The sequence below is a fragment of the Panthera leo genome, chromosome B1, assembly GCF_018350215.1.
Source record: "Panthera leo isolate Ple1 chromosome B1, P.leo_Ple1_pat1.1, whole genome shotgun sequence".
NCBI lineage: Eukaryota > Metazoa > Chordata > Mammalia > Carnivora > Felidae > Panthera > Panthera leo.
In genome coordinates this window covers 170,430,183-170,965,501 of record NC_056682.1, presented here as the reverse complement: position 1 = coordinate 170,965,501, position 535,319 = coordinate 170,430,183, and the positions used below count along the sequence as shown (strand labels likewise).

Below are 535,319 nucleotides of genomic sequence, written 5' to 3'. Positions count from 1 at the left end.
CAAGGGCATAATCAGAGTTAGAAGTTGGCTCTAGACGCAGCCCTGCTATTTGCTAGCTGTAGGGCCATGAGCAGGGTTTTTTTTTAAACTTCTCCCAGCTTCTGGAAGATTCCAGTGACGAGATTTTTGCTCACAGTTTACATTGTAGACAGTCTTGCATACATTGGAAAGTAAAGTTCCTGTAAAGGAGTGTCCAACTGATTTTCATCTCACTTAAAAGTTGCAAGATTGACAAAACACATGGAGATAAATTGGCCTGTGCATTCTGTGAAGTTCACTAGTAGAAAACTCAGGACCAGCAATCAACCCTAGATGTGTGCTTCATTCTAATTTGAATTTAGGCCCTTGATTTGCTGTCTGACCCTGGGAAAGTTACTTACCCTATTCAGTTAGAAGCTGCTGCTGGCCAAATAATAGTCTTTGCTATTTGAAAAACAGTGTGAAATAGGGGGAAATAATTTTTACACTCCTCATAAATATTAAAAGGGGATTACTGGAGGCTAAAAAATGTGATCAGTGCCAACAGGACACCCTTTTTCCTCCACTTAGCTTCACCTTGAAAGAAAGAAATCACAATCCCTTTTACATTCATGAGGCCCTTTGTACTTTACCAAACACTTTCACCCACTTCATCTTATCTGATCTTACAAATCAATCCTGTGAGCTACTTTATCCCCATTTTGCAGATGAAGACACTCAGGTCAATTAGTTCCAGGTTTCACTGCCTAGTGAGGCGGGGACTCGTTCCCAGTTCTAGTTAAATCTAAAAGCAGCATTTGCCGCCTTTAGGAAAAATGATTCCAAAAACCAGCAAAGAATTCTGAAACATTTTAGATCCCTTTGGGATTTTTATCTTCCCTATGGGGTAAGATTTAACTCCGATCAATTAAACATTTTCTGGGTCATAGGGGAGCCTGTGTGGCTCAGTTGGTTAAGCATCTGACTTCGGCTCAGGCCATGATCTCACAGTTTGTGGTTCAAGCCCTGCATCGGGCTCTGTGCTGACAGCTCAGAGCCTGGAGCCTGCTTTGGATTCTGTGTCTCCCCCGTCGCTGTCTGCCCTTCCCCCGCTTTCTCTCTCTTCTTTCTCTCTCTCTCAAAAATAAATAAACATTAACAAACTTTTTTAACATTTTCTGGGTTTAGGTTTATTCCCTGTCAATACAGGTGAGAATGAACTATCAACAGCAGGCAGTGAGACTACTCCAGGGTTCTCTTACCGTATCTAAGGGTTGATGCGGCCAGGCATGAACAAGGGCTCCAAAACCTTAATATAATATAAAAACTCCAGCTCTACATTAGCCTGGATTTTTTCTTTTCTTTTCCAGAAGTATCTGGAATGTGGTCTCAAGAACCTTTCACTGTTAGGGATGCTTTGAGTTAAAGGATTCAAGAGAGGATATTCTCAGGCTTACTGATTTTTCCACCTGAAAACAGGATTTTCCATAGGAAACACTGGGCCAAAGCCTGGGGATTAAGACCAGGAAGAATACCAGTGAGTATGCAAGTGTAGAGATCACGGACTCCAGGTGAACTGGGGCTGGGGTCAGAGAAGATGGCTCTTGAGGAGGCACAAGTCCCTGGAAGCAAGTCCTTATGGAGTTCTTAATCCATTACTTTCTCTAAAATGTAGCCAGGCACTTCTGCTTCTTTCTCAGTTTTGCCCAGTGCCACCCATTAAACGGTTATAATATTTGTTCCTAACTCCTTTGCACTGTCCTCCCCAGGAATATGTGAAAATAAACTAACTTTTTAAGCAGCAGGCCATAACAAAAGAAATATCAGCTTTCTCATCATTTCTTCTTTGTGGCTGAGACTTGATGCCTGTTATTCTTCTTCTTGTTATTATTATTATTATTATTATTATTATTTTAATTCTCAGGAAAATCCCATGATCTTAAGGCATTTTAAGTTTGCAGACCCCTGTGCTTTGCTTTCTGCTTCCTTCTTTGCCTTCTGCCTATAAGGCAGTGTGCTAGAGTGAGCACAAACAGCATAGAGTTGGGTATCCCACAGCTGTGAGTTCGAATCCCAGTTTTATCTCAGCTATGTGATGCTAGGCAAATTGCTTAACTGCTCTGAGCTTCACGGTATCTTCATTTATAAAATAACAGCACCTACCTCTCCAGATTTCTTTGAGAGTTAAGTGAGAAATGAAATCTCAGCACAATTCCGGGCACATGGAGGGTACTCAAAAAATGGCATTTCCTTTTGTACCCCCAAAAAACTACTTCACAGCTCACAAAGAATCTTCCTTCCCATATTTAAATCTTAGATCAAATAACACTATTCCAAGACATCCTCGTCAACAGAGGCAAACCGAAGGTGTAATAATAGCCACTCATCCCCATTGCCCCTCCAGTGATGCATTACCATCTTTGACGGTCACAACCGCATGAGATTAGTATGAGTAAAGTACAAATCATTTGTATTGCCCTATTGCTCAGATTAGGAAACTGGGGGTCTTTTTTTTCTTTTTTTAATGTTTATTTTTGAGACAGAGACAGAGACAGAGACAGAGACAAAGACCGGGCAGGGGAAGGGCAGACACACACACACACACACACACACACACACACACACACACACATACACACACACAGAATCTGAAGCAGGCTCCAGGCTCTGAACTTTCAGCACAGAGCCTCACGTGGGGCTCGAACTCACCAACTACAAGATCATGACCTCAGCCGAAATCAGATGCCCAACCGACTGAGCCACCCAGGCGCCCCAGGAAACTGAGGTTCTTAAGAGTTGTTTCAAGCTACTAGCAAGTAGCAGAGTTAGGATTTTTACTGCTTTTTACTATTCCCTACCACTAGAATTCTGATTAAATTATTCTTATACCCAGTTAGGGAGCAGAATCAAGAAGTTCCAGAAGACGGTTTTAGCTCACAGTTATGGGGAGAGGGCCAGGAGATTCTGACCAGAGGTCCTGGACACTTCCCATTTTGGAGGCATGGAAACCCATAATGAATCCCATCAAAGATCTGTGCCCTATGAAAGGGAAATATGCTGACCCTACAGACTCCAATTCTGTGAGACACCGAAGGGCAGCAACATGAACAGGTTGGGCTTGAAGTCTGTGAGATCAAAGTTTGTGTCCTGGCAGTTATGTGCTCCTGGGCAAGTTACTTGTGTCCCTAAGCCTCAGGTTCCTGCTGATGGCAATACCTAACTATAGGGCCATCTTGAGGATTACATGAGATCATACACATAAAAGCACAGGGCTGAACAACACTCTTCAGTTTCCAATATGTGTTTCTTTTGTTTTATGTTTATTTATCTATTTTGAGAGAGAAGGCAAGCGAGTGGGAGAGAGAGAGAGAGAGAGAGAGAGAGAGAGAGAGAGAGAGAGAGAATCCCTAGCAGGCTCCCTAGCAGGCTGTGAGCCACAAAGCCCGAGGCGGGGCTCAATCTCACAAACTGTGAGATCATGACCTGAGTCAAAATCAAGAGTCGGACACTTAACCAACTGAGCTATCCAGGCGCCCCTCAATATGTGTTTCTTAAAGACTGAAGACTGTACTAACACAGTACAGGTGAGGCCTAAGTAATGCATGGAATAAATAAATGCAAAGAGCTTAGAATAAGCATGTAGTGATTGCTGTTTAAGTCTTTGCTGTTATTGCTATTATTATTATTTCTTCACAAAGCAATTCCTTGGAACCATTGTGAGGTCATAGTAAGGAACTGACTTTTTGGGAGAGAGAAGCTTCTGTTATCTCTTTCTTGTAAGAGGTGACCTTCTAGGTACCCTCTCACAGTATGAAAAAGGGTAATGTCTTCTCAATGGTTTTACTTTCTGTTTCCTTCATTTTCCCTAATTTTACCTGAAACAGAAAAATTATTGCCGGATGGGATAAAGTCACCAACCTGAACCCAAACTTTCTATGGGCTGCTGATAGTTTACCCAACAGAAATTATTCAGAAAATAAACCCTCTTTTGATCCAGAACATGCAACTCGACCCGGAGAGATCTCTCATGCCTGCAGTTTCCTTACCCTCTCCTTGCCTCGTGTGGTGGCCACTGGCTACCTCACAGAAGACTGTTGAGTCTTTTCTTTGATTTTTATATCAAATCCACACTGGATCCTGGGCACTTTTTAATGCAAATGATTTGGCCTAGCCACTAAGTGTAGAGCACAGTCATCAGCGTGTAGGTCAAAGGATGAGAGAGGGCCACTGAGAACTCGGTCAGAAGAGCATCTGGCTTCGTGGTTTCCATGCCACACTACGGGAGGGCCCCTAACTGAATTTTAAAAATGTACTGAGTTCACAAAAAAGGGAATTAAGTATAGCAGGGGTTCACTCCACACATTAATCTTGGAAGCCAAATCCTTCATTTTGAGAAAGACCTTCAATACAAGGAGCCCCTTGACCTTCGTCCTTCCTGCACAAATAGCTCTGCCAGAGCGGAGCCGCCTGCTTAGAAGGAAGGTTTTCCCCGCCCCCACCTGCCCGCTGTGATGGAAGGAACACTGATGTAAATTATAGGCCCTTAAAGGCCCACTCGAGACCAAGACATGATTTTGTTATGGCAACAGATGCTGTTAATTCCTTTATATCCCTTTAAGACGTATTCCCCACCAGAGACCTTTAGACTTCTTTTTATTTTATCATGGGAAACAGCCTCCCACAAGAAGCTCAGTCATTCAGCAATAACTTAGCAGAAAAGATTGTCAACATAAAATTACTAACAGTTAGTAAGTGCTTACAAGCATATTTGCCAGCACTTTCCATGTATTAACTATTTAATCCTCACAAGGACTCCATGACATAAAGACGGTTGTTAGGCCCACTTCGTAGATGAAGAGACCAACCCACAAAACAGGTATGAGATCCTGCTGAAATCCTACCACAAGACAGCGGCAGAGCCTGTGACTCTCACCATTACATTCTATGGCCTCGCAAAAGATTCTATATATGTCTATGATGATCATATTCTATATGCGTGCATTCTGGTAGTGGTAGTCCCAGCCTAAAGACAGCGCCTGGCACAAGGTAGGCACTCAAGAAGCGTTTCTTGAATGAATGGGTAAATGTGAATATACATTTGAAGGTTATCATCAATATTTAGAAGTGGATGTATGTCAAAAGAGGTAGGGTTTAACTCATCTAGAATCTGAGATTTAGGGTCATATTAGAGAGTGGATGCAAGGAAGTTTTCAAAAACATGATTAGGGATGCCTGGCTGCCTTAGTTGGTAGAGCGTGCAATTCTTGATGTCAGGATTGTGAGTTCAAGCCCCACATTGGGCATGGAGCTTACTTAAAAAAATAAATGTGTATATATATATATATATATATATATGTAGTTATATAGTTATATATGCACTATATATAACTGTAATTATATATATACACATATATATACATATGTATATATATACACATATATATGTGTATATATAAAGTTTTAATTTGACATATACTGTAGGGGATGAGTATTTTATGGGACAGAATTAATTGCAGGTGTGGCTAAATTTACTGACTGTAAAAGCCACATAAAAATAAAATGAATATTCTTCCCTCTGTTTCTATTGTTTCTCTGCTTGGAATACCCCTATATATCCATCCATTCATCCACCCATCACCAGTATAAGCATGTAATTAAGAACACAGTCTGGGAGTGCGCCTGGGTGGTTCAGTCAGGTAAGCATCTGACTTCAACTCAGGTCATGATCTCATGGTTTCTTGAGGTCGAGCCCCGTGTCAGGCAAAATTAAAAAAAAAAAAGAACACAGTCTGAGGGTGCCTGTGTGGCTCAATCAGTTAAGTGTCTGACTCTTGATTTTGGCTCAGGTTATGATCTCACAGTTTGTGAGATCAAGTCCCACATCAGGCTCTGTGCTGACAGTGTGGAGACTGCTGGGGATTCTCTTTCTCCCTCTTTCTCTGACCCTCCTCTGCTCTTGTGCTAAATAAGTAAGTAAGTAAGTAAATAAATAAATAAATAAAAGAACACGGTCTGGAACCTGATGCCTGAGTCTGAATCCTGTTTCTGCCACTTACTTTGTGACTGTGGGCAAACAACTTGACTGTTCAGAGGCTTAATACCCCTCATCAGTGCTCACCTCATTAGAAGTGTTTGGAAGATTCCATATGTTACTGCAAATGGGGTGCTGGAAATAGCCCCATATCAGTATTCTGTTACAATTATTCATCCAACCATCCATCCATTGTTTTATCTAACAAATATTTATCAAGTATCTACTATGTGTCAGGTTCTGTGTGTCCAGCTAAATATAGAATAATAAATGAGATATGGTCCTTATCTTCAAGGAACTAACATTTCATAGCAACAGGTAAGGCCACCAGATGATGGCCTTACCATGTGTGAGCCCGGGGAGTTAGTGGCAGTCTCACTTAGACTTGTTCAACGAGTATTTACTGAACATCTACCAAGAGTCATGCACCTGAGACACATAGACGAATAAAAACATGGTCCACTCCCTTGCACTGGAAAGAGAGATATGTATATAACTATATGAAATACAAAGGGAGGAGGGCAATAGAGGTGTATGCAAAATACCAGGAAGAACCCATTATTTCTGTGTGTGGAGGAGGAGAGTAAGGGCAACTTCCTAGACATGGTAACATTTGAATTAAAAATAAGAAAATGAAGGGGAACTTCATGAACAACGGTAAGATGGGGGAGGGGTGGTGAAAACATTTAGCATCTGGTGTGACAGAAGCCTGGAGGTGCAGTGAGGTGGCAGGAGTTACAGCTGGCAAGGAGGGTTGGGGCCAGATGGCTAAGAGACATGAAAGGAGGGGCACCTGGCTGGCTCAGTCAGTGGAGCATGGGACTCTTGATCTCAGGGTTGTGAGCTCAACTCCCATTTGAATGCAAAGATTACTTAAAAAAGCAAATCTTTAAAAAAAGAGAGAGAAAGAGAGAGAGAGAGACTCAACAGGAAAATGGCCTTTATTATGAATGACAAGATTTTGAGCAGGAAATGGACATGATCACCATGTCCACAGAGGATGGATTGAAGGGGGGACAACTTGAAAACAGAGAGACTAGTAATGAGAAAATTGCAATAGTTCAGGTAGGAGATGACAAGGTCCATAGGGCAATGGTTGTTCAAGAGATATTGGATGTGGTGTATACGGTGGATTATCTCATTTCACTCTCTTTCCAGTATATGCCTTCCTGTACTGAGAGGCTAGGAAACTAAAGTTGTATTCCCCAGACTCCTTTGCAGTTAAAGTTCCAAATGGAATGTGAGGTCTGACAAACAGATCCATTTGTGCAAGATTTGAAAGGTGGAAGTGAGGAAGAGGCCAATTCACAGCAAGCACAGTCATAAACATGTGAAGTGTTCTTGTGGCAACATCCCAGGGTGCCGTTCTAGCTTTGTAGCTAGAGCACACAGCACAGGGTACAGGCACTATTTTTGCTGGTGTGGAACTAGCAGACATAGCATGGCTCTGTTGCAAACATGGCAGTGGTAGCTTTCTGATCCCTCATTGCAACAAAATTGGTGTGTCCCTGAACTCAACAGTGCCAGTGGTGGTCTTCTGATTCCCCACCTTCCTGATTGTGGCACATGCAGTAGTGTCCCTGGCAGGTCAGTTCTGCAGTGTTCCTGTGGAAGTCCTACCTCAAGGTCCAGCTGAGTGCCTACTCTTCCAACAATTGTGTAAGCACTTAATTGCATATATTAAATCCCTTTCTGCTTAAAACAGCCAGAGTGTTTTGACTGCCGTTGACCCTGCTGACTTGTTGAGTAAATGGAACTGAAAGAATCTGATGACCTATTAAATGTGGTAAGGAAGAAGGGAGTGGATGGCAGTGAGAGGGAGACAGGAAGCAACAACTTCCAAGGTTTCTAGCTTCATGTTGCCATCAATCAAAATAGGGATTTGTGGGGAGAGTTGGAGATCTGCAGGTAGGAGAGTGGGCCATCTCACAAATTGACTAGAACAGATGCTCCACAGAATCCAGCTATGGGGCAGACAGTTGAAACCAGGTCATTACTGACTGCATTAATAGGGGAGTGGAAGGAGATTGAATTTCAGAACCTCAGTGGATGTTTACTACAATGCATCACTGACCCACACCTTCAAGTTCAATTCTTTTTTTTTTTTTTTCAAGTTCAATTCTTGAATGAAGAGTCATATAAAATACCAATGGTGGAGTTAGTGAAATTCATACACGTACCTATCTGTCCCTAGCAGCATTTTCTCTCTTATGGTTTACTATTCAGAAAGCTCTCTTCTTGGCAGTATCTCCTTTCTTAACTTTGGTAAGACAAGTAAACTTTTTCTTTCTAGAATGGTAAGTACCAATATAGTCTACCAATATCTTTCTTTCGGGGCCTAATTGACACAGTATTGCTCAGATGAAATCACATTCTAACCTCAACCCATTACTTTGGCAATGACAACCAGCCCATGAGATAGTGACCCATATTATTCCTCCATTCATATTAAGTATTTCATTGTGGTTTTTTTTACAACAAATCTGGACAAGTAGTAAGATTTTTTTTTAGCAGCTGATTCCATTTATATATATATATATATTTATTTATTTATTTATTTTTATTATAGGTTTTTTTTTTAAGTTTATTTATTTTGAGAGAGAGAGAATGTGAGCAGGGGAGGGGCAGAGAAAGAAGGAGAGAGAGAATCCCAAGTAGGCTCCGTGCTGTCAGTGCAGAGCCTGATGCAGGACTCAAACTCACGAACCGTGAAATCATGACCTGAGCTGAAATGGAGAGTCAGTGTCTTATCCATCTGAGCCACCCAGGCGCCCCTGATTCCATTCTCTTTAGCACAGTGGCCATGTTTCCAAGGTTGTAGGTAGTAGAAATGTAAATGGACCTCAGCTCAACTCCTTTGAACTCTTTGGAAAAATAACAGCATGACACTGCAAATTTGAGGTGGGAACATATGTGTTCTGTTTTTAAAATAAAATGCAGGGATTTACACAATTGTCATTAATGCGAGCCTAAGTGAATATGTTTCTTAATGGACACAAGGTTTGGAAAGTAGAAACTTGAGCAATGTGTTATAAATATTAGCACCCACTTTTTTTTAAACAAAAAAAGACCCCTGGTAAGACTTCAAGATGCATTTGAACGTGTCTTTATTTTAACATTTGTGACATTTAGTTATGGTTAGTTAAATGCAAATATTTCTGTTCTTATTAGATTGGCAGTCCCCTCCTTGGGATGTAGAAACTATCTTGTTGAGCTGTGTTTTCCAGGTCTGAGTAGAGGTCCTCACAGTAGGCACTCAAGGAATACTTGATGAGGGATTGAAGGAAGTTTCCAAACTGGGAATCAAGGGACAATGTTTCAGTACTGGCTCTGCTTCAGTTTCCTCAGCTATGAAATGAGTTTTCAGGTCATAGGTTCTATTACTTCTTCAAAGGGCTTATTACCCATAAAATATTTTTGGGATCCTTAGTGGAAAAAGATACAGAATTTTCTTTCCTAAAATGTTTGAAGTACAGCCCTTTAATGAATGTATTTTGGTCGTACTTACAGCAAGGGGGTGGACTGAATGTGACCTCTAGAGGTTCTTTGTGAATTCTGTGATGGTGGGATCCTATTAATTCTCCTCTACCTTAAGATCTGGGTCAGAGTCACTGGGTGCAGAGTGCCATTCCAGAAATGATTTTGGCTACTGAATTCTTTCTGTTTTCCTCTTGTTTACCATTAGGATACTTCCCTTTTCCGTGGGGATTTTCTGAAAAGGTCACACAGCCACTTCAGAAAACTATCCTCCTGTTGAATGACAATGATAGCCTCTTTCTCTGGTTGGCAACCAGAAGCCACTGCTGTCAGATGTAGGCAGAAAGCAGGGCCTACACCACTTAGTTGGCCAAAGTCAGAGGGAAAGTCCAGCCTCCTGTGATGATACTGGGACTGTGGCAAAATGTCTTCCGTGGAAGTGACAATTAGACAAAGTTCCACCAAGGCCTTGATGGAGCAGCAAAGATTAGAAGGAAGCATCTTCTGTGGCCAGCTCTGGGTTTATAGGGAAGGAGTTCTAAAATACTCCAGAACACCGCGTTAGCACCACCTTTCCGGTCTACTTCCTGAATGCATGCAAGAGATAATAGGGAGCCTTTGGGACCCAAGACAATCCTGCTACAAGCACAGTGAATGGCTCTGGGTAGAGCTATGAATATAAAGCAACCTGGTCGTCCATCAATCAAATACTTTGAGTCTTTGCCATATAGACCTGCACTCGCTGTTGGGCTCAAGATAGTAAAGAAATCACAACCCATAGGCCGAGGGTCTGGTTGTGTAAGCATAGACGTATACAGCTAGTCATTACAATAGCATAAGGACCCTGCTTTGCCTGGGAACACAGAAAAGGGAACAATTTATTCATATGCCTGTAAGTGCTGCAGACTCATCCGCCTATGTGCTGGCAGGGCTGTGTCTGTGTGACTCTGTCTTCTCATACCCAACCTGTCCTGCTGACGGGGCACGTGGCTCATCTGTCAGAGCTTCTGCTGCCCAGATCCCTCAGTGACTCCCATCCCCTATTAAAGAAAGATCCAGAGGCGCCTGGGTGGCTCAGTCGGTTAAGCGCCCGACTTGGACTCAGGTCATGATCTCACGGTTCGTAAGTTCGAGCCCCCCATCGGGCTCCGTGTTGTCAGTTCGGAGCCTGGAGCCTGCTTCAGAGTCCGTGTCTCCCTCTCTTTCTGCTCCTCCCATGCTCATGTTCTTTGTCTCTCAAAAATAAATAAACATTTAAAAAATTAAAAAAAGAAAAGACCCACCCCCCCCCCCCCCCAGCAAGGTATACAATTTGACTCCCACTTTCCTTTTCAGTTTTATCTCTTCACTGAATGGTCTATAATGCATGATGCTCTTTCCATATGCCTTTGGTCTCCTATGGCAGACGCTATGGGGACCTCACCCACATCAGGCCATATTTACCTGTCGATAAAAAGTTGCTGCAAATACCAGCATCTCTCATTCTGTAGCTTTTCCTTGATTGTGGGAACACCCCAGACAGGGCAAGCAGGACCTGTTCCTGGAAACCTTTCCCTCCATCTCAGTTTCTTTGCCTTCCTGTTTGTTTGTTTTTTTTTAAGTTTATTTATATATTTTTGAGAGAGAGTGTGTGTGTGAGTGGGGGGAGGGGCAGAGAGAGAGGGAGATAGAAAATCCCAAGCAGGCTCCAAGTTCTCAGCACAGAGCCCAACGTGGGGCTGAAACTCATGAACTGTGACATCATGACTTGAGCTGAAATCAAGAGTCAGACGCTTAACCGACTGAGCCACCCAGTCGCCCCTCAGCTTCTTTGCCTTCTGTTGTGATAACTCTGCTTTACACTACGCTGAATTCCAGAGCTGCCCAAAAGGGATTGAGCTCTAGCTCTCCACAATGGCAACTGTCCTGATAACACACCTCCCTTCTATCCCTTGTTGCATTCCCCATTCCCCTATTGCTGTTTCCTGGAATCATCTCCCAGATTAGCTATTGTATTCAAGTCCTTGTCTGCAGGCCTACCTCTGAAAGGATGGATACCAAACAGTGTCTTCAGTCTTTCCCCGTCTCGACCCTTAAGCCACATGTCTGCAGTTGGTTGAGCTCCTCCTCTTCAAGGTTCTGCTGGACAGTCACCTCCTCTGTGATGCCATTTCCTTCCACCACTTTCCACCACCTACAGGGTGAGGGCCTCCTTCCCCTGAGATCCTTGGTCCTTTACACAGATGTCTCTTATGATTTGCATCATGCGGCCTTGTAATTCTGTGTAGGCATATTTTACTTTGCTCACCAGGAACCACACTTCCTTCTTAGTCAACTCAGGCCCTAGCAGAGTGATTTATCCAGAGAAGAAGCCCAACAAATATCTGATGAATCAATACATGACCCATGTGCTGTGGGTTCCTGGCTATAATCCTTGTGTACACAGCAAGAAGTTGGAAGCCATGTTCCTGACCCAGCACTCCTGGGTAAGGGGGAATAATTGCCTTGAGAAGAGGTTAGGAAACCTTTCCTTAACCCTCCCAGGTACTTACTCTGGTTATGATCTTATTGCAAAGAAGGGGCTCCCTGTCCATGCTGGGCGAGTCTCCAGGCAGACTTGTCCAGGGCATTAGGAATCTATGGAGCAAATTCCAAGGGTGTGAAAAACCAGTGACTGAGGGGCCTGAAGGCTGGTGCGATGGCCACATAAAAATTGCTGCAGATAAGCCCGGGGCAACTCAAAGATGCCATCAGTCCCTAAGAAAGCTGCTATCTTTGTAGTTTTTATCACAGGGTAAAAGCCAGCCCTGCAGTAAGCTGGGGGCTCCCAAAAGGAGATATAATCCCAGAGAGGAATCCCAAACTGTTGGATGAGCAGATAGCTGGTCTTTGGGGAAGGCTGGTTTCAGCTGATTTTCTATGCTTGGCCAGCAGTGTTATTTTAAAATCTCACTGCCAAGGAAGACCTGACCCCTCCGAAGAACCAGGCCTAGCAGGGATAGAAGGCGCGGGCTGATCCCCTATGATGTTAGACTTCAAACAAACAAACAGAAACACAAATTCCAGAGCCACAAGAAGGAAAGTTGGTCTTCCCTGCTGAGCAGAAATGGAAATGAACTAAGCATCCTGAAGTGTAAGAAATGGGAGTTGGCACAGGAAAATGAAGCCATCCACCATGTTGTATGTGGAAATCAGGAAAGAACCAAGGAGGATTTGAAGAGGAGGAGAAGGGGGCAATAATGAGCAAAGGGCCGTAGAGGACTCAGTAAGCAAGGAAGGAAGGGGTGTCAGCAGTGCTTAAGGGTTGTCATGTGCCAGGCAGGTAGCACATATTTATTTTTCACATCAGAGACATTTGACCTGTTATTATATTATGATGATGATTATTACAAACTTGAGCTCCATAGCTTTGAGCTATTACTGTTGCCAGTCTACAGATGGACAAACAGAAGCTCAGAGAAGTTAAGTGACTTGCTCAAGGTCTCACAAATGGTAAGGAATGAAATCTAGGTTTAAACGCCAAGAAGTGTTTAAAATAATTCCTACCCAGGGGCCCCCCCGGTGGCTCAGTGGATTAAGCATCCGACTTCAGCTCAGGTCATGATCTCCCCATTCTTGGGTTTGAGCCCTGTGTTGGGGTCCATGCTAATGGCTCAGAGCCTGGAGCCTGCTTCGGATTCTGTGTCTCCCTCTCTCTCTGCCCCTCCCCCGCTTGTGCTCTGTCTCTCCCTCTGTGTCTCTCAAAAATGAATAAATGTTAAAAAAAATAATGAAAAATAATAATTTCTATCCAGTTCAAACCCCTGATGACCATTGCTGTTTGGTTTAGGTCATTGTGGTCAAAATTGTCAGGAACGATAACTCAAAATTGTGTGCCTGGTTCGTGAATGTGTAAATTCACTGCCTCTGGGTGCATTGCGAGGTAGGCACTATGACTGTGGGAGAAAGAAGGGAAAGGATCTTTTAGAGGATTGAGTTTAAAGAGGCCTAACTTCTGGAAACCCTCCAAATTTGGGTTTAGCAGTGTGCTTGGCTTAAAAAGAAAGGAAGGAAGGAAGGAAGAAGGAAGGGAAAGAGGGAGGGAGCGAGGGAGGGAGGGTGGGAGGGAAAGGAGGAGGGAAGGAGAGTGGGAGGGAGGGAGGGAAGGAGGCAGTCTACAAGTATAGGATTAATTTTCACGCTTCCTAACATTGGTCAGGACCATAGGGAGACAGAAACACCACAGGATTGGCAAGTGCTGTCCTACTTTCAATTCAGCCCCAAGCAGGAAGGCTTAGGTTTGTCACGAGAAAGCCTCTTGTTACACCCTAAGACCAGAACAAAACCTTTGGGAGGAGACTCTCATCTTGACAGCATGATTTCCAAAGAAACCTAGTTAGTCTTATGACTGTGATGTCTCAAGTGTCACAATTGTGTAACCTGCTGATTTTTAAAATGATCCTGGAGTCTATCATATGGGATTATGCAAATAACATGCATTAGTTGAGTAAAAAGTTAGAGGAGAGAGAACTCTCCTTGAAGAGCAAAATGAAGAGAGAAGAAAGGCGCCTGGGTAGCTCAGTCGGTTAAGCTTCCGACTTCAGCTCAGGTCGTGATCTCGCGGTTTGTGAATTTGAGTCCCGCATGGGGCTCTGCGCTGTCAGTTCAGAGCCTGGAGCCTGCTTCAGAGTCTGTGTCTCCCTCTCTTTCTGCCCCTCCCCACTTGTACTCTGTCTCTGTCTCTGTCTCTCTGTCTCTCTCTCTCTCTGAAAAATAAATAAATGTAAAAAAAAAAAAAAAAGAAGAAGAAGAAGAAGAAGGAAGAAATCTGGATTGGAATCCCGGACATGTGGGTTCTAGTTGTGGCTCCTTCACCAGTTTGAAATTCCCGCAGTGACTTTTCCTGGGTACTTTGCTCTCGGCGTTCACGGAGGACCTGTACTAAATGACACAGTAGAGAACTTCCAGCTCCAAAGATCTAAGGGAACATTCAGAGGCTTCAAAGAGGTAGGCCATTGAATGTAATTGGGAGCTGTTTGTGTAGAAGACGATGAGTCAGAAACCAACCCAAGGACTGTTTCTATTTGCTCTTCATTTCCAATTCCTTATTTGGGTTCTATGAAATGAAAGAGAAAGAGTGGCGGGGGCGGGGAACTATCAAATGGTAGTCAGAAAAAAAGGAAAAAAAACAAAACAAGGAAAAACCCAACAAATACCTTTCCAACAAGTTGAATAACTAAGCGAGGCACTCTTAGCATAAGAGGAGAGTTCTGAGTGCCAATGTCACACTGTGGAGAGCACACAGATGGGTTTTGAATCTAGAAGACCTACGATTAAAACAGAGCTTTATCTTTCTGAGCCTCAGTTTCCTTGTGCAGAAAAAAAGGACTACTTTAAACAACAGTAGGAACAGCTACCACTTATCGGCTACTTTAGGTGCCAGGCACTGAGCTGGGCTCTTTGTATTATGTCGCCGAATGCACCAACTTTATACCATATAAATTGGGTATGGCTATCCCTGATTTACATATAGATACAGAGATGGAGTCTAATGAAATCTAAGAGCAGAGCTGGGATTCAAACCCAATTTGGTAAAACTCCGAAGCTTATTCTCTTATCTACCCTCCCAAACCTCCCCAAAGGATAATAATACAGACAAAATAAGGTAATAGTTTAAATACACTTTGGGACCCCTGGGTGGCTCAGTCAGTTGAGCCTCTGACTTTGGCTCAGGTCTTGATCTTGTGGTTCCTATGTTCAAGCCCCACATCGGACTCACTGCTGTCAGCCTGTCGGCTCAGAGCCCGCTTCGGATTCTCTGTGCCCCTCTCTCTACCCCTTCCCCACTTGCTCTCTCTCCAAAATAAATCAATATAAATAAATAAATAAATAAATAAATAAATTTTGCAAATGACAATATACAAATTCCTCTATAACATTCATTATCAATACAATAATAATGGTAATAAGGCAATAGTAAAAACAGCAGTAATGGTGAGTTTTTACATGTTCCCAAAGTAAGTATACAAATAGAAATCTGTATAATCTTATTTGACTGTCTAGTCAAAAAGGGTCTAAATGATGACTCCAGGCTAATCAGACCCTGGGAGCCTCCCTTGTCAGTCTTCATTATTGAATGTCTAAGTTTCTGGGTTCAGAAACTGAGCAGAAATGTTGATATCTGAGAAACAGTGCAGAGAAGATCTAGAACGCGGCGAAACCTCTTTGTGCGACACAGTTTTATCACTGAAAGTGCCATCTGGCCAAGCATTCCAGAAAGTAACCACAGATTACCAGCTGGTAAATTTTACCTTTTAAAAATTTTTTTTTCAACGTTTTTTTATTTATTTTTGGGACAGAGAGAGACAGAGCATGAACGGGGGAGGGGCAGAGAGAGAGGGAGACACAGAATCGGAAACAGGCTCCAGGCTCCGAGCCGTCAGCACAGAGCCTGACGCGGGGCTCGAACCCACGGACCGCGAGATCGTGACCTGGCTGAAGTCGGACGCTTAACCGACTGCGCCACCCAGGCGCCCCAAATTTTACCTTTTAAAAAAAACAAGCAAAAGACTCAATACTCTACCAGTGCAGAAATTCTGGATTGTAGTCAGAATATAATAGGTGGCGAACCGTCCCTATGAGTCATCAAGGCCAACAAAGAATCCCTCGGGCCTTTTAAAAAGGGGCCAAGTTAGCTTGAAATTGAACCTTAGTGTGGAGGGACAGCTCAGAGCTCCTTTAAAAGAGGATGTGGGAAACCAGATGATTCAAGCAGGTGGCACAGTTGACCCGGGAGTCTTGGTCCCACTGAGCTATCAATGCCTGTCTGAGGAACTCTTTTCCCTACCTATTAACTACTTCTTCAGCTCCTTGAGAGAGTGCTGGCACTATGCAAAACTTTTATTTATTTTTTTTTTAATTTAAAAAAACAAAATTTTTTTTTTAACGTTTATTTATTTTTGAGACAGAGAGAGACAGGGCGTGAACGGGGGAGGGGCAGAGAGAGAGGGAGACACAGAATCGGAAGCAGGCTCCAGGCTCTGAGCCATCAGCCCAGAGCCCGATGCGGGGCTCGAACTCGCGGACCGCGAGATCGTGACCTGAGCTGAAGTCGGACGCTTAACCGACTGAGCCACCCAGGCGCCCCTATGCAAAACTTTTAGAGACAGATACAGAATGCTAAACATGCGAGGGACCTTAGAACTCGTCTGGTAAAATGTTCTCATTTCACAGGTGAGGAAACAAAAGCCCAGAGAGGTCAAGTCTGAAGGCTTGGAAGCTGCTCAGCCCCACAGGCAGTCCACGAATCTCCTACCTTCCCTACAATGCTCTCCTGGTGGAAAATGCTGACTCACCCCATCCTTCACCCTTCAGTGCTCCCACACTGACTTTTGACACATACCCACTTGTATGTCACTCGCATATGCACTAAGGTCTTTGGGAGGATAATAATGCCAGAGAATTATTCTTAGGAGTCAGTCGATTCTAAGCCCTTTAAATGTATGATGAATTCGTAAGTCCTTAAAATAACGCCGGGAGGTAAGTACTATTAGTATCTCTATTTCACAGAGACACAGAGAGGTTAAATTCTTTGCCCAAGGTCACATGGCTAGTCAGTGGTAAAGCTGGGATTTAAACCCAGGCCAGCTAGCTCTAGGGTTCACGTTTTCATCTCATACAAAGACGTACAGAAAAGGTTACTGATTGCTTCTAGAGAGGAGAAATGGCGGGCAATGGGGTCTAGAGTGGGAAGACTTTCTTTGTCCTGCAAACTCTCACAGACTGTTCACATTTTTGTCACACGCATATGTTACTCGTTCAATAAACAAAGAAACAAAAAAGTAAAAACTATGGTGGATGTCTTTTTTAAATACTTCTAAAATGGATAATGGTGCAAGTTATACAGCATATGGATGGACTTAATATCATTGAAGTGTACGTCTAAAAATGGTTAAAATGCTAAACTTCATAATATGTGTATTTTAATACCAACATTCTAAAAGCCTTTTTTTTGGCAGTGACAGGGAATACGGAGGCAGTGTTTTCCAAGAGTTCAAGCAGCATATTTGGGTCTGGAGCCTAAATATCTCAATGTTGAAATTCAATAAACATGCATTGTGCACATATTGTACGGAAGGCTCTGTGCAAGGTACGGCGGGGTATATAAAAATGATAAAGCCATAAGACTTCAAAAAGTCTTTAAGTCTCGAGAACAAATGGAAGGCAGCTTGTGTGATGCAAACACCAAGTCAAAAGGAAGAAGCTGCTTTTTGGTGAACGATGATGCCAATGGTGCCACGGGGGCACTTTTGTATGATTTTTGTGAGGTTCAGACAACATGCCCTGTAGTGTATCTCTCACAGCAGCTGGCAGACGGTGAGAGTTTAGTCAGCACCAGCTATTATTATTACTATTATGTGGCTCTTCTGAGACCTACCTTCCTCCTTTGTAAAATCAGATGCTTGGATTAGATAACCTATGGACACTGTAACCAAGAACGGAGGTGATCGTCTCTCTCTCTTTTGTCACTGAGTAAAGCAAGGCAAGGCGGGCTAGAATGACTATTCTCCCAGAACGAGAAATAGCAGCCCCTGGATGAGAATGGGCGAGTGACAGATCTATTGGAGCTCCTCTGCGCCCCACAGCGGCCCTGCCGCAGGGCTCAAAGTGGTGCTGGGGCCGCCTTGTCCTGGCTCTCACAAAGGGTAAGCCAGTTGCTAAATACAGCCATTATTACAATTAAATGATACAAACTTAAATGAAATAAACTACATTTAAAATGAAGTAACAAGTACTTGGGTGACTCAGTCGGTTGAGCATCCGACTTAGGCTCAGGTCATGATCTCATGGTTCGTGGGTTTGAGCCCCGCATCAGGCTGGTTGCTGTCAGCACAGAGCCTGCTTCGGATCCTCTGTTTCCTTCTCTCTCTGCCCCTCCCCCACTCTTGCACACACGTGCTCTCTCGTGCTCTCTCTCTCTCTCTCTCTCAAAAATAAGCATTTTTTAAAAAAACTTTCAAAATAAATAAAAATGAAGTAAATTCTCAAAATTTACTACTTCCTAATTATTTCATTACATTTTACTATCATCTCTTTTTAAGGCTATTTACATCAATTGCACTTGGATGGTTGGAAAGAATACACAGTGGGGCGCTATACACATCTCTTCCCAACTCCTCATTCGATGTCAGATTAGTAGCTTGAAATCGGCCAGGGTAGAAGTATTTACACTATAGAAATCAGCAAACACTACAAATCAGCCTTCAACGTGCCCCAAAACTGGATTTTAAACATTCACCCCGCCAACGCCGGCTCAAACCAGCATGTGCCGTCCAGGTCTCCTGGAAGGACCCTCCCATCGCTCTCAAACACAAGAGTGCGTAACTACCTTCTCGTTGCACGGAGCGCGGGGGCCCGTGAAGAAACAGGCTATTAGACATGGCCCTCTTCTCTGTTTCCTTAAAGAAAAGAAAATAAGCAATTCTGAGTGCTTGGCACACTGCCTCGTGTTCGATTCTTCATCCCGTTCGCAAGAGCTAATTACAGTGAGGGGGGTGTGCAAAGCCACAGCTCTGGGTGTTCCCAGTGAAATAATGGCTTAGTCACCTCTGAGAGTATGAAGGCTCTGTACTTCTCCTTGGCGCAGGGAACACAAATCCCAATCTGGTGGCATGTGACTTTGTCTTTTTCTAAATGAATCAGACTTTATGAACAGAAATTTAGCTTTCTTCCACCCTCTCTGGCCCAACCATGCTAATTAGCATGTTTTCTGTTGTTCTAGTTGCATGGATCCACCAATTGTTTTGGGAACCTGTTGGCTTGCATGCTCAGTTCTGATAATATCAGAGAGAGATGGAATTCTTGCTTGGCACACTCATTCATTGTGCAGCATAAATTTGACTATGTTTTTGTGTAGACAAAATGAAACCCACTGCTAAAATGGAGAACTGAGCCCTGGGTCTGGGTGGAGAATTCTTTCTCTTCAGGTTTCTGGAGCAAAGCTAGATGAGCCAGAGACTGCTAGACTGCCTGAGACCTCGGTGCCCTCTCTGCCAACCCAGGACACTGGGTTTGAGCTGTCGTGATTGGACATGGTTTAGGGCCTAAGGGGTCCAGGCCTCAAGCCCCTAAACACTGACGGACATTGGTGCTCCTCAAATCACAGGTAATTCAAAATTAAACTTCCAATAGCACAAAATCTACACGGAGGGCAGTGTGGAATCTTGGGTAAGTACACAGACTCTAGAGCTAGGAAGCTTGGGTTTGAATTCTGGCTTTCCCATTTATTAGATTTGTAACCTTGGGCAAGTCGCTTAAAATCTGTCTCAATCTCATCATCTGTAGTCTAGGGACAAGTAATACTACCTAACGTCCTAGGGTTGGTATGAGGATTAAACATATTAAAATTTGCAACATGCTTAGAGAAGAACCTGATACATAGTAAGTGCCATATAAGTACTGGCTATTATCTGGATGCTGACATGTTTTCTAATTGTTCTGGGATTGAAAATTTGTGCATAGGTTAATTGAAGCTGAAATATGATTTATTCTTTTTCCTATTTATTTATTCCCTGGTACCCTCAACACAGGACCAGCCTCTGAGAGACCAGGCAGGTGTCTTGCAATGGAGCTCCAGAAGCCAAATATCAAACTATCCCTATACAGCTTGGAGCTAGAAATCTAAGTACATTCTAGTGGTTAAGAGTCTGGGTTTTAAAGTCAGACACAGTTCTTTTGTTTGTCTAACTTTTCGTTTTTAAAGAATTGAAGACTTAGAGAAAGGTAGCAAAACTCGTACAGAGAGCTCATGGCTAGCCTTCACCCAGCTTCCCATGACGTCATCTTTCACGTCTATAGTACAATTATTAAAGCCAGAAAGTTAACATAGATACAAGTCTATGAACTAAACTATAAACCTTATTTGAATTTCATTAGTTTCCCACTAAACACAGGACCCAACATGGGCTCTTACATCAATTGCACTTAGTTGCTGTCTCTTTGGTTTCCTCCAACCCACAATGGTTGGAGGAACAATTGCTCAGCTTTTGCTTTCTTTCTTTTTTTTTTTTTTAATGTTTATTTATTTATTTTGAGAAAGAGAGAGAGTGTGCATGCGTGACAGAAAGGGAGAGAGAAAGAGAGACAGAGAGAGGATGCTAGGCAGGGGCAGAGAGAAAGGGAGAGAGAGAGAGTCCTGAGCAGGCTCTGCAAGGAGAGTACAGATGTGAGGCTTGATCTCACCAACCATGAGATCATGATCTGAGCCGAAATCAAGAGTCAGATGCTTAAATAACTGAGCCACCTAGGTGTCCCAGGATTTGCATTTCTTTCATGACCTTGATACTATTGATGAATACCAGCTAATTATTTTATAGAATGTCTCACAGTTGAGTTTGTCTGATGTTTACTCATGATTAGACTAACGTTTGCCCTTTTGGCAGGAGAGTCACAGAAGTGATGTGTCCCTGGTGCATCACTTCAGGGGAAGGAGGATGCTGATATACTTTTTTAGTGATTATATTAACCTTGATTACTTGGTTAAGTTTTCTCTATTGCAAAGTTATATACCTATTTTTCAGAACAGAAGATAACTGTTAGTAACCTCAAAATAAAGGAAGATTTTTTTGACCTGCCAGAATCTATAATAGTGCTTTGCATTTGCATCTTTATCTATGAAAGATTTTATACATGTTACCCAACATCTCTATGCACTTGATTATTTGAAGTGAGAGAGACAGAACTACTTTAAATACCGTTTGAGTAGCAGCTCATATGAAAAATTATTTTGGTTACTTCTCTGCAATGCTCATTCAAATAGAGTCTAAAACCTTCATCAGGAGTAGTAGACCAATGGAACAATGTTGTAAACTTAAGATAACATGCATAAAAAATGTATATTGTGATGAACATATGAGACAAGAAAAAAAGATTAATAAGGCCCATGCTTTAGGTATGTGCCACATATATGCATTAAATGGTAATTCTTTGGGTGGAAAAAAAAAATTAAGCCAGTGAAAAAGTTTGAGAATCCATAAGGAAGAAGAGTTATACTATAAATGCAAAAGGTTCAGAGCTTAATATTTTGGGTATATGAGGCAATATCATAGCCCCCCCCCCCCCCCACTTAATACATAATCTAAGCCCATGCCATCTTCACACACGGCCCAGTTCATTTTCAGAATTTAAGAATTGAATTCTGCAGACCACAGAATCCTGATTTGGCATCATTGCATTAAGACGACTTTTTTTCTAATGTTTATTCTTGAGAGAGAGAGACAGAGCGCAAGTAGAGGGGGGGAGAGAGAGAGGGAGGGAGACAGAGATTCTGAAGCAGGCTCCAGGCTCAGAGCTGTCAGCATAGAGCCTGACACGGGGCTCAAACCCACGAACTGCAAGATCATGACTTGAGCCAAAGTCAGATGCTCAGCCGTCTGAGCCACCCAAGCGCCGCAAGGCTACTCTTAAGGACGGTTGTGTTTTCTTTGTTTTGTTTTGTTTGCTACCGACATACTATAAGTAACTCAAGTTGAAGAAACACATACTTAATATTGGAGTAAATAATGGAAGAACCCACGTTTGGCATTTTAAACTATTCCTCTCTAGTGAAGACTTAAGGAGAAAAAGAAAAGAAATGTGGGATGATAGTAGCTGACACTTGGGTACTTGCCATCAACGCGAGGCAGTGTTCGCAGTACTTTGCGTATGTTAATTAATCTCATTTTCATGAGAATCTTAGGACATAGTTACTCTTATCATCACCTCCATTTTACAAATGGGGAAACAGGCACAGAGAGATTAAATGACTTGACCAACATCACACAGCTAATAAGGGTAGAGCTGGGAGCTGAACCAGGTTGTGTGACTCCAGAGAACCAAAGTTCTTGACGGCTACGATACATTGAGCCTCTATAGGCTAATAACCCTTGCAATTCATACATTTTTCTTCCTCTTAAATACATTATGAATCTAGGATATATATTTTAAATATACTATATATAAAAAATTTTTTTAATGTACCGCAAATCTAATAATATGTGTTTTTTCTGCCTCTTAAACATACCATGAATCGGTATCTCTGGCACTGGCTTTTTTTTCTTTTTTCCCAACATCCTTAGATCTTTACACAGTCTAACCCACACACATTAGTACTAGGTCATATGTCCAGCCCTGGATTGTTTGCTAATTGACTCACGGGTTGGGAAGTTGTAGGGAGACGAGGATCAAGTCTTAGACATATAGCCTATTCCTCGCAGAGCCCTAAGACAGAATTAATCTTAAGAATTCATATTTGGGGCACCTGGCCTGGATGGTTCAGTCAGTTAAGCGTCCAACTCTTGGTTTCAGCTCAGGTCATAATCTCGCAGTTCATGAATTTGAGCCCCACATCGGGATTCGTGCTGACAGAGCCTGCTTGGGATTCTAAATAAACTTCAGAATTTTTTAAAAAATAGTTGAGGCACCCTGGTGGTTCAGTTGGTTAGGCATCTATCTGGCTCTTGATTTCTGCTCAGGTCATGATCTCACTGTTTGTGAGTTTTAGCCCTGTGTAGGACTCTGCACTGACAGTGTGGTGCCTGCTTGGGATTCTCTCTCCCTCTCTCTCTCTCTCTCTCTCTCCCTCTGCCCCTCTCCCATGCATGCTTTCTCTATAAAATAAAAATTAAAAAATATATATATATATATATTTATTAAAAAAAGAGTTAATAGCCATTTGCAACTACGTGGGTGGAACTAGATGGTATCATGCTAAACGAAATTAGTCAGAGAAACACAAATATCATATGACTTCACTCATATGAGGACTTTAAGAGACAAAACAGATGAACATAAGGGAAAGGAAGCAAAAATAATATAAAAACAGGGAGGGGGACAAAACAGAAGAGATTCTTAAATATGGAGAACAAACAGAGGGTTACTGGAGGGAGTTGGGGGGGGGATGGGCTAAATGGGTAAGGGGCATTAAGGAATCTACGCCTGAAATCATTTTGCATTGTATGCTAACTAACCCGGATGTAAATTAAAAAAATAAATTAAAGAAAAAAGAAAAAAAAAAGTGTTAATAGTTATGACTGCTTCATTTGTATCTGACAATATTCTAAGTATTTCATACTCATTATTTCATTCATTTCTTAGAGCAGCCTCTGAGGCACACACTCTCATCCTCCTCATTTCACAGCTGAGGAAACTGGAGCTAACCAACCAGCTAGTAGGAGGCAAAGGCAGGGTTTCCACCAAAGTCTGTCCAATCCCAACACTGTTGGCTCAACTGCTAGACTAGACCCTATGCCTGCTGGTGCTAAACATGTAGCAGATAGTAAATTCTTGTTGACTGGTCCATTGGTTGATAGCTCATTCATTTATTCTCCTATTCTTAGGGGAAGGGAAGATGGGGCAAGAGACAGTTAATTAGTGGAAATGGCTGGGAAAATAACCAAGCTGAGGGCTAGGGACCAAGTAGAGACTGATGCTGGGGAGTGGGAGGGAAAGACAGAAAGCACACATCGGAGTGAACCAAGGCAGTGACAGCCTTGCTGCTGTTGTGCCTGGACGTCACACCAGCACTGCGCAGGAGCCATGCTGAGACACCCATCCGACGTGACTTGAGACTAGAGACTGCCCCAACCCCCAACAACCTGACGTTTGGTTAAGCCTTGGAGCGGAAGTAAGTCTTGCTCACTCATCAATGAGGTGGTAGGGTATGTTCTAGGCCCCAGGGATACCTAACTGAACAAGACAGATAAAAATGCCTGCCTTCGTGAACCTTATATTTTAACGAAGGGAATAGAAACAATAAATATCATAAACAAGGAAATTATATAACAGCTTTAAGGTGGCAAGTGCTGTGGTTTCAAAAAAGAGAGTAGATGTAAGTGAGACCATGAGGTTTGGGGGCTGGAGGGTGAGGGGTCAGAATAGGTCTCACCTACAGGGTGGCATTTGAGCCAATATTTAAAGGAGATGGGGTTAAAAGAAAGATAGTAATAAGAATGGTAAGAACCAAAAAAAAAAAAAAAAAAAAAGAAGAATGGTAAGAACCATATTCCTGGGTTACAGAAATTAAGAATGAATGTTTTGCAATAAAATTACTACTGAGAGGTTCAGGTTTTTTTTTTTTTTTTGAGGTTATTATTTTTTTTATTTTTTTAATGTTTATTTTTATTTTTAAGAGAGAGAGAGAGTGCAAGCAAGCAGGGAGGGGCAGAGAGAGAGGGAGACACAGAATCTGAAGCAGGCTCCGGGCTCTGAGCTGTCAGCACAGAGCTGGATGTGGGGCTTGAACTCATGAACAGTGAGATCATGACCTGAGCCGAAGTCGGATGCTTAACTGACTGAGCCACCCAGGTGCCCCGAGGTTGAGTATTTTTATAGAGGAAACATTATTTGTAGCTTGTCCATTCTTTCCTGAGAGGTCTGACAGATAACAAAACATCTATAACTCAAATTTCATCTCAGTTGCTTAAAAATCCGATGTCCAGGGGTGCCTGAGTGGTTCAATTGGTTGAGTGATCTGGCTCTTGGTTTTCGCTGAAGTCATGGTCTCGCGGTTCATGGGATCCAGCCTTGTGTTGGGCCCTGTGTTGACAGTGTAGAGCCTACTTGGGATTCTCTCTCTTTCCCTCTCTCTCCCTCTCCCTCTGCTTCTCCCCAGAAACTAAACTAAAATAAATTTTAAAAATAATTTAAAGTCTGATTTCCATCCCTAAGTGGTGGTGGCATACTTTGGACTCTCAGTCAGTTTTGTTTGTTCTTACACACACTTTTCATGAGCGTGATTAAGTAGTTTGTTCTCATGACCACATAATTGTAATCCACAAGATGATAATGGGAATCACCACAGACTAGCAAAGACTGCCTTTCTGTTCATGAGTCAACTGAAATATAAAATCGGTAAATACCTTTTCAATAATAGCTGAAGACTTGTTTTAATTTTTTTTCAGGTAGGATCTATGAACTCACCACCCAAACTCATGAGTCACATGCTCTACCCGCCGAGCCAGACAGGCATACCAACTTGTTTTTAATATCAGTACATAAAGAAGCACTGCTAAAACAGCTTCTTAGAGAAGGAATATATAAAAGTGAATATGTTGCTCAATTCCTATTCTTTTTTTTTTTTTTAATATTTATTTATTTTGGGGAAAGTGCAAGCAGGGGAGGGGCAGAGGGAGGGAGACAGAGGATCTGAAGCGGGCTCCGTGCTGCCGGGCTGGCAACAGCGAGCTCAACGTGGGGCTTAAACCCACAAACCACAAGTTCATGACCTGAGCCAAAGTCTGACTCTCAACTGATGGAGCCACCCGGGTGCTGCCTCAGTTCCTATGCTGATATAGTAACTGCTTAAGTTCCTACCATGTGTCCATATCATGTGCTATTTTATATGTATAATGTCACTTAATTTATTCACTCATTCAATAGATATTAGTGAACATTCACTTGTGCCAGGAATCATTCCAGACTCTGGGAATGTAGCAGGGAACAAGACAGACAAAACTGTTGACCTTATGGAAATGAATATATAATATAATATATTTCAGGTGGAAATAAGTGCTATAAAGAGAAATCGAACCAGGCTAAAGGGGAGAGTGTCTTTGGGTAGGGGACACTGCCAATTCATTATAGAGTGATCAGAGATGGTCTCTCCAATAGGATGACAGTTGGTTTTCTGGGCAAAATTGTTTCTAGACAGAGGATACAGCAGAAAGTCAGAACATGTCTAATATTTGACTTGATAAATATTGTTTCACAGGAAACTGAAGGCTCGAGGATATTATTTAATGTATGTGGTCATGTCACACAGGTAATAAGTGGGGAAACCAACACATGACTCCAGGTCTGTTGACCTCAAAAATCCATGCCTTAGTCTTCCAAAATACCATTTGATGTACTCATCCTAACCAAAAGAGTTACTCTTTGAAAGATTGGCAGAGCATTGGACTACCAGGAATTAATTGGTGCTGCTGTTAGTTCTATAATTTACTTTAGCCTTAGGCAAATTACAGACACTTGTGCTTCTGCAGAGCCTGTAAAATGGGGTTCAGGTAATTAACAACTCAGAACAACTGTTATGAGAACTAATTAGCTACTGCTTACAAAATGCTTTGGACATATAACAATCAGAGTGTCTTCACTCTGGCGTCACATTTTCCTCCCAACTGACCTCTACATACCCCAACTTCCACACCCGGTCCTTTTTAGATCTCCCTCTGTTGGCAAAACTAGTCACCTGGTTACTACAACCAGAAGTCCGGGAGTCACCTCTAATTCCTTTTCCTTTACCACCTACAAGCCCAAGTCTGGTTGGCTCTACCTTCAGAGTGTGTCTTCTACCCACCCACATCTCTCCAGCCTCAATGCTGCCCGTCTACTTCGACCCACCATGCCCCCTCGCATGGAAGATTTCGATAACTGGCTAATTGACCTCCTCCTTTTCCATCTTGTTCCTCTCCAGTGCATTCACCACACAAAAGCCAAGAGTGACTTCTGAAAACAGAAATCAAGACATATCATTTCCCAATTTAAAAATTTTTAGGTTTTCCTTTCGGTGACTGCTTACTGCAGACAGGGTAAAGTATAACCCCCCACTGTGGCCAAGGTGACCAACTTATCCTCTCTTGCCTAAGACTTTCCTGATTTAAGCACTGAAAGTCCACATCCCAGGAAACTCCTCAGTTCTGGGCAAACAGGTACAATCGGTTACCCTAACTATGGCGTATATGGTCTCATGTCACGTTAAGGGTGTCTGCCTCATGGCCTCATCTCAAGCCACTGTCCCCACAAACACTACACCCTTTGCACAATGTCCTTTGTCAGGTTATAGAACATCATAACCCCTCCCATTCTCAGGCCTTGATGGCTGTGCTTGCCTTTCCCTTGGCCTAGATGTGACTGCATTTTTCTCATCCTTTAAGGCCCAGCTTAAATACTCCAGAAAGGTCTTCCTCGATCCAAGTTAACTCAATAGTTCCTAACTGCTATTCTCTTAGAGCATTCTTCTACTTCCTTCCTAGCAATCATCATGAGTCTTGATTCATTTTCCATTTATCTATTTATGTTTCTTACCATTAGAATGTAAGAGGGCAAGGACCTTGTCTGCAATGCTCCTGTGGTCTCCCGGAGCACATAGCTCATGGCAAGTGCTCAGAAAATATTTGCTGAACCAAAATTTCTTGAGCCTCCCCCCTACCAAACAACAGGTGGACCAAGGCCCTGTAGGGACAGAGATTAAGATCTTGCAAACACCAGAACATCTGGTTGACCCAGCTCTTTCCCAGCCCCCACCACTGCCAGTGACTGAGGCCTGACCTTAAAAGGACCTCAAAGAAATTTTGGTTTCTTGGAGGCCTAGAGAGGTTAAAGGACTTGCCCTAAGTTACACACTCAGTTTACACTTAATATTGGCAGGGTTAAAACTGGTATTTCCTGGGCGTCTGGGTGGCTCAGTTGGTTAAGTATCTGACTTCAGCTCAGGTTATGATCTCATAGTTCATAAGTTCGAGTTCCCCATCGGGTGAGCGCAGACGACTCTGTTTCTAGTTTTATTCATCCATCCATCCATCCATCCATCCATTCATTCATTCAAAGATTTTATTTTTAGGTAATCTCTATACCTAACGTAGGGCTGACATCAAGAGTCACATGCTGTACTGACTGAGCCAGCCTGGTGCCCCTTTGTCTCTAGGTTTTCATTCTGGTCTTTGTACAACCATACGATCAAATATTTTTTCCATATTGAACAGGTTAGCAAATGCTATAAAAAAAGAGAAAAAAAAATTGGATGCAGGAAACTTCAGGAGTGACAAATTATTTAAACAAATGCAATGCTTTTGTTCCTGATTCATTAATTCATACAACAAATATTTGAGCCCCCGCTACGTGCCATGAGTTGTTCTGGACACTGGGAATGCAACAAATAAAACAAAGTCTCTCTGCCCTCCTAGAGCTTACATTCTAGTGTGAGAGACAGATGATAGCAAACAAAGAAAAATAAAGCAGGGGAAGGAACGAGTGACAAGCTGGGGGACACAGCTGCTTCAAATAAGATGATCAGGTAAAGACACTCTAGTAAGATGCCATTCCAGCAGTGATCTGAGTGAATTAAGGGCAGTCACTAGAGCAAGAATGTTTTAGGCCAGGGGGAACAGAAGTGCAATGGCCCTGAGGCAGTGCGGGGTGTGGCACATTCAAGAGAATGCCCTGGGGCCTTGTGGTTGGAGTGGCATAAACTGGAAAGAGGAAGGAAAGGTCACACAGGGAGCTGGGGCCAGATCCTGATGGTAACTGCTCTTCAAAAGTCCTCCTTTTTAAACGGACTTGCCTTTATAAAGCTAATATTTACAAAGCCAGGCCTTGGAGAGAGGGGTTTTATTGAAAGCGTTTGTGTATGTGTGTTTCAATATGTTAACAAGTGCCACAGGATTTGCTTTTTCTCCCCCTAACTGCGTCCTGCTTGTTAGAATGTTAATCTGTCTAAATCCATTCAGCTTCGGTTGTTTGGAAATCAGTCACCTAGTGCTTGTGGGTTAAGCAGGAGACCCACCAATACATCTCAAGCAAGCAGGTAGTAGGGGCCACTCCCTTGGGTCCAGATTATTGCAGAAACTCAAGAGATTGTTCAAAGTTTCGTGTTGGTTTCTAAAAATAAGTAAGGATCTGACTCATCCTTTCCTCAGGCAGAGAGAGCTTTATTCCTTTTCCCCTGCGGCTCCTGGTTGGTTAACTCATTCCTTAGCAGCCCTTCTGGGTAGGTTGTCAGAGGTGGTTCTGCAGTGAGAGGAAAAAAGCGAATTGGCCCTCAAGTCAGGCCTAAGTTATCACATCCTGCCCTCGCCACATACGAGAGGTAGTTTTAACCAATTTACTTAAAACTTCTCTAAGCTTCGGTTTCCTCCTATAAAAGGGGGGCATTAATGTATTAGTTTTTCTGATGTATTAGGTTTTCCTACTGCTGTGTAACAAATTAGCACACATCTAGAGGATTGGGACAACACCCATTTATTCCCTCACAATTGTGCAGGTCAGAAGTCCCAGATGGTGTGACTGAGTCAGAGACTCACAGGCCGAAATCAGGTATTTCGACTCTGTTCTCACCCAGAGGTCAGGTTCCTCTTCTAAGTGCATTCCTGTTCTTGGCTCAGTTCCTTGCTGTTAGTTGTAAGGCTTGCGTCCCTGTTTCCTTGCTGGTTGTCAGCCCGGGGTCCCTCTCAGCTCTTTCAGACTGCCACATTCCTTTTCCCGTGGCCCTTCTGTCTTCAAACTAGGACTTTACACATCAAGTCCTTCTCACACCCCTTGGAGTGTCTGGGACTTCTATTCTTAGCTGTTTAAGGGTTATCTGCTTTTCAGAGCTCATGTTTTTTGGCCAGGCTCGGACAGATAATCTCCATTTCTTAAGGTCAACTGTGCCATAGAACCTAGGATAATCACCGGAGTAGAATCGCATCATATTGACAGGTGCCAGGGATTAAGGCGAGACACCTTTGGGGGCCATCTTAAAATTTTTGCCTACAACAAATGCCTTCCTCAGAAAACTTCCTTGAGGATTAGAGATAATGTATATGTGTAAAATACTAGACGATCTACCTACTGTTAAGGAGCCCGTTGGAGGAAGGAAGAGACAAGTTTCTGAGCTACTGAGTGAACCAAGTATAAGACAAGACTCTAAATTGTCTATGATAAATATTTATTATCTTTCTCATATTTATAAATGTTAAAATAGTATTTTGAACATAATGACTGATCTCTGTTTTAACTGGAGCATTGATTTGATGACTTGATTTGGAAGTTCTATTTGACCTAATTTAACGGGACAAAGATTTGAGTTCCTCCTTTTTCTTCTGAGTTCACTACATCTCTCTGCCTTATCAACTCATTTTGGCAAAGCTGCCCATTCCTCTTCCTTCACATGTAATTTGGTGAAGTTCATCACCATAGGACTTTAAGCTCAGGTTTTATAGTATAGACACCAGCTGAATGCTGGGAATTGGCTCAAGTCCTGTCACCTTAAAATGGGGGAAGGGGGGCGCCTGGGTGGCTCAGTCGGTTAAGCGTCCGACTTCAGCTCAGGTCACGATCTCGCGGTCCGTGAGTTCGAGCCCCGCGTCGGGCTCTGGGCTGATGGCTCAGAGCCTGGAGCCTGCTTCCGATTCTGTCTCCTCTCTCTCTGCCCTTCCCCCATTCATGCTCTGTCTCTCTCTGTCTCAAAAATAAATAAACGTTAAAAAAATAAATAAATAAATAAATAAAAAAAATGGGGGAAGGAATGGGCTCTGCACATTACACCCACAATGGGGCGGGGCTCTGAATTAATTCAGATATGACTATTTTTGTTGACTATATTAAAGATGATCAAGGCCACGTTTTTCACATTTATGACATCACTTAGTTTTCACACCATGATATCATGATACACAGGAGCATCTTTATAGAGCCACACTGCTAGGGTTCAAATCCCATCTCTGACACTTGCTTTCTGTGTGGCCTTAATCTCTCTATGCTTGCTTTTCTGCATCTATTTCATAGGGTTGTTGTGAGGATTGAATTAAATATTTGTAAAGTGCTCACAACAGGACCTGGTACAGAGAAGCACTATATTAAGTGTTTGGTAAGCAAAAAAAATTTCCCCATCTCCTCTTTCATCAGAGCTGCTAAGAAGTAGCAAAAGTGAGCCACTTAAGGCTTCTTTCTTCTTCCCTGGCTGAACCAACTCTCTCATAAGACAGTGGCATGGATTTTTCAAATTGTGTTTTTTTTTTTTTTTTTTTATTTACTGAATTAGCAATCCTACAAAACTTAAAAGGGTACAAACAAATAAAAGATAAAAAGTGTTTTCCTCTCACCTTAGGCATCCAAATACTGAGATCCCAGAAGCAATCCCTGATACTAGTCTCTTATGTATCTTCCTGGATAGTCTATACAAAACTATAGTATAAATACGTATATAATAATATGTCATATAAACATTTTTCACAGATATGTTTTTCACATAGATGATAAGATTGTATTCTGTTCAGCACCTTGCTTTTCTCCCCTCAGCAATGTCTCTTGGAGAGGCTTCCATGTTATCCCATAGAGAGCTGTCTCATTCTTTTTGATGGCTGTAGAGCATTCCACTGGGTGGAAGCACCACATTTATTTAACCGGTTCCCTGTTGATGAACATTTAGTTTTCAAACTTTCCTATTACAAATAATACTGCGATTAATACCTTCGTACACATGTCATTTTACATGTCTATGGGGCTATCTGCAAGATACTTTTCTTTAAAAAAATTTTTTTTAATGCTTTTATTTATTTTTGAGAGAGAGAGAGAGAGAGAAACTGAGCGCAAGCAGGGGAGGGGCAGAGAGAGACACACACAGAATCCAAAGCAGGCTCCAGGCTCTGAGCTGTCAGCACAGAGCCCGACGTGGGGCTTGAACTCATGAACCAGGAGATCACGACCTGAGCTGAAGTTGGTTGCTTAACTGACTGAGCCACCCAGGTGCCCCTGCAGGATACTTTTCTAGAAGTGGGATTGCTTGGCTAAAAAGTATGTACCAAAAAAAAAAAAAAAAAAAAAGTAGGTGCAGTGTTGACACCTATTGCCAAGTTGTCTTCCGTGGAAGTTGTACATATTTACATTCCTTCCAACAGTATAGGAGTGCCTGTTTTCCCACTCTTTCCCCAGAAGAGTACGTCATTCTAAACTTTTTATCTTTGTCAGATAAACAAAGAGAGAGATAACAAACATTCTCTTTGTTTACTTTAAGCTTGGCTTTGACACTCTGGTATCAATATGGTCATTCACATTTACTAACAACTGTAGCAGCGGACATAATTAGGGATGTTCTTATTCTTAGTCATGGTAGTGAAGAGAGATGGACCTCTGGAAACCAGGATTCTTTAAGGCAAAGGCTAAATCTGGCTTCTGTCCCATTCTCTGTGGTAACAAGGTTAGCAGTCACTGCAAGGACTTTATGAGGACATTCAGCTAAGATTGAAAAGATCTTCCATATTCAAACAATATACTTGCTGTTCTGGTTGCTTAATGTGGGTCCCCTGAGGTTCACATGATATTGGGACATGTAAATGGTAGAGCGCTTGCTATTTTCGATCATGGACTTTGGGCCCTCTCCTTCCAGAGATGGCTCTCAACAGATATGACAGAGCTCTTTGTGGTCAGAAGCCAGAGCAATGACAACACCAAATTGCTTGAGCATTGCCTATCAACAGTGTGCAGTCTACCAGGAAAATGCTGGAGTCAGTGAATAACTATCTGTATTCAACAATATGGTACCTGGGGGACTGTTTCCTGCTGAGAAACAGCCTGTGTCTGTGTCCAGGAGGGGCCAGGGGCTGCCAATATATTTAGCTAGTGAAAGAGGTTTTCTTCCTTGGACTAAAACTTAAAGCCACTCAATCCTGGTAATATTACACTCTATGATATTATTCATGTGATAATGAATAATAACAGCATATAATACTGCAAAAGTGATTTTATATACAAGAATATGAACAATTTTGTTTATTTGGGCACATAATTAGAGGGGAGGGAAACAGCAAGCCTAGATGAAATGTTACCTTTTTTTTTTTTTAGTAATACAGTTTGAATTAAAGAGCTTACATATTAGAATTACGTACAGAGATAATTTAGATCTTTTTGTACCTCAGCCTTGCCTGATAAGGACTTATTGATTTTTGGAAAATTTGTTTTTGAGCTTAGAGTTCATATATTTGTTTTGAATCTTAGTCCAAGTTGGTTGGAAGTTTGCTAGAACTCTGTCTGAAAGTTTTTTTCTTTCTTTTCCTTTATTTTCCAGGAAAAATGTACTCATGTTAATAAGGAGATTCTATTAAAGAAAAGGTTGGGAACCACTGATCTAGAGCTTTCTGATAATATAATGGGCCTCTTTGTGAAGTCATGGCAATGAAATCTAAAGGATTGAGGGGCATGTATTTGAGGCAGAAAGTCACTGGTACCTGCTCAAAGTCTAGTGATCTAACCAGAGCAACTTTATTGGCTCAGGGGAAGTGTGGGGCGGATATTCTCGCAGACGCATTTCTAAAACTGACCTCTTAATCTGACCCTACCGTCCAGGGTAAGCTTTGAGTGGAGGATTCAGATAAGCTGTTGCGGGGGTTGTTCAATCTACTTAAAAGGGTCTATGCACCAGCAGAGCACTTCCTAAGAGGGTTTACGTGTTCTGGGAGCTTATTCTGCCCACGCTTCCTTCTGATCATGGTTACAGTGTGTGGTGGTATAGTAGCCACTACTTTGAAAGCAGGCAGACTTTACCGTCCCATAGAAAAGGACCATGGGATAGGTTGGCTATGTCCCTTTTGCTGCTAACAAAGGTGGATACTTGGAAGAGAGAGCAGACATCGTTGTAGAGTAAGAATTGAGAGTGACTAGTGGTTCAATGGGAAGGTTTCAATTTTATCATTTCTCTTGAGGTTGTAGTTTTAAATGATTTTAATTATTATGAATTGGGATCTATCAATTTAAAAGGCCTGCCCTGGATCCCTTCAAAAAAGTAGTCTAGAGGAGGGACCCCAATGGTTGTCATGCAACATGCGGTACATTTTAACCAACACATCTGTTGAATCAACATAAAAATCTCACATCTTGGGGCGCCTGGGTGGGGGGCTCAGTCAGCTGAGCACCCAACTCCCGATTTCGGCTCAGGTCACTATTACACGGTTCACGGGATTGAGTCCTGCATTGGGCTCTGTGCCCACAGTGCGGAACCTGCTTAGGAGACTCTCTCTCTCTCTCTCTCTCTCTCTCTCTCTCTGCCCCTCCCCTGCTCATGTACTCTCTCTCCCCTCTGTCAAAATAAATAAACATTTTTTTAAAAACTTACATCCTGCTTTAAGATTATTTTCAGTTTTACGACAAATTATGCATTATCATAAAAGTTTGTAAAGTCAACAATATTTTTGGAATATGGTATTAACGGCCACATACCGCCATCCCTACCCCTACCCCTACCCCTACACTGCCCTCTGCTCGACCCACACGAATCAGAGACAAAATACACTCTGAATTCAGGAACATTACTAAGCAATCATAGAAACCATGCTGTATAGCTGTTAATCCTCAGTCTCACCAAACTGCTGACTCCTTATGTTGGCATGCTCTTAAGGCATAATGTTTTTCAAGTGTATTTTGAAGATGTATTTCCTTTATCTCTGGTCTTTTGTGCAAACAAAATTTCAACTCGGCCTAGTTCTCTGTCACAGAGGACTCCTAAACCCCAAACTAATCCAGTGGTTCCAGATTTTGGTGTTTCAGACATTCTCTGAAACAATTGGGGAATTCTTTGTTGTTGGAAAAAACTGCTATTTTCAAATATTACTACTCAAAATGAAGGCGGCCTTTTAGCTCTTTCTAAAATTGAAAAAGTTGTTCAGGTTTTAACTTGAAAACGCAAAAATACTCAGCTGGAGAAATGGATGTCTAGACCAGACAAATATTTGATTTGTTTCTCAAGCTACCACAGAAGCAACTGCTAGAACAGTACCCATCACGGTGAGAGAACACTTCCAATCTCTGAAATCCTAACTTAATATCCGCAGACACTTCCTCAGAGACCATCATTTCTACTTTTGTTCATTTTTTATCTGAAATAATATAGTAATCATATCCCCTGGTCTATTACCCGAAACAAGTTTAGAGAATGAAAGACCAGGGGCATGTGGGTGGCTCAGTCAGTTGAGCAACCAACTCTTGATTTCACCTCAGTCATGATCCCAGGGTTGTGGGATCAAGCCCTGCATTGGGCTTTGGGCTGAGTGAGGAGTCTGCTTGGGATTCTCTCTCTCTACTTCTGCTCCTCTCCCCCACTCACACTCTCTTTCTCTAAATAATAATAATAATAGTAATAATAATAATTTTTAAAAAGAAAAAGAAAGGGGCGCCTGGGTGGCTCAGTCGGTTAAGCATCTGACTTTGGCTCAGGTCATGATCTCGCGGTCTGTGGGTTCGAGCCCCACATCAGGCTCTGTGCTGACTGCTCAGAGCCTGGAGCCTGTTTCAGATTCTGTGTCTCCCTCTCTCTCTGACCCTCCCCCGTTCATGCTCTGTCTCTCTCTGTCTCAAAAATAAATAAACGTTAAAAAAAAAAAAATTTAAAAAAAAAAAAAGAAAAAGAAAAAAGAATGGAAGACTGACAACTACTATATCAGTCTGGACTGATCAACATTGGGAACACCTTGCTAATTAAGATTTAATTTTGTTATGTGATCTGATATGGCCTCTCTCTAAAGTACATTGCTAACAATAAACAATTCATATGTTCAGGGTTTGAGACACCATCCAAGAAAGAACTCACCTCAGGAACTATGTTCCTTTTGTTGTTCCTTTGTATATATTCAGTTTGTTTCTTTATAAAAATAAAAATGGACATTTCTGTTCATTGATCATGAAATGTTTAATGTACCAGTCCCTCTTTGCTGTGTGGCTAGACAGATTCTGCTAAAGGTATTATGCACTTGAAAGAGGTGCACGAGCCACCACAACTGAAAAACAGCCTATACTCCAGCCTTGTTTTCAGCTGGGAGCATGTTTTCTTATAGACACAGAATACTGAACACTGGACAGGTCCCCTTGATAATGCCACAGACTATTTAAACCTAAAATGTCAGTGGATTAGCACCTCACATAATTTGTCTTCCAAATAATGTTGACATGGCCGTGCTATTGCTCAAACTCTTTCTTTTGGGGAATTTTCAATTTCCTTTTTGGAAATCATCAACTATGGCCGAAGCCATTTTTGTCTTGGTGTATGAGAAGAGAGAACATTTTGGGAGATGTCCTTTTCCCTTCCCAGAACTAGGGTTTCTGTTCTTCTCTTTCCTCCCCTCTGCTAAGTGCAGTCACCCTGCCTCGCAGATCTGAGGGCTAGCTCACGTGGGTGGTGCCACAGTTCTCTCTCAGAAGTTTTAAAGTTGAGTCACGACTTTCCTTAACTGGGAGCTACACTTATCTCTTCATTAGCCACGTTTTCTTTTTTCTGAAGACTTAACCTGCACAGAGAATTTGGTGTGTGAATACCTTCTCCAAGTCACTCTGGGTCCCTGTACTCTACTCCACATGACGTACACAGGTCAGTTTATACCCAGATTTCAAGGTTCCTTTTCATGTTAATTATTGCATGTCCTTTTCCCCTCAATCTCTGCTCCATCTGATCTTTATAAATCTTTGAAAATATATTTCTTAGGAGTTTAGAGTTCTCTTATTCAGACACCTTGCTATGGGATATGTCCACCTTGTAGAACCATGTTAGTTTGATAGCAGCAGGCAACATAAGGGTTCTGGAATTTATTTTGGTCCACAGACATCAAATCACGGACTTACAAAGGGAGAGCTCTGTTGGAAAAATCTCAGTCTCTACCTTTCACAATGGTTATGGACTTTATGGTAGAGGTAGAAGTAAAAGGTTCTGAAAACTCAACAGGAAAAGGCTACTGTTTGGGGCACTTGGGTGGCTCAGTTGGTTAAGCGTCTGACTTTGGCTCAGATCATGATCTCATGGTTCAAGGGTTTGAGCCCCATGTCAGGTTCTGCACTGACATTGTGAGCCTGCTTCAGATTCTCCGTATCCCTCTTTCTGCCCCTGCCCTGCTCTCTCAAGCTCGCACACACACACACACTCTCTCTCTCTCTCAAAAATAAATAAATAAACATTAAAAAAAGAAAGAAAGAAAGAAAAAGGCTACCATTCTCAGCAGGAGAGACAAAGAGCTTTCAGGAAAGCCGCGATTAAAAGAATAGTGCAAATATGCCATAGAAAGGGCAGCATTCCTTCCAGAAAAGTCACTGCAGATATTCAAGGCTATGAATGCCACAATCTGTAAAAGTACATCCAGAAAATACAAATAAGAGCTATATTCCTGAGATGTTTTATCCACTGATGATTCATTTTTTTCATTACATAAAAAATATTGTTGGGGTATCTGGCTGGCTTGGTGGGTAGAATATCCAACTCTTGATCTCAGGGTTGTGAATTCAAGCCCCATGTTGGGCCTACTTAAAATATATAGATATAGTCATATAAAGTATCTCAGGTAGTCAAAATGTCAAAAAAAATAAGCATTTTATGCAACAGTTATTAACTCTACTTATTATATTAGGCTATCACTTATGTAGCAACCACATTACTGAATTTGGGGATCAGTAGTGAAATCTTCATAATAAAAAATATTGAATTGCAAATTAGTTTGCACTGCTTTTATTTTAGAAACATTTTCTCTATTTAAAAAAAATTTTTTTATGTTTATTTATTTTTGAGAGAGAGGGACACAGAGTATGAGCAGGCGAGGAGCATAGAAGAGGGAGACACAGAATCCAAAGCAGGCTTCAGGCTCTGAGCTGTTAGCACAGAGCCTGACATGGGGATCGAACCCATGAACCATGAGATCATGACCTGAGCTGAAGTCAGACACTTAACCGACTGAGCCACCCAGGTGCCCCTAAAAATTTTTTTTTAATCTTTATTTATTTTTGAGAAAGAGAGAGAGAGACAGAGTGTCAGCGGGGGAGGAACAAAGAGAGGGAGACACAGAATCCAAAGCAGGCTTCAGGCTCCGAGCTGTCAGCACAGAGCCCAATACGGGGATCGAACCCACTCACTTTGAGATCATGACCTGAGCCAAAGTCAGATGCTTAACCGACTGAGCCACCCAGGTGCCCCACATTTTCTCTATTTAGATTCTGCCATATCTAAGAAGAAAAATTGGAAACTTTGCCCACCTTGGTATGTCCCAATGAATGAATTGTATCGGAAACAGAATTTCAATAAATATAATAAACATTCATTTATTCATTCTTTCAATAAAGAGGCATTAGGTACACAGTTGGCTCATGCCAGACACAGTGCTAGTCACTGGGGCTACAACGATGAAGTGGGCTCAGTCTTTCCCATTGAGCGCCACAATCTAATGAAAATGGAGAAGCAAGGGGCACCTGGGGGCCTCAGCTGGTAAAGCATCTGACTCTTGATTTCGGCTCAGGTCATGATCTCATGGTTTGTGGGATTAATCCCCGAGTTGCACTCTGCACTGACAGTGCAGAGCCTGCTTGGGATTCTCTTTCTCTCTCTCTCTGCCTGCCCTCACATGCACACATAGTCTCGCTCTCAAAGTAGATAAACATTTTTTAAAAATTTAAATTAAAAAAGAAAATAGACAAGCAAATAATTATTGCACAATAGAGGACTGTAACTAATTCTTTCTGAGAGTATCAGGGTAGATTATTTTTGAGCTGTCTTAAATGAGAAGCAGTTTGCCTGATGGGCAAGAGAAGGAAGGGTACTCCAGACAGAAAGAACAGTATTCGCGGTGATATGAATGTGAGAAAGAGAATAACAAGAACAGGCAACAATAGTTGCTTAATGTAGCTGGATCCCAAGGGGTCTTTGGGAGATTAGTGGGAGATGAGACTGAAGAGGCAGGCAGGGTCCAGGCCATGGAAGGTCCTGAGCCCTGCTAGGGAATTTAGGCTTTATCAAAGTCAGGAGACAGTGAAGGATTTTAAATAAGGGAGTGGAATGATCAGATTCGCACTTTAGGAAGATGGCTTTGGTAGCCATGCAGTTGGAGTAAACGGGGCAGGGTGGGAGACCAGGGGTCAAGACGTTACTCCAAGGCTTCGAGCAAGAATGGTGATCACTAACACATACTGGGTGCTAACCATGTGTCAGGCACTTGAAATATGTTTTCTAATTTAATACTCACAACGATCCTATAAAGGTAACGTATTAGTCAGGACGGGTTAGATTACACTGCGATGAGAAACAATCTCCAAATAATTAAACAAAATAAACCAACCAAAATACTTTGCTCATGCCATATGTCCCATGTAGGTTGGCTGGGGGCAATTCTCCTCATAGTCACATAGAAACCCAGGATAATGGAGGTTTCGTTTCAATATATACCTCAGAGCAGTAAGAAGAGATCTTCACAACTGTGAGAAGTGAATGTGACTCATTGTCTCTGGGCTCTGGAAGCTTCTGCCCAAGTGTTACACAGCGACAGCCAACTTCAGGGAGGCAAGGAAGCGCCATCCTTGAGCGCCATGTGCTCAAAAGGAGAACCAGGAATATTTCGACACTAGCACCAGTTACTACAATATCCTAGTTCCGAGTACAGAGTAAAATTGCACATATCTGGCCTTCTTTTAATGTGACCGTGTGACCTAGTGCAGCCAATGAAATGGTGGAAGCTTCCAGAGCTAGGGGTCTTTCAGAACTAAGAACTAGAATATAATTTGTCAGATTCTTGCTTTTCCTCTGCCATGGCAACTGGCAATGTTCCCGATAGTGGCTGCTCCATTAGTCTGGGTTCCAGGGCAAGAAAAACAGATAGCAGAGCCCCTATTGACTTCCAGTGGGCATACAGTATGAGTTGCAGTTGTTGGTGACTGAGATTTGAAGGATGTTTGTAACTGTAGCATTCTTTTTTTTTTTTTTTTTTTTTTAGTTTATTTTGAGAGAGAGAAAGAGAGAGAGCAGGTGCACAAGTGGGGAAGGGGCAGAGAGAGAGGGAGAAAATCCCAAGTAGGCTCTGTGTTGTCAGTGCAAAGCCTGACTCGGAGTTCAATCCCACAAATTATGAGATCATGACCTGAGCCAAAATCAAGTCAGACGCTTAACCGACTGAGCTACCCAGATGCCCTGTAACTAGCATCCTTAAAAGTTTTCACAGAGATAGATTTATTATTATTATTATTATTATTCCTGTTTTACAGATCAAGAAAACGACACTCAGAAAAGTCAAAGGATGTGTCCAAAGTTGCACCTCACAGGTGATATAAAGCCAACATTCAAACCCAGGCAATCCGACTTCTGAAACTGAGCTTCAAGCTATAGCTAGCAAGAACCTGACTTAGAGCAATGAAAGTGGGGATTAACAGGTGGGACTAGTGTAGTGACGTTTTAAAAGCAGTGTCAAGATTTGCTGGATGATTAAGGATGGGAAAGAAAAAGAGGTATCTAGAATGATTCCCAGTTTTCTGACTTGGAAAAGCAAATGGATGGTGACCAGTAATTCAAACGGAGAATAGAGATTGATGAACAAATTGAGGAGTGGGAGGGTATTAAATTTGGAATTACACTCTTTCAGCACTTTGAAGCTATCGTGCCATTGTCTCCTGTTCTCTTTGGTTTCTGACAGGAAATTGGTCATCTCCACATAGTTATTGTCTTATATGTTATGTGTCATTTTTCTCTGGCTGCTTTCATTTTTATTCTTTTATATTCTGGAGATCTGACAATGATGGATCTACGTATGTTTTTCTTTATATTTATATTGCCTGAGGCTCAATTTTTGGATTTGCTATCTTGACATTTTCATCAACTTTGGGATATTTTTGGCCATCATTTCTTTAATTATTTTTCTGTCCCATCCTCATTGTCTTCTCCTTTGGGCCACCAATTACATAAATGTCTGATACTGTCCCACAGGTCTCTGATGATCTATTCATTTTCTTCAATTTTTTTTCTGTCCTTCACATTGGATAATTTTTCTATCAATTGATCTTTCAGTTTACTGATTCTTCTGTCATCTTCGTTCTCCTTTCAAAACCTTTATTTATTTTATTTTTTATTTTTTTATTTTTAAAAAAAATTTTTAACATTTATTTATCTTTGAGAGAGATAGAGACAGTGCAAGTGGGGAAGGGGCAGAGAGAGAGGAAGACACAGAATCTGAAGCAGGCTCCAGGCTCCAAGCTGTCAGCACAGAGCCCGATGCAGGGCTTGAACTCACAAACCACGATATCATGACCTGACCCGAAGTCGGACACTTAACCAACAGAACCCCCAGGCCCCCCATTTATTTATTTTTAATGTTTATTTATTTATTTATTTATTTATTTATTTATTTATTTATTTTTGAGAAAGAGAGAGCACATGCATGCAACAGGGGAGGGGCAGGAGAGGGGGAGGATCCCAAGAAGGTTTTGTGCTGTCAGCACAGAGCCTGACATGGGGCTCGAACCCACGAACTGTGAGATCATGACCTGAACCAAAATCAAGAGTTAGATGCTCAACTGACTGACCCACCTAGGCATCCCTCCTGTTAAAAACTTTAGTAAATTTTGTAATTTTATTTTATTTTGAAAAGTTCTAGAATTTGCATTTGCTTATTATTATTTTTTTAAGTAGGTTCCACACCCAGTATGGAGCCCAACATGGGGCTTGAACTCACCACCTTGAGATCAAGACCTGAGCAGAGATCCAGAGTCAGATGCTTAACCAACTGAGCCATCCAGACACCTCTCATTTGTTTATTGTTTTAAAAAATGTTTATTTATTTTGAGAGAGAGAGAAAGTAAGAGTGGAGGAGGGGCGGAAAAGAGGGAGAGAGAGAATCCCAAGCAGGCTCAGCATGGAGCCTGACGCAAGGCTGGGTCCCAGGACCATGAGATGGTGACTTGAGCAGAAATCAAGAGTCAGGCGCTTAACCAACGGAGTCACCCAGGCACCCCTCATTGGCTTATTTTTTATAGTTTCTATTTCTCTGCTGAGATCCCCTATCCCCTATTTATTTACTCATTAAGATCACATTTTCCTTTATTTTGAACATATTTGCCTTTAATTCTTTGAACATTTCTATAATAGCTGCTTAATGTCTTTGTTTACTAAATCCAATATCTGAGTAATTTTAGGGTCAATTTCTATTTTCTATTTTTCTTATTTTTTGGGGTGTATAGTAATTTTTTAATGGTAATACTGGAAGAAACAGGTGATAAATTGTAGAAATTTTAGACTCTGGATTCTGTTATCTTCCTTTGAAAAGTTTTAATTTTTGTTCTAGTAGGTAATTCAATTATTGACTGGCCACTTTGAACTTGTGTAGGTTTTTCTTTTTTTCTCCCCCCTCCCCCCACTTTGTTAGTGTAGATATTCAGAAAGTCCAAGATATCTTCCCAAGCTCCTCTAATTTAATGTGTTCAATCTTCAATCTGTTTTCCCTGTGGCTCTTGTGAAGGCTCAGTTTCAGGCATTGTCAGGGCAGGTCTAGTGCAGGTCTTCCTCTAGGGCAGTGATTCTTGAACTTTAGCATGTATCAGAATCATCTAAAGAGCTTGTTAAAACACAAATTTCTAGGCTTCTTCCCCTGAGTTTCTGATCCAGTAGATCAGAGGTGGGACCCAGAATGTGCATTTCCAACAGACTATCTAACAAACTTCTAGGTTCTGCTGTTGCTGCTGGTCAGGGGACAGCAATCTGAGAACTATTGCTCTAGAATATGGTCCTTATTTTTAAAATGTGTATTTTCTGGTATCTTAGCTGGATGCCTAAGGTGTTATTAAAAAAGTATTAATCTGGCTTTCCAGTTGGGCTAAGCCCAAACTCTGATGACCCCTATTAACTGCTCAAACTCTAATATCCCTGCTCAGCCTTCAACCTCACAGAAGCTGGAATCTGGTAATCCTAGGATTGTCTCACCCGACACATGTGCAAACAGCTGTTAGCCAAGTACTCACAGAAGACCCCCCTGCCAAGATTTTTGGAGCCCTCCCTCTATAAAGCTCCCTCCTGTCCAGTGTTCTACCTTACAGATTCCAGCTGTGCAGCTGCCCCAAACTCTGATCTCTGCCTGCTCAACTCAGATAGTTCCCTACCTCACTGCTTCCTGGTTGGGAAATTGCCCTCAGATAAAGAGCCAGAGTGATTCTAGGCCTCGTGTCTTGAGTTTCTCTTCACTTAGGGACCACAGAGTTGTGCTGCCTGGAACAGTTGACTCATATATTTTGTCCAGTTTAGTATTTTTTAAACAACACTGGGTGGCTAACCTGGTACCAGTTTCTACTCCATCATAGACAGGGGTGGGAGTCCTGGTTTTAGATCTTTTGAATTTAAGGAGTGTTGGACTATCCAGAAAGAGATATCAACAACAAAAAGTTACCCTAGAGATAAAGTTTTGCAAGGTATCCGCGTGTAGATAGTAACTGAGACCAAGGGCATGAATCACATAGGAGGTTATACAAAATCAGAAAAGTAGAGAGTCAGAGATAGAATCTTGGGGAACTGCCAATTTTTCATGGGTGAGTGGAAGAGGGTTGGAAAAGAGGCATAGAGGGAGTAGTACAAGAGGCAGAAGAAGAACTATGTCCTGGAAGTCAATGGAAAGAGTTCTAAAAAAAAAAAAAAATTAGGGGAGGGGGGCACCTGGGTGGCTCAGTTGGTTGAGCATCCGACTTTGGCTCAGGTCATGATCTCATGGTTCATGGGTTTGAGCCCCACATGGGGCTCTGTGCTGACAACTTGGAGACTGGAGCCTGCTTTGGATTCTGTGTCTCCCTCTCTCTCTGCTCCTCCCCCATCCATGCTCTGTTTCACTTTCTCTCAAAAATAAATAAATGTAAAAAAAATTTTTTTAAGTATTTCAAATTCTTACTATTCTCCCCCACGTGCTAAGAGGTTTACCAAAAAAAATTTTTTAATATATTTCAAGCAACCCAGTAATACAGTACAGTTATCAATCCCATTTTATAGATGAGGATGAGAATGAAGATGAAGAAACTGACCAGTGAAGTAACTTGCATAATGTCATCCAGCTGGTAAATGGCAGGGCAGGATTTGAATCCAGGACTTCTGTCTCCAATACTCAAAAACATCACAATGTTCTGCTTCATTCCAAAATAGGAGAGGATGACCAATGTTACCGGGATGCCCAGGAAGCTGGGGGTTGAAAAGTGCCTATCAGGTATGAGGGCCACTGGTGAGCTCAGCAGGTATCTTCCCAGGCATCTGCTCAGAAGCCTTGCTCCCTAACTGCATTCAGGGAAGACAAGATCCATGCTCCAGCCTCCTAAGGGGGTGAAAAGTGTGAGGTGACTATAACTCACTAACTGTGCCCAAGCATAGATTTACATGCATTTGAACATATCATCAACTCAATTACCTATGCTCAGATTAGCCTCAGCAATTCTTTAAGCTCTCACAGCTGTCTTCAGGTGTTCAGGGGATTATTATGGGGAGATGTTGATCAGCTGTTCTCCAAGGCTCCTGTGGGCAGAACAAAAGAAAAGAGGCTTAGATGTCAGCAAGGGATTTAGATGTAAGTGAGAACTCTGTGAGGCAGGGAGGTCCTGTGTACCCAAGCAAGTGTTTCCAGCTTTTCTGTCTTATTTTGCCCTAAATATTCCCTCCCCACCAAATGAACTCTTTTTTTTTTTCTTTCCGACAAAAGAGACAAAAACAATAACAGCAAATTCTTACGTGGTTCTTACTTTACGGCAGGCACTGTCATTAAGGTTTTTACTCATGTTCACTCATCTGATGCAACATGTTGAGATAAATAGTATTGCTATCCCCATTTTACAGGTAAGAAAACTGAGATACAGGATGACTAACTTGCCAAAGATCACACAATCCATAAATGGCAGAGCCAACATTTGAAGCCTTATGCCAAAGCCCATCCTCTCACCCACTACCCCATCTGCGAATCTGTAGGTATCGCACCAGAACAGTATTCAGTATAAGGCAGAACACAGAGAAATGCTAGAAATGATAGCAATTTGGCATGGAGGCTGCCATAGATTGTTACAAAATGACCCTAAATGCTCCAAGCCTCCCTGAATCTATGCGTAGACATAGTCTCCTTTCACGTTGAGTCTGTGCCATCCCAGGGACTTGCCTGACCAACAGCATGTGATGGAAACAACTTTCTGGGACTCCAAACCCGGGCCTGAAGAGGTCTGGAGCATCTGCTTTCTCTCTCACTTTACTGCTTTCTCTTTACTGCCTTGTAAAAAAGTACAGTCTGTCTTCCTGTAGAGAGGACACATGTAGAGAGAAGACTTGGAGGCTGAGGGGCCATGTGGAGAAGAACAGAGGCACTCAGCTAAGAGCCAGCACCAAAGTGGTAAATGGAGCCATCTTGGATCCTTTAGTCCCAGCTGAACTGTCCCAGGAGACACCACGTAGGGCAAAGATGGGCTGAACCTGTAGAGTCCGGCCTAAATCCTAACTCTAAAAGGGTGTGGTTTGGGGGCACCCCAGTGGCTCAATCGGTTGAGTGTCCGACTTCGGTTCAGGTCATGGTCTCATGGTTTGTGAGTTCAAGCCCCGCATCAGGCTCTCTGCTGTCAGCACAGGGCCCATTTCAGATCCTCTGTCTCCCTCTCTCTCTGCCCCTCCCCTGTTCATGCTCTCTCTCTCTCTCAAAAATAAACAATTCAAAGTAAATAAAGGACACTTTTTTAAAAAAAAAGGTGTGGTTTTAAGTCACTGTTTCTTTTTTATTGTGGTGAAGTATATATAACATAAAATCTACCATTTTAACCATTTTAAGTGTATAATTCTGTGGTACGTAGTGAATTCACACTGGTGTGCAACCAAAGCACCATCCACGCCCAGGACTTTTTCATCATATCAGACTGAAACTCTGTCCCCATGAAACACTATTCCTCCCTCCTTCCAGCCCCTGGTAACTGCTGTTCTACCTTCTGTCTCTAGGAATTTAAGTCAATAGGTTTTAAGGTAGCAACATATAACTTCAGGGAGATACGGACAGCTCTAATCATCTGCTTTTAGAATGTATTATTGTGTTTCTTAGTTTATTAAATATCAGAGTTGTAGAAGCATCAGGAACCCACCCAGAGCTTCGGTTTGTGTGTCATTTGTACATGTAATTCTAATGCGTCATGGCCTACAGTGTTACAGGTGAAATTATAATTATACCTAACATTTACTTTAAAGTTGAGAAGGCAGTTTCACACTTAATGTATCATTCACCTTTCACAACAGCCTTGTGAGGTAGAATTAGTTTTTTCCTTTTATGGATCAGGGGATTGAGGATCAAAGGGTTTAAGTGACTTGCTCAAGGTCCCAGCATAGACAGAACAGGTTGGTGTGCAACCATTTCTTGATCGCTCCTGCTGGGTTAGGGAGATTGGCAGGGGGGATACACTCAAAAGACAATTAAACAGCTTGAAAAAGGAGACAAAAGGCTGGTCCTCAAACAACATCTGCTCGCTTGGGACACACCCATGGATATGCCCACAGGAGAATCCTTTGATCATGCTGACTACCAACCAAGATTACTCCCAATGAAATGTTTTATAGGGTGTGGCTGGGTCCCACGTTAAGAAATATGCTTGGCTGTATTTTGGGCAGGAATAACATGACGAGGCAAGCCAGGCACGTCCCCATTGAGTAAAGCCACAGAATCATGCCCATTCATAAAAAGCACATAAAAATCAATTCAGTGGGTCACAAACTATCTGTCTATATCTATATCTATATCTATATATCTATATCTATATCTATTTAATGAATACAACATGATGCAATGAATTAGTAAGGGCAGGTGTTTTTCTGAGGAATTTATTTCAGGTGTATTTTATACACATACCTGCATCTTCATAGTCATATTATTTGGGACTTGGGCTACAATACGAAATGTACTTCTTACCATGGTGTGAATGCTTGAAGACCACTGCCCTATTCCACATCTTTCCTGGCCACAGCCTTCCTCAGAGTGCAGAAACAGAATGCAGTCTCCAGGGAAAGTATGGCTTGTCTACATGCACTGGCCTTGTGCAAGCAGTAGAAGAGAGACAGATGCTATTTTAGCACAAGGACAACACTCCAGAGGGTGGTTAGGAATGGCTACAATTGCTCTATGTAAAATTTTGCCCATGTGCCCAAGGTGATTTTATGACACACAGATATGATAACATGATTCTAAAAGCACTGGGTTAGTCAGGGAAACTGAGGTTTCACTCTTGGTTCTCCATAAAACACTTGTAACTCCTTGAGATTTTCTGGGCTTCATTCCCTCATCTCTAGCAAGGGGTGTGATCAGACTAAATTATCTTTAGGGAAAGTCTTCAACCAAGAGAAGGAATGCTGATAAGATTTAGGTCACTGCCTCCTCATTTCTCAAGGAGGGCCACTGGGATAGGGAATGCATAGGGAAAGTCAGACTAATACAAAAAAAATGAGGCCAATTTTTTTGTTTATATTTTTTCCAAGATTGATAAGGATAGACAGACACTATCTTTGAAAGGTAACTAACGTACGTTTCTGGTTTGAGACTGAAGACTTACCTTGAGTACCCCATCCAGACCCAGGTGTCTATACTCATGAAACATATATCATTTTAGTTTCATGAATTAAACAATAAACTGTAATTGTCTAGGTCCAAGGTATAATGGTAAAGTCATAGCACCTCAATCACATATAAAATTTGTCCCTGTAAGGTGTGTATATAAGAAGGTAGTTGGAATTCCTAAACAGTTAAAAGCACACGATCATGGTGATTGTTTACCATGAACTGAGGAAACATGAATTCTTTGGTGGCAAGATTCCAATCCTGGAGCCCATGCTAAGGGAGGGGGGCTGGGCCGGTGACCACTGGCAGTTCCTGGACGTTAAGAAAGGTTCCATGGCAGAAGAGAAAGAGCCTGGATATTGCCAACAGTCATTGTTTAAAAAGAAAGATGGGGCACCCGAGTGGCTCAGTCAGTTCATCATACAACTTCTGCTCAGGTCATGATTCCACGGTTCGTGAGTTCCAGCCCTGAGTTGGGCTCTGTGCTGACAGCTGGAGCCTGGAGCGTGCTTCAGATTCTGTGTCTCCTTCTCTCCCTGTCCCTCCCCCACTTGCTCTCTCTCTCTCTCTCTCTCTCTCAAAAACAAATCAACTTTGGGGCACCTGGGTGGCTCAGTTGGTTGAGTGTCTGACTGTGGCTCAGGTCATGATCTCGCGGTCCGTGAGTTCGGGCCCCGCATTGGGCTCTGTGCTGACAGCTCAGAGCCTGGAGTCTGCTTTGGATTCTGCGTCCCCACTCTCTCTCCCAGTCCCCTGCTTGCACTCTGTCTCTCTCTGTCTCTCTGTCTCTGTCTCTCTCTCTCAAAAATAAATAAATATTAAAAAAATAAATAAAAATAAATCAACTTAAAAAAAAAAAGAAGAGTTTAGAGTGTCAGCAATAGTGGCTCTGCCTCTGCCAGTAGCAGCCAGGAGATAGGTGCAGAGAGCTCTGAAGAGTCCTTCTCACCTTAGACGTGGCCCAAGAAATGTCCCAGAAGCCCGTGCTTCTTGACATGCTGGGCCGAATTGAGAGTATTTCCAGGTATGCTCAACTGGGTCTGGGAATGACATGGGAACCTGCAGCTTTGTTTGCAACTTACGAGTAGAAATTGTTTTTCATCAAACAGAAAATATCCTTGTCTGTCTGAATTTCAAACAAAGTAATGTTATCTGGGGACTGATATAAGAAAATTCAGTCTCATTGGGGAAACTCCGCACCTTTGTACAATTTAGGGAGAGTATAAAGGAATTGTTTAAATTGCTTCATTTTCTCATGGTATAGAGAAGTTTGTGTGATTTAACGACTCATTTTTTGTTCGTGGTAATTTTTCTTAGAACATATTCAAACAAGATGCCATTTAATACACTTGAATATTGCCTAACTGTCTGGAATGATAAAAAGCTCAGATGGGCACAAATTGAAGAGGAAAGTAAGAAAAGATTTATTCAAGGGCAGTGAATTATATTATTAGGCCGGTGACTCCTTCCCTCCCCCCAGACTAACACCAAGCCCAGCTTATCTAAAGTCAGCCAAAGGAAATTCAATCTTAGCCTTTACTATATATTCAGTACATTCTGGCTGACATTGTAGACCCTGTTAGAAATCTGGTTGGCCTCCAAGCACATGCAATACTAGAATGAAGAAATAGTATAGATAGCAATCTCATTTTTCTTTCTCTCTGAAACATTGACAATGATTCTTTGTAGAATGTCTCAGGACATTCGAGGAAGTTATCCACAAACATTTTGCAGAAATCTGTCAAGAGCTGATTATTGTAATTTATATTATGTGGATATTCCATTTCACATGCTTCATGTGTTGCAAGATGAAAACATGCACGTTAGACAATGGGGTCTATAGGCTGCCAAACATAATGAACAACCAGGAGTCAAGGTGCAGGTTTGAAGTGTGATGTTTTCAGCTCCTGAGAGGACAGAATGACGACCTTAGGTGACACCACCTTAGGCAGAACCACCAGACACACCCGGATCCCTTCGGAAACAGAGCAAACATTAACTAGCAAAATAGGAGAAACCCAGGTAGTTGCTCAGAAACCCTTACAAATGTGCCAGTTTTTGCAGGATACGCCACATTAGCCTTCCATGCTATGCCAATAGGAATGTTACAGACACTTGAAATTCATAGATAAAATTCCAAACCCTTATTTCAACAATTTAGCACTGATCGGTCACCAAAGCACCATTGTAACCAAGGCCCACACTGTAGGCAGGATTCAGTGCTCTTCCCCATCCCCATCCTGCAGATGAACTATGGAATCATGAAGTGTGTGAATAAAGATGCCAAGGCTGGGGCCCACTCCCAAACTGGACGATAACCCTTTGGGAACTGACCACTGGAGTACAGTAAGAAGGCTTCATCATGGCATCACACAGCACAGCAGATTTGCCTAATTCTCAGAATCAACCACCCAAGGCTGTTTCAGATTTTTTTCTTTGGTAAGTCTCAAGTCCTTTTACTGTACGGGAGAGACAGATATAGCTCATTTAATTCTACTTGCTATAGAGTTTTTTGGGTTTTTTTTAGATTTTATTTATTTATTTATTTATTTATTTATTTATTTTGAGAGAGAGAGAGAGAGAGAGTGAGAGAGAGAGAGACAACACACCCAGGCAGGGGAGGGACAGAGAGAAAGGGAGACAGAGAATCCCAAGCAGGCTCTACACTGTCAGCATAGAGCACAACAGGGGGCTCGAGTCCATGAACCACAAGATCATGACTTGTGAAATCAAGAGTCGGACACTTAACCGACTGAGCCACCCAGATGTCCCAAGATTCTGTTTGTAAGTAATCTCCACACCCAATGTAGGCTCAAACCCACAACCTGGAGATCAAGAGTCACATGCTCTACCAACTAAGCCAGCCAGGTGCCCAGCTATAGAGTTTTCATTCGGGTTTTCACCTGTGCCTACCTACTCTTTCCTCCAGAAATAGTAGACCAGTCTTACCATGTCTCTTAACCTGCACAGAAGTCTCATGCTTGCAAACGACAAACGAACACCAGGTTCAAGTCTCCCTCATACTCTTCAACAGATGATGACATTTTCCTTCATAACATTGAACTGTGTACGTCAATCTTAATTAAGCTATTTGCTTGCTTGGGTTAAAAATATGTGAAGTACATTTAAAAGCATTTCTGGATGCACAGGTTTAAAATAAGCATTATTTATATGCTTATACACACATACACACATGTCTATACAAAACCAGAGCAAACGGTTTTAAAAAGTAAATTTCTTTTGAGAGCCATAATTTAAACTAGTCACCACGACTGTGTGAATCCATCCTTCTTTGGCTAAGATAATTTAAATGACTAAAGGTAGTCAGTTTGTCATCCCATAAAAACACATTGATAATTGAGCATCTCTCTACAGACAATAGTGTGCTGATGGTTTCCATAGAAATGCAAAGTCCAAAAATGCATTGAAGTTCCTTTCCTCACCTCTGTTGAACTTTCCTTTCATTACTGGGTGAAGAGAGATCACTCTATCATTTTGTCAGGCATTTGAGAGATGCCGCCATTATGTTTCTGTTCATAACAATCTCTATGTGGGAAGAGTATTATATAGTCCGCAGAGTATGCACCTATTATTGTCTCCCGGTCCTCACAAGATCCTTGTGGTTGGGCAGAGCACAAATATTTATTTCTATTCACAGAAGGGAAGCTGAAGCCTGTAGAGTTTAAGTTACTTGCCTGAGGCTATGGGACGCGCCAAGTCACAACCTGAGATTCAAATCCAGACCTTCTGAGTCCTCATCCACACTCTTTTCTTTACTTTGTGCTAAAATAAATACATAAGTAAATAAATAAAAATTAAAAAAAAAAATACTGGTGCTTTTGAGACAGACTAAAAATCTTATTTGCTTGGTTCCTCCTTTAAAATCTAAAAAAAAGAAAGAGCTCACCAGGTGAATTTGACACGTGACGCCTCTGTGTTACAACTAACGTAGGGACGCTTATCCAGAGGACTGGCAGTTATGCATTGAACGGGCGGGATGAAGGATGTGGGGGACAATTTTATGGTGGCTGCCCTGTGCGCATGCTTGGAGGAGCTCCAAAGCTCTGCAGTGGGGCTGCAGCCACCAAATGCTGCCCCCACCCCGCCCAATCTACCTCATGGCTCCCAGCCATCCTGTCGCCTCCCTCATCCTCGGCACAGCACGAGAGTAGGGGAGAAGGAGGTTGGCACTGGAAAGAGTTGGTACTGGGCAAAGGGTTGGCACAGTTCCTTGCAGATACTTGAGGTGGGGACAGAAACAGAGGATGGGAGAGATCGGCCACAATTCCTGAAACTTTCCTCAAGAGAAGGTGACAGGAAGCTTTTGCATCAAGTAGCAGACCATGGGGTGCCGCTCCTGGCTCCCCAAACTATAGTCAGTGAGTTAAGGAAGGAGTTGGAGAGGCCTTCAAGTCCACGCCTCCCTCATTCACTCACCTGTTCATTCCACAAATAACCATTGAACACCTACAGTGCGGAGGATATAGTAGGCAACAAATCACAGTCCCTGCCCTCACAGAGCTCACGTTTTCGTGGGGAAACAGCAACCAAATAAATAAGCAGAGCATCAGCTGGTGATACATGCTGCGGAGAACAGGAAAACCAGCTAAGAGGAAGAGGGACTCTCGTGGGGGACAGGAGATACTATCTTATGTATGTTGGTCAGGGACTGATAATGACATTTAAACAGAGACTTGAAGAAAATGAGGGAAGAAGTCATGGGGATATCTGATGGAAAGAGAATTCCAGGCAGGGGAGACGGCAAGTGCAAAGGCTCTCCTAAAGAGAATGGTTGGCATGTTTAAGGAACAGCTGGGATGCAAATGGGGTTGGAGTGGCATGAGGGTAGAAATTGTAGATGTGGTCAGAGAGATGGTGGGGCCCAGGCCATACGGGGTCTTGCAGGCCAGTGTTAAACTTGAGTGAGACCGGGACGCACGGGAGGGTTTTGAGCAGGGAAATGATAGGATCTGACTTTTTAAAGTATCCTTCTGGCTGTTCTGTTGGAACACATCTTGGGGTTATGCCATGGAACATGATGAAAATCTATTTCATTCTTAAAAGACCTTGTGTATTACTCAATTGCCTTCACGTTTTCAGATTGTTTACTATGCTTCTCTCTAGACAGGTTTTCATCATTTATTTTATTTTCAATCATCGGATTCTTTATAATAGTCTGATCTTCTCATTATCCCTTTTCACCCCCCAACTTAAAACTTTCCGATGGCTTTCACTTGCACTCAGGGGAAAGTTCAAACTCCATCTGCTGGCACGAAAGGTCCCAAAGGATTGAGTACTCACCCACCTCTCTCCTCATGTGCTCTGCTCTGTCTTCCTCTTCCTCTGCAGTGGTTCTCTTTCAGTTCCTTCTAGTTCAAGGCCTTCCCCCAGATTCGTTCTTCTTCTTAATATGTTCTCCCTATCTCTGCGTGGTTCATCCTCACGTATCCTGTGCTCCAGAAATTTGTTGGATTAGTTCGTTCACCAATCAAATGTGGCACTAAAAAAAATGAAGTCACCTCTGAAGCCACTGTTTGGAGTTACTTCTGTTTTGGAAGTAAGCCCGGGATTCACTATAATGGAAATTTGATTCACTATTATTTTATCAAGTTTTATTTATTTAAGTAATCTCAACCCCTCCAATGTGGGGCTTGAACTCACAACCCTGAGATCAAGAGTTGCCTGTCCCCCCCTACCCGACTGAGCCAGCGGGGTGCCCCATTCAGTATTATTTAAGATTATATGAATATACTTGGGAGTAAATATATGGATATTAATAAATTACATGCTCACATTTTGGAATACATTTCCTAGATGTTATCATTCTAATTCACCTTTGTACATCATTGCAGCACAGTAAATTACATGAAACATCTTGTTAAATAAAGACTTGTCATAAATTGTAGTGTGGCTCTTGATTTATTATGGATTTCCCCATTTGGGTATCTTATTAACAATCTGAGAGGCTCATCTTTCTACGTTACCAGAACTATTTTATTTTGCCTAATTCTTTGTTGATGCCTTTTTAAATTCTGCAGTTGTGCTGTTTAATATGTTACCCTACCCATACATGTGGCTTTAAATTTAAAAATTCTAAGGGGCACCTGGCTGGTAGAACATGTGACTTTTGATCTCAGGGTCATGAGTTGGAGCCCCATGCTGGGTGCAGAGATTACTTAAAAATAAAATCTTGGGGCACCTGGGTGGCTCAGTCGGTTAGGCATTTGACTCTTAATTTTGGCTCAGGTCGTGATCTCACGGTTCATGGAATTGAGCCCCGAGTTGGGCTCTGTGCTGGCAGTGTGGAGCCTGCTTGGGATTGTCTCTCTCTCCCTCTTTCTCTGTCCTTCCCCCTCCCCTGAGCACCCATACTCTCTCTCTCTTTCTGTCTCAAAAATAGTATGTGGTAGGGGCACCTGAGTGGCTCAGCTGGTTAAGCATCCGACTTCAGCTCAGGTCATGGTCTCATGGTTCATGAGTTCGAGCCCAGTGTTGGACTCTGTGCTAACAGCTCAGAGCCTGGAGCCTACTTCAGATTCTGTGCTTCCCTCTCTCTCTGCCCCTACCCCACTTGTGCGTGCTCTCTCTTTCTCTCAAAAATAAATAAACAATGGGGCGCCTGGGTGGCGCAGTCGGTTAAGCGTCCGACTTCAGCCAGGTCACGATCTCGCGGTCCGTGAGTTCGAGCCCTGCATCAGGCTCTGGGCTGATGGCTCAGAGCCTGGAGCCTGTTTCCGATTCTGTGTCTCCCTCTCTCTCTGCCCCTCCCCCGTTCATGCTCTGTCTCTCTCTGTCCCAAAAATAAATAAAAAACGTTGAAAAATTAAAATAAATAAATAAATAAATAAATAAACATTAAAAAAATTTTTAAGTATATTTAAGAATATATCTCTATACATTCTTATTTATTCTTCATAGGATTAAATCATGAGCCAGCTCAGGGAGGCTATTTTATAATATAACTGTAATAAACCAGAAATTTGATGCCGCTTGACTCAGGTTTCCACACTCAACTCTTGGATCAACAGGCAAAATGTAAATGAGTCCCAACCCCATTAGATCATGGAGACCTCTGTTGCAAATAAAAGACGATTCATGCCAGTGTGGATCTTTTCAGAGTCTAGAGGGCTTACAAGTTCAGGTACCATGGGGCATGAACCTGAGAACTAGACAGCCAGGGGATGTTCAAAACGGGAACCAAACAATCTATGGGCATAGTGTTCTTTATGGAAAAACAGTAATTTACCCTTTATCGTCTACATTATAGAACTTATAATATGTCCCCCAGAGATAGTCTGCTTTAGAGAATTACGTACACAAACATGCTATAGTGAGCACACAGACGCACAGAGATAGGAACAAGATGGGAGATGTTTTGCAAGTATAGAAAGCAGAAAACAAAGACCTTTAAAATGTATTTTGAATAGTACTTAATAGACCATGTAATTTAGCCTAAGGCTTGGTGGCTGAGAGTAACCAACAGTTTTAAGTGATGGAAAAACTGCAAAGTGAAAGGCAATTTCAAATAACTTAATATAAGAAATCCTTTACACAGTCATAAAACAGTGAGCAATTTATTTTTTCAATAGAAAATCAGTTTTTCTTCACTCCCACTAATAATTAGTAAACAACTATTTAAAGAATATTGGGTTGAAGCAAAGTCACCAAATTGGTGTCTTGGCTTAGCCCTTGAGCTAAAATATGTTTATTGCCATTTTACAGATGGGAAAACTAAGGCTCAAAGAAGTTAAGTACTGTATTTCCTGGGTAATAGGTGGTGGAACCAAAATTGAAACCTGAGTCCCATCAGCTCAAGAATTCTACACTGACTCCCTTCCACGTAGAATTGACTATGACTCATTTTTCTTTGATTTTTGTGGTTAAATTCTGAATGAAACCAGAATAATAGAACATCATTTTTAAGAACCAAAATAATTGAAGGAGCATCCAGGACATTTTCTATGCAAGATCATCTTAGTTTTTAATTCAGAATATTCTCTTATCTTACCAAATTTGCTTTAAAGATTATGCTTCAATCCATGGGAAATATCTGGAATTATGTTTATTTATTTAAAAGTCTAGGGGTGCATGGGTGGCTCAGTTGGTTAAGCGTCCGACTTCTGCTCCGGTCATGATCTCATGGTTCGTGAGTTGGAGCCCCGCGTCGGGCTCTGTGCTGACAGCTCAGAGCCTGCAGCCTGCTTCGGATTGTGTGTCTCCCTCTCTTTCTGCCCCTCCTCTGCTCTCTCTCTCTCTCTCTTTCTCAAAAATAAATAAACATTTTTAAAAAGTCTACATGTATTTTCACTTCATATAGTTTAATGAAGTTCTTTATCCATTAAACAACTGAAAGCAGGGGTCAGCAAACTTTTTCTGTAAAAGGCTAGTTAGTATTTTAGACTTTGAGGGCCATATGGTCTCTGTCACAACTACTCAAGTCTGCTATTGCAGCATGAAGGCAGCTCTAGAACATACATAAACAAATTAGTCTGGCTATGTTCCAATAAAAGCTTGTTTGTGGACTCTGAAATGTAAATTTTATACATAATTTTTTATGCCATGAAGTATTCTTCTTTTAGTTTTCTTCAACTACGTGTAAATATAAAAACTACTGTTAGCTCATGGGCTATATAAAAATGCATGGTAGGCTGGATTTGGCTTATGGTTCATGGTTTGCCAACCCTTCATCCAGAACATGCATCAACACCTGTAGAAACGAAGAAACTCGTTTAAGAATATAGAAGAACTAGGGACTATGCTATATATTTTTTTATCTTTACTCAGCTTAATGGGCTGTATCTTATCATAAAGAAATAAAAATAATGAAAGCCACTAGAGAGTAATTTAATTATATGTGAGGAAGGGGCATTTTAAGATCATTAGCCAGAGGTACTCTGAAATATTCTTAATAAAAGCAAAGTCAGAATGCTTGCCATTATTACTCCACATGCCTTATCTATAATGGCAAAAACACAATGCACTCCTTCTATTAGTAATGTTTCCTTCCCTGTGCCAAAAAATGGTATACTCTTATTAAATGTTGCACTAAGTATTACACTAAAGAACAAGGGGGCAGGAAGAGAAATAGGCTAAAAATTTTAATTATAGTATTTGTTCTCCCAGTCTGGAATTAGTAAACTTAAAGGACACATCTGGGGGCACCTGGGTGGCTTCATTGGTTAAGCACCCAACTCTTGATTTCAGCTCAGGTCATGATCTCAAGAACTGTGAGATCCAGGCTCGTTGGCTCCTTGCTGTTTGTGAGATCCAGCTCCCACTGTCAGTGCAGACCCTGCTTGAGATTCTCTCTCTCCCTCTCTCTCTCTCTCTCCGCCCCTCTGCTGCTTGTGCATGTGCTCTCTTTTCTCTCTCTCAAAATAAATAAATAAACGTTAAGAAAATAAAGGAAACATCTGCTTTAATCTTCTCCATTAATGGATAATTCATGTATAATCTCTATATAATTAACATATCGTTACTTTGAAGATTTGCTTATTGGGCTCTTCTCTTAGGTCATTCAATATTTATTGAGGGTTTACTATGTACCAGACACTATTCTAAGCTCTGAGTATATTGTAGTGTATACAAATTCTCTTATATCTTCTTGCAGAGGAATGTACAATATAAGGTTCTCCACATTGACAAAAGTTAGCTATAGTCCACTAGCATCATGCTTTTTATATGACAATCGACAAAATGAAAAAAAAAACAAAACTGGTAAGTCACCTTATTAGTTCATTCTTTATTATAACGTGCTTTGAAACATAAGGAATCAGTTTCTTTGCTCATCCATAAGGAGCAACTCCTCATTGTTAGTTTTATCATGAGATTGTAATAATTTAATCACATTTTCAGGCTCCACTTCTCATTCTAGTTCTTTTGCTTTTTCCACCACATCTGCGGTCACTTCCTCCCCTGAAGTCTTAAATCCCTCAAAGTCATCCATGAGGGTTGGAGTCAACTTCTTCCAAACTCCTGTTCATGATGGTACTTTGACTCCTCCCGTGAATCACAAATGTTCTTTAAGGCACCTAGAATGGTGAATCCTTTCCAGAAGGTTTTGAAATTCACTTTACCCAGATCCATCAGAGGACTCACTATCTATGGCAGCTATAGCCTTACAAAATATATTTTGAATAACGAGACTTGAAAGCCAAAATGGCTCCTTGATCCATGGGCTGCAGAATGCTTGTTGTGTTAGCAAGCATGAAAACAACATTAATCTTGTACATCTCCCTCAGAGCTCTCGGCTGACCGGGTACACTGTCAGTGAGCAGTCATATTTTGAAAGGAATCTTTTTTTCTGAGCAGTTAGCCTCAACGGTGGGCTTAAAATATTCAGTAAACCGTGCTATAAATGATGTTCTGTCATCTAGACTTTGTTGTTCCATTTATAGAGCACAGAGTAGATGCAGCATACTTCTTAAGGGCCCTCGGATTTTCAGAATGGTAAGTGAGCACTGGCTTCCGCTTCCAGTCACCAGCTGTATTAGCCCCTAATGAGAGAGTCAGCCTGCCCTTTGAAGCTTTGAAGCCAAGCATTGACTTCTCCTCTCTAGCCATGAAAGTCCTAGGTGGCATCTTCTTCCAATAGAAGGCTGTTCGGTCCACATTGAAAATCTATTGTTTGGTGCAGCCACCTTCATTCCTTACCTGAGCTAGATCCCCTGGAGAACTTGCTGGAGCTTCTTCCTCAGCACCTGCTGCCTCACCTTACCCTTTTCTCTATGGCTTCTTTCTGTAAATCTCATGAACAAAACTGTGCTAGCTTCAGATTTGCTTCTGCGGCTTCCTCACCTCTCTCAGCCTTCATAGACTTGAGGAGAGTTAGAGCCTTGCTCTGGTTTAGGGGAAGGTTGTGGCTACTTTGATCTTCTATCCAGACCACTAATATTTGCTCCGTATTAGCAATGAGGCTAGTTCACTTTCTTCTCATTCACGTGTTCACTGGAGTAGCAGTTATTTTCCTTCAAGAACTTTTCCTCTGCATTCACAACTTGACTAACTGTTGGCACAAGAGGTCTGGCTTTTGGCCTGTCTCGGCTTTCAACAAGCCTTCCTAAACTGAATCATATTTCTAGCTTTTGATTTAAAGTGAGAGACGTGCAACTCTTCCTTTCACTTGCACACTTAGAGGCCATTGTTGGGTTATTCATTGGCCCAATTTCAATACTGTCGTGTCTCAGGAACTAGGGAAGCCCCAGGAGAGGGATAGAGACCAGGGAGTGGCCAGGTGGCAGACCAGTCAGAACACACACAGCCTCTATGGATTAAGTTCACTGTCTTACACAGGTGCTGTTCATGGTGCCCCCAAACAATTACAATAGCAATAGCAAAGGTGGCTGGTCACAGATCACCGTGATGATTACGCTAAGAGTGAAAAAGTTCGAAATGTGACGCAGAGACACAAAGTGAACAAATGATGTTGACAAAATGGTGCCGCTAGACTTGCTCGCTGCAGGGGGCCACAGAGCTTCAACTTGGAAAAACACACGTCTGTGAAGTACAATAAAGCAGAGGGCAATAAGATGAGGTATCTCTGTAGTAGAAATTTAAAAGACATTTTGCGACAATATGTCTGCTCAACTTTTTACTACACTCAAAGAACTTCACATCAACTTTGTCTTTCCCCCACCTCTTTTATTTCTCCCCCCAATTTCTATGTCAAATAGGCCGAGAAAATCTGAGAATGGCAAAAGACAGGGTCGTGTACAGGAACATAACCAGGTGAAACAGAGGAAGTATCGAGGTTAAAACCTGGGGCTTCTATTTTTAAGAATCCTCCTTTACCCATCACAAATTTAAAGAAACCATTAATCGGAAAGGCAGCTCCTGCTGTAGAGCAAACCCTGTTAGCCACACACAATATTTGTTTAAAGTGAGCAAAAAGAAGGGAACATTTTTTTTCCTCTTCACTCTCACAATACAAACATAAAAAACTAGAAATACCAGATGGACCTGGAGGTAATTAATGCACAGTAAGCTGAACGTTTTTACCGGCAATGTCACTTTATTTGTGCAAGAAGCAGCTATAATTAAAATGTAATGATTTAAGTAGGCCACTGGGTTAGACGGTAGACTTCTCCTTGAATAAGTTATCATTTTGTCTTTCCACTTTTTTGGTTCCCATCTCCTGGTCTCGCTGGCATGACATTGTTCATAAAACTCATGCCTTTATCAGTGTGTGGGTTTTTTTTTAATTAAAAAAATTTTTTTTAATGTTTATTTATTTTTGAGAGAGAGAGAGAAGAGACAGAGCATGAGTAGGGGAGGGGCAGAGAGAGAGGGAGACAGAATCCGAAGCAGGCTCCAGGCTCTGAGCTGTCAGCACAGAGCGCGATGCGGGGCTCGAACTCAAGGATTGTGAGATCATGACCTGGGCTGAAGTCAGATGCTTAACCCACTGTGCCACCCAGGCGCCCCTATCAGTATGTTTTTTCCACTTCTGATTTATGGTGTGGGTGGCCACTATTTTCACACTTTTCCCAAAACATTTAGTGGCCACTGAAGGGATAAATGCAGAGTGGCCTTTGGGGAGTCGGGGGCCCAGTCAGCATGTCCTAACTTGTCCAACAACACCAAGACTTACTCAAAAGTGAAAATCCGAAATTGAGATGATCCAGGGCTGGCCAAGGGCCACCCTTGTAGTTCGAATCTAGTTTAGGCAGACCTGGAGCTAACCAGGACCTGGCATGCTAATGGATACTGAAACTGGCATAGTTCCAGCCAAACACAGGGAGCAAAGAGATGGGGAATGTTCAATGACCATATACGGGCAGCCCCCTCTTCAGAACACATTTCAAGTCCCACTTCACCTAAGCCTACACTTGTTGGCTTCTTTTTTTTTTTATTTTCTTTTTTTGCACCACCAATGTCTTTACTTGTTCAAGAGTGATGTCTTTTTTTGTTTGTTTGTTTACTTTTTTAAAGTTTATTTATTTTGAGAGAGACAGAGTGGGGGAAGAATAGAGAGCAAGAGGGAGACAGAGAATCCCAAGCAGGCTCCATGCTGCCAGTGCAGAGCCCAATGCGGGGCTCGGACCCACGAAACCGTGAGATGATGACCTGAGCTGAAAGCAAGAGTTGGACGCTTAACCGACTGAGCCACTTAATGACTACATACATTTGAAGTAGCTTAAACAATATTTGCAAGATGTGCAGCAGTCATAGTGGGCTATGAAAAACTCTGTGATTTCTTTTAATGAAAAGGTCACAGGTACTAATACTAGCATGATGTACTGCCCACATTCATTATTGAAGGAAATGCTGCCTTTTGTGTAGAGGTTAGTGAAAACAAAACTTTAATTTTTTCATCCAGAATCACGTTGAACGCGACCAATGGACCTCAGGCTAACAACCCCCGAAAAGTTTGAAAACAAACAAAAATCCAACTAACAGAGTTGAAAACCCAGCTGCTGCCTAATAAAACAATTTCCAGGTGACGGGGATGCTCCTTCTCCTCCAGCCATTTTATTTGCAAATCTCAGTCCTCGTTGCCGGGTGAAATATTATTCTTGTGCATTTTGTCTTCCAGTGATCCGTTGCTGTGGGTTCCAGGTGTGTGTTGGTGTTTCTGAGCATTAGAAGGCACACTCAGAGTAGATCCCTTTCTGAAAGAGACATGTCACACAAAGACAATTATTCAGATAACTTACTTCAAAGTCTCCAGAAAATTTTAGGAAAAATAGGATGCTTCTCTTACAGATTAACCCCTTCAATTATCCTGCTTTTGGCTCCTTTAACTGAGGGGAAAACATCTCGGTTAAAAGCTCTTTGTACCCCAGTCAAATACTCTTTTGATGAACCTATAATTAGAGGTCAACAGATGAGGTTCTAGAAAAGCCTAGCTTTGAGGCGATTAAGATTAGGCAAAAAGGATTACGATCTGGAGTCATCTTCAATATTCGTTTAAAAACAATTTTTAAATGCTTATTTATTTTTGAGAGAGAGATAGAGAGGGTGTGGGAGAGGGGCAGAGAGAGGGGGAGACAGAGAATCCCAAGCAGGTTCGGCTCTGTCAGTGCAGAGCTTGATGTGGGGCCAGAACTCATGAACTGTGAGATCATGACCTGAGCCAAAGTCAAGAGTCTGATGCTTAACTGACTGAGCCACCCATGCACCCTGTTGTTCGTTTTTAAAAATTTATCCTATTAGGAGAAATGAAACAAAGTGTGGTCAAGAAAACTGTTATTATTGCCAGAAATAATAGCAGCATTAAGAACAACAACATCAATTAAGTCACTACCTTCATACAATGAAAATACCACCACAAATGTTAGTGAGAGGGACTTTTAAGTCTTAAACTTAGGCAGTCATTTCTTCTTTTTTTTTTTTTTTTGCATCAAAGTAAGTTCAAAAATCTCAATTAATGGATAAGGAAACATAATTTCATACATATTCCTGGTTTAAAAAGAGACACTACAATATACTAGTCAAAAGAAATAGTGATGTAAAAGCATAATGTCTAAATACTTTTATAAATGATCGATACCGTTAGTGCTGCTAGCTGAATGACCTTTATATTTATATGAGTACATAATGCTGCAAAGAATGTGTAAACGATTTTAATAGTTTTCAAGGACACACTGCTTAGGTAGACAAGGAGAGTATTGTGCTTTATTCTAAAGCAAAGCACAAATCTGGAAAGTTAGCTTGTACCCAAAAAAATGCTTTCATGATAATTATCACACGTGCAAATAAAGCTTTATTTTTTTAAGGTACTGATGTAAACTGGGGCCTTGTTCTTTGAAAATAATATTTTGCCTAACTTGAAAAGTTGAAGAAACTATTAAAAGTTGTACTTGATACAAACCTTGACATTTAGACTGGGGCAATCTGAATTCTAGGTATAACTGTCCAGAATCATAAGCAAACAAGTTACCAGATAGCTACAAGGTTCCTGACAAACCAAACCATTGAGAAACTGCTTATTTCATAAGTAATTTTCTAGTTAAGTGTAAAAGTGTTGATTTCATTTAAATTTGCAGCAAAATATAAACTTTAAAAATTGTATCTTGCCTTTTAGTATTACTCTGTGTACTTGCTTGCCTTCAATTAATTGGAAAACCAATGAATTTCCCTGAAAAAAGTAACAGAACTAAAATTTGGCCTGAAAGCCACAACTCATAAATAAAAATTATATTAGTTCAATAGATGCAACACAATTCTATTAAAAATCCCATCTGCTTTCTTGGTAGAAATTGACGTTTATCCTAAAATTCGTATGTAAACTCAGGGTACCAACAACAGCTAAAACAATCTTGAAAGAACAATAAATAAAATTGGAGGACTCACATTTCTCAATTTCAAAACTGACTACCAAGCAACAGTATTGAAGATAGTGTGGTACTGGCATAAGATGTATGTGTAGATCAATGGCATAGAATGAAAGAATCCAGAAATAGACTCCTATTTCTATGTTCAATTGGGTTTTGATAAGGTTAACTAGACCAGAAAGGACAGTGTTTTTATTTTTTTTTTCCAGATTCATAATATATTGTACAAATTGAGTATCGCATTATGAGTTGTCATTAGCTTCTCCAGGCATGGGAATTTAACAGGTGAGGCACAGTTTAAGATCCATTTCTGTTGCTTTCACAGCTGGTGTTTTTTCGACCTTAACTTGAAGTATAAGAGTTGAAATAGTTTTTGATACCAGTGAGATGGAGTTGGGCATCAGTTTCTGGACCTGCCATGATTTCAAACTTGCAAAAGGCAACAATTCCACTGGTTGTGTAGAAAGGACAGTGTTTTTAAACAAATAGTACTGGGACAACTGGGTGTCCACATTCAAAAGAATGAAACTGGACTCCTACCTCAATACATATGTAATTATCAACACAAATGGATCAAAGTCCTAAATGTAAGAGCGTAAACTACAAAACTCACAGAAAAAAAAAGAGTAGTAAATATGTGTGACCTTGGATTAGGTAAATTTCTTAGGTATGACACCAAAAGCACAAGCAACAAAAGAAAAAAGAGATAGACTTCATCAAAAATCTAAATATACATCGTCAAAAGCAAAACATTTAGTGATGCAAAGGACACTACCAAGGGAGTGAAAACACAACACATAGAATAGAAGAAAATATTTTCAAATCATTTATCTGATAAGGGACTTGTATCTGGAATATATAAAGAACTCAATAACAAGAAAAAAATTTTAAATGGGTACAGGATCTGGACATTCTCCAAATGGATGTTTTTCCAAAGAAGATACACAGATGGCTAATGACCACATGAAAAGGTGCTCAACATCACTAATCATCAGGGAAATGCAAATTAAAATCACAGTGAGATACCACTTTACACCCACTAGAATGGCTGGACTAAAAATAAACAAAAACAAACAAAACCAGAAAATAAGAAGTGTTGATGAGGATGTAGAGAAAGTGGAACCATACACTGCTGGTGGGAATGTAGGATTGGTGCAGCCACCGTGGAAAACAGTCTGGCAGCTCCTGAAAAAGTTAAACGTATAGTTACCATTTGAACCTTCAATTCACTCACTTTTAGGTATACACTGCAGAGAAATGAAAATGTATGTCCACACAAAAACATATATGAATGTTCATGGCAGCATTTTTCGTAATAACTTAAAAACAGAAACACCCCAACTACCCACAGACTGATGAATGGACAAAGTGTGATTTATCCATACAATGCAATATTATTTGTCCAGAAAAAGGAATAAAGTACTGATGATATATGCTACAGCATGGATGAACCCTGAAGACATCATGCTAGGTGAAAGGAGATAGTCACAAGAGATCACATATCATGGGATTCCATTTATGCGAAATGTCCATAATAGGCAAATCTAAGAGACATAAAGTAGATTTGTGGTTGCTTAAAGCTAGAGGAGATGGAAAGACTGTGGGGGTAATAGGTAAAAAAAATAGTGTTTTTTAGAGGGAAGTGATGAAAATATTCCAAAGTTGATTATGGTAAAGATTGCACAACTTCGTGAATAAACTAAAAGCCATGAATTGTATCCTTTAAATGGGTAAATTGTATGGTAGGTGAATTATATGCCAATCAAACCAATACAAAAAAACATTATTCAAATGACCCATTATCTTGATAGCAGACAGATTGTTAGGTTCCTATGAAAAAGATGCAAGATGCATTCATCCATTTATTCATTCATCCACAGGCATGGAATAGGAAATAGGAGGATGAGCAGATTTGTGGCTAAAATCACTCTGGGGCATGTTGAGTTTGAAAAGCCAGTGGAATACAATCCAGCAAGAGAAGCCCAGCAGGAAATCAGAGATATAAATCATTATGTCAGGGGAGAAACTTATGTTGAAGTTATAGATTGGGGGTCATTTGCATATGCTTATAATAATTAAAATTATGAATATGTAGAAAATGTGTGAGGCAGGAATTTTTTGGGGAATTGTAAAATACATGGAACATAAAATTTACCGTCTTAACTATTTTTAAATGTACAGTTCAGTGGTGTTAAGTAAATCCACACTGTTGTGCAACCAATCTCCAGATCTTTATCATCTTGCGACACTGAATCTCTATACCCATTAAACAACTACTCCCTATTTCCCCTTCGCCTCAGTTCTTGGAAACCACCATTCTACTTTCTATTTCTATGAATTTGACTAATGTAGATACGCATATGAGCATTTGTCTTTTTATTACCTATCTATCTATCTATCATCTACTACCTATCTATTTACTTATTTTTATGTTTAATTTTAAGTAGGCTTCACACCCAGTGCAGAGCCCAATGCGGGGCTTGAACTCATGACCCTGAGACCAAGACCTGAGCTGAGATCAAGAGTCAGATGCTCAACTGACTAAGCAAGCCAGGCGCCCCATCATATGAGCATTTGTCTTTTTGTGACTGATAACATTTCACCTGGCAGACTGTCTTCAGGGCTTATCCATAATGCAGCGTGTCTCAGAGTTTCCTGCCTTAAGCTAAATGATATTGCATTGTATACATACACCACATTTTATTTATCCATTCATCCGTTGAGGGACTCTTGGGCTGCTTCCCCTCTTGGCTATCATGAATAACAAATATCCCTTTTCAATCCTTTCGGTATATATCCTGAAGTGGAATTGCTGGATCATATGGTCATTCCATTTTTAATTTTTTTTTATTTTTAACATAGTTTTTTTTTAATTTAATTTTTTTTAAATTTACATCCAAGTTAGTTAGCATATAGTGCAACAATGATTTCAGGAGTAGACTCCTTAGTGCCCCTTCCCCATTTGGCCCATCCCCCTTCCCACAACCCCTCCCGTAACCCTCAGTTTGTTCTCCGTATTTGTGAGTCTCTTCTGTTTTGTCCCCCTCCCTGTTTTTATATTATTTTTGTTTCCCTTCCCTTATGTTCATTTGTTTTGTCTCTTAAAGTCCTCATATGAGTGAAGTCATATGATTTTTGTCTTTCTCTAACTGACTAATTTCACTTAGCATAATACCCTCCACTTCCATCATGTAGTTGCAAATGGCAAGATTTCATTCTTTTTGATTGCCGAGTAATATTCCATTGTATATACATACCACATCTTCTTTATCCATTCACCCAGCGATGGACATTTTGGCTCTTTCCATACTTTGGCTATTGTGGATAGTGTTGCTATAAACATGGGGTGCACGTGTCCCTTGGAAACAGCACACCTGTATCCCTTGGATAAATGCCTAGTAGTGCAATTTCTGGGTCGTAGGGTAGTTCTATTTTTAGTTTTTTGAGGAACCTCCATACTGTTTTCCAGAGTGGCTGCACCAGCTTGCATTCCCATAAAATAAAAAAAAAATTTTAAATGCAAATTAAAACCATAATGAAATATCACCTCACATTTATTAGGGTGGTTACTATAAAAAAAAAAAAAGCATAAAATAACAAGTGTGGGCAAGGATATGGCAAAGTTAGAACCTTGTGCTCTGTTGGTGGAAATGTAAAATGGTATAGCTGCCATGGAAAGCAGCATGCCGGTTTCTTTACAGGACCCGAAGTGGGCTCCGTGCCGACAGGGTGACAGCAACAAACCTGATGCGGGGCTTGAACTCACGAACTGCAAGATCATGACATGAGCCAAAGTTGGATGTTCAATCACCTGAGCCATCCAGGCACCCGTTGTTGAGGGATTCTTAATTTAGGGTACGTGGACCACACCTAGTGTGAATGGGTGGGCTTTCAACAGTCATGAAATTCTATGTGTGGGTGGGTTGTTTTTCCTCAGAGTTTCTCTAGCTCTGACCACATTTGTTTCCCAAAGAGAAAGTAGCCTCTTTTCTGCCGGATTGTGTAAATAATGCATCTAGGAAAAAAAACCCTAAAGAATAAAAGAATGATTTCAAGTCTTTTGTTTGCTTATCGGGTTATTTATATCTTCTGTCATGCAAAGACCGTCACTGTTACATAGTCAACTGTATCTATCTTTCCTTTTAGAATTTCAGAATTTTTCAGCCTTGGTTAGAAAAGGATATCCCCTCAGCCTTTAGACAGAGCATATAGGAACCTAGATTTCTTTGTGTGATATCTTTATTCAGTTACATTTTTACATTTAAGTTTTTAATCTTTCTTGAATTTATTTTATATTAGTGTAAAATGGGGGCCTTTAAATTTTCTTTCCTAGGTAAATGACAGCTATTTTAATCTCTCTGTCTCCCAAAACTTATAAGGTGATGTAAATAATATTGGTGCTGGTAGCTATCCTATTTTTTAGGGAAATGATTTTTTTTTGATTTGCCACTGCATATTTGCTTGCTCAGTTTTGCTAATCTTAAGGATATTTAAATAGTTTCCTTCTATTCTTATTTTTCTAAGAGATTTTAGCAGGAATGGCTGCTGAATTCCATCAAATAAGTTTTTAGCATTTATTGAAATGCCTATATTTTTCTCTTTTATTGATGCATTTGATTATGTAACAGATTATATAATAATGAACCATTCTTGTATTTCTGAAATAAATCCTGTTTGGTCATAATATATTATCCTTTTGTTACATGGATTTTGCTTGCTAATATTTTATTTTGAATTTTTGCACTTTTATTCATAAGTGAGATTGTTCTATACTTTCCTTTATGTTGTTATATTTTCCAGGTTTTGGTATTAAAGTTTGCTGTTTTATACAATGAATTAGAAGAATATCATCTGGCATGGTAAATAACCTTGTAATTATCTCTTCTTTGAAAGTCAGATAAACCTAACTGGGAAGCTATCCGTATAGTTTTGGTGGCTTTTGTTTTGGTTTTGACAGAAGATGTTTTTCATCACCTGTTCAATTTCTTTTCTAGTGATTGATCTGTTCACATTTTCTATTTCTTTTGGGGGTCAATTTTACTTGCTTTTTTTTTTTTAATGAGGAAATTAGTCATTTCCTCTAAATTTTCAAATTGCTGACATAGAATTGCAAGAAGTAATGTTCACCTATCCCTTTAGTCTCTCCTATACGTGGGGATATGACTTACTTCTCACTCCTCATTTTGCCTCTTCTGCTTCTTGCAGTATGTGTGAGGAGGGTGAGGTTTTGATTTCACTGGTCTTTTCAAAGAACTAGATTTTAGATTTAAAAGACTTAGTTCCTTTAATGTAATTTTTTAATAATGGTTAAGTCTGATAAACTTTTGTTATTTTTATTTTTATATATAAATTTTAAATTTTGTAAGTTTATTTACATAATTTTATATCCTTACATGATGTTCTTCACCTTGTTTGGTGCTTTCAACTTAATTTCATTTGTCTAGTATTTTTTTTTAGTGTTTATTTATTTTTGAGACAGAGAGAGACAGAGTGCAAGTGGGGGAGGGGCAGAGAGAGAGGGAGACACAGAATCCGAAACAGGCTCCAGGCTCCCAGCTGTCAGCACAGAGCCCGATGCGGGGCTCGAACCCACGAACCATGAGATCATGACCTGAGCCGAAGTCGGACGCTCAACCGACTGAGCCACCCAGGCGCCCCTCATTTGTCTAGTATTAATATCACCAACTCTACTTTATCTTTGTATATCCCTTCTTTTTTTTTTTTAAATGTTTATTTATTTCTGAGACAGAGAGAGACAGAGCATGAGTGGGGGAGGGGCAGAGAGAGAGGGGGACACAGAATCTGAAGCAGGCTCCAGGCTCTGAGCTGTCAGCACAGAGCCCGACGCGGGGCTCAAACTCACAGACCAGGAGATCATGACCTGAGCCGAAGCCAGATGCTCAACCGACTGAGCCACCCAGGCGCCCGTGTATATCCCTTCTTTGATACTCTGTGTAGGCATGTTCCTAGTAATTATCATACAGCTGACTTTTGCTTTTTTAACCAAATCTGGCAGTTTCTCATTTAAAATTTTTGTTTAATGTTTATTTTTGAGAGAGAGAAAGAGAGAGAAACAGACAGACAGAGCATGAGTGGGGGGAGGGGCAGAGAGAGAGGGAGACACAGAATCCAAAGCAGGCTCCAGAATCTGAGCTGTCAGCACAGAGCCGGACATGGGACTTGAACCCAGGAACCGTGAGATCATGACCTGAGCTGAGATCAAGAGTCAGTCGCTTAACCACTTAACCGACTGAACCACCCCAGTGCCCCAGTTTCTGCTTTTTAATGGATACATTCAGGTCATCACATCCAATGTTCTTATCTTATTCTGTATTCATTAATTTAATTTAGATTTTGATTCCCTCTGTTTCTTTTTCTCTATTTTTGCTCATTTCAACAGCTTAATATATGTTTCATTTTCTCCTTTGTTAATTTGGAGTCTCTTTTGTATTTTTTTCCTATTCCATTAATGGTTACTTCCCTTTTCCTCCCCTCTGTATCAGAATATGTCTTTAGTATTATTTGTAAATAAGCCACCCCCTGAGATGCAGTATATTCCCCACCATGATGTTCTAATCTAGCCTTCCCTCCCCCACCCCACCCCCACCTCCCCTAGCTAAGATCTTTAGAACATTCTTAGTCACTTTCTTCCACTGTTCTCCCCGTCCCTCTGAGTATCTGGTACTCCTCCTCCTCCTTCACAGGCTTCACCAGCTAGAAGACCTTTTGCCTTCTGGCCTCATTTTAAAAAATCTTCTATATAAAGCAACTAATGAGGTCATCCTTACCTATTTCATGGAATGGTTGGAGGCTAAACTGGGAAATCTGTGAAAGCACTTTGTAGACTGTGAAATGGTGTACAAACACCAGGGAGAGAGGATTTGTAAAGAGGAACTGGCCTGTCTTGATCTCAATGGACAACTGTAGACAAGGTGGGATTATAGTCTTCATGCTTCTGTGGCTTCCATGCCATGAAGAAATGGTGCTCCAACTCTCTTATTGGGCACAAATTCCCCACTACTGGAGATTGACTTCTCTCAGCTAAGGCATTTTATTAAAGGGCAACATGCATTTAATGGATGCATCTTAAAGGATGATATCCTAAGCTATCAGAATCTATTAACATCTGAGAAAGCAGACTACTTTGCAGGAAAGGAACTCTGAGCAGAAGGGTTCTGATAGGATGGGCCAGTTTTGAAGCCTGGAAACTGCCTGCAAATGGCTCCAAAGAAGGTATCTGCAAGGAGGAACTCCAGACAGAAGACTCAGGGATCAGGCAGTACTTAAAAGAAGAGAAGGTAGGAGATGAAGGTAGGAGATGGCACATTTTGACTTTTTGGCAGGGTTGTCTCCTACCTGCACTGGCTGAGAAGTTTGTGGTGTTACATCGACTCATGCCTGGACAGACACTCTACCAGCACTGACATACAGGAATATGAGAGCCACGTGTATAATAGTAAAACGTTCTAGTAGCCATGCTTTTAAAAGTAAACACAAATGTGAAATTAATCTTAATAATGTATTTTATTTAACCTAATGTATTTATAGTATTTTTATTTCCACATGCCATCAATATGAAATTATTACTGAGATATTTTACATCCTGTTTTCCTACTAGGTCTTCCAAATCCAATGTGTATTTTATACTTTATACGTATCTTAATTTGGACTGGCCACGGTTCAAGCGCTCAATAGCCACACGTGGCCGGTGGCTGTCTGATTGGACAGGAATGCTCTGTGGTGACGTTGGTAAATTCAGCACAGTCCCGGCCTTGGTGGAAGTCACCAGTCAGATATAGCGTTCTTTTTTAATGACTCCTGGTGTGGTCTCCCAGTTCTTGTTACCAGAGCCTGACAGATGAGTCCTCAATTAGGGCTGGCATCCTAACAGATGGTAAACCCCAGGAGAAGGTCAGTTTTATGAGTGTAGGGCTTTGTTCTATTTTACTCACTGCTATATCCCAACACCTCCAGTAGTACCTGGAACATAATCGGCATTCAATATACATTTATTCAATGGATTATATTAGTTTGTCTTCCTAGCTGTAAAGCTAGCATATACATCTCATTTCTAAAATTGTTTTTTAATGTTTATGTATTTTTGAGAGAGAGAGACAGAGTGTGAGCAGGGGAGGGGCAGAAAAGGAGGCACCCAGAATCTGAAGCAGGTTCCAGGCTCTGAGCTGTTGGCACAGTGCCCAATGTGGGGCTCGAACTTACGAGCCATGAGATCACAACCTGAGCTGAAGCCGAACGCTTAACCAACTGAGTCACCCAGGTGTCCCAACACAGCTCATTTCTAATAATTATGTGTGTGAATAACTTTATTTATTTTTAAGAAACTTATCAAACTGTATACTTTATTATTTTATTTATTTATTTTTTAAAGTAAGTTCTACACCCAATGTGGGGCTTGAACTCATGACCCCTAAGATCAAGAGTTGCATGCTCTACTGACTGAACCAGCCAGGAGCCTCTGTCTGAGAATAATTTTAAATTAAGCCCAAACATTATAGAGATAACATTTTTACAACTTATGAACTAAAAGAAAGTCCTAAATCAGTTTTAAAATTAAAAGGAGCTAATCACTCCATTTGTCACACTCTTAGTGTTACTACTGAATATGCATTTTAACCTTTAAAGATTTTCTAGTGGGCATTACACTATAACAAAAAGAGGAAATCAACCCATGATCGTATTTATTATAATGCCTATAACCCCATTTTTTGCTAAATATGTTATTATAGTATTATATAATAAATCTAAGTATTTTGCAAAGTTGTATAATTGCTGCCTGTTCCATAATTCCCTGGAGAAGGACAGATCTGATGAGTGGGTGTATTCATAACAATTGGTCACAACATTTCAGAGTGAAGTCATTGCCTTTCGGAGTTGTTTTTTTTTTTTTTGTTTTGTTTTTTTTTTTAAGGCCCTAATAGAACTTTAATAATTAAGATCATTTTCATAATTATTATAATAACTATTCTTTGTTGAATGCTTATTATATTATAAGAATGATGTGAAGGGTTTCATGTACATTATTTCACTAAAACCTTAAAATAATGCTAATAGTCACTTGCTTAAAGTGATCCAGCTAATACATGATATAGTCAGGATAAAACCCTGGTCTGCCTGGCTCCTGAGTCTGGAATCTTGTCCATTCCGTTAGTCCACCCTCCCCAGTTTTGTAGCGAGAATACTTAAGCCCTGACAAAATTCTGTGATTTATCCCAGATTATATGGCTCAAAAGTGGCAAAGTCAGAATTAAAATCCACATGGGCCAGATCCTCTCCTCTATACAACACAGTCTGTCCATAAGCAAAGCTTGAGGCATGTAATTTATTCAAAACATATCTTTTAAATCATTGAAATAAAAATTTGATCTTCACTTGGAGAAAAACAGTGATTACTGATTTTTAATCTATTTTGCCATTAACAGCAAAGTAATATGTTTAACAGCTAGGGTGGGGATTGGGAAAGCAGGATCAGGGCACTAAGTAGGGCACATAATCTTTGATTTTGGTCCCAAACTAAACGAATAAAATGAACCATTATCTGTGAAAGTGGTCAGTGATTAAATGTTACTAGCAGACGAACTCCACAGAAGGCCACAGAAAACCTTGGTGGAAGCTAAGAAGCATGAAATACGATTGAAAAGGGAGAAAGCTCTCCTGGGTTCACAGACTGGAAACAATCTCTCCAGATTCCTCTCGAGGGCTCTTCCCACACCTTCTACCTACATCTTTGAATCTCCACCACCTGGATGGCTAGGGGCCAGTTAGGGGCCAGCTGGGGGAATGTCCCAGCCCTGGGTGTTTTCAGGGCTGACCCGAGAACGGTCAGCTCTGGAAAAGCAGCAGGTGCCTTGTCAATCTCTATAAACCCCAGGAGAACTTAGAACAATGGCCTTCTCAGTCCTGGCAGTCCTGGCGGCTCTCCTCAAGGCCACCTCCCTTCCATTTAAGTCTCTTTTTATTGAAGCCAGTTGAATGCTGTCTTATCCGCATTAAGGGGGCTAGGGCTGCTCCCGGCTACAATTAGATTTTTATGCTACCTGGGCATAGAAGCTCACTTCATTTTCAATGTCCCACCATTCCGGTAGAGTTTTTACTTTGAAGTTCACAATTAATTTGGGGCCAGCAAACTATTAGATGAAAGGGAAACTACACTGGTACATAACAGTAAAATACTAGCGGGGTTACAGGGAAAGGCCAGTGCAAGAGACACGGGGACTAATCAGCTGTGGGAGGTATGTCGCCAAGCGTCTCAGCTCAAACAACTGAAATTGTTCCTATAACTCCCCTTGCTGGCCAAAACGAAGAGTGACACAAGAAAAAAAAAAATCTGCACACTTCCTGCTCTCCCTGATACCTCCTCTCTCTCTCACTGCATATCTGAATACTTCAAGGTTAGAAAAAAAAAAAAAGGTAAGAAAAAAATCTAGCGTGAAGGGACTAAAATCGATAGTTTTATTTGCCATGTTTTTGATGGATCAGCTATTCAAGAGGGAAATGCACTTTCCCGCTTTGATGAAGAAGAAAGTATCCTCCCCAGTATGACAGTGTTCATGGCATTCACCTTCACTTACCTCATAAGCAAGAACAGAAGTTACGTAGGCAAGGTTTACATCCATAGCACCAGGGAGTCTAGCTATTTCAAAGCCATGACATCCAGCTCATCTCACACATACTGTGTGAAAGTGAATTGTATTTGTTGAATCTGGCACTAATTGTGATGAATTGCAAACACAAGAGTACCATCAATTTAATTATCTTACTGAAACGACATTTTTAATTCAGAAAGAAAATTCCTGCAACATATACGTGTTAAGAAATGGAACACTGGCACTGTACTCAATTTACTCAATCTTAGGGAAAGGTGACATGGGGAAGACAGTCCACCGACTACACAGATTTCTGACAGTTCTATTGTTTAGAGGCTTTGGAAGGTATAAGCAGGTTTCAGCTATAAAAGCTCATTGTCCTTTGAAATTAAAGTGATAGTTCCTGTGCCCTACAGTATTTTCTTATAACAGCAGATTTGTTTTCTTGCTGTTCCACCATCAGTAACAATCCCATCTCTAGGTGAGCTTCTAAGGATATCCATAAACAAATTCTGTATAATCCAGAAAGAGTCTTCTTCTTGGTGGGAAACTACTCCAGAAATTATGTGTATTTGAAGGCCATTTTGAGATTTTACATTAACTCTCTGAAGTTTCCCCTGTGTTATTTAGTACTTCTTTTCTCATGTTTATTTTTGAGAGACAGAGCGAAAGTTGGGGAGGGGCAGAGAGAGAGAGGGAGACACAATCCAAAGCAGACGCCAGGCTCTGAGCTGTCAGCACAGAGCCCGATGTGGGACTCGAACCCATGAACCTGGAGATCATGACCTGAGCCAAAGTTGGACGCTTCATCAACTGAGCCACCCTGGTACACTGTGTTATTTAGTACTTCTCTGTTCTAATAATTTGCAAAATGATGTTTTAATGGCAATTATATTCGCTATTGATGAACTACAGTTCATCAATGATATTCATTGGTGATGGTTCATCAGTTAGCTAATGCTAAGCAAAAGATTTTCAAATATCAGATCATTCCCACTAAAATGTTAAAAAACTGTCTATTCCTGCTTCACCTCATTTATGCCGTGTGTTTAACAATGATGCTAAATTCTTCTGATGACACTGGGCATCGAATCTTTAACATAGGATGTCTAAAACAAGGACAACAATATAGTCTTTGATGGTCGGACCAAACTGGAGCATTGAATAAGACTGAGGGGCTTGGATCTAGATGATGCATTCCAAAAGTGGCATTGCCAAATGGGAGAGCTTACTTGCAAAAATGAGACCAGGACAGTAAGGGCACTCGGAGCACATAATACCAGGAAAACATGACTCCCTCACCTTGTCCTTACCCACCACCTTCTCCTATCTTCACCTCTTTCCCTTTACAGTTTGAGGTGCCGTGGCCCATTACTGCAGCTACTTTCTTGCAAACAGCTTCATTATCCTTGCTCCATTTACTTCTTCCATCACAACTGCCAGGCAAGAGAATGGCTCTGAATCAAACCACCTATCTACTTCTCTGCTGAGATCCCCAGGCTACTGAGCTCATGGGAGAAATCATACAACTGCATGCATCACATTGATTCTACCATAGACCAGTAGTCTCCAACCTCAGCACAGCCTGGTAATCATTCAGCATTTCCCTAAGTGGTTCTTTTTGCCATGCTCCACAGAATTCAACCTCTCTTCATTTTCCCTGAACCTCTGACACCGGCATTCAATCTTCCCTTCTACCCAAAAGACAGAACGGTGCTATTGGGTTAGGTACTCCTTCACTTTTATACCCTGGCCAGTGGTATACTAGTAAATGACCAATAACTGACTCTTTGGGGGTTTGGGGTGTGAGGAAGTTCTGATTTATAGTGTTGATCAGTTTCCATGGTGTAAATATTCCCACAGTGGCTGAATTCAAGCTTTTGATGTATACTAGCCAGCTCTCAAAATTTCTGAAAATTTAACTATTGGCTGCCATGAGCTAGTAGAAGCTGGGTCCTGCACACACTGCATGATGCCCAGAAATTTAAATAGGTACAGAACATCTCCTTCTTCACCCTCTGTTATAGGAGATGTCTCTCCTATTCTCCAATCTAAAGTGAAAGGCTCCCTCCTGCCTTCTATAAGTATCTTTTTCTATTAAAATCCTTCTCTTGGGGCGCCTGGGTGGCTCAGTCGGTTGAGCGTCCGACTTCAGATCAGGTCATGATCTCATGGTTCATGGGTTCAAGCCCTGCATCGGGCTCTGTGCTGACAGCTCGAAGCCTGCAGCCTGCTTCAGATTCTGTGTCTCCCTCTCTCTCCGCCCCTCCCCTGCTCATGCTCTGTCTCTCTCTGTCAAAAATAGATAAACATTTAAAAAAAATTTTTTAATCCCTCTCTTGTGCATTTTCAACTTCCCCCTCTTTATTGGCTAATTTCTTTTTTTATCTTTTTGTCATTCAATTACGTAACTCTCTCCCATGCTTTTCATTTAAGGAAACTTCATTTGATTCCACATTTCTGTCCAGCGATGTTGCAGACCCACTTCTCCAAAGAATTGTTTCCATTGTCTTCTCTTCAGATCACTCATCTACTTACTGGAATCTGGGTTTCCACTGAAATCTCAAAGTTCCTTGTTACTAGATTCAATAGAGAATTCTCAGTCCTTCTTCTACTGACTTCTCTTTCAGCATCTGACACATTTGACCACTTCTTCCTCTCCTTGGCTTCTGGGACACAATGGTTCTCTGATTCTACTCCTTCCTCTTGGCTTCGGTCTCCTATGCAGGCTCCTCCCTTTTGTCCTTTTCTTACTTGTTGGTGCTCCTCATTATTTTATTCTGAGATCCCTCTCTTCTCATTCTACTTGCCCAGGACTTCATCTCCACCCAGGCCTTCAATTACCATCCCTAAATTGATGATGACTCACTGATCCATGGCTCCAGGACATTCCTTCTCCTGAACTTTAGACATGTACTACCCACTGCCTCCTAGACATATTCTTTTGGCTATCTCCAGAGGTACCTCAAGTTTAACATTTCTAACACAGAAATCTCCCCAGATCTCCTCCCCTTCTGTGCTCTCAGCTCAGTGAATGACTGTAAGTTGCCCATGCCAGAATAATCCTCGAATCCCTCTAATATCTCATAGCCAGCAATCACGAAGTCCTGATGATTCCACTTCCAAAGTATCTCTTCCATCTCTCTACCTCTTATCATCCACAGGGCTACCAGCCTGGTTCAGTCACATTATCTCTCCAAACTAGTCTCCTTGCCTCCAGGCTTGCCTCATCCTAATCATTCTCCATTCTGCAGTGATCTCTTAAAAACAAATCTGATCGTGTCACTTGCTTCCCTAATCACTTCTGTTGCTTCTCCACTGTTTCTAGGACAGAGACCAAACTCTAATATGACCTATGAATCTCTGTGTGGTCTGACCCCCGTTTCCAAGCCTCTCCTTGCCTCCTACCTTGTTCCCATTGATCTAAATATTTTTCAGTTCCTAAACATGTTATGAGCTGTTTCATCTCTGGGCCTTTGAATATATGGTTTACTTTGCTGGGAACACCATAATTTACTTCCTGCTGCTTCCCATCCCTCTACCTCTGACTCTTACTCATTGTTAGAAGTTGTTCCCTACATAAGTGCCACTGACCCAGTTCTCTTCACTTTTGTAACCATTGCATTTAACCGTTGCATTTAACCATTGCATTTAACACAATGATTGTTTTGTTGCCTTGTCTCCTTCATAGGTAAATAATCTCCATAAGGACAGGAACTATGTCTATGCTCTTCACCACTGTATCCCCACTGATTTTAATCAAGAAACCACATGTCCTTAACATCACTCCACATCTCCCCCACCCCCAGCCCCTGGCAACCACTAATCTACTTTCTGTCTCTCAGGAATTCACCCCCCTAGGTAAGTTTGTGGTAAGAAATATTTAGCCTGGACCTATATAAGAATATTAAGTTAGTGATTCATGGCAAATTCATGGCACCCTCTTGTGCCTTATTTTCCTTAACTTTGAAAGGATGCCTACTTATTCAAGAACAAAGTCCATAAGATGGTCTGCAGTGTTTAATAAACCACCTATATATCACTTGATTTCCTGTGCAATTTTGTATTGCTCCGTTTCCTATCTCTTGTTTTGGTTAATTCATAGAATTTTCAATTTCATGAGTGTTGGCTTCTGTTGCTAGAAGCAAAGCTTCTCATTATGCTTTGAAGAATCTCCCATTCTGCCAAGCTGGCTCCTTGGGTCCCTGCCTTCTGCTTAATTCCTCCTTGTGCTCTAAAATAGGAGTTTCATCCATTCTGATCTCAAGGAATTTGGATCCCTGCAAGTTAACATTTTGAAACTTGTCTTACATACAAAGTTGTATTGCTCTCATTCAAAACCTATCTTTTGGGGTGCTTGGGTGGTTCAGTCGGTTGAGCATCTGACTCCAGATTTCAGCTCAGGTCATGATCTCACTGTTCCTGGGATCCAGTCCTGCACCTGCTTGGGATTCTCTCTCTCCCTTTCTCCCACCCTTCCTCTCATTTGCTTGTAAGTGCACACGAGTTCTCTCTCTCTCTCAAAATAAGTAAACATTTTTTAAAACCTATCTTTTAAGACATTTTTAGGTTTTTAGTTTTTGTTTTCAGAAACAGGTAATTAAAAATAATAAAAAATAATAGATATTATTTTAAGGGAGAGATACATCTACCATCTCCAAGAACTTCATGGCTGCTTTATGAATTGTAAATGGAGAGAAAGGCTAATGAATCCAACTATTTCCCAAGGATCATATTTAACATTAATTGAGACTATGAGGTACCAGGGACAATGCTAAAATCTTTTTTTCTATTACTTCATTTAAACTCAGGGCAACCCAACAAAGTAGGAATATTGCTACCGTCCTTTTACAGGTAAAGGAAACAGAGATTAAATGACTCACCCAACGTCAGACAGCTAGTAACTAAAGATGAGGACCTTGGTGGTTCTCTGAACTATAGACTCCAAAATCCAATATTGTTCTTCCTGGGAGAAAAAATTAATTGTAAAGTTAAATGGTAGTTTAATCTCATACTGTTTATCCTGAAAAATAGCATTAACTTCTGATTTTAAATGTTTACAGCAACGAATTTGAATATATTCTTGATAATAGAAAAATATAAATATCTATGTATGTTTTGTTTTGTTTTTATTTGAGAGAGAGAAAGCACAGCAAGGGAGAGGGGCAGAGGGAGAGAGAGAATCTTAAGCCGGCTCTGCTCTCAGCCCAGAGCCTGACACGGGGTTCCATCCCACGACTCTGGGATCACAGTCTGAGTTGAAATCAAGAGTGGGATGCTCAACCGACTGAGCCACCTAGGTGCCCCTAAATATGTCTGTATGTTTAAACATGGGCTGTTTGAGAAACGCTTGTGCTTCCTAACCACCAATTTCATTGCTTCTCCATTTGGAGTGTTCACACGGTATCACAGGATAGGACTGAACCCGGGAGGTAGAACAGTGAAAAAGACCAGCTCTTAAGATGACTAAAATCCCTCTTATTTCCTTCCCATACATAACACTAGATGCATATAGCTAAATTGTGTCTTATTTTCCTTTTTGTAATAATTTCAATTATCACAATTTGAATGCTTGGCCCATAGTAGGCACTCACTAATTATCTACTGAATGAATTGATTTGCCCTTTTTTGGAACTCTATGGCATTTACTTCCTAAAGTCAGGACCTGCAAAAAGAGAAGCTTAACACCGAAGAATACTAAGAGACATTCAGCATTATAATTTTAGGAGTTTGTACATTCCACTCAGTCTTAAATATATGCCACATTTGCTCTCTAACTGCTTTAGCTATGTTAGTCTTGTTTCCTTAACCAGATTTTAAGCAAGGACTGTTATTCAATTCTTATCTGAGCCTCGTGGAGCCTAGCACAGTGCTGGTCTTAGATAGTCTATCAAAATGCACATCACATTCTCTTACAAATAGTAATGGCTTAACAAATATCCGTTAATATGGTTATGAAAATTATTTTCAAGGGACGCCTGGGTGGCTCAGCTGGTTGAGTGTATGACTGTTGGTTTTGGCTCAGGTCATGATCTCACAGCTCTGTGGGTTTGAGCCCCATGTCCGGCTCTGCCCTGGCAGTGTGGAGCCTGCTTGGGATTCTCTCTCTCTCCCCCTCCCCCACTTGTGCTGTCGCTCTCTCTCTCTCTCAAAATAAATAAACTTAAAAAATTTATTTTCAAGTTGACAAATTTTGTTGGAACCAACAGCCTCTTTCCTTCTAATTTTCATAAATCGCAACTTCATTTTTTCCCCCAGGTTAACGTAAGTGTAGTAAACAAATTATAATTTTGTAATTTATAAATTTTATAATTTATAAAATTTTAAGCCAAGTAAATATACAAAGTGTAATAGCATTATAAAGAATTTCTCTGCTGTCATCTATATGTTTATAAACCAGGCAAAATTAATTTGATTGCGTGGTCTAAATGGGTTTGATCTTAGCCATATACTAGCATTTTTTTTTCCATACAACTTTTGATTGAAATATAATTCAAATGCTTAAAATTCAACTTTTTAAAAGTATACAACTCAGTGGTTTTAGTTATTCACAAAGTTGTCAAACCATCACCACTATCTAATTCTAGAACATTTTCATCACCCCAGAAAGAAATCCCATATCCATTAGCTGTTATTCCTCCTTCCCTCCAACCCATGGCAACCACTAATCTACTTTTTTTCTCTGTGGATTTGCCTATTTTGGACATTTTGTTTAAATGGAATTATACGATACGTGGCCTTTCTTTTTTTTTTTTTTTTTTTTTTTTTTTAGTTTTATTCATTTAAGTAATCTCTATACCCAAAATGTGGCTCTAACTCATGACCCCGAGATTACGAGTCACATGTTCTTCTGACTGAGCCAGCCATGCTCCCCCTATCGTGTCTGATTTCTTTTACTGGAGTGATGCGTTTAAGGTTCATCATGTTGTATTATGTATCAGTTCTCCATTCTTTTTTGTGATCAAATAATATTCCATTGTACAGATAAACTACATTTTGCTTACCTAGTCATCAGCTGATGGGCATTTGGATTGTTTCCACCTTTTTAGTGCTGCTATGGACATTCATATACAAGTTTTTGTTTGAACACCTTTTTTTCAGTTCTCTTGGGGTATATATACCTACAAAAGGAATTGCTGAGTAAAATGGTAATATTATGTTTAAGTTTTTGAGGAACTACTAATCCGTTTTCCAAAGCAAATGTACCATTTTACATTGCCACCAGCAGTGTTTAAGGATTCCAATTTCTCTATATCCTCCCTAACACTTATTATTTTCTTTTTCTTTTTCTTTTTTTTTTTTTTTAATTCTAATCACCCTAGTAGTGTGAAGTACTTTCTCATTATGGTTTTGATTTGCATTTCCCTATTGACTACTGATGTTGAGCATCTTTTCATGTGCTCTTTGGCCATTTGTATATTTTCTTTGGAGAAATGTCTGCAGATCCTTTGTTTATTTTTTAATTGGGTTATTTGTCTTTATTTTTGAGTTGTAAGAATTCTTTATAAATTCTGTATACAAGTCTCATATGAGACATATAATTGTAAATATTTTATGCTGTTCTATGGGTTGTCTTCATTTTCTTGATAGTAACCTTTTACAACACTAAAGTATTTACTCTTGATGTTGTATATTTAAATTTTTGGTGAACTCCAATTTATCTAATTTTTTGCTATCTATTTTAGTTGCTTATGCTTTTGGTGTCATACCTAAGAAATCATTACCAAATACAAGGCCACAAATACTTACTCCTGTGTTTTCTTCTAAGAGTTTCATTGTTTTAGCTCTTACATTTAGGTTTTGATTCATTTTGTGTTAATTTTTTTTTTAAGAATTGCATTTTATTGAAATTTTTTAAAATTTATTTTTGAGAGAGAGAGAGAGAGCGAGAGAGAGAGACAGTACATGAGTAGGGGAGTAGCAAAGACAGAGGGAGTCACAGAATCCGAAGCAGGCTCCAGGCTCTGAGATGTCAGCACAGAGCTCCACAGAGGGCTCAAACCCATGAACCATGGGATCATGACCTGAGCCGACATTGGACACTTGACCAGAGCCACCCAGGTGCCCCTGGGTTAATTTTTGTGTGTGGAACATGCATTAACATGTGTGATCATATGGACTATCTATTGAAGTTTGTACAGAAGTAGTTCAAAGGATTACAGATATAAGCAGTGGGAAGTGACAGTTTTCAAGTAATCAGAACTCACAGCAAATGTATTTAATATTTAAAAAAATTAATCGGAAATTTTCCTGTCTTGAGGGTAATAAGTGAAAATATAATAACAAAACTTCCTTTGTATATTACATTAAATTCAGTAGCTTTTTCGTAGCATTTGCTTAATCTTTATCAACAGATATTCCTTCTGTAATATTTCTGGCAGGTAAGAGAAATTTTGATACATTTGATACATGTTTGTTCAGAAACATAGCTAAATTTAAGTTGTTCTGTTCAAATGAAGGAGAAAGAAAGAATGAGCAAGATTAGAACTACTTCCCTATTCAGAAGCAGAGTAATGTCAGGTATCTATTCATCAGACCTCCTGAATACCTTTCCTGAACAGACATTTCAATTTGAAAGAATTTTAACAACAGTCTCAACTGCATGCCCAGAGAAATGGAACAGACAGCAGGAGTTTTCAAGAAAAGAACAAAGAGACAAAAATCAAGCAGGTTTGCCAACAGTAGGTCCCTTTGTTTGAAACAACATGAGGACTTTGTAGCAATTCCATCTTAGAAGTTTTCTATAAACCAGAGTTTGAAATTCATCTTGGGGATGAGGGCACTGTTAAATTACTGGGGTCAAATGTATCACAGTTACGTTAACATTGCTTATTTTCCAGAATCATAATTTATAGTAATTCTCCATTAAATTCAGGTTTCTGAGAAAACAAAATTGAAATGATTTTACAAAGTACATTCTCCTAAAGGAGAGATTGATTGCCTGATTGATTCATTGATTGATTACTGCCCCCAAGGAGAGTTTGTTTTGAAAAATTAATTAAAAACTAGAGTTAGAGAGGTTTTTCCTAGAGATTGAAATGGAAGTTATTTTTAGTTTTTTAATAAAATTAGGAAGATTGGCTGTGGGACATTGGTGGCTCCTGAAATTTAATTCACTTCATGTTGTCAAATGCCCTTTCAGTCATTGTACCTTTCATCCTCAAAAGAAAATCTCTTTCAGCAACTACAGGTGAGAACGTTTTGATATGGCACATATACAAAATCATATGTGGCGCTGAGGTTGTTCTTTGGGGACAGTGGTGCCCAATCTTTTCTCACTCTCATTCTAGTTGAAATTTAAAATGCTTTGTTATCAGAAGGTTTTTCCATTTAAGGTTGGCAGCAATTTGACAAGACTATAGACTCAAGCGTGCCTTTGCTGGGGAACGATCGCTGTGCGTTTTCTTGCATCGTGACAGTTGGTGAGTGTGCCTTTCCTTGGATTCTCTGAAATGATTTCCTGTGACACTGGCTTGTTTTTGACCTGAAGACATACTGTGGTCTTGCTTTTCAAACTGGGGTACCAGTGTAAGCTTTGTGATGGCAGAAACTGCCTTGTCGCTGCTATGGCCCCAATGTCTAGAATACTGTCTGTCATGGTGCTCAAATAGTTATTGAATAAAAGAGAAGAGGAAGAAGGAGGAGGGAGGGAAAGAGATGCAGAGACAAAGAAGAAGGGAGGAAGAAGAGAAAAGAGGAAGAGGAAGAAAAAAGAGGAAAGAAAAAAAGAAGCAGAAGTAAAAGAACTGGTGGCGGAAGGGGAAGGAATTGATAGCACATCACAAGGAATATGTGGGTGTGAGGTGGGGAGGAGGGAGGCAAAGCTAGAGGAAAAACATAGGGAAGGTCAATGTTGCCCAAGGAAGCGAGATGGGGAAGAGAAGATTACATCAAAATAAATAAAGAGGCACCTGGGTGGCTCAGTCGGTTACGCATCAGACTCTTGGTTTCTGCTCGGGTCATGATCCCGCGGTTCGTGAGTTCAAGCCCCACGTCAGGCTCTGTGCGACAGCATGGGGACTGCTTGGAGTCCTCGCTCTCCCTCTCTCTCTGCCCTTCTCTTGCTCGCTCACATGTGCGCTCTCTCTCTAAAAATAAATAAAATAAACTTAAAAAGAATTTAAAATAAATATAGATATGTGGAGGAAGATGCAAAATTTGCATTAGGCAATAAATTGCATTCCCTGCTTCCACAGACTCATAGACTCTCATTCTCATAGACTCACAGACTCATAGATTCTCAAGTTGGGAAGGCATCGAAGAAGTCATTCTGTCACATCAGCCATATCTGATCCCTCAATCCAAGATTGGTGAACTTTTTCTGAAGAAAGTAAGATATTTTAGGTTTTGAAGGGCATAGTCTCTATCACAACTGCTCCATTATGCCATTGTAGCATGAAAAGACCATACGCATACACAGTATGTTAGAAAAAAAAATGTGTACAGCCTTGTGTCAACAAAAAACAGGTGGCGGGACAGACTTGGCCTGTGGGCTATATAGTTTGCTGACCATACCTGCATATTTTCTACAATATTCTGACAATGCTTATCACCTCTGTCTGCATCTGCAGTGACAGGGAACACACTTCTTTTCAAGGAAAACTGTTCCATTTTTGTATGATTGTGGTTATAGAAAGGCATTCTTTATATTGAGTAAAAATATGCTTTTGGTGTTATGGACTGAATGTTTGTGTCTCCCTAAAATTTGTACATTGAAATTTAATCTCCAGTGTGATGGTATTTGGAGGAAAGACCTTTGGGAGATAAGGAGGTCATGAGAATAGGGTCCTCATGAATGGAATTAGTGCCTGTGTAAGAGGACAGAGGGCCAGCTTACTTTTACACAACAAGAAATCAGTAGTCTGCAACCCAGATGACGGCTTTCACCAGAACCTAACCATGCTGGCACTGTGATCTGGGATTTCCAGTCTCCAGACTGTGAGAAAGAAATTTCTAAGCCACCCAGTCCGTGGTACTTTGTTACAGCAACCTGAACTAAGCCAAGTACTATCTTAGCGTTTATTTGTTTGTCATTGTTGTTTAAGATACTCTAACCTAATGATTTAGTACATGATACTTTTTTTTTTTAAGATAGCTTCTGCTTCTAGTTAACATGGAGTAACAAGAATGTGATTTACTCACCCGTCTGAAACAACTAAAAACACTGAACAAAATGTAGGAAACAAGATTCAAGGAAACAAGCATTCAAGATACTGACAGTAGGCAACAAAGGACAGTGATCTCTGCCGGATAGGAAACAAATGAGGGAAGACTATAGCTGCCTCCAGCTTATTGCCTAGAGTGAATTTCCAGGACTCAGCTAACTGGGAGCCCGAGGGGAGCCCAGCCATCTCTCTGAGTTGAGGAGATGGGGGTGCAAGTTTGAGGGAGCCAAGGCCAGTAGCACTCGCAGAGCAAAGCACAGGATCAGAGAGCGTGGCCCAGAGGGACAACTCTGGAGATGAGCAGAGGGGCCCCTTTAGTATTCGGCTGAGTGCTGCTCAGTGAATGTGTGTGAGGAAATTACCCAAGGTCAGGGAAAGAACCACCTGAAGAGATTACAGGGAAGAGTAAAGAGTTCTTGGACCTCGTCAAAGGCCAGAAATAGTTCCTGTTCCTAACAGCCAGATTGGAAAACCTCAGAATTCACAGATACGGTGTAGAATACTAAGATGAGTCTTGCCTCAGTAATGGGGGGAAATTATTCCCAGGCCAAATGCTGCTCTGGTCATGGATAAATGAACGTCAAAGTTAGATCTGAAAGGATCTAAGTGTTTCCAATATGTTTTTCTCTATACATAACTACCCATGATAAATTTTAATTTATAAATCAGGCACAGTAAGAGATTAACAATAACTAAAAATTCAATAGAACAATTATAAAATATACCGTAATAAAAGTTATTTGAACGTGGTCTCTTTCAAAACATCTTACTGTACTGTACTCACCTTTATTATGATAATGTGAGATGATAAAATGCTTACATGATGAGATGTAGTGAGGTGAATGACACAGACCCTGTGACATAGTAGTAGGCTATTATTGACACTCTGACAGTATGTCAGAGTGTCATCTGCTTCTGGACCTTCGTTGACCAAAGGTAATTAAAACTGCAGAAAGGGTGGGGCTCCTGGGTGGCTCAGTTGGTTAAGTGTCCGACTCTTGATTTCAGCTCAGGTCATGCTCTCAAGGTTTGTAGGTTCGAGCCACACATCAGGCTCTGTGCTCTCTCTCCCCCTCTCTCTTTCTCTGCCCCTCCCTCACTCACACTCTCTCTCTCTTTCAAAAATAAATAAACAAACGGGGGGGGGGGGGGGGAAACAAACCCTGCAGAAAGTGAAACAATGGAAAAGAGGAGACTTCTGTAAATAAATGGTGAGAATACCCAGCCATAGATCATCCTTGCATTCTGAGAGCACTCAATCCAGAGTGAACCCTGCTTCCTGGGACTCTACCACAAATCACAAACTACAGCCCCAATCCTATCACAGGTCTTTTTTATACCCTGTTCCCCATGGTGTGCATTCCCCCTCACTGCAATGAGTGATAAACACAACCTCTTCAACTGTTGATGTGTTCTTGGTGGCTTTGACTGGAAGGCATTGCTATTTCAAATATATTATTTAGTGTAATCTTCATAACAAGAGCATAAGCCTGAGTTTAGAGAGGATCATAAGGTGCCTGGAGGTTAATTTAATTAGAATTACAAGCATAAAGAGACAAATCAGGGATTTTAACACAGGCTTTTTGTATGTTCCTCACTATGTTGAATGACTGAAGATGGGGAGCAAGACAAAGAAGAAAATAGGGGCACCTCGGTGGCTCAGTTGGTTAAGTGTGCGACTTCAGCTCAGGTAATGATTTTGTGGTTTATGGGTTTGTGCCTGCATTGGGCTCTTGCTGACAGCTCAGAGCCTGGAGCCTGCTTCAGATTCTGTCTCTCTCTCTCTCTCTCTCTTTCTCTCTCTCTCTGCCCCTCCCCTGCTCACACATTGTCTCTCTCTTTCTCACAATTAAACATTAAACAACAACAACAAAAAAATTTTTTAAGAAAAAATAAAGATATTCAAAAAGAGACAAAAGATTTTTTTTCTCCTGTTCTTTAACAGTCACTTTCATGGAGCAACATCTCCATCTTGTGATATGTTATAATGCAAGTTTGTAACTAATTGGATTTTACAACTATAGTCAATCATTCGATGCAACCAAGATTTAAAAGAATTATTTTGCTATTTGCACTATAGGCAAAATAAAATTAAGCCATTCAATTAAAAACCACAACTAATGAGAAAAGAAATGTTTTTTATTGTTATCTATGGTACTTTTTTTCCCCTGAGAGATTACCCTATTGTATGCTTTCACTTTAAAATAATGTCCTTGGGTTGCCTGGGTGGCTCAGTCAGTTAAGCAGGTGACTCTTGATTTCAGTTCAGGTCATGATTTCATGTGGGATCGAGCCCTGTGTTGGGCTCCACAATGAATGTGGAGCCTGCTTGGGATTCTCTCTCCTTCTCTCTATCTCTCTCTCTGTCCCTGTTCTGTTCCCTCTCTCTCTCTCAAACTAAATAAATAAATAAACAATTTTTTAAATGTTAAATGTTGGGATGCCTGGGTGGCTCAGTCGGTTAAGCATCTGACTTCGGCTCAGGTCATGATCTCACAGCTTGTGGGTTCAAGCACCATGTCAGGCTCTGTGCTGACAGCTCAGAGCCTGGAGCCTGCTTCGGATTCTCCCACTCTCTGCCCCTGCCCTGGTTGCGCTCCGTGGGTCTCTCTCTCTCTTGAAAATTAACATTAAAAAAATTTTTTTGTAAAAAAAAAATAAAATGTTAAATGTCAAAAATAGCATACACAGATATATCCCTTTACTTTTTAAAAGATAAGTAGTATCAGGGTGCTTAGGTGGCTCAGTCAGTTAAGCATCTGACTCTTGATTTCAACTCTGGTCATGACTCACAGTCATGGGATGGAGTCCCATTGTTGGCTCCTGGATGAATGTGGAGCCTGCTTTGGATTCTCTCTCTGCCCCTGCCCCCTTCAAAATAAATAAATGAACTTAAAAAAAAAAAAAAAAAAAAAAGGTAAGTAGTATCTGCAACTAAGATACTACAGAAGATAGGATGAATTCTTCTGTTTTTCATTCATCAGTTGTAACTGACCTAGATTGCTTAAATATGAGACTGCAGCAGCAGGAAAGAAATAAAGTAGGAAGAACTCATTTAAAAAATGATTAGGAGTCAGATAGAAGATAGAAGGGTGGAAGAAAAACACTTCATGCTGGAGCATGTGAATATAGTAATAAATATATTCCTAAAAAATGGTACTGTCTGAATTTTAAGGAAATGTTTTCTAAGTTGTTTGAAAGAGTATAACTGAAAGTTTAAGACAAAGTAGCATTGGCATATGGAGCAAGTATTGTACAGACAGACTTACACTAAAAAAGTTATTTGTTGATTTTCTAAAATTCAAATTTAACTGAACAGCCCGTATATATAATCTGGCAACCCTAACTGTACATCCATTAAAAAAATAAGAAAAAAAGCATAGACAACTCATCAGTTTACCAGCAGATGGCTCTCTGAATCTAGTTTAGAATAAGATAGTATACTTAAACCTAGTGATGAATCCTTATTGTCTCAGAGTTTTTGTTGTTTTGAGTGTTTCATTGGTCTGGTGTGATTGGGTCTGGTGTGGTGGGGGAGTGGGAAATTTTTATTTAGTTATATAAAAACATAAAATATCTTTTTTCACCATTTCATATGACTCTTCATGATCCTTAACTTTAGAATATGAAAAGGAAATAATAATTTAATTTGCAATATTTTTTCTTTTATATTTGTGCAAGCATTTATTTTTTATTTAAAAATTTTTTAAGTAGGCTCCACACCCAGGGTAGAGCTCAACACAGGGCTCAAACTCACAACCTGATCTACCTGAGCTGAGATCAAGAGTCTGACATTTAACCAACTGAGCCACCCAGGTGCCCCTATTTGCTCAAGCATTTAAATGCTAAGGCAACATGTATAATTTCAGTGAAAAGTGACTCTGACATTTCACAAAGTAATTCTGTGCCTATTGTTTTATGTATTTTGAGCTTTGGGTCAGGGATCTCCATAAAACCATACCTTTACCTCTTTCATGCATTCTGATTTGCTAGGATATTCTAACACTGAGGCATGAGCGTTGTTTCAATTTAAAACACACATCCAGAGCTCCCAATGAAATCACTGATTCAGCAGAATTTTGACTTGCCACAATTTTACTAAGCTTTTGCCAATGCCAAAATGTCTTGATATGTTCAAGTCTATGACTTACTTTCTAAGAAAAAGTATTCTAGAAATAATTATTGTCTTCAAATCTATTTTGTCTGATAATGGCAGTCACTCAAGCCTGTCTTTTGGTTCTCGTTTGCATGGCTTTGATTTTTTTATCTTTTCACTTTCAACCTATTTGTATCTTTGAATCTAAAATATGTCTCTTGTAGCCAGGATATAGTTGGATTTTTAAATCCATTCTACTAACCTCTGCTTTTTAATTGAGTATTTAATCCATTTACATTTAATGCAATTACAGATTAGGTAGGATTTATATTCACCATTTTTCTTTTTTTTTTTTCTGTATGTCTTATGTCTTTGTCCTTTTATTCCTCCATTTCTGCCTTCTTTTGCAAAAAAAAAAAAAACCTTTCAAATAGATATTAAAAAAATTTTTTTAATGTTTATTTGTCTTAGATTGAGAGAGAGAGAGAGAGAGGGAGAGATGGAGCACAAGCAGGGGAGAGGCAGAGAGAGAGGGAAACACAGAATCCAAAGCAGGCTCCAGGCTCTGAGCTGTCCACACAGAGCCCAATGTGGGGCTCCAACTCACAAACCGCAAGATCATGACCTGAGCCAAAGATGGACTCTTAACTGACTGAGCCACCCAGGTGTCCCTTGAATAGACATTTTAAATAGACATGGGTAAATATAAATATTAAAATAGATATTTAAATATCTTTCCCCTATTGACTTTCTCAGTCTCTTCAAATCCTTCTCCACTTACTTTTTTCTTAGTAAATAAATCATAGACTTCAACATATCAAGAAACAAATACAAAAAAACAAAGAGACTTGCTTGGATTATGCAACTAATGACAACATTAGGACTAAAAAACAGGTCTTCTGATTCCATCTAGTTTCAAAGTTCCCACTACCACTGTGCCATGTAAGTGGACTGAGTTCATCTGTGACAAGATCCCTCTAATGTCTTTTTTGCCAGTTTTGAATTTCTTATATTTTCTCCCTCTTGTTTCAGAGGAAGCATTGTTTCTCTAACTCTTTTTTTTTCATGTTTATTTATTTATTTATTTAAATAATTTATTCATTTTTTAGTTTACATCCAAGTTAGTTAGCATATAGTGCAACAATGATTTCAGGAGTAGATTCCTTGATGCCCCTTACCCATTTAGCTCATCCCCCCTCCCACACCCCCTCCAGCAATCCTGTTTTCCATATTTAAGAATCCCTTATGTTTTGTACCCCTCTCTGCTTTTATATGATTTTTGCTTCCCTTCCCTTATGTTCATCTGTTTTGTATCTTAAAGTCTTCATATGAGTGAAGTCATATGATATTTGTCTCTGACTTATTTCACTTAGCATAATACCCTCTAGTTCCATCCACGTAGCTGCAAATGGCAAGATTTCATTCTTTTTGATTGCTGAGTAATACTCCGTTATATATGTGTGTGTGTGTGTGTGTGTGTGTGTGTGTGTGTGTGTGTGTGTGTGTGTATACCACATCTTCTTTATCCATTCATCCATTGATGGACATTTGGGCTCTTTCCATACTTTGGTTATTGTTAGTGCTGCCATAAACATTGGGGTACATGTGCCCCTTCGAAACTGCACACCTGTATCCCTTGGAAAAATACCTAGTAGTGCAATTGCTGGGTCATAGGGTAGTTTTATTTTTAATTTTTTGAGGAACCTCCATACTATGTTCCAAAGTGGCTGCACCAGTTTGCATTCCCAACTATCTAACTCTTGAATTCAAATCTCTTAACACAGTGTTTCCACAAGTGCAGAGGCAGCACCATTAAAGGTATGGAAGATGGGGCACCTCAGTGGCTCAGTCGGTTGAGTGTCTGACTCTTGGTTTTAGCTCAGGTCGTGATCTCGTAGTTAATGAGTTAGAGCCCTACGTCAGGCTCTGCACTAACAACGCAGAGCCTGTTTGGCATTCTCTCTCTCTCCCTCTTTCTCTGTACCTCCAGCTCTCTCTCTGTCTCTCAAAATAAATAAATAAACTTTAAAAACTAAATAAAAATGTATGGAAGAGGATTTGAAGTGATATGCTGAATTAGTATTGAATAACAAATACACACTGAGAAAGCTGCTTTATCCAAGGCTCTTTTGATCCTTCTGATGAGGAGAAAGTCTCATTTTTGTATTGGTGTTTAACACCTCTCTACCATTGCCCATTTTCCTTTTTAACTGAGGGAAGTCAACCTTTTTTTTTTTTTAATTTTCTTTTATGTTTTTATTTTATTTTTGAGAGAGAGACACAGTGTGAGCCGTGGAGAGGCAGAGAGAGAGGGAGACAGAATCTGAAGCAGGCTCCAGGCTCCAGGCTCCAAGCTGTCAGCACAGAACCCTACACAGGGCTCAAACTCACTGTGAGATCATGCATGACCTGAGCTGAACTCAGGACCCCAACCAACTGAGCCACCCAGGTGCCCCGAGAGCAGTCAACCTTAAGCCTGGAGCCTTGATACCCAGCTTCTAACTAGAATTTAATAGTATTATTTTATTTTTGTTGTGATGATTTTCATTTATGGCACTGATACTGATTTTCCATTTATAATTTTCTATTGAAGTAAAACTGTGATCCTGATTTAAAAGAAAATATTGAGTAGGGGCACCTGGGTGGCTCAGTTGGTTGAGCGTCTGACTCTTGATTTCGGCTCAGGTCATGATCCCAGGGTCAAGGGATCGAGCTCTGCATCGGGCTCCGCACTGAGCATAGAGCCTGCTTAAGATTCTCTCTCTCTCCCTCTGCTCCTCTCCCCTTCTTATGCGTTCTCTCTCTCTTTAAAAATATAATAAAATAAAATAAAATAAAATATTGAGTAAATTGTATAAATGGTAGTATATGGATATGGAAAAATAATCCACTAAGGTGGTGCTTGAATGACCAGCTCTGGGAAAATACTGTGTTGGTGCAATCTATTATAACAGTTGTCTGTCATAACCTTCCTTTCTCCTGGGCCACAAAAGACAGTCAAGGGCTGGGATGATAAGCCTCCTGAACCTCCATTCCCCATTGCATTCCAGGTAACTCAAACTCTTCCTTAGTGCTATGTCATATTTGGCTTCCAAATTTCAGAATGTTGTTTCTAATGGTTCTGTCTCTGAACTGCTAGAGTCTGGACTTTTATTCCTCTCCACTTGCCTCACCCTTCAGGACTCTGCTCCATCCTGGTTGTCTGCTGCTTCCAAATTAAGAAAGATTTTTTTCCCTCCTCTGCAAGTGGTTATGGCTCTTTTGGTTAATCTTTGATGGGCTTGTGCAATCATATTTTGATTTTTCCAAAGGCATCTTTACACTGTCATCTTACCACTTCCTTTTCAAGTTGTTTGGGACAAATTTCCACAAGGAGCAGGGAAGAGGACACTTGAGTAATGCTACCCTCTATGATATGCAAAGTATTCCTTCACACCAAGCCTCACCCAGCATCAGAGGATGATGTTCACCCACATCAGAGTGAGTTTCCTGCCTTCTTGGCATCTACCATTCTCTTCTTCTCTGGGATGGGATATTTCAGTACCTGACCATCAGTCTCCAGATGTAGCTTACCCAGGGGGTCTTGGGGATCCTCAGACAAATAGGGCTCCTGATGCCTGCCCTAATACCCCAAAGTTCCCAGTTGGATATGGCTTAGGTCCACAATGGAACACTAGGTAACTTTATAAAAGAATAATGACAAGCATTGTTGCAAAAAAAAAAAAAAAAAAAAAAATCAACCATTATTTCTAAGTGGCAATAATTATAAATTGAGTTCTGATGTTTAAAAACACAATTTCATTTCTGTAGTAAGCTTCAATGGAAATGAGCACAGTTTATATGTCCATATTAACTTGAAGCAAGTGAGAAAATGTATTTTGAATACCTACTTGGCTAATATACACTGGCTGCTAGCTACTAGCTACTAGCAAGGAATGTTAATTTACAAATATTTCAAATACTCTACCCCCTGGGGAAAGAAAATCAGTCCTTTAAGTTCTTTTAGTAGAAAGCTCCAGGTAACTAACTTTTAATTTTCTACACCATCTCTGATTTGATGTTCTGATCATATTACAGAGAGCAACTTAAACAAAGACCACACTTTTTACTGCCTTGTTTTCACAGCAGTTGATCCACACACCTATCTCTATGGTGACTTTTGTACTGTCCTCTCTGAGATTTAAGTCCACAATGAGACCATTAACCAGATGTGAGAGGTAAGAAGGATTATACACATGATTAGAGTAAATAGTAACCATGAATTCACTCACCCACAACTGTTGGCTTAAGCTTTACTTTGGGGATGGAGACTCTCATTAAATCTTGTTTTCAGTACAGCGAACTGTCACTTACATTGACCTATCATGGAAAAATAAGAAGTTCCTGAAATTATATTTTAAAAGACAATAGTATTTCAAAGTTTATAGCTAGCTATCGTCTCACATTTTCAGCAAATTTTACTGTGTACTGTGTGATGCATGGTAAAATGTATCATGACCCCTGAGGCATCTTCATATTTGTAATCTTCTGTGCATGTGAAAGACAGTGATATTTTGCTAGTATCTGGGCATAAAATGGTATTACATATAATAAAAATAAAAAGAGATAATAAAACTATTTAAGAGTGTGAGTTTTATGGGCTATGTGGTAGCGAGATGACAGGAGGGGGAATACAGTATGTTCACAAATATTTATAATAAAAATTGAAGGGTGCTCAAGTACAAGTATATCTATTCATTAATTTCTTGAGGGTTAAGGTCCCTGATCATTTCTGCACATTCATTTTTACTTCCAGGGCCAAACATAATGCCAGATACATGGTAATAACTTAATATATATTTGTTACTTGACAATCTGGGAATAATGGAAATGAGACGACTAGCGGATGAAGGGTCAGAGATAGAGGCTTATAGCAGAGACTGCTAATTGTTCCCCAGTATCCATTCTTCTTCCATAGCAACGGTTCCCTTGATTTCTAGTTGGACACAAATGCAAACCCCCTTTGCTGCTAGGTATACCATGTGACTAAGTTCTGGCCAATGGAATGTGAGCAAAAGTGATGTGTGTACTTTTCAGGTTATGTCCTTGAAAGGAATGGGCAAGCCTTCCCTTTCCTCTTAGTTCCCCCAACCACTGCTATGGTATGCCAGGGTGGTAAGCCACACTGGACTAAGTTGAGAAGAGCAAAGCCCTTCCATGGAGCCTAAAATAGGAGTGTGGGCCCTGACAACTTTGTGGAGGAGAGCCGCTGTGCCAACAGGACTTTATGTGAGAAATAAACTGGTTCCGTTGAGGCCAATGGTTAGTTTGCGTCTCTATCACAGGGGTTAAATTTATATCCTAATACAATCAGGAAGGATTTATAGAGGCAATGCTTGCACTGAGTTTCAAAGATTGAGTAGGAGTTCACCAGGTGGACTCAAAAATTAAAGTAGCCATATTAAAACCCTCTGGGGAGGCTTATATTTGTTCCCAGTTCCATGCTAGAATCTGGAGGGTGGGACAAATTTGATCGTTTGTAGGTCCACTTCAGCAAAGTTTCTTTGCAAGCAACTCCTGGAAAGGAGGGATGCGGTTTTAAGTTGGCAAATACCTTTACCCAACTTGCCCTGGAAGATTCCGTCTAATGTGATATCCATTGTTCTAAAAAGTATGAAAATAAAGTAGGCTCGTCTTTTCCCCCCTTTTCTTCAGTAGCTCTACACTCATCTGTTTTAATATTTCCTGCGCCTCTGCCCAACGCGCCAAGGCGGGTGCTGTCAGCGACACAGAATTCTTGCTTTCAAGAAGACCGACCTGGAAGTGTCGGGAAAGAGGGGGCCACTTGTGGTTTTGGGGAAGTCGAGGACCCTCGGGACGAAGCGATCCAACTGCGCAAAGGGTCTGGGGCTGGCGTCGCGGAACTCTGGAGGAAGAGCAAACTGGCCGGGTGAGAGGCGGACCCGGCCAAGTCCCGCGGGAACGGCCCTCGGCGGCGTCAGGCCACGCTCCAGGTTGCCACGGAGACGGGGTCGCGGCCGGCCGGCCGGCCGACCGCGAGAGGTGGGAGAGGCCGACCCTTGCCCGGCCTGAGCCGTGGGTCCACCCGCGCCCCGCTCCACCCAGCTCTGCCGCCGCGTCCGCGAAGGGCCACTGAGCGTGACCTGGGGAGGCCAGAAAGCGCGCTCTGCTTTCGGGAACTGGAGCGAAGCGAGCGCCGGAGGTCGGGGCCCCCCACACCCCGAACACGGTTGGTGGGAGAGGCTGCATTTAACCCAGAACTGCCTTCCCGGGCCGCCGCCGGCGCCCCGCCGTCCCGGGCTCCCGAGGGCTCTGTTCAGACACCGGCCTTCGGTGCCCCAAGCGCAACGGCTGCCGTGTCTCAGTCCCCGAAGCCCGGGGAAACATCCGCCCTCCTGGGTAGGGGGCGCCCGTGGGGCCGCAGACGCGGCTCGTGGGGAGCGCTACCCCCAAAGGGGCCTAGGGAAAAGTCGCTTGGGAGAGGATTCCCGAAACACCTTCCCACCTCCCCTCTCTCTGAGTGTTGGGGACGTTTGGTTAGGTCTTGTACGGCCCCAAGCATGGGACGCTCGGATCCGCCAGTAGATGCCACCTCTTAGTCTTTCAGGCCACAACGAAATGGGCCACCAAGTGGGTCCCGCAGGAATAGTGATTTACCGAGATGACCTTTTATTTTCACAGAGACGATACTTAAGGTACAGGGAAAAACCATTTCCTGGAACATCTGAGTTGTAATTCGATCTTGAGTTATCGACGGCAGTCAAGGGGCAAACATGCTTCGTGCCACGAGTGAACTGGAGTTTTCGAACGAACAAAATACGGAGGAGATCTCCCAGCTCGCTTCCCTGGTGCTGTCAGGTGACACATCAACCGGCGAAAAAAACTCAAGTGGTTTACCCGAAAAAACTGGCTATCCGGACTCCGTTTACATTATGGCAGCAAACATTTTTCAGGGTATTCGATTCGAAAAGTCGCCAGAGAAAGTCTTAATAAAGTATGGGAATGAACCCCTGCTGTCCTTGCCTGAGTCTGAGGATGAATCTTCTCAGCGTTCGTCCTATGAGCTGGCTTTCAGTGCTCTGAAGTGTGAGTAGTACCAGTCTCAACGATCGTCACTAAAATAAAATAATGAGAGAATTTGTGGAGCGCAGTCCCCTTCCCGCCCTCTGGTGCACACCAGGTTTTGTTTTCACATATTTGTGTAACTTTGGTCAGATGCATGTCAAGGAATTTGGAGAGTTCCAGTAAAACAAGCTCTTTCAGGCCAGAACTGTTTTTCACTGCAGATTCCCTGTGCCTAGGAGGGTGCCTGTCCTTAGATGGATGTAATGCACAGTCATTAAATTGAACAAGGAAACAATTCCATTAACCGGAAGAATAAGAGTCCACTGAAGGATCCAAGTACAGTTACCCCCCACCACCACCTTGGGTTATTTCTTGGCATTTTCTATGTTTACCTCTTGTATATTAGTGTATGAACTTTCACAATTATAAAAACCAGTAAGAGAGGAACAGAGATGGAGTAAGAAGCCAAGGTACAATATATTAAAAATGAATATCAAAATCAAATCAACCCGGATTAAGATGATCCCATTCATAGCCAATAGCCTAAATTTTGAGAGCTTATACATTTATTCCTCCAAACTTCTGTAGAATTCCCTGTTCTAATTTGCCTCCAGGGTTTGAGATGCAGTGTTTCAGATTCGCTCAGTGGTGGTTAACTATCCACTTCTGTGTGTGGAGCTGACTCTAGGACAGAACCAAATACTGTTACTGTGAAAGCAAACGGTGGCAGGGGCTGGAGATCTTTGTTTTTGTACTAGCAATAAGCTTTAAAATAAGTTTAGAATCTTCTGATTCAGACACCACATTATCAATTGCTCGCCTGTCCCCTTTAAACTATAATGTTTATACTGGTTTGTAAAATGAGTGAATGTAGTTCCAAAAAGAAGTTCCAGAAATATTTGGAGTATTAACAGCATGGCTGAAATGATAAGCATATGGCTTTCTAAAGAGACACCTTGAAAGGGCAACACTAATTTGCATGCATTTCTTTAGTATTCGTACTTACTGGGCCTTCCACATTCTTGCACATAGGCACTTACCAGTTGTTTAGTTGAACTAAAATGCCCCGTTCATTACTTAGACATGAATATATATTTTTGGTAGTCTGCAGATACAAGGCAGCTCAACCCTGAAGCCAGAAATTTGTCAACATAGAGAAAAATTTGATGTCAAAAGGCATCTCTTTAATTTCCATTTCTTTGTTTTCTCCTGCTTGTGGGTTTTTTTCTTTTTAAATGTTTTAACCATTTTTTCTTTTCCAGTGGAATCTTTCACATTATTTCATCCATTCCTTCTATCTGCTTTGAAAAAATGTAGTTTTAGAGACCAAAATGTTGCACTTTAGATAATGAGCCAAATGAACATTTTTACATTTTCTCCTTGTAACAATGAAAGGCAGACTGGGCATCTATGTTAATTAGTTGGTATTTAATGTTAATGCCAAAATTCTATTATAGACAATTTGTTTTCCTAATGGAATATTGAGTCTTAGATTTAGGAATCAATACTAAAAACCTGAAATTATTTTGTATACAATTAATGCATTGACTAGATGGTCATATGCTATAGTGATATGTATACTTGATTATCTTTTTCTTCCTCTCAGTCCTTATTTCTGTTTTATGAAAGGGCTTTGTGACTATTTTATGTTTTTTAATGACCCAGAAAAATCCCATTATGATAAAGTATTGTCATAGACCTTTACAAACCTGCCTTTGCTCGAAATGTTTGTTTTTTTAAATTCTAATTCTAATCTAAGATGGCTTTGGTTGTTTACTTGGTACAAATATTTTTTTCTTCTTAAAATAATAATATATTGCTTAAATTATTATCTGAATAATTTCTGAACGTTCAAATAAAATCAAACCAGAATTTCTAAATGTATTAGATTTCCAAGATAATTAAGAGCCTGATAGTTTGCTTTAAGGTAGTGGGGGCTCTGTGCATTTCCCTGGTAGCTTCTGTATAATCAGTGTTCTACCAGTACTTTCACATGATATTTTATAAACTCATATTTGGCTTGGACCTTATAGGTTCAGAAAAGAAAACTCAGGATTTCTTCCCTGCAGTTTTTTTGTAGGGGCAGTAAAGCTAAAAATGTTAATGTATAAACTAAAGAGAGCTTGGGTAAAGATCCCTTTTATTGGTGAAGTTGTGAATAGGTGGTGTGTGTGTGTAGAAGTATAAGGAGAAGGAAAAATGACAGAAAATTCCTTCATTATATAAATGTTAAGTATACTCCTTTGGCTGTGTTTTCAGTATTTCGGTTTTATTGTTTACTCTTCTGTTGATGTCCTTTGTGTATAAGCTCTTCCAAAGGAGAGAATGTATTTATATATGATTAACCTTTTGAAGGTTTAAAGGGCTCAGTATGTTTTTTTGAGGTGAAGACAACCACGATTCCTGCTTTACTAAATAGCCCCAAAGTCAATTTTCTGTTAAAGAAGGTAATGAAGAGTAGCCGATTCCTTTTAAGTTTTATTTCTATCAAAGAAATAGAGTACTAGCAGCTAATTTGTTTTTTCAAAGAATCTCTGGATGTTTCAAGAATTCTAAATATTAAAAAAAAGAAAAGAAACTCTGGAAAATGATTTCTTAAGAAATAAACTAATGAACCACAAATGAAGAAAACAGAAAACTTGAAGAAAAAGATGTCCCTGAAATTGTTGGTATTATTCCTGGCTTAATTTGTTCTCCAACCTAAGTATATATAGTAGTTGGTGAACTTTCAGTCTCAGGAACTAACTGTGGCATTAGCCTGGCCATTTCAGAATCTTCTAACCTGTTAGTGAAAAACCTAGTAAATGCTTAATGTATGGTTTTATTATGACTTTGGTAATTAGTAATTGTAGGTGGGGTATGCAAGACCACCATCAGGGTCGGTGATTCACTGGAAGGACTTACAGAACTTATCACATCCGTTATGCTCATAGTTATAGTTTATTATAGTGAAAGGTTACTTAAAGTCAACACCAGAAAAAAGTGCATTGGACAGAGTCCAGGAGAGACCTGGTGCAAGTTTTCTACCGTTCTTTCCCAGAGGAGTCTGTGGACAATGCTTAATTCTCTTAGCAATGGTAGGACAACAGGAATGAAGTATTGTAGTATGTGAATGTAGTACTGGAGTATAGGAAAGCTCACCCAAGCCTTGCTGTCCAGGGTTTTTATTGGTGTCAGTCATGTAGACAAAGAGTGACCTTGTGGCTGACCTTAGTCTCTAGCTCTTCCAGAGGTCAAGCTGACACCATGTTGCCCACCAACACCCGGTGTAAACACAGACACTGTCATCAGGCAAGCTATTCCAAAGGTTTATAGAAGTTATCTCCCCAGAGTGCCAAACCTTCCTTTGGAGTGTTCAGGGTTTGGCCATCCAGGCCTGCTTAGTTGATTTTTTTAAAGTTTATTTATTTATTTTGAGAGAGAGAGGGAGAGAGAATGAGCGTGACTAGGGAAGGGGCAGAGAGGGAGGGAGAGCGAATCCCAAGCAGGCTCCGTGCTGACAGCTCAGAGCCTGAGGGCTAGATCTCATGAGATCCTGACCTAAGCTGAAATCAAGCTTAAGCAACTGAGCCACCCAGGTGCCCCATGCTGAGTTAATTCTTGATTGTATAGTGATTCATTAGAAAAATAATCTAGATCAATAACCTCTTAAGCTCTGGTTGTCATGTAAGAGGTAAATGCAATTTTCTTGAATGAAAATAATAATAATACCTTATATTTACATAGCTCTTTGTAATTGACAAAACAAAATATCATTTGCTACACCAGTTCTTTGAGACACAAGATTCTCATTTTGCAAATGAAAAAAATTGAGGGAAACTCAAGAAGAGATTAAATGATATAGTAAGGAACCAAGCAGGAAGAATGTTAAAAAGAGGAAGTATTTTATCTGATTGGAAAGGGTGGTAGAACAAGATACCCCATCCCTAATCCTAGTTTTTTATGGTTCCATGTTGTTGTTGTTTTCTTTTCAATTTTTATTTAAGTTCTAACTAGTTAACATATATGGTACAGTTGGTTTCAGGTATAGAATTTAGTGATTCATCACTTACATATAACACCTAGTGCTCATCACAAGTGCCCACCTTAATACCCATAACCCATTTAGCCCATCCCTTCACCCACCTTCCCTCCAGCAACCCTCAGTTTGTTCTCTATAGTTAAGAATCTGTTTTAGGGTTTGCTTCTCTCTCCTTTTTTTTGTTTTCTATGTTCATCTGTTTTGTTTCTTAAATTTCACATATGAGTGAAATCATGTGGTATTTGTCTTTCTCTGACTGACTTATATTTTGCTTAGCATAATACCCTGTAGCTCCATTCATGTCATTGCAAATGGCAAGATTTAATTCTTTTTTATGGCTGAATAATATTCCATTGCATATACATATATACACATGTATATGCATATATGCATCTATTTGCATATTCAAATATATATATGTATATATATATGTATACACACACACAAATATATATATATCACTTCTTCTTTATCCATTCATCAGTCAATGGATATTTGGATTCTTTCCATAGTTTGGCTATTTTGATAATGCTGCTATAAACATGAGGGTACACGTACCCCTTAAAATCTGTATTCTTGTATTCTTTGGGTAAATACCTAGTAGTACAATTGCTGGATCCTAGGGTAGCTCTATTTTTAACTTTCTAAGGAACCTCCATACTGTTCTCCAGAGTAGCTGCACCAGTTTGCATTAGCACCAGCAGTGCAGGAGGGTTCCCCTTTGTCCGCATCCTTGCCAACATCTGTTGTTTCCTGTGTTGTTAATTTTAGCCATTTTGACAGGTGTGAGGTGGTATCTCATCATGGCTTTGGTTTGTAATTCCCTGATGTTGAGTGATGTCAAACATCTTTTCGTGTGTCTGGTAGCCATCTGGATGTCTTCCTTGGAAAAAATGTCTATTCATATCTTCTGCCCATTTCTTAACTGGAGTATTTATTTTTGAGGTGTTGAGCTTGATAAATTCTTTATAGATTTTGCGTACTAATCCTTTATCAGATATGTCATTTGTCAATATCTTCTCCCATTCCATAGGCTGCCTTTTAGTTTTGTTGATTGTTTCCTTTGCTGTGCAGAAGCTTTTTTATCTTGATGAAGTACCAAAGTTTGTTTTTGCTTTTGTTTCCCTTGCTTCCAGCGATATATCTAATAAGAAGCCAGTAAGGCTGAGGTCAATGAGGTTATTGCCTGTATTCTCTAGGATTTTGATGGTTTCACGTCTCACATTTAGGTGTTTCATCCATTTTGAATTTATTTTTGTGTATGGTAGAGAAAGTGGCCTGGTTTCTTTTGCATGTTGCTGTCCAGATTTCCCAACGCCATTTACTGAAGAGATTTTTTTCCATTGGATATTCTTTCCTGCTTTGTCAAAGATTAGTTGACCATATAGTTGTGAGTCCATTTCTGGGTTTTCTATTCTGTTCCATTGATCTATGTACCTGTTTTTGTGCCAGTACCATACTGTTTTAATGACTACTGTCTTGTGACTTTGTCATATAGCTTGAAGTCTAGAATTGTGCTGCCTCCAGCTTTGCTTTGCTTTTTCAGATTGCTTTGCTATTCAGGGTCTTTTGGGGTTCCCAACAAATTTTAGGATTTTTTTGTTCTAGCTCTGTGAAAACTGCTGGTGCTATTTTGATAGGGATTGCATTAAATGTGTAGATTGCTTTGGGTAGTTAGAGGCTTTTTAACAATATTTGTTCTTCCAATCCATGAGCATGGAATGTTTTTCCATTTCTTTGTGTCATTTTCAATTTCTTTCATAAATATTCTATATAGTGTACAAAGTACAGATCTTTTACCTCTTTGGTTAGGTTTATTCCTAGGTATCTTATGGTTTCTGATGCAATTATGAATGGGATCAATTCATTGATTTCTCTTTCTGCTGCTTCATTATTGGCGTATAGAAATGCAACAGATTTCTGTACATTGATTTTATATCCTGCAACTTTGCTGAATTCACGTATAAGTTCTAGCAATATTTTGGTGGAGTCTTTTGGGTTTTCTACATAGAATGTCATGTCATCTCCAAATAGTGAAAGTTTGACTACTTCCTTACCAATTTGGATGCCTTTTATTTCTTTTTGTTCTCTGATTGCTGAGGGTAGGACTTCTAGTACTATGTTAAATAACAATGGTGAGGGTGGACATCCCTGTCTTGTTCCTGACCATAGAGGGAAAGCTCTCAGTTTTTCCCCATTGAGGTTGATACTAGCTGTGAGTCTTCCATATATATTTTATTTTCATTACATAATGATTTTGTATTTGGTGATGCCAGCTTCCTTTCCCTGGCATTTACTTCTCTGAAATATTCTTCCAAAATGTTAGTGGCTAGTCTTACTAGTTTTGCCAAAAAAAGATTTAAATAATTTTATTGTTTCCCTCATTCTACACACACATAAACAGCATCTATCTATATTGTATAATTATAGGAGGGCCTTGATATTCTTTTATTTTTTTTTTTTTATTTTTAGAGAGACAGAGCATGAGCAGGGGAGAGGCAGAGAGAGAGAGAGAGAGAGAGAGAGAGAGAGAGAGAGAGAGAGCAGGCCCCAGGCTGCAAGCTGTCAGCACAGAGCCCAACGCGGGGCTCAAACCGTGAGATCATGACCTGAGCCGAAATCAAGAGTCTGACACTTAACTGACTGAGCCACCCAGGGGCCCCAAGGCCTTGACATGCTTGAAGTGAAGATTCTAGAGGCCTCTCACATGAAGGAAACTCTATGAAAACATAATAAAAATAGAGAGGAAGAACCTAGAGGAGAGTCAAAAGAAGGGACATCTTACACCTTTCTTCCAGAATGGGAAGAATGACAAGATGGGCTCTGTGGATTTTGGGGGTCTAATAAATAGCACTCCTCCTTTACACTTGAATTTGGTCCCACTGAGAGAGGAAAAAAATATAGATGTTTGGGGACATAGTTTTAGATCTCTAGCCAAGTGGCTTGCAAATCCTTTACTATTGAGTCAGAGACTTCTCATCTAATCTATGACACAGCTGAAGAAGTGTAGACCTTTCTATTGCACTTCCTGCTGACACATGGCAGAAAATCTTTCCCTAGGGAAGGCCCTTCCTTATTGAAAACATGAAGAATGGAGGTTAAGAGTTCTCTTCAACAGACTGAAGAGAATAGGCTTTAATTAGTGGGGGACAAGGAATAGTTCAAGTTAGTGTGCTGAACTAGATAGGATAGGCAAGGTTTACAGTCTTCAAGTAAATCCTGGTAACTCAAATTAGTCATTAACAATGTGTTTTGTATAGCCATTCTGGTTTGTTATAAGAGGAAGATGAAGAAAGGCAGGCTAATGTTTTGGTAATGAGCATGCACTTTGGTGCCAGACTGGGACCACATCCCTGGGTTTGAATCCCTGATTTGCTACTTGCTGTGTGACTGTGACATCCTACTTACCCATTCTTTGTCTCATTTCTTAATCTATAAAACAGGGATAATGATGACACCTAATTCATAGGGTTGTTATGAGAGTTAATTGAATACCAAATGGAGCACTTAGAGCAAGGTGTAGCACATAGAAAGCACTATCTAAAATATACAGTTACCACTAATGTTGATATTACTATATGCGAATGTTACGTAAATTGTAGATATACAAAAGTAATGCATTCTGCACCATATCAAAGGCAGCCCAACGATGTTATCAGTTTTGACAAGACCCCCCCAAAGGATAAATGCAATGTTGGCAAAATCATCATTATTTTTTACATTCTGCCTCTCCTATTTCTTAGGAGCTAAGCATCTCCATTGCTCAAAATTCTATAGCCTGTTGAGGTCTGTAGTCTCAGAACCCCTTTATTCTTATGATGACCAGATTTTCTGTGACAAAAATGTGGACCCGTGCTGAGAATCTCTGAAGTGGTTAGGAACTGGTTTGCTAGTACTTTAGGGTGAAAATGAAACCTTATTTTCCTTATAAGTGAAATGGGGATATTGCCTTGTATAATACAGCCATAATTGGTGGCTCAAATATGGATTAGGACTCCCAAAGGATTTCCTATGAAAATTGGAGTCTATGCTCCCATTAGTCATTTCTTTTTTAGTTTTCCCATCCCCCAAATAAAAACTGAAATTCAAAAGTGTAGTGTGCCTATATAGTAGGTTTTCCATGAATGTTGAATGAATTGAAGCTAGCTAGCCTAGCTTTCTGCTCAACTGATTAAAACATTTATGGGGCACCTGGGTGGCTCAGTCGGATGAGCGTTCGACTTTGGTTCAGGTCATGAACTCACGGTTTGTGAGTTTGAGCCCCGCGTTGGGCTCTATGCTGACAGCTTGGAGCCTGCGGCCTGCTTTGGATTCTGTGTCTCCCTCTCTGCCCCTCCCCTACTCACGCTCTGCCTCTCTCTCTCTCTCAAAAGTAAATAAACATTAAAAATTTAGAGAAAAATTGTTACATGGTCCATATATAGTTTTAAGTAGTCGTAACAAAAGGAACACTCATGCACACTGTGGAGGTTTTTCAATATGTCTACTTGTTTCCCTTTAGTACCTTTGCGGTTATCTCTCGGCCTGAATGTCTCTTCTCCCAGATCTTTCCATGGCTAACTCTTTGTCATTTGGGTCTTAGATTAAATGTCATCAGTGTCTTCCCTAGTGAGTCCTACCAAATATTTCAGTAAGAAATAAGACCGATCTAACACAAACTCTTTGAAAGAGGAAGAGGGAACACTTCCCACCTGCTTTACAAGGCCAACATAACCTGGGTACCGACATTGACAAGGACATTATAAGAAAAGAAATGATAGACCAATATCCCTCATAAACATAAACATAGAATAAAACTAAATAAAATTTTAGCAAATTGAATCCAGCAACATATAAAAAGGATGCAATATTTAAAATAGATCCTCTTAAATGTTTCTCAAAAGACGTAAATTAAAGGTTGGAATTCCTTTATTACTACTTTAGGTATTCAGATAATGCTCCTTTGACTAGGATATCACGTGACGCCTGGGTCCTAAGGGTCCTGGATTCATAAATACGACAAATATTCATCATGTCATTATAATTTGGGTCTTTGTCAAGAATTGAGATATATTTTAATTATGAAAGTAAAAGTAGTTGGTGACGCTGTATAAAGTGTATTTTTTTAATGTTTATTTATTTTGAGGGAGAGAGCGCCTGCGTGCATGTGCATGCACGTGAGTGAGGGAGGGGTGGAGAGAGAGGAAGAGAGAGAATCCCAAGCAGGCTCTGTGCTGTCAGACGTGGGGCTTGATCTCACAAACTGTGAGATCATGACCTGAACCAAAACCAAGAGTCAGATGCTTCACCGACCAAGCCACCCAGGTGCCCCTAAAGTGTATTTTGATTCCAAAGTTTTCATTTTCAGTTTTGGTATTCTCAGTAACAGACATTTTCCTTGTCTTGCAGTTCAAGATATTTTGGAAGCTATATTAATAGACAGCTGTATCTTCCCAAGTACCACAATAGTAAGTAGACAACTTTTATATAATTAGCTGTCTCATGATTGTTATTTAGAAAGTATTAAAAAGCCTTTAGATTTAAATCCAACTAGTTTGTTTATTGCTGAGACCTTCAGAACACATCCTGAACTCTCTCCTACTTCTTTTTTTTTTTTTAATTTTTTAACGTTTATTTATTTTTGAGACAGAGAGAGACATAGCATGAACGGGGGAGGGGCAGAGAGAGAGGGAGACACAGAATTGGAAGCAGGCTCCAGGCTCTGAGCCATCAGCCCAGAGCCTGACGCGGGGCTCGAACTCACAGACCGCGAGATCGTGACCTGAGCTGAAGTCAGACGTTTAACCGACTGAGCCACCCAGGCGCCCCACTCTCTCCTACTTCTAATACTGATTGTAGTCCTTTCATTGTGATGAACATACCAAATATTGTCTCTTTAAAATGGTTTATTTTTTTATTTTTTTTTTTCTATTTGCAAGTTCTCTACCAATACAACCAGGCTATGTAAAAATAGTCATATTTCTGTTCTCTCATGAAAACATAGTGGAATGGAAAATATTACTATAGATGTTGTTTGTATACTTTTCTTTATGTGTGTTTCCCCCTGGTAGCCAGATCATTTGAGCAGTCTTATTATTGTGATGCTGTATGATTTTCAAGATAGAAAATTTGAAGCTCGTTTCCTTTCTGATAATGAAGAACCCATAGCAGAAGTTCAAGAAGTAGAGAACCTTCTTAACAGGTAATCGTAAAAGTGCAAAGGATGTTTTCTATGAAATAATTATTAGTATTTTCATTGGTATACGGTATGATGTGTAGATAAGTTTCAGAAATTTATGGAGAAAATATATAAAAGTTCATGTGTCTTGAGTTCCTTTACAAACAGCCTTGAACAGGTTAAACATTCTGTTTAAAATCAAGTTGTTTTTGAAAGCTTGAACTGTAAGATCCAACTTGTAAGTATTTGGAAAATCATGAAAAATTCCTAGTAATGTTTTAGCACATACATAAATTAAACTTCATTTGAAACACCTATTATTTATTTACTTACCTTTGTTTACAGCTCTTAAAAAAAAAATCTAACGTGTATCAAATGAGAAAATTCCACTACTTGGGCAAATTAAAAAAAAAAAAAGCTTCAACATAGTTAAGAAAAACAAACAAGTTTTAAATTTAAATTTGTTTTCTTTTTAGCCTAAATATTGGCAGAAACCTACCATGGGGATAATAATAGTACCTACCTAAAAAGGTCGTTCGGAAAATTAATTAAACAAATGCATGCAAAATGCTTAGCTTAGAGCCACACACAGGGTAGATGGTCAATAAATGTTAAGTGCTACTGTGGTTAGGGCTTTTGTTATCATGTTGTTGAACCTTAATGGAAAGCAGAATATAGCAACAACAACAATCTTGTAGGAAGATTTTTACCTAGTAAATAATCTGAAACAGTTATCAGTAGGATATCTGATTTTATATTGTTTTGGGAAATCCAAGCAGTTTCATTTAAATTATTGAAGGCTGAGACCAGAGGATTAAGAACGGTGTAATAATAATAGCTTACATTTACTGAACACTTAATATGTGTCAATCACTGTTGTAAGGAGCTCTTGTTAATAACAACACACGAGGAGGATACTGTTAGCAACCTGTATTTTGACACATGGAAAAACTGAGGCATAGACAGGTTACAGGAACCTACCTATTGCTATAGATCGGAGAAGGGAGTAGCCAGATTCAAATTCAGGAAGGTGGATTCCAGAGTCCAAGTGTTAACCATTTATATGCTACTACTCCTTCCACTTAGGATAGTGAGGTTTGGTTGATGTACTCTGGAAGATTAAAGATAAGACACAGTCATATCTCATGTCAGATGTAGCCATAAGAAATTTCTTAAGACGGCAAACAGCAAGAGCATTCAGAGGTACATGCCCTCTGTGTTAGATAAGTAAGATCTCACCCCTGTTTACTGTGTGGGTTTTTGGGTAACCACCTCACTGCCCATCCCACTAGTGGGTAACCTGCCTCCAACCACAGGTGTCCAAGATGGGTACAAGTACATCAGAGAAAAATTGGTGGGGCAATATGCCATGGGACAGGCTCAAAGTTTCAGGTTTGCTGAGCTTCTCTCAGTTTCTGTTTGACTTAGCAGGACTCGGGAGACATTGATGGAAGCCCCATCTTAGTCTCGGTGAGCCTAATGAGAGCTGAGTTTAGCCTGGGTCAGCCAGGAAAGCCATAGGGCTCTAACCAAGTAAGAAAGACCAGACTATGCTTTCAGCAGCTGCAGACTTTTAGCTGAATGCTAGCAAGACAGGTTGAATAGGACAAGCAAAGACCGTGACTCAGGAGGCCAGAGGAACCAGAAGATCCTACTGTCTAAGGATTCCTGATTCCCCAGACTTTTCCCTTTCCCCATCATACCATGCTACTCCTGCCTTGACACATACCGGTTACATTCTTGTCAGTGCAATAGTGTTTCCCCTTACACAAACCAATAAAGGCTTATATAATGCAAATCTTACTCACAAATTGATCGGTTTACCAAATTAACCAATTCATAGTATATTTAATTCATAATATGCTATAGGAGAAATGCATGTATAGTGATTGAATTGCAGAGAATAGTAGAGCAGTATACATGTATAAAGATACCACCAGAGTGTTTTAATCAAGAGTCTCAGCTTTCAAGTAACAGAAGCCATCTTCAGTTAGTTTGAGCAAAAATGATAAAGATACTGGGATGTATCATATAAGTCAAAGACTCAGAAAGAGAATGAAATCAGGAATTGGAAAGATTAGGACTTTCTTTATCTCTGCTTTTTAATCTTTTTATTATTGTTACTTTTTAATTTACATCCAAGTTAGTTAGCATATAGTGCAACAATGATTTCAGGAGTAGATTCCTTGATGTCCCTTACCCCTTTAGCCCATCCCCCCTTCCACAACCCCTCCAGTAACCCTCTGTTTGTTCTCCATATTTAAGAGTCTCTTATGTTTTGTCCCCCTCCCTGTTTTTATATTATTTTTGTCTTCCTTCCTTTATGTTCATCTGTTTTGTTTCTTAAATTCCACATAGGAGTGAAGTCACATGATATTTGTCTTTCTCTGACTAATTTCGCTTAGCATAATACCCTCTAGTTCCATCCAGGTAGTTGCAAATGGAAAGATTTCATTCTTTTTGATTGCCGAGTAATACTCCATTGTGTGTGTGTGTGTGTGTGTGTGTGTGTGTGTGTGTGTGTGTGTGTGCATATACACAATATATATATACCACGTCTTCTTTATCCGTTCATCCATCGATGGACATTTGGACTCTTTCCATACTTTGGCTATTGTTGATAGTGATGCTATAAACATGGGGGTGCATGTGTCCCTTTGAAACAGCATACTTGTATCCCTTGGATAAATACCTAATAGTGTGATTGCTGGGTCGTAGGGTAGTTCTGTTTTTAGTTTTTTGAGGAACCTCCATACTGTTTTCCAGAGTGGCTGCACCAGTTTGTATTCCCACCAGCAGTGCAAAAGAGATCCTCTTTCTCCGCATACTCGCCAACATTTGTCCTTGCCTGAGTTGTTAATGTTAGCCATTCTGACAGGGTGAGTTGGTGTCTCCTTGTGGTTTTGATTTGTATTTCCCTGATGATGAGTGATGTTGAGCATTTTTTCATGTGTCGGTTGGCCATCTGGATGTCTTCGTTGGAGAAGTGTCTATTCATGTCTTTTGCTTATTTCATCACTGGATTATTTGTTTTTTGGGTGTGGAGTTTGTTCTTTATAGATTTTGGATACTAACCCTTTATCTGATATGTTATTTGCAAATATCTTCTCCCATTCTGTCAGTTGCCTTTTAGTTTTGCTGATTGTTTCCTTCTCTGTGCAGAAGTTTTTTATCTTGATGAGGTTCCAATAGTTCATTTTTGCTTTTGTTTCCCTTGCCTCTGGAGACATGTTGAGTAAGAAGTTGCTGCGGCCAAGGTCAAAGAGGTTTTTGCCTGCTTTCTCCTTGAGGATTTTGATGGTTTCTTGTCTTACCTTTAGGTCTTTCATCCATTTTGAGTTTATTTTTGTGTATGGTGTAAGAAAGTGGTCCAGGTTCATTTTTCTGCGTGTTGCTGTCCAGTTTTCCCAGCACCACTTGCTGAAGAGACTGTCTTTATTCCATTGGATATTCTTTCCTGCTTTGTCAAAGACTGGTTGGCCATACATTTGTGGGTCCATTTCTGGGTTTCTATTCTGTTCCGTTGATCTGAGTGTCTGTTTTTGTGCCAGTAGCAGAATGTCTTGATGAGTACAGCTTTGTAATACAGCTTGAAGTCCTTTTAATCTTTTTATCTCTGCTTCTCTTTTAGTATCTGCTTCATTCTCTTTTTCTCTTCCTATCTGCCTCTGTGCTTCTCTAGTCTACATGGAAAAAGCCCTACTCTTGCACCCCAGTTCCTGAGCTAACATGTTACAGCTGTCTTGTAGTATCTTCATGTAGACTAACTTATTTTATCATCTCCATACACCAATTCTAAATTCTAGCTCCCCCAGGAATTTGATTGGCTCCATGTGGTTCAGGTGCCTTCCTTTGAGCCAATCCCCCGTAGCCAATAGAGTGGGATTCTGAACTCAGACAGGACATTGACCTGTAGCTCAACCTCTGTAGATCTTCTGGGGTTTAGGGCTGGGTGCTGTTTTCCCCAGGGAAGTAGAATCATTGTCAGCTTAAAATGTACCTTACTAAGTTTCTACTGAGGGGATAAAAACTAATTTTAGGAGGTGAGAGAGGAAGTAATTATTTAGCAAGAAACTGAATAAGAATGATTTCTTTCTTATGAAAATTCTGCTTGATCTTTGTTGTTATTGTCTCTACCAGAGATCCTTGTGTTTTATATTCTATGTACCAACTTGTATCTTTTCCTTCATTTATTCATGGCTTTGGAGATATAATCCAAGATGACACGTATTATCATTTTTGACATATGCAAAGTCCTTATGAACTCCTTCCTTGTATAAAATCAATTATGTTTTTAATACTATGTGCACGGGTTAAATAAAAAGATACCACAACCTCTTCCTTTCTTATTTCCCATGCCCTCACACTAGCCCAAAAATCTTCCTGCCAAATAATTTGTTGGACTTTTGTGAGGCAGAATTGGAGAATGAGCAGTGAAAGACTAGAGAGGCAGCAGCAGGGGAAAGAGTTAGTAGTCTATCCTCCCAAACCACCCAAAACTACTCATCCTGAAATCTTCCACATTACATTCAGGTGCCAACATCTGCCTAGACACATCCTTGATTCTTCTTTCCTCCCCATCCCTGTGCCCATACCATACCTAATGCTGTAACTCCATTTGGAAAACATGCTTCATGATCTACTTCTTTCCTTTTCCACGACTACATTGCAATTTTCCAAGCCACCAGCTTACTACACTAGCTTCATCATTGATTTCCCTGCCTATAACTCATTCCTTCCCGCAATCTGTTCTCCATGGCAGGTAGAGTGATATTTTTTAAATATAAATTATTTGGTCATGAGAGAGTATCTTGGGTTAGACTTACTGTAAACAACTAGAAAACTGGACAAAATATATGAGGCAAAGATTTTGGCCATTAGACAAGAAGCAGCACAGAAACTTGATCCCTGAGAAAATGAGACCAAATGAGGTAAGCATTAGAACAGTCCTGGCTTTATGCCTCAAGGTACTTTCCAACTGAAGTACAGGAAGGGAGATCCCAAGAGGAAAACGGTAGTCTCACTAGGAAAACAGAGATCAGAATTTTGGAAGGTTGGATGATCATTTGTCTTTCCTTCTTTATTCTATTAAAGTGGTAAGGTAATTTATATTGAATGATTTGTGAATGTTAAAACCAATCAGGCACTTAGGGGATAAATTACATTTGCTCAGATATATCCCTTTTCTTGTCTTCCCCAATTCTTTCATTCCCAGTTTCTCATTTGCCAAAATACTCCCTGAATACTTGTTCATGGGCTTGTTTAAAAAAAATTTTTTTTTAAGTTTTTTAAAATTTACTTAAGCAATCTCTACACCCCATGTGGGACCCGAATTCACAACCCTGAGATCAAGAGTTGCATGCTCTTCTGACTGAGCCAGCCAGGCACCCCTGTTCATGGGTTTTTATATCTCATATTCTTTCCACACCTTCTTTGCAAATTCTTAGGCTATTTCACTTAATTAGTGAATATTCTGAAACAGTTGTCAGTATGATGTCTGATTTTATATTCATAGGGGAAATTCAGGCAATTGACTGAATTATTTTTGGCATTAAGAAAACATTCAATTAATATTTAAAGGGAAACAGATAAACACAATACACAAAAATAAATTTGGAATGGATTAAAGACTTGAATGTAAGAACAGAAACCATAAAACTCCTAGAATAAAACATAGGCGGTAAGCTCTTTGGCTTATCAGCAATATTTGTTTGGACCAGTCTCCTCAGGCAAGGGTAACAAAAACTAAAGCAAATAAACAAAAGCCAAAGTAAATAAAAGCTTTTTCACAGAGAAAGAAATCATCAATAAAAAGGCAAGCTACTAAATGGGAGAAGATATTTGCAAATCACACATCCAATAAGAGGTTAATGTCAAAAATATATAAAGAACTTACACAACTTAATATAAAAAAAATACAACTGATTTAAAAAAGTGGAAAGGGCTTGAACAGACATTTTTCTGAAAGAAGGCAAACAGATGGCCAACAGGCACATGAAAAGATGTTCAACAGCCTACTCATCAGAGAAATGTAATTCAAAACCATCATGAGATGCCTGACACCTGTCAGATTGGGAATTATCAAAAAGACAAAAAATAACAAGTGTTGGCAAGGATGTGGAGAAAAGGGAATCCTTATATGCTCTTGGTGGGAATGTAAATTAATGCAGCCACTATGTAAAACACTGTGAAGGGTCCTCAAAAAATAAAAATAGAACTACTATATGATCCAGCAATTCCAATTCTGGATCTTTACCCAAAGAAAATGAAAACACCAATTCAAAGAGACATGCTCCCTTGTATTCATGGCAGCATTATTTACAGTAGCCAAGATATGGAAGTAATAGATGAATGAAGATGTAAGATATATATATATATATATATATATACATATATATATATATATATATCTTACACACACATATATAATGTGAGCTCAGCCATATATATGAGATATATATATATATATATATATATATATATATATATATAAACTCAGCCATAAAAAAGAATGAAGTCTTGGGGCACCTGGGTGGCTCAGTTGAACCACCCAGTTGAATGAAGTCCAACTTGATTTTGGCTCAGGTCATGATCCCAGGGTCATGGGATAGAGCCCCACGTAGGGCTCCACACTGAGCATGGAGCCTGCCTAAGATTCTCTTTTTCTCCCTCTGCCCCTCTCCCCTGCTTGCGTGCACTCTCTTTCTCAAATAAGTTAAAAAAAAGAATGAAGTATTGCCATTTGCAACTACATGAATGGACCTAGAGGGTATTATGCTAAGTGAAATAAATAAAAGACAAATACCATATGATTTCACTTATATGTGGAATCTAAAATTTAAAACAAGTGAACACACAAACAAAAAACAAAAATAGACTTATAGATACAGAAAACAAAATATCGGTTACCAGAGGAGGGATTGGGGTGACCAAAATGGGTGAAGGGGATTAAGAAATATAAACTTCCAGTTATAAAATAAATAAGTCACGGGGATATAATATATAGCATAGGGAATATAGTCAATAATATTCTAATAACTTTGGTGACAGATAACTAGACTTAACATGGGGATCATTTCATAATGTCAAATGATATATACCTGAAACTAATAGGATATTGTATGTCATGTATACATCAATTAAAAAATAATAAGTAAAGAAATTGAAGGAAAATGGTGTATTAGGATTCTGTTCTACCAACTGATAGATAGTACCCCAACTCAAACAAGATTTGGCAAAATAAAGAATTTATTATAAGGTATTTCATGAAGGATTGAACATTGAAATGGCAGAAAGGGCAGTGATGTGGCTATGCTTCTACTCAGTCCTGTGACTTAAATATCATCAGGATCCTCTTTGACTGTAGTCACTGCTCTGTGTGCTTTGGCTTCATTCTTTTCTCTTTCTTTGTTCCTGGATTGGGAAACTTGGCTGCTGACAACTCAGGAGCTTTACATCTTACAGCACCAAACACTAGAAAGACTGGCTTGATTCTCTCTTGCTACATCCAAAAATTGCTTGACCCTGCCTTGAGTCAAGGGCCCACCCTCTGCCAATCAGCTGTGGCCAAGGAGACTGAGTTACTTAGGGACACCTTCCAAGAAAATTGTATGACTAGAAGGAGGAAAGGAACATTTTCAGGAGAGGGGGATTTCTATTCCCAGAAGGAAAGCAGCAGCCCTTAGAGTGCAAACCAGTAGGTTTCTACTATAAAAGGAAACATTGATATGCTAAATGTGTCTGCTAAGGGCAAGAACTTCCCATTAACTAGGTATAATCATAGCCCCACCGTGATCAGCTGCTAGTCAGAATAACATTCCCTGACTTAGGAAAAGCAACACAAAAACATATAGGAAATATGCCTTTTCTCACCTGTGTGGTTGTGACAGAGACATGATATTCCTAAAATATAGGCTTTTCATTGTTACTTTATTCTTAGCAAATTGCATTTCTCCACTACATCATGAATCATCACTGACTTATTCAAAATAACCCACATGGTTTCTTATGAAAAATAAGAGAATAAAACCTATTATAAGCAAGTGATTTGGATATTTTCTTTTGTATTTATGTATTATCTAAATATATTAGAACATATTTCTGTTTACCTTCTATCCATTTTTTCTCTTAATTATGTTTTTCCAGTGGTCTATAGGAATAAATATGAAAATGGTATACCCCCCTTTTTTTTTCTGAAAAATACTGCAACTCCTTTATTATATTTAGAAATCCAATAAACCTCTAATTACATAGAATAATTAATGGAAACATTGGGGATAATTCTTTTTGCCATTATTATTAGATTTAAAGTTTTTTGGGACATACTGTATTAGGTATTATTTGATATTGTATATGTTTATTTCATGTGAGGCCTAGGATACTGTTATCTTCCTTTAGAGGCAGCCTATACTTTTGCTACTGGAAGGCTGCAACTAGACCTGGGGCACTAACAAACCCAGGTGACTTCGTATTCTGGGGTTGAAATGATTGGAAGCTGGGCTTCATTCCTTGTGAAGGCCAGTTATTCCTTTTTACTTTATTCCTGGGGTTGTCTTTTGGCGACCCAGTTCAAAGCCTGAGGACATTATCAAAGCCCCCCTCCCATAAAGTTGGCATGCCTCAGATTTCCATTTTTGTTCCCTATGGCCAATGAGTTGTCTTTAGCTCTGCGTATCTCTCAACTTCTCAGGCACGTATTTCAGAATTGGCAGATACTTTTTCATATATGATGCTTCTTCTACTTGGAACACTGGACAGCTTGTCTCACATACCCCCTCATCCCTTATTCCTGGCTAACTCCTACTTATACCCTTATGGCTTAGCCTAAATATGATTCCTGGGAAACTTTCCTTGACTCCCCTTGAGTCACCATAGTATCCTGCCTTCCTTTGTCATAAATACTTATGACATTGAAAATTAGTTGCTTTGTCTCCCCTTACCAGACTCTACATTTTGTGATATCAGGAACAGTGTCTTCCTTGCTTATCCCTATGTTTCTGGGACATAAAACAGTACCTGGAATATAGTAAGGAAGAAAATATTTGTTCATGAATTAATTGATATTTCTCTATTCTTAAATGGCCTTCCATTTCCTACAGAAAACATTCCCACTTCCCATGCATGGGTATATAAGATTTTTGGTGATTTGAGGCCTGGATCTCTCACCACCCCATATTCTACAAATATGCTTTGCCGTTTAACATCTCTGTATCTTTATTGTACTCTGCCTTCTGTGTGTCTTTTCTCCTTTTGTGGTCTGGAAAACTCTTGTTCCTCCTTTAATAGTTCAAGTTTCTCCTTCTCTTAGAAGTCACTTTGGGCTGATTTTTGTTCTTTTTCTGATACATTCAATTTGTTCTTTATCTGTGTATCTTACAACATTCATCACGTTGTGCTCTAATTGTTTATACGTCTATTATACCACCAAGTTATAAGTTACATAAGGGTGGAAGCCCAGGTTTGATCACACTTCTTAATTAACAATATTAAAAGAATAGGCATATTAATTATTATCACTTCTTGAATAGCTTGACTTGGAAGTACATTTTCAAAAGTATCTTGGCTACAATTCTGTAAGTTAGATATTAGTTCCTAATTCCTAGTGCTTAGAAAAGCTAAATAACCTATCTAATGTCATGTAGCTAGTAATTGGTGGAACCAGAATTTGAATCCAGGTAGCCTGATTGCAGAGTCCAAACCATACTGTCTGGAGAGACAGAGGGAGAGAATGGCAGAGGGAGAGGAAGAAGGGATGTGGTGTGCTATTAAGAGGGGCAAAAATAGTTCCATGTGTGGCCAGATTTGTGGATGGGAGTGGTGGGAATGTGGAAACTGAGGACTGAAGAGTTGGTTCAGGTTAAATTATTAATATCCTAGTGTATCATGATAAAGAGTTTAGATTCTGTCCTGTAGCTAATGAGTTCATTTTGGATGTAAGCTTAGAAATTACATAACTACAATTTAACATATAGAAAGACAGCTTTCGCTGTTTCCTGGCAAACAGAGGTAATTAGGCAACCCTCTGTGATAATGTTCAAATTATAGCAGGAGGTGGACTTCTGGATCCAGAATGTTGAGAATGGTTTTTGCTTCCATTTTCATCATTGCAGTCCACCTACACCTGTGGAAGAAGTTTTTTAGTAACCACAGGATGTTTCATTTATAAATGTAATACATGTCTGGTTATCTTAATAGCATTTGGATTTGGTCTTTATCCTCAATCTGATATTGTGTATTTATACAAAAATCTTTATAACTGTATATATACTTTAAATTATTTTTGTGTGATTAAATTATATTAAAATTCACAGTCTGAGCTCCGTCAGTTCAGTGTCTGACTCTTGATTTCTGCTCAGGTCATGATCTCAGGGTCATAAGATTGGGCCCTGCATCAGTTTCCGCACTGGACATGGAGCCTTCTTAAGATTTTCTCTCTTTCTCTCTCTCTCTCCCTCCCTCACTCCCTCCCTCCCTCCCTCCCTCTACCCCTGTGTGCACACACACTCTCTCTCAAAAATAAACAAATAAACAAATATAAACAAAATAGGGGCACCTGGGTGGCCCAGTTGGTTAAGCATCCACCTCTTGATTCTGGCTTGAGTCATGATCTCATGGTACATGAGATTGAGCCCTGTGTCTGGCTCTGCCCTGGTGGTATGGAGCCTGCTTGGGATTCTTTCTCTCCCTCTCTCTCAGCCCCTCCCCTGTGCTCACCTATACACGTGCTCTCTCTCTCTCAAAATAAATAAATAAACATTTAAAATAAAAATAAAAATGGGTGCCTGGGTGGCTCAGACAGTTAAGTGTCTGACTTTGGCTCAGGTCATGATCTCACATTTTGTGAGTTTGAGCTGAGTTTGAGCCCCATATTGGGCTCTCTGCTGTCAGTGCAGAGCCTGCTTTGGATCCTCTCAGGGCACCTGGGTGGCTCACTGGGTTAAGTGGCAGACTCTTAATTTCTTCTCAGATTCATGAGTTCAAGCCCCACATCGGGCTCTGCTCTGTTTTTTGTTCTGGGATCATCGGAACTGGGAAGGACATGATACAGATTCATGACAGTTCCTTAATCTCATTAAGAATACACTGTTGGCAACTATGACAATAACTAGCTATAATGAGTATCTGCCATGTGCCAGGCACTGTGCTGAGTATTTTACACACATGGTTGGTAATCACCACATTAAGGTAATGTGACCACATTCTACAGATGAGAAAACAGGCTGAGAAAAGAGATTCATTAATAAACCTGAGGTCACACAGCTAGTAAGTGACAGAAACTGAATTTAACTTCAAATTTGTCTGACTAAATTCCACACCTCTTTCACTACATAAAATTTCTTTCAATCAGCAATTGAGATAAATATCTGAGGAGATTCATATCTGTACAGAAGCAGCAAAAACTGAAAAAAGGAAGCAGGATTATCGGATTTCTAATTTTAAATATTATTTTATACTATGAAAATTTGAAGTAGAATTACAGAAATAGTTGTTAGAATTCTAAGTCTAATTTGTGAATTTTTCTAGTGGAAAATTGATAGTCTCGTCTTCAATGCAGTAGTCACCAAAAATGGATTTTCTGTCTCTAGTTTTAAGATAAAATTGGCTGCAGCATTGGCAAGATGTCGAATCAAACACGATGCCCTTTCAATTTACCACATTCTTCCAGAAACAGTTAGGAACCAGGAACTAAGGGCCTCCACTTTGCCACTTTATGCTTGGATAAATACTTGTAAAATCAGGTAAGAGTTTTAATCAAATCCTTTATTTTTATTTCAAGTTGCTAGCCTTTCTAAATAATGTGATAAGAAATACTACCTTTCTCCTCGGTGGACATGTCTAGGGGAGTGACTGGGAAATCATGATTTAGTTCAGGATCCTATCAACAAATTCCCTGAAAACTGGTACAGTGTCTCTGAAAAACAGTATGGAGGTTCCCCAAAAAGTTAAAAATAGAACTACTCTATGATCCAGCAATTACACTACTAGGTATTTACCCAAAGGATACAAAAATTGGATTTGAAGGGGTACATACACCCCGATGTTTATAGCAGCATTATCAATAATAGCCAAACTATGGACAGAGCCTAAATGCCCATCAATTGATGAATGGATACAGATACAATGGAATATAACTTAGCCATCAAAAAGAATGAGATCTTGCCATTTGCAATGACATGAATAGAGCTAGAGGGTATTGTGCTAAGCAAAATGTCAGTCAGAGAAAGACAAATACCATACAATTCAGTCATATGGGGAATTTAAACAAACAAAAGATGAACACATGGGAAGTGGGGAGAAAAAAAGAGGGAAACAAACCATAAGAGACTCTTAATGATAGAGAACAAACAGAGTTGATCGAGGGAGGTGCATGGGGGAGGGCACTTGTTATGATGAGCACTGGGTGTTATATGTAAATTATGAATCACTGAATTCTACTCCTGAAACCAATATTGCACTGTATGTTAACTAACTAGAATTTAAATAAAAATTAAAAAAAAAAACCACCAAATTCCTAAATGGTAATTACATAAATATGTTAACTTTTCTGTCTTTAATTATCTTTTAACTTATTGTTGGCTAAAATTATAAGTTCCATTAAATGCAATAAATGCAGTGATACTTTTTTTGGGGGGGGGGGGGAAGATGGTAATGTTAAGTGCATTTTTAATATATTTTTAATTACAACCTAATATTGCATATTTACAGCCCTGAAGAAGTTTATTATAGTTTGAAGAAAAGAGGCTATAATAAAGTCAAATCTGTATTGCATATTGATGATAAAGTCTTTGCTGTGGACCAACATTGCTATGATGTCTTAATTTTTCCATCTCATCTTAAAAATAATCTTCTAAATATAGATCTTTTCAAAGATTATAAACTTATATTTCAGGTAAGCATTTACTTTCATTGTGATTCTCAATAATCCTACTTATTCAAAGAATCTCTCTACTTAAAAATAAAACCTAACACGGGGCACCTGGGTGGCTCAGTGGGTTCAGTGTTGAACTCTTGATTTCGGCTCAGGTCATGATCTCATGGTTTGTAAGATCAAGCACTATTGGGTTCTGCTTACAGAGCCTGCTTGGAAATCTCTCTTTCCCTCTCTTTTTTGCCTCTCCCCCACTCTCTTTCTTTTTCTCTCTCAAAATAAACAAAAAAAACACTTAAAAAAAACCCTAACAAACTGATTATATTTTTATAGATGATCAAAAAGGTTAATAAAGCCTAATTTTCAACCTGGAATAAAATTAATACCCCTACAATCAGTGTTCCTATTGTACTCTAGCATCTTTGTCCCATGTAAAGTTATGAAGAACATGTTCTCCTTCTCAGACTCTATAGACGGGGATAATTGTATTGCTGGCAGCTGAAAGGCTGTAGTTTTCTCTTCCAAGGGAGGATTTAAAAAAATGCAATGAGGGGTACCTGGTGGCTCAGTCAGTTAAGTGTCCAACTCTTGGTTTTGGCTCAGATCATGATCTCACAGTTTTGTGAGGCCAAGCCCCTCATTGGGCTCTGTGCTGGCAGCTTGGAGCCTGTTTGGGATCATCTCTCTTTTCCTCTCTCTGCCCCACCTCCCAATTGCACTATCTCTGATTCTCTCTCAAAATAAATAAATAAACTAAAAAAAAAAAAAAAGTGCAATGATACCTTTTCTACCTTCCATTTCTGAGGAAGATGCTAGTACCATCCTGAATTTGAAAATGCAATATGTAATACCTTCCCATTATTTCCTTAATATGGCCTTAGAGCCTTGATTTGTAAGAGGTATATGATGACTATCAATGTAGGGAGAGAATATGAGAAATAATGTGGTTTCAACAGAATGAAAAACAAATAGATTCAATAGAATGAAAAATCCTCAGATTCCAATTTTTGCCTTAGATTTACCTTGTTCTTCTAAGTTTTATCCCTTGACAGCATCCATATTCTTGGGTAGAATGTCTTGGCCTTTATTCAGCAATGATACCCTGCTGAGCACTGAGATCAACTACAAAAACTGATCTGTCTAGCCCCCTTTTATAAGCTTGTCAACCATCTTGTAATATCTGTTAACTAGCAGCAATTTAAATGATAGTGTAATGGGGAAGAAAGAATGGAAGTAGCTGATGAGTTTTCATCAAGGGGTAAGAATGGGAGCTGTAGTAGGATATCACTAATCTATTAATTACATTTTGGGGATTTTGGCATTGTCTTAGTACTATATAAAAGTTAAATGATAACTAGGCTAAACAAAGTTCAGGTCTTTGTTTTAAATCTGTTTATATCAGTTATTTTTGTTAACTTTGTATTCTAACATATATTAAGGTGTTTTAAACTCAAAAGGATTAGGTATCTTAACACTCCTACCAAGTACTTATTTTACCTAAGCAAAAAGAAATCAGTTCATGCCTCTTGTCAAACCCTTTGAAATTCTAATCATATCGTTATCTTATAGGACAAATCTCGAAGTCTCGCTGTCCATTCTGTAAAGGCTTTATTAAATATGGATGATGATATCTTAATGGTCAATACAGGTTCATGGTACACAGTTGCCCATATGTCAATATTAACAAATAATAATACCTCAAAAATATTTGTGTGTGGAGTAAAATCTCAAGCTAAGGATCCTGACCTGAAGAACCTTTTTACAAAAATGGGATGTAAAAGTATGTATAAATATTTATTTGTTTGGTAATTAATGTTATATTAAATTTAGAAATGTCAAAAATGTTTGAATTTGTTACTTTTTGTAACATAAAAACTCTTTATATACTATACTCTTAAAATCTTCACTAATTCATATTATACCAGGCTCTTCTCATTGTTTAATATTGGTTAAACAACTATAGTTGAAATGAATGAATATATTGGCACTTTGGTACGTTGCTTGGCATTAGCTACTGTATAATTTGAAATTCAAACAATAGTTAAAGTAGGTGGTACAAATTATCATCCTTTAATATATAAGAGCACAGTCAAAGAAGTGCTTGACAGTGTTAATATCTAGGATTAGAAGCTAAGTCCCTTAGGCTTCTTATTTGCAAAATCTTTTTCATTGGATCATGCTGTGACCAAAGATAACATTTTATTGTAGGTTCAGTGAGGCTGAAAAACTAAGCAAAACTTTTGACAGATTCACATCAGATTAAGATGATCTGGGATTGTTAGTGCCAGATGTAGCTGCCTACCAGAAGCAAAAGTTAATTTCCTCTGGAAGAAAATAACATCATCCTAGGTCTCATATTATCTCCTAATTATTTTCAAATACAATGTCTGGCAGTCATTAAAAAACAAACCAAAAAAAAGACAAACAGGAAGAAAAGATATGACTGATATAAAGAGAAAAACACTACAATAGGAGCAAACCCACAAATGGTCCAGATACTAGAGATATCAGATGTGGACTTGAAAATAACTATGATACATATGCTGAAGAGACTAAATGCCAAATTTCAGAATTTCAGTAGACAACTGGAAACCGTAATTTTTTTTAAGTCAAAAGAAAATTCTAGAACTAGAAAATACAACATGTGAAATTAAGAAGTAAGTAGATTTAACAGTAGATTAGGCAGAGCTAAAGAAAGAATAAGCTAACTGACAAACCACAAAAATATCCAGACTGAAGAAGGGGAAATAAAGGGTTAATAATATGGAAAAGATCATAAAACACACATGGGACCCAGTGATTCAGTGATCTTCCATATGCTGTGATGGGAACACAAAGAGGAGAAAATGAATTAAGAAGAGATGATATTTGAAATTAAGGCTGGGAGTTTTTCCTTTTCTTTTTTTTTTTTAATTTAAAAAAATGTTTATTTATTTTTGAGAGAGAGAGGCAGAGTGCAAGCTCTGTGAGCACAGAGCCTGATGCACAGCTCAAACTCAGGAACCATGAGGTCATGACCTGAGCTGAAGTCGACACTTAACCACCTGAACCACCCAGTGCCCCAAGGCTGGGAATTTTTCAAAATAGATGAAATGAAGCCACAGATTCAAGAAGCCCTATGAACTCCAGTAAGAATAAATATATAGAAAACATATTAGGTACATTGTGGCATAACTGCTGAAAACCAAAGACAAAGCAGCCCAGGTGGTAATATATATTACCTTTAATGGAAAAGCAATAAAACTAAAAACTTAACTTTTTAACAGAAATAACTGAAACCAGAAAACTATTAATGTATTCATAGTGCAGAAAGAAGCTACCAGTTAGATTTCTAAAGTCAGCAGAAAGTCAGTGGTATATGTTATATCTGGGGCAGTCAATACACAAATAATTAAATAATGTTTAATAGCTAAGAAGGGGAAGAAAATGGAATATGGAGTTGGAATACCAATTAACATAAAAAAGGTAAGACAAAAAAAGGTAAGACAAATAGAAAACAGATTAAACTTTAAAAATATATGTATTTTTATACATATATATTTATAAGAGAATATATATGTATAAATATATTTTTGTTTATAAGAGAAACCCTTTACATATAAGGATATAAAAAAAACTTAGAAGGACAGAAAAAGATATACATTACATATACCAACAAAAGAACTATTGACAAAGTAGATTTAAATAAGAAACATTACTAGAAATATAATTATAACATGTTCATCGGGAAAATGAAAGAATATGAAAGTAGTATGTGCTTAAAAACATAATCTCAAAATGCATAAAGCAAAATTATCCAGAACCAGCAGAAAACATACTCTGTATATAGAAAATCCTTTAAAAAATTGTATGAAAAAACTATTAGAACTAATCAATGGATTGAAAGACACAAATATAAAAAATCAATTATTTCTATACACTAGTAATAGATAATCAAAAAGTGAAAGTAAGAAAACAGTCTTATTTATAAAAACATCAAAAACATCAAACTTCCTAATCAATGTTGTATTGTGAGTCATAGGCAATACGGTAAAAAAAGAAAGGAAGAAATAAAAGATATAAAAATTGGAAAGGAAGAAATAAAACTTTTTTATTAATAGGTTACATAGTTATATATGGGGAAAATCCAAAATAATCTACAACTAAACTATAGATTTCACAAATGATTTTTGTAAGGTTCATAGATACAAAGTCAGCATACAAATTCAATTTCTACCTACCAAAAATGAAAATTTGAAAATGAAGCAGGTATCTTTTATAATGGTACCAAAAACCATAACACATTTATACATCTAATAAAAGTACATCTTTTGTACTAAAAGTACAAAAGTACTAAAAGTACATCTTTTGTACTAAAAGTACATCTAATAAAAGATGTGTAAGACCTCCTCATAAAACTATAGACCATTACTGAAAGACCAAAGACTTAACCAAATCTAAGAATAAATCACGTTCATGAACTGAAAAATTCAATGTTATAAAGATGACCTTTCTCTCCAAGTTGATCTTCATGGATTCAGTTCAAGCCACATGACACTGTAGAGTACTGAGATTTTTTTTTTTTTCAGTAAATGGGGGTAGAAAAAATGAAACTGACCTGTACTTCACACCATCAATACAAATCTAGAGTCTCCTAGAATTTATTATAGGAGAAACACTTAATGACTGGGATTGGCAGATTTCTTAAACAGGACACATAAAGCACTAATCATAAAAGAAAAGATTTATAAATTGGACTGTAGTAAACTTTTGAAAAATTTTAAATTTCTGTGCATTAAGATTAAGAGAGTGCAAAGGCAAACTGTAGAGAGGGAACATATAAACTAGTGAAGAGTTTTTATCCACAGTGTATAAAGAATTCTTACAAATTAACAATGAATAGACAACCTAACTGGAAAATGTGCAAGAGACATGACCAGGCATTTCACAAAAGAGGATATCCAAATGCCAAAAAAAAAAAAAAAAAAAAAAAAAGTGAAAGTCGTCAATCCCATTACTAATCAGGGAAATGCAATTAAAATCACAACTTACCGCCACATGTCCACAGAGTGATTAAAATGAAAAATATCGGCAGTACCATGTACTGGCAAGGTAAAGAGCATTGGGAAGGCTCAAACACAGCTGGTGGGACTGTAAACTTGTGCAATCACTCTAGAAAGCTAGCATTAATCACTAAAATTGAATATGTACATACCAATGACCCAGCATTTCACTTCCAGTTACCCTCTGAATTTTTACCTAGTTACCAAGAGAGAATAGGAACCTCTAAGTAACCAAGCAGTGGAGGAAGGAAGTTTCTTCTTTTAGAAGTATTCTAGCTAATATGAAAAAGGTATGACAGAATTAAAATAGGTGACAGAATTAAAATAGGTCTATTTTGCAACCTCTTTGCTGGTACCAGAAAGATAACTTAGTGGATAAATATGACATCACTTGTGAAGTAGTTTTGCTCCCCTCTCCACTCTCTCCACACCCACCCCCCACCAAAAAAAAGGAAAGAAAAAGAAAAAAAAAAGCCAGAATCTAATTAAGCTTCTAAAGATACAACTAGTAAGTTATAAGAAGCACAGAACACAGGAACATGTTAGAGTACACTCTAGGGAAGCAATTAGCAAAATCCAGACTGTAGAAAAGCTGTCCGTAGTACAAATAACCATGTTTCATTAGGGAATAAGTTGTAAGAAAAAATGGAAAGGGAACCTATCAATAAGAAGAAATTTAAAATAAGGCTTATCAACTAATTACAATGTGTGTACTTTATTAAAATCCTGATTCAAACAAATTGTAAAAAACTTTTGTCATGTGTGAGACTATGGGGAAATTTGAGCCATGATTGGATTCCATTATTTTTTAATGATGTTAAGGAATTCTTATTTTTTTTAATTTGTGTGGTTATATTTTTAAAGGAGTTCTTTTAGAGCTATGTGGTGAAATATTTATAGATTTAAAATAATATGGGTTGGGGTGGAAGTGGGTACAGATGTAGATGAAACAGGATTGGGCATGAATGGTTCACTGTTGAATCTCCATGATGGGTACTTGAGAATTTATTATGTTTTTATGTGTGTTTTTGTATGTTTGAACTTTTCCAATCGAAATTTTAAAATAGAAAGAAAAAAAAAAGGCCCACTGATTAAAAAAAAAAAAAAACAGTTTCAAAACAGACAGAATAGGAAGATGAACAGGGTGATCAGACAAGAGAAAGGGGGTGGGGGAAAAATTTTAGTGATGACTCCTCAGCAGGTGAGGGGACTGGGAGTCATTGCAGAAGTGGAGGGGTGGCCTGAAGATAGGGGCACAGATTATTATACTCAGTGAGGACAGACTTCCTTCCAACTAAACTAAAGTCCTTAAGGAACATTAGACTGCCTCATAAATGCTACTGATACCCATTTTTTCTCTGAGGAAGATGGAATATAAAAGGAGATTACAATGGGAAAGGGAAATAACCAACACTGAGCATTTACTATGTGCTAGGCACCATACTAAACTGCTTTATTTCAGTCTTCACCACAATTAGATGAGGCAGGCATTGTTATCCCATTTTATGAATAAGAAAATGGGGGCTCAGATTAAGTCACGCAGCTAGTAAATACCGAAGTTGGGAGTCATCCTTGGGTGTTTCTGCCCCCAAAGCCCATTTCCCTCCACTATGTCATAGTATTTTAAAAGAATCTGAAGTTCAGGGCACCTAGGTGGCTCAGTCGGTTAAGCATCTGATTTTGGCTCAGGTCATGATCTCATGGTTTGAGCTCTGTTTTGGGTGAGCTCAAGCCCTGTTTCGGGCGTATATGAGCCCTGCTTTGGGTAAGCCCTGCTTCTCTATCGCTCTCTTTCCCTCTCTCTCTCCCTCTCTTTCTCTGCCCCTGATGGGATTCTCTCTCTCTGCGCACCCCCCCCTCCGCCCCTCGCTCACTTGTGCCCTCTCTCTCTCTCTCTCTCAAAAAAAAAAAAAGTAATCTGAAGTTCAGAATGAAAAATTATATTTTATGTAGGAGATATTTAAATTTCAAAATTGTTCTCTCAAGTGAAGGAGAAAGAATTCATGTGTTAACTCTGATAAGTTATCAGAGAAGAATAGCTCTCTTTTCTGACTATATGAGATGACTTTTTGTGAGGCTGAGGATTTAAAAATGAAAAATGATAGGGGCGTCTGGGTGGCTCAGTCATTTGAGTGTTTGACTTCAGCTTCGGCTCAGGTCATGATCTCATGGTTGGTGAGTCTGAGCCCTGCATCTGACTCTCTGCTGTTGGCACCAAGCCCGCTTCGGATCCTCTGTCCCCCCGTCTTTCTGCCCCTTTCCTGCTTGCTCTGTCTTTCAAAATAAATAAACAGTAAAAAAAATGAACAATGATAAATAGATCTAATTACAAACTGTATTAAGATTTTTAATGAATATTTTTGCACTAATTGTTCTGTTTTTTTCCCTCCAAGATATTGAAATACTTCATGAGGCATTTCTGAACATTGAATCAAAGGATCATAGATTGCAGAAAGTTAAAGTGATTCTGCTGCTTCCTCGCTGCTCAGGACTGGGTGTTAGTAATCCAGTGGAGTTTATATTAAATGAGCATGAAGGTACTTTAAAAATTTTTCATTTATAAATTATTGAAATTTGTTGATAAATGTCAAAAATAAAATTATTTAAAATCACTAAAATGACATATCAAATATATCTTATTAATGAATAGCTACCATGCATAGAGCACTTCCAATGTGTAAAGTACTTTACATTCATTGTTCCATTGAATACTTATAGCAATCCTTTGTGATATGGGCAAGGGGGAATATTAAAATTACTTATTTATTTATTAATACTTATTTACTTTTGAAAGAGCACAAGCGGGAGAGGGGGAAAGAGTGGGGAGAGGGTCTGAAGCAGGCTCTGTACTGACAGGCTGACCGTAGTAGTGAGCCCTATGTGGGGCTCCGACTCACAAAGCGTGAGATCATGACCTGAGCCAAAGTCGGACGCTCAGCTGACTGAGCTACCCAGGTACCCTAAAAATAGTTAATAATAGGAATGATGTAGGTAATCAGAACACATGTTGGCCGGTATGCTCTTCTGGTATATACCAGTGCTCAAGATATAGACATTAAAATTTATCAGCATTTTATAGATGAAAATACTGAGACTCAGAAAGATTAATTCATTTTTATAAGGTCACACAAGCTCTAGTTAGTAGCAGAGCTAGAATTCAAATTTAGATCAGCCAGACTCTATAGACTGTGCTCTAAAATGATCCTAATTAAATTATAATCACACTATTTCAAACTCAAGACTTCTATAATCCCTAGTATGTATGTTTTCTGATACTAATACTTCAGATTAAGTATTAATTCTAGAAATACTTTACTTCTTTAAGAAATTATAAAATATTAACATTACCATTTATTGAGCACTCATATATAAGGCACTGAGCTAAGCACTTTGCTTTATTTCACTAAATCCTCACAAGAACTCAGTGAGTTAGTTACAGTAGTCTCCCCTTATCTGTGGGGATTTGTTGCAAGACCCCCAGTGGATGCCTGAAACCATAGATATCACTGAACCCTATGTATACTACATTTTTCCCTGTACATATGCCCCTATGATAAAGTTCAGTTTATAAATCAGGCACAGTAAGATATTAATAACAACAATAATAAAATAGAGCAGTCATAACAATATTCTGAAATGAAAGTTATGTGAATGTGGTTTCTTTTTCAAAATATCTTACTGTACTCTACTTACCCTTCTTGTGATGATGTAAGATGACAAAATGCCTACCTCCATGATGAGATAAAGCCAAGTGAGTGACGCAGGCACTATGATGTAGCCTTGAGTTCCTAGTGATCTTCTGCTGATTCGGCAGAAAAAGGATTATCGGCTTCCAGGACTGTGGTTGACCTCCAGTAACTGAAACTGCAGAAAGCAAAACCACGGATACTTACTTCTACATTTTACAAGTACAGAATCTGAGGCCCAGAGGTGTAGAAGTGTCCCAGGGCCATGTGACTAGTGTCAGAGCCCAGATTCAAACACAGCAGCTCTGACTCTGAGGCTGGCACTCTGAGCCACTTTTTAAACCAGAGTGTATGGCCGTGCATTGACTGAAATGCATTCTTACTGTAATCTGTTCCTATTGAAAGCCCTAGTTGAATGAGGTTAACTAGAATATTAGATAAGGAAGACATTTCACCAACATTCAGCAGATAGTGAATACTTGCTTTCTGTTTCTAGCAAGGTCAGGATCAAAAGTGAGAAAAAAAAATGGAGGGAAAGAAACTCATATTTATTGTGCACAAGTATGTCCCAGTCACTATTCTAGGTGGCACCCATCACTATCACTTAATATTCACAATAACTTTTTGAGGATAGTGTTCTTTTGTTATCTCTGTTTCACAGTGGGGGAGGGGAACAAGACTCTGAGAAATCTCACAAGTTGCTTAAGGTCACATAGCTAGTAAATAGAGAAGCTGGGATTCAAATTCAGATTAGTTAGCACATTCCACGATACCGGACAGTCTGGAACTGAGTTTATACTACACCCTGTGGAATTTTTGACTCGCTATGGAAAATGTCCTTGCAGTGAGAGTAAAACAGAATAACCAATTCAAGTGGAGAATAGTGAGCTGAGAAACTTTCTATGTTAACTGGGAAATAATCAAATAAGAAGAATTAGTAGACATAGGAAAAGAGGGGAGGAGATAGCTGCAACTATAATAGACATAGCAGTGAAGAGAGTTAGAGCTCCCAACTGAGAAACTCTGGCCTTATTCTGGGTCATTTCGAAGTGGGAATGCAGAAAAAAATAAACCATAGGTAAAAATGAACTCGGGGTTGGGAGAGGAGCTCAAAGGGAACCACAAGAGACGAAAAGGGAGAAAGTAAAAAGTTTCCTGGGGGCACCTGGGTGGCTCAGTCCATTAAGCATCCAACTCTTGATTTTGGTTCAGGTCATGATCTCACAGTTCATGGGATGGAGCCCCGCATCGGGCTCTGTGCTGACAGTGTGGAACCTGCTTGGGATTCTCTCTCTCCCTCTATCTCTGCCCCTTCCCTGCTCTCACATGCACTCTTTCTCTCAAATAAACTTAAAAAAAAATTTTTTTTTTAAAAAAGTTTCCTAGGTATTAGCAGTGTTCTGAAAGCTTTGCTGAAGAGGCAAGAGGATAAGCCAAGAAGTCGTCTTTGGCAAACCTGGAAAAAGGAGGGTTTCCTCTGAGGAAGTAATAGCCAGAGCAAATAAGAAGCTGTTGACCTAGTGCCAAGGGTAGAAATATGACTGATAAGTTTAGTGGGGATGAATTGAAAAGACTTGGATACTAGGTGGAAGGGAAAAATCATGAATTAGTTTAGAAAACATTTTAACATTGAAAAATGTGAGAAACATTGAAGAATACATGAAATTGTTCCTTGCTAATAACTGGGAATTATTTTAAAATGGGATGAAGCAATAGCACTGCTAGGAATTTACCCAAAGAATACAGGAGGGCTGATTCGTAGGGGCACATGTGCCCCAAAGTTTATAGCAGCACTTTCAACAATAGCCAAAGTATGGGGGCACCTGGGTGGCTCAGTCGGGTAAGCGTCTGACTTTGGCTCAGGTCATGATCTCCAGGTTTGTGAGTTTGAGCCCCACATCGGGTTCTGTGCTGCCAGCTCGGAGCCTGGAGCCTGCTTTGGATTCTGTGTCTTCCTCTCTCTCCACCCCTACCCTGCTCACACTTTGTCTGTCTCTCTCTCAAAAGTAAATAAACATTAAAAAAATTTTTTTGAAAATAGCCAAATTATGGAAAGAGCCGAGATGTCCATTAACTGATGAATGGATAAAGAAGATGTGGCATATATATACAATGGAATACTACTTGGTGATGAAAAAGAACGAAACCTTGCCATTTGCAACAATATGGATGGAACTGGAGGGTATTATGCTAAGTGAAACAAGCCAGTCAGCAAAAGACAGATATCATATGTTTTCTCATAACAAATGTGGAATTTGAGAAACTTAACAAAAGACCATGGGGGAAGGGAAGGAAAAGTTACAGAGAGGGAGGCAAACCATAAGAGACTCTTAAATATAGAAAACAAACTGAGGGTTGATGAGGGTGGGGGGTTGGGGGGCTGGGGAAAATGGGAGATGGGCATTGAGGAGGGTACTTGTTGGGATGAGCACTGGATATTGTGAGGCGAATGTGATAACCACTATGCTACAGAAACATGGATGTTGTATGTAAGTGATGAATCACAGGAATCTACTCCTGAAGCCAAGACTACACTGTATACACTGTATGTTAGCTAATGTGACAATTAATTATTAAAAAATACATACAATAAAATGGGGTGAAAGAGGTAAATTGATGTGGTTTTATAGTATAATAATGTATAAATAGTCCTTAAAAGTGGTGAAGAGAGAGAGAAAAATGTGAAGTGTGAAAATAAATTGGGAAGAAATGGAGTTTAATTAACCTTTACTGATATTACTAGAATGGGGAACAGCCAAATATATGGCATAAATAATTGGCTCTCCTACTCCAGGGACTTACTGAGAGGCAGAATAAAGAGAAGTTAGAAGTTTGGACTCTGGTCAGATTTCTGAGCTAAAATATGGCTCTTCACCTAGTAGCTATATGACCTCAGATAAGTGGTTTAATGTATGTTTGAACAGTTTTCTTAATGTTAAAAGGGATAATAATGTTTCAGGGGGTTGACAAATAAAATACTGTATACAAAGTAGTATTCAATACATCCTAGTTAATATTATCAAGAAGTATGTTTTGAAAAATTTTTAAGTTACTTTAAGAGCTTCTTGATCTGTTTCTTAATCTATGTAGACTAGATTTACTTCTCTGAATTCTTTCCTTCCAAAATTTCTTTCGGTAAGTTAATGTTTTTAACTGTATCCTTTTGTGGTCTTTCCTACTCAGCTCTGATTATAGCTCATCAGTTTCTGCCTTGGAAATAAATCTTTTTTCTTTTCCTCTATTAGGCTCCACACCTACAGCATTCTCGCTTCTGTGCCTAAATGACAGAACCTAATCTAAGTTAGCTTGTAGGATGACTATCTCAGAAGAACTTAAAGAAGAAAGAAAAACAATACTAAAACCAAACTAAACAAAATTACCCTTATTTCGTTTTTTAATTTTGACTCAGCGTTTTTATAATACTCTTTATTTAGTTTTAATAAATATTATTAATATTTATTAATATATTAATATTAAATATTTATTAAATATTAATATTAAATATTTATTAATATATTAATATTATTAATAGGGGAAATGGTTGGGGCGCCTGGGTGGCTCAGTTGGTTAACCATCTAACTTCGGCTTAGGTCATGATCTCCCTGTTCATGAGTTCAGGCCCCACGTCCAGCTCTGTGCTGACAGCTCAGAGCCTGGAACCTGCTTCAGATTCTGTGGTTCCCTCTCTCTTTTCCCTTCCCCTTACACTCTGTCTCTCTCAAAAATAAATGAACATTTAAAGAAAATAGGGGAAATGATTGAAAAATTAAACAATGTGATTATAGCAATATATGAAAAACACCTAATAGTGATATATTTAAAAGTATTTCTTTGCTTTTAGATACAGGTTTACTTAAAGATTTCTCTCAAGGAGGTACATCAGAAGATAAACTTCACATTCTTGTTCAACAGCAATATGAACAGCTAACACATGCAATGAAATGTAAGTTTATTATCAGTTCAATCTTAAAATACATTGTAAATCTTAGAAACATTAATACTTCATTTATCTATTATAATCAGGCAATGAAGTGTGAGCCATAAGTGAATTTTCCAGAACACTCAGACTTAGCACCTTCCAATATCAAAGTATTTATTTTTACCAATTCAACCTGTCTTTTATTATTTTTTTAAATGTTTTTATTTATTTTTGAGACAGAGAGACAGAGCATGAGCAGGGGTGGGGCAGAGAGAGAGGGAGACACAGAATCCGAAGCAGGCTCCAGGCTCCGAGCTGTCAGCACAGAGCCTGACACGGGGCTCGAACTCACAGACTGTGAGATCATGACCTGAGCCGAAGTCAGATGCTCAACCGACTGAGCCACCCAGGCGCCCCTCAACCCGTCTTTTAAAAATAGATGTTGTACTATCATTTGTAGCATAGGTTAGCAAGGACAGTTGCTTAATGCTGGAGTAAAATAATTATGTATATCCATGATGGAACAGTTTTATTTTCTCTGTTTCTTTTCTTTGGCTTCTTATTTGATGTAATTTTTCTGTTGTCATTGTGCCTGGCCATATTCTACAATCCAAATTTGAATCAAACTCTTAAGTCTCTTAGTGTTAAATAGAGATTAATAGAGAAGTACAATTATAAATAAAGCCTGAGTAAGTTGAAGTCTGAGTAAATGAGGTCTTTAGGTATTTATTTTATTGTTTCAATCACTCCATTTAGATTTGAGTACCATTTAGATTTTGAGGAGCATTGCCCTCAAATGGATATGGATATGGAAAATGGAGAAGTCTCTGAGAAATTACATAAACTATTATTAATTCAGTGCATGTTTATCAAGTGCCTACTCTGGGTCAGGCATTATGTTGGATGTTAGGGATATGAGTGTGAATAAATCCTGATCTCCGAAGGCTCAAAGATAAGTATACAGGTATAGATAATTCAGTACATAAAGATATAACATAATGAGGTAGAAATAAGGCAAATGGTAAGCACAGAGCAGGTCTGCTTTTTTAGTTGATGCTCTAATAAACATTAATTTAAATATGATAATATGTAGGGGCGCCTGGGTGGCTCAGTTGGTTGGGTGGCCAACTTCAGCTCAGGTCATGATCTTGTGGTCCGTGAGTTCGAGCCCTGTGTCAGGCTTTGTGATAATATGATAATACGTACATGTATATATATATATATATGATATATGAAATAAGTTAGTTGGAAGATTAGAAAGTTGGTAAATAATTTTTTGATGCTTTCTCTACTTTGTTTAAAATTACAGTATTATCACCTACAACTATCCTCCATCCCTACTTTTTCTCTACACTGTTTATCAACCCCTAAAGATACTATATGATTTTCCGATGTATCTGTGTCTTATCATATCAATAAAACATGGCGAAGAATCTCCCCAAGGGCAGGGATTTTTGTCTATGTATCTTAGATGCTAGAATAGTGCTTAGCTTATAGTAGGTGCTTGATATGGGTGAATAAACGAGTGAGTTCCAGGTAGTAGTATTATCTCACAGATGAAAAATCTGAGAGTTTTAAGTAATTTTCCCAGCATCATATAGCAGTAAGTAACATAATTGTGATTCGCATCTGTTTCTACAGTCCTTTTAACTAGTTATGTGATATGACTTGTGGGAGAATGGCTGAAGTATCAAGCTCATGGTAATCTGCACTATTATTTGTTTGTGTTTGTAACTAGGTCAGTCACGTTGATTGTGTTTTCAATTTCCAAACAGATCAATGAAACCAGGAACTGGTTCTTTGAAAAAAATTAATAAAATTGATACACCCCTAACAAAACTTATCAAGAAAAAAAGAGAAAGCACCCAAATAAACAAAATCACAAGTAAGACGGGAGAAGTAACAACCAACACCACAGAAATAATAAGAGAATATTAGGAAAACTATATGCCAACAAATTGGACAATCTGGAAGAAATCAATAAATTCCTAGAAACATATAAACTACCAAAACTGACACAGGAAGAAATAGAAAACTTGAATAGACCAATAACCAGCAAAGAAATTGAATCAATAATCAAAAATCTCCCAATAAACAAAGTCCATGGCCAGCTGGCTTCATAGGAGGAATCTACCAAACATTTAAAAAAGAGTTAATATGTATTCTTCTCAAACTGCTCAAAAAAATATAAATTGAAGGAAAACTTCCAAACCTTTTGTATGAGGCCAGCATTACCCTGATTCCAAAACCAGATAAAGGCTCCACTAAAAAAGAGAACTACAGGGCTACCCAAGTGGCTCAGTCAGTTAAGTGTCCAACTTCAGCTCAAGTCATGATCCTACAGTTCGTGGGTTTGGGCCCCTCATCAGGTTCTGTGCTGACAGTTCAGAGCCTGGAGACTGCTTTGGATTCTGTGTCTCCCTTTCTCTATGCCCCTCCTATGCTTGTGCTCTGTCTCTCTCAAAAATAAATGTTAAAAAAATAAAGAGAACTACAGGCCAATATCCCTGATGAATATGGATACCTAACTAAATTGTCAACAAAATGCTAGTGAATCGAATTCAACACTACATTAAAAGAATCATTCACCACGGTGAAGAGGGATTTACTCCTGGGCTGCAAGGGTGGTTTAACATTGGCAAATCAATCAACATGATATACTACATTAATAAAAGAAAGGATGAGAACCATATGATCCTCTCAATAGATGCAGGAAAAACATTTGACAAAATACATTATTCATGATAAAAACCTTCAATAAGTAGATTTAGAGGGGACATACCTCAACAGAATAAAGGCCACATATATAAAACCCACAACTAATATCATCCTTAATGGGGAAAGACAGAGCTTTTCCTCTATGGTCAGGAAAAAGACAAGGATGTCTACTCTCACCACTGCTATTTAACATAGTACTAGAAGTCCTAGCCTTAGCAATCAGACAACAAAAAGAAGTAAAAAGGCATGTAAATCAGCAAGAAAGAAGTCAAACTTGCACTATTTGCAGATGACATGATAGTCTATATAGAAGACCCAAAAGACTCACCAAAAAATTACTAGAACTGATACATGAATTCACTAAAGTTTCAGGATACAAAACAAATGTACAGAATTCTGTTCCATTTCTTTTTTTTTTTTTTTTTTAATTTTTTTTTCAACGTTTTTTATTTATTTTTGGGACAGAGAGAGACAGAGCATGAACGGGGGAGGGGCAGAGAGAGAGGGAGACACAGAATCGGAAACAGGCTCCAGGCTCCGAGCCATCAGCCCAGAGCCTGACGCGGGGCTCGAACTCACGGACCGCGAGATCGTGACCTGGCTGAAGTCGGACGCTTAACCGACTGCGCCAACCAGGCGCCCCAGAATTCTGTTCCATTTCTAAACACCAATAATGAACAGCAGAAAGAGAAATTAAGGAATTGATTAAGGAATTGCACCAAAAGCCATAAGATACCTGGGAATAAACCTAACCAAAGATGTAAAATATATATACTCTGAAAACTATAAAACACTGATGAAAGAAATTGAAGATGACACAAAGAAATGGAAAAACAATCCATGCTCATGGATTGGAAGAACAAATATTGTTAAAATGTCTATGATACCCAAAGCAAGATACACATTTAATGCAATCCTAATCAAAATACCACCAGAAGTTTTCACAGAGCTAGAACAAAGAATCCTAAAATTTATCTGGAACCACAAAAGACTCCGAATAGCCAAAGCAATCTTGAAAAAGCAAAGCAAAGCAAAGCTGGAGACAGCAAAAATTCTGGACTTCAAGCGATATTATATTCAAGCTGTAGTAAAACAGGTACTGGCACAAAAATAGACACATAGATCAATAGAATAGAATAGAAAACCCAGAAGTTGACCATGATAGGTCAACTAAACTTCAACAAAGCAGGAAAGAATGGGAAAAAGCCAATGAGAAAAAGACAGTCTCTTCAACAAATGGTGTTAAGAAAACTAGACAGCAACATGCAAAAGAATGAAACTGGGCCACTTTCTTACACCACACATAAAAATAAATTGAAAATGGATGAAAGATGTAAATGTGAGACAGGAAACCATCAAAATCCTATTGGAGAACACAGGCAGTAACCTCTTTGACTTCAGACATAGCAACTTCTTGTTAGATAGGTCGCCTGAGGCAAGGGACACAAACGCAAAAATAAACTATTGGTACTTCATCAGGATAAAAAAGCTTCTGCACAGCAAAGGAAACCATCAACAAAACTAAAAGACAGCTTTCAGAATGGGAGAAGATATTTGCAAATGACATATCTAATAAAGGGTTAGTATCCAAAATCTATAAAGAACTTATCAAAATCAACACCCAAAAACCAAATAATATAGTTAAGAAATGGGTAAAAAAGGACACGAACAGACAGTTTTCCAAAGAAGATATCCAGATGGCTAACAGACACATGAAAAGATGCTCAACATCCCCACTATCAAGGAAATACAAATATGTCTAAATACTAAATCATTTAGTCAGAATGGCTAAAATGAACAACACAGGAAACAACAGGTGTTGGTGAGGATGTGGAGAAAGGGGAACCCTCTTGCACTGTTGGTAGAAATGCAAAGTGGTGCAGCCACTGTGGAAAACAGTATGGAGTTTCCTTGAAAAGTTAAAAATAGAACTACCCTATGATCCAGCCACTACACTATTTACCCAAAAGATACAAAAATACTGATTTGAAGGGATACGTGCACCCTGATGTTTATAGCAGCATTACCAACTATAGCTAAACTATGGAAAGAGCCCAAATGTCCATTGACTGATGAATGGATACAGAAGATGTGGCATCTATATCTATATCTGTATCATCTATAGCTATACATACACACACAATGGCATATTACTCAGCCATAAAAAATGAAGTCTTGCCATTTGCAATGATGTGGATGGAGCTAGAGAGTATAATGCTAAGTGAAATAAGTCAGTCAAAGAAAGACAAATACCATATGATTTCACTCATGTGGAATTTAAGAAGCAAAACAAATGAACGGGGTGGGGGGGAAGAGAGAGACAAACCATAAAACAGATTCTTCACTATAGAGAACAAACTGATGGTTACTGGAGGGGAGGTGGGCAGGGGAATAGGATAAATGGGTGAGGGGGATTAAGGAATGCACTTGTGGTGAGCACTGAGTATTATATGTAAGTGATGAATCACTAAATTCTTCACCTGAAACTATTACACTGTGTGTTAACTGGAATTTATATAAAAACTTGAGAGAAAAAAAAATTCAATTTCCATACAATTCAGTTAGATTTACTTTACTTATTGGCCACAGACTACGTTACTAATACATGTTTTGAAGAGGGGAATAATGCAAGCATCTATGGAAATCATTCCCATCAAAACCATGTGGTATTAGTATCAAACAGATGTTTGGAAACATAAGTCTGTTTAGGATTGTTAATGGGGCCATTATTATTAATTACCACCTTCTTTGCATACAGTTACTAAAGCTCAAGCAGTTGTTTATTGCACGTGTTCAGTTTATCCAGAAGAAAATGAAGGTGTTGTTAAGAAAGCACTGGAATTTCAAGACCATGGGATTAAAGTACAACCTTATAGGTAAGAAAGGAAAGGATTGCTCTGAACTCAAATATTCTGAGCATGAATGATTATGATTTTTAAGTTATTTAAAGACGTTCCACATCCTTCTTGTTATACTTTAACATGACCAAACAACCTAATTTCTTACAACTATAACAGATTCTGTAGTCTTTATGATGGATTGGCATGAGCATTCTCTTGTACTACTAAAAATTCTTTTTGTTGTTATCGTTGGTAAAGCTAAATGCATTTTGGCTTTGAGTTGATTGATTTCTGGATAAATTGGGCCTGAACTTTATATCCCGAGTTATACATTTATGCCTCAGTGCAGTACAAGAAAAATAAGTATATAAAATAAACTTAGAAAGGAGACAGAGGGGCACCTGGGTGGCTCAGTTGGTTAAGTGTCTGTCTCTTGATACTGGTTTAGGTCATGATCTTGTGGTCATGGACTCATGGTCGTGAGATCGAGACCTGCATAATCGGCACTGAGCATGAAGTCTGCCTGGGATTCTCTCTCTCTCCCCCTCTCTCTGTTCCTCTTTCGCTTGCACACACACACCCTCTGTCAAAATAAGTTTAACAACTACACAAAAAAGAAAGGAAAAGCAAAATTATTTAATTGGATGTTTATTACCTGAAAACACATTTCTAAGCTCCTTGTAGCCTTTGTCCCTCACAAGGACTGAGGTAAAAATAGCCTAAACAATTCAGGTAGCTTCTGGGTAAAATGCTACAATAAAATAGAGGTAGAGAGGATAAGCAATAATATTCCATCTAAACTGTGGACATCAAAATAAGGAATAGATCTAAAAATATATGACACCTTGGGGCACCTGGGTGGCTCAGTTGTTTAAGCGTCCAACTCTTGGTTTTGGCTCAGGTCATGATGTCATGGTTGGTGACATTGAGACCCATGTTGGGTTCTGTGGAGCCTGCTTGGGATTCTCTCTCTCTCTCTCTCTCTCTCTCTCTCTCCCTGTCTTTCTGCCCCTTCCCTCTCTATCTCTCTCTCCCCCTCAAAATAAATAAAGAAATAAACTTAAAAAAATAAAAGGGGGGCGCCTGGGTGGCTCAGTCGGTTGAGCGACTGACTTCGGCTCAGGTCATGATTTCACAGCTCATGAGTTCGAGCCCTGCATTGGGCTCTGTGCTGACAGCTCAGAGCCTGGAGCCTGCTTCGGATTCTGTGTCTCCCTCTCTCTGCCCATCCCCCACTCACACTCTCTCTCAAAAAATAGACATTAAAAAAAAAAAAGATGTCCAGTACGATGTTGAATAAAAGTGCTGAGAGTGACATTCTTGTCCTCTTTCTGATCTTAGGGTTAAAGCTCTCAGTTCCCCATTGAGGATGACATTAGCTATGGGTTTTTCATATATGGCCTTTATTATGTTGAGGTGTTTTCCCTTTAAATCTTTGTTGAGGGTTTTTATCATGCATGGATATTGTACTTTGTCAAATGCTTTTTCTGCATCTGTTGAAATGATCTTATGGTTCTTATCCTTTTTCTTATTGATGTAATGTATTATGTTGATTATTTGCAAATAGTGAACCACCCTGGCAACCAAGGAATAAATCCCACTTCATTGCGGTGAATGATATTTTAAATGTATTGTTGGATTCAGTTTGCTAGTATTTTGTTGAGAATTTTTGCATCTATGTTCCTTAGAGATTAGCTCCTTTAAATTTGTTATTAACTTTTATGTATTTGGGTGCTTTCACGTTGGGTGCATAATGTTTACAATTGTTGTATCTTCTTGTTGGATTGCCCCCTCTATTATTATATGGTGTCCTTCTTTGCCTCTTGTTATAGTCTTTGTTTTAAAGTCAATTTTGTCTGATGAAAGTATTGCTACTCTGGCTTTCTTTTTTTAATTAATTTATTTTGAGAGACAGAGACAGAGACAGAAACAGAGTGAGCGGGAGACAGAGAATCCCAGGCAGGCTTTTTGCTGCCAGCGCAGATTCTGATATGGGGCTCAAACCCACGAACCATGAGATCATGAGCTGTGCCGAAACCAAGAGTCTGATGCTTAACTGCTTAACCAACTGAGCCACCCAGGTGCCCCGCCCCTCTGGCTTTCTTTTGACATCTGTTTGCACCATAAATGTTTTTCTACCCCCTCACTTTCAATCTGCAGGTGTCTTTAGGTCTGAAATTGGTCTCTTGTAGGCAGCATATAGATGGGTCTGGTTTTTTATCCATTCTATCACCCTGTGTCTTGTGATTGGAACGTTTTTTCCATTCAAAGTAATTATTGATACATATGTCTTTACTGCCATTGTATTACTTGTTTTGTGGTTGTTTCTGAAGATTTTCTTGTTCTTGTCATTCTCTCTTTCATGGATTGCTGGTTTTCTTTAGTGATAATTTGGACTTCTATCTCTTTATTCTTTGCCTATTAGTGGTTTTTGATACTGTTAGGTTTGTGTATAACATCTTCTGCTGTAGCAGTCTACAGTAGGTTGATGGTTGTTTCAGTTTGAACCCTTTCTTTACTCCTGTCTTCCCCATGGTTCAGGTTTATGGCATCATATTTTACATCCTTCTATTTTGTGGGTTCCTTCACTGAATTTTTAAAGAAGTATTCATTTTTGCTGCTTTGGTGTTTCCTACCTTCATACTGTCATTATTGGCCTTTCCTTTCCATTCCGAGAGTCCTCTTTAGTATTTCTTGCAGGACTGGTTTAATTGTCACAAACTCCTTTAGTTTTTGTTTGGGAAACTCTATCTCTCCTTTGGTTCTGAATTGCAGCCTTGCTGGATAGAGTATTCTTGGCTGCAGGTTTTTCCCATTCAGCACTCTGAATATATCATGCCATTCCTTTCTGGCTTGGCAAGTTTCTGCAGAAAAAGCCATTAATAGCCTTACGGGGTTTCCTTTGTATGAAATTGTCTTGTCTTGCTGCTTTTAATATTGTTTTATCACTATATTTTACCATTTTAATTACAATGTGTTGGTGGAGTGCCTGGCTGGCTCAGTCAGTAGAGCATGCAACTCTTGATCTTGGGGTTGTAAGTTTGAGCCCTATGTTGGGTGTGGAGCCTACTTAAAACAATATTAATAATAAACAACAGTATGCCTTGGTGTGGTCCAGTGAGTATCCTTATGATCATTGCTTTAAGTTCTCCATCAGGCTTGTTACTCTGTTTCACTTATATCTCCAGCTGTCACCTTCTCTTGTTCTTTCATTTGGGACAAATTCCTCTGTCTTCTCATTTTGTCTAAGTCTCTGTGCCTATTTCTCTGTGTTAGGAAAGTTAGCTACGTCTCCTGTTCTTGAGGGTAATAGCTTTATGAAGAAGAGGTCCTATAATGCCCTGCAGTGTAGGGTCCCCTTTTCCCCAGGGCCTGGCACTTCTGGGAGTGTCTCCAATGTGTTGTGTGTGCTCTGCTGTTGTGTCCTGACTGCTTTATCCATCAGGCCAGTTATCTGCAGAGACTCTCTGTGCCTGTTGTGGGCAGTGTTTGGTTCCTGGCCTGAATATGGTGCATTTTAGTTAGGTGTGCTCTGATCTGCTTGGGAAATGAGATATATCTCCACTGTCACCAGAACTGAGGCCTCACCAAAACACCTGGGTCAGGAGATGCGGTGTCAGTAGGGGTTTGGGCCAGTCTTCTAGAGGAGGGGGCCTACCACACTGAGACGGAGGCGAGCATGACTGGAAAGGGCAGTTCTTCCAGATGGCAAGGGGGCAGGGCTTGGTTTAAGCAAGTCAGGTAGCAAGTGTCCAGTGTTGGTGCCGTACTGGTACCTGCAGGTGGCCCTGTGCTCATGTTGAGGGGCTGCGGAGGGAAATGACACTGGCCAGTGTCTTTGTTCCTGGAGGGGTCTCTCCATTGAATGCTGCCTATCCGGGAGAGGCTCCAAGATGAGCAAATAACCTCCTCGCTCTGTGGCCCAGGCACTCTTCAGATTGCTGTTTTTGCCTGCTTTCTCTCCAAGAGCAGCCCCAGTGTCCTCAAGCTCTCTTTTAAAACTCCTTTAAAACTCCAGGCTCTAAGCCTTGCTGGTTAAAAGAACTCACAAAATTTAGGCCCTTTCACTTTCCAAGTCCACTGCTATGGGGATTTGTCTCTCCTGTACATTTCCGTGTGCTGGTTTGTCCTTCACCCTTCTCTGAGATTACAGCTCCCAACCCACTGCAGCACCATGATCCATTTCTCTCCCAAGCCAAATCTCCGCGCTTCCTACTTTGTAGCCTCTTCTCTGCCTTTGGTTGTGGAGTTTGTTCTGCCAGTTTTCAGATTGATTTCTGGAGTATTTAGGATGATTTGATAGGTATCTAATTGTATTCGTGGGACAAGGCAAGCCTAGGGGCCTCCTATTCCACTACCATCTTCCAAGAACCCCTATAGACCTGTATTTAAAGGGCTCATGTGATTAGGTCAGGTCCATCCTGATAACATGCATAGCTTAAGGTTAAGAGACCTTAATTACATTTGCAAAATTCCTTTTGCCATGTGTCTTATTTTCCTAGGCTCCCACAACAAACTATCCCAAACTTGGTGACTTATAGCAAGAGAAATTTATTCTCTCACAGTTCTGGAGACCAGAAGTCCGAATGAATGTCAGGTGTTGGCAGGGTTGTTGGCTTCTGGGGCCTCTGAGGAAGAATCTGTTTTATGCCTCTCCCAGCTTCTGGTGTTCACTAGCAATCTTTAGTGTCCTTGGCCTGTAGCTGTGTCACTCTAACCTCTGTCTCTGTCTTCACGTGGCCCTCTTCCCCTGTGTGTCTCTGTGTCCTCTCTCCTTATAGGGACACCAATATTGGACTTAGGGTCTACTCTACTCCAGTATTACCTCCTCTTAAATATCTGCAAAGACGCTATTTCCAAATAAGGGCACATTCTGGGTTTTGGGTGGACATGAATTTTGGGGAGGACACAATTCAGCCCCCAATAGTCCACTCTGCACACCCCCCCCGCAATTGATGTCTGTCTCATGTGTGAAATACATTCAACTCACCCCAATATCCTCAAGTCCTCACCCATTCCAGGATCAATTCTAAATCCAAAATCTCACCTAAATATCAACTGCATAAATCCCAAACATCATCTAAGTCAGATATCCACGAGACTGGATATGAACTTCCTTTATTATTCAAAGAAATGGCCTATAACCTGGAGTTTAGAAATAAATTTGTTATGTGGGGGTAATTGTAAGGTAACTCAACCAATCTTAATTAGGATTATTACCATCAGCAAAGACAGCATATATAGCTAAAATATATCATATTTATTAAACACTAACTGAATACTTACTGTGTACCAGACACTCTTCTAGGTGCTAAGAATATGTTAATAAATTAAAATTGACAAAATCCCAACCTTCATATTTACATTTTGGAACTAAGTATGTCCAACTTGTTAAGAAATCATTATTTTTCCTAAGAATTTTTTTACCTTATGTGAACAAATTGTTTTTGATGATTTCTATTTATGTAGAATATGTAAATAGGCCTCAGAAATTCGGTTTGTTGGTTACAAGGTTGGTGAGAGGAGGGACTAGCTCTCTTGCCTTTAGTACCTACACAGCTATTATACTTCAGCTGAGTTCAGCATAAACATTTATTAAGCACCACCTTCTGTGCCACTTTTGGCATGTCACTTGAGGTCATGTGTCTGCCTGCATCCTAAGTGACCTCTGCATCCCTTTACTCACCTTATGTCCCAGCCACATGGAAATACTTGCTGCACCTTGAACATTTTTATGACACTTGTGTTTTTGTTTCCTTCTTTCTTTTGTTTCCTTCCTTCTTTCTGCCTAGAAATACCTTCTTTACCTTATGGGAAACTTACCCTTCAAGACACAGTACCAGTGGCTCTTCCTCTGTGGAGTCTCCACGTGCGCTATCCTGTGGCCAGAGTTAATTGGGCCTTATTCTGTATTACTACCTCATTTTGTCTCTCCTTGGCTCGGCATTCTTATTGGGCCTTCTTTATATTATTACAAACTGATTAGGGGGCACCTGGGTGGCTCAGTCGGTTGGGCGTCTGACTTCGGCTCAGGTCACGTTCTCACGGTTCGTGGTTCGAGCCCCACGTCCGGCTCTGTGCTGACAGCTCGGAGCCTGGAGCCTGCTTCGGATTCCGTGTCTCCCTCTCTCTCTGCCCCTCCTCCACTCATGCGCGCGCGCGCGCGCTCTCTCTCAAAAATAAACATTAAAAAAAATTTAATAAACTGATTAGTTTCTCCAACCAAATTGTAAACTATTGAGAATTGATCTTTATATGCCTTGCACATAGTAGGCAAATAGTGAATGAATATAAATTTAAAATGATTTTAAATCACTAAGTTCTGTACCTGAAACTAACATTATATTGTATGTTAACTGACTGGAATTTAAATAAAAACTTGAAAAAAATGGTTTTAAAAAATTTCAGAATATATAAAATTATTAATAAGAGTTCCTGATATTTTAACTTATATGGGAAAATATTTATTGCCTTGATTAAATATATTTTAATTGTAAAAGCATGGGAATATAAGAATTATTATTTATTACTACTGAATGAGAAATTAAATAGTAAATATAAAAACCAAAATGTTACCTTACACATAATAGTGATTAGAGACCTTACACCAAGTCTTTTGTTATATGCTTTCTTGAGCACTACATAACGCATCCGTTAATACTCAAAAAGTAGTTGAGAAGAATAATGTAGTGAAAATGACGGGCCATATTTTTATATTGTAATTGTGCAAAAAGTAACCAGAGGAAGGAAGATATACTTTTTGTATTTTGACATGTGAAAGTAAAGGATTTTTTTCTGTTCCACCTTTGTGATTACTCTGTGTATTTACCGGTTTTGATAGAAGTCTTTTTGTTAACATACTGAGTTGGAAAAGAGTTTTTAATTTGTGGAAAGGCTGGTATTCTTGGCATAGATGTTTAGAGATGGAAGCCTTGGCAAGCATGATAAATTCTGAACATGAAATATTAGAGCTTTTAATTTATAATAATATTATGATGCTTTAGCATTTTAGGCTTATTGGGAATTTTTGTTTAAATGATTAGAAAACACAACAGAAGAAAAATTGTTGCAATCTAGTGTCTCTCTCGATTGGCAAATGAGCCATTCTAACTATTTCCTGTGTGCTCCTATTTCCTGCAGGCTTAGTCCTCCTGTCCTTCCACTGTGCTCCTTAAAGGAAATACATTTGTCTACTGATAAGTTTTTCAGAATGGAACCATCTGAAATTACCAATGGTTGTTTTCTTTCTGTTCTAACAAGGGAGGTAAGGGGGAAAATCCCAAACCATGTTATACTTTGTTAAGAATTAAGAAACAACAAAGCCTCATAAAGAGGAACCTAGGAACTTTGTGAACATTTTGTAATGGTGTGTTTATTTCATAAGTAGCTAAAAGACAGGAGAAAGAATTATTACTGTGTGACACAAAAATCCGTATTTTTTTTTAAGTTTATGTTTTTAGTAAGCTCTACACCCAACGTGGAGCTCGAACCCACAAGCTCCACGTTCAAGACATCAAGAGTTGCACATTCTTCCGGCTGAGCCAGCCAGTGCCCCCCAATCCCTTTTTCTATCTTTCTATTTCCCCTGAGGGTTCCTCCCTTGCCTGCTCTCCACCCCCACTTCTCCAAGCATTTTGCCACATCTAGTTCATCTTAGCTCACATGGAAAAAATAAGCTCTGTAATTATTTTTTTTTTTCTGTCAGATTTACAAATGGGGAAGTTTTGGGGCACCAGGGTGACTCGGTTAAGCATCTGCCTTCAGCTCAGATCATGATCTCATGGTTCATGAATTTGAGTCCCACATCGGGCTGTCTGCTGTCTGCAGAGCCTGCTTCAGATCCTCTGTCCCCCTCTCTCTTGCCCCTCCTCTGCTCTCTCTCTCTCTCTCAAAAATAAAAACTTAAAACAACAGCAACAAAAAACAAAACAAATGGGGAAGTGTAAGTCTAAAAAAAAGTCATTTACTGAGGCTTATGGGCTATATTAGGGACTCAAGCCTAAAAACCATTTCTTTTATAGTAATAAAGATACACTTTTATTTTTACTGAAACACTGAGAAAATTTGTAATATACACAATAGTTAACTCCTACATTTAGTAACTGCTTCTTTTGATTGTAGCGGGACCCATCTGAGGCAGTGTCTGTGAAAGATGTTTTGGCCCGTGCTGCAGCAAAGGGTCTACTGGATGGAATTGAGTTGGGTAAAGCTTCAAAACGGGAGAAGAAGAAGAAGAAATCAAAAATACCATTGTCAAGAGCCCCCACCAATGATAGTAATGACATCCAAATGAAAATTGCTGAATTCCTGAATCGAGAAAGTAATGCAAATGCTAATCGGTCAGAGACATTAGCAACAAAAACATCTCTTCCACAGAAAAATACAACTACAGCTGGTTCTTCCTCGCAAGTCAGAAAACCCAACAAGCCCACCAGCAATCCTTTAGTGCCTACATTTATGAAGAACACAGCTCAACCCAGACCGTATGAACGGCAGACAAACTTCGTAAGATCTCGCCCAGAAGACAGAGTGATGGCACTGAAACCTGTAGAGATTGTTTTGCCTCCAGTAATGTTGCCATTTTCAGGTTCCCAAGGGATCAAATCTCAGATACCAACTCAACATTTTTACTATCGTTGGGTTGGACCCAAGACTGTCATGCCCAACTACTTTCCCTCACCATCAATATCCAGAAGAGGGGAAAAGCCTAGAGAAAACTTACCTTCCTCCCTACTCAGGCATCCTCGGCCATGGCTTTGACCATCTTGTGTTTTTTACAGGGGTCAAGAGCAGTTCATATTTTTTCAAAGTCTGATATTTCTCTGAGGTTAGCCATCCCTATACAAGATACTCATCCTTTTGGCCACTTAGTATCTTCTAAAGGTGCTGTTAACTTCAGGAGAATTAAGACAAGTGAGAAATAACAATGTAGGCACTTCAACAAAAGCAGAATTCCTACATTTCAACAGCTCAGTGCTGATCTGTTCTAGAATGTCCAGCTTAGACTCAGGATCAGCTGTTAGAACTTGTATCCCTCTTGTTAACTTTCAGTCTGGACTCAGGACACCAGTTTTAAGAGAAAGCTGCAACAATTTTTCCTGACGGGAAACACTGCCTTATAACAGACTTGAGGTGGTTTACTAGAGTGTAGATACGGAAAAGACGCTGGCCTCTCACACTGACTTTATGTTGCTTTTTCAGTATCCACCTGCGGTTTGACATTTTCAATTGCTATGGAGGTTGATTTTTTTCTTAAATATCAAAATATTCTTTAAACGGGGCGGGGGGGGGGGGTGTCATGAGTTTTTGTGATGTGATTGAGTAGGAAGAACAGGAGGTTCCGAAGTTCCAGGTGTGCATAGTTCAGAAGTATGTTAACAGAGCAAAAACGGTTTCTCATCGAAAGAGCTTCTGGGATCCTGAGCAGACTGAACACAATCAGCTATCCCTTCTGCCAAATATGGTTGTGAAAAAGTGACTGTACACAAATTTCCATCCAAATAGTAATAATTCTGAGGAAGAGGCAAAACTGTTGACTACAAGTGACACCTGTTATTGAAGAAATCCATAAAAATGTCTGATTCTGTTCAAAGATCAGGTGAAATGCTAAAATCTACAAGTCATTTCAAATGGTACACGGTAATCAAACTGGTAAATCATCTCTGATGCACAACTAAAATATATTGTAGCACTAGGTTAATTATATTAAAAGTCAATTCATCTTGAATGTATCATCCATTGCCTACCAAGAATTGGTATGATTATCATTTTGGGGTCTATTGATTTTTTTTTTTTCATCATGGAAACAGAAATTGTTTGACATTTAATCAAGTAAGTTACAACTATGAAACCTATTGTTTAAAAACATGTTCATAGACACAACGTTTGAATATAAAGTTCTATTTTCAGAATCTAGTCGTGTTGAACAGTGTTATGTAAATTCCTAAATGTTCAATTCAGGTGGCATGATTTCAGTAGATTATTATCTTCTTCAAGATGAATTTTTAGGTCTATCTCAGCCTAATACCCTATCCTTTATTTTCTCACTTGAAGTGAGGCTAAACAAAATGGCGAATTTCATTTTATTGGTAATAAATCTTTATTTTAGCTAAAAATTTACATAGAATGTGTCAACGAAGAAAGGGAACAAGCCTTCGTATACTTGGAAATTTAAATCCTCAAAGAATTCTCAATTATGACTCTCAGCAGGTCCAGAAGTGTTTTAAATGCTCAGCTTATTTTACTGACTGCAAAAATAAAAAACGATAGATTTCTTTGTTCCGGATATGGTGTCTCTCCTCTTGCTCTGGCTTAGAGCACTCCGTGCCCTGAGGGACTAGTGCAGCTGCCGTGAACTTTGTTGGGTGAAGAGCTGGAGTGTTTTCCAGGGAATCGCTCATTCCCCCTGTGCTCTGCCCCTGCCCCAAGCTGCAAAGGATGCCACTGTCCACGAGTAGCAGGTCTCAGACCCTTATTTTCTGTGATGTTCTGAAAAGGAAACTCTCACTGTGAAGGAATAGTTCAGGCTATTTTCTGAGAAGCTTGTGATTCGTGTCGCATCACAATGTAAGCCACTTATTTTCAGTATCTTACCTAACACGCTTGTCACTGTTCTCTTCAGAAATATATGGAGATTCTGAATGGTTCATTAAGCCTGTAGTTTTCTTGAGAGTCTTCTGAGAAGGGCGTGATCAATTATTTAAGTACTTTTGTGGAGTAAAAAGGGAAAAATACTTTGGATAAAGACAACATGAGCGATTGAGTGAAGGAGAATATTGATTACACGGACATTTTTCTTTCTTGAGCTTCTTACAGGGAAGTGCTGCAAAAATCTAAAATATATTTGCTGGTGTTTAGATTCTCCAATAGCAAATTTTATCTGAAATTACTTACCACTAGTATAATACCTGAAACCGAAATGAAATTTCGTTCCTTCAGAGTAACTGCCTTTGATAGAGTGAAAGAGAAACTATGGGGCGGAAACGTAAGAGGAACCAGAAAAATGGGTACATACTCTACATTCTGCTTCTCTTCCATGTCTGACAGTTGAACTAGCCCAGATTCAACTGGTTTTTCTGGCTACCTTTGCTTTTGGATTTAGTGCCTGTGCAACTTTATTCTTCATTCTTTGACGTCAGATTCTTAAAGGATATGAAAGATAGACTTTCTTAACACTAGACTGCTTACCCAGGCCTTGCGTTGGTGACTCAGGATGCCAGCGGTCCTTCCTGGTCACCAGATAAGAGCAGTGTGATGAATTAATTACTCAGAATTTAAAGTTACTTTCTAGTTCTTAACCAGGTGGAAACCTGCAATAGCAAAGCAGAATAATTTGAAAACAAAATGAGTAGCGTGGCAACACTGAACTTGTATTTCCATTCCTGGATCTATAGGACTGAGATGTCAGATAAATGAGCCAGACGTTTTATGCAGCTAAGTTTATTCTCACAACATATTACATTTAAATGTGTCAAAGTGGTCAACAGCAAACGGGGCCGAAAGCAAAACCAAACGTTCTTTCAGGATAAACAAGCCGCTTTGGATGGCAGGGAGTGCTCTCACTGATCGGGTGTGAGTGGAATCTTTTCTCTGAAGCTGAAACAAATTGAACTTCATTTTACTGGCTGTATAACACACACGTCATCTGGGTATTAGGTTAAGGAAGCCTGGCAAACTAGAGAGCTAATGGTTTTACTGGCTACATTGTGCTCGTCTCAGAGAGATGTTTTTCATGTTGTTTGTGAAATCTTGAATCTGTGTTGCAATGCTTAATGAAATGCGTGTGTCATACGAGAAAAGGAGGAAAGATTTAGGGCTTTCGAGTAGGTGACCTTGTGTGGAATCACCTTACCAATCTCTACTCCGTCCTGAGATCGGAGTGGCTCTTTGACAAAGTAGCGGTGCCAACAGTTTCTCACCAGGAACGAATTTTAGTGGAGATGGGTCTAATGTCCCCTCATGCAGTCAGACAGACACGAACGAAAAACAGTGGTCCTAATTAGCTACGGGTGGTCTTCTATCCAGGTGAACAGAGGGCTTGTGGGCACGTGTCTGTCGCCTAGAGGAGATGACAGGTGTTGGGAAGGACATAAACACACAGCCCCAAGCGGTGCTTTAGGTTTGCCACAGGCGTGTTGGCTCTTCCCCTTGAGGCTGCCAAGAGGCGCATATATGAGGTGGCCAGTCTGCGTCTATCTAGCTGCTTTTAAAAAATAAAAGGAACTTTAAGCATGTTGCCATTTCTTCTACATAGTCCAATAAAAATGTGTCTACAAATCGTTACAAAACCACCTTTTCGGCAACGTATAGTTCACTGAGATTACTTAGGCCTGGATACCTTGTGAGATACTGTCCAGTAAAGAGAATACATTAACACGATAATGCAGTATATTTCAGTAAAAATAGAATAAATAAAATAAAAATATCTTAAGCTGTATTTAACAGGTTAATTAAAAAAATGATAAGACATACAAGGCATAGTGAACATGGCTGCCTGTTTACCGAGTCACAGATATAAAGAATGCATAGATAACTGAATGTCACCACAATATCAGGTAAAACACGGCATCCGCACACAGGAAAATACACACATACTTTCATACATACTTTTTGGCCATGGCAGAAAGTGTCTGAACGTACTGTTTAACATAATCAATTTTACAAAATTAATTGCATTTAGTATGCAAAGCTATTTTCAAAACAAAATATCTGCAGTAAAGTTTTCAATATGTAAAGGCTATCGTTCGTCTTAATGCATCCTATAATTGCATATATAAATCAGTTTGCTACTTAAAGCTAGCTCAGTATTCTTGATCCTGAAAACAAACAAATGTATGCCTTAGAAAATGAACGGTGGGTTCGGGTAGAGATTTCCAATATAAAAGTGGATGACCTGTTCAGAATTTTTATCACACTAAAACCTTTCATTGTGGAGCTCGAGATGAAACCTCATCATGATTGAATTTTGAACAGCTTTTCAAAGGGCACAGTAAGGACTTTCTTAATGCAATAATTTCTTATGATGGCACTGGTTACTTCAGACAGAGTAGCATATAGGCTGGTGAGAAGTAGAATTCATTTCTAGAGTGGCATCATTTTGGTCATAACACCAGGATGCTAGCAAACAGTTCCAGAGTTCTGAGGGAATAGCAGAAGGCCACCTGCTCCATCGTGTTCTCTGGTGGCTAAGTACCGTGAGTTAGGAATGTGTCTATCACAAGTAACATCATCTCTGGAAAACCTTGTAAGTTGAACAGGCCGTACAGCGTGTAGAATCCTGTCCTCTACAACACATTTGAGGCACACTGCAGGAAAACAGTCCTGGACTGAGAGAGGGCGATGGTTTTATGATTAATATCACTGCGTGAGTAATTGGGACATATTTCCCGCCTTCTACAGGGAATTCTAAGATTTCCTGACAATAACTAGATACACCCAGAGTAATTTTGGAAAGACTCTTCCTCACCGATGTAAAAGCAGCATAACTTATAACAGAGTTGGGAAGTGTGGGCTTTTGTCCCGGCTCTCTCACAAACTTTCGAGAGATCTTAGGCAAGGTGATTGAGCCTCTTGGTACTTTATATTTTTATTTCTCAGATGTGTTTGGTACCTTTCCCTACCTTGTAAGGCTCAAATGTGATAAGAATGTGGAAACCATTGACAAGTAAGTACACAGCAGTGGGTAAATAAAGTGCTCCTTTTAAAACTGGATGTTCTTAACGCATTAATTTTGACATTAAGAAGCAAATAAGACTAATATTTAGATTGGTCTCCTTAGCAACTTCCTTTTAAAACAACAATGTCAACAAGAGTCTAAATCTGAGTATCTTTGTAAGTACATGAGAAACGTGAAGCAGGAAACTGCTATTTTGGGGAAACTTGTTAAGCAGTCCGTTGTTGCTATGTTTATTTTGCTCTGATATGAAATTTTTAAATCTTGAAAAAATGGAAAAGATATAAATTTAAAAATATATCTAGTAAAGTCCAACAAATCCCAATATTAAATACATAAATTCAAAAGGTTCAATTTAATGTAATTTGTTGCCATGGACAATACATGATGGACAGACAGCTTTCTGGGCAAAAAGCATTAGGGTAAGACTGAGCTAGATACAGAATCCTAGTGGGTTTCACTAGGAGGCGGACTAACAAAATAATGTGGTGGTGGAGATCCAAAATATAAATGACATTTCCTCAACTCCAAATTGCATATCGGCTAATTAACAAACTAAGGATAAAAGGCGTACGAGGAAGATTTCATTTTAATGTTTATGTAGAGAATGGCCAGAGTGAACTATAATTCTCTAGCTGCATTGTACAATATAAGGCAGAAGTTTGAAACATGTCCTACCCGAAATGCATTAGGATTTTCTTAAATCTTTCTTGTTTTTAATAATCAGTTTGAAAACCGTCTAGAAAGAAAGGCCCTTTTTTGTTCAATTTTAATTTCTCAAATTTGATTTGTTTTTCAATTTTCAAGTTTCACTTTTTCCCCAACATCCCACAAAACAGCTGCAGACATGAAATGGTGTCCATGTGTCAAAGGGCTTGTCAAGGAAAGCTGCCGGTTGGTTTCTGTACTGATGCCAACAGCCAATTCTGTCAACCCAAAGGTTCAATTTCATGAAAGACTGCAACAAAAACCCATCATCCTAGTTTTACAGCAATTCAATGGTATCTGGTACGCAGTGGCTACTCCAATGTTGGCAACAGGGCCAAGTGCTGCAGGACTTAAACATTGCTTGTGACAGATCCAGTCAAGAAGACAGTGAAACTAACTCAGGCGTCATTCACTCCAAGGACTCAGCGTTAGTTCACTAGGAGGGGTGTGGCCACATTCTTCTCCGTGTGTGTGAAGTTAATGTTCACGATATTTACAATAAGAAAAAGACCTTCCACTGCTCATGATGTATCTGACTGATAGCAAAAAAAATTAGTCATGCTTCTTTTCATATCACATGATGGTGGCAAGACGAGAGAACATGCTTGTCTAACACTGTTTGGTTAAGGATAAATTCTCTGAAGACAAAGCATCAGCAACTGAATGGAAGGCCAGATATCAGTTCATCTTCTTTAGTGTAGCTATTCAATCTTCAGGTAAATATTACAGAATCCTGTAGCATATGCAGCTATGGCATTTCTGTGACAGGGCGTTTCTGTTTCAAAGTGTCAATGAGGGATAAGACCCCTCGTTTTACATTGGTTGTGACTCTTCTGGTCACTGAGTCTGCTGGCGGAGGAGGTGGTCGAACTTTCTGTGAAGGCGGCCTGGCTACCAAGCACTTCTGGTATCGTAACTGAAATAAAACAAAAATGTTTTATGGTCGTTAATGGTGTATCATCCTTTCTTGTTTAATTTATGATTTGATGACTTAATGCATCACCCAATACATTTACTTGCAAAACTTAACGACCTAGCTCCTACGCATTAATCCAAGAGTTTTTCTTTTTTTCCCCTTTTTAAAAAGTATTTATTTTGAGAGAATGTGTGCGTGAGAGCGCGGGAGGGGCAGAGAGGGAGAGAGAGAATCCCAAGCAGACTTGCACTGTCAGTGCAGAGCCCAAGGCAGAGCTCCATCTCATGAACCATGAGATCGTGACCTGAGCTGAAATCAAGGGTCGGACACTTAACCAACTGAGCCACCCAGGGGCCCTAAGTTTATTCTGTTTCCTTAATGTGGGTATTTTAAGGGTTCTTATGATCATTAGGCTCAGCAAAAGTGTTGTGGCTTTTGCCATCCTTTTCTTCCACCCATCTCCACCCTCTACTTGTTCTCTTTATGGATTGGCTGCAATTAATATGCCGAACAGTCGAAGAGCTAATGAAAAGGAAGAGGACTGGGAGAGACAGTATTAGGGTTTTGTCGGAGACACGTACATCTTTGTACGTGAGGTAAGTGCTCATGGCTACCTGGGAGACAACATGGGAGAAAGGGCACAGTTTGAATCTAGGTTCTACCATTTATGGGAACTGTGTGACCCAAGCAAGTTACTCAATCTCTGAGCCTTAGTTTCTTCAATGTAAAATGGCAGAAGACTGGGATCTTTACAGAGGGTGTTATGATTAGGGAATACTTGCTGCATGCTGAAAACAGGCCTACCAATGCAGGAGGCATTCACAAATGTTTGTTCCCCTTCCTGTTTCCTGCTTTAATAAAAAAGAATGATGTATAAAGATTTTAGGACACGTTTTATCCACGAGTCTAAATCCTAATGGATTTAAAAATTTTAAGTAATCTCTACACCCCATGTGGGGCTCGAACTCACAACCCCAAGATCGAGAGTCACATGCTCCAACGACTGAGCGAGCCAGGCGCCCCTAAATCCCAATGGATTTTAAAGTATCCATTAGCACTGCTGGCACCGTAGATAGTTTCTCTCCTTCCGAAATATAACACAGTCCACCTAGTTTTCTATTAATGAAAAGTAATTCTTCAAAATTAGATAAGAAGGTTAAAATTTACAAATATGTTTTTTCCTAATCTAAGCACTTGAAAATAATTCCATGGCTGATTTTTAAAAAGCTACTTAAATATTAATAGGTTCTTTGGTACAGTGTGAAACAGGCTGATGTCTCCCCATGGGAAGCATAAACTATCCACAGCAGAACTCCGAGTCACAAAGCCCAAAGGCCACAGAACCAGCCCCTTCAACCCCATCATACGACAAACGATTTACCAAATCTCCTCTGTGTAAGGTATCTTGCCAGGTCTGCAACGCAACCCAAACCGTACACTTCCAAAGCACAGATTTATACACGGGCAGGTGTGCAACACGGTACACTGGACCGGAAATCTCTAACATTGCGTAAGTCCAGTGTGAATCAAAATCGCACCTGATGGATTTCATTGAGGCTTCCTCTCTCATTCTAAATTTCACCACAACATCTTCAGCTGGGCCTATGCCACTCAGCTGCAAAATATGCCTAAAAATTAGGTGGATTCAAAAGAATGTGTTTACAATACAGATATTTCAGGTGACAGAAATTCACGTGTAGAGATTTCGGATGGAGAATCATGCAGATTTAATTCAAGAGGAAAGCCGTGGAGTTAGAAATGCTGGACTCTGAGCGTAAAGAAGAGGCCGATGTCATCAGTATGACTCATGCTGGGTTGGCTGAGCCACTTGAGCTGGCTGCCCTGTTAGAATTAAAATTATAAGCACATGAATAAAAATTGTTCCTAAGACAGAAAATAAGTCTGGGAATCAGACGACAAACTGTAACCAGTGATAAAGCTAATTATTTAATTGTCACCAGCATTTAAAATGTACAATTATGGCTGACAGCCATTCATTTTATGACTAAAACCATCTGTTATGATCCCTTTTCAATTTCAGGAAATAACTAAATAGTCATCCTCCATTTTTGCTTGACTGAATGCTTTCATTTTCTATTGTCTCCTTCATCCCATCTCGGGCTCTTGTGCTGGGTCAGAGATGCGTCGTGACTCCTCCACCAGCTCTGCCCCCACCACCCCCACCCACCCTGCCCCTTCACATGCAGGCAGATCTGAATTAGCATCTGGCTCCGCAGTACTTGAGGGGAAAATGCACCTCTGACAAAGGACTGTGGGAAGAAGGATGCCAGATCATGAGCACACAGCACTAGCTCTTACCCTCCCTCTTCCCTCCGTCCCTCTCCATTCAAAGGTGCCTTTTAAGGGAAAAGTCAGCAGACTCCCTTTCCTCGTGACTCATCATTGCCAACTACAGCCCACCTCATCCTTTCCCTTCATTCTTAACCTTAGTGATGTACTGTATGTAGAAAAACAGAGAACTCTCCCAACCTCCATGCCACCTGTCACTCTTGGATTCTTAGCATCTGACTAGTCTCAAAGTCACTGCGACCCAATCAGGAGGCCAAACCCCAACCCTAGGTTCTTAATCTACCAACAAGACCTCGCCCCAACTCTTTATATGACCCTCATTTCAATCCACCTTCACCAGCTCATTTCCCTCAGCGGAAAAAATGTGCAAATCTCCCCTTGCCCCGCCCATCATAAAACAAGCAGCAAACCCCCTTACTGTTGCGCTACCCCTTTCCTGTCAGACTTTGATCTATTTTAAGGCCTCCACTTCTTTTTCCTCCAGGTCACTTTTCAGTCTAGTGTGGTCTTATACTTCTAGTTAGAGCATCTTTTACACTGCAACTGAATTTTGGCTTATGTGTCTCCTCATATACTTAAGCTCTGTAATGTAAGGCTCATCTCTCAGCCCTACTGGAACTTCCCAGAGTCCAGCCCACAAATGGTGGATTGAATTAAATGAAGAACAGGTGCTTCAAGTTCACCATTCCTCATCCCCAGCCAGGCAATTCTCTACAACATCCCAAGTCGTCTACTCCTGCTTGTTCTCCTGGTTTAGACCCTCTGACACCCTCATGTGACCAGTAAAATGGCTTCTTGGCTGATCTCTCCACCTCAACCTTATCCTCTCAACCCATCCTCTAACTTTGGTGGGTTTTGTTTTTGTTTTGAGTTTGCTTTTAAAACCTAATACCAATTCATCTCTCTTGCTTAATAATCTTTGCTGAAGATAAACACATTGCCATGATATCACAGGCTTTTTATCATACAGACCTGACCTCCTTTACTTGATTCCAGCAACCGAACCTGCTGTTGCTAAGAATCACCATCCACCTCAGGTTTTGGTGCCTACATTCATACTGTTCCCTCAAATTTTCTAGAACTTTTTCAGCGTCCAGCACAATAGGTGCTCAAAGGATATTTGCAGAATGAATGATGTGGTGTTTTTGTTTGATATCATATACATGGTGCAAAGAGAACTGGCTGTGTCACCTCAAAAACTCGGGGTTGCGGGGCACCTACTTGGCTCAGTCAGTTGAGCGTCCGACTTCGGCTCAGGTCATGATCTCCCAGTTGGTGTGTTCGAGCCCCACTTTGGGCTCTGTGCTGACAGCTCAGAGCCTGGAGCCTACTTTGGATTCTGTGTCTCCCTCTCTCTCTGCCCTTCCCTGCTTGCACTCTTTCTCTCAAAAATAAATAAACATTAAAAAACAAACAAAAAAAACCCCCAAAACTTGGGGTTGAACACAGGCTTTGTCTTGTCAACTCTGTGCCCTGAGGCCCGCTCTTTCTTCTGAGCCTCTGTTCTGTCATAAAGAAAACAGAACAACTACCTTACAAATGGCTGTTTTAAGGATTAAGTTCACAGATATAAATGAAATAAAATATGTAAGAACAGTGGGCTTAAACCAACTATCTGAAATAAAAATCATTCAATACACTGCAATTTTTTTAAGTACCAAGTTCATTCTAAATAGCACCAATTCATACATGACCAACATTTCCTGATCACCTATTGAAATTAATTAGAGATCAAGAATTAAGAATTTGTGGCTTTGAAGATCACTGCTTTCAGTGATACTGGAAATCTCCTCAGAACATCGCTCCGCCCAGTCCCGCTTCTTGTAGGCGTCCTGGCCTCTTGAGATGGTAAACCGCTCATCGTGACTGTGTCCACAGGAATGAGGGTGTTATACAGCAAAACATCACTTTAGAGATTAGACATATTTCCCCTTATATTAGTAACTCTGTGCTAATTTACCGCATATGAGACAAGAGCAGTGGTGCGGGAGGTCCAACGGCTCCCTGGCGTGTGACTACTCACCATGCAGGCGGCCTGTACCGCCTCAGACACGTTACCCGCATTAGGCTCGCACCAGAAAACGTGGCACTCGAAACGCTGGTTCCCGGTGTCCATGATGAAGGCAAATGTATGAACATCCTTCCCGACGCCCATGAAGGACAGGAATCGCACGCGGCACTCCACTAAGATTTCCTCTTCATTCTGCAAGACACATTGGTCAGCCCCCACTCTCTCTGTGAAGCCAGGCAACAGTTATAAAATAAACATATTCATTTCTTAGATCATAGAATCAAGACTGGAGTGGCCGTGTAGAGACACTGGTGTTAAAAATACACAGCTCGACTGGATTTAGAAAGGACTGTTTTCCTAGAAAGGCGAGTTTCTAAATATGTCCGCAGCAGCCATCATTGCTATGTGGGCGTCTGACATTTAATCCCGCGCTGAGCTACACTCTCCGTGGCAGGCGTGTTCTGTTGCTGTCGGTCCTCTAGGCTCCAAGCCTGCGTGTTCACTGTGGGTAGGAACCCTGCCATGTATACTATACTTCTTCGGTTTTGCCCATACAGGGCACCCAGTGGCTCAAAACCCATTTGCCCAAGTGAACCCGCTGGAAACCTCAGAGCAACCAAGAGAAAAGGAGCCATGGGATGGCTTTCCATCCAGTTCTCCTTCCCATGCTAAATACCACGTGGAATCATATTTCTATCTAAAACTGTGTATAAAAGCTGCCAAATCACTTTGTTCCCCACAAACCGGTCCCCATATGGTATCCATATGATGCAGTGTAAAGAAATGTTCGGAATTCATTCTTACGAACACCACATCCTTTGCAACAACCATATGTAGTTTGTGAATTAGTAAACACATCCAGAATGTTGACTTCTGGATCATTAACATCTTGACTTACTAAATATTCACTCAGGTGCTATGGAATTCCTTAACAGGCAAATGAAACTAGCCTGAGACGCCATGAAGTTTTCTTGGGAGAGATGATGTTTAGGTTGAGATCCCGGTAAATGTTGAGTAGGCAAAGGCGTGGAGCACAGAAGTGCTTGTAGATGCTGAGGCAGAAAAGGGTATGACATGTTTCAAGACTTAAGGAAATCCAGCCTGGCAGGCTGGAGAGGCAGGCAGGGTCAGTGAGCATCTTACTCCTAACTCCTTTTGAGAAGGTGAATTGGGCTTGAAGGTGACCTCCTAGTGGACAGAATCAGGAGCAGGCCAACAACCTGCGGTCTTTCCGTGGCAGGTGCTTCACGGTGGTGGAACTGAAAAGTGGTAAAGAGTCTGGAGCAGACTGCCTGGATCAAGTCCTGAGCTTGCCACTTCTAGCTGTTGTGACCATGGGCAGTTATTTAACCTCGCTGTGCCTCAGTTTCATCAACCATAAAATTGGGATAATTTGGTTCGAGGCTAATGCTGGCCTCTCTGGATGACCACCGGCCTCTGCTACTATTGACAGAACAAACCAAAGACCCTCCATGACAGAAGCATCTCCTGGGCCCCAACTCCAGACAAATAGCCCAGGTAACCCTGAACCCTGGAGAGCAGCCAAAAAACCACTCCCCATAATGAGTTACTGCTAGCGTCATAGTTACCTCTGGCAAATGATTTTAATCTCTTGGGCCCATGAGGAAGAAAGAATGGGGAACACCAGGACAAGAGCTTCTTGGTTCAGAGGAGAGCAAAGTTATGCAGAGATCCAGACACAAAGGACAAAAAAATTGTTTTATAAATGCAGGCTATTTTAATTACAAGTAAGCATAACTCCCTGGAGGTGAAGCCTTGGCTATGTGTCTAAGTTCCACGGAAGATACTGTATCCAGAGTTTCACTGTAACCCAGACAGACCAACTGCATCTACGATCCTTCTTACCTTTTCACTGATGACAGTCACAGTAGCATCGGCCACATTCATGTTCACTGACGGCCAATCCTCCTTGTTAGATGAGGTCATAAGACTTTCTATGGCATTGTTCAGGGTATCCATTCCTGTGGATGGAACAGATAATTGAAAAAGGTCCTAAAGCCACTTATCACTCTCCAATGTGGGCCCAAATCACCCAGTAACAGCTACACCCAAAGTAATCTTTTTTTTTTTTTTTTTAATAGTTCCAGGAGACATTCTATTTGAGCATTTCATTGCTTGGGGAGGAAAAAAAAAAAAGCCAGCTTTTTCAATAGAAAGGAGGGTCATGAGAGCCTCCAGAGACGTGCAGTGTGTGATGTCCTGTCTAACTGGACCATGGTACTACTTTCTCTCCAAAGATTCCCCAGCCCCAAGTATATAAATAGCACTGAAGCAAATGCTACCTTTTCCTAAGCAAGGAGCCTGGAAAAAAGGAACTGAACAGAAGCCAGCGACAGCCAGAATACTCCGATCTTCCTCCACCTTATTCTGCTACTTGAACAAGGCCAAGTTTGGAAGGCCCTGTACATGAGTAAAATGCACTATACCAGGGGGCCCTTTTGCTGAGTGTTCCCACACCCGTTTTTTTTGTGGCAGTGTGAGGGGGTAGGTCAGATAACAGCTTTATTGAGATACAATTCATCTATAATTCACTCACTTAAAGTGTACAACGCACTAGTTTTTAGTAAATTCACAAAGGTGTGTAATCATCACCACAATGAATTTTAGAACATGTTCATTTCCTCAAAAAGGAACCCTTTACATTTTTGGGGTCACCATCCATTTCTTTCCAGCCCCCTAGTTCTAGGCAATTACTTACTTAATTTAATTTCTATCCCAAGAGATTTGTCTCTTCTGGACATTTCATATACATGGAATCACACAGTATGTGTGATTTGTAACTGGCTTCTTTCATTTAGCATATGGTCTTCGTGGTTCATCCACGTTGTAGCATTTATCAGTACTTCATTCCTTTTATTTTTTTTTTTAGTACTCCATTCCCTTTTTTTTTTTAATTTTTTTTTTAGTACTTCATTCCTTTTTTTTTAAATTTTTTTTTAGTACTTCATTCCTTATTTATTCATTTATTTTTTTTAGTACTTCATTCCTTTTTACTGCCAAATAAAATTCCACTGTATGGCAGCATCACATCTCATGAATCCATTTGTTAGTTGAGGGACATTTGTTTCTACTTTGTGACTATTACGAATGCTGCTACTGTGAATGTGTGTGTGGACAGATGTTTTCATTTCACTTGGGTATGTGCCCAGGAGCAGAACTGCTGAGTCAAACGGTAACTCTGTGAACTCTGGAGGAAGTGCCAGACTGTTTTCCCAAGTGGCTGTACCACCTTACTTTCCCCACCCCCCCCACCCCCAGCAGTGCATGAGGGTTCAGGTTTCTCCACAGCCTTTTCCGCCCAGGAAAAGGGCACATCTCCCCGCCTCCTTTCAGCTCGTATGGCTAAGCAACGAAGTTCTGCCCCCGGGGTGGGAGCTGACTGCCTTGTGTGCTGCTCTTGGATCACACCTTGGAAGGAAAAGCATGAGGGCTCCCTCAGCCCTTTCTCCCCGCCCAGGGGCCAACGAGGACTGAAGCAGAGATGGCCCCAGGGATGGAAGGCCCACTTGAGAAGGGCAGAGCCCTGGCTCATGCATCTCTGGCCTGCTGGGTGCACGAGAACTATGTGTCTGCCTTGTTGAAGTCCTTGTATTCTGGGGACCACATGACGAGCAGCTTATTAGCCTGCCCTCTTTTGCTCTTTTGATTGGGACTGTTCATGTGCTGTGGCTGGTGACAGTGCAAGGGCCTAATTCAAGCCTAGGAAAGGGAGCAGAACAGTAGATCGCACCCGTTGGGGAGGGTGGACACCTCCCCCGAGCTCCCGAACACTTGCACAGTGAAAGGACATAAATGTTTCACATACCGACGGGTTTGTCTACGGGTAACATGCCCAAGTACTGCACGTGGAACTTCTGGACCAGCTCAGTCTTTGGTGTTGGAAAATCTACTACAGGGAACAAAAGCAACAGATCTTTGTCAGTGGTTCCAACGTACACATAAAACACAGCCACCACCTGTGCCACAACAGCCTGTCTCTAGAGGGAGAAGCGGCGCACCTGCTCTGGGAGAACAGCGGGTCTTCTGCTAGATAATGGGGGTCTGTCAATCAAAACCCCATTCAACTTTCATTTCTCAGCAGGGAAGCAGGAACAGTTAGTTCTCAGTGTCTTAAAGCTGCTACTGTCCTTTTCATACATGCTAAATAACAGTTGTTGATGTCCCATTTGTTAGGTGGTTGATGCCCAGAGAGAATTTACTCACAAGGGGCACAGAGACAGGAAAAATAACTAAACAGAATCCCCCCAAATATCAATATATATATTTTTATTTTATTGAGGTATAATTGGCACACAACATTATGTTAGTTTCAGGTGTCTAACACAGTAACTTGATACTTGTATACATTGCAAAACCATTACCATAAGTCTACTTAACATTCATCATCACAGTTACAAAAAAAATTTTTTTCACATCAACCCACATATTTTTAAGCTAGCTGGTTCTTATCCCAGGTTGTACAGGAGTTATAAAATCACTAAAGACAATATTCTTTAATCTTGTCCTTTTTTGTAACAATAAAACTCATCCTGGCCTTTTGTGCCTAACCCTACTGACACAAAATGAACTCTGCGCACAGGAGGCTCCCTGGGGCTGGTTCAGTGTGCGTTTGTTGGGTTGAGCATGGTATTTAAGGAGACTAGAAACGGCCGGGAGCCCTGTGAGACCTTCTGGCTCTTGACTAGGATGGACAGCACCATCGTGAAGACAGCAGATGCACTGACCTACCTTGCAAGGGAACGTCGAGATTCACATTGGTTCTTTCCTGTAAGGAACTGCAGGCCAGGGCTTTGGCATTCTTCCGTTCGGCCATAATCTGAAGGGGAGAAAACACACTGTGGTTTGTGGTTACAGACGCCCTGCCTGCAGCTATTCCAGCCAGCAAAGGGTCTGAGTGGACTTTGCTTCCAAGCTAAGCTGGCTTTACATACAGTCTACTGCCTGACTTCCCACCCCCGTACTGCACACATGGAGAACTGTGCTCATTTTCCCCAGGGGTAACTGGTGAACGACTAGCCCTCAGAGCCCCCTGATTGTTTGGAACTCATTCCTCCACTCACCTGGCTCCTACCTCTAGTGAAATAGCCCAAACAAATATCCTCTGCTGGCCCACTGCGGTCAGTGAGACACGCACAGTAATGGACTTTTCCCACTGCTTCTGAATGCTGGCTGTTAGGTACCCTCTTCCGGGCCCTGGGGATAGCGAATGAGTTCAGATCCCACCTTCACTACTTACTAGCTGTGTGATCTTGGGCGAGTCACCTGGCCTCTTGTGTCTCATTTCGCCTTTGCATGTTTATGTCCCCAGTGATAAGGTTATGTCAGTTTTGTCAGTGCTCAGCAATATTAGCTGCTATCGATCGGGGTTGTTATTCCTAAACTGTTCAATCTGTCAGCTGCCTACCACACTGGTTCTCTTCTGCTGGGGGCACTGACATCTCCTCTACTGAAAAGTCATCACTTCTCACTTCTGTTTACACAGTGCTGGTGTGGCTTAAGAGCCCAACCTTCGATGACCCAAAAGGTAACTCACACCTTCATTCCCAGCCCAAGCTTTCTGAAAATTCCAGACAGAACGAAAGTCACTTCTCCAGAGCTCCACTCCACCCTTGTCTCGGCCTGCGCCTGGGACAGCAGGCAAGGAGGCGGCCGAGTTTAACAACATCAAATTTTAACTGAGCACGTCCTCTGTGCCAGGCCGTGTTCTGGGGGCCTTACGCTCCCCAAGGACAAAGATTTTTCTTTTCTGTTTTAGTCTCTGCTGTGTTCTTAGAACAGTCCCTGGCACGTAAATAGTGTTCAGCGGTGCCTGTTGCAAAAATGGAGGAAGAAAATGGCACCTGGGGAGTGTGCTGTAATGCTGTAGCAGGTGCAGCCGGGCCCAGGCTTGTTGATGCACCAGTGTGAATCTGGGCTGGGATAAACAGTGGTGTCGGGACCAGCACCCATCCTGTAAGTCCTGGTCACCTGCATCAGAGCAGCAGACTGGTCCCAGCTCCTTCCCCCCTGAGGAAATGTGGCTGGCACCTGCTTTGTCCCTGCTGCCCAGCAGTGGCTACAGCCTGGGCGTGGCTAGCTCAGAGGAGCTGCAATGAGGCTGGGTCTTGACATCCGCCTCAAACCAGAAAGGTGACGTCCAGCAGAGGTGACGGTGAGGTCTGGTGTTTAGATTCAGTAAGTAAGTTTGGGGAGTAGAAAGGCCTGCCTGAAGGGCATCTGTGACAGTGTCCTGGGGACCTGGCTAATCACTATCTGAACACAAGACGGCAGGTGATATGGTTGCTAAAAATATCAATCACCCCAGTATTGCATCTTTGGAGGTCAAGGGACAGAGTGGCCCATGGTCTTTTCTCTACTGGCTCACCCTTAGAACACTGTGTTCATTCAGGGGGAACCAACTACAGTACGCTCAGAAGCGGGTGAGGGGCCTGGTAACCATGTGACCCAAAAGAGATGGGGGTGGGGGTTCTGGAGAAATGAGGGAGACAGGACAGATACTTGTCCAGCACTTCTAAATGTACAGGTACAGTTCACAGCTTCAAATGTTTTAAATAACAAAGCGCTGCCCAGCAAACAGACAAGATGGAGGCATCTTTCCCTGTTGCTACAGATTTCCCATCTCAAGTAAATACATGGAAGTTCTAGAGAAGAGGACTTCAGGTCTACACAAGAAAGAACTCTGTAACAGTCAGCGCTGCTCATTTACTAGAACAGCCTCTTGAAAAGTAGGGGGCCCTGTGGATGGAGGTCAAAGGAGGGACCAGGCAGAGGGTGGGGATGTTTCTAGCAGGACTGCTCTGCTGGAGGGAAGGAAGGCTAGTCCCGAGATGCCCAACTGTCTGTCCTCATTCTGAGGCTCTGTGACTCTGGTTAAGGAAGCAGGACCTCCCCAGTGTGAGACACTGACCACAGCCCTGCCTCACAGCCGGTCAGTTTCCATGAGCAGCTATGTGTCCTCCTGGAGTCAGTGTGGGTTCACGGCAACTCCCGGCTGCCTGCGTTTGCACAGACACCCTTCCTTCTCCCTGTGTTTACTCTCAGATCAGGGGGCCCTGTCTCTGGAAAATCTGCCCTGACTCCTTTCCCCCTTTTCCGAGTTAGGCTCGGGGTACCCATCTCTACCACCTCGCCCGTCACTGCTCTGCCCACCTACCATATCCTCCAAACTGTGGGAGGGTCAAAGGCTCTGCTCATTTTGTGGGTGGAGAGCCATTGAGAGCACCACCTGTAATGCAGGAGTACTTTTCCTGGGCTAAATACATGGTCTGCTCGCTTCTCCCTGAATGCAAGGCACAGGTCGGCATGCCCTCTGCCCCTGCCCTTTCACGGCCCCTTCCCTGCTCAGGCAGTGAGAAAAAAGAGAGGGATTGACCACAGTGTCCTGACCTGCTTACCTTGGAACAGATTTCGTGGAGACTTGTGGCGATGGCTTTTGCTGGTGTGTCACATCGAAATACATGACATTTCAAAATTCGCGTATCTTTGTCTCTTGCTACATAAGCAAAATCTCTGTGCAGACAAAATTTATCAGTATGTTAGAAAAGGAAACTTTACCAACACACCCTCTAGTGGCGAATGTTAGCTGAGCAAGGAGCCGGTATGTCAGTGCCAAACAGAGTATGCGAGGGCTAAAAACAAAACGTAAACTTCAATAGCTACCCCAAAATGGAGGAGCAGTTTCATGGATTTAAGAATTCATTTCTGGGGCGCTTGGGGGGCTCAGTCAGTTAAGCATCCGACTTCGGCTCAGGTCATGATCTTGCCATTTGTTGAGTTCGGGCCCCACGTCAGGCTCTGTGCTGACAGAGCCTGGAGGCTGCTTCGGATTCTGTGTTTCCCTCTCTTAAAAATAAACATTAAAAAAAAAAAAAGTTTTTTAAAGAATTCATTTCTGAGTAAAAGAACTACAATGTTTCCCAAAGTTAGTGTGCTGAACTCCTGGAAACTCTTACAACCCTTAATGAAAAACCGAATTCTTGATGAACTTTCTCTCTAGTGTAACAACAAATACCATGATTATAAAAGAGAAAACGGGCTTGAGAAGAGCATGAATGTGCATGAGCGCTATTATGACAAACGCAGTGGTACAGCAGAGGCAGAACAATAGGGGCTGATGGGTAAACACGTGCATGGAGAATGCGTCGGACCCACAGCTGCAGGAGAAAGCGGATGGGCAGTCACGGGCTGGGCTGTGACACAAGGAGACACCGCAGACTGAAATCCCGTCAAAGGCGCTTGATTCTGTTAAGCGCGGCTCCCACTCCAGAGCTCGGGGTGACGGCGGCAGCATGGCACTCTATACCGTCAGCCCAGCCACCTCGGTGGGCGTGCAGCTGGTGCTGCGTGTTAGCATCTGTTCTGCTGATGAAAAGGATATCGACTGTGGCAAGGCCTGGCTTCAAAAGAACCGGGCCGAACAACCAACTGTAAAACTAAATTTCTTACTGTTCGTACTGGAGGACAGTGGTTTAAAGATCGAAGTGTTTAAGAACAATACACGCCCAGATTTACCCCATCTGGATCACAACGCGTTCTTTGTGTTTGTTGCTTAAGCCAGGATACTGTCTGTAAATGTAACCACACATGGATTTATTTTTAATGGTTCCTCTTAACAAAAGAACTGGTGGTCTTTTCACAGACCATGACAGCCGCTTTCTTCTAGATATCCTTGGCTTCTTTGGGAAGGCACAGGGATCTACCCACTGGAGGCCACTGGCCATCGTGGAGATGTGGCAGAAAAGCTTCCCCTGCATCGCACGCCATGTGCAGTGGGGGCTCCCGAACCCCGACCCCAGGTCAGGGCACTTCAGCCTCAGCCTGTCCACACCTGGCTTCAACACCTGCTCCCCCCAACCTTCTCCTTCCTCATGTTCTGTCTCAGCTGGTGTCCTCCATGCTAGAACCAGGAGGCCTTCCGGACTCCCCCTCACCCTCTGTACCCACCCCCTGTGTTTGTTTGGCCAGTTTTACCTCCTGAAAAACGTCCTGAACCCATCGCCCCTTGCCAGCCCTACGACCTCTCGGGCATTCTCAGCAGGTCTCTGCTCCCTGCCTTTGTGCACACGGTCTCCATGCCCTTGTCACCACGTGGGACCCGGAGATGAGCAGATCGCCCTTCCCAGTGCTGCGGTCACAACTTATGCACGTGGCACTTAGCACCGGGTACCATCGGTGTCTGTGTAGGAGCGTGTACTCCCCACAAGTCATTAAAGCTCTGTGAAGACGATCTGTGCCTTATTCATCCCCAATATCCAGTCCAGGCCTGGCCATATAGGTACTGAGTGTTCCTTTCTCTTTCCGGCATGGGGTCTGCAGCAAGCATCCTGATCTCCTGAAGGGTGAGCCGGCCCTCAGTCAGAGGCGTCAGGCTACATGGCAGTGGGCTGAGGGGTGGGTCTGGGTGAGGCGCTGGGCCCAGACTGAGCGATGAGCACAGTCTTAAATTTTTTTTTTTTTTAACGTTTATTTTTGAGACAGAGAGAGACAGAGCATGAGCGGGGGAGAGTCAGAGAGAGAGAGAGGGAGACACAGAATCTGAAACAGGCTCCAGGCTCTGAGCTGTCAGCACAGAGCCTGATGTGGGGCTTGAACTCATGAACTGCGAGATCATGACCTGAGCCAAAGTCAGACGCTCAACCAACTGAGCCACCCAGGCGCCCCGAGCACAGTCTTATTCTACACTGTGTTCCTGATGCCTTTCCATTCTGGTCTCAACCACCATCAAGACAACACGGTACAGTAAAACCTTGGTTTGCGAGCATGATTCGTTCTGGAAACATGCTTATGATCCAAAGCACTTGTCTATTAAAGCGAATTTCAAGAACCATTGGCTCAGTTGGGATCATGTGACGTTCCGCGTCATGTACTACTTGTATTGCAAGACATCGCTCCTTTATCAAGTTAAAATTTATGAACAATGTTTGCTTGTCTTGTGGAACGGTTGCAGAGCAGGTTACTCGCAATCCAAGGTTTTATACTGTATTTAAAAAAGAAATGAGAGAGGGCCTCACTTTTGGAGACCATGCTCAAGGGAAGCCCTGTTTCTAGTTCCCAGCTCTCTGGCTTCTTTTCTTTCCTAAATGGATCCTAAAGGAATATACGTGGTGTCTTACCATGCACAACTGTTTCCCTTCAAAATTCCATGTTCAGGGGCACCTGGGTGGCTCAGTTGGTTAAGCGAACAGACTCCTGGTTTCAGCTCAGGTCATGATCTCGTGGTTTGTGAGTTCGAGCCTCATGTTGGGCTCTGTGCTGATAGCCCAGGGCCTGCCCAAGATTCTCTGTCTCCCTCTCTCTCTGCTCCTCCCCCTGCATGCACGCTCTCTCTCTAAGTAAATAAATAAAGTTAAGTAAATAAAGTTACGTTCAGCTGCGGTCAAATCTGTTTGGTTCTGTGGTCACCAACAACTCTGTGTGGATTTCTACAGTTCCAAAATTTGTCGCACCTACTCTCCCAGCATCCTTATTCCAGCCAAGGAGCTCTCCTCTCTGCTCTGGAAAGGCAGGTCCCCCCTCATGGCATCTCTTCTCACTTGGCGACCGCTGGTGTCCCTGCACCGTCAGGGGGGCACAGCTCCCTCTACTGCACGGTCCATCCACCTCAAGAGCCTGCTGGGTGCCAGAACCTTGCTGGTGTCTAAATGCTTATTATAGTATATAAATTCTATAGTATAGTATATAAATTCTATAGCACAAAGGACAGGAGCTTGTCACACACTACTTTTTGTAGTTCTTGCACGGATCTAACGTGTCTGTTGTCTCTCAGAGATAGTAAGGCAATGTCAGAGAGCAATGTATCGGGATTCAGGCAACCCCGATTCCAGTCTCATTCCTGGATCCACTGAGCTATACAACCTCGGGCATGGAGTCTAGCCTCATCTCTAAGTGAGAGAGTTGGGAAAAAAAAAAAAAAAAAAAAAGGTTTCCCAGGTTCCTGTGTGGCTCTGATATTCTATGGCATAGCTTCCAAGGTCCACCCTGCTCTTCAGGACTGCTGGCCGGCCGGCAAGTGCTGCAAGTGCAAGGTTACCACCAAGGAGGATGAAACAAGCCGTTATCAATGAGCAACGGATCATCCTATCAAACTTCAGCTCCATGCCCTCTGTTCTTTAATATGCAACCCCTCAGGAGTAATTTTTTTAAAAAAATTATTATTATTAATCTTCATTTTCTTCTGGCTTCAGGGAAAGTGATTAATGCCTAAGGCAACCATCTGGAACCCACATCTTCCCAGAGGAGAGGCTCAGCCGCCAAAGGCTTTGTTTGGGGGATTCTGACAATTTTTTCTTTTTTCTTTGTTTTTTTACAGCTTTGTCTTTTCTTGTTCCCTCTCAGGTACCAGGCTGATAGATCGGGAAGGTAGGAATCTGTCAGTTTGTGATGGTGAGTGAATCCCATAACTAACCCCTCCAGGTTTTCTATCTGCTTCCAAGGAAAAAAACCAGCATTCTCTCCTCACTGTGGAGGTCAAGTGATCTGTGTGTCTCGAGTCACCCTAAATAGCCGCAAGCTATACACGGAGGTCTGTCAGAAGCAGGTAAGTCCTCTCTTTCAGACCTGGGGCATACACAAGGTGAACAGCTCCCCTTGTGTGCAGCGAAGTGCGTGGCTCATCTAATTTCATTATTATTTAGAATGAAACCCAAACGTTGCTTAACTGGTGGTTTCAAAACCTTGGCTTTCCATAGGGCACCTGGGTGGCTCAGTCGGTTAAATGTCCGACTTCGGCTCAGGTCATGATCTCACGGTTCATGGGTTTGAGCCCTGTGTCAGGCTCTGTGCTGACAGCTCAGAGCCTAGAGACTGGAGCCTGCTTGGGATTTTGTGTCTCTGTTTCTCTCTGTCCCTCCCCTACTTGTGTTCTGTCTCTCTCTCAAAAATAAATAAACATTAAAAGAATTAAAAAAAAAAAAGCTTGGCTTTCCAGCATCTGATTTCTGAAAAGGCTGTTGTAATAGAACAATGACCCTTCTAGGATGCTCACCCTTAATCTCCAGAATCTGTGAATATGTCACTTCACATGGCCAAAATGTGATTAAATTGAAGATCTTGAGATGGGGCTGTTATCCTGAATTATCTGGTTGGGCCCAACACAATTACAAGGGAAAGAAGGAGGAATTTTGCTTATAAGTGAAAGAACAGAAGGGGCCACCAGCCAAGGAAAGCAGGCAGCCTCTAAAAGCTGGAAAGACTTCCTCTTGGAGTCTTTAACCACATGGACACCATGATTACAAGTGCGACACTCATTTTAGATTTCTGATCTCCAGAACTGTAGGGGGATAAATTCGTGTTGCTTTAAGCTACCGTTTGTGGTAATTTGTTAAAGCAGCAATTGGACTAATACGGCTGCCAGTTGGCTTTATGTTCTAACTAAACTATGACATGATTAAAGACTTCTGTTTTTAAAAAATATTCAATTCCCTCCACAAATAGCTTCTGAGGCACTATTATGTGTCAGGCACCAGAGATGCAAAGACAGACAAGGTTCAACCTCGGAAGCCCACTGTCTAATGATACGGACGTCCAGTGAGATTTGAGCTGCATCTTTAAGTATAGTAAGGACCTCACCAGGGTAAGAAGGGTAGTGGACGGTTCACAGAAGATTCAATGTGAGCACAAGCAAAAGCATGGAAGTAAGAAAGTCCCGAGTGGTGTGGTAAGGGGCCGAGGGTGACTGCAGGGAGGCTGTATGTGTGGCCAATCAGCAGTCTGGCCATCTGAGCCTTGCAGTATGGCATGTGACCCCACATGACAGGGGTTTTGAGAACTTTCTTTGGGTGGAACAAAGTGGGTCAAGGGAGCACCCCCCTATGTCAACATAGTAGCAGAGGATGAGCCTGATGTGGGCTAAGTTAGCATCTGTGAGAACAGGGTGGAGGAGACAGATGGAAGGGAGGTGTTGGAAGGACGGCTGACACTGATGGGTGTGATGAGGGGAGAACCCAGAATAACTCTAGGGTCCTTGCTGGACCAACTAAGTGCCCTCACATCGAGGTGGGGAGAGGGGAGGGATTTGGTGAAGGAAGCTCCTGAGCTCCATGTTGGGCAGGAAGTGTGAGGTGTTTGAGGGCCTCCAGGTGGCCAGGGCCACCAAGCAGGTGGACGCTTAGGCCCTGAGCTCAGGCCTGTGGTCTGGACTAAAAACATGGACCTGTGGGCAGCAGTAGTCAGGAGAGCAGAAGAGAGTGTAGAGAATGAGAAAAGACAAAACGAAGCCTGGACCGAAAGAGAAAGGCATTAAAAAGCCCGGTTGAGGCAGGAGGGCCCAATGAAAGGGTGGAGAAAGTGTTGGGGAGGGGGCAAGCCCAGGACAAGCTGGTCCCAAAGGCATCCAAAAAAGAGGGTTTCAGGAGAAGTCTCCAGGGCTGCAGAGGCTGTGCAGCAGGAGACAGGCTATTCGGTCTTAGCAACCAACAGGAAGGGAGGGAGGTCTGTGGTGACCTTGGCGTCCTGGGCCTTTTCCCTGGAGAAGGGAGTGGGTCCCAGCTTTAGGAGACTGAGGGATGTGGGACCTCCTGAGTACAAAAGAACATAGTACATCTGCCTATTTTTTTCTCCCTTAAACTTCTCATTCTGGAACCTCTCAAACACGCACAGAAGTAGAAGAGATGGTCCATGAACTCCCCATGTCCCATCATCCAGTTTCAACAATGATCAAGACATCGTCCAACTTGGCCTTTCAGAGAGACATTTTCCAATCAGTGTTAGGGTTCTAAGAGACCTTATGCTCACATGTAAGAGCACTCCGACCTTTTCTAGAGATCTTCCTGTGTTCTGAGGGGAACAAGAAACCTCCACAGTTATAGTGTTCCTGACAGACTGCAAGCCTACGCTGTTGTGATGGGCCTAGGGCCACGTGGGAATTTTGGAGGAAAAGCACCAGGTGCCACCGGGGGTCACACAGCCAGGCAGGGCCCAAGGTGGCTCTGACACTGCATGAGGGGGAGGGTCAGCCCGCTGCTGGGGCATTTCAGGAACCTTTGCCTACAGAGCCCTCAATGGCTTTCCTGCCACCTCCCACCTTCCCCCCTTCCTTCCTCAGAGCCGCCAGTAGCCCTTGGGCTATACAGCTACCTGGCTTCCGCGGCTCAGATGGGCTTCTATGCCTCCCCCAGCGACCGGGTACCCTGGTGGTCATGCACCCCCCCAGGGCTTTGGTGCGCTCATTTAAAACCACAAAGCTGGTCCAAATGATCTCTGAGGTCCAGTCAGAACACAGCTTCTACTTTTTCCAACAGAGTCTTCCAGATGTCTGAGACATTCTGTCTGACACTCAGCAGCAAGAACCATTTTCGTCCTTTGCTCCAGCTTGCTCCATTTACAGTGCTGGATGAGGAGCCATTTGCTAAAAGAGGCGCTGTTCCAGTCCCCTGCTCCCCACACATTTATTTTGTGCAGTCATGGGAATCACAGTGTTTCCTTTAAAAACCAGGAAGTGATGCCCCCCTCCCCCGCCACCCAGTATGGTAGAGCAAGTCTTGTGTTAAAAGCCCAGTGTGACAGTGTCATGATGTAGTGATGTCTTACTGGTTTTTTAATAAGTCCCTTTTGTATAAAACAAAAACAAGAAAGCCCCCAGGAAGTGGAAGGCTTATAGCCGTAGCTATCTGTGCCCCTTCCTTAAACTTGAACAGAAGTGAGCACCTTTCATCTTTTGTTTACGGCGCCCTTGTGTTTCCAACTCTCTACTCCTTTTGCTGTTCTCGTTGGTAATTATTCCCCCAGAGGACCAGCCTCCAGTTCTGCCAGGGAAAAATGTCAGTGCTAAGAATCGTACATGACAGCCTCAAATTTCTTAATGGCAAGGGAAAAGGACAAAAGAATGCTTTTATTGTTCTCAGTTGAACAGCATTTTAATCACCCTGTAGGGGCTTAATCCATCTTTATGGAATGAATGAAGACATGATTCTTTATTCAAATGGGTTCTATTAAAAAAGAGCCAAGACAGAAGTATTCACCCTTTTCCTCCCTCTCTCCCCCACAACCCTCTTACATAAATGGAATTTGCTTCCGTGCTTCTCTCTCCTCAAAAGGAACTTACAAGGCACCTTCCGACCTCTTAGAGGTTAGCCAGGCTAACATTAAAAACCCCCGTCTACAGATGCCCAGAGAGGTGGCACCTAGGATATTTCAGTGATATGAAACCTTATTTGCTTATTGAATCAGCCTGTTCCACTGCAGGAATGCTCCTGGTGAGCCAACATACATATTTTTTCCTAAATAACGACCTGAAATTTGCCTCCCTGCAACTCTGGCCTGTGGGACCGAACTTTGCCTTCTGAAGCAGCCCCACATGAGCCGACCCTGTCAGCTGCAGTACAGCCCAGGCTTGTCTGGGAGTGACTTTCTCCCCTCTTTTCTAAGAGATTCCCTTCCATTCAGACTCTCACCAAATCTCCGCTGCTAGCAGTCCTTACCCAGTCTCCACAAAAAGATAACGCCTTCCATGTAATCTGTGTTTGCTCAGGTCAAAAACATGTTTGATGCTGGGAATTTGTGAAGGCTGGCATTCAATTAATGGGAGTTGTCATTATAAATGAGGAAAAAGAAGTCAAAGAAAAAGCCTCCTTTGAAATCCTGTCTCCTTATCCAAGAGTGATATTTTCATAATTATTTGCATTCATATGAATTATATTAAGACTTGCTGAAATATATAAAGACGCTTTCCTCCCTGCTTATCTTTCTGTAGAATCTTATAAGCCAGAGTTGCTTTAACTGCACAGGACAGGACCCACATGCAAATAAAGACAAATAGCAACAAAGAGATTTGATGGAAACATTACATGTCTAAGCCCTTTATGACCAAGGGCTTTATCCCCACTTTGTGTTACCTGCACAGGGCCCGGAGGGAGGAGGAGTCTTGTTTTCAAGACTGTTTGCACTCCTTTGCCTCAATGCTCTTATTTTCTGACTGGACTTTGAAAATCTCATTTTGGGGGTGGGAGGAAGGGAGAGGAAGAAAGGGGATGAGAAAGCCATCCTCCTAGATGGCCAATCAGAATGTTACACACACACGATTGTTTGTTTTTTTAATTTTACCCACTGGCACATCAGCAGGCATCACTAATTTCACAAAGCTCTTGCCTTAGCTTTGTAAACTCAACTTTCTTTCTCATTCGCAAGCTTAAGCAGATGCTAAGTACAAATATGGGAAGTTCCTGGGATGCCCATTCAGAGGGCATTCCAGTAACTCATCACCTGGGTAAATACACATTCTCCACAGGGAATCCTTCACTAGGCACTTCCGTGAGACATATAAGCTGTGTCAACAGATTTGAAATTCTACCATCTGCAAATAATCAAGGTGGCTTTGGTGGACCAGAATTGGTATTCGTATTCAGAGCTTCCAGAGAGGAGACCTGAATAAATACAGAGGGGGCAGGAGCTAGTGAACATCTTGAGAATATCCTCACCATTGGTTCAGACAGGCCCTCTCATTACTTCAGATGAGGGAGCTCCCATGCCTCATCCTCTGGAAGCTTCCACCACCTCCAGAAGTTACAGCCTCCTCAAAGATAATTAAAGATTCAGTCAAGTTTGCAGATTCCTGTAACCATACCCTCGGGAAGACTGATTCTGGAAGTGTTGCCCAATCAATCGATGCTGTCTCCCTTCCCCTCCTCACCACTGAGCACTGACGGCTCAGCCCCAACCAGGCGGGAGCTCCCCTGAAATCGACTCCAATGCAAAGAGGCGACTGCCTACATCTCTTCACTTTGCCAAGCAGTAACCACAACCATTCTTTCAAAAAGAGAAATTTCAGGGGCGCCTGGGTGGCTCGGTCGGTTGAGCGCCGACTTCGGCTCAGGTCATGATCTCGCGGTCCGTGAGTTCGAGCCCCACGTCAGGCTCTGTGCTGAAAGCTCAGAGCCTGGAGCCCGTTTCGGATTCTGTGTCTCCCTCTCTCTGACCCTCCCCCGTTCATGCTCTGTCTCTCTCTGTCTCAAAAATAAATAAATGTCAAAAAAAAAAAAAAAAAAAAAAAAGAGAAATTTCAGAGGCACCTGCGTAGCTCTGTCGGTTAAGCGTCAGACTTCGACTCAAGTCATGATCTTGTGGTGCGTGAGTTCGAGCCCCATGTCGGCTTGCAGCCCGGAGCCTGCTTTGGATTCTGTCTCCCTCTCTCTCTCTGCCCCTCCCATGCTCATACTCTGTCTCTCCCTCTCTTTCTCCAAAAAAATAAACATTAAAAAAAAATTTTTTTTAAAAAGAGAAATTTGAAAACTTTCTTCTTCCATCAAAAACAGAGCTTTAATTAAGTGATAAAGTGTGGAGCTTAAAGCCCCCCAGTCAGCCAAATGGGCCGGTTGACACTGAGCGCTGGAAACACACACACACCTGAGGTACAAACACCTGCTTTTCGCTTCAGAGTTATACCCTTTCCAGAGTTTGTTCATCTAGATGTGGGAAAGGAGAAGAATCCATATACTTTGACTAATAATCGAGATTGAAATGGAGTCAGTCCTTCTGGCCACCAGCCTGCAGTCAAGCCTTCCCAATGAAACTCCAGAGAATACGTAATTTAAGCCCCAATATTAATTCTTCAAGAAGCACGACAAGGCTGATACGACATGGGACCCAGCGTTAGTATTTCTCCTCACGTTTACTCCCCAGCATGCGGCTCCGACCCCTCCCAGCCATAACGGAAGTGACCACGTTCCCGTTACACCTTCATCACTTTTGCCCATCGACTTCCCCAAACAGGGCCAAATGCAACAGAGGGTCGGGGGCCCAGATGCAACTCCATACTCTGTTCTACATGAGGACACATAAGAATGATGATAGAAGGTTAAACAGAACACAGTTCTGCTTTTCAAAGACAACGACGTCTGTGGGGGTGGCAATATGGCATGAAGAAAGCAAGTGAGCTGTGCCGAACACTTAAAAGACACCACGAAGAGGGAGAAGTGAAAATCGGTTGGTTACCTCTCTCTGAATCCGGGAAGGCATGAGGGAACAGAGCAGAAACAACACGTTAGCATTCACACGGCATCCAGAAAATAAAACAGTCCCGTTAACGGCAACTCCAAGCGCTGATATCCCATCCCTTTTCCCAACTTTGCTGCGACGAATAGCCCTTTGGTGCTTATTTTAGCCGAGCCCTGTCGCACAGAAGTGTGTATTTCGAGCCATGTTACGATGAAGCCAAGAGATGCCAGCTGAGTTTAGAGGCAACATATCAACCGGGGGAGGTAATCAAGCTTAAAATATCACAGTCAAATACAAGAAACTGTTTGCGGTAAACACTGGCAAAGCACTTATCTTCATTTTCCAGCCCCACCTGCTCCCAATAAACAACGTACAGAAACAATGATGTGGATACAGCCTTACCTGTTTTACTAACTTCTGACATTCTATTAATTGAACTACAACATTATAGTCTAGGTACGTTCACTCAAATGCATCATGAGAAGGCAACAGAGCGGGAGTGAGCAGAGACAGCAGAAGGTCAAGGGCAGAGGTGGGATGTGGGAGGGCCGGCAGGGGGAGGAATCATGTGTCAGGGAAGAGAGGACTGGAAGCGGAGAAGGGATGAGAACAACTTCGGGTTTGGGGCCGAATGCTCAGCTGCCCTGCGCTGCCAGGGTGACCCTAAAGAAGTCACTTAACTTCTTGACCCGGAGAGCCCACCATCCCCTTGGTCTTGTCACAGCCAATCTGAAAGGGCCTGAGGACCACAGACTTTCTAGATGGGTCACATGCATGCAGGTAAACACAGAGCAAGTGGACTGAAGAGGCAGGGGCACCAGATAACGAGAAGGAAGGGGAGAAACTCAACCTTCACAGAAACCTGCTGTTTCAGGTGCCCCGCGGCCAGGGTCACGGAGCGGCCAGCAGGACCCTGCAGACACGAGAGCTCAAATCATGGTGTGAAACAGCAAGTACGCAGGGTAGTGAACCACAGTCACGAAGCCGAAAGACAGACCTCTGCATCCTGACACAGAACAATGACCGTGACATATTATCTATCAAGTGGGAAATCAAACAAGCAAGCCGTCCAGACTGCAGATACACGGTCTCATACAAAAAACAAGAAAGTTGGAGTGTGTATTTTGATATCCAAATAGTAACATATCTGGAACCTCATAACATGCAAATCGTCAACTGTTATCTGGAGGGATGGTGTTATGGAGGATTTTCTTTAATACATTTGTTCGAATATTCTCCAATAAGCACATGTGACTTTTGTACTACAGATGTGTAAATATCTACTTCACTATTTCAGGGACCCCACTGCGGTCAGTGCACCCCAACAACTACCCTTTCTTGAGTTCTGGCTCTGTGTTGCCCAAACAGCAACCCAATGAGGTAAGTTTTACCGTTCTCACTGATAAAAAGGTAAACAAGTTTAGAGAGGTTGAAGAACTTGACGAAGGTCACACAGCGAGTACATGATGAAGTTAGGGTTTGGTGTAGGTCGGCAGGAATCTCTGATCCTAGGCTTCTCACACTGCACCCATGATGGGCACCCCTTCCTCATTCACGGTCCTGTAGAACCACCTCACGGTTTGTCTCCCGAATGGCTCAGAGGGTTACCACGCACAGGTATTCAAGACAGGAGCAAAGGTTTTGGCAAAGAACCTGGGGCTTTACATGCACAGGGGAACCTCCTTCCTTTTCCTTGGCTTGTGAACTTTTGTTGGGGGAGAAGGTGGCTGAAAATTCACAAGAGAGGCCCTTTAGGCTGAGTACGTAGACAGAGCTGTGTTCAGATCCCTCCGGTAGCTGTGTTCCCCTGGGTACGTTACTCACCGTCTCTTTTTCCTGGGCTCCCTCTATGTGCCAGGCACACTGTGTTAGGTGGTGCCCCCCCTTCGAAACTGCTTCCTCATCAGTGCAAAGGGGAGAAGGACACGTGGCTCAGGGTAATCATGAGAATTAAATGAAATGAGACGGTGTGAGTACAAGAGTACCTGCGTGTAACAAAGTGCAATAAACTGCTTCCTTCCAGTTTTCTTCACTGAGTCATCTGATGGTTTCATGTCTCAGCGGGGTCATGCTGGGCAGCACTGGAAGTGAAATGTCTCCCATTGGAAGGGAAATCACTGGGGACCCTCTCCTCAGATTGGCTGGGCACTGTTTACCACAGGTTGAGGGGAAGCCACCTGTTGCTCGTGTCCCTCTGTCAAGGTTAGTCTATGGACGTAATTATAGATCATCACCAAAGGATCCGAAGACCTGGGTTCTAGTCCCACATTGAGCACTAGGTAAGTCTCTTAACCTCTCTGAGTCTCGGTTTCTCATTTCAGATGAGATGGTTTCGTGCTCAGATTTTTTTTTTTTCTAATCAGAAAAGGGTCTGTTAGAAAGCTTTGACTCTTAAAAACAAAAAAAGAATGAGCCACTAGCATTTCCCTGGCTAGCTTTTGATTTATACCAAATGCTTTTAATTTTTTACTCTTAATAAAAAGCCTATGCCCTACTGTATGGCAAAAACTTTGCCTGATAATGTTCAATCTAGAGACTTTAGAATACACTCTGTTTCTTTTGGGTATAATTATCATGGAAGCCTTGGGTATTAGATTAGATCAGACCCATTATTAGCGATTCACTTAAGGAAACAGCATCTATATGTAGCCACTGAGTTTTTTTCCCCTGAAGGTGGAACTTGGAAAAATGATACTGCAAACTCTTACCAGGGTCCATCCTTTTGGGGTTAATAGACACTGCTTGATTTGAGTATGGAAGTAAAAGCCTGCCACAAATAGGGACCTGAGAGCGATCTTTGAAATGTCTTTCAAAAAATGCAGAAGAGTCAAAGCGGCAGCTGCTTCACTGATTTAACACCTTATAAATTTGCCAAGAAGGAAACATCAGCCCAAAGCTGGGCTCCTGCATGAGGAGCATCCTTCCAGGAGGCTAAGTGTAGACTCAGGCACAAGCTGACTCCCTTCTCACTGTACGAGATGCAGTGCGAAGAATTCAACTCCGGGATTAATTCCACACCAGCCACGCACCCAAGGCCGCCTGATCAGTATGCTCTCAGCAGCTACTTCTTGGGAAAATGAACGTGGGAGTAATTGGCAATGTTTTCATTAAAATAAGCCTGAAATAACAGAACTACTTGGCATGTGTAACTGGGCATCCAAATGAATAGGAAATTCCTCAAAATAAACAGCACACCAGAATGACAATTCCTATTCCAGCTTTTGGAGGAGGACGCGCCTATCCCCCAGCACAGCGGCCTACTTCATATGTGGCACACACCCTCTACTTTTCACAAACTGAGCACGTAAAGCAAAGACCTGCCAGCGTGCTTCTCGCTCCATTTTTACAGAAGTCTGTTTCATGCTACTATCTGATGCCTGTCTTTCATCACTGGGGGGGTCCTTGGGTGCCTTTCGAGCACCAGCACAGACCAGCATTAGCCACAGGACAATGAAGCAAAAACTGAAACTTTATGAAAACTTTCCTATCAACTCCTGAACCTGGCTGTCTTATTTTTTCTCCCAGCTTCAAGGTTTTTTGTTTTTGTTTTTCTTCCCTCCCTGACGTTTATTGGCTGTTTGCCCTTGGTCAAGGCCCTTAGGCTCTTTGTTCTTCAGTTTATTCATCTGTAAAATGGGACTAATAGTGGCACTAACCCCCTAAGAGTGCTGTGAGGGTTATACTCCTAAATCCGTGTAAGGCTCACGGTGTGAGAACATCCAATGTGGACTCGACATGCATACTAAGCAGTGTACTAACCAGGAGGTCTGTGGAGAGGATCTCCTAACCTGATTTGGATCTTGGAACCTCTTGGAATCTGATGAAAAAATTCCAGAAAGAAATGTGCATGGACCCACAATTTTACGTACAACCTTAGGAGGATGGGGGAGAAGGTTCAATAACCCCTGAAACTCATTTACAGACCCCTTCAGAATCCAAATCCTGCAGGTAAAAGAGCTCTGAACCGAATTCTGGATTTATGCAAATTTACCATCTGGTGTCTGGAATTTCAGGGAATTCAGCTCCGGGAAGGGCTCTGTCCTTCCCAGGACCAAATGGTGCCAGAAGCACCTGTCTTTGTTGAGTGTGCCTTAGTCTGCCAGCTAGTTTGCTCCCCACCTCCCTCTCCTGCCCCCCAGGACCGTGCAGCCTGTTAGCCTGCAGAACTTGCAGAAGCAGGGAGTCAGAGTTCCAACAGGACTAAGTGTGAAGAAGAGGATCTAAAGTGGTATAAGGTTATTGAAATTCAAGGCACATTCTTCTAAACAAAGGACTTTCTCATGCCACTGGAGAGAAGACACAATAGTTACCAGCCAGCTTACTAATGAGGGAAAGAGGGATATTTGAGAGCAACAGGAAATGAGTTTTTGGTGGCTTTTTTGTTTTTTTTTTGTTTTTTTTTTTTAAGTCCCTGTTTGAAGACAGCAAGAATTAACAAGGTCTGCTTTCATTTGGGCTGTGCTACAGTAAAACAACAACAAAACAACCTTGCTTCTCTGAGTATCTGCGAAGACAGAACACACATACACATACAACTTACACTTACTTCTCAAGTGAGAAATAACTCATGCCATGTTACGGTTTCAAGGTTTAAAGTTTAGGGCAAAATCAAAGGGAAGAATTATGTAAGTTATACCCAAACTGTGAAACCATGGTCTGGCTTCCTTCCTGAAAGCAGAGGGGGAGAAACAAAACATACTCAGAAGGCTCCTCTCTGGCTTTGACACAGTAGAGGGAAGAAGACCAGTCTATACTAGGGAAGTGGTTTCCATGTGAGAAGTGTCACAAGGACATAAAGTACCAGGAAGATATAGACAACGCACGCACCCAGCCGTGGGCAGGGTCTCGTTCGGGTAAGGCGCATTCCTAAATCTGTTTCTAAATTTCCAAGAGGATTTAGGGCTATCACTACACACAGCCAATCCTCCTTTCTTTGCGCACACAGGAGTGCTAGCATAGCTAACACAAAGAGCCAAGACATTTGATCATTTGATTTTTGGAAACTTCCATCTAGATACAAGTACTCTTTGATATTCTGTAAACTCAGTGATACCTCAACAAAAACAGACATCAACGCTACGATGACTAATAACGAAATCACAACAGCAGCTCCCATTTTATTGAATGTGCTGCCCACCCAGGCTCTGTGCTTGGCACACGTTATCGCCAGGCTACACGGTTAACTCTGTGTGGGAGAACCAAGATTCCAGGACTTTCACTTTCAAACCCCCATCACTAAAGAGTGGTACGTCTACAAATGGAACCTGCGGGTCTGCCTGCCAGGTCTCTCCTCCTTTGTTGTGTGGTTCTAGGGCACCAGGCACTCAAGCCTGCCTCCCTCCCAGCTAAGGGGCTCTCCTCAGGACCCCAGCCCTCGATGAAGACAGGTGGTCTCAGCTCTCCGCTCCTATCTCTATCCTATTGGATTTTTGGTTACACCACTGCTGGACCTGGTGACAAAAAGTAAGTGTGCTCTATTTGGTTTAAATGATGTTCCCAGGCAAAGGCTGAGGGTTTCATCCTTTGCACAGCAGCCGATTATCCTGTTGCTGCCCTGCTTATGATCCCCTCCCAAACTCCCTGCCTCACCCACAACCCGCTGGGCTCCAGCCACACTCTGATCCTTCTGTCCTCTCACACACATGCCTTGACCTTCTGCCCTGGATGACTTATGCCCACAGGTCTCCCATGGGAAGGCTCCTCCTTATTGTCACCACTTCCAAAAAACCCTTCCAGGCCACCCAGTCATTGCCAACACCTGCAGCCATCTAACACTACCCTGCTTGGTCATTGTTCCTCCTTCCACCCCACAAAAAAGTAAAATCTGTGTGAGCAGGAACTTTCCTACTGTGTTCACTCACCACTGTGTAGGTGTTCACTCACCACTGCCTGGCACATTGTGCCACATAATCAGTAAATGATTCTGAATGAATGAATAGAATGAATGAATAACTAAACAGGGTGAACAAAGAACCCCCCCGCCTAACTCCTGATCATGTCCGTAAGAACCTAAGGCAATGATCCTGTGAATACCACAGAGTTGGCTGAATTTCTTTTTCCCCTGTTCTGATCATCACAGATGGTACTTTAAAAATGACTTTAGTTCATATTCCATTTTCATGTCATCTGAAACCACAATGTTAATGAAACATATCTCATAGGAATGAGCATGGAGGAAAGTTGTGGAAAGATTATCAATCTCTTGTGACTCTATTTGAAAGTGAAACAAATCTATACTTTGATCATCTCCAGCAGAAACCACAATAATGTTTCCAGAGCCCCTAACTAGATTCCTCCTTCAGAACATTTGTCTAAATGAAAAATGGCTTCTCTGCTCCTGAAGAAATCAATATATAAATTTCCATTGTATATTGATTTCTATCAAGACTTATCAGCTCCTCGGATAATTTTCTTTATATCTATACTCTAAAAGAAATAAACCTTTGCTTATCACTTAGGGAAAAGACTCCAGACAAGACATTTCCATATACACTAAGGCAGAGGCACATGAGGAGCTGCACCACAAAGCATCACAGAACATTCCCGACGAGGCTATCTTGGCAGGAGTTAACTTTTTGACACAATTTGAAAGAATACCCATCTTTCCCATTCAGTAAGGTTACTTTTTATATGCGGCTAGTCTCCTTGTTCCAGACTCTTTTTTCTTCTCTATCGAATATAAGAAATCTTTAAAACCCAAAAACCACAATCTCATCACCGTAGCATTCTATTTTCACTGTCTGACTTTACCTTTCTTTTATTGTCCATATTTGTTCATATTTGACAAATGCAATAACCGTACCACCTTGAAGAAGCTGAAGTGTGGGCTTGGGATGTTTGAATAATGGTTTGTCACAGAAGCACCCCAAACAGCCTGACCTTCTCCAGGAATTCTGTTTGGAGGCTGGTTTTCAGAATACCTCAAAGCTGGCCAAAAGCGACTGAACTTTCTAACTTCTGAAGGACAAGGTCCCTATTTCAGCTGTCACTGTGGGTTCCACTCTGGTCCTTTAAATCAGGGGTGGAAAACTACGGCCCCAGGATCAGAGACCATCCACCTCCTGTCTGTTCTTATAAAGAGTCACTGGAACACAGCCACACCCACTCGTTTCCTCTTGGCTACGGCCGTTCTTGCGCTAAGATAACAGAACTCGAGTGGCTGAGTTTACCCACAGAGCCCCAAATATTCGGTATCAGGCCTTTTCCAGAAAAAGTGTCCAACCCTGCTTAGATGACAACCTGATCCAGGGGTTGTAACATACAATGTAGACCAACACTGAGATTAGGACCAGCTAAATGATTTGTGAAGCCCAGTGCAAAATGAAAATGGGAGGCTCTGCGTGAAGAGATTAAGAAATGCAAGATGGTAAGAGCAGAGCATTAACCTGAGCACGCACTAAACCTGTCCAGCAGCCTGAGATGCTGCAATAATCCTTGTTGCGGGTGACCAAACTCCACCGCTAGCTAGAAACTATTCTACCCACATGCGGAAATAAGAGTGTTTCCAATCTGTAGCTTCTTCAGAACCAAAAACACTTTTGCTCAACTGAAATCTTACATGTACATCCGACATGCGAATCAGAGTCAATATGGAGCTCTGCCTCAACCATTTCATTTCAAAAAGGTCACGTGCAGGCTATGAATGGTTTTTTTTTTGGTGGGGGGTGTGGTGGTAGGCGGATGGAAATCACACCAGACCTCTTGCAAACAGCATTTTCATGTAACCTGCCAAACAGATGCATGCTTTGACGTGACAGAATCAGGCCAAATCAGCCCCAACTGTCAGCTGCTCTCTCTGCAGCTGCTTTCCATCATAATTATTTCAACTGTCATAATTTATTCATCCCCAGACAAGCTTACGTGTTCCAGGGTAACTAGGCCGGGCATCCAGGTCAGAAGGGCTGGCAGCCCCAGTCATTTCTGCCCCTCCACAAGCCTAAAATTCTAACTGTAGAGGGAATATTTTCTACATCAGTTATTTTTTTGCAAAACCAAACCAAAGTTGATTTCAAAACCAAAGTTAACTGACAAACACCATAAGCTTTCAAGTTGATAAATCTGAAGGGGGGGGAAGGTGCAAAATAATCCCATCAGAAACCAAATACTTCACTTCTATATTTTACAGGTAACAAGGAGATGGCTTTTCTAGCCTCACAGTATGCTCAGTTATTTTCCCACAAAGTTATTCCTTCTGATTCAAGACACATATGGAACAACTTTTGTTTGGGACAAAATATCCAGGTGTCTGGACTCTGAAGAATGTCCCATGTGAAATAAAGAACTTCAAATGCAATTATCAATGGTTTCTTACAAAACTGGAGCAAAGGTAGAGTTAATTCCGTATGAATTAAAGCTTAAACCTGTCTTTTTTTCTTACTTTGATCCTTTCTTTCTTTCTTTCTCTTTCTTTCTTTCTTTCTTTCTCTTTCTTTCTTTCTTTCTTTCTTTCTTTGTTTGTTTCGAGAGAGTGAGTGTGCACATCGTGCATGTGAGGGACAGAGAGAGAAGGGCAGAGAGAGGGAACCAAACTCAAACCTTCAATGACAGCCAAAAAGCCTCATAAAATCGTGTCCCCACAAACCTCTTCCACCCCAGCACATACCACTGGCCTCCTTGCTTCTGGCTCCAACCATGCTGGCCTCCTCTCTGATTCTGGAACGCGCTGAGCACTTCTCTTCCTCCAAGCTTCCTACTTGCTCCCCACATGCCTGGCTTCTACTCAGCCTTCACATTCAGCTCAAATATCACTTCCTAGGATGGACTGCTTCTTGGTGGTTCTTTTCCCCACTGAACTACTCAGCTGCATTCTCTGTGCCCCTGACCATCTTCCTGGCACTTATAATCTATATTATCTTGCGTCCTAAATTGTTCTTCTGGCTTATCTCCTGCTTCTTTGGATCTTGTCTGTCTCATTCCATCATGTACCTCACAAGATGCCTGACACACAGAGGTTCTATATCTGCTGAAGAGCAAGTCAATGTATAGATTATAAATATCAAGTACATGTGATGGCCAAAGTTAAACCCTCAAAATAGAAAATGAAGTCTTTTCATCTATACTAATTCATCGGCCCATTCAACATTTCAATTACTTGTGAAGAACATCCTATGCCAGGACCAGAGGAAACCAAAGGTCTAAGAATTTCTCAAAAATATTATATTCTGTGTTTAAAATAGGTGCTTAGAAAAGAACGAGTTACACCACTACTTAATGTATTTTCATGTAACCCGAGGGATTTGTGGAAAACTCTGGAAACCCAGATGAGTAAGAAGTTACAGGTCATCAATATACTCCAACAAAACAAAACAAAACAAAACAAAAACCATGAAAAGTATAGAGAGAGTAAGTAGGGGTTTTCAAACCGTGTCTAGGTCCTTAAATCTAGGAGTCATCTCTTCACACTTGGGAGACTGTGGACAGATGGAAAGCTTTGCTCAGTCAGTGGTATAGAATGAAGTTCATTTCCCTGAGGGGGTTGTTAAAGATGAAAGCTGTTGAGGTGAGACCAGGAGATTGCATGACTGATAGACAATTTTTGAAACACACTGGAAGGACCACATCCAAATTAACAACAGCCCTGTTCAAACTCTTTCAGAACTCAGCTTCTGGCCCTCCTTGCAGTCCCAGAAGACCGACTCCAGTGCACGATGACCCACGGTCTGATTAATACCTACACCCTTGGCACGGAGGTGACCTTGGCCCTACTTGTGAACACCTACAGCCCTGGGCTCAGCTGGCCTCCAAGGCAGCAGCCAGCAGCAACCTCCTCTTGACTCACCTCAGGGTCATCCATACTACTTCTTAGGTGTGCTCCAGTTCAAAGGATCTAAAATGGATCCTGTGACAATATTGTGTGAGCTCTAAGAAAGCAAGGAGGTACTTGGGCAGTTCCCATTTTAATCACTAGGGCCGAGGCCCAGCATATACCAGGTGTTCAGTAAATACTTATTAAATAAATAATCCCCATTGCTCAAAAGCTAGGACCCACTAGAATGACAGAGGAACTCAATGCAGCAGGTGTCAGAGAGGTAGGGTTCCTGACCCACCCAGCACATAGCCTGTGCCTTCATGCTGAGCCTCACTTACTGCTGAGCCAAGAACGATGGTACCTTCTTCGACAATAAGGGCTGATGCTTTGTGGAAAGTCTTCCCCCTATCAAGCTTCTTATTTACACTTCATTTTGGACAACACAGCCACCAACAACTTTTACAAAATTATGGACAAGGGGCACCTGCGTGGCTCAGTTAAGCATCTGACTCTTGATTTCAGCTCAGGTCATGATCTCACGGTTTGTGAGATTGAGCCCCACATCGGGCTCTGCACTGACAGTGTGGAGCCTGCTTGGGATTCTCTCTCTCCCTCTCTCTCTGCCGTCCCCTGTTCACTATCTCTCAAAAATAAATAAAGAAACATTAAAAAAAAAAAAAACCAAATTATGGACAAAATTTTCAAATAGGGATTTAAAGCTGCTTTTTTCATAATATGTTACACTTCTAAGTCCCTGGGAAAGGCGTCAGGACACCAAATAACTCCTATCACAAAGCAGTACCAACTAAAAGGCAGTGGCAAAGATCTGAGCTTTAGGGAGAAAACTTGCAAACTGCGTTTATGTCAGAGTGAGGATGGAGAAGAAACTGCCCAATGGTCTAAGGAACCCAAAAAACACAACACAAGGAAAGCGGGCATAACCCACCACTCAGGATTCAAGTCAAGCCAGGCTGCAGCTGCAGTTATAAAAAGAAAAAAAAAAAAAAAAAAGACTAATGGGATCGTCTGCTCCTCCGCCTTCTCCCACCCAAGGCAGTAATGAAGATTCACAACCACACATTAATTAGGGAATCAATAGATGTGCCTGGTTACAATACTGGTACAGGGAAACAGATAATGGAGAGAGAGAAGGCACAGATTCCCTGAGAATGTGATCAAATCCGTATGCACTATTTACATCATGTTTTTCTTTATAAAAAACAAAACAAAACAAAACTCCTTTTTCAATGCCAAGAGCAAGGAGGTGATTTTCTACATTTTGGGAATTTGAAACATTTTGTCACATGGAAGTCACACAGATAGATATTCTAAACCATATAACTAAAATTGTTTGTAAATGCAGTCTTTTTACACCTAAGAATATTGCTTTTAATTCCAAAATTGGATTATCAAGATTCTCCTAACAGACAAGAAGACATACATGTGGATTCACCAGAGGGCATGTGAAATGAATACACTCATTTACTCAATCCTAACACTGGCCACAAGAGAAATGCCCAGAGCAGAGCCTCCAAACGGCTACTGCTGCGCTCGTCAATTGGGATCAAAAGCTTCCCGCATCCCACCCCACGCCTCCAATTCACACATTCTTCACCCTTCTCTCCAGCGAGGCAGAAAGGCTCCCCCTTAGCCCTCCAGCTGCCCACGACGAGGCACTTCGCTAAGCGCCGACTCTGGCGAAGGGAGGGTGCAGCCTTTGTCCCGCGGGCCCCCTGGGCCCGCCTCGCTGTCCCCGCGAGCCAGCTCGGGATCGGACCCCGCTCGTTACCTCTGCACGCACCTGCAGACAAAGGCCCGCCGCCCCTTCCCCACGTTTCTCACCTTGGCCTCCCGCGCGGCCCCTGTGCTGGGACGAGGACAGCGGTGACCACACCAGTCAGCCGGCCGTGGCCGCTCGAACCAGCAGCGGCGCGCTCCTTCTGTCTTAAGTTGAAGCCAGTGCCTTCCGCGCCTCCCAGCGTCCGCGCCTCCCAGCGCCGGGCCTGCCCGCACTCTCCGCCCGCCGCCGCCCGCCGCGGCCGCCCATTGGCTGCTGGGGAGGAGCCGCCCCTCCCTCCCCCCCACCCCCTGCCAGGTGTGCCCAGCAGGTGTCCCCCGTAGGGGCTTCCAGCTGCCGGACACCAGGCCCAAGGCAAGCAAGTTGGGGGTAGGGGGCATGCGGGTAGGTAAATACCTTCATCCCCAACGAGCCCACCCGTTCTAGGACGAACATTTCCCATTTTGGACACTCGGGACTTGGAAAGTTCATTCTGATCTCGCTGAACCGCTTTACAAAGTTGACGTCCTGGGCTTGGCTTTCTGGTTCCCAACAGACCCTGCCTGAACCCTGCCGCGGGGAGTGGGGGCGTAGGGGAGCAGGAGGCAGGGGTGGGAGGGGAGGGAGCACCGCAAGCCACAGCCAGAAAGCCTTTTCAATGTCAAGACAAAGCAGGTCCAAACTGTAGCTTGATAAATGAGGCAGCGAGTGCTGAACTGAGCTTAAAGGTATTTTTCAGATTCCCTGCCAATTTACAGGAAACGCTTAACAGCAAGTCATTCACCCCTACACACCTCTCCAATCCCGGCATCTCTTACGGCACTTTTTGTTTCCTGCTCCAAGATGACACTGGCATCCCAACGCTACCATCTCTAGTTGAGAATCCGCTCCCCCAGACACAGAAGCAGGAAAGTGTCCAGTTGGCTAAGTGACAGCATTTTAAATGAATGCTGGCCAGTCATTGACTAAAACAGAGTTTGAAAGGAAAATCCAAGATCTCTTACTGTTTATATTCCGTGTGTACTCAAAGTACTTCTTCTCATTGATTCTGGGCAAGATGTTTGATTGCACAATTTAACCAAATGAAATAGGCAGGGGACATCAGCCATGTTTTCTGTTATATTCAAAGTACCATACACTTTGGGGGTGCCTGGGTGGCTCAGTCGGTTGGGCGTCCGACTTCAGCTCAGGTCACGATCTCACGGTCCGTGAGTTCGAGCCCCACGTCGGGCTCTGGGCTGATGGCTCGGAGCCTGGAGCCTGCTTCCGATTCTGTGTCTCCCTCTCTCTCTGCCCCTCCCCCGTTCATGCTGTCTCTCTCTGTCTCAAAAATAAATAAATGTTAAAAAAAATTAAAAAACAAAAAACAAAAAACAAAGTACCATACACTTTTTTTTTTTTTTTTTTTTAACAGGGAAAGGAATATAATCCACAAAACACACACAAGAAAATCAAGGGAGTGTGTAACTAGGAGTCTTGTCTGGGTTTAGTAAAACACACCACAGGTATACTGGTAATTCTTTTAGTGTTCGTGCTTTAAAAGCAGATTAAACATCTACTCATTTGTTCAACATTTATTAAGCTCTTCCTAAATGCTGGGCTCTGTGCTGACAATTGTAGGCTTTTCTGGTTATCAGTTGTTTTTCAAGGAGGACATGTTTTAACACATGGCATATCTGAATCTATGACCAATAATTCCTCAGCTATTTAGAAATGCTGTTTACAACGAGCTGCTCTGGCAACCACAACTGTGTGGAACACAGCCTCCACTGGAAGTGGGGGTGAGTCTTGGGCTTGGGGTTCGGCAGTCAGAACAGGAATCACCAAATCTGGAGACACGAGCTGATTTCACAGAATCCCACCTGTCACCCCTTCGAGGCTGCCCTTCTTTCCTTACGCATAATTCTAGGGAGTTTGGTTACTTGCCTATAGGAGGGTGGAAACAACAAATGAGAAGCAAAAGAGCTGCCAGATGCCCGAAGGTAACGGCACAGTATGACAGCTGAGCGTCCCCTGGCAGAGAAGTCGTGCTTGACAAGTCCTGCCAACTCTACTGGCCACTGTCCTCTCAAACTCATTACCCTCCCTCCAACCCCATTGCCTCCACCCTACTTCCAGCCACCACCGTCTCTCATCTAGATGGTTAGCACAGTCTTCCAACGGTCTCCCTGGTTCCACGCTCACCCCCGACGGGCTACTCTCACAGCTGCCACGCGTGTGTCCCTTTAAACAAACAAATCACAAACCTGAGCATCCATGCTCAGACTTTAAAACCCTCCAATGGCTTCCCATTGACTGGAGAGATATAGTCCATAATCATTTCAGGGGTCACTGAGGCCTCCTGCGATCTGGTCCTTATTCTCTCTACAACCGATGCTGCAATCACATTCCCTCCTTCTTCTCTCTGCTCCAGCCTCATGTTCCAGTTTCTGAAACATTCCCAGCTACTTCCCACCTCAGAGGCTTTGCACCATCTGTTCCCTCCTCTGGAATGCTCTTCACTGCACCGCTCATCTGGCTAATCCCTTTCGTCCTTCATATCTCAGTCCACTTCCTTGGGAAAATCTTCCTAACTGGCAGTTCATACGCCTACCCTCTCCATTCCCCAGCGTCCCAGATATTTTCTTTACAGTCCTCTTCTCCCTCACTTTATGGTGAGTCTTATACACTTACTGTAGTGTCTGGTTTTGTTTCTGTGTAGTAAAGAATTCAACCTTGACCCAACAGAGGTCTGGCCTTTTCCCTCAGCTTCTGGAGGTAAGCTCTTAGACCATGGCATGTCATGCCTATTACTAGTGTTTCTGTCTGCCTGCAGGTCTTGGGTCACACTAGGTAGTCTAACAATGTGGTTTGGGGCAGGGGCTTTGGGTTACTCGGCATCAATTCCACTTCTGGAGGGGCTAGAGTCTGAGGTCAACCACATGGGTCATCAACCATGCCTATGTGATGGAGCCTCAATAAAAATTCTGGACACCAAGGCTCAGATGAACTTCCCTGGTCAGCAATACTTTGTGCATACTATCACACACTGATGCTGGAAAAGCTCTACTGTCCATGACCCCACAGAGAGAGGACAACCGAGGCTCTCTGGAAATTTCCTGAACTCTGCCCTAAGCAACCCTTTCTTTGGCTGATTTAAAAAAAAAAATTCTTTTTAATGTTTATTTTTGAGAGAGAGAGAGAGAGAGAGAGAGAGAGAGAGAGACAGAGCACAAGCAGGGAAGGGGAAGAGAGAGAGAGAGGGAAACACAGAATCCGAAGCAGCTCCAGGGTCTGAGCTGTCAGCACAGAGCCTGACACGGGGCTCGAACCCACAAACCATGAGATCATGATCTGAGCCGAAGTTGGACGCTTAACCGACTGAGCCACCCAGGCACCCCTTTCCTTGGCTGATTTTAATCTGTATCTTTTAGGTGTAACAAACCACAACTGTGAGTGTAATAGTTTGTAAGTCTTTCTAGTTAGTGAACCTAAGACTGGTCTTGTGGACTGTTCACCATTGTATTTTCAGCATCAAGCACATTTCCTGATACACAGGTAGTACTTAATACAGTTAATAATGATCAAATTTAATCAATTAATTTTTTCCTATAGGTACTTTCTTTTTGTTTTAAAGTTTATTATTTATTTTGAGAGAGAGAGAAGTCGGGGGGGGGGGGGCACAGAGATGCAGAGAGAGAATCCCAAGCAGGCTCCGCACTGTCAGTGCAGAGCCTGATGTGGGGCTCGATCTCACAAACCATGCAATCATGACCTGAGCCAAAATCAAGAGTGGGACGCTTAACTGACTGAGCCACTCAGGCGTCCCTTCTAAAATGAGCATGTAATGAACATGTAATGCCTTTATGATTTAAAGAATAAATTTTCAATTTGTCAACTCTTACTCCTGAGTCAAGGTCCAGATCAAAAGTCAGGTCTTCCATGAAGCCTTTTCCTACTCCCCAGGGCTCATCATTCTTGCCTTTGTGTTTCTGTGGCCCAATGCTCTGCTTTCCTAGCAGTCAGTGGTACTGAAACATTTGTTTCTGTGAAGGACTTGTGTTAGATCAATTCTGAATCCCTAGTGTCGGGCGTGGTGCTTACACAGAGCAGGTACACAAAAGGTATTTACAGAATGAAGGGAATTTTTAAAAAAGGGTTTAGTTTATAAAAAGATAGGTTCAGGGGTGCCTAGGTGGCTCAGTCGGTTAAGTGACTGACTTCGGCTCAGGTCATGATCTCACAGTTCATGGGTTCGAGCCCCACATCAGGCTCTGTACTGAACACTTGCTTGGAGCCTGGAGCCTCCTTCGGATTCTGTGTCTCCTTCTTTCTCTGCCCCTCCCCTGCTTGTACTCTGTCTCACTCTGTGTCTCAAAAATAAATAAATATAAAAAAAAATTAAAAAAAAAAAAAGATAGGTTCAGCCATCTACGAAATTCTGATACGTTTTGCAGTTCATTCCCTGAAAAGTAAGGTAGCTGTTACTGCAGTAACTGAGTGTTATCATGGCGTACAACTCCATTATTTGCTTTTTAAAAATAAAAGTGTTCCTCGAAATTATTATCCACTTTAAAAACCTGACATGCTTTAAATAAAAGTATGGAAGCAGATCGCCAAACCTTTAAAAGTCATCTGACTCCCTAATTAGAATGAAATATTACAGTTTATTTACATAATACATTAAAAAAAATAAAAAAAAAAACAACTACTAATCTTTCTCTCCTCCATACTAACCTAATTGAAAATTCAACCAGCACACTAATAATCTATGATGTCCCCAAGTAGCATAGAAAAATCAATTTTATTTCCTTCAGACCTGCATTTAAACTGGATAATAACTGCTATAATGTGCAACGGCCATAATCCAATTTCAATTTGTTTGATTAGATGAGTATAAACATTAAACAAGAAAGTCACAGGATTGTCATAACAATGTTCACACTGTTAACTCATTATAGAACAAAGCATTTTCATTTGCTACTAGAAAATATGCTGCTAGAAAATATATAAATATGAATTCAAACAATCCTTGAGTACTGTCCACAAAGATCTTTACATTGTCTCACCCAAGATAAAAGCAGCTTTGAACTTGGAGGCCACTAGCAACTCTCCCTGAATTTGGTATAAGGAAAACTCCAAATGATTCCTTAAATATTTGAAGTCGTATTTAAACATTCCTTGGGTGGTTCAGTCGGTTAAGCGTCCGACTCTTGATTTCAGCTCAAGCCATGATCTCGAGATGGGCTCTGTGCTGACAGTGCAGAGCCTGCTTAGGATTCTTTGTCTCCCTCTCTCTCTCTGCCCCTCCCCTGGTCACTCGCGCTCTCTCTCTCTCGCTCTCTCTCAAAATTAAATAAATAAACATTCCTTTGTTACCACATTGCATAATTACAAAGGATATCAAAGCAGCACCCAGGTCAGTGGTTCTCAAATTATAACGTGCATACTAATCATTAAAATGAAGATGTCAGGGCTCATCCCAAGAGTGTGATTCAGTAGGTCTGGGGTGACCCATGCTCTTCTCATATATGTACCTGAAGGACTCAGAGGCAGGTGGCCAGTGGACTACATGCACTGAGAAATTGTTTCCAGAGAAGGGGACTGGAATTGTGTGGAGGAAGTAAGTCAAACAACACAGATAAAGACAATGGACAATGTGATGTTGTGGCTTTTTCTGTGTCCCCCAACTAGACTCTGAGCTCCTGGAAACTCAACCGCGCCTTATTTGGTTTTGGTATCTTTGGTGCCCATCTCAGCAGAGAACACTTACTAAATTAATTTTACTGTAGTAAAGTGGCATGCACCCACACTCACACTTGCACGGACATCAGGAAAATGCACCAACAGTACACTTCCGGGGGTCACACACAATCCCAACAAGGTTATCAATCAAGCAGGTGGGATGTTTGTGCAGGACCTCGACCTCGATCAGTGCCTTTCAGGCTTCCATGTGCAAATGCATCCTCTGGGGATTTGTTAAAATGCCAACACTGATTCAGTAGGTTTGGGGTGGGACCTGCATTTCTTAAAAGCTCCCAGGTGAGGGGCACCTGGGTGGCTCAGTCGGCTAAGCATCTGACTTTGGCTCAGGTCATGATCTCACTGTTCATGGGTTCGAGCCCCACATCTGGGTCTGTGCTGACAGCTCAGAGCCTAGAGCCCACTTTGGATTCTGTGTCTCCCTCTTTCTCTGCTCCTTCTCTTGCTTGCACTGTTTCTCTCTCTTTCAAAAATAAGCAAACATTAAAAAAAATTTTTTTTAAAGTTCCCAGGTGATGCTGATGCTCTAGTCCAGAGAATCTATTGTGAGTGGCAAGAAACCAGACGCAAATGAGCCCAACAATGGCCACAAGGATAAATAAACAGCAAAAAGGAATGTAAACTCAGATCCACAATGAACTCAAACAATAAAAGCCAGGGAGTTGTGCACCAAGAGTAATCTTTCCCAACTTATTTTAAAGGACTGTGTACCTGACGGTTGCCCTTAGAGGAATCCATAACGTGAATTTTTAAAAGAAAACCTCCTCCACCCACAAAACACCAGATACAGCAGAAGTTTTCCTTGCACTCACATACGGATGCGACGTTTATTCTAAAAATCCTCCAGGTTTGACCACAGCATCTTGTAATGAAGATTTTGAAAACAAAACAAAACAAAACAAAAACCCAATTCTCCTGTCCAATGACCTGAATTCTTCATGCTCTGCCCTATAACATGCAAGGGCTATTTATAATAGATGTGTACAACAAAAATCTTTGTAAGTGGAAGACATTTCCAAGCCCTAATCAGGGAGCATAGCTCGTTTTCTGAATGCAATATTCGGCAGACAGAACCTCCCACTAGACCAAAGACAGTGGGCATTTCCCTGGCATTCACTGTACTATAGAGAAATTGACTTATCCTTCCTCCCCCCACTTCACCCAATAGTTCTCTTGTTCCCATCTGTTAGGGGGTGGGAGGTGAACATCAATCGTTACCCTTTATGATTCAGAATCCTGTGAGAATCAGCTCAGCACTCAATTCTCAAAGTGCATCTGGCTCCATCATCTCCCTATGCAACCCCTTGGAAGGCAGAACTGCAGGGAGGTACAGGGGCCCTGAATGCATGAGGATGAAGAGGGCCAGGCTGTCTCCAGGTCTACTCAGGAATGAAAATGAGCGTCAAGGGAAATGCCTGCTGTCTGGCAATTTCCACAATTAAAATTAGAGAAAAATCACGTTTGTGTTTCTGTATTAGAAACTCAAGCTCAGGGGCACCTGCGTGGCTCAGATGGTTAAGTCTCCTACTCCTGATTTCGACGCAAGTCATGATCTCACCATCGAGCTCTGACGTGATCGAGTTTCAACGAGAAGGAGCCCCAGATGGGGCTCCGCGCTGACTGTAGCCTGCTTAAGATTCACTCCCTCCCTCTGCCCATTCCCCACTTGCACACATGTACTCTCTCTTTCAAAATAAAAGAAAGAGAAAAAAGAAAAGAAAAGAAAAGAGAAACTAAAGCCTAAACTCATATTAAACCTACGGTTGGGAAAGTGGAGGCAGGGGCAATCAACTCTGGTCTACCACTGGTCTGGTTTCTGTCCCTATAGTTTTGCCTTTGCTCAAATGTCATCCATGGAACCAAACTGTATGTAGCTCCGGAATTTTGCTTCTCTTACTTAGCGTAATTGTTGAGCGTATATCAGCACTTCGTTCCTTTTTACTGCTGAGAAATTTCATTGCATGGATGTACCATGGTGTGTTTATCCATCTACCAGTGGTGGATATTTACGTTGTTTCCAGTTTGGGGCAATTATAAATAAAATCAATAATAAGAAAATCCACCCCACTTTTTCAAGGCACAAAAACATTTAAACAGATACCTCACCAAAGAAGATATATGGTTTTCGTAAGCACAGGAAAGATGCTCAACGTCCTTATTCATTAGGGAAATGCAGGTTCAGAGGACAACGGGTTACCACGTCACACATTTTAGAGTGCTGACATAACAGCGACAAAACCCCACAGAAACCGGGCAACACAAAGTGCTGCCGAGGACGCTGAGCACGCGGGGCTCGTCCACTGTCGCCGGGAAAGCGAAGGGGGAGTTACTTCACAGAGTGCGTTGGCAGTTTCTCCAGAAGCTAAACACCCCATTCCCACACAACCCAGCAGTCCCACTCCTGGGTGTTTACCCGGAAGAAGTGGAAACTTATGTTCACCCAAAAACCTACACGTGAATGCTTACAGAAACATTATTCATGGCTCACGATTAACTTCCCCTTTTTTAAAAGTTTATTTATTTTGAGAGAGAGAGAAAGTAGGGGAGAGGCTGAGAGAGAGGGAGAGAGACAGAATCCCAAGCAGGCTCTGTGCTGTCAGTGAGGAGCTGGATATGGGGCTTGACCTCAAGAATTGTGAGATCATGACCTGAGCCAAAAACGAGTCAGATGCTTAACCAACTGAGCCACCCAGGCGACCCTTGTCTTCCCTTTTGAGATGAATAGGCAAACTGTCTTTTTGGTGGGTCCCCTGACTAAAACTTACTTCAGTTTTGCAATGTTCACAGACCCAATGATCACAGATCATACCAGTGATCTTTTAAAAAGTAATTAGGAGAAGGGCGCCCGTGTGGCTCAGTCGGTTAAGCATGTGACTCGGCTCAGGTCATGATCTCATGGTTCAGGAGTTCCAGTCCTGCATTCCGGTGAGCTCGTTCATGTTTCCGGTGAGCCTCTCTCTCTCTCCCTCCCTCTCTGCCCCTTGCTCACTTGTACGCTTTCTCTCTCTCTCTCAAAAAAAAAAAAAAAAAAAAAGATTATAAAATAGAGCCACTTAATTTCTTGGTGGTCACAAAACTCCGTTCTTAGAGTTTGCGGTTGAGGCTGAATCCCATAGGTAAGTTTAATTTTTAATTTTCTTAAGTGTTTATTTATTTTTGAGAGAGAAAGCACAAAAGTGGGGCAGGGGCAGAGAAAGGGGAACAGAGGATCCAAAGTGGGCTCTGTGCTAAGAGCAGTGAGATCGTGAACTACGAGACCATGACCTGAGCTGAAGTTGGACATTTAACTAACTGTACTTAACCTTGAACCACTCCTTTTCCACACTTTGCCTTCCCTCTTCTATTTATGTGCCCTCATCCCCTAAAGAGATGTCAGCCATGTCAGGAACTATGGAAAGTAAAGCAGATGAAATTTGCCAGCTTTTAGATCCTTTGGTGCTGGAGTTTAAATTAAAACATTATTTATAACTGCTAGTTATCTGTTTTATCTTCATGTTCAGCAGGAAGTTCCTAATTGTGAGGGACAATGGCATTTCAGAGGAATTTTGATATATTATCCAGCATAGCAACGCTTGTTTTCATAAATAAAGCTTTACTGGAACACAGCCACAGTGATTGATTTCTGTCTTGTCCATGGCTGCTTTTATGTAACGGTGGCAGAGTTGAGTAGTCAAGACAGAGACAGAATGACCCACAAACCCTAAAATATTTACAGTCTTTCCTTTTATAGAAAAATTTGCTGACCCTTGATCTAGCAGAATGGCCTTTTGGTCATTCAATTAATATGAACCATTCATTAGTGTACTATTTGTGTAGACTTGTATAACTACTAATTTGCATAGCATTTTGTATCTTCACATAAGAACAGTTGTGTATCTTCAAACATCAACAAATGTCTGTTCGTATCTATCATTTCATTATCCCATGAGCTGTAATAAGTTGGCAATTACTACCATTTCCTTTTCACAGGTAAAGAGGTTCAGAGAGTAAGCGAGTTTATAAGAGGTGAAACCAGAACTTGAGTGCAACTCATTCTCCACATCAGCTCTTGTCACTAAATAAATAAATAGATAGATAAATAAAACAAATACATAGAAAATAAACAAAACACACAGCACACACAGCAAGCTGATCATTTAGTGAGCCAGCTAAGATCAGCTTGGATTTTCATCTGCCTTAATGCCCCACTGAGCTCATTCAATTAAATTCAGTGCCACACAAAGTTCACACGTGAGGCTCATGTCCTGAGATGATGTCTTTCTTTTATCCTAATTTCTGGCACTTACAGACTGCTGAAAGGCTTCTCTTTCTTACAAACCGTATCCCTTTCATACACATGAGTTGACTATACTAGTTAATGATCAGAGAGTTGATTCGGGTTTCAGGGGAGCTAGAGATCAGATAATTTCTGGGGCTCTTTATGAAAAGGAATACAAAAGTACCTTCCTTTTGCAAATTTTACAAAAACCAGGTGAACTCATTGCTAAACCTTAAAAGGGGCCCTAATTTTTTTAAATTTCTTTTAACATTTATTTATTTTTGAGAGAGTGAGACAGAGCACCAGTGGGGGAGGGGCAGAGAGAGAGGGAGACACAGAATCTGAAACAGGCTCCAGGCTCTGAGCTGTCGGCACAGAGCCCGACGCGGGGCTCAAACCCACAAACAGCGAGATGATGACCTGAGCTGAAGTCGGACACTTAATCGAATGAGCCACTCAGGCAAAGGGGCTCTAAATTTGAAGCTTCATGATCATACTAGTAAATCCTCTGTGAATTATCTTCCCCGCTCAACGAAAGGAAGCTCATATATTCCAGACAGAGCTCTTAGTAAGAAGCGGCCCTTTCTGACTAAACAGACTCATTATTCAAATCTGCCATCCCCACTGATTCCTCATAAAGCTGCAAGACGGAAAGCATTCATGCTTCATCTCAGCAAACTCTACAGTCTCCAGTCTAGAGCAGGGGTGTTCAAAGGGTGGCCCGCAGATAAAATTCGCCTCACTTGGGGACTTGTTAGGAATGCAAGTTCTCAGGCTCTACCCCAGACATCCTGAATCACAAACTGTGAGGACGGGACTCAGCCATCGTGCTTTTTGAACACCGACAGCGGATTCTGACGCGGCTCAAGTTGGAGCATCTCCAGTCCTCTAGATTGTAGATGCCACACTCTCTGCTCATGCAGAAAACATTTTGAGAAAAAGCGGGGGGAATACATCATTTGAGCAAGTTTTATAACTTGTCTTTAGGAACACAACAATCCAATGGCCAATTTCAACGGTAAGCAATCCCATTTTTAGAAGTTTCGGAAAACATGACGTGTAAGATGTGTGAGGATTAACCAGAAGGAGAGGAGCAAATGCTTACAGCTCAAAGTCTGCTTGGACGATTTCTGAGTGCACCGATGTCAATTAAATGAATTCATGACTTATTGAGTGAGTGAAAATGTATATTTAAACACTCCTGATACAGTCAGACTGAATCAGTATTCTGAACTCTGAATCATCTTAGAAGTTGACGGAACTTCTCACAAAGAACCTAAATTACTTACTTCAAATAAAATTCCTTATTTTCAAAGACTGGGGGCTGGACCAAATCGATCCTTTTAACCACGAAAGGACCATTTTATTATTTTTAGCCACCAAGGATGTCTTATTTTAAAATGCATTTCTCATACAAATAATAAATGACTTTGATTTGCACCCACACTGCCTTTCTCTGTCAGTCAAAGGTATACTTAGCCACTACTCACAACTTCTGGTCAGCATGAGCTAACCAGTGTTGCCCTTCTAAGTTGATATATTTTAATTCCCACTAGAAGCAAAGACCTGTAATGTTTTGGTTGGCTTGCGGAGCTTTGTATTATACAAATGCAAAATTTTCCCTTTCGCCTTTCCTCATCTGTAAAAGGTAAATAACACCTGTCTTCTAAGGCCTGTTCTAAGGATTAAAATAAAACAAACAAAACCCCCCAGATATAATGTAATTAGCATTGCATCTGGCACAAATATGGCCACTGCTATTCCCATGATGATTAAGCTGTTTGACATCCTGAAATGAGCTCTACAGTGGATACTTGTTCGCTTATCCGTGTTGGCCCCCCTTTCTGGGAAATACCACACCACCCAAACCCATGTGGAACAGCAGGTTCCTTGTTGACATCTTGCGTGAAATGAACCTGGCCAGTTAATTTAGACTAAGGTGGGTGACTGGTCTGTGCCGGGTGAGAGTCTCTCCCCTCAGGAATTTGGAATTGAGAGACTACATTCTAAGACTGGCTAGAAAACAAATCGTTATTTTTTACCATATGAAGCAGAGAAAAGTATGAAGCCAAGAAGAGTACATCCTGACATTACTTCAGACTCTGGGTTCCAAAGGACAACCAAATTGTCCTTTGTTTAAGATCACTCAAATTGTTTTCTGTTGCTTGTAATCAATGGTCTTTAACTAACACCCACACCCCCAGTGTGGTAGAACCACATGAGGTGAGGTCAGTCCCGACCTGATAGTTTGTGACTGCAAAGTAGTCAGTGGCAGTTAGGATGGCTGTTTCCTCAGCACATGTCCAGGTAGACGTATCTTCCAATAGGTGGGAATCCAGAAAGGGAGTGAGTCCCTTGGCAAAACACTGAAAACTCAGACGAATTAGAGTTGAACATATCAGCCCATCCAAAGCCTTGCGAGAAGGAGAGATTTAATGAAAAAGGTTTTATGCTGGGGTCTGCTACATGCCAACTGTGGGATTCTGGTTGATTCGCTTTACCTCCTGAGTTTCAGTTTCCCATGAGACCACAAGAGCAGCACCAACGACCATCACAATAATAATGGTGGTAGATGGGTGCCTAGTCCTTATCAGTCAGGGCACAACCAGGAAAACAAAACTGCTATAAACAGGGAGTTTCACAAAATTGGTGATTTGAGTAATGGAAGAGTTGAAAAGCCAACAGGTGACAGGTGGCTGGAGCCACGAAGTGACAACAGCCAGGAGGCCCAGAGAGGGGAGAGGAACCCTTGCTGGCTTTTCACTCCTTCAGCGCCTCCCAGTGGCCAAATCCAGGCACAGCCTGGAAATACAGCCTGGTGGGGGGGGTGGGGCAGGGGGTCAGAGGCCAGCAGGGGAGGGCTAGGAATGAACAGGGGTTCAACCAGACAACTGCACTCACTATGGATGTGCCAGATGCCGTCCTCAGCTCTCAGCGAGAGTAACCCACTCACTCCTGGGAGGTAAGCAATGTTAGTTCCTGATGAGGGAACTGAGGTACAGAGAGGGTGATGTAACTTGCCCAAGAACACATACATAGTAAGTGGCAGGCAGGGCTGCGATTCAAATCTGGAGAACCCATTTGATTTCTTCCAGAGGTGTGGCAAACAAAAACAAAAGGCCCCAGTGTCGCAAGTGCTGTGTGTCTGTTGTCAGACAGTGCAAATGCTTTAAACACTTAACATTCAAACACTACATTTAGGCTGTTTACCCACAAACTAAACGTCCTGGGTGTTCTTGCTCGTTCTGAACACTGCATACCGCTCTGTGCCGGGAGCCGCTACAAATTCAGCCCTTCTGATTCACAGTCAGGTCCTCAAAACAAGTTCTCCCTTTGCAGCCACGGTCAGTTTTCCAGGCGAACAATTCTCTCCTTTCTTTTTCCCCTCATTAGGTATTTATCAGTAAACTACTAAATTTCGGAGATGATGGTAGGTATGGAGAATATCCACCATTCGAGACTTTTCCTCCAAGTTTTTACTTTTCCTGTAGATAGGTTACTGGTTGTTTTTTGTTTTTCTTATTATTATTTTTTTTAATCTGAATATAGTTGACACCCAGTGTCACACCACTTGCAGGTGTACAGGATAGTGATTCAAAAAGTTTATACATTTTGTTTTGCTCACCACACGTGCCATCTGTCCCCACAAAGTGCTGGTACAGTACCACTGACTATATTCCCTGTGCCCTACCTTTTATCCCCGTGACTTACTCATTCCACAATGGAAAGCGGGCCTCTCACACTCTCCTTCAACCCTCTCCACTTCCTCTGGCAGCCATTAGTTTGTCCTCCATATTTATAGGTTTGATTCTGCTGCAAAGTTAGTTACACGAGGACTCGGGCCAATCTGTGCCCGCCTGCCCCACGTCCATGGCAGGTGTTGACCAGCGGATGACAGACTCCTCAGCAAGCCGGTTTTGGTCTCCCGGCCCTTCTCACACTAGCAGTTCAGGTCTCTAATGTCATTAGGTCAAAGATGGCGTGGGGTGTCTGGGTGGCTCAGTCGGTTAAGCGTCTGACTCTTGCTTTTGGCTCAGGTTGCCATCTCACGGTTCATTGAGTTCGAGCTCCACATCAGGCTCTGCACTGACAGTGCAAAGCGTGCTTGGGATTCTCTCTCCCTCACTCTCTCAGAAATAAATAAACTTAAAAAAAAAAAAAAGATGGTGAGTAACCTCTATTTACTATTCTGGTAATAGGATAAACATTTCCTAAAAATAAGGCAAATGTCTGAAGGGACTGCTTTATAAACAAAATAGGGCAGAATTTTAGATTGTAGACAAGGAACGTATATGAAACCACAAAGGCTTTTGAGGGAAAAAAAATGGCTTTGGTATTTCTTGGCTTATACCACTGTATTAGTTTCCTTGCCAGTTATACAACTGCTTATTTTTCTTCATAGGCTTAATGCTGTGAAGGCTTATTGCCTGTGGTATTTATCACTAAATACTTAGTAAATGCTAAAACTTACTGGAACTCACGTGCATTGGCACGTCGGCTTCCGGATACTACTTTAGAAATGGAAGAATATGAGGTCACTCCACTATGCACCTGTGTGTCTCTTAAAACGAACAAAGTACAAATGAATATGCACCACACCACCTTCAAGCTTAAATGGCAGGGAGAGAAAACATTCTAGTGTCTAAAAACGTAGACACCAAAGCATGTTATACATCATTTCGGAGGAAGACATAGTTCTCTGGCAATAAACTGCTCACCCATGAAATGAAATAACCCTTCTAGGAAAGGATGATTAATTATTTAATAAACATCGTGTATTTTTAACTTCACTGTGAAAAATAAATGGGAGGAAGTGCTCTACGAATCTCAACGGGTAGCACTCTCGGCCTCCAGCCCACTTCGCCCCACATTGTAGGTGCACAGGAGGCGGGGCTTGAGTGAGGGACAGCGGGGGTAGGGGTGGCGGTTCTCTGCCAGGTGCCCATGGCAGGCCTGCTCTCGTGTACTATCTTACCCGAGCTGCATGTAGGTTCTAAAGCCCCCATCTCTACACAGGAGGACACCAAGGCTCAGAGTGAGTAACTTGCCCAGAGTCACAAAGCCAAGAAGAGGCAGATCCAGGATCTGCTGGGGTGCGCTGAACTCAAAAGGTCTTTCCAGGATATCATCATCTGGACCACCCAGAGGAGGGGAGAGCTGAGGAAGGAGAATGGAGGAGCAGAGCAGGGGAGACGAGAGCTCCGGTAGCAGAGTCAACCTACCTGACTGTGGTAGGTTGAGAAATGGTCCCCAGAGGATCAGGTCCTAATCCCTGGAACCTGTAAATACTACCTTACAGGGGAAAAAAGATCTTTGCAGATATGATTAAGTTGAAGATTTTGAGATGGGGATATTATCCTAGATTGTCTGGGTGGGCTCTAAATCCAACAGCAAATGTCCCTATGAGGGAGAGGCAGAGAGATCACACACACAGAAGAGGATGTTATGTGAAGAGGACGCAGGGACTAGGGGAATGGCCACAGCCAAAGAACAGCCAGAGGCGGCCAGAAACTGGAAGATGCTGGGAGCGGATTCTTCCCAGGGTCTCCAGAGGGAGTACAGTCTTGCTAACACCTTGATTTTGCCCACTGAAACGAATGTTAGACTTGCGGCCTCCAGGCTGTGAGAGAATTCATTTGTGTTGCAAGCCAGCAAGTTTGTGGCAATATGTCATGACAGCCACAGGAAACGAATACACTGCCCCGCTGGGTACAAGCTGAGAGTTGCCGCTGTGCGTGCCTCAGCCTGGCTGGCATCCAAATACCAAGAGATATACCCCATCCTGGTCAGGGGCTTTCAACTCTTTTTCTAAAGCTTCCTTCCCCCGTCCCGTGTGATCTTCAACACAAGAAACAGCTGGTATGTCTGCATTAATGGCTAAAAGGAGTAGGAAAAAGCACTGGTCCAGAGTTTAGGATTCACGGTTTCAGACACAGCTCAATCGCTTTTTTGGGGGTGCAACACTAAGCAAGTCATGTGAAAGTTCTACGTCTCATTTTCCTGATCTCTAAAAGCCATCGTGATATGTCCTTCAGTCTCTGAAAAGATTCAAGGAGATAGTGTACACAGACCCTCAGTAAACTATAAAGTGTTGTATTAAAACATGGAAAGAGTCCTGATTACTCCCCCTTCATTCTCTTCTTCATACAATCAAAAGCATTCTTAAGCATCTCGTATAAGGAGAGTATCATGTTGAGTCACACACAAGGAAGTATAAGGCACCAGAGCTTGCCGGATTTATCATCTTCCTGGGGAGACATACACACCCACAGCATTAAGTAACAACACAAGGTTGAAAAGATTCGGTGCTAATAATATCTACGTGACTACAGAGATAAAAGAGATTATGGAGCACTGTAGTGGTGTGAATATCTGGTCCCCTTCTTAGGGCAGCAGTGTATTTCCCCACCCCCTGAAGTCAGGCTCGGTCACGTAACTTGCTTTGGTCAATGAAATGTGAGCAAAACGTTGTTTCCAGGCAGACCTTTTAAGAGTCAGTGCATCTTTTTTTCTTGTGACCATGGCTGGCAATAGTCTAGTCTAGTTAGTGTCTGTATCATCAGCCTCAGACACAGCATGAGGGCAACAACTATAAAAAGCAGTGCCTCCAGTCAATCTGCCATGGACATTTAGCAGAATGAGAGTTGTTTAAGCCACTGAGCCCTTTGGTTGCAGCATAAACTAGACACTGCTGACTGATACAAAGGGTGACAGAAAGGCTAACAATACAGACGGAACCCAGGCTAAGCCATAGGGCCAGCAATGTCATATAATATTTGACAGGTATATTACAAAGTGACTCATGGGTCTCAAGGACTCATATAATTACTTACTATTCTACTTAATACAACCCTATGAGGACAGCGACCATGAAGCTTATTCATAACTACATCCTTGGCACCAACCACAGTGGCTGGCGCATAGTGGGGATATAATAAATGGGTGTCTAATAAATCCCCAGAGAGGTAGATGGGACCACATAACAGAGGAAGGAGGGGGGAAAGAAACCCCACAGCTTGACACTTCAAGGTAGGAATGAGGATGATGTGGCCTTGGGCATGAAGAAGGCCAACACAGATCACCTAAAAATATACAGGTACAATTATGCTTAAGTTATCATTGTAAAGCTTAAAAAAAAAAGATGGTGTGCCTTCTGGATGATGACAGCCATTTCCATTCTCCTCCTGTCCTGATTAATACACTTCCTTGGTATCATCTGTTTTAATATCATGGTTTCAAGCCCTAAAAGAATGATTAACAACATTATGATTAAAAGCGATCGAAGATTCAAAGACTTAAGATATATACCATTTTTTTAAAAAAAGAATCACTCTAATTTCTACAGCACAGACGTACTAAAACCTGATCTTTTAAAAAAATTTTTCCCTCCTTTTTATTTTCAACCCTTGACTTAGTGAATTTAATGAATAGGATTAGGTTATATCTTCCTTAATAAATATCCTCCATAGCTTCTCTTATGTGAGTAAAAAAGACAAAGCAACTCTTTAGCTAGGAGCTATATGGAGATAAACGAAGACATTTCCTTTAGGCAAGAAAGGGGCACAGACAATCACTGCTAGGCCCCCGAATGTGTGGGCAAAATATATTAAGAAATTCCACACCATCCATTAGATGCAATACTTTTAGCAATCGCCGCTTATCTTTGTAATGGGATCCCTGGTGGTAAGCAAACTGAGTCTGGCAAGCAAGTACCGTGAGGGCTGAGGTGGTTTCCGTGATACTATTATTCTCTAATTCATGTAGAAAGCCACAGATGTCATTTGGAGTGGTCAATAAATATTAATTAACTGTAGACATACATTTTTAACTTTGTCATTCTTTAAGCTGTTCTGGGGTTTTACAGAGGGAAAAATACCCTCAAAATACTCCTGTTAACAGAATGCATACCATTTGCCAATTACTGAAAAATTGGGAAACCAGGGGAAAATATCTGTATTTTAAACACCCTCTTGGTTAATGGGGCATTACAACTGGACTCTGTGATTATTAAAATTTATATCCCATGTGCTTCTGTTAAGTGGTTTGCAAATAAAAGGCAAGCATTCTATCAGGTTCTTAAGTTAGAAAAATGAAATTTAAAACCAAATGGAAGAAGTAATTCTGTAAATCAATTAAGTTAAATATTAATTTGAACCACATTCAACCATTTCTCATCCAAAAAAACCCAGCAGTCATATGGCTCAGTCTATTACTGAGGTTAAGAATTTAATTTAACTTAAACTGAGAATAAACTGAGGGTTGATGGGAGGTGGGAGGGAGGGGAAAATGGGTGATGGGCATTGAGGAGGGCACCTGTTGGGATGAGCACTGGGTGTTGTATGGAAACCAATTTGACAATAAATTTCATATTAAAAAAAATAATTTAATTTAACTTGAAACTTTCTGGCAAAAAAGGAAACATGACAAATGATGCAATTTTCACCATTAACCAAATTCTTTTTATTTTTTTAAGTTTATTTATCTATTTGGAGAGAGAGAGAGAGGTGGAGAGAGAGAGAGAGAGAGAGAGAGAGAGAGAGAGAATGAATCCCAAGCAGACTCTGCTCTGTCAGCGCAGAGCCTGATGTGGGGCTTGAACTCATGAACTGGGAGTTCACGACCCAAGCTGCAGTCAAGAGTTAGATGCTTAACTGGCTGAGCCAACGAGGTGCCCCCATTAACCAAATTCTTTAAGAGACACCATATTCACTGACTGCAAAGAAAGCTACACTCATAAGAATATAAATTTTCAGGGCACCTGGGTGGCTCAGTCAGTTAAGTTACTGACTCTTGGTTTTGGCTTACGTCATCATCTCATGGTTTGTGGGTTTGAGCCCTGCTTCAGGCTCTGTGTTGACAACATGGAGCCTGCTCAGGATTCTTTCTCTCTCCCTCTCCCTAGCATGCATGCTCTCTCTCTCTCTCTCTCTCAAAATAAATAAATACACTTCACAAAAAATATATATAACTTTTCAGTGAGGTCATGGGAGGTGGCATGCTAAGCAAATACAGCTTTGTTATAACTGATATAGAGTTATCATTTAGAATCCCTACATCAGGGTACCTCAGTGTTTTCTAACCTGGTGAGCCCCAAACATGTTGATCCTCAGCCAAGTTCACTGATATAAAGCAAATAATGTGTTTTATGCTCACAAAGTATTAAGTTCAAGATAGCTTTCAACAGCTAAGCTGTGTATTCAGGCCTCTCTCTGAGAGCAGGACATTGCATATACTATTTCTCAAAATGATTTGTCCATGGGATCTTTTAAAACTTAAACAGCAGTTATTAAGCTGGTAGAGTATTGTTCAGTTCAAATATTTTTTTGGAAAAGTTAACCAAGATCAGTGTTATTCCAATTATGATCAGCTAGTGGTCACAAACAGCATTTTAAAAGTTAAATAAATAGGGGAACCTGGGTGGCTCAGTCGGTTAAGTGTCCGAGTTTGGCTCAGGTCATGATCTCACGGTTCGTGGGTTCAAGGCCCACATCAGGCTCTGTGCTGAACACCTGCTCAGAGCCTGGAGCCTGCTTCAGATTCTGTGTCTCCTTCTCTCTCTGCCCTTCCCATGCTCATGCTCTGTCTCACTCTGTCTCTCAAAACTAAATAAATGTAAAAAAAATAAAATAAAATAAACAAAAAAAGTTAAATAAATAGAGGTAGCAAAGGAAAAAATCCAAGAACAGAACACATAGGGAAGATAAGCATTGTCGTGTTGAAGCTTTGGTTAGTTAAATGTGAAAGACTTTAAGAAGACAGGGGGGAATTAGGTCATGCCACAAATTACATTTCTTATGGGTTACAGCAAACAGTTTAAAAATCAATGTGCAGAAAAATTGGTGACTAAAAAATGTAGGGGTTCACAAAATAATTTTAAATAATTATTCACATAACAATTATTTACTTAGTTATTCTAACAACTGTCCTTACAAAATTTATTTTCCTGTGGGTAAATACACATGTAATCAGCAAGTTAAATAAAGCTTCCTTCAGAGGTGCTGGGGTATAAGTCTCCATAGGTTCTGATTGTGAACCCAGAAGAGGGAAACATAAAGGTTTCATGAAGAGGCTTTCTTTCTTTCTTTCAATGTTTTTATTTCAATTTTTTGAGAGAGAGACAGAGCGTGAGCGGGGGAGGGGCAGAGAGAGAGGGAGACACAGAATCCAAAGCAGGCTCCAGGCTCTGAGCTGTCAGTACAGAGCTGGATGCGGGGCTTGAACTCTTGAGTTGTGAGATCATGACCTGAGCCCAAATTGGACGCTTAACCAACTAAGCCACCCAGGTGCCCTTTTGTGATTCTTGAAAGCTCCTGTGCTTTCTGATGGCTTAATCAGCTGTTCCGCAGATTCTCAGCATTTCGTATATTCCTTTGAACTGGCTTTGGCATCTTGCGGGTTCCCTCAATCCTGAGCTAAATAAATCTTTGACCTGTTACTCACTATATATTTTTAAAATTATATTCAAAAATAGCCTTATTAAGGTAAAACTGACATACAATAAACTGCATAATTTGAAATAAATAATTTGATAAATTCTGTCACAGATATACACTTGTGAAACTATCACCATAATCAAGACAGTGAATATATCTAGAACTCCCAAACATTCCTCTTGCCTCTTTATAATCCCTGCCTTCTACCCCTCTCCAGGTAACTGCCGACCTGCTGTCTGTCACTATAGATTAGCTGACCTTGCATTTTATAGAATTTTATATAAATGAAATCATACAACATATACTGTGTGTGTGTGTGTGTGTGTGTGTGTGTGTGTGTGTGTGTGTCGGCGGGGGGGGGGGTCTGGCTTCTTTCACTCAGCACAATCGTTTTGAGATTCAACCATGTAGTTATGTGTATCAGTAGTTGATTCTTTTTTACTGCTGAGTGGATACTCGTTGTATGGATATACCACAATTTATCTTTTCACCTGCTGCTAGATATTTGAATTGTTTCCAGCTTCAGTTACTATGTACTGCACATGAGAGCCTTTTTTTTAACTTTCTGAAAATTATATTTGGATCTAAGTACTAAGGAGATAGAATCATTAGGGCTTCACTACTCCCTGCAGGTGGGGAAGGTAAGAGGACCCCACGTTGTTTATTCGTGCAGCTGATGGCAGAGTCATAACCACAGTAGGCTCGTAGGAGTTGAGTGAATGAATGCACGCATGGAAACAAGTGAATGAATGCATGAAGCTACAAAACAGGAGATGAATAACTTTGAAAATGGGGTCAGGGGTGAGGCTGACATTCTCAGTTCTGAACACAGATTTGTTTTGGCATTTCAGCAGCAGCTGTGATTAAACCAACAGCAAGGGTGACCCAGCCCTAGGTTAGCTAACTAGGGGCCACCACACTACCTATGACCTTGTGGTACATATGCAATTAGGAGAGAAGCTTCTTTCAAAGGGATGTGAAATGGACTGCTGAATTTTTCGAGTTCAGACATCTGTTTATGGATTTTGGAGTGACTTGTGCCCTCTTATTCTTATCTCTATTCCCATTCCAGTTATGTCCAAAGGAGGACAGGGCAGGAGGGCTGCTGAGGGGCCAGAGCCAGAGGGGAGGGGATACTTTTGATCTGAACTAAATACCTATTTCACAGGTTTGGTAATCAAAGAGGGGTTAACGCTTTTTAAAAAGTGATATCCCTACCTCTGTTGGTGCTCTATGTAAAATTCCTGCAAAACATATCCCACACTGTCATTCCCTATTTAGTTCACCTCCTGGGCCAGACCTGGTTTCAGTGCCCACATAGAAATGTTTGGTTCTACTGAGCTTAAGATGGAGACTTAAATATTTCTGGCTTTGTCTCCAACAAATCTGCAGGTAGGGGTTCTCCCATAGGGGAGTGGCAGGAAAGGATTACGAGATCAAGACTCGGGAGCCATGAATGATTTTCCAGTAACAAAGGGGCTCTCAACTCCAGCATGACCTGCTCCCTCCCGGGCTGCACAGGTCAGGGTACAGAGCAAGGGCCCAGGAGCTCTGCTGAAGAACGATCTCCAACAGGCCAGAGAGCTCTGTGCAGAAACAACGAGCCCTTGCCAGTGCAGCTGGAGCCATTCAGACTTGGTAACACGGGGTGGTGACTAGGCCTAGAGACGCAACCAGAGGCAGGAGGCACCAGGCCCAGAGAAATAATCTCCTGCACGGAGAAAGGCAGCCCAGGTCCAGCTGCTTTCTACTCATGGTTGCCTTCCTCCCCATCCCTCGACTGGTCTGTTTGCCTGGTCCGTAAGCCCTGTCCTTGGGTCTCCCCACCAACCCCACTTCCCTTAGAGCCTATAATTGTGCACCCCTCCCCCAACCTACCCACCCTGGGGACTTTCAAACATTTCTTTCCCTTTGACATGTTTTCAATGTAAAATATCAGACCAAATGACAAAATTTTCTAGGTTTTATTATTTTTCTTATTCCCTCTCTCTGCCACCCAGCTTCTCCAGATACGTGCATGGTGCTAGATCCAGTCTGTCACCCATTCTGTGTTCTTTTATTTATAGTCGAAACGATTATTACTGTGTTTAGAGAGATTGAGCCTTTCTGTTCTGAACCACCTATGTGGCTCACTTATTTATATCCGGCCTAAAGTCTGATTTAGTATTTCCACTCTCTGGCCGCCATGTCCTTCCCAGCCTGATTCTGCCCCATGGACGTTTTTACCCTGGGAAACTGGGTCCTTGCTTCAGGGCCTGGAGTTTTATCCAGTTTTTGATTCCCTTTTCTCTTCTCTTTTCTAAAGAGCAGGTCCTCGGGGTACTCTGGGAACCAGCCTAGAGGGAAAGAATTTCCAGCTGAAGTTCTAGTAAAAAAGACATGGGACAGGTGCCTGCACGCAGGCTGTGGGCCGTAAGAGGGAGAGCAGGGTGACTAAAGAGAGAGGCTGGTGAGCAGGAGGAGAGCAGCACCTGGGCCCCAGGGAGAAGCTGGTACAGCTCATGCTGGCTGGTGCATATGACAGCGGTAAGAAGTATCTGAACCCAAGAGACTGGACTGAAAACTCGTTACAGGGCAATTTTCACCCATTCTCACTTTTCTCTACTAACAAATAACTCTACCAAATGCAAGTTATTCCCAGGATTTAATTCACAGCCTTGATATTAAAACACCAAGTCTGGCTTAATACAAGAGCTAGAAGAACATAAAGTCATTGGAGGGAGTGTCTAAACATCAACAGTAGCCTTTGAGCTCATCAGTCAAGACTCACAGGGAACCAACAAGGGACAAATTTTAGATATTTAAAAACAAAGCGATGACAATTTCCCATGTGATTAAATTTCTCCTGAATTTTGTAGAATAGGTTACAGTTGACCCAGGGCAGTAGTTTAAGGAAATATTACTGTCTTAATAAAAACAGTACTACTGGGGACAATGCATGACATGTCTATGAAGCCCTGCCATCCTGACAATGATCCGCACTGCAGGTGGACAGTCGGGGACACCAAGAGCCCCCAACATCAGTGCACAGGAAGACCCATGTTTAAATGGCAAGTGGTGGGATTCCTACTCCAGTACTGCTTCTCTTGACCTATAGTCGCTCTCAAACAGTACTTAACTGTACTGCACGAGCTGAGAACTCTGGAGTCCCACCTGATGTTCTCTAATTCTTCTCGGCAACTGACTGTGCTACTGTGATATTGTAATAGGAAGACGACGACCAAAAATTCAGTCCCAGTTCCTGGTACAAAACTCCTAAAACCCTTGTGATTTCCTGAATGACAGGAGCAGCTTTTGTTCTAATACCTGGACTTAGTCCTTGGTTCCTGACATGAGAACTTTTAAAACCTTCCTAATCTCCATGGTGCACGGCTTTCTATGCTACTGTTATGGGCTGCCTTTTCCCTCCCCGCAGATACCTTCAGGATGGGGGCTGGTCACCAGAAAGACTAAGGTATGATTAAAGGGTGGAACTTTCAGCCCCACTCCCAACTCCAGGGAGAGGAGAGGACTGGAGATTGAGTTAATCACCAATGGCCAGTGATTTCATCTATGATACCTACATAATGGAGTTTCCATAAAAAACCCTAGACAACAGGGTTTAGGCAGCACCTGGGTTGGTTTAACGCATCCAGATGCCAGGAGGGTCACGTGTCCCAAACTCCCCAGGGACAGAAGGTCAAAGTCCTGTGTTCACCACCCTTCTGGACCTTACCCTATATACCTCTTCATCTGGCTGTTCATTTACAGCTTTCATAATAGACTGGTAATAGTACATGAAGCGTTTCCCTGAGTTCTGTGAGCCATTCTAGCAAATTATCAAACCTGAGGAGGGGTTGTGGGGACCTCTGAATTGTAGACCGGTCAGGAATATGAGAGAGTAACACCCGGACCCTGGATTTGTGACTGGCGTCTGAAGTCGGGGCAGTCTGGAGAGCTTAAGGGCTCAGCCCTTAACCTGGAGGGAAGGGGGGTCTGTACTAACTCCAGGTAGTTAGTGTCAGAGTTGAATTAAATTGTAGGACACCCAGAATTAGTATCTGCAGTGAACTTGAGAACTGCTTGGTGTGAAAAACCCACACAATTGGTGCCAGAAGTGTTCTGTGACTAGTAATAGATCATAGGAGCCACGCTATGTTCTCAATCATTGGATTTGCCATGAAGTCAAAAATCTCTGATGATTACATCTGAGTAAAAGGGTTCAAAATGATAATCTGTGCATGAAAAGCAGTGGCTACCCGTTCATCTGCAATAATAGTAGGCTTTTACAAATTCATCAACCACCTAATCATTACGGAGCATATGCAACATGCTAGTAACCAAGCTAGGCTCTGGGTTATAACAGTTACAATCTTTTCTGCTCTCTGAAGCACTACTCTGGGGCGCCTGGGTGGTTCAGTCGGCTAAGCATCCGACTCTTGGTTTCAGCTCAGGTCATGATCGCACAGTTCATGGGTTTCTAGCCCTGCATCAGGTTCTATGTTGACAGTGCAGAGCCTGCTTGGGATTCTCTCTCTCTCCCTCTCTCCCTATCCTTCTTCCACTTGTGCTCTCTTTCTCTCAAATAAATACACTTAAAAAAAAACAACAACTTTGTTTAAAAAAAAAAAGACACTAATCCATGTTTAAGTGGGTTGTTAGGCTATTTCTCCACTAAAATTACTCTTCCTTCTGTTCTCGGAATGGTCCAAGTATTCCAAAAAGATCGTGGTGCTTTGAGGAGTGACACAGAGAATTTTTGAAGCCAAGCATGATGGATCACCTTCACGCTGCGACCAGAAAGGCCCATTCCTCATCTGGCTTGGGACTCAGGGCAAGTGTGAGAGGAAAGTTGTTTAGGGACCATCACCAGAATTTTCCGCTCTCTCTTGACACGACAACCTCAAGCCCTCGCTCTGCTGGCTGGTGTCGAAACACGCTTATGAGAAATGCTGGATTATGCACCGAACCAGTTAGCAAAACGGATGACACGTTCCTGAGAAGAAACCGTTGTTTTCACACAGTCATCAACAGGGATGGCACCACCATGAACGACCTGCTTGGAGATGCCCTCGCACACTCCTTGAGAGGCTTGTTCCTTGGACCATCATTTACAATGTCTTTTCTTAAAGGTGATTCGAAGCTGCAAGTATTAGCAAGTGTCCCAGCATGATTAATAGAAGGCAAGGAAGCCACTTGTAAAGAGATAAAATATAACTACAGTGTAAGCCAGCAAGATGGTCAAGTAAATCCTGATGCCTCCGCTTATCATGGGGCTGTATGAAAAAGAAATTAACTCTAGAGGTCAAGACAATACTGTGGCGCAGGGAGAGAATTATCGCTCTCTCTGAAGACTTTTCTCCCTGAGGCAAGACAGCACACACCCTAGATTAAACTTTCATCAGCACATCTGGAAATTCCATCAATCTTTCATTACGGTCTGGCTCAGAGAACCCTCTGCCTAGATGTCCGTTAGGAAGCTCTCCATCCTCTATGTGGAGACCCTCCGATTACGCCTAGGGAAGGAAACAATGACAAAGGGGAAATAGAGGTAACTTTTGGAGTAGCTCAAAAAAAAAAAAAAAACCAAGGGGCCCACTATTTCTGAATCCCTGTCACCTAAAACAGAACCGCCCTTTGTCACTGGCAACTGCCACCAATTTAGAAGGGAAGTTTCCTTGGCACGAGCGCTGTTGTGTCACCCCACTGCGTGATGCAGCTGAACAGAATGAACACTCGTGCTCACTCGCTTGCTCACAAAAGCTTCTCGAATGCCCTCCCCGCAGAAGTGCCCTCTGTACCGTGTGGAAGTGGCTGCCTCCTTTAGCCAGATGCTAACTCAAGGGTCCACAAGGGAGGGTGTAGCCTGGAGACAGAAACCACCCCAGATATCTGAACAAAGAAAATATCATACAAAGAACTGTATGCAGGTAATAAAAAGGCAAAAAGGAAACAGAAAGAGGTTACCGTGGAGGCAACATTGCAAAGGGGGATGGAGGGGCGGTGACCTGTAGGGTTGAAGGAACAAAGCACAGAGGTTGGAATTATTAAAAGCTAGAAGCCTGGAGGGGCCCCACGGAGGAGAACACTGAGGAAGTGTTGCCTGGCCGTGCTGGCATCTCCAGGCTTGAAGGAGGGGCCCCGAGGCCCAGGGGCCCAGACCTTTAAAGAGGCACGGCAGCCAGCTGTGCTGGGGGCTCTGAAGAAGGGGCATGATGAAGCTCGTTCCGCATTTCTGCGAGTGTTGGGAGCACCTCGAAGTGGAGTTTGAACTGATGCAATGGGGTGAAGCAGCTTTTCTAGGGTGATGTTCACAGGAAGCGAAGTAAGGAGCAAGTCTCTTCCTCCTCCAGCCTTGTAGTCTTCTAGTCAGAGCCTAACAGGCAGCAAACCAAACAAGCACAGACGAATTCTGCAGAATCTCGGCCTCAGAAAGCTGAGCCACCTGCAAAGGGTGGGTTTGGAGCTGAGACACAGCAGCTTAATACCTGGCTTAGGAAGCAACAGGTCACGGGCTCGGGAAGCTGAGGTGACTGGTCTCCAGACCACGCCAGAATGCTAGTTGTGTCACCTCTTCTTTTTCAATCGGCAAGTGTCGACCCAGCTCCATTTCCCAGAGTCCCTTGCAGCTGTGTGTGGCCAACAGGATGTGAACAGAATGTGAATATACGTGAGGTGTGCAAGTTCCAGGTCGTCTTGCAACTTAGAAGACAGTCAGTCCCTTGTCCTGGTCAGACTGGAGGGATGGCACGGCCGCCACCTAGAAGGAGCAGGAGCCCGCATGGCACAGAGCCGCACTGAGACGGTACTGCATGTTGCAGACTGCTACAGATAACGTGTCCCTAGTGTTTCAGACAATGGACCTTAGAACACTTGATACAGCAGCCCAAACATACCCTAGTGAATACAAAAAGGGTTAGCTCTAGGACAGCAGCAGAGCTGGGCAATGCTTGCAGGTACCCTGAGGAATGCCGGTAGAACGGAGGTATGGGTAGGAGAGGAGAGGCAGTCAAAAAGGACTTTGCCTTTCTTACAACGACCTCCTACAGCACCCACAAAGATCCTAATTCTGCCCTGCAAGCATTACTACTCTAATGCTCTTTCTCTAAAGGGGAGGAGGGCATCCGAGGTCCCTTATGGCGGGGTCTCAATTCCTCTGTTGCTTAAAAAAAGAAAAATGTAAAGATTTAGATTACTCTAAAGATGTAAAAAATCATTCCTAGCTCAAAGCCATACAAAAAGAGGTCTCAAGGCCCTACTTTGTCAACTTCCGCTTTCATTCTGCAACTGTGGTCTTATCTCTTCAATTAAGAAGCCAGATCTTTAAGGACAGGGACCAGGCCATAGACTTCAAGGGTCTCCCTCCCGATCCCCGCTTATTTTAGACCATCTGTCATCTCTTGTCAGGATGAACAGAGGAGCCTCCTATTCAGACAGATGAAAATCTCAGGAGTCTGGTCTCTGTGCTGTTGGAACCTGAAGGATCATCTAAGGTAAGTCACACCCTCTGTCCTGAGCCTCCTAATCTCTAAAAGAAGTTGGGGGATATTGTTACTAAACTACTTTTTCAATTTAAAAGGCTCTGAGTCAAAGTTTTATGTATTTTAATTAATTAATCCCAGTATTTCTCAGGACCTTTCCTGTCCCCACCCCCAAATTAAGCAGTGTTTTTAAAAGAAATTAAAACAAGACAACAGTGGCAGGAAAACAAGAAGAAGAACTATGTGTAACAAGAGCTTTTAAAACAACTTAAACCAGGCAGGGTCTTGCTGGCTAAAACCAGATGGGACCATCCTAAGAGATGAGAATATGAAAAAATATATATATTTGGTATACTTGAGACTCACTATATTCTTTAGATAAAAGTTTCCTGAGATCTTGACCAGATAAAACAATTATGTCAAGGTTAAATTCATTCGGAAATTTATGAATTATCTATTATTAGAAATTATTCATCAACTGCAACTTCTTAACACAGCTCCGGAGGCAAGGGAAACAAAAGCAAAAATGAACTATTGGGATCTCATCAAAATAAAAAGCTTCTGCACAACAAAGGAAACAATCAGCAAAACTAAAAGGGAACTGACAGAATGGGAGAAGATATTTTCAAATGACATACCAGATAAAGGATTATTATAAAAAATCTACAAAGAACTCACCAAACTCAACACCCAAAAAACAAATAATCCAATAAAGAAATGGGCAAAAGACATGAATAGACACTTCTCCAAAAAGGACATCCAGATGGCCAACCGACACATGAAAAAATGCTCAACATCACTCATCATCAGGGAAATACAAATCAAAACCACAATGAGCTACCACCTTACACCTGTCAGAATGGCTCACATTAACAACAACAGGTGTTGGCGAGGATGTGGAGAGAGAGGATCTCTTTTGCATTGTTGGTGGGAATGCAAGCTGGTGCAGCCACTCTGGAAAACAGTATGGAGGTTCCTCAAAAACTTAAAAATAGAACTAACCTATGACCCAGCAACTGCACTACTAGGTATTTATCCAAGGGATACAGGTGTGCTGTTTCGAAGGGACACATGCACCCCCATGTTTATAGCAGCACTATCAATGATAGCCAAGTATGGAAAGAGCCCACATATCCATCGATGGATGAATGGATAAAGAAGATGTGGTATATATATACAATGGAGTATTACTCGGCAATCAAAAGAATGAAATCTTGCCATTTGCAACTACGTGGATGGAACTGGAGGGTATTATGCTAAACAAAATAAGTCAGTCAGAGAAAGACAAATATCATATGACTTCACTCGTATGAGGACTTTAAGATACAAAACAGATGAACATAAGGGAAGGGAAGCAAAAATAATATAAAAACAGGGAGGGGGACAAAACAGAAGAGACTCTTAAATATGGAAAACAAACAGAGGGTTACTGGAGGGGTTGTGGGAAGGGGGATGGGCTAAATGGGTAAGTGGCATTAAGGAATCTACTCCTGAAATCATTGTTGCACTATATGCTAATTTGGATGTAAATGAAAACAGAAAAAAAATAAATTATTCTTCAAAACTAGGAAAGAGATGTATAAAGCATCTTCTAGAAAGAGAGGTTTCATAATACAAACTTTAGGCATAAATAATATCACAGGATCAACATTTAACCTGAGAAAATACTTAAAAATTTTTTTTCAATGTTTATTTATTTTTGAGAGAGAGAAAGACAGAGTGTGAGTGGGGGAGGACAGAGAGAGAGGAAGACAGAGAATCTGAAGCAGGCTCCAGGCTCTAAGCTCTCAGCACAGAGCCCGATGTGGGGCTTGAACTCACAAACTGTGATATCATGACCTGAGCTGAAGCTGGACACCTAACCGACTGAGCCACCCAGGCGCCCCATCCGAGAAAGTACTTTATAAAAACATTTGTGCCCAAATGGCTGTGGTCATTGCTATTAATTATGAAGGGATTTTATCTTCATTCTAGCAGGCCCGACAGAATCTCCATTTATGAATAGTTACTTGTTAAAACTAATTCCAATTTTTCTTAAAAACAAAGGCAGCAATCTAGTGTTGGCACTAATTTAAATGAATGAGTTGACTGACCAGAGGAGCATTTTCCAAAGTGTGTTCCATGTGACTGCATTTCCGTGAAGAAAAGGGTCCCAGTGAACATCAGCACAGGAAAACCTCCAGGAGGGTCCAGAGTAAAGGGGGTCTTTGCGCTTTGTTTAACCCAGTTTCCTAACAGACTCTAAAATCTTGTTTTTCCCTCTCTGGGACAGCATATGAACATCTTACCTCATTAGTTCCCCATAGACATGGCTACGGACGTCACTCCGAAACCCTCTGACTATCCCATCTACACAGTTTCCCTTCTCATGGGAAACAGACAGGATCGGCAGATACCACTACATACTGGCAACACACACAGGGGCCTGTGTGTCGGATCCTTCCCAGAAGACGGATCCATATCTGCCACCACGGATATGGTGTTAAAGGCCCCCATGTTCAGAAACTATGTTTGCTTGCTTTGGATACCTGTATGACGGAAGAGGGAGAAAGCTGTTTCCCAGGGTCTGAATGAGTAAGAAGAGAGCTGTGGCCAGCAATCAGCAGGGGCGCCTGAAAAACAGGCTCCTGAAATCCTCCCACCCATCCTTGAATGACAGCTGGCAGGCTCACAGAGGCAAGAGAGGTGGCTCTCCGGTGGTCTGCCTCAGTCCCTGGGGGCAAAGTGCCAGCTCTAAGGCCCAGGGCCATTTGTACCTGTGAAGATGCCCTCCTTCCCACAGCAGGAGGCAGCAGAGCAGGTGAATTCGGATACTCCCCAGTACTGCCTTGCATTGGAAATACAAGGCTTATGAAACTCCTTTCGCCAATCTGGAGGTCTGAGAGCCCTGATCTTTATCTTGCTGGGATCAAAAGGAACCAAAGTACAGGGGCTCCTGGATGGCTCAGTCAGTTAGGCACCCGGCTCTTGGTTTTGGCTCAGGTCATGATCTCGAGGTTTCATGAATTCAAGCCCCGTGTCAGAGAGCATGGAACCTGCTTGGGATTCTCTCTCTCTCCCTTTCTCTCTGCCCCTCCCCTACTCATGCTGTCTCTGTCTTACTCAAAATAAAGAAACTTAAAAACAAAAAGAAGAAGCCAAAGTATAGACTAGCCAAGAGAGAGGAGGTAGCTCTCTCTTTGTTGGGCAGCAATGCAGAAGTGCTCTACAAAACACCACAATAAAGGCAGGCACAGCCCTCGAGAATAAGGCAAAAAGTTCAGCCCAGTCCAGCGATGACCCACACCCCACAGAGAGCCACCATCCGGTGTGACTGCAGCTTCTTCCATCATCCATGGTAAGAGGGTTCTCCACATCAACCTTGGGGATCAGTGGGGGGGGTGTCATGGACAGATCACCTCCCCACCCAAAGTAAACTTACTCCCTAAGAAACTTCTCCAGAGGAAATCAAAAGCCTTGAGATAGTGCTAAACCCAAAATAACTTTAAAAAAATTCTGAAATTCCATGGCTCAGTGAAGCACTCTGAATATCAAGAAAGATTTTGTGCCCTTTGAGCCTCTGGAATGCATACTTTTCTTTTTCATTTGAACCTCAAGAAATCCCCTAGGAGCCCTTGCAAACGAATACACTGCCCTGGTTTGATTTTCTGTGTGTACCTGATCCCACTAACTGACAAGCAGATTATTACAGGGTTAGAGGGGAAGAAAGAGAATGGAATCGCGGGAGCCCGGGCTTGCAAAGCAGACAGCAGAGGGTCAGGTTTGTGGTAAGTTGTCCATAAATGTTAGGGACTGTCACTGGCATTACCATGGTTATCTTATTACTCACCAGAGAACACAGAGCCCAAGTTCCAAGGACTGTGACTCTTGAGTTATAAATCAAATCAACAAGTCTTTGCTGGGCACCTAGAGTGCTGAGCTGGGCATGTAAAGGGCTGCATTCACCATATCGTCTCTTCCTCACATTTCATTAAACTTATCTTTTTAGAATTCAGAGACACGGGGGGCGGGGGAGAGAGAGAGAAGAAATCCCCTAAGAGATTCCATTTTCTCAGTAAGGAAAGTTACAAAGGAATGCAAAACGGGCTCATTTTTGCAAGCAAAATGAAACACTTTTATGTTTTATTCATGCAAAATGAAAACCCCTTTCCTTTGCAGCATTACAAATTGAATTTGCTCGTGTAAATTGCTGTAAAAAAAAAAAAAAAAAAGAAAAAAAAGAAAGAATTAAAAGCAAAAGAAAGTTAAAAAAAAAAAAAAAAGGCAGGAATACAAAGGCCCTTTCTTCTAGGGAATGAAAGCTCAAGGGACCAATGGGGAGAAATAGAACCTTTCACTGGCAAACATACTTTTTTATTTACTGCTTCCAAAAGCAATCCGACTCAAGGGCCCCCAACCCAGTGCAGAAGCTTGAAGTCCTGACAGCCAGTGTGGAACTTGAGGGAATTTCTAAATGACACTTATCTGTTAACACTGAGTGAGAATAAGAAGCGGTTTCAAAAACATGGTTAACCGAGCCCACATTTCAAAAAACATAACCAAGGCAATGTAACCGAATTCATACTGCTATCATTGGGGGGCTGCGGGTGGGCGGGGCTCTTCTTGTCTTGGAAGGTGGAGGATAACTGAACTCATCGTGTCTGGAACAGCCCCTCATCCCCCTGTATCCAATGATAAGCTGTCCTTGGAACCTGAGGTCTGACTCCTCCCATATTCACCCTGTCTTTGAAAGGAAGCTGTGTAATTAGATGTATCTGCTGGTCTCTGTTCCCTTCACAAATTAAGAGCTAACCTTCATTAACCATTTACCACGTCTCCATCACTGTGCCAGTTAACAATACGTACACAACTGTATATATACACAATATATACAAATGCTTTGTGGCCCCTATTATGATCTCCATTTCACAGATGAGAGAAACTGGGATTCAGAGCTTGAATAATTTTGTCAACTGGATTTTTGAGTATTTTTTTTCTCCCTGAACATGTGGCGTTTGGCCTCAACTTCAAAAACTGGGTAGGCTGAAAACGTCATCAATGAAAATCTGCTTATGGTCTAATCTTAAGAAAGGTTAACAATCCCATCTAGTTGTACATGCATATGATGATCTTTACCGAGGCTCCTGCCTTTAAAACAACCTTGGGGGACAGGAACCAGGCAAGAATCGAGCATCCTACACCCTTCCATTAAGGTTAATGTTTTCAATGATAAGCAAACCTCATCAGGTATTTTCCTTGTAAAATTAATCAATTCATATCAACTCATCCCTGTGGTGCTATAGCTCTGGCATGGTTAAGTGAATGACAGACAGGTGTATACGCACAAATTATCCACTCATTCCCCCCAGTGCACCTGGCCCAGCTGTCACCGTTCATCACTCCGTTACAAAAGCTCAAAGACACAACCCGGGGCGCCTGGGTGGGTCAGTCAGTTAAGTGTCCAACTTCAGCTCTGGTCATGATCTTGTGGCTGGTGGGTTCGAGCCCTGCCTCGGGCTTTGTGCTGACAGCTCAGAGCCTGGAGCCTGCTTCCGATTCTGTGTCTCCCTTGCCCTCAGCTCCTCCCCCACTCACACTCTGTCTCTCTCTCCCTCAAGAATAAATAAACATTAAAAAAAAATCCAAAAGCTCAAAGACACAACTGTGGTCTTAGGAAGCTTTATCCAATCAGCAGGCACAAGACACTCCCGCTTTCTCTTTTGCAGACCGTTTATTCTTATGTCTGGTTATAGCAAAAATGCTTGTTCTTACACTGATGAGTGCATAACCATTTTTCTTTCTGCTTGGAACCTGAAACTGAATCAAAAGACTACCAAATCTACCCGGGATAAACCAAGGCAGAGCCCCCAAGAGAGGACCACACGACCCAATAAACCAGAATGCCCAGGAATGGAACCAGAATGCCCAGGAATGGAGCCATAAGCCCAGAAGAGCATCTTTCTGTCATCTGGGCTTTTCACTTGCTTTTGTCCATTTTCAACAAAGAAACAACTAATCATCGTATGCCTGATCCCTAAATGCTAGGAGATCCTCGGATACTTTGAGAGTTGCCGAAGGCTAGCTATAATTTAAGAGCTGAATGCATTTCATGTAGCCCAATTACTTAACAACGGTATCCAAGTATGAGGTCTGTGGTAAGTGCCACTTTATTATTTAGGATATGTATTTGGATTTCCTTATTTCCAGCCATCCTAGAGAACAGACGATTCACAACACATCTACGAAGTACTTGCTGTAAATAACAAACGTTCAGCAGAATTTCAGAAAAACATCGAATGGAATTTTGAGGTGACCAGACATATCAAATGTTAAAAAAGTTCGGGCAGCCCCAAACCCCAGAAGTTCCCGATCGGCATGATTTAATGATCTAAAGCTCGTGGTACAACCTCTCCCTTCACGCAAACCCTCTAAGAAGGAAACACCAACAGGAGGGCTTCTGAAATGGCTAAGATTAACCCAGACTGCAGAGAAGAGGGGGGAAAAAAAGGGCAGGGGTCCAGAGAGCCTGGGTGAGTCAGCAACTCAGATGAGGAGGACGTGCAGGAGGAGAAAGATGCAGAACTCGAAGACAGGATCCAGAGTTGACAAAAGGTGTGAGGGGCAGAAACCAGGAAGGGAAGTGGTTTGGAGGGTCTATGAGGCAGGGACAGAGATGTGCTTTTACTCTTTTACGTTTCTAAGGACAGTCTATTGACACCTTTCATGTTCAGTGAGGGACAACAACAGCGAGGCCACACTTTGGTGTGAAGGAAAGACTGGAGGGGGGGGGGGAGGGGACAAGTGACGGCACCAGCGCGGGGTACTCACCGGCCGTTGTCGCGGCCCACGCCCCACACGCGGATGCTGGCGATGGGCTGGGAGTGGAGCACGGTGCGGTCCATGGGGTCCACCAGGCTGAGTGTGTCGTTCTCCAGGATCAGGTACATGTCTTTCCCCTGGGGTCCCAAAAGAAAACACGCTCTTTTTCTCGGGAAGCTATGGGTCATGATGCCTGCAGCCATCTAGGGACATCATTTCAAGGGGCAAAAGAAACCACCCTTCAAGTCTGTTATTTGTTTTCCTAAGAGCAACATCCTCTCCTGACTAAGCATAAGTCTGGGGCACCGGGGTGGCTCAGTCGGTGAAGTGTCTGGCTCTTGATTTCAGCTCAGGTCATGATCTCACAGTTCGTGAGATCAAGCCCCATGTCAGGCTCTGTGCTGGCAGGACAGAGCCTGCTTCGGATTCTCTGTCTTCCTTTCTCTCTGTCCCTCCTCCACTCATGCACTCACTCTCTCTCTCTCTCTCTCTCTCTCAAAAATAAAGAAACTTAAAAAAAATATGCATGAATCTTTCATACTCCCCCCACACCCAGCTTCTCTCTCCCTTTCCAAGTCCTCTCAAATGTATCCTTAGCCTGCCTTCTACCCAGCTCTTGTTTTTCATTATTTACAATTCTGAATCTTGACTCGGGGAAAAAAAGGCTAATGGAGGGGTTCCCTGGAGAATCCGGTCTTTCGCTAACTCCACGCCTGTCATTCTCATCACCTGTCTCTGTCCATCCCTTCCTCTCTGGTCAGACCCTAGCAGGCATGTCCCCGATGGCCTTCCTGCAACCATTACCATCCCATCCCTTGGTATTTACAGTACTTTGCATCTATGTGATTTGGTTGACAAACAGCAGGTGCATCTGTGGCATCTCTTGGTACCACAACAGCTAGTGTTTATAGGACTTTATCGCATTGCAGATACTATGCCATGTGCTTCGGGCACGTTGGTTCCTGATCTTTCCGACTTGCCCTGAGAGCTTGGTTTGCTATTATCTCCCGTTCACAGACAGGGAAATCGAGGCTTCAAGCTTAGGCAACATGCTCCAGGTCTCACCCAGAAACTGTGAGGCCTTTAGCGACAAGGTGCTGCTGTAATACCACAAGGAGAGGCCGACGTTTCTCACCGCTTGCATGGCTCTTTAGGGTTTGGCCTCCTGTCTCCTCACATATGTTGGCTCTTTGGGGCCAAGAACACTGGACTATTCAATTTTATTCCCCCTGCAATTCCTCAGGCATCATTTGAGAAATTATTAAACATTTGCTGCACACTAAAAGACGGTGTCCTTTCCCCCACCCTTAGCTGAGGGCAGCCCTCTGGTGGTTTTCAGGAGATGCAAGATGGCTGTGCCTCGGAGAGCTGGGAACGGAGAGGGGGCAGGTCCCAGGTGGTGCCAACCAGGTGATGCACACTGGGATTACCGAGAGCTGTCTGGGCATGTCTGGTGCCTTCTCCTTCCTCTCCGTCCTTCGCCCAGGAATGAGGCACTGACTGTAGCCTAAGAGGTCTTCAGCCAGACCTGCTAGTGAGTGGCCCCCAGTACAACTCCCACCTGGTAACCCCCACCCCACTTCTGTCCAGCTGCTGCATGGCAAACACCTTGCAGATACTAACACACTCTGAAAGCCTCTGTTTTAATGCTTTATGGGATGTGAGCCATGGTCCCCCTCACTGAGCAGGGTGATGCATTTCCTTTGAGCTAACTCAGCTTAGAAACCCCAACCGGTCCTCCCAAAGGTCCCAGAGGCTGTCTTTGTTGGTTAGTTCTACTGGCCATCTTTACACTGTTGGTCAGAACCGATGCCAACTTCCAGCTGGTCGTCTAAACTGAGAATGGCTGGCTGAGTACGGAATGTCCCTGAATGAAAATACAGCGTGGCTTCTGCTGGGTCATTCAGCACACTCGTAGCTTCCCATGCGCATCCTATCAATTTTCTCATTAACACACGGCAGCTCTGGGCTGCCCAGTATAAAGTCTTGCTAATTGGTTTTTGTTACCCCAACAGCGATGTGTATGCAGCCGTTATCTAAAGATGAGACACTCATCCAGCACTCATGACTATATTTTCAGTCAGTCACTCAAACATGTAAGGAGTTGTGCTGTATGTGTGAGGCATGGCAAAAAGGCAGAGCTCATAACCCTAAGCGTTGAGCTATACTTCATATACTATGAACTAGAAACACTGCCTGAAGAGTTTATTTTTCAGAAGAGGAAAGAACTGAGAAAAACAGGAATGGCATAGCAGGGTTAAGTAGCAGATTTCTGGCCTGGCTGCTCCCTTACCCTATATCCCCATCCAAAGTTCTCTCTCTCTGTCTCTCTCTCTCCTGTAGGAATCCTGCCAAGTGGAGATTCCTTTAGAATTTTACTAAGCTCTTCTAAGTATCTAATGCAAAGTATGGTGGTATTCATCAGTCACTCACACATTAGTATAAATTACTTTCTTCTAAATCCTAGCTGAGATTTATTCTTCTGGTGGAATAGCATTTTTAACTGAAGGAGATGGCAGGTAGATAATTTGGTGGGAAAGACATGTCTGGGTATTTGGGTGGGAGGTGGGAAGTAATGCAGTGAAAGTATGGGAAAGCCAAATACCAAACAAATGTCCTTTTCTTGGACAGGAGAAAATTTTTCCCTCTTTTCCCCATGCTCGAGATCTGAAAGTCTGGATGGCAATGCAGCCCGGCCCCATTCTAAGGTGCAGACACTCCTCCACGGGAAGCCTTGGGAGCCCCGCTCTCATTATGACACAGCTCCTAGGGTTACGTGACGGGGGCTCCAAACAGCCCATCAAAGGTGTCAGGGCTCTGGTGACCCTGGGCATGGTTTAAGGGTCATGGATTCATGCAGCGAGCACTGTTTCCAGGTGCTCCTAACATACCTGCTCCCCAGATCTCCAAGCATGGTAGGCATATGGATTTTCCCGTTTGATATGATTTTTATAAGAATTTGGTATTTTTACCTATCACGTTCCTTTCTGAAATGATGTCAACTAACATTTCAAAAACAGAATTACCTATTCAAAGTGAGAAAAGAATATATAGGCATCCATTCTAAAAGCTCAGGTATAATACTGATTTTCAGATTATAAATAAAGCAGAACGTGTTATAAAAGGATAATTTGTCAACTTTTAGAGTACAGGGACATCAAACATTGCTGCGTGTATGTGTAGGGGTCACATTACCCTTCGAGAACATAGTTTCAGAGGCTCTTCTCTCCTTCTTACATAAGGGTGCATCCGATATTGCATGCAAGTTTCGGGGTTTCGGGGCCCTAGCACCCATTCATACGTCTCTGGGGCTCAGAGATACCAGGTCAGACCCTGTCATGTAGACACAGAGAACTGTTCTCTGCCAGGGCCCAGTCCTCGCTGGGATCTTGGCTGGGCTAACAGATAAATCAAAGGGTACACCATGCTCACACCACCTGCCTTTCTGGGAAAATGCACCTGATAAACATCCTCAGTATCACATCCCGCGGAGCTCTGGCGTCTCACAAAGCACAGCAGAGCATAAGCAAGCCTGCCATTAATTATTCCCACGTTTTACTCACCTCTCCCCAGATGCCGACCGTATCCCGGATGTCATTTTTGCAGTAAGAAAGCTGCCTGATGCAGTTGTTGACGGCAACGCTGCTTTTACCAGGGGCGAGGTCCTCCTCTGCCATTTCCACCCATCCCAGGGAACGCACAGCAAAACACTGGAAGACAAAGCAGAGGGCATGAAAGTACACACTGATCATGGCCCCTCTCCTCCAGTGTGCCAAAACCCCCTGCAAGGTAGCCCTAATGCATCTTCAGTTACTATATCATGTCTGGTCATCAAATTCAGCAAACAAATCCTCCATTGTTGGAAAATTACACTGTGACTGTTTTTTACTGTTAAAAATTGTAGTGATAAACAACTTCTTGCCTACTTTTCTGTGTGTGTTCAGATTTTTGTCTCAGAGTGTAGATTACTAGAAGTAGAATTACAGGGCTAATTAGTATAAAGATTTTTAAGCTCCTTTACCTATGATAAGGGGTTAAATTTTTTTTTTTTTACATTTATTTATTTTTGATAGAGAGAGACAGAGCACAAGTAGGGGAGGAGCAGAGATAGAAGGAGACACAGAATCCAAAGCAGGCTCCAGGCTCCGAGCTGTCAGCACAGAGCCCAACGTGGGGCTTGAACTCACAAACCACAAGATCATGACCTGAGCTGCAGTTGGACGCTTAACCGACTGAGCCGCCCGGGTGCCCCGGCATTTTTTTTTAAATAGTAAGAAATGCAACACCCATGAAATTTACTACTTGTTAAACGCCTAGAACAAGATAATGGGAGAGAGAAAGAATTAAATACATATTAGGTACTTGTTTCTAATAATGATAAAGCAAAATGTGTTTTCTAGTACCCAGAAATGAAGGAAAATAGGGGGAAAATGTGCTTTTGTGATAATAGGTCTCGGGTCCTATAGCATCTGTAATTAGCACCAAATCCTGAAAGCCCACACAATGGACAAGTTCATAAGATACTTTACAGCACAAATTCTTTTAATGGTTTTATCCTTTAGAGATATTTTATTTGAGATCACACTCCTTGTCTTCCTTTTAGAAATTCGTTTCTTCAACTGTTTCAAAATATAAAAAGTATTATATGCACATTGCAGTAAATGAGAAAATTCAAAGATGTATAGAAAAGAAATTCACAGGACATGTGAGGGGTAATGTGGCTACAGATCTGCTTGCTGTCAATCGCCAGGGATGCTAGGTGGCTGAAACCGGGGGCTCCCAAGCTGCACAGCACTTGAAGAAGAGCCTTCCCAGCCCAAGCGGGGCAAAGGAGGGGTCCCGTCTCTGCGGGAGCCAACAGGCTGGCTCTCAAAGAGCATCTTGTAAAGTTCCCAGAGTGTACTTCATAATCAGACTGAAGAAGAGGCAGTTAACTAGGTATGAGCAGTGAACAGGACAGCCCAACTGTTGAAAAAGACAGAAAATGCCCACCACCTCCAGAATGCAAACAGCCAGGGTCCCCGGGGAACGGGGAATGTGCCTCCGTTCTTGCCACGACCGCTGCCCTAAAGTAACCTCTAGCTTCCTTAGAGTACATTTACACTGAGGTTTTGAACCTCCCTCCAACTCACAGGGCTTGGCTGCCAGGGCAGTTCCAACAAGGACCACCGAGGGCGGAAGAACTCCCCCTCCCCGCTGGTAGGAGGAGTCCCTTGGAGGGTTGGAGGCGGCCTCTTGGGAGGGCCCAGCTCTGACCCATAACCCGTGCTAGTATGAAAACCAGATAACCAACCGGCCGTGCAGTTGCCATCTCTGGACCTGCCTGCTGTCCCAGCTGAGTGTACTTTTGCTTTGATCACTCTTGAATGCTTGCTTGCTTACGTGTGGTTCTGAATTCCTCCTTGGCCAGACTCAAGAACCAAGGCCAGGGAACACGACGACTTACTGCTGATGAAATGAAGAAATGCTATGAACTGTCCCAAAGTGACCACATTCAGTCCAGTTCCACCTCCCCTGTCTCACCCCCACGCCCTGACAGGACACCTCCTTCCCCGAGTTGCTAACCACGTTCTCTCAGGGGGCCAAAAACCCCACCAAAGTACCCATCTATTTAAGCAAACGGCACACAGGTCCTTCAGCCTAGTGGGGACACAGTGAGGTATCTGCATAAGCACAGGGAACAGAACAGCAGCCCTGAGCTGACGGTGGATAGGATGCCTTCTACAAATACACCAACAAGACAAGGTGTCCCTGTGACAGCTGCAAAAGCTACTCAGCGCTCTGTGTCTGGAGGGAAGTTTCTGGGAGATGCCCTCACACTTCATCCAGTGCAGCGAAACCACTCACAGGGGAGGCGGATGCCCACGGGCACGAGGGGTGACCAGCAGGGAGATGGCCTCTGTCAGTGGCAGGCCCGGCCCGTCTGCAGCTCTGCTTCCTCAGCCTGGAGACCAAAGTGTGTTTCTCCTGGCAGGTAAGTCACACCCGCCACACGCCCACACCATGGCACACACCTTCCCGAGCTCACAACCTCCGGGGGGGGGGGGGGGGGGTGGGGGCAGGGGGGGGGGCTGTGCCCCTCAGTGTCCCTTTCTGCTTCCTGCACGTTAGTGTAACTCACTAACCTCCTCCTTGTTGGTTCCAGCGTGGCCCCACATCGGTAAAAACACAGTGCCACAATGATGGGGTTTTGGGGTGGCGGTGGGGTTGGGAGCTGACGGCCAAGAAAGAATTCCTGAGACGTCTTTTGATGTAAAGACAGTGATTTTATTAAAGCGCAGGGACAGGACCCATGGGAAGGAAGAGCCGCACTGTAAGTGTGTGTGTGGGGAGTGACCGGTTTATGGACTGGGGAAGGGGGAGATAAAGTTGAGAGAGTTCCTGAAGGAACTGTCACCTGCTGTCCACGGTTTACTGGAGGCCTAGCTATTGTCAAGCTAAGGTTGTTTTCCCCTCTAGCAAAGCATTAACGTTAAGACAGGAGGGAGTTCCCGGAGAAATGTTATACTGACTGCCTCAAGTATCTGTCAACGCGCTGCAGGTTATAAGGAAACTGAAGTTTACCTGCCATTTCCTTCTGCCTTTGATCCCCCCATCACTATGGAGGGAAGGGTGATGTTGGGGCTCCAGGAAACTTAGTCTACGGGGGGGGGAGGGGGGGGGGTTCAGGAGATTAGGCTATTGATAAGATTGCCTTTTTCCCGTAATTTACTAAGATATTTGTAAACTGATGGAGACTCTATCAGTTTAACCATTTGTTTTCTGTCCTGTCCTTTGTCCTAGGGCAGCAGGAGGGCCTGAGGAATGCCACACATAGCTCACCTGGGGGCGGGGGAGGGTGCTATTAGCCTGTACTTTGCCCTCAGCTTGCCCCACACTCCCTCCTCAACAACCCACCCAGCCTGCTTTCTGATCTTGTCACATCCCACCTTGTGATGAAAAACTCTGCGTTTCCACCTTCACCAAATAAGCGTGTGGCGGTTTCCCCATGAGCCAACAAGCAGTTCTCAGACACCAGCTGGGTGTCCTACGATTCAACTCCATTCTGACGCCACCTGCAGACAGTCCCACAAGAGTGTCTCTCCTCCCCCCCCCCCCGCCCCGCCCCACTGCATCCTCACCCCCCCCCCCCCCCCCCCCGCCACTTCAGATGCCAGTCACAAGCCCAGGTTATAGACTGCAGGTTCCAACAACTCACTCCTTGGATTCAGTTCATTTATTAGAGCAGCTCACAGAACTCAGAAACATTTTACTTACGACCTTCCACGCCCGCCCAGGTACCCTGTTCTCCCCGGTCTCCATGTGTTCACCATTCTTTTGGGTTTGTATGGAGACTTTACAACTTAGGCAAGATTGGTTAATTCAGCAGTCACAGGTGCACTGGTGATGGAACTCAATCTCCAGCCCCTTCCCTCTCCCCAGGGTCCAGGGGTGGGACTGAAAGTTCAACCCTCTACACACCAGGTTGGCTCCGATGGCCACCAGCCCCAGCCTTGGGTGCTTTCCAACAGCCAAATAATTAGCATAACAAAAGTGATTAGCATCCCAATCACTCTCAGCACTTCAGGGAACTCCAAGGGTTTGGGGAGCTGTGAGCGGGGACCAAAGGTAAGCACCAAACACAGGAGAAATATATCTCAACATCCAAATATATTTTTTTCTTATAAATCACACGGTCACACATCTTTAGTGCTCTCCTCCTGTGTCAAAAAAGAATTGGAAACTCTCTTGATTTGGAGAACATTTATATCATCCCAACCTACTTTAACGCAGAAAATAAACACAGCACAATTGTATCATCTGACACAACAAACCAGACATTGTCCAAATGCCAAAGGTATTATTAATTCATTTACTCCTCACGTCAACCCTTTGAAATCAATACTACGTTAACTGTACCCATTTTCTAGGTGAGGAAAGAGAAGGAAGCATCAGGCTAATAAGTGGTGAACTCAGGGTTCAAACCCAGGCAGTCCGACTTCTGGGCTCCCACTCTTAACCACTGTCTATCTGTCTGAGATTTTGCTGGAGGAACAGTGTCAGAGAGGGCAACAGAACAGCCAGCAACATCAGCACAACTGTGACTTTATATGGCCCAGAGCAGGGACAGCCTGGATTAAAATCTCAGCTCTGATTTACTGGTACTGTGATCTTGCCAAGTGATTTACACGATCCCAATTTTTTCCTCATTTATTAAAATGGAAAGAACACGCTGAACATTTGTTGAATGGAAAGAGCAAATGAATAGAGTGCTACAATAAATCTTAACTGGAGTTATCAAAGGGGGAAAGAAATGAAAGGACAGATTTGAAGTTAGGGTGACCACATGTTCCAACCGTCCCCACGACAGTTCTGGTTTATGTTTGCTGTTCTAGCAAAATCACTGAGTGGGTCCTTTTACTCTCAAAAGGGTCCCAGTTTGGATAATAAATTATTATAGTCACTCTAGTCAAATTCCAGTGATTCTGCCTCTGACGTGAAAACTGAGGTTTGAAGGGGATACTGTGATATGCCCAAGTGGAAACAGCGTTCGAGATTGACAGAAGCTGCCATCAACAGACCATCTGGTGATCCTGGCAGAGGTGAACGGCAAAATGCCAGTATGACCATACGAATGGTCATATGCCCTTTAAACTAGAAGCCAGGAACACATTTTGCCTGCTACAAAATCCTACAGCCCGTAAATACTCAAAGGAATTTATTAACAATAAGTAGGGAATACTGGCTGCTTTTTGTCCTTTGAGTTCAAGATTTCAATCTAAACAAGCTCACTGAAACTCAAGGGTATTTTTCTTGGCTAAGAAATGCACATGGTGCATGAAGTGCATTGTTTGTCACACTGATAAAAAGAAAACAAGACCCCTTACTATATTATTACAACGAATTTAAGTAATTTTCCTTGTGCAATCTTGCTGCTGTTGTAATTCGGTTTCTGATCTATAAAGCTTCACCACGGGTCCCCGTGGCCTAAGTAAGAGGAAACAGGTATAAGGGGAATAGCCGAGAACCACCAGGGAGCGAGCTCGACTTCCTACCGAAGAACCAAGTGACAAAGAGCAGCCTGTGCTGTTTGGTGCTGCCCCCGTGTGGCGAGGAAGGTTTACAACCACCACCACTTTTCCTTAAGCTCAGAAATAATGATACTTAGTGTAATCAGCTCTGGGAATAAACATTTGTTTCAGAGTACGGAAAGAGCCCAAAATATTCAATCAAAAAAACCGAAATATTCAATCAAAAAAACCCAAATATTTAACCTTTTTCAAAATTTAAAGAAAAAAAAACAATGTTTGCTCTTTGATGTTCCTTTTTCTTCTCCTTTTTCTTTCTTCTTTCTTTGCTTCCTTCCTTTCCTTTCCTTTCTTTTTAAAATTTTAAAGTAATCTCTATACCCAACATGGGGCTTGAACACACAACCCCAAGATCAAGAATTGTACACTCCACTGACCAAGCCCGTCAGGCACCCCGATGTTCATTTTTCGGTAGCTCTTTACCAAAAGGGCACAAATGAGTAATGGTTCAGGGAAAGGACAGTGTCATCGTATGAATCTGGATTTAAGTCACAACTTTGGGGAAGTCACTTCAGATCTCTGAGTCTCAGTTTCTTCATCTGCAAGGTGGGAATAATAACAGTACCTATACTTTATAGCATTGTTGTTGGGACTACATGAGACAATGCAGATAAAGTGTTTAACATAGTGCCTGGAATACAGCAAGAACTTGATGACCGTTTGTTATATTATTGACATTTTAACTTTCCTATGTGTGGGTTTTAAAGATCTCTCTAGTTTCACAGACTGCAGCAGAGGCTAGCATGCGGAGATGTGCTGTGGGCTGTGGTACATGCAAGCACAGCACCCACAGGCCTTCGTTGAAACACAGAAAACTGGCCCCTGGCCCCACAGTTTCTGATTCAGTAGGTCCTAGTAGGGAGTCTGCAAGAGAATATGTGTTTCTTTCTTTTTTGTAATTTTTAAAATTAAAAAAAAATTTTTTTTAAAGATTTTTGAGAGAGAGAGAGAGAGAGAGCGCGCGCATGCACGTGCATGAGCGGGGGAGGGGCAGAGAGAGAGGGAGACACAGAATCCAAAGCGGGCTTCAGGGTGAGCTGTCAGCACAGAGCCCTAAGTGGAGCTCGAAGTCAAGAACCATGAAATCATGATCTGAGCTGAAGTCAGATGCTTATCTGACTATGCCACCCAGGCGCCCCCCCCCCCACCTTTTAAAAAATTTATTTATTATTTATTTTGAGGGAGGGAGAGAGTGTGGGAGGGGCAGAGAGACAGGGAGAGAGAGAATCCCAAGTGGGCTCCACATAATCAGTGCAGAGCCCGATGCGGGGCTCAAACTCATGAAGCATGAGATCACAACCTGAGCCGAAGCTGGACACTTAACCGACGGAGCCACCCAGGAGCCCCGAGAATCTGCGTTTCTAACAAACCCCCAGGTGATGTTGAGGTTGCAGGTCTGGGGGCCACGCTGTGAGAACCATCGCTATAGACAGGACGGCTCCTTTCCTCACCCAAGGTCACGCTGGCCCTAAGCTCGTCCTTAAAGTAAAGTGTGGGTGGAAAGCCCAAGACTGCCACTTACTATTCATGACCTTGAGCACGTCAGTGAAAATCTCCGTGCCTCAGCTTCATCACGTGATACTCAAATTCCCTGTCTCCCAACAGTCTGTCACATGTGCGGATTAAAGGGGCAGAGTTTGCCGCTGCTCCTGTTGCTGTTGTCAGTCATCACTGGCATTAGGGGAACGAGAGTCTTGGCTGAATTCGAAGGGACACAGCTCTTGGCCCGAGGCTTCCTTCTCTCCCACCCAGTCTCTCCTCCCCGGACAGGAATCAAATTGTCACATCTCGGTTGGAAACACACATTGTTTCAATTTCATTGTCTCTGAGTACTGCATTAATAGAGACACACGCCTGGGGGAAACCTCTCCCAGGGAACACGTGTTGAGGGAAAGAATACAGTAAAAAGCCTTGGTTTCTATGATCAGACAGTCCTGGGTTTGAATTCCTACATTCCCGTCAATGGGTGCTCAACCTCTGTGAATCCAAGTTTTCGCAGGTGAAAAATGGTTACAATATAGGGTCACAGAGCATCTGGGAGATCCAAAGGAAACGAGGAAAGGAAAGTGGCTGGCGCATTGTGGGCCCTCGGAAATATTCACTTTCTTCTCTCTCCGGATCAAGGAGGCCCTCTCGTTTCACTCTTTGTTCTCTGGGAGGTGGTCTGTGTTTTCTTCCCCTGAGCTTTAATGAGGACAAGCAAGATGAGAACACGATAGCAGAGGACTGGGGGGGGGGGGGGGGGGGGGGAGTGCTGTGCCAGAATCAAGATGAGACAAGGGTGGGGGGAGGGGGGGAGATGAGGGAACCAGAGCTGCTGGAGGGTCCAGCCTTGCCTGCCCCCAGGTAAGCCAGCCTCGCTGAATGGCACCGAGGAACACGGTGCTCCGATGAGCCGATGTCCACAAAGCAGCACCTTCATTGCCCAGATCAAGTTCAGTGCCCTATGACTACTGAGCGGCAATGACAAAGAGGAGGATGATACCAGAATCAACAGCCAAACTACACTCGAATTTAAAAAGTTCACGGAGAAAAGGCTACAGTTGGGTCTAGCACTACACATGTAATCTTAGTTAACACTCATTTATAGGACTGACTTTCCATTGAAGCCTAATCACCCTGCAGCACAATAACAACGGTGTATTCAAGTCAATCAACATTTACTGAGTGCCTATTAGTTTCTGGAGACACAGAGAAATGAGTCAGACACAGCTCCACTCTCAAGAAGCCTGCAAAGGAGCAGACACGAAGTGGGAATCTATCACACGGCAACGGGAAATAAAGGGACGCAGACGTACACATGCGTGTTGATTGCTCAGAGACAGGGAGTTTGGGACTGATTCCTGAGTGATGTGGTATTGAGCTGAGCCTTGTAGGATGGATGGATTCATTCAGTTAACAAACATTTACTGACACTTTAAGCCAGGTACTGGAGACACATCGATGAACCAAAAGGCTCTGCTCTGAGTAGTATTTTAAAAAGTTGGAAGGGTGTATTCATTTGGCCATGGCCCCAAAGGTGACACAGCTCTGCTGAGTGAGCAAGATGAGTAAAGGTACATGGTATGTAAGGGAGGGGCATGAGCATGATGGTTTAGAGCCCAGGATTTCAAGTCACTGATCTGGGAACAAATCCCAAGTTGGGTGATCTGAGCCAAGTTACTTAATCTTGGTGAGCCTCAGTTTCCTCCTCTGTTGCAGTGAGGACAATGGTATGGGCCTCCTGGGGGTACTGGCATGATTAAATGGAATGGTCTGTGCTCAGTATCTTCACAAGATCTGGCCCAAAGGGGATGGGTGAGAAAAGGGGGCCGCTCTTTTCTCAAGATCTTCGGTCTTTGTCAAATGTGTCAGGATTGGGGAATGTCACCAACAGCCAGCCATTAGATCCTGTTTTGTTTTTCCAACTAGCGATCAAGTGGGACTACACCTCAGTGGCTGGAGGTGGAGAGGCACAGGGCCTGGGGAGGAGCAGAGGAGGCTCTGTATTCTTCAGAAGGGCAGGCTCCTATCTCCTCAGCCTATCTCGGGGGGTTTAACCAAGAGTCTACCACCCTGGGGATGGGGTCCGTGGATGGGCTTCTAAACCTCCTGAAAATATATTCCAAATTATTTGTGTGTTTCCATATTATGGAAAAGTGTCCAAAGCTTTCACCAACTTTCCAAAGGCTGTGAGAATATGAAGTGTTTCAAAAGAATTCCAAGGGAGTTAGATACCAGAGTACTCAGTCATCATGACGTCAATTAAGACACATGTATCGGGATACAAAAAGCTTACCGGTTGGCATCAGAGTTCTTCTATGACAAGTGGAGGAGGAGGAGGAGAATGGTTCAATGGCTCCACATACGAAATGATCGGGAATTCAGGGGAGAACAGAAGTGTGAATGAAAGGCAAGTGGGTATATAACCTCTAGGGAGGCACAGTCTCTGAGCGGGTGGCTTGTAAAAAGGAGGGAAGTTCTGAAACCCGCACCTGTTTTTGAACACAGTGTAAGCCCCTGGATTATCCTTGGTGCTCCAGCAAAAGTGAGCTACAAAGCGATGGCTGGTGTCCAGGGAGAATGAAAAGAGAAGGGTGTATGCTCCCCTGGGGAGATGCAGGAGAGAAGAAGCAGCAACAAGCAAAGGCCTCAGGGTGGAGCCGGGGAAGTCAACACAAGCCCCAGGGCATGGGCAGAACTTTGGGAAGGACCCCTGGACTTCCTCAGGACAAGAGACTGGCCTTCTCCCCTGGAGCCTGGAGCAGGGTGATTCTGGCTGGTGCCGAGTTTCGCAGAGCTCTTCTGCAGAGCCCTTTTAGGTCTGTGTTCTTGGGGCCATGTGTTCCTGCTGCACAAGACTGTGAAGAAGAACTTTTCTTTTTCTTTCTTTTTTTTTTTTAAGAAAAAGAGAGAGAGAAGCAGGGCTCAGCTGGGGCTCATGTTTTTACCTGAAGCGGGGCTCGTGCTCACCAACTGTAAGATCATGACTTGAAGTCAGATGCTTATAGACTGAGTCACCCAGGTGTCCTGAACATCTCTCTCTCTGTTTAATGTTTATTTATTTAATTTGAGAGAGAGACAGAAAGCATGAGTGGGGCAAGTAGGAGAGAGGGAGAGAGAGGGAGAGAGAGGGAGAGAGAGGGAGAGAGAGGGAGAGAGAGGGAGAGAGAGGGAGAGAGAGGGAGAGAGAGGGAGAGAGGGAGAGAGAGAAAGAGAGGATCCCAAGCAGGCTGTGCTGACAGACCCACGTGGGGCTCGATCTCATGAACAGTGAGATCATGACCTGAGCCGAGATCAAGAGTTGGTCACTTAACGGACTGAGCCACCCGGATGCCTCCAAATAATATTTTTTAATAATCATACAGCCCATATATGAAGTGAGAATATCTTTTTCAAAATTTTTTTCCATCTTGGTGGCCAGAATAACACAGCCACTTAGGGTACCTTCATGACGTTTGACATCCTCTGTTCCAGGAGATTTTCCCTAAGAGTTAAGAACAGCTCTCCACCCTGTCACTGCCAAGTTACTGTGTGCAATGGAGACGGCCCAAGCCTGATTTCTCTCTCCGGGCCAGTCTTCCGAACGTCCAGACTTCACTGAGAACTAGGTGGCCAGGAAGCAAAGGGCTGTGACTGTCAGTGATGTTCACAGAGACTGTTCTAAAAAAAGCACAGGCTTTTCATGACTCAAAACATCTTCCTTGGATGTTGCCTCCATAACAGGGAGGTCTTCAGTTAATTGGTGTTTGTGGTCACTACATGGCAGAATATACATCACTGTCATTAGGGACACCGTTTTTAATATCATGAAGCTTTATTTTCTATTGCCTTTCTTTGAAACACTGAAATGCTTTCCAAGTCCAGCCCCCCGGTGGGCTCTGACTGGAGAGGTGGCTGGGGACTCCAGAGTGGAGCCTGACCCACTTCTCCATCCAGCTGAAGGAAGGAATCAGCCTGATTAATTATTCAGCATGACCCCGGCAGGCAGCGAGGACCCAGAGTGCATTTCTGCACGGACCCCAATGAAGCGCATCCGCTGTTCCAGCTGTTTCTCCCTGACTGTGGAAAACATGGTGAGCATTCGGGTACAAAACAAGACTCCTGGCCCTTGGGGCCCTGGGACCACTAGGGCCATTTACTTTTAATTTCCGCCCCCCCCACCCCCAACCTACCTTTCAGAACAAGACAACGCTGCTGTGTTGTGTACACAAATACACCCTTTGTTAACATCCGACAGGGCCTTCTACAAAGGGAACAGTCATAATAATAACAAACACCACTCATAACAACAGATCTCACCCCCATAGCACTCACCATGTGCTGGGCACCAAGGATGGATCTGTGGGGGAACCACTATCCACAACAGTCGCCTCCATGCCTGTCTGCTTGCTCACTACCGACTGCTGGGTTCACAGAGCGTGGTTCCCAGCCTGGGGCTACCTCTGCCACCAGCAAGTAAGAGGCTCTGTCCCTAGTAAATGTTCTGGAAACATGCAAGGTCAGGGGGCAGGAATAATACTGACTGAATTCTCTGTGTTTGGGAAATGCCTCAGAGCAGGTGCAATTATAGGGAATCAAAGCTAAGTTATTTCACACAAATTAGGGGAAGGATGTGACGCAGTTAAGGAGAACTTTCAATTCTCCCACGTGGACAATGTGCAGCCACGCAGCTTCCCCAGATCTAAGGGTTTAGTGATTTTATTTACTTACTTATTTATGTATTTATGAGACAGAGCGAGTAAGCAAGGGGAGCAGGGGAGGGGAGGGGTAGAGTGAGAGGGAGACAGAATCCCAAGCAGGCTCTGCACTGTTTGCGTGGAGCCCGATGTGGGGCTTGTACCCACGAACCCAGAGATCATGACCTGAGCTGAAATCAAGGATGCTTTAACTAACTGAGCCACCCAGGTGTCCCGCTGCGATTTTAAATCCTTAAATGAATAGGGGCACCTGGGTGGCTCAGTTGGTTAAACATCCAATTTCGGCTCAGGTCATGATCTCACGGTTTGTGAGTTCGAGCCCCGCATTAGTCTCTCTGCTGTCCAGAGATCTACTCTTTCCTTCTCTCTGTCCCTCTCCACCCTTCTCTCTCTCAAATATAAATAAATATTTAAAAAGCACATTCAATCTTTAAGTGAATATATAAGGATTCTTTCCAAGCACATGTGTCTTTATTTCTCCCCCTCTGTGCCATTCCCAAGTCAGTTCCTGGCTGCGGGGACTCTTCCTAAACTATTCCCTCTGCTATACAAAACATGTTTGCTGACTTGTAACCACGCAACATTGAGAAAAGCAGTCCTTTTGGGATTTATAGAAACTGAGGTTTGCACTGCTGCTATACTGAAAAGAATGCACAAGGTAGTCACGCGGGAGGAGGCAGAGATGAGATTTTACATGTACTTTAAATATTTAACTGTTGCTGGGGTTTCCTCCCTTCCCTACTCCTATTCAGATGAAACAACCCCCCCCCCCCCCCCACTGCCCCGTTCTCCTCACTGAGAGATCTCTCCTGTTAGGATGATAGTCCACCTGAGCAGAACAGCAGTCTGGGCTCCTTCCTGTCCCCTCGAATGGCCGGACAGGCTGGGGAGATGAGTCTGAGGCTATGCTGGAGAGTGGGACAGCGTCACTGCTCTGGGTTTGGCTTTTAAGTTAAGACACACGTTTGCGCAGCACTGAAATCATGACATGCGTGTGTTCTGCTTTTCGTTTATGACACAAGATGTGTATTTTCGTGCAAGGAAACCCTAACAGCAATACGTCGTAAACATTATTTCTGAGTATTTATTATCACCTTAAAAGCAATATTCTCACTAGTGCTTAGGTGAGGGGAATTCAGAATCGGAATGAAGAGGGAGGGACTTTCCATTTTCTGAGCTCCTATGTTAGAGGGGCTTTATTAGCTACCCAATTGAATTTAGGCTAATTCTTACAACCAAGTGAAAGAGGTACATACATTCCCCCACACCCCCCTCCATGTTTGGAAACAGGAAACACGCTTGTAAAGGGACTCTGGCAGGTTCAAGCCTTCATAAAATATTTTTTTAAATGTGACTTGGGGTGCTGTCGTAGTCATACTTAACCCTAACGTTTGTGAATGTGGTGTGAGGAGGAGGCTGGAGGGAGGAAGACCAAGGTGGGAGATGCAGTGTCACACACACACAGTAATTAGGGGTGTGTGTGTGTGTGTGTGTGTGTGTGTGTACATTACATACTGAGTAGATAAACTCATTTCCCCTGTGTTTCTCCTTTGCTACTGACAGGCCACTTTGCTCTGATAGTTTTTTGTCACCAAATATGTGGGTTTTCTTTTTTGCTCACGCTAAGCAATTCTCTGTAACACCCCTGGGTGCCCTATAATTTAACCCCATCCTGACACTGTGTACCTGGAGACAGCATCAGATCCCACAGGTTAAGCGCTCCGTCCCACAAGACTGCCCTACCTTACATGCCAATGGTGGGTCCAGGTTGTCACTTGGTGCTTCTGACCAACTGGCTGTGAATCGAAGGTTCCCACAGCCCCCTCTCTGGGTTTCATTAATTCGCTAGAGTGGCTCACAGAACTCAGGAGACCACTTTCCTTCCTCGATTACTGGCTCGTCATAAAAGCGTAGGGCTCAGGAACGGCCAGAGGGAACAGCTGCATGGCGCGAGGTGTGGCGAAGGCGGCCAGCTTCCAGGCCCTCTCTGACCACACTCCCTGCCCTCCACGCGCTCACCAACCGGAATGCTAAAGCCCGTGCTTTGGGGACCTTGATGGAAGCTTCATCATGTAGGCACAATCTATCGTTAACTCCACTGCTATTACTCTCCCCTCTCTGGAGAATGGGGAGGTAAGGCTGAAAATTCCAAGCTTTTAATCATGGCTTAGTCTTTCTGAGACCAGGTCCCCTTCCAGGAGCCCAACAAGAGTCACTTGCTTAGAGCAAAAGACACTGCTGTCACCCAGGAAATTCCAACGGGGTTAGGAACTCTATTTCAAGAATCAGGATCAAGGACCAAACAGTAGAACAAAAGATGCTCCTAGCGCCCTTATCATGTAGGAGATCATGCTGGTGCTCTGTGCCAGGCACCAGAGGGAGATGATGTATACTTTCTCTTACATATTTAACTTACTCCATATGACAACATATGAGAAACACGTTATTATTTCTATTTTACAGATGCGGAAACTGAGGCACAGGGTGGTCATTATGGACTGAACTGTGTCCCCTTTTGAATTCATATGTTGAAGCTCTAACCCCCAATGTGGCTATATATGGAGACAGGGCTCCAAAGAGGTAATTAAGGCTAAAGGAGATCATCAGAGTGGGTCTAATACGACTGATGTCCTTATAAGGGGAAGAGACACCAGGGATGTGTACATGTAGAGAAAAGGCCATCTGAGGACGCAGCAGGAAGATGCCATCTCAAGCCAAAGAGAGAGGCCATGGGAGAGACCAAACCTACCAACACCCTGATGTTAGACTTCCAGCTTCCAGAACAGTGAAAAAAAATGGCTATTGTTTAAACCACCCAATCTGTGGTATTTTGTTACGGCAGCCCGAGTCAGCTCAACTTAAGGTAACCAGCTTCGGGGCGGATAAACTTAAGGTGCATAAACTTAAGGTAACCAGCTAGCACATGGTGGAACTGCCATTCAAACCCAGCTTTGTGGACTGACAGACCACTGGAACCATGCTATGCTGCCTCCTAGGGGCAACGATAACACTGGTTTTTCTCAAGAAGGGAGAGCGACGCGGGTATACCTCTCTCTACACCGAGGGAACCCAGAGAGAACCTACCGCCCTTACCCAACACACAGTGCACACGTCTTCAGCACACAACAGCTAGACCACACTGACAGCAGAGGTCAGGGAGACCTGCCCCCCCCATTCTAAAGAGGCCCCAGAGAATTCAAGGCCAGAAGTACACTGAGAAGGAAATACCCCCTCCCCCCCATAGGGAATGAGTGCTTCAAAGTTCTTAGAGTACTTACTGCTTCAGGCTGGCCCTGAGACCTCTCAGAGGCATCACGGAGCCTCCACCACAGGCACTAACTAGCCCTGAGGTGGTCCTGGTGCCCTTGCACAGATTGTCCACTGGAGGGCGCCATCACCCTGCCTTCAGTCCTTCCTTCCCTCCCACCCTGCCCGCCACCTTCCCCACCCAACTCCAGTAACAGATCACTGGAGGTAAGGAGTCTCCATGGAGGCAAAGGAAATACAACTGCAATCAACTGTCTGATGCCTGTGCTAAACCCTCCGGGCCACAGCACCGCTGCAGTGTGGGAAGGCCTAGGGTTGTTAGGCTCAGGCACAACCTGTGGGAGAGGCCACAGGGCAGCCTAGCGCCGGGCTGAGGCCTCTGAGTATCATCCTCAGCCAGAGTCCAGCTCTTTCTCCCTCATGAAAGGCTCATGTGCAGTTAAAGAAAGGCCAGTGTTCCATGGCAATCAAAAAGTGTTTACGATGCTGGTCCACCGTGATTCTTAATCTGCAGAGTAGGGGTGAACTGAAACCACATTATGAGCAATTTATATGCATTTAAAAATAAAACCCAGAACATTGATTTATTAATTTACAGAGAGAAGTGTAAGTCTGACGGGATGCTCCAGTTGGCTAACAAGGGGATTCATTCTCTGGAGGAAATCTAGCCCGGTTTTTAGTCACCAGCCCCCTGCTAGCTGATGAGAAAAGATGCGAGCAGAAGAGCTGGCTTCAACATCTCAACGGCCAGGATCTTCAGAGATTCACGGCTGGTGCCACAGACAGGTCTCCGGGGTTGTGACTTCCTATGTGAATAGTTCAAGTTCACCGTATTAGTCATTTCCTGCCCAGGAACTAGACTGGCAGTATGAGGCCTATTTTTATCAATGAAAAAGTTGAGCAGAGGTGGGTTCAAACAAGAGACTTAGCCCAATGTTTCCAGAATGTCAGAGAACAAGTGATGTGTATGTGTATATTTAAACATCAACCTGCAGGTAGATCACATTGGACATCTTCTCATATAATCACCATTGTCTTTCTAGCAATGACCATTTATCAAGTGCTTACTCTGTGCTATTTTATACATGAAATTAAGAGTCTAGACTTGTGGACAAGCATGAAAAAGAGTGTACAGGTCACTTTCTAAATGCTGCATCCTGTACAACATATAGCACGACACGTGCTCACAGACCTGTAAGAAAGAAGCCACTTGTTTTACAGGTGAGAAACTGAGATTTGGAGAGCTTTGTTGAATTGCTTAAGGTCATATATTAAATAAGCACCTGCTAGAATCTGATCTAAGGCTCAGTCCTCGAGGTGGATTATTCTCTTGATTTTACAGAAGAGGAACCAGCTCAGTGAAGTTCAGCAAAGTGATGTAGCTGAGGACCAATGGATCCTAAGCTTGGTCACTATTCTTTGTTCTACGTTAACTGTTCTATAAACAGGAATGTTCCTTGACACCAGGCCTGTTCTGTGGGCCTCTGGACACCCACCACCCAGAAGAGGGCCCAGCACACAATGATGTGCTCAACAGATATTTGTTAAGTGAAGGCGCTCAAAGCTGGAGACTAACTGAGGTAACATGGCAAGAATAGACCAGATCTGATTGGGAATCCCGGACCACTACTCTCTGGCTGGGGCCTTGGCAAGTTAATTGTCCAGTTTTTGCATCCTTGGAGGGATAACCCCACCCATGCAGGTGGTGGTAAGGGTTCAAGGGGATGTGTGCTGAGCCCTGGCAGAGACACTGACACAGCCATTTTTATTAGAGCAAAATGTATATAGCTGGGACTCTGAAGCCAGAGCACCCAGGTTTGAATCCTGGCTCCACACTTAATTCCTGAGTGATGCAGGGCAATGTACTGACCTGCCCAGTGGCTCAGCTTTATTTATTTCTTTTTGAAAATTTATTTATTTATTTTGAGAGAGAGAGACAACACAAGCTGGGGAGGGGCAGAGACAGAGGGAGGGAGAGAATCCCAAGCAGGCTCTGCACAGTCAGTGCAGAGCCTGACGCGGGGCTCGAAGTCACAAATCATGAGATCATGACCTGAGCCGAAGTCGGACACTTAATCAACTGAGCCACCTAGGTGCCCCTGTGACTCAGCTTTCTAATCTGTAAAATGGAGACAGCGGTAGTACTTATGTCCTAAGGAACACTGGGAGCAATAAAATGGTAACATACATCTAATGTGCTTAGAACAGTACGTGGTAAGCTTTCAGCATGTTAGTTATCATTATGATTAGCTCTAAATTATCAACAAATCCTGATCTAAGCCATGCCTAGTGATATAGAAGTCATATAAAAACATGCAGTTAGCATATTTTTACGAAAATACTTGCTCCCAGCAACGTACCATGTACATTGGTACCATGGCTCCACTCTAAGAATAAAGGGCTAGTTCTTCCAGGAGACTAATCCCTGCCCAGTGCCCCAACCAATCTCGTTTATTAGGAACTCCATCGTCACTAGCAGGAAGGGCCTGGACTCAGGTTTGCAGACTGGAGCCAAGATTCAAGGGTCCTGGAACACGTGGACTGAGGAACAACCTGAATGCTTCCTGTGTTTACAGTCCTTCGATCTGGGCTCCAACCGGTTCCTGATCGACACACTGGGCACCCAGCTAGACCCAGCATCCTGTCCTAGAGCTGAGCCCCTTCGCAAAGGCCTGTATTAATTTTCCCTCCAGGTGCTGGTGGGATCTAAACAACTCATTGTCATGATGTCCCCTTGTCCAAACCCTGATTCTGAGCTCAAGACCACTTGAGATGCTTATATGACAAGGACCCACTCATTAAACGGAACCCTCTGGATGTGGGGCAGGCCTGCTGAGCCTTGGACCATTCCTGCACACATTCAACAAGCAACAACGGACAAGTGTAGAACTCAATGTTTTGTTTAACTGTTGAAAAATTCAAAAGCTTCTACAAAAGACTTTTATATATGATGTGAAATGCTCACTCTCATGAAGCGTGGAAGACTGGGGACAAGAGGGATTTCTTAAACCTGACAGCTGGACCTGTCCAGCTAGGGCCCCTGTCAACTCCCCCCAGCCAAATATCCAATCATGACCCACCTAGATGGCTCCAACCTGCTGCAGCCCAAGGCCCAGGACAGCTCAGAGTGACCACAAAGCACCTCCAAGAATCGTGATCTGACAATAACCACAGAAACTTCTCCCGGTGGGACTGTAAACATGTTACACAAAAGGGAACTTGTGCTGGAGACATTCGAATGCCAACAGAAGCGGAGTTTGTGGCAGTAAACACCAGATTCACAGCCCACATGCCAGAGCTTGAGTAAGAGCCCGTGCAAGTCCAGGCCAAGGAGCTAGGCTGGCAGGATCCCACTTCATTCCTGCTGATAAGCAGCAGATGTCTGCACTACTGGGAACCCACTCTTACTCACTGAAAGCGTGAATGGTATTTTAATTTTCCCCTACAGGAGTCTTGGAAAAGACTGGGAGGCAAGTTCTATGATCCACATGGCTGATTTACACTATAGATTATATTTCTGCTGCTGCAAAGTTGAGAAATGTTATTTGCAGAGTAAGCACAGAGCAAAACCATAATGAATACCCAAGTTCTGCACATAAAGTAGGCCACTTTATTTTGCTAGGGAAAGCAAGACGGCCATATGAGCTCTAGAGGAGATGCTGATCCAAAGAAAGGAGCAGAGAGAGCCTGAAGTCAGGAGACAGGCTGTTCCCTCCAGCTGGGGGCCTGGGGAAGCTGGGACTAGTTAGAGCTGGGACCCTGGGGAGATGGGGAAGTTACAGACACAATCTCAACTAATAACAAGTCTGCCTGCAATATGGCAAATGCAATACTCAAATAACCAAAGCATCATTTTTTTTTTAATTTTTTTTTTAACGTTTATTTATTTTTGAGACAGAGAGAGACAGAGCATGAATGGGGGAGGGGCAGAGAGAGAGGGAGACACAGAATCGGAAACAGGCTCCAGGCTCTGAGCCATCAGCCCAGAGCCTGACGCAGGGCTCGAACTCACGGACCGCGAGATCATGACTTAAGCTGAAGTCGGACGCTTAACCAACTGAGCCACCCAGGCGCCCCCCAAAGCATCATTCTTTTTTTTTAATTTTTTTTTTTTTTTTTCAATGTTTATTTTTGGGACAGAGAGAGACAGAGCATGAACGGGGGAGGGACAGAGAGAGAGGGAGACACAGAATCAGAAAGAGGCTCCAGGCTCTGAGCCATCAGCCCAGAGCCTGACGCGGGGCTCGAACTCACGGACCGTGAGATCGTGACCTGGCTGAAGTCGGACGCTTAACCGACTGCGCCACCCAGGCGCCCCTTTTTTTTTTTTTTTTTAATTTTTTTTTTTTTTTCAATGTTTATTTTTGGGACAGAGAGAGACAGAGCATGAACGGGGGAGGGACAGAGAGAGAGGGAGACACAGAATCGGAAAGAGGCTCCAGGCTCTGAGCCACCAAAGCATCATTCTTAACAACAGTTAGCCAAAAGCATGCTCTCTAGGCACTATCAGAGGCAATTCAGAACTGATTTGACCTTCTACTCTAAAATGTGCCCAGTGGACGACTCCACGAAGAATGGTCTGGAATAAAGCCCTTCCTTGCAATAGTTCAGGTAAATACAGTCCATCCTCACTATTTGTAGATTCCCTATTTGCAAATTCATCTACTTGTTGAATTGTATCTGGAACCCCCAAATCGGTTCTCGTCACGCTTTTGTGGTCACTTGTGGACATGTAAAACAGTGGCAGAAAACTGGGGTTACTCGATGTGCACATTTCCCAGCTGAAGTTGAAGAAGGTGATGCTCTGCCTTCTTGTTTTAGCTCTCACGCTGAAAACAAGTGTCCTTTTGATGGTTACACAGTGCCTTGTGTTTTGCATTTTTGTGCTTTTTGTTGGCAATTTTGCTTTTTAACATGGCCCTGAAGCAAAGTGCTAAAGTGCTATCCAGGGTTCCTAAGCGCAAGAAGGCTGCGAGGTGCCTTACGGAGAAAACAGGTGTTAAGTTGAGATAAGCTCCGTTCAGGCACGAGTTATGGTGCTGTTGGCGTGAGTTCAGTGTTAGTGAGTCAACATGACGTATTAAATCAGGTGTCTTTAAACAGAAACACACGTAAAACAAGGTTGTGTACTGACAGGTTGATGAAAATGTTATGAGCAGAGACTCCCAGGAACCTAGCTCTGCATTTCCCTTAGGAGCAAAGCTTCAGTATTTGCTAATTTAGTGTTGGCACCTTCGAGAACCACCACAAATAATGGGCATCCACTGTATCTGCCCTTCATCCCAGAGTGAGGATGGAGGTGCCTGGGGTAGTGAAAAGGGCTTCATTACTCTTAAGCTTTCTGGATCTTGCGTAGGATGTAGGCGGGATTAACAACCATGAAACCCATGGGTTATTGTCCTGGTGCTGCTGGTAGCTGTGACCTTCAGGATGTCCCCTGATCATCTAGGCTTCCCTTTCCTCATTGAACAAGTAAGAGAAGAGAAGGGGGTGCCAAGGAGGGAGAAGAGTTTGGGCTGAAAGATCCCTCAGGACATTTCCAACTGAGAAACACCTCTCAAACATCTCATCCCACTCCTGTCCCCCTGGCTCGTTCACGTGGCTCCAGCCGCACTGGCCTCCAGGCTGATCCCTCCTCTGCCAGGCAAATGCTCACCTCCGGCTTCCCCCTTTACCCACCCGGTGCCCTCCCTCACATTGCACTTGATGTCTCCCTTCTCGGGAGGCCTTCCCTGATTATGTAAAACTGCAATCCTCCCTCCCCTACCCCCACCCCCCCAGCATGATCTAGTTCTCTCTTCCCTACTCGATTTTTCTCAATAGCAAGTATTTTCACCTAATGTGCTTCTATTCCACTTCTGTGTTTTGCGGTTTACCTCCCTCCTCACACAGGAAGGTAAGTTACATGAAGGCAGGAAGTTTGGTCGACAATATCGCTTACCCCCAAGCATGGAGCCTGACTGCGGTAAGAGTTCATTAAATAAGTGCATATATATAAAGTCGGCTTTGGGCAGCAGCTGATGCCTGGTACAAGTTAGCTATAATTGTCCTCATCACTGGGACTGACTGCAATTTTGTCGTTGGTTTGTAAGAAAGGGTTCACGACACTACTCACTACGAAATGACAAGTCTGCACTTTTTACAAAGTGAGATGAACGAACTCATTGAGCTCATAAAGTACAAACCTACAAAGACCTTAATTGTAAGCACTGCTGTGATCAACCCCAAGGAGAGCATTTACCATGTTTCAGTTCTCGAGGCTGACTCCTAGAAGTCTGCCAAGTACTCACAGAGGGGAAGCATTTAACCACGGCACAGAGAGCCAGAACACAAGGGCTCTGGGGACCCTGGAAGCCAACCACCTCATTTCGCAGATGAGTAGACCCATGTCCCGAGGGCATCACCCACTAACAAGAACAAGCGTCTGCCTTGCAGGGAGTGGAGCAGACGCGGAAGGTCTGTCTTCAAGAGGTTCCTGCAGTAACCACCGCTTACTGAAACAGTCCCTGACCAACTTGGCAGCGAGGTAAACGCAAAGATGAGTATGAATGGGTGCTCTTCCAAAACATTTATGGCAACTCAAGAAGAAGGATTTTAACTAGTTGTTTTAAGGAATTTGCTTTAAATGAGATATACTGCATTCTTAGGGCAGGAATGATGCACACAGGGCTGAGATATTAAAAAGGAAGGCATTCACAGCAAGAGACTAGAATGAAGGCTAAAAATGCAATCCTAGAGATGACAAGGTATCTGAGGAATGGGTACATCTTAGACTCTATCTGACCAAAGAGGTCCCTTGTGGCTTCTTACAAGCAGGCACAACGTGCTGCCATTAGCAAGCCTGTTTCAGAAATAAACGCCACGTGGGGAGCCTGGGTTGGCTCAGTAGGTTTAAGCATCTGACATCAGCTCGGGTCACGATCTTGTAGTTCCTGAGTTCAAGCCCCACATCGGGCTATGTGCTGTCGGTGTGGAGCCTGCTTTGGATCCTCTGTCCCCCTTCCCCCCCCCCCCCCCACCACGGCCCCTCCTCTGCTCACACTCTCTTCTCAAAAATAAACATTCAAAAATAAAGATATATCTTAAAAAAAAAACAAATGCCACACTACCAAGGTAATGACTTCCCACTTTGTTCTTCACATGGAGATTGGCAGCTCTCAGCCTGTATTAGCTGAGCTGTGCCTTCCCAATGCAAGATGTGTTTCTATTCGAATGAACCATCTTTGGCCCATGTCGACTTACATAGTTGGTTCCTGTTCCAATATACCGGTGTCTCAAATAAAATCATGTCTTAACTGGCATGTGTGGGGATGCAAGGAAAGATGGATAGGAGGAGCCATAAGAATGCTCAGGGGTTCCAGAAACTGAAAACTGTTCTAAGAGCAAGCATGACTGTGACCAACTTTGGTGATCACACAAAATAACCAAGGAGGGCAGGGACCCAGAGAGTGTTGCAAGGCAACGTCTTCCCAAAAGTCCAGGAGATGTGACTCCACAGTTTGGATCCTGTCCCAAAGCCTTGAGACGGTAATGAGGCACAAGAGAGTAAGTAGTCCACGAGGTAAGCCTTGACAGAGATGGGGTGCAGAGAGGGGAGGCCCTGAGAGAGAAAAACGTGGTGGGAAGGGTCAGAGGAAAGGAACAAGAACTTAGTATTCTGACTTTTGCAGTACCCTTGACAGGACAGGGCTCCTAGACCGGGACCAAGCCAGCTACGGGACACCTGGGCTTCTGACCCCAGAATGTAGCTGGGGTGGGTCTAGTGATTTGGGCCCAGATGGCTGGTTCAAGTTCAAGGAGAAGCCTCATTCCCAAACTCCTCTCTTCTTTTCCTAAACTCCTGTGGTAGAAAGTCAATAGTTCATCTCGAAATGCTCTATTTGAATTAATTCCAGCTCCCCAGTTAGCCTCTAAGCCTTGTTTTCAGAGCTGAACTCAAAGCTTTTCTTGTCCTCTTTGCTTGATCGATGAGGCCCATCAAAAGAAGGTGACTTGCCCACGGAAGACCAGCCTGTCAGAGGCAGGTATGGGTGAGCAGGAGAGAGGGCAGTCTCCTGATTCTCAACACAGTACCCCTTCCACTGTCCCCTGCAGGTTCCCCTAAGAGCCACCTGAGGTCAGAGAACCAGAATATTTTTTTTTATATCCTACAATGCTTAGGTCAGTTTCAAGCACATCATTCAGCACTTATATCTGTTAATTTTTTCTTCTGAGAAAATGCAGTGCATCCAGAAAAAAATCAGCAAAACTAATCAAAGTGTCATGAGCCTTGTGAATTCTAAAGAACAGCAGAGGGAGTCCAGATTAATTTTCACAGATTAATCTTGAAGTATGTGAATGAGTGTGGGGAAAATGCCAACTGAAAACTGTCCTTCCACACAGCATATCGAGCAAGAGGTAGGGGCTTTGGAATTGTAAGGATAATTTGGACAGCAGTAATACTGAACTTCTTCAGGAATAAGATACTAAAATAAGGAACCATCTACCAAAAGGGCTGCCCCGCCTCTGGGGCAAAGCTTTAAAAACAGCACGATGAGTTAATATTCCATGAGAATGCATCAGAGCATTGACCACCCCATCATTCAAAGGCTTTGGGAAGAGCCTTTACAGCATGAAGGAGGGAATGGTAGTTCATACCTGAGTACATACAGGAGTAAACAAAGTATTTGTTTTTAAGTCTTCAGAATGTCTTCATATGTGAACAATGTGAGATGCCCAGGGCGGGCCGGGCTAATTATCTTGATTTTACACAGCTTACTCTAGTGGGAAAGAAGACCAGCCTTAACTGGCACATCATCACCCCTGCTAACGTATAGGGACTCAGCTCATCTCTGCAGACTTCCCAGCTTTCATAGAGAGAAGTCCTCAAAGAACTCCAGAGGAATGGGAAGGTGTTTCGCATTTAATGGAACACCAAAATATGCTATGGGCCACTGGGAAACTTTCCAGCTTCCTGTGTCATTTTTTTCCCTCTGTGTCAACTTTTTAAGAAGTTAAAAAAAAAAAAGATTTTGGGGAAGATGTTTTATAGGTGCTACATTAGTTATCTCTGTGATGGTAGGAGTGCTTTAATGCCGTTCAAGGCAGCTGGCCAGATTCTGCTGCAGTCCTCCACTTGGCCTCCTTGTAAGCCTGCAGCCCCTGTGAGGGGGTGGGACAGCCGAGGGAAAGGAGCAAGCAAACCACCCACAGTTCCCTGCAACGGGGGGCAACTTTGAAGTCAATTAGTACTTACATAGAGCTCGGAGTAAGGATTTTTTTTTTTTTTAAGCTAGCATAAAGCCCCTGTTGTTTAAAGCTCAAATCTTTTCAACCAGGACTCTGGAGGCTAAGCCCAGACTGGGCTTTAACCAGGGGCACCAGGAAAGGAACACTTTTGCGGCTGGACTCAGGTGCTTTGTTCCCATTCTGGCGAAACCACCGAAAAATTCTGAACCGATGAACGCTTTACCAAAAATGTGCTCTAACATAAAGGAAAAGGGAAGAGTAACTTGTTCTATGTACAGTGAAAAGTCACAACACACACAGAATGCAACCAGTCAAAAAACTGCTTCAAGGCTTGTTTTGTCTATAAAATGAGGCACGAGACAACCCCATGTCTTGTATACATGTCATCACGGTCTCCTTTCTGGAAATTAGATTTAAACTCCTCACATAACTTACGTAAGCCGGTCCTATCTGCATTTCCATTAGCAACCACTGTGTTACCAGACAGTTTCCATTTTACCTCTTTTCTAGGGCCTGGGAAACAAATTTATGCTGCTTGTGAGAAGCTATGACACACTGTAAAAACTCCAGTTCCAATGATTCCCAAGCTCAGGGTTTAGAGAGACAGGGTGGTTGCTTCAGACTGAGCATGCCTGGGACTGGCCTCTAGCTGACTTCATCCACATAGCAGCCAAAACTGGTAACTCACCATGACTGACAGGACTGCTGGGGGCCACTACATCAGAATTTTTTAAAGAAACTACTGGAAGACCAATTATCATACTTCATGTTTAGCTAGAGCTGCAGAGTTACCCAAGCACTGCCGTAACATCTTTGGTCCCCACAGTAACACCATGAGGTTCCCAGAAAAGGCATGAGCATCATCCTTTTCTACAGATGAGAAAAGCGAAGCCCAGAGAGGTTAAGTGACTTATTCAAAGTTGCACAGCTCACCAGCAACAGAGCTGGAGCTAGAGCCCAGGTATTTCAGCTCCTGCTTGGTAATCTTTCCCCTTGGAGCATGGCCCTGCATTAGGGACAAAAATGCTGGCCGGTTTTTCCTCTTTTGTCATTCACTGGGGAGCCAACTGCCTGGGATCACCACGAATAAGCAAGCAGACAAACAAAAACAAAAAAACGTGCACAAAAAACCCCGTATTTTATATTTCCTCTCAGTCTCTGACACAGTTGCACATCTTCAGGGAAACTTGAGCTGGTGGTTCAGAATCCTCAGTGATGACACAGGGGATCAGTGCAACAAACCAGTCACTCTTGCAAGGCCGTGGCAAGTCCCATGTTACGGGACAGGGAAGAGAGTCCGGAGCGTGGGCTCAGGAGCCAGGCTGCCTGGGTGCAAACCTCAGCACTGCCATCTGCCGGCTGTGGAACTGTGGGCACGTCACCTACAATTCTGTCCCTCAGCTTCAACTAAAAATAGGAGAAACCAAAGCACATACCTCCCGGGGCTTGTGAGAACAGAACAGGGGTGACACCATGTGGGCGCTTGTTATCGCCATTTACAGAGGTGCTTGATGAGCCTGAAAGACAGAAAACTGAGCTTGCCAGTAACGGCCCGAAAACCACCTTGGTGTATCCGTGCCTTGTACATACTGAATGCTCTACGGACATTAGCTATCATCATTTTATTATCAGAACGAACGCGGGCTTTAGAGTCTGCCTTACTCGGGTTCAAATTTTAGCTTGTCTATGTAATAGGTTTGCAATTTTAGGAAAGTGACTTAGATTCTGTAAATCTCAATTTCCTCCTCTGTAAAATGGACACATATCACCTTCCTTGCAGGGTTGTTCCAAGAATCAGAAGACCCACAGCACATAACACCCCCAATAGGTGCCCAGCACACGGATGGAATGAGTAACGGGAGTTTCCTTCTCCACCCACCCTCTACTGTTCCCAAATGATGACAGTTTACCCAGGACATCCATTCATGCTGTTGTTTCTAGATCTCAACTAAAATATGGCAGCAATGTATCAGAATATCTGAAGTCAGAAAGATGAACTTCACATGGCATGTTATGTTACTTACTGAGCGACACTGGCCTATAGTATTAGAGCAGAGGGAAAAAACTGAGCAGTGTCTATAAAAAAGCTCTAGGTCACGACAGATCTCATCTGAACTCACAGCTCTCTAAAGGCTGAGGCTCTCATGGGAAGGACTTTTTGAGAAATCATATGTTCTTGGCTCTAGGTTCCATATGTCATTTACATGGCCCAACTTCCCAGCTTTGCCAGTGATGGGAGTTATTGTTACTCAGATTGACCATCGGTAATGTGCCTGAAGCAGAAAAGGGGGCTCCAGGCAGGGACCTGTCTACCTCTTTGTAGGCAGCAAGCCCACTTAAGAGAATGGGAGACTATAATAGAATCCAAAGGGACAGATCTCTACTCTGTGCCAACAGAAGGTGAACTAAAGCATCATCTGACTGGAGATCTGGGTTAAGAATATGTTGGTTCAACAGTTAACCATAATCTTAATGAAGTGATTTTTAGTCTAAGGGTCTCAAAGTCAACTGAAATTATCTTTTAAGCTAATTATCTTATTTTTATTAAAAAATTTTTTTTCAGTTTATTTGAGAGAGACAGAGACAGTGCAAGTGGGGGAGGGGGAAAGAGAGAATCCCAAGCAGCCTCCACACTCTGCTAGCACAGAGCCCAACGTGAGGCTTGAACCCATGAAACTCTGAGATCATGGCCTGAGCCAAAACCAAGAATCGGACACTTACCTCACTGAGCCACTCAGGTGCCTCTTAAGCTAATTATTTTTAAAGATATAACAGACACAATGACATTGGTTTGATATATTTATATAATATGAACACTATCATAACATTAGCTAATACCTGTTTCACATCACATAATTATCTGTGTGTGCGTGTGTGTGTGTGTGTGTGTGTGTGTGTGTGTGGTGAGGACAATTACAACCTAGTCTCCTAGCAACTCTGAAGTTTATAGTACAGTACTGTTGACTGTGATCACCATTTTGTGCATTAGATCCCCAGAACCTTTATCTCATAGCTGGAAGTTTGTACCCTTTGACCAACATCTCCCCATTTCCCCCACACCTGAGCCCCTGGTAACCACACTGTTTCCACGAGTTTGGCTTATTTATTTATTTAGCTTGGCTTTTTTAGATTCCACATATAAGTAATATCATACAGTATTTGTCTTTCTCTGTGTGACTTATCTTACTTAGCATCATACCCTCAAAGTCCATTCATGTTGTCCCAAACGGCAGGATTTCCTTCTTTCTCATAGCTGTATATAGACATATACACATAATATACACACATATAGGTATATGTATAAATATACTACATATTCTTTATTCATTCATCCACTGACAGACACTTGTTAATTAAAATTATTCATGTGTTGGGGTTCCTGGGTGGCTCAGTTGGTTAAGCGTCTAACTCCTGATTTCGGCTCAGGTCATGATCTCACAGTTTGTGAGTTTGAGCCCTGCATTGGGTCATGCACGGACAGTGCAGAGCCTGCTTGGGATTCTCTCTCCTTCCCTTTCTCTCTGTCCCTCCCTTGCTCACATGTGTGCATGCACTCTCTCTCCCTCTCTCAAAATAAATAAACTTAAAAAAATTATTCATGTGATATTCCTTAGTGGACTCATCTCAAACATTGCCTTCAACATGAAGCAACTGAAATTCCATGCACAGTTGTAAGTTCTCTCTTCTAGCCACATTATTACTGTTGTTCTTAAATGAGATTAACATTTTCTCTGCTGTATTGTTTTCTTTTGCTCCACTCCTTAGGCTGATGGGCCTCATACCTGCTGCACAGAACAGCTGTTGAATAAATATATGCCAAATGAATGGGTGGACGAATCCACAGCAGACAACTGTTGAGAGCGGTCACTCTCAGCCTCAGACACTGAAAATAAGGAAGCCTGACTATGAAAATGATTTCCTTATAAGCAGCAGAGCCAGGAGTGGAGGAAGAACTCAGGCTCAGATCTTTATGGCTTCACCTTAACCAGGAGTCTTGGGAACGAGCGGAAGGTGTGGCTCAGCTACAATGACTCAGCATCTGAATCATTCTGACGGTCACCTAGGAGGAGCCATCATTCCTCTGTGAATTTTATTAACTGCCAATAAATAAGAAATGTTTGCATTAGTGCCTCAGTACTGGTACTGGTATTATTTCTCAGCCGACAGCTCCAAGAGAACAAGGTCTGGTATCTTTTGGCAATTTTCCAGGTAGCCCCAACAGGCCAGCATCAGGGCCCCCAAGTGGCCCTTTCTGGAGGACTCAGCCTGGCTGGATGAATGCATCGCTGCTGCTTCTGCCCGAGGCTGCTCAGTTCTGTGATTACCGTGGCCGATTCTCTGCCAGGATCCCACAGGGCCAGGTTCACGCACCTGCTGCCCCAGCATTCCCAGGATGCTCATGGCTGTCGCTGCTGCTGCTGGTGGCTATCTGTCGCCTCACCTGTTTCCTGCTGGCTTCCTTCAGGGGAAGAGGAAGTCTGCCTTTCCTTAATTAGCCTTTCCAGGCATCTGCCACCATAGGGCGCAGCTGCCAACAATGGATAACAATACACCTCGTTTCAACAGTGCCTTCAAAACTTGGGGGATCCCATGGCTGCCAATTCCTCGACCGCTCACTCTGACAAGCGCTGTGACCAGAAGTTAATAAGGGAAAGGAAGCCATGGTTCTGCCAGAAACACAGCATTATGTTTGGCCGTGTTGGCAAATAAAGGGAGAAAAACAGCTGTAGAAACACAAAAGCTGTCCTCTGGGCTGGGAGACGAAATGAGCATCCCAGGCCAAGGGCTCAGTGTCCGAGAATGAGTGTCAGCTCTGCTCAATGGAAAACTGTGCTGAACTAGGGCCAGGAAGACTGGTTTTGAATCCTGCTCTTCCCCGACGAGGCATGGGCTCTTGGGCAGATCACTCTGCCTCTTTACCGTCCTCCCGTTCTTCTTAAGACTTGAATGAGATAGTCTGTATTTTCTCTTTGTGAATGTCAACCTAAAAGCCACATGCAAGAGGATGAATCTCATTCTGCCAAGACTTGATATGTTCATCGTTGGCTCTGTGCCCTGGTTTCTTGATTCAACTGTGTTGATAATGTCCTTCACTAAAGGCATTTTTGTTGAGCGACTGAAATGTGGGAATGACATTTACCGCAGCTTGTACGTCCCAAAGATAGCCGCAACAAAGCCTCCCCTCCTACGTACTTTGGCAATGTGACCTTGCCACCCTCCCTCGAGAGGCAGAGTCCATGCCTCCACCTTAGTTGGGCTGGGACTGCTCTGATCAACAGAATATGGTAGTGATGTGGTGCCACTTTCAGGAATAGCCTTGTCTCACCTGGTGGCTTTAGCTTCCTGCTTCTTAGAAGCCAGACATCACACCACAGACCCAGAGACCACCACTGTGAGAAACCCAAGCCACACGAAGAGGCCCTGAGAGATGAGCTGCTGGGTGAGGAGAGAGAGAAGCCAAGGAACACCAAGCCACCAGGCATGTGAGTAAGAAGCCATCTTGGAACTGGACCCTCGGGCGCCAGCTGCCTCCATGTGGATCAGAGAGGAACTGCAGTACTGAACCCTCCCCAAATTCCACAAAACTGTGAGCAAAATAAGTGGCTGTTTTAAGCTACCAAGTTTTGGCATGGTTACATAAGTATATAGGAACAGATAGCAGAAATAATGCTACCTGTAGCAATGGACAAATACGACTGAATTTCATATTAACAGATCCGTTCCTAAAAGCATTTGCTGAAATTGAACACAAATTTATACAAAAAATTATTTTCAAACCTTCTGCATTTATGTTTACTGAATGGGGAAGAATCACTAAATCCTGTTGCAATGCAAGCACCCTTAGGCTTAGCATCATCTCCTTCTGGGAAAACACATGAGCCCCTTCTTACTGTTGGCCCGGGTAGATGCCCCTGGCATGGCCGCTATTCATCAAATCAGCACTTAGAACAACGCATCGAATTTGTCTATTTGTTGTCTGCCCCTTGAAGGAGGACAGAGGGTATCTATTCCTCTTTGTAACAGAAAGAGTAATCATGGCTAATGCACAGAGAATGCTTATTATGTTCCAGAGACATTTCCAAGCACTTGACATATATGTTATGTTTATAGCATATCAACTCACTTAATGTTTACCCCACTTAATGTGAAGTAGGTACTGTTATTATCCTCACTCTACAAAAGAGGAAACGGGGGTACAGAGAGGCTAAGTAACTTGCCCAAGGTCACCCAGCTAGAAAATAGCAGAGTCTGGCTTTAAACCCACTCAGTCTGGGTCCAAAATCCCTGAATGCTCTTTACCATTTATAATGCAGCTTCTCCTTTAGCGCTGTGCACTCAATAAATGTGTTTGATGCTTAAAGAAATCCACAACAGAAATCAAATCCAACATTTTCATACAGATGAGGATTTGAAAGAAAAACCTGTGCCACATGAATAAAAGTCAATTATAAGAACTACACACAGACATAAAATCCCACACTAATGCTAAATAATGATAATGAATTTGCTACACAGACCAGAAATAAGTCTGAATGAGTGGACACTCCCTGCCCCTTCCTGTTTATCTGTTTGTGCTAATCTAGTCAGTAGCCCCTAATATAATTACTTCATGAAGATCTACGCTAATCGGAACCAAGGGAGGGCACGGACAAATAAAGCTCACAGAGGCGTCTTAGAATTTCATGTCCGTTCATCATTCACTTCAGAAAGTTCCTCCAGCAAACCCATCCTTGGACTGATTTCCATCATCTCCTTCTCCTTTCTCCCCTTCTGGGGGCAGGTCATAACAGAAGAGTAAGCAGACAAGCAGAGCTTACGCAGAATCCAGCACCTGGTTAAAAAAATCCCCAAGCAGCTGAGCACAGGTGGCAAATGGGCCATAACAGAAGGCGCAAATGTAGAAAGGCTACGTCTACTTCTCTGCAGACGATGCATGAAAACAGTGCCTCAGTTTCAAACTTCTCAGCTTTACTACTTGAAGTGCTGCGGGTAGGCCACCACCAGCAGCAGCACTGCTGGAGAGCCTAACAGAGAGGCGGTCCCTTGCCTCGCCCCAGAACAGCTGAATCTGAATTGGCCAACACGTGCAGGGGGGTCTGAATGCACTGCAAAGGACTGGACCACGTGAGTCTGGATGACGGTGAGAAGGAAGGGGGAGTCTGTCCTCGAGCAATGACCTTACAGTTCCCTCACCCATACCCACCTCTGACATCTCTGGCACCTCCACCCAAAACACTCAGACAGCCTCAGTTTGACCCCAAAGCTTAGGGAGCCAATAACTGGGAGTGGGTAAGCATGATACTTTCTTGGCCTTTAGAGTCAAATGTGTCTGAGTTCAAGTCCTACTTCCACGAGTTACTAGCCGTGTGATAAAAAAAAAAAAAAAAAAAAAAAAAAACAACAAAAAAACGATGTGACCTATTCAAAGCTCAGTTTCTTATCTATAATATGGGACAATAAACACGATGCCTTGTGTCTCCAGGAAAACTGCACGTGAGTGCCTGTGTGCAGAGCACGGGCTGAGTGTGCGTCTGGAAAAGGGGAGCCAGCAGCCCATCTCCAGCCCTGGAGAGCACTGGAGAGCAAATTACTCTCTTCCCTCCTCCACATTAGAGGACAGATCAGACTGAACTATTTCATCTCCAGATGCCAGAGGTCAGGACTGCTACATTTCATCTGGAATCTTAAAATTTTTCAGAACCGGAGTGACTTCTGAGATGATGGCACGTTGATTTTTAACAGATGAGGAAGCTGAAAGCTAGAGAATTAAATGCCTGCAACAATATAATCTTCCTTACCCAGTTCCTTTATCATGGATTTCAAAGAAGTGTGTTCTAAAGGCAATTCTTTTAAAAAAAAAAAGGGTTTTTTTTAATGTTTATTTGTTTTTGAGAGAGAGAGAAAGACGGAGTGCGAGTGGGGGAGGGGCAGAGAGAGAGGGAGACAAAGAATCCGAAGCAGGCTCCAGGCTCTGAGCGGCTGCACAGAGCCTGATGTGGGGCTTGAACTCGCGAACTGACAGATCATGACCTGAGCTGAAGTTGGACACAACCAACTGAGCCACCTAGGCACGCCTAAAGGCAATTCTTAAAACCTCTCTTTCCAAATATCCTGGAATTGATTTGTTATACACAAAGATGGGGTGGTCCAAAGCCCAGGAGACTTACCTTTGTGTACTATCTCTACTACTAATTGTTTGAACATAGGAAACTTATTTACTCAAATGTTCTGGGACTCACTTTTTTGTTCACCTGTAAAGAAGGCCCTTCAGATTATCTCCAGTGTCACACTTTCAGCTAAAAGCAATTTAATGATTCCAAATGAAATACAGCCTTTGCTGATTTCTTTTAAGATGTAATTTTCAATACTTTCCACAAGGTGGCGGAACATCTTTACAGAAGTCCAAGCAGAGGGACACAAAGGGTGAGAAAGAACTCTAAGTAGCACCCTTTTTTAAAGCATTAAGTTTTCTACAATTTAACTATAAATTTTTATTTTAGTGTCGGTCATTACAGTCAGTTGTTTGGCCAACAGTGTGCTACATGCCGTCAAAAAAGGACAGTTTTATGGGGCTAAATTTGGATTTTACGGTATTAAAGTAGGATGAGCAAGAGGTCAGACAGCAAATTATGAGAATTTAGAAATGCAAGCTACCGGGCTGCCCAAATACGGCAAGGAGTTGCCTTCTGAAAAAATGAAGCGCAAGAGGCAATTATCTCCAAAAGGTTTGTGTAACAGGAATTTTAAACCCTTTTTCACATGGAAAAGTAACACAAAATAGAGAGAAAAAAAAATTAGAGAAAAATATTTAAGATTACAATCATGAATAAAGTTTTGAATTTAAAATGCATAGAACTAAACACAATATGGTACCCCGAAATGAGGTCTTGAAAGAGAAAAAGGGCATTAGAAGAAAAAACTGGTAATATCAGAACAAATGTGTTGAGTTAATCATTTTGTGCCCATGTTAATTTCTCAATTTTGACAAATGTACTATGGTTATTCCACCAGGGTAAGCTGGGGGAAGAGGATTTAGGAACTCTATTATATTTGCAACTTTTCTGTATATTTAAAATTATTTCAAAATAAAGTTTTTATCTAAACAAGCAAAGAGGAAAAAACAGGCAAGGATGGACAGGAACAGAGAGTTTCATAAAGCAATGCTCTTTTTCTATAATTTAAGAAGGGGAAATTTTAGAGGACAGAGTAACTCACATGCATAAAACGAGGGTGAATAAATTAAAATGGCAAAGGCTAGAGTAAAGCAGGCAGTGAACGAAGAGGTATATTCTAGGACATTACTGGTGGAATTACGTGCTGTTGTAGCCTTTCTGAAAAGCAATTTTGCAGTAGGTGACAGAGCCATAAACTGACAGCCTTTGACCTGGTGATACCAGTTTCAGCAAGCTATACCAAAGCAATAATTTAAAAGAAAAAAAAAAGTCTCAGGTACCTGGCTGGCTCAGTCAGTACAGTGTGTGACTCTTGATTTTGGGGTCGTGAGTTTGAGCCCCATGTTGGGTGTAGGGATTATTTAAGAATAAAATCTTGAAAATAAATAAACAAAAGAAAAAAAAGTCATCTATTTTTATAAAATTGTAGCTCTCTGCTTTGCAGGGCTAGAAGGTGCTCCTATGGCCACTGGGTGTCTAGACAGATTATGGTACTATTAATTAAATGGAATATTATGTTAATGGAGTTAAGAAATGGGAAATCTGAGAATTATGGAAAGGAATATATGAAATAATTTTTAAATTAAAAAAAAGTTTCGAGAGACAGACACTGCATGAGCAGTGAAGGGACAGAGAAGGAGAGAGAGAGAGAATCCCAAGCAGCCTCTGCATTGCCAGCACAGAGCCAGATGCAGGGCTCAAACTCACAAAACAGTGAGATTGTGACCTGAGCCAAAACCAAGAGTCAGATACTCAACTGACTGAGCCACCCAGGTGCCCCATGAAATAATTTCCTATAATATCCTAGATTGGGTCCTGGAGCAAAAAAAATGACATTAGTGGAAAAAAAAAAAAAAGAAAAATTATGAATAAGGTCTATAGTTTAGTTAATAATATGGTATCAATATTAATTTATTAGTTTGAATTATATGATGATTATGGAGACATTATTAAGGAAAGGTAGGTGAAGGGTATATAAGAACTCAATCTTTGTGACTCTTCAATAAATCTAGAATTATTTTAAAATAAAAAGTTAAATAAAGAGCTCAGGGGTCATCTGGATGGCTCAGTCAGTTAAGGGTCCGACTCTTTCGGCTCAGGTCATGATCTCATGGTTCATGAGTTCAAGCCCCAAACTGGGCTCTGCGCTGACAGCATGGAGCCAGCATGGGATATTCTCTCTCTCTCTGCTCCTCCCCTGCTCATGCTCTCTCTCTCTCTCTCAAAATAAATCAATAAACTTAAAAAAAAAAAGAGTTTGGAATTCTATACACACATATACACTGCTATCAACTACCAAAAAAATTACTGTATAAAAAATTAAGTAGTCTCGAAAAACATTTTCAGAGTTTTAAAAATACTTTGCTCTTTGGGGAGGGTGGGAGGGAGGTGAAGCATGTCTAGGGGATGCATATGTGCGTGGTGGGGGGGGGGGGCGTCATTTTACGTTGCCACTGCTATTTATAGAGGTTTCACCCAACAAATGATTTTCAAGGTGGCCAGACTGAGAATAGCTAGAGAGTGTTTGTATGTACCTACATCCTAACAGGCTAAAATGATATTTATTTTTTTAGCATGTAAGTTTCATTTAGGAAGGCAGACATCGTCTGTAATAACTTCTTAGTAATCAGTTCTCAAGGGCTATATTTACAATTCCATGGCACATTCAATTAACTTTTTTTTTCCCCCTAAAGAAAGGATACTTTCTGCTTACCTGAGGGGGGGGGGGCACTCAGTTTCCTGGTCTTTGGCAGACTGAAGGAACGTGAAGGGTTATCTGAAGAAGGAACTTACTTCCACAAAAGAACCTGAACATCTGGAAAATGTGGGTCTGGCCACTTCTGCTTCTTAGCTGGCCCAGGTGGCACTAATCAGGCAGGTGGCGGACAGAGGGTATGTGTGTGTGTTGTCGGGGCACTCCTCCAAATTGACTTCACTGAAGTCAGTGCTCAACTCAGTGACTTTTTGAAAATTTGTAAAAAAAATAATTTCACTTAGGGCCGCTGGATTTTAAAACAGTTGTAATTCTGATACTACTTGGCAATGGGAAAGAATGAAATCCTGCCGTTCGCAACAATGTGGATGGAACCAGAGGGTATTATGCTAAATGAAATAAGTCAGTCAGAGAAAGACAGATATCATAGGTTTTCACTCATAACAGAAGACCATGGGGAAAGGGAAGGGAAAAAATAGCTTCAAACAGAGAGGGAGGCAAACCCTAAGTGTCTCTGAAACACAGAGAACAAACTGAGGGTTGATGGGGGGGCGGGGAGAGGGGAAAACGGGTGATGGGCATTGAGGAGGGCACTTGTTGGGATGAGCACTGGGTGTTGTATGTAAGTGATGAATCACGGGAATCTACCCCCAAAACCAAGAGCACACTGTACACACTGTATGTCAGCCAACTTGACAATAAATTTTGTGTGTGTGTATATATAAAGTTGTAATTCTGAAAGAACAGCTTGGCCTTCTCTGCAGGGCTTCCCTCACTCACTTCCCTTAGCGGGTGGTGACCATGCATCCAGGAGGGAAGCACAGCCAGACTCCTCCATTTCCTCTAAGGGAGGTCAGTCCTGCCATGTGCATGGTGAATGGAAGTGTGCAGATCTGCCAATCACCAGCAACGCAGCCTATCTCCACTCCCGATCTAGGTCCAACCTTGACCGTAAGCCTAGTTGAAAGTTTGCTATTAAGGGATGGTCTGAAAACCCTGCAGCCTATCCCTTCCACTTCTAGAGTACAGTTCATCACTGCCTCAAGTCAGACCAGCAAGCTGCAAGCTGGTCCACACTGTTATAATCTTCCGTCCACACCGTTATAATCTTCTTATCATTACTGTTATAATCAAGTAAATCTTTCAATTTACTTGAAATGAGTTTTGCTTGGGTCTTTATCCTTTGCTTCCAGTGACTAATGCTGTGAAATACCAACTGACAAAATCCAAATTTCTACATATCCACATAGAGTTGGAATATTGTTGAGGACACATCATTTGGTGGTTGCCCCTAAATACAGCTCCAAGTGAGAATGTTTTTTTTTTTAAATTGAGGTATAATTGATAGATAGCATTATAAGTTTCAAGTGTACAACAGAATGATTCAACATTTGTGTATGTTGCAAAATGATCACCACAATAAGTCTAGTTAACATCCATCACCATACATACAAAAGTTTTTTTCTTGTGATAAGGACTTTTAAGATCTATTCTCTTACCAACTTTCAAATATGCAATGTATAAGGAATTCTCTCTATACAAAGTCTAGTGAGTGTGGGCTCTGTAGATAAATGGCCTGGATTCAGATCTTGACTCTATTTACTTTCTAGCTCTTTAACTTTCTATGCCTCAGTTTCCTCATCTGCAATCTAGAGATAATGATACTTAGCCCAGTGAATTTTTCTGTGGATGAGAATCAACAGACACAAAGTCTTTAGGACAATGCCTGGCAAAAAGTTAACACTCAATATTCATTATTATAGTTACTTTATAAAGAAGCGCTAGAAAATCCATTACATACCATAATGAACTGAGAGGCTTTTGCCTCATGCATAGTGTGATTCATATATTGTAGGGTTATAAAACCCTTTGCCCTCCCAATGTCCTCTAAGTCCTCAACAATGACAGTGGCTTTCTACAGCACAAGGACCTTCAGAATCTAGGGAGGGTGAGGTTAGTTAGAAGCACGTGTAGTTTGTGAACATCTTTTTAGGATTCTGAGTTGTCCTTCCAGGGATTTGTGCCATTCACCCTAAGAATCCTTGATGTAAATGATCACCTAGAGGCACAAAAATAAACCTGCAGGTCAATCTCCATTACTGTGCAGAGTTCCATGATCTGAAAAGTCATGTTTCTTTCTTTGCCCTAATCTTTTCTGACTCTTGTCTGTTGTCCCAGTACAGACAGATCTATTAATTATTCTTTTATATTTTGTGTGGTTTAAAAAAGAAAGCTTTTGTTCTCATAAGTCTTCTAAGATCTTACATAGAACAAAGTAGGGTATAAAATAAATAATACAGGAGGCACAGTGGCTCAGTCAGTTAAATGTCTCATTCTTGATTTCAGCTCAGGTCATGATCACATGGTTTGTGAGTTCGAGCCCCACATCGGGCTCTGTGCTGTCAGTGCAGAGCCTGCTTGGGATTCTCTCTCTCCCCCTCTCTCTGTTCTTCCCCCACTTATGCTCTGTCTCTCGGTCTCTGTCTCTCTCTCAAAATACATAAATAAACTTAAAATACATTAAAATAAATACAACACATGTACTTCTCTGTTTCAAACTCAGGTGAGTTATGACAAAACTAAGCCTCCTTATTAACACAAACAAATTCACAACAGGCGTTGGAAGCGACATGGGCACTAGCAAGGTGGCAGATAAAGAATGCAGTGAACAGTACCCCTGGGAGGTAAAAAGGGAAAGCACAACTTGGGTAATATTTCAACCTGGCCTCCTGTTCCTGGTACCAATCCCATCTTCCTCCGGGGCATCCCCCTTCCCGCCCGCTCTATTTCCCAGGCCATCACTCCCCAGCCCTTCAGGGCAGAGGGAGATGGGGCTGCCCACTGCCCCTCCTTTCCAGCCTTTGCTGATAAGCCTTGTAAAACACCTGGTAGCAAAGCAAATTATTCCCAGCCCATCTTCCTGTTTTACTGCATCCGCTCCCTGCCACAGAATTTATCTTTAAAAGGCCAGCATGTCAGCAGCAGCCCAAGGACTTGTTCAGAATGCCACTTGCTCTAAGAATGGCCTTCATCCTAGGAGACCGTGCTTAGCATGAAGCTGAGCAGACCAGGATTGGCGGAGGCTTCCGCTGCAAGCCCTGACTCGCGCAGCATTGACGGCAATATGGCAGCAAAGGAGTCAACGTTTTCAAACTGCGTGGTGTCTCCCATGTGATGACTACGAAGGGAACTTATTTGCTGTTTTATTCATAGACACTGATCTGCTTTGGGACTCAGAAAAAAATATCCAGGACCAGCTTGCAAATGGAAATGAAATATGAAGAATGAAAATGCAGAGCCCCTGTTCAAAAGGCAGGAAGAAAATGCTGTAAAAAGTACTGAAACAAAACTGTTTCCTTTCTTGTGCATTCTCTTTGCTCATTATGGTGTTTTTTACTTGGTATTTGAAGTCATGCTCCCTTGGGCAAAGGGATACGTGCAGGGTTAAGTGTAGGCGCTCGCAGGTGCCCCAGGGCCCTGCGCGCCCCCCCCCCCCCCCCCCCCCCACAAACCATCACCTTCTGGGCTTCCCCCATCCCACCAGCTGCTGGGCCGATGCTCCATGCCCTGCCCAGGAACAGGGAATCCCCTCTTCCCATGACCGTGACCCACAGCAGACAGGTGACCCCCAAGGGTATGGTGACATCTGTGCCAAGCACACTAGTGCTTAGACTGTGGACGGGCAGGGCCTCACCCCCACGGGACACACCTCTGTGCTGTCAGCCTGCACTGGGCAGGCCACTCTCTCACCCCTTTTCAAGATGCCACAGGCGCATGTGTCCCCAAGGCGAACTCTCCCCATGTTCACAGGCCCCTACTGGAATGGAAGGCACCAGTAACTGTTGGACGGAAGCAGGTGTGAGGATGTTCGGCAAGGCCCGAGGTGCCAAGCAGAGGGGGAACAGGCAGTTGAGAACCTCTCAGGGAGGTAGGGAAGTGGCAGGACTATGCATAAACCAAAGCTCCAACTTCCTGGGGCATGCTCCGCCACCACCCTGTTGGACTTCACTTACAAAAATGCAAAGTCAAAGATAAAATGATTAAGAATTTCAAGATGGCGACCACACACCATTAAACCCCAGGCACAGGACCTCGTGCAACTGCACTGGCCATACGCCCATGGTGGCCTTGCTGGTGCCCCACCAAAAGTCCAGAAGCAAAAGTTTACTCTCGTTTTCCACCATAAATCAGGCCTGTGTTTACGAAAATGATAGCAAAGGTGTGAGGCTGTCCTGGGAGAGGCGGGCACGAGGAGTCCTGTCCCACCTGTCAGCTGCGCCTCCCGTTGTTCTGCAAGGCAGAGCCTGCTTTGTCTCTAAAGGCTTCTGAAGCCCACCCGTCCGAACAATCATTTCAACCTACTACATTGTGCAAAGAGCCGATGCAGTGAGATGCAGGCAGAGTCTCGACGATCATGGAGACCCTCCCAAGCCTAACTTCTCCTGGGGATTTATTTTAAGTGTTGGAGAATCGGAAAGAGAGAGGATTGAGGAATAATTACATCGTAGGTGGCTCTGGGTTGATCGTTCATAAAAACCGAGCCATTTCCAAAGTCGTTACTTTGCTGCAAGAATATAACCTGGCTGCTGAAAAGCGGGTTTCGTACGAACCTTGGCTTCTGGGTCACTATTGATACTGCAGGAATCGTCGTCATCAGCATGGGGGGCATTTCTAGGGAGAAAAACAGAAAGCTGGACTTAGAATTCTACTGCAAACTCCAGCTGCACGAAGCGATGCATGACGGCAGGTCCTGCCGATGTCCTACCTGAGTTTCAAAGATGCATAGCGGAGTGTCGCTCCTTCAAACTCTTTTAAACTGGGGTCCGGGTTAACTGTAGCTGCATGCAAATCCTAGAGGAAAATAGACCCCTGTTAATGGAGAAAGGGGGAAGGCCCGTGACATGGCCTCAAATATCAAAGGGGAGAAGAGTCCTCCCGGCATGAGGCAGAGAGTGTATGTGAGCTTAGGCAGGAGAGGGCATGCAAGGACCGCTGGGTGCTGGCTCGGTGCAAGCCCCGGTTTGTACAAGACAACGGGGAGCCTGGGGCAACCGGCTTGCCGTCATTCACAACGGGACACATTAAATAAAGGCAACATGTGTGTGAGCTGGACATCCCTAGCAAGAAGCCCCATCACTGCGTCCCTGCAGAATGGATGATATTCATGAAGAAGAAAAAGATACAGCCACAGCCATGCAAAAAGGACGAAATATTAAATGATCTAGAATCTGACAATATACTTGCCTTCCAAATGTCACTATTAATCTTTCCCCCATTCAGAACAGCAAAATCACTCCATGGCTGTTTCTAGACATATAATTATTCACATAGGAAAAAGCACATTGATTTAAAAAAAAAAAAAAAAGAAAGAAGAAAAGAAAAAAAAAAACACAAGACACCGTTGTTAGCATTGATATTCACAGGATGGGTTAGGGAACAAATTCACTCTACCAGCAGCATGTTAGCTGGCTCTAGATCTAGATTATCACCTGCAGCCTAGAGCAAAAGGAGGACAGAGACGCAGTGTGCATTACTTACCACGGCAAACGCCTGAACACTATTAGCAGTCAGTGGTCTTCCACACGTGGCCTTAAAACCACACAATATGCTGTCAAGTACTAAATGCCTAGTGTACCTAATTCCACAGAAAACCTTCTCTCTTCCGGTAACCAAACAGAACTGTCTTCTTGAGGTGGGGGTGGAATTAGGGATGGTGCCTGTCGATGTGCACATCTGAAAACTGGGGAATGTCCAGGGCCAAGGGCATGAAAAGCTGGGGCTCAAATTATTTTCACATAAAAGAAAAAAGGAGGACAATGAGAGGGAAAGAGGGATATAAGAAAACACAGCCCGACGGCCACATCTGCTGAGATTTAACCTGACAAAAAATAGCTCTACACAACCTAATGTAAACTCTTCAAATTCATCAAAAGCTCTGCTTCTTTGCCACATAAGCTTCTTCATGAATTAGTATTTGATCACGAAGGGATTCTGTAAACATAATCTCAGAGCAAAGCACCAAGCCTTGCCTTGTTGGGAGAACGCTTGCGATAGATTTTTGACTCTAAACACCCCTTTCCATTCACCTCAGGCGACAGGCAATGTTGTTTGTGGTCTTTTTCTTTTCTTCTATATTGAGTGAATATTCAAATATTTTTCAGCTAACATTTGGGGAAATAAATGAAGCACACAAAACCCAGAGACAGCCTCGTGTATCTGTTCCACTGATGTGTCAGGCCCATAACCTCTCTTCTTGAATGATAAATCAACCATGGAGACTTTCCACCTAAGTCCCTTCAACTAAGGTTCTTTGAAAATGAGAAGGGAATAGTGACCCCTAATTTCTGCTCATGACATTAGTCTGATTTTGACACCCACTCAAAGCCAAAGCAGCTAAGTTCAAACGAGCCAGGTGTTGAAAGAGGTGTTCAGTCAACTCCATGGGACTCAACGAGAGCAGAGGCACTGCAAATACAAATTTGTCATCACTATCACACAGCTGCTATCACTGTCACTCTCCTTTTTGGACTAAGCATCCGAACTGCAGGTTTTCCAAATAAAGTAGGACTTAGATCACTATATTTACTTTTTAAACAATCATCTGTCTTTCGTTGAGCAAAAGAGCAGGAATGCTGCCTCACCCTTTGCCTCTGTCCTTCCTCCATCCCCAAAAGCAGCATCCAGTTTTCACTGCTGAGAAAATTAATAACATAGGAGAGTCTTAACTTGTCAGCTGAGGTGACCTGTGAACCCCCTGAAATCAGGGTGGGGTTTTGTGTATGTGTGTTTCCTAGGGGAGAAGATCCTCAATTTTTCTCATTATCTGCAGAGGGGCCAGTAACCAAGAAAGGTTTTGAATCACCATTGCAGGGGTACTCATGATAAGGACGTGAAATACCAAGAATTCTGAGCTAGAATTTCTTTCTTTTTTTTTTTTTTTAAAGGAAAACAAGCCTATTTGATCCCAAATCATCATCACTGTTTACATGTGAGCAATATTTGTTTTTCACTTCAGTTGAATGTTGAAAAAGGATATCAGATGGTGAATTAGTAAGACTCCAGGTAATTATGTTCTTGTAGAAAAAAAAAAAAAGAGTGGGTGTCTGATAAAAGGAATCTGAAATCAAATTATCTTCAACAGACACTGTGTGGGACTAGAAATAAAGAGTATTTTTGCAAAACAAGTATTCAGAAGAGTCTTTGGCATTTAACTAAAATAGTTCTCTGTATGTGTGTATGGTTTAACAATTTTTTTAAATGTATTTACCCTTTGGATGTTGGGTCCCTATAACATAAAGGTTGATTATAATTCTAAGACTGTATGAATCCAGCTCTTATGCTACGGAGACATGAGTCAGCTGGCAAATTTCCAAAAATCACCTTTTGCAGATTTAAGTAAACAAAGGTCGTATACAGCAATTTTTCAAAAGCTAAAATAACATGGGTACTATTAAAGAAACCCTTTAGTACAAAACTCAATAAGGACTAGCATGTTATGACTAGGACAAAAGACCCTTTTCCCTCCTATATTAAAAAACCCTCATTTTTAGAAATTCTCTTCCCTGTATAAGTGACCGTAATTTTCCTTTTTTAAAATTAAGGGCAACAAAAGATAAAAACCATCTGTCTTGAATTTTAAGAACTACATATTCTATATATCTAATTTTTTTTAAATGTTTATTTATTGAGAGAGACAGAGTATGAGTGGGGGAGGGGCAGAGAGAGAGGGAGGCACAGAATCCCAAGCAGGCTCCAGGCTCCAAGCTGTCAGCACAGAGCCTGACATGGGGCTCGAACTCATGAACCATGATATCATGACCTGAGCCGAAGTTGGATGCTTAACCAACTGAGACACCCAGGGGCCCCTCATCTAATTTTTTAAAGAGAGAATACACCACTTTAGCTAATAATTTTTTTAAAGAAAACAACCCAAAGAACTTGTTTGGTTCTCCAGAAAGTCTGCAGCCATCCCGGTCTGCAGTCTGCAGTCTGCATGGTGGGAGTGAGAGGTGAAAGAAAGGATGAGACAAAGAGAAAAACAGTGAGAGAGGGAAAGGCAGGTGGGCAATTTGCCTTAGGAAGGACAAGACTGACAGGGGAAAAGGCCAGTGAAGGAAGAACAGAGATCATTTTCCATGAGCAATGTCCCCCCAACTAATAATCTTGCAGGTGATGCAGCTAAATCTTGGCACAGTGGTGTTCTGGTGCCAGTTACAGGTGTTTCCCCGGGTGCTTCTCCCGACCTTGACCAGGTGAAGCACCCCTTACCCTGATCAAAGTGACCATGCTGAATTCTGGGAGAGCTGTGGAGACTCTCAGCTCCTCAGAGGCAGTGTGTCCCTGATGACTGACCCAGCCCCTGGAGCATGGTGCTTATCATGACCCTCCATGACCTTTCAGCATGGTGCCATTCACGGCCACACAGCAGAATCTGTGTGAGGATGGACCCACGAAGGGAATCCAATTGTATACCTTGACTACTGAGAGTTTTCTTCTTCCTGATTTCTCTTCTGAGATCTTAGAAAGCAAGTCCACAAGTCAAACAGGAAGGCTGCCCTGCTCTTCTGCTGGAAGCAAGCTTACATCATGTTCTTGAGGATGTTCGAGGGGGAAGAGAAAGCCTCTAAGAAGTGGTATCAAAATGTAAGCTGGAGAGCAAACACGGAAGGTGAACCTGCCGAGAACCAGGCAGAGAGCAAAGCAAAAGAACGAACATTCTGTAGTGACTTTGACGGAAGGTAGAATCATCACCTCCACGGGCACTTCAGAAGTTCTGCAGCAAAGCCCACATTCAAACCCTGCCTCTGCTCTCATCTGCTTTGTGACTTCAGCTCCTTGTCTATGAAATAGGGCTAAGAGGACCTCACCATCAGAGTGTGGGCAAACTGAGATTAAGAACACTAGCAATTAGCACAGGGACTGGCTGCCCGAAGGTGCCCAAGGTGGCAGTTTCCGTATCTTCTACTCTTTTCCATGGAGGAAAAAAAATAAGGCCATTTGTAAGAATAAAAAGTTTGGGGACCTATGGACGACAAAGTGTTAATGAATTATGCTTCTTCATCCTCTTTTGCCACGACTTGAGCCTCTGTATGTGTGGCCTTGATGATAAAAGACAGAGCACCTTAATCTTGGAACACGAAGGAACAGTCCAGGCGATGTTAATGAGCACTAAATTCATATATATGTGCATATTTTAAACTTCTTTTTAAAATGCATTCTGTGTTTTGTTGGATGTGACGCTGTCTCAGAAGAATAGAGTGACGGTTTATCACACAAACATAACCCAGAGAAGTAATAAAAAAAAAAAAAGAGAGAGAGAGAGAGAGACAGAGAGAGTCAAACTAGCAAACAGACTGACAAACGCTTGAGGAACTAAATTAGTGTCTGTGAGCTAGGGGAGCGTCAGGAGCCCGGGGACACTAGTACTGGCTTTGCTGTGACAGTAAGTCAACTAAGAGCTCCCTCAGCTATGAAACTGGTTTATTCCTTCATTCAGCCAACATTTAATGAATATCACCCTGTACGAACCCTATGCCAGGTGCTGAGGACACAAAATGAGGGGGGACAGGCCTTGACCCCCCACCCCAAGGAGGGAGACTGACATGCCACCAGTTAATAATACTACAAAAAGACCCTATGGAATCAAGGGCTTTCAAAAAAAAGTTCAGGGATGAGCGCAGTAATTCCCAGGAGAAGTAGGATGAGTCCAGAGAGGAGGTAACATATAAACAAAGACAGGGAGACGAGCTTCACCAGAGTGCCAGCTCTTGTACCTACTCAGCACAAAATCACCTGGAAAGCTTATGATAAAGGCAGATTTCCAGGTCCCACCCCTAGAGGGTCTAGCTCAGTGGCCTGGGGTAGGACCAAGGAATCAAAATGTCCTACAAGCCTCAGAGGTCACCTCGGCCACAATCCTTGACCCACAGGCTCACAGGCTCAGAAATACTGCCATGGGAGTGCCTGGTTAGCTCAGTCGCTCAGGTGTCCAACTTCAACTCAGGTCATGATCTCACGGTTCATGAGTTCGAGCTCTGCATCGGGGTTTGTGCTGGACAGCGCGCAGCCCGCTTTGGATTCTGTGTCTCCCTCTCTCTCTGCCTCTCCCCAACTCTCTCTCAAAAATAAGTAAGACATTAAAAACAAACAAAAAAAAGCACTGACGAGGCCCTTCTTGAGGATTCTTGCCAGTCACGATTACTTGATCGGGTCAAGAAGCTCAGTAAAAAGATGCCAGAATAGCTCCTTTGTGTTTTCATCTTATTTCTAAGTGTATAAGAAATTCCACAGTTCTAATGTAATATGCGGATTTTCCCCTCCCAGGGGGTGAGCTGCTCAGGGCCCTGACAAACACCACAAGCGATGCAGCAAGAACAGAGCAAATTGTGATCAAGAAAAGATCACAGTTCTGAGAAACGATTCCACCTTCCCTTGCTTCAGACCCACTTTCTCCTCCATCCTAAGGAACCAGGAAACACTTTCAGTTGAAAACACTGAAAGGCGAGACTTGCCTACAGGCCAACAGTTATTCATAAAAATATTTTGTGTGGCTCCCTCTTCTCTCTAAATTTCGACATCCAAGGAATTTGGAACAAATCAGTGGACTGAAGGGAGACTACTGTGGGCCAAATTTCAATAGCAAATGCTTCCTGAGCCGTTTATAAACTTCAGAAAATACTGCTGGCATGTACAGAGGAAATATTATCCACTGTGCTTGACACTTCCCTGGTGAACTTTGGAATGTGAAATGTAAAATTTGCAAACTGTAAGGAAGCCTTCAGTCCTAAACTTTTGTGAAGCAGAGTCAACAGATTTGGCACCAACTTGGAGTTTTTTGTTTTTTTTTTTTTTTTAAACGAGCTCGGGGAAAAGCTGAATAAAATATGCGTTTCTAACACGACATATTACAAGTTTCTTTTCATCCTTAACATTTTGCTTTCTCTTGTGGTTCCAAATTAGTTGAAATAGAGTCTATTTAGGGATCAAAGAAACGGTGTCAGAGAAATAATCATTTCTCTTCCACTGTCATTAGCACCTGAGACAACGTTTTCAAGAGAAGTCATTTTCCAGCAGGCTCTGCTCGTGACGTGGCCCTCCCTTGGGCTGAGATTTGAGACTTGCCAAGTCTCCTGTAAACGGTACAGTGAAGCCTGGGGTAGGTTGGGGGTGGGCGGATCTTCGTTCGGTGTGTGGCCTCGGGCAAGCTTCACCATGCTGTCTTAGTGTTGTCAAATGTAAAAAGTCAGTGACAACTACAGTACCAGCTGCAGAGGGTTTTACGAGGAGTCGAGGAGTCGTGAGATAAGCCATGAGCTCGGCACCATGAACACTCCATTACCCTTAGTGCCTCTGGTTTAACATCCGTGTCAGCGCCTGCACGTCCCGGGTATATGGCAGGCTGGGTTTGTCTCCAACTCCCCCTCCTCCTCTCTCTACCTGTTCATACCTTTGCTTCTGTGCTTTTAATTTACTGCCTTTTAAATGTGCTCAGTTCTTTTGCTTACGGCCTTACGCACAGGAGGGAAATGTGTATGAAGTCAACAACTGAAAGGCTGATCTGAAGAAAATCTATTCCACTGATCTATTAAAGTGCTGGAGGGGCGTGGCTCTCTCTCTGAACCTTAAAATGACACATCTGTTAACAAACTGCCTTGGAGGGATAAGGGTCGACACAATGGCATGGTTAACAGCAGAAGAGAGGAATGAGACCAACAGCAAGGTGGAAATTGACACACTACTGGGGGCAGAGCATAATATCTAAAGTCAGAGAGCTAGGCACATGCCCATCCTACCCCAGCTGCATGGCTACTGAGCTCACTGAACTTCGGTTAACTCTTTTATTTATTTATTTTGAGAGAGAGAGAGATAGAGAGAGAGGCAGACAGAGAGGGAGAAAGAGAATCACAAGCAGGCTCCATACTGTCGGTACAGAGCCTGATTCTGATGTGGAGCTCGAACTCCGGAACTGTGAGATCATGACCTGAGCCGAAATCGAGAGTCAGAGGTTTGACCAACTGAGCTACCTAGGTGCCCTCAGTTAACTCTTTTCTTCTTCTTCTTCTTTTTTTTTTTTTTTTTTTTTTTAATTTTTTAATGTTTTTTTTTTGAGAGAGAGAGAAAGAGACAGAGCATGAGCAGGGGAGGGGTAGGGAGAGGGGGAGACACTGAATCCGAAGCAGGCTCCAGGCTCTGAGCTGTCAGCACAGAACCTGACACAGGGCTCAATCCCACGAACTGTGAGATCATGACCTGAGCCAAAGTCAGATGCTTAACTGACTGAGACACCCAGGCGCCCCAACTCTTTTCTTAAATAAGGAATATATTAGCGGTCTTCTCCATCTTGAGGGGAACAAATGACACTTATGAAAATACACTGAAAACCACAATAAATCATGAATAGCAGCAGGGAGGCTAAGTGCTGTGGATACATTAGGGAAACATTAAACTCTAGGAGAGGAAGCAGGAAGCAAGAGCCATGGGACACAATCTGAGCCTGGAAAGGGGCCCTGAGTAATAGCTAGGATGGGAATGGGAAGCAGGTGTAGACAGAGGAAGAACAGGCATATGTGGGCATCAGAAGGAAGCCCAGGAATTAGAGGTGGACTCTGCTACCTGGTAATCTTCCTGAGGGTTCGCTGCCTATCTGTGATGCATTCTTCCCAAGATTTTCTGTAGAAAATGTGGAAACAAAAATCTGCCATATTAGTTGAAGAAATAAAAAATTCAAGTCACAGAAACTTGGGATGCCCTCCTTTGACTTTACCACACCCACACCTTGGTCTCGGGATGCAGGCTTCAAGAACTTCATCTCTTGCACGGAGGGAGGACAAGAGGTTCACTGGACAAAAGGGACATGTCAAAGTGAGGCCAATCTAACCTCTGGGACAATGAGAAAGCGCAGTAGGCTGAGATCCTAAAGCCAAGGAGGTTGAGCGAGAACAACTATGGCCTAGGATTCAGGAGCATTCAGGATCTCTGAGTTCTAGATCCAATGGTGCCACCAGTCACGGACCTCTCTGCGCTTCAGCTTCCCTGTTTGTAATGTGTGGGGGGGATCAGCTGATTCTTTCCCACCCTGACACTCCCCCCCACCCCCGCCATAGGGCACCCCCATGTGGTGAAGATGGTTAAAGGGTTGTAATAGGGGAATGAAGACCTGGAATGGAGAAAGAGATTCTAACAAAGATGCAAAGAGAAAAGAGGTACAGGAAAGAAAGAGAGAGGATGTCTGCTCTTAGTGAGCAGAGGCTGTGTCCTGGCTGGCTCCGCTTCTGGGAGGCCACTTGATGGTCCAGTGACAAATGCCAAGACGCAATTAGACTGAGACAGGAGAAGGACTCCACTTCATGCTAAGCTCTTTGAGGCTCATCTTTATCCCCCAGCAAACCTAACACAAGATGAGTAAATGAATGGAATTTGCTCAGTGAATAGGAACATTATGCCTCAATAAAGTCATCCAGTGATTAGCAACAAAATCCTATGTGGTTCAGTAATACTGAAGCGTGTGCCTATCAGTGTCAGGTACCAACAAACCAAGGCCCTTGGCTATCACCGTAAGTAGAGCTCACCCCAACCCATCGCTTGAAAGATGGAGAGGGGCGCCTGGCTGGCTCAGTCCGTTAAGCATAAAGCATTTGTCTGACTCTTGGTTTTGGCTCAGGTCATGATCTCATGGTCCATGACATCAAGCCCTGCACTGGGCTCTGTGCTGACAGTACGGAGCCTGCTTGGGATTCTTTCTCTCCCCCTCTCTCTCTCAAAATAAAAAAATAAACTTTAAAAAAAAAGAGAAAGAAAGAAAAATGGAGAATATGGGGCCTAGGCAGGGTAAGTGAGGTGCTGAAGCCCTGTAAGAGCAGGCATGTGATTGGAATGTAGATCTCACTGCCTCCCAGAGAAGACGAAATAAAGAACCACAGATGTAAGAAACAAGACACTGTCTACTTTCATGACAAGAAGGGTCATAATAGTTGCAAATATGGAGAGGAGCCTTGCAGGTGAGAGATGCAGGTTAGATGCCCTCTGTGTCCTCAAAGTAAAGGAAAATGGGTTGTTGAAAAAACAGAAGACTGTGGTCAGGCAGGCAGAAATGCCTGCGTGTTAGGGATCCAACTACTTTGCTGAAAAAAGCCATTACTTAATAGTGACCTTTTCCAACTGCAATTCTCTTGAATACTCAGTTATCAGGATTCACAAAGGTTAGCTGCAAGAATCTCTGTGTTAATAAATACCACGTGGAATTTTTTCAAGCTGCAATTCTTTGTTTAAACATCATATTTCTTCCTCATGGAGAGCAGAAATTTATGCTGCTATTTATGTCTAAAATAACATCACTTCTGCTAAATAAACAGATCCTTTAAAAAAATAGAAATCAAGCATTTGAAGGGTCTCAAGGGTTATTCCTGCAGACATCCCCTCCATGCAACCAAAAGGACCCAAGGCTAATAAGATATGCAGTAATTATAACACGTCTGGCCAAGAGACGTCCTTCTGTGTGTAAATATTTTATGGGGCAGCGCCATGCAATGGCACCTATGGAGTAAAGTATTGCCTCAGTGAGCCTCAGGGAATCTTAACCACTTCTCATTAATCAGCCTCTCTTAACTTTCTGTACCTAGAATGCTGTTTCAAGAAACCAAAAGCCACTAAAAAATGAAAACATCCCTGAAAGATGGTATTAACGCTATTTACACTAAGAGGAAGCATTTCTGCGGTTTCAAATGCAGCATGCATGATAATCAAAAACCTTACCTTGATGACCTGTTGGGGCAGAAGCAACAAGTCTAAAGAGAAATCACAAGTAACATCCACTCTACTAAGCTGTTAAAAAGATACTCCATTTTACCTCGTGCTCTGGGGTAGGAGATGGCGTTACAGAACTAAGTGACCCTTTTCTAGAACCATGGAGATCTGCTGGGGTGGAGACAGGGCGCTCCCACTGAGTGGTCCCTGTTGGTATGTGCCAATAATAGGTCCCAGCGACGTCAACGATTCTCTTCCAGCCAGGCGGCAAATCCGGATCGGTCTGAAAGGAGTGATCACTCCATATATCTGCTGGGAAATGGAAAATAAGAGGGTTTTATTAAAAGCGAAACAATTACAGTGTTCCAATTTCATCCCTAAGAGTTTGGAGAATCCCACAGGCAGATGCGTCCACAGCACTAATGAGAACTAAAGACATCCTATGGACACAGAGTATGGTAAAGGGGACGATAATGGAAAGAAACAAGAGAAGAACTGGAAAAGAAGACGGACACTTGAGAATACAGACATTAAGGACCCGTCATCAAGTCATCTTACAGCTTCAAGACTCCTGTGAGCAACTTAAAAGCTCCATTAGCCGAAATCAACGACCCAAGCAAAATTCGCAAGGTTACAGGCAAAATCTACTGACTCCTTTATAAATCAGGAAGATTTACTGGTTGGCATCTTATACCATTTTCAGCAATGGGTGGAACTCTTCTTTTCTTTAATCACTTTCCATAAATGAGTACTGTATTTATAGCTTTGCTTTTACAACTCCTCCCATTTGACTGTCCACATCTACAAAGTAGCAGTGTCTTTTCTAACACTCTACAATTTGAAATTGCACACAGAAGATTCCTAAGGAAGGCAGACTAGAAAATCCCTGGAATTCAAGAAGGGACCAGACCGACTATAAAAACAGGTCATGAAGGAGGGTGAGTGTGAAATATGACAGAGAATGGTGGGGACTGTGGCGAAATGGAAAGCATGTGCGAAGTCCAAAGGCTTTCAAATTAAAAAAAAAATAACGTGTTATATTATGTATGTGTATAGCAGGGGGAGTATGTGTATAGCAGGGGGAGTAAAATACACATGTTGGGCAATTTCAGCGATCCCTGGCCTGTATCAACATTTTATCAGTTTACTGGGTAATTATTTGCTTTTTAAAAATCTCATTTTGGCCTTCTTTGAGTTGAATATGAAATGAGTGGGCAAGAAAAGAGGAGAGAGAAGGAAGCAGAGTAGGAAATCCATAAAGAAGGAGCCACCGTGGAGAAATCACAGGTAGCTATATCAACATATGTACATATATAGGTAGTGAAACTTCAGAAACTTGTGCTTTAAATCTGAGGATCGCTTTTTTTCTAAGGATGAGACCTATGGGGCCACTCGTCAGAGGAGAAGCACGTGGGCTTTGCTCTGTGCAAATGCCATTGCATCACGTGGGCAGGTGTCACTGACTGTTACAGCGACAACAAGAAAAAAAGGAACCAAACAAAGAGGTTGATTAAGACTATGGGCACAGATGCGCATTCATGCGGTGGTTTGGCATCCCAGCATTCACTTTTCTCATTTAAATCTGCCAGGGGCAAAACTGCCACTTGTCTCAAATTATGATGGACATTCCCCCTCCCCCTACAGGAAATTAAGCATGATTACATAATTTCAACTTAACTAAAATTTTCAGAAACAACTTGAAACAAACATGTATACACTCCTTTGTCCTGTGTCCTTTTCAGTGGTGCGTAGGGGTTGTTTTTAGCATCTCAAGTGGGACAGGAAAAATAAAATACACAGGTCTCTGGATTAAGTTGGGAGAAAAACCTTGTCCCATTCTAGTGGTTTACAGAACCAAGCTTTGCGGCTTGAAACTCTTGAAAGGGCATAAAGAGGCTGCTAGTTACCATTTCTGTGGTTTTTGAGGTCTGAGGGTCTGAGTTTACACATTTACCCTTGTTGTCTCTACAGTTGGGACATAAGCACATAGGCAGGATACCACCTTCAGAATATGGAATCATGTTGGACCAAGGACAGAAAGCAACATCAGTGGCCTTTGGGTTTGGCTGTCTATCCAGAACCTTGAAGGCAGCAGAAGAGCATAGCGCTCTTCTGTCTGCAAACAGACCTACCTGCCTATATTTGGTTTACATTCTGAGGCTCTGCTGAGATTTTGTTGGAATTAAAACAAAAAGGAGATTTCTTCTGGTGCTAAAAATTGATGATGATATGATTATGATAGAGGAAGTGAGGTTGGCACATTGACAGTATTATTAACAGTTCCAGAAACATGTATAGAATCCCTTCCACATCATCCCACACTGGGTTTTAAGGGACATAAGCCCTTAAATTAGGGCAAAGAGACATCATATCTGTCTTGTTCATCATCATATTCCCAATACCTAGAATGGCAGGTGTTCAATAACAGTGAGTTGGATGGATAGACGGTGGATGGATGGAAGGAACGAAGGAAGGAAGAATTAAGAAGGAGGGAAAAATAAATGACTGAATGAAGTCTTTGAATGGTGGGAATTGGAACTTAGCAAAAGAAGAATTCTGAAGAAATCAGTTCTGTGCAGTTTCACAAAACAGAGCAATTTCACAACCCCCAAGAATAGCAATGTCTACTTTCCTTGATGGTGTATCTGAATGTTCTTATGGATAAAAGGAAACATAATATGACAAATTGGAAAGAGTCCTGGGCTGGTGGCCAAGAGACTCTAAGTTGAGATTTTGGATCTTTTTTTTTTTTTTATTGATAGGTACCACAGGGAACACTAAGAAATATTCTGAGGCACCTCAGCCTCATTACATTTCCTTTTGTTTAATCTTGTTAGCCCCCAATTTCCTTTGTTTTCCTACATAAAATTAGGTACACACTTAAATAAGTACTTTGGACCTTATTCAACAGGTCAGTGGTTTTCAACTTTTATCAAAGTGGGAGGAAGACAGTGGTGTAGGCAGATGGAATCCCAGACCCCTCCAGGCCCTACTGACCACACCAGCACCATTTTTCAGTTTCCACTACTGGTCTTACATGTACGATTTTCCTTGAAAACAGAGATCAGGGTTTTGTTTGTTTGTTTTTGCTTAAAATAAAGTTTGACACCATAGCTAAAGCAAAAGTACAGTGGGGCCAACACATCTAAACCCCAAGAAGCTGCTTCTGTCAACGATTATTCAAAATATTGCAAAGCAGCTTAAAATAGTTGAGTACCATAGTGCACGTGGCATGAAGGAGGGCACGCAGACTAAATCAATATAGGAAAAATCTATAAACACCAGGTGATTAGAGGAGAGAGTTCCAACCCCTTCTGATTCTCAGAAAATTACTTTGTGTAGCTTTGCTGGAGACAAAGGAGCTGATGCTGCAGAAAGGAAATGGTTGCTGATAGTTTCAATGCCCTTTTGATTCTCAGCAGTTTTCTCACACTGAGTTGTCTGTCATGAGCCCCTTCTTGGCAGATCTGCTTAGAGTTCTGAAGTCTTGGTATTCTTAGTTTTCAGCGGGAACACACTGAAAGACTTCCATACTGGAGAACTCTTTTCTTTTGGGGTGAGTCACCGTGGAACAATAACCTTAGGAAGATCCATTCAGCACTGGCCAGCATAAAGCAAACCACAGGATTCCATCCCAGTTACCCAATGTCAGGATTGGAACTCAGACCAACTGTTGGTAGGGAGTGGGGTGACTTAAGGAAAGATTTATAGGAGAGTTAAAATGGAGAAATCTATAGAAAGCTGGAAGAGTATTTTTTTAATGTTTATGTTTATTTTTGAGAAAGAGAGAGAGAGAGAGAGAGAGAGAGAGAGAGAGAGAATATGAGTGGGGGAGGGGCAGAGAGAGACAGAGACATAGAATCTGAAGCAGGCTCCAAGCTCTGAGCTGTCAGCACACAGCCTGATGCAGGGCTTGAACTCACAAACAGTGAGATCATGACCTGAGCCAAAGTCAGATGCTTAACCGACTGAGTCACCCAGGTGCCCAGCCTGAAGAGTGTTTTTAAACATTCCAGTAAAACTAGAAATCAGGGGAGTCAGCAAAGACTCTAAATACGGCACAACGCAGCCTGGCATGCAACCAAGTGTGAACTCTGTACGGGGCCTTTGTATTTTGGCTCAACTGCTCATTATTTGAACGACCTCCACCAAGTTACTCAATCTCTTTGGGCTTCAGATGCTTATCTGTAAAATAGGGATCAAAACAGTGTCTACTCTGCATCACTGGGCATTGTATAAAACACTCAGAATAAAGGTTGGCATAGTACAGGCATATTTACCACATAAATGTTCACTGTTATTGCTATTATTATACATCATAGGTCTCCAAAGCCAACAATATAATAATATACTAAGTTCACCAAATCCACCATAAAAAAAATATTTTCATATGTCCAAAGGAAAATTCCCCCTATAGAATTTATGGGGCTATGTGATCATCATGGTTCAAAGAATAAAGATAAAAGAAGATAATCTTACGGTGACCCTTTCTCTAGAGAGAAGGTCCACCGGACTCCCTTAGCAGGGCTGGACTTTGAGGACCTGGGCAGGTCAGAGGAGACCAGACTCTACCCACCATGCCTTGCTGAGCTTCTGGCCTGGCTGGCCGGGGTTCTCCTTCGGCCATACCTCCTCTTTCTTCAAATGTCTGTCTCTCAATTAATGTGGAAGGAAAAATGTAAATATTTCATAATTTTAAAAACAAAGATTCATGTCCCCTGTGGTCTACTTTAAAGCAGATTTACTAAATTTTTCCTAGGTTTCTCTCAAACACGAACCACCCCCAAATGAATAAAGTTGCCTTGTTTTGCAGGATTCCTGAATTTTTTCTCCCACGGTGGGTCTAGGTCCTTCATTACCAAAAAAAAAAAAAAAGTTCTCTACCCATAAAGTAAAGCACATCTTCACATTACCACATTTAATGCTCACATCGATCCCAGCTCGAGGGCAAGGGAGGAACTATTAGCACGCCAGGACAAGAATCCAGGCCTTTCAAGGTTTAAACCCAACTGACATTAGTGCTGCCATGAGGTTCTGAAAGCTAGGAACAATACTGCTGTTAAGAGAACAAGTTACAAGGGGCCCAACACGCATTGAAGGCTGAAGTACCCAGATCCTTTCTTACTTCTTTACTGCAGGAGCTCGTGGAGTCTCCACAGCTCCCCTATGAAGAACACACTATTGTAATCCCCTTTCTAAGGCTCAGGGAGGACAGCTGCTTGGTTTAAAGCCAAGGGGGTAAACTATGTCCCTATGTCTGGATGGAGTTACTTTTTCAGCCACCACCTGAGAGAAACCAGTATGGACAGCTTGGGGGAACGGAGAAGCTGTAAACAGTGGTGAAAACAAACGAAAAGAACGCAATGGCTGCAAGTCTGGTGCTAGGAGACCAGCCAGCTGACCTGACCAAGGTCAAACAGCTAATAAGTTGAGCACAAAGATCTGCCCCAAGGGGCTGGCCCTCAGCCCGCCTGGAGCCACCCTTGTCTGGGTACATCAGCTGGAGGACACTTCCAGTGTAGGCTTTACACAGGATCCTCCTTTTTGTGCCTAATTCTGCTTTCAGTAATCCGGACAACCACTCCAGCTGGCCCCCTCCCCATCAGAAGCCTCAGGATCAAATTCCAACCTCAGGCCCACTGCAGAGACTAAGATTCCACCTATTTTCCCTCTTCCCCTCCGTATAGGATCTTGCGCCTAAGAGGCTTTCAGATCATCACTGCATCTCGCTGAAGGCACTGTCACAAGCTAACAGGACAGTTCAGCAGTAAGAGCTGAAAGCCACAGGTGTCCTTTCAAAGTGGCTCTGTGGCCCTTCGTTGTTTGTGGTTTTGTTCTGGAAGCAGAGCCTGGAAGTCAGGGTACAAAATGGCAAGGCTGAGAGCCCCCAGAAAGTCCCTCTTTGTGCCGAGAGCCTCCTGGGGCCAAGAGCAATACTTGGCGTGGGAACAAGGAGCCCATCTGTGAGCAGCAAAGACCGGCGGCCCCTTCCAGCCACCTCAGGTGCCAGTGCCTGTGCTGTGGGCCTGGCTCCACTTTGGCTTCTTCTTCGCAGGGACCCGCTCCCCACACCCTTTCCCCGTGGAGATGTAGGTGAGGTAAGCCCAACTCTAATCATCCTCTCCCCGGGGCTCACTTGCAGGAGCCCAAGGGTCAAATGAAAACAAATTCGCATCCAGCAGCAGCTGGAAATTTCCTCTGCTGCTCCAGAGGCCACAGGAAGGAGGAATGGATGAGCTGAGATTCTAAATTTGGCAAGGTCTGCGGTGCAGAGCACAAAAGCTTCCCTCAGTTCCTCAGAATGGCACTCACTCCCTTCCTCCACCTTTGTGTACCCAGTGCCTTTGATGTGCAAGGCATGGGGTGAGGGGGGCAGCAGGAAAGAGTAGAAGGAGTAATTCATTCAACAAATATTTCCGGTCTACTCTGTGCCAGGCATTGTTTTAGGGCTGGGGATGCATGGGGTCACGAGTTAGATCTGGTCCTGCACTGGTGACGTGGGGCAGTGGTTCTCAAGCATAAGAGTCACCTGGAGAACCTGCTAGAAGCAACAACCGGGTATCACCCCAGAGTTTCTGGCTCAGCAGGTCTGGGGTAGGGTCTAAGAATCTGCATTTCCAGCAATTCCCAGGTGATGCTGACTCCACGGTGCTGGTTTGGGACCATGCTTTTAAGAACCATTGGCCTAAGAAAATAGAAAAGGTAGTAATTCTTCCCCATCCAACTCCACCTGGCGCCTGGTTCCACAAAATAAGAAATGTGAATGGATGTTCATCCATCCATCCATCCATCCATCCACCCACTTATTCACTCACTCTTTCGTGTTGAGGGGTTCCAATAAACGTCAAGTACTATTTTTCTAGAAGCTGGGAATATGATAATGAATAAAAGAAGCAAATTGGGTCATGTGATCAACCGTGTCTGGGAACGGGGTGGGCTATTTGGACAGGACAGTCTGGGAAGGTCTCGGAGGAACAATATATCCCTAAACCAGAAAGGGCCAGACTTGCGAAGAGACAAGAGAACAGCATTGCCAGCAAAGGGAATGTAACTTGTCATTGTAACAGAAAAATCGCTCCAGGCAGGGCTAAGTGGTCTAGGATAAGATCAAGGCCACCAGGACTAGGCTTTCTCCCTCTATGCAAAGGAACTCTTGAAGGTCTTTTGCGACCTGTTTTTAAAATCAATTATATTCCCGCACAATGCTTCCATTCTTCGACAAGGAAAAACTCTTCCTTCCAAAGTCTTAGCTGCAGCTGCTAACTTATCTCTTGAACAATATTATTCCTGAAGGAGCAGATGCTTTAATACGAACTACACGTTTCCCTCGCTATCCAGAAGTAGATGAAACCTTTCAAAGGCCAAAATGGCAATAAAGCTAAGAAAAGAAGCAAATACCATTAATTTACATGGAAAAAATTTTGAGGGGTCCCAGACCCAAAAAATAACCTCTCTTAGGCTTTTCTGATCCCCCAGGACACATCTTGCTAACAAATGCACAAAATAAATCAAGATAAAGCACAGATGCTCACAGACACAGCTCAATGCTGTGGCGAATGGGTGCTGAGTTGCTAAGCGTAGTCCCTGGGAGGGAGCTTGGTGGGGCCGCCCTCACTGCTGGGGGTGCACGCCACACCTGTAACATCTCACTGCAAAACAAACGCTGAATAAGGTTTTTACCCTTTTAAGTAAAAGCAAAAGTCCTCTTGGATTTCTTTTGGTTCGTGCAAACAGGTACTAATGCAGGTGTTTTGAAAAAGCAAAGTGGCATAACAAACTTTTGAGAAGATTTGAATTGAACTGTATCTGAATTTAACTCTGAAATTCTTTTTGATCACCTGGTGGTCTGCTTCCTTTGCCTTTCTTCTTGTCTCTCTCTCTCTCTCTCCCCTTACTTAGTCCCTTTATTTTCTTCTGGACCCAGAACTTCCTTGTCAGAATAGAGCAAGCAAGACTCTCGATCCCCTCCAGCTTCATCACCAACTTCTGGAGACAACAGCAAGGAACCAGGGCTCTGGGACTACATCACTTATTATAGATTTGCTGGGAGTCCAAGCAGTATACGGAGGCTGCTTAGAATCTGGCGTCAAACTGTCCTCGGCTGAAGGAACTGGCAAAAACAATGACCATGGATACCAGGGAATAAGCCCCAAAATGTCCCAAATCTGTGAGCGTTCAGAATTCTGACCCACCAGCCTGCCAGACAGTGAGGAAGAAAGCTCACCAAAAAGTTTTAGGGCCTCTTCTATTTCTTGATACTTATTTGCAAAGGCATGAAGGGGCCCTGAAATGTCTATCCCAGACTTAGGAAAATTACACGTTGTACTCAACTGCACTTTCCTGCAGTGCCTTTCTTTTAAGAGTTGCAATAACATTCTTAACAGTTTTGGGAGCACTAGTTTCCTAATACTTTCTCTCATGTGTTTCTTCTAAAATCATAATATTAAAATTTTGGAGTGTCCTTGAAATAGGAAGCTATTTGTAGCTGAGGATTTTTCTGTTAAAGATTCTTGAGTAAATATTCCAAGAACTCACTATTTAAACAGTCCTTAAATTGGGGCATTATAACATTACATACTTTGTATATTTTTATCAAGTATTTTGGCATAAGATCAACACAAAATTTCTTAATTTAAACTCACTGGAGACATAGTCTTTGCTGGGCTTAGTCTACTAGAATTGTTTCGGGGCCAGGTTACTATCACAGACAGGAGAACTGGAGTTAGCTGGCAGTTTTGAATCTCTGCTCCAGTGCTGGCCGTGTCACCTGTGACAAATGGCTTAACTTACTTACTTACTTACTTTCTTTCTTTCTTTCTTTCCTTTCTTTCCTTTCTTTCTCTCTCTCTCACCCTTCCTTCCTTCCTTCCTTCCTTCCTTCCTTCCTTCCTTCCTTCCAAATGGTACAACTACTTTAAGTTTAGTTGTTTGGGTTTTTTTTTGTTTTTGTTTTTTTTAATTTATTTTGAGAGAGAAAGAGCATAAGCAGGGTAGGGGCAGAGACAGAGAGAGGAGAGAGAGAATCCCAAGCAGGCTCTCTGAGCTGTTAGCAGAGAGCCCGGCATGGGGCTCGAACCCACGAACCGTGAGATCACGACCTGAGCTGAAGGCAGACGCTTAACCGACTGAGCAACACAAGCAACCCCAAATGGCTTAATTTCTAATGGCCTGTCCACTCACTGTACAAAAGAGCTGGTCCCACCCCACGGTACAAAGCACCTGGCACAAAGTTGGGCACGTAGTAATCACTCAGTAAATGTTTGTAACTAGCTATGAATCGCTTCACTCAAATGTGGCTTTGGGGGGAAATATCCTGTAATACATAACATTTTTTGAAATGGCATCAGCCACAGCTCATTTCATTTAAAAAGATTTCGGAGAGTTTGCAGCCACCAAACGGGTTTTTACTAAAAAGACAGTTTTTTATTTAGATCAAGAAAACGGGATAATATTGGCCACCCACGTATCAACTCAGAAACATGAAAACACACTGGTTTGAGTAAGTGGCACCTCTTTAATTAGCATGTGGCTCTTTTATGTCATGAAGCTTAGCCATTAAAGAAGCAGAAATGAAGTCAGAATAGTCTTGTTAAGTGTGCTTTATGAAGACATCCTTCTTTTGAGTCTGTTTCTATTCTCCCTCATGTCCCCATGAAAGTATGTGTATAGGAACTGTTGGCAGAAGGTAAAAGGACACTATGCTTCTCTGTTCACAGACTGTTACCCAAAATCAAAACATAATACCCGAACCAGGGACCCTACAAAGGCAAACTTAAAAACTAAAAGGCAGAAGATGTAAGTAGCTACAAATTTTCTGGAGGAAAAATTGGTATTTGTAAATATCCACCCATCTGTACAAACCTACATATACATATAGGTGAGGTTAATCATATGACTGGTTAAAGACTATTTTAAATACCATCAGAAGGTCTCATTCTAAACACCCAAACATACAATAAAACATGTACTTTCTTTTAAGTTATGAAACGAGATGTTAAAATCTTAGGATGATATGAAATATAACCTAAGAACACTATTTCCTTTTAAAGTGTGCACTAAGTACGAAGTAGCACAATTTACAAACACTTCTGAGAAACCATAGGCTCAGTAGCTACCCCCTCCAAAAAAAAGCCCTTATACATAAACTACTAGGTATTTACCCACAGGGTACAAAAACACAGATTTTAAGGGATACATGCACCCCGATGCGTATAGCAGCATTATCAACAACAGCCAAACTATATGGAGAGAGCCCAAGTGTCCATCAACTGATGAATGGACAAAGAAAAGGTGGTATATATACACAATGGAGTATTGCTCAGCCATCAAAAAAAAAAAAAAAAAAAAAGAAACCTTGCCATTTGCAATGACATGGATGGAGCTAGAGGGTACTATGCAAGGCAAAATAAGTCAGAGAAAGACAAATACCCATATGATCATTCATGTGTAATTTAGGAAACAAAACAGAAGACCATATGGGAAGGCGGGGGGCGGGGGGGAGGAAAGCAAACCAGAAGAAACTCTTTACTATGGAGAACAAAATGAGGGTTGATGGAGGGGTAGTGGGTGGGGAGATGGGCCAGATGGGTGATGGGCATTAAGGAGGGCACTTGTTACGATGAGCACTGGGTGTTGTATGTATATGATGAATCACTATATTCTAAAACAATATTACACTATATGTTAACTAGAATTTAAATGAAAATTGAGAAGAAAACAAAAACTTAAAATTTGAGTGGAGACTCGTATTTTACTTTGAAAAAGTTATAGGCCATTTCGGTAACCTCAATTTTATTTTTCTAAGAATAGCTAGGAAAAACCTGTATTGCATTGAAACAACAAATCTCCAGAATTCAAAAGTCTAATCACAATAATGAATGGAGAATGACTGCAGGTGGGCGTGCTCTTGAAATCAACAATATTTTGGACAATCTTTTTAATTTTTTAAAGTTCATTTTTTTATTTAGTCATCTCTATACCCAACATGGGGCTTGAACCCACGACCCTGAGAGCAAGAGTCAAATACTCTTCCAGCTGAGTCTGCCAGGTGCCCCAATTTTTTGATAATTTTAAAAAGTGAAGATCGTATTTATATCAAATTGCTAGGCAGGTTTATTACTTTTTTCTCCAGTTGTCTGAGTAAACCACTCACCTGCTCAACGACAGCAGTACGACACCTGCTCAACTCACCTGCTCAACGACAGTCTTATTCCATACCAGATGGGATTATTACGTTTGGCAAGAAGATTAACAAATCAGACCTAATACCCTTTGCTTTGTCTACTCCTAAACACAGTGTTCTAGAAAGATCTATGATTATATGGAAATTAAGCAAAGGGTAACTGCACAACATTATTCAGAGAATATGTCCAACTGCCATAGCCTCAGTCAACCTAAGCACACAACTTTCTTATTTATTATTTCACAGTGAGCAGTGGGGAAGAGAAGACAAAATACCACCGCAGGCATGAATCTTTCTTTGGCTTCCAAACAATGAGACAAGATAGAATTACTTCTGGCACCACACTCTTTCAGGGTAGACGGGTTTGAAAGTATATTAAATAGAGCCAATATTTTCCCCTTTATTTTGGCAGGGTCTTCAATGTACTTTCTCTTTGAGCTGTGGTCCTCCTCAGGCTGATACACAGTAGCAATGAGGACAAGGTAGAAGCTATTCCAGAGGTTGCCTTGACTAACTTCCAGGTCATTATTATTCTAAATGATGGCATACCAGGACTTGACTTCTCAGCGGTGTTAAATATTAGAACAAAAGATGGTATCGAGAATCTAGGAAATAGGCACAGTATTCTACAACAAATTACAATTTGGTCTTTTATCAGTGTATTAGAAGAGTAAGGTGAATGGATGCCATCTTTTCCAAAATACTATGTGTCGGAGCACACAGAACTATATTCCCATAGATTAAAATGTATATATTGTGTTTCTGATACACGAACTAGAACATGTATTTCTATAGCACTACAGGACTTTCAAAGTGCTGTAACTAATCCAATCTCATCTGATACCACAAAATCTTGCAACGCAGGTAAAAGAGATCTTACTCCCATTTCATAGGTGAAGAAAAAGATTTCAACCAGGTGAACTAACTTGATGAGGCTGGGGAACTGCTTATCGTTGATTATGGAGAAATCTTTGTGTATTTTTGTCTGGAAACCATTCTATTTGTTAAGTGCATTTTTAAAGTTTTAAGTGCCCTTAAAAATATCAGCATAACTCAACTAATCTGTCCATCTGCCAAGGTGGTTAGTGGACAAACTTTAGTATTTGATGTAAAATAGGATTTCTAGACTATGGATGGGGGAAGGAGTTCAGAGAAAAATATTTTCCTGAGATTACCTTTTAAAAACACAATTAAAAAGATCAAGGTAAAAGCTATTTTTTATTACTTCTCTGAGATATTTAGTCTCCATCCAAATCAAAAGAGAATTTAAAGCAGCTTATGTAAAAGATATAAACATATTTCAACATGAGAGGATACAGCCATGGAGTTGAGAAGAAATTTCATTTTTTATTCCAAAAATTTACAAAGTTTTAGTTATCTAATAGAAGTAGTTTATCAAAAAAGAAACTTTTCCTAAGCATCAAATCTTAGCATGCTGGAAACAGCACTAGAGGTAGAAAGGCAGTAAACTGATAATGGAGGTGTTACCTTGCATCTAGGTGGTTTTATTTTGTCAATCTTGTTCTAAATTTTTTTTTTAACGTTTATTTATCTTTGAGACAGAGAGAGACAGAGCATGAACAGGGGAGGGGCAGAGGGAGAGGGAGACACAGAATCCAAAACAGGCTCCAGGCTCTGAGCTGTCAGCCCAGAGCCCGACACGGGGCTCGAACTCACGGACCGCGAGATCATGACCCGAGCCGAAGTCGGCCGCCCAACTGACCAAGCCACCCAGGCGCCCCTTGTCAATCTTGTTCTAAATTGTAATTGTGTTGCACAATAGGTAATTAAATGTAAACTTTTTTTTTTTTTTTTAAATAATAAAGTTAACTGGGCAAACCATTCTGTACTATTCCTCTTGTCTATGAGAAGCGTGGCGCTGGGGTCTCATTAGTAAGATACCTGTAGGAGACACTGAAAGTTGTTCATCAATATCCAGTGTCTTCTTCCAAAGCGGTAAATACTTTTTACTGGAAACGTGCCCACCCAGAGCACAGAATACATTTCCCAGCCTTCCCTGCAGCTAGATGGTGAGCAGGCAGATCACATTCTAATCACTGGGACGTAAGTACAAGAGCTGTATGCTAGTTTCCAAGAACCGTTCTTATAGAATAGCTGGCAGGCATATGTTTTCTTGCTGTCTGGAAGAGATATGCTGCCTTGGACCACGAGGACGCAGGCTATACCCTAGCGATAGTGAAGAAGTACAGCCAAGGAATTTGGGTTTCTGGGGTCTTTGGGGAACAGAGCCACCATATCAGTGAATTGCTACTTCCAGGCTTCTGTGTGAAAGAGAAATCAATTTCTATTGCAGTAAGCCACTATTATTGTAAAGTTTTGCATTATGAGCATTTGAAATTGATCCTAACTCATTTATCTGATGGCACAAAACACAATTCCAGATCTAGCACCTAGGAAAAGAAACAGGTTCTAATGGATTGGCTTTGTAATCTCATATTCAAACCTAAACCTATAAGCATCTACACTATGGAGTTAAGGAACTCAGGCTCCTGACTCCCGAACTCTTTCTAAAACAGCACACATTGCTGGGATGTCACTTCATTGGTTACCACCCATTCACTTCCTACCACCCACCAAGCCAAACACCTTAACCTCGTCTCCTACTCCCGTCAAAAATACCGAATGAGGAAACTGTGTTGGGTCTAGTTTTTCACAAACCTCAAGAAGTACCTACCAGGATGCAACCACCCACAAGCAGCATCTTAGTCGCCAGTTGTTTGATTCAAGGTTTTGAATTCTGTGATCTATACTGCGCTCCACTCCCACCCCCTCTGAATCTAGGTCAGGAGAGAAAAGCAAAGATTCTCCAGTGGAAAACAAAATGGCAAAACCAGTCAGCTGCTCCGCACCTGTGCGATAACTTGGGTCTTCTTTTCCAGTAATGAAAGAGTGATGATGTGCAGAGCTCTGAGTTTTTCAAAGATGCTGAGGCTACTGGCAGAAAAGAGGCAGGGGTATTTGTGGATCCCATCTGCCAGGGATGCACGTGGAGAAACTGTCATTTCCTTATGCTTCTCAAAATAGGATCTAGCCGAAGACAATATTAGGTAATTGAGCCAAAATTCCAGGAAAGGACAAGTAAATGGAATAATTATTCTCAAAAACCTCAAACAATAAATGGGCGCTCAAAGTTTTGAAAGACTGCCTTTCTGTAAAGATCAGGATATGGAACTGTTTGGTGCTTAAGCTGTGGGCCCCCAAGCACAACATGTTCAGAAAAAGTGTCACAGAGATGCTATTAATCACAAATTAAACAGATCTAAGTTCCTGAAAGCAAAGGTCAAGCTTGTTTCTCTTTTTATTTGAATCAACCAAGGTACCACAAATATGTCTCACACATACTAGGTGTGCAGTCTAAGTTTTCTGGAGGTTAGTGAATGCAGTTGGGAGTGGCTCCCTTTTCTCATCTCATTCTCTGAAACTAAGAAGCTACCTAGATAATATCTATATGAATGACAACTACAGAAAAGAGGAGGACAAAGAAGAGGAAGGAGAAGGGAAGGAAGGAGGGAAGGAAGGAGGGAAGGAGGGGAGGAGGGAAGGAGGGGAGGAGGGAAGGAGGGAAGGAAGGAAGGAAGGAAGGAAGGAAGGAAGGAAGGAAGGAAGGAAAGAAGGGTGGCAGGGAGGGAGGGAGAAGGGGGTAAGGACAGGTACCACTAAGCATCCTGCCTGCTGAGTGTGAGTTGAGTTCTACTTTGCTATGACATGTAGAATAACTGTTGGCTAGTTTTATTCAGCCTCGAATGCACCAGTTAACCCACTGGGCCTCCAATTCCAGCCAATAGGCTAAAATTATTTTCCCACTAGAAAAAATGCTCTTAAAGCATTATCAGTTCTCATCTGCAGGTTGTCTGGGAAGGATTCCAAATTTATACGCAACAGAAATAGGATTTTTTCTTTTCGTCTCAAATTCTAAGCTCTCACTTGTGAAAACTGATTCATACAAAGTTTTTGTTCTGTGTTAGCTCCATTTCTTTCTTTCTAAATCTGTAAAGGATGGCCTACCTGGTCTTAAATTCTGGTATGTTCTAAGCATCTTGTGCCTCAGTTTCCCCATTACCTTCTCTCTCTGAAAGAAATCACTAGAACCTAAAAGCTGTTGAGAGCACACAAATAATGCTTAGATCTCAGAAGTGGGTTCAGAGGAACATTCTTTGGAAGCAGATGAATCCAACGCGGTGCCACAGTTTTCCTTGTTGCATGCAGAACAGGCAGCGTCCTTGGGGACAAGTATCTGAGTACGTCGAGATCTTCGTCCTAGATAGCTGTTTGTGCTTCCTTCCTTCCTTATAGAGACAAACCGTGTCTGTCTTCCTGTGTTGCAGATGTGCCTGGATGAATGAACTGAGAGCACTGACCCCTCCTTTCAGAAAACATTACAAGTGGGAAGTACCTAATCGTGGAGTCAGGAGTGGAAAAAAGTTGAGTGAAAGAAAAAGCTGGGCTTTTTTGTTTTGTCTTTTGAAATACCTCTTGGAGAAACAAACTATGAATTACTTTTAAAAGCAAGGGCACATTGTCTATGGGAATTTTTGATGGGGTTTTTCTTTCAGATTAAAAACTTTTTTTCTTCCACTTTCTGCTTCAATAATGAATTCATTTACAATATATCTTACGCTCTGCTGATAGAGCAAGACTTGCAAATAAAGATTACACTTGTACTTGGCCCAGATTTCAACTGGTCACCCTAGGAAAGCTTGACCTTTTTCATATACTGAGTCTGTTTGAGAAACGTATGTATGGGAATTGAATTGGTTAGCAACCCCCAAAAACAATAAGCCGTAACTTGATTCACTTTACTGGTCAAAAGGATCTGATTCAACAAACAACTGCAATCCTGTATTTTTCACTGAACAAAATTATATGAAAGTATCTCCATCAATAAAAATAAGAAAAAAAAAAAAAACCTTGTTTTTCCAACACAAGTAGATAGCATATACCCTATGAATCAGCAATACTAGATGTATATCCCCCATAACCTCTCACGCAGTTCCATCAGAAGAGGTGTGTGTGTGTGGTGGGGGAGGTTGGGGGGGGGGGGTATTCCCTGTGGGATCAATTGTGGTGCTGGGGGCATGGAGACACTCTAGGAGCCCATCATTCTGTGAGGGGAATGGGAAATGTGTTGGATCCACACCATGAAGCACCATGCAGCAGTTTGAAACTAAGCATTAGCTGCACATACGGTCTTATGGATATATTTTTTAAACACAGCACACGATAAAAATATCCTTTAAATAAAGAACACACACACAGTAACAATAGTCTCCATCACAAGTATACTTTTGAACTGAAAGTTACCCATTAAACACATTAGATGATGGGTGGAGAATGGGAGGGAGGGAGGGGAATGACAAGGAGTAAATAAGGAAGCAGGTAAAACAAGAGAAATATTTTTACGTGTACGAGTGATGAAAATACATGATGAAACAGTGCATATGATTAACTCAACTATCTGCAACTGAGGTTCAAAACAAACTTACTTATTTTACATTTACGTCTTTTCCTAAACAATAAAAGTACTAATGAAAACTCATCACAGATATAGACATTGCTTAGGCGGTCTAAAAGGACTCAGGGCTTTAAAAAGCCCTAAGTTGTGTCCACTATGGAAGGCACTGGCCCCACGGGCACCCGAAACACAGCTGGTCTGAACTGAGATGGGCTGCCAGTGCAAAACACACACTGGGTGTGAACATTTGCATACAACCAGAAGAACAGAACATATTAATAATTTGTATATGGGTTATATGTTAAAATGGGTTACATATATTGGGTTAAATAAAATCCATGACTAAAAGTAATTTCATCTGTTTCTTTTTTTAATGTGGCTATTAGAATATTCAATATCACATATGCGGCTCACATTGTATTTCTAACAGACACACTGGTCTAGAGACTTCCAGTGAGCCAGGGGCTCAAGAGGAATCCCTTCTGTAAAAATTCCTTTGGCACCTCAAACTGGGAGGTCCTGAAATACATAAACGTGGCCTCCTGACTGGGAGGATATAAAAGCAGTTCAGGATTAAATACTAAAATTCTAGATAAGGAATTGCCAACAGTTTGAAACACCTACCACCGTCCATTGCGCTCATCTTAAAACTTTCCTAGGAATAATGCTGCTCTTCAGAAATTCAAGTCTACTCCTTGAAATTTGACTAAAGGAAAAGAAAATTTCTATTATAGCTCATTCTGAAGCTATGACTTACGATATAATTGGAAAAATCTGATCCAGTTTATCAATACAGATACACAGATGTATGATTTAAGCATCCACTACTGGGAGGTTCTTTTAAAGTCAAAATGGCCTTGGCACTAACAATTTAGAGATTGTGTATTCACAGTAATTACTCCTCTCTTGTTTGTTCTCTCTCTGTCACATGTAGACTATTTTTCCTACACTCTTTTGTATGGACCAACTGCACCTATTAAACATCTCTAGGCTCTTTTATGACAAGACCCTTGGATTTTCATTTGTCTGCCCCAGTCCTGAGTAGAATGTTTGGCATTTATGCACGGTCAATGACTATCCATCAAATTAACTGGAAGTGAGTATCTCTAGAGAAGTAGATTGAGATGTCTGGGGAGGACTCAAGTCAGCTAAGTTACTCTTTTGCGATTGCTTAGGAAAATTACTAGAAAGTACCAAATACTCAGCAATGTTTTCACACTTCATCAACGTCAGCATCCACAGTAATGTATTATTGAGGTACTTGTTAACATGTGCTGGACACTGTTGTAAACATTTTATGTGTCAATTCCTTTACTCCTTACAAGAACCCTTTAAGATTGGTCTTATCTTTCTCCCATTTTATGGATGATGCATAGTGAGGAGAAGTAAATGACTCCTGGTCCCAGAACTAGTGACGGTGGAATTGAGATTCAAGGCAGGCAGTTCCACCCCAGAACCCATGCTCCCAAGTACATGTTAGTCAACATACAAAATTACCCATTTCAGGATTGGGTCCAGACCAGTGCAAGGTTCTTATATTCGTGCCCTACTTTTCAACCTCCATATTGCTGCTTCATTTTAAGCTCTCAAGAGCCTCACCTGGATTTGAAAATGGTCCATAATCAGTGACTGTGACTGGACTGCTCCCTCTAATCATACCACAGCTAGTAATTTCCCAGAGAATACCCATTTCAACCACTCCCTCCTCCTCTTCCGGTACAAAATAAGCAGGCTTCATGGCAGTGCATTCAACCCCCTCCTTCAATGGTTTCTGCCCGCTTGCCATCTTACTCCTTTATGCCCCTTCTAAGCCAGGCCAACTGCAGACTTACTGGTCTCCCAACACACCACACATTTCAGCCTCCCTGTGCCTTTGCTTATGCTGTTCCCCTGGACTGGAACCTCCTTCATTACTGCCCTCAAACTAAAACTTCAAAGGTTGCTTCCTCCATGAAATTTTTCCTAATCACCCATTTTAGAAAATTAACCTGTTTCTCCCTGTACTACCTCCTTTTAAATACAAATTATTTAGGGCAATTTTTTCCTTAGTATTATTAGTTTCCAATATGAGGCATCCACCTCCCTCAGCTCCTAAAGATAAGTCAAGGATTGTTGTGTATGTGTTGGGAGCCATAATGGATGCCATTGAGAGACAAAGGTGAATAGGGCCCCCTATACAACCACGTTCATAAGTTCAGAATTTCTTATACGGGCAACAAAATACTATCAAAAGTTTTGAGCAGGGGCTGTATGTGTTTTGAGAATATCATTACTGACAAGACAGAAGACAGATGACACGGAACTGCATTAGTGTAAAAATTATGTATCATAACACATGTTCGAAAATTACAAGTTTGTAACAGAAGTGAAAATATCAAGCCAAAATAACACATAATTACAAATTCTACATCCCTATTTAATTTTGCTATCAATATAAATCAGTAATTAAAAACCCAGTCACCGGCCATTTAAAAGACTGCTTCCTCCCAGCGTGTAACTGTTGTCATGACAACGTGACTTCAGGCTATATCTCTGTACACAAGCTTCTGTTTAAGGAGAGAGGATGAGGATCAATCAGGTTAAATCAAGAATACACGGACCAGTTCTAGAATGTAAGAAAACACCCTTTCGCCCAAGGTTACCCAATATAATCTCTTTAAATCCCTGTAAGTGTTAGAAGCAGGCTGAGCTTTTTTAATCAATAAAATTGTGCTTTAGCATCTATGTTCTGCACATTTAATAACATGTACTGAAGTTCTACACACTAGCCCTGTAATTAGTGAGGGAATTCTTCAAAACATATTCTGCCCTTTCACTTACTGACATCCCAAATCTTCCTAAGTCAGAAACTGCCCATCCTTCTTCTGATCTCATCCCTTCTGCAGGATGTACACTCATTGGGGACTGATTCTCCGCTTCCAAGGAGATGGGAAGGGGGAGTAAGGTGGAGGTTCATTACCTCTTCCACCCTTCCAAATTACATAAATGGTGAACATCTTACATGACTATGCAAACTAATTTAAAAATTCTGTGGGAACATGTAATATTTGTGAATAAGAGCCACAAATGGATGAAAACTTAGCTAAACGTTTATAAATGAAATCATTTTCTTCTTTTTTTCCGTGCCTCGGACTTTCGATTAACACTGCCACCTATCCTCACTCTTTTTTTGTGTCAAAGGCATTTAGACTCACTGCATTTGGGTTTATGTTTATGTGTTTATTTGGAGACTGAAGACAGAGCATCCTGCAGCCACCCACCTTATTTCAGTACTGGTCAGGTCAGTAGGACCAGCATGCCCCAACACCATGGACTAGAGTGATTCGCACCAGGGCACTTCCTATGGGGTATTTGGAAATGTATGGGAGTGTTTGGGGTTCTCACAATGGCTAGGGAGCATCACAGGTGGTTAGGAACCAGGGATGTGAAATGTCCTGCAATATGTAAGGCAGTCTAGTGAGAGAAACAAATCATCCTGATTTTCCTGGGACTTTCCTGATTTTAGCACTCCTGGTCCCAGGCAAACTGTCACCTTAAGTCCAGCACGAATGAAGAACTGTCCCTGCCAACGCTGAAGAGTTTCTTCCTCTCATGGACAGGAAAAATACATTTGCCCCTCTGTCTTCTAAAAATTCTCTATGGTTCCATAACTCTTCACTCTCTTCTGACTATGCCATTTATTTACAGTTATTATCTCAGAAGGGAGAGCAATTTTCTTCATACATACTTTTAACTTAGATGTTCCCAGACACGGGTGAACGCTCAAGCCAGCTTTTGTGAAAATAATTCCTACAAGGCTATGAAATGTCTTCTTATTGCTCAACATGTATGTACTGACTGAGAAACTCCAGCAAAATCTAACAATGAGGAGCTGTTAACAGAATTCTTCCTTGAGAGACTCAAACTCTAGGAAGAAGGAAACATTTTAAATCTAAAATTCAAACTGCATTTTGAGAAACAGACCAGTGGCTTTTTGAACCTGCTTTCTTTTTCTTTGGTTTCCTACATGAATTTTTTTTTACAAGTAATTTACTCAATTACTCTCAAGCTAAGAAGACATTTTATATGACTGACAAGAATAAAAACTAGATTCTCTACTTACTCATTCAAACAGAGGACACAATAATTAGGGTGAAACTCTCTAAGGATCACATCATACATCTTTATGCAGAAATAGCAGAAACTTTCTCTGGGAAAATGGTTAAGTCAGCTGCTTTTCATTCTCTTTAAGTCTCCCCATCCTGAGGCTATTAGACAACAGAGTTGCTCAAGGATTCTGCGACATTTTTCCTAGAAATACTTTCCCAATATAGTCATCAAGGAGCCCTGGTTTCTGTTTAGTAATAGTACTTTGGAGGCCCAAAGGAGTTAATACCCCTAACTGAATACGGAAAATGTTTTAAGAGCAAGGAAAGAAAGTCTATCATGTAACTGCTCCTTTTGACATCTTTTGGTTCTTAACCTGACAGCAGGTGGCATATGTTTTACTTTATAAATTAGGTAAAGCATTCTCCCAAATTCTTGGTCTTGGTTTAAAGACCAAGATTCTTGATTCTTGATTTAAATCATTGATGGAGATGTGAAAAGGCTAGAGCGCATAATAAATCCAGTCGTATTCCCATTGAGGCTCTCATTGAACTTCAGGGCATATTCTTATGGACCAATCGGTTTAGAATAACAACGACTCGAGAAAACAAAAAGACAATATTTGGTTTCAATGAACAAAAGTACTCTCAACATAAAACTCCCCAAAATTAAAGCTAGAGTTATAAACTAGATAAATTGTAGACTACTTGGTTCTAACATGCTTGTTTTATGAAGAATTCACTCAAATACTTCTTTCAAATATTTCTTTATAGAGACTTTGTCCAATTTCAAATATTTTTAAGCCACTCACTAATTTTCAGAAACTCCTAAATAGTAAAATGAAAGATTCTAGAATAAGCCACTGTGGCACTTAAATTATTTTCAGCTGAAGGTATTTGAGTTCCTGAAATCCCTCACCTGCCTAAAAGCAGAACTTCCCAAAAGAACTCCATTGTCCATTAACAGATGAATGGATAAAGAAGATGTGGTATATATATATACAACGGAGTACTACTCAGCAATCAAAAAGAGTGAAATCTTGCCATTTGCAACAATGTAGATGGAACTAGACTGTATTATGCTAAGTGAAATAAGTCAGTGAGAGAAAGACAAATATCATATGATTTCACTCATGTGGAATTTAAGAAACACAACAGATGAACATAAAGGAAGGGAAGGAAAAATAAGATAAAAATAGGGAGACAAATCATATAGACTCTTAAATAGAGAGAACAAACTGAGGCTTGCTGGAGGGGAGGTAGGTGGGGGGATGGGCTGAAGGGGTGAGGGGCATTAAGAAGGGCACATTTCGGGATGAGCACTGGGTGTCATACGTAAGTCATGAACCACTGGGTTCTACTCCTGAAACCAGTGGTACACTGTATGCTAATTAACTTGAATTTAAATAAATTAAAAATAAATAAATAAATAAATAAGAACTTCATTGTCATAAATTTCCTCTCCCTAGGAACAACTCTAATCTCTTCTGGGAGATGAGAAGTTAGTATCGAAACAGAATCAAACTATCATATCTCCTCCCTATTCTCCTAAGAGACCACTTCGCCTTCCAAAGCAATTATTTGCTTTTTCATAGTGACCTTCCCCCCACAACCTTCCAAAAAGTCATGTGTTCTTCCAGAAGTGCCCTCTGCCCCTCCCATCTCTTATTAAGAGTGTATATAAACCTCAAATTCTAACAGCCTCCTTGAGTCACATTTCTTTGTGAACTCTCATGCATAAGTATGTAATTAAATCTGGGTTTTTTTTTTTTCCCTCTTGCTAATCTGTCTTAGGTCAGTTTAATTTGCAGGCCCCAATTACTGAACCTTAAAGAATAGAAGAAAAGGTTTTCCTCTCTGGCAAATCAACACACTCTGGCATTCATTCATTCCTTTATCAGTTCATTCAGTGAACATCTGCCAGGAGCCAGGCCTTGGGCTAGGTGTTGGGACCTGGCAATAAACTGAGACCCCCTCACCGACCCCCTCATGAAGTCTGCAGTCCACACGGAAGGAGTGGAATCTTGTTAGTAATGGACAATTACAGTGAGCAATCTGCGGAAGCAGAGTCCTGTGGGAGTTTTAACCCCTGTTCACATAGTTGGTGTCTACTAGACTAAGTTCTAAAACAGAACTCTGAGTTCTAGGAGTTAAGTTCTGTCAGAGGAAGGACAGTCTGTTTTACTTGATGCTTATCCCTAGGGCTGTCTGGTATCTGGCACTATAGTGTTTAAGAAGAAACTGTTTAATGAATTCCACTGTCCTAAATCTGGGACTCCAGCATAAACCATTCTGGGTAGCCTATGTTGGCAATCATGGTATTTGTTGAGAACCAGTGGTAATGAACAAAACTATCTTAGACATTAGATTCTTTCCTTCTGATTGAGAACAGACACCTTTGAATGACATATACTCCTTATTCCAAATGTGTGGGATATTCTCCAGTTTCCCTTCTCAATCTACTCTCCATCTTTTCCACCCTGCCCTAGACACCGAGAGAGGCTAAATAAACCCTTGGCAGGTTTGGCCAATGAGAGGCTCAGCAAGTGATAGTAGCATGGGAGAAGAAAGAGGTTGAGTACAAATTCCCCAGCCCCCTCTCTGCAAGAGCAGAGGCGCTGTAGCTGGGCCTACAGCCAGGCTACTTCTTTCCTATCCTCTCAGTTGCAAATATAGCTCTGCCTGGGTCCCAGGAACCTTCCCTCTTCTTGGCCTTTTCGGCCTGGATATGCCAATGGGAACCTGCTCGTGTCAACCCCAGAAGGCTTCCCCATCCCCTGGAAGGTTCTTAATCTTGCCCAAGCCTCTGTAAACAGTGCCTTCTTTAAACTCTCTTCAGTTACCCCACTGGACTGGAATAATCAACTACTTTCCCCTAGAACCCTGATTCATACAGAAATGTACTACAGTTGTACTTCTTTCTTTGGGCTACCATAAGAAAGTACCACAAACCGGATGGTTTGTAACAACCAAATTCAAGATGTTGGCAGGACCAACCTCTCTCCAGAGCTGCTAGGAGAGGGTCCTCTGCCTCTTCCAGCTGCTGGAGGCCCCGGGGAATTCCTTGGTTTGTAGCGATGTAACTGCCCCCACCTTCACGTGACATTCTTGCTTTGGTCTGTGTCCACCTTTCCCTCTTCTTCTAATGTCACCAGTCATAATGAATTAAGGGCCCACCCTACTCCAGTATGACCTCATCTTAACTTGACCACATCTGCAGTGACCCTATTCCCAAATAAGATCACGTGCATAGGTACCAGGGGTTAGGACCTCAACATATCTTTCTGGGGGACACAATTCAATCCATAACAATAATTAATATATTTAGAGATACCATCTATCTGCAGAATTATTTGAGGGCAGGGAGAAATCTTCACCAATGTGCACCCATAGGAGCGAGTCTAAGGCCAAGCACACTGAAGGCGCTCAGACACACCCAGTAAGTCAGTAAATCACTAAATGAATGTTATATACAGTTATTAAAAAAAGATTTGGGGTTTTATCATAGTTAAAAATATATTAATAAAGACTAAAAGAAGAGAAGCTATCTACATCACTTCTCTGTTGCGGAATTGTAAGCAGGGATGTTGAACTTACAGTTTGCCTATACGTCTAGTTTTGGGCATATCTAATTCTAACATCTCCATGAAGATTTGTCTAGAGAAGTAATCCTCTTTAATCTAACACAATCAGAGAACATCTACTGAACAGCACACTGCTTTAGATTGAACTCTGAGATAAATTCTGAGGATACAGATATGAATGAGATACGGTCACTGCCTTTAAAGAACTCACGTTCCAGGGGAGCCAAAACCTTATATACAAATGCTGAGCTCCTGTGTCCCTTGCTCCCTTCTGTTTTATCAAAGCTCCCAAAGCATAATGTTACTTCTTTTTGGTGACCCAAGGCCATTACTCCAAATATCAACCACCACAGTGAGAGACACTTAAACTCCTTACACCCACCACTGCTAACTGGCAGTTAGCCAGTCCTTTGGGCACTTGCATAAGGTCTGGGTCTGCTGCCCCCCTAACTCTTCCCAATGCTAAGCTGTCCCCTTGCTACTACTGGAAGGCTTGGCTCTATCAACTTCTTTTTTCTCCTGATCCAGATTCTCCTTCCACCTAGCCCCCTTCTAACCCTTATCTGCTAAACGTCAACCCTTATCTGCTACGCAGCTATGTTAGCAACACGTCTGAAGTGGAGTAAACCGGCTTTGAGCAAGAGCCTGGAGGCCCTTCAATAACCAAAGTGAAAGTGGGCTGTACAGGGACGATGAGGCATCTATCTGGGGCTCCTCAAAAGGCTTTTGCCCTTTGTTTCAACTTCTCATCACTGATCTACTTCTGCCTTGCACCAGGGTAGTTTTCTACGTTGACAAGTAATCACATCTAATGTCTAACTGTATGTTTAAACCCTTAACTGACTCCTGCAGAAGTTCAGCTCCTTGAGGCTGTAAATGGAATGGATGTGTATCACAGCGGATCTTCAGCATCTTGTACAACTGATGTCTTGTACCAAATCTTGTACACACTGTTAATAAACATATTCATCTTCTAACATTTAAGGCTCCTTACTACTTCTGGAACTGTACACTTTATCTCATATAATCTTACTGTTGGCCTAGAAGGCAGGACGTTATGCCATAAGGTCTTCTGCATGCTGCAAACAAGCAGCTTTCAGGTAGGGGCGCCTGGGCAGCTCAGTTGGTTAAGCATCTGACTCTTGATCTTGGCTCAAGCCATCATCTCACAGTTCATGATATTAAGCCCAGCATCGGGCTCTTCACTGAGAGCGCAGAGCCTGCTTAGGATTCTCTCTCTCCCTCCTTCTCTCTCTGCCCCTCCCCAGCTTGCAGTCTCTTTCTCTTTCTCCCTCTCTCTCTCTCTCTCAAAATAAATAAACTTTACTAGAAAAAAAAAAAAAACAGCTTTCAGGGGATGTGAATGCAGTAAATAAGAAAAGAACTTTCTCCTACATAAACCTCATTCTTTACAAAAATGAGAGCCACATTCTTTACTTATCTCTGATCTCTCAACCCCGAACCTGGATTGGCTCTAATTCTAGGGAACCTCATGAATATTTGCATTCTCACTTAATCCAAACCAGTCCATTTACACTCAAAGGTGTGTTAAAAATGGGACTTTTCTCCTTCCTTCTGACCAAAATTATTAGAAAAACTATCAGCAGTAATAAGGTTTACACAAACTCAAAAAATATTGATGATGTTTAAGGCTATTTTTGTTTCACAAAAGTTATTACCTCTCTCTATAAAATTCAATGCCACAGAGTCAACAGTTTTATAGAAAATTTTACTAAAATTAGACTTTAATTCCAAGTTAGTTTTTAGACTCAGGAAAACCCAACAATGTTAAATATAAATCCATAAGTAGCAAGTCAGGAGTAATCTCAGAATGGTGCTTATTATAATTTTATGTGAAATGTAGAACTTAACAACTAAATAGTAACATTAATGGCACCCACTCAGTGTGAGAATTAGCAGAGATGCTAACTCTTGATCTGACACCAGGTGGCAGACATTTTGCTTTCACATTAAAATTAGCTAAAGTATTCCTCTAAATCCTGTGATTTGGATTCTAGACACATTTGAGGATCTTATTATTTACCATAGGAATTCCCAACTACTAAAAAACAGGGAAGTGTCTACGTATGATGGAGTAGTTACACTACTCACTCCCCAGTTGTGACCACAGATCCTGTGCCCACTAACTCAGCTATTGAACCTACTACGTGAGGTCATCCTGTTACACAGTCGGTCACAGACAGACACAATCCTGAGGGTCAGGAGCTTCCACTCTAGGGGTGGAGGGGAGTATTCATCAAATACTCATTCAAAGAATGAAAGAACCGAAGTGGTTATTTGTGCTGCAAAGGAGGACTGTCAGCTTCCTCTGCATGCCTCACAGAGAGAACTGGGGGACAGAAGGCTTGAGATAGGAAATACCCCAAATATCTCAAAATGCAAAGCACCTTGGTAAATGCTGAAGGGCATTTCTCAACATGCAAGCACGAGGGCATTTTAGTGTACTCTTATTAAGTACTGACCGAGAAAAAGACCTAACTTCTAACGCAGTAAGTGCGCTTTTAGAGAAACTTGTGTTTTATTCATCTCAAAAGAATCCAAATGTATCTGAGAAAGAGTTACATACATAGGAGCACTGGGCACACATACAGATACACAGCCTCTGAAATACCTCCTTTTTCCCAGAGGTCTGAGGCCCGCAGACTAGGGATTTCTACAGTATGTGACAGATATAAAAGAAGACCACCGGGAACACACTGGACATGCTGTCCCTGACCTCAAGGAGCTTATGTTGTCACAGAGATTTAACAAATCTCCAAACAAACGTACAAATGAATTTCATACAGGATAGAGGGTAAAACACAAACCTCATGCTCCAGGGCCCAGGGGGGTGTGATAATAGCAATGAGGCAGACAGTAAGAGGCTTCACGGCAGAAGCAGTGGCAGAACGGCTCGGCCATTCTCCTGTGAATGTCAGATGTCCCTGTTTGTGCTCGTAACTAAGCACTCATATAGAAGAAGATGCAAGCGATGTGACTCAGAGAAAGCCTATGGCTGCGAATGTTTTCTCCATCTTCCACAAACATGCCTTGTCAACTGCCAGTGACTTGTGCCCAGATCCAAGCCTACAAGCTTCACCCCAAATCAGGCAGCACTAAAGCTGGGCTGAGTCACACATTATTCTAGCCATACATGCTAAGGACACTCTGCTCCCGCTTGACACATCCACTGTCTCCACGCTGGGACAGTAACTGGCTTCTTACCTGGTAACAGTCACTCTTCAAGCTAAGGGCGGGTCTATCTACCTGTGACGTCATTTGCTGGTGGGAGGTCTGGGGCAGAAGCTTTAGTACAGAAAAACCTTGTCTTGCCAATGGTTAAGATTCCACTCCAAAAGAAATGGAAAAACCATTCAATCACATTTCTACTTAAATAGATATATTAAAATTAAAAAGAAAAAAAAACCTACCAGTACCACTGAATATAGGGAAAAAAGCACGGAAAATCACTTAATGAATGTCAGTTCAACTGTCAATCACAAAAAGGGGTTCTTTAGTGAAGCAGCCAGGTCGCAAAAACCTTCTCTGGGTCCCCTCCTCACCCTGAGATCTACAATTCCTTGACGGTATGAGTCGTCAGGAAAATTACAAAGATTATACAAATACAAATAAACAGCCAAAAGCTCATTTTATTAAGATTCCATTTCATTTAGTAACTAGTTCACAAACACATTATAAGAAAAATGTTCTAATTCAGGACAATAATGGGAAACAAAGAAAGCGGCTCATTGAAGTCACTGAGCTCCAGGTTAATAGGGGTACTTGGAGCTCATCTTGGAAGAAAACGAAGAGACACATAGGAAAAGAAGCGATGGAAAGGGCCACTAACTCCCAGCCGGGCCCCAGGACCCTGGGGAAGCCTTTCCCACTGAGACTGTTTTCTCTTCTGCACAAGGAGTAAGGTAACTGGATGGGCTCTGGGGTTTTCTAGCACTCTGTGATTTCAAGTTCTGGAAGGAAAGGCTAGATATTTTATTCTGCTTAACAACACTTCTCAAAAAAAAAGTAGCAGGTTAGAATCTATATCATTAGAGGGGTGCCTGGGTGGCTCAGTCGGTTGAGCATCCGACTTTGGCTCAGGTCATGATCTCACGGCTGGTGGGTTCGAGCCCCGTGTCGGGCTCTGTGCTGACAGCTCAAGAGCCTGGAGCCTGCTTCTGCTTCTGTGTCACCCTCTCTCTCTGCTCCTAACCCACTCACATTCTGTCTCTGTCTCTCTCAAAAATAAATAAACATTAAAAAAAAATTAAAAAAAAAAGAATCTATATCATTAGAGATCCCTAGATTTAATAGTAATATTTTCATATAGTTTCTAACAAATTAACAGTTAAGATGTGGTGCCCAACAAACAATAAACAATCTTTGGAAAGGTGGTAGGCAGAGTTCTTAGATGGTCCTGGGGTGGCTTAGTCGGTTAAGCATCCTAAGCAGCCTTGATTCCGGCTCAGGTCATGATCTCACTGTTTGTGCGAATGAGCCCCACACTGGGGGCTCTTCTGCCCTGACAGTGCTGAGCCTGCTTGGGATTCTCTCTCTCCCTCTGCCCCTCCTCCGTTCATGCACTCTCTTTCTCTGTTTCTCTCAAAATAAAAACAAATAAACTTAAAAAAAAAAAAAAAAGAATTCGTAGATGGTCCCAAGATTCCTGCCTCCTGATGTACACACTCCGAACAGTTCCTCCTGGGAGTATAGGCAAGACCGAGGAATAAGATGGGCTATCACTCTGTCACATTGTAAGGTGAAGCGATTTTGTAGATTTCATTAAGGTCCCTAATCAGTTAACTCTGGGTCAACTACAAGGGAGTTTCTCCTGGATGGGCCTAACCTCATCAGGTGAGCCCTTAAAGGATATAAGTAGCAGCAGATGCTGGTCTTGAAGAAGTAAGCTGCCACATGTAAAAGGAGGGGACACAGGGCAAGGGCCCATGGACGGTCTCTAGAGCTGACAATGGTCCGGGCCAAAAGCTAGCAAGAAAATGAGGATGTGGGTCAGACAGTACAAGGAAATAAACTCTGACAATAACCAGTGGGCTTCAGAGAGGACCCCGAGCCCCAGATGGGATCTCAGCCCCAGCTGACACTTTGCCTTCTGCCCCTGAGGCTCTCAGCAGAGGACCAAGCTAACCCGTACCCAGAATCCAGGTCCACAGTAACTATGGATGTTGTTTTCAACCGCTGCACTTGTGGCAATTTGTTACCCAGCGAGAGAAAACTAATATAGGACACCAAGATTTTTTGGAACAACAGCAGGGGGCTCTTTCCCCTTTCACCACCAGCTAGACCTTTCTCCACCTTCTCTAGTCCACAATGCTGTGGACATCGCTCTGCCTCCTGGGGACTTTTTTCCTTCTGCATTCGTTACGGATTCATTTACTCTTCTACAGCCCAGGCCTAAGAGAGCAGCAGCCGTGCCACTGTGGGCCTGAGGTAAATGACAGAATGTCCACATATGATCCATGAAGGGAAATAGCACAGCCAACGAGTAGCCAATAAAAGTATGACCATTGAGCTCAAATACATGTAATACCTCAGAGGGAAAAATCCGAGACAGTATCAAAGACAGTAGAAGTTATAGCCCTTAAGTTAGCTCCCTTGCCCGTTTTGTGTCATCTAGTAGACTGTGTTTATGGTCTTACAGCTTTATAGCTGCATATGGGCACAAAATAAAATTTACATTGTGTAGCTTTGGGGACAAGGACAAAAAAGGCAGTAAGAAGTATCCAAAACTTGCTGTTTCTCAAACTCGGACTTTTTCTCAAGGCTATTTGCTCCCAATCTCTTCTCCTGACTAGGAGAGGTCTCAGATCTGATTCCCCAGGAGGATGAGGGGACTCCCTGAGTCGAATTCACTTAGGGAAGCTTGCTGACAATGGAGATTCCTGGGCTTCAGCTAAGACCCTACCCAACCAGAATCCCTGGGCCTCAGCTATGATCCTACCCAAGCAGAACCTCTACGGGGAGGGGGCAAGGGAATGGGCACTTGTTAACACTAAGTTTGCACAGTAAATTTGCAAACCAAGAATGTAACTTGGCCAACAACATCTTCTTAAAGATGAGGAATGTGAGCTCACACAATCTGCTTATAGAGACACAGCTAGCAAGAAGAGAGCTAGAACTGGAATCCAGCATGTGTAACGCACTGACACCGACCAGGAAGCTGGAAATGAATCAGTCTTTGTGTTTTCCACACTAATATTCTCCCCCATTAGTATACATAATTAAGCATTGAAGATAAAATGACTTTGTAGTGACAGAAATATGTAAACACATTAGGGAAAAAAATTCCATTGCACCAAAGTCTGTGATTAGCATCTTACGGTTAGGGCAAAATTTGATGGTACACTAAGTTATCACTGGGATGGCTTGTGAGGAAGGTCCCTCGTTGATCGTCCTTTCCAACCACCCGCCAGCTGCAAAGTGTCCATCTGGCTGCAGGTGTGGTCCCTGCTCCCTGCAGACAAGGAGGCCACCATGACTGTGCATGGGCCAGCCCCACTCTGCCTTAAAATAAGCCCTCAATTTCACTCAATTTCCAACAAACCCCTATTGTTGTAGGCTAAAGCATGTCCCTTCATATAATGAAACAGTAATCCCCCCCCCCCCCCCCCCCCGAGTTCCTTAGGGAACTGTACTTGGAGACAGGGCCTTTAGAGAGGTGACTAAGGTTACAGGAGGCCTTTGCAGGGAGGTCCTAATCCAACAGGGCTGGAGTCCTGCTGAGGAGGGACACAGGTGTGCCTGCACTGGGGAAACACCATGTGAGGAGGAAACAAGTGGGTGGCTACCTACAAGCCAAGAAGAGAGGCCCTAGAAGAAACCAAGCCTGCTGGCACCTTGATCTTGGACTTCCAGCCTCCAGAACTATGAAAAAATAAATTCCTGCTGTTTCAGCCACCCAGTCTGAGGTATTTTGTTCTGACACCCCTAGCAAACTAATACACCTATCTATAGTAGTAATTCTCACAAAATATAAAAACCCCTTGTGTGACAGCCAGTTAATACTACATTAGAAAAATTTTTTTTTTATGTTTGTTCTTGAGAGAGACAGAGACAGACCACGAGCTGGGGAGGGGCAGAGAGAGAGGGAGACACAGAATCTGAAGCAGGCTCCAGGCTCTGAGCTGTCAGCACAGAGCCCGACACGGGGCTCAAACTCACAGACCGTAAAATTATGACTTGAGCTAAAGTCGCACGTTCAACTGACTGAGCCACCCAGGCACCCCAATAAATTACATTTTTGAGACAGCATTCTAGCCACCCTTCTCTTCAGACAAGGTTGATTGTAAGCAAACCTCCCCTCCTGTTTTCAAGATTAGAAAATATTCATTTATTCAATGAATTAAAAACATACTTTCCCTGCAAGTATTCAAATGTGAGTGAATTTCTCTGGTCATCAAGTAACCAAGAATCAACAAAAATAATGCATATAGGTCACTTCTGCTCATCCCTTATAAAATAAATCTTAATTTAATTTAATTTTTTAAGTTTATTTGAGGTGGGGGGGGGGGGGCGGTTGGCACAAGCAGGGGAAGGGCAAAGAAAGAAAAGAGAATTCCAAGCAGGCTCTGTGCTTGTCAGTGCACAGCCTGACCCGGGGCTTGAACCCATGAACCGTGAGATCATGACATGAGCAGAAATCAAGAGTCAGACAGTTAACCGACTGGGCCACCTGGGCATCCTAATAAATCTTAATTTTGAACAATTAAACCTAAATATACACAGGAGATCAATTCAACAGAGAAAAAAGTAAAACTACTCTCCCTCTGCCCCAGCACAAACTTCAGGAACCTTTGTGGAAAAAACACAAAGACTGGAGCAAAACCATGTGGGCAGGTTTCCTTCCTGCTTGGACCCCACCAGGACACCGACCATCAGGGATGTCCTCCTCCTCCTTCCCAGACATGAAACATCAAAGTTCCCAAAGTCCTTGCACTTATTCAAATGCAGCAAATATAAAAGTGACAAACTGTCCCCCTTTTGGAACCAACAGGTAACAGATCCCTGACATGTACCTGGGCTTTATCCTCTCTAGGGAACTGGAACTGCCCCTTGCCATGCCTTTCTAGAGGGACTCCCCACAAAGGCCAGGGAAGACAGGATCGAAGCAGACAAGGGAGACACATTACCAATATTCGGCGGTGCAAAAATGGTAACAGTGATTGATGCTTACTGAGCACTCACCATGAGCCAGGCGCGGTTCTAAGCACTTTCTGTAAGTTACTCATTTAATTCTCAACCCTCCCCGTTTTCACAGACCAGGAAATGAGGAACAGAGAGGTTAAGTGGCTTGCCTAAGGTCACACAGTTAATAATGGGTGGTGCTGGCATTCAACCCCAGGCAGCCTGTGTTTTGAGGCCTGTGCTTTTAGCCATTACACTATTTGCTCTCTCCTAAGAACTGATATTAAAGCAAAGACGATTTAAAAAGCATTCTTTCCGTAATCTACCCATCCATCCAGGTCTTGGAAAGTACAGTTTCTGGGAAAAAGAATGAAAAACACTATTAATTTAAATGTAAAATACTGGGAACTAGCAAACATTTCGCAGTCTCTTTCCTATCATTCTAGGAGGTAGGTAAATATTGCTTCTCTCAGTCATGGACAGGAGATAAAGCTGACTTAGTACAATGTCACAACAAGTCCAAATCCTTAACTCCAGGATCCTGTTTACTCTGATTTTTTGATCCGTGAATCATGAAGCCTCGTGGGAGAAGGAAAAAAAAGAGTATGTTCTTATCTGCAACACTATTGGTGAGCTCACTGGTTAATTAAATGGTCCAAAGAATGTCCTGGATCAGCAACCATCTGGCTAAAATGCTAGAGGTGGACTATTCCACAGGTTCATAAGTTGATCTTGACCCTGGGAGGCAAAAGAAGGCAGCAATGCATAACTACCAGTGCAAGGGGTTGCTGGGTAAGGTTGAAAAATCAATGGCTCGTCAGTCTCTATAAACCTCAGACACAAGCAGCCTTTCTCAGTAGTAGTAGGACAGGAGTCCCGCATGAAGCCCATCGGGGGCCAACCTCATAGGAAGCTGGCCCATCTCAAGATCTTCAGCACCTGTGTTGTCTTATAAAAGTGCGTGTAGGGGCACCCGGGTGGCTCAGTCGGCTGAGCGTCCGACTTCGGCTCAGGTCAGGATCTCACCGTCGGTGAGTTCGAGCCCCGCGTCGGGCTCTGTGCTGACAGCTCAGAGCCTGGAGCCCGTTTCGGATTCTGTGTCTCCCTCTCTCTCTGCCCCTCCCCTGCTCATGCTCTGTCTCTGTCTCAAAAATAAATAAAAAACATTTTAAAAAAATTTTTTTTTAAGTGCGTGTAAATGAGCCTAGAACTGGTTATCTCTGAATGACTTCAGACCTGTCTTTCTTCCTTTTTGGATTCACTTCTGAGATAATGGAGGGCAAAAGTTGATTAGGTAAAAGAAGCATGGATTTGGAGATTCTGAAATAAAGTATGTTGTCACTGGCCAAATGAACTCTTACACCAAGGATGCCAAGGGCTGAGCTGCTGCTTGATGGTGGGAGGCAAGGAGGGAGGGTTTCCTTACACCCCCACTCAAGAGCACCTTCCTCTGTAAAAACAGTCCAGGTCAGAAATGGTCATTTGGTTCATTGTGCAGTAATGTGTCCTAGTGCCATCCAGGCCCCTGGCATCCCAAGAGCTGGGACCACCGCTAACAAGCAGCAAAGATTCAGAGAAAATCTGCTCCAAGAAATCTGAAATTATTAAAAAAAAAAATTAAAAAAAAATATGGGGCACCTGGGTGGCTCAGTCGGTTAAGCGACCGACTTCGGCTCAGGTCATGATCTCACAGGTCGTGAGTTCAAGCCCCACGTCAGGCTCTGTGCTGACAGCTCAGAGCTTGGAGCCTGCTTCAGATTCTGTGTCTCCCTCTCTCTCTGCTCCTCCTCTGCTCATGCTCTGTCTCTGAATAATAAATAAACGTTTAAAAAAAAAAAAAAAGAAATCTGAAATTCAGTGTGTTGCTTATTTTATTTATTTATTTGTTGGGTAAAGAATAGTTTGCCATAAAGACGTTGACATAATACAGTATTCATATTATGGGGAGTACATGAAATAATACAATACACCTTACTAGATTTTTTTTATGGTCAGGAATGGACTTTTTAAAAAATGTTTATTTCTTTTTTTTTGGGGGGGGGTAGTGGAGGGGCAGAGAGAGAGGGAGACAGAGGATCCAAAGCAGACTCCTCACTATCAGCACAGAACCCAATTCGGGGCTCGAACACATGAACCGTTGAGACCATGACCTGAGCCAAAGTTGGACACTTAACCAAAACTGAGCTACCCAGGTGCCCCTACTAGATTTTTTTTTTTTTTTTAAGTAGGCTTCATGCCCAGCATGGAGCCCAACACGTGGCTTGAACTCACGACCCTGAGATAAAGACCTGAACTGAGACCAAGAGTCGGATGCTCAACCAACTGAGCCATCCAGAAGCCCCTACTAGATTTTTTTTTTTTTTAACAATACTCTCTAGATGAATATTGTATTTAATATTCTTGCCGGGACCTTTACACAAGGAAACAGACATTCATGAGCCCACTGTTCATCGCGGCTTTGATTATAACGGTACACTCTCTGGGCAGAGGTATCTGTCAACAATTCCTTACCTTGATAACTACTCTAGAAAAATACTTGGACATAGTCATGAGATGTCTATGAATGTTCACAGAAGCTAGTTTGTTATAAGGAAAAGAAGAAACAACCTAAAGGCCCAGCAGCAAGGAACAGTAAAAGAAATACGGTATACCTATGTTCTAGATTATTATGCAGCAGAACCAGGAGGTTTTGAACTAATCCCAGCTCCACCACACATTTGACAGATGCCCCTTCCGAGGTTTACTGCTACAAACAAGGCTGTTCGAACAGTGGTTCATGGATGGCTGTTTCCCTGCTTAAGGGTCTGGCTCTCTGACCTTAACCGAAACTCTGTAACCTCTCAGGGACTCCACTTCCTGATACTGTAAAATGCAGAGAGTAACAGTAGTCCTTAGAAGAGGCTCATGTGAGGTTTATAAGCAAAGTGCTAACACTGCCTGGCAAGAAGTAAGGGCCATAGAAATGTTAGCGATTAGTAGTATTATCCCCAAAACATGCCTCGTGTGTGTATAGAAAAAACTACACATAGCTTATTCCATTTACCAATGAAACCTTGGATTGTGAGTAACTTGTCCGATGAGTGTTCCACAAGACGAGCAAGCATTTCTGATCAATTTTACCTTGATAAACGAGCGATGTCTTGCAATACGAGTAGTACATGATGCCAAAAGCCACATGATCACAACTGAGCCAAAGGTTCTTGAAATTCACTTTGATATATGAGTGCTTTGGATTACAAGCATGTTTCCGGAACACATTATGCTCACAAACCAAGGTGGTACTCGTATGTAAAATAAAACCAACAAACTACAACCACATCCTTCCTCCCTGCCACTCAAGGTTCTTCTCTCTGAGGAAGAGACAAGGTGAAACAGGTAATGGGAATGGGAGGGAATTCTGACTTATAAGCCTATTCCTCAGAACTGTCTGAATCTTTTCAAACCTGAATCATCTACACTGGCTTTCTCCAAGTTCTTCCCTCCTACTCACTCCTACTGCGACATCAAACGGCATTCTACTCACATCACATCTCCATAATTACTCTCTTCTAGTCACTAATAACCTCTTGACGGTAAACTCAAGATACATTTTTGAATTCTCATTTTACTTCGCCTCTGAATGTCTTTCAACACCACTGACAACACTCTTCCTCAAATGGCTTCCACGAAACCCCCCTCTCCCGGCTTTTCTGTGACCTCTCTCACCAGTCCTCAATGTCCTCGACCATTTCCTGCCCTCACTCTGGGCCTTCTGTGTTGAAGGCTGATTCCTGGGCCCTTTATCTACCCACCTGATTCAACGTCTAGGCAACCTCATCAGTGCCCAAGCTCCAGCTACAACCTCTAGGAATGTGCCTCTCACACTTACACCCACTCCAGATCATTCCTCTGAGTCCCCGACAACATCAACTGTCCACCTGGCAACACCACTGGGATACTTTAAACTCACCATGTGAAGGTCTGGCTTCCTGCTCCCATCATTCCCCTCTCAACCATCCGGGGATGGACCACATACTTAGGGCTCCTCCTGACAAACCCCTCTTTCTCATACCCCTAAATCTAACCCTACAATAGTTACTGTATCTGTCTTGCATCCGTCTTCTTCCCTTCCCCCATCTCTACTATTGCCTTCTTCAGGCTAATCCAACCTCTCATCTGCAATTGCCTCCTATCCAGCCTGTGGCTTTTACTCATCTCCCTCTCAGAGCTTCTTAGCCCACGGTCCATGGACTCCCAAAGATTCTTGTGGCTAGAATTCAGACGGCCCATGAACTTGGGGGTGGGGGGATAGGACACCTTTACTTGCATTAATCTCAAGCTGAAATTCAGCATTTCACTCAATCATGAATGTTAGCAACAAACCATACTAGTATTAGGAGAACACTAATACTTCAAATACTACTGCGATGTTGCCACTAAGAGAAATCAGGTGTTTTCACTTCACATGACAGGTGTCAGATATATTGTTCACTGTCATCACTCCTTTGAAATTACAGCAGCTATTAGACTCCCCACTAAATCTTATTGTTTAATGTGCTAAGAAAGAAGAACACATATCACCACATCACATATGTGAGTTTAATATTTTGGCTACTGCATTTCAATATAATTGGTTTCCTTTGTTATCCTATGTGTTTTATTTTACAGATTCAAAAACATTACTCTTAGAAGGTGTCCCCTAGGCTTCATCAGACAGCCAAAGAGGTCAATGGCACATTAAAGGTCAAGAATTTCCACTAGCTAATTTTTCATGCCACAGTCACAGCTATTTTCTCAAAACACAAATCAGATGTCACCCTCACAAGGCTTCTCACTGTCTGGCTATTTAAGACCACAGTACTTAACAATCTGGTCCTTGCCCACCTCTCTAGCTTCACCTGGTACCACACGACCCCTTGTTCTTTTTTTTTTTTTTTTTTTGAATCTTTTTTTTTTTTTTTAACGTTTATTTATTTTTGAGACAGAGAGAGACAGAGCATGAACAGGGGAGGGTCAGAGAGAGGGAGACACAGAATCCGAAATAGGCTCCAGGCTCTGAGCTGTCAGCACAGAGCCCAACACGGGGCTCGAACTCACAGACCATGAGATCATGACCTGAGCTGAAGTCGGCCGCTTAACCGACTGAGCCACTCAGGCGTCCCGACCCCTTGTTCTTAAAGTAGTACCTACACTGACCATCTCTCAGCAATCCAAGCTTCCCAACCCTCCACCCCGACCTCAGGACTTTGTTCATGCTCTTCTCTGCCCACTCATCCCTACCTCTACCTGTTGACAGAGCTAACCCTTCTCCAATCTTCACACCTTCTTGTAAACATCATCTCCTCAGGGAGGTCCTCCCAGGACCCCAAGGCCATCCCTTACCTTGGCTTTACACTCAGAACTTCTAGAACTTTCTCCCCATGGCACTTTTCACGACTGATAATCAACTCTCTTCTGTGGATCTATCAGCTCCTTGAGGCAGGAACCATAAGTGCTTTAGATCTATTCTACTGCTGACTCATGCTAGGAAATTGGCACACATTTGTCCAATTAATGAGTTGAAGGAAAAAGAAAATAATCTAAATGTCCGACAATGGAACTAACTAAATAAATTACAGTATTACACACCTAAGTTACTGGACAACCATTGAAAATTGTGTATTAAAAAAAATTTTTTTAAGAAAAAAAGGGGGGGATGCCTGGGTGGCTCAGTCAGTTGAGCGTCTGGCTTTGGCTCAGGTCATGGTCTCACGGTTTGTGAGTTCGAGCCCCGCGTCGGGCTCTGTGCTGACAGCTCGGAGCCTGGAGCCTGTTTCAGATTCTGTGTCTCCCTCTGTCTCTGCTCCTCCCCTGCTCGTGCTCTGTCTTCTCTCTCTCTCAAAGACAAATAAACGTTAAAAAAAAATAACAAAATAAAAATATTGTGTAATACAAGTACATTTGCTGACTTGAAAATGTACTAATATATCTCATATTTAATGTAATACTAAGTAAAAAGGGTAAGTTAACCACGTACATGTTCAGCAATTTCCTTTTTAGTAAGAAGAAAAAAATAGATGTATATACATATGAAGGCACAGACTGCCATAGAACAAAGCCTGAAAGGATATTCATAAAATATGTAACAGTTCTTATCTCTGGGCAGCAGCGCAGGAGAAGATTTAGAATTGTCTATTTATGTCTACCTCTGCTGCCCAGCCTTGTCTTCAATGAACATGCCTTGATTTGTGCAGTTAACAAATGAGTAAAATTTTCAAACTATCTGCTTAAGTTAATAATTTTCGAAAAGTAATTGAACCCGAGGTAAGCTATGTTTAACTGAGTTAACCCAGGTCTATTCCAGCAGGATTAATCCTAGAAGATAGAGGCTACATGAGAAACTATAGAACCAAGAATACACCTGACAGTGAGCATGACATCACTTGTAAGGTAATGGTGAGGACTGATTTCATTACCTGGTAAAATCCCCTTTAGTTACACTGAACTTCAGGTTCAATGCATTGACTTATCCACAAGCCATAATACAGAAGATAAAAACCATGGCAATTTTAGTCACTATTAAGGGCAGATTTCTTATGAGAGATGCTGAAATTAAAGTAGTATTTTTTCATTCTGTTACAGTTTAACCACATTAAATCTCTAAGTATGAACACAATAAAAAGATAATGCTCCGAAATTAATTAATTTGAGTTAGAGTGAAGCTGGTGGAAAAGATGAACACCAGTAGTTTCTGGCAAGTTGAGCAAAGTAACACTTCTGATAGAAGTCGAACTGTGTGAGCAGAGCACCCCTGGTAACAATTGCAAGTCTTCACATCCCGTTTATACTCCATCAGAGTAAAACGTGACATTGCCCTGCCCTCAAGCATTTGGCTGGGATGAACTCACTTGCTGAGTCATGATATCTTGAGTATGACGTTTCTACTTGAATGACTTAGTAGGTTGTCCCAGAGAAGAAATTAGTGACACATGAAGGAGAAAAGAGAAGTCTTGTAACGGACTCTAGTTCTCTTTGAAAGCTTTCAAGTTCCACAGATCACAATTTCCAAACTTTACTTGGACCACGGGATAGCCAAGGGACAGCCAAGAACTTGAATTTGAGATGACTCTTTTCGAACTACTAGATCAATTCAAAATTGCTCATTTCTTCCTTTTACGATCCCCCTCCCCCTCCACCTGCCAGCCTAACAAAATAATAAAGTAAAAAATAAACTCCCAAAGAAATCCAGAAGCAAGCTATCACCAACGAAATTAACTGGGGGCAATAAGAGATGACTTATAATCTCTCGCTGTGACAGTGCAGTCTGCTACCAGCTTCTTCTAGGTTCTTGAGCTACATTTCTCAATAGTTTTCTATCCTTCACATGCCTCCAAATCAACTCCCTATTTGAAGCAAGGCAAATGGTTTTGTGTGTAAACAAGAATTTAGTTAATTAGCCTAGGTAGTATCAGACTCTGTGCAGAACGAAACCATCTCTCCCATGCACATCTGCCTAGCCATCACGTTCCTGAGGCTCCACACGAAAACAGCATCGATGCTTCCTTGTCCAGATGAACTGAGAACAAAGCCGCTGGGAAAGATGCATCCACCACCGAAACGCCTCCAGTGTAAAAGATATGGATACAAGAGGCGCCTGGGTGGTAGTCGGTTAAGTCGACTTCGGCTCAGGTCGTGATCTTGCGGTTTGTGAGTTCAAGCCCCGCATCAGGCTCTGTGCTGACGGGCTCGGAGCCTGGAGCCTGCTTCAGATTCTGGGTCTCCCTCTCTCTCTTCCCCTCCCCTGCTCATGCTCGGTGTCTCTCTGTCTCTCAATAATAAATAAAAACATTTTTAAAATTTTTATAAAAATAAATAAATAAAAGATACTGATGCGAGATCTGACTTATTCCAATCAGGAGACAGAGATCGAGACACAGCACCTTTGGGCCATGAATCTACTGTATTAATCCACCGCCCATGACTGATAGCAACCAACCACCTAAACAGCAAAAACCTCTCACACACATCCCTCTCCTGCCCCGCCCAGCCCCACTCTCTCAAGCACAAAAGAAACCATACAAAAAGATCTTTGCTGTAAGCTATTTAGACATACATGGAGGGGAGAAAAGGGCAAATAATGGAAAATTAAAAGACAAATTTAGGAGACACAAATTCTTCCCCGGGTTCTTAACCTTCAGCACACCACAGGAGCACAGCAGGAATGGTAGAAATTGATTTTGTGAAAGGCTATTAAAGAGAGTGCTGTTCTCATCAGAAAGTCCCTCCCCTTTTTAACCATGATCAATAATTTAAAGCAATGCCAAAAATCACATCGGTCAAAATGACCAAGAAAACTTTTGTGTTTTTTGCACAGGACAGGAGTAAAATTAAGTCCACGTCTGCTAAGACATTATCACTCTTAAGAGATTAGGTAAAAACTAACAGCTTTTCCACAGTCTGCCAGTATACACTTGAGAAGAAAAACTCAATGTTAAACAACATGATACCAAGCGTATGTATCAAAAGAATAATAAGCTTATCCTTTTTATTACTCAGATATTTGTTTGCTGTCAAAGTTCAAAAGATCAATTTAGAACCTGACAGGCATAAAACATACTTCAGAACTTGATGATATAATGGTAAAAAGTTGTTTTCTTCCTCAGCTCAGCAAACTTCCTAATCTAAAGTTACAAAACAATCAGCAGGAAGCTTTGATGGTTTGATTATAAATTATACTGAACCAATTCTCTGCTTTAATGTGCCTTGTTCTCTTTAGGTAATGATTTGTACCCTAAGGGATAAGAAGGTCTATTTAATATTTCATAGGACTTTTTTTTTTTTTTTTTAGATTTGACATTTCAACCCAATGACTAATTCTTTGAAATGTATTTAAAATTAGATAGTCATCTTTTCTCAAAATGAAGGATTGAACATAGTCTCTGTGTGTATAATTTATAACAAGGGCATGAAAATTCCCATGATGTTTCTGGTTGGTGACCACAAAACAGAAAAAGTTGAAGAATCACCATGTCTGTGATCGCCCTGTTTCTGGAACTCTTTATCAAGAATGATTCTGTGAGCCATCAAACATTTCTCCAAGAACCTAGTGGATTCATCCCAGGCATGTGCTGAATGACCATCTCTCTAGGATGTAACACAAGGGAATTAGAAAGGAATTAGAGTATACAGAATCTAAGATCCCTTCAAATTCCATGGTCCTGTGGTCCTTCCACTGCATTAAAATGAGATTTTACATTCAAACATTAGCATTCGTCAGACAAAATCAATCTTTTCAAACCTGTTTCCAAGTCTGAAAAACGTGAGTAATTACATCCAGGGATATTCTGTGAATTGAATGAGATAATGGATGTGAACAGATTGTTCATATAGTGGGCAAGAAACAAATGGTCATCATGACTAAGTGACGGTGCCCCAAAGGTGACTCAAAGCCAATCGTGACACAAGAATTTCAAAGCCATATTACCCTAGTCACACAATCCCAACACCCGCACAATCAGACTCGCCCCAGGATGTCTTGTTCACATTGCACTTGTGCCGAAAGCCCTTATTTCAAAACACACTATACTCGAATGCACATGATTAAAATTTCATTCTTATCAACAACCACTCTTTTGTTTTAAAATGCCAGGGGCTAGGACATGGTACATATACAAGTAATATTAATGTAACAGACACGAAATACATGAAGGAGTTTTCCTCTGCCGTCCAAAGTCTTTTTCTCGAGTTTTCGTTGTTCATGTAGTGAGAAACATGCGGATTCTTCGGTGGAGTAGAGAAAACAGAGAAGGTTGAAAAACGCGGCCTACTTTTCCACCTCATTTATTGACACACAACATTAACAGTCAGGTGATCATTATTACTTGCTCGGACTCTCAAAAGAGGCAGCTATCCCATGATGCCTTGCCTCTTCCTGTACTTTTCAGGGGTCTGAGCAGAAGGAAAGCCAAGTTCAGCTCAGACAGGAGGCTTTCTCCCCTCAACCATTCACTGATGCACAGCAGAATGGACATGAAAAAAATGTTTTCCCGGGGTGGATGCTTCTCTGCAGAAAGGGTTCATTTCCTGGAAGCAAAACCAAAATCTTTGCATCTAGAATCCACGCTTCCAAAGACTATGCCCTTTCTTTCATCGCTTAGCTCTTACATAAACAATGTGCTCGGATGAGCTCAGTGGAAATCAATAAAACACAAGAGTTTTTAATTTCCCTTGAGGAGACTAGAAAGTACATTTTTTTCCAAAGCCATCCTAAATGTGTCAGTTTTTCAAACTAGCTATACATTTACTTGGTTTGTTAATTTGCTTGTTTGCTTCTTTATTGTCTAATTTCTGTAATAAACAATTTATAGGGACTTACAGAAGTACAAGCATCACACCAACTGTTATAAAACTTCCTAATGCATTCTGGTCTCTGTTTAACTGAGCTTTAAAGTGAGAGCTTTATCTGAAGGGGGCTCCAGGGCTGGTGTCACAGACGCCACATTCACAGATTAAATATCAGCAACTAGACTTTCAAATACAATGGCAACAAAGATAACAATCATTGGGTATTCATGAAGAGCAAATCCTGGCCTCAAAGAGATCTTCAGTGGACTGTTGAAGGGGGAAAGAAAAGAAGAAATGAAAGAACACATACAAAAGGCTAAAACCATGTCATCAAAGAAGAGGTCCAAAAGATGGACCTGACATCCTTATTACTGCTCCGGAAACAGATTCTTTCCCATTATTTTTTCCATTTTCACATACTGGAATTTCATTCACCTTTTCAGGAATTAAGAGAGAGAGGGAGAGGGAGAGGGAGAGGGAGAGGGAGAGGGAGAGGGAGAGGGAGAGGGAGAGGGAGAGGGAGAGAGGGAGGAAGGAAGGGAGGGAGGGAGGGAGGAAGGGAGGGAGGAAGGAAGGAGAGAGAGAAAGAAAGGAAGAAAAATAAAGAAAGAGGTAGAGAGAGGAAGGAAGGAAGGAAGGAAGGAAGGGAGGGAGGGAGGGAGGGAGGGAGGGAGGGAGGGAGGGAAAGAGAGGAGAGGAGAGGGGAGGGGAGGGGAGGAAGAAAAAAAGGACATGGACTCTGAAATGAGACAGACCTTGGGTGAATCCTGATCCTTTGGGCTGCTTAGTCATGTAACTTGAGCCATGATCCTTATAGCTCTGAGTCTCAGCAAACTTATCTCTTTAAAAAAAGAAAGAAGGGGCGCCTGGGTGGCTCAGTCGGTTGAGCGTCTGACTGCGGCTCAGGTCATGATCTCGCGGTCCGTGAGTTCGAGCCCCACATCGGGCTCTGGGCTGACAGCTCAGAGCCTGGAGCCTGTTTCAGATTCTGTGTCTCCCTCTCTCTCTGACCCTCCCCCGTTCATGCTCTGTCTGTCTCTGTCTCAAAAATAAATAAAAAAAAAAAAAAAAAAAAAGAAAGAAAGAAAGAAAGAAAGAAAGAAAGAAAGAAAGAAAATGCAGCATCTACCTTGTAGGACTGTGGTAAAGACTGAATTCCCTCATGCTTATACAGAGTCTAACACACAGCAGACATTCAATAAAGGATGACAATTATTATTCCCACAAAGTAAGTATTGTCAATGATGTTTTGCAAATGAAGAGAGTGAACGGGGGTGGGGGGAGCAGAGAGAGAGAGAGAGAGAGAGAGAGACAGAGAGAGAGAGAGAGAGAGAGACAGAGAGAGAGAGAGAGAGAGAGAGAGAGAGAATCTTAAACAGGCTCCATGTTCAGCATGGAGCCCAACGCAGGGCTCGATCTCATGACTGTGAAATCATGATCTGTGCTGAAATCAAGAGCCAGAGGCTTTACTGGCTGAGCCACCCAGGTGCCCCAAGAGAGTGAATTTCTGAAAGGGTCATCAGTGGTTCTCGATCTTGGCTGCACAAAGGAACGATCTGAAGAGCTTTAAAAAACGATACCAGAGCGATAAATAAGTACTATTCTTACACAGACCAGTCAAATCAGAGTCTATGGTGGGAATACTGCAACGAATATAATTTTTTAAAGCTCTCCAAGAGATTATAACAAACAGCCAGAGAACCACAGCGTTGAATTCTTAGTCAAGGACAATGCTGCTTTTTTTCTTATGACCAATCATATACTCATGTGCCATAGTTCTTTGGCCCACCTGCTACACCAGTAGTCCCAAAAGTAGGAGTAGTAACGTGGAAGCCACCCAAGTGTCCATCAGCAGATATATGGATCAGCAAAACATGACATATACACACAGTGGGATATTATTCAGACTTAAAGGAAATTCCGATGCATGCCATCTGAAACCTGACATTATGCTAAGTGAAAAAAGCCGGTCACAAAAAGACATATGATTCCACTTATAGGAGGTACCCAGAGTAGTCAAAATCAGAGACAAAAAGTAGAATGGTGGTTGCCAGGGGTGGGGGTGGGGGCAGAGGTGGGAAAGGGAGATTGGGGAGTTATTGTTTAATGGGTTTAGAGTTTCAGTTTTGCAGCATGAAAAGAGTTTTAAGAATGGGTGGTAGTGATAGTCACTCAACAATATGCATGCACTTAATATAACTGAACAGCACACTTGAAAATGGCTAAGATGGTAAGTTTTGCATTATGTGTGTTTTACCACAATTTAAAAAAAAAAAAATGGGAGTAGTACAATATGGTCCACTGGGATATGAAGAAAGCATATTTCCTACTTCTACTTTTACTGTTAGTTTATCCATTTATTTCTCCTTTTGTATGTTGCATCTATGCACATAATATATTAGTGTGTTGCAAATGTGGATGATTTATAAGGAAATACACACAGGATCTGGGTGTATCCTCGAATACCAGAAGGAACAAGGAAGAGTTCACGAAATGCCAGATTCCCTAGACAGAGATGTGGCTCCTAAGACCAGCCTTAGAAGGTGGACCCGAGAGAAAAGTTTATGGCCTGGGCCAGGGGAGGGCGAGCGGGAGAAGGAGGACTTACAACACACAGGCAACTTTCCCAACGGAAGACATTCATTTGGCAGAGCAGGCTGGATCCATAAAATCGACTTTAATGCAAGTTCTATCTCACTGGCTGTAAAATAAGACCAATGTTAACACCAAATCAGAGGAACCACCAATCGCTGGATTTTTTAGGAGACGAGACAAAATGAAAGTAGAGAAAGAAAGTATGGATTCCTGCCACGCGCCAGGAATATACTTTACATACATACATACATACATACATACATACATACACACTTTGCACATATCTCAGCACGTGTACTTTCATATATTATTAGCTCTTTCAATCATCACAGAAATTTTATGAGGAAGGTGACAGAAGCCCATTTTATACATGAAGAAACTGAGACTTAGAGCTACTTAGTAACTTGCCAAGGGCACAGGGCAATGGAGCATATCTGGGATTTGAAACCTAGGTATACCTGACTCTACTCTTTTTCCACTGTGTCACTGGAATGCCATGCATCTAAGAAATACAATTTTGTCACCATGATCCAGTAAATACACATGTACTTATCCTGTTTCATAAAATAATACTTTTTCATGTAAAACTGTTTCATAAAATAATACTTAACCTAAAATTGACAGACTATGCCTAGTTTCTTGCCCAACATCATGGTGACGCTCCAGCTATATCAGGTGTCCAACCTGAGAAAAAGTGTTCTTTCCTACAAAAGAGCCAAAAGCAAGGCAAGATTTCAAGGCTGATCATTTCTCATGAAAGCACTTGTGCCATAACCACTTTTTATCCAAAAGAAAGAAAAGAACTCTGCAAATGGCTCAGCATTTCATTAGCCTACCACTGCAAAGCTTTCAGACTTCCAGAAGGCTCTTGACAGAAATATGGCAAGCTCCCGGGGTGGGGGGTGGGGACGGGGGGGGGGGGGGGGGGGAACGCTTTGCCATCATGCAGCAAGTTCGTGGTGGGTCCAAGTGCACCCATATGGGCAAAGTAATACAGATTAAACAGTGATTTATTTCATCCCAAACTATATCCATCGTTTTAAAACTGTGTTTCACCATGCTACTCCAAACTGTGTATGGCACCTTCTCTTCCACTTCTGCCAAGAAAAGCAAAGACTCTGGGATTCAGCTCCCGAAGGTTTAAATTGGGTTTATATGTTCCGTGGGGGCAGGTGGAGGCAAAGAGAAGCAAGAGAATCCTGAACAGTGAGGGGTGGGTAGGAGATTTAGTCCACTTGACTACACAGACTTCTGGTCATTTCAGACTGGGTTTCAGTTTTTAAATTTCTCCTTTTGCTCCCCATTATTGATAAAAAAAAAAAAAAGTCCCCTGAAGAATGCCATGCATTTTGAAGCCTTCACACCCCTCCTGATGTAATCTATCCTACCCTTGACTAAGAATATAACATACAAAATGCTTTAGATGAAATTATGGTAAATACTAAGTGATTCTGTTTATATTTTAAAAACATATGCAAGGAACACAGAAAAAAATACAGATGGAGTTCTAACTAGAACTTCCACCTGCTTCTTGGTCCTGAGCTGGAAGTGAGGTGATATTGTTTGTTTTTGGCAAAAGAGCAGACAAGAAGAGGCAAAAAGTACAGACAGGTTCCACTTTTTAACCCTGTCTTCCCAACTTGACACGGTTTCCAATTCACAGTTTTGAAAATCGTCCTTCCCTGATTCAGCTTATCCCCCAGTTTTCTAGGTTTCTTTCACAATCTGCAGAACACCAAAGGTGTCCAAGCATACTATTCATTTTACCTTCACAGAAGGCGAGCTGAGCCATCCTTTTTTTTTTATAATTATTTTTTTTTAAGTTTATTTATCCACTTTGAGAGAGAGAGGAGACAGCATGAGCAGGGAAGGAGCAGAGAGAGAGGGAGAGAGAGAATCTCAAGCAGACTCCACATCATTAGCACAGAGCCCGATTCAGGGCTTGAACCCACAAACCATGAGATCATGACCTGAGCCGAAATCAGGAGCTGGACGCTTAACTGACTGAGCCCCCCAGGTGCCCCAAGCTGAGGCATCTCTTAAGAATCATCTGTGAGAATGTTCAGAATGGTCTGAAACTATAAGAAGAGTTCTTAATTGCTATAGGCTCCAGAAATTAAAGCGCTAGACATCTTTTCTCTGGTTCGTGACCCTAAAATGGGATCTGTGGCATAAGCTTTGATGCCGCGTAAAGATTAAATGTTTGAAATCCCCGCTCTGACATTACTAAATGTGTAATTGAGCCAAACCACTTAACATCCTGCGTTTCCCCTCTGTAGAATGGGGTTAATGGTAGTACCTGCCTCATGGGGTGGTTGTGAGGATTAAAGGAAGGAAAACGTGTGGAACACGCAATACGGTGGGGCGTGCAGTAAGGGCTCCGCAGAAATTTGATTTTACAAATATTTCCATGTAGGAAATTAACTCTCCCACTAAAGGAAAGGCACAGAAAAAGTAAAAGAGGGACTATGATTGTGTACACCAAATGCTTTCAGATAAGCAGCAGAATAGACTAGAACGTGTAGATAAGGACACAATAGAGCAGAGACCATGCAAATGGAAGGCTATCCTGCTTTCCCTCCATCCCTGTAGAGTTTGGGTTGTTGGTCAGATCAGCCTTAACTGAAAGGGTGGAGAAGAGAGGGTGGATCCCAAGGGCATTGCCGACCCCTCCCCTGGTCTGGAAACCAGGAGGCTGGTTCTGCTCCGGATACGTGGACTTGCCAGCCTCATGACAGGCTGACTTGCAGGGAGTCCCTGTGTCTCCACATCGCCATCCCACACCGCCTCCGACACATTTTCCAAGTCTCAGTTTATTCTCTTCCTCACTGCACGTTTATGAGGCATCCAAGAGTACTGCCCAGGAGACACCCAAAATGTTGTTTAATTTACAGCAGAAAATGACTCAATGGCTGTTAAAGTGAACGACCAGTCGGGTGAGGTTATTAGTTTTCATTCTCAAAAAGTTCTGAGCATTAACTGCAGACTGTCTTGGCAAAAAATGCTCTTCTCTTTAGAAGCTTTAGCCTTAATTGACAGTTTTTACTCCACTGTTTTTAATATGAGTTTCTGGGGTGTGTGTGTGTGTGTGTGTGTGTGTGTGTGTGTGTGTGTGTAGACAGAGAGACAGACAGGTGGAGTAAGAATGGGTTCTGATTTAAGAGCACTGCACTGTCACTGGTAGGATCTTTAGAACTCTTCTTGCCCCTGCTAAAACCGAAACAAGGCAATGTGTTTTGTTCTATTTTTTATAGAAAAGGAATGTTTTACCCATTTTCATCAGGATTACGAATCCTGTTACATGTGGCCCAGATCAATATGGACTTTAGCAAGGACACAGCACTTTACACATTGCTGAAAGCCCCGACTAAAGCAGACCCTATGTCACAACCGGAGCTGCTTCTCAAACTGGTGTGTAAAGGAACCCTCTCAAGAGCTAGTTAAAATGCAGGCCCATGAGACCCACCCACTGGGTCTGACTCTGTAAGTCTCAGAGGAGGCCAGGCATCTGCATCGTAAGGCATGTCTAGGAGATTCTGATGCAGGTAGACTGTGGGCCAGATCTAAGGAAAACAGCAACTTAATAGCTGCAATGAGATTTCTTCCAAGACTTCAAAACAAAGGCACTTAAGACTGTTCTTGGAGTTATACAACAATTGAATCAGCCAATGGATGAAAGCCAAGAAACAGGGTAAGAAGGAGGTACGATGGCTCCCAAACATAGCATGACTATCATTCTATGATATAGTAAGAAATATATATTTGGTCTCATTCTGGTTCCTGAAGAGCTCCTAACACGCTTATATTTCCCTGACTGATGTAGGTCAGAGAGCATCTTTTGTTATTCATAATAAACCCCCATCTACCACAGCTGAGTTTATAATAATCAGATGATTTTAGATGGGACTCTAGATAACTTCAGCATGAGGGCTGGTTGCCAGAGAAGGACACCGGAGGGTTGAAACTCTCAGTCTCATCCTTCAGGGAGGGGAGAGGGGCTGTAAACTGAGTTACAGCCAATGGTCACTAATGGTGAGATCCGTGACAGATTGGTGAGCCAATCACCAGTGGCCAGTGATTTCATCAATCATGCCCATGGATTGGAACTGCCATAAAAACCCTAAACAAAAGGGTCTGGAGAGTTTCTGGGTTGGTGAATAAATCCATGGGTCAACTACATGGGGACAGAAACTCCTGCACTCAGGACTCTTTCAGGTCTTACCCTACACACCTCTTCATCTGGCTGTCCATTTTGTATCCTGTATAATTTATAATAAGCCAGTAAATGTAAAGTGTTCCCCCGAGTTCTATGAATCATGACAGTGAACTATCATTTGGAGGAGAGGGTACTGAAAACTGATTTGTAGTCAAGTTGGACAGAACTGTGGGTAACCTATTGACCCACTACTTGTGATTGGCATCTGAAGTAGGGAGCCGTCTTATGGGACAGAGCCCTTAACCTCTGGGGTATGTGCTAACTCTGGGTAGTTAGGATCAGGACTGATGTCCAGCTGGTGTCTGCAGAGAACTGGAGAACTGTTTGGTGTGTAAACCCATACATTTAGTGTCAGAAGTGTTCTGAATAGGTAAACAACAGATCAGGGTGGTAGCAATGACTGATCTTTAACTCAGCAGAAAATATTACTGTACCTCAACAAAGAGTGTGCCAATCGGAAAACTAGGTAGCTTAGAAAAAGCAGATCACAGATTCAAATTCCAAAGAAGAGGTAATCTTGGCCAATGTACCCCTCAAGGATTCTAGGTTCCTGATAGCATCATCCCCAGGGGAAGTACAGGATGCATCAGGCTGTTTAAACATTTGATTTCCCTAACCTCCGCTTTGGTAGAACCATGTTCCCCAAGCAACCTTCTGCATATGCCTGGGTTTCCTGTCTCTCTAGAAGGAGGGAATGCCTAGTCATGAAATTTAGGGTAAATCAGGCCATGTGATAATGACTTCTGGTTGAGAAATAATACGCTAGCACTGAGACTGCACTGGCTGTGTCATGTCAACAAATCCATTAGCTGGGAGAGTGATCATTCTCATCACAAGTTAATCAACTGATACTTTGTCTATAGTATTTTAGTCTCGTGAACTTGATTAATGAGCTCATCCCTAAGAAGCAGGATCTGCTTTTAAAGTCTGGTTTGCAGTCTGGCAGGTAGGTCCTAGGCCCAGGTCATGCATGCCCCAGGTAAAGTCTGTTGGGTGTCTTATTTGGCAGAGGTAAGTGAAAAGCCCATGTCAATGTCAGCTTGTGAGTAGAAGAGTATGTTTGTCTTTCTAAATGTGGCCCTTTCTCTTTACTACAGATAAGTAAACTTTAGAGAAATGGAATGCACGTGTCAGATTTAAAACAGGATGAAAGAGCAGACTGGCTCCAACCATCATAACTGTGTCACTGGTGTTTTTAGGCAACCCTCTAATACCACCCAACCGGGTTAGGCCACCCATGTCCCCACTCCATCCTGACCCCATCACCCATCTAAAGTGACGTATGGTTAGAACCACAACACATCAAAAGCTGATATAAAAGTCCCAGACACTATGGAAGAATTTGGTGTTGGAGTAGAGCCACACTTTTGCTTCAGGACATCACCCCCTGGCTATTTGCACGTTATCTCAAACTCACACATCCAAAATCAAAAACATCCTCCTCCTTCAAAACCTAGTTCCTGCTCCTAACTTCATTATTTCTGAAAACCCGCATTTTCTTAAGTCTTCAAACTGAAACGCTCACATCTTTGATTCTACTCTCTCCCTTACCATGCGTATCCAACCAATTGCCAAATCCTAGACATGCCTTTCCTCCACTTATATTTTTAGAGAGCTACCAGTCTCCTCTGATCTTCATCATCTCAAACGGATTTTGCTGGCAGATTCTCAAAACTGCCTGCCTCCTTTGCCCCTGCAACCCATGTTAGGCACCAATGTCAGGGAGACTTTCTTCAAACTCCACCTTACAAATGACACTTCTTTCTCATAACCACCGAACCATTCCTCACCAACAAAAGTACGTTCACAACTGAGCATTAGCATTCTCCAATCTGGTCTTCATCTATCTATCTGACCTCTCCCATAATTACCCTTCATAGACTCCTCTCCAACCAAATTGCTGAAGCTCTGATCCCCACACTGAGAGCATATTCCTAGAGAGTTTCAGGGGGGTGGGGCTCTGAGGTCGAAATTACTTTCCTAATTCTGGGGCACCTGGGTGGCTCAGTCGGTTAAGCGTCTGACTTCAGCTCAGGTCATGATCTCACGGTCCGTGGGTTTGAGCCCCGCGTCGGGCTCTGTGCTGACAGCTCAGAGCCTGGAGCCTGCTTCGGATTCTGTGTCTACCTCTCTCTCTGCCCTCTCACGCCCTGTCTCTGTCTCTCAAAAGTAAATGAAAGAAAGAAAGAAAGAAAGAAAGAAAGAAAGAAAGAAATCACTTTCATAATTCTGAGATGTTATTTACAGCCTTTTCCACTGTGTTGACATTTAACTGATAGGGCACAAAAAATAATGGCTAAAATTGCTGTCTTTTCAGCATGAAGCAAGAAAATGGTACTGTTTGGCACAAATTGTACTAGTAATTACTGTAACTATACTATACACTCCCACTGAAAACGATGCTAATTTCACCTAAGAATTCCTTGTTGAAGCAGTAAAAATTATTAATTTCATTAAGCCTCAATCCTTGAGTATATCTTTTCAATGTAAGTGTGCATAAGGCACTTCTTCTGTAGATGGAGGCATGACTGCTGTTTGAAGGAAAAAGCACGTGGAATATACTTTCTTCTCGAAAGAACGACTGACAGACAAACCATGGTTATTCAAATTTGGGTATCAGGCAGACATTTTCTCAGAAATGAATGAGGTGAGCCTGTCACTTCAAGGAAAACAACTGACAGTTTTGTTGCCAATGATAAAATGTGAGCTTTCAAGCAAAAATTAGAATTTTGGAAAACTTGTATCTGCCACTGAAAGCTTGACAGCTTCCCAATAATTACTGACTTCTCTGATGAGATAGGGAGTGAGATTAACGAACGTAATGTTTTCCTACCGTATAATGAAATGTGTCAACATTTGCAAGATCTACACAACTCATTGAACCAATATTTTCCAAATCACTAATCCGTGATGTTACAAAATTATGTATGGGTAAAATATCCATTCAAAATGCATGACATACCAACGGATTTTAATGTAACAATACAAACAAGTTTACTATTGTGGTTTCAGATTCCACAGTGTAACCAACCTTTAAGAAACTACCGATTATCGAGTTTGGGTATCACATCAAAAAAGAATACCTGCGATTGCCTGAAAAAGCTATTAAAATATTCCTCTCTTTTCCAGCTACATATGTGTATGAGACTGGCAGGATTTTCTTCATCTACTTCAGCCAAAACAATTTATGGAGACACAGGAAAGGTAGAAGCAGATAAGAGAATCCAGCTGCTCTCAATTAAGCCATGCAGGAGATTTTCAAATAAATAAAACAATATCACTCTTCTCACTAAATTGCTGTTGGCTTTGAAAAAACTGGTTGGTTTCACAAAACGTATTCTATTTTGTTAATGACTTTGCTATTCTTTTTTAAATGAATAACTTTTAAAACATAATCTCCATTAAAATCTTTAATACAATAAGTATTGAGAGATATAATCTACATGAAAAAAAGATCTTTGGGGCTCTCGATAATTTCTCGAAATGTAAAGGGGTCTTTGAGACCAAAAAAGTTTGAGGACACTGCCTTAGAGTAATCTCTTCTGTTTTCTTCCAGGTTCTTTTTTTTTTTTTTTTTTTTTTTTTTTTACTGTGTCCACCACTTCTTTTCCTCCCTGAACCCCATTTATCTTTCGATTCTGTCCTTTTCTCTCCATGCAGAAACGCCTTATCTGGAACTTCACGACCCTTATCTGTTCTGTTCTCCATACTTGGCAAAACTCTATCTGGTATCCCCTTCCTTCTGCAGCCTGCAGTCCAGTGTTACCTCTCAAACTGTGGTGAAGCACTAGCAATATCACTTGAAAGAGCTCGTTACAAATGTAGAATATCCACAATTAAAAATTTTCTTTAAAACATGCAAAATCTCAGGCGCCAGCCCAGCCTACTGAATTAGAATCTGCATTTCAACAAGATCCCCAGGAGATCTTCCTACATACTCACACTTGAAAAGCCGAGGATTTAAAAAAACAAAAAACAAAAAACAAAAAACAAAAGCAAAGCAAAGCAGAGGATTTATGCATCGCCCTAATTATTGTGAATTTCCTGGAAGTAAATCATTACCTTAAATTTGTTATACTGCTAGTAAGGAGTGCACTTGTTGTGATGAGCACCAGGTGCTCGGTGGAAGTGTTGAATCATTGTATTATATACTTGGAATTAATATTATACTATATGTTAACTAACCAGGATTTAAATAAAAACTTAAAAAAAATACAATTTACTTTTTATAACAGTCATTCACTGAAACATGCACACCTGTTGTACGAACTCTGGGAATTAACAGAACAACAAAAGTAAAACAGACTATATCCTGAAGAAGCTTCCCACCTCACAGCAAAGATAAGATAATAATGATGATGATAGCTAACATTTCAAAACACGCTTTCTGTGGGCCTGGCTTGTCTCAAGGGCTTTATGTAACAATCTAATGAGATAGGTTCTACTATTATTATTCCCACTTTAGGGATAAGAAAGCTGCGGCTCAGAGGTTAAGTAAGTGATTAAGTGGGATGAGCTAGGATATATTCCTCTAACACCCAGGAAGTGATGAATGCCAGGATATGGATGAAGAGATTTAAAAGAATCTTGAGGAAGCAGGCTGTGAGTTCTCTGAGGGAAAGATTATATCTCAATCTGGGATTCACCCAGAGCAATAGCTCAGTTCCTTGCACGTCTAGGAACTCAGTAGGCATTCACTGGACTGAAAGTATGTTAAGTGGAGTAAGGGAACCTATCAACCTGACTAAGGGTATCCTAAAAATCAACCACCTAGATTTTACAAATCCAATAATCCTTAACTCCGTTAAAGATATAATAAACCTGAGGTGAAAATGCTTCTCTCTGATATATTATATATGGAGTTCCTTCTCTGACTCAGGGCTGTTGCTCTGTAACACACAGAAGAAAAGTCATCAGGGGACAAAGGGATAAGTCATGAACTAAAAAGGTGACAGCCACCTGGAAATCCTGAAAGAAGCCGATGCTTGTTCTGGGTAAAGAAATGAAGGGCAGGAGGTCATGGAATGTCTCCCTTGTCCACGGTGAGCAAGGGATCAAAGGAAATGTTGGTCAGAGGTCTCCCCAAAGGACACACACTTGGAACAAATACAGAAGAGCAAAGTAAGAACTGGAGAGTCTGTCCATGTCTGAGAAGTGCCCCCGGAGACTTCCATCATCAGGTCTCTTCCCATGTCCAGCCCCTGAACTTCCCTTGCTACACCTCCCATCAGTCCCTACCCAATGATTTGGAGTTGGGGTCATCTCCACTCTCTCACTTTCTGACAACTCCACGTGGAGCTATGACCACATTTTCTTTAGAACATTCCAAGAAAAGGTTCTGTGGTTCTATTAATACTACTCTACATGCCTATTAGGGATTAAATATGCTTTCATGAGCCAGCCATCTTGTGGACCTTATATAACCTTCACCATACACTATCATTTGTATGAGAAAAAGTGTCCTGGCAACAAACAAGCCATTTACAGGATGGAGATCCACCCTTATCATATTTCAGATGTACCAATTCAGTTCAATGTGAAGACTTCTTCAAATAACACTGAGGGAGAACAATCAACTAACAATGTCCCTAACGATACTAAGCAAGACTGCTTTCCACGATTAAATCCAATCATATTCAAGAGAAAATCTATGGAAAGTTAAACAAAAAGAAAACATGAAAGCTCAAACAACAAATATCACCTCCCCTCTTAGGTACCAAGAGAAATGCTTCGGAGTGGGGGGTCACCCCGTTCTCCTGCTTTCTGACCATTCCGTGTGGACTGCTGACCACATACGATTTTCTAATAGTCAAATGACTTGACTTTTCCAATGAAGTGTTTGAATATGAAGATCTTATTTCACTGTTTTGCATCTAAGGGTTTTAATAATAGGGAAATACAATATATAAATTATAAGGGTAATCATTAACTACCTTCACATTTACGAGAGCAAACTGCGTACATTAACTGGGTCAGACGTGAGGCACAAAATTTATGAACCACCCACATCCTAGCTTCTGAAAAGCTAATGTTTCCCCTCCTCTAACCAGATTAACAGATGGAGAACACTGAGAAGTCATCTAAAGACGTCTTTGGAAATTTCAAGCATGTTTTGCTTAACAGTTCATGTCACACTTTGTAATTCTAGCAGAAGGCATGGTACTGACACCAGAATGACTATGATCCCAGGACGTTGCTTCTATGGCACCAGCATGCAGCCCTACCTGGCAAGACCAACATTCCGCTCGTTAATTCTACCTTAATAGTTTCATGTGTATGTGGCAGCTGAGTCCACTGACACATACAGCCGGGGTCCCCAAGTCCAGTGCCTCAAGCTAGGAAGGACAGGACCCATCTCAACGGCTGCCACTGACTGTTGCCTCTTCGGCATTTGAGCCCAGTGTTGTGAGATTCCTGCATTTACAAGAAAAATGAGAAACCCATGTTTTTAAGTAATGAAAGCTCCCAATTTCTAGGCACTGGCTTCTAATTCAAAGTTTTCTAAAACATTGTTTACAGGACAAAACCTGTCTGAGGGTTGTCTGTACATTCTCCAGCACTGCCCATCTGTGACCTCTGAAGATTTCATGGCATCCTATTACCTTTGCATTGTCTTAAAGTCATATCTTTTTCTCTTATATTCTGCATAGCTCCCACGAAGATCCTGTGTGAGCAATCTCTCTCAAACACAGGTAAGAAAAACATGGCTATTACCAACATCCCTGTCTGTCTGTTCTTAGGCTTTGATCAAAAGGAATAACTCCATCTCCATATGCCACGTTCCCTGAACTGTCCTACCCTCAGAGCTCAGCCACATTGCTAAATCTGAAGCTGAACTATGTCTTTGTCGTGTTTTCCTGTCCTTTCCACACTTATTCCCTGTCTCAGTTGGTTTTACGATTTCAGATTCCCCAGGGTCAGTCCCACACATAGGTTTCCTTATCTCTACAGTAAAGAATTTGGACGAAGGAACCCCAAACCATCTTGAGGTCCCCCTGGCAGCATAGTTTGATCACTTATCAGTTCTCACAATACCTGCAAATGTAAGATCTCCTTCTTGAAAAATCTGAACATGATAATTCCTGCATATATCCTCACATCTCCTCTGTGCTGCACGTATTAAAAAATTACCTGTGAAGATATCTGCACTGGTGTTGAGTAGTTCCCCCCCCCCCCCCCCATCCATACCCTCTCAGAACCTCAGCATGTGACCTTATTTGGAAATAACCTTTGCAGATATAATCAGCCCAAGGTAAGGTCATACTGGATTAGGGAGGGCCCTACACCCCATGACTGGTGTCCTAAGAAGAAGGCCATGGGAAGACATAGGCACAGACTGCAGTACCACAGCTATAAGCTAAAGAATTCCAAGCTCTGCCAGGAACCGTGGGAAGCTTGGGAGAGGCAAGAAGGGACCTTCAGAAGGAGCCCTCAAAAGCAGCCTGACCTGCTGACACTTTGATTCTGGACTTTTAAAACCATGAGAATAAATTTCTGTTGTTTTAAGCCACCAAGTATGTGGCAATTTGTTACACCAGCCCTAAGAAACTAACAAAACATATAAACATCTTTTCTTTTTTGCTTGTAAATTTAGGCTGCCTAGGATCTGGGCAGGGCCTGATCTGGGATAGGCTGTATCTCTTTATGCTTGCTGAGGTACTGACATGTACAAGATGAAACAAAGAACACACAGACACATGTAAAAGGCACTCTTCATATGGTGAGGGCTGCGACCATGGGGATGAGAAACTGTATGGGAGCTATTTGCACTCACAGACTGGTTCTAACTTATTTCGAGGTCTCAGGCACCTATCACAGAACACAGAAGAGGTTGCTAAAAACTGTGGGGCACCTGGGTGGCTGAGTCGGTTGAACATCTGACTTCAGCTCAGGTCACGATCTCACTGTTCTCGAGTTTGAGCCCTGCATCGGGCTCTCTGCTGTCAGTGTGGAGCCTGCTTCAGATCCTCTATCCACCCCCCCCCCTCCTCCTACCGCACCCCTCCCCGGCCTCTCAAAAATAAATAAACATTTTTTTAAAATGATCGGTATATGTATGTATACATGAAGTAACAAAATAAAGAAAAAATGGATGAACGAATGAACAAAACCATGATGAGCAAATTCACAAGCCCTTAAGCTGTTGTTAACTTACATAGATAATACTGCTCAGTGAAAATCAAGGTAAGGTTACAGATCTATTTCAGTTCCCCATGGATGTGGGTAAGTTCAGTTTACTGACTATGGATGTTTCTGCAACATCTTGGTTTTTAAAATCATAAGCCTCTCTATGACATATAATGTAAGGTTCTTCTGTGAGGATAATGAGTCTGGGCAGACAGTTCATGATGAAATTTGGCCAGAAATTTTCAAGCCGCCAGTAGTATTTTTGTCTCTATGGTTCCACTGAATCAGTCTTAGTGGCTGCATACCCTCCATCAAGGGCACTAGGGCATCACCTGGCACCTCTGGGAGCACCTTCCACAGGACAGCTAGAGGACTCCACCCCTTCTCTTCCTAAGCAGCCACTCTGTTCACACCACACTCTCCCCAGAAGCTAAATAACTTGCCGAACTAGAAAAAAAAAATTATTTTCAAAATGCTAATAAAGCAAAGCAGAGTAGGGAAAGGGGTGCCCGGGTGGCTCAGTGGGTTAAGCATCTGACTCTCAATTTCAGCTCAGGTCATGATCTCAGGGTCATAAGATCAAGCCCTAGGTCAGGTTACATGCAGGTATGGACCATGCTTGAGATTCTCTCTTCCCCTCTCTCTGCCCCTCCCCTACTCTCTTGCACATAGACACATACACGCTCTCTCTAAAAAAAAAAAAACAAAAAAGTGTGGAAAAATCACAAGTTAAACTTCTTTAGCAATTAATTAAAAAGAAAAGAAAAGAAAAAATAAATAAAAAGAGAGACTCTTTACTTTTTAACACTTCTAGGGTCAATGCCCTGCTCAGATCTCCATCTGATGTCTATTCAGTCCCCAGCACAGGTAAATTTAAGTACCGAACTTCCACATCCCTATCAACTAGAGAGGGAGCCAGTTGACAGGGCATCCCTATCAACTGAAGTTTCCTCCTCCTCCTGGCAGGTAGAACACCCTCCCTCTATCCCACAGCACCCTGGCTTCTCACAGTCCTTCCTGGTCCTTTGGAATGTATCTACTGTCTTGTGCTCACTGCGACGGTTAGGCTTTTGCTACCACTCATTTCATTGTATTTATCTTTTTGTTTCCTGAAGTATAATACTTAAAAATTTTTTTTAATGTTTAGTTTTTGAGAAAGAGAGAGACAGAGACAGAGCATGAGTGGGGGGGGGGGGGCAGAGAAAGAGGGAGACACAGAATCCAAAACGGGCTCCAGGCTCTGCGTTGTCAGCACAGAGCCCCAAGCAGGGCTCGAACTCATGAATCTCGAGATCAGGACCTGGGCTGAAGTCGGGCACTTAACCAACTGAGCCACCTAGGCAACCCCCTGAAGCATAACACTTTATCATGAAAGAGCAACCAAAAACTATCTTGCATATTCAAGTGAATACTTTTTTTTTTTTTTTTTGTCTAGAACTTTCCAAAAATACTTAATTGAGCAAAATCACTTTCTTCCCTAAGTTCATGGGATGAGATAAAAAAAAAATTTCTATATCTTACCCCCAAGGTACAAAATCTAATTTGGAAATCACACCATCTACCCCAGAACACAGTGTGTCCGAGCTATTCTGGAAACATCTCACATCTGTCTTCCTGAATTCCTCCTGTCACATCATGGAACTCTCAACTGAGAAGACAAGACAGGAAGCCTAGTGAATCACCCAAGGATATTTAAGAGATTAAAAGTAATCCAGCAGGGCAAACCAGCTGAAAGCTAGGCCTCTCCTATATCCTGGAATTATTTTTTCAAGGGATAGGAGCTTTTGAAAAGCAATTTAAAAATCATTTATAGTTGAAATTACCAGAAAACAAGTGACACAGAATGAATATTTAAAAGAAGTTTCTGGGGCGCCTGGGTGGCTTGGTCAGTTAAGCGGCCGACTTCGGCTCAGGTCATGATCTCACGGCCCGTGAGTTCGAGCCCCGTGTCAGGCTCTGTGTTGACAGCTCAGAGCCTGTTTCAGACTCTGTGTCTCCCTCTCTCTGACCCTCTCCCGATCATGCTCTGTCTCTCTCTGTCTCAAAAATAAATAAACGTTAAAAAAAAAAAATTTAAAAGAAGTTACTGAAAGCATTCATAGTATATAATTATCCAAAGTGCTATCACTCTTAAGCTAAGGCCAGAGTAAGTGCTGCCAATTATGCTGACATAATTCGGTTTGTGCCTCGGCTTTCCCCCTTGCCCACTAACCAGCTTGCAACAGAGGTCCACTTTGCTGGCCTCTCACTGGGAAACCAATCAACGTGTGACATCAAAGGATTCAAACTCTCCAGCGACACGGATCAATTTGTAGCACCAGGCCAAGTGGAACAGCAAGTGAAATCGAAGTGGCCTCTTTCCTTGGCACTGGCCTTTCTGACTTGCAGACCCATGGACTCAAATATGAGCAATGTTTGTGGTAGACTGAGTGACTGGCCCCAATACTCCATCCCTCCCAGGAGCTTAGAATATAAATAAGAATCAGCCTATCCGGGTACTCTTCACAATGATGGTTTACAAGCTGTGCTTACTTTTTCTGTTTCTGTAGATGTGCTCATTGATAAAACAAACCTCAGAGAGCATACATGTTTATCACCCAGCTCCAGCTATCCACGCAGCAAACAGATAACATTCATGCAGCCTCTTACTATGTGTTACGTTCTCTTTGAAGAGGTTCACATCCACACGTCATGAGGAGCTGGCTCCTGCTTTCACAGGACTCTCTGTCTAAACGGAAAGTTTCAAGTAAGGTTACAAACTCTTCAGGGGAACATGATAAAAGAAATCTGAAAACATGTCTCCGGTGTACGGAGAAAGGGCTTTCAATAACTCAGAGGGACTTGAAAGGTTTCACACAGGAGACAACATTTGAACTAAATCTCCGTTGTTTGTAAGAATGGAAAGACCCTCTAAAATACAATTTTCCATTTCCCAGATTCTCAAGATGACTGCTCCACACATATCCAGTTTAAGAAGATTAAATCTCATATATTCAGGCTCTGGAGGTCATATACCTACGTCTCAAGACTGTGGTTGGTACAGTGGAAAAACACTGGATGCTGTGTCTGAAGACGTTGACTCAAGTCCCGTCATGGCCACCTGAGTACGAAAAAGTGCCACGAACAAGGTTCTATGGGCACATGGTAGGCCCAGAGGATTTCCCTGTGCCTTTCCTAATAACTGGTTTTTCAGCCTCACCTATTACGAGGCAACATCATCAATTAAGTTTAAAATATGTACCTAACATCAAAATCAGACATTGATTAAGCTATAACACCAAATGATTAACTGAATAAATCAGGGCCATTTCGGGATATGAGGATGGCCTCCGGTTTTATTCAGTTAATCATTACTGATTTACTAAGTTCACCTGCTATATTTCGGGCACTGACAATACAAATGCAAAGATGAAGACAAACCAATCCCTGCCCTTAGGGTGCAGAAAGTTCTAAGCAAAATCAGAGTCCAAAACATAGGTAATTCATAATTAAGGAAGAAGCAAATTTTTATATTCCATTGCTAAAGTGGTAATGGTAATCGCTAATAATAATAAACACTAATATTTATTAAACTCTTGCAGTATGCCAGACATTGTTCTAAGAGTCATTTGAAAATGCTATTACTTAATGCTCATGGTTGGTGTAAGCCTGACCCTGCTATCACCCCCACTTTACACATGAAAGTCTATGTGAACTGCCTGTCTGTAACCAAGCTGGGATGAAATTTTCAGTGAGGAGTTAATGAAGCATTAGGCCCAAGGTCCCACCATCTAGAGTTTGTTTTCTCCGTGTGTATCCTGCCTTTGCACACATTAGTAACAAACCATCTTTTGGCATGGCTATTCCACAAGATCCACCTAGTTTCATACTCTGTATCTTCAATTTTATTAAGCCGGAATTAGACCTAAGTTAAATGTTGGTATCAAGTTACTGAAACCTGTACCAAACTGGATCAAAATGTCATATATTTCAAAACTGTTCATGAAACAAACCTAAAACACCAGGTAACTACACACAATATGACCAGCCTGTATTTATCTGAGTCAACCTACTTACCTGGGACCATGGACGGAAATGTATTTCTGGCAAAATGCTAATGGATTACAAATTCTCACCTTCAAGTACCAAAATGATGCAACCCTTTCTTTTAGAATGGGAGTCAAGGCATGCTTTTGAACTTTTGTAAACTCCTATGAAACTCAGTAATATCACAGATGCTTTTCTTTTTCCTAATAGGCTCTTGTTTTCTCAGAGGACAGACTCCACAGGAGGAATAAAGGAGCAACATATTGTATACATGATTGATCACGTAAAAAAAAAAAAAAAAAAAAGTTACTAAAACGCCAGAGGGAGCAATTCAGAAAGAAAGAGAAACAGAAAGTAGTCAATTTCTGGGTTAGGCAGTGCATTTTACTTTATAAATAGGAGTCTAACTTGGAAAAGGATGCCCCTAAGAGGTAGAAACGAGTCTGTTCTCTTTTTCTAGGCTCCCCAAAGCACAGTCTACAATCCAAAGATACTTGTGTCATGATTTAGTCACAAAACACACACCACTGTGATGAGTATTTACTTAACACACAGCAGATGAGCAAATACATATACTTGGCAACTAGTATCTTACAAAATATTTGCTCTTATTTCTTGTTTTCTTTCAATAGTATTTGTGTCTGTTACATACAAAAACATGTATATATTATACGAAACATATATAAGGAACACTGAATTTACCATTGTAAGTGAAACAGACAATGTTTAATTTAAAACTGATTGTGATCACGGTAAACACTATGTTTCACTGGACAGAAGGAATCATAAGAAATACAAATTCTGAAAAATCGTTTATTTTATTTTACTCACTAATTTATGTAGTGCTCACTACCTGAAACTCAGATCATGAAGTAAAGAGGTTTCTTTTCAGTAGAAGTTCACAACTGGCTATGAGGAAATTCCAAAAGTATTTCCCCAAACTATTGATACTAATGCTTGGAGACAATGCACCATGCTGAACTCCGTGCAGAGACCCCAAAGTGACCATATGTTGAACCACGGCACGCTTTTGGTTCCAGCATGTTTTTAAAAAACTCAATCTGCTGCTTTAGAGTCGCAACACATTCTTTTGAGCATATTTGATTCAAAATGTCTATCCTTGGCCACTCATTAGGGGCATTACCATATTATCAATCTTCCTTTAACATTTGAAGCTCTTGGGAAGCCTGGTGGCTCAGTGTTTGAGCAACCAACTCTTGATTTCAGCTCAGGTCATGATCCCAGGGTTGTGGAATCGAGCCTCAAGACGGGCTCCAGGCTGGGCACAAAGCCTGTTTTTTTTTTGTTGTTTTTTTTTTTAATTTTTTTTTTAAAGTTTATTTATTTTTGAGACAGAGAGAGACAGAGCATGAACGGGGGAGGGTCAGAGAGAGAGGGAGACACAGAATCGGAAGCAGGCTCCAGGCTCTGAGCCATCAGCCCAGAGCCCGACGCGGGGCTCGAACTCACAGACCGCGAGATCGTGACCTGAGCCGAAGTCGGACGCTCAACCGACTGAGCCACCCAGGCGCCCCACGAAGCCTGTTTTTAAGATTCTCTCCCTCTCCCTCTGCCCCTCTCTTGCTCACATGTGCACACGTGTGCACGCTCACTCGCTCTTGAAAAAAAATTTTTTTGAAGGCCTTCAAAACTGACTTTAAGAGAGAAAAATGAATGTATCCCCTCACTGTGTCAGAAAGCTCTAACCAAGTTTACACCATGTGCCAAGCACTGCAGTGGGCTCTACACAGAAACACAACAGAAGGTAATGCCAGGACCTGAGCAGATGAGTGGTGAGCAGAGGGGACCCCAGAAAGGTTTCCTGGAGAGCATCAGCGCAGGTGAAACAGAGTGCGCATGTTCGGCTTGGATTTCGTGAGCGCCACAGGCCCTCGCTGACACCAGCACTCAACAGAGTGGACAGAAATTATTTCTGTGGACAGAAATAATCCAAATACTCAGCAGTGAGGGAATCATTGAATAAACCACTGGAGCTTGAATATGGTGGAATAGCACGCCCGACACTTTAAAAATCTGAGGTAGAAAAACGGTATGTCCTCACATGCACGACTCTACAAAATATATACCTAAGAGGAAAAAGCAAACCATTCATAAAACTGCCTAATGTAAGTAATTTTTTTCTGGTTTTAACTTTTTATTATGAGAATTTTAAAGACACAAAATTAGAGAGAACAGGATAATAAACCCTTATGTACCAATCTTTAACATTTATCAGCTTATGGTCAATTCTGTTTCTTCTTTTTATCCCTACCTCAATTATTTTGGAGAAAATCCCATACACAATATTATTTATATTAGTTTATATTATATCATAGCATACTATTGTATGTTAGGATGTATCTTTTAAAGATCTTTAAAAATACCATTATCATAAAATATGGGTAAATTTTAAAATTTATTGTAAATGTGGGTATATGCCTAAAATGCTTTCTGAAAGGAAATACTTAAAACAAAAAGATGGTGGCCATCGCTGGAGAAAGGGTCTAGAGTGAGGAACCGTGGAGACTTTACTGTTCATTTAATACCATTAACACTTAACATTTGCCTACAACAGAAAGTGCCGTGCCTGGAAGAGCAGCAGAAAGGCCGCCGAGGCGGGAGGAAGTCCGTGAGGCCTTACTGGCGCCACTGAAAACAGGAAGTGGAGTTTGGATAGGAGATACTCAAGGAGTCCTTTATGTAGATTCAAACACTAGCAGGTGACAGTGTCTATCAGCGATAGGATATGAATCCTCTCAATGGGTAAAAAGTAATAGCTGTGAACTCAGTAACATTACCAGACATAATTATGCTTCCAGTAATGTGCAGGTCCAGACATTCAGGAGACGAAATGGACTCATCTCAACCTCCCTACTGCCATATCCAGCTACAGCAGGCTCATGAAATCCATCATTTAAAGCACCGCAATTTTAAAGGGCACTTCAAAAACACTTTTTTTAAAAACAAGTTAATGTCTTCACTGTCTCCTTCTCTTTTCCTTATCTACAGTCCTTGTAATTTCTGTGCCTTATAGGTTGCAAAAATGTTATTTCCTTCCGTGGTGGCACTATCTGTTATATTTACAGCACGTTAAGGTAATCTTGGAACCCACTAGGATAGTTGCTGGGCTGCAGGGTTATGTTAGAGAAATAAGCCTTTGTGAGTGCTTATTTATATTGAATTTAGCTCCAACAAAGGGCTCCACGTGTCGTTGTTGTTTTTAATGTTTTATTTATTTTTGAGAGAGAGTGTGCGAGCAGAGCAGGGCAGGGGCAGAGAGAGAGAGAGGGAACAGAGGATCCGTGCTGACAGCAGAGAGCCTGATGTGGGGCTTGAACTCATGAACCATGAGTTCACGGCCTAAGCCAAAGTCAGATGCTTAATCAACTGAGAGCCTCCAGATGCTCCACATGTTTTAATCTTAAAATCAGTGTAATGGGGAAGCTATGAGAAGATGATGGAAAGTAGCTGGCTTTTAGAACCCTGTTCATTTCTGTCCCAGTTGTGACTCTCTGACAAACCCTAAGATGTTACAGATACAGACAAAAGTCAAGAAAGACTGGTCTCAATTAGACTAGCTCAAATCCTGAACTTCTGAATGTCTAAAAACAACAGCAACAAACAACAACACCTTCTTACTTTAAAACATCACATGAACAAGGCTAATAAAATGTTTCCCAGTAAAGGTCAAAGGGAAATGTCTATAATGAATAGGCTTTTAAATTTTTTAAACTTCTAACTTTTCATTAGTTCGAGCTTAAATAAGTTCCAAGAACTTTAAAATAGTTGGTTTTTATAATCAGGTTATATGCTGTCCCCTGCAACTGCATTTCTTTTATTATTTTGCTTAACAAAACCCAGCATTTCTAGACAGCACATAGAAATAGTTCACCTAAGCACAGGTGGTATGATTTCTAAACAGATGATGTTTTACTATGCTTAACACCAAGGACCCATTTCTTTTACAAAAATGCTTACCAGGTCAAACAACTTACTTAAGAAGTGAAATGAAACCATTGAGAAATCTAGCAATATTTTGCACACCAACTGCCTAATTTTACCCCAAGAAGCTGATGTTCTTTTCCGTCCGCAAATGACTTTTCTCGGTCTGACTAGAGATTAATTCCATCAACAACTGAAAACACCAAAAGAAAGTGTCACCACAGCCTGTACCCTTCCCGGCGGTACCTGTTTCATCCGGGGAACTGGGTGAGGCGCTGTCCTGGGACAGTGTCGTCCAGCTGGACTCCTCATCGCTCGGTGCCAGGTTCTGGATCCGGTGCAGGGCGCAGTCGGTTTTGGCCCCCGTTTTGGGATGATCTTTCTTGGTCTCTGGGCTGGATGACACAGTGGCCACTTGACCGTCTTCGGGGCTGAACTGGGCTTTGTTTGGTTTCTGTGGGAGTGCTTCACCATTCCCGATGACGGTGGAGGCCTGGTCCTGGCCCGGCTGGGGCTTCTCTTCCACACCCCCGTGCTCGTTGCCTAAGTTCTGCTCTAATTCTCTGGTTGAGGTTTCCAGGTCTGCATAGTAATTTAGGAAGCTCTTGGTTCTCCTGGGTTGGGAGGGTAAAATTTCACAGCCTGAGGAATCGCGTGGGTGGGGCTCTTTGCCCTCTAACTTCTCAGAAGTTATGTTGATGACTGCAGTGGGGCTGACATTTTTGTTGGGGTCCTGCTGCCCTTGTTCTGCAGCCTTCCGGAGCTGGTTCTCGCCATTTTTCACCAGCTTGATGTTGGCAGAACCGTTTCCCAGCAGAGGCTGTGCAGCTGGGTCGGAGAGGCCCATTGCCACCTGGATGTTAGTTAGTGCATATTTTTTCCTGCATTTGGGGGGTGTGCTGTTCTTGGTTTCCGTGTGTTTTATTTCAGCATTCAACAGTTCATTGTGGGAGGAACGGAGATTAAGGGTATTTGGTGGTGTGGCTGGACTGTTCCGATTCGTGATGTCTGTGGTTCCGCTGCTGGCCATAAACACTGCCAAAGTGTCTACACCTGAGTCAGCTGGAAAAAACAAAACTAGTCATTAGCTGCCTGGCAGGATTAAACTGCTTAGCATACAGAGTGAGCAGACATTTTTATATAAAAAATTGTAAGAATTAATCCTTCCATTGCATACCTCCTTATAGAATTGACTCATTTTCCTCTTTATTTTCAGTGTTCACTCATACATTAAATAGGAACAAATAAAAGCCTTAATGTAGACACACGAAATCCAATTTATAGAAAAGCTGAGAGGTCAGAGGGTCCAAATTTTACTTAGAATCTCCCTCTTGAATTCATATAAAAGCATTTTCTGCCGGTGATTGGTCTTCATTTTTTGCAACCTTAAAAATCACGCCCTTCTAAACATTTACACCGCATTTCTATTCTGCAGTTCCTTTGGGCAACAACAACAAAAAAAGTTGCTGAAAAATCCTCTGGGGCTCCGGCTTTCTTAGTTAACCTGAAAGGTTACCGTTCAATGATGTACCCATACATCTAAGGTAATTTTTCTCAACCATGTTTAGAAATTGTGTTCTGGATGCCTGGAAAAATCAAATCTCCGTTGTAGTTTGCTAATATCTTTGTGAATATTTTTGACCTGGGCTTAGTGTTTGTACTAAACAGAAATTTTGGAGAAATGGCCCAGTTGCTGGAGAATGTACACACACATAAAACTATTACTAATAAGGTAGCATTGAGCCTTTGGCTACTGATGTGTTAGAGCTCCCAAAGGAGTCTGAATATATTCCACTGAATTAAAACACAGACTCAGCTGTTTGCAGTCACCATGTGCCCTTGCAGGACTCCTAGGAAACTACCTGACAGTTGCATTTATCTCAAATATTGTTCATACCATCTGTGATTTATTCCATGTGTCTCTTGCTAGGAAGAAAGAAAGGTTTCTCAGACTGGAAGGGAATAAAATTCATCATCAAGAATTCCTAAGGTTTCACATTTCTCAGTCTATGAAGAATGACTCCCTTCTTATCTGATCCTTTGTCCTCCACAGAGACCTCAGTGACTTTACACCAGCAGATGAACCAAAGCAACAGCTCTGGTTCATGGGGTTACAGAAAGGAGTTTTTGTTTTTTAAAGATTAGATTCTTAGTGATGTTTTATTGCTTATAAGCTAGAAACACAGAGGCCAGCCGAGAAGGGAAAAGTGGAAACACAGAAGAAGAACAGACGAATAAGACAGAATCCAGGTGACAAGAGGAAGGACCACAGCGGATGTGAGAGTCAGCCTTGGCCAAGACAAGGGATACTTCTTCACATGAGAAGGAAGGAAAGGGAGTAAGGATGGGGACAGGCCCATATACTATTGCAGTGACATAAAACCGAGGAAAAGCAAAACTGACAGCCTCAATTTTCTCTGTGAAAGTAAAGTCTTCCCCTGAGGGGAAGCAGGGTAGGGGAACATAAGGAGAGGAACAGAGTCCAGAAAAGTCACGTGGGAGAAACACAGAGTTGGTGACTTTCTAAAAGAAATTTGAGGTTTGATGGCATAAGAACAGACACACAGATCAATGGAACAGACCAGAGAGCCCAGAAATAAACCCATGCATCTATGGTCAATTAACTTATGACAAAGGAGCCAAGAATAAGCAATTGGGAAAGGACAGTCTCTTCAATACAATGGTGTTGGGAAAAGTGGACGGCCACATGCAAAAGAATGAACCTGGACCATGACCTTATCCCATACACAAACATTAACTCAAACTGGATTAAAGACTTGAACCTAAAACCATAAAACTCCTAGAAGAAAACAGGCAGTAAGCTCCTTGACATGGGTCTTGGCAATGGTTTTTTGGATTTGACACCAAAAGTGAAGCAACAAAAACAAAAATAAACAAGTTGGTCTACATCAACCCCCAAATCTTCTGCACAACAAAGGAAACCATCAACAAAATGAAAAGGCAACCTAGAGAACGGGAGGGAAAAACAAAGAAACAGTCACAGAGGGGGATGTGATCAAGGTGGCAGGAGTGGGGAAGTGAGCAGATGAGGAATGCTCTCTGGTTGTGGCCCAGAGGGCAGGGAATAGAGTTGGGAAGAGGGTGGAGAGCTGGGAGGAAAAGGCGGAGGAATCAGAGATCTCCAAAAGGTCAGGGAACAGGAGTCACAGGAACAAGGAAATGTTCTCAACCCCAGCCGCACGCAACCCTTGGGGAGCTTTTAAAACATACAGAAGGCTAGGGGCTCTTGGGTGGCTCAGCTGGTTGAGCATCTGACTCTGGAGTTCTTCTCAGGTCATGATCTCACAGTTCATGGGATCGAGCTCTGCATGGGGCTCTGCACTGACAGCGTAGAGCCTGCTCGGGATTCTTTCTCCCTCTCTCCCTGTCCCTCCCCCAGTCTTGTGCTCACGTGTGTGTGTGCAACTCTCACCTCTCTCTCACACAATAAATAAACAAACAAACAAACTTTGTTAAAAAAAGACTAAGCCCACCCCTAAAGACACCCTCAAAGGCCGTGATTCAATCAGTCTGGGAATGGGCACAGTGGGGGTAATAAAATGTTCTCTGGGTGACTCCAATGTATGGCCAAGGCTTAGAACCACTGGAACAAGGAAGTGAGAGGTTTGGAAGAAAAAGATGATATATATCCAAGTTAATGATTTCAGAGGCACTTGGAACACTCTGATCACGCCTGCCACGTTCCTTGTCCTTGCACACATTCTCAGCATCCTTCCCTCCTGTCTGGAAAAATTCTACTTTACCTTTAAGATTCAAGGTAGCTATCACCTCTTTGTGAAGCATCTTCTTGCTCCTCCAGGCAGATTCAAGGGCTCCTTCTCCTACACTCCCAAACCCTCATCAACTTGTCTCTATATAGCATCATTCACCCTGCTTTAGACTTCCAGCAACCAGAACAGCAGTGTAGTACACAGTACTCATTAGAAGTGTATGGAATCATCGAATAAAATCGAAAAAAACAAAACAAAACAAAACAAAAAAACAACCAAGTGTTTTGTTAACATCTCAAGAAATGTTTACATTAGAAGCCTATCTTTACTCAAGCTTTTATCCCATGTAACAGCTAAACACGATTTAAAATAAAATCTTTTAGGGGCACCTGGGCAGCGCCGTCACTTAAGTGTCCAACTCTTGACTTCAGCTCAGGTCATGATCTCACAGTTGGTGAGATCAAGCCCCGTGTCGGGCTCTGTGCTGACAGTGCAGAGCCTGCTTGGGATTCTGTCTCCCTCTCTCTGACCCTCCCCTGCTCACTCCCTATCTCGCTCTCAAAATAAATGAATGAATAAATGAATGAATGAATCTTAAAATAAAATATTTCAATATTCTATCCAGACCAACTTATTTTGCTCCTCAGTCTTGGCTCAAGAAAATTCCTACTCAATTCTGCTGTAACTCTCTAAAGAAGAAAAGGTTATTTAGAGTCAAAAGTCTGTTTTGTGACCCAGAACAGACTGGTATACTTCTCTGCCAGACATGATTTCTCATCAGCTGTCACCCTACTAGCTCAAAGTTGTACGTGCTTTGGCCTGAACAGCATTCAGGCCCAGCTGAGGCTCTCGTGCACACGGCACAGCGCTCCGGTCACCACTGTGACCCCCCGGTACCTATTTCCGGGCCTTCCTCTGTTTCCTCTCTTCCTCATATTTACCACCTGCATCAGTAGTAACAATGAACAGAAGAGAATCACGTATGATGGGAAACAGCAACACGATAGTAATATAAATGTTAAAAATTATGGAGAAAAACTAGCGCTCTGTGGATATAAACGTGAAAAGATGACTATGTTCCTCTTCTATCCTAGGACCACTCTCTCGCACCTACCTTTTGCTCCATCTGTTCTACACGTAGGACATTTTAGCCTGCTTTCCCCAATACTAATACTATACTGAGACTCAAAAGTCAGTGCCATTCAAGGCACTTCCATTTACCTTTGCCTGATTTTACTATAGATTCGAGATCAAAAACTAATTTGTCTAATATTCCCTTTAATTTGGGGGGGAGGGGTGGTGTGTGGACGGAGTTAAATCCACCAACACATGGGCTAGGCCCTAAGTGAGAATTCAAGACATTGCTACTCTACATTTTCCAGACTGGAAACACTGAAACAGCCCTCCATGAGTTTCTTACCTACTGAATTCTGCCAATTTTCCTGGAAGTGTTTCTCCAGGAAATCGGGTTTCCCCTTCCCACCTCCTCCACACCTGCTTTCAGGCCCTCATCATCACTTATCAGTTCCTTCTAAATCTCTAAGCATAACGGCTCTGCAGTCTACTCTGACACATTTTGCCCTGTATCATTCTAAGAACAAACTGATCACATAGCCCTCCTGCTTAAAAACATCTAGTGGCTCCCTACTGTTCAAATTCAGCTCACTCTACACAAGCCACCTCAAATTCTCCTATGCTAGTCTCCAATCTGCCCTTCCAGTCCCATCTCTTGCCACTGCACCTCCCCATGTTTTCTACACCACAGCCACAATCTACCTTCCTGACAATGCCAACCCCTTCTCAAGTTCCCCCTCTGCACAGAGTCTGTTTCCTCTGCCCTGGAATGTTCTTTGTCCTCCTCTCTCCTAGCCCCACCCTAGACCCCCGCCTGAAAGCTCCTTTATAAATCCTTCAAAACACGGCTCCTTTAGCCTTTCTCTGATCCCTATACACAATGATGGCTGCCGTCCCTCTGTGCTAGGGATGTAACAGGCTGTTCGTATCAGTACTTCTATTCTATACTGTAAATGTCAACTGAGATGTCTATCTCTCCTTCTAAACTGTAAGTTCCCTGAGGGTGGTGACTCTTTTGTTCATTTTTTAGGATAGGTTTATTGAGATATAATTTACATGTCACAAAGCTCACTTTTAATGTACAATTCAGGGGTGTTTAGCATATTCACAGAGTTGTACATACATCACTACAATCTAATGGCAGAATTCTGTTACCAGCCCAAAAAGAAACCCTCCACTCAGCAGTCACCCTCTATTTCTCCCCCCCCCACCCCCGCCCTGGCCCAGCCCCTGGCAACCACTAATCTACTTTCTGTCCTTATAGCCTTGCCTTTTCTAGACAGTTCACATAAACAGAATCATACGACACGTGGTCTTTTGTGACTGGCTTTCCTCACTTAGTGTGTCGGGGTTCATCCATGTTGTAGTATGTATCACTGCTTTATTCCTTTTTATGGCCAAATCATAATCCATTGTATCAACAGACCACATTTCGTTTATCTATTTACCAGTTAATGAACATTTGGGTTGTTTCTACATTTTAGCTATTACAAATAATGCTGCTACAAACATTCATGTACAAGCTTTTGTGTGAACATGTTTTTAATTCTTCTGGGTGTACATTCAGGAGCAGAACGGCCAATTATATTTATATTATATTGCTGGTTATATAATGAAATACACTTGACCTTTGAGGACTTGTAGACTGCTGTCCAAAGCAGCTGCACCAGTTTACATTCCCATCAGCAGTGTATGAAGGTTCCAATTTCTCCACAACCTCCCCAACACTCATTTCTGTGTCTTTCTTAAGATGGCCATCCAAGTAGGTATGAAGTGGCACCTCACTGTCGTTTTGCTTTGCATCTCCCCTTCATTTAAAAATTTTCCGAACCTCCAGTACCTTTCGCAAAACCTGGCATGTAAGAGTACTCAACAAATGTCTGATTCATTAACCCATTCACCCATTCGTTAACTAAATATCCATCGAGCATCTGCTATGTGCAAGTTGCTCTTCTCAAGGCCATGAACATCACAGTGCACGACATAAGCAAAATGAATGAGGACTGGATAAGCAAATGCCAGTAACCCTGAGACTCTTCAGTACAGAAGTGGTTCTGCTTCTCCTGGATTTCTGGTGGTTGGACGGGGCCCCAAGACTTTGCCATCACTTCTACATCTATTCATCATGCTGTTATGAAGCTCCACGTCAATTCAGGAGGATCATTTCCTATTCTAGAGCTAGGTGTAAGCTGAGTTCAGAGTGTGACAAGAGCTAATATTATTACTGCCATCGCTCTGCATCCACATGGAGAAACATCTGTTACAGCCTGGCATGGATGTCTCCTTATCTGGTACCAGCCCCACAATTTTTCTTGGGGAATCAACCTTTCTACATGCTAATTCCTTCGTTAAACAGAACTTCTGGTGTGCATGACCATGCAGTAGATACGGTTCTAACTGCTAAGGTTACAGCAGCGAGCAAACCTGACAAAATAAAAACACCTACTTTCATGCAGCTTAGGTCCTACGGGTTCAGCCCACGTGTTTCAGGCAGAGATAACGCTGCCCCATACTTCGTGGAGGGCACGGCCCAGGCCCAGCCAGTCAGAGTAGCAAATCCCCATGGCTATGGTGACTGGCTCAAGGAAAAGCATGCGACCCACACAAAGCTAATCCTAAGACTGTTGCCGGAATGATCAGAGGAGGGGTGCTCTTTTTCTTGAACTGGAAGATATAAGTCTAGAACTTCAAGGGGTCACCATGAAGAGGCAAACTGAGTTAGCATGAACTTAACAAATGAGCAAGCAGATCTGTAAGATGGAGAGAAAGGAGGAAGCTCTAACGACAGTGTTGGAATCCCTAAAACGAGACATACTTGAAACATGATGCCTCTAGACTTCTCGGGAATTAAAATCAATCGATTGGAGTGTGTGTGCTTAAACCACTTTAAACTGGCCTTCTCCTTTTAGGAATTCAAAAAAAAACCACCTTAGTTAATTAACAGAGTATTTTTTATGAGACCTAAAAAAAATTAGGTAAGCCAGCGTTACTCAAATTCCACGATCAACAAAGCTTTCCTGAACCCCAGAGTCACAAAGATCCCAGCACGGAGATGTAACCCCGTAACTTGGATGACGTCCTAATTCAAACTCATGCTGGAATCTGTACTTAAGCCTACCCGCTCCGCTTTCTCTTTTCTGAGACCTCTAAGCATCTGTCAAAGAAAAATTTTGTCAGTAATGACAGGAAACTCCTCTCCGTAACCTGCCGCTCTCCCTCTGCTCCCATGACACGCTTATAAAATTGGAAATTGACAAATGGGCCCCAGGAAACCCAATGTTGGCCCCGCTCTTCAGTGAAACTTCACAGCTTCTTCATCTTTCTGCTACACAATTTTATTTCCACTGAGGAGTTAACAGCAATACTTCTACCCTGAGGAATGTTGCCTTTTGAACTAGACTTCTAAGTAGTAAGGAAATGAAATAACTCAGATTTTTTTTTTTCTTTTAGGAAGGAGAGGCAAAATAAAGCTGGTTTCCTGAAATTACTCATGAAAGTAAACTCTCAATGTGACAAAAATGATAAGAACCTCTCTATGAACAAAAGAGGTAAAGGTTATGAGGAGGCAGCTTGGGTCATGGAGGCAGGGAGATCACAGGATTAGAACCTTGGAAGTTTTTAAAGCCAAAGGAGCAGCTTCCCACAGCTGATTCACAGGGCAGCTTCCCCAGGCTCCTAGGATAAAAGGAAGATTTCAACAGCCAGGTCTTACCCACCTAAAAGTTTCCCATGCCCACTCAACTTAATTGCCTGAGGACTCACTTTGTTAAAAATCCCCAGTGGAACTGAGGAGACTCAAGAGAGATGTACCAGATACTTTTCTTCAAGAAACTCAGTCAGGGGTGCCTGGGTAGCTCAGTTGGTTGAGCAACTGACTTCAGCTCAGGTCATGATCTCATGGTTCGTGGGTTTGAGACCCACATCGGGCTCTGTGCTGACAGCTCGGAGCCTGGTGCCTGCTTCGGATTCTGTGTCTCCCTCTGTCTCTGCCCCTCCCCAACTTGTGCTCTGTCTCTCTCTCTCTCTCTCTCTCAAAAATAAACATTAAAAAAAAAATTTTTTTTAAAAGTCAGAATAGGCAATGAGAAGATAAAGTTATTAAACAGACTCACAATGGCTAAAGTAGGCAGAGAGACTTATGAGAAAAAGGTATTTGCACAGGAAAGAGGTTAAAGGAAGGTACTCCCCAAAACAATCACAGCTAAGCTGCATCTTAAACAGTAGGTAGGAGTCGGGCAGTGGATCAAGGTGAGAAAGGCACTGCAGATGAGGGAAAACCTGGCATTCCAATATCACCGCTGGCAAATGTGAAGATTAGTCATTTTGGAAACACAAATCAGAATGTGTGTATTCAAATAAGAATTATGACCTTCAAAGCAGCCACACTGAGACAGTATATGCTTATCCCAAGGATATTTTTCCTTCTCAATTTCTAAGCCATTTTCATTGTTTAGAAAAGCCTCAACGTCTTTGAAAGATTAATGTATTTTGTAAATATAGCTCTAGACTTTTATGACCAACTCCGATGAATGTGGTCAATGATCACGCTTAGGAATACTGGTTTAGGTGGGAAAAAGCAGGTGAGTGATAAAGTAATGACCCAGGAACTGAAAAGCTGGGCCTCAAGTGAATTCCAACAGGGAGCATGATACAATGGCAGACTCCTTGACTACGCCGCCAGCTGGTTCAACAGGGATTCTTCCAGGCAGATAATGGCATATGTTCTGGGGTATGTTTATTTTTTAAAAGGTTCCTTGTTGGGGCACCTGGGTGGCTCAGTCAGTTAAGCATCTGACTTTGGCTCAGGTCACGATCTCAACGGTCTGTGGAATCGAGCCTGTGTTGGGCTCTGCGCTGGCAGTGTGAAACCTGCTCGGGATTCTCTCTCCCTTTCTCTCTCTCTGTACCCCTCCCCCTATTTGTGCGCGCTCTCTCTCAAAATAAATAAACATTAAAAAAAAAAAAAAGATTCCCTCTAGTCATAGCTCCCGGGAGTCAGGAAATGGGATGGAAGGCTACCTTGTCCCAGTTATTGGTCCAGATCTTCCCAAATTAGCTGCCATCTGACTTTTCAAGTAAAAAAATGACTGGAATCTATACTCCACTGAAATAAGAATACCGCTTTCCTTGTAAAATGTGTCCCATCCTATACCATTGCATGATAGTAGTAGCTGCCATTAAAAAACTGTGCTGGGTAACAGGGTCATTATCTCTTATATAACTACCGATGAATAAAAGCAATTTGAGTACCATTAGGAAGAATGAATACACTAGCATAATAAAATATAAGCGACAATTAGAAATTCCTAGAAGTTATTTGATTAGTTTACTTCCATTTAGAAGAAAACACATCATTTTATATACTTGCTAGCTTTGTTCTTACAGTCTCCATACTGAGCCTATGTTGCAATGCATTAAAAGATTTTAAATATTGAAGAAGTCCTAGAAGGATCATTCTCAACAATTTAAACTGTATTTTTTTTTAAAAGGACACATGTATTTGCCATGATTTTCCAAAATTAATATGCCTATTCAAACACGTATTTACAAGAAAATCTACTCCCTGCCCCTAAATTATCACAGTGTGATTAGATGGCCTCTAAAAATTAGCTCTGAGTTCCTAATTTTCCTGTGTGAATTTAGGTTTTTGACTGTTTTGTATAAAAAGGATACTACCTGTCACTCATACACCTCTACTGAGCTTAGTGTTTATTCTATTATGTTTTATTTTAGTTCTCTGTTGAAACAGATCATGCAGTGTTATGTAAGAGAGAAAACAGCTCGGATGTACATAAGGAGTTTAACTACAGAACTGAGGGACTTTAATAGCTATTTGTCCATAATTTAAATCTACTTACTTAAAAACTCAGAATTTACAGAGTGGTTTGTATCCTAACCAATATGGATTCTGTCAGATTCATCTTTCACTTGCAATCCTATCCTATGTTTAATTCAAACTATTATCGAGAGGCATCTGGGTGGCTCAGTCGGTTAAGCGTCTGACTTCGGCTCAGATCATGATCTCACAGTTTGTGGGTTTGAGCCCTGCGTTGGGCTCTGTGCTGACAGCTCAGAACCTGGAGCCTGCTTCAGATTTTGTGTCTCCCTCTCTCTGCCCTCCCTGTTTGTGCTCTGTCTCTCTCTCTCTCTCTCAAAAATAAACAAACACTAAAAAAAAAAAAAAAGACAAAATGTTATCGGAATTGCTTCTTCCTTATTACACTACTGTGAGGCTAAGAATTAAATCCCACACCACACCGTGTGTGGACTAGCATCCATCATGACACAAAGAAACGGATATACAATAAAATTATGGTGGTTTTCTTAAGGCCTGAATTTAACTAGCATAGATCAAGGAGAATACTGAATCGGGGAGCTCTATTCTAGACAAACCCAACAATGGCCAAGATGCTGTTTATGGAGACTCACCACCGACACTTCATTGTTCATACGTAACTGTTCACAGGCTATCAAGTACAATGCTAGATGGCAAAATTTGACATAGTTTTAGTTTCCTGTTATAATCAACTAAAATATTTTTACATTATGCTATTACTAGAGTCATGCAATTATTACACGAATACAGGTAGGTCCAATTGATTCTTCTATCTTATTTTAACGATCCACTTTTCCACTACATGAGTGAACGATAAAAAGCAAACGTCATTTTAGCAAACCATGTTTAACATCAAAACAACCGTCTATCATTGATATTTGTTAAAATTTTAATATTCAACTGCTTCTCTGCATTGAAAAACATGGAAGTGTGTCTGACCTGGAAGTACTTCTGACATGGATCACTGGACGCCAGCAGTGGAGCAGGAAATAAGTTATAATTTGAAATCTGAAAAGAGGGATCATTTGAGAAATTAAAACCCAAATAACAAAGCATAAAAGAAAAAAAGCATAGCATTGAAAATTCTTCCAAAAGCTGTCAAAAATGTTAATTTTTGGCAGATAATATCAAAATTTGTGTTTATTTATAGTTGATCACAACACATTTGACTGAAATTTGAATTTCTGCTCAACCACATTTTCCATGAACATTTCTTGAGATTTTTTTTTTCCATGCCAGGCTAGAGTTATCATCTATCTATCTATCTATCTATCTATCTACCTACGTGTCTCAACTTTCCAATGCTTTTTCTCATTAAAAACACACAATTCAGAAGGCAGTAGGGAAAAAACTAGTACATTTCACCACATAAGAATCTAAACATTCTGTTTGGGAATAAAAAGTGACTATAAATACAACAGAGACAAAAAAAAAAACTGAAAAAAAAAATAATACTATGACTAAAAGGGCTAATTTCATTTATACAGAAAGATTACCTTGAAATTATTAAGAAAAACATAAACAAGCCTATAGGAAAATAAGCAAAGAACAGGACAAGTCCCCAGAGAAACACAAATATCCAATAAACACATAAATAACTAACCTCACTCAAAAGTAAAGAAAATGCACATTTAAATAACAAGGACTCATTGGTTTTCCTCTACTGGCCTGCAAAGATTAAGAAGCTTTATAACACGTAACCTAAAACAACAACACTGGAAAAAGGAATTTTCAAAACTTGCCAATGGGATTAAAATCCGGCAAAACTTTTTGAAGGGCCATTTAGAAATATCTGAGCAAATTTAAAATGCATGGACCCCACTGTACAGCAACTGCATTTTTGAGAATTTATTTTACAGATAAACTTACATGGACTCTTGTTCTAAAAGCAAAAGATCAGTAACTAACTGTTCTTCAGTGGACATCTGGTTCATTAAATTATGATACATCCGTACAAAAGAGTACCGTGCCGCTATTAGGAAAAACAAAGTGGATCTACATGAACGGATATGAAAGGGTCTCAAGACATAGCACTATGAGATGAATAACATGCACAGCAGGGCAAAATCGCATTTGAGTAAAAATCTGAAAAGCCTATACATATATATATGCAAGTAAATACATACATACATACACACATCATACACACATCATACACACATACATACACACACACACACACACACCAAGCATCTACACAGAAAATTTCTTAAAGGAATAGAAAAAGAACTAGACACAGTGGTAAACTGCCAGTTTACCAAATTAGATATATAATAAGGAAAACTGAAAACAGACCTTGTTTTCAATGAGCTGCTATCAGGAATATCACTTGGAATGATAATCTATTATATTAATTCAAATGAAGATACTGTAAGATTCCATTTATATAAAGTACAAAAACAGGAAAAACTTATCTATGTCAGGACAGTGGTTTACCCTGGAGGGCAGGAAAAAGGGAGAAGCAGGAGGGCAGCCTCTGGGACGTTATGATACTAAGCGCTGTTCCTTGATCTGGATAATGGAAGCTCACCAGGCTCTACCCTCACGTGCAAAATTCTGTATGCTCATTATAGTTCTGTGAGATGTTTCGTGAAAAAGTCAAATGCTGGCGGTTTTCTAAAGCATTATTCAAATTGTACAACTTTATATTGTGAAGACTAAAGTCTACTCTAACCTTTCCAAACTAGTAACCTTTAATGGGCATTACCCCCAACTTTATGATTCAGATAATGACCTGACAACTTGGTCTACTGACCCACAATACATTTTTAATTATATTTCCACATATTGTGTGTAAGGCTCATTACTCTGGTATAATTAAAAGGGTGGGTTTATTTTAAATTGTCCTGAAACAGCAAAACATGCTGCCTTTATGTACCTTTGCTTTTGTCCTATGCCTTTCTCAGCTCCTGAAAAGTATTTTACAATTTTCTTTTTTTTTTAAGTTTTTGTCTTCAGTGCACCTTAAGTTATAAGTAGAGACAGATGTGAAGTGACAGCTATTTTAAGAAAATGAATATCAATAAACAGAGAAAAAGCTAAGAAGAGGCATACTTAGAGGAGTAAAAAGGCTTGAACAAACGCTAAGAATCTGCATACTTTTCAGTGCATCTAATCTTTAAAATAAAAAAAAAATATTCCTTCTTCCCAACTTGAAACAAACTCCAACTTCTATAAAGGTATGAACTGACATTCAGATAATCACTTCATATTTTAAATGGTCCTCTGCTATTATTATCTGACCAACATTTATTCCATATGTGCATGGGTTATGCTAGGAGCGGGGGATACTTCAGTGATGAAAACACCATTCCCCACTCTCATGGAACTTATAGACAGACCAGTCAGGAAGATGGACATTAATCACAAAATTATTCACATCGGTGTATAAGAAAAAGAATATTAGACTGGAGAATCAGGATACAGTTACCCGAGAAAGTATAATTTAAGTTGCAATTTGAGGACTAAACAGGATTTAGCTGAGTAAACATTATACACCTACCACATGCAAGGCATTCCCTGGCCCCAGGAATACACAAACATGCAGAGTTTCCCTGGGCATTTATATCCTTGATGAATAAACCTAAACGAGCAACGGTTTCCAGTGACTTTGTGGAATGGGCTAATTCTGCATAAAGAATAACCTGAAAAATATAAAAGCACTCAAGTATGTTTTCTTTTAATTTTTTTAAATTTTTATTTATTTTTGAGAGAAAGAGTGTGACTGGGGGAGAGGCAGAGAGAGAGAGGGAGACATAGAATTCAAAGCAGGCTCCAGGCTCCGTGCTGCCAGCACAAGAGCCTGACGTGGGGCTCGAGCTCACAGACTGTGAGATCATGTCTTGAGGCGAAGTCTGCTGCTTAACTGACTGAGCCACCCACGCACCCCAAGTATGGTTTCAAGAATAATCTGTAGCTGTGCTGTCCAACATGGTAGCCACTAGAAGCAACAGAAGTTAGTAACACTGGAAAGGTGACTAGTGCATCTAAGGGATGCCTGATTTTATTTAATTATAATTAATTTAAATCTAAACTTGATTCTTCAAGGAAACTTCTTGGGTAGGTGAATCTACTTTTTCAACAATATAGTTTATGAAATCTAATACAGATCGAGTATTTCTACTGAAATTCTGCATCCCGGTTGGGTACTAGAAGCGTAAAACACACTGATTTTGAAGACTTGGCATGAAAAAAAGTAAAATATCTCACTAGTAATTTTAAAATATTGATTACATGTTGAAATGATATTTTGGATAGACTGAATTAAATAAAACATATTGTTAAAATTAATTTTGCCCTGATTCATTACTTACTAAAATTTTTTAAACGTATGTTTATTTTTGAGAGAGAGAGAGAGAGAGAGAGAGTGAGAGAGAGAGAGAGAGAAAGAGAGAGAGCGCAAGGGAGATACAGAATCCAAACCAGGCTTCAGGCTCTGAGCTGTCAGCACAGAGCCCGACGAAGGGCTCAGAACCACAAACTGCGAGAACATGACCTGAGCAGAACTTGGATGCTTAACCGACTGAGCCACCCAGGCGCCCTTTGCCCTTTTTTTTTTTTTTTTTTTTTTTTTGGAATTGTGGTTACTAGAGAATTCCGAATTACATATATGGCTCACATTACTTTTCTGTTGGAGAAGCACTGATCTAGGGAATGCAGACAGAGTTTGAGACAATGCCCTAGTCAAAGTATTATTTACCTTTTCCATAAAAGCAAAGACAGGCAGAAATGTCACCTCAGCTGTAAAGCGAGGGAAGGTCTGCTAGCATTCAGAACAAGTGTCTCTGCTTCCACGAAATCACATACTGAGTTCAAAGACACAGAGACCTGCGTAGGCCACTACAAGCTCCACGTTAAGAATACAGCTGTGATTTTATTTTTTTATTTAAGTTTATTTATTTGAGAGAGAGAGAGAGAGAGTGAGCACAAGAGGGGGAGGGGCAGAGACAGGGAGAGACAGAATCCCAAGCAGGTTCCTTCTGCACTGCCAGTGCAGGGCCCAATGTGGGGCTTGAATTCGTGAACCGTGAGATCACAACCTGAGCCGAGATCAAGAGTCAGATGCCCAACCAACTGAGCCATCCAGGCGCCCCAATACAGCTGAGGTCTTAAAGCATAAAACTATGTAAGTGAAACAACCTAGTAACCAGAGTTTCCCTTTCAGCAGCGTTTTCACGTGTCCCATTAATGAAAATCCATAACACTCATATGCTTTGTGATAATGCCACGAAAGCCCAAAAAATGTCCAAAAGGACCACAGAAGAACGTCCCGAAGCAGAAATCATGGAAGCACTATTAAACAAATGAGTAAGTATATAAGTTAAATACCCACTTGTATTTGGTTCAGTATGAGATTATATGCTTTTTTCCCATGGGATATAAATAAATTCAAATTTTTATATATACCTCACCTTTTCCTGTCATAACAATCCAAACCTCAATGTCTTCATTTTTGTCAATATAATACGCCCCTGACCAAGAATGCCATCTCTCACACTAATCATGCCCTTAGTGTGTTCCACTTGTGTTACTGATTATTCTTTTTATTTGTGTTACTGATTATTCTTTTTATTTGTGATACTGTGTTTGTAATTTAGAATAAAAACTTTTTCCCCTTATTTTTATTGTATATTTTATCTTTTCTTAATTACACACGATACCTATGAGGTTTCAAGTAGGGAAGAGATGATACAATCAAATTGAATAATTTGAGGTGGGTTTAATTTAGTTACTATTCAAAAAAGGTCGGCAGGGTAGGAAAACCATAAGGGGTAATGCAGACTCCAGAAGCAGCAAGAGCAAGTCACCATCCTTGTCTGAGGGATGAGAAAACTGTGGGCAGAGAGGGCACTGCCCAACACAACTACCATCTGCAATGGGGGAGTCCCAGCCAGCTTTCAGCAACCCTGAATAAAACTGGGATCTTTTCCTGCTCTCACTGCCTGATCTTTTTAACTATAAGGTTGAGAAACTATTCCTAAGTAAGCTAAAGTTATGGGTAATATTTCTTTTTCCAAGAAAAAAATGAAAACTTCCTTGTGTTCATCCATTTAGATACAGCTTAAGTACTGCATCCTTGATAAAATTTTCTTTGAACTACCTGATTGTTTTTTTTTAATGCTTATTTATTTGGTGGAGGGCAGAGACAGAGGGGGAGAATCCCAACCCAACCTCTAGAATAAAGTTCTTTTAACCCTTGACAATCTAATACCCAATTGATTCTAGAACCTCTCATTTACTTAAATCCTGCATTGCCTTCAAAGAGTTACTTTCCTGAAAACTCTAACCCACTGTAATCTGATCAGAAACAATCCCTTGCTATAACAAGTTATTTTGTAAGGTCCCTTTACTATCTTGAAGTGGAATTCATAGATAAGTAAACTATATATACACATGAATTCCAGAAAAGGAGAAATAAAAGGAGAGATACAATTCAATAAGCAAATCTCAGGCCCAACTACACTAGCAATCATGATCTATGGGTAGATTGCTGTGAGTGCAACAACTATAAATACAAACTGAGCCAGGCATGTGCTGTGTTGTCAACCCAGAAATCATGATCTGCACTGCTGTCAATAACAGCAATTTCAAAACGCTGAACAACTCTAAGAAAATTCCAAAAAATGTTAAATACAAGTCATCTAACAATTAGAAGGACTTTCCACTTCTAGAATATGTAGTGTATATTAAAGCCATAAAAAATACTTTAGAACTTCTAGGCTCTTGCAATTATAAACACGCTGTTTGCCTACCTGAGTATTTGGTACAGTGTTCATAGGCTTTGCAGAGTGAAATATTCTTTGTTATACAGGGTGCCCTGGTCTCCACCCAGAAATGCAAGTAGGGGGCCTCCTTCCACAGTCTCTAAGGGGCGCTGCGCTGTAGACACTTCCAGCCTCCCCAGCTGTGAAAATTATAACATCAGCCCAGAGTTATCTCTCCACTTCCTAACTCTGACACTGAGGTCCTATATGATCTTGAACCAGTACTTCAGGTCTGAAGCACATCTTATTCAACTGCAAATCGTGGTTACCATCCATCTGACAGTTACTACGAGGATCAAATGAGATACACCAGGTTGCCTGCCTGCTTTGCTTAGTGCCTGGCAGATATTATTTTTTCTTACACATATGACCTCTTTTCTCAACAAGGCTGTAAGCTTTCTGAAAGAAAGGGAGGTGTCCTAGGGATCTTTGCATACCCATTGTAAGTGTTCGGCAAACTTTGGTGGCCCACATCTTCTTTCTTCCCTCCCTGCCCTGTCCTGCCCTCTGTGAAAATGTTCATAAATAATAAACGGAGTCCAAGAATGGAGCGAAGAACTACAATTATAATGGGAACTTTCTTTCTGCCATTACTGAAGTCATTACTGTAACCTGCCAAGCATAGGAAGGGCTGTCAAAAAACTGTCGCTTAACCCTCCTGAAAATATACAAGGTTGGATTCGTTGATAAATACTTTTAAAGTAGACATTGCACTCTAGGATGGGACCTATCTCTAAATTCATACTGATTCAATTATCCTTTAAGGTTTCAAATGTTTTTCCCTAAAGAACTTTAATCTCTATTTTCAGATCTATAATTTGGAACAGCTGCATCAGATGACTCCACAGTCGAACTCTGAAAAATCCTTTAAATTGCCTACTGCATACAATACACACAGTTTCCATTAAACAACTAAAGTGTGTAAAGTTTTGTGATGCATACATAATGAAGAGTATTTAGTAAGTATATGCATATGCAAAATTTTATTTTTAGTATTTTGTATTTCCACAGAGAAGTAGAGGTGTGGCATACCATATTTCACTCAATGAAAATAACTTGATTTTTTAAAAAAAGTTTTGAGATATGATTACTAGTAACAATTTCTTGCCATCCACATACCTGGGAGCTATATTATCTACTGTTAAGAATCACTGTTCTGGAAAAGCCTAAATTCTCCACTTACATAACTTAAAATAGAAAAAAAGTTCTCAGCAATAAAGATGCAAGGACTAATCCTATCTCTAATGTCCATATCTTACACAAAAACCCGTAAGGACACTGATTTGTGATTCTAGCTCTTTATCTTACTTGATTCGGTGTTCTCAGTGCCAGATTTTAAAACCAATTCCAAGAACACTATCAAAAAATATGCGCAAAGAAAACTCTGTTTCCTGGAATGTATCCCAGGGGGGAAAATACCAAAATTGGAAAAGAAATACTTTTAAAACAGAATAAAGGTAGACTTTTCCATTTATGAATTACCTTTATAACTCTTAACAATATTTTTTTAAATGAAGCAAAAGCTTTATGATTCCTCCGCAAATATATTTGACCCCCATTTTTCACACTTCAAAGGCATGACACCTGCAGTTTAGAAATAACAGCAATATTTAATGCTTCTAAGAAGTACCAATTCAAAATATGCTGCTGGATGGCTTTGGAGGGTGGACTGCATCAATGGCCTCAATTAACACCTCTCTGTATCCTTTCCCTCTGCCCCCTAACTTTGTAGCCCCTTCCCACTGACTATGGCCTAGCTGTGTGGCTTGCTCTGGTCATTAGGAGGTTGGCAAATAGAATGATACAGGAGCTTGAAAAGCATGGCCCACTTCCAGCCTCTTGAAAAACGATTAAGATCTGTGCTACTGCCATGAGAACACATCCACGTTGGCCTCTCGGAAGGATGCTGGAGTCTTAGGTAAGATAGATGAATCCTCTTGGCCGAGGCCATCTTAGACCGGCCTAAGCCAGCTGCTCATCAAACACGTGGAAGAGTGTTGCCAAGGGCTGCATGCTGGGCCTGCAGCTAACTGCAGGACCATGAGAGAGCCCAGCAGATACCGTGAACATCCCTCGGCCATCCTGTAGATACCAACGGCTATTGCTGAAGCTACTGAATTTTGCGGTGGTTCATCATGCAACATTACTGTGGTAATAGATAAATGATACATGAATTATACCCACAACAGTCAAAATGAGATAACAGGAGAGCCGTTGGGATTAAACCTCAATCAATCCAGGGCAGGTATGCTGCTGTGTGAGGATCCCACTGTGGGGAACCAAGTTCTTCCCTGCCCTCCCTGGGTTACACAGGAATGTCTTGATCAATACAGGCTTCATCTTTGGTCTCTCCCGTTGTTCATACACAACACACAACCATGTACACTCAGCATGTCAGAGTACCCTGTGATGGCAAATTTTAGGGATGTGTCATAAGGTCATACTAGAAGCATTATTTCTACTAGGAACAAAATCAGAAACAAAAAAACAATAGGAAACTGAATTACATCTCTACGGTGGAGTATTATGCATTATTTAAAAGTGAGGAGGGGCGCCTGGGTGGCTCAGTCGGTTGGGCGTCCGACTTGGGCTCAGGTCATGATCTCGCGGTCCGTGAGTTCGAGCCCCGCGTCAGGCTCTGTGCTGACAGCTCAGAGCCTGGAGCCTGTTTCAGATTCTGTGTCTCCCTCTCTCTCTGACCCTCCCCTGTTCATGCTCTGTCTCTCTGTCTCAAAAATAAATAAACGTAAAAAAATAAAAATAAAAATAAAAAAATAAAAGTGAGGATGTTCTATATATAGTTATCTAGAAAGATCTCTATTAAGTATTATTGAACAAAAAAAACTAGCTATAAAACAGTGTGATGAGTATACTGGCATTACATACACAGTACTTTTAACTTTTCCGTATGTTTGAAAATTGTCATAATGAAAAGTTAAAATAAAGGTAGCAGGCATAGTGTCATTCTTTCATAAATTTAAAAAAAGTCTTTTTGTGGTAAAATAAAACACATTTAGAAAATTATACAAAACAAATAGTTTATTAGTTATTATAAAGAAAACACTCTTACAACTACCACCCAGATAAAAAAAAAGACTTTTCTAGCCACCCCAGAAGGCCCTCCATGAACTTCTTCCATTGTTCCAAAAGTAAACAAACCTATCTTGAACTTACAGTAATTATTTCCTTGCTTTTCTTTATTATTTCATTACCCCACTGTATGACCTTGGTCAATATAGTCAATTCTTTCCCATTTTTAAAAATTTCATAGGTCTTTTAAGTTACATGTAATTTATGTCCCCCTCCATCTTTTTCTTTACCTTACAATTTATTCATTAAAAAACCCAGATCTGAGTAAGTCATGGCATGAAAGGTACAGCATAGGAAATACAGTCAATGGTACTGTTATAGTTCTGTATGGTGACAGATGGCAGCTAGACTTATGGTGAGCATACCATAATAGAGAGACCTGTCAAACTGCTATGTTGTACACCCGAAACTAATATAACGCTGCATGTCACCTCTACTTCAATTTTAAAAATTAAAAAAAAAAAAATCAGGGCCAGATGAGCTATGGAGTTTCCACAGTATGGATTCTGCTGACTGCATACTCACAATACAAGTGAACACGTTGCACTGTCCTCTGAATTTCCTGCAAATTGGCAGCTGGATTCAGAGGCTTGAAAAAATTGAGAAAAAATTGAGATTCAATCCATTTGGTGGGATGCTCTTTCATCAGGAAGCACATAATATCTGGTTTTCACCGATTTCTAATGTTTGCAGTCATTGTCACTCACCGTTTGGATCCATTAAATAAACAGAGATTGAAAAAATGGTAATATTTTAATTCTCTCATTTCATTTTCATTTGTTGAGTGGAAAAATTTTAGGAGATTCTTCCCATCATCTACTACATGGTTATCCAGTAGTCAGTTCACATAAGAAAGGCAGGATAAATACTTGACTCTTTTCTGACTACTTTCAAGGTTAACAAATTGGTGTTCCATTAACCTCAGATGGTAACCAATAATTTTTTTTTCATATCATGAGAGGTCATGGATTTAAACATATTCACAACCCTCATTTCTGAACCTCAAATCGTCCCAGTTTTTACCACTAGGATCATCTTTAGGTTGGCTCCTGAGTCCTTCTGACATGGCCCCAATCTTTGATAGCTTCCTTGCTCCTGCCTAGGGATATTACAGGCTCATCTTCTCTTTCCCTGGTTATTTTTGGTGTTGAAAGCTCACTCTTCAGGATATTTCTTAGGAAGAGCTCATAGGAACAATATTTCCTCCCATGACTTCTTGCATGTTAATAATAGTTGGTGTTCTTTATACTTGAAGGTCAATCTTCCTAGGCTTAAAAAATACAGGCTCACATCTTTTCTTTGAGTGCCGTAAATATGTTATTCCATTCTTCTTCTGGCATAAAGTGTTTCTGTCAGAAAGTCTGAGAACAACCTAATTCTGTTGTTTTTCTCTTTTTGTCTACATACCCAAAGGACCTTTTCTCTTGTTTTGGTTTTTTTTAAGGCAGTATGTTGACTGGATTATCTTGACATGGGTTGCTCTAGGTTGATATTCTAAAATACATGGTTTACTCTTTTTTTTTTTAAGTTTACTTATTTTGAGAGAGAGAGAGAGAGAGAGAGAGCGAGAGAGAGAGAGCGAGCAGGGGAGATACAGAGAAGCAGAGAGAGAATCCCAAACAGGCTCCACACTATCAGCACAGAGCCCAATGCAGGGCTTGAACTCACTAACCATGAGATTATGACCTGAGCCGAAACCAAGAGTTGGACACTTAACCAACTAAGCCACCCAGGCACCCCGTTTCTGAATTTTTCTAATTCAGATGTATGCTGTTCTTTCTCGCCTTATATAATTTTGAAAATAATCCTTTTACTCTCTTTTGAAATAGTATACTTTAATTTTTTAAAGCATGTCTTTTTTGCCATGATTTCATTGTCCATAAGAATATTATTCTGTTCCTTTTTTTTTTAAATAGTATGTTTGTATGGGATGTAGTAATCTTGCTAGTGTTCTGTACTTCTATAAAATTTTATAAAAGTACAGAACACTAGCAAGATTACATCCCATAAACTCACTATGAAAAGAGAAAGAATAAGGAACAGAGTGATATCCTTACAATGAAACCATGCCAAAAAGACATGCTTTTAAAAATTCAAATATAATATACTATTTCAAAAGAGGGTAAAAGATTATTTTCAAATTATATAAGACATAAAAGAACTGCACACATCTGAATTAGAAACATATATGTATGTGTGTGTGTGTGTATATATATATATATATATATATATATATATATATACACATATATACACACACACATATATAATTTACATAGTCTCTCTTTTATTACCTTTCCCTCCCCTATTTGCAAAGCTCTATGAAGGCAAGTACTACCTCTGTTTCACTCATCAGTATATTCCTAATGTCTGGCAGATGGCAGATGTTCAATAAATAGTCCATGAAGGAATGTATAGAATAGTTCACTAAAATGTTAACAGCAGTAATCTCTGGGTGGCAGGATTTAGAAAAATGTCTTCCAAACCTTTGTGTGTTGCTGATTTGGGTAAATTCTTTTATGAGTGAAGCATTTTCATATTCAGAGCAAAGAGTTATTTATTGTCAATGTGAAAGAAGGAAAGTTTGTACATGAAACTCTCTATGTACATACTATACATTGAAAGGAGGGAAGGAAAGAAGGAAGGAAGGAAAGAAGGAAGGAAGGAAAGAAGGGAGGAAAGAAGGGAGGAAAGGAGGAGTAACCCCATCTCCCCATCCCTCCCACCCCCTCACTGCATATGACTTCTATTCATAAAGGAAGCCTCTGGCGTCAGAGGTGATAAAGCTTAGTTTTACTAAGAAAGACTAGGTTTAGAGTTGGTGAAAAGGAAGACAGCAACCACCCATCTGCCTTCCATGCTATATTTGACAAGATTTTACTCTGCAGCTCAGAAAACATGTTAATAGGACTTCTTGTGGTGGAGAGGAAGGGATTAAAAAAGCAAAGAACCTTGTTGTGATAGTTTGGCACTATATCGAAAATGGCACACAGTGCCTGCAATTCATGGAACAAAGATAACATCTTTTCATAAAATCTGCACTCCAAGACATCCCAGATACACAACCAAGAAATGCCGATGGCAGTGACGTAAAAGCACCAAACAGAACAATCCCAAACAAGAACGAGATGAAGCCTTAATTTGCTTAACTGGGCCTTCATATATCTATTAGAGAAAACATAAGAGATGAACTGCCTCATAAAACAGATGGTCTTCTCCAGCTCCCCCTTTTAAAAAAAAAAAAAAAGATAATTAAAGGAAACGAAAGAGTAAGGATCTTGTTAAATTGGCTAAGGAAAATGATTTCATTTGAAGTAGAACGCATGAGTTTTTGGAGAAAGGATTTCAAGTTTTCCCTCGGAGCTAACACAGGTCATTTGGCAAAGCCTACCTGAGAAGCGGAAGGCCCTCCTAGGGCAAAAGCCTCCTAGATAGCAGGGAACATCCTGGCAGGCCCCATTAAGAAGCAAAGAGAAAGGCTGAGGGGTAACATGGCCTTGTTGAAAGAGCACTGGATAGGGAGTCAGGACATATGAAATCTGACTTCTTGATTCGTGAGTCCAAGGAACCTACTTCACTTAGTCACTTTTTAATTTTTCTTAGAGAAACCCATTATTCATTCCCCTGTCCTATCTTGGTAGTAAGAATAAATGAGATAATGAGAAAAATCTGTATAACAAAGACTGCAAGTGCAAAATTGTTAGTTTATACTGGAATTCTGTTTCTTTGCTAGATATAAACTCCACTGTGCAGTACTGTTGTACGTTAAAAATCGGAGGGAAGAGAAATGAGGGTCCAGGTACTCGGAACCCAACAGAAGATGACTATGTCCACGTCTGTTCTTTAAGCTCTAAGACACTTTCTTGAGGAGAAGGAGAAGCAGATAAAAGCATACCCTGGGGCTCCTGGGTGGCTCAGTCAGATAAACACCTAACTCCTGACCTCGGCTCAGGTCATGATCTCACAGGTCCGTGGGTTTGAGCTCCACACTGGGCTTTGCACTGGCAGCGCAGAGCCTGCTTGGGATTCTCTCTCTCCCTCACTCTCTGCAACTCCCCCCCCCCCCCGCTTGTGCACTCTCTCTCTTTCTCTCTCTCTCTAAATAAATAGTTTTTTTTAAGTATACCTCAAAATAACTCAAAATTCTATGCCAGATTCTTTTTTTTTTTTTTAATGTTTACTTATTTATTTTGAGAGAGAGAGAGCACATGCATGCAAGCGGGAGAGGGGCAGAGAGAGAGGGAGAGAGAGAATCCCAAGCACGTTCTGCACTGTCAGCACAGAGCCTGACAGAGGGCTCAAACCCAGGAACCGTGAGATCAAGACCTGAGCCAAAAATCAAGAGTCGGACACTCAACTGAGCCACCGAGGCACCTCCCCCATGCCAGATTCTTTTTTTTTTTTAATTTTTTTTTTTTTTTTTTTAGCGTTTATTTATTTTTGAGACAGAGAGAGACAGAGCATGAACGGGGGAGGAGCAGAGAGAGAGGGAAACACAGAATCCGAAACAGGCTCCAGGCTCTGAGCTGTCAGCACAGAGCCCGACGCGGGGCTCGAACTCACGGATCGTGAGATCATGACCTGAGCTGAAGTCGGCCGCTTAACCGACTGAGCCACCCAGGCACCCCCTCCATGCCACATTCTTAACTGAGACAATGATAGGAGCCAGGAGTCTTTTATGGTCTTGGCTGGGATTCATCCAAGAAAGGGCATTGCCCCCAAATGTCACCAAAAATGACATAATGCCTACTGAACCTGAGTTTTTAACCAAAGCCTAGCAGATAATATTAAGCCCTGGGTAATAGTAACTATTGTTGAAGGCTTCTTCTGGGCTAAATAAACATAAACAGTGTGCTCAGTTTCTCTCAGGTCTGACAAGCCCTAAGAGATAGACACCATTTTTCTCATTTTACACAGACAGGGACCTAAGGCAAGGCTGAGAAACCTGCAAAACATCAGATGGCTCAGAAGCAGCAGGGCCCAGGCTCTAAATCTGGTCTGCTGATTCTAGAATCCTTAGGTTTGTATTCTACTCCACTGCCTCTCCCTGGAAGTAGAAAGAGGGATGGGACTGGTAAAGCAGAGACTCCAAAGATCCCATCTGTGGAGATTATCAATCCCTCACCCACTAGTTCCAGAAGGTGAGAGTCATAAGCAAGCAATTAGGAAATGGCTTCTCGGGGCGCCTGGGTGGCTCAGTCGGTTAAGCGTCCGACTTCAGCTCAGGTCACGATCTCGCGGTCGGTGAGTTCGAGCCCCGCATCGGGCTCTGGGCTGACGGCTCAGAGCCTGGAGCCTGCTTCCGATTCTGTGTCTCCCTCTCTCTCTGCCCCTCCCCCATTCATGCTCTGTCTCTCTCTGTCTCAAAAAATAAATAAACGTTAAAAAAAAAAATTAAAAAAAAAAAAAAAAGGAAATGGCTTCTCTTCACCAACATCACAAAAGCACCACTGAACTTCCTTTTTGACCTCCCTCCTAATTACCTCTGGACCTCTTCTGTTCTCCCTGCATTCTTGAAATCCTTTCTCCTCTCTCCTTTGGACTTTGCCTGACGCTTCTCATATCACTTCCCCAATTCCTCTTCATGAAAATCAAATCCATTCTATGTTTCCAAAAATTACCATTAAATCTCCTTTCAACACATAATGCATAGGAATCAATCCTGATTTCACTATAGTGGCATAGAGACATTTGGCAATTGTCTTAATGAAAACAATTTCATTTGTTGTTTACCAGGCATTGTCTTAAGACTTCATACATATTAACCGTTTCAATTCTCGTAACCACAGTGTGAGTAGGGAGCTATCATTATCTCCATTTTATATATGAAGTAACAGACAGCGAGATACTAAGTAAGTGCCTGAGGTCACGCATGTAGCAGGTGGTGAAGTACTTTGTTTACAACCTCTCTGAACTTCAGTTCTCTCATCTTGAAAATAAAAATATTCACTTCACGTTGTTACCAGGCAGAAATGGAATAAACATACATAAAGCAGGTTACGACAATAACTTAGATTCCCCCTTCTTCCTCTAGCATTTCCGGGATCATCCTAAGGTACAGTCCGGAAACTTTCAATTAGATGAGAACACCGGGAGAGAGGAGGAGTGCTCAGTTTCTTTCGGACGTGTGGTCTCATGTGTGAGTCACACATGGTTGTGAAGTAAGTACTACGATCCCCGTGTTACAGATGAGGGATTCCAGAACTTGAGGGCATGGACACTCTGCTGGTGACTTGAACCGGAATCGAACCCACATGTGTATATTGTCTCTCCATCGTTTTATAAGGGGCTCGAGGGGACAGCCCAGCCTCTGGCTCCCCATCTTCATCACAAAGCCACAGCCAGGAGAATAGGGTTGCATAAATTCCACACACGGCCAGTGCTGATGCGACTGCTTTACCTTTCCCAGAGAAATCAAGATGGCGAACCATACTCAAAGATAAAAATAGGTTCAGTCACATTTAATGATCTGGCACAATTTCCACCTCCTCTGGTAAGAAGAAAAAGGAGAGAGGGAAGGCAAAGAAATGATGAAAGGAAGGAGAGAGGGAAAGAAGAAAATGTCCCAGGCTGCGGATGATAATGAAACAAAACCCAAAGTGGCATCTCTGTGTTGGTCTCTCGTCCACTTTCGGATTTTTTTTCCACAAGAGTGTCAGCTACTGATCTTGGAACAACCTGCTGTTCCTTCTCAGCCCTTCGGCCAGGGGGCTTACAGTTACAGAGGCCTCAGAGAAGACCAGGAATGGGCCGACCAGGAACACTCTTTCCAGAAAGGCAGCCGGAGGGAAGAAACTGGCCCCGCCCTGCCCCGCAAGGCCGCCACCAGGAACAGGGCGTTCCTCTCAACACAGGATGTCCACTCACACACGCGCACGCACACCGTGGTCCTCCTCTATCTCTAGCCACCGTCGGCTCTCCTCGGCTCTCCTGGTCAATGAGGAAAGCGGAAGGCAAGAAACACTGCCAGGGAAGCCGAAACAAAGGAGGCCCCGAATGCAGGCCACACCCACCACCGTGCCTGCCCTCACACCCACTATTCTTAAACTGGGAAGAGGACAAGCCACCTTAGAATTGTCTTAAGATGGCCTTAAAAAAAAACTGTTTAGACCTCCTCTGGGCCCCGCATCACAATGACAGAGGAGCTCGAGAGGGTCCATAAACTCAGAAATATGTTAGGACACACTGACGTGGATCTTTTTTCCAGATGGTTTTCTCAAGTTAAGAACCACTGCACTACTTGCTCACAGTGAGAAAACATGGCTGGGGAAAAAAAAAATCGTCACCCCCCCCCCCCATGAAGTCTCTTCCTCAAGCCCCCTGGTTCAGTGAGGCAGACCTCCAAGCAAGATCTCAGCCATGCTGTCCCACCCTGGCCCCCATATCCACTTGGGGTCTGGCACCAGAGATCCATGCTTAGGAGCTACAGGCATCTGAATTCTCATCCCTTCACTGCCATTATAGAACCTAAGCCAGGGTTCTATGAACTCTCTGGGAAGCCTGTAGTCCACCTCTTGATGGCTGGTCTGCCCTCACTGCAGCCCCCTGCACACTTCTACAGATTTGTCTTCCCAAGAGAATCTGCCACCTTTATCACCACCATACCTACGGCTCCAGGCCATTAAAAGTGGGACCATAGGGGCAAACCACTTGGGTCTGAATTCTGTCTCCATCACCTCCTATGGGTGTCTTTGGGTAAGTCACTTAACCTCTATGCCTCAGTTTCCTCAATTGTAAAATGGAGATGAGAGTACCTACATCAAAGGCTTGCTGCAGGAATCAGGTGTGTGCATGAAACACTCAGAATGGTGGTGGTATAGTCAGTGTTATGGAAGTATTAGCTATCAGCAGCATCAGCATGACTATTTTAAGAGTTCTCCACTGGCTACCAAGTAAAATCCCCATTCCATCCATAGGCTCTCAAGACCCTCCATGTACTAACTCCAACTTGCCTCTAATCTCTGCACACATAAGCCCTTCCTCTACCACCTGACCCCCAAAGGGGCACCAGACTGGGCTCCCCACCCTTCTACTGAACCTACTGATGTCCCATCAGTGCCTATCGAACCTTCACCATATCTGAAGGATGAGCCCAAACACTGATCACACCCAAGACATTGTCATCAAGAATTCCAGTGGACATGGGGCGCCTGGGTGGCTCAGTCGGCTAAGCCATCTGACTCTTGACTTCGGCTCAGGTCATGATCTCACAGTTCATGATACTGAGTCCCACATCGGGCTCTGTGCTCCCAGCGCAGAGCCTGCTTGGGATTCTGTCCCCCTCTCTGTCTGCTCCTCCCCCACTTGCTCTCTATCTCTCTCGAAAAAAATAAATTTAAAAAAATTCCAGTGGACAGTACTGAAGGTGTTAATGCATCTAGCAGGTTTTGTGGTCCTGCCCCTACCTGCCCAAGAGCCATCTTTCTGGCTTACCACAAAGAAATAACCTTTGTCCTCTCTGGGACTTCGTTTCCTAGCTGCAAAATGAGGCAGTCAGAATCGATGGCTTCCGAAGACTTATTTTGAAGGCCCTTGGGGTTACACGATGTTTCGTTGTTCCTTTGGAATAATCTTTCATTAACGAAGCAGAAGATGTATAGGTTAACCACACACATTTTAATTTTTTGAAATGAATGACTGAAATTGTTTTAGGTCTTAGGTTCCAAGGTTATGAAAAAAACTGTAATTTTACTAGATGCTGTCTAAAATTTCTCTTTATAATTGGAGGATGCTATGACTTATAATCCTTTTTTCCTAAGAGCTTAGAAGACCATTTTTATTTTATACCTTAAATTATCTCATGATGCCTACCACAGTACCACTTCAACCTTCCACGTGGAAAACGATGCGCTGAGTTTTTGCACTAAGTCCAAGCCAATAAAAAAGAAAACCCAAATTAATTCCCCTACCCCTATTTTCAGCAATGCAAACTTCCAGGATAAATGGTTTTCCATAAAAGTACAGAACTAGCCCCCAGATTTCTTAAAATCCCCAGGGTGGAACTTAGCCATAAAAAGTTTGAAAAGAAGTAGAAAATTTAATAATACCATTACCCTGAAATCCAATAAAGCCTGTTGGAGCTTCACATTTTTAAGAAATCAGACTATTTATGCTATTACCCCTAGTACTGCTATAGTTTCCTACAAAGCCATAAATATACACAACGTAGTTCACCAGAACACTGACTAAGACTATCATAAAAAAGGCCATAAGGAAGATACCGGCCATGAAGCATGGTTCCATGGTACTTGCTACAGCAGGTTCGTGCAGGCTAAGTTCATTTATTTTGAAAATTACATTTCTAAGTCCACAACTCATCGCTTTCAACTGTGAACAACTTTTAATACAAGTTAGAATGTCCTTTTCAGAGGCAGTTTTCACACAAGCTAAAGGTCATACTGAATATCACAGAACAGTTACAAGGCAATCACGGCATACGGGAAAAAGCTTGTAACATCTGTAACTTCTACGATCACTGCATTCAGCTTTAAGTCTCAGAAAACCTAACTAACGGTGAATTCAATAAATAGGAAGTAGTTGGGAAGCTCAGGGTTACTGGTGTCAGTTCAACAGGAACAATGTCAGAGCAGATAGCTCGGTGATGCTTTTGGCTTTTCCTTCGTGCTTGTTACCTCATGGTGACATGAGGGCTGCTATGCATTCAGACACCTTATCGATATTCAAGGCCGAACACCGGCGAGAGCAAGTAAGGGCACTGACAGGCTCACGTGTCCGGTTTTATCAGGATAATAAATGCTTTCCTGGAAACCCCACTCCCATCCCACAGGACTTATTCTCAGGTCTCACCAGCCAGAACCAGGTCACATGTAGCTGGTGTGAACCAGTTACAAAGAACTCTGGGAAATCGGGGGTCAGGACCCACACATTGGCTTGGACCATCACAACTAGTGTCTGAGACTGACCACCATGCACTCTGAACTAAATGCAGAGTCTGTGAGCAAAATTGGAGCAGGATATAGGCACTGGGTGGGCAATTATTTGTCTCCATTTTGAGTCTCCATCTTGAGGATAAGAAAGTCATCCAATAAATAGAAAAGACAGTTACACAGTTATTTCCTAAGTGTTTTTTGCTCTCCATCTCAAAAGCATCTGTTACATATAAAGTAATGTTTTACAAATTCCAACACCTATAAAAACAAACAAAAACTGGTTAATCTTTAGGTTTGTAAGTTCTGGTTTTTCTCTCTACATATAAACAGATGAAAATTGACAGCCGGATGGCCAAAAGGTGAGTGCTGTGAATACTCATCAGCACCTCAATGAATTCTACAGAGTTCTACCTGAGGTTTCACCTTTCGCTAGGCAGAAAGGCCATTTTAGCTGAGATACAAACGTTAAGGATAGGGTTAAAGCACCCTAAATGTATTTTCCCCACTCTGTTTTCCCTCTTCTCTCATCCACCTCACGATCCTGCCTGACCAAACAAGCGCATCTCTCTACCACCCTGGATCTCCTGTGGGATCATGACACCACCACCACCCCCCCCCCCCCACAACATTCAGTGCCTTCCCACTGCTCTTGGGAAATTATCAACCCTCCTTACGAAGACTCTCAAGTCTGTTCACCCTAGCCTCCTTCTCCAATCCCATCTGTCACCATGCCCTACCATGCCCGTTATGCTCTGGACATCCTGGCCTCCTTTCCATTCCTTGAACTGTCTCCATTCTCACTGACCACAATGAGATTTCCTCAGTTCTTCACACAGCTGGCTTCTCCCATGCTTCAAATCACAGATCAAACACCACTTCTTCAGGGACATCTCCTTATGTCACCCGATGTCCTGTGGGCCCTGTCCAGTAACTCTGTCATGTCACTGACTCCTCTACAGCACAGACCAGAATCCATAATTATCTTCTCCGTTGGGTGGCTTTCCTCTTGTCTGCCTCCGTCACTAGAATGAATGGAAGTTGCAGGGAAGCGGCCACCTTACCTACCTTATTCACTGCTCTGTTCCCAGAGCCCAGCACACAGAAAGGCTCTAGGCTGTTCATTCTGCCATCCTGCTTCTGGGGCCATCTTGATGCAGCGGATCTCCAACCTCCCCATAGGTCACTAGCTCCCTGAGGTAGCCACCAAACAGACACTGCGTCCCCAGGAACCTCCCCCCTGCAGTCCCGACCCGGGAATCTCCTCTCCTGCCAGCAGCATCTCTTGCTTGCAACCCCTTCCTCCTCCTCTCACAGCTACTGAAGCAGGCAGCACAGTGGTCAGGAGCACAGACCCTGGAGCCAGACAGCCCGGACTCAAATGCCAACCACACTGGTTACGGAGTAGCCTTAAAGAAGATACTTATCTCCTCTGTGCCTCAGTGTCCTCATCTGTAACTGAGTGATGGCAGCAGCACCTTTATCACAGACGGATGCCGGGAGGACTAAAAGAACATACGTGAAGTTCTTACGACAGTGTCTGGCTAGATTAATAATATAAATAACTCATTATCATGAACATGTTCTTTGTCTTCACGGGGCTGTATCCTTCCCTTGCAGTCCCGTTTCAACAGGTCCCCCATGATACCCCACTTCATGTGCACTTCAAATAACACCATGGCACCTGCAACCCCATAGCTGCTCTGCCACCTCCGTGATCTGCATCACATCTGTTCCCAGACCTCGGTCCTATGGAGGAGGAAGCTCTCAAAATCTGGGGTCTGGGTGGTCCTTGAACTTCACTGATCACACATATCCTTACTGGCCTCCCCCTCCTCTAAGCTGCTACACCACGTGATTTGATTTTGCTAACTGTCACCTTTGGTCATGTCTACAGATGAAAACATGAACTCTCTGAGGATAGTATGTAACTCTTCTCCATCCTTGGGGAGACAGCACAGCATTAAGTATAGTAGGTACCATATCAATCCGTATCTATTAATTGGCTCGGATCCGCCCTCCAGCCTTAACTCCACCCTGTTCCTCAATCAGAAAAAAAAGGGGAAGCTTTTTTTAAGCCTTGCTTAAACTGGACCCTTCAGTGGAATGAACACGGATTTCAAAAACAAAAGGCTTCTAGCTCCTGACATTGGAAAACAACAGGAAATCCTCTTTACCCTTAAGCAAGCCCCAGTCACAAGAATAGAATGGTAGCAGGTATGCATGATTTAGCTACATCATGTTGGAACTATTGGTATCAAGTTCCAAATAAGCAATATGCAACATAAGCCATTTGGGGAATCTCAGACCCTGGGAGATGGGGATCAACACTTCCCATGATTGGACACTCCTAAGAAAGAACTCTAAGGAGAAAACAAATGTAATTCCACAGATGTAAGTATTTTCCATAAAACTGAAAGGGAGAAAATGATTTAAAAGTCTAGATATAGGGGCTCCTGGGTGGCTCAGTTGGTTAAGCGTCCAACTTCAGCTCAGGTCATGATCTTATGGTTTGTGAGTTTGAGCCCCGCATCGGGCTCTATGCTGACAGCTCAGAGCCTGGAGCCTGCTACAGATTCTGTGTCTGCCTCTCTCTCTCTCTCTCTCTCTCTCTCTCTCTGCCTGCCACACTCACACCCTGTCTGTCTCTCTCTCAAAAATAAATACACATCAAAAAAATTTTTTTAAAGTCTAGATATACCTTTAACAAAACATTCTCTACAGACAATATGCAATAGTGCGTGCTTGCTATTTTCTATTTCTCTCCACACATACACGTAAACACACAGGCATGCATACACACACACACACAATCATTAAAGGAAAGTCTGGAGAGTACAGAGGCTAACAACAAACTGACCTATCTCATGACTCTGAAAGATGCCAAGTCATTCCTTTCAGAATTCTATGGGTTTCATTTTGCAAGGATTTTTGTGACCTTCTTTCAGGTCAGCAGAGTTCACTTCCCCAGAGAATAATTTCAGGTTTGCATAAATGAGCAAAGTGTCCAGCAAACCTGGAAAAGTAACTCTATCTGCTTTGTTTTCAAAACTGCCCCGTAAAGTCGCATATTTCTCTTCTTTCATTTCCAGAGGTGGCTCCCAGAAGATGGTCTTAACCTCCTAAAGTTTAGATGGAAGATTTCCTCTCAATTACTGCTTTCGCAGGAAGTTCTGTGTCCACCTCCCTGAGGACAACACATTCTTCTCATCTCTCTCTGCGTCAAAATCTACCCACATATACAGAAGACTAATCCATCCCACCATCTGAATTTTCTTCTTCTGAAATTTGGGGGAAAGGCTGTTCAGAAGCCCCTAGAGTTGTTGTCCCAAAAATGCTGGGTATGAGATTTGCAGGTACTCACCACACTATGCAAACAGGTTCCTTGTTCATGGAACAAGAAAGTTAGTCTGTAGAAAATAAAAAGGGAAGTCCCGCTTAGTTCCCTCCAAGGACTGTTCTGCCATGTTTTCTAGGCAGACACCAAACAGGCTTCTTTCCAGGGTGGCCACTCCTACACTGGTGAAGACTTGACCCAGGGCCTCTTGGTTCTGCTCTCTCTTGGTACTGCAGGGAGATGCTAAACCCAGAGCATCCACGTGAAGAGGAGAGTTTTTCATTACCAGAACGAAATAAATTTTGATGCAATGTTTCATTTTCTTGAGCATCTTTTCATTTATTTATTTTTAAATGTGTATCCAAGTTAGTTAGCATCTAACGCAACAATGATTTCAGGAGTAGATTCCTTAAGCCCCTTACCCATTTAGCCCATCCCCCCTCCCACAACACCTCCATCAACCCTCTGCTTGCTCTCTATATTTTAGAGTCTCTTACGTTTTGTTCCCCTCCGTTTTCATATTATTTTTGCTTCCCTTCCCCTATGTTCATCTGTTTTGTATCTTAAATTCCTCATATGAGTGAAGTCATATGATACTTGTCTTTCTCTGACTAATTTTGCTTGGCATAATACCCTCTAGTTCCATCCATGTGGTTGCAAATGGCAAGATTTCATTCTTTTTGATTGCCAAGTGACACTCCATTGTGTGTGTGTGTGTGTGCGTGTGTGTGTGTGTATACATACATACCACATCTTCTTTATCCATTCATCCATTGATGGACATTTGGGCTCTTTCCATACTTCAGCTATTATCGGTAACGCTGCTAAAAACACTGGGGTGCATAAGCCCCTTCAAAACAGCGCACCTGTATCCCTTGGATAAATACCAAGTAGTGCAACTGCTGGGTCATAGGGTAGTTCTATTTTTAATTTTTTGAGGAACCTCCATACTGCTTTCCAGAGTGGCTGCACCAGTTTGCATTCGACTGATGCAATATTTCAAACGTCCACCTCAGAAGCAGACTACAGAGGGAATTTTAAGACAAAAAAAACCCAAAAATTTGCAAAGAAGGGATTTTAATTTAGACTACTGAACTTTAATTTCTCTCTCCTGAGAGACAAATATAGAGCTGTCACCTTTCTTTATTACCATTAACATCAAGATGTAACCTTTACTTACTAGACACGAAGACAAGCTCTATTTTATGAGTATCTAAAAATACAGGCAATAGATAGGACTCTGATAAGCAAGTGCACAGCTTTGGTTCACATGCCATGTAAAAATCTAGAATCTGGCTTACTGATTCTGACACGTGCACAGAAAGCAGTGTTCTACAAGTGGTCAGGAGTCCATGGATGAGACCGTATTTCACGACACTACAAAACTGGGGTTTACTCAGGTGCAAGGCACCTCTGCAGAACACCCATACACTGAATTAATATTTACTAAACATTCATTTATATTTAAGGTTCTCTGGAAATCAGAGATTGTAATCTGGTGATTGAAAGGTCTTAAAAATCCTACAGTCAGGTTGTGCCAAAGTTCTAGTCCATATGGTAGGCCAAGATGACAAAGGAGGATTCTGCCTGTTTCAAATATATGGAAAACCTGAATAACATATACCTAACACCTTATTTTACAAAGAAAAACGTCAAAATCACGAGAAGTAAATCCCTGGGCCAGAACTGAAGATGGAACTCAGTCAGTAGAGAACATTAACACTTGAACACTTGGAAGGCTATCAGAGTACAGTATGGCCTCAATGTCTAAGATTCTGATAATCTACAAAGAAAGGGGCACACAGACCACAGGACCCATGAACCTGGCCAGACAAAGCTGAGCTACCTGCTCTATTCTGGCAGTCACAAAGGGCTGCCCCTCAGTAAAACAACGTCTAGAAAATATTCATTTCCCACCCCTTAAGCTTTGCAAGGAAGCTTTTGTTTGGGAGAAGGAAGGAAGGAAGGAAGGAAGGAAGGAAGCAAAAAAAAAAAAATTTACTTTTCTTAATGTTTGTTTATTTTGAGAGAGTGAGTATGCATGTGCACACATGAGTGGGGGCGGGACAGAGAGAGAGAGAGAGAGAGAGAGAGAGAGAGAGAATCCCAAGCAGGCTCCATGCTCTCAGTGCACAGCCTGATGTGGGGCTCGATCTCACAAACCCTGAGATCATGACCTGAGCCTGTAATCAAGAGTTGGACACTCAACTGACTGAGCTACCCAGGCACCCCAACAAACAACATTTTTAAAGCCTCACCAATATCAAGTCAAAATCCCAAGACTACTCTTATAGGGAGGTATGGTATCCAAACATATAACATTCATGTAGCCTCAGGTTCCCTGTCCCAAAAAATAATACAAAGACTGGTCCAGAAGCAATGATACCAATGAAGCACGAACTGAAGCAAATGAAAAAAATGCCCTGAGTCTCCACATTCCTATTCACATTGGACTCCCATGGCAAATGACCCCCCCATCTGACTGGCCCTCACAAAGTTTAAGACTAAACAAGAAAAAGAGAGATGGCCAACGCAAATGGCACAATCTGCGTCCAAGAGCTAAAAATAGTGGAAAGTCTGAAAGAGGCTTTGTATTGAAACAACTGCAGAATACAAAAACAGGATAGCATGAAAGGACAGCAGGTGAATTTGAAAAAATCTACTAGAAATTGCAAGACTGAAGGAAGGAAGGAAACGAGATATACACACACACACGCACACACAGACACACATACTACGTATTATGTATATAGTGTACACGCACAAAAACACACATGCCTACAAACAAGTTCAAGTTCCATACACTGAAAACAATTCTGTTAGGGGCATCTGGGTGGTTCAGCAGGTTAAGCTTCCGACTCTTGGTTTCAGCTCAGGTCATGACCCCATAGTTCATGAGATTGAGCCCCACAGCGGGCTGTGTGCTGACAGTGTGGACAGCCTGCTTGAGATTCTGTCTCCCTCTCTCTCTGCCCCTCCCACAATCATGCGCACACGCACACATGCTCTGTCTCTCAAAATAAATAAACTTAAAAAAAGAGAACAATTCTGTTTATAACAACATCAAACAAGAATAAAATACTTAAAAATACATTTACTAAAGTAGAAATCTTGTACACTGAAAACTATAAAACATCACTGAAAGAAATTAAGGGAGGCCTAAATAAATGAAAGCTATCCACGTACATGTATTTGGAAGGCAATACTATGAAGGCAGCAATATATCTCAAAACGATCTAAAAATTAAATGCAGTCCCTATTAAAGAAGTCATCTGGCTTCTTTGCAGAAATTATAAAACTTATCTCAATAAGGGAAAGAACGGTCTTTTGATAAACAGTCCTGGGACAACTAGATATGCACATACAGCAGAATGAACTGAACCACTGCTTGAGAACACATTAACTCAGATGAATCAAACACCCAAATGTAAGCACTAAAATTATAAGTTATTAGGAAAAAAATAGGACCAAATCTTCAATACCTTGGATTAGGCAATATTTATCAGATATGACATCAAAAATATAAACAACAAAAAACATAAACTTAACTGCATCAAAATTTAAAGCTTTTTGCTTTGAAGGACAATATCAAGCAAGTAAAAATACAAGTATTTTTCTCCTATTTCTGAATAGGAGAAAATTTTTATAGTAACTAGAATATATAAAGGGTATCGTAACCAGAATATATAAAGAAGAAAAGGATAAATAACCCAATTTAAAAATGAACAAAGGAGGGGCACCTGGGTCACTCAGTCGGTTAAGCGACCAACACTTGATTTGCGTTCAGGTCACAATCTCGCATATTATTATGAGTTTGAGCCCTGTGTCGGGCTCTGCATGCTGACAGTGTGGAGCCTGATTGGGATTCTCTCTCTTTCCTTCTTTCTCTGCCTCTCCCCCGCTCGCTCGCTCACTCTCTCTCTCTCTCAAAACACGTAAACTTAAAAAAAAATGTTTTTAAATGAACAAAGGATTTGAAAAGATGTTCAACATCATCAAATCATTAGGAAAATGCAAATCAAACCCAGAATAACATACTACTTCACAACCACTAGGACAGCTATAATCAAAAAGACAATAAAAAGTAATGTAAGGATGCCAAAAAAAGGGAACCCTCTCACATTACTGGTGGGATTGTAAAAGGGTCCACCTACTTTATAAAACTAAACATTTCTCAAAAGGTTAAAATAGAGTTACCATATGACCCAGCAATTCTGCTCTCATGTATATACCCAAGGGAAACGGAAACATTTGTCCACTCAAAAACTTGTACGTGAATGTTCATGGCAACATTATTTAGAATACCAAAAAGTAGGAACAACCCAAATGTCCATAAAGGGATGAATAGAAAAACCAAATACGGGACACCTGGGTGGCTCAGTCAGTTGAGCATCATCTGACTTTGGTTCAGGTCATGATCTCGTGGTTCATGAGCTCAAGCCCCAGCTGTGCTCAGCCTGTCAGCATAGAGCCTGCTTCAGATCCTCGGTCCCCCGCTCTCCTCCCCTGCTTGTGCTCTCTCTTTTTTAGAAAACAAAGAAAAACCAATGTGGTATATCTGTACGATGGAATATTATTCGACAACAAAAAAGAATGAAGTGCTGGGAAGTACTACAACATGGATGAAACTTGAAAACATTATGCTGGAGACACAGTAGCTCCGTGGTTTCTGAGGGGGAAGGGTGGGCAATTGTGGTGGTAACTCCTGATGGGCTCAGGATTTCCTTTCAGAGTGGTGAAAATGTCCTGGAATTAGACAGTGGTGATGGTCACGCGTCTTTGTGAATATGCTAAATGCTACTGAATTTTATAATTTAAAGGGGTGAGTTCTGTAGAGTGTGAATTATATCTCGGTTAAGGGGAAAAACTCAACGGGCCAATTCAATAAGATCAGACACAGCCAAAGAACGAATTCGTGAACTGGAAGGTAGTTTGGGTGGAAGCTGTAGAGAGTCCGCTAACAAGCAGGGTTTACTCCAACAGGATTTGGAGATTTGCCAGCAGAACAGTGTCTTGGGTTTGGCATCTCTCTATATCCTTCCTTGTACTAAACCTTGCCTCTTACTCCTGTCAGGCGACAGCACTCCGACTTTGACAAGAGTACCTGGCACAGCAATTCAGAGAGGAGTTGCTTGAGAGGAAACTAAGAATTCTCTAAGTGGATGCAGTAACTTCCCACACAAACACATGTGTGTGTTAAGTTCATACAAGAGCAAATAGTTGGTAGTAAATAGAAAAGGGAAAAGCACAACATGGCAAGAGAGAAGGAAGGTGTAGCAACCTGAATAATGTTGTCCCCTCCCCTTCAAAGATACTTACATCCTGATCCCCAGAGGCTGTGAAGTGACCTGATGTGGGCAAAATGGATTCTGCAGATGTGATGGGACTAAGTCTCCAAAGGAGGAGAGATTCTGGATATTTTGGGGGGCACTAAATGTAATTATAACTGTCTTTATAGGAGGAAGCAGAGTCAGATTTAACTACAGAAGGGGAGAAGGTGATGCAAGCCGAGACTAGAGCGATCCACTTTGCAGACGGAGACAGGGGCCCCAAGACAAGAACACAGGAACTCCCAGAAGCTGAAAAAGTCAAAGCTACAGATTCTCCCCGAGAGAGAGGCTCCAAGTGGAATCAGCCCGGCTGACACCTGGGCAGCCCAGTAAGACCCCTTTCAGACGTCAGGTCTCCAAAATGGTAAGAGAATAAAACTGTGTTGTTTTAAGCCACTACGCAGTACTTTATTACAGCAGCAACAGAAAACATACAGGAGGTAGGAGGGAGAACAGGAAGATTTGGTAATTCAGCCTTGACAGAGATAAAAGAAACTGACCCTAAAAACATACAGGGGCATTTAGAGCTGTTTCCCATCTTGCAAAGGAGGAAACTAAGGAGATATGGGTGAGAAGGATAATGAGTCAGGCGGGTGCAAAACAGTGTGGGCTGTCACGTATAGAAAGAAGCTACCCGAATACAACCAAAGCTAGAGAACCGAGTGTGTTACAAAACAGGATTCGGAAAAATTTGTAATGTGCAAGGAGTTTCCACCCCCCATCAATGCTAAGTAAGTTTTCAAGTAAGTACTTATTTGTTCATTCATTCAATGTATATTTATTGAGCACTTACTATATGTCAGGCCCTGTACTTAATCACATTCATAATGGTTACTCAAAACTTTTCCTATCAGAAGCACACTAGGAAGTGGATGCTATCACACTGTCTCAGCTAACTAGATAAACCAAAACATTATCTTGTGAAAGCATTTTTATTTTTATCACTGCTATTATGTAGTAAAGTGGATTACCTTTACTTATTTGAATGTGATCACTCTCCTTTAAAAGCTCTTTGTCTTGGCCTATTTGCAGACATTTTAAGCAGTTAAAATCCAAGTTTAAATAATACTTCACTACCCATTCATTTTCTGAGTTCTACGTTTGGAATTCATTTGCTCTGATTTTGACTTGGTTCTCCCTACAGCCAAACGTCACTCACTGTTCTTTCTCGAAAATAAATATAATTGAATTTTTCAACTAGAGATTGCCTAAATATCATCCAGTCCAACTCCTCAATTTACAGATGTCATAAATAAGACTCAGTTGGTTATTTTTTTTAATTTTTTTAAAAATTATTTATTTTCAGAGAGAGACAGCATGAGCAGGGGAGGGGGAGAGGGAGAGAGAGAGAGAGAGAGAGAGAGAGAGAGAGAGAGAGAGAATCCCAAGCAGACACACACTGTCAGCACAGAGCCCAAAGTGGGGCTTGAATCCATGAACCATGAGAACATGATCTGAGCCAAAATCAAGAGTCTGATGCTCAATGCACTGCACTGAGCCACCCAGATACTCCAAGACTCGGTTGGTTCTAATAACTTGTCCATGCCTTTAGCTCTACTTGGCAGGCCCAGGTCTGGACTCAGGCCTCCTGTCTCCCTATCCAGGGCTCCGCAGCAATCACAGGCTGTTTGCTATCAAACACAGAGTTCTAAGTGCAGGGACTCTCCTATTTTAATTAAACTCCTCAGGCTATTGCCATATGAAAACCCTGGCAACTTGTCTTTTTAAAGAACTAGACATTTAACTTAAAACCAATAGAGGGGCGCCTGGGTGGCTCAGTCGGTTAAGCATCCGACTTCGGCTGAGGTCATGATCTCACTGTTCCCAAGTTTGAGCCCCAACATCGGGCTCTGTGCTGACAGCTCAGACCCTGGAGCCTGTTTCAGATTCTGTGTCTCCCTCTCTGTCTCTGCCCCCATCTCTCTCTCAAAAATAAACATTAAAAAATTAAAAAAAAAAAAATAAATAACACAATACAAACCACACACAATGAAAACAAGTTACATTATCTGCACAAAAAGAAGTTGAGTTTTTTTACATTTGCATCACACATATTTCATGCAGCTGATTTTCGACTACTGAACAGATAAAAAAAAGTTAAGCCTCAATATGAGGGGAAAAAAAAATGCAAACTATAACAATAAGGATAGCATTTTTAACCTATCATATCAGAAAGTGTTTTTTATCTTTGCGTTTCCAGAATAGGAAGAAATGTTCAGTCTTCACACAAGGGCAATGGAATGGAAATAGATACAACTTCTCCAGAGGGCAGTTCGGGTGTGCATAGCAATGTCTTTATAATGTGCAAACAACCTTTTAACTCAGCGGTTTCACCTATGGCCATTTCTTAAGGAGAAAAATAGAGTTACGAGTGATGATTAATCCAGAAGGACATCAAGAGATTGGAAATACCCTAAATGCTCAACAGTGGGTGATTGGTAATCACGATATACCCGTGCAATGTAATAATGTGTTAGATTGTTAAAAATCACATACTAAAAGAAGATTTAATGTCAGAAATTTGCATGATGAATTAGTGACAAAAAGCACATCGTAACATAAGATAGGTTGTATGATCACAATAATGTTTAATCTAAAGGTACCAATGCACCAAGACCATAAAAAACACATCCAAAATGTTAAGGATGGGTTTTTTTTCTTTGTGCTTTTCAGTATTTATACATTTTCTAAGATAAATGGATCTTTTTTCCTCCCATCAGACAGAGGAAGAATTTAATCAGCGTTATTTTTAAAATCTTGTTCCTTTAGGGGCACCTGAGCAACCGACTTTGGCTCAGGTCATGATCTGTTTGTGAGTTCGAGCCCCATGTTGGGCTCTGTACTGACAGCTCAGAGCCTGGAGCCTGCTTTGGATTCTGTGTCTCCCTCCCTCTCTGTCCCTCCCCCACTCATGTTCTGTCTCTCGCTGTCTCAGAAATAAATATTAAAAAAATAATAATAAAAAAAATAAAATCTTGTTCCTTTAACATTCCCCAATTCCAATATCCCCCACACTGTTCAGGGAATCTTACTACTAAAACTATGAGACTCCCCAAGGACTCCTCAGCTGTGATCACCAGCATCTGGACAATCCTGCAGGACTTCCTCCCACACCAGGAAAACCGATTAAAACCAGAGCAGAAAGCCCCTCTTTTGGGTGACTGCGTCATTTCCTGCCTGTCCTGGGCACTGAAACCCACTTGACTATTAATGATCTTGAGCACTGCTCTCAGACTTCTGGACTCAACGCAAATTCTGAAAGTTTCCTCACACCCCAGCTGAGTTCAGAAACTCTGCTCCTTCCCACTCCCCCACCACCAATTCTGTCCAAGGATGCTTTCCACTAGCATGTGATCTCTTAGGCCAGTGCTTTCCAAACTGGGAGCTGAGACCCATTAATGGTTATTGAAAATCGATGCAACAGGTCCTAACCAGCCCTTTTTTAACCATGGTAAAAGTTGTTCTTTAACGTTAAGCAGCCTCCCTGCATTCAACTGTTTTTACTTCCTCCCTCTGGAATACCACACAGATAGTCTACCGCTGGCCACAGCTGGTTTTAAGCTACCAGGAAAGTAAACGTACTAGTCTAGAAAGATATTTATGACACTTTGTTGAGTAAACACCATGGACGACATTATCCCATTTCTGTAAATAATCAGAAAATAAATATATTGAGAGAGAATATTTGACTTACAGAAGGGTATTCAACAAAGGCATAAAATGGTTAATCTCTTGGTATGTGGAGGTGTAAGAGCTTATTTTCTCTTTATTTTTAATTTTTTCTATATTAAACATGTATTACTTGTATGATTTAAAAGTGTTATTACCATTATGGTATTTATTACTATTACTCTTTCTACACGAAGTGCTCTCTTAAGGCCTCTGTGTCATTTGTGGCTCCCGAGTTTAATTGGGTAAAACAGGAGACAGAGACAGATGTCGGCATTCTTTGATGCTGAATCTTGTAGGTCTTTAAGACCTGTATTTACCAAAAGCCCTGGTGTGGAGAACTTGTGAGTGGATACCACCTAAATAAATGATCACCAGGTCACTAGACAACCCCAGCGTAGGAGAGAATACAGATGGGGACAAGGTCAGGCGGGGTGGGGTGGAGGGGATAAAACCCAGGCTCAAACTGCAACTCTGCTCTGACAAGTTACTTTTCTGTTTCAAGCGTCAGTTTTCTTATCTGTGAAATGGGGATAACACAATGAATCTTTACAAACCAATGCCTTTCATGGCACCTGGGTGGCTCAGTCGGTTAAGCATCCAACTCTTGATTTTGGCCGAGGTCATGATCTCAGGGTTCATGAGATTGAGCCTCATGTCAGGCTCTGCGCTGATAGTGTGGAGCCTGCTTGGATTTCTCTCTCTCTCTCTCTTTCTCCCTCTCTCTCTCTCTCTCTCTCTCTGCTCCTCCCCTGCTCTCTCTCTCTCAAAATAAATAAACTTAAAAAACAAAACAAAACGAAGCCTTTCATTAATGACACCAAGGAAATCAAGAAGGGAAGGCCAAAAGAAACGGTTGTGTGTGCCTGTCACTGTTTAAACGTTTGAAACAGAAATTTCTTAAGTGCAGAAAAGGAGGAAACAGCTACCCTCTGAGAGAGGGAAAGGAAGGTGGAAGCAGAGCCAGGGGTAGGTGAGCAGCACATGTTGAAGCTACAGGCTGCCCTGGAGGCAAGCTCGGCCCAGAGCTCTGGAAAATGCTTACGGGGGCTTCCTGCAGACAATTATCAGATCGCATCCCAAACCCAAAGTGATGCTACAATTATCTAAGGATCTACCATAGATAAAGCACTGTCCTCACAAGCAGAGAAGACGAGGGAAGTGGAAAAAGAGTTTAGTGTCAAAGTTCAGACCAAGTATATAAAGATTCCAAAATATAAAGAGCCATTTGGGACATAAGCTTCAGGAGGGACATTTAAAAGCTACCTGGGCACATGCTACTACTATCTGGGAAACCAGGGAAGCTTCCTGGGAATGAGGGCAATTCTGCTACACCCTAAAGCCACAGTAGAGTTGCAGCAGGTGGTCAAAAGATGGATCTGAATTCCAGAGAGGGAACGGCACAGGGACCCAAAGGCACCAGTATGTCTCGGTGGGAGGAGCCCACTGAGGCTAGTGTAAGATATCTGCTGAGGAGTAATACTACCAACAAAAACTATTATTAACCATGAGTCAGGGGTACTAAAATAAGGGGCAGCGAAAGAAAATGTGGAGGACTCAAATGTCAGGGTGACCTTCTAGACGAGTGGGGATGCACGAAACATTCTCCACAGGGATGCCATTAGGTGAATTTGGCTGGATGTATGAGTCCAATTTGCAGGGAGAGGGACTGCAGGCCAGAGGTCAGGAGACTATGGCCACAGTCCAGATCCTGACAGCTACAGCTGGTGCAGCTGAAGGCACGCAGGAGAATGGCTAGGTGCGAACACACAAAAAAACAAGGATGCAATCTTATTAGCCGGTCCCAGGATAGTTTTCAAACTCTAGGCTCAACACAAGCACTAATATCTGCATGAAAAGAGTGGGGAGATCACCTCTAGCTATTGACTTCTTATTCTGGTGTTCAATGGATACCATGCCCCATTCCACCAAAGAACAGCATCCTATCCTGAAAGAAGACAGTGCTGAAAGGGAAAATGATGATCCTAAGACAGAAACATTGAAAATCTAAAACTCCAATTTGCCATATGAGCCTCAAAAATTGTTCAGAGCACAGCACTGTATACTATCAACCCTAGACTGATGGTTCTGACCACACTTAAGGACAAAATTATAAACTCTACAGAGAATTTCTTTTCCCTTGAAATATTTTCTCTCCTCCAGGGAACACTGTGGCCCTGTTCAGACCTAGTACCGGTCCAGAAACCCCAGGTCATCTTAATTTTCTTGCCTCAGGTGACAGGAGACAGAGCAGCTGAGGGTAATGTTTCCTACCACTAAGAGGGGCCACTAAAGAATGTCAGCTGGAGGTTTCAACAAGCAAATCTTATTTCGTAATCAGGAGAAGGGAGATACAAGGGGGGAGAAAGGGGAGAACTGAAAGCACACCACATAAAATAAATGATGGTTTTTTAATATACGGAACTAAGGGTGCAACAACACTATTAAGGAGACGAAAGGCACGAAAGGGTGAGAACTACATTCTAGTTCCAAGGAACCATCTGTGTGCCCACCACAAAATGCAGCCACTCATCTTCGTTCCCACCCGGAAAAAAGCACCATGCACAGCAGAGGCCTCTGGGAAAGGCTAGCACATCCCTGGCATCCAGGAAGGGTAAAACAAGGACGTTTTTCTCCTAGAGAGTTCTTCCTAAGTCAAGTGAAGAAGAAATGCTTCCTTTCAACTACTCAACAGCCCAGTCTGCTGTGAAGCTCAAAGCCCCCTTGGAAAGCTCCAAAGATGTATGGTGAATCACTCACGAAGACAGTGAACGATGAGCTGGTCCACATACATAATTTTCTAAGTAAATTTACTTCTTCCACCCTGAGAACCCTGACAACGTTCAAACTTTTAACCATTTTGAAGGATGAATTTCTTCAAAATATATTAGACTGAACCACATAAAATTAGCATTTTTGTAGGACAAAACTGGTCAAAAAATAACAAATTCATATGTTTCAATCATAGTACATGGCTTCCAACTTCTTTCACAGCAGGAATAGGCAAATTTTTTCTCAACAGGACAGATCGCAGATAGTTTAGGCTCTGAGGGCCAAGAGGCAAAGTAGATTATGTAGGTGCTTACATACCCATTTAAAAATATAAAAACAATTGTCAGGTCCTACAAAAACAAGTGTAGGCTGGATTTGGCCCATGGGCTAGTTTGCTGACCTCTATCTTACAGTGTATGAGGGTAAATTTTTTCTGATGTTCACTGTGAAAACTGCTAATTTTAGGGTAACATAATAATGCTGTTGGAGGATACTAAAGTATACGTGTAAAAGCTGTTTATCCCCCCGCTGTGGGCTGTTATCGCTGGTGGTTGGTCTGAATCTCTGCTCTGTTGTCAGCTCTCCCTTCCTCCACTGCTTCTAACAACCTGGCTTATATTTTAGAAGCAATGGTCTGGGGGAGGGTTTGAGGGCAGTTCTAACTTTTCTATGAAGAAAAACATGGAGGTGTACAAGGAAATGGGACTTGATATGAGTAAACATTGAAAAGAATATGGGAGCAAAGGCACTGTGGGAAATTACCCCAAGCACACCCCTGATTTGAAGCCAAAATTCCAGAGGTCCAAAGGAAGCAACAAAAGCAAATAAATATGTAAACAGCTGGCCCAAACCTAAAAGTCTAAATGGGGCAAAAAATAAGTTTAAGACAAACTCTCCTTTATAGAAATAGGAGAGATTATTAAAGGGGCAATAATAATTTTTCTCCTAAATTAATCTGAGATAGAGACAAACAGGAAAAGGCCACAACAGTAGCCATTCCTGAAAGACTATAATTGGAAAAACAAGTTTTGTGAGACACTGAAAGTCATCGCTGAGGGAATCAGGAGTTTCCTCCTTTGGAGAATGCTAACAAATAAAGAGTCACGGGCTCTCTCCTTAACACGTATTCAACAACGCCATGCCCAGAGGACTTCTCTTCTGGGTCCGGGAATTTTTTTACTCAAAAGAATTGTAAAAAGCAGTGGGAAATGATTTTAATTTATGGCACTCCTACTGTTTCAAATGTTATATATTGTGATGAAAAGGAAAACTTAAAAAAAAAAAACAACCCCTATCTATGAGCGGATGCATTGAAACAGAAGAGGGAGACTACTGCTGATACATACTTCTGGCTTTCTATGGCCACTGGATTAGAAAAAGCCTAATTTAAATAACATTTCCCATCATTCAATATTAAAAACGTACCCTAGAGCAACGCATCCTCCTGCATTTCTAAACACTCTCATTTAAATGTTACAAACCTTTACTGTAATAGTCTACAATGAAACTTAAAGGAAAAAAGAAGAGGGACCAATCCCATACGTACATGAGCTGCCTGGGTGACAGTGAGCCTCCGGGTACCGTCTGCCCATAGCGACCAGTCAGCACATTAGCAGGGGCCTCGGCAGTTTCCAAGTACTCAGGAAAGACTGAGATGGTTAGCTGTCATGAGGGATGGGGGTGGGGGTGGGGGTGAGACAAAAAAAAAAAAAGTAGAAACAAAACAGATTTAGGATAATGACTGCATTTTTTTTCATTAAAATGCTAATGATGACCACAAATTTCCAGCTAACCACATTTATGAATTATTCATAGTCACATGCAAGATGAAGTCCCCCTGTCACTGCAGGCGCACACAGAGCCTACTGATGGTTAGCATGTGGCCCCTGTAATAAGTGTGACAGAAGTGCAGGTCACTGCAAGTCTATCCATCAGGGCTGGCCCTCCCTGGCCCTCTTCAGAAGACCAGGCAATCCCACCCACATTTTGTTGGTGTTCCCCTCAACTCTTCCTTAAAGTCAAGGAACAACTCTAGCCTGGTTCTTTGTTGTGACATCTGAACTAATATCCTGTAAAAACTCTAAAAGCTTGAGAGAAAAAAAGAAATCTGCTGTACTGGGTAGAGAAGACATCAGACTGATTTTTTAAGAAAACTTTCCATTGAAGTATTACATAAATATAGAAAGAGTACACATACCATTAAGTAAACAGCTCAATGAATTTTCCTAAACTGACACACCAGATCAAAACCTAGAACATTATCAGCACCCCAGAAGCCCCCTTCATGTCCCCTCCTGAAGTCAACTGAATGCAAAGATTACTTCTGCTCATTTTTGTAGACATCACATTGATTTGCTGTCATTATTAATTTCTCATTTAAAAAACACACACTGAACACTCCTATATGCCAGGCACTGAAATCCATAACCCTCTGATATTAGAAGAATATTAGAATTAGAGGAATAAAGACAAACCTAGTTACAGCAAGGTTGTAGGTAAGAGCATTGGGATGTTGGAGGCAATAGATGAAATGACAATAATGCTGTAGATAAAACAGCTGGGAAGGCTCTTTACTGAGAATGGGTTGACATGTAAATTGTTTGACAACCTAGATCTTGAAAATCTTGGTTTCTCACTCATGCTACCCTCCAAAATTGAAACAGCCCAACCCTGTTTTAAGGTAAATAAACACATACACCAGTGCATATCAGGACGGATGGGGCATCTGTGAGGCGAGCACATCGATAGTAGAACTTAGCAGTATGAAAAAGCATCTTGTAAGTAAAACATCCAGAAGAACGATCTGCCTAAAATGACCTTTGGCTTGGGGTGCCAACATTGCCAAAGGTTTACATAAGTTTCATTCAGTGAAACCAGTACCCACCATCTCACAAGGCTTCAGAAGATGCTTCAATTCAAAGACCCCTCCAAGCATGACCAGGTGAATAAAAATGAAGAGTCAGACATTTGAAAATAAAGACAAGGAAAGGGAGTACAGTTGGCCATGGCTCCTGCCTCTGAGATTGCCCAGCGTAATGCTTCTTCAGACAGCAGCAACGCCATCCCCCTCAGGCTCCTGTCCACTTTCCACTTCAGGTTCTGGCAAATTCAGAAGTGCGGGAAGTGACTTAGTTCTTGGAAAGCACTCCAATAAATACACAACAGCAAGGTTCATTAGAAAGTCTAATGCAACGGAAAACACCTTAAAAAGTAGATTTTATGTTTTGTAGGCAGATTTTGTGATTTCAAAAGCTGTGAGGCTTCCAGAGCTGGTCTATTCTGTTACCATGAACACCTCCAGGCCATCTTTGGAAGATGGCTGAATTTCAGAATTCTAGATAAACATGTCACTGTCATTAAGTCAGCCAGGATGGACATGGTTCCAAAGAGATCAGAAACCTAACTGGGCCATTCCTCTTTGCATCCCCAGGGCATAGGATTCATAGCAAACAGTCAACAAGTATGGAATAAATCGACAAGCCAGTACATAAGTCAAGAGCTCTCACAACTAAGAGGTAAAGAGGCTAATTAAATGGTGAGAACAGGAATAGTCTATTCCTTCTTTTCTCAACCTAATTGACTCAAAGCCAAGCTGCAAATCAGACTCAACTGCATTTACTCTCCTCCTCACAGAAAAAATCTTTATGAACTCATAAATGCATATAGTGTGGTAAGTAAGAGGATTCAGAAAAAATGAAATTATGAAAAACAGGATGCCTCATAAATGGGAAAATAGCTAGGTGCGAACATTTTGAGCATGCAAAGGAATAGAAATTGCCCACTTTACATCTGTCTGCCTTCTTTGTTACCCTTCTGTGTGAAGGACAGGACGTCATTACTCTAACAGCATGGTGCCTCTCCTCCCAGATGCTCATTCACACAGCAACCTACTCAGGTTCAACCCACTGGGGCAACAGATAGTAATGAGATAATCAAGTCTGGCTTCCTTGAAAATCCAGAAAATTCACTCACTACAGGTCTATGTTTTTGTCCCTAATATATATTTATATTATTCATCATTTCGCATCTTTTACAACACATAAGCTCTGTGGTATCACTGACCCTACTGAACACATTTTACACATTATATGGCAGCACGCTCCGGTACTGTCTGGAAATAACTTTAATGATTAAATTTCCCAAAGCCAGGAAGCGTGGGTTGTTGCTGTTTTTTGTTTTGTTTTGTTTTGTTTGCTTGTTGTTGTTGTTTTTTTTTTAGTAGGTATTATGGGACATTTTTCTGACTGTAAAAAAAAAAAACTCAGTCCTAAAAACATCAAATCTGTTTCTGCCCATCTGATCAGCCAATACCCCAAGAAGGAAACAAATCTTTGAGACTACCATTCTTTTTCCTATTTTTAAGAATACTAAGAAACCAAGAGGAACAATGCACTATTCACTCGAATGCAGGCCATTGAGGGGAGGAGAGGGATATTTATGCCTGTCCACAAAATGTTTAGTATGCAACTTTTTAATTACTATATTTATGGGACTATCCATAATATATTCACTAACACAAATGCTCTACAGGGCCATTTATCCTCAACAAATACATTAATGTTTCCCTCCTCTTCTACAAACCCTTATTATGCTGATGTGAGGCAAAAATGCCAAGAATTCTCCCCAAAATAAACATTTCATGTCAACAACCACTTGCTCCACTATCTCCCTTGTTAACTATTTTATGATATTGTAGCATCTCTACTTAAGTATTTGCTGCTATTGACCTAAAAGACAAATCTGTAAACAAAATGTTAAAAAAAAGACTTTGTTTTAATGAACCATTTTTTGAATAAGAAAGCTGGTGCAAGCTACTAAAAAAAATTGGTTATGCTCCTCACAAATATTCTATAACTCATTATAATTCTCTGCCTCACTATGCTGTTATAATACTATATAATTTCTGCTTTTTAGAAACCGCAAGGAGGAAGAAGATCTTGAGAATGATCAAGATTTTCATAACAGTTGAAGGACTGACTACCCATCTAAGTAATAAAATGGGTTTAGCTTCAACCGTACTGGATTAAATTTTTTTTCTAAAATGTAATGCCTTCTCGGAACATACAGAATATAATTAATCTTTGGTGACATGGGATCATCAATATGACTATCAATTATCTTGCTCCGTTGGAACATGAAAACACTGAACTAAAGGAGCTGGCTCAGGGGATACTGGGCAGAGGCTGAGTTTCTACGGCCATGACCAGAGCTGGCAGGATTGAAGTTCCTCCCAAAGCCAACAGGACACTCTGAGAATCAAAACTAAGATTGCGGAGTTTCAAACAGCAAGGAAAGTACAGGTATAAAAACACCCTGGAGAGCTAAAGGTGAAATCCAAGTTACAGATCCAGGTCTAGAACCAAGCAGAGTCAGGATCCTAGAGGAAGAAAAAAATCAATGGAATAGAGGGACAGGGTGCAATACTGGTTTTGTGCGCACTGCTGGTAAATGGAACACACCTGCCTATGAAGGCCAGTGGCGAGACAAGCTTCGGAGGCACAGAGGGCTGTCTGCTCTTCTACTCAAAGGCCGCTGACTGCTCTGCTCCAGGAGACACTTTGGCTGCCTTTCATATCCTTATCTCCTCGCCCTCGCCCCAGCCCTCAAGAGTCAAGTCTCATTGCGGTCAGAGTAGGAACCTTTCCCTTTCTCAAGTCAGCTATGATTTTGGAAACCAAATAAAATTTAGAAGAGAATGAAACTTAAAATACCAAACTCCAGATAAGGTGTGAAGGGCACAGTGCACAGACTCTGAACCCATACTTGGGCAGCTGAGATGTCTTCTTTGTTTATTCCTTGGTTCTTACAGAATGCGAATAGTAGGGCTCATTTGAAGTCAGTTAGTACAAACACAGCCAGGCCTAAAACATGCCCTGGGGTGATATTTGTAAGTTGACTACTGTTATTTAACAAGGACTTCTTCTAGAGAGATCCAATAAGCCAGGTATCTAGAAACACAATGGAATTAATTGCTCTGCCGTGAAGCATCTGTGGGGATGTGGGAATAAACTCAAGGGTTGGATGAATGAGGGTTTTGCCACTGGAGAATTAAGTGGTTGGGGGCAAGTCGATTACCCTGTATGCCTCATCTGTAAAATGGGTTAATGATACCTTCCTTGTAAAGGTGTGAATAAGAACAAAATGTACAGCTCAGATGATATCAACAAATGTAAATTAAACCTTAATTAAGTGGAAGCACCGCACAGAAGCCCCTATGACACACAGATCTTTATTTAGAGCTGAGAAAGTCATCTGCCTTGCGGTTTCCACCCAATTCTTGCCAACTCATATGATAAGATTCCTTCCCCAAATTATTTTCAGCAGAACTTTTGGTTTATAAAATGTTTTTAACTTAACTGCTTAAATAAGAAGTATAAGTACTACTGCATTTTCAGATTTTAAAAAAAGCTAGAACGTAACCCCTCCCCCCCCATTATGGTATTCTCAATGTGTTTCTTTCTGAACGTTTTCCTATCCGAGTTAGTTCTTTTCTCTTTTTCCCATTTTTTTCTTTTTTGAGTCTTTTTGGATCTTTCTTCTCTCTTTAAGTCAAGGCTTGCAGAAACAGTAATTAACATCTTTATGTTATTCGGAAGTTTATAAAGCACTTTCAAATACATTACTTTATTTCCCTTAAATTACTTCTACTTGTTTCTCTTTAGTTTCCCTTGCCCCACTTTCTAAAACACAGGCAGAACTTTCTAAAATCAGCAAAGTAGCAATTTTTACCTTTCCAACTGCCAACACATTAATACACAATACGTTGTATAATTGTCTAAAGTATACAGTATACCTAAATCCTAACACATCCAATTCTTCTTGTGAGCAATTTTTTTTTCCTCTGCAGTGATGAGCTTTTGAAGTTAATATACAGCAAGAATTACGTAAATGTACTGACATCTTAAAATAAAACAGGTGAATGAATCTCTTTAGGAATCATCAAAAATAATAAATGAAAAATAAAAGGTGAAAAATGCAGAAAGATAAAGTTCTTGTTTCAGCGTTCGGTAAAATTTTCATTATCTTATCAGAGCTATTTTTCTCCAAGCTCTGCATTAAATAATCTGATTCTTAAATCTGTGAAAACCACAGGGGATGTGCCCATCTCATTAAAAAAGATGATCTTTTGAGTTATGATGATGAGAAAGAGCATCTATTTTTGGTTTTAAGGACAGAAGTATTTCCTGCTTGTTGCTCAGAGGCAGTGACACTTCTAGTAAGCTTTAGCACAAAACAGATGCCTAGCACTCTACCTATCGTGATGAAAACAAGAACCTTCGAACAGAATGTTTCCTCTCTAAACTTCTTTATGCTCTCAGTCTTGATTTATCAACAAAGAACATGGAGCGCTTGAAACAGGAAAATATTAATTCTATCATGTGAAGGTAAACATTATTTTGTTTTTCGAAAAAAAGATGTTCTAAACTCTAGATTAGGAGTAAGATCAGATTCCCTGATACTCATTCAAATCCTGCAGGACACAAAACCTTTAAAATTTGAATTAGCTTCCTCTTTGCTTTACAGTGACTGACTAGGCCTATAATAATTTTACAATCTTTGCTATACCTTAATAATATGTTAAACATTGTAAAAGAAAAAAATCACCTGCTACTGTTAAAATGGAAGTACTATTTAAAGACAAAGTTGAAAGAGAGATTATATACGGTCCAGATTCTGCTATGGTGTTTACATGTCCAATAATGTAAGCTCTGGCACATTATAAACGCTCCCACATTTCATAAGAGGGAGTGATTTTATCCTAGAAATGGAGAAGATGTCATGGTCTAATGTTGTTCTGTACAATCTACAGAGATAACTCATAAAAATGCAGTGTCCTGCACAATACAAGTGGGACCACATAGAAAAGAATGTTTTTCCACCTTGGACACAACTCAAATCAAACTAGTACAAAATCCAAGAAAGACTGAACCAAGTGAGATTAAGGTTATGGAAAAGCATAGAAAGTGGAAGTTATTTCTTTACAATGTTGAAAGTGTATATGGGGCACCTGGGTGTTCAGTCGGTTGAGCTTTGGCTCAGGTCATGATCTTGCGGTTCGTGAGTTCGAGCCCCACATCGGGTTCTGTGCTGACAGCTCAGAGGCTGGAGCCTGCTTCAGATTCTGTGTCCTCCTCTCTCTCCGCCCCACAGAGCTTGTGCTCTGTCTTTCTCTGTCTTTCAAAAATGAATAAACATTAAAAAAAAAAGAAAGAAATTGTATGTTATTTTTGTGACTGGGTTTGAGGTCACACTTAGAATTTATACTTTAGAGACAACTGAGCCTTTTTCCTGTTATCTACTCAAATCAAGAAAGGGTGACAACTAGCTCATTTTGACAATGAGTACATAACAGGAAAAAGGCTCCATTTTTGGATGAAACTGAAAAGTATAATAAATGGAATCCATCTTGGAATAACCAAATAAACTTTTCTTTAATGGACCAGACAACCATGAATCCAAATTGAAAGGCCAGATATCAAAAGTTCACTAACAGGGATTTTCAGTTGTATGTGGTAGATTACAATCATGTGCTTAACTCTGTTCCCTCTAAAATGCCACTAAATGACACTTAGCAAGAGGCAGAGATATACATATAACAAGAAAGAGAATGGAAGAGAAGAAACTTAATGGAAAAAAATTCTGGAAAATAGAAATCAGATGGGCCAATGATGAGTAAATTTGCAATGCAAGGACAGACAAAACTTAAATGTCTACAGACAGAACCGTCATGAAGAAGTAAGCCAATATGGGTTATTTAGGAACCTTAGGAAAGTGCAAATTCAGGCACAGTTTCATCAAAAGTCCAGGCTGGATGGAGAGGGCAGTGTGGAGATGCCACTGAAAACCAGAGTAATGCTTGCAAGACGTTTTAAGGAGCAAACTTCCAGATCCTTCCTCCACCATGAAGCCTGTCAACTATCTCTCCCTCCATCTCAGGTTTGCTCCTTGCAAAAGTTAAACCCAAGAAGGTCTGGACTCAGGACACTAGGAACAATGACCTAGTAGAGACATCACACTGAAAGAGAGGACTGAGTGAAAGTGGACACTCTGAATGGAGAGATCCACAGCCCCTTCCCTTGCTGGGTTTCTACAGCACCGGCCACGTAGGAAATTAGAAGACTTTTCTAGAGAAACTAACCAGCCCGAGTAAAGAGATCTACTGTTACTAAAACTACAGACAAAGGGGGCTTCTGAAAAGAAAAAGCCATCCAATAGTAAGACCACCAGTTGACGAGAGAGAGAGCTTGTCAACTTGTTCATGCAGAGAACTTCCAATCAGTTTTCAGTGTCTCCACGTATATCAAATGGACAGCAATCACCAGACATGTGATGAAGAGTCTAACATGACAAACAGAAACTTTAAAAGGAAACAGAGTCAATGCTAGAAGCTTTGGAAACTTCATATATACATTATTAACTCCGATGGGTAAAAGATATTGCATCCATAAAGCAAAAAAGAAGAGGATGCTATAAAAATAGAAATATTGAGTGAACAGGAAAGAATTCTTAAAAATTCATATTATGATCATAGATATAAAAAAATCCATAGAATGGTTAGAAAATAATAAAGGTAAATGCACCCTGGAGTAGAAGAAAAAATAAAAAAGAGGTTAAAAAAATTTTTTTAACAATAAACTGAAGGAAAAATACAAAAGTTCCAGCATTTGACAAGTAAGGGTTCCAAAAAAGAAAGAATACAAAAAACAATGGGAAGAAAATTATCTTCCACCACCCCCTGCAAAATCTTCACAATAAATGAAAAAAGTTACAAAAACAAGGCACGTTATGATGGATTCTCAGAATATTAGGAGACTAAAAGAAAAGACTCTAAAGGCTTCCTCCCTCCGCTCAAAAAAGTCACATGTAAAATAACCAGAAACAGAAAAGCTTCCAACAATTCAATAATAAAATTGGAAGCAGACAAAATGGAATGAGGCCTCCAAAACTCTCAGGGAAATTAATTTCCAACTTTAAATTCTATACCAATCATGTATGAGGAGAGACTAAATGATATTTTCACACTTGCCAGATCCCAAAAAAAAAAAAAAAATACATCATACACACTCTTTCTCAAGAAGCAACTGGGCAATGTGCCTCCGCAAAAGAGAGACAAAAGCAAGGGAGATGCCACCCATCCAGGTCAATTGAGAATTCCCAACATGATAGTAAAAGAAAATTCCAGGTCCACAGCTGTGCATAAGGTCTCAAGAGTAAAGTCCAGAATGGAGCACGCAAGCAGAAGGTTCTGGAAAAAAATGTCATACACACATATGTGCACATGTAAGAACTGAGACAAAAGCTGTTGTGTCTGACCTTATTTGAGAATTTGGGGATGAATAAGTGAATCAAAAAAAGGAACTTAAGTATGCTGCACATAACAGAATATAAAGTCATAGTACACTGCATAGCTTAGCTGTGAAAAATATTTATAGTGAAAGTAAGCTGAGATACAACTATCTTAGAGAGTGAAGGAGAATAAAACAAAGTTAACTCCTAAAAACAAAACAGAAAACCCCAGAGCTAACTCCTTAACTTCCTTCATAGGAATTCAATGTTTAATGTGCAAAATTGAAAAAAAAAAAAGAAAAGAAAGAAAAATATCAATATGAATGTATTAATTAACTATATGGAAGTAAATATAAGAAAAAGAGCTGGGGGCTCCTGGGTGGCTCAGTCGGCTAAGCATCTGACTTCCGCTCAGATCGTGATCTCGCAGTTTGTGGGTTTGAGCATCAGGCTATGTACGACAGCTCGGAGCCTGGAGCCTGCTTCAGATTCCATGTCTCCCTCTCTCTCTGCCCCTCCCCTGCTCGCACTCTGTCTCTCTCTCTCTCAAAAATAAACGTTACTAAAAAAAATTTTTTTTTTCTTTAAAAGAAAAAGAGCGGGGCGCCTGGTGGCTCAGTCAGTTAAGCAGCCAACTTCGGCTCAGGTCATGATCTCGCGGTCCGTGAGTTCGAGCCCCGCGTCGGGCTCTGTGCTGACAGCTCAGAGCCTGGAGCCTGTTTCAGATTCTGTGTCTCCCTCCCTCTCTGACCCTCCCCAGTTCATGCTCTGTCTCTCTCTGTCTCAAAAATAAATAAACGTTAAAAAAAAAATTTTTTTTTTTTAAAAAGAAAAAGAGCTAACTGAATGGAAAGTAATTGCCTCTCAGAAGTGGAAAATGACAATGCAAATAAGCAGGCAGGAATTTATAAGCCATATATATATATATATATGTGTATATATATATATATACATATATATATATATATACACATATATATATATATATAAAATTGTAAATAAAAAATAAATTTTAAAAATGGCAGAAATTGATCAATAAATATATAAACCAGCCAACCATATAAGACAAACTGATAATGTGAGATTTCATTCTATATATAAATTAGGAAACAGATAAATCTAAATCTGTTCCTCCTAGTTAATCAAACTGTTAAAATTTAATTTAATGCATTTTATCTTTAAGTAGCAAGAAATGCACAGGGAGGTCGAATATGCCTAAATCCTTAAGTCACGTCTCTAGCTTTGGTTAGCACATAATGAAAGGGTCCCTGGACACCAGGGCACAGCCATGTTTGTTTTCATCAAGTTCATTAACTGCAGCTGCAAATGGACATCTGTGTTCACCATTCCCCTTCTACCTGAGTCCCTACTGTGGCTTCTTACAGTGAAGGTTTGTCCTTATTGAAGGGTCAAGGACAGGAAGTACCCAGTATCTGAACCTCCTTCCTTTGTTTGTGGAATTCATCATCATGTGAGTATTGATGAGAGCCACACCTTTCAACATAAAGGCAAAAATGGCGGGGGGGAGGGGGGTGACACTCGCCTTCCCAGCACCCCTGCAGCTAAGGCATGAGTACATGACTTAGCCTTAGCCAACCCTGGATCTAAAGCTGGAGACACAAAGGCAGGAGCAGAGAAAATTACAATGGGTAAGGGCAACAGCAACAATATCCAGTGCCAGAGGTAGCAAAGGCTGAGGTGACACCGTTGGAAGCAAGTGTCTGGTCCCACTGTGGTGGTCAGGGTGAACCAGCATTGTCCTGTGTTCAGCAACAGGGTCCATTTACCCTGCATAGAACTGATCATATCATATGACCTTGACTATGAATCTGGCTGTACAGTCTCTATTCATTCCTGCCTTTTTACCAACTTCCAGCAGTTCCAGAAACTACCCAATATCTTCTCAAAATATTCTTTTGCTGCTTAAATCATTCACCCAGTCTCCATTGCTTCTAAGAACCCTGCCTGATATACTTTCCCAGGATACATAGGAAGACATAATTAGCTTTCTACTGAAGTTAAGAATAAAATGTTTATGCTGCATATGATACTGAAGCAGAACCAAGGGTATTTTTCCACAGGGAAACATGGGGGGGGTGAGATCTCAAGTATAAATACAACTAAGCTGCTGGAATGTTACAGGTTAAAGAAGTTTCAATGGGCTCATCAATTCTTTGAATTGTTTTCTCTCATTAGAAAACACACTCCTAGTTCAAAACCACTAACTGGCTTTGTAATCAGTTTGTGAATTGGGAATTGCCACTATTTACATCTGGCAAAAGACTCACACTCACGATTCTTATTGTGAGTGGGCAGAAGAGCAGTGGGTGAGGAAGAACAATTTTGTCTTTCTGCTTAAAACAAAGTTTTCTGAGAGATGAAGTCGTCTGAGAGGCAGTGGTCAAGCACTGCACGTGAATATGGAAATGCAAAGCAAGTCAGCCAAAGGTTTATAGTCCACTGCAGAAACATCAATATTGCCAAGAAGCTACATTCATCAGTTCAGCGTACTGCAGCATGTTTAGTCCCAAGTCGGAGAGAGCTGAACCCGAGGCCATTTATCTGCATATGTCTCAGGCTAACCACACCAATTCTGCAGACGAAGCTAGAAGTTAAGATAGATAGCTTAGAACTAACTGTTGATGTGATCAAAAGGGCTTCATACAAAGAGTCTAATGCAGTAATGACGTTACTAGAAATGGGGGTGCAAAGAAAGAAAGCTTCTCTCTGTGGTAGCCATTGTGTCTGGAAACTGAGGAAGTCTTTCATGACAAAGTAGAGCTACAGTTAAAGTCATGACACAGTACAACTACGGTTTTTGTTAGTTGTGCAGAACAAGATTATACACACCCTGTAAAGAAGGCTGATAAAATAAATGCAGAGCCTGAGGTGTGCATGTAATTTCCCTGCCTGTGGTGTTATTTCATAAAGACCTGCCAAGGGATCAATTCCTCAGTCACAGAAGTCAGGCTATAAATCACCTTGGAAGAAATTAATTGTATTTCAGTTGGTGATGTGAATGCCACCTCAAATTCTATCACCTGCCGAAACATCTTTACCGTATATTCGTCTGTGCAGTCAGTTCCCATGAAATATCTAATGGCCTCTAAAACAAGAGTTTCATTCCACAGTTGTCCAAGTGAATTATACTGCGCTCACACAGTGTTTTGAAAAGCTGAGATAAATTCATCTCAGTTAATCCCGGGTTCAGTCCCCTCACCTCGTTTCATTTGGGGATCGCAATGGACAGTGACTCCACACAGCAATAATGTGTGTGTTAGCAAAGTAAATACAGAATCTAATTAGCTAGCACAGTGCTGTAAAGAACAAGGGACAGTTCTGCTATTTAGGTTTCAGAAATGAAAAGAGAGAAGAAATCAGTCCCAAGATTTCCCAATAAATCAGTCTCAAAAGCTGTTTCCAAGACTACCTTTTTGAGAAATTTAAAAGTAAGGGCCAGTTTTTTATGCACAAGTGCAAAGGAGGCAAATTCATAGCTAGCTAATGAAACTCAAAATGGTGGAGCCATGAACGGCTATTTGCAAAACAGAGTCATTGTATCCAAAGCCTGACTTAACATTTAGGAATATAGAAGGATCTCTTTGTTTATCCCCCCTCTGCAATGACTTCAGAGATCATCCAGAAATTTACGAAGAGGGGTTTTATTTTGTTTTGTGTAGGTTCTAGTTCCATCCATTATATGTTTATATTTTTACTCTAAGATTCTCCATTGGATTATATAATCTCACAAATATTTTCTTAACCTGAATTTGTTTTTACTAAACAAATATGGCAAGATGTAATTAAAATAGCACTGACTTCACCAATATCATAGAATGTAAACTGACAGCTAATGAAGTTCTACGGAAAGTATAAAATGGTGGAAAAAGGTAACTAAAAGCACGTCAGATGAGCCACCAATCCTTCAACACTTACTACAAACACAGCAGTCTGCAACAGGTGTGGAACAGAAGTGAGGCATGTGACACAGTCACTGGCCACCGGGAGCTTAGCATATTCATGCAACAGGACACATGGAACTATGAACAAACACTGGATCAGAGACCTCCTGGAAAGATTTAGACTTTAAGGAAAAGAAGTTGGATAAGTCAGATGGGGCCATATTCTGTCAGATTATTAAGTCTATCATACACTTTATTTTTAAAAATTTTATGCGACATGAATATGTCCACACCTCTTATGTCATAAAGAATACCAATCAACAATGCTGTCAAAGCCAATTTCATGCAACTAAAGTAATTTACCACATCTTGCCAACATCGCTCATCATATTGCAGTATTTATTTTTGACCAGTCTGAGTCTCCCACTAGACTATGAGATATTACAGGTCAGAGAGGTGTCCTACTGAACTTTTAATGCTTAGTCTTGGCAACTACTGAACACATGATAATCCATTATATTGTTGATGCTGAATCAATGAATGAATGAATGAATGAATGGTGTTATAAGAGTAGCTGTTTATTTGGTAATTTATCGGAATACAAAGATTGGTTCTTCTTTTTTAAAAAAAAATTTTATAAACGTTTATTTATTTTTGAGAGAAAGAGCATGGGCAGGAGAGTGGGAGAGAAAGAGGGAGACACAGAATCCGAAGCAAGCTCCAGGCTCTGAGCTGTCAGCACAGAGCCCGATGCAGGGCTTGAACCCACAAACTGTTGAGATCATGACCTGAGCTGAAGTCAGACTGATTCTTGACCACAAAATAGTTCAGGAGGCTTCTACAAAGTTACATTTCATTAAGAAAATGGTGAAAAATTAATAATCAAAAAGTATGTTAGAGGTATTCATTGAAGCATTATTCATTATAGGAAAAATAACATTCTGAATTTTCAGTAAGTAGGTAAAGTGCTGTTCTATGATGGTCAACCACTCAATAGATTATGGAGCTATTAAAAATGACAAATATGAAGGCCTACAACAGAGGAAAATTAAAATCCAACACAAATAAAAAACGTTTTAATGGTGGAAAGCTGAAAGATTTTCCTTTAGGATCACAAGGATGCCCACTTTTGCCACTTCTGTCCAACATAGTATTCTCAGTCCTAACCAGAGCAATTAGGCAAGAAAAAGAAATAAAAAGCATCCATTGTAAAGAAATCAATAAAAATATCTCCACTTGCAGATGACATGAAAACCCATCACAGATGCAGAATAGCCTAAAGATTCTACAAAAAACAGTTCAAACTAATAAATGAATTCAGCAAAGTCGCAAGGTATAAAATCAACACACAAACATCATTTGTGTTTCTATACACTAACAGTGGGCAATCCAAAATGGAAATTAAGACAATTCTATTTATAATAGCATCAAAAGGAATAAAGTATTTAGAAATAAACTTAACCAAGGCAAAAGATGTAAACACTGAGAACTACAAAATGTAGTCTGAAAGAAATTAGAGTCAAATAAATAGGACATCCTGTGTTCATAGATTATTAGATTTAAAACTGTCAAGATATCACTACTACCCAAAGTAATACAGATTCAATGCAATCCTTATCAAAACTCCAATGACACTTTTGCAGAAATAGAAAAATCAGTACATATTCTCTCTTGTAATAAACTTAAAGGGTGAATCACTACAAGTTACCAACAAACACTTATAATTAAACTATGAAGTAATATTTTGAACATCACACATTGGAAGCTACTATTCAGATCCAGAGAGGATCCAACACTTAAAATAGAATGGCATCGGGGCACCTGGTGGCTCAGTCAGTTAAGCATCCGACTTTGGTTAAGGTCATGATCTCGTGGTTTGTGAGTTCAAGCCCTGCATCGGGCTCTGTGCTGACAGCTCAGAGCCTGGAGCCTGCTTCAGATTCTGTGTCTCTGCCTCTCTCTGCTCCTCCCCTGCTCATGCTCTGTCTCTCTCTGTCTCTCAATACTAAAGAAACATTAAAAAAAAATTGTATTAAAATAGAGTGGCATCGGGTTACTAGAGGGAAGGTGGGAGGAATGGGTTAAATAGGTGATGGGTATTAAGGAGGGCACTTCTTGTGATGAGCACTGGGTGTTGTATGTAAGTGATGAATCACTAAATTCTACACTTGAAACTAATATTACACTGTATGTTAAATAACTGGAATTTAAATAAAAATTTTGAAAAAAAATAAAGTACTTGTTTTAAAATGAAAAAAAATAAAATAAAATAAAACAGAGTGGCATCATCACCAATATTCAGGCTGACAAGGGACCAAATTCATGACTTTTCACATGAGGCGATCACAGAGGAGACTTTGTACGTCGTCCTATCAGAAAAGAAGTCTGTCACTGCACTTGAAAAACATACCAACAGGATAGTATAATATCAAGTGATGGGAGGAACAGCCTTCTCTAGCAACAGATGCCTGGGTCTCCACAAAACAGCCAGAGTCACAAACCAGAGTGGTGTTAAGAATGGTAACCACTATCATCAGATACTGACAGGCTGAATCCGTTCAAATATTTGCACTGTGTACTTTTAGGAGTTATTATACATTAACAGAATTTCAGGTTGACAGTTAAAAATCACAGTACATATGAACCATTTTATGGATAAGAAAATGAGTACCCAAGGAAGAGCTCCCTATATGTACCTCAAAGTCATATAATAACTAGCAGATGGCGAAACCAAGACTAGAACCCAGATTGCCAGGGTTTCTCCATCTTCCCTAATGAAATTCCTGAAGAACCACCTTAGTCTGTTGGCAGAAAAGGTTTCTATGCAAAACAATTGTTTCCCAGTTTTATTGAGACAGTATTGACATATGACATTGTCCTAGTCCAAGGTATACAACATAATGGTTTGATATACGTATGTATCAAAAAATGGTCACCACAGTAAGTTACAAATCCAGCCACCACACAGTTACAAATTTTTTCCTTGTGATGAGAACTTTTAAGATCTACTCTCTTACCAACTTTCAAACAGACAACAAGTATTGTTAAGTATAGTCACCAAACTGTACATTACACCCCTAGAACTTACTTATCTTGTAATTGAAAGTTGGTACCTTTTGATTACCTTCACCCATTTCCCCCACCTCCCTAACCTACGGCAACCTCAGGCAACCACCGTATCTCTGTTTCTATAAGTTTGGAGGTGTTTTTCTGGATTCCATATATAAGTAATATCATATGGTATTTGTCTTTCTCTCCCTGACTTACTTGGCCATCAAGGTCCACTGTTGTAAATGGCAGAATTTCCTTCTTTTTTTATGGTTGGGTAATATTCCATTGTATACACACCATGGTTTCTTTATCCATTCAGTCACTAATGGACACTTAGGCTGCTTCTATGTCTTGGCTATTGTAAATAATACAATCAATGAACATGGGGGTGCAGATATCTCTTCTAGATAGTGATTTCATTTCCTTCAAATACATACCCACAAATGGAGCTGCTTAATCATATGGTAGTTCTATTTTTAATTTTTAAAGGAACCTCCATACTGTTTTCCATAGTGGCTACACCCTATTAATTACATTGTAAATTAATGTACATTAATTTACATTCCCACCAACAGTGCACAAGGACCCCTTTTCTCCACACATCCCTACCAACACTCGTTATCTCTTGTCTTTAACAATGTCAATGTCTCACATTCTAAAACATGTGAGGTAATCACAAAACAATTTCTTGATGACTCTTAACTGCATCAGTATATGTAAACCACCTCACCCCAACTCCAGGAAAGGAACCTCCTAGGATTATATGGAAGCTTCCAAATGATACTGGACTTTTTGATAGCTGGATGTCACCAGCCCATCCCTAGGGAAAGGGGTTAGGTCTGCCCTATGCAAGGGAGACTTCCCAACATCAATTATCCTGGGAAAGGGCAGAGCCTGAGATAAGAAATGGGAATGAGCACGGAAAGACTTGACAGAAGGAAAACGGAAACCCTGCCTCTTCTAAGGCCTCAATCTCTTTGATGCCCAGACGCTACATTCAGATGTGCTGACAGTCATTTCTGGGAATGAGAAGTGGTGGTCTCTACAGACAGAGAGCCTTGTAGAAGGCCTGGTAAGGCTGTATTTAGGCCTGCCATATCTGGTAGCCAATTTCATGGGACTCTCTGGGTTTTGTTAAAAGTCGTAAATTCAGGGGCGCCTGGGTGGCTCAGTCGGTTAAGCATCTGACTTTGGCTCAGGTCACAATCTCACGGTTTGTGAGTTGGAGCCCTACGTCAGCCACTGTGCTGACAGCTCAGAGCCTGGAGCCTGCTTCGGATTCTGCGTCTCCCTCTCTCTCTGCCCCTCCCCTACTCATACTCTGTGTGTGTGCGCGCGCGTGTGTGTGTCTCTCTCAAAAACAGACATTAAGGGGCGCCTGGGTGGCTCAGTCGGTTGGGCGGCCGACTTCAGCTCAGGTCATGATCTCGCGGTCCGTGAGGGCTGTGAGTTCGAGCCCCGCGTCGGGCTCTGTGCTGACAGCTCAGAGCCTGGAGCCTGTTTCAGATTCTGTGTCTCCCTCTCTCTGACCCTCCCCCGTTCATGCTCTGTCTCTCTCTGTCTCAAAAATAAATAAATGTTATAAAAAAAAAATTAAAAAAAAAAATAGACATTAAAAAAAAGTCATAAATTCAACTTTTGTCTGCTGTAGGTAGGTAATTAAAGGCACGTTTCCAGACTAGGGGTGGAGCGGAAAACAGGAAGGCAGAGCTAGCACAGTGCTGGCAGCAATGATCAGCAAGGCCCTCAAAGAACATAGGAAGCTTTAAGACAGGAATCCGAGGCATGAACGCTAGGCTCACCAGTCAAACGAAGATGGTATCCTTTCTTGATCAGGGGAGCTCAGAAGAGGGGGCATTAATTTGTAACTAGGAGACAGAATGTGTTTCCTTGCAAATCATCACAGATTAAACATGGGTTTCTCAGTACCAACCACACATACTAATAATTCAATGGCTGAGCACTCTAATGACCATCCAGAATGTTTACAGTCAGCATCCATTCTGACTGGCAGGACACTGGGTGTTAACTAGTTTGAGTCTCACCCTTCCAACAATAACACCTGTGTCTCCAACCTCAGTATCTGCTATTGATTCCTCAGCCTGGAAGAAAACTATTTTTGTGTTAGATGCTTACAGTTTGCCCCAGATGCAGGAATGAATAAACATCCTATTAATAAACCCTAAGCAATAATCATTAGTCCCATTTTATAGGCTAGAAAATTGAGGCTCAGAGAAAGAGTTCACCCACAGATAGCCAGTGGCAGAGTCAGAATTTAATTCTAAAACAACTGAGTTTTAGAATTCTAGAGATACAATCCCTCTACTCTGGAAAGTTACCCTCCTACAAAAGATAACGTTGCAGGGAACAAGAAACTATGGGACTTGAAGGCAAATGTACCACCGTCTCATAAAATATTAATAGGGAAAAGAGGCTGGCCATAACATGATTTTAATCCTCCATCAAACTCTCATACCACAATCATCGTCAAGAATTACCTGAATACCTCAAGCTTTTACATATATCTGTATGGCAATATGTTAGTCTGTTTCTTCAGAGCCAAGTATATGAACTATAAAACCAATTTAATCCTATTTATCAAGAGAAAAACCTCAAAATACATTCTATTAAAGCCTTGGGAGTCCCTACGTAAATGTCTCATTTGATTAAAATATTACCACCATTTTCAACAAAAGACACAATTTAACGGTAAATTTAAGGGGAAGAATATGAATTTTACTATTTTCCCTCCAGCCATTTCTTTAAACCTCTGACAAATCCTCTGTTCTAAGAAATGATTTCTTTTACTTTCTACTTAGAGAGCAAATGAAAATGCATCTGAATGAAATTACCACTGCTGTGGAAACAGTGAGATGCTAAATCAAAACTACCGATGATGACAAGATTTTCTCGAATGAGGCCAGATTCCCTAAACACGACCCATCATTGTAATAACCTTTAAATGCCCTTTCTCATATGGCTACACCAGCCATTAGTTGGAATGAAAGTTCATTTTGTCAAAATCAGGTTATTTTGCTCAACATCTGATTCTCTTCAGTTACCACTCATCAGTCTTTCTACTTATTATAAGAGATCAGACACTAATCTAACATGTAATTTTACTGGTACTACATCTACATTAGTTGAATTCATCAAAGTAGTCTGAAGGCTGTAAGATTTCCTTTTTTAAGAGAGAATTTTTTTTTAAGTTTATTTATTTATTTTGGGAGTGAGAGTGCATGTAAGCAGAGGAGAGGCAGAGAGAGGGAGGGAGAGAATGAATCCCGAGCAGGCTCTGCACTGTCAGCACAGAGCCCAAGGTGGGACTTGAACTCATTAACCATAAGATCATGACCGAGATCAAGAGTCAGACACTCAAGTGACTGAGCCACCCAGGCACCCCAAGGCTGTAAGATTTCTGTTTAAAGACACAGAATGTCACCAAAGTCCCTCAGCTGGGTGGCCATTTAATTTCTCATCCAAGCCAGAACACATGACAGTGAAGGGGGGCATTATCGAAACAACAACAGGAAACAGGCAGATTCAGGACAGTCCCAGCAAACGGACACATATGGCCACCCAACTTGCTAAAGAACCAAACACCATACTTAAAAACCTAAAGTCTTAAAAACTGAAATCAAGACCATGGCAGGAAAGGGGCCTAGAGGGCTTACGTGAAAAGAAGGTCAGAGCACCAAGTAAGATCAAGAGAAGTCTTTCTCAAGCACCCACACCCAATGGCATTTCCAGATTCCCTAAAGCATAGTTCCTCCCACCTTGATTAAAACAGTTTGTATATGTGGCTTAAGTCCGTCACATGCCATGTGCTCTCCTTGCTTATTTCTTGGTTTATTTTATTGCCATCACACTCCTCCTTGATATTACCTTAACTTATGCCCCTTCCTCGGAGACTCCTGTCCCCTCTTCTCCCTATTTTATTTTCCATCCCTGAGCCAATCAACCAGAGTTACTGGGTATTTGCTACATATGAGGTATTGTGCTAAGGACCTCCTACATAAAATGAATTCAAAGCTGAATTAGATACAGTCCTTGCCAGGTAACTGTCCAAATTTTTGTTTGCAACACTTTGTTTATTTTTTTAAATTTTTTTTTTTTTTAACGTTTGTTTATTTTTGAGACAGAGAGAGACAGAGCATGAACGGGGGAGGGTCAGAGAGAGGGAGACACAGAATCTGAAACAGGCTCCAGGCTCTGAGCTGTCAGCACAGAGCCCGACGCGGGGCTCGAACTCACGGACCGCGAGATCATGACCTGAGCCGAAGTCGGCCGCCTAACCGACTGAGCCACCCAGGCGCCCCTGCAACACTTTGTTTAAAACTCAATACAGTTTCACCCCAACCTCTGTTTCTGCATATCCTAAGCAGCTCAAGCGGGGAGTAGAATTCCAAAGTAGTCTAGCAAAGCCACCTCCCTGTTCATTTGTAGATAATTTAGTATATGCACTGATGTAAAAGAATAATAAACTATTTTCATTAGGTGTCAAAATGTCTACATCTTAAAAAAATTTACAAAAGCTCCCTCAGCCAAGACGCACTTGCATCCCTATTTCCGCCATAAAACTGGTGATGGACTCATGATGTCTTGCCTGCTAGTGACTTTCCAGCAACTTGTAGAGTTTGCGGCACAAAACAGGCACTCGATAAATATCTATGGAGTAAATGAAGGAATGCGGGGCTCATGGTTAACTACTTTTTTCCTGATTCCAACTCCTTACCATTTTTGCTCCATTGATTATCTCCTCTTAAATGGCAGCCCCATTAGAGTAACAGCTTTGAGATCAACCCAAATCCCCAGATCAGATTCCCAGCCACTGAATAGCAATGTAACCCTGAGCAAGGTTTCTAATCATTCTCTATGCTTTATTTTTCTTATGTCTAAAATAATACTAATCATTCTAGATACCTTGTTTTTCTTATCTATTAAATAGAGATAGCACCATCCAGTTTGCAAGTTCTTTGTGGAATCTGTGAGATTTGAAAAATGAGTTACATAAAGGGTCCAGCCAGAACCCAAGAAATGTGTATTGAATGAAAGCATACATTGCCATTCCATTCTGTGGCTCCAGATGAAAATGTAACCATCAAAATCTAATTTGCTGAAGCTGAGCTTCATTCAAACAACAGATATGCATCAAGAGCTATAACACACAACTGAAGTCTGTCTGCTGTTGAACATCAAAGGAGGAGTTTAACATCTGCTTTTAAATGCAGGAAAACAACAATTAGTTCACAAGTAAAAGGGAAAGGTATATGATCCAACTTTATTTTCCCTACCAAAGTATCCAAGTATTAAGGGCTTACCAGCTTATGGCAGGCTGAAGCTCTATTGCAGGAGTCATACACTGGGGGAAGGTAACCCAGGAAATGGTTTTTAAATTCAGCATTTATTGATAACTCATGCTTCTCCTCGTCAAGAATGTCCAGGCGAAGTGTGCCCTTACTCTTTTTTTTTTGGCTTCATACCATCAGCACAGAGCCCAATGTGGGGCTTGAACTCACGAACCGTGAGATCATGACCTGAGCTGAAATCAAGAGTCGGTCACTTAACTGACTGAGCCAGCCCCTACTCTTTTTTTTTTTTTTTTTTAATGTTTATTTATTTGAGAGGGGGGGAGAACGAGCAGGGGAGGGACAGAGAGAGAGTGAGACACAGAATCCGAAGCAGGCTCCAGGCTGAGCTGTCAGAACACAGCCTGGCATGGGGCTCGAACTCATGAGCTGTGAGATCATGACCTGAGCCAAAGTTGGATGCTTAACCAACTGAGCCACCAGGCGCCCCTGCCCTTATTTTAAAGTGCAAAACAAAGCAGTCAAAAACCACAAGAACAAGATTGGATCTGAAGGGTATTTTTATCCAACTTGCTTGCTTTTCCAGCGATCTCAAATATAAAACCTCAAAGGAGAATAACATCACGAGTCTTTGTGCAACTTCGCATTTATGGAAGAAAACCAACTCTGTGACAGACAGGCACACGCTTGTTTTTGCCACACAGCAATGTTTTGAGACCCGTTCTGCCGCTATTTCACTTCCCCTCAGGCTCAACAGTGGCCGCTGGGAATAAGAAGGTCCCTTGTGTTCTATTTCCAGCACACCTGAACTTCTAGCCTACTGAGGCCATGAGAGCTATTTACAGACCTTTCCTTCCTCTTTTCCAGTAACGGTGGCAGAAGCGAGCTATGAAACTTCCCTGGGGTTTGGTTTCCTTTTTCCCAGCTCACTTATGCTACTCCCCTGGAAGATGAAAGAAACTCCAGAGTTTTTCAAAGTCCCGAAGCAATGCTGATCTCAAATAACATTTTCTTTTTTTAAAAAAGCCATAATTTCCTACTCTCCTAGGGCATACAGAGCATGAAGCAAAGCCTAAAATCCCTCCTTAGAGTTCACAAAAGCAAATGTAGTAGTTACAAGAACGTGAACTCTGGTTTAAAAACAGCAAAGGGTCATCCTGGGCTACACATGGGCTGTAACACTGAAATGTCAAATTCCAGCCCATAAGCTTACAATTTTGGCCTTTAAAGAGTATCTGAGCAAAAGTGGCTCTCATCCAAATGTACATTTTTTTTCCCCACTAAATTCCCAATGAACCAGGCACATGAACCAATTACCACAGCCTTGTTTCTTAGCCATCTTCATTTATAGACACTTGCTCGCCAAGAACCATGGAGTTCAGAAACCAAGAAAACAGGATGCGAACATAGGTAGTCTGACCCCGGGGCCTCTGCTCATCTGCTCTGAACTAGGAAAACACTTCTATTTATTGTCTAAATCTGAGTCAGTCCAGGACCAAACAAGAGTGACTATCAGCACAAGGGTTTCATGAGTTTTTGCAAACTGAGGTCCCTACCTGCATGAATGACAGTGTAACATTTTTTATGGACTCATAAATATCATTTAAGACATTTGAGTGGTTATACCTGCCCCGGCAGTGAAGCAGCAGGCACAGATTTAAGCTTCCAAAACGGACTCGCCATAAGTACATTTTAGTCTTGGCCTCAGTGTTTGATGGCAAATCACAAATTATTTCTCAGAGAAAAATGGCAATTAGGAATTGCCTGAAACTTTAGCAATCAATCTAGACGTCAAATTAAAATCCAATGACTCCTTTGTACATTCTACTTAACCATAACTGCAACTGAAGCTTTACATATACAATAAAAAAATTATTGAATTTTAGGAGACAGAAAAACCATAAGAGGTTATTCATCTTATCAACATATATTTTATTAAGCAAAGAGTTATGAAAGACAAAGACAAAAAGTGAATGAGACTGGATCCCAGTCCTCAGAATCTTCCCATCTAGTAAATTAAACACAATAGTATGTAAATAACTATGACCCAATTCAAAAGGATAAAATCAGAATATGTTATCAGAGGGACTCAGGTAGGGTATTAAGGGAGTTCAACATACAGAAAAGATCACTTCTAAGCACAGCACAGTCATTAAGAGCATAAACATGAGAGTCACAGAGACCCAGGTTTGAGTCTTATCTATACCACTCTCTAGCTGTGTGGAATTAGACAAGTTATTTAACCTCCCTGAGCCTCAGTTTCAAAATCTTTAAATAATAGGATAATAGCATCTCCCTCTTTGAAGTGATATGGCGGGGCGGGGGGGGTGGGTAGCTCAGTTGGTTAAGTGTCCAACTCTTGATTTCAGCTCAGGTCATGAGCTCACCATTTGTGGGTTCGAGCTCCACATCTGGCTCTGGGCTTATAGTGTGGAGCCTGCTTGGGATTCTCTCTCTCTCCCTCTCTCTGCCCCTCCCCTGCTTGCTCTCTAAATAAATAAATAAATCTTTTAAGAAATCTTAAAACAAAACAAAACAAAAAAGAACTGTTAAAGGATTAAGGAAAATAAAACCTAAGAAACCCTTACTACATGTCCCGCCACACTCTCGGGGTTAATTGCTAGCAATGGGTTCCAGTCTCTGACCCACTATTTCTCCATCTTCTGTGTCTGGTTCTTTGTCTTACCAATGCCCCTTACCTGGTCTGTCCAAAGCCCTGCCAGATCCTATTATCAACTCTCCTTTAAAGATGAGGGGATAGGGGCGCCTGGGTGGCTCAGTCGGTTGAGCGTCTGACTTCAGCTCAGGTCATGATCTCACAGATCATGGGTTCAAGCCCCACACTGGGCTCTGTGCTGACAGCTTGGAGCCTGGAGCCTGCTTCAGATTCTGTGCTTCTCTCTGTCTGCCCCTAACCCACTCCCATTCTGTCTCTGTCTCTGTCTCTTTCAAAAATAAATAAACATTAAAAAAAATTTTAATAAATAAATAAAGATGAGGGGATAGACCTTGAGAATGGGGAATGTGCCCAATGTCATACAGTTAGTAAAAAGACCACCATGTCTACCTCCAGACTCCTAGGCTTTAGGGTACATGGTTATTTCTTTGCCTAATCTCTCCTATTATTTTATAAGCAATTAAAAAGTAGAGCACTTTATTATGCAAATTTTAAAAGGTGCCTTCTCTAAGCAGTCCCAGACCCAAGAGCATACAGTTGAGTAAGTAACGTGGCGGATGATTATCAGTCCCCACCACCCACCGCACACACGTTGCCCTTATGCAGTAAACAATCTGCATGACCTCACATGGCAACCCTGGGTCTCCAGTCTTCTCTTTTTCAGTGTATATGCCTCGCTGCCACCCAAGTGATCTTTTGTAAAAGTCCCATCTAATTATGAAATTTCTTCTACTTCAAAATGTTTATGAGAAGACCCTGGGGGAAGGGAAGGGGAAAAAATAGTTACAAGCAGAGAGGGAGGGAAGCAAACCATAAGAGACTCTTAAATACAGAGAACAAGAGCACATATTACACACTGTATGTTAGCCCATTTGACAATAAATTATATTTTAAAAATAAATAAATAAAATTTTTATGGCTATATATTGCTTAGAAACCCCAAGTCTCCAGCGTGGTACCCATGTGGCCCTCCTCTGGTACCAAGTCTCTTCAATTTCACAGCCAACTGTGCTCTCCACCACATCCCATACCCCAGCCACGGTGGTGTTCTTGCTACTCTCTGAACACGCCATGAGCTTCCATTCGTCTGCACTTTGGCACGTGCTTTTCCTACAACTAGCTCCAACGACTCCTCCCCTTCCTCCCTATCTTCTAACTCAGCCGGCAAGACTTATTCCACTGCCAGCTCTTGCATGCAATAAAGACATTTCCCAATTGTTCCTTTCTCAGTGCACCCAAGGCATTTGTGAGTGTACATTCTCCACCAGTTTGTGGGAGTCAGGAGGATACTACACGGGCTTTGAATTGGATGGGCCAGAGTTAGAATCCTACCTCAAACATTTTCTAGCTGAGTGAAATGTGGACAAGTTACTTCCCCCACCCCGCCCCGCCCTGCCCACCTAAATTTCAATAATTCCTACCCCAAGAATTACTGTGAAAATCAAATGCCCTAATGTTATGTCTTCCACACTGGTTCAGACAGTAGAGCCACTCTAAGGGCAGAATGCATAAAATCTCAATACACTTAATTGTATCATGTGAGCTAAGATCTTCTCTAGTAGGAAAAATTAAGACCACATTATATGTCTACAGGTTTTCAAATATAAAAAAAGTATATGTTTTTAAAATCATTGCTCAAAGTTTATCAACTAAATGCTTCTTATTTGTTTACCCTTTTTTTCCAATTTTTTTATTTAACCTAACAAGTAGTAGCAGATACCAAAAGTTCAAGAAAATATAATAGGAGAAAAAAACTTAAAGATTAGAAGTTTCTATTTACAGACTTATTTGGGAGGGAATGGGTCGATAAATATCATTACTGAATTTTAGTAATCAAACACCTCATCTAAGTTCCACCCCACTGCTTGTCACATGGTACAGGCTGAATAAATGTTTATTTGAATCTGAATTCGAAACGCAGATTACATTCCTTAAAAGCAAGGGTATAACTCATTCATCTCTGAGTAATGAGCTCCTAGTACAGTGGCTGGCACATAGTAGTTGCTCAAGAAATGTTGATTTAATATATGAACTTACAACTGAGAAAGCATGCAAAGGTCTATAAAACATTGTGTCTCCAATTATTTTGGATTGCAATTTACCCCAATAAATCCTAGTCTACAGTCTATGAAATGCTCCTTTTGTACCCATCGCCACCTCATCTGAGATATTTAGAGTTTCTTGGGAGGGAGAAATATGTAGGTAGAAACCTTCCTTAGGCACAGAAATATTGATGAAGACAGCAGAATGGGAGGAATATGTCACCTGCACTCTTGTCATATAACAAAGGAACCAAAGACACAACACGTTATACACAGTACCTGTCAGACAGTGACACAGTTTTGAGCACGTATTTACTCCCATGAGCCTCCTATCCAGAACGTGTCTGGTTACAGTAAACACTGTAGAGATTACAGAAGGTGAATCCTAGTCTTTCTGTTTGCAGATGAAAAACCTACACTATTGTATTTCACATATTTATACTATGTAACTGAAAGCCAGGATGGCCTCAAATCAAACAAAAAGCTAAGATCCCATTGTTGTACTTTCACTAAAAATGACATTGTAGATAAATATTTATTAGCATGGGAATTCATTACTTATTGGTAGGTGGAAAAGACAGGATACCAAACAATTTGAAGAATAGAATCCTCTTTCAGTACTGGCATAAAAATAAACATAATGTGCATCAAATAGAACAGTAAACTAGAAGCTTTTTTTTTTTTTTTTTACTTCTTTTAAAATAACCCATGGCTAATTTTTCAAAAAGTGCATCCATACTTTATAAACATGATAGACCCAAGTTAACAGAAATCTACCTTAAATAACTAAATAAAATGCTTTTCTAATCACAAATACAAGAAAGAAAAAATAAAAGTAGAGGCCACAGAAATGCTGAAAAGAAGTGTGGAGGTTAATCCAGGTTCTAGATTTTGCCCCAAAACTGTGCTTGCCTCCCCCCACTGATACATTTAAGTACACCTTACAGTTTTCAAAGTACCGTCAAAAACATTCTCCTATGACTTTTGTCACTGTCAGAAAAGATTTCCTTCCTTCTCCCTTGCTCTGCCTCTCCCTTAACCTTGACCTCCATGTGAGTAGTTCTTCAGGCCTGGATTTATGTACAGCATACTTATGCGTTATAACCTTCTTCTTTTCTTTTCTTTCTTTAACCTAAAGGTCAATTATGAATGGCCTTCTGTGCATCGAAATATTCACCTATGACATCAGTTTAATAAGCAGGGATCTTTTTGCCATGGTCCCTCTGGTAACACGGGCTATCTTTAGCGTATTGGTGTGAATCAGAAGTCCTACAGATGCCTTGCCTCTACAAAATGGAAATACACCTTTTACAGCAATGGCACAAAGGGAATATTGTGGTATAATAGAAGGAAAATACCTCACCAGAGACTAGGTTAAATTTTAAAGAGATGATAAATTATTTGAAAGGTGGTTTAAGTAGCTTACTTTCTGGGGGTAAATTATATTTCCAATCTAAACATCAAATACCTGGATCCTGAAGCCCAGAGAACTAATCTTTTGCCCTTTTCATTTCACTTCTGTGGACTGGCTGGTGACTTCCAACATAATCCTCTTTCAAATACCTTCCAAGATGGAATAATAAGTATACCACATAGGATTTCCTTTGTGTTAAGGTTAATATGTGAATATTAAATTCAACCAAAATGAAGCCCATGAGAAAATGCATGTGCCTGACACAGCTGGTGCTCAGTAAAGGTTAGCAATTGTTATTATTATTATTAGCTAGTAATAATATACACTTCTATGAAGAATAAATCCCCGCAAGGGGGGCCTGGGTGGCTCAGTTGGTTGAGTGTCCAACTTTGGCTCAGGTCATGGTCTTGCAGCATGTGGGCTGGAGCCCCACATTGGGCTCTGTGCGGACAGCTCAGAGCCTGGAGCCTACTTCCAATTCTGTGTCTCCCTGTCTCTCTGCCCCTCCCTCATTCGCATCCTCTCGAAAAATAAATAAACATAAAACAAACTTTTTTTAAAGAATAATTCCCCCAAAACGTGAATATTTATCCACACGTTGTCCAAAAACTTAGAAATAGACAAAAGGCATTATAGGATGTGTTTTCAGGGCTAGTGCAGTATAGCAGCAGGTGTGTTCAAGGATTAACTCATTCACTAGGACTCTGTACCTTTGTTGGACTTCCTATTTACTATTGGTTCAGATATTTTACAATTTTGGAAAGGCAGATGTTAATTTACTGAAAGCTGATAACACAGATGATTCTTGTCTATTACCAATACAATACAAATGATCTCTGTTCCATAGAAAAGAAAACCCCAAAGGTTAGTTAATATCCCTGTAAAACATTAGCCAATTGTGCATCTAACCCAGTCATCTTATTCTAAGATTCTTTTTAAAAGCCTTCACAATGGGTCATATAAGCCTCTGTTGCTCAAACGCTCCTTAAATTGGCTTTATCATTTCACTGGCTCCCCTTTTAATTAATAAAATGAATACTTAAAAACTTTTTTTCAAATAAATAAAGTGCTATCATTTTTTAAGTGCCATGGACAATAGTATTTCACTACAGCCAATGTTTCACTGTAACATTAAAAAATGTTTTTGGAGAAAATTCTCAAAGTCCTTCCTTTCAGTGAATTTATACTGACAGCTCTTGCAAGTTACATGCATGGTGCGTGTGTGCTGTGCATGTGCGTAATAGTTTTTCAGTACAAATACCTTATTTAACCCCAAAAAGGCTTCATAATTAATTACCCTTACCTTATAATTATTATATAATAATACACAGTTTAATTATAAGTAAATTTGTAATGCATACAATATAACAATAATTAATACTTCTATGGAACTTCTAAAGGAGAGTTCTTTTCTGCCTTTTTTTTTAGACACATTTTAACTAGCTCATGTGTACTGTCAGAAATGCAGAGGAGCCATAAGACACAAGGCGTACAAAGTTTAGGACACTACCTAGTACTTAAATGGACAAATGGTTCCTATTGTTGATATGGTTTCTGGAACATGCCGGAAAAAGGATGTGTGTGTGTGTGTGTGTGTGTGTGTGTGTGTGTGTGTGTGTACATGCATGTGCTTAGTTTTGCTTACAATTTTATGGGCCATTCATACTTCCACACAAATTCTACAATAAACCAGATTGACTTTATCTTCAAGGCCCATTTTACTTGTTCAAAAAGATCAGGGAATAAAACAGAACTTTAGAGCCCCAAGCAATTTTGTCTAAAAGAGAGCAAAACCATTCACACAGTGTCTCAATTAGAATATCTTAGAGTACCTCCAGAAAGCTAGAAAACAATAAAACTGATAGGCACGTCAATTCTACCGAGACCAAGTCTTAAACAAGTGATTACGCATTTTGTTTTCCTTTCTAGACAAGAAAAGAACCAAATGGATTTCATTCTTATTCTAAAAATTCTGAACCAAAGAGCCTATCTAAAAGTCTAAAACACTTGAAGCTCAGAAAACAGGACTCACTTTTCTGGCACGCAGTATTCTAATGCTTTACCTTTAATTTGTCTACTGCACATCTGATAAAAGGTTTATTGCAACCTTGAGGACTCAGTTTATGAAACCCAAAAGATTTGGCAAAATGCAGAAAGTCATCCTAATCTCTTGGAAGTTTTTTTTTTTTTTCCAAAGGTCTCTTGAGTCCCTTTCCATGTTTCAAATCTGCAAGAGCATATAAAACTTACAAAGCCAAGAAAGAAAGTTGAAAAGCCACAGACCCACAGTTAACTTCCTGAGAGGCATATAACAAGAATTTTTTTAAAACAGCAAGTTAGAAAATTACTTACTTTTTTCCCAGGTCTTTGGTACAAAGCTCAAAAGGCAAGTTCCTTTTTCCCACGAAGTCTTGTTAATTCATAGCAATCACGCAATGAGGTCAAGCAGCCCAAATATCTAAAAATTGCGCAGAGACAAAAAGTTAAAATTCAAAGATTAGAAATTAAGAATCAAGATACGTATGCTATTCAGAGTCTCTCTGCATAATTACAATACAGATTTCACTGGAATATCTAAATGATAAGCTGTGTTAGCTACTTTTCTTTCAGAACAATACTAACAAGGCCTAAATCAAGATGGTATTTTGATCTGTCATCCTATTAAGGACACTAAAGGAGGATCCAGCAAGTATTCTTGGCAATCATTCATGGTAAAAATGTCCTTCTCGGGGAGTCATAAAAAAATAACTGAGGGAGGATCTGGGCTTCTAATTATACTGTGACTTGGGAGGGAAGGTCTTCCGACATCACACTTGCCCTGCTCCACCTTCCAAAGATGAGCTCATCTCACAAGCACAGAAGTGGCTGTGAATAGAAAAGAACAGCAACAACCTAAAGAAAATCGTCAACAACTTGTAAACATCCTTCTCATGGAATCATTTAAGCACACTTCGCTTTTGCAGGTGGGAATGAGAAAATGAGTTGTGTGAACTTTTTTCTCATCAAACAGAAAATCCAAAAATTCTGTACGGTCATATCCCATTTGAAAGATAAGTTACTTCCCAACAATCTCACAAATGAATACATTGGTAATAACTCATAAGATTAAAACGTCTGGGTAGGTAAAACAGATGCCGTGGGGAAACCATAACTGAAAGTCAGCACCCCTCTCTCCAGGTTCTCCCATTCTAGGCCTTATGCTAGATGTAATTCTAAGCACGATAAACTCATTTAAAAGCCACGAGAGATTGAGAAATAGGTCAATTAGACGGAGCAAGGAAGCACTGCTACAGTAGGCAGTCATAAGTGAAAAGCAGACAGAATCCCACAAACATCAATAGGCATCTTTTATTATTATTATTATTACTACCATTGTTACTGCCAGCACTTATACAGTGTTCACTCGTATGCCAGATTCTTCTCGTAAGCGTTTTACGTGTATTAACTCTATTAGTGATAGAGACAAGAGGAATATCCCCTAGACATCACTGTGTCACTACTCAGTACACTCAGTTCTGCTATAACATTTGTGTTTATTCCAAGATGGCTATGTTAGGGAACAATTTGAGCATAACTCGAATTTCACATTTGTTTATGCATGATTTCATTGCAGGAAACCCTAGGTAATAGTGTAAGATTGCATCCATGGAGAACACAGTTGCAAAAAGATACACAGAATGCACAAAGCCCATGCTTCTAACATCAACGAGCGATCCCAGTTTCCGCCCGTGTGTTACGCGCCACAGCCATCCACACATGTTGCCCCAACTTCCCTTCCAATTTGAGGTAACCCTCCTTCCACCACTTCAAGTAACTCACAACCTGCAACCATGCCAAGGCCTCAGTCTGCAAGAAAACATCAGGATTTTGTCAAGGTAAAGTGTCATAATTGGCTATACTATTTATTTATTTCTTAGCCACCTAACATGTGTAAAGTTGTGCTATAATTCTTATTCAGTTCCTATCTTATTATTTTAATGTGTCACTGATAAAGGTTTTTGAGTGTTGTGTCCCTGACCCGATTTTTCCCATAAGTGCAATGTGTTTTACTGTAGGCTTTTGCATAACATGGTGGTTTTAAGAAACACCTGTATCTTGTTTTAGCAGAACTCAGGATACCATAACTGATGTTTATAAAGATGCTTGTGATTTAAACCAGAGGGGGTAAATGGTGATTTTCATATTTTTTTCATTATGTTAAAGAGGACAGCAATATATGTAATACAATTTTAGAAAGATTCTCATTTATGTTTATAATTTTCAAGTGTAGACACTTCGTTTAAGGTAAATGAAAACTTTATGAGAAGTTCCCTAATGGTGTTAGATAAATAAGGTGCTACCACACCATTTAGGACAGATCAAGATGATAGAGTTATAAAGATAGATCCTTGCAGGCAAGAGGGCTTACCTGTAATTACTGGAAATGACAAACTGAACTGAATTAGTTTTCATTCCTTGAAACCAATCAACTGAAAAAAGACTCTGAATTTATCCTTAAAAAAGTCCAAGATATACAAAAAATGTATGTGTATGTACAAGTAAGTTTTTCTATGACAAGTAATATTATTTTAAGGAACTGTAAAAATATAAATACCCAACAAAGGGTAAACAGTTTTTTTCTAAATCTGTGAAACATTTAATAAAATGGGAAAATGTTTTTAAGCAGTGTTCATTGGAAATGCAGACTATAAAACAATATGTACAATACAGCCCCAACTTTGTCTAAAAGTATCTATAAGCTAGAAAAAAAGAAGGGAAAAAAGTCAACATTTGTATAGCTGCTAATTAAAGATAATAATATTAGGACAGAATACTTTTTAGTTTCTTTGCATTTTCTTGTGGTACTCAAATTTTTCACAATAACCACATCTACTTTTACAGTTACAAATAACAAGATACTATATAAAAACAGAACGAAGGGGGCACCTGGGTGGTTCAACTGGTTAAGTATCCGACTCTTGAGGTCATGGTCTTACGATTCCTGAGTTCCATCCCTGCATTGGGCTTTGCTTGGACAGTGCAGAGCCTGCTTAGGATTTTCTCTCTCTCTCTCTCTCTCTCTCTCTCTCTGCCCTCCCCCCCCCCCAATCCACCCTCTGTACATGTGCATACTCTCTCTTCCTAAATAAACTTAAAAATTTTTTCTTAAAAAAAAAAGTTAAAAGAAATAGAACTAAGGCATTTGATGGGAAAAACCTCTTTTTATTACCACTGTAAGTTCACATGTGAATCCAGCCAATAAGGCCAGCCCAAGAACACAGACACCAGAAGCTTCCTTCACAAGCATTAACAGATCCAGTCTCATGACTGTACCCTTGAAAGTATTTTCTATCTCACAATTCAAGGCACACACAGTCCCAACAGGGACGTTCAAAGTATATAAATCCATTACAGAGGCCAAAATATAATTTGCTTTGACTGGCTAAAACTATTATGGATTAGTAAAATCCAGATGAAAGGAGATTTTTAATTATGTAATTGTATACAAGCTATCTTAATGTCTGAAAGAAATTTCATTCTGAATGAAGAAATTGTGTTCTGGATAAAGCTCCTTTCAAACAAGATCAAGATTAAAGAAATACAAGGGGCAATGGATTTGGGTGTAGGAATAAATGCTCCACTTGGGGGAGTTTTAAATAGAAAGTAAGAAGAGAGAGAGATTAATCTTCATGACTTCCAAAAGGACTCAGCTATATTAAAATCTTCCCAATAACAATGAAACTTGACTTTGAAAACTGTACATTTGCCAAAAATGGTGGGGCGCCTGGGTGGCTCAGTCGGTTAAGCGTCCGACTTCAGCTCAGGTCACGATCTCACGGTCTGTGAGTTCGAGCCCTGCGTCAGGCTCTGTGCTGACAGCTCAGAGCCTGGAGCCTGCTTCAGATTCTGTGTCTCCCTCACTCTCTGCCCCTCCCCTGCTCACACTCTGTCTCCACCAAAAAATGAATAAACATTAAAAAAAAAATGGTGACTCCTTAGTCCTGAGTGCACGGAGTTTGATCTCATACACTGACATCACAAAACAACTGAATGGTGAGGGTCCTCAGGGGTCAGAGGACAATTTGGTACAATCTGGCCACAACACACCTGAGTTTACTCACCTATGCCTGGCTAGCAGCACATTTAAATAATGTGTTCCTTTTCATTTTCAGTTTAACCTTCCTGGTGTACTGTCCACCCAGTCACTATTTAGAGCAATTGCTTTAATAGGATGCTCCATTGTCAAGAACGTACAGAGAATGAAAAGTCAGTGGTTGTGGATGTGTGGGTGTGGTTCTGTTTCATAAAATAACAAAGCACCCGTCGTATTCAGTGTACCCATTTGAATAACCCATCATATTCAGTGTACCCATTTGAATAATAACCATATTCCTGCCGGACAAAGTATACATGTAGTAGTCTTTGTATTTTTGTTTTGTTTTTCACTTCCAAACACGCAGACTTTGAAGAACACCAAACAAAAACAAAACCCTTATGTTTCAAATTTGCTTTTGTATTTTTAAGCATTTTCATAGGTTCCCTATCAAACGGAAACAAATGCTACTGGCTTCATGTTTTGTTTTTAAGAATAGAAAAGGCAAAAGAACATTTTCCTTTTGCTATTATGTATAAAAAGAGATCACAGAGGACTATGAGTTCCAAAAAATCAGTCAATTCAAGATACCCCTCAGAGGCTCTATCACTTTATCAAATGCATGCTGATTACTTTGAAAAGTACTGGAAATTCTTGGCTTCTGAGTTCTCACAAGTTGCCGCCTAAAATGCTGCACATATGCACCTTCAACAATTTGCAACCAGGTATTATTTTTTGCAGCCAAATATTATAATCAGCAGGTCAGATATTATATTCAGTTGTGAGGATTCAAAATGAAAAGGATAAATTTTCATTTTTAAAGGACGTGCTGAAATACATCCATCCACACATACCACACACTGACCCTGAAAATATAGAGCACTTAGGAACTCTCAGGATGGAAACTCTATTTGTTAAATCGCTCTAAGAATGAGCACATGTATAGCTCAGGGGAACACACTCCCTTGGCATTATCGGATATTAAAAAAGGGCAACCAATTTTCAGAGTCTACCTGGAAAACAAGCAGGGATTATATCCTGGGGCTCTCTAGTCACTCCCTGGGCAGAATTCCAATGTAATTTAAATTGGTCTTTGGCACATTCTCACTTCCTTGTTTGCCTCACTGTGTCACCTCTGGTCCAAAGCCCAAAGACCTTCACTTTCGATGGCCTCCTCCTCTCAACTGGTTCTTTCCTTCCAACTTGTTAACAACCCGTGGCTCCATGGGAATATTTTAGCAGAAGCTGGAGGATGGGAGAGCTTAAACAAATGATTGTTGACGTTTAACTCTGTCTAGAAAATATCCATTTTTAAAGAAAGCGTGAGCACCCAAATCTTCGCTTCTAAATACCTTAGTTCATTCCAGAAATAGCTGGGACCAGCCCTGGGGCAAGGAAAGTACAAAATTGCCTAAAACATCTTACTATGCAAGAAACCAAGGAGATGCTCAAATATTAACACAGGCCTGACAAAAGGACACAGGAGCTGTCTCAAAGGGCCAAATGTGGCACAGTTTGAACAACAACGACAACAAAAAAGAATGATATGGATGAGTTAGAACACACTGAATAAAAAAAGGAACCATAAATTCATAGAAATTCATGAAATAAGGGATAGCAGGAAGCTCTTCTTTACAAAGAATGCCAGCTAATAAAACACCAAAGAAACAGCAGAAACAGAAAATCCCACTTTGCAACTACCCAGGCAGTAATTGATTCAGTCAAGGATCATTAATGGATGCTAAAACCATTAGGGCAAGGGTTTTGTGGGTCAGGATACTCACAGCCTCCGAGTATCAACCCACAGATTACTTATCATTTAAGTATGGGAAAAGGTGTCTTCATAATAGAGAATTCTGGCAGACCACTTTACCCAAGTGATGGCTGGCATAATCAATTATAGGACAACTGAATGTCACTGTTTGTCAAATGATAATCACTACGTCATATTTCTGTCAAAATGCTTAATCTGTATCTAGTCACACAGTAACAATCAAATCCAGATTGTGGTACGTTCCAAAAGACAACTGTCTTGAAATCTTCCAAGATACCAGTGCCATGAATGATAAAAACAAACAAAAACAGGGTGACTGCTCTAGATGAAAGGAAACTAAAGATATAAAATTCAATGAATGATTGTTGATGAATCTTGGATGAGGAAAGGAATAGTTATAAATGACATTATTTATTGAAATAACTGGGGAAAGTTAAATAAGTACTCATATATTATCTATGTATCAGATAATATTTCTTGGTGATAATGGTATAATGGGTTATGTGGAAGACTATTCTTATGCTTGGTAGGTACCTATTAAAGTATTTAGAACTAAAAGATCATGATCTCTACAACTAACTCAAATGGTTCAGCAAAACTTATTTACTTATTTATTTATTGCTCAGCAAAAATTACTTAAAGTGTGTGTGTGCGCGTGTGTGTGTACGTGCATGTATAGACAGACAGACAGACACAAATACAGAGATAAAGCAAATTTGGCAAAATGTTAGCATTTTATATGGCAGGCATAAAAACCAGTAACCATGATCACTTGTAGGCTATCTGTATTCTGTACAACGAGAGATCATAAAGGAGTTCATGGCTGAAAGGAAAATGACACAGACAGGAATACAGTCCACTGGTGTTACAGCATTTAGTCTTTCAAAAAAACTTCTTCCAATTCATTTCTCTTCTGTAGCAATTAACTAATGGTCATTAGTTGGGAGCAAGAAGATTGAAAAAGAAAAAAGAAACTCAAGGAAGAGGATGACAAAGGGTAAAAATTAGCCACAGAGAAGTTCAGTTCTCCTCCACTCATTTTGAAGAAGACGAAAGTCTCAAGGTTTAAAAATTGTGCCTTGTTTCCTATCCTGGTGAGAAACCCTCTGTGGGCGTGGCCATTTCCACTGAGCCAGAAAGAGTCCTTCTGCAAGCTTATTGACCAAACACCCTAAGCAGGGAAGGCTGAGCACCTGATGTCATCCCAGCCCTGGTCAAGCCCAGAACACGGTGTGTCTGAGCAACAGCCCAGGGAAGCAAACATGCATTCCAGAACCATAGCTCTCAGCAGCTGCCTCAAGTTTAATGGGTTTGAAACAGAATTCTCCCCACCAAACTTGATCCCTTGTTTCTATGACCCCTTTTCTTAGTCGAGCCAGTCTCCAAATTGCAGCTTCGTCTTTCACTTTGGTTCCCATGGCCCATCCTTCAAACCCACTCTTCCTCGTTCACACCCTCGAGGCCACGTTGGCCACAGTCTCATATTTCAGGCAGAAACGGCCTCTCTTTCCTCTGTTCTTCCTCAATATTTCTATCTCCTGCACTCACTTGGCGCTTTTTTAATTGCTTTGTCATACAGTGTCAATTCTACACGCACTGTAGGTAAGTGCTCTGCTATGTTATCTCATTTAAAAATCACTGTAAGTCTGTGGAATAATTTATATTATTTTATCCCAACTTTACAGAAGAAATGGGTGTTGAGTTGAGACCATGTGTCCAAGGTCACAATTGTAACACTGACATTCAGAGCTCTGAATGACGTAAGATTCAGAGTGTTAATGCTAGCTCTACCCTAATACCTAGGTGCTTCCTATTGTTAGTTACAGCTTTAAACACTGTCCCCATGGCCTTAAATCAAGCGTGGAATCCTTGAAGGAAGAGAGCATTTCTGTACTCTCTCTAGAGTCTAGCAATACTCATAACTCATGTTCACTGGTTTACATTTCAAGACTCAGATCAGAGAGCATTTTTCTTTGTGACTTCTATCCCTGCAAAACCAACCACTCAATCCTCCGTGCTCTCTATATGCTCCTACTGTGGCAATGCACACCTTAACTGAGGGTCCGTGACGGCTGAGGGTACACATGGTACACAGTAGGCACTTAATGTTCATTGAATGAAATGTTTATGCAGGAGGCAGTTGGGTTTCTGAACAGGGTTGCTATGCCTTGCTAAAAAAAAAAAAAAAAAATTGACCTCATTTTTATCTTTATCACATACTGAGGAGGAAATTATTTTAGGAAAGCATGACAAAGGGGAAATGAAGATGAACGGAGAGCACAGGTCTTGGCTCTTTGTGCCATATCCACTCAGCTTGCTGCCCTGGATATACTATGTTCTAGAGCTTCTAAATTTTAACGTATATGTAACATTATTTCAAAACAAATTACGATTCAGTATGTCTGGGGTAGAGCCCAAGATTCCACATTTCTAACAAGCTCCCAAGCGATGTTGATGCTGCTGAAATCCACGGGCCACACTTCTGAGTAGCAAAAGGTTCTAGACAGTTGTAGTGAAAGTCTGCCCACTTAGAGAGATGTAACAGATTGAAATAGCGAGACGTAAGATTCAGAGTGTTAATGCTAGTTATCTCTGGGCTTCTCCTTTCCACTTTTCTATAATTTCTACGAATTTTACCATGATTCTTGCTGATGGAAATAAAATTTTCAATACTATATATACAATTGCACTTAAAAACTGTACATTTGGACATTTCTCTGCACGGCTACATCTTCATTTCAGCAACAAATATGCTTAAAAGGACTAGACTTGGGAGAAAACAGGTTGGTGAATTTGGCAATTCCCTATCTACTCGTTTTAACACGTAGATTAACATAACACCGCAATTATCCTTAACAGTCACCACCACAAGCATTGTTTTTCTCAGGTTCCTTTCCCTTAAAAGAAAGAGAAAGAATCCATTCAGTTGGAAGACAATAAAAGGCAAGCCAAATTAAGGACAGAAGGAAAAACAAGCAGGCACTACATACTGAATCCCTTCCAAGTGGGTCAATGGAACTGCATCAAAGTCCAAACGGAGGGGGAAATGAGGTTCTCCCAGGAGAGGCAGGGTGGGCTGGCTTTCACTACAAGGCTAAACGCAATCAATTAAAGCAGCACTCACCATCCATGCACCTGCAAGTGAGGTGGAAAGAAATGAGGCCCAGAGGAGCCCCACTTCCAAAGTGTAACAGGGAGACGTCATTAGGAAAAAAGCAATCAGAGGGGGCCCGTTGGCAGGAAAACTTTCCCCAATACCCACTTCCTTCTCCTTCACAGGAGCTCCAGTGGTTGCCAGGTTGCACAGTGGGAGTCGTAGAAGCTGCAGCCCTGGCAGGTGGGCGTTTTCACACCCACCCCGATACCTGCAGCAATTCCAGACACCTGCCCAGCCACTGGTGTCTATGACTCAGAGTGGCCGAAGACCAAGGAGGAGGCCAAGCGCCCCATGGCAGAACCAGGCATCCCTGGTTCAAGTAGCACACTTCTGAGGCTCTGCATCCTCTACTTTCCAAATCTCTTCCAGCTTACACGTAAGAGTTTCCCACCACAAGCGTCAGGTATTCGTACCACAATCCCACTCACAGTCCTAAACAACTTTTGCCTTCAAGAAATATTGTGAAACTCACTGTGAAATTATCCACAGGGACTGGAACTGAGTGTCCCAAAGGCTTATCTATACAACGGAACCAAAAATCACTTCTGCGTGTCTACACAGAACCATTTTAAGGATGTCATTTCACATCTGTGAAGTTTCGACATTGGGCTCAACCAAAAACAACACATCACTGTAGCTCTACTGAATTCTGTGAGTCTAGTGTTGGTCTACTCAAGGCAAGGAGGTATATGCTGAGTTATTTAAAAATGTGACCACTTGAGATTTTAAAACTAACATCAAAGTCATCATCTTGATGGGGGGGGGGGGGGGGGGGCAGAATCTAAATCTATCTGGACTTACATTTGTTTATGGATAGTCAGTATTGTTTTTATTTTGAACTACACTGGTGATAGATGGGGTGGGTGTAGGGAAAAGCACCATAATCTCAATGCTCCAAAGCCTAAAAGTCTTAATGTCTTAGTTGGAATTTTAGATTTAAAGACACTTAAGAAGCATGATAATCAAAAGAAAAATAATGCAATACATAGTCTTTTACTTGGAATCTGGTTTAAAAATTTTTTTTTCATGCTAAAAGACTTGGGGGACAAATGTGGGAAATCTGACTATGGACTGACATTAAATGATATTTGGGGACAAATGTTAATTTTATTGGGTGTCACAATGGTATTGTGTTCACATAAAGCAGCTTCCTTATTTCTTGGAGATGCATGCTAAAGCATTTTGGGGAAAATGTCATGATGTCTGTAATTTATTTTTAAATGGCTCGGCAAAAGATAATATAAGAAAATTTCTACAGATGAAGTACACATGGAAGAATGTCAATAATTACTGAATTAAAAAAAATTTTTTTAACATTTATTTATTTTTGAGAGACAGAGACAGAGCATGAGTGGGGAGGGGCAGAGAGAGAGGGAGACACAGAATCCAAAGCAGGATCCAGACTCTGAGCTGTCAGCACAGAGCTCAATGTGGGGCTTGAACCCATCAACCGTGAGATCATGACCTGAGCTGAAGTCGGACACTTAACCGACTGAGCCACCCAGGCGCCCCAGTAATTACTGAATTTAGATGGAGGTTCTATGAATGTTAACAGTAGTATTCATTCTACTTTTTTTCTATATTTGAAAACTTTTAAGACTTGAAATGTATATCAGTCAGAAACATTTATGATCTTGGGGCATCTGGCTGGCTTAGCTAGAGGAGTGTGTGACTCTTGATCTCGGGGTCATGAGTTCGAACACCACGCCGGGTGCAGAGATTACTTAAATAAATAATACTTAAAAAAGAAAGAAAAACAAAAATACTTATGACGTTACAGTTTTATCTCCCTTGTCCTATTATTGTCTTACTACCATAGACAACGGTCTATCTAAAACAGTAAATAATTTTCTTTCCTCTAGAAGATATTCTCTCATGCCTTCCCACTCTCTGTACCTTTGTGTATTATATTGTCTCAACCTGGCATTTTCTGTCTCTGGTCATGGTGCCACTGGTTAGAGGAGACCTAATCTCAAATGCTGCCTTCTCTAGGAAAACTTTCCTAACCACCACCCACCACCTCACCAATGCACACAACTCTATGCATCTCCCTTTTCTTTCTTTCTTTTTTTTAAGTTTATTTATTTTGAGAGAGAGAAAGAGAACAGGGGAGGGGCAGCGAGAGTGAGAGAATCCCAAGTAGGCTCTGCTCTGCACTGACAATGAGCACGAACGCACCAACCCTGAGATCATGACCTGAGCCAAGATCGAGAGTCAGACGCTTAACTGACTGAGCCACCCAGGCGCACCTCTGCATCTCCCTTTTCTGACTCCTTATCCCACTCACCGCGATCCATCCTGCACAGTAAAACTTAAAAGCCAACATTTACCGACAGCTGCCCATGTGTGAGGCCCTGCTCTACACACTCTCCTGCGTTCTTCCATTTATTCGTTTTATTCCTACCCCAGGTAGGCAGCACCTGCTCTTACCCTCTTCTCCCAGGTGAGGAAACAGACTCTGCGAGGCTGGGTGACTTCCCCAAGTCACAAGGTTAGTCAATGGCAGTGCCAGGCTTCACTGGAGCATAGCCCCACCTGCTTCCAAACTCTCAAGCGCTAAAGTGCGCGTCATTTGCACAGCAGCCGGATCCTTCCCTCCTACGCTCTAACGGCATAAGGGTGGGCAGGACACCTTACATGTTTAGTCACTCCACAGACATATATGTGGAAAAGCCACTATTACCAGAAACAGCTACTCTGTGTGAGGGGATAAGGCAGTGAGTAAAAAGGGACAGTTCTTGACCCAGGTAAAATCTATGAGAATCTGAACAAACTATGCACTTCAGTTTCATCACTATTGGTGGATTAATTGTAACAAATATACTATATTAATGTAAGATATTAATAATGGGGGAATGGGGGGAGAGAGTAGAGAACCGTGTACTATCTTCTCAATTTTTCTATAAAACTAAAAATGTTCTAAAAAAAAAAAATAAAGTCTATTTTTAGGGCGCCTGGGTGGTTCGGTCAGCTGCGCGTCTGACTTGGGCTCACGTCATGGTCTCACAGTTCGTGAGTTCGAACCCCGTGTCAGGCTCTGTGCTGACAGTCAGCTCAGAGCCTGGAGCCTGCTCCAGATTCTGCACCTCTCTCTCTCTCTGCCCCTCCCCTACTTGCATTCGGCCTCTCTAAAATAAATAAACATTAAAAATAAAATAAAATAAAAGTCTATTTTTAGAAGGAAAAAAGAGTGTGACTGTGAGGTTGATTTTCTTGACTGGCTCTTAAACTACCTCTTACACAAATTCCAAAGAGTGGTCCAGCCATCATTAGCAAAGGGAGTGGCGCTGAAATACACACATGGGCCCTCTTTGGGGAGTGAATTAGAACTAGGATCTCTGACTAAATGTGTAGTGTACGCTTTTTAAACCTAATCTCATACATTCATGTCCCTCCCCTCATACAACCCTAACATATTTCAGGTTCCAAGTTCTCCGGCTTCATACATGACATTTTAATCATTTCCAGAAAGGACTTTACCACATCTCCTACTTCTCTAAGTCAATTCAAGTTCTTAAAGTCTCAGAAAGACTCTAGAAAGTTGTTTGTTTGTTTTTTTAAGTGTGGGTATTTATTTTCTTAAAAAGTCAGAGTCCTAACTCCCAAGTTCTATATTACCATCTCAAATTTAGAACCTTAGGCATCAGCGCCTTAACATACTCAACGAAACCACTCCTGGTTCTTCCCTAACAACGGGAACTCAGCCTTTCTCTGTCCAAGGACCTCTCCCCACTGTAACGATGACTCTCTTCACCGCATTTATGAGATTTTCTAGACTCCCACACATAAAGACCTTCCTATGCAGAGCTAGCGTAATAAGTCACCGTGAGTAACAATAACTCTGTTAGATCACGCTCCTGGAAAACTACAGTAGACCATCACAGACATGTAAATGTTTAACAGACACCATTTGATAATATTAACCACAACAGTAAGTAACAGCATTAATAGTATTTTACTTTTTGCAGTGCATTTTGTAATTTAGTCTCCTAAAAGTACTGTCATATGGGTGGTAAAGAGATCACCATTTCATAGATGAGGACAATCGAAGCTTGTAATTGAAGTCAGAACTCATTCAAATCCACCACTGCTGATTTGTTCCACTCGGGATCCTTCAAGGCCTGGCTCAGGGCCAGCTGTGTTTTTGCTCTCTCCAGCCAGAGAGACAGGAGCTCTCCTACCTTGTAATTTTCCACAGTACGCCCCTCATCTCTGGAGGCAGTCTCTCTTTCTCTGCAGGCCATGCATCTGTTCATGCATCCAATCTCCCCGCAGAATTATATAAACCAACTCAGGACTAAGGCACTGCCTCACTCATGCTTACCACCCCCAAATGTTAACACAATGCCTCACACAGTGGGTGCTCCCCAAATCCAATGGCCCATGACCAAACATGAATGAGTCTCTGCTGCAAAGCTTACCCATGGGCAAAAAGCCATGAAACAAAAACATACTCTGTTCTGGTTCTTGACAACCAATGGGAAGTTCAAGATGATTTTTTTCCTTGGCCGTAAAGCAAAATAAATTATATTTATGTTTTACAACATGGCTGATAACCATAAACAGAAAACAGAGTTTTGTTTTCCCCACAAGTCCTCAACTGGGCTTCCAATTTAGGACCTAGAATATTTATTCAGGAACGTGCCACAGGTCTCAGTTTTCATCCAGATTTCAGAAAAGGGGAAGAGGAAAAGTCATTTCACCATCTATATAGCTTGAGTTCCTATTACAGGAAATAACACCTAAAATTGGCTTGTGCGTATCTGTCTTCCGATAGACTTGTTGGCCATATTGGCCATTTTGTTATTAGAATCTTTGATTCTCAGAACCTAAATCAAATGAGAAGGCAAATATTTTTATAAGATCAAATTGTGAAAAAAAAATTCTTCTCTGCCCCCTGGCATGAAATAAAAAGCCCCTGACTTCGCACAGAGAGTGACTAATTCAGAGTTAACTGTTCCTGCCTGAAAGGAAACCCAAGGCTTTCCAGTGCACCAGGACATCACAGAAGTTGCTGAAAGAAGCAGTTTACTGAATGGTACTTCTGTGTCTTCAAAGTTTTAATATGTCCAACGGTAGAAAACTAAAACCATCTGGATCAAAGAGGCTAAAATTCAATGCTTGCTTTGTTTGTTTTCAACCAGAATAACCAAAATTGAATATAGCTCACAAGGGTTTTAAGTTTCTGCCTCAGTATTTTTCCTTCTGTGTCCAACTATAAAAGAGACTTTTAAAGAATAAAATGTTTAATACTACCATCAGTAACACATGTGCTTTGAATTTTTATCAGGACTGAAAGAATTATGCAAACCCTTCCCAAATCCAATGGCATATACTGTAGACCCAAACACCACAGAAATAGTTAGAAGTGTCCTCAAACTTCAGTTAATGAATTGCTTCTCTGCCCTCCTCAGAAAAGTGACCACAGAATACCAGAGGGGGCTTAGGAATGCTCATTTGTGGTGTGTCTGGGTGGGGTTAGGGTCGGGGAGGGCAAGTGGGAGAGAGCTGGAACTCATGAAAAGCATCTTAGGGGTCTCCTAAAACCTAAGATTCCACTCCTTCCTTTGTTTTCCACTCCTTTTTTTGCTCCAGGATGCCGACCCATTTAACAACATCTTCCCTTACCCTCTGGCTCCTGGTTGGGTTTGCCCAATGGAGAGGTACCCACAGAAGAGCAGAAGGAAGAATGATTCCCTCCCTGCAGGGTCCCTTCAGGTCACAGGTGCTGTCGGGTGGCCCACTACACAGAGCTCTCTGTCACCCTATAATTGCCCCCCCTTCTCCTGCTCAGGCCCCGAGTGGGAGGAGTTTGGCTATTATCCCCAGGGCACTATACTATCTCCTATGTATTCCCCTACACCTGTCCAAGCACATCTGAATGTGCCACCTGTTTCCCACTGGAACCTAGACTGGTATGGAGGCCTAAAATCTTTGAATACTCACCTAACAAGACAGTGGCCTGTAATTACCACTGCTCTCCTCCTGCTTTTATGACAGCTTTACATAAATTATGTCAAAGAGTCGTCACTCTACAATATTTCAGGACCTTTTAAAGCTAATTGTTTGGCTGCTGTTTTGGTACTGACATGGTTTTTGTTTTTAAATCCCCAAATTGTATCATGAGCAATAAACTACACAGTAGAGGAGATATACTTGAAGCTTAAGTGATTCTTTTTTTCAGCCCTATTGAGGTATAGCTGACACATAAAATTGTAAGATATTTAAAGTGTACATCGTGGGGATTTGGTAGATGTATTCATAGTGAAAGGATTCCCCCCATCTAGTTAATCACCACATTCCATCACCTGACATTTATTTATTTGACCATAGATCCTCATACCTTATTCATCTTATAGCTGAAAGTTTGTACCCTTTTACCAACCTCTCCCTATCTCCCTCACCCCCTACTCCCAGCAACCACTTTTCCACTCACTGTTCCTGAGTTTGACTTTTTAAAAAAAAGCAGATTCTATATAGGGCACAAAAGCAAAAATGAACTATTGGGACCTCATCAAAAGAAAAAGCTTCTGCACAGTGAAGGAAACAATCAGCAAAACTAAAAGGCAACCAACAGGAATGGGAGAAGATATTTGCAAACGACATATCAGATAAAGGGTTAGAATCCAAAATCTATAAAGAACTTCTCAAACTCAACACTCAAAAAACAAATAATCCAGTGAAGAAATGGGCAAAAGACATGAATAGACACTTCTCCAAGGAAGACATCCAGATGGCCAACCGACACATGAAAAAATGCTCAACTTCACTCATCATCAGGGAAATACAAATCAAAACCCCAATGAGATACCACTTTACACCTGTCAGAATGGCTAACATTAACAACAGATGTTGGCGTGGATACGGAGAAAGAGGATCTCTTTTGCATTGTTGGTGGCAAGGCAAGGTGGTACAGCCACTCTGGAAAACAGTATGGAGGTTCCTCAAAAAACTAAAAACAGAACTACCCTACGACCCAGCAATTGCACTACTAGGCATTTATCCATGACATATAGGTGTGCTGTTTCGAAGGGACACATGCACCCCCATGTTTATAGCAGCACTATCAACGATAGCCAAAGTATGGAAAGAGCCCAAATGTGCATCGATGGATGAACGGATAAAGAAGACGTGGTATATATATACAATGGAGTATTACTCGGCAATCAAAAAGAATGAAATCTTGCCATTTGCAACTATGTGGATGGAACTGGAGGGTATTCTGCTAAGTGAAATTAGTCAGAGAAAGACAAATATCATATGACTTTACTCATATGAGGACTTTAAGAGACAAAACAGATGAACATAAGGGAAGGGAAACAAAAATAATATAACAACAGGGAGGGGGACAAAACATAAGAGACTCTTAAATATGGAGAACAGAGAGTTACCGGAGGAGTTGTGGGAGGGGGGATGGGCCAGATGGGTACGGAGCATTAAGGAATCTACTCCTGAAATCATTGTTGCACTATATGCTAACTAATTTGGATGTAAATTTAAAAAAATAAAATTTAAATAAACAAACAGATTCTATATAAGTGATACTACGTAGTATATGTGCTTCTCTGTTGGACTTATTTCACTAAGCATCATGCCCTCAAGGTCTATCCATGTTGCAAATGACAGGATTTCCTTCTTTCTCATGGCTGAATAATATCCCATTGCATATAGAGAGACCACCTCTTCTTCATCCATTCATCCATCAACAGACACTTAGGTTGTTCCCATTTCTTGATTACCATATATAATGCCACAATCAACACTGCAGTGCACGTATCTCTTCAAGATCTTTCCTTTAGATATATACCCAAGAGGTGAGGTTACTGGATCATATGGTGGCATTTCTATTTTTAATTTTTTGAGGAATCTCCATAGTGTGGTCCCTCGGGGCTGCATCAATTTACGTTCCCACAAAACAGTGCATAAGGGCTCTCTTTTCTCCACTCCCTGGCCAGCATTTATTATCTTTGTCCTTTTGATAACAGGTGTGATATCTCATTGTGGTTTCGATTCGCATTTCCCTGATGATGAGTGATGTTGAGTATCTTTTCATGTACCTATTGGCCATCTGTATGTCCTCTTTGGGAAAACATCTATCCAGTTCCTCTGTCCATTTTTCATTTGGATTGTTTGGTTTGAGGGCTATTGATTTAGAGGAGTTCTTTATATACTTTGGACATTAACCCGTATCAGATACATGATTTGAAAATATTTTCTCCCTTTCAGTAGGTTGTCTCTTCATTTTGTTGATGGTTCTCCTTTGCTGGGCAGAAGCTTTTTAGTTTGATGTGGTCCCACTTGTTTAAGTGATCCTTTCAAAAACATAAGTCAGATCAAGTTAGGTCTCTGCTCAAAACCCTGTCATCTCTCTTAGAATCGAGTATTTTCAGTCCTCATTCTGCCCTGCAGAACCCTTCGTACCCTACCCCTCCCTCCAACCCCATTTTTTTTGTTTGTTTTTTTGCTTCACTCTTCCTTTGTTCACTCTGCTCCAGCCCTAAGGGCAGCTTTGCTGTTTCCTGAACATACCAAGTCTGCTCCCAGCTGAGGGCCTTTGCCCTTGCAGTTCCCTCCACCTAGAATGCCACCTCCTGGGTCTTCATGTCACCACATGTCACTGATTCCTGCTCACCTATAACTGCCCCACAGGGCTTTGCCCATCACCATCTCTAGAGCAGCCCTCTCTTGCTTCCAGCTCGCTCTCTCTCGCTCTCTCTCTCTCTCTCTCTCTCTTTGATTCATCTTCCTTGTGCTTATTACCCAGATCTAATACATATTATTTGCTCATGGTCCATCTCCTCCTATGAGAACACATGGTCCCAGAGAGGGGGACCCTGTCTGTTAGGATTACTGCTCCTGCTGCCTGCCTCGAACAGGGGGTGACACACAGTCAGCACTCAGTGTATACATGTTGACTAAATAAGTGATTTGGCCAGGAAAAGAAAATTTTTAACTGCCAGTCTGCTTTCTTACGGACTGCAGCAAGATGTCCAGTGGCCACCTTTCAAAGATACTACAGAAGGGATTCTGAATAAATGAAAAGATGAGTTTATGGAATAACCTGCCATCCTATGTGAGGTTTTCCACCCTGCACAGCAAAACCCACTGAGTACACAGTAGACAATAAAAAATACGAATAAAATGAAACGACTGTTTAAACCAGGGCAACAAAGATTTTCTATAAAGGACCACACAGTAAATAACTTACACTTTGCAGGCCAGAGAATCTCTGTCACAATCACTCAGCTCTGCTGTCACAGCATGCTAGCAGCTGGACACTGTACATAAATTAATAAGCACAGCTGTGTTCTAATAACACTTTAATCATGGACAATGAAAGAGGAATTTTGTATAATTTTCAGGTATCACAAAATATTATTCTTAATTTCTTTTTCATTTAAACATGTGAAAACTATTCTAGGCTCATGAGCCATGTCAAAGCAGGCAGGAGGCCAGATCTGGCCCCCGAGCTCTATGTAGTTTGCTGATCCCTCATTTAAAACATTCTTGAGGGAGGCTTTCTTCTACCGATAAAAAACATTCTGAACCATGAATCTGTCGGATATTCTACAATGAATTAAGCATAGAACGACCACATTTGTTAAAGAATAATAAGCTGGATAAACAGTTGGGTGAATAAACATTACTAATTCACTCTTCTAGGACTGTTCTTCTACCCGGATTTTAGTCATCTTTATTTAGGCACAAGCTATGTTAGACTTTTTTTCCTCAACTAAGTGTTTTCATATTCCATTCTAGTACAGAAATCTCATCTGGCTTCTTCTTTTATAGTAAGGGGAACTGTAACAAAACCTTAGGATAAAAAGAAGAGGGTGGTTTCCTGGGCTTTGGGGCAAGGCAGAGTCTATGTAATGTTTTATGACAAAGTGCATAATGTGTTGCTTACACTCTGCTTTCAAATACTTTCAAACACACCCTGTTGTGTGGGCCCTGGAATGAGAACTATTTGGATTGCAGGTGCTGCTACAATTTAGGGTCATCTGTCCCCACGAGCCACAAATTTGCTGAAAAGGCCAGGCCGGAAGATGGCATGACTAAAACATGTTATTTCAACACCTGAAACTAATAACACCGTATGTTAACTAACTGGAATTAAAAACTTACACACCACACACACACACAGACACACACACACACACACACACACACACACACACACACACACACACACAAAACATAGTCAATTAAAAGTTCTTAAAGAGAGGCACCTGGGTGGCTCAGTTGGCAAAGCATCCGACTTTGGCTCAGATCATGATCTCACAGCTCATGGGTTCGAGCCCCGCAGTGGTTCTGTGCTAACAGCTCAGAGCCTGGAGCCTGCTTTGGATTCTGTGTCTTCCTCTTTCTCTGCCCCTCCCCCACTCGTGCTCTGTCTTCTTCTTCAAAAATAAATATATTTTTTTAAGTTTTTAAAGAGATTAAAAAAATAATAAAAAGATTAAAAACAGGGGCACCTGGGTGGCTCAGTCAGTTAAACAGCAGACTCATGATTTCAGCTCAAGTCATAATCTCATGGTTGGTGATTTCAAGCCCTGCATCTGGCTCCACACTGACAGAGAGGAGTCTGTTTGAGATTCCCGCCCCCTCTCTGCCCCTCCCGTGCACGTTCTCTCTCTCTCTCAAAAAAAAATAAACTTTATGGGGCGCCTGGGTGGCTCAGTCGGTTAAGCGTCCGACTTCGGCTCAGGTCATGATCTCACGGTCCGTGAGTTCGAGCCCTGCGTCGGGCTCTGTGCTGACAGCTCAGAGGCTGGAGCCTGTTTCGGATTCTGTGTCTCCCTCTTTCTCTGACCCTCCCCTGTTCATGCTTTGTCTCTCTCTGTCTCAAAAATAAACGTTAAATATAAATAAATAAAAATAAACTTTAAAATTAAATAAATAAAAAGGTAAAAACATGTTACTTCTTAATTTGAAGCAGAGGATTTTATTTTTTTGTTTGTTTATTCATTTTTGAGACAGAGAAAGAGCAAGTGAGCACAAGCAGTGGAGGGGCCCACTTGGGACCGAACTCACAAACCGTAAGATCATGACCTGCACCGAAATCAAGAGTCAGACGCTCAATCGACTGAGCCACCCAGGCGTCCCTGACGCAGAGGATTTTAAATTTCACTCAATTATCTCAACAGTCTCATCTCTTATGTAATAGCAACATATGACAATACGGAATTTGAAGAAGCACTCTTCACGCTACCACTTAGAAGAGTCAACCAAACACAGGAAGGCGGTGTAGTTTTAACATCAAACATGTCTATCTGACCCTAGATACACAGTAGAGAACAGGTACACTTCACTTCAAATCTCCAGATATTTTAAATATCCTGATGTTGGGTGTCCCAGAAACCTGATCAAGACAGAATCCAAAAGGAAAGTTCTCAACATTTAACACCCCTCATCTTCTCCAAGCCTAGGAGATGTGGCACAAAACCAAAACTCATTATCACCTAATTAATTACAGACCCCACCTGCCCTGTTTGAAAACACATCTACTGAAATGTGACACAAAAAATCTTAAGGTTCTTTGAAAGACCTCTAGTGCTCTGCTTCTTGAAGCATTTGTTTTCCAACTCATACTGTAAGTAACACAGCCCACAGATTTACTGTGAAAACCAGGGATTAAATTAAGCTTCAGTTAAATTCCAAGCTGCCAGGGACAGTCTCCCGAGAAAGCAGACGTGGCTTGAAACCCCGGCATCTCACGTACGTGGTCCAATTCGCACCAAAGACAGCCGTCCTCAGAGCCGCCCCGTCTCCGTGGGAGTTGCCTCCATTCCGCTGAGCTGGGGACTCTCCACATAAATGAAAGCTGATACATCGAACCACAGAAAGTTGTAAGAGCAGCGCCTCCGCTTCATCTCACACTCTTAACTCGGTTTCGGAGGGAAATGAGAATGCTGACAGGGCAGGCAGCTCCAAACAAAAATGGGCAGAAATGAATGGATACGCCAAGGAATCGCCACTGTCCTTGCCCGGCAACCCGGCGGGCGTTCAGCTAGACATTCTTTTGGGAATACCCAGGGCACCGCCAAATCGCCCTCTTCCACACACCCAGGGAGCCGGGGATGCTGACGCCAGGTGATAGGAGAAGTCGCCTGGAACAGCCTTGGCGTCGCTCATGCTGGTTTGCTAGCACTGCCCTAACGAACTACCACACACCGTGTGGCTTAAAGGCGGAGATTTTCAAGTCTGAGACAGTGTCAATATCAAGGTTTGGCAGAGTTGGTTTCTTTTTCTGAGGCCGCTCTCCTTGGCTTACGGATGGTGCCTTCTTGCTGTGTCTTCACCTGGTCTTCCCACTGTATATATGAATCCAAATTTCCTCATCTTATAAGGACAGTCATATGGGTTAAGGTCCACCTAAATGACCTCATTTGAATTTGACTGCCTCTGTAAAGGTCCTATCGCCAAAACACAGTCGCATTCTAAGGCACTGAGGGTTAGGACTCCCACATAAGAATTTTCAGGGGACACAATTCAGCCCTTTACCCTGCCGGAACCACTGCCATGGCCAAGCTCCATGTCCATTTATTCTTACCAGTGCCAGAGGCTAGACTTAATAAACAGGTAATTCTCACTTCTTTTGAAAATTAACTACCTTGCGGGCGCCTGGGTGGCTCAGTTGGTTAAGCATCTGACTTCAGCTCAGGTTGTGATCTCACAGCTTGTGGGTTCAAGACCTGCATCAGGCTCTGTGCTGGCAGCATGGAGCCTGCTTGGGATTCTCTCTGTCTCCCTCTCTCTCTGCCCCCTCCCCTGATCTCTCTCTCTCTCTCTCTCAAAATAAATAAACTTAAAAAAAAAAAAAAAAGGAAAATTACCTTCCTTTTTTAATGAAGGACTATTACACTCAACAATGTCCCAACACCATTCTGATCTTGTTTATCAAAAAAAAAGCAACCTATCACTTTTAATGCCTTTATGAAAACTTCATTACATACCAAATCCAATTGTCAAGTCTTTGGGGGCAGGGGGGTATATACAAAAGATTTCTAAGCATCAGCTGCTAGTGCACATTTTCTAAGCAATTTGCACTGCAACAAAGATCCAAACGTGGAAAAATCAGGACTTTCACTTGACATTCGTCATAAAGGCAAGTGTAAAAAAATACATTTTCACTCATTTCATGTGTGCCTTTTCACGTAGGCATTCATGTCTTTGCACGAAGGATTACCTATTGCTGTGTTAATCTGTACTGCCTGCTACTGATATCAAAATGGGTTTAAAGAAATAACTCTGACATCAAGACTTCTATTCAAACCAGGTGCATGGCCAAGAATATCATCAGCAACATGTAATAAAGTCCTGTATCTAAATGATCACCAAAGCCTTTTTAAAAAGAAATACCAAAAACAGTATCATTTATACGATTTCAATCTCAATTTAAGTGTTCTAACAATTTATGACCTCAGACCCACCTTGGTCCTTCATGTTTGACTACGTTACTCATTAATTCCATAAGCATTACTGAGATTGTCATGCCATAGCAGGCAGCATGCCGGAGGTGGAGGCAGATACTGGTGCTGGAGGCAGATGTTAAATAAAATCCCTGCCCTCATGGTACTGACATTCTGATAAGATACATACATCACTTCCTCTACTGTCCTACAAACACATTTTCCCTCCCAACTTTCCAAACTGGGGTACTAGTATCTCCAGCACCCCCTGCTTACCAAAGACAAAACTTAGGAGTTATTTTTTATTTTCCATTCTCCTTCACATCCCTCCTGGGGTCTCTGATGGCTATTTCTAACCCTGTCTCCTCCACCTGCCTCTCCACCATTATCACCATGTACTCACAAGCCCCAGCTCCCTTTATCAAGCACCCACTCCCCACGTGGCACTATTCTAGATGATGGCAATGGATCAGTGACCACAAATTTAAAAAAAAAATCCCTGCTCGGGCGCCTGGGTGACTCAGTCAGTTAAGCGTCCAACTTCAGCTCAGGTCATGATCTCACAGTTCATGAGTTTGAGCCCTGCATCCAGCTCTGTGCTGACAGCTCAGAGCCTGGAGCCTGCTTCAGATTCTGTCTCCCTCTCTCTCTCTCTCTTTCTCTCGCTCTCTCTGCCCCTCCCTCACTTGTACTCTGTCTCTCTCAAAAATAAACAAACGTTAAAAAAATTAAAAATAAAAAAATTTAATAAAACCCTGCCTTTTGGAATTTATATTTATGAATTTATATTTGCATAAATTCCTCCTGAAATTTACATTATAGAAATGAGAGGGAGATAATTACTTAAAACATAAGTAAAGTCTTCAGTGTGTCAAAAAGGGGTAAGTTCTATAGGATAAAAATAAAGAAGGATAAGAGGGATTTGTGAAGATGGCAGGAGACTTTGTAATTGTCAATGCATCAATCAGAGTGGTAGAATAGGTTTCACTGATACAGTAACATTTGAGCAAAGATCTAAACCAGAGAGGAAGTTAGCCATGCGAATATCTGGGGAAGAGCACACGGGAAGAAGAAACAGCAGGTGTAAAGGCCCTGAGGTGGAAACATGCCCAGTCCGTTCAAAGGCTAGAATGGCTGGAGTAGAGTTAGCTGGGGGAGGATATGAGCAGATGAGGTCACAGAGGAAAGGAAGGGGTATCATATGGACCCTTCCGAGTAATTAGAAGGACTTCATTTTTTTACGGTGAAGACAGAGAAATTATAGCAAGTTTTGAGCAGAAGAGTACCACGGTGTGACATGAGGGTTAACAGGATCACTCTATTGAGAACACAGCACAGCGAAGCAAGGACAGAATGAAGGAAAGCAGCTGGGAGGTCCCCAGAATAATCCAGACAAGACAGAATGGTGGCTTGGGTCAAGGTGGCAACAATGGGTATGTTCTGAAGGCCAGCTCAATAAGGTTTTCTGATGGACTGGACCTGGACACAGGTCTACATTTCTTCCTTTTCATTGATAATAACTAAGCCCCAGCCCAGACCCTTCTCCTCATTCCTAGATGGCTGGGAAACTGGAAGTTGCTCCTCCCGTCCTCAGTGCTCGCATCTCTCTTCATTCTACAAACCGCAGCAGGACTGGTGTTCAGAACACTCTCCCATCATAGCATCACTTGCTCCCCGTGAGTCTCTTTCCAGAGCACAGACCTGCTCCAAATCCCTCCACCAAGCCCATCTCCTTGCCTGCCTACACCTGCCCCGAGACCTCATACACCCTCCATCACTCCTTCTGGAGTCTCCATCCACCCTTCCTTCCCCTCTCCAACTGCCCTAAATCTTATGACCCAGGCCCTTGAAGGTTCACTGGAGATGCCACCTCCTTTAAGAAGTCTTCCCAAGACGGTCCAGCTCATACTGATTCCTACTCCCTCAGGGTTCCTGTGGCCTTTACCACCTATACCAACTGTTCCACATCAAACTGGCCCAGCTGGACTAGAAAGCAAGAGCCCTAAAAAGCAAGAGCCACGCCATCCACTTCTCAGCCCCATGCCAACTAATGTATAGAAAGCAATTATAATAGGGGCTGAAAAGAAGGTCATAGCATGTTTTAATTATTATAAATGCATTGTCAACACTGAAAAACTGGGAGCAGTCACATTAAAACTCAAATCTCTGCTTTCTCTTGAAATACTGGAAGGTCAGGCAACACTGGACTCTCATTCTTGAACAGCTAAGTAGCAACTGTCCCCTTTTTTCCCCCCGGTTTATACCCCAGTTCACTTGCTTACTCTTCTCTCAGGTCCTGGTAGGTATTTGAGTTTGTAATCCCTATATTTAGGCACTGGTTACCTTGAGTTTTAAAATTATCAGGTTCTTATGGGAACTAAGTATTTATTGAAGGTAATATTGGGTTTTCTCTTTCATGATATCCAGTGTCAATGGTATTGATTCAGACTTCTCTAATTTGTAAACATAATCAATTACACACATACATAAACAAATATATACATATATATGTATTTCGGAAATGGTCCCTTGAATCTCCCTAATAGACTATAACTCTTACACTATGGGTGAAGTACCTTGAAACATGGGGATTATATTTCTTGACATGACTCAGCTCAAGAGGGTCAGATGTCAGTACATAAACTATACAGAAAGAAAGGAAGACAAGATAAAAATAAATATTATTGATTTTGATGAGCTATTCATCAAACCATTTTAGGAAAAAAGCAGTTGCTAAAATTCTTTTGAACCTAGAAAAAAAGATATGGCTTTGTTGATTTTCTAAAATAAAACATCAGGTGTTAGAGATTGAAATATGTATAGATAAGGGGTAATACATGGGCTTATTCGCCAGACCACCACTGCCTACATTCTAAAAAGAAAAAAGAAAATTGTCATTTCCTAATTATTATTAAATTTCAACAAACTGAGATCACAGGAGGTAAAGTTTTCAGACAAGCCTATCAAGAGTTGAAGACTTAAGCAGTAATTGTTATTGGAAGAGTTTAGGGGAGTCATCTCCTTTGACCTATCACCCCTGCCTAGGGCTTTTAATTAAGAGAAAAGCAAATCTGGAAACAGAAATCCAAAGATATTTAAAAGGCACACTGGCTTTATCTGTGCATCAGTCATTACTGCTAGTCTAAGCAAGCAGGCCTTTCTTAGCAAACAGCTTTCCTGATTAGCAATCAGATTTTGGAGACTTTCATGACCACCTCCAGCCTTGTGGTCTGAAAAGCAAATACAGTTCAGTCCAAAGCCCATATTTAAAGCAAACAAACTGAGCATAAAGGTACACTTTCAGACACACTCCAGCAAGATGGGATTCTTTGTCCTTCAAATCACATTTGGTAAATATCTTTTTCCTTCCTCTTGCTCAACCCAGTGTTTTAACTAATAAGCTTTCAAGGGAATGTTTGCTGGCTTAGCACATACTTTACCACCCTTCCCACAAAGACCACCCCCTTCCTCTGCATGCAAAGAGGACAAGAAAGTCTGGCAAATGAATATTAGAGAAAAATTTAATGTTTTTAAAAACATTTAGTAGCGTTTTATAAACCGCATTAAAACACAATGTCGAAAAATGGTCCATGATCATACTCTGCCCAGTTAGCTCCCGATTCTTTTTTAAAAGGAAAGAAAATGAATAAATGAGCATGGTTTGAAACTCAAATAATACAGAAAAGAAAAAGAAAATTTTTCCAGTGTATTAACTTTCATATCTTTTTAGAGAAAAAGTATGCATACCAGCATATATATCTTTTTAAAAAGATTTATACAAAAGACAATGGTATTTATATGATTCTGCAAAACATTTTTTCATTTTCTATAGATACATGAACATACGTGTGTGTGTATGTATTATATATTACATTACATACATAATTTCAAATCAGCACACACACACACACACACACAGAGCTAATTCACTCTTCACAAACATGCTGTAATGCAACTTGTACAAATATCCTGGCACGGTTTTAAGTGAGCCTATTTATGAAATTGCTGGTGATTTTACATTTTGAAATATATTGCCAAATTGCTCTTCACTGGTGTCTATTTTAGAGGATAATTTAATCTCAAGCAGTAGTCCCTTTTCTGTATGTGTTATGGACATCAAAACTGACCTGCTTTGTCTCCAGCTGTATCACAGATCAGACAGACACCCCATTGCAGACCTAGCCAAGCTCTCCCAGATGACTCAAAGTACGTGAACCAAACCAGAAACATCTTACAGCAAAGGCGGAGGTTGGCAATCACAGCTTTGTAAAGGGTTCTGTGTGGCTGACTGTTTACTTCTTTCTACATTCTTTGTCTAAGACACAACCTCGGGAAAAGAAAGGGGCTGGGGGTGGGGATTAACATCTCATAAGTACTTGTCTTAGTCCTTTTGGGCTTCTATAACAAAATATGACAGACCGATGGCTTGCAAATAATAGAAATTTATTTCCCACAGTTCTGGAGACTGGGAAGTCCCAGAACAAAGTGTCAGCATCATCACCTTCTAGTGAGGGCCTTCTTCCTGCTTCATAGCTGGCCTTCTCACTGTGTCTTCACATGATCGAAAGAGCTAGGGATCCCTCGGGAATCTCTTCTGTTAAACACTTAATGATTTAAGTACCTCCCAATCTCTCCATCTCTTCATACCATCATCTTTGGGAGTTAGGATTGCGACATGTGCATTTTGGAGGGACACATTTCATTTAGACCATAGCAGTACTTAACCATGAATACTAGCAGTTGAAAATACTAAGAAAGCAGTAGATAGACCAGAGCCTCAAACCATCTAGAGTTGAACAACTTGGTCCCTCATCATGGTCAAATTCTAAGGAGCTCCCATGATAGCACAAAGAAGCTAGAAGTCCTCAAACAATGAGTGCAGAATGGGGATGCAGGATAGTTAGGAATGTCCAAGGCTTACCTTATTTCTTCCTTTTCTAAGTAGCTTCCTGGGAGTATCTGATTCTCCTCACAATCAGATACCTCTGGGTAATTCACAAAGAGTTGACAAAGTGTGTGGGTGGGCCACACCCCTTGGCTATAAAACCTAGGACTTCCCAAACATGTCCTGCATTTTTATTTCTGCCTCCAAGAGTCTGATTAAATATTTTCCTCAGATAAAAAGGCTTGCAAACGCCTATCTACTGACAACTTCCTACCGCCTCATTCATCAAAAACAACAAAATGCTACTTTTCCAAATTCATCTACATCTATATTAACCACTCTCTCCTTGGAAATTCTAAAGCATTCTATTCATCTAGTTCATCTTTTATTATCTCACTAATTATAAAAATTATGAAAGATGCATAAAGAAAGAGACATAATAAAGAAAGTTTTCCATAGGTCAATCACTTTCTAGGCAGTGCTTTCATTTATACACGTAGACAATGGAGTTTGAGAAAAAAATTATATTCAAATTTAAATTAGAACATGTGAGACTTGGATAAAATCATTTGATCTTACGGACTGTAAGCTTCTTTATCTATAAAATAGAGTAATACTGCATCTCTCTCATAGGAATGTTGTGAGGATCAAATGAAATCTCCCACCCCAACAAAAGCTGAGAAAGTGCTTAAGTACTTAGCATACTGGACACACTCAATAAAATGTTAGCTCTCCCAGAGGGCTTCTATTCTGGCTATCTTTCCCCCAGGATATTTCATTTTATTCCCTCCAGCAGCTGCCAAAGTAACCTTCCATACAGGATACTTTTAACAAGTTTACTTGGAATTTAACTGAATTGTTCTGAACTAAGTAAAATTAATTCAGCATCTCTCATTACTCATAGATTAATGCTCAAGAGCAGCAGTCATTTTTAACCCAATTTTAGAACCACTGAGGACCCAATGTCATGGTTGGAACTCTTGACTTTTTATTTCTGAGAGGAGTCTTTGGTAAAAGTCACTAGTTAGCCTCTTACTTTCCTAGGCACTCTTACACTTTAACCAGACGCCAGAAATGAACCACAGCATTAACAAACTATCCGCAAACTTAAGTCTTCAAAAGAATCACCCTTATGAAACCAAGCACAGATAGTTACCAAGATTCTAAAATTTGTCCTCAAAGGGCCTCAGCTGCATGATGATTGCAGGAAAAATCATTTTCTTTAATTCGTAAAAAGGGTACACCAGCAAATTACACAGAACAATTTCCTAATGTAAGCTAGACTGATGTTGATATTCATTTTTTAAATAAATTACTGGCTTGGATACTGTCTATGTGAGAACATCCAGTAGACTATTTTTGTTTATGAATGAAGTGGCAAATCAATTCTTATTTGAGCAAATAATAATCAATTTGGAAATTTCAGAAGTTATGAACAGAATTATCATGTCATGAATACAGATCTTATTCAGATAGTATAATCAAATTAAATGTTTTATTCGTTACAGGTCAATACAGGACTGAGAAACTACTGTTTGTTCTTATATTAGTAATTACATTAAAATAAATAACAATTGACTACATGTCATTCAAATATGGTATCTTTGAAGGCTTTCAAAGGAAGCCTAATAATTCACAGATTATTTAACATAAAAACTATAAAGAAAAAAATAAAAAGATGTAATATGTCAAACTCTATTAACATATTTATCATAAACATCCCCATTACAGATTTACACAAAAACATGGTTTCTCCTAATGAAAGCAAGTTCTGTTCATTCTTGTACTGGTTCACTGAGTTCATTCTTGTACTGGTTCACTAGTGTTGGTTCACTGAACGTGACAAAATTGATCTGATTTTGCTTCATCTGCAACCAAATGATTATAATAGGCTGGAGCCTTCACAGATGTAATTATACCACAACTCAAACTTTGGTGTATCAATCATTCCGAACCCCAAACATCAGTCAGCACAAGGCTCTCTATAAAAGAAAGGGCAGTTAAGAAGTTACTATCACCCAGCCACATTTTGCTTCAGCTCCCTAAGAAAAACAAGACCAAAACCGTATTTCCCTAGAACATCTTACATACTACAATCCTCACAGGGTCAATTCATCATTCTGCAAATAGGTCGCAAAGATTTTTTAAACGCACCAAAGAGAAAGAAAAGATTTAAAGGAATAGCAAGCAGGACAAAAAGAACCAGGATGCCCACTTCCCAGGCCCTGCAGTTATAAGCAAAGGTTACCTGTGTTTTTTTCTTTTAAATGAATAACAGAAAGAATAATTCCACACTGCTCTACAGATGCACTTTTACGCAGTGACATTCTCGGCCAAAGGACTGCCATGGAAAGCACAGGGGGAGGTAGGAAACATGTCAATTACCATCAACTTGGTCTACCCAGGTTGAAATAAGAAGATTGCAAAGAAAGAGCAGGAAGCAGAGAAGCCATCCTGAACTGAGCCTTCCATAAACCGGGAAGCATGGCTTGACTTACTAATGGAACTTGAAAACACTTACTCTAAATCTAATTTTGATTTTGATACCCGATTAACGTGGCAGAAGTCAGCTTTTAGCTTTATGTCAGAAAAAAGAAATGTCTCTGAATTTCACCAACACCAAAATCTTATATTTTTTCACATTACAAATAAGTCATTCCCCAAACAAAATTGTAACTTTATGAGAAAACAAAAGAAAATGGTCAACTAGAATCTAAATACCATAAAAAAACACTGACTTTTTTTCCCTTCTCAATCATACGCATTCACAATTTTTATAGAGTTGTAATTAAGGAAGAGACATAAATTTTCAGTCTTCATATTTCCAATACAATTATTTTAATGTCTTGCATCCTTGCTTATTGAGAACTATACTAACACAAAGATAGAAATAGCACAGGTAAATATTAAAATACAGATGGCATTTTAATTATACTATGAAAAATGTCCAATTTTTATGAAACATATAAAATCATACTATATTCCCAAAACCCAAAACATTTTTTTTTAATGTTTGCTTATTTTTGAGAAAGAGACAGAGAGACAGAGTACAATCCGGGAGGGGCAGAAAGAGAGGGAGGGAGACGCAGAATTCAAAGCAGACTCTAGGCTCTGAGCTGTCAGCACAGAGCCTGATGCGGGGCTCAAACTCAGGAACCGTGAGATCACGACCTGGACTAAAGTCGGATGCTTAACAAACTAAGCCACCCAGGCTCCCCTCAAAACCCAAAACACTGTAATTCATAGATTTTCTTTTAGTAAAATAGTTTTGTAAATTTTATCATTGTATGTAAAAAAGACCCAATTCCTAGAATCATTAATGGAAATTCTTGAAATTCTTGAGATAATATACCAAACTTGTAAATACTTCAGTCAATAGTTATTGGAAGTAATGGAAAATTTTAATCTGTTTTATTCTAATGGATAAGGAGCATTAGAATGCTTACCATCTTTATGAAAAACAAAGCATTTTTTTATTTAAAGTAATGCATACCATATAGTTATCTAGAAAATCCATCTAAGTTGGTTTGCATTCTCTTCTACCATCTCAGATCTCCACATTTATCCCAAAGAGAAATAACCAGAGACTAGTACTTTTAACAGAGTAACTTAAACAGGAATGGAGAGGAAAAGTAGCAAAGATATGATAGCAAAAATAAATAGAGATACATTGAGACTTAACCCTACTTCTTGACCAAATGTTTTTCACAGAAAAACTGCATTGCAAAAACCCAAGTATTATATGGTACTAGCATAAAGACAGGCATAAATAATCAAAGAAACAGAATTAAGAGTTCTGAGATAAACTCTTACATTTATGGTCAACTGATTTTCTACAAAGATGCTAAGGTAAATCAACAGGGAAAGGACAGTCTTTTCAGCAAATAGTGTTGGAAAAATTGGACATCCATGGGGGGAAGTGAAGGGAGAATTAACATATACCTGAACATCAGACCACACACAAAACTTAACCCCAAAGGGACCAAAACCTAAGTGTAAGGACTAAAATAACAAAAGTTCTAGAGAAAAACATAGGAAAAAAATCTTAATGACCTTTAGTTATTCAGGGAATATTTAGGAACATCAAAATCATGAGCTTTAGAAGAAAAAACTGATAGACTGAACTTCCTTACAACCAAAAACTTTTAAAACTCAATACCCAAAGAACAAATAATCCAATTTAAGAATGAGCAAAAGAGGCCCCTGGGTGGCTCAGTCGGTTGAGCGGCCGACTTCAGCTCAGGTCATGATCTCGCGGTCAGTGAGTTCAAGCCCCGAGTCGGGCTCTGTGCTGACAGCTCAGAGCCTGGAGCCTGTTTCAGATTCTGTGTCTCCCTCTCTCTGACCCTCCCCCGTTCATGCTCTGTCTCTCTCTGTCTCAAAAATAAATAAACGTTAAAAAAAAAAAATTAAAAAAAAAAAATATGCAAAGAATCTGAAGAGGCATTTCCCTAAAGAAGATACAGGAGTGGCTAAGAAGCTCACTGATTGCATAACTAGCTCAATAATAAGGAGATAAATTTCATAATTATCATCTTTTGTTCTTTTCAAAAGCTACATAATAGGATGATTTCATTAGAAACTCCAAAGCATTTTTTTTCTCATATCACAGTCGTTTTCAAATCACTGTAGAAAATAATGGTAATAACATCCAGATTGGACAAGAAATGAAACTACAATAAAACCTTGGATTGTGAGTAACTTGTTCTGCGAGTGTTCCACAAGACAAGCAAACACTTCTAATAAATTTTAACTTGACAAACGAGCGATGTCTTCCAATACAAGTAGTACATGACGCCGAACATCACATGATCACAACTGAGCCAATGGTTTCTCTCTCTCTCTCTCTCTCTCTCTCTCTCTCTCTCTCTCTCTCTCTGGCATTGGGGATGAGTGTCTCCCATGTTTGGTTGCTCAATCTCAGGCCGTGGTGTTTGGCAGAAATCAGGGACTTTTCAGAACATTGGAAGATGCCCACAACTGGCACTAGTGTATTTTTTGTCACTTCAAAGCGCCTATGGACACTCCTTTGCTTTTCCATACAGAGAGTAAGCTTAGGAATGCTTTGCTTCATTCTGGGTCAGGCTGCCTGCAGATACAGACCCTTTTCTCTGCTGCCTTATTGCCGGTTACATTAAGTACAGTATATGACAAGAGTTTATTAATGCTGTTCTGTAGTCAACATATGTGCGAGCGTATACAATGGCTCCCATTCAGGAAAAGGTTGAAAAGAAAGGCAGTAAGAAGATGACTGCAGCAAAAGCCAAGAAGCAAATCATCAAGAAGCACGAATGAGGTATGCAAGTGGCTGAAATTGCAAGATTTTATAAGAAGTCGACGTCTGCATCTCATCTGCAGAGGGGGAGAAAAAGGCAGAGGAATCCCTTACTTACTAATGAGATGAGGGAGATGTGTAACATGTGGGAAACAGTGCAAAATTTTGTAGAAATGCACCGCCTGAATAAGCTGTAGCAATGCAAGCGATGACAATGCAATGTCACACTGTCCTCAAAAGGAGCAAAAGCAAGTGTCATTGGATAGGTTCCTTGTTAAAGTTGCACAAAAGGAAAAGATTCCATTGAGCCAATAAATAGCAGTGATTCCATTAGTGATAGTAAAAGTTGTCTTACACAATAACCCTCCTCTCTCGTCTCCCTCACACCAGCCACAGAGGTTTTCAAAAGTAAGTGCAGGTCAATTTGTTTATTTTTCTTTATATATTGTATTTTATTTATTATTTTGTATGATATTACAGTATTGTGATCATTTTTATATGAATATGTTTGGGTTGTGGAACGAATCATCTGAGTTTCTATTATTTCTTATGGGGAAATTCACTTTGATATATAAGTGCTTTGGATTACAAGCATGTTTCCAGAACGAATTATGCTTCCAAACCAAGGTTTTACTGTACTTAGATATAAACTTAATAAAATATGTACAAGATCCATATAAGGAAAACTACAAAACTCATGAAAGAAATCAAAGAAGTTCTAAATAAATGGAGTTATTCCACATACATGGAAAGGAAGACTCAATATTGTCAAGACATCTGTTCTTCTCAACTTGACCTACAGATTCAACACAATCTCAGTCAAAATCCTGGCAAGTTATTTGGTGGATACTGATAAAGTGATTCTAAAATTTACAAGGAAAGGCAAAAAGCCCAGAATAGCCAATACAATATTGAGGGAGAATAAAGTCGGAGGACTAACACTACCCAACTTGAAGATTTACTAAAAGCTACAGTAATCAAGACAGTGTGATACTGGTGAAGGCACAGGTGAATAGATCAATGGAACAGAAGAGCAAGCCCAGATACAGACCCATACAAGTACAGTTAACTGATCTTTGACAGAGGAACCAATGCCATTCAATGAAGAAAGGATAGTTTTTCAACAAATGGTGCTGGGATAACTGTAATTTCACATACAAAATATGAATCTAGACAAAGACCTTGACAGCTTTCACAAAAATTAACTCAAAATATCTGTAGATCATTTACCTAAATATAAAACATAAAATTATAAAACTCTAGAAGACATAATAGAAATATAAAACTCTAGAAAATCTGGATGACCTTGGTTGGGCAGTGACTTTATTTTTTTTTAATTTCTTAACATTTATTCATTTCTGAGAGACAGAGTGCGAGTGGGGGAGGGGCAGAGAGAGAGAGAGAGAGAGAGAGAGAGAGAGAGGGAGACACAGAATCTGGAGCAGCCTCCAGGCTGCTGTCAACACAGAGCCCAACATGGGGCTTGAACCCAAGGACTGCAAGATCATGACCTAAGCTGAAGTCGGACGCTTAACCAACTGAGCCACCCAGGCACCCTGGCAGTGACTTTTAGATACAACAGCAACAATCCATGAAAGAATTAATAACTGATATTCTGGACTTCATTAAAATTAAAAACTTCTGCTATGAGACAGACGCTATTAAGAGAATGAAAAAAGCCACAGAACTGGAAGAAAATATCCACAAAAGACTTACCTAATAAAGGACTGGTATCCAAAACATCCAAAGAACTCTTAGAACTCAACAGTAAGAAAATCCTAACAGGCACCTCACCAAAGAAGATATACAGATGGCAAACAAAGATATGTAAAGAGGCTCAAAATCATGTGTTATTAGGAAACTGCAAATAAAAATAATAATGAAATGCCACAGAGGCACCTGGGTAGCTCAGTTGGTTAAGCGTCCTACTCTTGATTTCAGCTCAGGTCATGAGCTCACAGTTCGTGAGTTCAAGCCCCACATAAGGCTCTGTGCTGACAGTGTGGAGCCTGCTTGGGATTCTGTCTCCCTCTCTCTCTGCCCCTCTCCTGCTTGTTCTCTCTCTCTCTCTCTCTCTCTCTCAAAATAAAGAAGTAAACATTATTTTTAAAAATAAAGCTTGATGAACATAGGTATATAAAATTGGTCTTTATAAGAACACAGAATTCAGGGGTACCTGGGTGGCTCAGTCAGTTAAGCATCCAACTTCGGTTCAGGTCATGTTCTCAAAGTTCCTGGGTTCAAGCCCCATGTCGGGCTCTGTGCTGACAGCTCAGAGCCTGGAGCCTGTTTCAGATTCTGTGTCTCCCCTCTCTCTCTCTGCCCCTCCCCTGCTCACACTCTGTGTTTCTCTCTCTCTCTCAAAAATAAATAAATGTAAAAAAAAAATTTTTTTTTTTAAATAAAGTCTGTTAATTTAAAAAAGCAATGTCTGTCACAAAAAAAAAAATAATAATAAGTCTAGCATGAAGAAGAAGAAATAATCTTTAAAATTCATGACATGCTTAGAGAATTCTGCTTAAACCAAAAGCCAACTGAGGTTTAGGTGAGAAGAGCCGCTGTTACCCTGCGGTGTTAAAATAAACTCTGGACAACTTTCTGGGAACCTCTCATTTGGCTGCTCCCAAAACAATTGTGTTTACTGTAAACACCAGGATTCTACTACTAGGGAAGCTCCGAAATTATCTTCCTTATCTGCTATTCATTTTAACTATAGGCTCTGAAAAGCCTCCCTTTCTTTGAGACTCAAAAAGCAAGTAATTGAATTAAAAGTATTTTTTCCTAATGTTCCTGAAGACTAAATTCTACTTCTCCTTTGTTAAATAACAGCTCTCTGCCAGTCTCTCCAACACCCAACAGAATTCATAATTGCATCTCTACTCCCACAGAACTTCGTTGTGTGTGTGTGTGTGTGTGTGTGTGTGTGTGTGTGGTTTTTTTTGTTTTGTTTTGTTTTGTTTTTACCTCTAGTGATACATTTTTCACATCATGTGTCAGCTAACTGAATACCAATCTGGCCCATCTCCTACACTGTGAGCCCCTAAAGACAGGGAGTGCCAATCATTTCACACTAACACCTCACACCTAGAAGGCATTCCCAATCAGGACCTTTTTGGATCTAAGTGATAGACATCTAATTCAAACTATCTAACTTGCCAGGAAAGTGAAACCAGAGTTACTGCCTTTAGATGGTGCTGTATCTGAGTTTTGTATACGGTGTGGGGTGTGTGTGTGTGTGTGGGTGTGGGTGTGTGTGGGTGTGTGATCTCTTGTATCTCCCTGCTCTGATCTCTGTGTTAACTTTATTCTCCAAAAGGCTTTCCCTAACTGGTGGCAAAGAGGGAAACTAACAGCTCCAGCTTAAAAAAAAAAAAAACCCACAAAAAGGAAAAACCTCTTTGCAACAGGGTCAGTGAAAACAGTGGTGTCCTCCATAAACCGATCCTTGTGACCCTGACTAGCCAAGCTTATGTCACAAACCCATAATGGAGGCAGCGAGGCCACCTCCTTTGACGATGATACAGGCTGAAAACAGAGCAAGGGTGACTGACTGCCCAGGGAAAATCTAGGCGGTTTATTGAAAGAGAGAAAGAGAAAAGGGATGCTGAGTGGGTGAAGTCAACAGACGCTCACTACTTTGCAGGGTCTCAAGACTGCTGACTCACTCCTGCCTGGTGAGTATTTATTCACTGTTTATTATGTATAATGCTGAGTTACTGCCTGAACACCCAATAGAAATGCTTGTTTGTAGTGCCTCTCCTTGTACAGGACACGTACTCAAAATGAACTGTCCCCACCTACTGCTCCACATGAGGTGGTTTTGTTTCATTCTCCTGGTCCACGGTGAGGCTATTTTGCATTTGTCTACATTCCTATTATTTTCAGGACATTTCTTTTCTTCTGTCCTATGTGAGTGTCTTCATGCCAAATGTACACCCTGCCAAAAATGAACATGTTGCTAGCTTTTGTCCAGGGGGAGATAAAAGTAAAATCTTGCCAAGCAAACCAGGGCAAGCAGCACCCCAACAGAAACGGCAGGTTTCCATGATGCCCCCTTCCCAGTGTGAGAACACAAATGAGGGCGAGTCTGAAAACACCAGTGCAAGCCCATGCTTTCTCGAGGACACGGTTTCTCTCCAAAATAAAACCAAGATCGCTATGGTTGTTCTGTGCGGCCTCTGGCTGTGGCTTCTTACATGTGTGCGCTGAGGACGTTCCCTGAGAGAGGAGAGGACGACCAGCAAGACGATGGGACAGAGGAGGCGGGGAGGAAGACAATGATACACTGTACATGTAAATACGTCAGGATCAGATCTATCTTCCATTTGTACAATGCTAGGAGTCTCTCGAATAACTGGGAATGACTATTTGGGGCAGTTTCAGAAGCACTTTATGGCATAAACAAAATGGCTTTTCCCTAGTTGACCCGATCCATTTCATCCAGGCTCTCTTATCTTATACTAACCTGATTTTGCTTAAGTTACTGTCTGTCTCCGGCTTTCACAGGAGCTTTCTTTTATGGATTTTCCATCCAGCAAATGTTTCTGTTCCACGGCTGGGCAGATCCGACCACAGCATGCTTGGCTACAGACCACAGCAGCTCACCCACAGCAGCTCCGACCTGGAGGGGGAAAGCCAGAAGCCATTGGAGGGATTCATATTCACAAACACACACACACACTCTCTCTCTCTCTCAAGAGTTTATGTTTGGCAGGATAACCCCAAATGTTTTCCAATTGTTTAAAATCATTAAGGAACAGAGACAACAGCTTATGAGGTGTCCTAAAGACAAGTGTGGGCTATCCTAAAGGAGGACTAAGGTATTTAACCATTATTGAGAAGGTTCGGCCAAACGATTATACTCTGTTTGTGGAAAATTCAAAAGCCAGATGTTTTAATTAACCACAGAAAACACAAGCTACAACTAAAATTTCATGAACACAGTGATCTGCCCTGTGGAAAACCACAGGAATGTTCTGGCAAGACTCAGTCTGAATTCTTGGGACACAGAGGGCTAGAATCATTCCCCTTAGGAACTCGAACAGAAAATTAACTTGCTCAATATGTTTTAAAAAGTAAAATGAAACCCAGATTTAATCTCAATCAAATAGAAAAACATTTCGGGACTTCAAAGGGCACCACACCAAAAGACACATTAGGGGAAGGTCATAAAGAATCCCAGTGTGGTTCAGGATTTAAAATGCATTTTCAATGCAAAGTGAATGCTGTAACAGAAAATTTTATAGGCTAAATAATCCAAAGGGGAAACTAATCATCTTTCATTTCCTAATAGAGAAAAATGATATATGAAACCAATATTCAACAAGTGAGTTATAAATATTATCAAATGTATAATATATTCGGGCAAAAGGAATCTCTTAACTCTCCTCCTTCATGCCAAACCTGTGGCCTGGCCCACACTAGCTACCATGCTTCAGCTTGAGGAATCAAGGCATCCAGAAAGACAGTGCTAAAATAACTTCTGCTCACTGGTACTGCAAGTTAACAATTCTGGCACGGAAAACTAAAATGAGGGAAACTTACAAAAGCAATTAGTGAACAACTAAGAACTAATAAATTAAGAAGTCCTCATTTGTTAATTATAGTATTAGCTATGACAACATCTATAAACGCTAAACATTGAAAGCCTGTTCGAGAGGGAACAGGACAAGTGTTATTTTCAGATACTGGGTCTACAATTCTATTTCTGTAAGTCAAAACAGACCCTGTCACAAGTGTGCCACGCATAATATTACATTAATCTGTACCTTCATTTGAAAACTCAGTCCCAAAAATCATCTCAAAAGGAATACAGGAAAGTTATATATATATATATATATATATATATATATATATATATATATATATATATATATATATATATATATATATGGTATGATCCCAATTTTATTCTACAAACTGAGTATGTATATTTTAAAGACACCAAAGTATGAAAAAAGAGCTATTTCTGGGTCATGGAATTAGAAGCCATTTGTCTTTCCTTGGTGTTTTCCAAATTTTCTACAACTTATATGGATTACTTGTAGAATTAGAATACTTTTAAAGAAGATTTTTATTAAACAGTATGAGAATACAAATCAGGAATTGGATGTCTATCCTACATCAGCCCGATCTGTGGGTTTCCTCTTATCTCATCAATAAGAGCTAATAAATTAAGAAGTCTTCATTTATCTGAACTCAACAATTCTTAATTTAGAAGTTCCAAACCCAAATGTCCAATAACACTGTCAGAACTGATTAACACTACTTTTCTAGAAATAAAAAGTTTGTGTTTGTTTTCTGCAAACTTACCACAAGGAGACAAGACCATAGTTATTTCCCTCCTTTAGTTAATTCATCCAATCATCTCTGTCACTGCCATGTCATCTAATTTTTGCTTAATTAAAAAGAGTGCCTCCGGGTGTTACACAGTCTCACAGGGGCCCGGCCCTAGTGAGCACTTGACGCCCTCCATTTTTGACACTCTTTAGCATCCCAGAACACACAAAACACAGTGGTGGAATCTTAACACTGGAAGAGTTGGTAATCCATCATTCCAAGAACCCCCAAACTCCCTGAGGTTACAAATGAAGACAGTGAGATGCCCAGAGAGTTCAAATATCTTTACTGAGGCCACGCAGCAGGGATGAGAGGATCAGGGATCAAAGTCCAGATCACCTGTCTCCACTCTGACCCAGCACTCTTTCCACCACTACAACGTCTCAGCACACACTCCTCCAAATGCAAGTTTGTATGAAACACACGCACATGTTAAATTCATACCAGCAAAACCAGGAGAATAAGACAGACATTTGTTCCACCAAAAATGAAATGCATGCAGGGAAAAAAAAAAAAAAAAAGACTCAACTGCAGGCTAAAAAAGACGTGGTGGCTCTGCCCAGAACACGTTCAAGCAGAGGAACAATGGCTGCAGTGTGCTCGGGCGGCAGGTGTCCAGAACAGAAACTGCCTATCACACCGAAAGCTTTCTGGTCCTAGCATTTGCCCTGTTGACAACAGCACATACCCAGCAATCAAAGCAGGACAAAGGGTTTTCACCAAGCTAAAACTACACTTGCAATGAGCCACCTGCAAGAGAGAAGAAAGATGCATGCTCACCCCAGTAGCTGCAAACAAGTGATTTATGGCATCAGGTCCTGGCCTCTTCCTGCCAAAATGACCCAACTCTTAGGGGAGAGGCATTAGTGGTTTCAAAAATTAACAACAGTCCCTGAGAACTAACGTAAAATAAAATGAAATAATCCTAATACTTCCTCTCTTATGTCTGATACAACCTCAGAGAGCGAGCAAGATTTTTCTCTTTGCTTCTAAGTTATTTATTTGAAATACTGCTCACCTCCACTTCTTTCTTAGCATCCACCTACAGTGTCCCCGCCACACCAATCAGAAACCCAAGATTTGCACAAAATGTGAATAGCCTGAAAAGCAAGGGGAGAGAAGAGGACAGATGGCAATGACAAACTCAGAAACGCTCCCTGAAAAGCCTTTATTGAGCTCACTGCTCGTCAGCCTGTCCTACTGTGCAGCAGGACAACAAAGCCATGGGCTGTGAAGCTGCTAATAAAAAAAAAAAAAAAAAAAAAAAAAGCCGCATCGAGGGATGATGTGATCTCGCTTTGTAAGAGCCAGCACAAACACAATAGCTTGTCCCGCCTCATTTGAGAAGCCAGGCACCCGACTAAAAAAGAAAATGCATTTTTTTCCACCCAAAACTGCTCCTCAAGTCCCTGCCATATATTTTCATGGCTGGATCCTAGAGGAAACACAACATTGGCAGTTTATTTATTCCCCCTTGATGCCTCTGTTCTAATACTAAAGGTCAATGTCCACAGCGGGCAAAGGGAACTGGATTCTTGTTGCCATTTCACAATGAAATCAAAGCTCTGTGGTATTGTTCAAGTAACTCTTTAAAGTTATTTGTAAGGCGATGATGGTAAGTTCAAATTTATCCGGCTGGGAGAACGAACTCTGACCTACTGATCAAACTGGATGAAATCTTGCTGGAGCCATCAAGTTATCTTTCTTAATAGAGATGAAACAGAAATTAGATCAGACTCACAGATTTTAAAAGGCTTTCTTGGAACCCTGGCTGGGTGTTGTGTGGTCTTTACTTCAGTGGATGCCTTTGGCGAAACGTGCACCCAGATGCTTGCCACCATTTGAGAATCTTAGATGTTTGGCCGGCATTTTATTGTTCCTATTCTAATATCACAGGGAAGGGTTCTCCTTCTCGAGCCTGAGTCCAGAAATACCAGCCAAGCCAATTCAACACTTCAGAAATTTCTATATCAAAATGACCAGGAAGACCAGGCTAAAATACACTGGAGAACATGCCTTTCACCACTTTGGAAATCTGATTTTCAAAAACATATTTACAGTATTGATAAATTTACATCTTAAAATGTTTGGCAGGAAAAAGTATAGTCTTAAAATTGTTTTATTTTTAATTTGTTTCAAAAAGGACGTATCATAGGTACCCATCACAGGCAACTGAAAAGGATCTATTATGAATCACCCAAACTGGCACCAACAAAGACTGTAGCTGATGAGGAAGACATGGCACTATTTGGAAAAGGTTTCATATGGTAACTTCCCATCTCTGGCTCTCAAGTAGAGGTTTCAACTGGAGGGGGCACGGAGGGGGAATTTATGTTCACTAATGGTTTTTGTTTGTTTGCTTTTAAATAATAGACTGATTTATTAAAACTGATCATTCAGTTTAAATTAAACTGTTCCTGTTCTGGGTGGCAACTTAAAACCAAAAACAAAGTAAAGTTTATCTCACCCATGCTAAACTCATTTTATTCCTAATTTTAGTGCTTTTCTTAAAAAAAATTAACTATATTTTATTTATTTTTTTTAGAATATCAGTTATTTCTTTATTTTTTAAATATGACTTATTGTCAAGTTAGCTAACATACAGTATATACAATGTGCTCTTGGCTTTGGGAGTAGATTCCCATGATTCATCGCTTACATACAACACCCAGAGCTTACTAATATTTTAAAGGCTGTTCTGGAAAGAACAAGGGATGAAGACACAGGCAGATTTAGAGCTTGCAGTCCTAGAATGACCTGAGGCTTTCTGGGATAACTAATGTATGCTCTTTAACCTTTGTTACATCATTTGTAAAACTGGTGTGATACCATCAGCCAACTTCATGGGGCTGCCAACTGATAAAACCAAATATGAACACAGTATGGAAACTTTAGCTCTATATGTTCATTCAACAAATATTTACTAAGAAACTGCAATGCTGCCAGATAAGGCACTGAGGACACAACCATGAACAGACCCAGTCCCTTCCTGCAAGGACTTAGGTTGAGGAATGCAGTGTGATTTGCGTGAGGCACAGGGAGCTATGGGAACACGCAGGCAGCCTCCGATCCAGATACCAGACCAATATCAGGTATTGTTACCTTTAAGAGTCCTTGAGAATGTTTCTCAGTGAAAAGTGGTAGACGTGGCTTTTAGTTTGGTTGTCTAATTGTTAGCTCATTCATTTATATATACTTCTCCAACACTACGTGCCAGGCACTACTCTAAGTGCCGGGGACCATAATTTCCGCCCTGATAAACCTGACGTTTTAGTCATTTCTCATCCACATGAAATGCACAATATATGAACTAGATAGAGTAATAAGCAGCAAGGCTGCAATACGGGGATTCTTTTAACCAAAATACCTACACACAAAAGTTAAAAGGAATATTCTAACTGATCCAATTAGAATAAATTTTACTTCTTTTTAAAAAAATGTTTAAGTTCATTTTGAGAGAGAGAGTATGCATACAAGCAGGGGAGGGACAGAGAGGGAGTGGGGGACAGAGAGGGAGTGGGGGAGAGAGAGAGAGAGGGAGAAGGAGGGGGGGAGGGGGAGAGAGAGAGAGAGAGAGAGAGAGAGAGAGAGACAGAGAGAGAGAGAATCCCAAGCAGGTTCCACACTGTCTGCGCAGAGCCCAAAGCGGGGCTCAATCCGACAAACTGTGAGATCATGACCTGAGTCAAAATCAAGAGGCAGACGTTTAACTGACTGAGCCACCCAGGGGCCCCTAAAAATTTTACTTCTTAATCTCCAGACCACATTTTACAATATACCAGATAACTACTGCGAGCATATGAACCACACTCTTAGGTTTGTGGCACTACAATTTGTGTGTTGGCATGGAGTAGAGCACTCTCTCCACACTGGCCCCCTGCCCCCTACCAAGGAAAAAGAACACACGCTGGAATCCAGCCAATAACAACCCCAGTGTTAACAAGGGGAATATCAGTTATTTTAGAAGCATTTCCTGGAGCACTCATATTTTAAAGAATTTTTAAAAAAAGCTGAATTGTTTATTTTAGAAACTAAACTGAAGTTCCATTTTAACATGCCAAATGTCTGCCTTAGAAAAGTTGCTTTTTTAAATCTGTTTTATTACAAAAATAAATAAAAAGGGCCTGAGAACTAGGCTGTCCAGGACACTGTCAACACAACTGTCTAAAAATTCAGCATGGGATGGAGGAGAAGGGGGTGAGAAAAGAGGAAGAAAGACAAAAGAAGGTATGGAGTAAAGAGCCACACAGTGACCAGGATTAATAACCTGAAAGCTCACATACTCAGCAAACACTAAGAGCCAATGTTCAAAACATTGTAGAGCAAGGAAAAAAGTATCCAAGGAAAAGTGACCAAAATGATACTCAACTCCACAGAAGACTTCCTAACCCTGGAGTTCCTACAAAAAAATACAAAGTCCAAAGCCCAGTTCCTACGACACACATACCAGGTCTGGGGTAGAGTCTGGGAAGTCTTCGTTTTTTAACTATCTCGACATGATGCTTTGATGCACAGCCATGATTGGGAACCACTGGTTTTACTAGATTTTCTTACAGAAGAAAGTATCAAAATATTTTTTTCATGATAATGGGAAACTTTTTGCTAAGTGCTTTCCATTAATCCTCACGTCCATCCTGAAGTAAGAACTATTATTACGCCTATTTTTAAATGGGCAATTTGAGTCATAAAGAAGTCCAGTCACTTGACGGATGTTACCTAGCTTTTATTTATTTTTTTTTTTTTATTTTTTTTTCAACGTTTTTTATTTATTTTTGGGACAGAGAGAGACAGAGCATGAACGGGGGAGGGGCAGAGAGAGAGGGAGACACAGAATCGGAAACAGGCTCCAGGCTCCGAGCCATCAGCCCAGAGCCTGACGCGGGGCTCGAACTCACGGACCGCGAGGTCATGACCTGGCTGAAGTCGAACGCTTAACCGACTGCACCACCCAGGCGCCCCTTACCTAGCTTTTAAATCAAAGACCCGGGATTTTTTTACCCAAGTCTTATCTGCCCCATATTTTCTTAGCACCTGGTTAACTGGAACAAGCTAAGTCTCTTTTCCACTCTGTAGTCTAAGGATGTCTGTCATATGATTACGTAATTTGCAATACAACACAGGCATTAGTTTTGCACACAGAACTTAAATCTCAAAATTTAGTAATAAATTCTGTATTAAGATTATGTTCTGAAAATCATGTATAAAGTAGTCTATTTAGAGCATTGGGAAGTATCTGGTCAGGTCTGCAGTTATTTTAGTTACCTTCCGATCCGACCAAAGATTAGCAAAAGGTGTGCTTCTGATCTTAGAGAATGGATGCTCCTTCATCAACACGAGACCTTTACCTAGAAAGAAGCTGGACGCAGTGAAGTCCGGCTCATTAGGAATTACTGCCAAGGGCTTCACACGTTTTCACAATTTCAGGCTTTTGTTAGTGTTACTCCATCCGCCCAGACTGCCCCGCCATACCACTCAGACGTGCCAAGTGTTTGTCCTTTGAAGCCCCGCCCAGATATTACCTCCTTCATGAAGTCTTCTCAGAGGCCCTGGCAGAAATAATTATTGATGCCTTTGTAATTTCCAATGCTTCCCTTATCACATATAGCAGGCTGACACTTACCTCAGGAATGCATAGGCCTTATCCTGGCAGAGTCTACACAACATCTCACCTCCTCACCCTTTAGTCTCAGGTTGCCCCAAGTCTTCCTGGTTCTTCCCCACCTCTGAGGTCTCTTTCTCAGGCTCCTTCGTAGGCTCCTTTCTACATGACCACTAGAATACCAATCGTGTTCATCAAGGCTTCATCCTGACTCTCCTCATACTTCATATAAATCTTTTGGTGACTTCAACCACATTCCCAGGCCCGACTACGGAGTATCCTGATAACTCCCACACAGCCATCAGTACATCACCCATTCACTCACCAGACATTCACTGAGACCTACTCTATGTGCCAAATACGCACCATGCTTTGTCTCCAGGCCAGATCTATGTCCATCTATGTCCAACCTACTTGGATCACAACTCCTGGATGTCCATGCCATTAATGCTCTAACCCCTAATGGCATCCATCCCAAGAGGCACATTTCTTCACATTTTCACACAGGTGATATTGAGATGTGTCTTATAAAAATGGCAGCTTAAAAAGTTTTTGGCAACAGGGGTGCCTGGTGGCTTAGTCAGCAGAGCATGCAACTCTTGATCTCAGGGCTGTAAGTTTGAGCCCCAAGCTGGATACAGAGATTACTTAAAAATAAAATCTTAGGGGCACCTGGGTGACTCAGTCAGTTAAGCACCCGATTTTGGCTCAGGTCATGATCTCACGGTTCGTGGGTTCGAGCTCCATGATGGGCTCTGTGCTGACAGCTCAGAGCCTGGAATCTGCTTCAGATTCTCTCTCTCTTTCTTTCTGCTCACACACACTCTCTCTCTCTCTCAGAAATAAAATAAACATTAAAAACTTTTTAAAAAATAAGATAGAATCTTTAAAAAAGTTGGCAATGTGTTTCCTAAAATTTTTTACATGTACTATATAATGGTGACTCTTAAAACAATGGCATCTTAAAATGAATTGCAGAAATTATCTTAATGTATTTCCCTTCCATTGTTCTACAACAGTGCTGTTCACCAGAACTTTGTTCAATGACGGAAATGTTCCATATCTGTGTTAATTCAATACAGTAGCCACTAACCACATGTGCCTTGAAATGTGGCTAGTATGACTGAAGAAAATTTTTAATTTTTAAATTAAAAATATTTAAATTAGGGGCACCTGAGTGGCTCAGAGGGTAGAGCATCCAACTCTTGATTTCACGGTCATAAGTTCAAGCCCCACGCTGGGTGTGGAGCCTACTTAAAAGATAAATTTTAAATTAAAAAACTTTTAATTTTATTTAATTTTAATGAGATTTACCTATATGTTTATCAATTTCTTTACCATTCCTTTTTGCATCTCAGCCCTTCCTCCTAGAATCACGTTCTTCTTCCTGAAGTATATCCATTAAGAAGTATCTTAATAAAAGTCTGTCATGGCAAGTTTTAGATTTTTGGAAAGCAGGGATACCTGAGTAGCTCAGTCGGTTAAGTGTCCAACTTTGGCTCAGGTCATGATCTCACGGTTGGTGAATTCAAGCCCCGCGTCGGGCTCGGAGCCTGGATCCTGCTTCAGATTCTGTGTCTCCCTCTCTCTGCCCCTCCCTCCCTCCCTCCCTCCTCCTCTCCCCCGATCTCTCTCTCAAAAATAAAATAAAACATTAAAAACAATTTAGATTTTTGGAAAGCACATTTTGCCTTTTTCCTGAATGACAGTTCTGCTGGTATACAATCAAACAGTATTTTTCTTTTAGTATTTTGTAGATATTTTTCCATTCCCCATTATTGCTGTTGAGAAGTCAGCTGTCAGCTCATTATTCCCTTGATGAACAATTACCCTTTTCTCCTGGTATGTTCTTAAGATCATCTTTATTTTGGTGTACTGAAGTGTTCCTATATGGAGACATGGATTTCTTTTTATTAGTTTATGTTGTGCTCCCCTCATCTGTCCATAAGTTACTTGAATTTAAGGAACACTGCTCATTTATGTCCTTCATAAACTCTAAAAATTATATACTAGCTCTTCAAATATAATGTCCCTCCATTTGTTATTATCTTTCTGGGGCTCTGAACATATCTCATTACAGTCTTTCTACCTTTCAACTACACTTTCATGTTTTTCTTCTCATTTCTATGTTACATCCCGATTCTTTCAAATCTTCTTTTCTAGTTCATTAATTACCCCTTCAGCTATTTCTAATTATTGAATTATTTTAACAGTTACAACTTTTTCTTTAGGTGCTGTTTTTGTTTGTATTTTTCAAAGTCAGCCTAGTCAATTTTTTTTTCAGCAACAACAAAAACACCTAGATTTATGTTGCCCTTGTACCCACTCTTCACCCCCGCACCCATTTTATTGAGATATAATTGACACATAACACCATATCTGTTTAAGGTGCTTAAGATCTACCATTTGTATATGTTGCAAAATAATTACTACAATGAGTTTAATTAACATCAGTTACCTCACATAGTTATCAATTTGTTTTCTTCTGATGAGAACTTTTAAGACCTACTCTCTTAGTAACTTTCAAATATAAAATACAGTATTGTTAACTGTAGTCACTATGCTGCATATTATATCCCTGAACTTATAACTAAAAGTCTGTACCTGGACCACTTTCACCATTTCCCCACTCCTCTCCTCAAGCAACCACCAACCTGTTCTCTGTTTCTAGGAGTTTGGGGTTTTTTTTAATTCCACATATAAGTGAGATCATACAGGATTTGTCTTTCTCTTACTTTTTCCCTTAACATAAAGCCCTCAAGGCCCATCCAAGTTGTCACAAATGGCAAGCTTTCCTTCTTTTTATGGCTACATAATATGCCTGGTCAATTTTTATCTCACGCTCTCTGTACTGATTTGTGAGTAACTATTTTATTTCTTAAGGCATTTCAAACATAGTTATTTTATATTCTGCATCAGATCATTTTCATACGTAAAGTGCTCAGGATTCTAAATTTATTGTTTTTTGTTTCTGGTGACTCTCACTCTTGGTGGTTTGTTTTCTAGAAGAATTAGAGATCTTTTTTTCTGAATTCATATTTGGTTGATCTTAGGAGAACCATAAGGTCCAAAGAAGGGAATGCCTTCCTCCAAAAAGGACTTGCATTTGCTTCCCCCAAAAGCCAACGGGCGCTACCTACCTGGGCCACCTTGGGGTTTTTTATAGGTCCTAGCAAAAGGCAGGCTCGTCCACCTTGCCACTGACCCAAGGCTCAGTCTCCAAACACAGTGGAGATATCATCATTTGCCCTTGTGGCAACCTATCTTTTGTGTTTGTTTATATACAAAGCTCTCAGCTTTGGTTTAATTTACCCTTAGATGATGGTTGATCTAATCGAGGTAGGAGATTTTGGAGATGTTTTAGCTCCTGTGATCCCAGAAGTACATTAAAAAATGTTTTATCCAGATTACAGTGGGGAAGCATGTCAGAGTATCCAATCCACTATACTGCTGGAAACCTAAGTCCCCTACTAATCATCTTCCCTCAAAACCTACTTTTCCTCCTTTGTTCTACATTTTGCTCAATGGCACCATTCAAACTCATCCAAATCAGAAACCCAATATAGCAGGTACCAATGGCCCCTCTCCTCCCTCCACCTATCCCATGTGCAACAAGGTACCAAATCCCACCTTCTTGCTTGATCAAAAGTGAGTTTGCATTCATGTTTTTGATTGGCATGGCATCTGGTAGTATAATTTTAATCATCAAGGACAAGTAAGAAAAATAAATAAAACTAAATTAAACAACCAAATCATGCATTCCTGCCAAAAGAAGGTGCTTTTGAAGTTTTGAATACAGGGAGGTGGAAGGAAAACTGAGTTACACACAGATCTCAAAAGAACTAAAACTTTGGTGTTAGAACCATAATCACATTTCCAAAGAGAGGTTTAAACAAAATTATCTGTCAAAATTATCAAACAAAATTATCTGTCATGACAAATTAATGTTAATTTGAATTTTATTGGTTTTGTGGCTTTGTTGAATTTACTCTATAAATTTGTCATTGTTTAATAGTTATATAAGAGCTGAAGCATAAGGAGTTTATACCTAGTTTTATGTTTGAGCATATTTAAGCTACTTCATAATAAAAATATTTATGTTAGTACTGGGGATTTGTAAGAAATTTTTTCCTTTAAATAAAGAGGCCCATAAGTTATTGAGATTTAAGGAACACTGGTCTTTATATACTTTGCCACCTTTGATATCCATCCTTCTCTCCATAACTCAACAGACAGAAATGGAATACAACAGCACAAGCAAGAAATCATTTACTAAACTCCAATTTCTCCTCAATTCTCCAGTTGTTTGAATTAGCTTAAGACGGATGAATCTCTTAAAGCAGGATGCTTTGTTTCTTTCCTCGAATAGTGGCAGTTTCTAATATGTAAGACGTATGCTCTCCCCAGATCCTACCATCACCCACTTCTACCTAAATCTATAAAATGGCACAAACGTACCTGGCAACAGTACAGCAAATGAAATGTGTCAAACAAAGGGCAGTCCTTGCCTTAAGGAAGTCCATTTCCTGGTTGGGCTTCAGTAACCGGGAATCTGGGTAAGTACTGCACTGTTGTTCTGAATGAGTACAAGAAACTCCCAATCATTTCTTTTTAACTTCAATATTCTTATTCTTTATGGACTGATGGACTGTATTTCCTTCGGCCATCATGTATTTCATTTTAAAAGTCCCTTCTACCGATACAAAACTTTCCCTCTCCAGCATACTGGCCTATCTGTCAACATCTTTTATTTCTCTTTCCACAAGGTCCGACTCAATCAGAACCAGAAGGGAAGTCACCACATACCCATGCCATCTGCTACTGGACAGAATGTTGAAAGGGCTTACCTAGAGTCACACAGCTGATGGGCACAGATCAGAACCTGTTTCTATCCAGTTTTGCCACCAACCACAACTCTGTGACTCCTCTGACTCATTTTAAAACATTAGTAGCTTGGGACGCCTGAGTGGCTCAGTCAGTTGAGCGTCCGACTTCAGCACAGGTCATGATCTCACAGGTGACAAATTCGAGCCCCACATCAGGCTCTGTGCTGACAGCTCAGAGCCTGGAGCCCACTTCAGATTCTGTGTCTCTCTCTGCCTCTCCCCCTCCCCCCGTTCATGCTGTCTCAAAAATAAAAATAAACATTAAAAAAATAAATAAAATATTAGTAGCTTGAACTAGGACTTCAAATTAATGAAGTCTTTAAACTTCTTTCATTTTTAAAAAGTCAAAGAATTGGGTAGTTTGTTAATAATAATTTGAGGATACCCACAGTGGATGAAAGAACAACTTGAGTTTCAGTTAAAATCTAAAGAAAAGTTTCTCAAATTCTAAAACCTAATTCCAGCATTCTTTTTGGAAATGTTTTTTTATTGTTTTCATTTTTGTTTTTTAATCAGAGTACATTAACTCAGGGGGAAAATGAGATTACCTCTTTATTCAAAGAAAAAAAGAGAACATTCTACCGGATGCATAAAAATAACATGCATGTAACTCTAATTCAGCAGTTCTCACATTCAGATCTGGGGTGGGACACAAGAATATGCATTTTATTTTAATTGGATTATAGCTGACACACAATTTTACATTAGTTTCATGTGTATAGCACAGTGATTCCACAACTCTATACCTGAGGCTATGCTCACAAGTGTAGCTATCACCCATCACCATACAACACTATTACAATATCCCTACGCTGTACCTTTTATCCCTGTGACTTATTCATTCCATAACTGGAAGCCTGTATCTCCCACCCCCCTCACCCATTTAGCCCATTCCCTTCATTCCCCTTCCCTCTGGCAACCTTCAATTTGTTCTTTGTATTTATGGGTCTGTTTCTGCTGTTTGTTTGTTTTGATTTTTAGATTCCACATATAAGTGAAATCATATGGTATTTGTCTTTCTCTGACTTATTACACTTAGCAGAATACCTTCTAGGTCCATCCCTGTTGTTGCAGAAATATACATTTTTAACAAGCACAAGTGATTATAATGCTGATGGTCTGAAGGCCACTTGATAGGAAGCACGGATCTATACAATTTCTTTAAATTAAGTTAATTTTGGTATTTCTTCCTAATCAAGAACGTAAGGCCAAGAAAAGGAGGAGGAGAAAGGAGAGGAATAACAGAGAACCCAAATGAAAAAAAAAAAAAAAAAAGACAGACATGATGTTACCCTTCAAGTACATGGAAAAATGGCTTTCATGGAATGACGGTCCTAAACTCCGACCTAAATTATTCTGAGAGCTGCTGCAAAGAATTTTTAAAACCAACTCAGAGCTGAAATGGCACTAGCACCCAAGGAACAGGTGAAATCAAAGACAAGTACAGAGTTTGGCAGATTTCAAGCCCTCAAGAAATATTTGTTTAATTAAGAAGCAACCCTGACTCTAGCTGGAAATCTATTTAACCGCAGAAGTGAAATCATAATTAATATGATCACATCTCATTTTCCCTCTGTGTCTGTTTCCTCGGGGCATCTATAATGTCTGAATTGAAAATGGAACAGTAAGTATTATAATAACAACATTTGTCGGAAAGCTCATCCTAATTTTTGTGGTTCATGAATTGATGGATATGCCTTTATTAATTCTTTTCAGACTTTTTCAAAGAAATCTGAACTTTTAAAATTACATACATTATCCACCTTAAACCAAATGATCCTGGCAAGCAAAACCTTCTACTGGAAAGGACAGTAGGGAAAAAAAGAAAAGGGGAGGAATAGGAGGTACAACTAATTTAAGGGAAAGAAATCAAGAGTAAACAAGTCAGGAATTAAACGTAGCCAGAAATACAAATTGCTACTTCAAGGTCCAGATATTATACCATGTTTAATAGGGTGGGAGGGCGAAGAACCCCAACAGACTTATTTAGAAGATGTGAGTATCCTGGGGGAGGGATCTCCCCATGCTCTACAAATCTACCACCAGTCCAGCTCACTCACTCACTCATTCATTCATTCATTCATTTCTTTTACTTCCTTCATTTCAGGACAGCAGTTAGCAGTGTTTATTTTATTCCTTACATCCAAAAGAAGATCTTCATGTTAAATCAGGAAAGAAGGCTTTTATTTACAAATTAATGCTGCCGCAAAGCCGAGCACACGGTTTTCTTTCACAGAAGAGTGAAGTATTATAGGAAGTAATACTCACGGCTTTGGAGTCTGAGAGAAATGTGCTCAAATCCTGACTGCATCACTTATCTGTGTGACCATAAGACTCATAATTTAACTTCTGAGTTGGTTTCTTGCTCCATAAAATGGGAACCAAGACATCCACCAGGATAAGGGACAGAGTGTCCTAAATGACCTAGCACAGTGCCCGGCACATAGCAAGTGGCCGTTCTAATTGTTATTTCACACGGGCTGCATTTGCCTGAGCACCCCACAATGTTCTGTCTGGGCAGGTCAGTCTAAAGCAAGTATATCCCCCAGTCTATTTTACAGCCTGTTCCAGGCTGCAAAGAGCTCCCACACGAAGCCCTCCTCAAACGACTATTTAGCACCAGGCCTTTGGGAACTGTGTTCTGTTCTCTCCCAAACACAGATGAAATGAAAGTCATTCTCAGGCTCTCTCAAAGAGACATTCACCTTCAAAGAGCAACGAGTCTATCATTTTCGCTACAGTGAAGGAAGCCAAAGAAGTGACTCCCAAATTACCACCCTTAGAGCGAGCCAATCCCACACACCTCGGTAATAAGTGGGAGAGTGGAAGGAGTAAATAGGAGAGGCGTGCTGGTAAATGTGCTCTACCCCTCCCCCTTACCACCTGCTTGCACACACATCCGCTCTGATGTAGGAGTCCTCTTCACATCTGGACCCAGCCAGGATACGCCAAGAAACAATATAAAGTCAGCGGAGAAGAGGCTACCAGTTCTTACCAAATTTCCACAACCCTTGGGTAACAGCGACATGTTCCAAAGCCCTCTTCCAAGGCAGTCCTATCTGCGATTAAGACAGATGGATAACATGAGGGACAAGGGCACTGACTCCTAAGCCAGGCTGCGTGGGTTCAATACCTGGCTCCATTCCAGGTATTGTGTGTGGCTTTGGATATGTCATGCCGAAGGGACACAGTGATAGCACCTAACTCGCAGGGCTGCGGCAAGAACTGCACGGGTTAATACATGTAAAGTGCCTGGGTTAGCTATTATCGTCACTATGAAAGCATTACACCCAATTAACAAGGCCAAGTGTACAAGAGGACATGCTCCTCTCAGAAAAGAACTGCTGTATCCTCAGAAAGAGACACCCAACTGGAGTTCTTTAAATTGAATCATATTTTAGACACACTAGAAGGTCACTCTGGTTTGTCTAAAGCAGCGGCTCTAAGCCAGGGTAGCATCAGAAGAACCTGGAAAGCTTTTCCCAAAGGTGCATGTCTGGGCAGTAGGTCTGGTCTGGAGCCCAGAATTGTATTCTGACAAAGCAATGTCACTCTAAGGCCCACCTGGAGGTGAGAAACACTGGTGGAAAGCAAGTCCCAACCCTACCAGACCAGCCTTTCTTGGCAGGGTGGGGGTAGTTAGGGATGTTTCAAGAGTACCACTGCCCACAAAAATGTCTCTAAAACCTGTTGGCTGCTGCCTGAAATTCCTTTAGCAGGAGGATCCTGATATGGGAAACAAAGGCAAAAGAAGAAATTAAATTTCCTTACTACTTACAGTCCAGTGGTAAGTCCTTGAGACAGGCAGAGTGACCTTCCCCTGGGAGCTCAGCTGCCTCGATGCGGACACTTTGCTAAGGGACAAAAGGCAATCTTAGCTTAACATTATCCCCCCCCCCCCCCCACCCAGGATCCTGGGAGTCTACTTTCACACATAGAAATTCCTTTGGGAACTTCCATTATCTCTACCCCCCAAGATACAGGTTTGCAATCATCCTCCAAGCATATGGCCTCACTGATATACATCTGGAGGGTCTTATGACTGAAGTTTTACTAGATAGTACTTTATGATCTTTTCCTAACAATAGTTAGCCCCCTCAAGGTCCTCGAAACCTTGCTGCCAAAATTCCTTAGAGATGTATGCTATGCTATCCCTAACCCCCTCCCAACCTGAAGGTATACAATCAGTCACCCGTCACAACCCCAGCGCAGCTCTTTCTGCCCATGGGTCCTGTCCTGTGCTTTCATGAAACTACTTTTTTGCACCAAAGACGTCTGAAGAATTCTTTCTTGGCCGTTCGCTCCGAATCCCAACATTTCCACTTCAGTTCCCATTACACAAATCAGAAATATATTCTAAACTAGAAAAGGAACTCATATTGGCTAAGCAACTATATAGCATGTCAGGCCCTTTACGTGTATGTCCTATTCTTCAAAATCGCCTCACGGCAGTTACTGTACCAAGGACGAACCGGAGGAGCAGACGGCTTCTGAAGCAGGGCCAACACCCCACCCCAGGTGAGTCTGCCCACTGCACGACACCACCTCCGGGCCTATCACCTGCGCTCAGGAAGCCTGGACACAGTTCTAAGTCAAGGACAAACCCACCCCCGGTCTTTCTGGATTGTACTGAACCGGGAATAAGTTGAATTTAAAGACGCAGGAAGGAGTCCTCCACTCACCCTTTGCCTCCTCTTCCAAGGAAAGATTTTAGGGCAAATCTCAAACACCGAGCCTTAATGCCATATTTGTACAACTGAAATGTGTTAGCTTTTAAGTCTTTCTTTTTTCTTATAGACAAAAGGAAAGAAATAGATGAAAAAGAAAGAAGAAAAATGAAAGAAAATGGAAATAGATAAAAAATGGGGGTAATTGTCCAATATACCTCAAAAAAGTTACTATGAATCCCAAATAAGATCACAATATCCAGTTACTTGAGCCAGAACTTACTGAACTTAATGCCAAGAACACACCATCTTCCAACAAACACTAGGGATTCCCATTTTTCAGATCAGAAAACGGAAGTAGGAAAAGGTTAAAAAAACTTGTCTGAAAACTTGGTTTGTGAATGGAAATTAAAACCCGGGACAAAATCTAGGCTTTCCAACTCTTATGCCTAGTACATTATTTTGTCTATAAAATCACTACATAATCTGTCAAGTGTTATAAAAATATTACCTTCCCCCTTATTAGGAAAATCTCATGAGTCACAAAGTGCCTCAAAGCTGAAGAAAAAGGAAAGGGATGCAGATAATCTATAAACTGGGATCTCATCCTTGGAAAAATAAGAGAACTTTATAAACCTATTTTCAGCTTAATGAATAGAAAATAAATAGAAGCATCAAAAGAAAATGAAGGCAATCAAGAAATAACATTAAGGAGAAAAACAATAGGCTTAAGGAGAAACAATGCTACTTACTGGGAAACATCAAGGATGAGAAACAGGGAAGTGATTCAGACAACTGTAAGACAAAGACCCAAGACCCAAGACAAGCTGGCTGTAAGGAAGGGAGGGTGGTCACAGGTGCTGCCGGCCTGGACCAGGAAGAGGGTTGAGGTCACCAAGCCACAGAAAGGAAATGACGGAGCTCCGCTGCCTAAGCGATTAGTCAGAATGTGAGGAACACCACGCTTCCTCCCATTTCCCCTCCCTACAAATGCTAGAGCATTACCAGACATTCCTTCTTAACAGAGGGGATAAGTTTTTTAATACCAGATACAGGAGACAGAATTTTTCTCTCCACACTACATCCTAGTAAGCAATTAGGATGCCAAAGGAGACTTCAGGAAGCTGAACACAGCCACAGAAATAACCATCAGTCAGGAGATGGGATTCCAGATGTGGCCCCACCAATGCCCTGGCTATGCCACCACAGGCAAATGCCACAGCAACCAGACCATCAGCATCAGCATCCAAGTGAAGGGCTGACAGGACGATCTCTCGGAGGCACCTTGGTGCTGCTCTCACCAATGGTAAGGACTATGGTGAGGTCTCCAATGTGCTAACCCAAAGAGAGGGAGGGAAGGAGGAAGAAACTGAAGATGACAACGGTGCTTAAGGCTCAACTAGCTTTTAAAAACTGTAAATCCAAAACACAAAGAAGACTAATGGACCTGAAAAAAATGATATCATTTATTGAGCCACCACTATGTGTCACACATGTATTAGCTGATTTAAACGTCACCACAGCCCTCTAAGGAAGGTCGGTGACACAGCTAGTAGTTAAACTGAGATTTGAACCCGGCCTCCAGAGCCTGATCTCCTAACCACTAGACACACAGAAATAACTCAGGGATAAGACGACCCAGCTAATTATATGACACCTCTGTTCTATGGCTGAAATCCTATCAACTCAAATTGACAGCCTGAATTACAGAATGCTTCCAGTTTCCCTGGGGAAAAGGAGGTGACCAGTCTGGAACTAGAATCTGACAAACAGCTTGAAGGAAACCAAGCCCTTCGTGAACATGGCTCCTTGATTCTAGAATCTTTCTCCTTGAGAGCACACCTCAACCCTCTTTCAAAAGTGCAGCATCGCAGCTAACCATTGACAAGGAGGATCCCATCCAGTGAACTCATTTACTCGAGTAATGTTCTGTGGAACCCAGAAATGTTAAAGGGGCAACTCCAGGTCATTCAGGTCATTAGAGGGCCAGGGCTAGAATCTGAGCTGCCCAGACCCCAGTTTCACTGGTTCAAATACTTTAAAACCAAAACCTATGTCTTAGCCCTTATTTTATTCTGTATCTTTTATGAGAGAAACTTTCAAACACATAAAAATATAGAAAGTATCAACTATATTTCAATTAAAAAAGAAAATAGGGGCACCTGAGTGGCTGTCTGTTGCTTATTCAACTCTTGATTTTGGCTCAGGTCATGATCTCGAGATTCATAATTTCGAGCCCTGCATCAGGCTCTGCACTCGTGGTGTGGAGCCTGCTTGGGATTCTCTTTCCCTCTCTCTGCCCTTCTCTCTGTCTCCCCCCACCACCAAAATAAATAAATAAATAAACTTAAAAATTAAAAAATAAAAAACTTAAAGTATCTACTATACATCAATAAATTTTTTTCAACTTAAAAGTAGAAAGAATTGGGGTGCCTGGGTGGCTCAGGTGAAGCATCCGACTTCGACTCAGGTCATGATCTCACAGTTCATGGGTTCGAGCCGTGTTAGGGTCTGTGCTAACAGCTCAGAGCCTGGAGCTTGCTTAGGATTCTGTGTATCCCTCTCTCTCTGCCTTTCCTCCATTTGCACTCTGTCTCTCTCTGTCTCTCAAAAATGAATAAACATTAAAAACAAAAACTTTTTTTTTTAAAGAATGAATGAATCCCCACACAGCCATCTGCCAGCTTCAACAATTACCAATCAGAGCCAATCTTGTTTTCTCTCCATGCCCATTCCCTCGATCACCAGCCCCCAACACCAGGTTGTTTGGAGGTAAATCCCAGACATCACAGCCTTTCATCTGCAGATATTTCAGTATGTATCTCTTAAAAATAAGGACACTTTACAGCATAAACACACTAGTTTTATCACACCTATCGAAATTAATCATAATTTCTTAACATCAGTTATCCAATCAGTGCTCAAATTTCCCCAATTGTCTTGTGTTCTTTACAGTTTGCTTGAATCAAAATCCTTACAAAGTCTACACATTGCAACTGAGTTGATAAATTTCTTAGGTCTTCTACTCATCTCTGTCTCTCTGTCTTCCAATAATCTATTCACTGAAGAAACCAGGTCAATTGTCCTATAGGGTTTCCTATAGTCTGGATTTTTTTTAAAATTTTTTTAATGTTTATTTTTGAGAGATTGGGGGGGGGGGGTGGGGAGGGGAGACACACAGAATCCAAAGCAAGTTCCAGGCTCTGAGCTGTCAGCACAGAGCCCGGGCAGGGCTCAAACTCACAAGTCCTGAGGTCATGACCTGAGTTGAAGTAGGATGTTTAACCAACTGAGCCACCCAGGCATCCCTCCCATAGTCTGGATTTTGCAGTTTTCTTTTGATCTCCCACAATGCTCTGCCCTGTACCTTACATAAAGGAAGTATGCAGAATTCACCCATGTGCATATTCTCCTTCTCTCCCCCTCTCTTTTCCTCCCTCCTACTTCTGTTTTAAAAGAATAAATTTCATTTAATTATTGGTTCAATTCTTTTTTTTAAAAGCTTATTTATTTATTTTGAGAGAGAGAAAGCTTGTGTGCAGGGGAGGGTCAGAGAGAGACAGGGAGAGAGAGAATCCCAAGCACATCGGGCCAGCACTGTCAGCACAAAGCCCTACTTGGGGCTCGATCTCACAAACCATGAGATCATGACCCAAGCCTAAATCAAGAGTCAAATGCTTAACCAACTGAGTCACCAGGTCACCCTTTGTTGATTCAATTCAACAAGTATCCATGGAATGTCAATAAGGGCAAGGCTGTTGGGATACCAAGGGGAATAAGACAGGTTCCTTATCTCTGGGAAGACACACAATCCAATGAGAGTGATAAACACCAGATGAGAACTAGCTGGAAAGGATCTAGAAGAATTTCAAGGATGAGGTGGGACCTAAACTAGACAGTGCAAAACTTGGTTTGGGCCCATAGGAAGCAAAGGGCAATAGGACACAGAGGTAGCTTGGGCAATGTTAGCAAGGTGGGAATGTCTCTGGCATATTCTAAATTGACAGCAATGCTGGTGGGTAAAATATCTTATGGGAAAAAAGTTTGATGATAAAAGATCTGAAATATATACTGGGGATCTGAGAATCATTGAGCATGTTTGAATAGTGGACTAGCACTGGATCTGTATTATAGAACATTAGCAATACCATTGAGAATGTATTAGAGGTGGGGAATCCACTTTGGATTTCAATAATCCAGTTATTGGGGGCCTTGAACTGAGCCAATGGGAATGACCAAAAAGAAAAGGAAGTAACATGATCTGTCAATTGAATACCTGGGGCCAGAAGGCATGAAGAGTAGAAATGCTGATCTGCAGCTTTGAGAGAAAGGAAACAATTTTCTTGAAGCAAAAACACTATTTCTACAGTAGCTCAAGTAACATACTTCCACAGCTGTATATGAAAATCCACATCAAATACAAAACATTCTCTAATGTTTCAGCAACAAGGCTTGTAGGAGGGAGAAAATTCATTGTAAAGAAAAGGTAATTCCTAGAAGGCTTTATGTTTATCCAGGGATAAAATGTAAGCAAGTGTCTAAGTTACAAATGCAATCTCTGAATTCACAACCCATTCTAAAGGCACACACAAATTATAATCAGTAGTATGGAATTACTGATGTTTAACACAGTAACATAGGGCACAAGAGAAGTCTCCTTTGATTTAGAGAAGATCTCAAGACACATAATTTCCTTTTATCTAATTAAGAGGACATAACAGTTTCTGTTTGTACCAGACAGCACAAGCCCAATTAAGTTTTTAATAGATAAATCCCTTGGAAAAAAAAAAAAAAAAAAGACCTGCTTACACAGTGCCTAAAAAAGTGGCACAGTATCACCTCTCCTTGAATGTAACCTTTAAATAACTAAAACATCTATTTTATCTTCTGGATTTCAAATCCTGTATCACACTAGATTTAACAGAAGCACAAAGAGTAAATTCTAGATGTTATCAGAACCAGCAGGAAGTTATAACTTACAATCTGATTCTTTTCACTTAATGATATTCCTAAGTGATCCCTAAAAATATGGTTATTTTTTAAAGGACAGCTTACATCGGGGTGTTTAAGTACGTATCAGGGTTAACATACTGTCCATCCTCTGGAAATAATTCTGGGTTTTCATTTTCATTTTCAAGTCTTATTTTACAAAGGATTTTAAGTGGGTAAATTTTCCCTTTAGCCCCATCTGCAGAAAGCTTCACCATCTTAAAAAAGTTTAAATTAAAAAATGGGGTGGGGGGGTGGCACGCCTAGGTGGCTCAGTTGGTTAAGCATCCAACTCGATTTCAACTCAGGTCATGACCTCTCTGTGAGTCTGAGCCCCACGTGGGACTCTTCCCTGACAGCACAGAGCCTGGAGCCTGCTTGGGATTCTGTCTCGTCTCCCTCTCTCTCTCTGCCCCTCTCCTGCTTGTTCTCTCTCTCTCTCTTTCCCCGATCTCTCTCTCTCTCTCTCTCTCTCTCTCTCTCTCACACACACACACACACACACACACACACACACACAAATAAATATTTTTTACAAATAAAATAAAATGTTTTAAAGACAGCTTTACCAACAGAGACATAAATCATTTCTCTTAAACCATTAAATCTCTAACACTTCCCTCACAAAAATACCAATTGTTTTAAATTTCACTGGACTAGTTGAGAAGTCTACAACACACTGATGCAGAGGAGTGCGGTTTGAGCGGTTTGAGATTTCAAATCCAAAGATCTCTAGGTGTGCAACTTTAGCTGCTTAATAAGTCTCTTATCCATTTCCTCACTGCACACTAGGGTCATATTAGTACCTACTCCTCTCTCAGGGAATGCTGTTAGGACCATGTCTAATTCTCAATCCTCCAAAGGAGCTGGATGTCCTACAACTCAATTCGATTTGACATGAACAACCCAGAAGGGAGCATCAGACTCCACAGGCATAAGTGCTCAGTCCTACAAGACTGCACTCACTTCAGATGCCAGGCACAAGGGCCAGGTCCCCAGGTTGCCTTCCTGTCAGACTTGGCTACAAATATGGGGATTCCCACAACTTCTACCGCTCAGCCTCAGTGGAGCGGCTCACAGAACTCAGGAAAACACTTTATTTATGTCTCATGATTTATCATAAAGGATACAATTCAGGAACAGCCAAATGGAGGAGCTGCATAGGGCAAGGAAGAGGGGGGAGGTGGACACAGAGCTTCTGTGCCCTCTCCGGACAAGTCACCTGCCCAGCATCTTGATGTGTTCACCAATCCGGACGCTCTCTAGATGCATTCTAGGGGGTTTTATGCAGCACAATGGATTAAATCATTGGCCGTTGGTGACTGAACTCAGTCTCCAGTTCCGCACCTACCGTTCTGCCCCGTCTATCAGGGTTTGGTCATTCTGGTGACCAACCCCCAGCATGAAAGTATTTAGCAGAACTCACATCCTCTATCCACGAGTCATTTCGTAAACATACAAAAGACATTCATGACTCAGGAGATTCCAAGGATTTTTAAGGAGCTCCATGCCAGGAACCCAAGACAAAGGCCAAATATCTATTTTTTATTGTGTTATAGATTAAATGTAAAGTGTAAAGCTCAGGCTCCAGGCTCTGAGCTGTGAGCACAGGGCCCGACGTGGGGCTCAAACCCACGAACTATGAGATCACGACCTGAGCCGAAGTCAGATGTTTAACCAACAGAGCCACCCAGGCGCCCCATATTGATGTTTTTATTAACATAAAACAGCAGTCAGTATTGCAGTGCCCCCCACCCCAGCATTGTATGGCAGACATATGGTCTAAGTGAGACTGCGCCCCCCATCCCAATGTTCCTACATTCTTCTAACATCTAGTGGTTCAAGAACGGACAAATAATACAAAAAAGGAACCAATGGCATTCCCCTGATCACAGTGAAGGGCTTTGAGTTGGTCCAACCAGTGTGAGCCTCAACCCTTTTGAACAATAGTTGAGAAAATTCTTCCCCTAGATGTGAATAAAGATGTGAACACATCATTCTGGAAGCTACTGGCAGCCATTTTGCCATCCCGAAGCAAACCACACTGAAAAATAAGCTGGCAGAAGAGGCCAGCAGCAAATCAGAGCTTCTCAATAGCCTATAACAGCCTATAAAAAGGTCAGGACAGAAACTGAAAATAAGGTTTAGAAACATTGACAGCAATTTGACAATAAATGTATATCTGTTGAACTTAATAATTAAAATCTGGGCCTTATATTTATTTTTTTAAATTCCATTTTTTCTGTAATTCATTTGTATTGTATTTTATAAAAAGTATGGGTCTGTATTGGTTTAAAAATATTTTTTTTAAGTTCCTTTTTTTCCAATAGCTTGAGAAGCACTGGCCTTATGGTCTGAGAAGTTGACCACGGCCCTGATCAAACCATACCTAAACCTGATGTTTAAGCTCTACTTTCTAGTAAGATGAGCCAATAGATACCCTTTGTTGCTCAGGCCTGTTTGGGTTGAATTTTCTATCATTTACATTAAAACTATTCTACCTGATACAGGAAGCCATCAGTCCAAAGTCAAGTGGGGAAAAGAACAAAGATGGAAGGTACAGTGCAAAGGTACTGAGAATTCCAATTATCACACAACTCTGCATGAAGCTGAGGAAGAAAATATCCATTTAAAGATATACAATCAGATAAAGGCTTATCACAGCCCTGCAATTAAAAGGATACCTTGATGGATTTCCTTCCTTTAAACAATGAACCCATGCAAACATTTCATTGTTTCATGCATTTCAGCCACTGCCAATTTTGAGCCAAATGAATTATCTTCAAGCAAATGTCACACACAGTGGGTAGTGATTTCATTCTCCTATACTGTTGTCAAAGCTTTGCATACTGAAGCTTCCAAAAAGAACTGGAAAAATGACAATTTAGAGGTGGGAAAGAAACATGAGTTATTTCAAAGTAGCAGCCTGTGATAGGGTGGGATCTTTCTTTTAAAGTGCCTCTATCTAACATTTTCCAAACTGCAATCATTCCAACTGCTGGCTTTCCCTGTATTTATGCTGAAATTCAGCTGATTTATTTTTATAGTATTTTACCAGGATGAAAAGCCAAAATGAATGGGCGGGGGGGGGGGAGATATTACTGTAGGTTTTATTTTTTTTAAGTTAGTTAAAAACTATAAATTGGAAGAATTAGCAAAGGATAAAGAATGAACTTTAAGAAAAATGTTGACTAGGGGTGCCTGGGTGGCTCAGTCGGTTAAGCATCTGACTCTTGATCTCACCTGAGGGCATGATCACACGGTTTGGGAGTTCGAGCCCCAAATCCAGCTTTGGGCTGACAGTGTGGAACCTGCTTGGGATTCTCTCTCTCTTCTGCTCGTACACGCATGTGCTAGCTCTCTCTCTCCCTCAAAATAAATGAATAAACTTAAAAAAAAAAAGAAAGAAAAATGTTGACTATATTATTATGGTTTTGTTATTCTAAAACAATCCTAAAACAAGGTAAGGTTACTCTAAGTTAAAAGTCCATGTATAATAGGTGAGGTGAGTAGGCAATGATGTAGGGGGCATGGGATCCCACTCTAAATAATCAGTTCAAGGCCAGGGAACTCCCAAATCCCTTAACAAGATGGTACAGTCTTTTAAGGGATGGGTGAAGCAATTAGGAAGGGTAAAACCACAGCCCCGCCAAAGTTTCCATAACTGTGAGGTCCAGGGATATCTTCTGCAGGAGTCTGAGATTTAGAAACTTTCTATTTCTTTTTCTATTTTTATAATGAATATTTAATTAATCTACAATAATATAAGCATATCCTAGGCCATCCAGATGCCAACCTTTGTACAGCCAAGTAATTTCATTCCTACATTTGCATTTAGAAGGCATGCTGGCACCGAGATCACTTAAAATGAGAGCATTTAATTCCAGTGTTTCTCAACCTGTGGTGCCCCAGACATGGTCTGAAAGGTCAACATTATCTCAAGTTTAAGAGACTCGAGCCTAGTTGGGGAGCCTGGGTGGTTCAGTCAGTTAAGCGTCTGACTCTTGGTTTCTGGCTCAGGTCGCGATCTCACAGCTGGTGAGGTGGAGCCCTACATTGGGCTCTGCACTGATGGTGCGGAGTCTGTTTAGGATTCTCTCTTTCCTTCTCTCTCTGCCCCTCCCCCACTCATTCCCTCCCTCTCTCTCTCTCTCTCAAAATAAATAAAATTTAATGAAAAAAAAGGCTTTAAAAAATTAAAAAAAAAAAAAAAAAAGAAACCTGAGCCTAGTTAACTGCATCATCTCCATTTGCAAGGAAGAATGAGCAAATTGCATCATGATTAAAAACAGAGAAGAATGCCCTGAGAAGCACACAACATAACATCACTTCCATAATACTCAGAACAAAAATGCATAACCTTTATTCAGTCATGAATAAACAACCTCCCCAAACGGAGGGGCATTTTACAGAATAACTGGCCAGTACTCTTCAGGAGTGTCAAATTTATTAACAATAGGTAAGACTGCCCCATGTTCAGAAGTATGAAAACTAATGAAAGGAAACCTCATTTAAAATGGAGTCGGCGGGGGGGGGGGGGGGGGGGGGGGGGGGGGAGGCGGCGGCACCTGAGTGGCTCAGTTGGTTAAGTGTCTGACTTCAGCTCAGGTCATGATCTCACAGTTTGAGTTCGAGCCCCCCATCGGGCTCCATGCTGACAGCTCAGAGCCTGGAGCCTGCTTCTGATTCTGTGTCTCCCTCTCTCTCTGCCCCTTCCCCACTTGCACTCACTCTCTCTCTCTCAAAAATAAACATTAAAAAAAAAAAAAATGGAATGGGAAGACAGGACAGAGGAGCTCTCTCAGCCCCCACATTGGTTGTCAATTGCAGACTCAATAGGAAGAGACATACCTTGCAAGTCAATACTACTTTAGCTTCTACTTTACTATCCCAGCAGAAGGAAGAAAGATTCTTTCCCACTGGCAACAACCCAGCCAATGAGAAGCCACTATATTTCCAGCTCCCAATTTGCTCCAATGGACTTTTTGTTTATAACAGCCCTTCCCCAACTCCCCCCAACCTTCCTCTATAAAAGAACATTTCTTTCCTCTGTTCTCTGGACTTGCCTCTCATTTTGCCATGGCTTACTTGTCCCAGACTGCAATTCTCTGCTGTTCCCAAATAAACCCATTTTTTTGCTGGTAAAATAACTTATTAAGGTTAACAGGTTAAGGCACTATGACAACTAAACACAACATATTATCCTGGATTGAATCCTAGACCAGAAAAAGAACATTAATGGGACATTAAATAGCAAAATCTGAACAAGGTCTCCAGATGATGGTATTAAATCGATCTTTGTTTCCTGGTTTTGGTCTATACAGTGATTATGTAAGATACTAACATTTAGAAAACCTGGGAGAAGAATGTTAAAGGAATTCTTGGTACTATTTTTGCCACTTTCTTGAAAGTCTGAAATTATTTCAAAATAAAAAAATTATAAATAATAAAAAAATTTAAATAGACAAGAAAATGTATAGACCAATAAAAAGGAAACCCCAACAGCAAGAACCTATACAATGTCTATTGATGTCAGTGGACTAGACATGGGTGGGTGTACTGAGAAAAGAACTGACTTCCCAGATTATCAAAGTTGAGAGCCAGACCCAGGACTGTGGTGGTAAAGAGCTATGTGCCCCATAGAACTTGCCCAAAGACAATTCTGCAAGCCTGTGACACCCACAGGTTGTTAATTGTTCCACAGGTTCTTGCAAAGCTAACAGGCAGCTCCAACGAAAGCAATGTACTCTAGGTAAGTCACCTTGTAAGGGGAAGGTGTCAACAGCAAACCCTGAAACCTGCTAAATAAACAGGACTGTGGAGGACAAAACAGCCAAGGGGCAAGAGCCAACCTCATACACAACTCAGCAAAGGTCTGGCAGATGGAGTGGCCTGGTTATAAGACTCCGTGAGAACCTATGTCCACAGTGACCCAGAATGATCCTTACAAAACATGTATCTATCCATGCCTTGCCCCAACCTAAAACTCTTAGTTTCCCATTGCATTTAAAATAAAGACCAAGGGGCACCTGGGTGGCTCAGTCGGTTGAGCGTCCGACTATGGCTCAGGTCATGATCTCACGGTTCCTGAGTTCTAGCCCCTTGTCGGGCTCTGTGTTGACAGCTCGGAGCCTGGAGCCTGTTTCAGATTCCATGTCTCCCTCTCTGTCTCTGCCTCTCCCCCGCCCATGCTCTGTCTCTCTCCCTCAAAAATAAATAAACATTAAAAAAATTTTTTTAATAAATAAAATAAAATGAAATAAAGATCAAAATCTTCGTTGTGGCCTGGGGTCCTACCCCTGCCCGCTGCTCCAGCCTCTCATTAGCATCCCTCCCTCTTATACACTTCAGTCCCTGAGTCAGCCTTGATCATCACTTCAAAGGCTTTGTGCAAACTACATTCTTTGTCTGGAATGTCTTCCCATCTCCCCTCCCCACCTACACACACACTTCAGCTTAGCAAACTTACACGCGTCAATATTTATTCAGGTTCCAGCTTAAATATCACGCATTCAGGAACACCTTCCCTGACCAACTAGATGAGCACCCTGTTTTATATTCTCATAGCGCCCTATGAATTTCTCTTCATAGAACCTACCACCATTTCTAATTATGTATTTGTAAGGCTCCTGGTCCCCCCCATTAGATTGGATGCATCCAGGAACACAGGAACTAAGGCTGGCCTGCAAGCTCAGTACAAAGCCTGGCATAACACTTTGCACTTCAGACACTGAGGTGGATGATCCTGTTCAAGTCCTCAGCTTATTTGAAGGATTAAGTGAAATAAAATATGTCAAACTAAGCACTCAGGAAATGATAGCTATTAAAGTCACATCAAAACGACATCATTCTAAATATGCTTGAAATTTACCACTGTTATTTCTTTCACCTGATTGGATGGGGGAGGGACGAAGTCTAGCAAAAGTTGCCTGATTGTCATTTTCTCAATAATACTTTTTGACTGGCACATCAGCTTATTTTAGGATACTGAAAAACTTCAAATTGCAAGGTATAACATCAAGAAAGTAAATGCTTCTAAAATTAACACACTAATTTTTTTTTTTTTTTACTCTGAGATAAATCTATACTCATCAGTATATTTTCACTTCTCCCTGCAGCCTTCACTGTCAACTTCTCATTCAAAATCCTGGTTATTACCACTCCAAGGACAACTGCTTGAACACCAAAGACTCTACTAATAAACTTTGATGAAAATGAGTTTCAACTATAGCTAAAATTTCATTTGCTTTAAAAACCTGAAAAATGTGCTTCTATCCCAACAATGGGCTAATAAAAACAGGATAAATCACAGCTATCCCAATAAGTCCTTGTTCATAGGGGAATTTAAAATCTTTTAAAATTGTAATTTACTTAAAATATAAAAATGAAGGATTAAAACAGCCACATTGATCACTTTTCCAAGTTATGTTTCAGTATTACAGAAACTAAATCCTGTTGGGCCCAAGCAATATACTCAGGAGAAGGAAACAGGGACCAAATACTGAGATTTCTCAGGGGATAATAGGCACATTTCTACTGACCAGAGAAGAAATTTAAGAGTGTGTCATTTTAGAATAGAACTACACTTTAAAGAACTATGTTCCAGAAAATGTCTCCACTGAAAGGGCTACATTCCAGATATACGTGTTATATAAAGCAATACCCAGCAGATACATGCAAAGCCCAGTGGATAATTCAAAGGTAGATGTGTACGGGAGGAAGGACTTTCCTTCTACCCTCCTAGATTAGATAGCTGAGTCTATCAAATAAATAGGGCAGATTTACAGGGGGGGAAAGTATAAAAATTTATTAATTTTTAATATTAGATGCAGGGGGGCAACACAGGGGGGAAAATGATACCCAAAAAGCACTGAGACTTGAAAGCTTATATGCCATCTTAATACAGGAAAGGGAGTGGGGCATGTAGGCCTCTTAGGGGAGAGTCAATGGTTTTTTAGGAAAGACAAACCAGCCCTTAGGAGAACAGATGGAAGATATAATAGTTTGTTATAACGTCTGTCTGGGTATGGTGTGTGATAAAGGTCCATTTTTCCTAGTTGATGAAACTCCCAGGGAAGGAATTTATGACAATGGGGTTCCTTTTTGGAGAATCTGTTTTTAGGCAGATAAAGAGAATTCAGAGAAAGCCTCTCATTGCATTTGTTTTTCAAGGACCTTTGGTTTAAAATAATCAATATAATATAATCAATTACGTCATTATAATCAATATAATAAAGCAACATAGTTGGGGGAGCATCTCCCGAACTCCTTCAGATGAAAGCATGATCCTTACCATTATAATCATGGGATAAACAGACGCATAATACATACAAATATGCTCACACATACATCTGATAGCTTGAATCTCATGAAAGCTATGAACCTTCTCCTCAAGGGAAAAAAATGCTTATGCAAAAGAGGATCTCTCTACTGATCTCTGTTTAACCACCTTGCCAAATTAACCTAGACATCACACACCCTCTGTAGAGAATAATGATTGATGTTTGAGCACACAACTAGTAGGGGGCGCTATCTGAACACAGGGCTTCTCAAAGTGTGGTCGAGGGGGCCAGTGTGCAAGCTGTTGGTTACCAGCTGTTCAGGAAATGGAGAGTGAGTATTTAGAAACAGGTGTGGCCACTAGGCATAGTTGCAACATCCGAATACATGAACAGGGAACTTGTCTCATTGACCAGGTCTGGTGGTGTTGACCTTGCAAGGTTAGTTGGTACCACCTGCCTACTAATTAAGCACAGGAGAACCACATGACCACAGGTAATAGTTTAGGGTTACCTTGTCCATTTTTTTTTTGATACGTACAAGTACTAAAATCCAGAGATCATTTCTTTCTGCCAAAAGATCATTCAAACATGATCATAAATTTAAAGGATAAATTGTCTAAATTGGCTACTGAGGTGGGATTGAGGGTAAATTTTGAGACAGCAGCAACACTAGCTTCATTTTGGAGAAAAGTGAAAAATGAAGATCCTGAGCTTACTGAAACTGCTTTATGCTGTCTTTTTTCTTTCTCATCAACATCTCTTTGTAAGACCAGTTCCTTCACCATGAGTGTTATTAAAACAAAACCATAAACAATTTAGGTATACATTATACATTAGCTCTGAGATAAGCTATCACCACCAACCCAGCCTAAATAGGTTAACAAAAAGTATGTGCAACATAAAAACAAAAACCTTAAATATTGCCATAGCAAGATCTTTCTAGATATGTCTCCTGAAGCAAGGGAAATGAAAAGCAAAAAATAAACTATTGGGACTGTAGCAAAATACAAAGCTTCTGCACAGCAAAGGAAACAATCAACAAAGCTAAAAGGCAACCTACTGAATGGGAGAAGATATTTGCAAATGATACATCCAATAAAGGGTTAGTGTCCAAAATATATAAAGAACTAATACAATTCAATACCCAAAAAACAAATAATCCAATTTAAAAATGGGTATAAGACATGAACAGACATTTCTCAGAAAATACATACAGGTGGCCAACAGACACATGAAAAGATGTTCAACATCACACATCATCAGGAAAATGCAAATCAAAACCACAATGAGATACCACCTCACACCTGTTAGAATGGCTGAAATCAAAAACACAAGAAATGAAAAGTATTGGTAAGGCAGTGGAGAGAAAGGATTATTCGTGCACTGTTGGTGGGAAACTGGTGCAGCCACTGTGGAAAACAGTACGGTATTTTTTAACTTTTTCCTCAAAAAGTTAATAATGGAACTGCCCTATTATCCAGCACTTGCACTACTGGGCATTTACCCAAAGAATACAAAAGCACTAATTCAAAGGAACACATGCACCCCTATATTTATAGCAGCATTATTTACAAAAGCCAAATTATGAAAGCAGCCCAATAGATGTTCATCAATAGATGAATGAAGAAGATGCGATACACACACACACACACACACACACACGCACTCCAATATTATTCAACCATAAAAAAGTATGAAATCTTGCCATTTGTAACACATGGATAGAGCTAAAGAGTACAATGCTCAGCAAAATAAGTCAGTCAGATAAAGAAATACTATGCTTTCACTCATATGTGGAATTAAAGGAACAAAACAAAGGAGCAAAGGAAAAAAAAAAAAAGGAGAGAGATAAAGAAAGACAAAATCAAGAAAGAGACTCAACTATAGAGAACTGATGGGTTACCAGAGGGGAGGTGGGATGGGAAATGGATGAAATAGATGAAGGGGCTTAAGAGTACACTTACCATGACAGGCACTGAATAACATATAGAATTACTGAATTACTGGATTTTACACTTGAAACATATACAACACTGTATGTTAACTAAACTGGAATTAAAATCAAAAACTTAATTAAAAAACCTTAAATACTGATACACATAGAGAAGTTTTTCAAAGTACACACAGAGGTATTTAATATGGGGAATCACCATTTCACTTGTAACTTGTTGAGTTATAACTAGAGTAACAAATTAACAAGAGTAACAGAGATTCTTGTGGTGCCCAGGTGGCTCAGTTGGTTTAGCATCCAACTCTTGCTTTCAGCTCAGATCATGATCTCAGGGTTGTTGAGACTGAGCCCCACATCAGGCTCTGTGCTGAGCATGGAGCCTGCTTAAGATTCTCTCCCTCTCTCTCTGCCCCTCCCCTGCTCGTGCATGCATGCACGTGCTCTCTCTGAAAAAAATGACTAATAGTGATTCTTTATGTGAATTGCCCATATACACACTTTCTGAAGAACAGGCAAATTTGTAATTTTTTTCTTTTTTCCCTACATTAAGTTGTTCTGATTATATTTACTGACATGTAATTTTATTTCTGTTGTTTCTAAGATATAAAAAAACTAAGGCTTGTGTTTTGTTATGTCTTCCTTACTTTTTTTTCATTTTATAAAAGTACAGGTCCACAGTAAAATAAAAAATACTACATCTTCATACACAATAGTTGGGAAGCAGTGAGTGATCTACTCCTATCAGTCATGCTATAGCCTTCCCTAGAGTCAGATATGTTAATTCCTAACCTATTTATGCCAATAGTTCTTATAATTTAACTACATATAAACACACAGTAAATTTTATGTAAACAGAAAATATGAGTTCAGAAAAATTAATGTTTCTATGAAAATGAAGTTGAATATCTGAATAATGTGGAATAACTCAACAAAAATGACACTAAAACTGCCATTATTTAGGTGTGAGGCAAAGGAATAGAGGCAAATCACAAAAACCTGTAAGGATTTTGCACTCAGCTAGTTCACAAGTATCTTAAAGTTCTTGCAACAACTTAAAGCAACCCAAACTAAAAACCAAGTAGACTATGCATCACGGGTACAGTTCTATGTGCAAACAAAACCATGGAAACCACTTATTGGGCTTCCATCAGAAATTACTAAATGGCTGGGGCACCTGCATGGCTCAGTCAGCTAAGCATCCAACTTCAGCTCAGGTCATGATCTCACAGTCCATGGGTTCGAGCCATGCATCAGGCTCTGTGCTGACAGCTCAGAGCCTGGAGCCTGCTTTGGATTCTGTGATTCCCTCTCTCTCTACCCCTCCCCTGCTCATGCTCTGTCTCTCTCTCTCAAAAAAAATAAATAAATGTTAAAAAAAAATTAGACATTAGTAAATGGCTGTATATTTATGTGTCTGAGTTTAAAATTAAATGCTTAAGATACGAATTTAACATTTTTTTTTACATTTCTCCACTTTGGCTGACTAGCTGCTCGTCATGATAATCCCAGATAAGACAGCTTACACTGTAAACACAAAATTCTGTGCAGAATATTCAAGAGATTCTGGCTCTATTACTGAAACACAACTGGTAGGTGATAACACCAATTACAAAAAAGCATAAGGAGTCCAAAAAGAGATTCCAACCAAATAAAGAAAATGAAACAATTGTGAAACTGTAAAGCATATGTCTCTTATTTAGCAAGATTATATCTTCACCCAATTCCAGTAGAACATGTACTTTTTAGCAGTTAACAGTATTAACCAAATTAAAGCAGAGCCCTCAGGAGACATACAGGGTTATGTTAGGCAGAAAGAGTCACTTTTTCCCTGGAAGAGACCAAAAGAAACAAAGCAGAATCAAAAGCAATATATAAAAACTCTTTTAGGAGATACCGCAAAACATTTTCTCTTACTATGACTGCAAAAAAATGTCAGTGATTCTGAGCCATACACCAAACTAATCCAAAGCCATGGGTTTAATTCTGAATTCAAACTTTTTACAGTTTATCCACATTGACCCATAGCTCAGGATTAAAGTTTTAATTTAGTGTTAGGAGAAATAAAACAAATGAAAAGTAGAATAGTATGACAAGGGAAATTAACACAGGAGAGCTCATTTAATAAAGCATTCTAGGTTGACCATGATTAAAATTATAGGAAATTTTAAAAGATTTTATTAATACTCAAATTTAAATCATTTGAATACAAATTCATTCTGAACTAACAGCCAGAGTGTGTCCTAACCTGATTTCATAGCATTGGGACTTAGCAGAATTAATACAAAATTTCACTATCAGTTATATTATACAAATAAAATAGAATGTAAACAACATGCAACAACAACAACAAAAAGGCATGAAAACATGTATAGGGGAGGAAAAATAATTTTCCCTCTACCTTTATAAGTTCTTAGTTGAGACCCCTGTAATAAAAGACAAATTAACAAGACAAAAACAGAAGTTTATTAACATGTAAGCTCATTTAACATGAAAGTTACCTGGGGGAAAATGAGTAACTCAAAGAGGTGGATTAGAATTCAGGCTTAAATGCCATCTTAACAGAGAAAGGGGAAAGAGGGGGAAGCTTCTCAAGGGAGAGTAAACGATTTTTACGAAAGATGAGTGGGCCCTGAGAACAGACAGGAGGCGTGACAGGTGTGACAAAGTCTGTCTGGGTGTGGTGTCACTTCCTGTCTCCTTTCCTGTGATAAGCCAGTCTCCCCTGGTTGATGAAACTCTAGAGAGGAGATCTATGACAACTAAGTTCCTATCTGCCTAAAAATAAGTAAGAGGAGTTCAGAGAAAGCCTCTCCTAGCATTTGCTGTTTTTCAAGTGCCTACAGCTCAAAGTAATCAACATACCAAAGGAGCATATTTTGGAGTGACACATCCTGAGTCCTACAGTCATAGACTAGAGTGGTATATTCTACTATCCTTCACATGCAAAGTTGTGAGGGAACCCTGGGCTGATGTTCCAGGTCCTGCTCTCCAGTCTGTCTCTCTCCGTAATTACAATGGCTCTTTGGAAGTGACTCAACCTTAATTTTGGGGTCCCTGTCTTAAACTCAGAGAATCAGCTTTGTATACATCACAGGTGCTATCCATGCTATGATTCTGCTGCCCTAGAACTAAATATCCACCTGACACCAAACTGGGCTTTTACAGGCAATGTAAGATGGGAGACAAACATAAGATCTACTACAGTGAGCAGATCTGGACACTCCCTGATGTGACTCATAGTTATTCTGGTTATGAAACAAAGGAAAAAATGGGGAGACATGTAGTCCACAAAGCAATGTCAGAGACTACTAAACTTTTATAATTCTTCCTGGCAAAATGCATAAAACCACAAAATAACTTTATTTTTATTTTTTAACATTTTTTTAAGTTTATTTTTTTTGAGAGAGACAGGGCACAAGCGGGGGAGGGGCAGAGAGAGAGGGAGTCACAGAATCCGAAGCAGGCTCCAGGCTCCAAGCTGTCAGCACAGAGCCCAACACAGGGCTCGAACCCACGAACTGTGAGATCATGACCTGAGCTGAAGTCGGACACTTAACCAACTGAGCCACCCAGGTGCCCCCAAACCACAAAATAACTTTTAAAAAATGTTTGCCTTATAATAGGTTTTCTTCCTAATTTTATAATTAACAAAAATTTACTTTTAAGAAACAGGAAGGAAATGGGGCGCCTGGGTGACTCAGTCAGTTAAGCGGCAGGTCATGATCTCACGTTTCGCGGGTTCAAGTCCCACATCAGGCTCTGTGCTGACAGCTCAGAGCCTGGGGCCTACTTCGGATTCTGTGTCTCCCTCTCTCTCTGCCCCTCCCCCACTCATGCTGTGTCTCTCTCTGTCTCTCAAAAATAAATAAAGATTAAAAAAAAAAAAAGATCTGTGCAAACTATATATGTTTAAACAAAATAAAAAATAAAAATAAATGAAAATAAAAAACAGGAAGGAAATACATTGAGAGGAAGGGATTCACAGTGGTTAAGGACTGCTTTACCGGCACCTTTATCTTCTCTCACTGAACGTTAGATTAATTCTTTTTTAAGTGAAAAGATGATAATGAAGTGATTAAGAACACACACTTGAAACTAGATGGCCTGGGTCCAAGTTCCACTTGCCAGCTGTACAGCCCTGGGCAAGTTTCAGTTTCCTCATCTGTAAAATGAGGACAATATGGATGGATAACATGGTCTTGGCACCGCACATGGTTGTGGAGTGTTAACAGGGAATAACATATATCAAGCACTAAGCACCGTGTCTCTGGCACACAGGAGAACCCACAGAAGCATCTGCTAATATTTCCTGTTAACTTCATATCTAATTAAAAACAGAAGTTCACTAATATACCAAATGAAAACCACATAAACATCAAGACCCTAGAAAACCCTGAATAAAAATATCAACCTTAAACATTTAAAACACTAAAACAATTCCAAGAATATATATATGACTTAGGACAGACAGGATAACAGTAGCTTCATTTAACTGCTCTCCTAGACCCCAATCCTTCATCAGGCTATTTTACATGTAGCCATGAAGATTCAGCTTCCCAAAGCAATGCTGGGTTTAGGTCACTCCCTGCACGAACGCTTAAGGACTCCACACAGTACAGGATAAACTCAAACCCCAGAGCCAGGCTCTCCCTCGGGCCCAGGCTAGAATGAGCTTCTAGCACACTGTATTTCACAGTACTTGCAACAGTCGGGAATTACACACCTGAGTGATTGTTTGCTTAATACCTTCCTTACTCACTAGAAAGTCCAGGAGGGAAGGCCTGTGTTTTTTTACCCACCACTGTCTATCACAGGGCATGGCCTATTGCAGGTGCTCAGTAAATGTCTGATGGATAAATCACGCATCAAGGGTCCATCCAACCCCATCTAATATGAATGACCCTTCACGGAACGCAAAACGCTTTCATATGAATCTTCTCATCTATGTCTCAGACTAAGGCTTTGGGAAAGGCACGACAGATGAGAGAAAACCAAGGCCCAGAAGTTCAGGGTCACCCAAGGTCACATTCTTAGCAAGTGGCAAAGAAGCAAAGTGTGTTAATTCTCAGTCTGGAGTTTTTTCCAGACCATTCAGCTGCCCGAGTTAACTCCAATACAACACACTCAGGCCTTGGCCTTGCCTTACACCTTCGAGCCTTTGCAATTTTTACTCTTCCTTTCTACCCACCTAAAAATACCTCCTCTTTTCCCACTTTCCATCCATTAAGCAAATATTTATTAAAGACTGTGATTAACAGAGAAACCCTCCTTCCTTCAGGGCGCACAACTGTATCACACGTGCACCACTTTCATTGCATAGTCGTCCATTTACTCACTAAACAAAAAGTTGTTCATTGTGCAGACATTTATTCAATACAATAGCGAGCACCTGCTGAGTGCCATACTGTGTAAGGTTCTGAAGAGAAGTGTATAGGATCACACAATAACTGATGAGGATACTGTTGTCCTAATGCTCTGAAAAACTACTGAAGTTTCTGGAAGAGAGTAACAACGCAAGTCAACCTGCTCTAAAAAGCACTACAATTGCTGCCATTCACACAGGCTGAGCTGTCTCAGGCACCTTAAGAGAGAAGTAAAGCAAACACTAATACCTATTATGTAAAATAAAGTGTATCAGTTAAAATATATATATATTTTTTTAATTTACCTGCTATCAGTGAAAAAAATAGATTAATACAATGACATCCTCAAGCGAAGTATTCCCCAGGTCTACTCCACCACATGGTTTTTATCCATCAGGTCTGTTAAAGAGTTAACAGCCCTTCTCAAACCTGTCAGCTCAAAAGTACACACAATTAAAATGGAAACAACAGATTCAAGGATCCTATTTCTCTGAATTACTAGCACAGAACCACAACTCTAAATACAACAGCAATAAACCTGCAATAATCCTTGTGAAATATAGTATCAATTAAATATTGGTGCAAGAAATGTAATGTAGAATTACTGCTGTATTAACACTCCCTGAAGATAAATCACCAAAGACTTTAAACAAGTGAAAATCAATTCTATGAATATTTAACACAGCTGGCTTTATTTAAAATTCCCCATAGCAGACATATACTGGCATGAAGAAGGGCTACACAGGGTTAATAAGGCTAGATTATATATGAATTCAGAAGAAATGACAACTGCTGCCCAGGACTCTTCCTTATCTGGGAAATGACAGTATTTTACAGCCTCAGGGGGAAAGCATACAAAATAGTATTCAATAGTATGTTAACTCATTACCAGGTTTAATAGAAACAATACCCAACTAATGCTCCTCTTTCTTTCCTACCTAAATTTCAACCCTGAATTTAAGAGGCCAATCTCAGATAAGACAAGAAGGAAGCTGCAACAAAATAACGCACAGAATGGACAGAAATCTGAGAAATCATTTGTCTCTGTGGGCAAAGGTTGTGTCCATGAAGAACTTCCATCAAGATAAAGCAGCACGTCTGTCTCCCACTGTACCACCTCCTACAAGGACACACTGTAAACACTGTGGTCCCATGGGGCTTGAATAAGGAAACCTGCAGGATGGGGGGCTTGTGCTTGCTTGCTTGAAGGTCTTTAAAAGTAGCATCAAGGGCGTGCCCAGGGCTCAGCTGGTTAAGAATCCAATTCTTCATTTCGGCTCAGGTTGTGATCTCACGGTTCATGAGTTCAATTCTTGCATCAGGCTCTGGGCTGACAGTGTGAATCCTGCTTGGGATTCATTCTCTCTCTCTCTCTCTCTCTCTCTCTCTCTCTCTCTCTCTCTCTCTTCCTCTCTCTCTTCCTCCCTCCCTCCCTCCCTCTCTCTGCCTCTCCCCCACTCTCTCTCTCCCTCTCTCTGCCTCTCCCCCACTCTCTCTCTCTCTCTCTCTCAAAATAAATAAATAAACCTAAAAAAAGTTAAAAAATAAAAATAAAAAAAATAAAAGTAGCATTAAATTTGCCGATGTTTTCTTATATCTTCCAACATAAATGGGTCTCTCCATTCCCCCTTAAAGCTCTCCCGATCACTCTGCCTTTCTCACACCTTGATCATCTAGGAGGGAGGGATTTATAAAGCTGCAGGAAAGCCAGGACCAGCCTCAAGGAACCTCATCAGGAAAAGCTTTCCTTTTATTAAATCCAAAGCTCTTCTTGTTGTGCTGTTTAATTCTACTTCCTTTTTTTTTTTTTTTTTTAACCTACCTAAACTTGGTGGAAGGCAATAAACCCTTGAAAGAAAAAGTCTCTTTCATCTCACAGAAATAATCACATTTGGTCAGATAAATTATCTGAGGTGTCCTCCTCAAAGCAGGAAGAGCATCAAAAATCGAATTCATTCTATCATTTGTGCTAAAAAAAAAAAAAAAAAAAAAAAAAAAAAAAAAAAAAAAAAAAAAAAAAAAAAAATTCAGACCTAATATGGCCTTGTAAAAACTAAGTTCAAGAACTCCTTTGATTCTGAAATTATACATGTCTCCCCAAAAGTTTAAACTCACACCTTGACCCACATTCAATTCCAGGCATTTCTAAATGCACTGAGCACTTGGGGGGCAACGGGAGGATCCAACTCAAAGCCCTCGTGTTTCACTCCACTCTTTGGGTTGCCCTTTTGGGTTGGGTCTTCTGCTCCCTTACCTTGGCAGACTAGGAAATGAGAGGAGATGAAACTCAAGTCTGTTAATTATGCTTCGCTCTTAACTCTTGATTTTAAGATATGGGAAGGAGGAAACTGAAATGCGGCTAAGACTGTTTTTGGATGTAAATTATCCTGAGAGCTAATTATGTATAATTTCTTCATTTTCTTTATTCAAGCAAGTGAATCCTGGATACATTTCCTTTTCGGTCAAATATTTCTTCCCTTAGGACTTCATGACTAATCCTTTATAACCCTAATACTCCCTTACTCACACCTCAAGAACTTAGTATTGCTATACTATTCTGGTAGGAGGAAAGGAGATAAAACTTGTCTTAGAGGGGCTAACATTATATACTTTGGCATGAAGTTATCATTAGTGGGCAGAGTTAAATAACTCTGCAAAAGAACAAGGGAAGGAATCAGAGAAGTACCTGACCTTCATTCTAAACCAGTCAAAGAAAACCCAAGTTTTTCCATCTCAGGACACCTGGGTAGCTCAGTCAGTTGAGCGTCCAACTCTTGACTTTGGCTCAGGCCATGACCTCAGAGTCGTGGGATTGAGCCCCACATCAGGCTCCACACCGAGCATAGAGCCTGCTTGGGATTCTCTCTCCCTCCCTCCTTCTGCCCCTCTCTCCAGCTCATGTTCTCTCTGTCTCTCTCTCTAAAAAGTACAAAAATACAGAAGTTTTTTCCATCTCTAGGATCCTAGTCACTCTGTATCTCTGGGGTGAACAGGAATCCTCAGCAAGCTAGTCAAAGAGCTTATCATAAAATCAATAGATGTCTGTATTTATAGTCTCTACTCTTTCCTCCCATTGAGTTCACTCCAACCAGGCTTTCATCCCTATCATTCTATCAAAACTATTCTTGTCAAGATCACCAATGACCACCATGCTGCCCAAGTCAATGGTCAATCCAATCCTCAACCTATTGGACAATTACATGATCTTGAGACACATTCATCAGAGACACTCCCCCTACCGTGGGTTCTCTTCCTACCCACGGACTCTCTCTTTTCAGGTGGTCTTTGCTGGTCCCTTCTCATCTTTGAACTCCAGATTCCAGAATCTCTCATTATATCCAAATGCCTACTCAGTATCTCTACATGAATATCTAACAAGCATCACAAATTTAAGTCCTAAATAAAACCCCTAATGTTACCCTCAAACTGGCTCCTCCCAACACCTTGCCCAACACCTTGCCCATCTCAGTAAACAGTACGTCCATGCTTCCAGCTGCTCCTTGCCTCTGCTCACACGCTCTCCCTCTCAGTCCACAAGAAATCCTACAGGAAATCAGCTCTACCTTGTTACTTAGAACCTGACCACTCACTACCACCATCTCTAGCTCCCTGGCCCAACTATCATCATCTCCTGCTGCTTCCTCACTCCATTCTACTCTCCACAAAACAGACTGAACTTCTTTAAAACATAAATCAGATTATTACTATTAATCTGTTCAAAACCTTCTAAGGCTTTCCCACCTGTTTGGATTGAATTGTATCCCCCAAGAATTCATATATTAAAGTCCTAACCCCCGGAACTTCAGAATGTTACTTTATTTGGAAATAAGATCATAGCAAATGTAATTAGTTAAAACGAAGTCATTAGAGTGGGCTCTAATCCAATATGACCAGTGTCCTCAACAAAAAAAAAAAGGGGGGGGGGGGGGGGGAATTTTGGACACTGAGACACACACATAAGGAGAACACCATATTAAGATGAAGTCTGAGGGGCGCCTGGGTGGCTCAGTGGGTTAAGTGTCCGACTTTGGCGCAGGTCACGATCTTGCAGTTTGTGAGTTCGAGCCCCGCGTCGGGCTCTGTGCTGACAGCTCAGAGCCTAGAGCCTGGAGCCTGCTTTGGATTCTGTTTCTCTCTCTCTCTCTCTCTCTCTCTCTCTCTCTCTCTCTGCCCCTCCCCCACTAGCACTCTGTCTCTTTCCCTCTCTCTCAAAGATAAACAAACAAACAGACATTAAAAAATTTAAAAAGATGAAGTCTGAGATCTACAAGCCAAGGTATGTCAAATATCGCTAGCAAACCTCCAAACACTATGAGAGAGGGTAGAACAGATTCTCTCTCACAGGCACCACAAAGAACCAACCCTACCGATACCTTGAACAGGGACTTCTACCATCAGAACTGTGAAACGATGCATTTGTATTGGTGAAGCCATCAAGTCTGTGGTAGTCTAGGATGGCAGCCCTCCAGACCAATACACCACCTCACGGAAACTACACGGGGACCTCCGTGCGATGACCAAAAGGCTTCGCACGACGGTACCGCGGTCCACACACTGGCCTCCTTGTTGCTCCCCTGACACACCAGGCACACTCCTCTGCGGGGCTTTTGCTCTGGCTCTTCCCCAGACAGCTCTGCCCCAACACCCTCCATTCCTGAGGCTCTCTGCTCAAGTACCTCCACGAGGCCTTCTCCTCCCTTTCCAGCCCCCTCATCCGGCTTTAGTTTTGCCATCATGTGTCGCCACCAGATACTTTAAATACTCGTGGTAGGCTGGGAGATGCACCGCCAAGACTCACTGAGCATCTGCAAGCTGACAGCCTCCAGGGCCCCGCTGGTCAGGGTCAGCTCGAGCTGCAGCCTCAGGTGCCCTACGTGACACCCTTCCCAGGGCAACCCATACCTGGTAACACACCTGGTAAAGGAGGGAGGTCACCGCTCCGTGAGGGACACTCTGACAGGTAATCCTCACTCCAGAGTTCCCTGGCGGGTTGGTAGAGGCGTCGTCAAATCTGCAGCAGAGTTCAGCTTCTTCCTCTGCCCAATCCTGCTTCTGCCCATTTTTGTTCACAGCGTCAATCCCAAATGAACATCTTGTTTCCCCAAACTGTATCTCAGCATCTGCTCCTGAAGAACCCAACCCTGAGACACGTACCTACCTTCCCCAACTAGAATGTAATCTTACTGAGGTCAGGGGCTTTGTTTTGATGTGGTCTCAAAGTCTAAGATAGTATCTGGTACAAAATAAGAAACGATTGAATGGAAATAATGGAAAGAAGGAGAGAAGGGAAGGAAGGAGGGAGGGAAAGGCATTGACTATGTGGATAGGGGACTACCTCTGGATAAGACAAAAGCCTCTTAATATGGTCATTACCTGTCACAAAGCAAAACGAATACACACTATTATAATGAAACTCTGCATGAGGTTTCTAAAGCACACTTTGCTGTTTGATTTTACAGAAACACAAAAAAAATGTGTATAAAGTTCCTAAGATTCACTTATTATTGGGGCGCCTGGGTGGCTCAGTCAGTTGAGTGTTCACCTCTTGACTTTGACTCAGGTCATGATCTCCCAGTTCATGAGATCAAGCCCCACATCAGGCTGACAAGGTGAAGCCTACTTGGGATTCTCTCTCTCTCTCTCTCTGCCCCTCCCTCCCTCCTTCCCCACCCCCCCCAAAAAATAAATAAACAAACTTAAAAAAAATTTTTTAAAAAGATTCATTTACTATCTTGATATTCTTAACTCTTTCCTTCCTCCTAGGATTTAAAATTTTGCAACCTTGGGGCTCCTGGGTGGCTCAGTCAGTTAGGTGTCCAACTTTGGCTCAGGTCATGATCTCACGGTTGGTGAATTCGAGCCCCACGTTGGGCTCTGTGCTGACAGCTCAGAGCCTAGAGCCTGCTTCGGATCTGTGACTTCCTCTCCCTCTGCCCCTCCGCCCCACACGCACGCACGCTCTCTCTCTCAAAAATAAACATTAAAAAATGTTTTTAATTAAAAAACTAAATAAAATTTTGCAACCTCAAGTTCTACTCTCAAGAGGGTTTCAGGACCCTAACCTTTAAGGTAGGGAAGATACTGTATAATGCATAATTAGTGTTCAATAGCTTTGTGATAGCTTATATGTTAATTAACTCCCACTAAAACTCTGCCCTGGATTTTACCATAATAAATAATTTATTACAGCTTTTCTCTTTATTGACTGTGTCTTATTTCAAGCCTTCCTCAAAAGATTACTTTTTCTTTTTCAGAGAATTGTCTTTCGCTTTAAGACTAATTGCATTCAGCTCTGGCAAATGATTTAAAATATATTTTCCATGCTCTATAGCTGGCTGCTCACTCAGACCCAAATTAAGCTGATTTCTGCCTGGTCACAAACCTCATGCCAATTCAGTAAAGAATATGCGAGGTCTGCCTATAAAGTAATAAAGCTGGAGGGGAGGGGTGTTTGTGTTTGGTTTATAGAACCGCTTTCAAATTTTGACATATAATTGCATGATGAGATTCTAAGGGAAAAAATGTAAAGCTCTGTTTAACACCAAAACAATAAAATGCCCCCCCCCCCCACACCAGAGCTGCTATTATTTCACTGGTGTGAACCACTCTAAGACAGATGGATTCAGAACACTGTGTGTTTACAGCGCAGGACTGTCTTACATAGATGGACCTGAAATATTGTATAACCATAAATATGAGTAACACAGTCTTCCCAGTCAGACCTATCTAATTTCATCAGCCCTCTGAAATTACATCTTTCACTAAAGTAGCCTTGGGGCACAAAATGCAATAAGAGAACATTAATTAAAATACATAAAACCATCCAGGAGTAACAAGGAGTACACCACACTTTTTTAAAGGGTAGAAATGGAACTAAAAATAGTAATCACGATTTTGCAAGCTTAAAAAGCCGGGTCTTTCAAAGTGCCTGAAGCTACAATCCTCCCAGACTTTCTCCCAGGAAGGATAATAATTAGTATGTTATTCATTTGTCTGGTATGCACCTAATTTTGTAGGGTTGCGTGTGCCTGCTCACTCCCACTGTGAGCTTCGGTCGCTACCTGTTTGCCATTAAGCAAGACCCAAGAAGTTCTAAAGTGAACGTACCATCCCTCACCACTATGCCAACTACTGTACCACACACAAAAATGACGATTCTGTGCACTGACGAGACACTCACTATGTTCACTGCTCGAGTTCAGCCCTCCACTTTGTTTGGACAAATTACTGCTGACCGTAAATAAAGGGCCAGCACACTATTATTAAAATAACCACAACTGCCTTGGTACTGACATGATCCCACTGGGTCTTCATAGCAACCCTATCGGGTGGTATTATTTCCAATTATTCAGATGAGAAAACTAAGGCTCAAAGTAATTGAGAAACGTACTTAAGGCTATCCAACTAGGATGTAATAAAGCCATCACTGGAACCCTGGCCTGGTGGGACTCCAAATCCCATACACTTGACTACACCATATGTTACTTTGGATATTATTACAAACTATAAACAAACATTTTAGGCGCACAGAAACAAAGCACCTAATATTATCACTAAAATTCATGACTTCTGCATACGCATAAAAATCATCACTATGAGAATACTGTTCTATATCACACCTTTTCATTTAAGATTATTTCAAGTGTTGCTGCCCAAATAACCACAGCACAGAAATGAAGTCAGGTCAGAGATGAGCTTTGGGTAGAATTTTGTTTCCTGATGATGTGAGGATATGACACAAAACAAGATCTCAGGTAACAGAGGACAATGGTCCTTTGCTTTCCATATTATTAAAAGATAAAACCTATCTAAATGGTGGAATTTCAGGTGATTTTCTTAAATTTCTTTTTTGTACTCTGTTATATATTGTATTTTTTACTAAAACTGTTACCATTTTTATAACATGACAAAAGACAATAAGCGTATTTTGATTTGAGAAATATGATAACACACATTGGCGCCAATGGGCTACTTTTTTTTTTCCATTTGCAGCTATTTTATCTTTATTTTTTTAATAATGGTCTATTTTATATAAAACATGTGACTCTTAAAGTTATATCCTGTCTACAGAACCCATATACAGAAAGGATAAAACTGAATTTAATGACCACGTGGAATAAGGTCAGAAAGCTTGACTATATGCACCAAACCACGAATGGTTACTTACTATCCATTACCCAGGGCGAGTCTCCTAAAAGATCCCACTTGCAAAAAGAGGATACTGTAATAGTATCTATTCAATATGGTTGTTGTAAGAGTTAAATGAGAAACACACACATTTATGTACACACGTATACATTCATAAAGTGTAAAGTGCCATCAAGATTTAAATAATCCAACCTGAAATATCCTTAAACAGATAATACTCTCATTGATTTCTGTGACATGAGTTATCTGTGCCTCTTTTAGCTTCTTTTTATATGCCACATCTTTTTTTTTTAATATATGAAATTTAGTGTCAAATTGGTTTCCATACAACACCCAGTGCTCATCCCAAAAGATGCCCTCTTCAATACCCATCACCTACCCTCCCCTCCCTCCCACCCCCATCAACCCTCAGTTTGTTCTCAGGTTTTAAGAGTCTCTTATGCTTTGGCTCTCTCCCACTCTAACCTCTTTGCTTTTTTTTTTTTCCCCCTTCCCCTCCCCCATGGGTTTCTGTTAAGTTTCTCAGGATCCACATAAGAGTGAAACCATATGGTATCTGTCTTTCTCTGTATGGCTTATTTCACTTAGCATCACACTCTCCAGTTCCATCCACGTTGCTACAAAGGGCCATATTTCATTCTTTCTCATTACCACGTAGTACTCCATTGTGTATATAAACCACAATTTCTTTATCCATTCATCAGTTGATGGTAATTTAGGCTCTTTCCACAATTTGGCTACTGTTGAGAGTGCTGCTATAGACATTGGGGTACAAGTGCCCCTATGCATCAGTACTCCTGTATCCCTTGGGTAAATTCCTAGCAGTGCTACTGCTGGGTCATAGGGTAGGTCTATTTTCAATTTTTTGAGGAACCTCCACACTGTTTTCCAGAGTGTTATATGCCACATCTTATTGCAGAGGCAAAGGCCAAAACTTTCTCTTTCTCTTTCTCTCTTTTCTCTGTGCATGTGTCTGAGTTTCCCAAATGATATCCCCAGTAGGTTGAAAATTCATTAGTCTTTAACTCTTTCCAATATATATTTATGCAAAAGAGTTTAGACTTCACATTAGTCAATTTTATATTTTATTTTTTAAATTTTTTTTAACATTTATTTATTTTTGAGAAACAGAAACAGAGTGTGAGCGAGGGAGGGGCAGAGAGAGAAGGAGACAGAATCTGAAGCAGACTCCAAGTTGTCAGCACAGAACCCAGTGCGGGGCTCGAACCCACAAACTGTGAGATCATGACTGGAGCCAAAGTCAGACGCTTAACCAACTGGGCCACCCAGGTGCCCCCTACAGCCAATTTTAAATTAGATTCCCATTCAATTCACATTAAACTGCCTATGAATTGCGATGAGTGCTTTTAGTTATGTATCTTTATATTCTAGGGTAACATTTGGAAATTGACTTACAGAAAAGAAAATCTAGAGACAGAACAACCAATTAGCAGCTTTACCATCTTCGACATGAAAAAAAAGTGAAAACATTTGGGAACTGGAAAGATAGAACACATTCCAGGCACATTTTGGAAGAATGGCCATTCCTGGTTGATGGCCTACTTGGATGAGGCAAAAGAAAACAATCTCAAAGCGGCAGATAGCTTCCAGCTTTGGTGTCTATACGGGTGGTAGTCCTGTTAACTATGGTAGGGAACACGGGAAGTCTTTTTTTGGTTGGGAGAGGGCAGGGGGGACACAGAAGTCTGAGTGGGGTTAAAAAGCGGGCTGGCATCATACACAGCTGCTGGGAATGTAAACCTGAACAAACCTTTTGAAAGACTTCATTAAAGCTACACAGCATACACATGCCCTACAACCCAGCAATCCCACACCTCCAAACATACCTAAACAGAAATGCATAGTAAATGTTCACCAAAAGGCATATACCAAAATGTTCACAGCACCATTATTCTCAATAGGGAAAAATTGGGAAACCAAATGTCTGCCAACAATAATGTGGATGAGCTGAAGAAGTATGTTCATATAATTGAATACCGCACACAATGGACAAGAATGAACTACAATGGACAAGAATGAACTACTGTTACAAGAACATGAATGGTTGAGCGAAAAAAAAGCCAACATAAAAGAGCACATATTGTATTACTCCATTTACGTGAAAATGCAGTTTACAGGGGCGCCTGGGTGGCTCAGTCGGTTGAGCAGCCGACTTCGGCTCAGGTCATGATCTCGCGGTCCGTGAGTTCGAGCCCCGCGTCGGGCTCTGTGCTGACAGCTCAGAGCCTGGAGCCTGTTTCGGATTCTGTATCTCCCTCTCTCTGACCCTCCCCCGTTCATGCTTTGTCTCTCTCTGTCTCAAAAATAAATAAACGTTAAAAAAAAAAAAATTAAAAAAAAAAAAAGAAAATGCAGTTTACAGGGAAAAACTCATCTAGTGTCAAAGGTACTGTCTGGAAGAGGACAGGAGGAAAGCTGTAGGAGGGATGGAAATGTTCTCTAACTTGATCTGGGTGATGGCTACACAGGCACTTACACGTGGAAAAACTCAATCCCACACACACTGTTTTTTTTTTTCCACTAAAAAGTTGATTTAATTCCCTAATATCATCATCCTCGAGAAAATAAAAATGCTCCACAGCTTCACACACCGCTTAGTATGATTTCATTGCAGTATATTCACTTCCTAAAACTTACCATATCAAAAGAATTCCTTACCCAGGCTTAAAGTTCTGTCTGTGATCATCTATTTCATCAGAAGTGAGAAATAAGTATCAGTCATGGAAAAAAAGGGATACATGTCCTCCACTATATAATCAGGTTTGGCTCCCACGTGTGTTTTGGTGCCCAATGTTTTGTTGTATAGATCATGCACCAGAGACAACCTCATCCTAGTCTCATGTATACCTGGCCAAAAAATATGGTTTGATTCCTGGAATTTGGTAAACTGTACTTCCTAAGTAAGATAAAGCAGTAAAGCAGTTGAGGCAATAGAAAGCAAGACTCTTTTCTAAGAAGATCTGAGAAGAAAAAGGCCAATGAAAGCTAATCCCCTACTTCTGATTAAGGAGCTTTGGAGAAATGGACCAGTAAGGAACTGGTGTTCTCTTTCTGATGGACAAGAGCAGCAAAAGGCTGAGGGAAGGGGAACTCAGGCCAGGTACGAGATAGCTATGGCTGGCCCACCATTTCCCATATGGATGATGCTTTGAGACCCAACTGGATCAATTTAACTCTCCTCAGGGAGGAGTGGAGTAGAGACCCAATGGAATCAGGTCATGCTCCAACATTGCCCTGACAGCAGCCCTGGTCACCCCAGGAAGGAGAATGCTGATACTGTGAGATACACCACTCACGGGACCAGGGGCTGGGAGATGGAAAAATTGCACCACATACGTTTCCTCCTTTGTCCACATGAGCCAATAAACAGTTTCTTCTCCCCTTTATTAATGCCTGTGTACTCAACATGATCAGACCATGGGTATGAACAATCAGCAACAACCTATCTGATTCCTAACTTGGGATCTACCAACAATGGTCAATTGCTATTAAACTCCTTTTAAAATTTATTCCATGCATTCATTTATTTTTATTTTTCCCCCAACCATCCGTAGAACACTCAAGCGTAAAAGAAGATGGCTTTTATCAATGCAAGTCACTTACTGAGTGGGGTGGTCATTCCAGGAGTCACAGGTGGGAATACCATTTGATTATGCTTCTGGTGTGCTGGGTGGTCCTGACTCAGTCATGTCCTCCAGGGCAGTGGCCATGGGATCACAGTAAATATTTGGCCAATGCTAAACATTTGCAAGACTCATTATTTGTCAGCAATAAAAAACTATTTGAAGTCATTTTTCTTACTGGTTCATTTTCCAACCACTTCATTTAACCACTGTGATTAAGGACCAGTTTTCACAAATCATAGCCGATGACCTCTAACCAAATGATGTGGAGGTTTTTTTTAATATATACGTAATTTTTTTTTTAAGTTTATTCTACATATTTTGAGAGAGACAGAGCACAGGAGAGGCAAAGAGAGAGAGAGAGACAGAGAGAGAGAGACAGAGAGAGAATCCCAAACAGGTTCCATCTGCCAGTGCAGAGCTTGAGGAGGGGCTTTAACTCACAAACGATGAGATCATGATCTGAGCCGAAATCAAGATATGGACACTTAACTAACTGAGCCATCCAGGCGCCCCACCAAATGAAGTTTTTACCCACAGATACTCACCAACTGATGTTAGGATGGATCCTCTGAAGTATTAGCTCTCCTGAGGCAGGGAAATGGCACAGGTAGTAGTTAGGATAGATTATTAGTAACTCTTTTCCAGAAGACCTCTGGCAGTGAACTTGGCAATGAACCCGTTCACAGAGAAACTTAAAGGCTTACAGGCTAAGACATCGGATTTAAATTAAAAAAAAAAAAAAAAAAAAGGTAGAACACCAGTCTCAGGTCAGCTACTTTTTGCATTAAGATTCTTTCATCTCTTGGGGCGCCTGGGTGGCGCAGTCGGTTAAGCGTCCGACTTCAGCCAGGTCACAATCTCGCGGTCCGTGAGTTCGAGCCCCGCGTCAGGCTCTGGGCTGATGGCTCGGAGCCTGGAGCCTGTTTCCGATTCTGTGTCTCCCTCTCTCTCTGCCCCTCCCCCGTTCATGCTCTGTCTCTCTCTGTCCCAAAAATAAATAAAAAACGTTGAAAAAAAAAAATTTAAAAAAAGATTCTTTCATCTCAATATTCCTTTCTAGATAACTGGAATATATTTACTTAAATAATATACCTCCAAACTTTTTTCATCCAGCTATTAGTTTAACCACAAAACAGGAAAAAGATGAGATGAGAAGGAATTTATGTCATTGGTACCTAGCACATGATTAGCACTCTTAAGCACTTTACTTAGATAAGTTACCTCCCACCACCCTCGCAAACTTTTAAGGTGGAAATTTTCCAGTCTATGGATGAAGAAAATGGAGGCGTGACTTGTCCGTGATCACAGTTAGCGACAGAGCTAGGATTCGAAGCAAGGACTGAAGAACACCAAAGCCTCAAACCTTCCCCTATACCATGATCCTCATACTGGCATTCCTGAGCTCTCAAACGGAAACACTGGACTCCCCAGGGTTACTTTTTAAAAACATCGTTTAATGTTTATTTTACTTTGGGGAGAGAACGTGAGTGGGGGAGGGAGGACAGAGAGGGGGACACGGGATCCAAAGTGGGCTCCGCGCCGTCAGCCCAATGTGGGGCTCAAACTCACAAACCATGAGATCGTGACTTGAGCTGAAGTCAGAGGCTCAACCAACTGAGCCACCCAGGGGCCCCACGGCTACTTTCATCAGCAAATTTAACACGTTCTTGAGGAGGCTGCCGTTTTGTGCATCATTACTTCTGCAGCTCTCCCAGGACCCAGCTGGGTACAGGACCACTGTGGTGGCTGTTCCAGCAGCTGTCTGAGAAATATAGCACAGCCTTGGGCAGAGTGAAAGAGCCTGAGTAGGGAAAGAGAGAGAACACAGGCATGCGTGCACGCAAGCAAGAAGATATATGTGTGTACAAAAATAAAAATAGTAGAATAAGAATAGAACTGCAATAGGGGCGCCTGGGTGGCTCAGTCGGTTAAGCGTCTGACTTCGGCTCAGGTCACAATCTCGCGGTATGTGAGTTCGAGCCCCGCGTCGGGCTCTGTGCTCACTGCTCAGAGCCTGGAGCCTGTTTCAGATTCTGTGTCTTCCTCTCTCTCTGACCCTCCCCTGTTCGTGCTCTGTCTCTCTCTGTCTCAAAAATAAATAAACGTTAAAAAAAAAAAAAAAAATAGAACTGCAATAATAAGGAAGTAAAGATAAATTCTAAGACATCCAGAACAGTGACACATTTCTTTAATATGGATAGTAGGCATATGTGGAATTTAAGAAACAAAACAAAGGGGAAAAAAAGAGATGCAAATCAGGAAACAGACTCTTCACTATAGAGAATAAACTGGTGGTTACCAGAGGGGAGGTGGGTGAGGGGATGGGTGGAATAGGTGATGAGGACTAAGGAGGGCACTTGTTGTGATGAGCACTGGGTATTCCACAGAAGTGTTGAATCACCATATTGTACACTTGAAACCAATATATTACTATATGTTAACTATCCTGGAATTAAAAACATTATCTAAAAAATATACATAGTAGGTACATCAGGATTTAATACATTAGTCTCTATTCATTGGATATTTGCATATTTGAAATATTTTAAGACAAAAATTTACAGATATAGATACAGATATCAATAAAGATACATATATACTCTCTCTCACACAAAACCAGGTTACCCAGACGACTATTAACAATGTTATCTCCAAGGAGTAGGGAGAGAGATTGGGGCATTTATACTTAATACAATTCTGTATATCTAGAGAAATAAATAAAATAAAACCTAAAGAACACCCACACGTTTTCAATAATCACTACAGTTTTACACAGAGATGTGACCTATTCCCAGATATGACCCAGCTGACCATATCTGTCCACTGAAACACATCTTCACTTGGCCTTTCTAGGACCTCACACTCCTACTTTAGCAGCCACTCCTTCTCAGTCTCTTTGGTCTGTTCTTCCTCATCTCTTCAACCCTAACTTGTCAAACAGAGGCTAAGCTCTTACAAGTCAGTCCCTCCCTGGATGCTCTTTATTCTTCCAAACCTACAGCTCCAGCTCAGACATCCCCCCTAAGCTCCAGACTTCTAGATCAAACTGCCAGGTTCCTAGGTCCAACTGGATTTCTATCCAACGCCTCAAAATACCATATTTGAAGCTCAACTCCTGATCTGTCCTGCCTTTGTCCTTTGGGCTCTTATAACAGAATACCACAGAGTAGGTGGCTTAAAAACAACAGAAATCTATTTCTCACAGTTCTGGAGGCTGGGAAGTCCAAGATCAGGGCACTGGCGGATTTGGTGTCTGGTGAGTATCCTCTTCCGGGTTGTAGACTGTGTCTTGTATGTTTACATGGTAGAGAGCAGAGAGCACTATCAGGCTCTCTTGCAACCCCTGTAAGGGCACTAATCCCATTTGTGAGGGCTCCACCCTCATGACCTCATCTAACCCTAATTACCTCCCAAAGGGCCCATCTCCTAATACATTCCAGACAGGGGTTCAACACCTGAATTTGTGGGGGACACAAACATTCAGTCCACAACACGGTCCCACCAGAAGCTGACGTCTGCATCTCAATTCAGAGCAGCCACACACTTCAAGCTGCTCAGACTAACACCCGCAGGATCATCCTTGATTCCTCCCTTCCTACCGCACCCCACATTCAACCCACTGATAAATCCCATCAGCTCCACTTTGTATTACTTTTTTTGTATATTTTTTTTAACTTTTATTTATTTTTGAGAGAGAGACAGAGCATGAGCAGGGGAGGGGCAGAGAGAGAGGGAGACAATGAATCCATAGCAGGCCCCAGGCTCTGAGCTGCCAGTACAGAGCCCAATGTGGGCCCGAACCCCCAAACCGTGAGATCATGACCTGAGCTGATGTCAGGTGCTTAACCGAATGATCCACCCAGGTGCCCCCATCAGCTCCACTTTGAAAACATATTCAGAATCCAGTAACTCACCATTTCCACTGTCCCCACCCCCCCCCCCCCACACACACACACTTCAATCATCTCAAACCACATTAAACCAGTCTTCGGACTGATCTTCCGGAGTCCACCCAGCACCCTTAAAGTCGATTCTCACCACAGCCACTGGACAACCCTCATAAAACATCAGTCAGATCATCACCCTTGGCTGGGAAGCCTCCAGCTACTTCACATCTTTCCTGGCATGAAAGTCAAGGCTCTTCCAATGGCCTAACCAGCCCTGCAGGATATTTCATTACCTTCACCCCCACCTTTTTTTGTTGTTGTTTATTTATTTATTTTTGAGAGAGAGAGAGAGAGAACGACACGGGGAGGGGCAGAGAGAGAGGGAAAGAGAATCCCAAGCAGGCTCCAAGCTGCCGGTGTGGAGCCCAACATGGGGCTCAATCCCACAAACCATGAGATCATGACCTGAGCTGAGATCAAGAGTCAGACGTTTCATCAACTGGGCCACCCAGGCACTGCTTCATCCCCACCGTTTTATCTGAGCCCATCTACTTCTCCCTCATTCATGTCACTCCAGCCCTGCTATCCTCCAGCTCCTTCTGGAAAGCTTCTTCCCACAACATGCACAGCAGAGGCCATCCCTCTGCCTCCTTCAAGCCTCGAGTCAAACACCACCTCTCCTGTCAAGACTTTTCTGTCCATCCCCAACATCGTTTAAAACCACATCCCCGCTTCCTGGGGGCACCTGAGTGGCTCAGTCAGTTAAGCGTCTGACTTCAGCTCAGGTCATGATCTTGCGGTTCGTGAGTTCAAATCCCACATGGAGCTCTGTGCTGAGAGCTCAGAGCCTAGAGCCTGGAGCCTGCTTCGGATTCCTTGTCTCCCTCTCTCTCTGTTCCTCTCCTGCTCATTTTCTCTCTCTCTCTCTCTCTCTCTCTCTCTCTCTCTCTCTCTCAAAAATAAATATTTTTTTGAAAGGCACTCTTTTAAAAATTAATTTTATTAAATTAATGTTATTTTATTTATTTTTATTTATCAAATTAAATTAATTTTATTAAATTAATAAAATAAGTAAAATCACATCCCTTCCCCCTAAGCCCCCTCTTCTCCAGCCCCATAGCCTGCTCCGCTTTTCTCCATGGCACTTACACCTTATAATGTCGATTATTTTATTTAGTTACCGTCTAAAATGCTGACAATGGTGCAAGTCCCAGGAAAGCTCAGTTCTGCCTGCTGTGTGCATGCTGTAACCTGAGCATCTAGCTGGTGCTCAATAACTACATGTTGGATGAACAGATATAAACTTTGCCCACTTATTATCACCAACACTTTAATTTAATGTAAAATAATTCTATTACTGCTATTATGTTGTTTATGTCCTGAATTTTCCAGAACAATTTCTAATTAAGCATCTCCCCAGAAACCTCACTCATCAGCCTGCCCCTTGCCCAACACTGGCCTTAGCTGCCCCTGTAGTTGAGATTTTTTTTTTTTTTTTTTTTTTTTTTGCAAGCGAGAGGGGGCTTAAGAGGCTCCACTCCAAGTATTAACAATTATTATCTCCAAATGTTAAAATTTCTCGTGTTGTTTTACTTTTAAGTTTCTTTTTGCCTAAGTCTTGTCGTAACGGGCACATCTTACTTTCATAATCAAAGAAAAACCACAATCGGAAATGACATCCCCCTTCAAAAAATAAAAATAAAAGTGAGTGGGACCATGGCTGAAATCACGCATTTGCAACATCACAGCCCTGAGAAGGACAGCCAAAGAAATCCAAGGCCGTATGTGCCCTCTCACCTCCGAACACACGCCAACCTGGGTGGCGCCACCAGGAGACTGCATTCCAGGGGTGGCTTGTTTAAACTCACAGCGGTTCAGAACACAGACTGCCGTCACCAGGTAATCTGGAGACAATTAACAACAAACCAAAGCCATCTTTAAATTGATCACTTAGAGATACAGGTGGTTCGCCAGATTTAAAAACAAAACTATGTTGGCTCAACATGCTGGTTTATTTTTTTTATTTTGCCTAATCAGCAATCTGCACATAGCTCTGTGCCAACGTCTAGCCTATCTTAATCATTTTTTCCTCTATTTAAACCAAGTACACTGTATTTTCTTTACCTCCTAATCCCAACGTTCAAATGGTAAAAGTTTTTCAAGAAAGTACACGGACCTGAGGGTGCAGCATTTATACAAGGCCCACAGGAATCTGTGGATTAGAATGAGAGTATTAAGTGAGCCTACCTTGTCTTTCAATAGCAAATACAAGAGTAGTAACATTAATTAGAGCCAATACTTCTTGAGCATGCACTTTGGCCAAGCACTGATCTAAGCACTTCAAATTAATATATTCATCTAATCCCCTCAAAGCTTGTTATCACTACTTAAAAGATGAAAATACAGAGGCACAGAGAGGTCAAGAAAATAGCTTAAGGTTACACGGCAGTAAGCGGCAGAGTCTGAATCCTGGCTCTAGGACATACCTACACCCTTACACCGCTGTGAATGACCACTGGGTGTCTCCTGTACCTATCATGGCATTAAGACCTCAGACTTTTGGATATACTACTCTCACTTCCCCTAATATTCTTTCCTTCCTTTGCTGCCTGGCAAATTCCTATTCAACCTCTAAAACCCATCTTTGGGAAACCTTCCCTGGTCCTCCAAGGAGAATTAATCATGCTCCTTCTACTTTCTACCACCATTTTTTGTTCATATGCCTTTTCGCTAACATGTAAATAAATAAATCTCCCTCACCTTGACCATGAATCTATGTGGAAAGGAGCTACATCTAATCCATACTTGAATTCTCCACGCTTATTATAAATATCACAAAAATTCATTTATAGATTTAGGATCTTTCGGGGTTCATTTCATAATACAAAGACATTTATGAAGTGCTTACTATTCTAGGTACTTTACGCATTTTAACTCATTTAATCCTCACCACTATAACCCTATTGAAAAAGATTCTTACTGTGTCCCCATTTTGCAGATGTGGAAGCAGAGGAAGTTAAAAATTCTGTTACCACCTAAGGTGAGAGCTAGTAAGAACCTGAACTTGACCCCAGGCAGTCTGGCTGCATGCTCACTGCCTGTCCAGTACACAGGTTCTGCACCAGACTCTCTGAGGTCTAAGGAAAGGTTCTTGCTCATTAAGATGCCACATGGAATCCACTTTCCTTTCTTCTTCACATTAATAGAGGGAATGATCACCTGAAGGATCTGTGAGGGCAGAGATCCTGTCTGCTTGGTTCACTTACTATATAGCATAGGGCCTGTTATTAAAAAGGAAACTCAGGGGATATTTGCTGAATGATAAAAAATCAATTATAGCTCTAAAATGACTATTTTCTTTACATATAATAGCACTGTTCAAAGTATCATACATACATTACCTTCAAAACAACTACATGAGGAAGATACTCTTTTTAGCCTTATTTTATACATGAGGAAACCAAGGCACCATGAGGTTCAGTAACTTGCCTAAGATCAATCACAACACTAGAATGTGAAGCCAGGATTCAAACTCTGGAGGTCTGACTTGTCCTGCAGCTTCCTGTGGCTGCTGTAACAATCACAACCTGGGAGGCGGAAACAACAGGAATTTATTGTCTCAACAGTTCTAGAGGCTGGAGTTCTGATATCATGGTAGCAGGCCCTAGCTCCCTCCAAGAAGCCGCTGGGAGAGGGTCCCTCCTTGCCTCTTCCAGCAGCTGGAGGCCCCGGGCATTGGTTGGTTTGTGGCAGTGTAACCCCAGTCTGCCCCCACCTCCACATGACATTCTCATTTGGTTCGCATCCAAATTTCCCTCTTCTCATAAAGTCACCAGTCATAATGGATTAAGGACCCACCCTACTCTAGTATGACCTCATCTTAACATGACGACATCTTCAAAGTCCCTTTTCCATGTAAGGTCACATTCACAGGTACCAGGGGTTAGTTAAGCCTTCAATTTATCTTTGGGGCGGGGGAGGGGGAGAATGACACAGTTCAACCCCTAACAGATATGGCCTGTATAGTACTGACTCCAAAGATGCAGAGAAATGACTCTGTTTCTCTAACCAGTTTTCCTCTTCACTGATGCAAGATTTGCTCCTTCTCAAATCACCCTTCTGAATAAGGAGTGGTTAAAAGTTTGAGATCCAAGGGTTTCTTTACATACGAGGTAAACAGGACGCAACCAAAATGTAAACATGTTTTAAGTACAAGAGAAATTTTCTTTATCATGAGAAAGCAAGTATTTCTCTCAAATGGAAGCCAGTTAATACACAGAAAAACTTCAAGTACTTATAATCTGCTTGGCTTCCCACTCTTTTACCTCCATTTGTTCCATTTAAGCCAACATCTCTGAGTTTTGACTGATGAACAAGAATTAAACCATCTTCTATAACAGTGACCTATTTGATAGTCGATATTTTCTTTTTAAAACTCTTAATAGAAGTGCTCCCTTCTTTTGAAAGCTAAATGATTCCCTGGGGTCTACAACCAACAGTTTAAGATTACATGTAACCTTCAAATTGCCTTCAAATTTTGATTAATAAAAATTAGCCTAATAAAAATTTGGAAAATGTAAACGAAGTACACAATTCTTCAAGGAAATGGGTGTTTCAAATTTCTCCTGCTAAGAGCCTCCCTATTCTTCCAGAGTCTGGTGTCAAACCTGTGCATTCACTCTATCATCAACTGTATTTTATTCATCTATTAATCATGAGAAATATGTTCACCACACATGGACAGCCTGATTTTCTCTGTGTGTGAGGGAAGCAACCAAAAACTTCCAAAACAAGTTAATTCAGCATTTGGCTCTTTAAATAAACTTGGGGGAAATCTCTGGCATGAATAACTGTTAACCAATCCACTGCTCAGGAGTTAGTCTTTGAAATGGTTTTCTTAGAAGGCATCATTGACATGGGGTGCCTGGGTGGCTCAGTCAGTTGGACAGCCTACTCCAGCTCAGGTCATAATCTCACGGCTCAAAGGCTTGTGAGTTCAAGCCCCGCGTCGGACTCTGCACTGACAGCTCAGAGCCTGGAGCCTGCTTCTGATTCTGTCTGTCTGTCTCTCTCTCTCTCTCTCTCTGCCCCTCCCCTGCTCATGCTCTCTCTCAAAAATAAATACACATTAAAAAAAAATTAAAGAAGGCATCACTGATATCTAAATGCATACATTTTGCAAGCTGAGATCATGTGTAGTACCACATAAGCTGCCTTAACTTGTTTTAAATATTAAAATATAGCATTTCAGTCAGGATATAATGTAGGTCAAAGCTACTCAAAGCAAACTGTAGAGAAAATGATATTTCCTAAAATCAAATTCTTGACCTGAAATTCTGTTTCTTGCATTCCATGAATTATCCAGAGTCAAATAGAAGTGAAAGTACTAACAGGTTACCCCAAAGGACAGTTCAATTATTTTGGAAGATACAAACGACCTATTTTTTTTTTTTTAATACAGTAACAGCCTTCCTTAGAAAAAGATCATTATTAACATGGAATAATTTAGCAAGTCAAATTCTATTTCACTAGTACACCACATTAAAATGCAATTTTCAGGCTAATATATTTACAGAACATTCCAAGACTGCCAGTTGCACACCCCTGGTGGCTGCAGCTTATCCTCCGTAATTATTCTCAGGACAGGATGCTTAATGATTACAGAAATAACTGGCTTTTTCCTAAAGAAAAACAGTGAAACCTCAATTACATCTTTTAAAAGTACATATTAATCCTACAGAGTATATAGAAATTTTCTTTGTTTAAAGAAGAAATTAGAAAAAAATGCAAAGCAGCTACAATCACAACCAAATACACTTTGTGCTGCTAACATGAGCCTTCCCACACTTAGGTACTCTTTACGCTCCCAGGGAATTCCAGATTTTGCAACCTAGTAACTCTTGTACCTGGGGGAAATATTAATTTAAGGGTGTGCAGTGTGTGTGTGCTCACACATGCACACATACATGCCGCATTCACACGTACTGAGTGCCTCCCCAGTGCCAAGTTCTGTCCTCATAATTGACATTCAGCTCAATCCGATCACCTGCTCCAGCTGTATGTATGTCCTTGGACACTGGTAAGCCTCAGCTTCCCCACCTATATTGAGGGTAATATAGCAACTACCTCACAGAGGCGTGGGACCAAATGATGCCCTCCATGTAACACATGCCACAGTGACCACTGTTTCACAGTAAGTGCTCAATAAACATTAACCCTTATAATTTCTATAGGATCCTCCCATAGGTGAGGGAAAGGAGGTAACTTATTTAGGGGCACTGCACTGAGACTGACCCAGGATCAAATGCGGATCCACGGGTATTCCAAGACTATCCAACTGTAATAAGGGGTACAAAACACTCCGAGGGACTATCATTCACACTTTCTGAAGATAAAAAAGCAGGAGATGAGGTAACAATAAAAACTCTCAGAGCGTTGAACACAAAGCATGAAAAATCTACTACCAATTAGAAATATCTTTCCATTTGCCCTTTCTAAAAGATCTTTTAAAATATTTTAATTCTGAAAAATATCTAAGTTTTGATCAAGAACCATCTTCTACAGCCCAATAACAAATTTGGGGTTATTCTAGAATGCTTCGTCAACCTACCAACCATTTCAACAACAGGAAATCAAGAAAGCAGCATGTGTTTTCATGTTATCACAATAAATCCTCCCAACCTGGTATGAATCGTTCCAGATATTTTACAGACGGGAGAAGCTGTGGCTCAGGCAGGGTACCCACTTATATCCACCTGCCCAGGGCAGGGCCCAAACTGAAACTCAGTCCTGTCCAGAGCGACAGCCGACTCTCTCTTGAGAATAACACGAACAAGACGAAAGAAAAGTTAGGCCACGCAGTCACTTGGCTTTGAGGAAACACTCAACGAGATAAATGGGAAAAGTGCCACAGTTTGGGAAGACATTCAAATGAAGATTAATTTTTACCAAACTGTTTCATTTCTTAGAAGTCAGTAACAGATATGGCCAAAACTATGTCCCACAGAGAGCCTACCCAATTCACAATTTCAGGGTTCATCTCTCATAAAAGAAAGCTTTTTAAAAGACAAGAGCTTAGGATCATGTTCAGGTCAAGCAGCCCCTAAACATCCCCCCCAGATGCTGGGGTCTGTGCCCTCTGCACCCCTCAAAGCTTCAGCCCCAGTGGCAGGCTACACCAAGATCAGAGCATGCCCAGAGCAGCTGCAGTCGGTGAGGACAGGAAGGAAACGGGAACAGCTCTCTGTTTTTTGGGGTTTTTTTAGCTTAAACTTTTTTTTCCCTTTGATTGTGGTAAAATACACATAACAAGATTTACCGTTACAACCGTGTTTAGGTGTACAGATCTGTGGCATTAAGTACAATCACAGTGTTGTACATCCATTACCAACACCTGTCTTTGTAACTTTTTTCATCTTCCTCAAATCATACATACTCTAGATCCATTAAACACTAATTCTCCGTTACCTCCTTACCCCAGCCCCTGGCGACCACCTTTCTATTTTCTGTCTCTATGAATTACACTATCCTGGGACCCATAAACACATTCATTCAATAACCGTCCCTTTGTGATTGGCTTATTTCACTAAGCATATTGCCAGTTCTTTTTTGTTCCCAGTTAGCCTCCTTGAAGAAATGCTCTGAAATGCACATCCTCTAGAGGACACGAAAATGAACATGTGAGGGCATGTTTTTCCCCCTTTTACTGCATGCCAAAAGGACATAAAAACACTAATGACGGTCAGGGAGGAAGAAGAATGAGAAAGCCAACAAAATCATCCACGATCCCATGACGCAAGCACTCCATTTTCATTTCTACTCATTCTCTCGTAATCTTTTGCTTTATGCAAATGCAATTTGTATAATTACATCACATTGAGTATCCTTTAACCTAACCATCAATCAAAATAATAGATCTTCAAGTTTTTCAAAAATTTACTTTCAAGGTCAATGGCCAAGGAAAAATAAATGTTCTTTCATGAACACTCGTATCTTCCAAGCTCCCCTATGGTAGAACTAAGTTAAAATTGCCTGAAGTTTCACTCTGATAAAAGGAAATGGTCCTTGGCAAGACAGAACCATACTGTATAATAGTTGCTGCTGCAGGAAGAGGGCAACACCTTGGCAAAGTTCATACAAAAAACATTTACATTTTAAGCAAAAATGTATACAAACTCCGGATATGGCCATCCATCCCACTATTACCGCTCTCAGTGGAAAACGACGCAATGGCATCTAATGAAAATCCTGTTTTCTTCCTAGGAAATAAAAATAATAATACCGCAAATCAACATTCTCCCCAGCTTTTTCATATTGATTTTCTTGCAATTCACATGTTCTCAGAACTAAGGGGGGAAAAGATAAAATTCAATAAAACTCCATGCCTTATTTTTGTTTCTTGTTTCAACTTGTGGCTTGCAAAATATATACATGTAATATATAGAACAGCAGGATCTAGTACCAGTAAAGGAAAATGATTTAAGATGAAATAAAACTCAAGTCAGCAGGAGATGACTTTGACCGGGAGACAATTATACCTAAGTTGAGGGAATGCAAGACTTCCTTTACTCATTTTAGTAGAAATAACCTCAAGACCTAGAAAAAAAGACATTTTTAGAAAACGACACCGACCCAACTGCTAGGTCTCATGCATAAGAGCAGTGAGTGTTACTTCTGTTCCACTACTTCTCACACTTCCTGCTCAAGTCACTGGAATGTATATCATTTGAATGCAGGAGTTTGGGGATACTAGATAATTGAAGACACGGCAATCCTGTGCACAGTAATGGTATCCAATATATCCACCACTCATACTAAATTTTCTGTTTCATTTAAGGAGAGCACAACCCATGCAAACACAGTGCCCCAACACAGAGGACCCAAAAGCACTAATCATTCCAAATTCCTAGAACTAGAAGGAAACCCCAGGTATTCCCTCTAGTGCCCCACCACTAGTTCCCTCACTGGGTGGGCCATTTCCAGGACTATTCCATCTGTATCTGCAGCTTCTTTAACCTTTTTCTCAGTCAGGCCCCACACTGCCTCTTTCTGGAAATTGCCCCAAGCACAAAAAATCAGCAGCACAGGATGGGAGCCTCCCCGCAACCCTGGCAAATGAGCCAAATGCTCTTTTACTCTGAATTATTCTACACAAAGACTCATCTTGGACTCTCCCTCAAATGAAAGTTTTCAGTGAGCTTATCCCACCTTGAACCTTTCCGGGCTTGCTGTGCCAAACTAGAACCATAAAGGTCAACAACAAAACTTCAAAAAGACAGACCCTGTCCATCTGCTCTGACTTCAGGAAGGGCCAAAACCAAACATACCTCAACTGAAAGGAAATCTAAATGCCAGTATTTTTTAAGCTGGTATTAAGATTCCAAAACATCAGTAAAGGTTCAGTACACAGCGTCTGACCCAAGCTTAATGTTCTCATACCTAAGGCTCACCCTTAGCAACTCCCAGCAGATCACTCCTCTCCCCCTACTTCTACTCAGGGTCAGCTGACACCCAAAGCGATGTTTACATACCCAAAAGAAGACAGAATGAATAACTCAACCACAAACCATTTTCCATTAAAGTAACAGAGGCTAAAGCGTGTGCAGAAACCGCTTGCATGGACATGACATTACAGCCAACCCCTCCCCGAATGCAGCGAACGAACAATGACCTCTCAGGCTCTAAACGCCACTTACCTTTGGACCCAAATCAGCGGACTGATCCACTGGGCACAAGGCATTTGGAAAACCAATGTGAGAAATCCCACTCCCACCTTCTCTTCCACAATCAAAGTCACCAAAGGGGAAGTGGAACATGAAGAGCAGAGAGAAGCCTGCCTCACGTGAAATATTCTTTTAGGTGTGCACGAAGCAGCAGCTTTAGAGCTGACTGTCCAAGATGTGCAACAAGATACATCAGTTCAGAAGATGCTGCGCAAAGTAGGCCCGTGGGCAAACGCGGGACTAAATGTAGTTAACCTCCTGAATATGTTAATGGAAAGAGAAGGTGCATGCAGTTTTCTGAACTCAATGGCAGAAACCTTTATTCCCAACATATTTCCCATAACTCAGGTTTCACTGAACACCCTTTGGGAAGTACTGCTTTCGGAGCTGTGGAAGCAAGGCTTGAGCCTGGATCTGAATTAGCAAGCACAATAATAAGGTGACGGGTGGAGGGGGGGAGCGCCTGGGTCGCTCAGTTGGTTGGGCGTCTGACTTCGGCTTAGGTCACGATCTCACGGATCGTGGGTTCCAGCCCTGCATCGGGCTCTGTGCTGACAGCTGAGAGCCTGGAGCCTGCTTCGGATTCTGTGTCTCCCTCCCTCTCTGCCCCTCCCCTGCTCACACTGTCTCTCTCTCTCTCAAAAATAAATAAACATTAAAAAAATAAAAAAAATAATAAGGTGACGTCAATCCAGTCTTCAAGACCACAGGGGCATCAGGGATCCTCAAAGACAGGCTTTAAAGTTAGGCCCTCTGCACCATTCTCGTAGCCTTAAACTGCTCCCTTCCATGTCATGATCTCGACATGGCCATCACTTCCTGTCGTGTCATGATCTCGACATGGCCATCACTTCCTGTCAATCAGGACACAGCTTAATAAGTCACTTCCTACTACTTGATCTAAAGGAGCCCTCTAGGCACTCTGCATCACATCCCCCAACTCTATTTTCCCCCTGGCACCTCCCACTGAGAAAGCAGGAGTGTTTTACTCATTGCCATAGTCCTAGGGCCTATTGGCACATAGTAGATAGATGCTCAATAAACATCTACGGAATGAGTAAGCACATGAAGTATTCTAGCTATCCCTCCCTCTGGCTTAAAGAAATGATTGCTTAAACATCTGGTTACATTTAATATCAGTTCACTGAGATTTATTATTTCAAATAAAAAGACCACAGTTATGCTATGGTTGCTAAATTAAATGACATCTGAATATCTTTTGGACACATATTTTCATACCAAGCCACTATTTAAAAACCTATGTTTGAGTAATTTTTGAGTAATTCCAGAAACACTAATATGCTTAGTATTAGTCCCTCCCCTAGACCTTTCTAGAATTTGGACACAAAACCACACAGCTAACTGGCTCTTATGTTAACCAAATGCATGCTGATCTCATTAACAGCATGTTATAAGCCTATACCTTCACAACTGTGGGGGAAACTGTCGGAAAAACTAGCTGCTAAAATAAGTTCTGGGGCATATTTATTAAAGTCTCCAATGATAAAGTTATTTTTCATTCATATATTCATTCTTTGACAAATGTTTAATGAGCACCCAGGATTTCTAAGCACTGGGAGCACAAAGATAAAGAAGTAACAGTGTTGTCCCTCAAGGGGCTTACAGACTAAAGAGAAGCCAGGAAAGTAAAAAGTTGCAAAGCAGTATGACAACAAAGGCTTGATGTAAGAGAGATTGTCAGGCACTCACAGTGGAAGCAAAAAGAGCCAGTCACCCTGTCCTTGGTGACCATGTACCTAGGGTCTCCCAAGCATGGTCCCCAGACCTGCAGCATCAACATCACCCGGGATATTGTTAGAAATACAAACTTTGATGGGGCCACCCCACAGTCCTGGGAGTCAGAAACCCTGGGGGTAAGGGGAGAATGTGTGTTTTAGCCAGCCCTCAGGTCATTCTGACACACACTGAGGTGGGTGATGATTAAGCTACTTCTGAAAGAGAAACAAAAGTCAAGCAAGTAAAGAATACACCGACAGTAAGAATGGTTGCAGGCAATGGGAACAGAGGACAAAAGCCCCAAAGCCAAAAGGGCAGGTCGTGAGAACCGTGTGGCTCAAGCTCTGAGCATGAGATGGAGAGCAAAGCGGATCATGAAGGGTACCAGGTGTGATGCCAAGAAGCTGGCACATCATCTTGAGGGCAATGAGGAGCCCCTGGAGGGCTGGGACGGGCATGCCCGGACCTGCAGAGGATTTCAGGAGATCACTTTGCAGGCAGTGCAGAGGATGAACAGAGAGACCACAGAGAAGGCAACTCGACGAGAGGCCACAGTGGTGGGAAGGAAGGGAGGCACACCATCAGCAACAACATAGCTCCAAGCAGGAGTCTGGAGTCAGGGGCACCTTACAGATGTGGAGGTGCCAGGCATGCTGTCTACCCTTTCCTCTGGAAGGAAGCCGTGCCTGACACACCCCCTACACCCAACCAGGGCAGGTGCTAGTCTCGGAAGCACGGAGTACCTCCCACCTCCCCTCGTGGTAGCACACATCACATTTTATCACAGTAGTCAGTCTCTCCCGCCAGAGAGTTTAGGCAGGCAGACACAGTGGCCATCCTGGTCAGTTTCCACCCTGGTCCGTTTCCACAGGCAGCATTTGGAACAGCGCCCAGCGCTTTGGAAGCCAAACTGAATGAATGGAGCTGGACAGGCCAGGAGGCCACTGAGAGGCCACTGCTCTCATTCAGGGGAGAGATAACTGTGTCATGGGGAAGGAATTAGAAAGCTTATGACAACTTGCCTGTTGGTTGTACGGATTGCCCTGAGGGACCTTAGAGACAATTTTTTTCCGGTGGACATTGAGGTTTGGCCTCACGCATTCTCCAATCTAGGCTCCAGACAGGTATGCGGGGTGCCTCCGGAAAGCCCCAGGGTCCACACTGGCCAAGTCATCATGTCCATCTGTACCAAGCTGCAGAACAAGGAGCATGTGATTGAGGTCCTACGTAGGGCCAAGTTCAAGTTCCCTGGGCGCCAGAAGATCCACATTTCCAAGAAGTGGGGCTTTACTAAGTTTAATCGGGACGAATTTGAAGACATGGTGTGGCTAAAAAGCAGCTCATTCCAGATCGCTGTGGAGTCAAATACATCCCTAATCGTGGCCCCTTGGACAAATGGCGGGCTCTGCACTCATGTGAACCTCAGCACTGCCCTTCCCCATTCATGCCCACCAATAAATCCTGCTTCCTGTCAAAAAAAAAAAAAGAAAGCTCATGACAACTTCTTACTTTTCTCAAGTCTGTTGATACCATTCAAAACACAGAATGGCAATCTTTACAGGTCAATTATGTTAGCAAAATTTGACAGTAAATCTGATCTGCTGAGTGGCAGCCACAAGCCCATCTTCCTGTGGAAAGCCAGCAAGGACCATGACTTGAGCACTTTTGCAAGTGAAAGGAAGACACAGTTGTAGGCCACAGAGACACTGCCACCTAAGGTAACAAGTTTGCTCTTTTGTTTTCAGAACAACTCCAAAACCAAGTAGAGGACCAAGACGTTTTAAATCCCACTGACACATTCTACATCTTTGCTTTGATTTTTAGAAATGATTTCAAGCAGGCAGATAATGTCGTGGCCCAATTACAGGGTATTTTGGAAGTAGTAGGCACCTAACCTGGGGGTGGAGCTGGTGGGTGGAGAGAGGGAAGAGTTAGTTACTAAGCAGGCACTACCACCTGCCTCTCACTCTTGCGTGGAACTTCATAGAGAAGGGAGCTGTGACAATCAGGAAGTAAGGCGGTCTCCCCTGACCTGCTTCCTGCTTTCTCACCATTCCCAAAATAGAAAGAGCTAAGAAAAAATCATAAATATATTTCTCAGCCCTCCAGGGAAAGGTTCATTAAGGACATAAATCTGGGTCCCTGGGAAAAAAGGATGAAAGACAAAGCTATCAAAAGTCCTAGAATCAAGAGGTGGAAACAGTGGAAAATAAAACCCATGGACAAAAAGGGACCAGAGAAACAAAAACAATGGCCAATTCTTACGCCAAAGCATACAGAGAGATGGTGCCACAAACTCAGCTGCCCTGGATTCTCTAAACTCAAGCTCTCTGGAGTCAAAAGTTAAAGTTTTTGCTCAAAATAAAAAATAATTATAACTGTTAAGATCTTACTTCATGCCAAGTATTGTTCATTATTATATTCAAATATTAACTCATGAAAACCTCCTAATGACTATATCATATAGGCACCATTAGTATTCCTACTTATGGATGATGAAACTAAAGCACTGTACATTCTGTTCTCCACCTGTAATTCTGTAATTCTATTGTCGCCAGTCATGTGGCTATTAAATTGCAGAGCAAGACTGGAAGCCTAAGAATCTGGCTATTAACCACCTGCTACCACCTTTCCCTAAGGCTGTCTTGTGCATGCACGCACTGTATGATATTTACAAGCATCCTTGGCCTCTACCCACTAGATGCCAGTAGTACTCCTTCCACAGTCATGACAATCAAAAATGTCTCCAAGGGCGCCTGGGTGGCTCAGTCATTAAGCATCTGACCTCGGCTTAGGTCATGATTTCACAGTTCAGGAGTTCAAGTCCCACATTGGGTGAGCTCAAGCCCCACTCTGGGTGAGCCCCACTCTTCTCTCTCTCTTTCTCTCTGACCCTCATGAGATTCTTCTCCATCTCTCTCTCTTCTCTCTCCCCCTCTCTCTCTGCCCCTCGCTCACTTGCACCCTCTCTCTCTCAAAGAAAGAAAGAAAGAAAGAAAGAAAGAAAGAAAGAAAGACAGACAAATATTCCCTGGAGGGTAAAATTGCCCTCCCCCACTCCTCTTTGAGAACCAATGCTATAGAGATTTGAAAGGCCAAATCTCTGGGTTCGCACTGGAAGGAGTGGCAAATCCCAGGTATTGGATAGAAGAAACAGGCTGTAACAGTTCTATGGAGGGAAGGAAAATGGAAAAGGAGTCAGCTGAAAAGGGTTTCTGTAGTGGGGATTTTACACTAGGAGTCCCTCGCCATGGCTCCTCACTCCCACCAAGTGAGGACAGCCTTCCTTCTCTCCACTCCCTCAGACTTCACACACATGCCTCTCCTGTCACACCTTACAGTCAGTGCTCTGGTACATTCCTCTGTCTTCCTGAACTTCTCACAGTGCCTGGCACAACGTACGTGCTCAATAAACATCTGCTGAACAAAGGCATGAACAAATAAATGAAGCTAAAGTTTCTTGTTGTCTGTCTCCACTAGCTGTCTGGAAAATGTATAAATAAATAAAGCCTGGTTATAAGAGAAGATAAATTCTGGTCAGATAGAAGAATCTGAGGTTGAATCAGTGTTTCTCAAAGTATCTATATGCCTGTGAGTCCAGACCATGCCTCAGTTACTAGGTTCAGAAATTTGGTATTAGTTCACTCAGGAAAAAAATCAACTCAAGGAACCTAACTCACGCTAAAGAAATTCTAATTTATTCACTTCCACTGACAAGTAGTACTGCCCAGCAAACAGGCAGACTCTCTTGCCCAGGATAAAAGTCCACTTAGGAAATCCAATGAAAATCAGAAGGGAGCATGCCGGCTGCTCCCAAAGAGAGACACCACCAACAAGCGTGCTGAATTTCTCTCTCCAGACCCACCACTCCAGCGGCCAAAAGTCTTAAGCCAGCCACAAGTAGCTGGAGAAACCTGGAAACCCTCACCTCACCTTCTCCCAGACATCAGAAACCTCTGCCATCCTTAGCATTGCCCCATGATCGGCACGTGACAACCAATCAGATTCCAGTGTGTATTTTTTCACAGTAGAAACATTCTAGACTGCAATGTGTCCAGAGAGGCTATACAGCAACCCCTAGTTTCAGACACATTCAGAAATTATATCTGGATTTTCTACTACTCAATTTGTGGGCACATGAAAGAAACGCATATTGGAACCGTAATCTGAAAGAACTAATTCCACCATTAAATATGTGGATTTAGGTTAATGTCCATTGTGAAAATGGATGAAAGGTGAAATTTTCACCTCTTCCCCAAATGGTGAATTTAGGAAGGTTCCTCACTCAGAAGAGCTAAGAAGGAGGTACCCTAAAGGACTAAGTGAGATGTTTCCCGTAAAACACAAGGCACGTAGTTGACCCTTAATTAATAAATGTTATTTCTTCATCCTGTCAGTCCCTCAGCAATCCTCTGATGGACTCCTCTATACTCACTACAGTTACAGGGTTAGCATTACTGTTCACTGTGCAGGCTTTAGTGAAAAGGACCTCTAAAGTTTCTTTATCTCTAAAATGGGGACAGCACTACGGCATTTTGTAAGAATTAAATAGGTTAACGGTGATAAAGCTCTTAGCACAAAGAGCTCCAACAATAGATTGCCATGATGACCACTAAGACCCAGATATCATTAAGCATAGATTTTAAAGTATTATTTGAAAATACATCATTTTCGGGGTGCCTGGGTGGCTCAGTCGGTTGAGCGTCTGACTTCGGCTCAGGTCATGATCTCAGGTTTGTGAGTTCGAGCCCCGCATCGGGCCCTGGGCTGACAGCTCAGAGCCTGGAGTCTGTTTCAGATTCTGTGTCTCCCTCTCTCTCTGACCCTCCCCCATTCATGCTCTGTCTCTCTCTGTCTCAAAAATAAATAAACATTAAAAAAATTAAAAAAAAAAAAGAAAATACATCATTTTCTTAACCTACTATTTAAAACAGAAATAAGCGGGGCGCCTGGGTGGCGCAGTCGGTTAAGCGTCCGACTTCAGCCAGGTCACGATCTCGCGGTCCGTGAGTTCGAGCCCCGCGTCAGGCTCTGGGCTGATGGCTCGGAGCCTGGAGCCTGTTTCCTATTCTGTGTCTCCCTCTCTCTCTGCCCCTCCCCCGTTCATGCTCTGTCTCTCTCTGTCCCAAAAATAAAAAATAAAAAAAATAAATAAATAAAACAGAAATAAGCTGGGTTTGCAATTCCCTGAGCAAACTATTCTTAAGCTTCCTACTTGCTCTGGAAGACATGATACTCAGAGGTCCAAACCAAGCTGGCTGTTAGACCACTTGTTGTTCTATGGCTTTGACTCTAGCAGCATTTCCTAGAAGCACCAACGCCAAATTGCTAAAGCATGCTGCCTTGGCAGAAAGGAGCCTGCATGCAAAGAAACCAACACTAAGAGCTGTCATTTTGAGGCCTTGCCTGCTGAAATTCACATTTCAGTTGTCCTTTCTGCTCTCTCAGACCCTCATCTTTCTTCTTGGCACTTCCTTTGACATTCTTGGGCTATAATTCAAAAATATCTGCTGGTTCCCAGAGCACTTTCAAAATTAGCTTCTTCCAAGCTCCTAAGACCCTGGTCTCTACCAGTGACCCTACATTCCTGGAAGGCCCAGAGGCCCCATCAGCCCACCCATAAGCTCCAGTTTGGCCTGGCCTACACTTCTCACTCTATCCCAAAGGCAGGGCTCTGACATCTCAGGCCTGGCTTCCCAGACTTGTCAATTTCATGGACCATTAAGCTGCCAAATAAAAATATTCCCACCAATTCATTAAAAAAAAAAAAAAAAAATCTACCCTCCCAAATCAGAAGGGTATAGTCTCAGAGAAAAAAGGACACATCTTTATGGGGCACCTGGGTGGTTCAGTTGATTAAGCATCTGACTCTTAATTTCAGCTCAGGTCATTGATCTTGTGATTTGTGAGATCAAGCCTCCACATCAGGCTTTGCACTGACAGCATAGAGTCTGCTTGGAATTCTCTCTCTCTCCCTCACTCTCTGCCCCTTCCCGGCACATGCATGTGTGCTCTCTCTCTCAAAATAAATAAACATGAAAAAAGAAAGAAAAGAGAAAAAAGATAGGGCGCCTGGGTGGCTCAGATAGGGCAACCGACCTCAGCTCAGGTCATGATCTCGCAGTTTGTGAGTTCGAGCCCGGGTCGGGCTCTGTGCTGACAGCTCAGAGCCTGGAGCCTACTTCAGATTCTATGTGTCCCCCTCTCTCTACCCCTCCCCTGCTCATGCTCTGTGTCTCTCTGTCTCTCAGTCTCTCAATAATAAATAAACGTTAAAAAATTAAAAAAAAAAAAAAAAAGAAAAAAGGGCACATCTTCTAATTTAGACACACTTACAAAACATTCACTTCAGCATCATCATTATTTTGATAAGGCCAGCAAACACATCCCCAACAGACAATGGCCTGCAGGCCTAACACCATGCTTTGCACTTTTAAGTTGTGTGGAAACTAAAATCTGATTTATAGGGCAGCAATTCTGAAAACACTACATCCTACAGCACTGTAATGCCAAGCTTTCCTTCTCCCAAAACAGCTTTGCCCTTCACTCTCTGGAGCTCTCTGCAGGTTCTCTCCAACCTCCTCCTCCTAAGCGCACTTCCTCCTAGCTCCGTTACAAAACCGCATTCTTTTTAGCCTACTTTAAAAGAAAAACACAAACGAAACCACTTTTCCTCCCACCCTGAGTATTCCTAAAGCATACTTTCCAGTAGAGTTACACTTTTAAAACCTCAGTTATTACCTAGCAGACAAAATTTTGCAGGATTTCCATGAGAGGCAAAGAATAGAACTTATAACCACTGTCAAATCATAAATACCTTAATCCATAATTCCATACTACTCATTTTTTTCCAAGTTCTCGTCCCATCTTTGTCCATATAAATCTATACATTTTATGTATCAATACATTATACATTTAGACCTTTTTCCTGATGATAAAACTAATGTCTGTCCTAGCATTTGGTCAATGCTTATAAGACCAGGTAGGATTCAAACATAATGGAAATAAGATTATGCAGAAAGGAAATGTCTCCTGTGAGTCTACACCTAAAGGCCTCTAACACTTTTTTTTTTTTTTTAATTTATTTTTAGAGAGAGAGCTCATGAGTGGGGGAAAGGGGCGGGGGGGGGGGGGGGGGGGGGAGGGGGGAATGAATCCCACGCAGGCTCCACACTCAGCACAGAGCCCAACACAGGGCTCGATCGCACAACCCCGGGATCATGACCTGAGCTAAAATCAAGAGACTGGCAGTCAACCGATTGAGCCACACAGGTGCCCCAAGGCCTCTAATACTTTGAAATTGATCCAGACTTCTTACTTCTGGCCAAGTTGTAGTGACCTGACTTTCTAACCTCTATGCCTTTCCTCCCTTAGGGCTCTCATGTTTGAGTTACTGCTTCACTCCTACCAGAGGCCTAGTAATCCTGCAGCCTGGTTAACATCAGAAGCATTAGATTTACTGCCTGTTTATCATCAATTATTAAAACGTGGGTAACAACTCTGGCATCTCCTCACCTGCCTCACTTGAAGGTTAATGACACTGAGTTTTGTGAATGTCATGAAAGCAAAGTGCACTACAAACACCGAATGCATCAGTCTCCTTTGTTCTCTGCCCCATCATCATAGCTTGCCAAAAGAAAAAGAAAGAAAAGGAAAAAAGTTCACGATCTTGCCAAAGCTGAGTAGATGTCTCTCAACAGCCACCACTCCTGCTACTGCAGGAGCGGACCCTGGACACCCGCCCAATACAGGGATGGTGCTAACATGAAATGATAATGATAATTTTATTCCAGAGAGCAAGGGCTACATTTCTAATCGAGGGCTGAAGACAGAGGATGGGGACATGGAAAGGGCTTGCCAAAACTTCCTAGGAGTAGGCCCGGCACCCCAGACATATGATACTCTCCTCTGTGGCCTCTGTAGAGGCTTCTCTCTCAGTTTATCTGATGCCCAAGAGCAGAGTTTCCCCTCAGAAGATGCTATAAAACAGTTTCAAATATCTAATGTGCTTTATCCAAATCTAATCATTACCTTACCCCTACCTAGACTTGGCAGGGCCACAGAGTTAATTTTATGACAACCATTCTTTGACAAAAACTAAAGGGGAGTTAAGGATTTGGCCAAAAAAAGGAAGGGCATTCCACAGGGTGCCTGAGTGGCTCAGTCAGTTGAGCATCCGACTTCGGCTCAGGTTATGATCTCATGGCTCATGAGTTCCAGCCCCATGTCCAGGTCTGTGCTGACAGCTCAGAGCCTGGAACCTGCTTCAGATTCTGTGTCTCCCTCTCTCTCTCTGTCCCTCCCCTACTTGCACTCTGTCTTTCTCTTTCTCAAAAATAAATAAACTTTGAAAAAATGTTTAAAAAAAAAAAAAAAGGGAGGGAAAGGCATTCCTCAAAGGCCAGGTCAGGATAGGCCAGACCTAGTGAAACACAAAATCAGCTTCATCTAATGCTCTAAATTAAGTCCAAATCACCCCCCCACCCCCACCCCCACGTCCTCAAATGGTTGCATCACAGACTCCTGAAATGGGACAAAAGAACCCAATAGGAGGTGCACTCTACTGCAACTCCCTCATTTTACAGATGGAAAAACTGAGGCCCAGACAAGGAAACAGACTTTCCCAAGATCACACAGTAAATGAAAGTAGCAGAAGAGCCTGACTCAGAGGCAAGTCTTGGGAGTCACTGGTTCATAGTCTTTCCACCAAATCCCACCAGACTCTTTTATTATGGAGAATCTGTCACTCTGTGTCTGACAAACCATTTCACCTGAGACATGCCATCAACTGGCAGAATACTAATAACACATTCGAAATAAAATGGGTAATCTGGGTTTATCTCCCTTACAGTTAGGTTTATGTGTTGGTAGCACAACACTGTTGAAAATAAACGAACATAAAACAGTTTTTAAATCCAGAGAGATTGGGGCGCCTGGGTGGCGCAGTCGGTTAAGCGTCCGACTTCAGCCAGGTCACGATCTCGCGGTCCGTGAGTTCGAGCCCCGCGTCGGGCTCTGGGCTGATGGCTCGGAGCCTGGAGCCTGTTTCCGATTCTGTGTCTCCCTCTCTCTCTGCCCCTCCCCCGTTCATGCTCTGTCTCTCTCTGTCCCAAAAATAAATAAAAAAAAAAAAAAAAAAAACGTTGAAAAAAAAAATAAATAAATAAATAAATAAATCCAGAGAGATTATTTAAAACATTCAAATCATTTTGAAAACATGCTGTTCCAATCAAATCTAATTCCAAATAACAAATCAAAAATGTTTCACAACAGAATGCTTCTTTAATAACGAAAACGTCAGAAATATTCTCATATAAGATAAAACTTTAAAGTTCTATTGCTGTGCAATCAAACTATTGTCCACCTCCTCAGAGGGGCTTTCTTGGGAAGCTGACATTCATGTGAAAGATACTGAGACATAAGATAATATACGTAAGAAGCTTCATATCAGACTTGGCACAGAGCAAGCATTCAACAAATGCTAGTTTCCTTAACATGGGGCAGGAAAATAAGAATTGCCCACATAACTAGTTAATACCTTCTTACAATACTTTCCTAAAAGCCCTACAGCCATGGAAAACTTAAGGTGTTACAACATCAGAGTCCTGCCTATTTTAAAAGTGTAACTAAGGGCACCTAAGTGGTTCAGTCGGTTAAGCGCCCAACTTTCGATTTCGGCTCAGGTCATGATCTCGCAGTTCAGTTCGTTGGGTTCAAGCCCCATGTCGGGCTCCAAGCTCACAGCATAGAGCCTGCTTGGGATTATCTCTCCCTCTCTCTCTCTGCCCCTCTCTTGCCCACACACCCCACCCCCTCTCAAAATAAATAAACTTTTTTAAAAAGTGTAACTAAAAAAGATATAGAGAACAATCCATTTTTCTTAAAAGGCAAATTTAGATACTGTGAAATCAGAGTACTCAGCATAACCCTGTACTATTTTTTTTTAAGTTTATTTATTTATTTTGAGAGAGAGAGAGAGAGAGCAGGGAGGGGCAGAGAGACAGGGAGACAGAGAATCCCAAGCAGGCTCCACACGGGCAGTGCAGAGCTGGACACAAGGCTTGAACCCACAAACTGTGAGATCATGATCTGAGCCAAAACCAAGAATCTGATGGCTTAACTGACTGAGCCACCCAGGCGCCCCAACCCTGTACTAATACTAGGGCAAGGCTTTCAGTATTAATTCCTGCTGTAACAAGAAATAGAAAGAAAGAAAGAAAGAAAGAAAGAAAGAAAGAAAGAAAGAAAGAAAGAAAGAAAGAAAGAAAGAAAGAATTCAATGTTTGTTGTTTTTCTGGTGGCAGGAAAAAGATCATTGAAAGTTGAAACGTGACATTAAAAAAGTAAAAAGAGTAGCAGTTTTAAAATACATTATCTTTGGGGCGCCTGGGTGGCGCAGTCGGTTAAGCGTCCGACTTCAGCCAGGTCACGATCTCGCGGTCCGTGAGTTCGAGCCCCGCGTCAGGCTCTGGGCTGATGGCTCGGAGCCTGGAGCCTGTTTCCGATTCTGTGTCTCCCTCTCTCTCTGCCCCTCCCCCGTTCATGCTCTGTCTCTCTCTGTCCCAAAAATCAATAAAAAACGTTGAAAAAAAAAAATAAAAAAAAAAATAAATAAATAAATAAAATAAAATAAAATACATTATCTTTGTACATGTGGATTCTTACAAGATGTAGTAATTTTTTAAATAATGTTGTAGTCTCTTACTCATATTAGTCCATTTAAGTGTAAAATGCCAGTCTTTTAGACTTCAGCTCATCAAGCTTTTCCACTACCACTGCATAAAAGTTTCACAAAGTGCTGAATGGTGCTGGCTCCTTGGAGGTGAATTACCTAGTTCAAAATATCCTTTTGAAAAGAGAATAAAGTGTAAGGAACTCCTTCCCTGGAAAAAGATCTCAACTTTAGACCCCTTTCTCCAAAGCTCTGAGCAAATACCCAGGGGCATCCCTAGATTATGAAGACCTCAAGGGATTATGGGGGTCATGCAGTACGATGATGACAGAAGAAAAGCAACAGAAATCTTGCCTGTGTGTCTCCCTTGGTATCCTGACTCCTAGCCCACTATACTCTACTGCCACCTGTGTTCTCTCAGCATCTCCCCCAGCACGAGATTCCTCATCCATCTGAAAAATGCCATCCTTTCAAATCAGTGCATTTCTAGGATTCTGCAAATTACGATACACAGCTGTTGAACAATTATTGTTTTCAAGCTACAAATAGAAAATGCAACAAAGCTGCTACCTAAATTCACAAAGAAATCCCCCTTCAAGGATTATGTTCCTGAAAGGCCAGCTACACAAACTTGGATATCCTTAATTATCATGGCCTTTTGAGGACAAGATTTGAAATAGAAGTCCATGACAAGGAAAAAAAAATCAAAGACTTAAGAGACCCAAATCCAGAACAACAGATCAGGAAGCCACTGTTTTGTTTGTTTAAATCAGTTAAATATTAAACAAATGACAAACCAATGCCAATTTCCCAAAGTTTCCTCATTTCTTGGAACTGAAACACCACTGTTGGCATCATTTTATGATAATCCTTTAGGTATTTCATCTAAGTCATCAGGCGCATTGTAAAGACAGTGACTGAAGGACTTGTTAAAACTACGCCCCCTCCAGAACCCAGTCTCGTCGGAGCTTCTGACCCTGACCTTATTAGTCTCTTCTCAATCTTGGCCCTCCCAACCACTCAATCCATCCAAAAACGTTTATGACAGTTGTGGCTCTAAACTGCGCAGAACTTGACTACAAAACGGCCACAACTCTAAATCCGATTTCTCCAATTTATTCTGGTTTAATTCAAGTTCCACTCTCCCTCGGCCCTTCGCCCTACCCCCTCAGTTCTAGATCTCTTCACCGCGGTCTAGACCATCCAGCATTGTTTCTATGGGACTCGGCACCCCTCGCTCCGTCCAGCGCTGTTTTCATCGAACAAATGTCATTTCCAGCGTTCAACCCTCCATTCCTCCCGCCGGGCAGCAGAGGGGCATTCAGGACCCGGTGGCCAGCTTCCCGGATTAGGTCCCCTTCGCCCAGCCATTTTCTACTTAAAACGCTCTCTGCCGCCGAGAGGGAAATGAACTTTTCCCCCTTTGATCTCCCAGCAGCTAGCGTCTGAACCCCCAAGAAGCCAGCGCCGTCTCCAACTCCCCGGCAGGAGCGCGCTGCCGCCCCAGGAGGGAGAGCCCAACCGCACAGCAGAGGCCGGTACCAGGGCAAGGGGGTGTGCGCTCTTCTCCGCCGGCGCCCGCCCTCACTTTTCCCCTCCGCAGCCCCCCACCCGGGCGCACCCCCTCCAACCCTGTCTTCCCCCGCCCCAGGCCCCGCCAAGCCCGGGCTGCCGAGGGAACCAGGGCGCCGGGAAGCGGGAGGGATGGAAGTCAAGGAGTGAGCCCGCAGTCGCGGTGCCACCCGGCCGGCCCTGCGGCGCGAGCGCAGGGTGCACCGGACTCCGCAACGAGTTCCCCCTGCAGATGCGGCGGCAGCTGCTGCAGCTGTGGCTGCCGCGAGGCGGGCGGCAGTGGCCGCGCAGCCCCAGGGGCCGGCAGGAGAGGAGCAGCAGCCGGGCTGCGCGCAGCCACTCGTCGCACGCCGCTGCCGCTGCCGCTGCCCGGGTCTCTCGCCAGCACTCCCGGGCCGCCCTGGGGTCCAGGGCAAAAGCAAGGAAGAAAACGAGGCTCACCAGCGATGCGCGCCGCGCTCGCTCCGGCACCGGCGCCCGGCCGCTCTGCTCCAACCTCGCCTTCCCTGGAGCGCCCGGATCAGCTGCGGGTGCAGCGCACGAGCTTCCTACTTGAGACCAGGACGGGCTCCGGCGACTGAGCATGCCCAGTGCCGCTCCGCGAGTCCCGCGCAGGCAGCGGCGCCGGCGAGATTCCACTTCTCCAGGCTTTGGCGGCGGCTGCGCGAGGAGAGACTGGAGGGACCCGGCCAGGCGGGGGCCGAACCGGAGAAAGGCGGGGCCGGGGGCGGGGGCCGGGGAGGAGGGGGCGGGCCGCGCTCCTCGTGCGACCCCTGCAGGCAGAGGCTGCGGGGCCGCTGGGACCCACGGTTCCCCTATTACCTGGGAAGATGGCAGGGAGGCAGTGGGGGCCTGGGTTCCGTGAGCCAAGGGCTGGAAGTCGCGATGCAGCCCAGTATCCCCTCCATGTGGCTTGGCGTCTGTCTGCACCAGCAGGCAGTTGGGTAACCTCATCCCTGGCTAGTCTTTTCTCCCACATGTCTGCAATCCCTTATAATGGGAAGATGTACCCAGATGACAGCTGCCCACACCCACCCAGCTGCAACTTGTAGGCGAGAACTTCTGCCTCCTTATGCAGAATCCCAGGCATATGCCACACACACCATTGCTTGAGGTGAAAATCACAGCAAGATCACCTCAGGGGAGAAACAAACCTGCAGGAGGGGAAAAGCATAATTTCTTTTTCGTCCCCAGGAATATTATCTATAATAGGTCCCACTCCCAGAGTCTCTGAATAGGTAGGCCTATGGTGGGGCCCAAGCATCTGTATATCTAACAAGTTCCCAGGTAATGCTGGTGCTGCCGGTCAGAGGACTACACTTTGAGAACCACTACTGTACCTATACCCACAGCCTTATCTGTGATCTGTGTCAGGAAGATTATGCCGGAAGTAAACAAACGGTAACTATGAAGTTATAGCGCCGCCTCACTCATCCTCTTCCCCAAACTTCCAGAATTCACTACTTCCTTGAATAACAAACTCACACCTAGCTGGTCCTTACTCTTCACGTGAGGATTGTGTGTGGTTGGGGTGGGCAGTACTTTATTGCTTCGACTATCATAATTTATTGAGGATCCTTAAGATCTATAGTAAGCCTGGGAGTACCAATGAATAAAAAAAGAAACCCAGATCCCTGCCTTCCTAGAGCTTACAGTCCAAAGAGGTGAGCAGACAACCACCCAATAATCACTCAAAAATGTCATAAAAAACATCGGGAGTGCTAGGAGGGAAATCTACTAGGTGTGTATGAAAGAGTGTATGATGGGACCATGACTCCGACTCATGGTGGGGTTGCAAGGAATCAGTGGTGGAGGGAAGCTGCATTGCGGAAGACCGGTTTCTGGTGTTTGCATCCCCCACAACCTCTCATCAACAATTTTCCTCAGACCCATCTGAAGGCCAACAATCATGTCGCTCCTTACTGCAACAGAAAACAATACTGCCACTGAGAAATCCCTATAAATCCATGAAAGTGCTCACCCGCACCCCAAGATCCGCCTATCAAGTTGGTGGACCATGGACAGCCGGAGGCCACAATTTAACCCAATTTGAGAAAATGCAGACTGAACTGGAACGCCTTCTAGTTCTAGCCTACGTCCTTCAGGTCCAGAGAGGCGAGGCAATCAGCCAGCCCAAGACCATCCTGCCCTTCAGTAGCAGGACCGGCCTCCACCCTTCCAGGCAGATCCTCTTTCCACCGCACTCTATTCCCTCGCACCCCCACAGCCGCCCGCGGCTCTCCGGGAGTCCCACCCCGCCGTCCCCTCTCCCGGGGGTCCCGGGGCGACCAATGGCGCCCGCCCCTCCCGGTTCGGTCTTCTCCAGACCGGGAGGAAAACCCGCGGTGGAGTGCTCGGCGGCGGGGCGGGGCGACGCGCGCAGGCGCATTGGCCGCCAGGTTGGGCCGAGGAGGCGCCCAGCTCCACACCTGATGCAATCAGCCTTCCGGAAACGGGCCCGGCCGCCGCGCTCACCCAGGAAACGCTTTAGCGCCGTCCCCTGGCCGCTGCGCCCCCCGCCCGGGTTCCGATCCTCGCAGCCCGACTGCGCCCGGAAGGAAGGGCGACGTTCGGAGTCCCACGGAGGACCCGCAGGAGTCGGGAAGTCACCGCCTGAGGAAGCAAAATTTCTGGCTGCCCTGATAGTGACGTGGAAACGGCCACCGAACGTTCCGTGGCTGTAGGAGGAAATTCCCTTGATTATGTATTTAGAGAGAAGACCAGCGGAGGCGGGAAGGCTTTTAACCCGCTTTGCTGGGATCCTTCCTTGTCTGCCTCCCGACACACATCTTCCTCCCTCACTGAAAGGAACGTTTATAGTAATAGTTTTGAGGCTGTGTGGAGAGGACTCCCTGATACCCTCTCCGACTTGCTGAATATGTAACAGTTACCTCTGCTACATAAAGCCTTCCACCGCGCACTCGTTTTATAAATAATTGGTGCCTCTGTACCTCATCATTTTCGTTTACAAAGAAAATCACTTCTCGTTTCGCCACCTCATGCAATTTTGATATCTATTGTGAGTAGGTTTTTTCCTTCATGCTGACTCACCCATGAATTGTTTTCTAAGGAAATGAAATAGTCCAAGAACATTTCGAGAGCATGTTTGTAAAAGCATGGAAGTAAACATTACCTCTAGAAGTCCTTTAAGGCCGAAGAGAAAAAGAAAAGGAAAGGTCAAGGAGTTTTAGTTGGAAGGACACTTAGGAAATGATTCTAGAATGAGCCTAGATCCACTCAGATTTTACAGAAGATGTTTACCTCTCTATGGCCCAAAGAGGTAAATGACTTGCTTACTTAGGCAAAACTGCACTTGAACACAGATTTCTTAACACCTTAATCTAATTAAAAATATATATTTGTGGGGGTGCCTGGGTGGCTCAGTCGGTTAAGCGGTCGACTTGGGCTCAGGTCATCAGCTGGTGGGTTCCAGCCCCACGTCGGGCTCTGTGCTGACAGCTCAGAGCCTGGAGCCTGCTTGGGATTCTGTGTCTCACTCCCTCTCTGCCCCTCCCCAGTCGTGTTCTCTTTCTCAAAAATAATAAACATTAAATATATATATATATCTATATATATATGTACATATATATATACACATACATTTGTGTTTTGCACAAACACTATTAAGAGTGCAAGACTATCTTACAATGCTGGGTTTTTTAATATAAAGATTACCGAGTACAAAATCAGCAACAAAAGGGATCCTATTACTTGTTCATACTTACTGAAGCTATTAGTCTTTAAATAGTTCTTGATCTTTCTGAACACTGTACAACATAGCCAGCCATTTCTGAAATAACCAGAGACTAGGCTTCAAGTATTTCCAATTTAAGTGGTATGAAATTCTTCAGAGCTTCAAGACATGACGAAATTTTTTGAGTCAAAATTTAGAGCCTCTAGTATTTTTGCTCGATAGTGAGTGGTGTATGAACTGTTAGAGGTTAAACCAAGGGAATTTTAATGATCACAGTAAAATATCAAGGCTATGATTTTTAAGGATCACAAATAAAATATTAGGGTTATGATTTGGGACTGTACTGATTTAAAATACTTTTAACAAAATGGAAATCAAAGTGGAATACAAAAGTAACTGCAAAACTCGTGCCTACAATTAAAACTTTCCAAAACCCTATCTTTTTATCTTGACTAATGTGTATTCCTTTTTAGAATGGTCAGACATTTGGGGCGCCTGGGTGGCTTAGTCGGTGGGGTGGCCGACTATAGCTCAGGTCATGATCTCGGGGTCTGTGAGTTCCAGCCCCATGTCGGGCTCTGTCCTGAGCGCTCAGAGCCTGGAGCCTGCTTCCGATTCTGTGTCTCCCTCTCTCTCTCTGCCCCTTCCCTGCTTGCTCTCAGTCTGTCTGTCTGTCTGTCTGTCTGTCTCTCTCTCTCTCAAAAATAATAAAGAATAAAAAATTAAAAAAAAAAAAAAAAGAATGGTCAGACATTTAGAGATCTGAGAGAATACCTTTCCTTGCAAAGGGGCGCCTGGGTGGCTCAGTTGGTTGATCCTCCAACTTCAGCTCAGGTCATGACCTTGAGGTTGGTGTGCTCCAGCCCCACATGAGGCTTGCTGCTGTTCAGCCTGTCAGTGCAGAGCCTGCTTGGGATCCTCTGTCCCCCTCCCTCTCTGCCTCTCTCCTGCTGGCGCGCTCTCTCTCAAAAATAATTTTTTTTAAAATTTTTTTTTTAACGTTTATTTATTTTTGAGACAGAGGGAGACAGAGCGTGAACAGGGGAGGGGCAGAGAGAGAGGGAGACACAGAATCTGAAACAGTCTCCAGGCTCTGAGCTGTCAGCACAGAGCCTGACGCGGGGCTCGAACTCACAGACCGCGAGATCATGACCTGAGCTGAAGTCGGACGCTTAACCAACTGAGCCACCCAGGCGCCCCTCAAAAATAAATTAAAAACAATTTTAAAAAACAAAGAATACCTTTACTTGTCCAAAAATAGTCAAGTAAATGTGAAAATAGAAAGGTACAAAGTACAAACTCATCACAACAAGGCACTAGTTACAGAATAGCAAACCTGTACTGAGTGCTTAGCTTGTGCCAGATACTGGCTAAGTGTCTTAGTTATTTGACTTAATCCTCACGACTACCTATGAGTAAAGTACTATTGTTATCCCTATCTTACAGGGAGTGGAAGAGAAGTTTGAGAACGTGAAGTAACTAACTCAAGGCGCAACACATTCAGTGGCCAAAATGAGATTTGAACCCAGGCATTTGCCTGGAGCTTAAGCTGTTAAACAACACTCCACACAGAAAAATGTAAATACAGAGGAAATGATTTTGATTTTTGTCTCATATAAGAAGGCAAATAGAGTACTGCACTTACTCCCCTTCCAAATGTAAGA

The 535,319-nt window shown here is 41.7% G+C and overlaps 2 protein-coding genes and 1 long non-coding RNA gene across 20 annotated transcripts; 1 reads left to right on the top strand and 2 right to left on the bottom strand.

The window, feature by feature from the left end:
- Window positions 1-57,287: 57,287 nt before the first annotated feature.
- LOC122218293 lies at window positions 57,288-94,571 on the bottom strand. 3 transcript variants are annotated; one of them, XR_006201977.1, is made up of 5 exons: window positions 94,406-94,571; window positions 92,881-92,968; window positions 78,232-78,314; window positions 60,866-61,079; window positions 57,288-58,965 (listed from the first exon to the last, which is right to left on the bottom strand). It is a non-coding gene; the product is annotated as an uncharacterized LOC122218293 (long non-coding RNA). The 3 variants fall into 3 exon arrangements; XR_006201978.1 differs by lacking the exon at window positions 57,288-58,965 and adding an exon at window positions 83,260-83,436 and having other exon boundaries at window positions 60,754-61,079; window positions 94,406-94,505; XR_006201976.1 differs by lacking the exon at window positions 57,288-58,965 and having other exon boundaries at window positions 60,754-61,079; window positions 94,406-94,567.
- A 68-nt stretch (window positions 94,572-94,639) lies between these two features.
- On the top strand, window positions 94,640-146,656 carry NSUN7 (NOP2/Sun RNA methyltransferase family member 7). Of its 3 annotated transcripts, none has more exons than XM_042936531.1 (12): window positions 94,640-94,811; window positions 95,291-95,695; window positions 105,084-105,142; window positions 105,746-105,876; window positions 117,438-117,590; window positions 118,558-118,741; window positions 120,290-120,500; window positions 126,156-126,299; window positions 131,290-131,391; window positions 136,844-136,961; window positions 144,066-144,189; window positions 145,047-146,656. In XM_042936531.1, exons 2-12 carry the CDS (start codon window positions 95,383-95,385, stop codon window positions 145,683-145,685), a joined length of 2,178 nt encoding a protein of 725 aa, XP_042792465.1. In that variant the 5' UTR covers window positions 94,640-94,811; window positions 95,291-95,382; the 3' UTR covers window positions 145,686-146,656. The 3 variants fall into 3 exon arrangements, with proteins under 3 accessions (XP_042792465.1, XP_042792464.1, XP_042792466.1); XM_042936530.1 differs by having other exon boundaries at window positions 94,640-94,838; XM_042936532.1 differs by having other exon boundaries at window positions 94,641-94,838; window positions 144,066-144,185; window positions 145,047-145,169.
- A 2,482-nt stretch (window positions 146,657-149,138) lies between these two features.
- APBB2 (amyloid beta precursor protein binding family B member 2) lies at window positions 149,139-532,515 on the bottom strand. 14 transcript variants are annotated; one of them, XM_042936521.1, is made up of 18 exons: window positions 530,403-530,643; window positions 452,966-453,121; window positions 416,277-416,382; window positions 386,789-386,904; window positions 351,333-351,401; window positions 339,999-340,814; window positions 274,182-274,390; window positions 264,581-264,643; window positions 264,102-264,187; window positions 263,947-264,007; window positions 224,271-224,417; window positions 220,717-220,844; window positions 163,958-164,072; window positions 161,292-161,379; window positions 160,369-160,452; window positions 158,409-158,524; window positions 156,555-156,734; window positions 149,139-152,221 (listed from the first exon to the last, which is right to left on the bottom strand). In XM_042936521.1, the coding sequence occupies exons 5-18, from the start codon at window positions 351,349-351,351 to the stop codon at window positions 152,054-152,056; spliced, it is 2,280 nt and encodes a 759-aa protein (XP_042792455.1). In that variant the 5' UTR covers window positions 351,352-351,401; window positions 386,789-386,904; window positions 416,277-416,382; window positions 452,966-453,121; window positions 530,403-530,643; the 3' UTR covers window positions 149,139-152,053. The 14 variants fall into 14 exon arrangements, with proteins under 14 accessions (XP_042792455.1, XP_042792452.1, XP_042792449.1 ...); XM_042936518.1 differs by lacking the exons at window positions 351,333-351,401; window positions 530,403-530,643 and adding an exon at window positions 532,437-532,515; XM_042936515.1 differs by lacking the exon at window positions 351,333-351,401.
- Between the last annotated feature and the right edge of the window lie 2,804 nt (window positions 532,516-535,319).

Excerpts from the sequence above, each read along its gene's own strand:
- NSUN7 (XM_042936531.1), top strand. The coding sequence starts at position 95,383 with ATGCTTCGTGCCACGAGTGAACTGGAGTTTTCGAACGAACAAAATACG. Across the intron at positions 105,143-105,745 it reads TCTTCCCAAGTACCACAATA|CCAGATCATTTGAGCAGTCT; the intron begins GTAAGTAGACAA and ends TCCCCCTGGTAG. Across the intron at positions 144,190-145,046 it reads TTTCTGTTCTAACAAGGGAG|CGGGACCCATCTGAGGCAGT; the intron begins GTAAGGGGGAAA and ends TTTTGATTGTAG.
- APBB2 (XM_042936518.1), bottom strand. The coding sequence starts at position 386,834 with ATGGGCAGACGGTACCCGGAGGCTCACTGTCACCCAGGCAGCTCAT. Across the intron at positions 264,188-264,580 it reads TTAATAGTGACATTTGGAAG|GATTTGCATGCAGCTACAGT; the intron begins GCAAGTATATTG and ends ATTTTCCTCTAG. Across the intron at positions 156,735-158,408 it reads TGACTGTCATCAGTGAAAAG|AATGAAGAGGAAATCTTAGT; the intron begins GTAAGAAGGATC and ends TGTGTCTTGCAG.